Genomic DNA, 576,716 nt, shown 5'->3' on the forward strand with positions numbered 1-576,716 from the left:
CTCCATTAAGCAATCAGTTCTTAACAACATCATTGCTTCAGTATATATCATTGATTTGATTCGCATAAGTCGAACTCTTTGTTCGCTTTGTTCAAATGACAAATGTCTACTTTATGGGTTAGACTTTAAGTTCAAATCATACGGTTCTCAAGATTTCTCGCATACGCCTTCTGTCTCATAGAACATGTACATCACATGTGAGACGTCAGTCATCTACTAGTTCGGTTACTAAATTTGTAAAGTCTCATCTATTCTAATCTCCACATACTTTTTGAGTATATCTGAAAGAATATAAAAATAATTTACGGATGGCGTTGAACAGTTAACGAGTCGAACACTTTAATATAAGATTAAACATAGGAAATACGATGGAACATTATCCAATACGAAACTGCATCGTCGATTCTGGCATTGATTCCGTGTTTTTGTTGAAAGCTGAGCAAAGGAGAAACGACATAATCAGTTCCTTACAACACAACCTTTTTTCAGTAATACATCAAATTATGTTTTCCCCTTTGTCTCGCCTTTTCATTAATCGCCTGTTACCGCAGTGACCAACACTGCTCCGTCGTATCTCACAATAAACACGTGAATGGCGATTACCTGACGGCACTTCAAATTATCCAGTTTCCCCTTTCTTACTATTCTCTTTGAAATAGTTTGTTGTCTCTGGCATTAGGTTATAGTATATGTGCCAGTACCGAAGCAATAACCACGAATCTTGAAATGTACAATTGAGGCAGCGCACTAATAAAGGACGCGCGTCTAATTTGAATGGTGGATGAATGAGCACATTGTTCCTGGAGAAATGTCGTTTGAGTCACGCGAAACATGCTTAAGGGCTAAATAAATATACATATAGTTTGATCACGTTCGGCTTTTCACACTTCTAGAATACACACACTGGCTCCACACTACGCAATAAAATCTTTCCGCGGAGAAACTCACATAAACACGTAACTCGCCCATGTTTGGTTCCATTATTACCGGCAAATTCCATGCTTTGAACTGATTTGATACACCTCATCTAATTTGCGTTATTCGGTATATACTGCAATACTGCAGCATGCTATTTTTTATTGATATTATTGATTTTTTATTATGGTAATATAAGACAAAAACGTGCGACATTTAACTATTCACGCTGGGCATAATACATCTTATAATATTTGATTTTAAGATTTATGTTTTTATCTTTGATGGATATTTGGCCAATTTGTTACATCGAGCAATGAAGACGAATGAGCATCTCAGTATTTGAGAAGGAAAAAGTAATCCCCATTGTTCCAAAGTCAAGGATAGCTTCATATACTTTGGTATTGAGTCACGGTTATACCATATGTATCATTTTTCTGTGGTTATTTGTTGTACAGTATTTACTTAACATATTGCATTCTGATTCGTGTTTTATGTGTAGATAAAAATACACCACCAATCTACTTGTTTCATTACATTTATTCCATATTCCCATATCTATGTTTATATACTGAATCACGTGATATAGGGAAGTGCCATACTCGCGATGCATTGCAGCTAATCTAAAGGAGCGATGGTCGTGGTGCCGCGTCCTATTCGATATGGGACTCATAGCCACGTATACAACGCGTGTGAAATACATTGTTTACGACCACCGCCTTTGAAATATGTACCTCTCTAACACGTTTTTGTTTTTTATTCAGCCGACTGCTCGGACTTATCGAGTCTGTCCAATGGCATCACGATGGGCGGTTGGGGACACGGCGATCACATGGCATTTGTATGCAACTCGGGATTTACACTGGTTGGTTCGGTCGCTCTTGGGTGTACAGATGGATCATGGAGTGGCAGCGCTCCGACGTGTCTAGGTAAAATGTATATTTATATTTTAGGGGAACTTCCTGTGAATGATAGTCTTTGAAGGCGCCAATATACATTAAGTGAAAGAAACCTACGGATTATTTTCGCAAGTAAGCAATGAAGCATGGTATTTTTATCTCACGTACATAGGATTATGTGGTTAATATCTGATATCACTTGTTCGTAGAGCTGGTTGATACGAGTGACGTCATAGTCTAGTATCATGTATGAATCAAAGGACGAGTGTATAATACAGCCCATAGCAGGACGAGCTAAACATCAGGGAATACCGTGCTTCATTGTTCACTTGCGAAGAGATGGTGAATTGTTCGAGTTACGGTCACCGAGTTACGAACATCGCCTAAATTTTAGAAACAACGCCCACTTTTGAGAAACCACGTCCATATTTTAACTCGACGCTCAATTAGCAGATAACAGAACTTACGGGCAGCATGCATTTTTTTTTTAATTTTATGTTGCCCGTAAATCGAAGTTCGGTTAACTGTTAATTCAAGTTCGAGTATTAAGTAAATTTGGACATTCAACAAAAACAAACATGTGTATTGCCTGTAAATCGAAGTTCGGTTAACTGTTAATAAAAATTCGAGTAACTAAATTTGGACGTTCAACAAAAACAAACATGTGTATTGCCTGTAAATCGAAGTTTTGTTATCTGTTAATTGAACATCGAGTGGCAAATTACATAATTTATAGTCTCTTGGGTGTACTGCAAACCTTTTGGAAAGTTTCTACTTCTGACCCCCTAGCCTACGCTATGTGAACTTCGCGGAAGATCTTAATCGCTATAGGGCGCGACTATTCGAAATATCTGCTATATTTTAGATGTTAACAATATTGTTATTTTTGGCATCTTTCTTTTTGGCAATTCAGAAAAATATTACAGTCTAATGCGCTCAAAGTCCGCAAAAGTACTACGTAAACTTGGTAAATTTCTACATAAAACATTCAAAGGGAATTTTCGTTACTTTCGGTATAAGAATTTTGTTATATATATATATATATATATATGTATTTTACAATTTCTGTACATTCTCCAGTGCTTGTGTAATGTTTTGTTTTTCTGTTATGTATAGTCATATGGGCCTGTGGCCTAAAAGACAATAAACATTATTATAAATAAATTGTATTTAAAGGAGACTGTCCAGACCAGTCACCGCCAACTAATGGTCAGCGAATAGGATTGTTAACACATGGCAGTTCTTTAACATTCATCTGCGATTCTGGTTACACACTGGTCGGCGCTGCTATCTTGACCTGTAATGATGGCACATGGGACAACACTGCGCCATCTTGTTTTGGTAAGTGTTATTTTACTTTGTTTTTCTTTCATCTTTTCTTTATCTCATTAATCTCCCCTTCCTCTTCATTATCCTTCCAATCTTCACAGAATTTCCTTCTGAAAAAAGATGTATATAAATATACAAGTAAATAGTAATCATTTATTCAAGCACGGCAGTCGTCGCGCTGCGCATGTGCGACATTTGTATTGATAAACATTGATTTTACCACAATCCAATGCGCTCTTCAAATGGAAATCACAAGTATGAGGTTTGACCTGGGCGCGATTTGCACTGATTACCGCCGGTGACTCCTTCGATACCTTCCAATCACATGAAAATTATCTATAGACCAGTGGTTTGGGCTGGAATCCAGAGAAGGTATAACAAACCACATCCAACTTTTTTTTGTTCAGATATATATCTTCTTCATGGAAAATATGGATGTGGAAAAAAATTCATGATTTAACTAATGATAAATGGGATGTTGCTATGGCAACATAAGAATATATAGGCATAATGGTTACCACCATTGATGTTTCAATATCTTCGTTGTCTTTTGGGCTAGAGATCCCAGATTGGTGTCATTTGAAGGTGTTTTGAATTTATTGTCCAAATAAATGTAAATATATGCAAATCAGATAATTTGCATATTCATTTTTATTAATTGTATTGATATTTTTTCGATATTTGAGCCTCTTCAAACTAACATTTACAGTAATATTGAAAGAATTACTGTTCCAGATGCCAGTAGAATATGACAGTAATACATTCCAACTATTTAAACTAGTTAATAATGTGAAAAACCTACATCAAAGTCACATGAACTGCAACTTTAGACATTTTTGTTCTTGTAATTGCGTTTGTTCGGCTGTTATCTATACAATTCTTTTGACTTATCTTTCTTACTTATTCTGTTTATAATATTCACAGTTTATCCCACTTAGAGAATTCCTTTATTTAACTACTCAGGTAGGTTGCACGCTGGTCCATATCAACTTATAAAACATATTATGCAAATAAACGCTTTTCCATTAACTTAAATGTAATCTTTATAGTAATCAATGATAAAAATGTTTTCTGATACGTTCTAGAGTGCATGTTAAAGCATATATATTCGTTGTCTATTCATTATTTTGGGAATGTAAATTCATAGTAACTGTGAAAACAACATGTATTTTTACTTCGTTTTTTTCCACTTAGTTTTGCAATATTTTTTTGAAGATTTGCAACAAGGGTGTGCATTTCACATGAATCTGGAACCACCAGTAAAACGGTTGAAACCGCATTCTGCATTGCATTCAATGTATGTTGATTCTGATGTATATGCAACTGACACAGCTCGAAGAATGATGCAAGGAAAGCAATATGCAAGGGGTGTTCGAGGCTTGAAGCTCGCACTGGAAGCGCTATTTCGTATATTCTTTGCATCAATGGAGTCCTGGAACAGTAAACAGGGAAAACGTCTTGATTCCCATGATAGTGACCAGAGGCTACAAGAACTATGTACTGCATTTGTCATGAAAGATGTTGCATCAGTAACTTGCAAATGAACTTGATAATCATCTTGATTTTATAGTAGAAACAATCAAGGAATTCAGAAGAATCGGTCGAGAACAGTCCAAAACATTCAGTTACTGGGACACCTTAGATGGTGGTGATATACTACTACACATGTTGAGAGCTGAACGTGAAGGTGATTTTATCCTACATCTCAATGCTGTATGTGATACTCTACCCTGGCTTTGTGCAGCTGACAGACATACATATGCCAAATATCTACCAACGTATGTAGCAGATATGAAAGCATTGGAGCAAGAACACCCTGAAAGCTACAAACACCTTTGTGAAAGTGGATTTGTTGTCCGAAGGTCAGCTTATCGAAAATTGAACGGTGTTGCAACAGATCAAGCTTTAGAACAAACTGTGAATAGAGATGGTAAAAGTAAAGGAGGTGTGATTGGATTAACACTGCGCAAAGGTGCCCTTTCACGTTGGTTGAGACAAGACATGTGACTGCTGAGTTTCTAGAAGCATTTAAATCACTCTGCAATACCAATACCAATGCTGAAACATCTCATGAAGAATTAAGAAACTCCAGGATTTCAAGGGATGAACAAGATGTATGCATGATTGTGGAAACTATTACACAATACCAGAATCCATTCGATCTGGATACTGTTCCCCCACAGCTAATCAACATTGCTACAGGTCAAGTGGCCTCAACAGAGGTAAGCAAGAGTCTAACTACATTTCTTGATAATGGTAAAAAGAAGCACAAAAACATTCTTACAACACGGCTTGTAGAAAGTACACAATCAAAGAGCTTTTGGGATCCTGAACCTCGAATGAAAACCCTAACTTTTGCAGACATGCGGAAATCTGTGATGACTAGAAAGTAAGATAAGTTTATGGTTGATTCAGAGGTACTCTTCCGTCGACTTTTAGTAGTCTCTAAGTAGAGAGATGTCAACCTGAAAACTGTACTAGAGCATGAACTGGCTGCTGTGCCTCCTTCTCTCTTTCATGATGATGGCACCATGAGAAAATGTACTAAATCGGACCTTGCTAAGAAAATTGAAGCCACTTGTGAAGAATTACACAGCCTGATTACAGGTCCAACAACAGGTTATGTTATTGATGGTATGGCTCTTTTACAAAGCCTCCAGGAAACACATTTTAACACGTTTGATGACATAGGGAACCAAGTGCTGCAGTACTTAAAAAGATTAACTAGTGGTAATCTTGGTGTTATGGCTATTGCAATGGTTTTTGACAGGTATGACATTCCCCACTCCATCAAACAATCTGAGAGACAAAGACGTGGTGAAGAAACGGGAGTCACATATATAATCAAAGGCAATCGTGCTGTACCCAGCTACCGAAAATTCGTGAAGATCTCTACAAACAAAGCAGCTCTAGCAGCTTTTGTATCTGACTATGTGGTCAACAAATAATTATTGCTGGTGCCTTTGCTGATGGTTGTTTAGTTAAGTGTGTAACAAGAACTGGCATATCTGACCTGCCACACCTTTTTAGTTCACAAGAGGAGGCCAATACAAGAATGGTACTGCATGCAATTGACATGTCTTCTAACTTTGAGCGGATTATAGTTCGTAGTGATGACACTGATGTTTTAGTACTTCTTTAATACTACTGTTGGGTTTTTCAGTATATATGCATGCAGGTCATGTGAATCGTCAGAGGTACATACCAATCAACACTATTGTGGAAAAAATAGAACAGGATCTATGTCATAGTCTACCTGCATCACACGCCCTGACTGGATGTGATAGTACAAGTAGTTTTTTCAAGGTGGGAAAATGCACAGCTTACACAAAACTGGTGGATCATATAAAAGGAAACCCGTTATCATTGAAGACATTTGGGCTATAAAATAGTCTGAATGATGATGTCACTGTCGCAAGGGCATACATTCTCACAGTATATGGAAGACAAAAAGTGCCATGCTCAAATCTGGATCAGCTGAGATATGTTTTAGCCTCAACAACTGATAAGTCAGCTGGTCAGCTTCCACCGACGGAAGATTCATTCATGCAGCATGTGATGAGAGCCTGGTATCAGACAGTAATATGGTGTTAGAGTCACGTTGCAAATCAAGAACTTTGGAAACCAATTGGAAATGGATGGAGACTAACAGAAGATGAACAGCTTGAGCCAGTCATGTATACTAAAGATGTCGCACCAATCCAAGTGCGAGACCTGACATTTCTCTACTGTACTGACCATAACTGTAATGCGAACAGGAAATGTCAGTGCCTACAAACAGGACTAAAGTGTACAGAATTTTGTGCATGCCATGAACATTATTGCAACAATACTGATTATAATATTGAGTCTGGCAGTGACACTGATGATTAGTGATTCAGTTTGTTAATATTGTATTGTATTATGTGATCGCCCACTTAAACTCTTTTTAAAGCATAAATTCATGCCAGCTAGACTGTGCAACTTGATAAATATATACACATAGCCATCATGCCTATATGTATTAGATTATGGTATATCATGAACTTAAAGTGTTTTTTTCGTATGAACAAAAAGTATTTGCTTCATGAAATAATGTGCTCTGATGCAATGTTATGCATCTGTGTAAGTCTTTCTTTCACTAAATGATGCTTGTGAATGAAAAATAATCAACATTTAATTACGTTTGTTGCGTATGAAACATTGTGAGCATGTTTAAAAATAAACAAATGTGTTGCATTGTACTATCTTAAATGACTGAAACTGATAATTTCGATGAATACATTCTAAACAAATGTGTTTTACAATATAAATTTTGTAAAAATCATTAAAATAAGTATAATTTTATCCAAATGAGATAATTAGCATGAATTTCAATACAGTTCAAAAGGAAATTCAATTTCTTCAGTTTGATACCAGTTTGAAATTTCTATCTTAAGAATTAAAGAAGTTATGGCAAAATCAAAATTCCTTGTGTTTTATTTCAATTTAATACTAGTAACCATGGAAACAATCACTGTAAACGTATACCAAGCCAACATTCCTCACCACATCTATGTTTTTCTTTCAGAAGACATATGTCTGAACTAAAAAACACGGGAGGTGACTTGTTATACCACATGTGGGGGTTGCTCCCATTTTGGGCCCCTTTTTGGAAATGGCCACTGGTCTAAAGCTTGAAAACGTCTCAGTTCGTACTCGTTGTTCTGCGCAACAGTCAAAGTCGTCATCTTTGTTTATATGAGACTCATATGTCTCGCACATGCGCAGCGCAACGACTACCGCGCTTTCAACTGAACTCAAATGAACACGCCCTCCAACGACGAAACGCTTTTACCTGACAGCATCGTTTGCGTCACGGAATGAATGCGTCGGTGGAGGGCGCAACTCATACAATATATATAACTTTAGTATTTTCTTTTACAGCGGACTGTGTAGACCCAGGTACACCTAATAATGTCCTACGTACTGGTGGCACGACACACGGCGGTGTACTTTCATACTCCTGCGTTTCCGGTTACCTGTATGGAAGCTCAGATATCATATGTGATAACGGAGTCTGGAATGATTCAATTCCTGCATGTTTCGGTAATCAAATTTTGTTAACACTTCTATAATTATCCTTGATTGGGGCTTGGCAACGAGAAGAGGGATATCATATAACTTGGACGCTCAGTTACATGTTAATAACAGAAAACTGCGAGATCTAGGGCAATGCGTGAAGGGTGTGGCCAGACGTCAGTCTGCTGCAAAAATCGAATGATTTGAACTTGAATTTCTGTGTTACAGCCTAATATCAAAATGACGATTATTCAGAGGGGAATATTGCATCGAGATACCCTTACTAAATCGAAATTGGCCACCATCAAATGTGTATAGCATAGTATTATGCATAGAAACGAGGATAAGCGTTCGATTTCGTGCATAACATGGGACCTCGTAATACCTTCCTCTTTACATGAAACGCTAATATAACAGAACATACTGGACAAGAATGGTATTCGTCCTCAATGGTGTTATTTACACAAGCCGGGGAATTTCTTTCGATTCTAGCAAGTTGAGAGTGTCTTCCCGTTTCAATTTTTTAATTATGAGACGATACTCGAAGTCTGGTCAGGTCAATTCTATGTAATAAATTATCTGTATGACTTAATATTTTTCTCGCTGAAAAATTAGTTTAAATCTTTTACATTGGTCAAGTTTCGAGTACATGTTGAATAGTTCTTGCCAGCATTGGAAATCCATGTCGCACGATTTTTGTTTAAATAATTTAAGGAATGTCGATTCGCAGCTAACTACTTCATTTATCCAGGCCTCACCAAAACCAAAACCAAAATAAAATAACATTAATTTCAAATTACGAGCGAAACATTATTGTTAATTATTGTTTGCTTGGTGAAGTTGAAATTTGTAGCACTCAAAAACGTAGCGATCGTTCTACATTTTTAGAATACGTAGCCAATATTTGGTAATTTTCTCAAGCCTACGCGACTTTAAACTCGGTTAAACTAGCTCACCCCTAGCAGCGAGGTTTATAGCGTTATATGACATGTTTAAAAAAACTTGTTTAATATCCTTTGCTTTGTAAAATCCTGTTCTTCGTTACAATTGGTAAAATGTTTCCTTGGAAACTAGACATAATGGTTTCAAACTGATACCTCCCTACATTTAGAGAGCGATGTTTTTACTGAAAATATAGCCTTCAGAGCTTGGTCACACAGATATTTCTGTACGTTGTAATCGTTAAAATTATTAATGTTAGAAATATTTGATTTAAATAAATTGGAAAAATACTTAGTCTTTAGATATATTATGTGACGGACCACTGTGTGGTGGAGGCAACAGCGACCATAATTTGTGAGAATCTTTATCGACAACCTTAGTGCCTAGTTTGTCTTATCAACAATAAATTTGTTTCTTTGTTTTTAACATTGCTTTTAAGTCTACTAGTAATATTCAAAACTAAAATAACAATAACAAAAGAAACCTATACCTATACCGGATTTTAATCAGATTATGCGCTGCACCATAGCAAACCACACCGCATCTTATAACACAACACTGCATCACACCATAGCACACTGCACCACATCTCATCACACAACACCACATCATGCCATAGCACGCCGCACCACATATCATCACACAACACTGCATCATGCCATAGCACGCCGCACCACATCTCATCACACAACGCCGCATCACGCCATAGCACACCGCACCACATATCATCACACAACACCGCATCACACCATAGCACACCGCACCACATATCATCACACAACACCGCATCACACCATAGCACACCGCACCACATATCATCACACAACACTGCATCATGCCATAGCACGCCGCACCACATATCATCACACTACACTGCATCATGCCATAGCACGCCGCGCCACATCTCATCACACAACACTGCATCACGCCATGCCAAACCACAAACCACACTGACATGTCTCTATTTTGTTACCACCACAGACCCATCACCAAACTACCACTGGGAGTTGTCCGGCAAATGCTCTTCCTCAGATCCTGATCCAGTCGATTGTACTGGAACCCCGTGTGCTACCGTATATGAAATGATACAGTCACGTGATGGAAACATTTACGACGCAGCTCCCGTGAACTTTTATCCGATTCAGCTCACGGCCTCGCCACCAGCGGTTGTTAATAGACATTTGTGTTCCATATATAACGATGCACAGAACATTTTATTTTTAAATGATTTCAACGGGGAATGCCTATCGGACGTGTATCTGTGCCCCGAAGGTGCAACTATCTCATTTTGGTTGAACATCGATGCATCAGTAAATAACGGTACTCGGTATATCTTCTCATCGGGTGGGCAGACTGCCAAGTCAAGAGGATTCGCTGTTTGGACCACAGATGGGGCGACGTCCACTTCCATGGTCTGGGCCGCCATTATAAGGAAAGATAGAAACACTCTCAACAGACATTTGAGCTCCTTTGATTGGTTCCCACAGAACACGTGGTTCTACTTAACTGTGACTTTTAGTACCACCAATCTGGGAAATATATACGTTGATGGCGCTCTACAAGCTCCCACTCAAGGGACAGAAGAAATGACATTGGATACATACGACTATACAAGTAATAAACTAATGACTTTCTATTACGGGTCGAAATATTACGTTAACAATTTTATGAAGTTTGGGTGCAACATTTTACCCATTTTGTGTAATTTTTTTGTAATTTTGAATCGAATTCCCCATAGAATTTGTGACGTGGCATTAGTATACTCCTTGAAAGTCTACGTATTGTATATTTCAGGTCTTAATTTAGGAGGGCCAAATGACGACCCTTCGTCAATGAGCGAGCGTAGTATCTCTGCGGTTAGCGAGCTTAAAATTCATTACCGAGAACTTACGGAAACGGAAGTCGGATGGCTCTATGATATCGAAATGGGTTAGTATTATCTACTTTGCCATACGCGAGCTTGACAATTATATTTGTTACACCCGTTATACTATACATATTATATCGTAACGTAACGTGTTTAGTTCAATATTACATACGTGCTATATCGTAACGTAACATGTATAGTTCTATACTATATACGTGCTATATCGTAACGTAATGTGTTTAGTTCTATACTATATACGTGCCATATTGTAACGTAACGTGTTTAGTTCTATAATATATACGTGCTATATTGTAACGTTACGTGTTTAATTCAAATACTATATATACTATATATACGTGCTACATTGTAACGTAACGTGTTTAGTTCTATACTATATACGTGCTATATTGTAACGTACGTGTTTAGTTCTATACTATATACGTGCTATATTGTAACGTAACGTGTTTAGTTCAAATACTATATATACGTGCTATATTGTAACGTAACGTGTTTAGTTCTATACTATATACGTGCTATATTGTAACGTACGTGTTTAGTTCTATACTATATACGTGCTATATTGTAACGTATGTGTTTAGTTCTATACTATATACGTGCTATATTGTAACGTACGTGTTTAGTTCTATACTATATACGTGCTATATTGTAACGTAACGTGTTTAGTTCAAATACTATATATACGTGCCATATTGTAACGTAACGTGTTTAGTTCTATACTATAAACGTGCTTTATTGTAACGTACGTGTTTAGTTCTATACTATATACGTGCTATATTGTAACGTAACGTGTTTAGTTCAAATACTATATATACGTGCCATATTGTAACGTAACGTGTTTAGTTCTATACTATATACGTGCTATATTGTAACGTTACGTGTTTAGTTCAAATACTATATATACTATATATACGTGCTACATTGTAACGTAACGTGTTTAGTTCTATACTATATACGTGCTATATTGTAACGTACGTGTTTAGTTCTATACTATATACGTGCTATATTGTAACGTAACGTGTTTAGTTCAAATACTATATATACGTGCTATATTGTAACGTAACGTGTTTAGTTCTATACTATATACGTGCTATATTGTAACGTACGTGTTTAGTTCTATACTATATACGTGCTATATTGTAACGTATGTGTTTAGTTCTATACTATATACGTGCTATATTGTAACGTAACGTGTTTAGTTCTATACTATATACATGTTATATCGTAACGTAACGTGTTTAGTTCTATACTACATACTTTCTATATTGTAACGTAATATGTTATTTTTTGTTTATTACAGGCACGTGATTACAGTGTCGGGGTGAATCAGCTCATTTTTACTGCCCGTCTTGTAAATATTTACGAATACAGAAACAAAATGCCAATCAATATTCCATCCCATTTACAAAATATGCCTTTGTTCACTTCGATTTGCTATGTAGCATTTCTGTCACCTTTTTTATTTGTAGTAATATAAATTACTGTGAGTGGGCAAGCCATTCCATGCAGAGAACATACATGTTTGTAAATACACTATAATAACTTTATATTGTTAACTGTACGACGACCATGTGTTGAATGGAATTTAATAAAAATAATGTAACGCCATGTCTAGTCGTATTATACTTTTTCTTGATGGACGTTACTAGATAAATTTTTACAAATACTCAACTAAAAATAATTTTTAAATTGAAATAAAGTCTAGACACAAGCATCGCATCTTTTTTAATGTCGTTAAAATTTTAGATAAATAATTGGTACGTACTTGAATTGAAACAAGGCACCCGCCCTACAAATGAAAGAAACCTGCCGTAATACTACACCAAAAATGAGGTATTATGATTGGTTGTCCTTGTTTGCATTTCGGCTATGACTGCCGGGTGTGCTATGGACTCGCTTTTCCAGGAGTCTCCTGCGCTATAACGTCGAAAGTATTCGTGGAAATATGAATGTGCACGGGAAATTGCGTCATGGTCATATTCAACTGAGACTAGAGACCAAGCCTCAGACTGTTAACTTGCATATGTCACAATGAAGAAGGCTAACGGAAGTACGGAGGTATTAACTGCAGATCTTTATTCTCGAAACGACGGAATTATAATGGCTCTGCTGTCAAATACTCAAATCTATCATTTTATATCCTCGTCATCTACACAGTTATCAGTAACTAAATATCTTAAATAGACGTGTTTAAGCACAATTCTAGGCTTAGAGTCACCAGGTTATACAGGGGGGAAGTGCACTGCTTCTAAGAGCACTCATCCGAGGAATAAAGTACATACGTACAGACGTCTCAAGGTGGTAAATGTTATCAATGTCCAAGCTATGTTCATAACAAGCATTAACAAGAGTTCGCAAACCGCGGATCAACGGCTCAAAATAACAAAGTCATCGGCATTTATCAGATGGTTGATAAAAATCTTCCCACGCAACTTAAACTACGTCATCATTATATACATTGAAAAGTAAAAGGGGAATAATATTGCTGTTTTCAACAAAAAATAAAGTACTCAGAAGTTAAAGCTCGGTAGTCGTCGCGCTGCGCATGTTCGACATTTGTGTTGATAAACATTGATTTTCCCACAATCCAATGCGCTCTTCAAGTGGAAATCACAAGTATGAGGTTTGACCTGGGCTCGACTTGCACTGATTACCGCCGGTGACTCCTTCGATACCTTCCAATCACATGAAAATTACCTAATTAAAGCTTGGAAACGTGTCTGTTCGTACTCGTTGATCTGCGCAACAGTCAAAGTCGCCATCTTTGTTTATATGAGACCCATATATCTCGCACATGCTCAGCGCGACGACTACCGCGCTTTAAAATGAAATAACTCGGTAGATCACTGTAAATCAGCTTTGTAAACAGGGACCAATGCTTGACGCGGTCAAATGCATTTACAGAGGTATAATATGAACAATAGCCAATATTTTGTTTACATCATAAATACACACGTCAAATGAGTGTCCATATTTAATCCCAAATTGAGCATCATCCGTGTTTGAGAAACTGCGACTTCGATCGAAGTTAATAGGTTCCAAAATCCAAGAGAGGGGACAGTGGAGATGACGATAGGCCCATAGTTATTCTTACATATCAGGTTATTTGTTTTGTTTCCATGAAATCCTCGGGCGGAAAACCATGGACCAGCATCAAAGCGATTTACCAAAGCCGAATTTTTAAATATCGGAAATATTATTACAATGCGAATTTTGACGCATACAATAGTGTTTCCGCATTTCATTCTCACTTTATTCAGTCTAAATGCGCCTTCAGTACTGTTCATATATCATTTTCCGCATGTCAGTGAACAAGTTTGTAGTATTATATCGTAACGTAACGTGTTTAGTTCTATATTATATACGTGCTATATGTTAGCTGTTTACACGACCCCAACCAACTCAATACAGGAATATCACAATAATAATAATAATAATAATAATAATAATAATAATAATAATAATAATAATAATTATTATTATTATTATTATTATTATTATTATTATTATTATTATTATTATTATTATTATTATTATTATTATTATTATTATTATTATTATTATTATTATTATTGCTATTATAATTATACTGAATTGTGTGTATCTTTTGTGTTAGTTAGTTTCAATGTATATGGAATATGGATTGATGTTTACTTCTTGCAAACAGAACCTGAAGTACCTGAAACAAATATAATGGCCAACGCATACAGTCTAAAGATAACAATAATAAATGGTTCACAAGAATGCTCGATGAAAAAGATGAGTTTTCAATCTGGATTTGAATGTGTGAACATTTGGTGCTGTGCGAATTTCTTATGGTAGATAATTCCATAGTGAAGGAGATGAATGTGAGAATGATCGGTCACCATATGATTTAAGTCTGTTTTTTGGTGCTTTGAGTAATCGCTTGTTTCTATAGAAAAGAGCTCTACCAGGATTAATGTGTTGTATGAGACCAGAAATGTATGGCGGAGCCAACTGATGTAGAGCGTTGTGAGTAATGAGGAGTATTTTGAATTGAATTCTGTAAGTGACTGGAAGCGCAACTGTTGGAGTATTGGTGTTATATGATCAAAGTTTGTGTGCGAGTAATGATACGAGCAGCACTATTCTGGGCTTTTTGTGACTGATTTAGCTGTGCAGTTGGTAAGCTATATAGCAGAGCATTGCACTAGTCCCGTTTAGTGACAAAAGTTGAATGAATCAGCTTGATGCAAGTTTCTGTAGATATAAGTACTGTCGAATTTGCGATATCATTTCTCCCAACGGCGGCAACATAAATAAGCGCTACACAGAGGCTGCATAATTTCATCCAAAAACTTATAAAATATTTTATGTTCAGTCCAGTTACACAAATATTAATTGCACAATATAGCTTCAGACGGAATGTTGATTCATTTTGTTTAAGAAATTTGTCATATATCATATTTGTAACGATATACATTTCTCATGGTGTAAACTTTAGTCCAATTAGTTCGCATTTTGTTTTGAAGCATCATTCTCCGGGAGAGACAATAGAAAATGTTAGAAAGTAACAAAATTATGCAAAATTCTATTCTTTTCTGGTGTGCATGAACGGATCTGTATAACTGTCTAAGATTACATAGTCCGATAGAACGTAACAGAATTTTTTGGGGGATCCCCACTCCAATCATCAATGAACGTCAATGATACTATTTATTTTCGAGAGATAGTTCATATAACAATAGCCATTATCATGCCAATTCACAGAAAAGTAAGCATCCAGGAAACATATAATTATACTCTCATTTTGAAGATGAAGGCCTAATAGTCTATCGTCGTTATATTGGCAAGCAAATACGTGAAAAGACTCACTGAGGTTGATTTGCCTCACAATACAGCAGCGCCCCATACGGTCAACCAGTACTTAATATATTGTTGCTCAATAAACTGAAGGTCGAAACAGCATTTGGTAGTGTATATTTGAGAGAAGACGGAGGAAGTTCGGTTTGAGTAAGCCAGTGTTCTTGTATTAAAATGATATGGTGGCTCTCGTCTTTGTAAAAAAAAAAATCACAGACGCCGCATACTATACAGAGTTTCCGCATTTCATTCTCGCTTTATTTCCCTTAAATGCGCCTTCAGTACTGTTTATATATCATTTTCCGCATGTCAGTGTACCAGTTTATAGTATTATATTAACTGTTTACACGATTCCAACCAACTCAATACACCAGGTGTACTTGTCAAATGTTTTAAAGTATGCGATATTATTATGCGATCATGCGTGTTCTAGAATTGCTCGCGGGGAATATAGCTTGCAATAAACATCAAGTATGCCAATGACATTTTCGCACTTTCTATTTGTTCTATGCAAAATAAATAAAACTAAAAGACATTTAGGTTGAATCAATAGGTGATTTTCCGTACAACTGCGAGATCTCGCGAGATGCATGAAAGACGCGCGTCGAACGTCTGCCGCAAAAATCGAACGATTTGATTTTGAACTCGAATTTCTTTATTTCGTAGCGCACATCGACCGGCCGATCTTCGACAGAGGAATATTGCATTCGAATATCCTCACTTAATCGAAATTGCCCATCATCAAATGTGTACAGCACATTATTGACATGGAAATATTCCCCAAAATACTTTCGCGTTTGTCGAATCTCACGCGATGTTTGACGCCACTACGACGCTATGACCTTTGTTTGTCCTGTTTTTACATTCGATTTCACGCATAACGCGTGATTATCGCAGTGAACGAAAAATGGTCTATTGTGTGTGCAGAATATGAGCTGCTTATCTGTTCGAGTTACGGATATCGAGTTACAAAAATGACCACGTCCTTATTTAGGAAACCACGCCCACCTTGGCAAAACCACGCCCAAATTGTTACCCGATGTTCAATTAACAGTTAACAGAGCTTAGAGTTATGGCCAACTTACGTTTTTGTTTTTTTGTTGAACGAAGTGGAAATATTTAATGGAATAGAATTGTTTCTTAACAATATCTTATGTCAGATTATAAACTTCATATTGCTCGTGAATGATAGAGGGGATGACGTCACGATGAATATCTCTCTACAAATGTCACTACTACTAATACCATAGTACATTTAGTTTTTTTTCGTACGTGCTGTAGTCATAGTCATAATTACATCACTTTGAATTGATTTCCACTTTCAGTAACCAGAAAACTGAAAAAGTCAAATTGAGTCATATTTGATATCTTTGGTTGAAATATGCTGTATCATTATTATTAAAGTTAATTGTTATTATTACACGGAACCCTGAAAGGTCTCTCCACATCCGCGTTTTTTAAAATTTTGATAGTTGATTGTTGAATTTTCACAAGCCGATGTCCTGACGTCACATACTCAGCTTTTGACGTCACGTACTCAGCTGTTAGCGCCACGTACTCAGGTGCTGACGTCACGTATTCAAGTGTTGACGTCAAGTAATCGTTTTGGTCTTTGTCTCAAATAAAATGAGTTATATACTCAGTTGTTGACGTCACGTACTCAGCTGTAAGCGCAACGTACTCAGGTGCTGACGTCACGTATTCAGGTGTTGACGTCAAGTAATCGTTTTGGTCTTTGTCTCAAGTAAAATGAGTTATATACTCAGTTGTTGACGTCACGTACTTAGCTGTTAGCGCAACGTACTCAGGTGCTGACGTCACGTACTCAGCTGTTAGCGCAACGTACTCAGGTGCTGACGTCACGTATTCAGGTGTTGACGTCAAGTTTTGGTCTTTATCTCATGTGAAATGAGTTATATTTACTCAGTAATCACGTGACCACCTGCAGGTCGAACCTGATTTCATAGCTCTTCTTGTGTCGGTCTTCAGTATTTGTGGTGGGATATTAGTCATTTCTTAAACATTTGGTTTTCTTAAAGTTGTTTTTTGAATATTAGGATTATTGCCAGAAAACACTCACCAGAGAAAACTTTGAATCGAGACAAAACGATTTTGTTGATGTTGTTTTTTTCGCGATTTGGGTCAGTAAATTCACAGAACGAAATTTTTTTTTTCACCATAAATTGCCTACATTTTGCTGAAATGGCCGAAAACCCCGTGAAAGGGAAGGGTCAAAAGAGCAGCACATACCAGTATACTTTAACCCTGGGGGTGCTCTCTGGGGCACCCCCAGGGAGCACCGCAGCGTCCGATCGAACATTACGTACATCCGGCATATCTAGATTCGTTGTGATTAGCGATTGGTTTAGAAAGAATATGAACAGCAATGCATGACGGGATTTATTATAGTGAATACAATAAATGACGCAATGATCAGGTTTCGATCGCGATTAATAATGATAAAAATAATTATACTGAATTGTGTGTATCTTTTGTGTTAGGTAGTTACTATATTTCAATGTATTTGGAATAGCCAACCCTCATGTATGTGGATTGTGTTTACTTCTTGCCAACAGAACTTGAAGTATTTCTTGTAAAATCAAACATATATACTGGCCAACGCATACAGTCGAAAGATAACAGCCAATTAATCAATGATAAGAAGGTTTGAAGGTTAATTATAATCGACCATTTATGTTAGAGGCTACTGGAGCCTACTTATATATTATATTTTTTTCATTCTCTTTTTTTCGCTCTGACCATGGTGTAATGTGTAAAGTAATATTAGTGTAATTGTATCATTATTGGAGTATTGTCTTTCAGTGTACAATATTGATAGAATAATCGATATAATAATGATATATATATATATAAAAATAAAAAAAATATGGGAATTTGTTATCAGTTATCAATGGGTTTACTGGCTAGCTCTATTATCTGCTATATTATCATATACATACTTTCCGAATACTTAAAATGGTACAATAAGGTTTGTGTTATTGCGAGAAGCTGTGGAATTATATTTTAGGATTTCCTGCCGATAAAATTATTGTGAGCAGATTGTGAGATTTTCTAGCATATTTAAAATTGTTTTATTCACTTTACTTACGTAATTATTTGTTTAAATTTCGTTGTTTTCCCCACAGTTTTCTATATATTCCTAATTTATTTATCTTTATTGTGCGTGCGTTACAGCGCCCCCATGGTGGGCGTGGCTCAATGACCTTTTCGCTGGTCACACGTGTTAGATTTGCCTTTCGCTGGATGCTATCACTGCGTTTGGTGTTGTTGAGTTAATGCTGCGTACTTTACCCGCTGTATTCAACATCTCTTCTCGATCGCTGAAAATAAGGTGGGCAGTTATATCTTGGTGACCATCTGAATCTGTACCTGCGTACTTGTTCCCAGTACGTACGTACTTGTCTAGACTGCGATAGTGGAATATTCCGACACAGTCATATGCAAATACTTTGACTTCTCTCTCTCTTTTATAATCTCGCCAGCTTGTGCACATTGGGTCCATTTCGCCTCTGCAGCATTTCCACGCAAGTTCACCGAAATTCACGCTACAAGATGGCCAGCGACGCACCACTACTTATACAGCTAGAAGCCGCTTCGGTGGCAGTTGCCAATAAGGCCGGGGAAATTGTTAGAGATATTATGAAGAAAGGGGAACTTGGAATTATTCAAAAAACAGTAAGTTGACTACCATGCGGCTTGTTTGTCATGTGCGGTCCTGCATGGTTGCATGAGTGCTCCAGGGTCCGTTTTTGTAGATTGGTTCGGACTGTTTGGGAGTTTACCTATGTAGCCGGCAACAGGGAGTGTACCCTCGAAGCATAGTTAGCTTTAAAATGTCGTGATTTCATCTAAACGTCACTTTGAGTTAGGTGTATTTGATTACAAAATACATAATTTAAAAGGACTCGTTCTTAAATTGTTCAATTTACAATTTGTCACTGCCCTGGAACCCAAAATGAGAAGACGTATGGGGAAAAGGAGCATGTCAAAATGATGCGATGTGTTTTTTTTTAAAAAAAACACACATTCTCTAAGTAATGACAACCATTGCATATTTATTAGAGGTGCATGCATGTAATGTATACATTATAGCCTGAACATGTTAATGTACAACTGAAATATTGTAAATGAGCTTTAGATCTGACTAAATAGTGTAATGCCCCTCCCACTACTACCCAGAGTTGAAACGAGTACCCTCACCATAAAGTTTCCTCTTCAATCAACATTCATGAATTCACCAGCTGATATTGATTTTGACTGATTATTAAATTCCCATTAAGCATCTTATGCCCTTTTGACCTTTGATGTGTAATTACAACCAACACTGTACTGTTGTATCTGTTGAATATTAACAGTGGTCGCATAAATCCCAAAATACACACATTACCCGTGTTCAGATTACGCTCTTGTACCGCTCTCGTACGGACTAAGATTAAAACTAATTCCATGTTTGTATCTGCTTGACCCAGTTAAGCTCGTACATGGAGAGACCTACATTCAGTACAGTTTAAGCGACAACCATACTTACATGAAAAATTGTTCAGTTCTTTTAAAGAACTGTGGTCATCATGCCGCATCTTGTTAGATACAATGTATGTAACTAATAATTTGTTAATTACATTGTTTACCACAAATTTGAACATGCTCCATGCGGCGACCATCGGCCTTTAACTTTTAAAGTGCAAGCTGCAGAATTAAAAGCTCTGGTGATCCAACCTTGTTTGATGTGTTGGAAATGATATACCAAAATGGAGTTTTTTTGTCATGTTTCATCACAGTGGGCGCTAAATCAGTTTGCGTGCACTTAATTAAGCCTGTAAGGTTCTTTAAAGCATACTACCCATACTACATTTTCATGCAGGTGTCACAGAATAACGCGTTTGATCTCTTAGCTCGTGGTGATTACCTTTGAGTGAACGCTACTATTGACTATTAATCCTAACATAATCATGAATTAAGTTCACCATACTACTATAACGACCAAAATCGTGTTTTTTTTTTATAAAAATTTATAAATTTCAATTCCATATGAAACGAGGGGTTTCTTTTGGCTGATGGAATGAATTGTTTCAATATTGCCCATGTGACCTAAATACATTCATACAATAGGTTAAGTCAACACGCGTGTTATCTATCCACTACAGGTGTGACATCATTGTTGTATACTTTGCCTGGATTTAACTACCTTTCAAATTATAAAGTTTGTAGTATAATGATATGCATTAACGATATATTTAAATTTTGCATTTTTTATGTTCTAACTAGTTGGTATCAAATTATCCAGTTAAACCTTGTGTAGTGTTATAATGCCTCTTTTTTTTTTGTGTATTGATCTGCAACAGTCAAAGTTGTCATCGAAAAAATTTCTAGTGAAATTTTGAAAAAAACAGGGCAGCGAAATTGGAGCATTTTTTTTTCACTAAATTAGGCAGTCAATAAATGTTGCAGGTTTATTGAATTTGTCAACAGAGGGCGCTGTGCAGTGGTAATCAATATTTTTTTTAATAGCTTGATGAACAGAAAAATGAATAAAGTTTCACAATCATTACTTTTCATGCTAACCCACCTTTAGCAGACTTCCAAATGTTGTGTTATCAAATTTAAGAAGCAATATGTCATTCAAACAAAGTGATAAGACTTTCGTAATGTTAAATATCAACCACGAATAGTAAATTTGCATAGAAACATTGGCGCATCAAGAACTTGGCAAGATAAGGAATGTAATGTAATGATATACCCTTTGGTCTGGAGTAATTGAAAAACCTGGCCAGTTAATGTTATCCTTGTGCATTCGCAATGATATTGTTATGAACTTTCACCTACTGTAAACCGTTCAGTGTTCATAATTTCAGTATACTAACACATTCAGGAAAATGTATTTTGCAAAAATCACTGACACTCTTGCACAATTTTTTCTGACTGCGAAATTTGTCGCTTTAAAGCAGTTTGCAGTAACTTGTACTTTAGCAGGGCCTGGGAATATATGCAGTCAGGTGTGACCGTAACTTTTTACCGACAAAGTTAACAAAAGAAACTGTAAAAGGTGTACATAATTGTTTGAAAATGTAGGACTATACCATATGGGGGAGGGGGGTTTCTTAAAACCTAATCTATCAACCCTTGTGTTTGAGGGAGTCTTGCCCTATTGATTCCAAATCACAGCAAATTATAGATTTTCTATTGTATTCCATTCCATAAAAGTGTGTGTGGAATTTGGATGGTTTAGTATATATACCCACCCTCCCACTACTACCCTAGGAAAACTGGGACTGTACAAGGTCAGATCCTGAGGCTTCCAATGCATATTGTTGGCAATGAATACATGACAGAATGAAATATGTGTACTGAACGTTGACCTTGATGTATTCATGTGTAGGTGTATTCTTTACTGTATATGTGGGTCATAGCGTGCAATACATCTCAACCCGTTGGGAGGAATAAACTTGCCATTTTGTTTCTAGGTTTTATTCTTGTGGAATGATATATTTTCATGTCAAATGATCATATTGTTAGTCTTTGTTGGTTCCAAATGGGGACTATAATGATGTGAAGACAAATGTTAATTGGGGGTAGGGTAGGGTTGGGAAAGGAGAAGGGAGGGGTTGGAAGGGTAAGGGGAGGGGTTGGAAAGGAAAGGGGAAGAGAGGGGAAGAGTTGTTTCAATCCATGGTTTCAAGGGGTGGTAGTTCTATCCATTCAAATTGTGTAATTTATGAACGACTTGTTGACCCACATCTTGTGTATTCTTAGACATCAAAAACTTGCAGTCACCTCTAGGTTGAAATCCGCATGTACTTGTTTACTGATTTGTTTATCATGTGTGTACTCTGAACTAACTTCTGCACCTGTCCGTGTATCATAACTGGGTTTATGTCTTTAGTAGTGTTTTATTAATGACACTTGTCTGTGTACTGTACTGCCATAGTAGCTATACTTGACCCACAGCGTAATTTTACCCACAATGCTTTGTACATATAGGTTTGTTTCGACTATATCTCCAACTTACATTGATGTACTTCAAACTAATGACTCAAAGTAATTCAATTTTTGAATCTCTTGTTATGTACTTGGGCAGTTTTGAAATACCACAACATATCATCTGTTTAATGGAGGACGCTACAGTGAGGCTGCTGCATCCTATCACCATGGTGATAGAGAACCCTACAATGAGGCTGCCGCATCCTATCACCATGGTGATAGAGAACCCTACAATAAGGCTGCCGCATCCTATCACCATGGTGATAGAGAACCCTACAATGAGAGCACTGTCTCCTATCACTTTAGTAATGGGGAAACCCTAGCAGAACTTTGCAATGAGGGCGCTATAACACTAGGTTAATGAGATTCTGGTTGAAAGTTGTCAATGTTTTATTTGGGGCAGGGTATATGACTGTGGTGCATAATTACAGCATAGTACAAATTAATGTAATTTGAGACGGTAGTTAATAACTGGGAAACGTCAGTTTGCTGATAGATGCAAATTTGTGGTTTCCTAATTCTTATTGTACAGTATTCACGACAGGCTTTGCGGTTTTTTGTGATCGAATACAAATGTTTGTATGGTTTATTGGTCTAAAGAAACTCATTGTAAATGTGATCATAGACAATAAATTGTAAAAGGTTCAATTGATGAAAAAAAACTTGAGTCATGGTCTGCCATTATAGCATATACTTAATACATATTTTTTGTGATTATTTTTACTTTGCAGCATATCAAAGATCTCCAGACAGAGGCCGACCGTAAAGTCCAGATGTGTATAGCGACATCACTTGGGAGACAATTTCCCGGTATTACAATTATTGGAGAAGAGGTACGAATAATTATTTTTTAAAATCTAATGATTTATTACAAATTTCTTAACCTGGGAGATTGTGGTACCCATGATATTCCCTGGGTTTAAATACTAACTTGGGTTCAACAATAAAACAAAGGTAGCCTGAGTATTCTACAGGTACAAAATAGTGCCCAAAGCAAATTGATAAGATTTATTATTTGTGATTTTGAAAAAACTTTGAAGAGTTAATTTAGCCTTGAATAACCTGGGGTAACTTTAAAATTTTATTTTTTATTTTTATTGATCTTTGGTTGAAATAATCTGGTTATGCATAAAATAAAAATGATTCTACAAACGTTTTCACAAAGTACTGTACATCTATTGCAAGTATTTCTAACCTGCATGCAGGTGTCATTGTTAGAACATTTCAAACTCTCCTGGTGCCTAAATTAGGCCGGTGTAAAACTTCTATTGTGACAAATGTGAACATCTATAAAAAAAGTATGAAATGCATATTCAATGCTCAGTTTATCTTTCAAACATAACTAAATTTACTGTCTTCTACAAAGAAGCCCTGGATATTGCTATCAATGCCAAAAGATCAATAAATCACTGGGATACGCTCAACTGACACCAGCATTCTGATTGTTAAAAATAACAAGGTCAAAGAGGTCAAAGAACAGTGTTTGGGGTCCACTTAATGTACATGAAAAAAAACGTAGCAAATATTGCTTTACATCAAGTGTTTGTGTGTAACTGAAACCATTAGCATTGGATGCATTATAACTTCATAAAGTTGCCTTCTGTGTGAATAGATTTAATAAACAATCAACACATTTTGCACAGGGCTGAAAACGCATTATAGGGTAGTTTTTAAGGCTTGAATTCTCTCTCCCAGCAAATCAGTTAAAAGGATTCATAGAAATAATTACAGGCAAACATTGACATAACATGGAACACTTGATTCAAACTCTCGCACATTGCATAGCACCTCTTCACTGCAGGTGGACCACTGAACTGTAGTCACTGAAGTATTTGGAAAAACAACTTTTAAAAAAACATATTCAATATCCATGGGCCTATATGTATTTCATCTTTAGTCTGTTTTTTTCGTAAAAAAAATAAAAAAAATGGTGATGTTCAATGTTTGGAACTACCTGACACAAATAATTATTCAAAGATAAACATAATAATAAATCAAGAAATGGATAAGAAAAAATTGGCAGTGTTGTCACATGACAATAAGATCGTCAGTTGATGATTGTTGTCATTTTGTTTTCGCTACAGGAAATGGAAAAGTGTAATGATGAAAACCTTGTGTACAATGGTAAATCAGATGAAGTGATGGCATGTGCTAGTAAATGCCCGGATCAATACAAGAATGTTAAACCAGAACAGGTTAGCGACTGAATCATCATATGTTGTAATAGTGGACCATGATTTAAATGGCAAAAATAGTTAAGTTTTACTTTGCATGTAACCATGGCAACTTGCGATGAAGATCCCCAGTACTTCGCTCATTTCTGTTATCCTAATCGTACCTTTCCACAATTGCAATCATGTATGTGGTTTATAGGTGAAAAGAAGTTTGTTTTACGTGAATGTGGAACTCTTTGTCTAACAGGGTGTACATGCTTATGATAACCTTATCTCTTTGTATATATGATAACCTTATCTTTGTTTATCTTTGTCCGTGTACAAAGGTACACATGTCAGGCATGGTACACAGATCTATCACCGTGACGATGACATGAGACTAGGCAGTCACTAGAGGGCGGTCTGCAATATAGAGTTGTGGTTGACATTAGTCTGGAGCAATTCTTTTTTCAGTTCTGATTATTTAAAATTCCAGGGAAAATAATTTAATTGCTAGTAAATATGTATAGTAAAAGTAATTACATTTTACTAATAATTTAGTATTTTCCTCTGACTATTTTTTTTCCCCTCTGTAAAAACATCACAAGGTATGCAAATATGTCAAAATAATTGGAAAGTAAAATAGTAGTAAATATGATTTAAAACTTGGCTTCCATTTTAAGATTATTCAATATGAGATTTGTACGTTTAACATTTATCTGGCAAAATAAGTATTCATTTTTGCGAGGTATTGTCATTGCTTCTGTGAAAACTCAATTCCTCTTCAAAGAAGTAGTCCCTTCATATATAGTCAGGTGACAGATGTACTACAAGTTTTATTTGTATAAAACAAATGTATAACTACTATTGCATTAAGCATAATTTCAAAAAACATAGAAAACATGAATGATTTGGGTAAAAATTTATATTTAGTGGAAGGATATATTTACAACCCAATCACAGCTAGTAGTTCGAGGCTCTCATTAGGGACTGAACGTTTCTAAGGGCAAATCACATCAGTGACTCGAATTGTGGGAGACTAAATCAATCTTGTCATTTATGGTTTGTGCGATATAAATCTTAAGTTATCAACAAATGTTTGTTTTCTAGTTAGATTCTGTAAAAGAGTTAATTATTCACTGGGTTTTAATTTTGCTTATTTTGCTGACTGGGAAATGCGCTAAATTAAAACCCACTGAATATTCCTGAAAAGCTAAATCAGCAAAATTTAAACCCAGTGAAAATTAGTCATTTTACAGTAATGCTTTTGAATAAATACATTAAAAGGTGAAACAGAAACAAACAATTCTCCATTCTAGTGTATGTGGCACATACATTTAAATCTTTTTAGGGTAGCAAATGTACAACTTGGCCAATGGGGCCAAATAAAAAATAATGCATTTCCGATAACTCGACTTCAGGCCAACCCTGCATCTTTTTCTTGCCGAACAGGAAAATGGGCACTTGTAGGTACCCTTTTCAGCTCTACTTGAAATTCTTTGACCAAAATGTCAACCCGTACATGCAAGATGTCGTGTAATATTGAAAAAAAAAATGCAGCACTGCAGAATAATAAATTGAGAATAATTAATTTTTATAAAATAAAATAAAGTTAAGATTAAATAGTTACTCCTACCCTACTTATGTTTTCAATGTTACCAAAATTACACTTTATTTGACCTTACCATTATTGTACATAAACTACTTCTTAGTTTTGACTGTACACTGACATTATTGTAGCCAAATATGAAATAAACTACCAGTGACTGCTGCATGAAAGCCACGTGAAATGTGTCTAAAACCATGTGATGTTTGTTTCAGATTGTTGTATGGATTGATCCTTTAGATGGAACTCAGGAGTACATTGAAGGCAAGTATATGAATGTAGAATTCATTGTCAGACTCGTACATAATTTTGGAGTGTTTTATATTTAAGTACTGGTTAGAGTCTAGCATAAACATGTAGCTGGTAATGTTTAATAGTGACATTCAACCATTTTCATTACTATTCAAAAAACATTGACTTTTTTGCTCTGTGCAATGGCTGAACGTGGTGACGATCGATGTACTTTCCAAACTTTTACAGCAAAATTTAAAGCGGGAGGATTGTCACCTGCGCACGCGCAGAAATTGAGTCCCAAGCAACGATAACAACATGCGCTAAAAACGCAAAGGCTCATGAGTAGATGCTATGGCCATCTGACACGTGCACAGGTGACAACTCCCCCACTTTAATATGGCTTAATAGATGTTTTTTATGCACGACCTCAAAACGTGACACACCCTGGTACTTCTGGGAGTATTTTAACCCAATATGAAGGCAATTATAGTTGAGCAAAATTTCAGAGTAATGGATGTAATATTATGACATATTGATGTACATGTGGCAGACATTTATTTTAATTCAAACACAGTATATGTTGCATATAACGTGGTTAAGATTAAAAATGTTATAGTTATAATAAAACTCGATAACGCATCATCTGTGGTCGCTTTTTTTTGCCATTCATTTTTGCTATCCATAGAGGCTTTCAGCAAGCTATGTATTAATGTAATATTTACATCATTTCACACTAGGACTACTGGACCATGTGACTGTACTTATTGGTATTGCTGTTGATGGCCAATCAGCTGCCGGCGTTATACATCAACCATATTTCAACTACAATGTCAAGGGCGACGATGTTAAATTAGGGCGTACTTGTTGGGGAATCAAAGGACTTGGATCATATGGTTTTACACACAAACCACTGCCAAAAGATAAGACAATCATCACCACTACTCGATCTCATCCAACCCCGACTGTACAAGAAGCCATCGACTCCTTCAAACCGGATGAAGTTCTCAGAGTGGGTGGATGTGGACATAAGGTATACTGTAATAATAATCTCAACAGATTGTCCCTGTTGTGTAGGATGTAGTGAAATAAGTTTTTAAAATTTGTTACATTCGTTTGACAATTTCAAAATATTAGGGGTCCTCAAAGTTTGAAATCAATGTACAAAGACAAAATGGATTTTTTTCCTTGCCTTTGACAGATTGGTGGCAGTTTTGGTTGGAAAAACATTTCAAATTACTATAAACCATTTCTCAGGCATATTTTGTTACTACCCATAATGCCTTGCTGATGCACGACAGTTTGTTTCAAAATAGCTGACTGGCAGCCATTTTTTTTTCTATATGTCCTTCCCAATTTTTTCTGACACTTGTAATTACCTTTTTTGTTAAAATTTGCTACAAAGACAAGATTGTGGTTTCTATTCAGTTTTGGAGTTTTGACGATTCAAAATGTAACCCCCTGGCAGCTGTTTTGTTTTATTTTCAAATTTCTTTGCACATTTTTCTGACATACTTTACTAATATTGTTCATATTTGGTACAAAAACAAGACAAAATGGGTTTCGTATATTAATTTGTTTCTTCTTTCGATCACATTTCCTTGACATCTTTTCTTCACTTTTCAATTCAGGCAAATATAAATTAAGACCATTATATTTTGTTCACAATTAACAAAGAAATTAAAGAATAAAACGCGCAACAACATTTTGTTGAGATGATGTTGAAACAGTTGAACAGAAACAGTCAAACAATATCTATTTATTCAACAGGTTATGATAGTCCTTGAAGGAGATGCACACGTGTATTTGTTTGCTAGTCCAGGATGCAAAAAGTGGGATACCTGTGGACCCCAGGCTATATTGGAAGCTGTAGGAGGTAAGTATAGGCATGATAACGACCACACAACCTAGACACTGTCTGGTTAATTGGGTTAATTAAGTATTTAGTTATAGTTTGAGAAATGCAAGCAAGGTTGTAGTTTTGGCAGAGTTTAAAAAGGGTTTAACCTTAATAAATATATACGATGATAAAAGTTGTGCTGTTTGCCACAACAAATTATCTTTGTTATAAGACACATGCCAAAAAAATGTCTTCTTGCCAAAAGTTTCATGGCTTAACTATTTAACATTTGCTAAAAACTCTGTACATTTATTTCATTTGTAGGAAGACTGACAGATATCCATGGTAACATCCTGGAATATCACAAAGATGTTCAGAAGCCAAACACAGCTGGTGTTCTAGCAACCTTTGAGAATCATGATTACTATCTGAAAAACATTCCCCAGGGCATCAGAGATCAATTGAAAGTAAAGCTGTGAACATAATGAAGCTGAATATCTAATATCATTCATCATTTTACTAAATTTCATTAATTTTAAGGACAATTCTTTGCAAATGATTTGTTTTTTTGACATTCCATATGCTGCATTTTTCGTTCCTCCTTTATTGAAAATAAACAAACCCATGTCTAATCCATAGACTCGTAGGTTGTGAGGTGATGTTAGCCACCTTGTCCCCTAAGCTTATATGTTATGTTCTTGGATCCTTGAATGTTGTAAATGAAGTGAAACAATAAGGACAATTCTTTGCAAATGTTTTTGTTGACATTCCATAATGCTGCATTTTCTCTTCCCATTTATTAATAAAAAAAAAAAAAAGTAACCCCATTTCTAACTCATGGCCTTGTAAGTCGTGAAGTGATGCTGGCCACCTTGCCTCTTTTTCATGTCCATTTCTTGGACCCTCGAATGTTGTAAATGAAGTGAAACGATGCGTGTAAAAAATTACCTTAATGTCCGATTAGACATTGGGAATTAATAAATTACATTAATACCTACCCATTTTTGTTGTGAATTATTACACCTCGCATTCTAGCGCTGTCCCATTCATTATGTCATTGAACAGCGTAACTTGCCTAGACTCCACTTAGACACGTAGTTGCACAGCTCCTTAGTGCCGGCTAAGTAGATGCATGCAAATTCTTAGGTTTGACTATTGCCACCCAAAACGCCATTGTTTTTAATGCTCATTTGAAAAAAATTTCTATTATTCATTTTGGTATGCCATGTCAGACATGCCAATCAATGAGAGTACATCCAGGGATATTCTCAAGAAAAAAAAATTTACTGATGACCAATACTTTGTTAGTCTGCAATTTGCACTTTTGTGATTTGCTTTGGTATTGTTTTCTAACCGTAGAACTACAATATATACTTTCCTGGTTACCGTAAGAGTAATGTGTGATTACGAGAAACTCTAGTTTAGCCTAATCTCGGCAAATTCTCTTACTGGATCAGAATTAAATGGAGAACAAGACAGATCAGTTGCAGACAGAGCCAGGCGGAGATCTCTTGCCATCCTTTTAAAGCGCCATCGCACATTGAATGAATGTCTTTCTGAGGACACTCCTCATTGAATATTCATGAGTAAACACTTTGATTTATAAACATCCACAAATGCCTCTATTTAGAAGCTGCAACTCGAACATTCATGATTAAATGTCTATACTTAGAAGCTGTGATTTGAATGAGTAAATGTCTATACTTAGAAGCTGTGATTTGAATATGAGTAAATGTCTATACTTAGAAGCTGTGATTTGAATATGAGTAAATGTCTATACTTAGAAGCTGTGATTTGAATATGAGTAAATGTCTATACTTAGAAGCTGTGATTTGAATATGAGTAAATGTCTATACTTAGAAGCTGTGATTTGAATATGAGTAAATGTCTATACTTAGAAGCTGTGATTTGAATATGAGTAAATGTCTATACTTAAAAGCTGCGATTTAAATGTTCATGAGTAAATGTCTACTTAGAAGCTGTGATTTGAATGAGTAAATGTCTATACTTAGAAGCTGTGATTTGAATATGAGTAAATGTCTATACTTAAAAGCTGCGATTTAAATGTTCATGAGTAAATGTCTACTTAGAAGCTGTGATTTAAATAGAAGCTAGGAGTAAACACCAGTATTTGGTTGAATATTCAAAATAAAGGTATGTATTGCTATTGACAATAGAAATGCATTTTCATCCTTTATGTTTACACTTATTTAATTTTATACTTATTTTTGTTGGTAATATGTTGCTCAAGTCCTTGAAAACGGCGAAACAATCTCAAAATAATCTTACAATAGTTAGTATTTACTGATAGTTGACGGACAACTAGGAGGCTAATTTCTGTTAGGGGTTGAAGTTTTAGTGAACATCTGATGCCCTGGATGTTTAATAGAACAGAGACTCCAAACAGGTCATTAACTCCAGTTAGAGTTACCCTGCTGTAATAGCCAGAATTCTGCGAGTTTTAGGTGTTTTTCCTGCAGCTCCATTACAGTTTGTGTGTTGTCAGTGTATGTGTGTAATACAACTCCCTCCCAATCAACCGTAGAACCTATCATAGTAAACTACATGTACATGTTACTTTCAACCACAAACCACCTGCTTTGCTTGTATAATAAGTAATAAGGCCAAAAAAACGACAACTTATGTTGCCTTCAAGTCGAAAAATTGAGTCAGTCGAATTTTTTTTAAATTCGTGAAAACTAAGAGTATCGTAAAATAGCCAAGGTATATGGACTTCATAGTATTCGGAACATGTCAGAGAAATACAGATCAACCCGAGGTTCAAAGTCGCCACTTACAGCTACTCTGGGGATCAAACAGTCCGGGATCCTTAATTTTTAGAGGAAACACTTTTTCACATTTTAGTATTTGGGCCTATTAACAAAAAAAAATGCGACCTGATATTTTTCGGTCAGTCGCTGAGGGCAACAAAACAATTTTTTTTTTGGCCTAAAGTAACAATATATGCACACAGCTCGTTGACCTGAAAATAGTTGATATTCATCGCTTAAAATGTTGTAATTTTATTTCAGCTTAAATCGTATCTTAAAAAGAAATTTGTGTTAAAATCACTTTTAAATTTCAAGAAGGCACAAAACATACATTTAGACATTTTACTGCACTGGCTCCAACAATATTGACAAGCTACTAGAATTGCATCTTAAATACTATTTATATACAAAAGAAACAAAAACTCCTGTCCATAATATGTACAAAGCATAGTATATATATATATAAAAAATGGTAAATAAACTATTTACAGCATAAAAAATATAGTAACAAATATTTACGGTTTTGAATATCCATGTGTCAAAGTGATGTACATCTTTATTTATATTGGTTGATACTGGTCAGCTGACACCAAGTTCTGTTACCTGATTGGTTGATGCTTGTCAGCTGACACCAAGTTCTGTTGCCAGATTGGTTTATGCCGATCAGCTGATACCAAGCTCTATTACCTGATTGGTTAATGCTGGTCAGCTGACACAATTTTACCACATGATAATTTAAATATTGTAAGTTCTGGTACTGACAAATGTTTAATGAGAGTAAACAATTCAAGAACATTTTTCAGACTTCATCAATTGAACAGCGCACTGCACAGACTCCAGTACATCATTGAAGATTGGCACTTTACTACGATTGGCAACATCTTCCAAATACTTTCTGCCTCTGTTGTAATCTCTCAAAGCACGTTTTGATAACTGCAAAATATAAGTTTTTTGTGTATATTTTTTTAATATGTAATACTGAGCTATATACTTGCGTAAAATTATGATAATACCATGTAAATGCATTTCAGGTGGAACAAGAATTAAAACCCAGACATGGAAAAATCTGGATGACTAAAACGCATCGTTTTTATCAAACCACCTACACGGGGCGGAGAAAAACAGAAGTAGCTAAGGAGGTCACATGGTTCGTTATGTGAAGGAAAATCTTGAGGTCATGGGGCTTCCCCTGACCTAGATTTCTCTCTCCATCACTGGCTGAATCGCAGATTAATGCCTACAGTTCAAAATAGTCATTTTGACTGACCGGAGTCTATGGTGGGTAATTGAACGTAGTGAATTTAATTTTGTAGGCTTTTTATGTGTATGTGTGTAATTAGTCAGAACTTCGTCTGGTCTGCACATGTACAAATCAATAAGTAACACACACACAACTCAATACGTAGCTATTTATGACACTACAGAGTAGAAATCAGTAAAATTACACAATATGAAATGTTGAAACATAATATGATTATTCTTGTCTTTGTACTGACTTTGAGCAAATCAGTGAGAGTACATCAAAGAAATGATAATAAAACCAACTTTGCCGCTAGTTTATCATTTTTAATAAAATCTCAAAACAAACTGACATGCAACAGTAACTCATCAGGCATTTAAAATGACATGTCTGATGACATGTTTTTTGAGACTAAATTGGCCATCGGTCAGAAATCAAGATGAAAAACAAATCAACATGAATATGTATACCATTACGTCTTGTCTTTGTACTTATTTTGAACTGAATCTGTTAGAGCTGTCTGAGAAATTGTTAAATACACATGAAAATACAACCAATATGGCAACCTGTCGGTCATTTTGAATCAAATCACAAACCATTTTGGTGTTTTTTAGAACAAAAATTATCATCAGTCGGCCAAAGTTTAATGAAGCAAAAAACATTGGAAAACATATGTGAGCCATTATGACTTTTCTTTGTATAAAATGTGAAAAAAAAATCAATCCAAGTGGACAGTACCCAAAACTATGTCCAACAAGAATTAAAAACTGCTTAAGGTAGCGAGAAGGGAAATTTTCACTTTTTTCTTGATTTTTCAAAAATTGATAAAACAGTTACTTTAGACCTTGATACATCACCCCAGGTTTACAAAAGATCGAAATTGCGAAATAACGTTGCTCAAATTAGTGTTTTAAAACACTAGCAGAAAAGACTACAACTGCCGTTTCGTGGATATTTGCATAGTGTTTATCTTTGGAAGGAATTAAATGATAACATCTTATCTGTATACTCTGTTGTTGACGATTCTGATATAACGGGTGATAAGCTTCCAGTTGCAAACAATGCGTGTTTATCTAACGTCCATTGTCAGCATTATTGTCAGTCGAGACTTCGTCGGAGAAACATGGTCATACAGTACTCATTTCGTCCAACCTTCCGCTTTTACATCGACCGCTTATCGCTTAATTTCCGACCACGCGGTCTTGTCCGACCGGAAACCGACCGCATTTTAATCGCGTTTTTTTTTCGCTCGCTCGCTCATTGAAAACATTGACCGCTCGCCCAAACACTGAAAACTGGCACATGGGTGGTCGAAATGGTGGTTTTGATAGTAAAGTGTGAACATACAACTATTATTAACTATTATTACATTCTGAACGACACTTCAAATCTAATAGCTGTATTACACTTGTATCGTGAAAGCAACTGAACTGGGACTTCTTGTTACGTGTTTTGGGTGCTTGTTCTAGATGTAATATTTTTATTTTTATTTTAATGAGACAGTTACGTGAAAAAAAGCCTAGGTAACTCCTTTTGACAGAGCAGAGAAACGAGGAAATGTTAGTGATTAATTCCAAAAATAACGATATCGAATCCACATCGGTCCACGTCTGGTAAAATTTGACATTCAATTTTTAAAATTAAGTCACGATCATTGAATGAGCTCGGTCTATATCGTATACGTACCGCAAAAGTGTTCCCACAAAAAATATTTTCGACTAAAAACGGCCACATGCCCTGAAAAAATCGAACAGAGCTTGACATGTATGAATAATTTATTGGGCTTAAATGAAAAACGTGTCAAATTTAGTTATAGCCATAACTATTTGGTGGCCAGTCGATGAACAATTGAAAGTCCTTCAGGGCTGAAAATCATCGACGCTACTCTGGTTTACTTTATTTCACAACTTGCAGAGAAAACTGATTCGCGTGAGCTCTAATGTATCTTAGCCTAGTATTTTCTTTTTGAACTAAGGTCAAATTCCATCAGTTCGTCAAAATATATGTTTTTCAGCGAATAATTTTGAAGCCTGTCACAGCACAAACAACTATGTGAATCGACGCCGGTGATTGGATTGTACGACGACCCTTCAATTATCGTCAAATATGCTTTGTTACAACATCATTGATTGGCTGAGAGTCACCTGATCGGAGCACGAACTGGGTCACAGAACCATATTTGTCCGTATTATCAACAGGACTTTGCAAAATAACCACACCCACATTTTCAATCATTTTTAGCGCGGAAGTTGCCAACAAATGTAAAAAAAATCGTGAACTTCATGGATTCGAATAAAATAAAGCAAGCGATTGATAAGGATGATTATTAATATTTTCCCCGATGCTCTTCGAATTTTTATTTTTTTATTTCAAGGTAAGAAATGGCTAGCTGAAGTTGATTAATTATTTGGGGTTTCAGCCCACAAATTACGGACATGATTTCCATGAATTACGGTTAATGTTTGTCTTCTCTCGGCTGATTGTCACGGTGTTGATCGACGCCCTTCCTAAACTCAGTATGGAGAAACCAACGGGGATCGACATTCCAAACAAACAATCGAAATTATCAATGAAAGACGAGATTTTTCTAGATATTTACAAACATACTGTCATGACAAACATATGTAAAATTAACAAATACACAAAGAGGTGTAATATTAGGTTTTATTTTAGGCTTAGAAATATTTTCTTTCACTCAGCCCATGCATGTAACTGCCATTTAGCTTTACGGTCCTTCAGCATCGGGGGAAAACAACAATAATTATACAAAACACATTGCGAAGACTCAACAATCAGGAAAGAAACCCCAGACAACCCTGTCGTACTTGTGTTGAAATACATTTTGTATTTCACGTCAGAATATTGTTTAAAATAAAATATTCAGTCCAAGCCAAATCGAGGTCAAAGGGTCAGGTTGCGTGCATATAGTTATATATAGTTAAAACAAAAAGTATTTGAACTTTTGTCAGCTGTTCAACATCTATAAAAACCAGAAAGACAATTATAAGACAATGTGAACCTCGGAAATTATTCTGTTAGTTCGAATTTTAAATGCGCGCGAGCGAGCAGGTGGGCGGTGATATTTCGGGGTTTGCGCGGTCGAAAATAAAACGGAAATTGTCCGGTCGAATTCAACAAGCGGTCGCAAAAGCGAGAGAAAAGGTGACTGGAAAGCGGAAGCGGGCGGGAGGTTGTGCGAAAGGAGTACTGTAACTTTGCACAACTTTCTTTTAAATCGTTTTATTTTCCAAGTCAATATTCTATTTTACTAATACATTTTTTTTCTAACGCAATGGCGAAGAAAAGAAAGAAAGCGTTGACAGACGAGGCAAAGAAAAATCTGCCACTCAGTGTCGCACTCTGACACAGCAATTTTTTTCAAACATCGGCCATTTTGTTTCACAATGAAAACCGTTTTATTAGATGTCTTATCTGAGACACTTGAAGGATTAGCTTGTTTGTAAACTGTCAGCGTGTACAGTGAGACAGTAATGTTTGTCAGAGGATTATCCCTCGTTGTTCGTTTGCATAACAATGGAAAACCCGAACGTTCCTGGAGTACGGACTCAAATGCCAGCAGTTTTCTTCATTTTTCGCGCTCGAGCTTGAAATTATTCATTATCTGACACTCTTTATGAGTTCTCTGATATCAGTGGTTAATATGTTTGGCCATTTTTAGTGTATATTTATAATAATGCAGCAAATCTACAGTGTTTTATTAACCAAAACTGTTTTTCGCGTTTTTCTCGAGTTGAAGTTTTGATCGAGAACGACTCATTGGGACCGCCGCCAAATCAAGTGCGTTCGGACTAGGACATTCAAACTTGCAGTTATCGTTCAAAAGATAATGATGGTGCGAAGTATGTCTGGGTTTTTAAAGAAAATGCTTTGTCACAGAATAATAGTCTGTTAAAGGTGCCAAGTATGAAATAATTTGGGGACAAAAAAACAAACCTGCATAGAAATCGGAATAATAGGTCTTTTGATTATCGGAGACGCATTTCAATGGACTTGATTACGGACAATGCATAACTTAAATTTCACCAGGAAATTCCGCAGTGTGCTCTCGCAATCGCGTACTTAGTCATTTTTACAAGGTTCGCCATTTTTGATGTCACGTGATAATTATGTAAACAATGTCTGTCCAGTTTGTGCGAACTTGCACCTCTATACTTAGTCTTTTGATATATATAACCTAAATTACTGTTCTGAAGGAGACAACAGACAGAGAATGTTTTATTTAAAAACGTCACAAAACCTTCTCGCTACCTTAAACTCTACTACTGGTTGCTGTTATTTCTTCTAACTATCTGGAGTAAAATAGATTTAAGCCACAATGGCTTTGACATAAAGGAAAAATACCATAATATTCAGACACTTGTCACAAATTAAATTATTCAACGACTTATTCTTATAGACATTCCAGGTGTTTAGTTTACCTTTCGGTGTGTGACATGTTTTTAAATGATCATTTTTTTTTTCAGAATGATATTTTTTCTTGCAATCCTATATATGGTAGTTTCAAAAGCACTTTTTTCTAAATTCAGTAGCTAGATCTGTTTCTGATCAGCACATGTCAGAATTTTTTTTATATATATTTGAAACAAATAAAAACAGGGGGTAGTAATGTGTTTGCCGTTGGTGGTGCAGTTTTTTGATCTTTTTTAGGGGTCCTTAGCCACTTTGTTGTAATCTTGTCTGTCTTGACTATAAATGTATTTATTGTATTAGTAGCACAGGCTGCATTAATGTATGCAAGTTACAGAGTGCATGTCTGTGGTCACAGTACCATTTTAATGATCCAGTATACAATATATTTGTTGCTTTATGTACTATTCTGATAGAATAATCTTGTTAATATAATCCGTATTTATGAACACTAATCTGTATTAATGTAATCTGTATTAATGTACAATAATCTGTATTAATGTAATCCGTATTAATGTAGAGTAATCTGTATTAATGAACAGTAATCTGTATTAATGTAATCTGTATTAATGTAATCCGTATTAATGTAGAGTAATCTGTATTAAGATAGAGATGCAGTTTACCTGACAGGTATTTTAATTAGTTAATTAGGAAACCAAGATGACCTCCCTTGTCCACAAAGCTATAGATTTTCGGAAAGCTTATTGTATGAATTTTAAAGTTTTGTTAGTATTTTATTTTTATGGACACTGTAGTTTGAAATATGCACAAAAATGTGCTTTTTGGTCAAAAGTGATTTAAAACAAAATTAGCTTCTAAACCATGCTTCTGTTTCCTGTCAAAATTTGTTTATGGGTACATCTGTTTACTTTGAAGAAAGCGCCGTCTTGAAAAATGTCTACCAGTTGTCAATTTTGTAGGGCAGCAGCTCCAATTTCACTACTTCAAGTTTATGAATAAATTAACACTCAGGCTAGTTGTCTGTATGATGGCTGTAACACTATTCAACTAAAAACAATGCCCCAACAAAGATAAACACATTGTCAATCATTTGTGAAAATTTCAAAACAAAAAGGTCAAATCGTCTACGAGCTATTTTTTTTTAAAGTTCTGGAATGTGCACTAAAAAGAAGCTGAGATAATTGCTAATTTGCATAACAATTCACTCAGTAAGAAGTTTGCTAATGCTCATAATTAAAATGGCTGTAATAGTCCCAAATTTAAATGTATTATCGTTTTGTTAAAAGTTAAATACAGTGCATAATATGCAGATCCCGTCATTTCTTTTTTTCACCAGGTTTTTTTTATATAATTTATGTACAGCTTTGGTAAATCTTACTAAGCATTCAAAAGAGAGAATGTTTGCACCTGTTATCTATATTTTAAAATCGTTTTTTTAGTATGTTCCACTATTCACAATTCTACAAAATTTCAACAGTTTAGAGCCAAGTCTTTTTGGATAATAAAAAGGGGAAAAAAAAAATTTCACTCCCAAGTGCCCACAAACCTGCATCTCTACCTTAATGTAATCCATATTAATGTACAGTAATCTGTATTAACATTCATTAACATGAACATTGGTGGCGCAATTTTTTGTTCTTTTTGTTTTTGCCTAAGCCAAGTCTGTCTTGACTACAAGTGTATTTACAGTATGAGCAGGGCAGTCTGTATCAATGTATGCAAGTTACAGAGACATTTCTATGTCTACGTTCTAAATAAGGCCCAATTTAATTATCCAATGTGCAATAAAAAAAAAACTTTTTGGTTTATGTACAGTTATGTTACAATTTTCCTTATTTAGAATCATATACAACTGCATGTTGATATTTTAAAAGTATACTTACTCGCTCCCCTTCAATTAACGACTCTTCGTGGATTTCTTGTATGCAAAGCACTACTGTCCTTCCTTGGCCAATGTAATGTGCTGCCTGAATGAAGAAAGAATCGTGTAATTGCTGTTAAGGGTAGATGCAGCTAACACTTTTGTTTGACACAATGTTCTTCCCTGTGACTATGGTTACATGTATTTGAGAGTCTCACAAAAAATTGGGTCACCGACCTAGTTTTTGGATTATGAACTTTGGTTGTGACAAGTCATTGTTTTTATGAAAAAGAGTTCAGAGACATTTTATTTTAATTAAAAATCTTTGTCATTCATTAAATACAATTTTTAGCTCAACAAAACATGAAGATTGTGTAAAGTTTTAACAATTTTTGCATTTTTTCTATCATGGTAATTTTTACTTGCTACCCTTTTCTGGAACAGCATTCATGAAAACAAAATAATCGGCAACAAGATCGGGTACTGAATGGCTGAAATGCTTGATTTTGATGAATTTCTAACATTAAAATGGTTGCCATTCTGATCATCCATATACATGCATATGATGTGCCTATAAGTTTTGAACAAGATCGATCAAGGTATGTCAGAGATATAGCCCCAAAACAAGCTTTTGTTGAAAAAAATGGCCGCTAGTCTGCCACTTTAACCCAATCTGGAAAAAAAATTACATGCATCTAGAAGCATGGAGCAGCCAGTGGTGGCGCTATATACAATAGAGACCTATTGAGGCTTACCTTCGCTCATGTAGATTTGAGTGTAGAACGCAGAAACAGTTGTTAAATGTGGTGACCAGTTTAGTATGATAGAAAGCGTTTACAGTCTTCAAATAACCACAATAGACAGAGTGAGGGGCAATACCGAATAAGGCGTGATTCCGGCGTTTCATACTAAATGCTTTCTATTAATAATTTCACTTTCAAATAATATTCATGAGATACATGTATGTCTACGTCATAATCTCGTGAAAGGTTATTAGCATATTGTGTATGTAGTGTGCATGCTTTAAGCTCTTATTCCATATTTCACAACTCATGCGTCATCACAGTGAGGTCAATTGCAATTTACGTTACATTCAACGTCAATGCGTTTCACCACATCGTATTCGAAGCCCACACATAAGCGATGCTACCAGATATATACAATAGCTAACAAGCCACACCAACCCACCGACTGCTGAGAATTTCTACACACTCCCACCGTGTCATACGCTGTAATATGCAATTATAATTCTGGTTTCCCCATAACTCTGGGTCCCATAATATCCAATGTATGTATGAAAATTAGTTTGAACAAAATCCATCCATACACGAGATCAAGTTCTTGAATTGCAGAAATGATTTTATGGATGTTTCTAGCCATCTAGAATTGAATGGTGAAACGAATGGATGTGCATATGTATCCCAAGATGTATGATGTATGTGTGAAGTTTGAATGTCATTGGCCTAGAAATGACCAAGAAACGGGGAAATATCCTAAGGCCAGTTCCTATTTTCAGACTGCATCCACATGAAAAGAGTATAAATCTAATGTGCTATGTTAATAACTTTAGAAAACTAAATGTACCTCAACCATAGATCCCACACTCCTTGTTGCACTAGTTATGACATATAACAGACATATGCAGTGTTCTTTAGCTTCATGTTCAAGTGGAATAAACCTAATTGTCCAATGTTCGGTCCTGGGATTGAAGAATGTGATGCCATTTTTCCTGTCAGAAATAAAACATATTGCCATTGAGAGACGTCATACCAACAAGAGGATCACGTCCAACAAATTTGGCATGCACAGATCACTACTTGAGATCAACTGTGACAATGTTGCCCAATCATGCATATATTTAATAACAGCGAACAACCATTCTTATATCTTTGGGTATAAAGACTGTTCATTTATAGGGATAAATAGGTACATTATTTGAGGGGAAAAAAAATCAACAAAATTTTCACGACCATTTTCAACTTAGTTTTATTGGCTGTCAATGTATATTACTCATTGTGAATTACAGGATTGAAGGACTAGTAGGAATTGTAATCTTGGCAGTTCACCATAGAAATTTGCAGGTCCTGTACCTCAAATGATTTTTCCCACCCCTACTTTCGGTGCTTCACTTCACAAGAAATGAGGTAAGTGGTAAGGTACAATTCTAGTTAAAATCAGCGTAGAGTGGAAAACCTGGAATGTGAAAACTATGGAGACATGGAAAGTAAAAAATACTGTCATATATTAGAAACTAATGTTAATAATAAATGAATGTTAATAAACATGCATGTTTTTCAGTTTCAATATATATATATTTCAAGTCTTGCATAAAAAACAAGCTTGAATCAACCAATGGTGTATTTTTTACTTTCCATGTTTCCATAGTTTTCACATTCCGTGTTTTCCACTCTACGTAAAATCAGAGATTGGAATCTCTAATTTACAGCCAAACGTGTACATACTTCAAAACTACACTTGACTATGCAAGTCCTGTATGAACCAACCAATCAGAAATAGTGTTATAGACTGGTTTTGAGTAAGCCTTCTATGCTTGTTTGAGTGACCCAAATTACAAATAAATGTGTGCATTCAGCACAGTATACAACAGTAGTTACATGAGTCCAAACCTTAAAAGTGGAATAGCTATATCTTCTCTCCATCGACTTGATGAACAACTTCCACCGAGAAAGATATCCCTTTTCATTAACGAAACAACTTCATTAACATCGTCGTTAAATCGCCAACTAAAAAACCAATCTAAAATCAAAAATAAAAAGGAAGGTTTAATTTACAGTAATAATGAGCGTGTACAAATAAATGATTAGATTTAACATATTTGAATAGTTTTTTGAGATAACATGGAGATGATGAAAAAACATGTCATTTGGTGTGTTTTGTGTTTTTACCATTTTGTAATAAATGAAATGAGACAGTCAGTAACAAAGCTTTCTATTGGTCGGTAAACTTTTTATTGCGCAACCACGTGACATACACGGTTATGAATAGAATTACCGCACAGTGTTGTGGAGGGAGGAATGTGCGAACAGAACAACACTGTGCAGGCGGACATTGCATATGTGTAGGAAAAGCCCCGCACAACAAGAAATGTTTATATACTGATATCGGCCACTTTTTTAGATATCTGCTAAAAGGCATTTACGCATTTACAGGCAAATTAGTAAATTAAAACAATTGTCAAAATTGTGCGTTGAGCTTGGACAAGTTACCTGTAAATGTTATTTCTGACAATAAAGTACTAGACTTATATGACTGTGAGCACATTGAACTGTGTATAGTAAAAGCATAGTACCAGTACACGTGATGTTGGTACTGGTAATATAATCCACCAGAAAACAGAACTATGACAGAACAGTTGAATGTGTGAATTTTTGCTTTAATGTGGGTACTGTTATATATGAAAGGTTTTGACATGAGAATTCTCTGTGCCATGGATATGCAAGACAAAGACAAAGACAAAAACAATGATTTGTTTCTGGTCGGTGTGTGTGTGTGTTAGTTCGTCAGAAAGGGCATGTCACAACTTGAGGAAAGGCGAGTAATTGGTGAGGTTGTTGCCAAAATGATGTAAAAATAAATTAAAAAAAATGTTTCCAAAAAGAATTTTGACACAGAGAAATGTTTTGATTTTTGAGATGAAATAAACAGTGGTTTTGTTGATCACATTGCCAGAAGGAGCAATACTTCATAGTTCATTAGTTTGAATATTACACAGACTGCAAAAATGAAATGATAAAATGATGCCACAAAATATATAATACTTACTGCACAAGTCTCTTGATGATTCTTGGAGTCCCTTCAAATAATATGCTAAACAACCCCGACCATGTTTTGATGGCCAAACATGGCTGTACTCTGTTACTAAGCAACAGAACTCATCGAATGTGAGGCTGTTAACACTTGGAATGTTTTCATGCTCTTTAATAGAGCAATTGCATTTCTTCTGTATGCAGTCAAAGTCGGATGGAGTCAGATCATCACGCCCTGTGGCTGTTTTAACAGCAAGGAACAACTGCAAAAATATTTTGAAGAAAATTATGAGATAGGTTTAAATTATTTATATAACTGTTTATTTGACTGTTAATTAACATTGTAGTACAAAACTATATTTTGAAAAAAAATTGGTCTAATATTATGAAAAATTCTTTTTAACCCATTGAGCACCCATTTATTGTGATCAAAATGTGGATGCAAGATTTCACACATTTTTATGAATATTTCTGTAATTTCTTTCATAATTGTTAATTTTAGCTCATATGAGCATAACTCCTAATTAAAGCGGGGGAGTTGTCACATACATGTATGCATACGTCAGGTGGCCATAGCATGTTTACAAACAAGCATCTACCCATGAGCCTTTGCATTCTTAGCGTGTGTTGTTATCATCACTTGTGACTCAATACCCACGCGTGCGCAGGTGACAACCCTCCCGCTTTAAGCTACTTGCAGGTTAATATTGTGAAAAGTATCAAAAGTAGAATTTTGCATTCAAAGTGTTACTATAGAACACATTAGCATTATTTCATTTTTAACCTATTTCTAAAATATAGATTTTACAAATAATTCAAAACAACAAAAACTACTCTCTGATATTACAAAGAAGTCACAGATCACACGTCTGCTGCAATGCTCAGTGCCAAAATGTAAGCTCCAACTCCAACAATAAAATGTGTACATTGTCATAATACAAACTAATACTGCAAAATGACTAATTTACCATTCCAGGCATATTCAGTGGGTTTTAAATTCATGGTTTTATAATTTCGATAATGTGTCCTATGCTAAATTTTACATATTCACTGGGTTTTAATTTAGCGCATTTTCCAGTCAGCGAAATAAGCAAAATTAAAACCCAGTGAATAATTAATCCTTTTACAGAAAACTTACATCTTCTACGTGTAGGTGACCATTTTTATCCTGATCATACATCTGAAACGTTTCCTTCAAGGCTCTGCAACAAAACAAGATTCAGTGAAATAGTGTCAATTTTTGCTCCTTGGACATGCATACATTTTTGATCACACATTTTTATACTCCCAATTACAAAATGTACTTTGTTAAAAAATTAACTATAAACTATAGAATTTTTTTTTTTAAATATGAAAAATGTTGCACCAAAAATTTTGGCTAAAAATAGGTTAAAAAACAAGTCATCATCATACATGGCATGTAAAAAGCCAGTATGTCTTGCAGGATGTGTAATGTAGAGTTACTTACATTAACCGGTCTCCAGGTCTACAATGAGCATGTTTCTGGTTGACTACTTGTGCACCATCACTCAGTGTTAAGTCTTCTACTTGTACACCTTGTTTTAAAACTTTATTGACACACTGCAGAGCTGTGGGAATATCATCAAACACTGGAAATCCTTGTCTTTCCACTAAATCACATAAAAAAGCTTGACCCCTTTCCAAGTCTTCAAATTCGCTGGAAAAAAATAAATTATTACACAATTTGGTCAAAATATCAAATTTAAATACACTTTTCCAAATAGTCATGCACAGATGTCAAGACACAGATGGGTGTACAATGGGTATAATGATGATGCAATGATAGGTGTAATATGGGCATGAGATTGGTGTACAATAGGCGAATTTGGGTGCGAGATGGGTATATGATAGGTGTAATATGGGCATGAGATGGGTGTATAATAGGCGAATATGGGCAATGGATGGGTGTATGATAGGTGTACAATACAAATGTAGGTGTAATATGAGCATGAGATGGGTTTACGATAGACGAATATGGGTGTGAGATGGGTGTATGATAGGTGTACAATACAAATGTAGGTGTAATATGAGCATGAGATGGGTGTATGATAGGAAAATATGGGTGTAAGATGGGTGTATGATAGGTGTAAGATAGTGTAACAATGGTGCAAGATGGGTGTATGATTGGTGTAATTAAAGTGTGTAAAGCACACAATTTGGATGAGATTCTGGCAGCACTCAACATAGTATGGTCACATACTATGATTTAAAAAAAACACAGCCTAGACACAGTTTTAGCCTTTTTGACATTCATACAACTTTACATTAATTGTCTGGCTGTATCTTCAAATGATATTCAATGTACTTACCTTTCAGTTATAACCTCTCCCTCTAGGTCATCACCAGTCAGTGGAACACCTTGTATCACCACAAATAATGTACGTCCTACACCTGAAACATGCAATCCTGGTTTAGTAAAATTGTGTACAAGTCAGCGTAAATTCCCTTACGAAAAACTTCCATAGAGTTCTATAGATTTTTCTTGAATTTTATAGATTTATATATACTTTAGGCAAGACTTTTTTTATTCCTTGTTTCGCGAGTTTTTATGAGACAATTTTTTTTGAGGAGGGCGGGAAAAAAATAAAAATAATTCTTTTTTTTCCATTAGATTTGTGTGATTCTCAAAGAATTGTAAGTGAGATCATTGATCAGAGAGAAGAAATGAAATAAAATTTTATTCCATGTATAACCTTGTTTCTCATCTGCACGAGACTTCGGTACTTTGATCATGATACTCCCACAAAAATGCAACTTGGATTTGTTATGCGGCGGGCGGTAAAAAATGAAGATAAAAATAATATTTTGTTATCATTTTTTTACGCTTACAAGATGGCGGGCACAGGAAATTCCGCTGAAATAAAATTATATTTTTATTTCATTTTCGGCGGGTTTGCAAAACAAGGAATAATAAAAGTCTGGCCTTATTTTTAAATTACATTCTCCAACATAATCTTTGACATTCGTCACTATTGCTAGGTTTACATGGCAACATTTTATCAGAAACCAAACTATTACTCTTCCCACTTAGTGACAGGAGATTATCTCTGTATGTACATGTGGTTGGGGTCGAATGAGAGTCATGTTTGAGCCAATGAACAACACAATGCAATAGGTTTATCTACAATTTCAACATGTACCTGCTAACAGAAAAACCCAGTAAGTACTGTTAACTCATCTTGTTTGACTAAAATTGGCAAATTAAGTCATCTCTGAGAAATGGAGCTAGACATATTTGAGTGTTAAGATTTAAATATATGTTAGCATGTTTGAGTCCAAATGACTGCCAGTAGGCCATTTCTATTGACTTTGTATCTAGTTGGAGAGAAATTGGTCATTGCATGTCTGAGAAATGGCTCCTGGAAGGAAAGAAACCCGAATTAATAGTTTGGGAACTTTGAGTTCAAAACAATGGTAGACATACTGTTATGTTAGTACGGCCCAGTATCGATTCATATCTATTTGGGATTGTTCGAAAATGGTATTTTGATTTGTTCTGCATTGAAAAAAAGTTCAATGCTATATAATATTTCTCTGCTTGTTGTAGAACCGACAAGGCATTAGAAATTGTTGCTCGTCTTCAACATAATCACTTTAATTGTAAATTTAGAAAAGAAAGCTTTTAATTAATGACTGCTCTTGTGATTTTGACTTCTCAAGTTTCTCTGGCAGTCTACGGTGGGATGGTGTCCTTCAAACTAACTGTAAGTGTAACCATGACTACCAGTACACTGTTAGTTTATTGGAGTTAAAAATTTACATTACCACGGTTCATCTGATATGACTTGTAGCTACAGTATTTTTATTAAGATTAAGATAAGCAGTTAAGATTGTACTTTGTCATTTGGATATTATAACCTTTTGTAGGGCATTGAGTACTGAGGCTAAGTGATAGATGTAAACATTTCAAACTGGACCCAGTTTGCTGTCACTTTAAACTGACCCTTTAATTTAATACAGTGACAGTATTTAAAAAATTTCATGCTGGGTAAAAAAAAAAAAAATTTTTTTTTATAACTATGGAAATATTGATTGTCTGATTTAAATAGGCCAAATGTCAGCAACATATTTATGATCAATAAATTAAACATTTATTGGTATCTGGTTATAAAATGGTCAATGACCTGACCTATATAAGAATAAATCATTTAGAAGAGCATTTTGACTATCATAGTTTATCAAGACCAGCCATTGTTGGACACCGATTGAGATACTAAAGTTAAAGTACGAATGATAAGGAAAATGCCAAAAGGCAGGAGAGGTACAGCTAGGATAGAACATTTTGATAGTTTGAAGGTGCCATTGCCCTGAATTAAAAGATAGGCCAATGGCTTGTCACTTAACATTTTTTTGTCAAAAAACAAATGAAATCATAGTACAATGTATATTATGTATTATCTACCGGTAAATAGAGTACAGTTTATACCTATCTAGACATGTTTACAGAGTACAGCAAAGCCCATGTACAGAGTACAGGAAAGCCATGTACAGAGTACAGGAAAGCCATGTACAGAGTACAGGAAAGCCATGTACAGAGTACAGCAAAGCCCATGTACAGAGTACAGGAAAGCCATGTACAGAGTACAGCAAGGCCCATGTACAGAGTACAGGAAAGCCATGTACAGAGTACAGGAAAGCCATGTACAGAGTACAGCAAAGCCCATGTACAGAGTACAGCAAAGCCCATGTACAGAGTACAGCAAAGCCCATGTACAGAGTACAGCAAGGCCCATGTACAGAGTACAGCAAAGCCCATGTACAGAGTACAGCAAGGCCCATGTACAGAGTACAGCAAAGCCCATGTACAGAGTACAGGAAAGCCATGTACAGAGTACAGGAAAGCCATGTACAGAGTACAGCAAGGCCCATGTACAGAGTACAGCAAAGCCCATGTACAGAGTACAGGAAAGCCATGTACAGAGTACAGCAAGGCCCATGTACAGAGTACAGCAAAGCCCATGTACAGAGTACAGCAAGGCCCATGTACAGAGTACAGCAAAGCCCATGTACAGAGTACAGGAAAGCCATGTACAGAGTACAGGAAAGCCATGTACAGAGTACAGCAAAGCCCATGTACAGAGTACAGGAAAGCCATGTACAGAGTACAGCAAGGCCCATGTACAGAGTACAGCAAAGCCCATGTACAGAGTACAGGAAAGCCATGTACAGAGTACAGCAAAGCCCATGTACAGAGTACAGCAAAGCCCATGTACAGAGTACAGCAAGGCCCATGTACAGAGTACAGCAAAGCCCATGTACAGAGTACAGCAAGGCCCATGTACAGAGTACAGCAAAGCCCATGTACAGAGTACAGCAAGGCCCATGTACAGAGTACAGCAAAGCCCATGTACAGAGTACAGGAAAGCCATGTACAGAGTACAGGAAAGCCATGTACAGAGTACAGCAAGGCCCATGTACAGAGTACAGCAAAGCCCATGTACAGAGTACAGGAAAGCCATGTACAGAGTACAGCAAGGCCCATGTACAGAGTACAGCAAAGCCCATGTACAGAGTACAGCAAGGCCCATGTACAGAGTACAGCAAAGCCCATGTACAGAGTACAGGAAAGCCATGTACAGAGTACAGGAAAGCCATGTACAGAGTACAGCAAGGCCCATGTACAGAGTACAGCAAAGCCCATGTACAGAGTACAGGAAAGCCATGTACAGAGTACAGCAAGGCCCATGTACAGAGTACAGCAAAGCCCATGTACAGAGTACAGCAAGGCCCATGTACAGAGTACAGCAAAGCCCATGTACAGAGTACAGGAAAGCCATGTACAGAGTACAGGAAAGCCATGTACAGAGTACAGCAAGGCCCATGTACAGAGTACAGCAAAGCCCATGTACAGAGTACAGGAAAGCCATGTACAGAGTACAGCAAGGCCCATGTACAGAGTACAGGAAAGCCATGTACAGAGTACAGGAAAGCCATGTACAGAGTACAGGAAAGCCCATGTACAGAGTACAGGAAAGCCATGTACAGAGTACAGCAAGGCCCATGTATGGAGTACAGCAAGGCCCATGTACGCACATACAGCACGATACATATATATCTCTTTTCATACATACAGCTGTAGTACGATAAATACTGGGGTAAATGTCATGTAAAGTACAACATGGAGATCTCTATTTACCTCCACAAGTGAAGACAATGTACAGTAAATCCCATGTACATGCAGAGTATGGCATACTAGTAGTACCGATATCCCTTTCCGAATGACACACATATTTACAATTACACATTGATATGTCAACTCAGTAACATGAATATAATTAATCCTGGGGGTATTCCCCTAGCGTGTACATAAACTTGCAAGACACACAGAAAGTCCCATGTGTTCAATACAAATTACCGACTGAACTATTCAGTTCTCTGAATGTAACAGAATGCATTATAAAACTAAAAACTATTATAAAACTAATAATTAAAACTGAACATGAATTCAACAATCGAATCATATAAGGAGTTGACCATTAAAAACTTGGGGGATCGGAAAATTTTGATAACAAAACTTCCACAGCGAAATCTTTTGAAAACAAAATTCTACAGAAAAAATTACAGAAAAAACAACTCACACATATATGTATTCCATACATACATGTAAAACGCAAAAAAAGGTTACAGCAACATTTTCATCTCACCCCACCCATTTCTAATCAATTTTTTTTCTACATATGCAGCTGGGTATACCCATAAGATATGTAATCACTTATTACCAGACAGGAAAGCAGCTTCCACCATAGATGCTATGCCTCTTGTTTTCTCATCAAGAACAAACAATAACAGCTTAGCAGATTGCTTGGCTTGTTCCTCAATCTCTATCAGTTCTGAACTCCATTCATGCACTTGCTGTAAAAAGACAACATAAAGCATAAATGAATTGTTAACCTTTTCACCACCAGTTCCCTGTTTTTCATCAGAAATTCACAAAATCGTTCTGTTTAAAGTGTGTACTTTCCTTCAGAAGATTGGGACAAAAATAGCCATATTGTTTTATTAAAAAACTGAAAATTGACTCAAATTTTGTCTGTTGGCACCAAATATAAGAAAAAAGTGCAGACAAATTGGGACGAGAAAGTCTGGTGGTGAAAAGGTTAAATCAATTTTCATTAACACTTTAATAACTCATTGAGAAATTGATAGAAAAAAGGATTATTAAAAAAAAATCAAACAAAAAATATGAGGTATTTAAAAAAAATTCTTACTGACATACTGTGCTAGATGATTAATTAAATTTCCAATATTAAAAAAGAACACTAAATTGTTCTTCTTTTGTGCGCTTGTCAAATGTATGTCAGTGTAACTGCAACACTCCATAGAACAATTAAAATTAATCTTTAATATATATTACAAAATAGGACAACAACTTATAAATCTATTTCTGTTTAACCATTCATTATTAACTTATGCTTGTTACTCACCGGGTTGTAAAATGTAATTCCATATTGTTTTAAGATTGGAATAGCTACGTCCTTCCTCCATGTTGTGGGATTGCATGCTCCTCCAAGGAACACTGAAAACAAAACATAGTAAAAACATCTTAACCTTGCCCATATATTTACATGTATGTTTTACAATTCATGTTTTCACAGATGATCTAAGGATGGTCATGGCTAGTTAAGTTTACTGCACATTCAAAATAAGATTAAAAAACTTAGTTTTTGAATTATGAACATCAGTTGTTGTATTTTGAATACAGTATTATGAAATTCAAAATGGCCACCAACGTGGAGTTTACAGGGAAACCACAGTAACTTTACTTGTTATTTTTTCTTTTATTTATTTATTTGATGAAAATTTTATGTTCAGCCTTCTTAGTACTTTTAAATTGTCAGCACTAGTTTAACCTTTTCACCACCAGTTCCCTCTATTCATCACAAATTCAAAACAAGTCCTGTTTATAGTCTGCACTTTCTTTCAGAAGATTGGGACAAAAATAGCCAATTTATTTTGGTGAAAAAACGGGAAATTGTGTCTGTTGGATCCAAAATTAAGGTTCATTTCCAGAAATATTGAGGAATATAAGAAAAAAGTGCAGAAAACCTTTACCATTTGAATACACCAAGACCTAATAAAAATGTATGCAAAAATATGGGAAAAAATATGCAGGTAACTATTTGCTGATATTTCTCAAAATGATCTAAAGTTTGTTGATCAATTCTGACAAAGGACCTCAGTGTTTTTTGTTAAATTAACTGTAAACTGTTTCCATTTTGGACAAAATGACCTAAGCTAATTTTGAGACAGCTGAAACTTGGCGATATTATTGTGTTACAGAGAAACGTCTGCGATGAATAAATATGGGAGGGTCGTCGCCTGCGCATGCACAGGAAACGAGTCCCAAGCAACGATAACAAAAATGCAAAGGCTCATGGGTAGATGCTTGTTTGTAAAAAATAACACGCGATATCCATGTGACACATGTGCAGGTGACGACTCCCTTGCTTTAAATTAGAATATTTACCGTCAAAGTTCAAGATAAGAGGACTTTTAGCAGCTCCATTGAGATGACAACTACTTTTAGTCTTCGTTCGTTGTACATTAGGATTTACATGTGTTTGTCTACTGTAAAATTAACAATATGAATTCTTAGTACAAATACTCAACAATTTGGTGAACTAAACTATAAAGTTTGTGAAAGTTTTCAACTAAGTTGATAAAAAAACAGTTAAATTTGTTGTCATTACATACACATGTGCTTAACCGATAAATGTTGTTGCTGCTCAAATTAGGATTAATTTGTTTTAAATTTTCGGTTATTTTCACTGAATTCTTTTTCAAAAATTATCGTGACATTTCATGCTCAAAATAATTATATTTAAAATATTTACAGTAAATGCAAACTTTTGTTCAAGTATGCTTCTCATTGAGATGAACCTTACCAGAACAAAAAGTCTAAGACTGACAAAAATAGAAAGAAACAGTTATTTACAGGGTACATATACCATACTTCCCCGAGTATAAGCCAAGGGGCCTGAACATGTAAAATCGGGAAAATTAGGGGGTGGGCTTATACTCAAGGACCACTTCAGAAAAGATAATTTTTTGAGGGGTTTAAAATTGTAACCATCTTCCCAAGTACGAAAAATTATTCAAATTACATTTTTCGTTCACAGCACCAGTCTCTTTGATTTCAACGACACTTTTACAATGAAGAAACAAACATGTTCATAAAAATACACACATTTTATTACAATATGGTTTACATACCGTCTGAATTTATGGTGCAAAAATGGGTAAGGACTGTGGGAAACAGTCGAAGGCAAGATCTCATTATCTTTGTTGTGGAATGTTTTCGATCGTACGCAAACTCTCGATACAAAGCAATTTACGCAATGGTGTTTTGCATCATGACTTGACCTGAACAACTTCCTTTGACCTAACAGGTCATGTCTTTCGTTAACCAATCAAAATGTTGTGTTGTACAGACGAAGTTTTCCGATTATTGATGAAGTAATTTTTTCAACGCAATGCGGAAGTGAATTACCGCAATGTTAAAATGCGATCTGATTTCGACAAAAAACGGTGATTTTTTTCCCTAAAGCTGTTGATTAGCAATTTTCGAAACGTGAACTGAGGGTGGAAGAAGTATTTAAACTTTTCACAGTCGCCAGTCATGTCGAAGAATAGTTTACTCGATCACATCCCATTCTCAATGGACACGATTATTCGGGAAAAGTAAAACAATGTTCAATGACCAGGTTTAACGACTTGACGATCACATTTTTGGCGTTTCTAAAACTACTACTCAAAAGAAATATGGATTACTTCAGTATTGCAACATCAGGGTTCATCTTGAGTAAATAACAGAATAGAAAATGTGCGAACCATGTTCCGTACGTTCGCCGGCCTGAAATTGTTGCTTGTTTTCTCGTGAAAGCAGGAACCAAACTATTGTACCACTCACGATTATTATGCTATGAAATACACTTTTTATACGCATATTTTAATAAATGTCGTTGATGCCCGGTAAAAACACCATGGGCCTATACTCGGGGATGCCCTCAACTTGTTAAATGTCTAAATACAGAGGGGTGGGCTTATACTCAGGGAGGGGCTTATATGCTCGGGGAAGTACGGTATGTGCACATATCAAAAACGCTTATTCAAGTAGGTTTAAGTTGAATATTGAAGTTCTACAGTTGTCACACCATGTTGAGTCTATTATGGATGTCATGGAAACAAAAAATATGTAAAATACATATTCCTATTCTACTAAACGGTTGTGTAGCTTTAAATTTTGAAATCTGAAGTAAAACTGTGAATGTACATGTAAGCTAATATGTATGAACTATAGTTCCACTTACCCATGAACACATCCCATTTTATGTGATCTGTAATGAGAATATCAAAAAAGAAAGAGATAAAATATTCCATTAAAGAAAGAAAAATAAGAATTTAAAAAAAAATAACTAGTGCAAAGAAGGCAAAATGATACCCAATTAGTTTGCTTTCCTTCTTTTCAAAAACTACATTGAACAGTAATTGTGTTAGTTAGCCCATGGTTCACCTATATCATACATACAACAAAATCATACCATAACCATCAAATAAATCACCATCAAATCTGTATTAGAAGCTGCATCCCTAATAGAAGTCTTACTCATATTTTAATGAATGAGAACCAAAAATTCATCGCTTCTCATATGTGTAGATGCTTTAATTAATTGAAGCTGCACCCCTTGTACCATTTTAATAGAAGCTGCAGCTTTTAATACAGATTTTACAGTATTTGTGTCAGCAAACCCAAGATTGTCGTGAGCTAGACTGTTATCTATTATGTATAGCTATCTCAGGCAGGATTGCAATGGGTTACCTTATGACACGTTGCAATAGGTGATTTTCCGTTCAACTGCGAGATCTCGCGAGATACGTGAAAAACGCATGTCGATTGTCTGCCACAAAAATCAAACGAATTTCTTTATTTCGTAGCTTACATCAACCAGCCAATCTTCGACAGAGAAATATTGCTTTTGAATACCCTCACTTAATCGAAATTGTCTATCATCAAATGTGTACAGCATGGAAATATCCCCAAAATATTTTTGCTTTTGTCGAATCCCACGCGATGTTTGACGCCACTACGGTGTGATGACCTTTGTTTGTCCTGTTTTTACATTCTATTTCACGCATAACACGTGATTCTCGCAGTGAACGGGGAAATGGTCTATTGTGTTAGCCCTGATTTAATGTGGTGTGCTGAAGTGGTACAGTACCCAAACCAATTTACATTATATTATATATTAGGGTGGAGGCTTGCAACACAAGCAAATTGAACATTTTGGTAACATATATGCCTTCCCATATGAATAAAGTTTATATTGAAGTGACTCACACTCTTGACAACATTTTATAATCGGTAATTTCAAGTTCAACACCAACTAATATATTTTATATATATCGAAAGTGCATATTTTTATAAATAAACCCTGTTTTTATCACTTACTTTACTGTATACTGACACTCTCTTAACTCTTTCACTAAAACGCAAAACACTCCAAATGTGAGGGACGTTTTACGCTTGTTTTCTGAAGCATGACACTGCTTGACAGACTCCAGTAAATGACGTACTGCAAGAGACAGACTGCCATTATATGCAAAACACATGCATGCAAATGACGTTTCCCACATTTAGCAATTTCTGATGTTCATTTTCACAATAATTAAATTTTCAGAAATGTTCCATATTACTAGTATTCATCTGAACATCTAGAGAATATACATCATGTATTAAGATATCACAAGTCATTTTGGTTAGTGCATGTATCACATGCTTCAAAATTAATGAAATTTTCTTTAACACAGTACCAGCTGACGTAATTTTATCCCGTTCATGTTTGCTGTGGAGGTTTTCCGCAGGTTAAATGTTAATAAAAAAACTCTGAAATTTGTTTGGGACCAAATTGTCTGGTAAGTGTAAACAGCATATAATTATGAAGTCCTATACATTATAAGCAAAGTAACGTTTAAACTAGAGCACTACTAGTGAAAAGTTGTACACTTTGGAAATAAAATATAGTAATACACTTGTTTCTTCATTAATATATTAAATGGGAAAACATGCTGGTTCACACTACTACATTGTTTAAAGATACTCTTCTCAGGTATCTTCTTTTATAGTTTATAGCCACTCTGAGAATTAAAGGAAAAGTCAAGCCAAAGAACATAATGACCTCTCAAGAAAAAGCTCCACAAATGTATGAGAATGCAATTTACAGTTTTTTTTATATAACTTTTCATTCTCTAGATATTCAACTTTTAATCAGTATTATGCAGTTAGCCATCTTGATTCTAGATTCTGAGGCAAAGGATTCTGAGTAAAATATGACATCATAGAATCTGTTGTCAGAAATTGAGAAAATGATTTCATACTTTGCTGAAAAATCAAGACGGCGGACTACATAAATTGAAGAAAAGTTGAATATTTAGAGAATGAAAAGTGATATAAAAAACTGTAAATTGCATGTTCTTACATTTGCCAAGCTCTTTTATCTGAGGGTAATATGTTGTTAGCCTTGACTTTTCCTTTAATCAAACAGTCATTTTAGCAAAATGTTATTGCACCTTTATATTGACACACGCTCAGTTTAGATCATTCAATTATCATACTACATGAGCGCAAAGTGCAGTTTTTGAAAATGAAAAGTATAAATAATCAGAACATATGAACAGGTTATTTTTGGAGGGTTTTTATATTTCTTGAATTACATACAATGTAGATAAATAAGAAATGAAAAATATGATATAGATATTGAATATGTACAATGTACACATATGCAAATCATAATGATGATCACCCTATGAAATCACACACAGCATGCCATCTGTCAAGCGACAACATTATGTCTAAAACAATGTAAATGTCGAAGTGTTTTGCACAGTTACGAGTCACCTTGTTAACTGACTGTTCAAGTTATTCTCAGAAAGGCTGTAATGGTGTTTTTGAACTACGGTACTGTATTTGACGTCATGAAAATAAAAATCTGGAAAAATTTAATGATTTGCTTATTTTTGATTCAAAATTATGAATCTTTATGAATTCACGCATTGTTGGATTAATGAAATTAAATACAAATTTAGACGCAATAAAAATAAATGAAATTTTAATATTCATGATTTACAATGCATTTTCCACAATTTGCATATCTTAACACTGTCAAATTATGTCCCATAATAAACACCTGTCCAGTAAATCTAAAATTACCATCCCAGAATGCACCTTAAAAGTGGTTAATAATAGTACTAGTTTGAACCAGTCCAAACCAGATTTTATTGGGCTAGCAATTGGCTAACTGAGTGACACGTCCATGTGAATTTTAGTATTAATGACTTACTTTGTGATTTTAATGGAAACAAGTCAATAACATGCAAAGTTCTCACGACATCGGCTGGATCTAATTCGCCACACTCCCCTCTGAATCTGTCAAACACAGAAAATAGTTCTCTGTTGACAAAATAAAGGTGAATAATTTATTTAAAACAGAAATTTCTTGAGGTTATTGTTCAAAAATGAGCTAATTTTAGCCTAAATATTTATGTAAAATGAAATACATTCTACTCATCTCACTAAATTTAGTATCTTCATGTTAAAATAGTATAACACAAAACACACTTAATGCAAATTATGAAACTATGCATAATTATTCTTTTTGATTAGCTGTTTTAAATTCTGAAGAAAAACCTTTGCATACCAGAATTTTGTTTGCATTTTGCAATCCAAAATGGCCTCTGTTGTAGGTTACTGGTCATTGTTTCTATAGAAACCAGTTCAGGTACCTTCAATTTTTATTTATTCTTTGTTATTTATTTAATCCTTTCACTCAACAAAATTTAATTTTTGGTCGAAAGTTAATAACCATATTATAGAAAAATAAATGATAATGTGCAAAATATTGCACCAACATGACAAAATATATAACATTCAAAACTTAAATTTTAAAACAGTCACTTGAAAATTTGTGGTTTTGGTCAAAATTGACAGATATTTTATTTTAATGGTGTACTGTATAAGAAAAAAAATTACTATTTCTTAATCATATTAACATTCTATCCCTGTGGTATTTTACAAACCACCTGTCTCAGATAAAATATTCCGACCTCATGGAATAAGAATTAAATCTTTGAATGCTAATAATTTTCCCCACTTTAATATTAGTACAATTTGTATATATTTTTCTATAATGTATTTGACAACTTAAATAAAAATAATCCAAATGCCTACAGGTCTAAAATGATACAGGATTGTTATCTCTATTCCACAATTAAAATTAAATCTACCTCAGTTAGAAGAAACTACAACTGCACATTCAAGTGTGTGTGATTTTGTGTCATGTTTGATATTAATGAGTCATAGAGAAATGTACAATTATCTGTTATTTGGAATATACCGGTAGTATTGTTCTAATAAAAGCATGTGAACCTACTCAATATATGACTGAGGAGCGACTATGATCAAAATAAGTCATATCCGAATAACCTCAGTATACGTAAATATACTGAAACATGTATTAGAAACTGAGAAGGGTAGACATACCCAACCCAAAATACCTTTAGAAGACAGAATCTGTAAGCAATGTTCTCAGATCAAAATTGAAAATGAAGAACATTTCTTCATGGAATGTCTTAGGTACCAAACGGAAAAACAAAAGTTATTTAATAATATCAATATTCCAGAAGAATTGAAAAATGATGACCAGATATTTAAATATATTATGAGTTCAAGAGAAGACGTACTAATAAGACAAGTTGGTGAATACTAATAATAACAATAACTAACATTTTACTTTTACTTTAATTTTATATGTATTGTACTTTATTACTAACATTTTATTGCTGTCAACCAATGGAAATTATTTCTAAGGATGCAATAAATTCATTATTATTATTATTACATGTATTATAAAATTAATATAACTGTTTGTTTAAAAGCACTTCTATTGGAGATGTGCTTCTAAGCGATAATAACAGCTCCCAAACTGCCCAAGTCAATTTACAGTTGCAATATTGAACAATGAAACCACAGTTACAAGTTTTCATTTATCACGACATTAAGAAACATCAATCTGTTTTGTCTGCGAGCTTTTATTCAGTGGGTTTATAGTTATAGAAACCACAATAGATGATGTCTACATCCTACATACATAACGATCTCAGATGAAAGAGCTCCACAAATGTTGGAGAATGCAATTTAGTTTTTTATATCACTTTACATTCTCTAGATATTCAACTTTTCATCAGTATTATGTAGTCCATCATATTGATTCTCCTGCAAAGGATTATGGGTAAAGTATGACATCATAACCACTGTTGTGAAAAATTAAGAAAATTATTGCATCTAAATGTATAACTTGAGAAATAAATTGCATTCTCCAGTATTTATGGAGCTCTTTCATATGGAAACCTTATGTTGTTTGTCCAGACTTCCCCATTTAAGAAACACTTCAACCAACATGTACCATTATTATTAAAATTATCGATTGTGTCACCCTACAAATATGGTGAACACTTCAATAATGCATGACAGCTGTGAGAATACATTATTGTATGATATAAAGGGTATGTAACTTTCATAACGATGAGATGTGATGAAGATTTCATGAAAAGGTGAATACTCATGCTTTGTAAGTATTTGAAAGCTACCTCATATACCATGCATGGTGTATTGGTAATGAATATCATCACAACATGTAATTATAACTTGGTAAGGTTCAATTGCATAACAGATGATTAGATTATTAATTGCTGTATCCAAACACACAAAAGACATGTTGTATCGGTATACGCTTTCCAAATACACAAGGATACTATCAAAAACGATCAGAAATGAACACTAATCAGTTCTTTCACAGACTCACTAATTTACATGAGAATTTCCAGAATTGAAGGTTTGACGATTTTGTTATTATCTCGAGATTCACGTGATTTCTCTAATTCGCATGAGATCTTCATCTCACATCATACATTTTTTGTACAACCTGTATACATACCCGCATTTTATACATCCTTGACAATATTTATATATTAACATATTTCAATTATAATACACTAGAATTATTATTATATATTAATAACTAATATAATATCGACTTTCATTTGAGATCGTCGTTAAATTTCGAACAGTCATATGACATCATTCATGATATCATTCTGGTCCACGCCATCTGCGTAGTTGAATCACAGTCAGACTGTACAGAAATAAGGAAGACATCCGTACGTCTTACCTTGTTATAGGCCCGTAGACGATCGGCGGTTCTGAAGTTGAACAATTTACCGTCTCGACTTGGTGACGATTTTGGTCGAAAATAAAAAGACGGCAAATATACGACAGGACAAACATGTTTCATCCATAGTAGAAGATAGAAGAAATTGCCTCAAAAACGTTTCCCATCTGGCAGAGGTGTTTTCGGCTGAGTAACAACAATTTGCTTGTTTGACCTCTGTATGTTTGTTTCTTGTTTCGTTACTCTTGATTCATCCAATGACATCCGGGTGTCGTACAATCTCGGCAATTAAAACAAGTAATATGTCGAATCTAGAGATTAATAATAATTCTAATTTTATTTATTGAAAACAACAACATGGGACTCAATCGTGGCGACGTACACCATACGTACATTGTTTACACAGATGCCCTCTGATTCTCTCTAGCATAAAGCAAATGCTAAAATATTGGCTTAAAATAAATAAAATGCCCCATAACACACTGGTGGCAGAAGCATTCAGTCTTGGAAACCATTTAGATAGTCAGAATACCCAAAATTGGGTCACCGGCGTTAAAAACATTTTCAATCTACTTGATGTAGATGCCAATGATGACAATATTATAAGCACAGTGTCTGACAAATTAAAAAGTATGTACACTGAACTTGCTAAAAATGAAATGCATGATGACAATAAAGGAAAAAATCATAAAAACAAACTCCGTACATACAGGCTACTAAAAACTGATAATATTTTTGAAAAATATTTAGAAGTTGTTAAAAACTCATCACATAGAGCTGCAATGACAAAATTAAGAATCAGTGCGCACGTTTTACAGATAGAAACAGGAAGACACAGCAACATAGATATATCCAATAGAAAATGTCCCATTTGTAAAACTAATGAAGTAGAGGATGAAATACACTTTCTTCTAAATTGTAAATTATACATAAATGAAAGAAACGATATATTCAAAAAATTAAAAATACAGCCTAAAAACAATACCAATAGACAGAAATTAGAAACTCTTCTAAATAACAAAGATGAAAAACTGATTCTCAAAATATCAAAATACATTCACAAATGCTTTCTTATGAGAAAAGAAAATATACAGAGATTGCCAGCTGCCCTGAAAATATACTATGCATTCTTACATTTATATGTAAACTATTTATTTACTAGTTTGTCAAAGACTTTTTTTTAACAGTTATTTTTTCTTATTCGGTTATACTTTTATTTATTGTTGTTGTATTTTAAATTTATATTTTCTGTATCTTTTAATCTTTATTGTATGTTATTCCAGATCTCAATGGAGATAGGTTGACAATAAAGTTATTATTATTATAATAATGATAAGACCAAGCGAGGATTGAGGGCCCGGATTGAGGGTCGACAAGGGGTATTTTCGTAAGCTGTAATCGATTGTTTCTATTTTTGTAATAATGTAATTTAAATAAATAAGAATTGTAAATTCGTAGACATGGGCAAGGTGTAAAATGTAATCACCTATTTTATTCGTCCGTAATATGTACAAAGTATATTATTTTTTGTAAGCGTATAAAGCATTTTCCAAAATAAATTCGTGCGCAGTTTCCATTTTCGATTTTTAAACACAAATTATCAAAAAATATTATCAAATGTAAAATGTAATTAGGAATTTGCTTTATTTGTAAAACGTAAAAACCTATTTTTACTGTAAATGGAACATCCATTCTATTGCCTGAAAAACATAAAATGACGTTTTTACTTCCCTGTAACCCGGCCTGTACCAGCTAGCCCCCCCTCCAGGATTAGTTTACTGTAATTGTTATATTATCAGCCTTTTTAAACAATATTATTTTCATAAATGCCTGCGTATTTTGAATGCTTACTCACAGAAAAGACTGATTTGATGTGTGTTATCTGTCGGACAAGTAAAAATGTGAAAGATGGAATAATTTTTTGCAAGTAAGCAGTGAGGGAATACAGTGTTTTCATTTCAAGTAAATGATAATTTTACCGTCGTCCGCGCTACCAATGCGTCACCATGGATATATGCATTACACAGCCAATTGGCATAAATAACTAATATCTCCAGGATTTTAGTACCTGAATGTACCGAACAACTCAATTAAATTACAGCTCTAAACATAAATACAGTTTAATTTAAACTTAATTAAAATCAATTGAATTTAGAATAGAAATGAATTTAATTACATGTATAATTTAGTGCAAGCCTGTATGAGAATGCGATTTAATTAAAGCGCGGTGGTCGTCGCGCTGCGCATGTGCGACATTTGTGTTGATAAACATTGATCTCCCCACAATCCAATGCGCTCTTCAAATGGAAATCACAAGTATGAGGTTTGACCTGGGCGCGACTTGCACTGAATATCGCCCGCGACTCCTTCGATACCTTTCAATCACTTAAAATTATCTACTAGTAATTAAAGTTTGAAAACGTCTCAGTTGTACTCGTTGATCTGCGCAACACCATCTTTGTTTATATGAGACCCATATATCTCGCGCATGCATGGCACGACGACTACCGACCTTTAAGCTCAATTAAATTGCAATCATCTATAACAATGCAGGAATTGGCAGGTATACCAACCTAACCCCCGGATATAATGCTAATACACGTATATCTTTAAATTCCGGTTCTGGTTTCAGGTTTTATAGACAAAAATAAATACGACATTATTCGACGTCGGTGACTGGATAGACTCGGGCCGCGGGGTCCGTCGCAAGTAGACTGATTCAGGGCTGACAATGTTATTTTTGTGTATGACCATTCTTTAGGAATGTATTGCGGACTTATCCTGATGCGAAATTGTAGTAATTTGTAGTAGATTGTACAAATTGTAACGCTATAATATTAATAACAGAAATTAATTATAAAACAATAAAATTGTTATTAACACAAATGTCGCACATGCGCAGCGCGACGACCACCGCGCTTTAATGAAATCGCTAGTAGATTAAATGATGACAACACTGATACTTAAGTACTAGTATGTCATACTGAGTTTTTAGGCGTGGAACTGTAGTAAATCCTAGTGGAAATAACATTAACATCCGTTACAAATCATATCTTCTAGGCTCATATCTGCTCATTGACCGCAATGACAAACAGACGTCCCGCTGGTCGAGAAACCATGAGTTTTTATGTCGATTTAATCTGTTTGCGCCCTCAGCGATAATCTAAATGCGGAAGTATGGCGATTCCAGGAACAAGAGGTACCCCGCCTCCATATTGGTTTTATAGCAAACCCGATATGTTCCTTGTACTTTAAAACAACTCTTATTATAATATCACGACACGACCATGTCGTTTGGTATGAAAGATGAACACAGGCAGCTGTTACGGCGGCACAGAGCAGAGATGGCGAAGGTGCTGGAAACCGACAAAGTCGTCGAAAATCTAATCGTTGATAATGTGAGTATATTCTGTAGTTTATTTTCACATCAGTTGTCAAGTAAGCAAACTTAATTTTCACGATCAATTATACCAAATGTATATTCCCCAAACGATAATAACCGTCTAATTGGGTCATATTATGGAACTAAAACACGTGTTTTTGATTCTATGGTTAAACAAATATATAAATTGTTGTTTCAAACAATCGATCATTGTCCTAAATTTTGTCTTGAAGTTGTTAAATGTGAACTTTACACCCACAGTCAGCTGGCGCACACGTGATAATAAAATAAATACGATATTTACTATATGGCGGCCCCCATATAGTAAATATCGTATTTATTTTATCATCACGTGTGCGCCAGCTGACTGTGTTTATACCGCAATTAATTTGCCGTCTACACAGTTGAGTTATAAGTTGTACGACCCCATTTCACAGGCTTAGGGGTGGGCAATTAGAGACTCTGGAAATGGTGCAGGCAGAAAACTTTTTTTGTGAATGCGAACACGTTTGCCATTGAGTTTAGGGAGACAGTGGTCGGCAGTTTGTGTCGAGGTTGCATAACACAGGTCACGGTGAGTTATTTGAAGTGCCTGTGAAATGCCTGCTATTTTCTGGCCCAAAATCATCTATAGGTGCATCAATACTATTATTTTTTAGGTACAAAATACATTTTTAAAGTGAAAAAATAGGTTACAAACTCATTCTACACCAATTTTATTTTTATGTATTTTAAAACAAGGCTCCTCATTAACTCATTTGCATACTCTTATACTAGTATATCACCATGTGATGTAATAATAATAATGCCTTTATTGAAATCATATCCTGTTCAGAATCTGGATTTTTATAATACAATAAACTTTCAGATATATACAAAATGGCAAGACAAAATACAAATAAAATGAAAAATAAAAACATAATAAGATAGAGGGGAACTTGCTGGTCAGCGTCTATTGTCGATAATGTAATAATAATAACTTTATTGTCAACCTATCTCCATTGAGATCTGGACTAACATACAATAAAGATTAAAAGATACAGAAAATATATATATATATATATATAAAATACAAAAAAGAAATAAAAGTATATAAATGTATATAAGGCTTATTTCTTTTTCAATTTTTTTGTCTTTGACTAAATTGCCGCTCATGTCCTTGTTTATCGAGGAAGAGTGGACCATAAAGAACACATATTATCACTGCCCCCTTTGTGTCAGCATATATTAAAATTTGCCCTTCAAAATGGAGGAAATAGCGTTTTAATAGAGGGTCCAGGCGTGACATTGATGAGCAGACCCCCCCCCCCCCCATGCCAAATTTAGTGCCACCACCTCTGGATTAAACATGTCTGGTTTAATTAATTTCCACCATTCAAACTTGTTAAATTGAGAGAATAAATGTGTGGACAAATATTTGATACTTTTTTGGTGTAAACAACTCTCGATCAATTAATTTCCACCATTACAATTTGTTAAATTGAGAAAACAAATGTCTCAACAAATATTTTAGACTTATTTTGGTGTAAACAACTCTCGATCAATTAATTTCCACCATTACAAGTTGTTAAATTGAGAGAACGAATGTGTGGACAAATATTTGATACTTATTTTGGTGTAAAAAACTCTCGATCAATTAATATCCACCATTCAAACTTGATGGCTAATTCCTCCTTTCTTACTCCTTTTTCTTCTTTCCCCCCACAATAATATATAGCCTTTTTTTGGAATGACCCACAAATTAATGAATATTCATGAGCACAGAAGCTGCCATGTCATGAATAAATTAGCATAATTAAAAAAAATTGCATAAAGTGTAGGTCTTCTGGAATTATGCCTTAATTAATTCTTGCCACCCCCGGGACTAATGTTTCTATTGGGCCATTCCAGTTTATATCTGCACCCCCTGTTGATGAGTTTGTGAGTTTACTCCATACAGGGTATAATTTCCATGGGTGTATAAGTCATACAAAGTTTTATTTCCAAATCACCATTCACCATACAGTAATGGAAATCCAAAACTATAGTTCCTACTTATGGTGTTGATGAGTTCTATTGTGCCACCATACAGAGTAGGATTTCCAAATATAACTCTCATCATATGCTAGATTACCAAGTTCAAAATTTTATATTTGATAATAGAAATCCAAGCTACCGGTAGTCCTGATTCACGGTGTTGATGAGCTCAATCGTGCCACCATCCTTATCTAATTTCAGTAATAACTATTTCATACTGGCCCAATTTTTTTACCATATACAGTCAGAATTCCAAGTTTTTTTAGTCATACTGTTGGAAATCCAACCTCATCAACCGGTATGTGGCGAGATAAACTAGGCCATATTTTATTTAGTAGCCATAACTGCCTGGATTTCCAGGAATTTTTTTCCATACTCGTCTGGATTTCCAGATTCTGTTTCTCCATATACAGTTGGAATTCCGGGGTATTCAAGGGGGGGGGGGGGGGGCTCGCAGATATAAACTGGAATGGCCCATTCATCATCCACTTATAGTACATGTATAATAAATCAAACACTATATTCCTTAAGTTGCCCTGGTTGCCCTGGTTGGTATTGGAAGTTATTTGTGGTGACTATCCTGTGGCTGCATTTTCATGAACAAAGGTATATGTTTTAACTTATTTATTCAAGATGTTCAAATACATGCATGGCCTGGCCTGAATTATTATTTATATGCAATATATATTTGCAGACATGCACTTATTATAGTGATTGTGCCAGTGTTAAAATGAAAATGCTGTCCTGCTTTTGTAGCAAACAAAATAAAATTTCAAAATTTTTTCAAAATAAAACCAAGACACATGTATAAGGGACGATGTCAAAAGATCGATGTTGGATAAAAAACTTAATTCCTTTAGTTTCTTTCAAAACCCCCCACCCCCCACTGAAACTTAATTGATAAATATTGGTAATGGCGTCAGACTACATTCACCATTAAATACAAATTGATAATCAGACAGTAGTATGGCATAGTAGTTGGTTGTCGGGTGGGTGTAAAAAGACTTTACAAATGCACCTCATTTGACGCACATATTTATGCTCGGACCAAACCATTTTCTCGTCTTGTGTGTTTTTTTTTCATTTTCTATTATTTCTGTCCATGATTGGATAGAAAAAAAACGAACTACAAATACTCCAAGATTTTTTTGACTTCATTAAAAAATAAAATCGTTTTTGTAGGATGGAAACTTTTTGAGGTCCACCCCCCCCCCACCCCCAAACTAAAGCAAATAAGTTTTTTATCAGACATCGATCTTTTGACATCGTTCCTAAGTATCATATACTGTGAATATTACTTTGAGATCTTGACCAAGACAAGATAATGGCTTACTGAGGCACATCTGTTTGTTGTGTAAGTTAATAAACAAGTGTCAAGTTATAGCGCTATCAGTCGGTTCCCGTGGCGGGGGTTCAAGTCTAGCTTGAGAAATTTATTTTCTGGTTTACCTGGTTTCCGGCGCTCTGATAAGCTATCCACTGTTCACATAGTGAAATTGTTTCTAAGATAACAATGGAACTCCAAACTCTATTGGGTGGCAGCCATTTTGTGTTAAGGTAGTGAGACTATTATTTGTGTTGAAAATTACGATTTTCACATTTATTTATTAATTGATGAAATGCACCATAAACTTTCATATGATAAAGTCAATATAACATAGAATGTCATGTAAGTTGGTTAAAATATAGATTTTCTGAAGGGAAGCAAGGCAGCCTCAGTAGTGTTTTCCAAAATCAACAACACAGGTTTAATCTGTGTGCATATAAGTTTCAAAGATAAACTCAAGACAAAGCAATGTTAGGATGTGTTATCAGTAGCTATCTGACACACAATGAGTGTTTCCAAACATTTGAGTGGTTTGTGTCCGCCCCTGTTTGTTTCACAGATTAGTCATTTGCATATGAATGTGTCAGACACAAGGTCACACAGCCACTGAAAAAAAATCATTGATTTTGGTGTTTTCATATGCCGAATTTATCCAATTATAGCTATCCCATTCCTTTATTTTTTTGGTTTCCAATAGCCTTACACATTTGGATGTCCCTACACATGTTAAAACAGACCTTGATGGAAAAACAAATTGATTATGCCGATAAACAAGCTCGAAAATCTTTGCTGTTAATTTATGGACGTTTTCTAGGAGTTTATGTTTTTCAAAATACAAGGTCTTTAACAAAAAATAACGTATACTTATTGTCGTTGGATTAACACCAAATTTTCACAGCTTTAAGATGACAATGAGAGGAACTTGAATGTGTCCAGACAAACTATTTCATCGATTATTTACCAACGAGTTGTGGTTTGAGTTGGGGGCAATGCGACTAAAACAGTAATTGAAATTCAGGACACTATTTTTTAAAACGCGTTGCTTGAATAAAACTAACCAGACACATTCAATTTACCAGACTATTGAACAACTAGGAAAAGTGAAAAAAATACTTCTTATCGCCAGCATAAATGCGTAATTATTTTTTTTACAGAAAAAGTAATTTTTCACCTTTGATTGAGTAACGCGTCGTAGATTGCAGATACGGGCATGCAAAATACACTTGTGAAAAGCTTGAAGTCTGGCGATTCTAAAAATATATACTTTCCCGGGTCTATTTGTAGTCATTTAGTCACAAACAAGTATGCAAATAATAGTCCCGCTACCTTAAGTCATTATTAAATACTCTTTGACAATTTTTATTTAGATTTTCATGATCAAAAAACAATCGTATCATCATTATCATATGGCAGAGTCTTTGGAAATGACTTAAGTTACATTGGTGTAAAAGTAAAACAGATATGAACATGTTACAACTATGTAAAATTGTTTTAGTTTAAGTCAGTCACCTGTAAGTTTATCTAATTTCAAAATAGGCAGACCTGCAATGAGGTTTAGATTTTAAGGCAGTTGTTATATTGACCTGTATACTTTGTTAAACTCAAAGTATGATGACTAGTTTCAAGATAGGGCTAACAACAGATTAGGTTCAACAAATTTTTCTATGTATGTAAAATTATTATAATGGTATTTTACATGGCCCATAAATGTTATCTAACTACTGTTCGAATGAAAAAATCCACAGAAGACATAAATATATTGTTAGCCAGAATATTGCCTGTCTACGAGTCAGTGCCATTTTGCACATTACTGTAAAGGGATTAATTATTCATTGGGTTTTAATTTTGCTTATTTCGCTGACTGGAAAATACGCTAAATTAAAACCCAGTGAATATGTAAAATTTAGCATAGAACACATTTTCTAAATGATAAAACCGTGAAATTAAATCCCACTGAATACGCCTGAAATGGTAAATCAGCGAAATTTAAACCCAGTGAAAATTAGTCACTTTACAGTATTCAGCAGCCGCCATTTTTACACCTCTTGTTAGAATTTCTAGTGTGAACACAAGATTATAAGATCGTAATTGTTTTTTAATTACCGAGTGAAACTTACAACTGTTTATGTCTGTCAGTTACAAACATCTATAGATAAGATATAATTGCATGTGCCTTTTTTTACATATGAATACATCATTTAATGAAGACAACGCGATCATCTCCAACCCTTTGAAAATGAAAGTGTTGTTGTATTTCAGACAATTGATGAAGAAGATGAACAAAATATTAAAGGCAAGCCTACGAAAATTGCCAAGGTAATCATATGAGGAGTTGGCGATTAGAAATGTGTGTGCATGTGCGGAGTTAACGTAGTGATGAATTTCATACATCGACAATGACAGGCATGACCAAGTAATGACTCTCACTATTTTTCATATTAATTTACAATAATATTTAATACAATAGAACCTTGTGTTTTAGAATAGGGTAAGGTATATATATATTAACTGTACTATCTTGTACATTAAGTTACAAATTGTATGATGTTGTTTTTGCTTTTTTTACATTTTATATAGAGTTGCAATTTAAAAGAATTTAAATTGCTGTTCTATATATAGATTTGCATTTTAAACCAACAGTATATCGACTATATGAAATTTAACATGTTGTTTAATGGTATGTCGCTATTATGTAAGATAAGATAAATTTTATTTATGTATGGTACACGTGTGTGTGTGTGGAGGGGGGGGGGAGACAGGACATAACGCCCACACAATTTACGGAAAAAGAGTTGAAATAAACATAAAGGCCAACTATTTGTAAACTAAAATTTTCAACAAGATTAAATTTTGGTTACCAAACAAAATATGATTTGTACTCATGAAATTGGCCAACCTTATGTGTGGCTTAATGGTTAACATGTTGCCTAGCAACAGAGAGATTGAAGGTTTGACTACCATCTGTATGTATGTACGTGTGTGTGTGTGTGTCTGTGAGTATGTGCATGTACATGTATGGTACCAACATTGTGACTTTCATTTAACTTTACACCAACATGTGACTTCAGGACCTAACCTCACTATTTAATATTTAATCAAGCACTATTTAATATTTAATCGAATTTAAGTCACGTTTGCATAGCTTAGATTTAGTAAAGGGGGAAAGTATGGTTCAATTTATATTAATATAATTGTACCATACCTACTCCCTTTACTAAACCTAAGCTTCATAAAAAAATGTTATGTTCTGTCATTATCAACCTCTATTTAATTAAAATGCAATTCTACTTTGTATTGCATTGTAATTGAGTTTAATTGAACGCCAATTAAAACTCAACCCTATATATAAATGCGTTTTAATCAAGTTCATATCGCAACTATATTAAAAGTTAATTCAACTTTATTAAAAGTTAATCCAATGTGCGGTCACAACGATTGTACGACGTGAAGATATGTGTGTGTGTGTCTGTCCATTCCAATGATATCTCAAGAACCATTGATGAAACTTGATGCATATATGCTTTGGGAAAATGTGCAAATTTGATTAGCTTTTAGTAAAAATCCCTGTATATTAATTATCTAATTTGCATGATAATTAGCTAATTTTTTAATGTTCCATGTTGAGCCACTCGTTGGATTTTGATGAAACTCGGTACATAAATTGTCTGGACTAATGCACAGATTTGGTTAGTTTTGGGTAAAAATCTGTGCATATTAATTACCTAATTTGCATAATAATCAGTAATTTTTTTCCACTGGTATCTCAAGTACTCATCATCACAATTTAATGAAACTTGATGGACAATGGACAAACCTGATAGATTTAGGTTAATATCCGTGCATATTAATTACCTAATTTGCATAATTAGTTAATTTTTAGCTTTTCCATGGATATCTCAAGCACTACTCATGACATTTCAATGAAACTTGGTACATAGATGCTGTAGGACTTTTCTGTCAATATCAGAGGTGCAAGTAATTTTAAATATGTCTTTGATACTCTTCATTCTAAGCTTTCTTTGATTAGCAATTATTTTTGTCTTTTGCTGATTTTTTGATTTAATAAAAAAAAACTGGCAGCTCAATTGCTATTATACTTGGTATCCTTGGGTAGACATCTGTCATCTGTCAGATGTCTTTAGTTTTCTATTTTTAACGATTATTTTTGGCATTTTTGGTAATTAATACTATTTTCCACTTTTCTAGAAAACTACAATGTACCAGCTCAATTGCTTTGTGACTTGGTATATGGCTATCATGAGTGACCTCTTTTGTTGATAAGTTGATAAGAATTGTAATTGCCATAGCAACAATCATATAAACTACCATATTTGTGATTTACAATATTGTGGTAATAATAATCATGGCTAATCCCTAATATATCACCATATAAAACATTATCAATTTTGTTTTGAAGAGAGATCATAAAAAATTATGAAGGTTAGAACTATATATTTTGCATTTTTTTCTTTTACCTAATTTTGAGTTGCATAGCACTTAATGTCCCTACTCTCAAATGAAATGTTGGTCGTTTATTGGCAAAAACTGTTGTTGACAAGCCAATTGGCCCATTTTGGTTAATTCATGCAGTATCTACGGTAATCAAGCTCGTGACCCTTGTGGTTAGGAGGCAGGCTTTTAGCCCCGCTGAAGACTTTGTCGAGCAGAGCTTATCATATGAGTAATTATCAGTTGTCATCCAATGGCGTCTGCATTAACTTTTTTCTTTTTCGACTTCTTAAAAACTACAAGTCTGATTGCTTTGTAGCCTGACAAATAGGTGTAGTACGACCCTCACTGGCCAAACAACATCTTGGAGCATCGTGGAGGGCACAACTGGCGTGACTCGTGAAGCTAGATTGCTTTGATACTAGTTGTATCTTGGGTAGACCTCTCTTAGATTTGTTCATTTTGTAATGATATCTTCAATTCTCTGATTTTGATGATTTTTTTTTTTCATTTTTGATTCCGCAAGTCTGATTGCTCTGGTATCATAGACATAGGTACCTCAGGCTGACCTCTTTCAGACTTGTTCAGCCAAGAGGCTGCTTGTTCAGAATAAAACTGTTATCAGGGATAAGTGAAAAATGGCACTTTTCTTGTATATTGATTTAAGCTTTTAAACATAAATGTTCATTAAAACAATTACCTTACTAAATTCTTCTTACATTTATATGTATGTCATGTAGGCCAGAGAACTTGTTGATATCATATGTCGTAAAGGACCAAACGCATTTAAGAGGTTTGTAGAAGCTTGTGAAAAACCTCATCCTGAACTAGCAAAGAAATTAAAAGAAGAAGGTTGGCTTGAACACAAAGTCCATGCACAGCAAGGTATAATTATAATAAATAAGTATTATCAGAGGTATATTACTTGGGGTTTGCATCTACGGTGACATGATACCAAGATCCTGTTTCAATCTCGCTCTTGCATAAGCGTTCCAACTCAGAAAAATGCGAATGCGCATGCCCGAGGTAACTAGGATACTGGGATGTCTAGGTGGATCAAAATAGCTGCTCATGATATGACGGAATACGATAACTATATTTTCTGTATATTTTCGATGTATTACATTTCTTCACTATGAATGTGGTAATACATGTTTTATTGATTATTACGAGGTCGTAGCATCAGTCTCGCTATCTACGAGATGAGACTTGGATGGGATCTTGACATGATGTCACCATACAGTACTATGCGTGTTGCAAACCCCAAGTAATGTACCTCTGGTATTATGAGGTTATTACGAGGATACTGCAAAGTCTTCATAATAACCTTATTATTATACATCTTTTCCTCCCAGGCATACATAATGTTTATTTTTATCATTAGAGGACACTTACGCATGTAATAATTCCATATTTGGAATTTGCATTTCCTAATATGGTAGGATGAAAATACCTGTAAAATACTGCAAAATTACGGCACACTGTTTCTATCTTATGGCGTTACGGTGGCAGATGTATAATAATAAATAAGTATTAGGGATTATTATGAGAATACCACAAAGTATGCATAGTGAGAGTGTGGAAGTTATCCTGTATTGTCCCATGTATATTTTAAGGTATTCTTTTACATGAAACATTGTCATGCACCTTTTCCAACCTATAGACATTATTTATTAGATAATGTCAGTCTTAAAACATTCTATGACAATATTTTATTTCTATCATATGTGCAACATGTTTCTGTGGATGATATAAATAAAATAAATTTTGTATTTCCAATAATGATCTTAAAAAATACTTGCTAGCTAGACAGGCCTATGTGCGTCCATGTATTCGTGCGTAAGTGTGTGCGTCCGGACATATATCTTAGACATGCTTGGACCGATTACATCCAAACGTCACACATATATCATGCATTATATTATACATATGCACAGCAATTTGTTCCACGATTTGATTCAAGATGGCCGAATGGCGGCCATTTTTGTACTGAAAAATCATCAAAATCAAGAATTTTTAGATGGATTTTGTTCAAACTTGGTACATTATTGGATGTTGGTCATTATGGGACCTTATGCATGTCATTTTGTTTTTCAGATCGAATTTAAAATTGCTGTATAGCAGCCATTTTGTTTTTCTCAATGCAGTTCTCTGCCATGCTTTGACTGATTATGTTTATTATAGATCATGTCATAGATATATTGGTTTGACTATTGACTATCTGAATCAAAATGGCCAAATAGCAACCTTTTATGGGCTGAAAAATCATCAAAATCTAGAATTTTGTTTAAACTTGGTACTTATGTTGGACATTAATGGACCTTGATGCATGTCATTTTATTTTTTAAATCAGATTCAAAATAGCAGACTGCAGGCCATTTTTTCAATGAATGCGGTTCTAGAGCCATCTTTCTTACATGATTTGACTGATTATGTTCAAATTTTATATATTCATTATACATCATGTTATAGATAATCGTTATGGCTAACCAGTGGCCATTTTGTTTCAATTAATGCTGTTCCAGAGCAATACTTCTCAATATGGACAAGTACTCGTTTGAAAATCAGAAACAAGATGACTGAATATCAATCATTTCAATGTTAAAAAAAATCATCATAACCAGGCATCATCCTCTGGATCCATATCTCTGACATGTTTATGTTCCAACTATATTACTATAAACAAAACTATATATCTTAAGTTTCATAACTAACATGAATTGTGCCATGCATGGCATGTTTTAATTTAATTTAATTTAATTTAATTTAATTTAATTTAATTTAATTTAATTTAATTTAATTTAATTTAATTTAATTTAATTTAATTTAATTTTATTTTATTTTATTTAAACCAGTCATTCATAGAAGGAAATACATGTAATAAAAAAATACAGCATTAGTGGTGTGACCATGGCTATTTTGCATAACAAATAATGTTAATTTGCATAAAGTATGAATGGCTAATTTATATAATGTAAACTATTCATGGTTTAAACAAAGATGTTGTATTTGACGTTCTAGTTATCTTTCAGAATATATTTCTTTATTACAATCATTCATTCATAGAAGGAAGTACATGTAATCAAAAAATACAGCATTGGTGACCATTGCTATTTTGCATAAAAAATAATTTTAATTTGCATAGAGTATGAATGGCTAAATTATATGATGTAACTTCAAAGTAGTTTATAATAAATAGTAATTTTTTGTTTAATATTGAAGAAGTTGATGCCACTGACAGTGCTATCCACAAGGTCTGTAATGAACTAACAGTATCAGAATGTAAAAACTTATCTCGGAAACTCAGATTAACTCAAGATGAAATTGATGGCATTGGGCAAACATATCCACGTGATGCTGAAATGCAGAAGGAGTCAATGTTATATCTGTGGAAAAAAAAGTGTCCATACAAGCCGTCTATGCATGTAAATGAGTTATATCACAAATTGGTTGAGTTGGAATTGAAAAATGTTGCAGAAAATCTGAAACCTTTTTTATCAGCAGGTGTGTGATATTATATTTCTAGCTTCTGTATTTGTGGATGGATGCATGTGTGAAATCTTGTTCCAACAATATCTCATGAACCGCTGTTGTGACGAACTTCAGGTGTGATGTGTTACAAGAGGTATGTAAATGTGTCGAAATGAACATAGTGCGAGTGGTTAGTGCTAGTAGCACTAATCCGAAAAAGTACTAGATCTAGTGCTAAAATGGCACTAGATCTAGTACTAAAACGGCACTAGATCTAGTGCTAAAACGGCACTAGATCTAGTACTAAAATGTACATAGTGCGAGTGGCATTGATATCGCGTTGTCAACGACGTCGAGACATCCCGTAATTGTCTGAAAATAAATTAATATTTGCGTAAAGTTGTTGTATCTTTCATTTATTGGAAATGTGCTACAGTGGGAAAACTGAGTATGTACATGAATGTCATTGTCCACGTGTATCGTAACTAATAGACCTTTGAAACAACGCGATCGGCCGGGAAACTAGCTCCATGGTCAGTGAAACTGCAGGTCGAACTTCACAATTTTTACAAATTGTGAATAGATACACTGTATGAAATGGTATTGTGTGGAAGTTTGTGTTTTCAACTTCGGCGTATGTAAACTTGTAACTTGTATGTAAATGGTGGAATTCAGCATTGATTTTTTTTTTTAATCGCTGACGTGCCGTTTTATTTCTGGTCGGCGCCACACTCAATGAAAATAGATCTTCGTAAATGAAATTATGATGGCATATATGAACTAAATAAAAAATGTGTATACTGCTAGTCTAAGTCCCGAATCCCTGTAAAGCTCGGCAGATTTTGTGTGTACGGCGACCTGTGAATTGACATGTTGCTCAGTACCGCTGGGAACTAGACAGAAAATGAACCGTTGTCTGGTTGTCATGACATTGACCTTTGCGGACATAATCAACCAATGGTAAAAGTCGATTCACGCAATTCTGTTGTTACATTGTACCATGGCGGTACTAACGGGAAAAAGCCACGACGCTATTGTTTTAGCTTTACCCTGTGATCGTTTGTCAATATTCGTTCACAAACATTGGTCTCGTTAGCTCTTAGCCCCTTTTTACAATGGATTACGCTAATCTCAAGCATTCGGTAATATTCGGAGCATGGAGGTACTAAAGGGTCCACAACGCATCTCAAGTGACCATTTATATTGCCTGGCTTATTTCCTTTTGTTTCAACCCAAGTTAATCCTGATATGGACATTGTCTAGCTCATCTTTGATGTCGATGATAGTTTGCGATTGCTTACACAAGTAACCAGTTAGCGGAATATGATATACCTCGCCGATTTTTTAACGTGACCATATAATATATGTCTAGACACTTTCTCTGCAATGATATTTGTTAGGAGTCCTTAGGATTTTTTGCTGTAGACTCTCAAAATCTTGTTCTTGTTACAGTTGCTAATAATTAAAACATGTAAAATCTGTGAAGTAACAAGTTCGCCTGTTGAATTTCCGGTTGTGAAATGCGTATTTTAACCCTTCACAGCTTTATTCAAGAGCGTGTTTATTGTGACTAGTGTGAATGGGTAAGCTTCGTTTGGACAAAGAGCTGTTATCACTGTAAACAATGTTAAATTATTCTTCTAATGCTCAGTTCATCTTTTGAAAACAACTATTTTTAGATTTGAAAAAAAAAATCATGCCATTTCCCTATCAAAATCCAAGCCAAAAGATCGTACTACAACATCGGTAAATCTCTTCCGCGTTGCGTTCAATAACATTAACATATTTAAATGAGCTATGGTGATTTGAACACGTTGGCATCATTCAGCATTTTGATTGGTTAATTAGCGATTTGACCTCAACTCATGCAAGAGAAACATGGCGGATACCATACAGCATCGAGCGTTTATATGCGATCGGAATCATTTGCTTACGATGAAACTAAGTTGAATTTTATTTGAATTTCATAACAATTCAACGAATTTATTTTTTGTGCGTTATTATAATCACTACTGAGTAATAATCAACAATTGTCAAACGCAGCATGATCGGATTACGCAACTGATCGTTTGCTACTAGCAATGCAGTTGTGTTTGTTTTTATATGAAACTTCGTTTAAAATATTCTTTCGTTACCAATAAAATAAAAACAAATGTATTTGAAAAATGACACTGGGCGACACTGTAATGACATTTCAGGCAGTCTACTTTTTAATTCAGCAAGAATTATTAATTATTGTTAATTCTGCAATAGTTTCTTTCGTCTTGGGTGGCCCAACTAACGGCGTTGAAAGTCTGCGTAGTTGGATACTTCAACGAAAATAAGTCCCCCAAAAATATTTGATGATTATTTTTTGAAATTTTGAACCCCAAATAAGCGCCCACCAGCCGTGAAATCCCAAGGACGATTTTTCTGATGAGCGAATTTACAGCAGAATCCGGTATTATATAAAGAAAGTATTATTATGGATATCTCACAGATATTGCCGATGTTTTATACTGTTTGTAGTTTGCATATGAAGTGGTTGTTGATGCCCCTCCTATTATTCGACGTCGTTGACAATGCGATAACAATGCCACTCGCACTGTGCACATTTTAGCACTAGATCTAGTGCCATTTTTGCGCTAGATCTAGTGCCATTTTTACCACTAGATCTAGTACTTTTTCGGATTAGTGCTACTAGCACTAACCACTCGCACTACGCCCATCTCAACACATTTACATACATGGTTACAAAGTACATATTATTAAGCTAATTTGCATACTAATTAACTACTTTCAGAATGTTTTGTTGATATGCTGTTTGCTCACAAATAGTTTAAAACTTGGTACATGCTGTTTTTGACTCCCGTGTGCCAAGCACAAAAAGGGAGTTAGTGTGTCTGTCTGTGTGTGTGTGTGTGTGTGTGTGTGTGTGTGTGTGTGTGTGTGTGTGTGTGTGTGTGTGTGTGTGTGTGTGTGTGTGTGTGTGTGTGTGTGTGTGTGTGTGTGTGTGTGTGTGTGTGTGTGTGTGTGTGTGTGTGTGTGTGTGTGTGTGTGTGTGTGTGTGTGTGTGTGTGTCTGTTCTACTGCTATCTCAAGAACCATACATCGGTTTTTGATGAAACTTGGTGCATAGATGCTCTGGGCCAATGTGCAAATTTGATTAGTTTTAGGTAAAAATGTACACGGGAGTAGTATTTGTTCAAAGGTTAATTTACCATTCCCACAGTCCAATTGTCTAAATCTTCATTGTCCTGAACCGAGAAGTGGTTTTAACTTGCATGTTTACATGTCAAATCCAGGACTATACCACCACTTACACCTATCACACCTTTATCCACGCAAGTGACTATTGCAATTTCCTGACATTGTCAATCATCTTAAGTTCATATACTCAAAATGTTGTAGAAAAAAATCATCACTTATTCTTGAAACAAAAGAAATTCAAGTTCAAAATCATATCACTTTTGCGACAGTCCTTTGGTCCACGCCACTCCCGCAAATATCGCGAGATCTTGCAGTAAACGAAGAAAATCATCTATTATTATGAATATTGAGAATGAAAAAAATATGACACACCAGAGTCTGAATAATAGTTTAATAATAGTTTTCCATTCCAAACGATAGGAAGATCTTCACAATGCTTTGCATATATACGCAGTAATATGCTTAGTAGTGCAACAATTGAAAACAGCCTAAGCTGTCTTGGGGTTTTAATTGAATCAATTCATTATTGTCATTCAGCAGAAGACGCGACAGGTCAAGCCATCTCAATTATCTGTAAAGAATTAATCCTACAAGATTGTAAGAAATTTTGTCTTGCTCTTGATGTGACCAGAGTTCAGATTGATACGATTATACATAATAATCCGGATGATATTGAAACTCAGAAATATTCAATGTTGGATTCATGGAAAAGACGATGTGGGTCAAAGGCTACAGCATCAGTGTTACATCGCAAACTAGTTGAGATGAAATTCTTGGATGCTGCTGAAAAAGTGCAATCTTTACCTTTATCCCAAGGTACATATTTATTTTGTTTTTAAAGCATGAACATGTTTGTACAGAAAAAACACATTTGTTTATTTTTCCATATGTTTATATTTCTTTTGATTTGTTATTCTTTGTAAAACCATTTTTATTTTTCCTGACATTTAAGTCTCTATTCTGATGTTTTGAGCAATTGCACTGCTTTTTTAAGAACTTGAAAGGGAAACAATGAGTTATATTGTTATTGTACTTCTTCATGTGAAGTTTGTTTACACATATTTAATCAGATGAGACAAGTCACCTGATTTGCTAGGGGTTCCAATTTTCACTAAACCTTGTCCATCCTAAGTAGCTATATCAAGCCCGTTTAGAACTCATTATTGCCAGGTGTCCAAACTTTAGATGGCAGGAAAACTACAGTGATTCTTGTAACATTTTGCTTTTCAATTGGGCAATAATTACTATATATTCTGCATGTCCTATATGAATTAAAACATGCATATTTTAAGTGTAAATCTGAGTATGAATACTCACATTTGATGTAAAATTCTTTTATTCTGGTTTTTAATTTTGATGACATGACATGAGCGAATGTAAGTTCTCTGAAGTATAATAAAACATTAGAAGCTCAGACTGTATGTATTTTGCCTATTTTTACAATCCAAAATGACCACCAAAGTATGTGTAAAGCTATGGGGGAAATTGCAAAGTCATTGTTTCCATAGAAAGCTGATTCAAATAAAATTTTGTTCATTGTCATGTATTTGTTAATAGAGATCCGCTAATTATATAAGTTGCTTGCCATGTCTTAAATCCGACTTGTGCATTACCTTGTTGTCGTGTGTGTGGTGTAATATACATTTCCAACAGATTACTGCTTTTTTGGCGCTGTGAGTGTAGTATGAAAGGTAGCATATCTCCAATATTGTCATGATCGTGAGTTTGAAGTTTTACCTTTATGTTCTAACATCCACTGCAACCTAAGTTGCAATATGTACATTAATAGTGATGTTTGTATGCACTGAAAAGTTTATAATTGGAAATCTATAACACGTTCTCGTCCTTAATCAATATATAATAATTTTGTTTATAATTATAATTATAGGTAGTAGTGCATCTGATGATCTTGCCTCTGGATTAGAGAAAGTATCAATAAGTAAGTACTTTTGTTAATGCTCAATGCACAAGAAATGAAACAGGAGATAGAAATGAAGTGAAATTATAAAAAGAAAAGACATTTTTCTTAAAAACTACATTTCTTGTGCTTTGATACTTGATATTTAGGTCAGACTTATATCAGATATGTTTGTTTTGTGATAATATCACTAATTTTAGTGAATAGTTGTCATTTTGGATAAAATAAATTGTTTATTTTTCTCTTGAAATCCAGCCACCTTGAGTCAATGTCTCCTTATGTTGCATGATGTGAATAATATTATCTGGTCTATTGTAAAATTGATTAAGACTTCTGATCTGCAGAACAAAAAAAGGTTAACTTCTTTTCCCTGAGTTATCAGGTCAAAACTGCTGGCAACGATTCATGTAATGGATGTGGGACCTTTTTTAAGGTTTGCAATCAGTTGTACCCAACCAGGCCTGGTTGATGCAGGGATAATAATTTTGACTTTTGAAAGTCTTTTGACCATATGATTTTGATACCTTTTAAAAAGGTGTCTTGGGTGACATGTAACTTCAAATTTCTAATTTTAGTAAATATGTTTTTGTCATTCTTGGTGAAAAAAGTTTGCCTTCAGACTATGCATGCCAATCAGCCGATGTATTAATGTTGAATTGTGAGCCTGAATTGTGTGTATTTTGTCCATTTTCCAATCCAAAATGGGTACCAAAGTACTTTTACCACAACGGAGAAATTGCAAAGTCATTGTTTCCATAGAACAACTGATTGTTGCCTTTTTTCTCACTCGTGTTCGCAAAGGAAATATCATAGCAGTGCATAATTATTTTGTATTCATCCTGAAATTTGTTACTTTTCAATTGACAAGTTTGTAATAGTCATGCTGTGATGCTTATACTTATAGGTAGTAGTGCATCTGATAAATTTCCCTATGCAATTCAGGAGACATCACAAAGTCAAACTAAAAATGGTAAAGTGTGTTTTCAAAAGTCTTTGTCACATTCACAAACTGATACTATAATCTGTACAATGATCATAACAGAAGGCATGGATACGAATTTGACATAACTGTTAACATTTACATAACCATAGTTTATTGCAGTTTAAGAGCATGTCATTTTGGCTTCTTACCAATATTTGTTTTTAAATGTTCAACAGCTACAAAAATCCGTCCATCACAGCCTGCAGTACCACCTCGTACAACTTTCACAGCTTCACAGCTACAGTGTACTGCAAAAGCACCAAGCACTTCACTTCCTAGCAACACTTCAACTCTTTTTTCCGAGGAAGAATTCACAGAGGCATTAGAGAATCTTGACCCTTTAAATCAAGATCAGTGTAAAGTACTGGGATACACATTGAAGGAGGTAATTACCTCTATGGTACATTTATTCTCTTCGTTTACTTCTGTACTATTAAATTCTTCTTATCATGACAGGTTGATAAACAAATGAATACATTCCCCCGAATGAATAAATAAATATCTGCTAGGTGAATCTTTATAAAAAAGGTCTTTTTTTGAATATTCTTTGTGCAGTAGATATGAATCTGTTATCAATTTCAGATCCCCCTAAAATTGGTAGATAAGCACCACCCACTCAGCAACATTATGTGATTCACTGAGGAATGACATCATGGGTTTGTTTATGCATGTACATTGTATTCCCAACAAGCTCTCCCTTACATTGTTTGCCAATACTTTGTATCTTGTGGCATTTATTGAAACATTTAAACATATTGTTGATTCATAAAAGACACATCTTAGGCAGATGTCAGTTTCTTATAAATATTATTTACATTAGTCGATGTGTGTGTACACTGTTGTTTCAATAATTTTTCAAATAAAAACATTTTTTGCAGGGTGAGATCTCATGCGAGGTGCTAGAATACATGAAGTTTTGGGAAACTCAAATGCAAATGACAGCCTACAGATTGGTTTGCAAGTTACGAAAATTTGAGAGAATGGATGTGGTTAAAGTCCTTCGAAAATATCTCCCATCAGGAACCACAGGTACAGCCTGGCCTTTATGGAACATGTTGTAAACATAAGAAAATGGACAGCCTTTATCAAATGAAAAAAGTGGTTAAACAAGTACTTGTGTGTTATCTCAATAACAATGTTTGCGGTATTGCAGATTGGCATACTAATGACATCACACGACTCGCATAATAATTAACTAGATTTCCACCTATATCTCAAAAACCAATTATTATATTTTAATAAGTCTTGATATAAAAATACAATAATTTTATTAAAACTTGGTACATAGATGCTTCTGGGTAATACACAAACTTGATTGGTTTAATGTTCAAAACAGTGCATATTGATTATCTAACTATTATTAGTCAGTTTCTGATATGTAAGAAAACAGATTTAAATTGAACTTGTGGTAGGTGTGCTCTGGAATAGGCTACAAACCAAATATAATTTTGTTGTTTGAGAACTCACACTTCAATACTGTGGATCACATTGTTGTCATATAGTGCATCTCAAATAGCAGACTAATATTAGTTGCCAAGCTTTTTGTTTGAAAGGCTAATCTTTTATTTTCAATTATTTTTTATAAAAATTGAACACAGGAATTCTTTCTAAAATTTCCTCGATTATTATCTTATGTAAACTTACACTAAACCTTTTTTTGCAGGTCCCAGGAGGCCAAGAAATATGCATATCAAAAGTCTTGATTATGGTGAACTTGACGATTTCTGTAGATGTTTGAGTGTTAGACAACCAAACGGTAAGTACATATCCCCAAAATAAACCAGACAACATTTCAGTGTGCTTGTGTAAAGGAATTGCGTCACTGAAATGGTATTTTCACTGACACATATAGACTGATATGTTGTTAACATTTTGGCTGTCCGAGTTATGTCCAGTGTTTCTGCTTTTTCCAACCACCAACTACAGCCTGAGCCTGATTACCGATGGATTTCGCTACAATTAACTGTAGATCATTGAAAACTGCTCAAAATCAACTCATGACTACTTTCTCTTTTTTTTAGCTGTAACAGACAATAATTCCAAACATTGATTGTCATGCTTGTCTCTTCTAACTTTTTGAGGTGTGAATTTTGGTCCTATGGCCAACTTAAAATGCATTATGCAAATATATCATATCCAATCACTGCGTCACAGGGCTGGGCAACCATCGGGACATTAAAATTAGTTTACTATCCTTACTTCAACTAGACCCTGTAAAACACATATGGGCATTATACCCAGGTTACATCATACCCAGGCTTTGGTCTTCCGATTAAACTTGGGTATATCGATCACAAGTCTGATCCAATCACAAGCAACATTTATTATTAAAATCCTACACATTTGTTGCATATCCTCGGGCTAATCTTGTTACACTGTTCAGGGGACTCTCAACAACCATCGCAAAGTACCGTTTTCTGCGAGTTTTTGGTCTTTGTTTTCACCGCGAGGGTTGACAGGCGGTAAAAAATGCCTGGATGTCCGCCCCTGAGAATATCTATTAATCAATTTTGAACAACATTTTTGTAAATTACACTAACCCGACCAACTTCCCAGAATTGATATCACGATTGTCAGGCTGATCCAGCATGTTGAAGAGCTAACTGAAATTACATATTAAGAAATTTGGATGATTATACCAATACTTGTCTAAATAAAGTGACTGATAAACAGTTTAACTGGCTAATTGTCTTGATGTCGTTATGAAAACCTGTGTTATTGACCAGTGAACTTGTAGAATTATTGGATTGTGACTGAAAAGTGATTTGCTGGCATTATACTGGTTCTTTGGGATTCTACTCTCATATTTAGTATTAGGTTCGTGTTATTACAATCTCAAAAAAAAAATCGTATTTAGCATACACGCAGCTCAGTTGTGATGTAGTATTCAAATTGGCACAAATTCATTATTCATTTTCACAATGTGTCTAAAAATGATAAATATAACTACAATCATGGATTTGACTATCGTATTCGATCTTGTAATAGGATTGTCACACAACGAAAAATGCTGTGTGAATTGATGATCTGCAATTGAACAATCACTTTGCCTCATTTGAATGTCTGTCCATTTATCTCCGCTCATGACTTATGGATGATTGTCCATCGATGTCAACGTTTAATTTTTTTCGACTTGTTGAAGTCTGATTGTTTTGATGTTATGCATATACAATTACGTGGACCTCCCTCAGATTTGTTCATTTTGTGAGGATATCTAAGTCTATAATTGTGATGAATATTTTTTCCATTTATAGCAAAAAGTGATATTTTCAACTTCTCGTTGAAAGCCGAAATGATGATATCTTCAATCCTCTAATTGGAATTGCTAACAACTGAGATATCTCAGCTGAGAGGACTTTGTTTAATGGTTTAAAATAGTCTTCAATGCACATGTATTCATAATGACCTATCTCTGTTGAAATTACTATGGGCTACAGCAATTTGAAACATATATATCTGAGAAATCCACAAATATTTCATGCGTAAATATTTAAAAGACAAAAATATGGAGCCGCAATTACAGAAATACAGAATTGAAAGTATTCCTTGTGAGCATGATCCTCAGATAACAGTCAGCAGATCGCTATCAGACTTGTATATATATATATGACCTGTATATATTTTGGATTTTTTTAAGGTTGTTTTAAAAGTGTATATATAGTGTCTTTTTTGAAACTTGGTAGTGCTATGATCTTCCAACCATATGCCGTTTTCTTCCTGCCTACCTATGTAATGGTATCCCTGTCCTATATTATCTGCCTGCCCTTACATATACAGGGAAAGCCATGTGTAATTTTGCAAGCATAGATTAGGTTAACTATTCCTAATAGTCAAAAAACAATGTCAATACATAACGACATACCAGATATATCAATTGTGACATTCATTGTACTATTGACAAAGTGTTATGCAGCTATACTAGTCTGAGTGGGGGGGGGGGTAATAAACCATTGTCTTAAAATCTCTCACTGTATACCTTATTCACTATGTGCTTTTTCAGGAATGGATTGGCGAACATTTGCTGCTAATCTCGGAATTGGAAAAACACTCATTGATCTCTGGGACCAACAGGAAAATAAACTACCAATGCACAAACTTATGTCAATCTGTGAAACACAGAGTGATGCTACCATTGGAAAGTTTTATGATGTCCTTGTTAAAATGGATTTGCCACATATTGCAGACGAATACTTATAACGTTATCATCCACGCCCAGTGTAGTTTAACAATTATGCTGTATTGAATAGCACAATGCCACATTTATGTAACGATCTCAGTCGTATCTATATCCAATCCAATCTCTTGTTTACATTGTATTAACAAAACTGACTTGTATTATTTTGTCAAAGATGAATTTCTTCTTTTATCACAAAGCTTCCTATTATAATATGCATATCTGAGATCTTAATATGTATGACATTTCCTTCCATTATCATTGATTAAGAAGGCCTTTTTGTTGTAACAACAATTTTCAGTCAATCGTCTTTGATTTTTGATATAACAAGTTCAACAAGTCTCATTTTTAGAACCTCGCAAATAGTCGGGCAAATATGTTCTTGATATATATAATATATTTTTATAATGATTTGGGTGTATTGATTCACTAAATAGTTTGTAAAGTACTAAATACTACTAGATGAAACAGCAACATTGCAATAAGCAAATATGTTTAACAATTTGTTTTAGTATTTGTTCACGTCTTGCATGTATGTATGTATGTTCAAAACATGTAGTGCAGTGCTTCCTTCCCTGACATAGAATCTTATTGCTAATTTTTCAGTTGATGGGACAGAGTGTTACTTTTATTCACATACATAAACATTTCATTCTGATGTGCATTGTTAATAATGATTATGGTGACCTTCATGTTTTATTGATATTTACTGCTCAACCTCATGGCAATAGTAATCTATGATCAGATGTGTGAATATGCATATCTAGAGTAAAATAATAAAAAATCAAAATTTAACTGGTTTGTATTGACTTGATATAATTCGGTTTGTTTAATATTGTTACGTACATCAAACACCTAACCTTGTCCATTTTAAATCGATTGTGTTATGGTAGATATTTATAATATAGTAGTAGTATTTTAACTATAGTAGATTATGCTTACGTGTATATGTACTTAGTCTATAGAATCGGGGATAGTGATTGTTATCACAGCAAATTTAAAATACAGTATGAATTTTTAACAAATAAAATCTAAGTTTAAATTGTTATTATTTTATTTGCGTTGTTGTCATGCGTGCATGTGAACAGTCCAAATAAAATATTATAAACTAGTTGTGAAGTTTGGTTAGTAAAATACTAATTATTGTACCAATTTTTTAAAAATGATGTTCATCAACACAGTCAAATTACGTCAAATTACACGAACATGTCTATTTCTGAAGTTTGTCCAATGTTGGCCAAGCTAATAGCCGTTTAGCCAAACGGCTTGTATATTGTATGCCTCTATTTATAAACTTTTCTGTAATTTTGTTTTGTCTTTGACCAAATTTTATGTTTGTCACAATGAGGCTCATATCGACGTACACAAAGCATGCAAAAAACGCGCTGCGTGACGACCACCGCATCGGTAATCCGTTGTTCACAGTGACGTGTACATTGGTATAATATTTTCAATTATATCGTTTATTTATATTCCACTACATAAAATGGTACGTCTCCTATTGTAATAGATTCTCCCAGAGTGGGCGTGGCCACAAGTTTGAGCCAGCGAGATTCTACAGCCAACTGTGTAGTCATGGAAGCAATAAAACTCAAGTAGTTAGCTAAATCGGTAGCGAGTTTTTAAATTGGCTGCCCCAATACTTTTGAAGACTTGCTGTAAAAAACACACAAAAAACATGTGGTTGTGTACAACTAACGAACATTTTAATTAGCATGTACTTAGCCTTATAAATGCTGAATAGGAATTAATTTAAATACATGTGAGTATATTGTAAGTATGTAAAGTTAAGTATGTACCATTATGGTAATATACCTTCCAACGCAAAACACTGGTCATATACGAAACGTCCGCCCTGGTCGAAACTTTAGTGCCGAAACGTCCGGGCCGAAAAGTCCGCGGCCGAAACGTCCGGCATTCCGTTCAATTGTTTAATGACCATGCGGAAGTATTCCAGGAACCAGTTCTCCATATTGGTATTTTACAGCAGATCAGACGTATTGTTTGAACGTCAATAACTTTATAATATTGCATGTAAGCGTCGTTCAGGGCAGTTGAACACAGGAACATGGAGACACCTCACGCCGACAAAGTCGTTAAAAAAGTGAGTATATTCTGTTGTTGACTTCAACTGTGATCACGTAAGCAAACTTAGTTGTCACGTCCATATATGGCAAATGTATACACTCGAGATGATAAATAAAACTATAATGACATTAAGTACAAGTAATTAAGTAACTGTGTGAAACAAGTGATCATGATACTGGAAATTTGACCTTGCAGTTTCCGAACGTGTTATGTGAACGAATATTTTTTGCGAGCCCAGTGTGCTGCTTAAGCTTTAAATTAGAACTGTCAATTTAAGTTTTGACCTCGTAAATTTGGCAGTGCTATCGCAATACTACGGTCTTCAAACCCGGGAACATGACATGAGAAAACAATTGAGTGCGTACGCGCTAATACAATGGATGGTGAAAGATTCCCACGACGGAGCTCCATGACCTGAAAAAATAATAGGTCGAAACACAAGGAGCTAACCGGTCAAAAACACAAACTACGAACCGATGACAGAATTAAAACCAGGCATAATAGCCCGGGCTAAAAAAAACAAAAAAACTTCGGAGTAAATGATATAATTAAAATAAATGAAAGCAGGCGCCGACTGACCGTGAAAAATAACCCTGTCAAAATCACAAAGTATGAGTTGATAAATGACTGTCGTTTTATGTGTTTAGGCACTGTCCCTCCACACCGTGTGGAGGGTCTGTGGTTTAGGTGTGGAGCGTGATCATACATACATTGGCTAGTAGAAGATGTGAAAAAATGCGGATTGCGAACGCCCATAGTAATATATGATTGGGGTTGTCGAGGTGTCTTAATTCTAGAATTGTTTGAGGCGAGATGTTATGAATTTTACGTCGTTTTTTATTTTTATTTTTATTTTGACGTCGTTACCATGAAGTCATAATCAACGCGCCTACAAATATTGCAGCTTTGTGATTGAGGTGTGCAATAAACTCCTTTATACTTTGCACTAGAGAACTACATGTGAAGAGGTCGTAACCATGGTGCGAATAATGTCGGGTCGATACAAACATAGAAAAGTGTGCTAATTGGAGTGATAAGCGGTGGTACATTCTCTACCTGTACCGGTAATTTACACCTATTGTTTTCTCTCCGATAAGGTCTAAACAGGATAATTAGCACGTTGCCACACTTGTTGCCATGTCTGTAAAAATCGGAGAATAAAACTTCTACTCATGGAGCATTAGTGTTAACGAAACAAAAGGCCCACTGTAAATGACTTTTGTCTTTTATGATATTTTTAAAAATAAAAAACGATACAATGTAATTTATCATCCATGTTGCACGATTGACCTGACACAAAATCCTTCTGTTTTTAACAATGATCACTTATAAATGAAAGGCGTTGACAATTTGAACAAACGTAGACGATGCCAGTTTTCGACGACAGCTTGCTTCGGAGCTAACATTTTAACTGTGAACGATATGGGCGCAGCGTGAATATAACAAAAATGGTTAATTCAATAAGTTGAAGTACAAGAACTTGATTATACAGTGTAGCCGATAATGAACGTAAATGGCAACAACACGATGCGGAATGCAAATTTGTCCTATAAATTTGCACGTATACACTGACGCTGAATACGAATGAGAGCATTATTTCATTAGCATCAATATCTTATTACTGGAATAAGATATCAATAAAGGGCACTATTACTATTATTGTCACGTGATTTCAGTTTTATGAATAAGAATAATAACACTGAATATTAAAGGCCACATCTAGATGCCATAGTATGAATGTGTATTGTTATTCGAATTGTCTTTCATTGTGAATATTATGATCTACATCCACTCTTCAACATTTGAACCATATAGTTCTGACACCTGTAATTACCACTGCAATGTAGAGCACATTTTTTTGCAAATTAATTATTGGGAAAGTAATAATTTATATTTTTTTTGTTGGGAAAAAGTAATAAAGAGGTAACCAAAGTTTGAATTGTTGTGGCAAGGATGAGTCGTTTCGGTGTTTTCGGATTCACCTGTTTTGTGTGCTCCGGTCATTGAAGTGCGACCTCAATTCTAATTTGTTCAGATTCACTTGTTTTGTGTACCCCCCCGGCATTGAAGTGCGCCCTCAATTTTAATTTGTTCGAATCCACTTGTTTTGTGTTCTAATGTCATTGAAGTGCCCCTCAATTGTATTGTGTATTAAACTGGCTAATATTGTTGAACAGCTCGGTTAATCACCTGATCAGATGGTAAAATTAACATCCCTGGTCATCGTATTTGTGGGTGACTAGAATATCAGAAATCTATAAAGTCTCATCGTATGACATTCCTTGACACTTGTTGGTGTTTTATCTGGTACTTGACAGACATTCTGAAGAATTTGGCTCCATCGAACCAATTTATATAGTAGTTTACATCGGCTATTATTCACCCATCACCATTGGGCGTGAATAAACTACGCTCTGATAGAGCTGTATTATCCCATAGAAGACGAGGATTCATGATATGAAGGTATAAATCCTGGGTTTATGCTTGTCTAATATTAAAGCACTGTTACAAAAATCATAATTCGTATTACTTCCAGGTTTTATATGTTTACACACCTAAATTCTATGAAAATGTAATTCATGTTTTACGTCAATTTATAATCCAAAAGCAATCAAAATAAATATCACAAAATATCCAAATTATGTAATAATGCTTAAAATAATACAAAATAGACAAAATTTAATTTTCCTAGTATACAAGAGTTATTTGATACGATAACAACGAATAATTAATATGTCGTGGCGGGGTAATTAGAACCAATCATTGTTAAAACATTACAACAAAATAATTAATCCACGCATATTTGTTTTGCAAACACTCTAGAACTCATGCTTGACACTTTTATTTCCAAGGCCCCTAATGCCTCTCTGCTCTTTTCCCCGAAACCTAGTGACTGCACTGCAAAAATACTTGTGCTGTGATGGCATGGCTTTTGTTTTACTGTCTGGATCACTGTCTTTCATGGGAACTCTGGTTTAGGCTGTGAAGTTCCTGTAACACTGGTGATTGTGACCCATGGTATCACCATACACCTCGGGAAATTGTACGCAAAAATACTTTGGTTCACCGACTAGGGTTTTCCTTGTTTGCTCTGCTGTTATGTTTTTTTCTCCATGTGTCCCTCCCCGTGGCTTTCGTTGCGTATGGAAGTTATTTTCACTCGAGATGCGTTGTATTCAGCTTCGCTTGTGAAAGTACGGCTGTAGGATACACCGCATCACTCGTAAAAATAACTTCCATACGCCACGGGAGGGTGTGGCGTTCTGTCATATTATTTAATACTTTCAGGATTCAGCAAAATTCATATAAGGTTATAACACTCATGGCTCATTCGCATGCAGGCAATACACTAATTTCTTATAATAATTTTGTTCAGTTAAAGCCCTATTAACATATTAAAAAAATATGTTCATTCACTTCTGTAGTCGATCCAATATAAAGTATTGTCATGCCAAGCAGAGACCGATTTTGTCACACATGCGCTCTAATTTAATAATAAATAAATAAAGCGCACTGTTCGATATAAGACTCATAGCGACGTATATAACGCAAGCAAAAACAGACATTGTTTAAAGGGCGGCAGTCGTCGTGCCGCGTTCTGTTCGATATGGGACTCATAGCGACGTACACAACGCGTGTAAAATACATTGTTTATTTACATGAAATTCGAACACGCGCTTTAAGGTAGCGAGAAGGGAAATTTTCACTTTTTTCTTGATTTTTCAAAAATTGATAAAACGGTTACTTTAGACCTTGATACATCACCCCGGGTTTACAAAAGATCGAAATTGCGAAAAAACGTTGCTCAAATTAGTGTTTTAAAACACTAGCAGAAAAGACTACAACTGCCGTTTCGTGGATATTTGCATAGTGTTTATCTTTGGAAGGAATTAAATGATAACATCTTATCTGTATACTCTGTTGTTGACGATTCTGATATAACGGGTGATAAGCTTCCAGTTGCAAACAATGCGTGTTTATTCAACGTCCATTGTCAGCATTATTGTCAGTTGAGACTTCGTCGGAGAAATATGGTCATACAGTACTCATTTCGCCCAACCTTCCGTTTTTACATCGACCGCTTATCGCTTAATTTCCGGTCACGCGGTCTTGTCCGACCGGAAACCGACCGCATTTTAATCGCGTTTTTTTTTTCGCTCGCTCGCTCATTGAAAACATTGACCGCGCGCCCAAACACTGAAAACTGGCACATAGGTGGTCGAAATGGTGGTTTTGATAGTAAAGTGTGAACATACAACTAGTATTAACTATTATTACATTCTGAACGACACTTCAAATCTAATAGCTGTATTACACTTGTATCGTGAAAGCAACTGAACTGGGACTTCTTGTTACGTGTTTTGGGTGCTTGTTCTAGATGTAATATTTTTATTTTTATTTGTATTTTAATGAGACAGTTACGTGAAAAAAGCCTAGGTAACTCCTTTTGACAGAGCAGAGAAACGAGGAAATGTTAGTGATTAATTCCCAAAAATAACGATATCGAATCCACATCGGTCCACGTCTGGTAAAATTTGACATTCAATTTTTAAAATTAAGTCACGATCATTGAATGAGCTCGGTCTATACCGTATACGTACCGCAAAAGTGTTCCCACAAAAAATATTTTCGACTAAAAACGGCCACATGCCCTGAAAAAATCGAACAGAGCTTGACATGTATGAATAATTTATTGGGCTTAAAAGAAAAACGTGTCAAATTTAGTTATAGCCATAACTACTTGGTGGACAGTCGATGAACAATTCGAAACTCAGGATTCACACGGAAGTCCTTCAGGGCTGAAAATCATCGACGCTACTCTGGTTACTTTATTTCACAACTTGCAGAGAAAACTGATTCGCGTGAGCTCTAATGTATCTTAGCCTAGTATTTTCTTTTTGAACTAAGGTCAAATTCCATCAGTTTGTCAAAATATATGTTTTTCAGCGAATAATTTTGAAGTCTGTCACAGCACAAACAACTATGTGAATCGACGCCGGTGATTGGATTGTACGACTACCCTTCAATTAGCGTCAAATATGCTTTGTTACAACATCATTGATTGGCTGAGAGTCACCTGATCGGAGCACGAACTGGGTCACAGAACCATATTTGTCAGTATTATCAACAGGACTTTGCAAAATAACCACACCCACATTTTCAATCATTTTTAGCGCGGAAATTGCCAACAAATGTAAAAAAAATCGTGAATTTCATGGATTCGAATAAAATAAAGCAAGCGATTGATAAGGATGATTATTAATATTTTCCCCGATGCTCTTCAAATTTTTATTTTTTTTATTTCAAGGTAAGAAATGGCTAGCTGAAGTTGCATCGTCTTCAATGCGGTTGTTTCACCGCGAACAACTCTAGCTCTGTTTTGGGCATGGTTTAGTTTTGCGATGTAAAAGAAAATATATATTAAAATAATAATACTTGATTAATTATTTGGGGTTTCAGCCCACAAATTACGGACATGATCTCCATGAATTACGGTCAATGTTTGTCTTCTCTCGGCTGATTGTCACGGTGTTGATCGACGCCCTTCCTAAACTCAGTATGGAGAAACCAACGGGGATCGACATTCCAAACAAACAATCGAAATTATCAACGAAAAACGAGATTTTTCTAGATATTTACAAACATACTGTCATGACAAACATATGTAAAATTAACAAATACACAAAGAGGTGTAATATTAGGTTTTATTTTAGGCTTAGAAATATTTTCTTTCACTCAGCCCATGCATGTAACTGCCATTTAGCTTTACGGTCCTTCAGCATCGGGGGAAAACAACAATAATTATACAAAACACATTGCGAAGACTCAACAATCAGGAAAGAAACCCCAGACAACCCTGTCGTACTTGTGTTGAACTACATTTTGTATTTCACGTCAGAATATTGTTTAAAATAAAATATTCAGTCCAAGCCAAATCGAGTTCAAAGGGTCAGGTTGCGTGCATATAATTATATATAGTTATAACAAAAAGTATTTGAACTTTTGTCTGCTGTTCAACATCTATAAAAAACAGAAAGACAATTATAAGACAATGTGAACCTCTGAAATTATTCTGTTAGTCCGAATTTTAAATGCGCGCGAGCGAGCAGGTGGGCGGTGATATTTCGGGGTTTGCGCGGTCGAAAAAAAAGCGGAAATTGTCCGGTCGAATTCAACAAGCGGTCGCAAAAGCGAGAGAAAAAGGTGATTGGAAAGCGGAAGCGGGCGGGAGGTTGTGCGAAAGGAGTACTGTAACTTTGCACAACTTTCTTTTAAATCGTTTTATTTTCCAAGTCAATATTCTATTTTACTAATACATTTTTTTCTAACGCAATAGCGAAGAAAAGAAAGAAAGCGTTGACAGACGAGGCAAAGAAAAATCTGCCACTCAGTGTCGCACTCTGACACAGCAATTTTTTTTCAAACATCGGCCATTTTGTTTCACCATGAAAACCGTTTTATTAGATGTCTCATCAGAGACACTTGAAGGATTAGCTTGTTTGTAAACTGTCAGCGTGTACTGTGGGACAGTAATGTTTGTCAGAGGATTACCCCTCGTTGTTCGTTTGCATAACAATGGAAAACCCGAACGTTCCTGGAGTACGGACTCAAATGCCAGCAGTTTTCTTCATTTTTCGCGCTCGAGCTTGAAATTATTCATTATCTGACACTCTTTATGAGTTCTATGATATCAGTGGTTAATATGTTTGGCCATTTTTAGTGTATAATTATAATAATGCAGCAAACTGTTTTTCGGGTTTTTCTCGAGTTGAAGTTTTGATCGAGAACGACTCATTGGGACCGCCGCCAAATCAAGTGCGTTCGGACTAGGACATTCAAACTCGCAGTTATCGTTCAAAACATAATGATGGTGCGAAATATGTCTGGGTTTTAAAAGAAAATGCTTTGTCACAGAATAATAGTCTGTTAAAGGTGCCAAGTATGAAATAATTTGGGAACAAAAAAACAAACCTGCATATAAATCGGAATAATAGGTCTTTTGATTATCGGAGACGCATTTCAATGGACTTGATTACGGACAATGCATAACTTAAATTTCACCAGGAAATTCCGCAGTGTGCTCTCGCAATCGCGTACTTAGTCATTTTTACAAGGTTCGCCATTTTTGATGTCACGTGATAATTATGTATACAATGTCTGTCCAGTTTGTGCGAACTTGCACCTCTATACTTAGTCTTTTGATATATATAACCTAAATTACTGTTCTGAACGAGACAACAGACAGACAGAGAATGTTTTATTTAAAAACGTCACAAAACCTTCTCGCTACCTTAAGCACTGCGCGACGACATCCGCCCTTACACTAACCAAACAAATGGTTTGCATCCCTCTGATCGTCAATCTTGCTGCCCCAATACTTTTGGGGACTTTCTGTAAAAAACACAAAACACGAGGTTGTGTACAACTAACGAACATTTTACTTGGCAGATACTTAGCCCTGTAAATGCTGAAAAGCGAAAAAACAAAACAGCGAAATAATTTCAATACTTGCATAGTTCACTATGTTGACCACTATTATGGTAGTATTCGTAAGTTCCAACGCTGGTCACGGTCAGATATTTATATGAACAACTCGAAATCGGAAAATACAACCATAATTTCAGACGAAATTTAACATATCTGAGCCACAAACAGAAATAAAAAAAACACACTTTAGTCAAATATCGAGAAAGCTAGCAAATGCATTTACGCCATGTCAACCAAATTGTATCAATCGACTGACGTCGGTGTTGCCCTACTATTAGTCCATGCAATATCTGCAAAAATTAAGTCTGTAAATGATCGTGTCAAAAAGCTATTGATAACATTGATTATACTGGGACTGCCAGTTTTACAGTTCTATGTTTTATATTATATTTGATGCATTTCTCATTTAATTGTGATACTTTTCCTTTTTTCATGTAAACGCATGTAACAGGACAAATAGCGTGTTACAAACAAACATAAACGTCGCGAAACGGTAAATTGTCGCAAAAATGACCGTTGACCCTGTTTATGCGGAAGTAATCCAGGAACAAGTTCTCCATATTGGTATTTACAGAAGACCAGACATATTGTTTGGACTTCAATAACTTTTATAATATTGCATGTAAGCGTCGTTTAGGGAAGTTGAACACAGGAGCATGGAGACATCGGACGCCGACAAAGTCGTTAAAAATGTGAGTGATAATGTGAGTATATTCTGTTGTTGACTTCAACTGTGATCACGTGAGCAAACTTAGTTGTCACGATCATTTACTGCATATGTATACACTCGAGATGATAAATAACACTATAATGAGTGTTTCTAAATTGGAACACGTGTCTTAGTCCCAGCATGACAAAAACAAGTGATTAAGTAACTGTGTGAAACAAGTGATCATGATACTTGAAATTTGACCGTGAAGTTTCCAAATGTGTTATGTGAACTAATATTTTGTGCTAATCTTGACTAATTAAAGATTTATACAAGCCCAGTGTGCTGCTGAAGCTTTAAATTAGAATTGTCAATTTAAGTTTTGACCTTAATTAATTTGGCAGTGCTATCGTAATACTATGGTCTTCAAGGCCGGAAACCATGAGATAAGAACGCATAGAGTACAGACATGCTAGTACTATGGACGGTGAAACATTGCCACGACCTACCTTCATGATCTCGAAAATAATCGGTCAAAACACAGATTACGAACCATTGGCTGAATAAAAAACACTACGAACCGATAACAGTTAAAGCAGGCATAATAGCCCGGGCGAAAAAAACAAAGAAACAAAAAACAAACACAAACCTCAATTAAATGACATAATCCAAATAAATGAAAACAGACACCAACTGAATTCTCTAGTAGAACATGTGGTGAGGCTGGACAGTCACAGATTGCGGACGGCCAAAATTATATGGGATTGGGGTTGTCGAGATGTCTTAATTCGAGAATTGTTTGAGTCGTTACCATGGAGTCATAATCAGCGCGCCTACAAATATTACAGCTTTGGGATTGAGGTGTTCAATAAACTCCATGTATACTTTGGACTAGTGAACTAGTTCATTACATGTTAAAAGGTCACAATGTTAAATTTTAAAATGAATAATGTGGCGTCGATCGCGATACAAACATAGTGTGCTATTTCAAGTTGGAGTACCCCAGGCGCTCAGTGGCGGATCCAGAGGGGGGCAGGGGCCATGACCCCCAAACGATCATTCATATCATCTGGATTACGCATAGCTTCTCTGCGATTTACGCTCCGTAAATGTTAAGCGAAGCTTGGACCCCCCAATACATTTTGCTGGATCCGCCCCTGCAGGTGCTGGAGGTTGTAATGTTCCGCCCGTCAGGTAGGATAATGCTACACAAACAACACTCCAGTCTGACTGCTATCGGAACTGAGTTCCGCCAACTCACTAATTAAATGCATGCGACCTTTGCACTTTGAACGATAGCGACTCTTGACGTAGCTGGTAATAAACAACTGAATATATTAACTAACCATATATGGGAGATGGCGGGTATGTCAACGTTGACCATGTTGGTGTTTTTATCTCAGTTTCTCCAGCGCTGTCGTCGATCACATGTGGCTGAGTTCATTTGAGAGTTACTTTTGTCGGAGTTTGTGTCCTACGGTTTTCTACCACGATCTGGATTTAGTTCATCGACAAATTTGTTCGAAGTTTCCCGTGTCAGACTGGAGTTATTTTATGGACCAGCGTAATTAATTGCGTGCATTGGATATTATTTTGCTTTTATCATTATTAATTTGCTCTTGTGATAATCTTGAAGAAACATGAAATCACGGAAATGACAATTACAATTAGGTTTTGATCCAAGCCTAGTTCTTTAACGACTAGCGGGACGATTTGAAAAATAAGAGATTTGCCCGGCCGTAACCAGTCGGCAAAAACGCATCAGTGTCACGGCGGTTTACAATCCCTTCAATTGCCATAAACTGTTCATCTTTGAGAGATGGCACACCAGGAATGTCTTCTAAAATAGTCTTTAAGGCTTATTTCAGCTTTTCCCTAGCAATCTTGGCCAAATTTTCACGTTATGAACAGTTACACACAACAGTCTAAACCGAGACGCACGCTGACATCGAGAATTGAAAATTTACGACATTTGCTATAAATAGAGTGGGCGTTTGATTGACACTCGCGTCACCCAATCAGCGCTACATCTATTTTATGAACGGCGCACTCAGTTCCGATAGCAGTCAGACTGGAGTTTTGTTTGAGTAGCACTATTCTACCGGGCGGGCGGAATATTACAACCTCCAGCGCCTGGGGTATATTTGGAGTGATAAGCGGTGGTACATTTACTACCTGTACCAGTAATTGACACCTATTGTTTTCTCTTCTATAAGGCCTGAAAAAGATAATTGTTGCCGTATCTGAAAAAAATCGGAGAATAAAACTTCTACTCGTGGAGCTTGAATATTAACGAAGCAAAAAGGCTCGCTGTAAATGACCATTGCCCGTTCCCGATATTTAAAAAAAAATAAAGAACGATACAATGTAATTTACCATCCAAGTTACACGGTTCACCTAATATCAAATCATATACAATAATCACGTATAAATAGAAAGGCGTTGTCAATTTAAACAGACTTGTATATGTAGACAATGCCAGTTCTCGACGACAGCTTGCTTATAGGTTTGATACCTGTAATTAAAGTTCTTGCAAGTTTCAAAAAACAACACTCGAATGTAGGGCACAATTTTTGTTTCCAAATAAATTTTTGGAAAGCAATAATTTATATTTTTCTTTGTGGGACAAAATACAGGGATAACCAAAGTTAGAATTTTTGATGCAAGGATATGTCGTTTCAGTGTTTTCGGATTCACTTGTTTTGTGTTCTCCGGTCATTGAAGTGCGCCCCCAATTCTAATTTATTCAGATTCACCTGTTTTGTGTGTGTTCCGGTCATTGAAGTATGCCCTTAATTCTAATTTGTTCGGATCCACTTGTTTTGTGTTCTAATGTCATTGAAGTGCCCCTCAGTTGCATTGTGTTTATAACTGGCTAATATTGTTGAACAGCTCGGTTAATCGCCTGATTAGATGGTGAAATTAACATCCCCGGCCATCGTACTAGTAGGTGACTAGAATGTCAGAAACCTATAAAGTCTCATCGTATGACATTCCTTGACACTCATCATCTGCCATTGTTGGTGTTTTGTCAGCACGTACATTTCATCAGTTATTATTCACCAATCACCTTCGGGCGTGAATGCACATGGCTGTGGTTGAGTAGGATTCATGATATGGTGGTATAAAACTTGGGCATCATCTACATGAGATGTGGGTTTTCTCTGTGTTTAGGGCACATACATATGATTCAAGTCATGTTAGAACTTCTTTGGTGCACTCGTGACCAAGTCTTGTCAAAGTCTCTGGATGTGCAGTCTTATTAATCATGTTTATCAAATCATAATGCTGATTTGGTGTTTAATTTTGGCGTCTTTGGCTTCTGCGTCTTCAATACCACAATTATTTACCAGTTTCCGTAAACGAGTTACAAACTGGTCAATGCTTTCAGTGTTGTATTGAGTGGCACGCCGAAACTGATAAATTTCAAACTCTGTGTTCTTTTTGGGAAGACAGTAGTCTTTTAATGCTTTAATCAGTTTCTTGTAAGCGTTGTCATATTTAGGATCAATAACAAGTCGTCGCCACCTCGGTCCAAAAGCATAGCTCTTTTCTGCTCTGGGTCAGTTCTCTTCCAGGCTACACAGATATTTTCGTTTTCAACGTGGTGCTAATGTACTAGTGTCCCCATGGATGTCAAACGGAGATAACTGGGAAAACGTAAAACCTGCTTGTGCTGCCATAATGAACACCAGTCCAACGAAATACGAGTGAAAATTCGCAAACAAGTTCGTACAACCTGATGTCTTCTACTGAGAAGTAGTAGTTTCTGTTGGGCTCACAATCCTCGTCGCCAATGTAATATCTTGAGACGTCCGTGTAGCATTTGGTAGGAGAGAGACAAGAGATGAGACACGACACACACTGAGTGCTGATAATACTGACACGTGTTTATTCAAGTCCAGGCTTTATATACTTTAACCATTGTCACATAATAATGACACCTGGTCTAACAGACCATTCATATTGAGATCACTACAGTAACGTTTCAGTTAATTTAACATTTTTATGGTGCTGGGTACTTTATGTTCTAAGATCCAATTACATGAGGTTTGGTGCTGTTATTTGTGTTGGAGTGTGTATGGACATTACGTTTGCCTAATACTAAAGCAATGTTACGAAAATCCATATTTTGTATTTCTTCCAGTTTCGATATATTCACGCACCTAAAGGCTATGTAAATGTAATTGGTTGTTTGACATCACATCACAAAATAAGCAAATTGTGTATTAATGTTCGTCACGCTCACACACATCTCATGAGTTCCAAATATATATATATATTTGCGGGGTATGGGTGCATGTGATTATCTGAATAAAGTCAGCTTCAACTTGTTCACTTGTTTGCAAATTAGCCGTTAGCCATTTATGTAGTGCTATGATTAATATATACTTAGAAAAATCAGTATGCTGTGAACAATTGTTAATCCGTGTTAGCTACATGTATATCAGCAATAAACATTAACAATCTCAAAATATAACTGTTATAAGTTTAAGTATAAACAGTGAAAAAGATTAGTTTGTTCATATATCGATCTAAACCTTCATTAATTGTTTGACTTTTATATTTATATGTATGTCACATAGGGAGCGTGTAGTAAAGAACACCATTCTGGACTATCACAAGGATCACGTGACACAGGTAATATAATTGTAAACTAGTGTTATGAGGTAATGGGAATACCACAACGTAGATATGAGACAGTCGTCGTTTGTAGATAATAACAAACAATTATTAACTGCAACTGAGAGATATATGTCCCAATTAGTTACTTTGGAGAGACATATCTTCCTGTACCCTAGACTGGCAAAGTCGGGACTTCTTTTTTTATTTTACGAAAAGAAATAATTAATTGTTTTTCTAGACCGTTAAAGAAATCCCGACTGGACGCATCTGCGGGCATTTGACTGATATTAATTATTCATGATGTCATTGATTATTCATGAGTGGGTGTGTGAAAGTAAACGTGACCTTTTAAAGATTGATTTGATTCGATCGCAGAGATGGATACTTTAACTTTTTTAAGTGCAACGGCGATACTTTCATCCATGTTTACTGAAAACAAGTCGATTTAAATTTCCAATGTATATAAGTAGTCTTTCAAAATCGCCGGGACCTCAGAAGTGAAAGGTCACGTACATTAACATAGATATACAGCTGCACTTTGATTCGTGGTCAATGCTAGTCAACATCTTTTATTTAGCATAATCACCGGAGTGATTCCGCTCCGGTTTTCACTCCAACGCAGGGTGTCGCGATCGCGTTAAAAATGCTAAATTGATAATTAATTATATTTTTTTTGTAAAACAAAAAAGAAGTCCCGACTTTGCCCGTCTACCTGTACTCCTAAGCTTAAATTTATGATACTTGATTGCATTGGTCAAACATTTCTCAAAAATCAATAAAAAATTACTGATTATATCCGAGTACAATAAACGATGGTTTTATGCAGTTTAAATGCATATGGATTTGTGTGTGTCAATGCACCATTCGTATTTTATCTATGACTGCAATTTAGGGTCTGGAACTTGTTCAACCTGACATCTTCATCTATTTTGTGTAATGACAGTTTATACAAGAAACAAGTTGACCTCCTTTCCCTGAACAGATAGATCAAATCTCTTGTTAATATTCATATAATAGATGTGACCTTTGTTAGTGGGACTAAATCGTTTTTGTTTCTATTTTCAAAAGTTATGTAATGCACATTCCTTAAGTTGTTTAATAATAAATGGGCTTTGATGTTACTCAACATCTGAAAGCCATCTGATAGTCCAGTTGACAATTTCATATATAATAAACATTTTTTAGGTTGATAAAATGCAACTCAATTTCAATATCCATTTGTAAACTTTGTTCACGTATTCCTTTTTTGAAAGGGGTTTGGGGCTAATTTGTGTCTGTCAATTGATAGATTGTAAGTACTTTTTCTGAGATGAGAAATGTATATTAGAAAGTGAGCATTTCCACACATTTTAACAAGATTCGGCTATGTCATCTGAAAATTAGTATTCCAGAGAGGCATGTATTGAGATGGGGTTCACTTTATGTTATGAAGGCCTACTGAAATATACCACACATGTTGTTCACTAACTTGGAAGAGAGGCATGAATTCAATGTGGTCACTTTCAATCAGTTGTGTAAAATCGTAACAGAAGGCATGACACTTGTTTATAGACATGTAATTAAATTTCAAACATGCCTTATATTCTGTACAACCAAATTCAGAAAATTATTTCCAATCATTTATTGCAGTTTAAAAGCAAGTCAAATGGGTTTTTCAATGCTCCTCTTCTATTTATCTACATATCGCTGTCAGGGAAGCTCATTCGTCAACACAACTTACAGTTCTATCAGTATACAGACAACACACAGCTCTAATTGCATTCTCCCATCAGGATTCACATTTGGTTATCAGGCCCGTATGAGATAAAAAGCTATGAATGCAACAAAACTAGATTCAGCGCAATGCCATCTCTAAAACAGAAGTCCTCCCGATTCGTGAAACCATTCACCTGTTTAATTGATCAAACCATCATCGGCTCACATTCAGTTAAATCAGTGTAATCGGCCTTTGACAAAGATACTTGCAAATTTACCACGTTCGCTGCATTAGGCATATTAACACCTGTTCCACCACACATATTTTGACTATTTCAGTTCACTATTATACAAACTACATTCAGTAATCTTATGCAAACTTCATTTATTGATGTTAATTTCATATAGTCTTTTAAACAGATAATTTTCCCATAATGATACTTGTGCCTTGTAATGAAACCAACGTCAACACCGGCTTTGTGGTTAACTAGTTCTGAAACTGTATTTATTTTGTGCAAGATATACTGAAAACTATACTGATCGTAATGAAAAATAAAAATATGCACCAGATTCTGTAATGTCCATGTTTTCTATACAATAGGAACATCTCTTCAGTAATCCATTGCATATACACTCAGTATCATGCTCAGTAGTGCACAATTTGAAATCGATTTCAACAGCCTTATGGTTTTAATTGCATCATTATTTATTATTTTGGTTCAGTAGAAGACATTATTATGGGTGAATGTCATTAAGGATACTGGGAATGAACACAATTTTGACACACCAGTGTCCAGTGTGATAATTGTTTTCTATGTTACACACATTGGAAATTCACTTTAGTAATCCATTGCATATACACTCATCATATACGAATTTTAAATCGGCATGAACTGCCCTATGGTCTTAATTGCATCGATTTATTATTTTTGCTCACTAGACGACATGACGAGTAAAGCTATCTCAATTATCTGTAAAGAGTTAAAATTGGCAGAATGTAAAACCTTTTGTCGTACTCTTGATGTGACCGAAGTTGAGATTGATACAATTATGAATAATAATCCACATGATACTGAAACTCAGAAATATAAAATGTTGGATTTATGGATGAGACGATGTGGATCAAAGGATACAGCGTCAATTTTATATGACAAGCTATTTGAGATGGAATTCTTGAATGCTGCTGAAAAAGTGAAGTCTTTACCACAATCACAAGGTACATATTCATTTGGAAGCACATATTTATATAGAAAAAAAATATTTGTTTATCTTTCCATATATTTCTATTTCTTGACCTGATTTTCTATACACTGTAAAACCATGTATTTTCCTCGGCGTTTCATTTCACTATTTTGATGTTTCACAGCTTTTTTAAAAACTGGTAGGGAAACAACAAGTTCTTTTTTTATTCTACATGTTCATGTGAATTTATTTAGCATTTATCTATTGCTCTAACTCATATGTGCTTTTGGAACCTAAACTTTTGATACAGCATATGTGTGACATTTGGAAGTTCAGTGACTAAAATTTATATCACTATATGAAGTTTTCCACCATATTGAAATCAAGCAATCATTTTGAAAGTTTTTTTGCCAAAAAACAACTGTACATATTTCGTAACTACATATCGTAACTAAGTAAATTATTCAATCCATGATTACATACATAGCTGCTAACTATATATGTTGCATGCAATGTATGAGATTCGACTTGTGTATTATCATCTAGCACAGTGAGTGTGGAATGGTGTGTAGCATGTCTGCTTAAAGTAATGAAGCGATTGCCATGATCATGGGTTGGAACTCTGTTTCCTGTTGTAACATTTGTTCGTATGTACAATTTCTTAAATTAATTATTTCATCAATGTGCATGTAAATTATAGTTGGTGAAAAATTTATTGACAGTAAAAGTATAATTATAGCCTAATCCACTGCAAACTGAATGTGTTGCAACATGCAAATAAATTGTGATGACTGTATGATTTGAAAGGATTATGATTGGAGATCTATAACACTATTCTTGTCACCATTCAATATATGATAATTTTGTTTATTCTTATAGGTAGTACTACATCTGTTGATGATATTGCTTCTGGAATTCAGGAAGTATCATTAGGTAAGTACTGTTGTTAATGCTCATTGCCTTAATCGTAATTGATCTCATTGTTAATGCACGAGAAACAAGAGACAGACATACATAGTTGTAAGTTAGGGGGTTACGAACCTTGACACCTGCATGATGATAACAAAATAAACAGGAGGTAAACACTCATTGTTTGGAGGCCAGGGAGATTAAAATCCTTGTGTATGCATTTCTTCCTTTAATCCCAATTCTAGTATCTAGTAATTGTAACAATAATATCTTAAAATGGTATTATAGTATTTTGTAAATGTTCGTTTTCACATTGGCCTGCTTGAGGTTTTTTCTATAACCAAATTTCATACTTATAATCTGTACAGTCAAGTGCAGAAAATTATGCCTAATAGCTTTTTGCAGTTTTAAAAGCATGTCATTTGGGTTTGTCAATGTACCAGTCTTATACCAGTCAATTTTGCGATAATGTTAATTCTCTAATTTTAGCTCCCCTGACATTGTAGATGACAGAGTGAGCTGTTCATATAGGCGATTGCCTGTTGTCGTCCATTTCTTCTTCTTGAAAACTGCCAGATCAATTGCATTGATAAGTATTTATTTTTGCTTTCCTAGGCCAACGGCCCAAATACAAACATATCAAACCAATGCTTAAAATGTAACGGGTACAAGAAGAATATGATAATATTCTCGGTTAATGATTGCATTGATACTTAGTATAAAGGTACCTTGGATGAACCTCTGTCAGATTTGTTCATTTCATGATGATATCTTTAATTCTCTATTTTTGTCAAATATGTCATTAGTGGTAAAAATGTTATTTTCTGGAATTGAAAGCTGCCAGCTTAATGGCTTTATTGGTACCTGCAATCTGAATATGCAATATACACTATACTTGAGATAACTGTATGCTTTGAAAGCTTATGATTTGAGATCTATAACACAATTCTCGTGCTCATTCAATTGTTTATAATTATAGGTAGTACTGCATATGATGAATGTCCCTTAGGAACTCAGGAGTCATCAACTAATTTAAAAAAAGGTAAAGTATGTTCTCAAATTTTCATTGTCATATTTACACTTACCAATAAATAAAATCAATATTCTTTTTAGCCAATGGTTTATTGCAGTTTAATAGCATGCAATTTTGGTTTGTTAATGCACCAGTAACGTTCTGGTACATTATTATCTTTCCAGGAGGGAAATGTAATAACAATCGTGGGAAATGTAATAACAATTGCATCATCTTAAGATCGATAGTCCAAAATAAGATTGAACACTCAGATAGACCAAATTCACTGACAGATTCATTTCATGTATAAGACTTTAGTTATTGAAACCAATTGGTCCAACTTTTGTCCAGCCAGGCACATTATGTGTATAAATAATGTAAACTGGCCACTTTCAATCAGTTTGTGTAAATGTATTTGCATCATCCATGCTGTTGCGAACAGTGATGAGAACACAATGTATGACACGTACTACTGCTGAATCTTGTCAACAGCCTGGTGAGGATCTTACACTCTTACTCTTTCATGGCCGATAAGTGTTCTGGTCTTTACTTTTATAAAAGGATGTTTACACATAATGACAATTTACTGGGATGCATATTATTTAGTTTTCAATGTACATCTTATTTCAATGAATCTAATAAATAAATATGATGACCTAATTTATTTTAGATTCAAATACATTCATAATAATTACCTAATTTGCACAATAATTTCATTTTCGGTATTGTGCCGTTTTTTTAAGAATTGATCTTCACATATAACCCATTTTCCGCTTCGTGTGAGATCTCGCGAGACTGTTAAATTTGCCTAGCAACCGGTTGCTAGTCACGTGATACAGGTCAAGCTTTGATTCAAAATGGTGATAAATCGTTTTGTGTTGTGCGTTACAGTCTGGAGTGATTTCTGGCACGTTTTCAACCATGACTCATAGCGAAAGAATGACTCTACCACAGCTCAAATGCTTTCACCGTAAATTGGGCGTTTCATCGTCCAACTATAAAAAGAATATGCTTTTTGCAATCATTAAATCTGTGCATGATTTGGAACTCCAGGAAGACCCTAATTTAGCAATTGTGGTTGTAATTTCACCGATCTTTTGAAATTGCCAGTGAAATTACTCCAGTGATTTAAATAGTGTTCCATAATTTGGTTTGTCCGACGTTTTCAACTATTCGGCGTTAGCACTTCCCATTAGCCACATTAGCGTATACCATGGATCTTCTAGTATATAGCTCCATGCTATATATACATACAAAACGTCTTGCAGTCGCCCGTATTGCAATACCGTATGACTTTTTTAGTGCAGGGAACAAACGTACATGTCCTGGCTGATTCGCTGTCAAACGAAATTATAGCTTCAAGTATCACAGATATTCTTTCGTGATGAGGTTTACATTACGCAGGGCAATGCGGTTGCCATCATATTAAACTGAAAGCTTGACCTGTGCCTTGTGACTCAACTGGTTGCTAAGGTTCATGAATTGTAGTCGCGCGCGATCTCGCGCCCGGGTACACGCTAAAGGCCTTATTAATTTTGGATTGAAATTAAAATTCGAGCATACTATCTTGCTAAATTGTATAACCATATCATTTCATTTAGATTTGGTACAAAACAAATCAGATTTAAATTGAACGCGTGGAAGAGGTGCGCTTGAATAAATTAGACTGCAAACCACAGATGTAAATATAATTTTGTTGTTTTAGTATTCAAAAGTTCAATACCGTAGATCACATTGTTTTCTTGCTTCTTGTTTGAAAGGCTAATCTTATATTTTGAATCAATTTTAATATATCTTCAAAACTCACAACACATGAGTTTATTCTAGCTTTCCTAGATTATTATTGTATGTAAACTTACATTAACAATTTTCTATGTAGGTCCCAGAAGGCCAAGAACGATGAAGATCAAAAATCTGAAATATAGTGAACTGGATGAATTCTGTAGTGACATGAGTGTTGAGAGGGAAAATAGTGAGTACATTGTGTACATATCCCCAAAATAAACCAGACCAGATTTCAGTGTGCTGTGTAAAGGAATTGCAACACTGTGATGCATGTATGCTATTTACTTGAATAAACAGAAGATAGATATAAGTCTACCCACAATGTATTAGTCTCCATGCGTCTTTGCATCCATGCCCTTATACATGCATCTTAAAAAAACCATGACGGATTGTCGTCAAATTTTACACATAGCTAATACCTTATCTGGCACTTATGCACAGGTATAACGATGGACAACTGCCAGCCTTTTTTAAATTTGAGAACGCACTGAAATGTTTTTTACGGATGCAAATTCGTTTCAAACATGTTGGGTGTCTATGTCTAGTTTTTGTTCCTAAATAAGATAGCTAATGCAGACAAGAATGTCTCTGCTTCCTATGCCAGAGACGTTCCTAAGGCTACCAACCTGATTAATAAACGAAGGGGGTTTCTAAAGCCAAAATAGATTGAACCAAAATGTGGGCAAGTCTAAACCAGCTGTGGACGAAAGACGAGAGTACTTTCAAGCCAACTTAACATGTTAAAAATAGTCCCAAAATAAATTATGTGTTGCTATGCTAACTCAATTCATTCTGTTGTATGGAATCTATATAGGTGTTCATATCTGGTTCAAGTCTGCACATAATCTGTTTCATCGTTCATATCCGGCTTGGATTCCGTTCAGTTTGACAAGGATACCGTACAGGTGTACAGGTTCTGAGCCAGGATTTCCAAAACCCTTTCTGTCACTTGTATGGCTTCCTGTCCAGAATTTATTGGCTCGTTGCAGTTATATGTCACAGCTCTTTTCGCATTATTTTGGTGGAGGAGTTCCACCAATCATACACATCACACTGACATCATCCTGTGGGTGAATCTGCCGCCATTATCTAGCTCGGTCTGAAACCTACCAATATTGACACAGATACTGTGAAGAAGTCATGCTAATGCGAGTACCCACGCTTGACACAACTTCAACATGAACACATTCTTCTGTCCCTCTAAGCTTCAACTGGTAGATTTTTTCAAGCACATTGCCGATATAGATAAGTGGGGAATATTAAGTCATGCCATCAACTCTGTTTCGTCTATCATTTTGTGTGTGAACTTTTTAATATGTGAATTACAGTGCAAGGGCTGACTCATAGTGCATTATGCTACATAAACCATATTCTATAATTATGTGACAGGGCTGTGTGACCATCTTCATATCTTCATGGCAAATTAATGCAGTATCCTTGTGTCAACTAGGCCTGGTAAAAGATTCCACCATAGTCACACCCATTATAAAATGAATCCCCTTCATTGGCTTTGGTCTTCCAATTGAACTCGAATTGATCACAAATATGATGCAACAACGACTATCCTACGAGTGATCGGTGCCTAGCACCTTGTTCCTTGTTGTTACGGCTAGCATTTCTTCAGCAATCACCTCACATTTATTATTCAAATTATACATGTATTATTCAATTATGAACAACTTTTTTTTTCACTTACACTAACCCGCCCAACTTCACAAGCTTACTAGTATTACATTAGTTCTTCTAATGATGCCCAATGTTGCAATAATTCTGGCCATACTTATCTAAGTTAGACAATATTTAACTATTATCTAAAGAAAGTAATTGACAGTGACTGATAAAGTTGCTCTAATCCATCACTGCTCATAATAAAACATTAAATATTGTAACTTTGTCAAACATTATGAGTTAGCTATTACGTATACCGGTACATATCGATTTTTGTTGATTTGATATTGTTATCATGGGGTGATTTGTATTGGCATATATATATTATACAGGTTCTTTGAAATTTTACTCACATATACATAGTTTAGTGCTATTACAATCCCAACAAAACAATCATATTTAGCATATAAGCACCTCTAGTATTTATGTGATTATTATTTATTTTCATGGGGATGGGTCTAGAAAAACCGTTTATTTCAAAATGCAATAAATCGTATGACACTAATGGATATAACTATCGTTATATACTCGTTATAGTTTGTTGTGTGAATAATACAAGAGCTGCCTCCGGGAGTGAAGAGCATCCATATGCATTGCCTTACAAATACAGTGACTTAGTACTTACACTAGTTTCTTAACCAAAACCATACACATTTTGGCATATATCAATTATATAACTTTGATTTTAAATTGTACACACACTGATTTCACCCAAAAAACCTATTAGCTCATTCAAATAGTGATTAACCACATACGAGTATGAAACGTCAAATCAGACATAGGAACTGTGGTATTTACTGTACAATTAACAGTGGAATGCATTTATGTATATCCTTGCAGCTAGTCTGAGTGTGAGGCAATAGACCATTGTTTGACAGTCCCTCACTGTAACCTTTATTCACTATGTGCTTTTTCAGATATGGATTGGCGAGGACTTGCTGAAAAGTTCGGATATAACAAAACCAAAATTACGCTCTGGGAGCAACGGCGTACCGACAAACCAAAAATGAAACTAGTCTTGTCACAATGGGAAGTACGTAACGAAGCTACCATTGGAAAGTTATATGATGTCCTTGTTGAAATGGGGTTGTCACATATTGCAGACGAACACTTATAACGTTATTATCCAAGTTCAGTGTTTCAAGTACTATCACACTTATGTAACGATCTCAGTCATATATATGGAGACCACTGCAATAACTCTTGTTTACATGGTCTTGACAATACTGACTTGTATTATTGTGTCCAAGATGAATTTTTTCAAAAATATATTATAACAAAGCTTCCTCAATTATATGCATTTCTGAGATCTTAATATGTATGAGTTTTTACTCTCGTTATCATTATAGATTAAGAAACAAAAATATAAAGTCTATTTGATTTGTATTCCATCGTCAACAATTTGTTGTGGTTGTAACAACAAATTTCACTCAATCATCCTTAATCTACGGTATATTATTAATCTATTTGGAACATCAAACAATTTCAACTATTTAATTTTTTAGAACCTCCCAAACTACCGGGCAAATTTTGATATACTGATTTTGATGTATTGATTCATTGTACACTGATTGTATGCCGATTTTGGTGTGTTTTTATTCACTGAACACATATATGAATGTATATTCAAAACATGTCGTGTAGTGCTTTCACCAATGACACAGATCCATACTGCTTATTGATGGTCAGGGCGTCATTTTTATTCACATACATACATATTTCATTCTGATGTGCATTTTAAACATTATTGATATTTACTGATCACATCGGTAGCAATAATAAACTGGATTAGACGCGAGAAACACGCATATCCAGAATAAAACGCGTCACTTAGTAATTAAATTATTTTGTATTGATTTGATATAATTTTGTATGTTTAATATCATAACCTACACCAATCTCCTAACAATGTACATTGTATATCAATTATATTATGGGAGATATGTACAGTAGTATTCTTATAACTATAATGCTTATGTGTGTGTTTACTTTATTTATGCAATCGGGGATAGTTATTGTTGTTACAGCAAATTAATACAGTGTGAATTCTCAGCAAATAAAAGCATTTGAACTATTAACTGTACGTACAGGAAATTCAAAGCGCAAAAACATTGATTAATCAAAAGTATAAAAAAACTGTTATCATAATACAAATCGTATTGTACCAAAAAGCAAACAAAACAGGCTAAAAAACATTCCCTGATGCCCCCTTAACTATTTTTTATGGATTGATTACAAAATATGCAAAGGTTTAGAAAACTACTTAGTTTGACAAATGTTTGCCAAGTAAAATTAAAATGGTCATAAAAACATTTTAGTTGATGTAGTTAACATTGTATCATACTATCTATGTCTATCGATGTAATTTGAAACAAAATTGCTCAAAAATTCACAACATGCATTATTAGAGGCATTGTGTTTCTGGACTGATTGTTACAAGGTTGCGAGTTAGCGTCTGGGTTAAACTGTGGTGTACTTATATTCCACGGAAATGTACTTAACTCGTACTACCGACCTGTTTTACCTTTCGTTACATCATGTCAATGGTCATTGCGTGATATCTGTTCGTGGTTTATTACGGACAACATTTAATATTTGATATCTATATGTCGTTTATTATGGACACAGTTTAACATCTAAACGCAGTTGGTAAATTTGCATGGAATAACTCAAACTTGCCCTATTTGTGCAAACATGGCTCTTTTTGGAGTTGCAATGGTTTACAGTTTGAATGAATGTATGGAGCTATAATGGGCATAATTATTAAATTTATTCTTGAATGACCCTTTGGTTATCATGTCTGCCCGCACTGTGCGTGAGTTCGACTCCAATGTTGTTGTCAATGATCGTTTGCCTGTATTTTTGAAATTTGGTAATGTAATCCAGATGTATTTATGTACTACGCTTTTAATTTCTGTCAGCAATCAAAGGGCATTGTCAGATTTCAAATCAATATGGTACAATATCTGTAGCATCGACTAACATGGATTTGCAGGGCACCGCCTAATATAACTGGATTGGGCAACAGAAATGTGTTGTTTAAATAATCGGCGCACACAAGTGAAAATTTACTGGTTAATGCAATTTAATGGATAATGAAGTAATAAAGTATATTTCAAACAATAATAGTTCAAACTTGATATACATTAAAAATCTTTTCTTTTGATTGGCATGTTTATAATCTGTATGCAAGTAACAATAGTTCAATGACACTGATAACATTCAACTCCACTTGTGTAATGACCTCTCGAAATATGCATACATGAAAACAAATTGCAAGGGAATAATATTTTCATATTTGTATGTAACACCTACTCATTTCAGTTACTAATGCTTAATCTGATTGGTAAGACATGATGGTAAAATATTTAAACACTCAAGCATCTCAATCTCTTGATGGGTTTAAACTACATTTCTATACATTAATGTAAATAAAAAACGAGAAAGTAATCCAACACAAACTTCATTCCGATATATTTAGACAGAACGATCACAAAATAAAACAATGCATTACGTACGTAACCGCAGTGGTCTGCAACTCCAATTGAAAGATAACAAATATTTACCACACACCAAAATAAACAATTAAAAACAATGTGACAACAATCATATAGTGGCTAATTTCGTTTTAGTTGAAAATACAAGCACATATTCACGAATTTTATTGGTTGCAATAGCATTTTTATTTGAGTAATTAGCTTCTTATATATTTTATAATCCTTGTTCGTAGCCTGTCTTTAAATAATCATTAAATTAGTCCTCTATATATGTACCCATCACACTAATACTTGGTAGGTGAATGTTTGATTCTCTATTTGAGAACCAATAAAATTATGCGTGATGCACTAAATTCACCTACGTGATGATGACGTAATTCAATGTATATCACAATCACCATGTGTTCGCTAAACATACCTCAACAATTGTTGTCGTTAAAATCACCAAAATGTATTTAGCCCTTTTTGAAAAACAGTTAAGTATTTATGCAAACGTTTCATGCATTGAAAATATGCGGGTTACACTTAAAAAGCAAGCAGCAAAAAAAATGTATAAGAAAAACGCAAATTTGTATTCATGTGTATTATTCCAGTACTCTTCTCGTCGAATCAATTCTTCTTAGGACGATGTGACACTGTTGATTGTGCACGTACAAGCTACACAGAAACAAACAAATCAATGATAAGTAAGACACAATATCATCACATAGTATAAATACCTGAAGTAGTCGTAATTCAGTACATTAGCTGACACGCAATTGTTATCAATACGATACATATGGCCAGGCTGCTCCACAGCCTATATTCAACAAGTCACAAGTATTCAGGATTGTGTTAAACTGCATATTTTGGTACATTATTGTGCAATGCTTTCTTTTCTGGTAGTGTTGATTTGTTTTTGCTGTGAACGTCCAAGAAACACCGAGCTGTACATAGTCACAACAGACTACTTTCTGAACAATCGTGTTATCTTCAAAAAAGAATTGTCACATACCAGCGCTACGTTATATATTAATTAATGACTATTAATGACTTACATCTTGGTATCTGGCAAATATATCCCTTTTTCTTGAAGCAGTAGTAATCGTCCATATCACCGTTGTTTCGGAACCTAGTAGTGTAACAAAATATACCACAGATAGAGTCAAGCACTGATCAATGTCCGTAATGTTATGCAGTGACCGCTGTCCATAATAAACGGCATATGAATGTTATCCGGATGGTATCAGTAAGACAAAAACACATCCAGCTCGGTCATGACGCAAAGTTTACATTCACGCATAAAATAAAGCATTAACGCTTGAAATCAAGCATAAAATCAAGCATTAACCCAGCAGCCCCATGTACTATTACATTGACTTGACTAGTTAAGGGTTACACGGAACGCCGTTAGTATTTATGATGTACCTTCATACCCTGTAACTTGTAGTCATAAAGTAGAAGTCCATTTACTAATTCTAACTCAGTAGAGAGACCTTGTCCATTCGTTACACCCTGGTCATTAAATGTGATTTATTGTGTGTGTGTGGGGGGGGGGGGGGGCTTCAGTTAATAATACGTGATATTTGCAATACTTCACCGCCATTGCAACCATTGCATATTTCACTTTTAATACAATACACACATGATATCTTGTTTTAAGTCAGTAATAAGAATGTGTGTCTTACCATAACTGAACGCAATTTTGTCCTAGAGGATTTTTGCCGGTCGCATCGTCAGGTTGATTACTTGCCCATTTCTGATAACTTTCACACATATCGTGTACCCATACTAAGCTGTCACCAGTGTGTCCCGTACCTGTAGGTGTTGGATCGTAAAGGCCAATCCAGAATCCCGATTTATGACATGCCGTTGTATTCATACCAGCATCGTTAATGGTTTGTATTATTTGTTGGAACGTTGATTCGGTGTCTATGGTGGCAAGCCAACCTCCTAAAGATTTACATAGTAGTTTGGCGCCATCCCAGGTCGATAACCGGTTTTTGCAGAAAGCTTGGTATTCATAGCAAGTGCAGTGTGTGTAAGACGCTACGTGGAAGAACAAGTACAATGTGAATAAGTAAGATGAGGTTTCAATATCACCCCCATCGAGACATATAAGACTATCATTATCTTATTTACAAATAACTTTTCAACAACAATTCATCGAACAATCTAAAGCTAGTTTCCAACAACTATTATTTAGATAATATAAGTTTAGATTTCAACAACTGCAAATTGACAAATCTCAGGCTTGTTTTCAACAACATTCGATCGAACAATCTGAAGGTAGTTTTCTCATTAAACAATCTGAGGCTAATTTCTACGATCTAAAGCTAGTTTTTAACAACACCGGGCCCCATTGTCAAAATATAAGACCAGTTTTTCAGCTACATCTCACCGACAAATATGAGACTAGTTTTCATCAAGATTCCTATTATCAATCTAAGCTTACTATTCAACACCAACCCATTGAACATTCTAGTGCTACTTTTCAACAAAACGCATTAAACAAATCTAAGGTTTTCAACAAGGCTCCATTGACTACAACATCTCATTGAACAATCTAAGGCAACTTTTCATCAACATCTCATTGGCCAAATCTAGTTCTGCGTTACTCTATTATCATATGCAACCCAAGCATAGTAAAACGTTATTTACAAAAAGCGATCTAGCCGTGATACAAATCTAAAATAAAACCTATATATATGCTTTATTCTTTCGAATGTTTCTTTTTGTAATATGTTCACCATTGAGTCTTCCACTGCTTTAAATAGTTAAAATATAGCTTGCATAATCACAGTCACGAAGAATCCGGAAATCATTTTCCATAAGCAAATATGTTGTTGTGTTTGATCAGGCCTGGAACATTTATACTATTCGGTTGAACATAGTTGTTGTAATTTTATGTGGCAAGAAAGAGAATCGCCTTCAGCTATCATAACACAAAATGAAATTGGTTGGCTGATAACATCTTTGTGGGCGAACCCTACCGATGATCAAGTCAATGGTATAAAATATGTATACCTCACATTAAAAGTAAAATCTTACCCATTGTATACAGGAGAATAAAATAATAAATACATACCCGTTGAGCTTACATAGGCTATTTCAAATAAGATGAGAAGAGTCACAATCATCATATTTAATGATGTAGAGAATACCATGTACTGTAGAGTGGAAATTGTTGAATTCCCGTGTTATTCATAGCGAGATTGAGTTAAATTATCATAAAACGATATAATGAAGTAGAATATAGATTATTCGAAATGTTTTCCCATTCATAATGTTATATTCATTCGTACCTCTCACATAGCGGAGGATTGTACGAGTGTATTTTGGGGATTTTGACATTTTGGCATTTTCAAATACTTTATGAATCAATCTGTCCACCATCTGTGTATAGACCACGTAGAAAATTAAGGGATAAATAAACCAAGCAAACTCGATTTGTTGATGATATTTGCAACATAGCTACAAACTGCTGCTATCCAACACCATTTGGCTATTAGAACAGATGAAATAACATAAGCAAAATATTGTAAGCAGAGTCCGTCATTACGGGAATAGAGCACAACATACAACTTACCCTGTTACAGTTCCTACGCGGAGATAACTCAGCACTACCAATACTGCGGTGGCGATGAGTCTTTTATATTAAAACTGGAGAATAAGTACCACGTGGCGCTATTCATAGACTAAATTATTTTTCACATTTAGGTAGAAATACTTGTCACAATGATTTATAGTTTCACTTAACTTCACTTATCATCGTATGTTTTATTGCCATTCCGTTCAGCAGTCTACCGTAGCCTCCATGGTAGATAGAGTAATTTTACAAACTCCTAGATCAGCATGTGTTTAGGGAGCCAGGGAAATATGTATACCTCGATTAATACACCCAAGGTAGCTACAAAGTATGCAAACATCTGATCCACGTGTTTCAATAAGACATGTACGCCATTTGTTCTTTTTGCCGCACCAGAATGAGGATGATCAATTAAAAGAACTCATTGTTAGACATCGTTATTTCGAAACTATAATATACTACATAAGAGATTATTGCCTTTTCATTCTGAAAGAAAAACAAACAATTTAATACACCATCCGGTTTAAATGCATTTTGGATCGGTAGTTCAGATATAATGGAAAAGCTCGATGGATCTAAATCAACATATTATTTCCTAGTAGTGAATAGTACACTTACGCCAAATGTCACCCAAACTCGCGATATAACTAACCAATGTGATAACTACTGAGAAGCTATGGTCACTTCTAATTTACAGTCGTTCGTTTATGGCTTTCGGTGTACATGCCCCTAAATACATCTGGACCACTATCCATGCAAATAAAGTCTCACATAATCAGCAGCCAAACAGAGCTTGTGTTACATACCCACTTACGAGAACGGCATCCATTGTTTTGGTAAAACGCGTTCTAATTGGTTGACAAAACCCGTCGTCGGAGAGTTACAGAACGTAGCATGCATAGGTAGTTGGTCAAAGTGTTACGTACATACGTGGTACGAGAGGGAGATGGCTTATTCCTCACACGGATATTTAATCATCGGGGTGTTTCAGTTCATATTTAGGCTAGGCTTAATATGCATGATGGAATGTCATGCATACAACACACTGCCACGTCTGAACACACCTGGCTAAAAATGGCAGACTTGGGTCTGTGCAATACTTGAAATTAAACATATCAGAAAGCCTCTTGGCTGAAATAAATGAGTGATATTGCAGTCAAAAAACAAAATGCAGTAATACAGGCAGCGTTGTGGTAATATGTTTTGGTCCGAGCTCGCACTCTGTCAATAAGGCTGGCATTCAAGACATTTGACTTTCTTTATTCAAGTTAGTGGTGCAGATGTGCTTTTAAACTACTTAATTCCCGTCTGAAATTGTGTAGTCTAGTCGTATTTCCGATTTTGAGTTGCCCATTTCAATAACTCATATTAACCAATGTTTTGCGTAAGAGTATATTATCATATAGGTGAACATAATTGAACTTTAATTATTTACACTGCAAATAGCTTTTTTCTGTATTTCGCATTCCATCATTTGACAGTAATGAATGTGATGTGTCATACCCCGTCTGTTTTATAGTCTCTTTAGCATAATTTCTCTTTCATAAAGGAACACAGTTGCGTCACCTGCGCAATCACTCTTCGTCGGTGGGGGGTAAATATTGTTCACGACTCTCATGTTCACTGCTAATGAAAACTTACGGCTTTCTCCATCTAATACGTGTGAAATCAGCATAGAATATGAAGAGAATGCTTTGTTTGTATTTTTATTAGTACGTATATTATTCTAATAATTATTATTCTACTGGTATCCAGTTACTCGTGAAAACCAGTGCATGTAACTGATATACTTACATTCAAATAATTCCACTAATCTTTTCAAGCAGATGGAATTATTGATGCAATGCATAACGCCCTTGGTTTGGTCGCATCTGGTTTGTATTGGAGTTGTTTGGCTGTATGAAACTCCCAAGCATGTAACATACAAAATGGCGTTTACTTACGACCACATCACAAACATTTTACAATAATTTCGACGCATTTCGCAATAAACCTTTTGTTTTGTTTCAAATTGCTGCATTTACTGTCGGCATTTTCACTTACACTAAGGCAAGAATAAATTATGTTAATGATGCTAGTATCGAAAATAATATCTTGTGAACATGAAGGTATAATTGAAAAAGAAAACAGCGTTGTTGAATAATATGTTGCTGAGATGTGATGTTATGCATACACCGCAACCTGATGTCATATATGGGACGATAAAGATCAGCTGATTATGCCAGAATAGCACTGACTGCGTTTTCATGTTTTTGACACTTTGGATGTTCTGAGAACGTAGAATGTACAACCTGATTCAGTTGCAATAGCTAATACCTGTGCGTCATTAGCTGATCATCTGTTACCGTTGCTGGATAGACCGCCGCTCAATCTGATATTTTGCTCTTTATTGAATCTGAATGGTATTCATATATTATTGATCCCCTGCCCTGCCCTGCATGTAGGTGGCATACTCAGCTCTGAATCCATGTACCAGAACATCATCACCCTATGTTTGAAGTTAGAATCTAGCTTTTTAAAATTAAATAGATTCGGTGAGAGTGGGAATGAGAGTTTGCTTCTTAACAAATATTTTTGATGAGAGTGATGAAAAACAAATGTGTGTGTGTGTGGGGGGGGGGGTCTATGGTTTGTCACCCTGCCATATTGTAAGAATAACCTTTTGACCGACAGATATTTTTCTTGCCAAAAAAAGTACAAAATTCTTTCTTATTATCAATATAGATTTGAATCATACAGATAGTATCTGTGATTGACTTTTAATTTTTGATAAAAAGATTTGTCAATTTTTGTTTACAAGATTTAATGTCAGGAACAGAAATGCTGCCATAAGGTGACAATGGAGCTTAAAAGGTTAAATGTGGCCTGCTATAGCTCCACATAGGATTCACTCTAAAGATATGAAAGTCGAATGGTTAATTCACCTGGCCAGTTGGTAATGTTGTAGATGATCTTCTCCAACGTCCATACTTTATACTACAGACATCCACCAGTGAAATGTATACTAGTATACAGTGAATGAGTGAGGGCGTATTTCTATCATAATAGTGAAACGTTTTGTTGGCCTCAGTAACAATGTGCCACGCGTTGCACAGTGTACAATGAAACAATTAAATAATTGTGTACGACAATGTGTCAATTCTGTGTTGAAATTCAACAACATCCATATTAATACCCCAAAGTTTCATCTTAGAAAAACATTGCGTTAAGTGTGGATTAGCAGCAAGTCGTGCCACGCTGGGCTATCATTTATATTATTATTATAGCAGTGTGTTCTTTACTGATCATGTATGACTTGAATGCAATGATAATGTTCATTCAGGAAATAATGCTTTACTATCATGTTCATCTCCGGAATGTATAACGTACATTGAACAATTTATGTATCATACACTCACAATGTCAACAATATCGTTCGATTTCAGAAAAATCACACAGCAAAATATGCATGTCGATCATGCTAATAATCAAACAAAAATCATAACTTACAGATTCCCAATATATTCATCAAAGACAAAATTCTGTGGAATATATAATTTGGCACTGACTAATACTTTTCTCATAATTTTTAGGACGGTAATGTACATGAATTAAGAAATGCCATCCATACAAAAAGTGGTCTTACTTGGCAACCTTGTACGCTCAATACGACTAGATTTGTTGTCCACGATAAAATCATGAATCGTGCTATTGGAATAAACTTTTTAACGAGCGCGTCTATCGCATTGTTTTTTTTTTCAAATGTGTTCCATTATATTCATTCTTTTCAACTGACTGGACATGCCTGAGAGTGTGTTATTGGAATTGTTTATACTAAAAAAATAGTTTATCAATATTAGCTCACTATCAAAGTACTATATCCACGCACTGAACATATTTATTACTTAGGACAGAATACATGTAAATAAGTGCAGATAAAGTACGAGTAAATCAAAAATGCTCAGAATACTATATATTATTATACATCTGTCACCGTAATGCCTAAATCTGTTCTAAACGTTTTGAATTTCGGCATCCCATGATGTATTCTTGGGAGGTAATGATGTATAACAATGTACTCACACAGTACGTGGTCACATCGACCTCCGCTGCGCATCGGTCGATACTGCCGCTGTACTGTCTTCGTGCATACTTTGCAGTATCCTCGCAATAACATCATATTATATTGAGAAATAAATTGTACAGACAAATTATCAAATGAATCTCAAGATTCAAATAATCAAAAATTGCAAAATCAATCGAGGGTTAAGTTTAAAACAAGTCAATTAGACACAATAGACAAACTTGAATGCAATATGGTTACACGAAGTGCATCATGTCCGTGCTCAATGACAGACGACAACTTCACAATTATACATTAGCCAACTTTCTAGAGCACAACTTTTTCACCAGAAGACCGTAACGTGCATTTCAGCTAATTTTGGGTCAGAAAAAATTACAAATTTATTTATTATTTGTGATTACATTATAATCCAGCTTCCCCTTGCATTGAAAATGCCTATTTGTAACACAGTATTAACTAACATTGGGACAGTAAATATAATATAGTACTTAATATAAATCTAAATTAATGGTAATTAAACCCTTGCATACACACAGCTAATTAAAGATACTGCTAATGCAGTGTTTGGCCATGCAGGTGTGCAAATATAATGGCATAGCTAAATTGTAGAATAAAACATATCCTTTCCTTTATTCCCTCTAACCCCTTCGAATATCTGCTGAAATCACACTAGCTAGTTATTATTTCAATAATAGCACTAATACCAAAATTCTTCTATTATAGATTATAGAGACATTGCTGTAAACTGGCAAAGCTAATCACCACCAAATACATTGCCGTTTGGTACAAAATCTGGAACAAGAATTCCAATGACTCGACCGACTAAAAGAAGACTTCCAGTGACCAGGACCTGTAGATGGTCTGCTTCCATGATATGTTGAGGTGGCGTTGGATCCTTGTGTCTTGGATGTGGTATATATGGATCTTTGTCGCAGGCTGCCCACTGTACAGAGTGCATAGCACAAACAAAACTTACAGGTGTGGGGTTACTTGGCAATGCATCACATAACTCCTCTTTCATTGCCTGAAATGTGACTTTGTTCTCTTTGCAAATCGCAAGTTCTTTTACTAGGTTCTCAAAAGTTTCTAGAATATAAGAAAAGAAAATATGGCTTTCAAACAAAAGTTTCCGCTAGTCATTTGTACTTAAAAAGAAATGCTTCAAAACAATCAAAATCGGTGCTATAGATTGCACAAGAGTGCGATTTAAATTTACAAACAGCCTAGCTTGCAAATAATTTGTGAAACAATTTCAGCAAATAAATGTGGCTAACTTAGTATAGGTAGTAAAAAGCTCTCAAAATATGAGGAAAGTGCTTAGTTTATGAGGTTAATTTCACAAGAAGTTCGATAAAAAGACACGATTTCTGCACTATTCTGCAGCGATCCATGCGTACAAATGACACGCATAATTGAACACAAAAAAAGAATGAGAGTAACAGGAGACTCAGTGTTGTCAAAAGTCTGAGTAATTGCTTATAACACCAGATATATCATTACTCCTGTAGATTTTACCACTAACAGTAATCTAGCTACTTTATATAAAAACAGCTGGCTAATATACGAAATGTCAACTCCAATGACAGTGGTGGATTAAAAATTCATTTGTACCATATCACTATTTGAACTGTTTATAGATAGGTAGTGGAAAGTACTTCACCAAACAAATCGGTCCAATCTCATTAGAATACCTACTATGTCTCAATATATTTTCAGTACAGGTATACTATAAAGATTAACATCGTGAACAGAATATGCAAACTAATGCAACAGCAAATTTAGATCAACCCGAGGTTGTTGGCATACCAGATAATATTCCCTATGAATTCCCAGAATCTTGTGAAACTTAGAAATAACTTAGAAATATGCTGCCTCTCTATCGCTTGATAATCTACAACCATTTAATGATGACAATACATCATTTTAATTGATATTGAAGGAAAAAATGATGCCCTAAAAAATTGTACACTGCAAAACAAGTAGGATTTACTCGAACAGTATGAAACAGCTGGTTACAATGAACCAGCACATCAACAAATGTACCAGTTCTCCACGATATATTACAAGTACGCTTATTAGCGCCAACAAAGTCTGTCATAAGTGAATCTTGAGCATTCTAGCTTTGTCAACGTGTGAATCCATGGTATGCAGACAAATACCAGACATACAAATCGCATGTGTTTGTACATCAGTTGAAAATAATTCATTTCTTTCCATCTGGTGGTCACTACTACTAATGTAACTGAAGTTAACTGGTAGGTAATACAAACATTAATAATGCAGATTATTAAATATTACAGTGCAAATGATAGCAGTGAACCATGTTAGTGACGTTTATATGTTGTGCGAAAACTTTACTGATTGCTTACTTTCCACTAAATCGTCTACATCAGTGATATTTGGGCTAAAGGCAGTTGCTGTGAAGTTACATTGCACCAGGTGCTCCAATAATAATTTAGCATCCATACCATGCGTAACATTGAATATCAACACTTTCTCAACACGATTCCTGTGACGAACCATTGTATCATGCAGGGTAGATGTATCAGCATTTTTAGCGTGAAAACGTAAGGCTTTGATATAATATTCTGTGAATGCAATTCATATATTCACAAACATGCAAGAATGAACACTTTCTTGCTGTTTATGATTAAGAGGTATACTGTTAATGTGTAGCAGTGTAAAACGTAGCCGTCCAAATAGCCATACAGTAATGTTTCTCAGAATGGTCATTACCGCGGATGCTTTGTCAGGTGTGACAATGAAAGCATTTCTAGAAAGCCTTTTTATTTATTTATTTATTTATTTATTTATTTATTTATTTATTTATTTATTTAAAACCATCTTGAAATGTCATAACGAAAAGACCATTCTCACATGGATAATTAAGTTGGGTTAATGAAGGCTGCCATATCATATGTCATAGGTTATGAATTGTAATAGTAAGAAGGGTTGTTATACTCGGGTCGGGAGGATTACGATTTGATAAACATCGATATATGATGTTTAATACTACCTAACCACTTGGATCATGTGTGCTATATGTAGCTATAATCAAGGTCGTATAAGTTGTATATAAGAGTATAAGAGCTTTGTACTTTGAACGGAAGCTGATGAAAATCACTAGCAGACTCAGTGCGCTCGAGAAACTCACTAAGTTAGTTGATACGTCAATCAACAGTTTAAGATATTGTATGCTTTTCCACTTACAAAATAATCATTTCGATGTAAAACAAACATTAATAAACAAACAGAAGTAAGTAACACTCGAAATGAAATAGATTCAAATGTGATATAAAAGAAAACATATTTTAATAACACATTCATGTCAATTTCAATTTTATTAACATATAATGCACAGGAGACGTGCAATATTGATGTTTAAGTAATATCAATCAAAAGAATGTGACTACTAGGATATTATTCAAATGCTGAAAATGAAAACTTAAAGTAGCATACAAGTGTCATTATGAATCAATTATTTAACATCAAAGTCATGTTGTAGCAAAGGGTACATATCACGTGAACATGTGCAACATATGTACGTACGTAGGTTATGTTCTTCTATCCATGTCCTACATAACTGTATTGCTAAAGATGCGTTAATACGTTGATGTTCACAGCAAGTCCAAGCTTCATTGGCTTCCCTTGCCAATCGTAATCATCCAAGTCGGGCACAATCTGAATCGGTGCCTGTAAACAGGAGTTTCTTGTTGAATGACAATAGTGAATAATAGTAATCAGACAGTACGCGGTCACATTCGCTGTACTGTCTTCGTGCATACTTTGCAGTATCCTCGTAATAACCTTATTATTATACATCTTTACTTCCCAGGAATACATCATGAGAATGCCGTAATCCAAAACGTTTAAAAAATATTTAGCGAACTTCTTTGTGTGGTATCCGGTCATACCCTGGTAATCGTTCCATATTTAGAATTCGCGTTTCCTAATATGGAAGGATGAAAAGTGCAATACCGCAAAATTACGGCGTGCTGTAATTTATGGCGTTACGGTGACAAATGTATAATAATTTGTAATATGCGACAATTTTTTTTAAATGATTTATTCTACTTATTAATGTATAGTTCAGTTAATGATACTGCCAAGTATCTGTCATTGTAATTCTATCTGAGTATTTTAATTGTTATATTTACACTCACGTGTATTTCAGTGGCTCTACGTCTCACTGTATCTATGGCCTCCTTTACTTGTGGGATTGTGAATGCTGGTCGGCCAGGCTGTTGAATAAAACATTTTTTTTATCTTCACTAATTTTTTTAATGATCATAGAGGTGTTTCATAAAGCTAATATACAGTAACAAAAAATGTTGAGATCGACATAGAAACATGTGTAGACAATTTTTTTCGCTATAAGCATGATAATATATATATTGTTTCATATTACAAACATTAAAAACCGCAATATTTTCAGTGATTTTTTTTAAATTTGTCATTGGTGATTAAATTGTCTGCCGATTGTAAATGTAATTCTCACCTTGCATATTCCAGCTTTGTGCCATGATATGCTATCAATTGTGTCTCCTAACAAATCTGTATGATCCAAGTCCAATAAAGTGATGCCAACCACTCTCGGGCTTTGCACAATGTTGGTGCAATCATAAGCGCCACCAACGCCCACTTCAAGAATGACAACATCAACCTAGAAATATATTCACAAATACAGTTTACATATTTATAAACTGATTATTGATAGCATACTACAAGGTTAAAACTCGCGCCACAGCAATGCGCCTGGTATTTTCTAATAATTTATGTTTGTTTATTTGATAATTGTAGATCAATCTGATTGTTTATTTCCATTCAATGGGTCACGTCTTTATGTGTTTTGGAGCCAAATTGCTATCATTGAGTATTTTATCAGAATAGTATATAGTCAGACGATAAAAGTTTGTCAGTCAAACAATGAAAATAAAGTTTTGATTACATTTTGTTGTTAGAAGCAGGCACCCATGTGGATGCCCTGTGTAAGTTTTAATTTTAGGCATTTTAGGACTGAGAATTGGTTCCAAAATGTATCATTTTCTGTATTCAAGAAATACAAAGTGTATTTATTGGGCCAAACACCGAATTTTAAGGATTTGACCAATTGTGAAATTTTAAAGACCAATTATCAATATTAAGTGCATATATAATGTGTGAATGTTAGTGATGGTACATTATATGTTGTCACACTCTCTTGGTAATGGAATCCTGGAATGATCGCAAGATGCAAAACCGTGGAAAAACTTTGACATGAATTGAGCACAGGATGACTTTTTGCATGGCAAGTGCGACTGTCATTAAGCGTACATTATTTGAAAATATGTTCGATGGGTAACACACAGGAAAAATGATCGATTTAAATTTTGATTAGGGCAACCTTTTACCCAATTTTCAATCTTAAAATCTTAAATACATGTGACATTCAATGATCTACTAGCTGTCATAATAACTAACAAGAAAAACAAATAATTATGCAGATAATCTCCGTAAACTCAGACATTGGTGCATTTGAACAGTATTGCCGATTTCACTCCCAAATTGCGGGCTTAAATGGAAAACTCACAGGTAACAACCACTCTTACTCTGACTCGAAGTGTATCTAACTGTGATACAATTCCGTATAAATGTCACTTATTTCGAAACACCTAAATTCTTATATACCATGCAGTGTTGTTTTTGTTTTGTGTATTGTTTGTCAATCGTGGTCGTTTGTTTTTTTGTTTGTTTGGCCTAGAATATTTATGGTACGTTGAATAATACTTTGTTTCTTCTTTTATGTTCAATATAGTACAATTCTTAAGGTCTCACCTTTTCATGTATGAACACATTCAATGCCACTAGTGTCATAAATCTGAATTGATTCAGTATAGTTTCAGGATACCCGCATTTTGTTGACTCTAATTTATTGTAGACATCAAAGAAATATTTACTGAAAACATCCCTTGTCAGTGTTAAACCATTGATACGGATTCGCTCACGAAATTCTACCAAATGTGGTGAGCTAGAAATAATAATAGTTATTACAGTACTGCTATAATCTACTGTCAAACACTCCAACATAGATAATGCCATTTTAACGATTTTAAATTGATAAACAAAACCAGATTTTGATGCATTGTTAATCATTATTTTTGTACCATGTAATGAATCCAATGACAGTTAATATTGTTACTTACCTGTATAATCCTGTTTTGAATCCATTTGCTCGTAATATACTTTCACAAAAAGCAGTCACAGAACCTTTACCCTTGGTACCACTTACATGAATTATGTTCAATCCATCAACATCATCAAGCTAATAACGAAACAACAATGTAATCATCATCATCATTTTGAATTGAGTATATTTTCAGTTTGAGTATAGGAAATTACACTTGAAATGCTTTGCGATCAATTGAGGATTTAATGATGTATTATGTGTGTTCAGAAAGCAATAATTTCAAACTTTACTTTTGTGTTTTAGCCTTTTTGATGATTATTGCATTGTTGAATATTTTTATTGTAACTATTCAAAAGTCTGAATCATATTCAAATTATACAGCTATAAATAGAGATTTGAATTGTTACATACTGAAATGTTAATAAAGCTTCTATTCAAAACTAAAAAAATTAGTTCCAAGTATGTTGGTACTTATGTTGGTGAGTTATTTGTTGATTCGTGCATGCTATATGTTTAAAATTGCAATGTGCACAGGAAGCAACACTTTTTGTATGTTTTTTACATTCCGCAACAGGTGCTTATATGACATATGATGTCAACATACGAACACATCGTCATGTTGTGTGTGTATGCACTTGTGTAGTAATGAAACAACCTTCCCATATTACCACCATACTTAAATATACAAATTTCAGTGATTTCAGTCTTTACAGAGACAAATAAACAATTAATTGAATAAGATATTATTAATAACATCTTAATTTGAGCTAATGAGATCATAAGAAATGCACAGTAACAGTCACTTTGTATGTTGTAAACCAAATATTCAGATTGAAAACCCAGTACCCTAATTTATTGAATCCAGTGCAAAAACAAGTGACATTGACTGGAGAAAATATGAATACCAATAACATGACAGTCATATTGTTTCTTCTATCACCATTAAGAGTCACAAATTTTGGTACTATACTTTATGCGCCTAATTTGTTTTCTTCTTAGTCTGTGTGAAACATCATAATTTATTCCAAGAAATCATGTTTATTGTTAATGCTTGAACTCACACTGATATCAACTCTTTTTATGTTGTCACGCATTTCAGGGAGGCTTTTAGTGCTGTACCAACTCTTATTGAGAAATTTAATCGGACGAGACGCATCACGTAAAATACCTTCCATTGCCCTTTGAACTTCCTGTTAATAAATTGCATTAAACAATGGCATATATGATATGTTTTCTTGTGAGTTATTATTATTATGACGACAACTTGTAATTAAAGAATAAGGCAGATGATACACACTAACATCTTGCCAGTTCGTTGATCGCTAGGTATACTAACCATGCTAATATTGCTGTTTGTGTTAGGCATCGACATATATCAAAACTAGTATTCAAGGTTCAGTACGAATTGTTTATATAAAATAATAATAAAAAATCATATAATTAAAGAATACTATTTACAGAATACATTGTATATTGAATATGCCCACACCAAGCAGATGAAAAAAAACACGGGCTGCATCTCGGACAAATACAACATAATTTATAATAACCACACATATATCAAAACTAGTATTCAAGGTTCAGTACGAATTGTTTATATAAAATAATAATAAAAAATCATATAATTAAAGAATACTATTTACAGAATACATTGTATATTGAATATGCCCACACCAAGCAGATGAAAAAAAACACGGGCTGCATCTCGGACAAATACAACATAATTTATAATAACCACACATATATCAAAACTAGTATTCAAGGTTCAGTACGAATTGTTTATATAAAATAATAATAAAAAATCATATAATTAAAGAATACTATTTACAGAATACATTGTATATTGAATATGCCCACACCAAGCAGATGAAAAACCACGGGCTGCATCTCGGACAAATACAACATAATTTATAATAACCACACATATATCAAAACTAGTATTCAAGGTTCAGTACGAATTGTTTATATAAAATAATAATAAAAAAATCATATAATTAAAGAATACTATTTACAGAATACATTGTATATTGAATATGCCCACACTAAGCACATGAAAAAAAACACGGGCTGCATCTCGGACAAATACAACATAATTTATAATAACCACACATATATCAAAACTAGTATTCAAGGTTCAGTACGAATTGTTTATATAAAATAATAATAAAAAATCATATAATTAAAGAATACTATTTACAGAATACATTGTATATTGAATATGCCCACACTAAGCACATGAAAAAAAACACGGGCTGCATCTCGGACAAATACAACATAATTTATAATAACCACACATATATCAAAACTAGTATTCAAGGTTCAGTACGAATTGTTTATATAAAATAATAATAAAAAATCATATAATTAAAGAATACTATTTACAGAATACATTGTATATTGAATATGCCCACACCAAGCAGATGAAAAAAAACACGGGCTGCATCTCGGACAAATACAACATAATTTATAATAACCACACATATATCAAAACTAGTATTCAAGGTTCAGTACGAATTGTTTATATAAAATAATAATAATAAATCATATAATTAAAGAATACTATTTACAGAATACATTGTATATTGAATATGCCCACACCAAGCAGATGAAAAACCACGGGCTGCATCTCGGACAAATACAACATAATTTATAATAACCACACATATATCAAAACTAGTATTCAAGGTTCAGTACGAATTGTTTATATAAAATAATAATAAAAAAATCATATAATTAAAGAATACTATTTACAGAATACATTGTATATTGAATATGCCCACACTAAGCACATGAAAAAAAACACGGGCTGCATCTCGGACAAATACAACATAATTTATAATAACCACACATATATCAAAACTAGTATTCAAGGTTCAGTACGAATTGTTTATATAAAATAATAATAAAAAATCATATAATTAAAGAATACTATTTACAGAATACATTGTATATTGAATATGCCCACACTAAGCACATGAAAAAAAACACGGGCTGCATCTCGGACAAATACAACATAATTTATAATAACCACACATATATCAAAACTAGTATTCAAGGTTCAGTACGAATTGTTTATATAAAATAATAATAAAAAATCATATAATTAAAGAATACTATTTACATAATACATTGTATATTGAATATGCCCACACCAAGCAGATGAAAAAAAACACGGGCTGCATCTCGGACAAATACAACATAATTTATAATAACCACACATATATCAAAACTAGTATTCAAGGTTCAGTACGAATTGTTTATATAAAATAATAATAAAAAATCATATAATTAAAGAATACTATTTACAGAATACATTGTATATTGAATATGCCCACACCAAGCAGATGAAAAACAACGGGCTGCATCTCGGACAAATACAACATAATTTATAATAACCACACATATATCAAAACTAGTATTCAAGGTTCAGTACGAATTGTTTATATAAAATAATAATAAAAAAATCATATAATTAAAGAATACTATTTACAGAATACATTGTATATTGAATATGCCCACACTAAGCACATGAAAAAAAACACGGGCTGCATCTCGGACAAATACAACATAATTTATAATAACCACACATATATCAAAACTAGTATTCAAGGTTCAGTACGAATTGTTTAAATAAAATAATAATAATAAATCATATAATTAAAGAATACTTTTTCAAAATCAAATCTCACCAAATAATTGTTCTTCGACATAACTACAAGCTTTCAATATTATACCACTCAAATGTTCTTGCCGAATTTCTGGAAAATGAACAAAAAATGATTATCTTGTTATGGAAATATTGTTATTTAAGATTATATTATTACAAACAATTTCTGGTTCATGTTCTACACCTGTCATTATAATATATTGAATGTTGTGACCTTTCTTTAGCTCGTTCTAGAAGCTAATAAAAATGTAACCTCGCTAGTCGACTAACGATTATACACTTATTCAAAGTCTACAGAAATTAAAACACTTTTGTTGTTGTTCGGCCCTTTTCCCCTGCACTTACTTCATCTATTGTTTTATTCCGTGTAATCACGTTTGCTCGTGCAATGGCCTCAAACACTATAGTGTCTATTTACCAACGACAATTTGGTGTTTCAATCGTGTGGTATTACAGTTAAACTAGTTCTCTGGCAATTGTAGCTTGATTAATATGTTTAACACAAAGAAATTTACAATGGAGAATGCTTCATCTACCGGTCGGAGAGACAGGAAACGTCGGGCATCTTCAATAGTTAAAAAGACCACCGCTATAAGGATTTATACAACGTGGCGTTGAAACTTTATGCAGAACGTAGCTCCGTGCTAAATACAAGCACTGAGCCTAGTTTGAAGCGTTTCGTTCTAACTGCTACAAATATATTTTTTGGCCACTAACAATCATGGACAGTCGTCATAGTGTGGCAGGGAGTGCAACATTAGATATTATTCTATAAAGTAAAGACGTAATCAAACGTTACTAGGATAATGTAATCAAGATTTCCAACTTGAGTCACAAGAACAGACACATAGTGGTGCTAGTAACTTGAACTCTGTCAGCGTGGTGTATACACAATGCGTGAGTGAAATCAGTATTTTGATCGATGCTGTCAGGATATTACAAGTATATATATGCGAGGTCGAATAAATTGTCGACCGTAAATATTCATTTTGCAACGAATTGACAAATTTAATTACAGGTCACATATTTTAGATATAAAATTGATACTAACATAGAAATAACACTAAATACACAGCAGGAGAAATACTTTTAATAAATATTTACTAGGAGCATGACTCGAACCAAGGCTCAGGCCACAGTCTCTCTATGCCTGGTCTGGAAACGACTAGCGTTTTTTTGTCTAGAACCGCGTTGCGGGTAAACAAACCATTCACACCCAGGCTGAGGGAGTCATGAAGTCAAACAGAATACGATACCGTCAGACTATTCATCAAAATCGGCAAATTTACCGTCATGCAAAGCGATACCTCATTATATGACTCAAATTAAAGCAACTACAACGAACACAAAACAAAATTAGCACTATGAAATTTTGGCTTTTTAAATCCTGATACGTATTTCCTGCCATGTGAAGATTAATATTGGGTATTATGTTCATCTTCTAGTTTTAATAGAGAAAAACGGACCATACCAACATGGCCGATCACATGATAATAATTTGTCATACCCGCAACTCGCCGTTTCCAGACCGGGGATGGAGGGACTGTGCTCATACCGATCACGCAATGTGGACAAACATAAAATAAACACCTAACCTAATTATTTGATAACAGGCTACATAAAGGGATTTTCTTTTTACATTAAAACGGTAAATTCAAAATGCATGTCATATGCACCATTCAGATTCCAGGTATTCAATTGACTTGTTATTATATATTAATTGCTAAAATGTTATTATGTTAATGGTTACATAAACTGCAATGAATGTGAAATCAACGACTAGTATTACATTGATAGTTGAATAGTATTTGCTACACATGTCTTCCCTCGACTATTGTGCATGATGATTAAGAACTGAATTTATTACACGCCCAGATATTGAAAACTGCCCATGCAGTTCTAGTCCACACAGAATACAGTCACACACATTTTGGACCAAATATCCTTATACTCATGTTACCAATATATTTGAAGTAGATCATAAACGGTGTAACATAAATATTTGATAACGAAGTACATGAAATATATTTACCTCTCACAGAAAATATTATAGTCAAAAAGCAGACCACCATTCAGTTTCCGTGCTGAAAACGCAAATAGCTGATTCCATGTACCAGTATTTCAATAATTCGAGGTTCAATAGTTCGCTGACAGAATGCAGTGTAAATATTGAAAAAATAGGACAAATGCTAAAACCGATTATTATAATAAAGAATACAAGTAACCTGGTGAAATATAAATATTACCTCTAAGTTGTCTCATTAATAGCAACATATAAATTCCAAAAACGAATATATTTGTGCCATATAAATCTAGCATTACACACTATGTGAGGATTAGTTTACTGTATGTATTACACTATATTACCAGCCTTTTTAGAGCAATAGTGTTTACGTATGCCTGGGCATATTCTGAAAGCTCGTGAAATACAGATATTAGAAATTTAATTATTCCAACTTTCCAAATATTGAATAGGGAGTTTAATTCGTTTGTGTGGCTGTTACTTTACATTTTGGGAACTGACAACGACGAGATAATTCATTCTATTTTTTGGTTTGAAAAAATATAACTATAATTTAACTAAACATAGACAAGACCTGCAATTGGTTTGTAGGAATATAAATAAAAGCATGTCGTGAATATCACACTCATCCTGAAAATGTTGTGATTGGTAAACTGTCATAGAGATTCAGAAGAAAACGCAATATAGGAAACGGCATTTTTAGTCCCCGTTTCAGCTCGCAGCCTAAAAAGACGAGTACTAATTTGAACTCTTTTGTTTTTCCGTCCAATGTCAAGGTGCATATCCAACATTTTTTGCAGCATATTTCAATAAAACTGGGCAGGTTGATGAACAATGATCTGGCGTAAAGGCACTGAATTTTTCCCAAATCTGATAATTCTAAGTAGGTCTTTAGTACAAGGCTGTAATAAATGAATTGTCAGTCTAACATAAATATATGTAGTTTATGATTCCCAGATCGAGGTTAATCATACAAATTGCATACTTGGTGAACCATGTTGATAGACCTTTATCATGATTTTGCAGAGTCTGTGAATAAGCTACAAGAACAAATGTGTGCGAATAATTATCTGTGCACTGCATATTTCCGATACTGCAATTTGGACTCGTTTTCAAAATTTATTAAATCCAAAGTTAGGGTCTGCAGGTAACGTTTGTAAAGAGTCTTATATAGACATTAATGTACACGATAAATTCATGAAAATCGCTTTCTACCCTCTCGTATCTGTTGCCCGTGTTTTCGAAATATCTAAAAATATGAATGATGGTGAGATTTTATAATTACACATGTTTTTCATTAACACACACCGTTTTAATAGCACACTTTTGCAATTTAAAACATGTGCGTTATATTATAAAATATCTGTATTTCCTATCAAAACAGTAGTGTTTTAGTATATTTAAAAAGGTGATTTTTGGAATTACTGATACACCTTTTCGTGAAAATTAAGCACAGTATAAACACACACAAATACATATGTTCAAAATACTACATTAAGTGTTACGGGGACATAAATGTGTCATTTAATGCAAGTAGTATCAACAGAATTGAGTGGGACTCGTAAGTAAACAATATGGTATATATGTCAACTAGAAAATCACCTAAGGTGCGATTCAACGCATAATGAGATAGGTCATGACATTATCTTCAGCAATTAGTTTTTATGTCAAACCCCAGAATGTAGAGACATTAATTGTATGTACGCTTACATTGTCTTACCAACCTATAAGTACAACTGGAAATCGGGACACGTGGTGAATTAAGTACAGAGCGCCCTAATGGATTTTGATGCTCTACATTCGGTGAACGGTGTTTGTAGTTTCAATCACATCTGATCATTCTCACATGAGATTAAACATTCTCGAAAACTGTTGAATTTGAAACATTCAAGAATGCAAAATCACCAACGATGTTTCAACCCAAAACACCAGATTATAAATGGTTCGCAAAGTGGTCGTGTGAATAACTAAAACACTTCCAAATTGTTTTATCTTGAAGTACTTCCTGGAATAAACACGCATGTTTCAAGCTAAAATACCTGACCATACATGTTTCATATATTTTTATGTACACGACATGTACACAACTTCATAAGAGCAACTAAAACAATTTCTCTCTAATTGTTTTAGTTTGAAATACTTCAGAAAACAAACACAAATGCAACGTTTCAACCTAAAACAACATGTGGAAAGTGTGATTAACAGAGCCAGCGTCTGCAGCTGTGTACTGCATTGCAGCGGCTTCCATTCATTTCATTATGTGCGTGTTGTTACGAATCGTTCGATAACTGATTAAACTCAAACGTTATTTTACATATTTCTGACTCAAATATCGCATTCCTTAAAACTATAATGATAATTAATTAAACTGACTGGATTAGTATATGCTTCGAAATTTATCGATTTTAGGAGTATTCGGTTCATTGACTACAGCTAATTGCATCATTAGCTGACTATATGTTACTGTTGCTGGATAGACCGCCCAATTTTCACTTCTTTATTAAAATCGGAATGCCATTAGTATATTATTGATCCTTTACCCATTCTTGATCCTAAAGTTGCGTTGCCAGTATGATGGCCTGTTGTGTTCAAGAATGAACTTCTGTAAACGGGTTATGATCATTCCTAGGTGGAACACTCAACTTTGAAGTTGTTTATCAGGGCATCACCATCCTATGTTTGAAGTTAAAATAATCCCGATTCGTTGAGATTTTTCCTCTAGCTGAGTGTTGGAATAAGAGAATAGATCTTAGCACATATTTGTTCTGAGGATGAGTGAAGTGGACAACATATAATCGTGCCGGGGTCTATGGCCTTTCACACAGCGTTATTGTAAAACTCACCCTTTGACCGCCACATATTTTCCCGCCAACAAATTTACGTCTTTGATTTCGCAACATAATTTTGAACCATACAGACAGTATCTAAGATTGTTTTTATTGTTTTAATAAAAAGGCTTGCCAATTTTAGAAAGATTTCAGGAGCAGGCACGCTACTGAAATTTGGTAATGGAGGTTAAATAAAGCCCAATATTGCTCCACATTGGATTTCACTTTAAAGTTATAAAAGCCTAATGTTTAATTCGGCTGGTCAGTCACTCATAGCTTCATCTGGAATTGAAAGCCAGTCGTGAATGTTTTAGATGACATTCTCCCAGATGTTCAACGTGTCCTTCACATGCATGATGACAATCGTCTTCAGGCTGCCATTTACCCACTTGCAAGGCTTGATAAAACAGGCATCAATCCACAGTTGGAATAGATATACAGTGGACGAGTTGAACGCGACTTTTTAGGGCTTGCCGCATTCTGGGTTACTTTGACAGGGTCGTTGAATCTATTTGATTTGTTTTTTTAAAGTCATCCTCTACCCAACTAACTAGCTAATTGGTCTCAATAAATTTGACTTGTGTACAATGATGTGTCAATTATTTGTTGAAACTTGTCGACATTCATATATTAAAACCCCATAAGCTTCATCTGTTAAAAAACATGGCACTAAGTGTGGAGTAGCAGCAAGTCATGCCACGCCGTGCTATCGTATTTACTATTTAGCATTTATGACGTAAAGCAATTAATGATCGTGTTCATTCAGGAATGAAATGCTTTACTATCACGTTTATCTACCGAATGTGTACGTTACATTGAACAATTTGTGTATTATATATTCAAAATGTCAGCAATATCGTTCGATTTCAAAAAAAAATAACATTGCTAAATATGCACGTCGATCATGCTAATAATCAAAACAAAACAAAAATCATAACTGACAGATTACCCTTAATATATGCTCAAAGACACAATTCTGCAGACTGTAAGATTTGGCATTGGCTAATACCTTTCTAAGCTTTTGTTAGGAAGGTAATGTACACGAGTTAAAACAAGTTAGCATACAAAACGAACGTGGTCTCTTTTGGCTTCCTCGTACACTCAAAACAACAATCAAATCCTGAATCGTGCTATGGGACTAAACCTTCTAACGAGCGCGTCTATCGCAATGTTTTTTTTTCAAATGTGTTCTAGTCTAATTATTCTTTTCAACTCTTTATTCTTGTGGTGTGTGTTTATACTAAATAAACCATATCTCAGTATAGACCTTTTTCCGTTCACTGCGAGAATCACGCGTTATGCGTGAAATCGAACGACAAAACAAGACAAACAAAGGTCATAGCGTCGTAGTTAATAATCGTTAATAATGTGCTGTCCACATTTGATGATAGGCAATTTCGATTAAGTAAGGGTATTCGGAAGCAATATTAATCTGTCGAAGATCGGCCGGTCAATGTAAGCTACGAAATAAAGAAATTCTCGTTCAAAATCAAATCGTTCGATTTTTTCGGCAGACGTTCGAGGCGCGTCTTTCATGCATCTCGCGAGATCTCGCAATTGTACGGAAAATCACCTATTAGCTCACTATCAAAGTAATATAACCTTGCACTGAACATATTTATTACTTAGGACAGAATACATGTAAATGAGTACAGATAAAGTACGATATATTATTTTGAGAAGTAAATTGTACATAAACATACAAATTACAAAATTAATCTTGAGATTCAAATAATCAAATATTGCAAAATAAGTTAAATGTAACCCAAGTCAATTAGACCTTCATTGGAAAATAATCGATAATCTTGAATGCTATATTACGTTATTGAAATGTTCGGTATCTACAGTAATGGAGATTACAGATACGTGCAATCACGTCACGTCAGCTCATATAAAACAGCAAGTTCTACAGTTTTTTTAGTTTATGCTTCTTTTGCAACATATCGCACACATTGTTTTATCCACAAAATGTTTTTTAATTAAGAACGATATTTGAAATACAATATTAAAGTAAATTGATTTCAAAAATTAAAAACTAATTTATTTGTGATTATATTAAAATTCAGCTTTCCCTCGCATTGAAAATGCCTATGTAGAACACAGTATTAACTAACATTGGGACAGTAAATATAATTATTAGGGTTAGTACGTAATATAAGGCTAAATTAACGGTAATTAAACCCTTGCATAAACCAGCTAATTAGACATACAGCTAATTCAGTGTTTGGCCTTGCAGGTGTGCAAATATAATAGAATCACACTATCTAGTTATTATTTCAATAATTGCACTAATATCAAACTCGCCCTATTATAGATAGAAGCATTGCTGAAAACTGAATAAACTAATCAATTGTCGCCACCAAACGCATTGCTGTTTGGCACAAAATCTGGAACAAGAATTCCGATGACACGACCGACTAAAAGTAGACTTCCAGTGACAAGGACCTGCAGATGGTCTGCTTCCATTGCACCGTGAGGCAGCATTGGATCCTGAGGTCTTGGTTGTGGTATACATGGATCTTTGCCACAGGCTGCCCACTGTACAGCATGCTTAGCACAAACAAAACTCGCAGATGTGGGTTTGCTTGGCATTGCATCACATAATTCCTCTTTCATTGCCTGAAACGTGCCTCTGTTCTTTTTGCAAATCGCAAGTTCGTTCTCTAGTATCTCAAATGAAGTGTCTAGAATAAAATAAAATAAAATAAAATAAAATAAAATAAAATAAAATAAAATAAAATAAAATAAAATAAAATAAAATAAAATAAAATAAAATAAAATAAAATAAAATATAGATTACAAAAAAAAACCTGTTAATGCTTGAAATTACGCGAGCACCATTAAGTAACATTTTTTGCAGTTTGTTTTAATCAGTCACGGCTAGTCATTTGTTTCAGTTTTGCATTCTCATTTTGTTAGAAATGCTTTAAACAAAATAATATAGTGTGTGTGTGCGCTATTGGTTGCACAAGAGATAAGTTGTAAAACAATTCTCATAGGTAAATGTGGATAGCATAATATAGGGCGCTCAAATTATGTGGAGGGAAATATGAGTGTCTGGTATGAGATGGTAGTTTCATCTTTTGTGCTGAAAATGTCGATAAAAAACACAATTTGTGCAGAGTTCTAGTGCGATTTGTGCGTAAAAATAGCATGCATACTACAACAAAAAAGAACGAGGGTATTAGTAGACCCAGTAAAACTATACTGCTGATTATGTCCGTTGAAAGAAACATACACCACTGCTAATTATAGCTGTAATAAAACCATGGGAACTGATTTGCATTTAACTGACATCCAACTTTTATTATAAATAAAACGGTTGTTTATAACTAGAAGGTAATGAGAATGTAGTCAAAAGTTGATTAGTAATAAACTATCTAAGGAAAGATACACTTAGTACCAAGGGTTTCTCGTTTGCTAATTTGGTTTAATACCCGCTTTTTACGAGAAGGTTTTGGATGTATTCATCATTATAGTGACGTTTATATGTTGTGTAAAAACTTTACTAATTGCTTACTTTCTACTAAATCGTCTACATCAGTGATGTTTGGGCTGAAGGCAGTCGCTGTGAAGTTACATTGTACTACGTCTTCCAATAATAATTTAACATCCCTGCCATGCGTAACATTGAATATCAACACTTTCTCAACACGATTCCTGTAACGAAACATTGTATCATGCAGGGTAGATGTATCAGCATTTTCAGCGTGAAAACGTAAGCACACTTTTGCAGTTGATCATTAAATGTCTAATGTCAATGTGTAGCATTGTAGCTGTCAATATAGCCAATGTCAGAATTGAACATTTTCAGGAATCTGGATTCTGTCAGTGGTGATTGATAGCAAACAGTGATGTACAGCGGTATAATACCAATGTGAGATAGAAAACATCCGATTGGGGTTTCATTCATTTTATTTATTTATTTATTTATTTATTTATTTATTTATTTATTTATTTACTTCAGTACAAAGATGGTTAGCGCAAACTGTCTTTAGTTTTGTTCTGTATTTTGAACTGCTTTTATTCATATACACAATATATGTCATATTTTTGCTAGATAACAATCATGTTCAATACATACTTAAGAATTTGTTCTTCTTCTGCCGATGCTTCTTTAAACCACTTAACACAAGCCTTCATACTCATTGGTGTATGGACTCCATCCAGATAGTATGTGACATTGTCATGTTTTATGATTTGTGTACGCCCTGGCAAGCAACAGTCGCGAAGTCCTTTGGAATCAGAATCATGTGATAGTAAGAACAAATAAAATACTAATTAATATGAGGTTATTACGAGGATACCGCAAAGTATGTACGAAGACAGTACAGCAGGAGGATGCAAATACCCAGTGCAATACCAAAAAATCACGGCATGCTGCAACTTGTGGCGTTACGGTGGCAGATATATAAGTGAATTGATTATTCTACATTGAAATTAATACCTAACCAAACTATTATTATAGATTACCTGATATAAACGTGGCTGGTAACTTGAATGCTGAAGCTGTCTGAATGTTGCCATCCATGCTATATGTATTAGTATGTCCAAACCCGGCTCTCTTGTCTGAGTGATCTAGCGGAGTAAAACCTATATAATTTTATATAGATCTTTAGGTGGGAAATTTCCTTATTTGTATATTGTTCCTTATTTAAATTACAAATAATTATTAATTTGTTTTTTCTCGTTTTACTGAAAACCTTGCCAACCAGTTAACGTATATAAAATAAAATTCTATACAAATCAAATAAGAACTTTCCCCAAATACGTAAATGTTTTTCATGTTGTATATATACAGGAAATACTGAAGATAATGTGTGATGTTGCACGAAGCAATATTTATATAATCAATATTGCTGCAAGCAATGGCACACGTTGTCATCGACATTACTCACAAAATACCTCTTTATTATATGTGCAAATGTATCAGCACGAAAATCGCAAAACTGACCAAGACAATGGAAGATCATTTGTAGCACAGGAAATGCGCAATTTTAATGTGTATGAAACATGAATCGAAATAACGTGACTATCAGGATATCATGCAAATGCTGAAAATGAAAACTTAAAATAGCATACAAGTATCAGTTGTGGCTGAATCAATTATTTAGTCATGTTGAAGCAAAGGAAACATATCACGTGAACATGTGCAACATAAGTACGTACGTAGGTTATGTTCTTCTATCCATGTCCTACATAACTGTATTGCTAAAGATGCGTTAATACGTTGATGTTCCCCAGCAAGTCCAAGCTTCATTGGCTTCCCTTGCCAATCGTAATCATCCAAGTCGGGCACAATCTGAATCGGCGCCTGTAAACATGGCATATACGTAAGAACAATCTGGAGTTGTTTGTTGAATGACAATAGTGAATAATTTGTAATACGCGACAATGTTCTTGAATGATTTATTCTAATGTATATTTCAGTTAATGATTCCGCCAATCATTGCAATTCAATCTGAGTATTGTAATTGATATATTTACACTCACGTGTATTTCATTGGCTCTACGTCTCACTGTATCCATGGCCTCCTTTACTTGTGGGATTGTGAAAGCTGGTCGGCCAGGCTGATAGATAAAACATGTTTTTAATGTTCATAGAAGAGTTTTATGAAGCAGATATACTGTAACACAAACATTTGTTGACATCGAAATAGAAACATGTGTAGAAAGAAATGTTCGCGACAAGTATAATAATATATTCCACAAAACAATAGTGCGTGCATATGTTTTGTTTCATATTACAAACAAATTAAAAACCGCAATATTTTCAGTGATTTTTTTTAAATTTGTCATTGGTGATTAAATTGTCTGCCGATTGTAAATGTAATTCTCACCTTGCATATTCCAGCTTTGTGCCATGCTATGCTATCAATTGTGTCTCCTAACAAATCTGTATGATCCAAGTCCAATAAAGTGATGCCAACCACTCTCGGGCTTTGCACAATGTTGGTGCAATCATAAGCGCCACCAATGCCCACTTCAAGAATGACAACATCAACCTAGAAATATATTCACAAATACAGTTTACATATTTATAAACTGAATATTGATAGTATACCACAGGGTTAAAACTCGCGACCACACAATGCACCTTGTTCTTTCTAATCGTACACACAGAATTGCAACTTAGTATATTCAAATAATTTATGTTTTGCTTATTTGATAATTGTAGATGCCTGGTCTGTGATACTGTTATGTTCGAATAGTATATATAAGTTTATGTAAAGATTGGATCCCTCTCGGTATCACTCTGGTTTTTCTATTTCTTTTTAATGGGCCACGTGTTTATGTTTTGGAACCCAATTGCTATCGTTGAACGTCTTATCGGAATTATGTTAGTATATAATAGTCTGAGTCTGAGGATTGCCTATAAAATGTTAGAATGGATTTAAAACTACAAAATATATCATTTTCTGTATTCAATACAAACTATATTTATTGGGCCAAACAACGAATTTTAAAGGGTAACCAATCGTGACATTTTAAAGGCCAATTACCATCATTAAGTGCATATATAATGTGTGAAATGTCAATAAGCGTACATTATATTTTAACACACTCCCTTGATAAAGAATTCCTGAAAAGTTCTAAATATCTGAATTGAGGACAGGATGACTTTTTGCTTGTGAGTGCGACTGTCATTAAGCGTACATTATTTTATGACATGGTGAGTAGCACAGGGAAAATTGATCGATTTAAATTTGGATTAGGGCAACCATTTACCCAATGTTCATTCTTAAAATAAAAGTGATCACAGGGAACATTCACTCTTACATCGAAGTGTGTCTTACTGTGAAACGATTCCTTATAAATCTCACTCTTTTCGAAACACCTCACTTCTTATATACCATGGAATCCACATATCTTTGTTTTACTGATTTCATTATGTAGTATAGTGTACTTGTCCGTTGTTTTTGTTTTGTCAATCGTTGTCGTTTGTTTTGAGTGTTTTTGCCTATATGACTATCTATGGTACGTTGAATAATACTTACTTTGTTTCATCTTAATGTATGTGCAATAGAGTAATATTCTCGAGGTCTCACCTTTTCATGTATGAACACATTCAATGCCACTAGTGTCATAAATCTGAATCGACTCATCATAGTTTCACGATATTCGTATTTTGTTGACTCTAATTTATTGTAGACATCAAAGAAATATTTACTGAAAGCATCCCTTGTCAGTGTTAAACCATTGATACGGATTCGCTCACGTAATTCTACCAAATGTGGTGAGCTAGAAATAATAATATATATAATAGTACATAGATACATGTCATTTTAGAATAAACTCAATTGTAATTTAGCAAAATTGTCTGCAATATTTTTATCATCTTCGTCAGCCAAGGACCATTTATTCGGCCGAAGCCTCAACATTAGCCCTTGGCAGATTTCACCACGATTTACTGCACGCCCTCAAACGATAAGATTCAATTGGGCTTATTTGTATTACCCAATCAGAACTCACGGTAGAAACGATACATACTTGGTAAATTTAAAATAGTGGAATATAGAAATCAACGAACGGTGAATGAGCTTACTGATCATTAGAAGAAAGCACTCAGTGCTGTATCTGAGGGAAATGATGTGTTTGTTCATGGTTGCTAGAACTAGTAACCGTGGTTTGTTGCAACAAAGACCGGATCGGGCAAGTGGATATGTTATCAGTTTCGACAGATTTGTCAGTTTAATAAAACACGGTTTGCACAAATGTTTAGACATTCCATCGTCGTCATTCAATTGGCACAAGCAATTTTCAACGTTGCAATAAAACATTTTGTTCTTGACTGGCAGTGATTAGCGCAAAGCCTGCACGCCGCCATTGTTTTATTCTGTGATGACCCCAGACGTTTAAATTAATGATACAGCAACTCTGATTGGTGGTGCCAGCTCCTTGGCGCGCCCAATCAAATGACACAATTTAACTGCAGTAAAATACAGCGATCACGCACGGGTTCGTGGGTCGTTTATGAATTGCCGGCTTTAGCGAAATCGTGGGATTCGGACTATGTATTTTTATGAAAATTTTGCTAAATCAGCTACATCTGGATTTAGCGAAATTACCAGTAGACGATAGCTAAAGTGGCTTGTATAATGTGAAAGCTGAAACACTTCGTTATAGTACTTACGATAATGCAACATGTGTTTTAGCTTTTAAAAAAAAAACATTCAAATAATAGTTCAACACTCACAGCTCAAATAATTTGACAAACATTAACAGATTGTGATTCATTGATACTCATTCTTTTTGTACCAATGGATCTGATGACAGTTAATATTGTTAGTTATGGGGTGAGAATACCGCCAAAATTAGCTTGGTAACCAGTCTTGTGATTGGTTCTTGGCACATTCTGGTCATCATCTAATGATCAAGTCGGATCATCTCTCGCGAATTTCGTTTGGAGCGCGTCGTGTCAACAACAAGTTTTGCGGCATTTGATATTTCGTAACGACAGGCTCTGACGACCTCAGTCAGTTCCCTGGATGTTGATGAAACGGCCATCATTTAGAAATCCCCGCTAGCTTTTACAAAGGCTACATTGCCATCACGAGCAATGCTTTATCGGAGGCGGCCCGGGACTATGGATTGAATACTACATGTATAGTTGGGTCAGCTAATTTTAGGTCAGGTAATCGAATGTTGAGGTATTCGCAAGACAAGCGAACCGAATGTCAAGACATTTGGACGTGAAAATAACCGAATCTTATGATAATTGAATGTCAAGATAATGTCTAAATAACGACGACACAATTGTAAAATAATGAAACAATGACAACATAATATTGTAGCAATTATACAATAATTAAATAATTAAGAAATAAAGTTGTAATAATGAAACGATAGTAATACAATAATGTAATAAGCGCAAAATGATTAAATAAAGACCAAATAACCGAATAATGACCAAATAATAACCAAACAAGTTTCCAAATAAAGACCAAACAACTAAACAATGTTCAAATAATGACACCAAGCTAACTTTGGCGGTATTCTCACCCCATAGTTACTTGCCTGTATAATCCTGTTTTGAACCCAGTTGCTCGTAATATACTTTCACAAAAAGCAGACACAGAACCTTTGCCCTTTGTACCACTTACATGAATTATGTTCAATCCATCAACATCATCAAGCTAATAACGAAACAACAATGTTATCATCATCATCATCACCATTGACTTGAGTATATTTTAATTACATTCGAAACGCCTTGCGATCATTTGAGCATTTATTATTATTTAATCTGGGGTTGAATGTGTGAACGTTTGGTGCTGTGCGAATGTAATTTGGTGAATGATTCCATAGTGAAGGAGATGAATGTGAGAATGATCGGTCACCGTATGATTTAAGTTTCGTTTTGATACTTTGAGTAATCGCTTGTTGCTAGAGCGAATAGATTACTTTGCTGTACGAGATCCGAAATGTATGGTGGAGCCCACTTATACTTTGTAAGTACTGAGGAGGATTTTGAATTGGATTCTGTGAGTGACTGGAAGCCAGTGCAATTGTTGAAGTATTGGTGTTATATGATCAAAGTTTGTGTGCGAGTAATGATACAAGCAGCACTATTCTGGGCTTTTTATAACAGATTTAGCTGTGCAGTTGGTAAGCTATATAGCAGAGCATTGTACTAGTCCCGTTTAGTGACAAAAGTTGAATGAGTCAGCTTGAGGCAAGTCTCTGTAGATATTGTCGAATTTGATCTATACATCCAATGTTGAAGTTTGGCAAGTGTTGATAATAAGTTTTATCAAATATAACTTCAAGGTTTTGTGCAGCTGTGACAGGCTCGATGACTGTAGAATTAACATGGACACTGCTGACAGGGCTAGGAATATGGTCAAATTCGGGTCAAATGAGCAAAACTGTTTCTCCATCATACATGTTATGTTATAGCTTGTGTCATCTACTTCTTCATGTAGACAATGTTCCATTTGTGTAACTGCATTTGGTGATGGATTGATATATGTTTATTACATATAAAGATAACCATTACAGGGCAAGATCATGTATGCCCAAAGTGGGTGGACGATCAAGAAGAATAGTGTGATCTATAGTGTCAAAAGCAGCTGATAATTCTAAAAGAACGAGAATGACATATTGTCCTGCATCAAGTGATGTTAAAATGTCAATGTGAATTTTGAGGGGTGCCGTTTCTGTGCTGTGAAACTGTCTATAAGCGAACTGTAGTAGTTTGAAGAGTGAGTTTGTGGAAACATATGTATGAGTCGTATGGCTAACATTAAAGTACTTTTGAGATAAAATGCAGATTGGAAATTGGCCTGTAATTCTTGAGAATATCATTATCAAGATTTCTTTAGAAGAGGTGTTATAATAGCAGATTTAAAGGAAGGAGGGACAATTCCATGGTAAAGCGCGAGGTATATAATTGGAGGAATATATGATTGGAGGAATAATTGTACTTTGAAGCTTCTTGAGAAGATGTGTTGTGATGGGGTCAAGACAACTGTGACTCTAGAAGTAACTAGCCGGTTTAACTTCCCTAATGACTGGTTCATCACCAGGATCTTTTAACCAGGATTCAGTAATTCCTATTGCATAAATGTTGTGTTAAGTTATATAGTCAGAAGCTTTGTTGCGGAGAGAATGTGCATTCCAACAGCAGATTTGAAATTGTTGATTTCTGGTTATATAATGTTCTTGAACGTGACTGGGTTTTCTGTTATTATTTTCTATTATTCTGTTATTCTGTGTACTGAAATCACGTTAAGTAGTTCACGGAACACCAGTGGTATGTTGACTAAAAAACAGCGAAAGTCAAACGAATTCATTATGAGAGTGGCCGCCCGTTAGGCACACCCTTGTACACCCTTGTAATGATGCATTATGCACTGTCGAATAATGTAACTATTCAGAAGTTTGAATTGTATTCAAATCATTCAGAACATACTTGTATATATAGATATTTGAATTGTTACTGAGTAAAATAAAGTTTTATTCATAACTAAAAAAACTTCAAAGTATGACCTATGTTTGTACAAATTGTCAAGAAATATAAGTTATTGGTTGATTCGTGCATGTTATATGCATGAAATTGCAATGTGTACCAGGGAGCAATGGTTGAAAAAAATAATATGTATACATTCCAGAACAGACATTCTTTGTGCATTGTTATATCTGTTTTTGTCAGCAAGACTAGTTTAACTAGTTAGATGGTTGTTTTGATTCTTGTCATTATTGGACACAACCGCCACCCCCTAACCAATGTACAATATTCTGTATCACCTATATTGAATATTATGTGAAATAAATACATACTAACACCCCGGCATGTTTTGCATGTATGCAGCTGTGCAGTAGTGAAACAACATCCCATATTACCACCATACTTAAATATACAAATTTCAATGATTTCAGTCTTTACAGAAACAAATAAACAATTAATTGAATAAGATAATTATAATAACAACATAATTTGAGCTGATGAGATCATGGTGACAATCTTTTATAATGTTCTCCATAAACAATACACAGTAACAGGCACTTTGTATGTTGTCAACCAAATATTCGGGGTGAAAAACATTATCATATAACCCTAATTATTGAATCCAACACCCAAGTGACATTGAGTGAGGGGAAAATGATGAATACCAATAACATGATAGTCATATTGTTTCTTCTATCACCATTAAGAGTCGATCACAATGTCAACAATTTATTAACTTCTAATGCCTAATTTGATTTCTTCTCAATCTGTGTAAAACATCATAATGTATTAATGTATCATGTTTATTAATATTGTAAATGCTTGAACTCACACTGATATCAACTCGTTTTAAGTGGTCTCTCATTACAGGGAGGCCTTTAGTACTGTACCAACTCTTACTGCGAAATTTAACCGCACGACTATGATCACGTCCAATACTTTCTATTATGCTTTTAACTTCCTGTTAATAAAATGCATTAAACAATGTTATGTTTGATATGTTCTCTTGTAAGTTATTTATTAGCTTATGACGCGCCTTGAAAAGAAGTGAGATCTGAGAATAAGGCAGATAGTGCGCACTAACATCTTGTCAGTTCATTTATAGCAAGATATACAATCCATAAATAAATAAATAAATAAATAAATAAATAAATAAATAAATAAATAAATAAATAAATAAATAAATAAATAAATAAATAAATAAATAAATAAATAAATAAATAAATAAATAAATAAATAAATAAATAAATAAATAAATAAATAAATAAAATCTCACCAAATAATTTTCTTTCGACATAACTACAAGCTTTCAATACTATACCACTCAAATGTTTTTGCAGAATTTCTGAAAAATGAACAAAAAATGATTATATTATTATGGAACTATTTTTTATCCTAGATATTATTATTACAAACAAATTCTGATTCATGTTCTACACCTGTCACTGAATATTATGATCTTTCTCTAGATCGTTCTAGAAGCTAATAAAAGTGTAACCCTGCTAGTCGATTGACGATTATTCAGAGCCTACAGAAATTAAATCACTTTTGTTGTTGTTCAACCTCTTTCTCCTGCAATTACTTCTTCGGTTGTTTTGCCGTGTAAGGAAACATTGCTAAGTCATATGCAAACACATTTGTTCGTGCAATGGTCTCAAGCACTATTCAGCTGTCATCTGATGACAGGTTACTCATAGTACTGATTAACCAACGACAATGTGGTGTTTCAATTGTGTGGTATTACAGTTTTTATTCAATCCCTTAGTAATCATGGTACAGCTATTTGCACATACTTATAACACAAAGAAATTTGCAATGGAGAACACTTCTACCGATCGAAGAGACAGAAAACGACAGGCATCTTCTACATTTACATCTTCGCTACAAGGATGTTTACAACTTGGCGAGGAAACTTAGCTCAACGCCAAATACAAGCACTGCGCCTAGTTTTTGCCAGGATTTTCAAGGGAGCAAGGGGAATAGCTGGTACAGGTTACAGGAAATAAAAACGGCATTTTACGTTTTTACATGGAATAAAATGAAAGGTCCATTTTACACTTTACAGATAAAGCAAATTCCTAATTACATTTTATGTTTTTATAATATTTTTGATAATTTGAGTTTAAGAAACAAAATTGGAAATTACGACGTTTAATTTAGAAAATGCTATATATGCTTACAAAAATTAATATCTTTGTACAAATTCCAGACAAATAAAATAGCTTTACACCTTGCCCATGTCTACGAATTTACGTTTTTTATTTATTCAAATTACATTATTACGAAAATAAAAACAATTGATTGCAGCTTACGAAAATACCCCGTGTCGACCCTCTTTCAACTTAAACCACAAGAACAAATTGGACACATTTCCTTTGAGATTGTTGTATCTCTCGAAGTCGGGGAATCTAGTGAAAGTAATGACCTAACACGACACGATGCAACCAAATCCATCAACCACAAATTGAATGTATACCAAAGCAAATTGGCCACCACACCATTCGAGTCTTTTCAACTGGTTGGAAAAACAGTTTCTGGAAATCAAACTATTCATCCCTTTGCTGACTCTGAACAAGAAATTGTCGTCTCAGCCCATAGAAATAAATTCAGTATTTTATCACATCATTTACCCAAAGATTATCGCCATCACTGATCCTATGAAATGCAATATTTTACAAGTAAGTATGTAAAGTATGTAAGTATCTTATTGATACTAACACATAATTCCAAATCCATGATAGACTAAGCATGTAATGAAATTAGTCGAAAAATCACGACCCATGTTTAAACAAAATCTGGACCATAATGAATTCTTAGTGGCACCCAATATTTTTTAATCAATAACATGTGAAACTTTCACAGAACGGCACCAGGAGCTTCAATTGTGCAAATCATAAAAATACTGACATAGCCATATTGCACTTGGTGGAACACTATCATGTCCAGTTTGCGACTAAAATAGCTGCTTTATGATTTGCAATGTACGAAGATAGATTGGTAAATCTGAGATAATGATATTTGCACCACAATTATTGCTGGTCGAAGAGCAAATTTGTGTAACGTTTCCGGAAGTTCCATGCCCGCATCTTTATTTTTGCCACAAAAATAATTCCTGTAGTCTTGTGATTTCCGAGAGAAGCAAACTTGTAGTGATGATATTAAAGAACAATTGAGGGTATATTTCACTTTAATCTGTGTTTTGAATGTTCTATAATTTGCCAATTTACTCTGGTGTCATCAAATAGAGCTTCTTTCCATTTTACTATATAATTCTTTTTCAGCAAAGCAGATATAGTCGTAGTTTGGAGCCGTTTCTCTTTGTTATTTGTTGTTTGATTGCTTTATCAAGATTGTTACCACTGATAATGTTGTCAACATTTTTTGTCTTTATTATATTGAACTCGTCAAAGGTGCTTTTTATTAACTTAGGCGTCTGTGGGAGTTTTGATCTGAGCCAAAATGTAATTATTTGTGTATTAATTTTAATGGCAAGGGAGTATCTTCCCAACTCCCCTAAGAGTGCATGCTTAGTAGTATTCTTTTTAACCCCCAAGAGTAATCTGCAAAAAGAATAGTTAACATTTTCAATAACATCTACCCCTCCCTGTACTTTACACCCATAGCTAATGATGGGAGCTATCAATTTATCAAATAGATTTAAAGCTATTCTAATTTTGAGGTTTGAAACAGAATTGAGTATTTATAAATTGGCCTCCAGAGTTTAATTAGGCTTCGATATAAAGCATATATAAGCATGTTCCTAACCCAATAGCCTTAAGACTCTTAACTTAATTCTTAACCAAATACCTAAATGACATAGCAGTCATTGCATCTAACTGCCTTGCTTAGTATTAACTTGATATACTTAACCTAACATCTAACTGCCTTGCCAGTCTTAACTTAACCTAACAGGTTGGTCACAAAAGAAAGAAGGGGGTTTTCTGGCAGTGGTACTTCTCGACGCGTGTAACAGCAGAGATACTTATGGCTCATGCCAAGTCAATTCAAATTCTGCACCTGGACTTATATCTTGCGGAGAAGGCTGGTCGTCAGACGGTCTGGTCAATTTGTCCGAGACCCCCGGGCGTCCCTCTATAACCCAAGAAAATTCAAAGGGTTCAAATTGTTAAAAAAGTTAAATGAAATGATAGACTTTCCCGCATGCACAAAAACATAGAGCTGTTATTTTAGAAGCATTCATTTTCGTGCAAATTAGAAAAAACACACGGGTAAGATTCCCCATGGATTCCCCCATAAGGACCAAATGTCACACACTGTCCCGAATGACAGTTGCGAGTTTCCGTTTCGCAAGTGGTGGCATTGTTTACATTATGACAACATCCCGTAATAACCTGGACTCAATCAACTGTTCGTTTCTTACAGTTTGACACATCACAGTGGAAGGACTTTACAATACATGACAAAGTGATACAAATTAGTCCGCCTTTTAAAAAATAGTGTTCATCAAAAAAAGGACCTTCGAGCGTGATAAAATGAAGAAAGAGTGTATACACCCGACGCATATCTACATCCACTCTAAAAACAATACTATATTGCTGAAATGGGCGTTGTCCTTGACGTAAATTAGGTCAACGTCATCGATACACGGTAGGATACTCACTGAATATTTCTTTTATTATTTACATGTAAAGCACAATACAGTTGGAAAAGCTTTTGGTGGTAGGTGACATGTTTTTTGTTTGTTTTGCTTTTTTTTTGTTTTTAATTTTCACAGTTGAGGTGAAATTAGCATTGTACTATCGAGCACCACAAACATAATTCGGAACAGTCACGTGACTGAAGACCAACTCGGATTAATAAACATAAATTTGAGCATTTGTTTCAGTATTGCAACCAATTACCCGCATATTTCACCTGTTGAATGTATTGCTAAATCATCCTACAAGGGAAAATAAAATAATTTTGATCATTTGCTATCAAAAATAGTACAATTTTTTTTTTCTCATAGGAGTTTCAACCAAATATGCGATATTTTTCCTGATGACGTTGACAGGACGAAGACTCCTGAAAAGCCCAAGGAAGCTGAACATCGATCCGTATGATGCGTATGACATCAGAAACGTCGTGGCGCAATTTAAGAATCTGAAAATACAATAATTTTTACCAGTTTGGCGCTTCAAACAACAGTTTTCACATATTTCAGGCGTGACTTATCCGAAACGTGGCATGATTTTACGGCAAAATGTATTACATTTCATTATGGCCTTATGAAAATTGCGGTTAAAATGTTAATTCCCATAATTGTATAACACATTTCTCAAATACATTTGCTATATACTGAACATACATATAATAAATATTTGTTTTTAATTCACTAAAATATGCACACTAGTCAAAACACGCACGTAGTATATTACTTCATATTTGAATGAAAGTCAACACAAGATTTGAATAAATTAATTAAAAATCTATTTATTTAATCGTACAACGTACTAGGCTAACAGAAATTTAGTGTACATTTATATTATAAACATTGGTCGCCATGACTTCATCAAAAACTAAGTCACATAATCACAATCGACAAATCTAAAAATACCTTACTATATGTTAATATTCAAGGGCCAATTATGACGTCAGAAGATGATGTACAACTATATCTGTAAATATGTATTTACTGTTAATACTAACAAGGCCAACTGTCTATGCCATCTTATCGAATGTATTCGGTGATAAAACACGAAAATTAGCTGGTTCATTAGAAAATAATGGTGGACAGTAATAAAACTAACATAGATACACCAAATATCCTGCTGAATATGGTTGCGGAGCTTGTGGTAGTTTCCGGTGCCTCCGTTGTGTTTTGGTGCGGTGCGACGGTGCTATTCTGTACTAAACACATATACTATATCACAACTATCTCATGTGGTGTCACGCAAGACAAGTGTATGTTAGAGCTCTGGTCTATCATACACGTGTTATTTAAGCCACTGCCCATTTTAAGTCATTTTGGGGGAATGAACAATTTTACTGATTTTAGTCAATATTTCGAAATTTCCATTTTAGATATAGACCTTATTTACTGCACAATGAACTTCAAGCACGAATACCACAAATTAAAACTGCAAGTGTGGCCATATCATTTTTTACGCCGACATTTGCTAAGTTATTTACGATCGACGCTAGAGATTCTAAGTACTAATGATCGACTGTTGTCAATTCTGGCTTGCTTTTTTCCAGTTCTCTTTCTATCTCAGAAAATTAAAGTAATTCTGTCGATTGTTTTATATTATATTCAGGTTATATTACAATCATGTCCCCGGATAATTTCTGGAAGACCCGGGTTGACGAACAAGAATCATTAGACCACTGAAACAAAACACTTCGGTTCGCGAGTTTGTACCCGCAGAGCACATCGGCATGACTCGATCAGTTAGGACGTACCATTTTCTTTTGTTGTCACGCTGGAAATTGTTTTATTCGATCGTGTCCTATATTCCAGCTGTGTTGCTGGAATAACGGTATTTAAATGATCATGATTTTATTTTGGCTAAGTTGCGCACCGACGAGAGACTACCGGTGCCAACATTGTTACAATGTATCCCACGCAAAGTTGAACATTGAATGAATGAACATTGAATACCGTTCGTTCGTTCAGCAAAATTAAAAAGAAAGATAACGTGGAAAGTAATACAACTGTCGACAAAATGCACGAGGTATATTATATTACAACGTGCTTTTAATAAAGTGAAGTAACTTCTGAAGACTGAATGCTCTTTGCAAACTTCGTATCCGGTTTTAAATCATAAACCGACGTTAGCTTCACGCGCATGTCCTACCATGGCAACACCCGAAAAATTGTGTTGTTTTAGCGGAGCGGATGAAAAAAATTGTATTTAATTCAGTTATGTAGAGTTCTAACAAAAACAAAAAACACGCGTATATAGTTTGAACTGCATGTTAAAGGCGGTGGTCGTCGCACCGCGTTCTGTTCGATATGGGACTTTTGGCGACGTATACAACGCGTGTAAAAAACATTGTTTATTCACATAAAATTCGAACACGCGCTGCGCGACGACCACCGCCCTTTAAAATAGAATTTGAACTTTGCAGTGAAAGCAAATCAGTGATCATACTTACATGTAGATGGTTCGCTGACAAAAGATTTATGTGTGTTTCTTTGACAAGTACGAAGTGATACACAGCCCAACACGATACATTATTGTTGTGCTCATATTAGGCAAATATCCCTATTGATGAGCAAAGTCTTAGAGATAAATCTAATCCGGAATATAAGCGCATCATTTATCATTTATGGTCATCGTTCTTGAGCCCTCTCATTTCCTGCAAACGGGTTCCCTACTAGTAGTAGACGACGCAACTTGCACTTTTTAAGTTGTCGACGCAAAATGAGTCCCCCTAGGAGACTTTGCACTATTTATTTCAAGTTGACGCAGACGCATTTTTTCTAGTAGACGACGACGCAAAATGTACAGTACATTTTCAAGTTGACGCAGACGCATTTCGAGATATCGCGTCTGTCGAGAATATGTAAATGACAAAAACCCGGAAGTATGGTCATCGATTTACCAGATCTGAGTTGGTCACGTTCAATAATGTATGTTATTAATCGGTTTTAGTATTGCTCCCAGGCAAACGAGCAAAATCAAGTATTGACTGGTATTCCGTTCATAGTTCCACAAAATATCGCTGAAATATCCAATGTACACGGTAAAATATCTCGTCCCCCGTTATGTGTTTTCGTGTAAACCACGCAAAATGGGACACTGTTTGTTGCTACCGGATATTTGTGTTGCTATTTTTTTTGTAGCCTTGGGGGTTGGCAATTTTAAATTTTTCTTTAAAAAAAAATGCAAGTTAGACACAGAGAAAGAAAATGCATGAAAGAAGGACATTCAAGATAAATAAAAACGTACAGATAAGACACTGTGAAAAGTATTGCACTGGTCATACGCTTCCATCTCCCTATATTTTAAATGTCCAACCCTTTATGTTGTGCTATTTAATGTACACCTGAGATGAAAACTGGTGTTTCATAATTACTTGCTATAGTTTTCAGCTCACATTTGGATGACTACTACTATTCCATTTCATTGTTTTAATGTCTTGATATTATTGAGAATCTAGCGGCCATGGAAAATACATGAAAAATACACCATGATCTCGTAACCATGTACATGTATATTAACTACTCTGCCACCGGCAGTCCCTGGCCGCTAGTACGTCGTCAAACTACCAGATGTAACTGCAATATGATTGGGATGAAATTCATTATATTTTGCACTGTAAGTCTAAGTACAAACTTATTCAATGCTTTGTTCAATCATGCTCATTTCAATGTTTATTCAAAGCCACAAATCTCCAAAGCTTGAGCAGCGAGGATTTTTTTTATTTTTATTTTTTTTTCAAATATTCGATCTATAATGTTATTATTATTATTTATTTAGCAGAGTTAGTTTTTAATATTTTGTATTGTTTCAATTTGATTGTATTCAAATTTGTAATATGTACGTACGAATATAATACTCTATTGTGCAGGAGAGGGCAACAACTACTAGCCTAAAGTTGGTTATTATTTATTACGAAAAACAATAGTTTCATTGTTATATCTTTCGTAGTTTTAATTGTTGAAGGACGGTGGTCGTCGCGCCTCGTCGTGTTCGATATGGGACTCGACGTATACAACGCGTGTAAAATACATTGTTTGTTTACATAAAATTCGAGCACGCGCTGCGCGACGACCACCGCCCTTTAACTTTACAATACAACACGCCCTCTCACTATTACTTACAACTTTAATAATTTCTGCATTAGCTCGTCGCATGCAATACAATAGTGTTACTTCACTGACAGATCAAAAGAAAAAAATACGGTTTGAGGCACCCAGGGAGACACTGGCAAGAGTTCGGACAGGAAAATATGAACAATCAATCGGACATGCAGAATTTATTTGAACATAGGGGGTCAGATATAAAACAAAATGGCGACTACCAGCACTATGGGAAATACTCGTAAGTTAGACTGCAAAGACTTACACGGTTATCTGTGTACACTATCCTCTAATGTACTAGATCGACTTTACAACCACCCCGCAACATGTCTAGCTGTGTTCAGGTAATAATTTTAGCGGTATATCGTCTCAATACATCGCGCATACTTGTATCGTCCTGTTAAATTTGAATTAGGGCGCCCTTATTCAAATTAACCCTTTTTACTTCTATTTCAAAGCGTGGTGGTCGTCGCGCAGCGCGTGTTCGAATTTAATGTAAATAAACAATGTATTTCACACGCGTTGTATACGTCGCTATGAGTCCAATATCGAACAGGACGCGGCACGACGACTGCTGCCCTTTAATGTTCACGACGTGACGTTTGGTAATTCTTACCAGTCAACTGTTACCCAGTTAATTGTTTGTCCTATAAATTTAATATTTTAATAATACACTGTATGAATACATTTTTGTGAGTTTATCAAGTAACTTAGACCCAATTTGACTGGAATACTATTGTGAGCTATAAATTTCAACATTGTGTGAAACTGGAGTGCCTGTATCCATGGAAACCACTTTAGTCTCAAATATTGATATTAATAAAGTACAACATTGAAAACCAAAACAATCTGCTAAATTCATGTCTTTTACCTCATGGCTTCCTCTACTGTTCAGCTTTTTTATTTTTTTAAAAATATAATTTTTGCTCCACCATCCGTTGATAGCTGAATAACATTCACGGAGATGATCATCAACTTGCCACACACAGTAAACATGTTGTCCCTTTTACACTGTCTGACGACAGAATAAATATCCCCTTGGGTTATTACTGGATCTGCCATCATTCTGCAATAACAAGAAATAAGTCACGTTACTGAATGAACAAAGTGAAGATTTTATTTGAACATCCATTGAAAAAAAACATATAAGCAGCTTACCAATTTCATTTGCAGTATTATTAATGGAACGATAATGATAGTTGATAAATTTGAAATATAATCTGCAGTAAAATGTAATGAACAGAACTTTAAAAAAACTATAAAAAAAATGTACTAAGGCGTTGTAAAAATGTGAGAAAAATAATATTAAATATTTTCTTTTTTGTTTAAAAATTTCCTAAACATACACACACCAAAAAACGTCTTGATCAACACTTCAAGTTTGTATTAATCCACTAAAATTTAACGAGACCAATGAATAAATATAGTGAATTACAAAAATCTATTGAAGGGACTTGGAACAATTTCACCGCTACGATCGGCAATTTGTGGTTCATAACTTCATTCAATCAAAGTTACAACATCGGTCAGAAAAAGACCAAAGAACATTCACCCCACGGGTCAGAACACCAACCTCAAATGCCCTGTCTGAGGACTGTAGCGCAGTGCATTGAAAATTCAGGTAGCATAAACTGGTCACAGAGCAAGTGTAATATTGAGTAATTATGAGTCAGAAGATACTCTGATATCAAGAAGAAATAATACAGATTACTAATTAAATGATATTGCTGTAATATATAACAATAAAGTGGTACTTATGAAGTAAAAATGTTAGGAACAAGTCAGGATGCATTGTAAACTAGACAATGACTGTAAGTACCTCGGCTTGAAAATGTGTTGCAACGCACGACCTCGGATGGACATATCATCAAAATATGATAACTGTTTCTCATGTTTATGGACGACAATCATGACAATGTTGCTCAGAATATTGGAAGCATGGAAGTCTGATTGACAAGACTACCACGAGAATCATTGCTGCTCTCCAAATAAGTCCCTCCTTTTGTATTGACCAACTTAAGGGATGCTAATTCTCTTTTTCTAACTCTTGCTCCCAAAATGCATTAAAATGCATTAACCTAGAAATGAATATTCATGAGCATGTCATGAATAAATTAGCATAATTGCATAAGTGTACATTGTACAATGTCTTTTGGAATTAAGCAGTTCTAGTACATTGGATCGGTACATGTTACTATGTATCATGATGTATCTTTCCATGATCAAACATTAGAATCTGGTTTCTAGTCCGAAATTGTGCAGTATTTCTCAGGATATTTTTTTTTTTAATATCACAGTGTTTTTGATTTGCCAAATAATTTAAAAATTACGATTAGCTCTCTCTCGGTCATGATATATTTAAAGGGTAGTGGTCTTTTACTGTGCATGTGTGACAATTGTGTTGATAAACAATTTCCAACAATCCAGTGCACCTTTCTAAAACTTGTTATGTAACGTCTTAGTTTTTCTGTATTGGTCTGCGAAACAGTCTTGTTCATATGAGACCCATATCTTGCACATGTGTAGCACGACGACCTCCACCCTTTAATCAAAGTACAGATTGAAATATACCTGAGTGATTATTTACTAACTACTTGCAACAGCTTCATGTTGAAAACCTAGGACTTTGATTATAAATGTGAAAAATTCAAGAGGTAAACAATTGTCTATGTCCATAAATCACGTGCATGGTTTCACAAGACATAGCAGCTATGAATGCCCACATATTAAAAAATTAAGTGCTTGCTAATTGGATAATGTTGAACTGTCTCATTAATATTATCTAGAACTAACGATGATGTCACAATATTGTGATAGATTGGTCAATTTGAATTCTGACATCCATTTTAATTAATAAAAATGTATATTTATACTAAGTAAAACATTTATAAAGACCACAGTTTTAAGCTCTTCACTGTCATAATAGTTTAGTTTATTGTATCTTTATAAATACATGTTTCTATCAGTATATACAAATAACATTTTATGAAAAAACAAGTACATAAATATGAAATGAAAACTAAAAGAAAATAAGTTTACATGTTGTGAATAATATGAATTATTGTATGCAACAATAAACTTGCCAGTCCTAGGGTTGTCTGATCTATATATTAATCCCAATTTCATTTTTGCTATGCCTATTTCAGGATTGTTGCGGTTTAACGGAATCCGTTATGACTATTAATCTAGCATCATAAAATTTACTGGTACATCTACTGAGCGCGCAGTTTAACAGAAGTAGTAAATCTCAAAAACTAATTATAGGCTAGAATACTGTGATACTGTGGGTATATTCATAAAAAAATGAATTTATTATGTGTGTCAGCATTTAGAATACTTGTAAAACCTTAATATTTTTCACTGAAACTACTGCACAGTTACATTTGTGAATTTCATTGTCTAGATCATATGACACTGTGCCTGACTAAATTTCCAAACTAAATTCAGTTGCCAGACTAACCTATATATCCATGGCAGAAGTGGAGCACAGTTAAAATCGACGAAAATGCTTCATGCTAAACCCATAGGACCGAAGGCTAGAAACACTTGTGACTGCTCAGTCACTGCTTAACACGAACCTTTGTAGATGAGATTTGGTCATTCTTGTCAGATAAAAAGAGCTCTATCATTGATGTGCATTTCCGAAGATGTTTTGCCATGACTTTTCTCACGTCACATAATCTGTCAAACAGCAATCAAAATGTTGCTGTCTATATACCAACCGGACGTTTTATGATATTAGGATTCCTTTCTCATTCTTCCGTCTCTCCCATAAACATATTATTTGTAGATCTCACTTCACAAGTCTTCAGCCACTTGAGAAGTGCTCGCTTTAAATTTAAAAAAAATATTGCTTTCATTACCTTCACTCAGTAAGTTTTGTCTCAAATCCAAACACAGAATATGCATGAGGACAAACATGCATTGCTATGAAAACATTTTCGTATATCAATTGTTTTATTTTTGTTTCCTTTAGAGAATTACCACCACTTGGTAAACAATATGTGATGCGGCTTGTCTTTGTTGATCAGCCAATACCGTGTGCGGTTGTTGCATCATGGGTAAAAACTTCATGCCACGAGTAAGTATATTGAATTGTAGTCTTGTAGCAGGAAATTGATTTAATTACAATGAGCAACCAATTTAATACTAATAAATAACGTTTGTGGTACGAAATGAATTATTATACTTATGTATGGAGTAACACTTTCTCATCGGAACTCGCATCACAAACTTGGGGCTAATCTGCACTGGCTCGGAAGGTTGTAAATGATTAGCTAGTTTGAATTTGCATAACAATACTGACAATGAACGTGCATTCAACGCCACAAGTTTTTTTGTTTTTTTAGCCAATCAGAATTCATCTTCCGAGCCAGTGCAGCTCAGCCGCAAACTTGGCAACTCAAATGAACTGATTTGTAGAAAGCCAGCAACTCATCCACCTGTCATTTGTTAGTCCCCGTTCGGACGCAGTCCGAAAACGTGTACTTATGTTTTAACCTCTGTGTGTCCGTGCGTGCGTGCGTCTGTGTGTGCGTCCGGACCTGTATCTTAGAAATGCCTGAACCAATCACAATCAAACTTCACACATACATCATACATGATATTATACATATGCACGTCAATTTGTTTCACGATCTGATTCAAGATGGCCGAATGGCGGCCATTTTTGTGCTAAAAATCATCAAAACTAAGCATTTCTCGGCTGTTTACAGATGGATTTTGTTCAAACTTGGGATATACGTTAGACATTATAGGACCTTGATGCAGATCATTTTGTTTTACGATCTGATTCAAGATGGCCGAATGACGGCCATTTTTGTGCTAAAAAATCCTAAAAATCAACCATTTCTCGGCTGTTTACAGATGGATTTTGTTCAAACTTGGTATATACATTAGACATTATAGGACCTTGATGCAATTAATTTTGTTTTTCAGATAAGATTCAAAATGGCCGACTGGCGGCCATTTTGTATTAATGAATGTGGTTCTCGTGCCATATCTCTGACTTGCTTTCACTGATTATGTTCAAATTTTAAATATTCATTATACATCATGTCATAGATAGACAGATATACTGGTTTGACGATCCTATTCAAAATGGCCAAATTTTGGCCTTTTTTGTGCTAAACAATCATCAAATATCAAGCATTTCTGGCATTTATGGATGGATTTCGTTCAAACTTGGTACATATATTAGACATTACAGGTTCCTGATGCACATCATTTATTTTTCAGATGGGATTCAAAATGGCTGTCTGGCGGCCATTTTGTTTTAATGAATGGGCTTCTAGAAACATATCTCCGACTTGTTTTGACTGATAATATTTTCAAATTTTAAATATTCATTATACATCATGTCATAGATAAACAGATATATTGGTTTGACTATCCTATTCAAAATGGCCGAATGGTGGTCATTTTTTGTGCTAAAAAATCATCAAATATCAAGCATTTATGGGTGGATTTCGTTCAAACTTGGTACATACATTAGACATTACGGGTTCCTGATGCTCGTCATTTTATTTTTCAGATTGAATTCAAAATGCCTGACTGGCGGCCATTTTGTTTTAATGATTGGGCTTCTAGAGCCATATCTCTTAAATGCTTTGACTTATTATATTTAAATTTTATATATTCGTTATACGTTATATATATACATGTAATCAAAATGGCTGATTTTGAATGCTGTTACAGAGCAATATCTCTCAATATGGACATGTACTTGTTTGACGATCAGATACAACTGTCAATCATATTCCTGTCATGGTTATATTCCAGCTATATTACTATAAACAAAACTATATATCTTAAATTTGATGACTAACGGGGACTGTGCCATGCATGGCTTGTTTTCATAAGTACAACTAATAAATTATGTATTAATCTAGTGATTGACATTCAAAAAAAAATCTTCCAAAAAAATCTTCATTACATTCATGTGCATTACAGAATTACATCATTGTCTGTTACATTAACAGATTGTATTACCATAGGCTTAGTCTGCACTGTTTTATTAATTTAATTTTTTTTCTCCAGAGAACATGTGAGTTCTACTCGTGTACTGAATGATCTGAGAGTATGGCATGACCATCCTCTTCCTGGTGGGCTTCCTGGCTGGATGATAAACCCAACATTCCGACAGAATTTAAAAACTGCATTGCTGGGAGGGTAGGTATTGTTGCGGGTAGTATCAAACATGTACCATATTGTCACCTGGAAACATTCAAACCAATTTACTGTACAAACATATTGGCATCAACAGTGTTCATCACATACCATGATAACATTGATACCCACAGCGTTAAACACATACCATGCTAACATATTGATACCCACAGTGTTAAACACATACCATGCTAACAAATTGATACCCACAGTGTTAAACACATACCATGCTAACATATTGATTCCCACAGTGTTAAACACATACCATGCTAACATATTGATACACACAGTGTTAAACACATACCATGCTAACATATTGATACCACAGTCTTAAACACATACCATGCTAACATATTGATACCCACAGTGTTAAACACATACCATGCTAACATATTGATACCCACAGCGTTAAACACATACCATGCTAACATATTGATACCCAGCGTTAAACACATACCATGCTAACATATTGATACCCACAGTGTTAAACACATACCATGCTAACATATTGATACCACAGTGTTAAACACATACCATGCTAACATATTGATACCCACAGTGTTAAACACATACCATGCTAACATATTGATACCACAGTGTTAAACACATACCATGCTAACATATTGATACCACAGTGTTAAACACATACCATGCTAACATATTGATACCCACAGTGTTAAACACATACCATGCTAACATATTGACACCCACAGTGTTAAACACATACCATGCTAACATATTGACACTCACAGTATTAAACACATACCATGCTAACATATTGATACCCACAGTGTTAAACACATACCATGCTAACATATTGATACCCACAGTGTTAAACACATACCATGCTAACATATTGACACCCACAGTGTTAAACACATACCATGCTAACATATTGACACTCACAGTGTTAAACACATACCATGCTAACATATTGATACCCAGTGTTAAACACATACCATGCTAACATATTGACACTCACAGTGTTAAACACATACCATGCTAACATATTGATACCACAGTGTTAAACACATACCATACTAACATATTGATACCCACAGTGTTAAACACATACCATGCTAACATATTGATTCCCACAGTGTTAAACACATACCATGCTAACATATTGATACCCACAGTGTTAAGCACATACCATGCTAACATATTGCCATTCACAGCGTTAAACACATACCATGCTAAAATATTGATACCCACAGTGTTAAACACATACCATGCTAACATATTGATACCCACAGTGTTAAACACATACCATGCTAACATATTGATACCCACAGTGTTAAACACATACCATGCTAACATATTGACACCCACAGTGTTAAACACATACCATGCTAACATATTGATACCACAGTGTTAAACACATACCATGCTAACATATTGACACCCACAGTGTTAAACACATACCATGCTAACATATTGATACCCACAGTGTTAACCACATACCATGCTAACATATTGACACTCACAGTGTTAAACACATACCATGCTAACATATTGTCATTCACAGCGTTAAACACATACCATGCTAAAATATTGATACCCACAGTGTTAAACACATACCATGCTAACATATTGACACCCAGTGTTAAACACATACCATGCTAACATATTGATACCCACAGTGTTAACCACATACCATGCTAACATATTGACACTCACAGTGTTAAACACATACCATGCTAACATATTGCCATTCACAGCGTTAAACACATACCATGCTAAAATATTGATACCCACAGTGTTAAACACATACCATGCTAACATATTGACACCCACAGTGTTAAACACATGCCATGCTAACATATTGATACCCACAGTGTTAACCACATACCATGCTAACATATTGACACTCACAGTGTTAAACACATACCATGCTAAAATATTGCCATTCACAGCGTTAAACACATACCATGCTAAAATATTGATACCCAGTGTTAAACACATACCATGCTAACATATTGATACCCACAGTGTTAAACACATACCATGCTAACATATTGACACTCACAGTATTAAACACATACCATGCTAACATATTGATACCCACAGTGTTAAACACATACCATGCTAACATATTGATACCCACAGTGTTAAACACATACCATGCTAACATATTGACACCCACAGTGTTAAACACATACCATGCTAACATATTGACACTCACAGTGTTAAACACATACGATGCTAACATATTGATACCCAGTGTTAAACACATACCATGCTAACATATTGACACTCACAGTGTTAAACACATACCATGCTAACATATTGATACCACAGTGTTAAACACATACCATACTAACATATTGATACCCACAGTGTTAAACACATACCATGCTAACATATTGACACACGCCATGTTACACCCTGTGGCAAAGACACAACATGTTGACATAATGACACCATAGTGTAACTTGTATTGATATCAACAACATCAAACGCATACTGTCTGTGACAAAACAATGTTAGTGACTATGTTAATGTGAGAGGACCAGATTTGGAGTAAGATCATAAATGAAATTTAATCTGTTAATCATTAACACAAATTTGAATTAATGTTATTTTGTCTTCATGTCAGTGGTCATTCGTGGGCAAGTTCTGGTCATCTCGGTCCTGACAAGCATGCACGTGATGTAGAATACTTGGATTCTTATGCATTGGAAAGATGGGAGGTAAGACAAATATCTCAACTTATTTGTTAGTGTTTTTTCTTACATCAAAACATTCTCAACTTTTTAAACAGTGGTGTTTATTTTATTTATTCTCTCCATTCCTTTTACCGTAGGAGCTCACTAGTTTAAAAAATTAAAAAATTATCTCATTTAGTCCCAGTTTAAACCGTTTTCACCATCAATTCCCTTTTTTATTACAAAATATTCCTGCTTATAGTCTTTTCTTTCCTTCAGAAAACTGGGAAAAAAATAGCCAAATTTTTTGAGTAAAAAATGAAAATTGCCTGTAAGTTGTTTTTTTAATAGGAACACATACATGAATATTCAATGATAGAAGCATTGAACAACGCCTTTATTTCATTTTTGACTCCCATGTGCGAAGCACAAAATGGGAGTCTTTGCAGTTAGTGTGTCTGTATGTGTGTATGTGTGTATGTGTGTATGTGTGTATGTGTGTATGTGTGTATGTGTGTATGTGTGTATGTGTGTATGTGTGTGTGTATGTGTGTATGTGTGTCCGACTGTTCCACTGCTATCTCAAGAACCATACATCGGTTTTTGATGAAACTTGGTGCATAGATGCTCTGGGCCAATGCGCAGATTTGATTAGGTTTTGGTAAAAATCCATGCTCGTTAATTACCTAATTTGCATGATAATTAGCTAATTTTTAGCTGTTCTATGACTGTTCCACTGATATCTAAAGAACCACTCATTGGATTTTGATGAAACTTGGTACATAGATGCTCTGAACATATGCGCAGATTTGATTAATTTTTGGTAAAAATCCGTGCATATTAATTACCTAATTTGCATGATAATTAGCTATTTTTTAGTGGTTCCATGACTGTTCCACTGATATCTAAACAACCACTCATTGGATTTTGATGAAACTTTGTACATAGATGCTCTGAACTAATGCTAGGTTTTGATTAGTTTTTGGTAATAATCCGTGGATACTAATTACCTAATTTGCATAATGATTAGTCAATTTTCGGTTTTTCCACTGATATCTCAAGTACTAATCATCACATTTCAATGAAACTTGGTACATAGATGTCATACGACACTGCACAGACCTGATAGTTTTTATGGTAATATCAGTACGTATTAATTACCTAATTTGCATAATTAATTAATTTTCAGCATTTGATATAAGTAGTTAGCATTACATTTCAATGAAACTTGGTACTTACATACTCAAGGACTATGCAGAGATTGATTGTTTTCGATAAATATTTGTGCATATTAATCACCTAATTTGCATAATTAGTTAATTTTCAGCTTTTCCACGGGTATCTCAAGTACTAATCATCGCATTTCAATGAAACTTGGTACATAGATCCTTTAGGACTATGCAGAGACCTGATTAGTTTTAGGGTAAATAATTGTGCATATTAATTACCTAATTTGCATAATTAATTTTCAGCTTTTCTACTGATATCTAAAGTACTAATCATCATATTTCAATGAATCTAGAATTATGCAGACCCAATTAGTTTCCGGTAAATATTTGTGCATATTAATCACCTAATTTGCATAATTAACCAACTTTCACACTGATATCTCAGGTACTATACATCACATATCAATGAATGTACATGGATGCTGTAGGACAATAGACAGACCTGAATAATTGTGGGTTAAAATCTGTACATATTAATTACCTAATTTGCATAATTAACCAATTTTAATCTTTCACACTGATATCTAAAGTACCGTAAAAACTCCAAAATTTCGACTGGTTTTAAATAATTTGTGTTAGAAATGTGACGTGTTTTTAGAGTCAAAATTAAGGTGCATTTTCGGACAGTCGAATTTTTCAGAATAGAAATCAGCAAAAAAAAATGGGGATGATAGACAGTGTGCTTCATTAGTTTTTAAAAAATGCAATGTCCGTCAATTGACGTAAACTTCCTCATGTTTCACGGTAAAAGCAAAGGTCGTGGCCAAGTTGTAACTCAAAATCTAAACAAAGTCATCAATCAGTGAGTATTATGACAAGCAAAACAAAACATCAAGACGCGGAGAAGAGGTCAGCACAAAACTAATAGGTCAAAAGACAAAGCTGTCTCGCACTACCTAGGAAAACTTGCGAATGTTCGAAGTACAGGTACCCATTGGACAAAAGATACATGGAAGTTTAGCAAACGATCTCCCCGACCCAGTGCAATGTATCCGGTTAGAATCAAAGCTCACGTGTCCCTTATTTGAGCACCGTACCGGTGATTTGAGGGACCAAATTCTGCCGTAAATTCGCCCTTGGATTAAAAAATATAATGGGATTTAAGAAAATAAAATGGGACTTTTAAGGTGTATTTTGGCGTCATTTTTCGGACATTTCAATCAATCCTGCCGGCTAAAATAGAGTCTAAGTTTTACCGTAGTCATTGACGTCTGTCTATTCAAGAGTACACGAGTATGATTTTTATCGTGACTAGCGTGAGCGGGTAAGCTTCCTTTCGAGAATGAGCTGTTATCACTGTGAACAATGTTAAATTATTCTTCAGATGACCAGTTTATTTTTTAAAAACAACTAATTTTTTTATTTAAAAAAAATCATGCCGTTTTCGCAACATCCAGCTTTTTGATTGGTTAATTAGCGATTTGACCTATTTGACCTAAGAGAACATGGCGGATATCCTACAGCATCAAACGTTTATACGAGACCGGAATCATTCACTTACGATGAAACTAAGTTGACTTTTATTTGTATTTCATAACCATTCAACAAATTTATTTTGTGTACATTATTATAATCACTACTGAGTACAGTAATAATCAACAATTCAGAAACGCAGCATGCCGAGATTTTTGTGTTCGTTTTTATTTGAAACTTCGTTTATTTAGAATATATTTTCGTTACCAATAAAATAAAAATCTCTCAGTCAATCAGAAACCCGGATTCATGCCTTTGAGAAAGGTCCCGTTTGAACGCTCACATCGGTTTTTTTTTTCGTTTGGGGGAAAACTAAAACTGGTCGCAATTTTCGAATAAGAATGAGTCGGCAATTTTTAGTGGAGTCGAAAATTTGGAGGTAAATAAAACACCGAAACCCGGCAAATAAATAGGCGGTCAAATTTTTAGAGGGGTCGAAATTTTGGAGTTTTCACGGTGCTAATTATTCCATTTCAATGAAACTTAGTACAAAGATGCTCTAGGACAATGTACAAACCTAATTAGTTTGGGGTAAAAATCTGTTCATATTAATTCCCTAATAAGCATAATAATTCATAATTTTTTGGTTCTAATCACATTTCAATTAAACTTGGAGACATAGATTTTCTGTTACATTGCGCAGACCTCATTAGTTTTACACTCAAATCTGGTCATATTAATTTTCTGATTTGCATAATTAGTTTTCAGCTAAGTAATTTCGAATTATATTTAATGTGTCTCCAATACTCTCAGCACATGGGAGTTCTTTCTAAGCTTTCTTTGATTCGAGTGAGTGATTGGTTTGTGTCAACCAGGCACTGCACATGTATGGAACATACTATACATTATTTCCATTTTTATTTCAGTGTGTGTTGCATTTCTTGGTTGGATCTCGTGGCGTGGATAGTGTCAGCAGAGATATAGCATTAGTACTAAATAAATCAGGTCTTATGAAACCGTAAGTAAAAATTTTTTGAATGTTACAATTTTGTCCCACTAAATTGATTGTAATATTCTCTAAAAAAAATTTATTTATTTTTGCACAAATTGTCATAATTTTCATCTGGCTGCCCTTGATACCATTTTTTGAAAATTCAGATTTGTTTTTATTTAATAAAAAGATAACACCTGATATGTGTTGTCGTTATTGAATTCAGCATAATATGAAAATATTAATATTAATAATGATTGATCCTTACTAGTTATTAAATACTGATATCTTTAGTTACAATATTTTGGGTTATAAATACTTCTTTGTGAAGTTTTGTGACATATTTTCAAATTCTAAGAAAGCTATTCTTTTGTTCACTCAAGTTGTTTCACCACATTTTTCTAATATTTGTTCACTAATAAATAAGACCTGCAGGCAGTTAAAAAAATTAGTGTAATTAGGCCAGACAAAAGAAAAATTTTCATCTGACTACCGGTACATCTGCCCAATCTTGTTTTTAGCTCCGCTGTCAACTTTATCTAACGGAGCTTTATCATATGAGTGATTGTCCGTTGCCCTGCCTGCGTCTGTCATTCGTGTCAACTTTTTATTTTTTGAACTTCTTTTTTAAAACTACAAGCCTGAATGTTTTGATACTTGGTGTATATGTACTTTGGGTAGACCTTTCTTAGATTTGTTCATTTCATGATGATATCTTCAATTCTCTAATTTTGATGAATATTTTTGTCATTTTTGGTAAATAGTGATATTTTTGACTTCGAAGTCCGAATGCTTTAATACTATACATATTGCTCATTTTCCAATGATATTTTCAGTTCTTTAGTTGAAATGTGCCTTGCTAACAGCAGAGCTATCTCAGCCGACAGGCTGCTTGTTTATTTTTTTATTTGCACCAAAAATTTACTCAATCTTTGATGAAACTGTGAGTTTCACAAACTGCGAGACCTCAGACAAAGACTTAGTCAGTACATCTTCCCAACTGCATTCGTAGCAATTGTTCACTGCCGACGGTGTTTGCAATATTGTCTTTGAATTTTTCATTCATTGTTCAAAGGACATTCGAGATGAGTACGGTCTAACAAATATGGAATACAAAGGGGATTAAAAAGCCTTGATCTGTGTTTTTGCAAATTGTTGAATCCAAGTAATATTGAGGTGAAATTACCTTAAGTGCAAAATAAAGACACACATGAGTAAAAATTATGTTCAGACTATGTTCATGGCAACACATCATGGTGTAAATAAATTGTGTCTTCATTTATTTTGTAAGAATGGAAGAAGGAGGCACTCCTGTGATTACTCAAGCTGGATTTCAATTTCTACTCATGGATACCCCCTCTCAAGTTTGGTATTTCATGTTACAGTATTTACAAAGTGCTGAGGTAAGAAAACACAAACTATCATATTGCTATACTCAAATAATTCTCTGGGATGCCTAGAACTCAGACTACTGAGGTAAGAAAACACAAACTATCATCTTGCTATGGTCAAATAATTCTCTGGGATGCCTAGAACTCAGTTAGACTTCTACTGCTGAGGTGAGAAAACACAAACTATCATCTTGCTATGGTCAAATAATTCTCTGGGATGCCTAGAACTCAGTTAGACTTCTACTGCTGAGGTGAGAAAACACAAACTATCATCTTTCTATGGTCAAATAATTCTCTGGGATGCCTAGAACTCAGTTAGACTTCTACTGCTGAGGTGAGAAAACACAAACTATCATCTTGCTATGGTCAAATAATTCTCTGAGATGCTGAGAACTCAGTTAGACATTTGAGGTAAACAGCCCTGCAAACAAGTTGAACAGAAGAATTTTGCTGGCCTTACAGCAAGCATACCATAGAGTATTGTAACATCCCCCACTACATGTCTGATTGCATTCAATACCATAGAGTATTGTAACACCCTCCACTACATGTCTGATTGCATTCAATACCATAGAGTATTGTAACATCCTCCACTACATGCCTGATTGCATTCAATACCATATAGAGTATTGTAACATCCTCCACTACATGTCTGATTGCATTCAATACCATAGAGTATTGTAACATCCTCCACTACATGCCTGATTGCATTCAATACCATAGAGTATTGTAACATCCTCCACTACATGTCTGATTGCATTCAATACCATAGAGTATTGTAACATCCTCCACTACATGCCTGATTGCATTCAATACCATAGAGTATTGTAACATCCTCCACTACATGTCTGATTGCATTCAATACCATAGAGTATTGTAACATCCTCCACTACATGTCTGAATGCATTCAATACCATAGAGTATTGTAACATCCTCCACTACATGTCTGATTGCATTCAATACCATAGAGTATTGTAACATCCTCCACTACATGTCTGATTGCATTCAATACCATAGAGTATTGTAACATCCTCCACTACATGCCTGATTGCATTCAATACCATAGAGTATTGTAACATCCTCCACAACATGCCTGATTGCATTCAATACCATAGAGTATTGTAACATCCTCCACTTCATGTCTGAATGCATTCAATACCATAGAGTATTGTAACATCCTCCACTACATGCCTGATTGCATTCAATACCATAGAGTATTGTAACATCCTCCACAACATGCCTGATTGCATTCAATACCATAGAGTATTGTAACATCCTCCACTACATGTCTGATTGCATTCAATACCATAGAGTATTGTAACATCCTCCACTACATGCCTGATTGCATTCAATACCATAGAGTATTGTAACATCCTCCACTACATGTCTGAATGCATTCAATACCATAGAGTATTGTAACATCCTCCACTACATGTCTGATTGCATTCAATACCATAGAGTATTGTAACATCCTCCACTACATGTCTGATTGCATTCAATACCATAGAGTATTGTAACATCCTCCACTACATGTCTGATTGCATTCAATACCATAGAGTATTGTAACATCCTCCACTACATGTCTGATTGCATTCAATACCATAGAGTATTGTAACATCCTCCACTACATGTCTGAATGCATTCAATACCATAGAGTATTGTAACATCCTCCACTACATGTCTGATTGCATTCAATACCATAGAGTATTGTAACATCCTCCACTACATGTCTGATTGCATTCAATACCATAGAGTATTGTAACATCCTCCACTACATGCCTGATTGCATTCAATACCATAGAGTATTGTAACATCCTCCACTACATGTCTGATTGCATTCAATACCATAGAGTATTGTAACATCCTCCACTACATGCCTGATTGCATTCAATACCATAGAGTATTGTAACATCCTCCACAACATGCCTGATTGCATTCAATACCATAGAGTATTGTAACATCCTCCACTACATGTCTGATTGCATTCAATACCATAGAGTATTGTAACATCCTCCACTACATGCCTGATTGCATTCAATACCATAGAGTATTGTAACATCCTCCACTACATGTCTGATTGCATTCAATACCATAGAGTATTGTAACATCCTCCACTACATGCCTGATTGCATTCAATACCATAGAGTATTGTAACATCCTCCATTACATGCTTGATTGCATTCAATACCATAGAATATTGTATTGTAACATCCTCCACTACATGTCTGATTGCATTCAATACCATAGAGTATTGTAACATCCTCCACTACATGTCTGATTGCATTCAATACCATAGAGTATTGTAACATCCTCCACTACATGCCTGATTGCATTCAATACCATAGAGTATTGTAACATCCTCCACTACATGCCTGATTGCATTCAATACCATAGAGTATTGTAACATCCTCCACAACATGCCTGATTGCATTCAATACCATAGAGTATTGTAACATCCTCCACAACATGGCTGATTGCATTCAATACCATAGAGTATTGTAACATCCTCCACTACATGTCTGATTGCATTCAATACCATAGAGTATTGTAACATCCTCCACTACATGCCTGATTGCATTCAATACCATAGAGTATTGTAACATCCTCCACTACATGTCTGATTGCATTCAATACCATAGAGTATTGTAACATCCTCCACTACATGCCTGATTGCATTCAATACCATAGAGTATTGTAACATCCTCCACTACATGTCTGATTGCATTCAATACCATAGAGTATTGTAACATCCTCCACTACATGCCTGATTGCATTCAATACCATAGAGTATTGTAACATCCTCCACTACATGCCTGATTGCATTCAATACCATAGAGTATTGTAACATCCTCCACTACATGCCTGATTGCATTCAGTACCCAGTGTTCTCCACAATCCAAAATAGCTGGTGGGCGGCCTAATTAGCATAAATTTGCATATTAATTTGCATGTCATTTACATACAGCATTCTAGCATTTATGTCATGAACTGCAATACACACTAAGTTATTTACTATTCTCTTTTTAATTTAATTGAAACATGTTACAATTTTTTGAAATACAAACAGATTGGTCACTATTATTATTTACGAAATGCAAAAAGTTTGAAATCGGTGATTTACACGTTCGCAAATTATTCTACGTTCATGAAATGCAATTCGAATAACCAAGAGCAAGTACAAGAGTTATAATGTAGAAAATATACGAGATGATTTGTCCCCGACGCCAAAACAGACGATTTGTCAAAATAAAACTCATACAATTTTTTATTTGTGGCATCAGTACTCACCCGTGCCGACGGACGGTAAGATGCATTTACGCATGTACGGCCACGATACGTTGCGTTTTCACACGTTGTTTTGGAATTCAAGAAAAAATGCTAGCAATCGGCAAAAGAAAAGAATCTGCTATGTTCTCGAAAGATTAGACATAAAAAATGGATAAATTGAAAAAAAAACATGGAAAAGATAACTAAAATATTATTCAATTACAAATACTCACGGTAAACTAATCCGGCAGCCATGTTTGATGTTTATTACTGCTTTCCGAATTTAGTACACGAACACCCAGAATGCGCTGTTCCCCTATGCAACTTAGATATTAAATCGTTACAGCGCCAACAACGGTGGGTGGCCGACGGTCGTTGAAAGGGGTAGGCCAAAAGGTCCCCAGTTTGCCTACTCCATGCTGTTTTTACGGTGAAAATCGAGCGAACGTTGTAAATACGGCTAGAATTTTAATTTTTGTTCGAGTTTACATGCAATCTGCTAATATGTTTGTTTATTTACTGTGCATATACATTTCGTTCGTATTTACTTCTTTCTTTCGTGATCGGAAGACGATTATTAAAAATACAGCTGTAAATTTAAACCACTGTAGTTGCGTATCGTGAGCAATAAGTGGCAACAATGTCGGGCGACGATGAATTCAGGCGATTGACACATTGCCATGAATACATTTGATAACTGCTTACAGACTTCCAGTGGTCATTGTTTATGTTTGGACTCTTGAAACAATAGCAAAATAAAGGGTTGGGCAACTACTCCTTTGTTTAGGCTTGGGAAGAACAATGCAAGCTTTTTACAAATAATTTCAGCTGGATGTGCGTTGGTGGGCGGGTGTTGAGAGTTACTAGGCGGCCGTAAAACTTGATGGGCGGGCCGCCCACCTAAAACCCCTTGTGGAGAACACTGGTACCATAGAGTATTGTAACATCCTCCACTACATGTCTGATTGCATTCAATACCATAGAGTATTGTAACATCCTTCACTACATGTCTGATTGCATTCAATACCATAGAGTATTGTAACATCCTCCACTACATGCCTGATTGCATTCAATACCATAGAGTATTGTAACATCCTCCACTACATGTCTGATTGCATTCAATACCATAGAGTATTGTAACATCCTCCACTACATGCCTGATTGCATTCAATACCATAGAGTATTGTAACATCCTCCACTACATGTCTGATTGCATTCAATACCATAGAGTACTGTAAAGGGGGTAATTATTCACTGGGTTTTAATTTAGCTTATTTCGCTGACTGGAAAAATGCGCTAAATTAAAACACAGTGAATATGTAAAATTTAGCATGGAACACATTATCTAAATGACGAAACCGTGAATTTAAAACCCACTGAATATGCCTGAAATGGTAAATCAGTGAAATTTAAACCCAGTGAAAATTAGTCATTTTACAGTATTGTAACATCCTCCACTACATGTCTGATTGCATTCAATACCATAGAGTATTGTAACATCCTCCACTACATGTCTGATTGCATTCGATACCATAGAGTATTGTAACATCCTCCACTACATGTCTGATTGCATTCAATACCATAGAGTATTGTAACATCCTCCACTACATGTCTGATTGCATTCAATACCATGGAGTATTGTAACATCCTCCACTACATGCCTGATTGCATTCAATACCATAGAGTATTGTAACATCCTCCACTACATGCCTGATTGCATTCAATACCATAGAGTATTGTAACATCCTCCACTACATGTCTGATTGCATTCAATACCATAGAGTATTGTAACATCCTCCACTACATGTCTGATTGCATTCAATACCATAGAGTATTGTAACATCCTCCACTACATGTCTGATTGCATTCAATACCATAGAGTATTGTAACATCCTCCACTACATGCCTGATTGCATTCAATACCATAGAGTATTGTAACATCCTCCACTACATGTCTGATTGCATTCAATACCATAGAGTATTGTAACATCCTCCACTACATGTCTGATTGCATTCAATACCATAGAGTATTGTAACATCCTCCACTACATGTCTGATTGCATTCAATACCATAGAGTATTGTAACATCCTCCACTACATGTCTGATTGCATTCAATACCATAGAGTATTGTAACATCCTCCACTACATGCCTGATTGCATTCAATACCATAGAGTATTGTAACATCCTCCACTACATGTCTGATTGCATTCAATACCATAGAGTATTGTAACATCCTCCACTACATGTCTGATTGCATTCAGTACCATAGAGTATTGTAACATCCTCCACTACATGTCTGATTGCATTCAATACCATAGAGTATTGTAACATCCTCCACTACATGTCTGATTGCATTCAATACTGTAATTTGTTTGTTGTATTTTTATAACCTATTTTTACTTTATTGTATAGGCAAGAAATCTAGATCTTGTTGAGGCTTTAAATTTCTTATTTCAGCTGAGTTTTTCATCACTAGGTAAGGTAAGTATTTGAACAATCTGATTAAAATCAGTTTTATTTGCAGTTATTAGGTTTTTTATATATCATAACTTGGTCGCCTCAACTTCCATATGTATTGAGTCAGATGTTGGGACTAGGATGCGGTCCCGGATGCGGTATAAAAAAAATTTAATACCAAAAAAATAGTCATAAATAAACAAACTTTTCAAATCATTGTTTTCAGGCAAAGTTAAGAAAAGCTTGCAAAAGTTATCATATTTAGACCAGGACCAAATATAACTTGTTCTGTAGATTTATTTTTTGGAGTTTGAAGAACTCAGAATGGCATTGTGGTTGGTTATTGTGGTGCACAGAAATGATACGAAAATACAAGACCAGACCATAATTTTCTCATCTAGTTTAACTATTTTAAGAACTGTCCATGATCCCATTTTGCGTAAATTAATTTTTAAATAATATAATTGTATAAACTAATTTTTCTTTGAAAAAAATCTGTGCTTTAGGATACAAAAGAAAAAAACACACTGTAGCTGGATTTTATTTTGAAAAATATGCTGGGCAATTATTGTTAGTGTCTGACCCAATCTACATCTGATACACTGTTGTCTTTCAGGACTATTCAACAGAAAACCTGAATGATTCACAGTTACAATTTCTTCAACATCTCAGAGAGTTAGGATTAGTGTTCCAAAGAAAGGTACCAACATTTTATTTATTTATTCACTGTAAAGTACTTTATTTTCATTCGAAGTTTATTTTCGTTACTCATCAGAAGTGAGTGAAAATAAACTTCATACGAAATTAACTTCATACAAAATAAACTTCATACGAGAATTAATTCCAGCTAAAATAAAGTATTTTGCAGTACTGTGGAATACTTTATTTTCGCTGGAATTAATTTTCGCTGAAAAGACTTTTTGAGCGTTTCGTATGGAATTTATTTTCACTGATTTTTGATGAGTTTAATGTGAAATATAGAAAAAAAAATATATTCGCTGGATTTTATTTTCACGGAATCATCTGTTCAGCGAAAATAGCGAAAATAAATTCTAAGCGAAAATAAAGTATTCTACAGTATTCATTTATTACAGGCCTGGTTTAGACAAGTCTCCCATTTTACATAGGCAGCCACAGGGTTTGGTTTACACATGGTCAGTTTAGACAGATTTCTATTTTACACAAGGTTTTGTCTTCATTTTACACATAGTTTAGGTTAAACAGGTCTAAATTTTACACAAAGTTCAGTTTAGACAGGTTTCCAGTTTATAAAGGGTATGGTTTAGATAGTTCTCCATTATACATACGATTTTATTTTACACAGGGTTTTGTCTTCATTTTACACATATAGTGACTAATAGTTTAGTTTAAACAGGTCTAAATTTTACACAAGGCTCAGTTTAGACAGGTTTCCAGTTTATACAGGGTATGGTTTAGAATCTCGGCCAGTGGAATTGGCCTTCCCATTGAGTCTGTGGCACACTCACCCAGGGTAGGGGTCGACCCTTTGATGTTCAGCCTAAGGTAGGATTTGAACTTGGGTCTACCGAACATGAGTCTGATGCGATGTGATATTGTCAGTTATGACATCTGAATTATGTAAATGTTCAATCATACCTGACAAGCAATTCTTTTTTTTTGTTTCAGAGAAAGTCGAAACGGTATTATCCAAGCAGACTGGCCATCAATTTAGCCTCGGGTACTCTCATCTAGTCATTTATAAAATTCCCAAATATTTTGTCATCGGAACAGTTCCATATCATAATTTTGTACTACCCCCCCCCCCCTCCCGGTATGTAATATTAATCATGATCATGAAGCCCTAAATGCTTGGTAGTTCTCCCATGATGCATCTCACTTTTTATGTTCACCAAGTATATATCCCACAATTCATTTGGTAAAATTTTCATAAGTTTTAATGAATTGCAGCCATTGATACATATATGTACGCATAAACATTTACTTGCCTTTTAAATAATAATTATATAATCAGTCTGCGAAATGTGCATCTGTCAGTGCGTTCATCCGTTTGTTCACACCTGTATCTCAGACATGCCTGTGTCGTTTATGTTCAAACTTCACACACACATATATCACACATATGTACATACACTCATGTGATTCAAAAATGGCCAACTTACAGCCATTTTAATGTTTAAAATGTATCAAAACCATATCTGGTATTTAGATCACATTGGAAATTACCAACAAGGACTGTGTCATTTTTAATAATTTGTTTTATTGTCATTGTAGACTCTGTTTCTAAAATTGTATTTGGTTGTAGGTCTATCAAACGTTACAACAGATGCAAACAGAACTGGGTTTATTATGGTTGAAACTAACTACAGAGTGTATGCGTACACTGACTCCAACTTGCAAGTGGAAATATTAGGCTTATTTACAGAACTCCTCTATAGGTAGGTTTAATTAATATTTTGTTAAATATGATCACATTGTACACTGCAACAGGAACTTATGTTTTATGTCCCGTCTGTCTGTCTGTCTGTCTGTGTGTCATCCATCCTTGCATCCAATGACGTACTGTATTGTGTCCAAAGACAAATGCAAATTATTTTGTTTTTTGCTTCATTGATATTTGAACATGCCATCATCAACTAATGGCCCCAATTCATTTTTTGTACCTGAAATAAGAATAATAATAATAATAATAAACTTAGATCAGACATGGTGGACTACTGATGCAAGTTTGTTTCGTGATTTAATTTAAAATGGTCAACTGGCGTTATTTTCTTCACGTTCCTTGGATACACTTTTACAATTTATGTCTGTATTTGGTACATGTATGAAGGCAAGACATTTTGTGTGCCTGGTACATGATTCCTTGAGTTATTTTTAGATATTGATGGTTGCTTTTTTCAATTAACATGTCATCAACTGTTTCTCTTTGTATGAACATCACACTGGATAGGTAACTAGTGCATGCCAGTTTGTATTGTGATTTGATTCAAAATGGCCATCTGGCAGACATGGTTTTGTTTTTATGTGTTCTTAATTATTTTCTGGGATGAATCTAGACTTTTTTTTCCAAAGTTGGTACATAGACAAGTCATAATGTTGTCTATACTGGTTACTGCATAGATGTTGTTGCTTCGACTTGTGATTGTTAGACCCAAGTTCAAATCCTACCTTAGGCTGAACAGCAAAAAGGGTTGACCCCTACCCTGGGTGAGTGTGCCACAGACTCAATAGGAAGGCCAATTCCACTGGTTGAGATTCATTCACTAACGAATGTGACACACTATTGCAAATGAAAAGAAAAACGTCGGGAGAGACAACAGTGACATTCAATGTTTGGAACTGTCGCCTGGCACAACAACTTTTTTAAACAAATGTTGTCTATACATGTATGCACATTTGTTACAGCATTTCATCAACTATTTCTTCGGTGTGCTTGGTTTGGTTTCCATTTAAAATTGGTGTTGTCTTTATTCATATTTTCAAGATATTTCAGTCAAAATTTACCCCTTTCTTAGGTGAAAATGAATGACATAATGGTGTAATTTGAATGCACTGCATTCACAACCAATCCTATATGTGGACTAGATAAATTCCATATGAAGGAAGATTATTTTCCAGTGATACGTACAATCAAACATATCCACTTTTATTTAAATTAGTTATTTATAACATCTAAGGCCATGTATTTGTTTTTCAAAGACGAGTATTATAACTTTCATGTCTTGTTACTGACTATTCTAACAAAGATCTCTCATTTGATCCAGGTTTCCCAATCTCTGCGTTGGTGCCTTAACAAGGGAAAGCATACAGCAAGCTATATCTAATGGTATTACAGCGGGACAAATATTACACTTTTTGAAAACACATGCGCATTCTGAGATGATGAAGAATGTAAGTAATTTGAAACGACGAACTATACATCATTAAAATATAAAAAAAATTAAAGTTTTGACAAATTGGATTTTGTAGTTTTAAAACGGTAAGGCCAGCAAAGGTTTTCACCTTCACGTGTACAGGAATCCGTTGATCACAAATTACTATGGAATAAATTGGTATGGTTTGATTTAGTATTTGCATGGATTGTTCCCTGATATGGATATTTATCCATGAATGATATATTTGACCCCCATTCCAAGATCACTAATACTATCAACATGTTCCGATAGTGAACCATCTGGTGATTTATCATAAACAATTATCTTGTTTTTTCATCACAAGATACTTACACTAATCTGCAAATTCATACCTTTTTTTTCATTCCAAATTATTGTTGATGTCATTTTGTAATTGCATACAATCTAAGAAGTTATAAACCTCTTTTATACATTTTGAATCATCGACAAATAATGCAATGGTAGTTTCCATACAGGTGTAATCCAACAAACAGTTAATGTATGGTACAATCAGAAGGTCCTAAAATTGACCATTGTGGTACATCTGACAATACATCCACCTGATTTGAGAAAGTGCCCTCAACAACGTTCTGTTTTTTTTTTTATACATATGCTTATTATATGAAATGCCTTGAGAATCCAAATACAGAAAAAAAAAATTTAAAATTAATTTTCACCAAGGACAAGATGCAAACACCAAAATTTTATAATTTATCCTCGATGAGCATGGATCAGCTGTCAGTCTGCTTGTTATACATTGTTCTATCATTTCTAGACACCAATCATTCCACCAACAATCAGTGATCAAATCAGACTATGGGAGTTAGAGAGAGATAGATTAAGCTTCACTGATGGTAAGTTTTCATATCTTCATCCTAATTACAATATACCTGGCCCAATAGATTTGCTTTCATAATCAGGCAGGAGAAGTGGTGCTATATACCGTAGAGTGGTTTCCTGAGGATAAAACAACTCGTTTCTCAATTGACTACATGCATTGTAAGGACAAATTATTGAGTAACATTGGAAAATGTGGCAGTGAAGAATTTGACTTTTGTTCCCGTGAATGTTGTTTTAACCTTTTCACCACCAGACTGTCTTTCCACAATTTTTCTCTTATATTTTTCAATATTTTTGGAAATGAACCCTAATTTTGTAGCTGACAGACAAAAATTTAGTAAATTTTTAGTTTTTACTCAAACAATTTGGCTATTTTTGAAGTGCAGACTATTTTGTGAATTTGATGTTACTAATCAATAGGGCAGTCAAAATGAAGTTTACTGTTTTGTATTGCAGGTGTTTTATACAATCAGTTTCTATCACAACATGATTTTGAAGTACTCCGAGACTATGCAAGGGTGAGACCATTAGCTATATCTGTATTATACTATCATATCTGCTCTATTAGAAGAACATTTACAATAGAGCCACACTAAAAATTGCATTTATTGTATGCTTGATCATTTAAATATGACTTATTTTATAATAATGTATAGTGCATACACACATTTACATTGAGAATAAAACCAATATGGTATTCTAAGTTGTAAATGTCAACCTTCAAACTTACTGTATGTTAGCAGGGATTTTTTTAAACAAGGGAACAGGGGCGCAGCGCCCTCATGCCATGGCCATGCACCCCTTACCTTGAGGAGCAGATCCTCTGGCAACCATAAAATTCTGATTGACCAGGGATCACATGTGACGTGTCTGAGCAATACTTTCCCCATTCATTTCGGCTATTCGCGGAGGTGATGTGTTAGTCAGGTAGCCATTTTGGAACTGATCGCTAAGAGAATGCAGCTATACCAGTCTGCTGTGTTTTATTTTGAATGTGCTATGGTCAGACTCATGCAGGGTTGTTTAAGGTGGTTAAAATTGCATTGAAAATTATGTATTTATGTTAAGACGGGTTGCTTTTGTTTGCTACCAGTTTTTGAACCCTTTTTATTGTCTACTTCAGGATATTGGAGTGTTAAATTGGGAGAATCCAGCCAAAAGAGTTATCATTGTGAGTCCTTCTGGGCATGATGAAGTGAAAAGATTCTGGAAAAGGCAGAAAAAAAGTTGAATCCAATATTCTCAACTGGTTCATCATACAAGAAATTATGTGGCTGGCCATTTGTCTTGGATTTGGAAGAGGTCCACTCAGATGTTGTAACTGCATATGGAACTGGAATTCGCGAGGATGCCAACAATCTGCTTTTTTTTTGTGATGTACAATTTTATAAGTTTCGAGTTATACCTTTCGTTACTCTAAGCCAAATTGTATATTTAAATTTTCAGTTTTTATACGTTGAAAACCTGTCAAGAAACAAGCGGCTCTCGGTTTAGAGAGTTGACTAGCCAATCAAACAAAATTTTCCAAGCATCTTTGCGTTCACTTTACATAGCTATACCAGTCTGCTGTGCAGAATGAGATTTGATGCCAGTAATGTGACTTGATCTTTTAATGGTGATACATTCAGTTTTTTGAAAAAAACCTAATTATACACACGTTATTAGGTTTTAATACGTGTACTAAACACGTGGTTCACGAGATGGACAAGTTACTGATAATTGCGGTAGTGGTTAATTTAACAAAACGTTCCACTCAGACCTGTTTTCTACAAAATGTTATGCAAGACAACTACTGATACTGTAATATAGCATACTAGTATGTAAATTACAAGAACATTACTTCGTTGTATTTCAGGGTTCCCAAAATAGGCCAGACATCTTCAGCTCATTTTGGATAAACTTTGAGACATCTTCAGCTCATTTTGGATAAACTTTGAGACATCTTCAGCTCATTTTGGATAAACTTTGAGACATCTTCAATCATAGAGTTAATAATGCAATATTACTAATATTTTAATTTCATTAGCCACCTCATAAGAATTGTGAAACTTTTAATCCTGTATACTTTTACATTGACTTGATTACATAAGGGTTAATACAACAATATTTCATATTTGCTCTATTACCCCGTCGGAGTGCATCTAAATCAAATTGCTTTCACATTATTCTGCCCACAGAAACAATTCTGTAAGCCACTAGTAGTTATCTGCACGATCACAGTGACCTGTATTATACATCTGCCATAAGTTGTTACAGCATGCCGTAATTTTGATCCTACCATACAAGGAAAGATTACGCGCATAAGCATCTTCAAATAATAAAAACAAACATGGCTGCCATCGGGGTTTGACCGGACTCCACACAAAGAAGTTAGCTGATTCTGTTCTAAACGTTTTGGATTTCGGCATTCCCATGATGCATCCTTGGAAGGAAAAAATGTATAATAATAAGGCTATTACGAGAATATCTCAAAATATGCACTCAGACAGTACACCGCACATCGACCTCCGCTGCGCAATGGTCAATAATACTCTAGCTGTACTGTCTTTGTGCATACTTTAAGGTATTCTCGTAATAACCTTATATTATTACAAGCCTTCAACATGTATATTTCCCATCTGTGGTAGCATCCTGAGAGCGTTGTGAACATTCTCCTTGAAAAGCATCTATGCAATTATTACAACAGACAGTGGCCAGAAAGTACAAGTTATTTACAACATTTAATTGTATCAATATATTTATTGTCTTTAAACTTACAAGTGATACAACATAACGATAAACTAAAATAACAATTATGTTCAGCATTACGGTAGGTAATCTACGTTCCAGAGGGTCTGTAAAAAAAAACCATGAGACATAATAAATAGATACAATGAATATACCAAAAATTCTTTGTTTGCTTGAAGCTTCCACGGATAGCCGAAATGAAAGAAAGTGTTAGCGTTTGCAATATTAATCATTGCATGGTTGTTTAAGATTGTTTCTTCATTCAACCCTTGAATGTCAAAGTCAACCTTTGCCACCTTTCACAAAATATAATTTCGGATCAAAACCTAAAATAAGCAAATTGGACATTCGGTACAAAATGAATGTTGAATCTTATTTGGAGGGGAGATTTATATAATTCTAATGGTTTGAAGCTGCATGCGAGTTCATTTGTAATTTGAATGTTGGCAATCACTTTGGCATCCCATTTAATTGCATATTCTAATTTCATTTGTTAACACTATTGAACAGTGTCTTATACACATGGATTCAAAAAGTTTCACTTCTGTTCCAAATTATTACAGCCAGGAGTAGTAAAAATTGGAAAACTTACTTTGCCCATTCAACATTCAATATAAGATGATCATAACCAAATCCTGATACTCCCTGGATCGCCCGAGCAGCATCTTCACGCCGATGGAAATTAATGAAAGCAAAACCCTGCAAGAAAAAATAAAGAAACATGGGCAAAACATTTTACTGAGGGATCATTTTCATGGTCATTCTCAATAAACCATATTTCCAGTTTTTGACCCTCTTTCTAAATAAAAAAAAACACATTTCCTTTGGGTAGTTTTGACACGTCAACGCATGCAACAAACTGTAAAGCTGTGTACAGTCAACTTGGTTCATTTCCGGTACTTTTGACTTTCTGAATCAACAATGTCTTCAGCACATGTTTTTTTTTTTGCAAACACGACACCTTTGCCTGTGCATTTTGTCAGTGTACAATCAGCAATACAAATGAAGGAATGTGATGGACAGTACAGTAGAATACCGATCATTGACAAGTTGATCAATATTCATGATTGAATTAGGTCATCACCATATAAAGACCACCTGTCTATAAAGGACAGTTTGGCTCAGTCCACTGACTGTCCTTAATAGACAGGTTTGAATGTACTAGAAGGCAACAGCACCAGAGTTCATCACAGTTCAAATAACAGAATAATACTTTTGAATTTCAACCAAAATACTGACCTTTGATTGACAATATAAAGACCACCTGTCTATAAAGGACGGTTTGGCTCAGTCCCCCGTCTGTCCTTAATAGACAGGTTTGAATGAACTAGAAGGCAACAGCACCTGAGTTCAAATTCAAACATTTCAAAATATAACCAAAATACTGACCTTTGATTGACAATATAAAGACCACCAGTCTATAAAGGACGGTTTGGCTCAGTCCCCCGTCTGTCCTTAATAGACAGGTTTGAATGAACTAGAAGGCAACAGCACCTGAGTTCAAATTCAAACATTTCAAAATATAACCAAAATACTGACCTTTGATTGACAATATAAAGACCACCTGTCTATAAAGGACGGTTTGGCTCAGTCCACTAACTGTCCTTAATAGACAGGTTTGAATGTACTAGAAGGCAACAGCACCAGAGTTCATCACAGTTCAAATAACAGAATAATACTTTTGAATTTCAACCAAAATACTGACCTTTGATTGACAATATAAAGACCACCAGTCTATAAAGGACGGTTTGGCTCAGTCCACTAACTGTCCTTAATAGACAGGTTTGAATGTACTAGAAGGCAACAGCACCAGAGTTCATCACAGTTCAAATAACAGAATAATACTTTTGAATTTCAACCAAAATACTGACCTTTGATTGACAATATAAAGACCACCTGTCTATAAAGGACGGTTTGGCTCAGTCCCCCGTCTGTCCTTAATAGACAGGTTTGAATGAACTAGAAGGCAACAGCACCTGAGTTCAAATTCAAACATTTCAAAATATAACCAAAATACTGACCTTTGATTGACAATATAAAGACCACCTGTCTATAAAGGACGGTTTGGCTCAGTCCACTAACTGTCCTTAATAGACAGGTTTGAATGTACTAGAAGGCAACAGCACCAGAGTTCATCACAGTTCAAATAACAGAATAATACTTTTGAATTTCAACCAAAATACTGACCTTTGATTGACAATATAAAGACCACCAGTCTATAAAGGACGGTTTGGCTCAGTCCACTAACTGTCCTTAATAGACAGGTTTGAATGTACTAGAAGGCAACAGCACCAGAGTTCAAATTCAAACATTTCAAATTACAACCAAAGTACTAACCTTTGATTGACAATATAAAGACCACCTGTCTATAAAGGATGGTTTGGCTCAGTCCACTAACTGTCCTTAATAGACAGGTTTGAATGTACTAGAAGGCAACAGCACCACAGTTCAAATTCAAACATTTCAAATTATAACCAAAATACTGATCTTTGATTGACAATATAAAGACCACCTGTCTATAAAGGATGGTTTGGCTCAGTCCACTAACTGTCCTTAATAGACAGGTTTGAATGTACTAGAAGGCAACAGCACCAGAGTTCAAATTCAAACATTTCAAATTATAACCAAAATACTGACCTTTGATTGACCAGTGACTTTATCTTTAGCCAAGTATATTCTGGATATTGTACCAAATGGTCTGAATAATTCTTGTAAATCAGATTCACGAGTATCTTCAGAAAGGTTGGTAACACGGATTGTAGCTCCCTCATCTGAAATATATTAAATGATGATAAATACACAAGTAACATTTGCAGTTATGGCACTTCAAGTACCAGCGAGTTTCTGGGTGTATGTATCTGTAGATAGGTCCTTGCAGTTGTGGTATTTCAAGTACTGGTGAGTTTCTGGGTGTATGTACAAGCCATAATACCAGCCATAATATCTGGGTATGCAGTAGTGACAGACCCCTCTACATGAACGGTTCCACTTTGATATTTTGTGTCACAGGAACACACGACTGTCGCTTTTTGGTCTTAAAACATTCACACCATCATACCACAATACACATCTCATTGCATGACATGCAAAATGTGCAAAAGATCATTTTATTTTTAGAACTGTCTTTACTGTTTTGATGTATGACATGCACAACCCAAGGTAGCCATACTGTCATGGTGTAGGCCAATCACAGTGATACATACATGTACATCAAAAATCACACTTTTAGAAGCCCATATGAATAACAATTTTGCATTTGTTGTATAGTGAATCATTAAAATATTACCTATTTTGACCATAGCTGTCATTTACAGATATGGTGACAAACATATGTATACCGGTATACCCTGCATACAATTTTCACGGAATGAATGTCACAAATATAATTCATAAATTGTCACTATTTTCACCATTTTGTTCATAACAATCTTCTGCTCAATTCAACATCCCTACATGTTGTGTCCTCTAATGATGACAAAGTCAACTTTTCATCTGATTCAAGTCATTCATCATTTACAACGGGAAAACATATTTGATGATCACGTTTCTAATCATTAATGATTTGCATGGCCTTTCATTCACCCATTTACGTCATACAAAACGTAGACGTGCATCATCACTAGGTGGTGCAACTTATAAGAAAGGTACATACATGTATGTATGTGTTTAATAACAAAAACACCATCAGAGATGCATTGGTTGAATTTGCAACAGTGTTCCAGATATACATCCAGATATGATAACGTACTGTAAATTCAAGAAAGAATTTAAAACAGAGCAGTAATTGACAAAAATTAATCAAAGAAGCTTAGAAAGAACTCCCGTGTGCTGAGAGTATTGAAGACACATTAAAAATTAATTCAAAATTACTTGTACATGAGATATTGATGGAAAAGCTGAAAACTAATTATGTAAATCAGGTAACTAATATGAACAGAACAGAACAAAAAAATTATGAATTATTATGCTAATTAGAGAATTAATATTAATCAAAATTAATCAGGCCTGTCTATTGTCCTAGAGCATTTATGTACCAAATTTTATTCAAATGTGATGATCAGTAATTGAGATATCAGTGTTAATTAATTATGTTAATTAGGTGATTAATAAGCATAAATATTTACCAAAAACTAATTGGGTTTCTGCATAGTTCTCTTTAAAAGTTTCATTAAAATCCAATTTGTGGTTGTTTATATATCAGTGGAACATCATGCAAATTAGGTAATTAATATCCAATTAAAACTAATCAGGTGTCTGCATAATCCTAGAAGATCTATGTAGCAAGTCTCATTGAAATGTAATGATTACTACTTGAAATATCAAAACCTGAAAATTAATTAATTATGCAAATTAGCTAATTAATATATACTGATATTACCCTAAAAACTATCAGGTCTGTGCAGTGTCCTATGACATCTATGTACCAAATTTCATTGAAATGTGATTACTACTTGAAATATCAAAAGCTGAAAATTAATTAATTATGCAAATTAGGTAATTAATATGTACTCATATTACCCTAAAAACTATCAGGTCTGTGCAGTGTCCTATGACATCTATGTACCAAGTGTCATTGAAATGTGATGATTACTACTTGAAATATCAAAAGCTGAAAATTAATTAATTATGCAAATTAGCTAATTAATATATACTGATATTACATTAAAAACTATCAGGTCTGTGCAGTGTCCTATGACATCTATGTATCAAGTGTCATTGAAATGTGATGATTACTACTTGAAATATCAAAAGCTGAAAATTAATTATGCAAATTAGCTAATTAATATATACTGATATTACATTAAAAACTATCAGGTCTGTGCAGTGTCCTATGACATCTATGTAATAAGTTTTATTGAAATATGATGATTAGTACTTGAGATATAAGTGGAAAAGCCGAAAATTGATTAATCATTATGCAAATTAGGTAATTAATATTGTACAAATTTTTACCCAAAACTAATCAAATCTGTGCATTAGTTTGGAGCATCTGTGTGCCAAGTTTCATCAAAATCCAATGAGTGGTTCTTTAGATATCAGTGGAACAGTCATGGAACAGCTAAAAATCAGCTAATTATCATGCAAATTAGGTAATTAATATGCATGGATTTTTACCAAAACCTAATCAAATCTGCGCATTGGCCCAGAGCATCTATGCACCAAGTTTCATCAAAAACTGATGTATGGTTCTTGAGATATCAGTGGAACAGACGGACACACACACGCACACACACACACACACACACACCCCCACCCACACACAAACACACATACAGACACACTAACTGCAAAGACTCCCTTTTTGCGCTTCGCACACGGGAGTCAAAAATTCAATTTATAGAAAATATGTATGCAAACTCAGAATTAGTGATCATAATTTAATGATAGAGAAAGGTCGTCATACAAGACCAAAAACAAAAGTAGATGATAGAATGTGTGAAAGGTGTGGTACTCATAAAGTTGAGGATGAATTTTACTTTCTGATTGATTGTCCACATCACAAAGAAGCAAGATTTCAATCAGCACAAACCTCAAATCATCATTTCAATATGTTAGATAACGAAGCAAAGTTTATATATATTATGGGCAACATACATATAGAACTGGCAATTTATATTAACGAAAGTGCGATTTTCTAAACCAGTGTCAACAGTATATTTATTTTCATCTATTGTTATTTTTGCTTTGTTTCTTAGAAGAGTATTTGACTATGTTCTATTCAAAATGAATAATGTCAATAAAGTTATTATTATTACTATTATTATTATCTTTATGTATTTCTAATGAAGCTCACATGGTCATTAAATATGTTGAGTTGATCTAGTGTGCAATGTCTTCAATATAACACTGTGAATGTCTTTATCTGCAATGGTGCTCTTGATGCAATGTACGACTTCATACAAATGGACGCTGGTAACCACTATATCAGGACTTTTTAGCTACCATGTTATTTTAACGAATTTAGCCAAATTAAATACAAATTCTGTTAATTCATGCAATTAATCAAATTTGCTAAAATAGCATGTAGCAATATACATGTAAGCATGTTTATCACATCTCACTGCTGTCACGCATGCTGTGATTGGTCGAGACTCTGTCACATGACATCAAATAAAAATGGATATGACATGGGTATATTACATGACGTCACTGAAACTACTGCCATCATCAATATTATGGTTATGACCACCATCCCTTGGGCAGGCAACAAATCGTGAAATTTACCCTCACAAGCACGTGATATTATTTAAATACATTACATTAACTAAGAGTGCAGAAATGACAATCATTACCTCTACGTGGCTGCATAGATTCTCCACGTCCTCTCCCAGCACCATCTCTCATACTAGGTGGCACATATTTACCAGTCTTTCCATCTGGTTTGGGTGGTTCTGGCTTGGCAGCTACAAAGTAATTACAATTTATAATAATTACATATTAAACTTGCATTGCATAAGATCACCCCTCTATTTTTAGACATTCAACGAGTTGAGGGCATACAGTACTAACATTTTAACATTGCCGTGATTCACTACCGCATTACGAAAACATTTCCCTCAAAGGCTAGGCCCACTGCCGAAACAGTGGATTGGTGTCAGGAAGGGCATCCGGCCAATTATCTCATGCTCCAAAAAAAACTTAAATGGCAGTTACAACCATTATTGCCACTAGTTTAAGGTGAATCCGGCCACCCTCGTCTTCGGAGACCAAACCGGATTTAAAACTCTGGACTACTACTACTACTACTACTTCATCAGTATAACACAGTATTTTGATTAGTTAATGAAGGACTTGACCTGTTAGTGCTGAAAGACATCATGGCAGAAATTGTTTTGCATGGAGAGTTTGTGTACAATTGAACACAACACAACAAAGATGATAAAAATCATGCCTTTGACTATTTTCCCACAAACCCAAGCCATTTTTACACCGTAAATTCAGATGGTCACGTGCATGTATGTAAATTGTACTGCAATAAAATTCATGTATTTTTATGAACACGTTTGTTTCTTTATTGTAGAATGTCAGAAATCAATGATGACTCATTTCGCAATAGGTGATTTTCCGTACAATTGCGAGATCTTGCGAGATGCATGAAAGACGCGCGTCTAGCGTCTGCCGCAAAAATCGAACGATTTGATTTTGAACTCGAATTTCCTTATTTCGTAGCTCACACCGAGCGGCCGATCTTCGACAGAGGAATATTGCTTCCGAATACCCTTACTTAATCGAAATTGCCTATCATCAAATGTGGACAGCACATTATTAAGCATGGAAATGTCCCCCCAAAATACTTTCGCGTTTGTCGAATCCCACGCGATGTTTGACGCGACTACGACGCTATGACCTTTGTTTGTCCTGTTTTTACGTTCGATTTCACGCATAACGCGTGATTCTCGCAGTGAACGAAAAATGGTCTATTTTGTTTTTAAAAAGCTGTATTCCACCAAGCGTGGTGAACGAAAGATGTAATTTGGATAATTGGGAAGATGGTTATAATGTTAAACCCCCCAAAAAATCATCTTTTCTGAGGTGGTCCTCTGGTATAAGCCCATCCCTTACTTTGCCCGATTTTACATGTTGAGACCCCTGGGTTTATGGCAGGGGAAGTACACTAGTAACGAATATACCTTTAGTTTTGTCTTCCTCTTCCTTTTGTAGCGGTTCTAAGGTATCCTTATAAGGACATTTGGTAGTCCAATGGTCACCTTTGCAGACACGACACTGCACTATCCTTTGCTGGCCAAGTTTTTTTAATGGATCTTCTTCAGTTTGGTTCAACGTTTCCTAAATAAACATGATTGATATTGAACATTGTAAATAGATGATCTAGTGTGTTATATCTGTCTGCTATACTATATTTGCTCCATTACTGTAAAATTCAGTGAAAATAAAGTCCAGCTGATTTAACATTTCAGGCATATTCAGTGGGTTTTAAATTCACAGTTTTATCATTTAGATAATGTGTTCTATGCTAAATTTTACATATTGACTGGGTTTTAATTTAACGCATTTTCCAGTCAGCGAAATAAGCAAAATTAAAACCCAGTGAATAATTAACCCCTTTACAGTTTCCTTTTTTCGATACAGAATGCTCCAAAAGTCTTCAGCAAAAATTCATTCTAGCTAAAATAATTTATGTATTTTACTGTAGAATCACATCTCCAATAGAGGTGCATTTATACTTTACAAGTTGTACAAATTTGTTCTGATGTGATTTTTGTTCAAAATGTACATTCCATGTCGTACTCACTTCTTTAGTTGTGCTGAAGGCCATAAATACATCTTCAGCTATTGCAGTCGTGGCTGGATTTGGACCAGGTTTGTCATTCTGAGACTGACCAAATTTAGGCCAATTCTAAAAAACAAAGAAAGAACAAAAATTTTCAAAAAGTTTTAATCTTGCACAAAGCAAAAATCAAGAAAAACTTGAAATTCCTAACATTTCACAGCAAAATTTTGTTCTCAAGAAATATTTCAAATTATCGCGAAAATTTACAGCAACAAAAATAAGCGACTTTACATGTAAAATATTTCTACTATATTTTAGAGTAGCCTTCCTGAAAATAAAATAAAATGTTCTGTACAATGGGGTATTAGCTATTTCCCATGGTCCTTGTTACCACAATGTTCTTTCCATATCACAACCATGATAGTTCATATGGTTGTTGCTATGGCGATCAATGGTTACAAGTGGTCCACCTTTTTTTCTTACTTTATTTTCGCTTGGAATTTATTTTCGCTGAATGGATGATTCCGTGAAAATAAAATCCAGTGAATATACTTTTTTTCCTATATTTCACATTAAACTCATCAAAAATCAGTAAAAATAAATTCCATACAAAACAACCAGAAAGCCTTTTCAGCGAAAATTAATTCCAGCGAAAATAAAGTATTTCACAGTATATGCTTAGCAGAATAACAACAACAAATTTAAACTGACATGAATATAATACTTGCCTTTCTGGCTGCGACTGTCCTTGAAGCTTTTAACTTTTCAATTTTAAATGTTCTTACACACTGAAATAAAAAATCTATAATTTACTATCACTTTCAAACTTCTATTACTGCTTAAATGGACTGTGTTATAGATAAGTGCAGATGACAAGTAAATTGGAAAGCACCACAAGTTTTTCAGCAATCACACTGGTTTTCAGTATACCAGTATAACTGGTATCTAGGTATACTCAAACCTGTATCCAGTTACTAGTATACTCAAACCAGTATGCACTCCACCCCAACCTTGTAATCTGGCTCCTCATAAACCGGTATCCAGTAACACTCAGACCGGTATCCAGTAACACTCAGACCGGTATCCAGCAACACTCAGACCGGTATCCAGCAACACTCAGACCGGTATCCAGCAACACTCAGACCGGTATCCAGCAACACTCAGACCGGTATCCAGCAACACTCAGACCGGTATCCAGCAACACTCAGACCGGTATCCAGTAACACTCAGACCGGTATCCAGTAACACTCAGACCGGTATCCAGTAACACTCAGACCGGTATCCAGTAACACTCAGACCGGTATCCAGTAACACTCAGACCGGTATCCAGTAACACTCAGACCGGTATCCAGTAACACTCAGACCGGTATCCAGTAACACTCAGACCGGTATCCAGCTACACTCAGACCGGTATCCAGCTACACTCAGACCGGTATCCAGCTACACTCAGACCGGTATCCAGCTACACTCAGACCGGTATCCAGCTACACTCAGACCGGTATCCAGCTACACTCAGACCGGTATCCAGCAACACTCAGACCGGTATCCAGCAACACTCAGACCGGTATCCAGCAACACTCAGACCGGTATCCAGCAACACTCAGACCGGTATCCAGCAACACTCAGACCGGTATCCAGCAACACTCAGACCGGTATCCAGCAACACTCAGACCGGTATCCAGTAACACTCAGACCGGTATCCAGTAACACTCAGACCGGTATCCAGTAACACTCAGACCGGTATCCAGTAACACTCAGAACGGTATCCAGTAACACTCAGACCGGTATCCAGTAACACTCAGACCGGTATCCAGTAACACTCAGACCGGTATCCAGTAACACTCAGACCAGTATCCAGTAACACTCAGACCGGTATCCAGTAACACTCAGACCGGTATCCAGTAACACTCAGACCGGTATCCAGTAACACTCAGACCGGTATCCAGTAACACTCAGACCGGTATCCAGTAACACTCAGACCGGTATCCAGTAACACTCAAACAAATATCCTGTCACTCACCTTAACTTTCTTTCCATCTTCATTGAGTTTATAATCTGTAACAATCTTTGTATCTCCGTTAATTTCTTCAGTTGAAGGCGGCAATGTATCTACAAACACAATGATTAATATTCATTGTTAATTTGGCCCTCCAGAACAAAGCGAAATTATTCAAACACAAGTAAACCATCATTTTCCTTCAGAGAAACAATCCTCTCACCTTTCCAGTAAGTTCTAGTAAGATTGTCCAATACTGTGAAATGATTAATTTTCAATGGGTTTTAATTTCGCTGATTTACCATTTCAGGCATATTCAGTGAGTTTTTAATTCACGATTTTATCATTTGGATAATGTGTTTTATGCTAATTTTACATATTCACTGGGTTTTAATTTAGCGCATTTTCCAGTCAGCGAAATAAGCAAAATTAAAACCCAGTGAATAATTAACCACTTTACAGTATTTAGAAATTTAGTATATTTAAATGAGCTCAACACCATTCCTGTCATTAAGGGATCTCCGTAACATTGTCGGACTGCGACTTTGACATGCAGGACATGTTTCGATGTGCCAAGACCGTGCCCAATGCCGATTACCTCCGTATAAAAGTTATAATCACAGAGGGTTGTTCACCAGCACCAAATCGGTTAGGTAATTCCGAATCTATAACTGGTAGTCAACCTAAACAGTTGGAATTTGGAAATATTGCCGAAAATTGCAATTGACCCACGAATTGGAAGAAACAGAAAGAAGACGCCCTCGTGAAAGAAATTTCATGTTTAAAAGACGAGAGATTGGCGATAGCGCCACAGAGGGCCGAATTGGATCGCCCCGTTCAAGAGCCTGAGCCCGTTGGTGCCAACATCAGAAGTATGTGCCAAATTTGCCATCGCAAAGGCCACAAAGCTACTGGAAACCGTAACAGTGATGGCTGTTTAGTCGGTGAACCGTGTCGTGATTACATATTCTGTGGGAGAAAGGACAAACATAAACAAGATTATGTGGCCCGAATTAAAAAAATGAAAGACCGCAAAGCCAAGCTTACAAAGGAGATAACAGGCAAAGAAAACGAACTTAAACAGCTACGCGACTTTCATAGCCGTGCAATGTCCGTTTTCACCACAACAATCACACCCAGATTACAAGCAGCTTTCCCGGAGAAGTACAGTGCACGATCCAAGGCGGGTAGATTGGAACTACTGAGAGATATCAGCATATTGCGTAAAGCATACAATAGCAATGTCAATAGTTTGCCAACCCAGGACAGCCCACAAACAGACAGAACAGAATTTCTACTTGCTTTAAAGAAACAGTCAGCGGAATTTTCCGGAGTGCAGAACGCACCTGATAGTTGCAAAGTTGTATATGGACTGCTAAAAGGTGAGCCCACTCGATATTTTAATAATTATATTTATGAGTATACTCATTCTTTTTTACACCCTGTAACACATTCGTCAATATTTTAATGTTATAGGCTGTGAGACTAGCGTTGAATATACAGTATAATTAAATGTGTATTTTTTGTTGTTGCAGACTCTCCAATAAAGTCCTCCCATGACAGTGACGAAGAGTTGTCGGGGCAACCAAAGAGGAGAAAAATTACAGAAAATACCGACTTTGATGAGTCAGAAAATAACACACATGAACGTTGTCGCCAAAGAGAGCGTATGCAGGACTATTTTAACAACGGACCTTATTATCCACCCTGGCCTTATCCATGGTTTAATGCCACTAATACGGGGTTCCGTGGGTTCCCAGAGTATTATGGGACAGTAGAATATCGTCACCTAGCCCCAATTACACCAGCAACAGCTCCTCGACCCTTACTATCTCAATATTCAAGTTTACCACCGACACCCGAATCAATGAATTTATGTAGTTTGTCTTCTCAAATCACGCCAACTATGGGTCAACATGAATGGCTTATTGGCATGGGACAGGGTCAGTTTACTGACACAGGGCAGATGCAAAGCACCCTACAAATCACCGGTACTGGTACGGGACAGAGTCAAAACACCCCGCAAATTACTGGTACGGAACAAATTAACTCTCTAGTATATCACCGTGACGCCAAAATGGAAACATCCATAGCAAATCACCCTGATGTAACTTCGCGAGGCATGGGACTACCCACTGGGACAGGGACGATCGAGCAGGCAAACATCGGGACATTCAACGCCGCAAACAATGTGCATGCACTTTTGGAGGCGGCCGCAACAAAATCAGTCAACAAACAACAAACAGTAAATTCGAAAATCAGATTTATATTTTGAGTTTCTATAATGAGCTTGCAGTATGTGCTTTATTTGTTTCTCGTTGGTTTTATCGTTTAGCGCCTACCATATTGACTGAACTGAACTAAACTACATCATATGTAATGTTACCGTCATTATGCTATACTCTTGGTGAAAATAAAAAAACTTGTTCATAATACACTTTATTGTACTATGTGTGCTGGATAACCACTAATATGTGTATTTTTATGGCGGAGATCCATGTTTTTCATGGTTCTCGATGGCTTCGCTTCAGTGCTAAAGTTTAACGCAAGCCATATTTATATGACGTGTATTTCAGGATCGAAATACTACCAACTAGACGTTGCATGTGAACCGAACAAAAACTAATTCATGACATGTAATAATTTGTTTTGTCATTTATTCAGGATTTAATAATATTTTGAGCGCGCCCAAGCAACTTTCTAAATTTCAATGACATTTCACATTTTGTTGACCAAGCAGATGAAGTGTCGCGTGTCGCTGCTTCTTTTTCAACTCGGTCAGGTCACGGTGCTGTTGTTGCCGTTAAAGATCCATTTTGCTTAAATATTACTTATCTGAGTGAGCATACTTTCATGGCCACTAAAATTATATATACATATCTAGCCGAAGAACAACAAAAAATACGAATTGTGCAAAAACTGGGTGATATCATGATTGAATAAGCCACACAAACAGTAAAACACACTTTAATTTTAAAAGATTGATCATTATTTGAAACTCCAGGGAAACGAATTGTTATGAAAACAAAATAATCAACAATGATCTAACCTCAAACTAAGTAAAGAATTTAAATAATTTCAACGGTTTTATCTCTCCATCCAGTGTTTCTATTGGTCAACCCTAACCCTGTAACAATTAATTTTAGTGGCAGACCTACCCCATACGCAACTTGTATAAAAAAATAATCAACAAAATTTTTGAAGAAAAAACATGTTTATTTATCAATTTACACTTTCCAGTAAGTTTTGTGGTAAAGCTCCACCAGCAAAATTTAGTATGTTTTTTAATGTTATCTAGTCTATGGCAATTCCACAAAAACGAAAGAAATTGCGCGACATCAAGGGCGTTATTGATGCAAGTCCGTCAATAATAGCAGTCTCGGTAAACAACACGGCAAACATATCATTTTCTCGTAATTTTCTCTTCACTTGACGAAAACACATTTCACATGAAGTAAATTCAGGTGAGTATGGTGGTTGAAAAAGTAGCGTAACATTTCTTGTTGCCAACATTTCACGAAGCACTGGCTCAGTTATTCGGCCATGGTGAAAACCACAATTATCCATTATTACTGTATCGCCTGGTGACAATACATGTTGCCCATTCTCGTCGAATAACTCCAAGGTCTCTTCAAAAAAATTAAGCATTTCGAGTCCATTGGAAGGACCGTCTAAAATGTTGAAGTTACTTACACCTCGGGCGTTGTGTAAGAGATTCACTGTAAAATTTACGTCAGAAGCATAGCGTTGAAACTCGACAGCTCTTTGACCGCGTAAACTGTGACCGTAATTGCGATTTGGCGTCGTTCTCTTCACACCAGTCTCGTCGAAAAAGTGCAAAGTTTGTGGATCAAGCTGAGAAACAGTGTCTATATATTGTAATATTCGTTCCATATTTCTTTCAGTAACTTGCTCAGTAGGAGTTTGACTTATTTTTTTGAACGAATAATTCAAATCACTTTTCATTATATGATGTACCATATGCACCGAAGGCAAATTTTCCTGTACGCAAATATTTTCCCTCAAGAGAGACATGCGTATTTCCTTTGCCGTTAGGGATGGTTTCTGTAAGAGACGAAATTCCATAAACTCAACGATTTCCTGTGTAGATTTAAGTCGACGACGGCCGCTACTCTTGTCGGAACGTAACCAACCAGTGCGAAGGAAATGCCTCACAATCCCTTGGACCGTTGCCCTCGCTAGTCCAACTTCCTCGGCGATCATTCGCAAACTATTTCCATCAAAGAAAAGACGAATAATCTCCTTCCGAGTGTTTTCGTTTACACGCTTTGGCATAATAGCAATAATTTTATAGTCAGCGAGCAATTCAAACTTGAATCCAGAAACTACACTGAAAAAAACTAAACTGTTCTCGCGATGGTAATTCCATTATATGTTAGGGGTGTTGTATTACATATTTGTATTAACAAGGTTTATTATATTAATGAAACGTTCAAAATAGAATTTATTTATTAGTAAATAATTTTTAATAAACGAGCATATCTATGCATGACATAATAAAGTGTCCGACAACAACAATGAATAAAACACTGTTTGATAAATGTTTGACTGGGCGCTTACACGTTGTAATAGTTGAACCCATCTGAAACCCCCGTCCGGTGTTTTGATTAACTGTCATGTGAGTGTATATAACTTTATTGCGTCTACAACGGTCGTTGGGGAGTCTAGCAAAGTGTCTGGGGATGTTGCAAAGTCTCTCGGTAATTACCTACCGGGTGCGCGAGTTAGGTGTATGTAAATATCTTGCGCTCGCTGTAAGTATCCAGAGCACAGAGCTCCATACCTGAGAGGAATATACATGGATTGAAAATACCCCCCCCCCCCCAATCTCAACTTATTACACACACACGCTACAAGTACTAAACATGGTTCACACACCACTGACACCACAACAAAGACTTATGTAGGCTTTTTTTTCGTGGTGGTTTGTTCTAATCAACTGTAAGTATAAAACGACAACGGTGACGTCCGAAGAGAAAGTGAGAAGAACGAAATATGGCAATTTTACTAATGTATACAGTAACAGTGGAGGAAATACGTGATCGTCTCACCGTCTTCTCCAGGAACTTCTTCTTCCACTTGATCGGCCCAACTAGGCTTAGTGCTGTAAAATAAAACAACGACAACACATAATTGTTAATTGACAAACAAACTATTCCACTAAAAGAGAAGACAAACTCAAAATATGCTTACTCTGTGTCCGCCGACGGCATTGCGAAAGATAGAGTGTGTGTGAAACAAAATGATGGCAGATTAAGATCCCGTAGCTTATTGTAAAAAAACAAGTAACCCAAGTTACAATTTGTACAATTGATTTTTATAAGTAATTCGCGACATTTATCAAAATCTAAATAATGATAATAATAATGATAATGATATTCATTTCAAAATTCAAGGATAGAACTACTTATAATTTCTATTAGGCAAATTCGTGTCAATGAACAAATTTTGAGAAAGTTAGGGAGTTGATGCAAGCATGCAAATGAAAGCAAGATGGAAGACAGCGCAGTTTCCAAATCAATGAAAAGACCAACACCTGATAGTCCTGTGAGTTTTCACTTTTTGTCTGCTTGAGGGTACATTCGCTCACAAATTGTTTTTTAGGCGGCCCTCGTTTGCCAAACTACAGCTTCGTTTTCTCTGAAATAGATTTCGACCACACAAGTACGAAGTCACTGGAACAGATCCTAAGGGCCAAAACAAAATCCCATACCGGAAACACGTGTAGAATTTTGCATCTGAAACATTATAAACCAATTCATAGTGCAAATGTGTAATCTATATATATTTTTATTATTATGTATTATGTGAAGAATTTATGGTTGGGGGGGGGGCGCTGAGGTTTTTGAGGGGCTACTCACTTTAAAATTGGAGATTGTAGGCACAGTCAGCTGGCGTGTGTTATCTGGGGTGTAAATAGAAAGATGAAGTTGCGAAACAACACTTGACGTTTACAGAAAATCTAAGCTGAAAATTTTAAGTTTTACTGGTGATGTAAAAAAAGAATTTTTTCCATCATAATAAATAAAAATCACCAGATGCTGACATCTAAAACCATGTAATTATATTTCGGCAGTTTTTTTGAAAACTGAATAATTGCCAATAAGCATGAAGATGGTGAACTATTTTTTATTTGCTATTAACTACTTTACTTTGACAAAGATTTATATTAGAAGGTATGACTATTTTATTACAAATAATACTTGATTAAGCTAGAGATGCAGTTTATTTTGCTTGCTTTTTAATTGAGTAATTAGACAATGAAGATGGTAGTATGTATCCAACATGTTACTAGTATATATTTTCTGAAATCTTATTATACAAACTTTTTGCAAAACTTGTCTTTATTTTAAATATCCAGAATGCGTTTTTGATTTTGGGTCAAAAATATGCTTTTTTGGGCAAAAGTGGTTTAAAAAAAATTAGCTTAAAAACTTCAAGTTCGTTTGTGGGTAAAATTACATCACTGGATACCTTGGTATACTACTAATTCAAATGCGTCCACTCATCTCTCTAACGGCTTTCAAAGTCACACAGCATGACTTCAAAGTTCAATCTTTTCCTGTTTTTGCATAATTTATATATTTAAATTAATTGTAGACTTGTTATTTTTGTTCCACTCGCCGTAATAAACTGCCTGGATGCATTTTGAAGGGGAGTACCTTGTCAATAATGTGTGAAAATTTCAAGACAAATGGCCAAAGCGTCTATCAGCTATTTCAATTTAAAACTCAAGAATTCACCAAAAATAGAAGACGAGAAAAAGGCTAATTTGCATATTTGCGTGTTAAACCGAGAATTACTGCTTTGTCATACTTCGTCAGACTTTCTAGACTAATGAAATTGAAAATTAACGTTATAGACATAGACATTTGATGTAAAATCGTTGAACAAGAACAACTGCTTTTACCGGTAAGTATATAAATCAGAAACACATCATTCGTACCAATGTTTTGATGGGGTCGGTAATAACACGTGGCAATGCCCAGTAAATGTGACGTCATCTCATGAATTATTAAACAGGGGGCGGTTCTAAGAAGGTGACCTTTTATCACGATCAAAACATTGCTTCTTTTCCATGTATTTTCAATAAAAAATCCACGAGTATTTCAGAGCCTATGGTTAACCATGTAGTACAAACTGGGTTATTAGATTATTTATCCTCGATGATTTTTATGTAGTATTGAGAACCAACTCCAGAAAGTGAACGCACAATAATGAATAATCGCGTAACCCTAGAATCGAAACACAAGGCACAGAAGTTTTGTTCAGCGCTTCCAATCCCATTTTTCCCACTGCAACATATTTGTTAAAAGAAATATTTGAATTATGTTCGTTTTTTAAGGAAGCATTTTTTTTTATTTTTGTTTCCCCCGATTTTGGTACGTCCCATTCAGGGATTTTCTAAAACAGCCGCAGACAATCAGCGTACAGATGTACGTACAAAACATGCTGTTGTACTACCGGCGACGGTCACCTGCAAGAAGAGAGCTCCAGCACCTACCGTAAAAGTTCTAAAATTTCGGCCGTTTTTAAATAATTTGTGTTGGAAATCTGACATGTTTTTAGAGTGCAAAATTAAGGTGCATTTTCGAGCGGTCAAATTTTTCAGTATAGATATCAGCAAATGAAAAAATGGGGATTCTAGACAGTGTGCTTCGTTTCGACAATGAGCTGTTATCACTGTAAACAATGTTAAATTATTCTCACATGCTCAGTTTATTTTTTAAAAACAATTACATTTGTATTTAAAAATAAAATCTCTCAGTCAATCAGAAACTCGGATTCACGCGGTTTGATGCCTTCAGTGTAGCTTTAGCCTCTTCCGACATAGAAATCTTCTGAATCTTCTTTCTACGTCTCTTTCTTTTTACACCCCGCATAATGTAATGATAACAATTAGGAAAAAAAAACGAGGAAATATAATGATTTGAGAATAATTGCACATGTGCGTGATTGTATGAATTATGACCCATACAATCTCGATTTGCATATTGCCTATCAAAGGTCTTGCTTACTCGTGCAAATTAAGCAATTGGACATAAACATTGCGACGCGCACTGTCAGCGGCGCCATTTTTATATAGTTTTGAACACTTAGTAATTTTGAGCAGTATGCCGTAGTAGCTGCAACTTTGAGTTAGTTTCAATCTCCAAACAAAATTAACTATGAAAGTTTTCAAGAGGCTTGTTTTGTTTTCTGAATATTTGTATAATAGGCTAATAGCCATGATATATCGATTGAAAAAGCTGTGATACTAAGATAAAGAACATGCTCTCTTGTACTTCTCAAAGTGCACCCTTTAGTCAGCTACATTGCTCAGTGATTGGAGGCAACAATAAAACTACCACCCATAACATAGTAGTAAGTTGAGCCAAGATGTTTTCTATTACATGTACATGCCTAATGATGCCTTACACAAGACAGATATACATGTACCACATATAAAAAGATTATTAACCAGCTATCATTCATACTCAAAATAGGTTTCCCATTGCAGTAGTACAGCCCTCGTATTAGAAGCTGAATCACTAATAGAATCTGTATCCATTCGTTTTGAGAGCTAAAAATTAGTAGATTATTGCCCGACTATAGACTTTATCAATGAGAGGTGCTTATAAAGCTCCATTTTACATCCTGTTTTGCTGGTTTTGTTTCCTACGTTAACAATTTCATGTCTGTTTTATTCCATATGTCAAAGTTGATATTTGTGTTGTATTATTATGCTAATTAGTATGTAAAAGTTGTGCCAATTAGCATGCAAATTAGCCATGATGCTTTCATTTTATCCTGGGGGGGGGGGTCATTAAAACCTTGCAGCGTTTTTTTAAACAAGGCCTGATTTTCAATTGTAAACTAGGTACAAATTCAACAGTCATATCTGGGTACTACATTCATCAAACAAAAAACGCTTTATGGATGTATGGGCTTTTTGTCAACTGACACTCTTGGAATGCCTATTACCCATGAGTCTCTGTTGCTTTCTCAATCATGGTAAAAGGGTGTTAGATCATTATTTCAAATTTAACAATAATTCCTTTTATTTATGTTTCAGGCATCAGAATGGAAGAAATGGAAGCATGAAGGTGAGTGATTGAATCTTCAATTTAAGGAGATTGATCCTGTCATTATTTCGCCCTTATGCTATTAATGGGGTCACTCAAGAGAAACACATCTGAAATGTTGTTGAAAATTACAAAATGTGCACATCTTTGCATTGGTTTTTGTGGTGAAATTATTTCTTCATATTTCCAAATTTTGTTCCGTATCAAAAATCGAAAATAAAATAAATATTTTAACACACAACACAATGCAAAAAATTAACACACAACAAAACTTTAATGCAAGAAGACACCGCTGTTCAAAATCAAAGTAAAATGGCTGCCAAGTAAGAGGGCAATGTCTCAAAATACGTATTTTAGACGTGATTACGAAAAGTATATATCTTTTTTCACTTTTATCAAAGCAGATTAATTTTACATTGAAATATTTAAAATAAAAGTTAAAATAATTAACCCTTTTCCGGTCAGGGGAGTTTCACGCTATCAGGTTAACAGACTGTATCGACCACAGTTTTCACATTTTTTGCAATCTGTTCGCATTCACACTTCATTACCACCATGGACAACAATTTCTCGTATAAAAAAAAATCACCGTTTTATTTCAAAACACATTTTTTACTGTCGTTAAGTAACGATGTTTTGTCCTTTGTACAGTCTCAATAAACACGTGTTAAACATTGAAATAAATATTGCTTAATTGAAAACACATTACAAGCAAGTACAAGGTCACTACATGAATGCAAGTTCGAAGTAAGAAGAAGAAAAACACGCGAGTATGGGGATATTTGGGACATGTACGGGGGAAAACGTGTTTGACGTACTCGACCGGTCAGCGTACATTTCAAATTGCAACGTATATTCAACGACTTGAACTACATGTGTAACATATTACAACGTACTTTCCGTGACTTAACTGATGTTATATTCAAGCTCTAACGTATATTAACCGACTTGACCGTACGAGTAAGTCCACACTTACAACGTATATTTAACGACTCAAACTGAGACTAAAACGAACGAGAACGTAACTGCAACGACTTGATCGGGGTTACCTTCACACAGCAACGTATATTCACCGACATGACTCGATTAACCAACTAAATATTTCAACGTATATTTAACGACTTGAAATAAAACGAACTAGCGAGAACGTAACTGCAGGGACTTGGCGTGTATATATACTCACGCAGAAACGTATTTCCACCGACTAGACCCGATGAACTATCCTGACATTAAAACATATAAATACCGAGTGAGCATGAAACTAAATTAACGATAACGTATTTTCACCAACTCAAACTATTGTACAGTTCGTGACGTCCCAAATTTATTTGTTGTACGCCTTTCTTAGTCGGCCACCCCGGCGGGCTACTCCCATGCGTCTGCCTGATGTCGAGGGCTGCTCTTCCGTACTTCGTGTTTGTGTTCCCACGGTGCATTTTCCCCTCAGTGCCATGTTGTGATGAAAAGCAGTGAAACATTCGCCTGCGTGAAGGTGAACTTTACAAATTGGGCATCCTTTCGATGTTTCTGATAATCGGCCACTCGCTGTTTTTCTCCAGTCCTTGCTGCACTGCTTACACGATTTTTGACGCCCGGATAGTCTGCATATTTCGCGTGAATCCATGTTTTCACTACAAATAAATGACGTGTTACTTGGAAGAGAGCCAACTTCTCTTATGGATTTTTGAATTCTACTTGAGTGTCCACCAATCAGTTGTTTACCTGTGCGGATATTGAAGAATTTGTGCGTTACTTTAGTCGTGCGATTCAATGCCTTGAAACATTCATAAGCATTGACCAATGCAACATCTATGAGGTAACAGGCCATGTAGATCCACCAACGATTGTTTTTTCTGCCCGTGTGATAGTATTTTCGCCTTTGGTTAGAATGATCCACGCCACCCATGTGATGTCTGTAACATTGTAACGATACAGGCACATGTCTCTCGTCATCTACTGCTTCTGCCGACGTAGCCAGTGGGGGATAGACTGTATTTAAAATCAATATTTGCGCTCTGTCATCCTGGTATGCAGTAATATTGATAGTGTCGTCCGGTCTAGTTGCTGCTTTCATTTCACCAATTTTCAATTTCGGCTTCTTGCTTTTCTCCTCAGGAATTAATTGCGGCAGCATGGTTTTTCGATTTCGTCTGCTAAAACTACCGACCATGTACACTTTCTTGTCTTGTAATTCAAGGGTTGTGTTAACTGACATAAAAAGCGAATCACAGAAAAGAATGTTTTTTTTCTGTGAAGGGCTGTAGCAACCGGTGTGTTGTCTTCTTGATTGTCCCAGTTTCTTTCTTTCTCCCCTCAATTGTAGTTGTATATTTCACCCCCAAATATGGTTCAAAGTTTGCAATGTAAGATGTTGTCGAGTCGCACACCTGCCATATTTTGAAGCCATCACGGTCGGGTTTGTGGGGCAATCTCTGCTTAAACTTGGACCGTCCCTTGAATCTAATTATACCCTCATCAATCGAAATTTCCTGTCCCATCTGGTAGTATGATTATCGCCGACAATTTTCGAGTATGGGTTTCAGCCACGGGTTGATTTTATACAACTGGTCGGCCTCTGATTGTTGACGACGATGTTCAATGTCAGGATTCCGCCGTGGGTCATTTACCGGATCAGCTAAATGAAAATAACGCATTAGCATTTGAAATCTGGCCAGAGTCATTACTGACGCAATTCCCATATTCTGCAGAAAGGGGTTACTCGACCAATAATCGTTGATTGCTGATCTGTGATCAACACCCATACATATCATCACACCAAAGAATGCTTGCATTTCACTGAAATTTGTATTACGCCAGCGGGCATTTAATTTTTTTGCAATGCATTTTTGATGATATTTGGCGTATTTATTAGTCTCAATGGAAGCCAGTTCCATCAGTTCTGGTGGGATAAATTTGTAGAAATATTTCACCTCACGAGCATATGAAGGCAGTTCGAAAGTTGGTCCAGGTTCGTGTTCAAAAACTGGAATAGTAAATATATCGCCGTCTTCCTCCGTGGCCATTCTCCATTCACCAGTGCCGGAGGCAACATAATCAAATGTAGCACCAATTTCTGAGTCGGATTCATTTTCAATGTCGCTATCGAGTACAGGTGGGTAACGTTGCTCTAAAAAATCGTCATTCTCAGCACGATCTTCATCGATTTCTGAATCTGTATCATCGTCAGTTGCAACTATGAAGTCATCTGGTATTTTGTGTCGTAGCTCACCCGTTTTTTCGTCCAATACAAGTTCATCATCACGCGTGTCCATTGGCGATGCGTGTGCATACACAACACGCTTTTTGACTCCCGTGTGCGAAGCACAAAAGGGAGTCTTTGCAGTTACCCAGTCTGTATGTCTGTATGTATGTATGTATGTATGTATGTCACTTTTTTTTGTTCCACCGTTATATCAAGAATCACTAATCAAATTTTGGTGAAACTTGGTACATAGATGCTCTGGGATAATGCGCAGAGTTGATTAGGTTTAGGTAAAAAGCCATGAATATTAATTACCTAATTTGCATGATAATTAGCTGATTTTTACCTGTTCCATGACTGTTCCACTAATATCTGAAGAACCACTCATTGGATTTTGATGAAACTTGGCACATGGATGCTCTGAACTAGTGCGCAGATTTTATTAGATTTGGGTAAAAATCTATGAATATTAATTACCTAATTTGCATGATAATTAACTGATTTTAAGCTGTTCTATGACCGTTCCACTGATATTTGAAGAACCACTCATTGGATTTTGATGAAACTTGGCACATGGATGCTCTGAACTAATGCGCAGATTTGATTAGTTTTTGGTAAAAATCTGTTTATATTAATTACCTAATTTGCATAATGATTAATAAATTTTCGGCTTTTCCACTGATATCTCAAGTACTAATCATAACATTTCAATAAAACTTGGTACATAGATGTCATATGACATTGCACAGACCTGATAGTTTTTAGGGTAATATCAATATTTTAAGCTGTTCTATGACCGTTCCACTGATATTTGAAGAACCACTCATTGGATTTTGATGAAACTTGGCACATGGATGCTCTGAACTAATGCGCAGATTTGATTAGTTTTGGGTAAAAATCTGTTTATATTAATTACCTAATTTGCATAATGATTAATAAATTTTCGGCTTTTCCACTGATATCTCAAGTACTAATCATAACATTTCAATAAAACTTGGTACATAGATGTCATATGACACTGCACAGACCTGATAGTTTTTAGGGTAATATCAGTACATATTAATTACCTAATTTGCATAATTAATTAATTTTCAGCTTTTGATATTTCGACTAGTAATGATCATGTTTCAATGAAACTTGGTACATAGTTACTTGAGGACTGTGCAGAGACCTAATCAGTTTTTGGGTAAATATTTGTGCATATTAATCACATTATTAGCATAATTAGTTAATTTTTAGCTTTTCACCTGATATCTCAAGTACTAATCATCACATTTCAATGAGACTTGCGACATAGATCTTCTAGGACTATGCAGAGACTTGATTAATTTTGGGATAAATAATTGTTCATATTAATTACCTAATTTGTATAATTAGTTAATTTTTTGATGTTTTATGAATTTTAATCAGGGGTTGCATTAGTGTTTGATAATGTGGAGTCCCTGGGACCCACCCCTTATAAAATGTGTGGGTCCCTTAAAAATATGTGGGGTCCCTGTCGCTATCGCACTTTATTTTTTTTAAATATTTTTTTGCACGAACTATTACACAATAAACATAAACAGGCATTAATCACATTTATATTGTACTTTATTTACATGTTCATTCCACCCTATACATGTCAGCAATCAGCATTATTTACATGGTTTTCTTCTATTTTTACAGTTATTAAAATATAATGCTGTTTTTACAAATTTTAAATCATTACTGGGTTTACCCTCAAGTTCTTCATAAGCCAAGATAAATGAACTGGTGTCAGACTTAACTTAGACTTAATACGGTTCTGGCAAGAAAATGCATGGCCTCATAGAACCTGCCGGGGAGGAGATCTTGCAAATAACTAATCGATCCATGGCTTCTAGAAAAGTGATTTTTTTTCTCCCATAGTCACTTGTGTTATATAATTAAATAGTTCATTGTTTCGATTAATATTGTCCCAAGAAAACAATACACCCAAAATTTGTACATACTAGTACTTGGACCAGATTCTGCAGTAAATTCGCCTCTGGGCAGTTTGGGTTTTTAAAAAAATAAAATGGGACCAAGAAATCGGCGATTTTTCGGCAGATTTTATTTAATATTTGTTATTTAAATATTTAGGCGTAATTTTTCGGACATTACAATCTCCTGACGCCTAAATAGAGTTTTTATTCAAGAGTATGTTTTTTGTGACTAGCGAAAGTGCGTAATCTTCGTTTTGGTTCGAGTTGTTGTCACTGTAAACGATGTTAAATTATTCTTCAAATGCTCAGTTTATTTTTTAAAAAGAACTAATTTTTTGATTTAAAAAAAATCATGCCGTTTTCCCATCAAAAGCCAAGCCAAAAGATCGTACTACAACATCGGCAAATCTCTTCCGCGTTGCGTTCAATAACATTAACATATTTAAATGAGCTATGGTAATTTGAACACGTTGGCGTCATCCAGCATTTTTATTGGTTAATTAGCGATTTGACCTATTAGGTTAACCATGCAAGACAAGGAACATGGCGGATACTCGAAAGCATCGAGCGTTAATTTGCGACCGGAATTATTTGCTTACGACGAAACGAAGTTGAATTTTATTTGCATTTCATAACAATTCAACAAATTTTGTTACGTTATTATAATCACTACTGAATAATACCGGTAATCGACAATCTTGAAACTTAGCATGACTGGATTGCGCAACCGTGATCATTTGTTGCTCGGCAGTTGTGTTAGTTTTTACTTCGTTTAGAATATAATTTCGTTACCAATAAAATTAGGAAAAAAAAGTGTATTTGACGTACCAGGGTCGTTTTTTTTTTTAACGCAATCCAAAATTTATGACTGTTGCACTGTCTAAAAAAACCACTCATTGGATTTTAATGAAAATTTTTAAAGAGTACCCATCACATTTCAATGAACCTAGGACTATACACCATATTTGTTTTTGTTAAATATTTATGCTTATTAATCACCTAATTAACATAATTAATTAATACTGATATCTCGAGTATTCATCATCACACTTGAATAAATAATGCCGCTAGAAGACCAATTGACAGATAATATTTTGCATCCAGGAAATAAAATGCTCAAAGACAATAGACAGCCTGACTAATTTTGGGTTAAAATCTGTTTATATTAATTCTCTAATTACCATAATAATTAATATTTTTTGTTTCTAATCACATTTCAATGAAATTGGTACATTGTGCAGACCTTATTAGTTTTACACTTAAATCTGTTCATATTAGTTACCTTATTTGCATAATTAGTTTTCTGTGTTTCCATCAATATCTCAAGTTCAAGTAATTTTAATTTTTAATGTGTCTCCAATACTCTCAGCACACGGGAGTTCTTTCTAAGCTTTCTTTGATTTATGTTTAATAGTTTGTTTTTCGAGGAAACTCGCAAGTGTTGATTGTTCTGTATCGCATACATTTTCTTGTACCATTTCTTTGGTGACATCGACGCTTTGTTGCGTACTCGCTGGGTTGATATGTTCAGGCCCCTGCTTTTCTGCATTGGCAGTTGTGGCGGATGTCGACTGTTCCGAATCGCAAACATTGTCTTGCAAAAATTGTATCACATCTTCGACGGCACGTTGTATTTCAGCGTGATCAACTCCCGTTTCTTCGGCATCTGCTTTGTCGGCAGCTGGCGATTCAACCACTTTACGGTTCGTCTTCGATTTACGTTTGCCTCCTGGTTTGCCCCCAAGTTTGCCCCTGCAGTCCTTCAAAAGGTTTTCTTCTGTAATCGCATGTTCATTGACAGAGGAGACAGTCTCCGACTTTCGTTTGTTCTTATTCTTTTTACGCCTTTTCTTGAGTGGACTATTATCACTGGTGTCCATGGTACGTTCGGCTGGTAACTCACCGACGTCAAATGTTTCCTTTGCTTTGGATTTCTTTCTTTTCCCACGCTTTGCTGGTGAAAAATCTGTCGCGTCAATGTCAAACTTATCACTTCCCGTGCCACTGCACGATTGATGCGTTTTCTTCAGTTTCCTTCTTGCCTTCATAAAACACTTTCTATCTGTATAGGACGGCATATTAACGTATGTGTCGGAAAGGAGGCACACAGCGAGTCTGGGCTTTATCTCACTTTCTTCGGCCATATTTATACTAAACGACCAGATGTCCACAAGACTGCATCTCCCCACAATTTGAATATTTATTGTTATGTAAATAAATATGTTATTTTTTGGAACACAGATTGGTTACAATTTGCATACACATAAAATTGCATATGCTAGCTCAGACGGTGAAATCACGTGGACTTGAATATTTCCCACCAGCTGTCCCAGTCATTTTACGTTGGTGATTGCCAACATTCCAAGCTCAGCCATTGGAATCCGTCATGCTATTCATTCTAAGTGCCTGGACTATTTGCCAAGCTGGTCAAAATACGTTACTACCGTTACAATCGTGAATCGTGTCGTTCAAATATGGTTGTAATGCTGCAGTTTGCAATGTGGTCAAGGCGTTATTTTTACGTCTCCGCAAACGTCGCGTGACGGTAAAATAGTGAAATAAGCAGGCAAGTGTATAGAATTACATTCTTTATTACTTGGTTAATTTATTTGACTTGACGGAATCGAAAACAAATTCTCTCCCTCCATAATTTTGCAAGTGTAAAATATCAGGTTCCGTACAACGTATTATAAACACTTGACCGTCTGAGCAATCTAAATAGCAGGCCGTTTTTCAACGACTTAACCAGTTAGCTAGTTGGAGTGGTAAATTCTATCATACCCATATTGACGGCGGTTTTTCACCGACTTGACCGGAAAAAGGTTAAAGTAGTTAAATTCTAGCTAGTAGAATGGAAAAAATGAATATTAATTAGCTCATGAATATTAAATAACGACCGGCACTCAAGTCAGGCTGGGCAGAACCCTGGAAATATTACTCACTGATATTTCACTCTAAATGCGTTATGCATGGCAAATATCATCAGTCTGTCTGTCTTAAAAAGTACAACGAAAAAAAAAAAAATTGTGCAATGGAACTATTTTTATCGCTGATATATCATGAGAATGTTATGGTTGGTGAGCATGCTTTGTACAACACATGTATTGACAATATGAGGTTATTATGCGAATAGTATGCACATGGATCGTATTGTCGATGCAACTCCGTATTGCTGAAGTGCATATTTTGCAAATGTTTAAGTTCAGTGACGATCATGCATGCTATAGCACTTCTGCTTGCATTGTGTTTGAAATGTAATGTCTATAACCTGGATTGCTTTCAATGTTAGCGATATAGTTTATCAATATAAAATAAAAATCAGAACTTTCACACCAATGCAGAGATGGCTTTTTCCTGAAACTGTAAATTATATTATTTTCAGTGCTAGATGTATAATGACGGAATGCTCAGGTTCGCCATTACGGTACCATTTTTTGTGAATTGTATCACTGAATTAGAACTAAATATTTTAGTTGAAAGCTATATAATGTAATGACATGCATAAAATTTGTTCTGTATTTTTCAAAATGTTGATTAAGAACTGTTAGTAACTGGACATTATAGAAAAATACATTAAGGCAGTTTGAGCTCAATTCAAATCTTTGCACAACTGCGCATATTACTGCACATAAATGCAGTGCATTATGGGAGAGAACTTCCCATTGCACTGCATCCCACTGGAAGTAAATTATGTAAATGTTTTTACAATATTAGGATTTGTTTCAATAATAGTATCAATGTCGGTGAGAAAATATGGAGATATAAAGAAATAATCGCACCATAGAACCAATGTAAATGCCAATTTTGACTGTTTTTTCCATAACATTTCATATGCTTTGTATCTCAGAAAGCAACTTTGGTGCCTGGAATTTTTTTTTCATTTTCTGTATTGATATAGCATGAATCTATAATAATGAAAATATGAACATGACAGATAATCTTTAATTCAACTCAAACCTCCTTAAAATATGCAAAATAATCTAAAAGTGTCATTTTGTTTGACCTAGTCAGGAAAAACAGGACAAGACAAGTAGATGTGGATCTAGAAAAACAGCACAGAAAAGAAGCAGCACAGAGGATAGCCATTGAGGAAGAAAAGCAAAGGCAGAAAGAAGAGGAAGAACTGAAGAAAAAAATAGGTAAGTGCATGTGATGTTCGATTCTTAGGTCCCATACTTATCACAATTGCTTATAATCTGTCGTATTCCACTTTCAGTATGTCACTTCACTAATGCCTAGAATGCTGTACACCATTTAACTAATGCCTAGGCACAACAGTAGTCATACTGTGATTTATAAATCATTCAAAAGCAGAATATTTCATTGGGGTTCTGAAGTTCCATCAATTTTCACAAAATGTTGTTTTTATAGAAGCTTTTCATCAAATTGCCAATAATCTAGGAGCAAAAATTAGATGGTTTACACTGTCTTTATACATTCAGATTTATGCAAATGTCGCATGCCCTATGTCAAAAGCATATCGAAAAATGTAATACTCCATGTTCATTGGCCAGTTTAAACAAGATATTTGCAGCATTGTAGCTAGGCATAGTGTATAGTGAGTGAAACAATTCTAGGCTATATATTGTATGAGAGAATTCTGTTACTTTGAGTGGAGGAACAAGTTTGAGTCCATATGTAATATTAACAGTTATCCTGTATAATATTGATTGTAGGCTATAACCACACTATCAGCATAGCATTACCTGGTTCTATACTGGACAATGCACAGTCACCAGAACTAAGGACATACTTGGCTGGTCAGGTAAACAAAATGGCTATCTAACTTTGCTATCTAACATCTTAAAGTTCAACATAAAGTGCATCAGAAATTCAAATATGATGGATGTACACAAACTGCAAGCCTACTTACAATCTACAAATTCAACTTTATTTGGGGATATGTGCAATAAATTTTGGGTAATCTGTGACATTCTTTTCTAGATTGCCCGAGCTTGTGTCATTTTCAAGGTTGATGAAATTATTATCTTTGATGAAGCTGGTTTCTCTTCTGAGTAAGTATGCTTTATTGAAACCGCAAATTGAGCGTTTATATTTCACTAAAGACAAAAAAAGTACATTTTTGCCATAAAAGCCATCTTGTTTGGGACTACATGACAGGGCTGTGCAGCCATCTCTCAAATCAAATGGCATTTTACGGTGTTATCCTGGCGTCAACCAGGTTCGGTTGAACACAAGTACTGGTACCTTAAGCACGGACATTAACCAATGACATTAACCAATTTTCTGTCACTGACAGCAGTGCCAGAAAAATTTAGTTTGTAATAATATTTGACTGATATCAGTGAAAATACATGTAGTCTCACAAACCATGGCTTAATGGCAATCCTGTTCGTTGATAGGAGTATCACTGGTGTATACGATGGCGTTGGTAAAAGAGGAAATGCCAATGTACAGATGGCTAGAATATTACAGTATTTAGAATGTCCACAGTAAGTTGATTTATTTCATTATCCAACTCATAAATATTACAAGGTCACAGCATTGGAGTCACTTTCAGTATACTGTGAAAGGATTAATTATTCACTGGGTTTTAATTTTGCTTATTTCGCTGACTGGAAAATGCGTTAAATTAAAACCCAGTCAATATGTCAAATTTAGCATAGAACACATTATCTAAATAATAAAATCGTGAATTTAAAACCCACTGAATATTCTTGAAATGGTAAATCAGCGAAATGTAACCTACCGGTAGTGAAAATTAGTCATTTTACAGTAGTATAGTACACCAGCGGTATTTGAAGTTTTGTAAGACTTTCAAAAAAATGTGTGTAAGCCCTCTCTCAGTTACCTTTGTAACCAGTGACAACGGGTCTCCCTAACGTCACAGTAGAGGCACTCGAAGCAGACAAATTTATAACACAGGTTCGGGTTATGGCATGGACAGCTTCACCGATATTTACCAGTGCAAGGGAGGTGTATGACCAAACACACATGAAATAGTTTCTCACAAAAAATGATTTAATAAATAACAACAAAAAATTGCACACTGGCTAACTATACACAACATCAATATAAGTTAGCCTAAAGCAGCAAAAGGTATACAACAGACTACTTAGTAAATTCAAAATGCCCAATTCAATTTCTCCTATCAGTAACAAGAATCCACTCAAAATTTACAACTTACTACAATGTCAGTAAGTATAAAAATTTAGTACTCTCCCTTTAAAAAATAGGCCAAACATAAGAATAGTTAAAGGGGTCTACGTAAGATTTAGCACAGAACAATCTATGTTTAGTTCTCAATACAGGAATATGTAACAAACGCAATAGAAATACGGTTTATGCTCCCTAACGCTTAAACGCACAAACCCGTATAACAACAATTTTAGCCGGAATGGCCGAAAATGTAAAACAGAAAACTGAGCGCGCGGTACGCTGAATAGTGTGACGGAAAGGCCAAATATATGTCAGTCGCACAGACAATGAAAACGTCAAAACACACGATAAACGCTAAGTAGCCCGATTCATTGAACAATCAAGAGAAAATTACTATAAATGCAACTAGTCATTCATTGAATCCGGTACTCCCGAAACTCTTCACTGATAGTGTACTCTATAGGGCGGTAAATTCAAAGGACGATAAAATACACTATGTCGTAACAAAAATTAAAATTATACGCTACAATAAAAACAACTCATACGGGGAAATTACTAAGGAACCTTAGATTATAAAACATATGGCATGCACTATCGAAATGGGTCCAACTGAAGTTTTTATGGACACAGTATACGGGACTCACGTATCTTCTACGGCGGTTCTGTCGGTCCACAAACTTGATTTCTTCGTGCACAATAAACGATGCTTAAAAAAACTTCAAAAGATCTGGAATTTCTGTCACATCCACGCTGAGTTTCTCTGCAGCTTGATTATTGAGTTTCCGAGCACATAGTCCGTCAAAAATGTAGAAATATTCAAAATGTTCCGGAGACTTCTTGTCGCACGTCAGCTCACAACATCCGCCATAACAACCGCCTGCCTCCGTCTCGCTCTTAGGTAGGCTCGTACCAATTGCAAGAAGGCCGGGGGACCAATCTAAAATCCCTGCAACTCTAAATATTTAAACCCTAACTACGAAATTTATATCATCTAAAATTATAATAGTACTATAAAATAATACAACCTATGGAGCAAAAAAAAAACAACGCGCTGACACAATACAAAGTCATTAGCGGTGCGCAGCAAAACCCTCTAAAAAAAAACAACTGGTCATGCCCTACGCGTGTTGAAATCATGACGTCACTCACATAGCAACTTTCCAAGACCAACTTGTCAACAAAAGTCACGCCGTTTAGCCCATACTGCGTCAAATTAGAACACACTCATAAATTTTATAACACAAGAAAATTCCCTATCAAAATAGCATGATAATGAACAAAAGAAATACTGCTTACTCCTAGGAATATACAAGACAAATATATAAATAACTCAAAATATAAATATAACTCAAAAACTAGGTCACCGACATAATTTATGCAAATTATCCTTGACACCAGAAAGATCTTCAAAACAAAACGCGCTGGTTAATACAACTCAATGCTGCCTAAATAATAAAAATGAGGGTCTCGTTCACAATACAAAATGAACTACTCTAGGTGATTTTAACCCAATCATGTGTGGCCTACCTACACTAATATCCTCCTTTGAGGACAACAAATTAACCCCATGGGTCTAATACCCATTGGCGCAACTCGACAGAAGTCGTGGTTACACCTGCATCAGTTTTTACATTCAATCAGAAGTTAAGTAACTTTTATATTTATTTTACAGATATCTACGAAAGCATTTCTTCCCAAAACATTCTGACTTACAGTATGCAGGTAGGTAGGTTAGTGATATATTGGGCTTGGTCTTTTCCACGAAACGAAACGAAACGAAACGAATCCGAAACCCTAACTCGCATTTTTTTTCATTGGCCTAATAATATCTGAAAAAATTTCACACTGTGAAACACGAAATGAATAGCGCCATCAGTGTTCAACAATTCCAAAAGGTTTTTCACATCATTGTCAGCACAAATGAATCGAGCTACAATGTAGGCGGAAAAGAGGTGGAAAACTAAATATTCTCAACATATTTATTTCTGTGATGTGGCGATGTTTGAAGTCGTTTAAAATTGAAGGTTAGGGTAGACTAAGCTGATATATTGTTAAAAATATGAATGCCAGAGCACAAAAAAAATTTCACCTCCATCATCGTCAAAAATATCTAGCTCAAAATACTATATGTATGCACAGAATTTCTTCCATATTCCCTTATTCTCCCAGGTTTCTAATGGCCCTTGCCCTTGTTAAAAAAAAATTAAGAATGAGATTTTTCAAGATTGTTGCCAGAACTGATACTGTTGAATTGGACATTGTCTTCATACCATGTGCATAGCTCATTTTTGACTCCCATGTGCGAAGCACATAATGGGAGTCTTTGCAGTTAGTGTGTCTGTCTGTGTGTGTGTATGTATGTGTGTATGTGTGTCCGACTGTTCTACTGCTATCTCAAGAACCATACATCGGTTTTTGATGAAACTTGGTGCATAGATGCTCTGGGCCAATGCGCAGATTTGATTAGGTTTTGGTAAAAATCCATGCTCGTTAATTACCTAATTTGCATGATAATTAGCTAATTTTTAGCTGTTCTATGACTGTTCCACTGATATCTAAAGAACCACTCATTGGATTTTGATGAAACTTGGTACATAGATGCTCTGAACAAATGCGCAGATTTGATTAGTTTTTGGTAAAAATCCGTGCATATTAATTACCTAATTTGCATGATAATTAGCTGATTTTTAGCTGTTCCATGATTGTTCCACTGATATCTAAACAACCACTCATTGGATTTTGATGAAACTTTGTACATACATGCTCTGAACTAATGCTAGGTTTTGATTAGTTTTTGGTAATAATCCGTGGATACTAATTACCTAATTTGCATAATGATTAGTCAATTTTCGTTTTTTCCACTGATATCTCAAGTACTAATTATCACATTTCAATGAAACTTGGTACATAGATGTCATATGACACTGCACAGACCTGATAGTTTTTATGGTAATATCAGTTCATATTAATTACCTAATTTGCATAATTAATTAATTTTCAGCATTTGATATAAGTACTAATCGTCACATTTCAATGAAACTTGGTACTTACATACTCAAGGACTATGCAGAGATTGATTGTTTTCCATAAATATTTGTGCATATTAATCACCTAATTTGCATAATTAGTTAATTTTCAGCTTTTCCACGGGTATCTCAAGTACTAATCATCGCATTTCAATGAAACTTGGTACATAGATCCTTTAGGACTATGCAGAGACCTGATTAGTTTTAGGGTAAATAATTGTACATATTAATTACCTAATTTGCATAATTAATTTTCAGCTTTTCTACTGATATCTAAAGTACTAATCATCACATTTCAATGAATCTAGAATTATGCAGACCCAATTAGTTTCCGGTAAATATTTGTGCATATTAATCACCTAATTTGCATAATTAACCAACTTTCACACTGATATCTCAGGTACTATACATCACATATCAATGAATGTACATGGATGCTGTAGGACAATAGACAGACCTGAATAATTGTGGGTTAAAATCTGTACATATTAATTACCTAATTTGCATAATTAACCAATTTTAAGCTTTCACACTGATATCTAAAGTACTAATTATTCCATTTCAATGAAACTTAGTACAAAGATGCTCTAGGACAATGTACAAACCTAATTAGTTTGGGGTAAAAATCTGTTCATATTAATTCCCTAATAAGCATAAAAATTCATAATTTTTTGGTTCTAATCACATTTCAATTAAACTTGGAGACATAGATTTTCTGTTACATTGCGCAGACCTCATTAGTTTTACACTCAAATCTGGTCATATTAATTTTCTGATTTGCATAATTAGTTTTCAGCTAAGTAATTTCGAATTATATTTAATGTGTCTCCAATACTCTCAGCACATGGGAGTTCTTTCTAAGCTTTCTTTGATTGTTGATTGGTGTTTGTAGGTGTGTTGAATCCATTAGACACCCCGCATCATATGAGGATAGATGACGAGTGTGAATTCAGAGAAGGTGTGGTATTGGATAGACCGGTCAAAGGAGGAAAAGGATCATTTGTGAATGCAGGATTAAGAAAAGTAAGTCTGCCTGTTTTGTAAGTTAGTCTCTTCTGGTTTGACCAGGTTGTGTTGAATTCCAGCACTGATAATAACCTTCTTGCACATGGTCTTTATGACCAATGAGAATGCACTGTTTCAATAATCGGTAGTGACATCCAAGATGATAAACCAATCAAGTGCATATACCCAGAACTTTCACTAAATGTTACCGCCGTTAGCGTGAATAAGATTCCATTTCCCTTTTGCTACAAATAGCATTTGCAAGACCTTCGAACTGTACAGGTTAGCCAATCAAAATTCTCCAGTGAACGCACATATTACAAACAACACTATAAATTTGTGGTCTGTTTTTGAAGTACCACCATATCAGCCTCAAGTTGAATAATCGAACAGTGTTAGCTCAGCGAAAAATCTAAAGGCGAAGCAAAGTGCACAATATAAGAATCACCAGCACAATCAATTTACTATTGAAATACAAAATGGTCTTGCATAAACACAAAAGTAGGCACCAATGTTGCTTACATTAGTCACATGCAAATTCAGGGGTAATGATTGTTACAATAATCTCGACATCGATCGTGTTTATTACTTGCAGGAAATAAGGATTGATAGACAGTTGAGAGATGGATTAAGAGTAACTGTCAGGTTGGATAACAAACAGACAGATGAAGGTGAGTCAGGTGACATTTCTAGGTCTTGCTGGTTAACACAGTAAGTCGTATATTTACTGATAGTTAGTGTCTATCTGGTTAACACAGATAGTCATATATTAACAGGTAATTAGTACCTAGCTGGTTAATATAGTTAGATGTATATTAACTGACCTAGCTGGTTAATACATATTGGAGATTTTACAAAAGTTTGATGTTTGACAAAAGTCTGGGGCTTGTAGTTGAGTTTATGAAGATTTGTTGCAACCCCAATTATGGCCGCTGCATGGCCATACGCCTGTGTTTGTAAATCTGAATATTATGCACATTTTAAAATGTACATTTGTGTGATGTTATTTGTTATGGCTCCATGCTCGTTACTACTATATTGTAGATTGGTTGCTAGGATACCAATAAACAGCATCACAATATCAATGTCATTTACTTCATGCTTCAAATTTTCTGACAACAGATAGAAGATATTATACTGGTAAAGTTGTTTCTCCAAGATGTCCATGTACTGATAGAGGGCTATACTGGGGATACACAGTAAGACTGGCGTCTAGTTTATCAAAAGTCTTTACAGAGTCTTCGTACAAAAATGGTTATGATTTGACAATAGGGACATCTGATAGTGGGGATGACATTGATCATGCAACATTTTCCAAATTTAAGTAAGTCAGATACATTCACTTGTTTTGAAGGTAATATTGATGTGGACAGCATTGTTTTAAGGTAGCGAGATAGTTTTTTGGCATGAAAAATGTAAACATCTATAATTGGAGTAAATTTTACAAGAACCTATACAATCTATATATGTTTGGAAAGCCCTTGACTTGTACTTTTCTATTATTAATATTTTGTGAACATTGTGTTTGTTTTAGCGTCACGTGATTCTGAAAATCGGCGCGGCTGATAATTAACTAACGTGAATACATTTTTAAATGTCAGCTCTACGGTCATGCATGCGGCCAAAAACTTTACACTGTTTTGAAGCAAGGGTCATGAAGTTTAAATCCGTATTTCTATTTTTTAAATTAAGTTTTTTTTTCCTCTCCGAAAATGGAAAATTTCAAGCACGTTTTTTGGTGTTGAAGTTAGTGTATACCGGTGGTTTGCGCGAGGTTTGTGAAAATACATGATAGAATTTCGCAAAAATGTAAATACGGATACGAAGCCAACATATTCGAGAGTACGAAAAGCCAAACGGCGACATCGTAGCGCTACTCACTGAAACGCCATTTAAAATTAGGTCAACGGCAATTGCCAGAAATCGAACACCGAGAAATCGGCACTTTTATGATTTTAAACTTCAATCAAGGTTAACTCCCGTTTTAGCAGCAACAATTATATAGGTTGGTAGTAAATAAATTACCTTAAAGGTTGTTTTCAGAAAAAATCGTGATTCGACATTTATGTCTGTGAAAAAACTGTATTTTTACCGTTTTCTTTCATGCTATGGAGTTTTGACACGGTCTGTGCTGATAACGAACGGTGACGTCATTCATTACAGCTGGGATTATGCAAAGTGGGCGGTTCTGTTTGCAGGTAGCAAACAACACAAATACTACACTGGGCAGTTTAAGTGTTTGTCAACATAGCGTATTTATGTTTGGGCCGTTTTATTTGCAAACTTATTTTCTTGAGTATTCCACAAGTTTCAAAGTCTTTTAGAGACACAAGAACACTTTCCGACAATAATTATCAGATTCCCGCGAGCAAACTTGCGCAGAATACGGTAGAATAAGAAAATGGAATGACGGCTGCGGGGTAAGTTTTTTTATGTGTGGAATTGGAAGAAATGCAGAGTAAATTTTCAACACGAAAATATTGTAAATCATCATCCGACGAGACCGTTTTTGTTGGACTTGTTATTTTCGGGAGGGACCTTTTGTAGTGTTCGTGCAAGTTTAGTTTTCATTTTACCTGAATAAGCCTAAAGCGATTTTCAGACAAATTCGAAGGAAACGCTGCCCCTCCTCACCAAAGTGTTCATCTTACAGCACATTTACATGCACTCTTTTTGCAGGTACGTCGGACTTTGGTTTGATTTTGGTTTAAAATAGTAACAACCACCATCAGCTAAATTCAAGTCCATTATGTTCGCAAATAATTGTGCTGCATCAAGTTTTAAACTTGCCACTTTATCGTGAAGATTCTGGCGATCTCGGCAAAGGAAGCTACCGTAGTGTGGCTCCCCAACAGCAAGTACATTGCGGATAATTTTTTTTTTCTCATGATGATAACAGTGATCAATCACTGTCAACAGACTGTAATATTTGTTTCAATTGACGACTCTTTCAACGTAATTCGACCAATGAAAATGCAGTGTTCTAAAATATTGACAGACACTAAACAACCCCACATGGTTTCTTGTTATGGCTATGACGGGGCTTCAAAGTGTCTTTTTGTCGTCTTTTTGTTGCTTTAACCGGACTTTTCTGGTCTGTTTATAATTCACACTTTCGCATTGAATACGTCGTACTATCTTGGGAAACATCCTTTACCATTGTGAGTACCGCCGTTGAGGAAACGAAAACTGCTGTGAATGACGGTGGAGTCAATGAAAGTAAATTACTGAACAGCAAACTTCAAGAGGAGTTAGCTGGGGAAGCTAACTCTGGAGAAGAAGATGACGAATTTGACTTTTTGGACGAAGACAGTTTGAAGGTGAAGATATCACAGATGCCCTTGAAGTATTTGTGAATGACGCTGACGAATCCGACGTTGGGTGCTTTTAGTTTTACAGCCAAAACAAAGTCAGCTTGGACTTTCAGTTGCGAGACGTGACCCCAAAAAAACGCAGCCAGTGATACATTTCGAAGACAAAAATACAAAACAATCGCAATCAAAGACGCCGACCACGCGCGTTAGAAATAAATAGAACACGCTGTTTCACTGGCTTCTTTCACTCACGCAATATAATTATGCTATTTCCAAACGCTTATATTGATCACTGTAAAAGTGGATAAATTCAAACCAGCCATCAAATTAAAAATTCGGATCTCGTTGAATGTCAATCAACACGGAACTCGGTAAGGGTCAAGGCCCCCTGATCTGATCCGAAAAAGCATATAATGTATCAAACAGAAATAAAAAAAAAAAAAAAAAATCTCCAACTGTGACATTGTACTTTTATTTTGACAACAGATTTAAAAATAACATTTAGAACATAAATTTGTATTCCCAAAATATTTAAAAAAAAATCTTAAAAAATACCAAACTGCCGTTAAACTGCCCGGGCGAATTTATGGCAAAATCCGGTAACATGTGATACACTCATGTACTATTTTGTTTATACAAAACTTGTTATGTTTCAAAAGTGTTTTTTTGTTTTTGTTTTTGCTGTACAGCTTCCTCCTCTTGAAACGAAGCAGTGCACATATCTTATCAGCTGTGTGTAAACTACAAACAGATATCTTATCAGTTGTTTGTAAATAGCTTAGCCCCAGTTCAGTTATGTTTGTTAACCATGAATATTAATGAGAAGCACTCATGGGGTGTACACTGGATAAACAAAAAACTTGGGTATTTGTTTGCACACAAGAAAAAAACCAGTTTACTTGTACAAGATATTATTTTTTCAATAAAATAAATACACTAATGTATGTGGCATGCCTTATGGAGCTATGCTTGTGATTTTCAAAAAAAAATGTGAAAAGTGTTCAAAAAACTATTCCGCTACCTTAAGTGTGTCGTTATTGAAAGAAAATAGCCGCTGTTTAAACACTTATATGCCATGATCTTACAGTAGATCTATCTTGGCAGATTTCAATTATGAGCAAAAATTGCAAAATTAAAACTTGGTACAAGTAACCATAGAGAATAGAACAAACCATGTGAATGTGCTTGACCAATCAGAATGCAGATAATATTACTATCACATTGTTGTACTCAAGGCCATTTGAACCCCCCCCCCCCCCAAAAAAAAAATGCTATTTTTAATTCAGCTTATGGAGTGTGACTAGTATACATGCATACAGGACACATACAGGAATGATTTTTTCTTGCATGAAGTTGTATATAAAGTACCAATACATGTATTTTGATTTAATGCAGCATCTTATGCTTCAATTACAAGATGTTGACATACCAAAGATGCTAGATAACTTGGCAAAACAATCTATTCTGATAATGGGCATATACTATACAAAATCCATTATTGCAATTTTATCAAACTAGTGTCAATTTTGTTGTATATTTTCAATAAATCTATTACTGAGCCAAGGTGACCTTTGTGGTGGCAAATCAATAAACTACGAAATGAGTCAGTAGTAAGCCATCTAATTCACCTTTCCATGGAGTTCTGCAGATTTCATTTGAACAACATTCCGATAATGTTCTTAAAGAGAGAAAGGACTAGTTTGTTTATTTAACCAAAATGATGACTGACCTGGTTACTAGGCACTACTGAGCATGCCCACATAATTAATTACAGCACAAGACTAGGTCAAAGGTCACAACAATATAGCAGTAGAACACAACAATTCGACCAATAGCATGTTAGCAGGGCATCACAAAACTCTGACAAGCATCATGAAGCCGTTGCCAGTCGCTAGGAAATATTCAGACAAAATATTTGCTGTCAATACTTATTCTTTGATTAAATATACTGCATGAAAGCCAGTCATTTATTAATATTATTATTATTTACTGTTTATTTTGTTCATTCTTTATAAAGGGTCATGAACTAGACTAGTTCTAGGGAACTATTTTTATGATCCTCACTATAAACAATTTGTATAAATATCTAAAAATATAGAAACTCATTTGTTTATATATCACATTTATTTGTATATTATTATATGTATATATGTTTATAGTGAAATAAACTTCATTCATTTCATATCATTAGGCAAGTGAAAAACACTGCAAAATTTATGAAAAAAAGAAACAAGCATGTAGCATTCACAATGTCATTCTAACATTCAATTTTTAATTTAATTATTATTTTACATTGCAGCCATGCACTTGTAGTATTTGGTGGACTTAAAGGTCTAGAATATAGCTTGGACTGTGATGAAAAATTAAAAATACATGAAGTTAATGATTTATTTGACATGTATATAAACACGTGTCCCAAACAAGGAAGTCGGACCATCAGAACTGAGGTAAGCCTCGGATATTACTGTTCTTGTAGCTAGGCGTCATGCATAGTGAGTGATATACCACGTACATTCTGGGTGTATGTAACCATGGTAACTACTATTTACTGTAATTGTTTTTTTTTCAAACATTCACTTGTGATTGTATAAAAGACAGAAACACTAAAATATATTTTCATATTTATTTCAGGAAGCTATTTTGATCACTATGGCCGCTTTAAGACCCCGAATTATACAAGCTCTGAATACGTGATTTTGAATATCTCATTTTTATTAAATTAATAAAATTATCTGAAATATGTAATTTTTATTATATAATAAAATTGCTGTACAATATTGTAAGACCAATATTTCTAAAAATGGGAATGGCCTAATGAACATTTGTCATTTTCCATTCCTGACAAAAAAAAATGTGGTCCAGCTGAGGTACTGGTTGTCCACATGAAAATATTGTTTTTTCAATAAAGCTATTGGTAATTTAAAACTGTTTTCTGTTTCACTAAATACTGTAGAATACTTTATTTTTGCTGAAGGGATGATTCTGTGAAAACAAAATCCAGCAAATATACTTTTTTTCCTATATTTCACATTAAACTCATCAAAAATCAGTGAAAATAAATTCCATACAAAACACTCAAAAAGCCTTTTCAGCGAAAATAAAGTATTCCACAGTAAACCTGAATGATGTTTAAGTTACAATGTCAAAGCCATATCTCTCTTGCTTTTCACAAAACTGCCTCCAAAAAATATTAAAATCTGTGTTGAATCATACACTGTATACGTATGTTGAAGTATGTTAAACTCTGAGAGCATTCATAGACATTTATTGAGGTCGTAAAAATATAGGGGGATTCTAGTATTTGATAGTCTGAATAAGTGTGAAATGTAGGAAACATAAAAAAAAAATTGAATTTGTATGTTGGTGACTCTTTCAGGTTTCAAATGTATGTGTAGTTCATTTGCATTTTTTGGTAAATCTTCAATCCAAATATTAGCAAAAAAATGCTGATTTTCAAAACAAAATATATTTCTTCTGTACCAAATTTGAATGTGAGACTTAATGAAATTATCATGTTATAAGCAAAAATGGCCAAAAATAAGTATTTTTGGCATACAAATGGCCACCAATATCTAACAAATTTCAAAACTTGTGATATTGCTTTACACACATTAATTGTGCATTTTGACCATCAGTCCACCATTTGTATACTCTCATGTAACAACTCTGTACAAAGTGAACCTCTGAGAAAATGTGACAAACTGATCGACATACAAATCTCAATTCATACGCCCAAAGATTATCTTCTGTCAGGGATTAAAAAAACAGGCTTCTGTATCAATTTTTTTTTTTTAAAATATACACTAGTTTCTTTTTCTGATCCTCATATTGCACACTTGGAGTAAATTTCTCTGAATCTCACTTAATTCTGTTAATATTGCGGAAAAATTCTCTGGGTATCTTATCAAACAGAAGCAACCCAGATGCTCTCTCTATGGATTCTATGGAAAAACGATATAAATTCAATTTTGCTTTTTCTGGTTGTGCTGCATTTGGTATGACAAAAGATTCAACATCAAACTCTCCCTTGTCGGTCTCGCACAGAATGACTTTGAAGAAATGAGTTGGAACAGCAACATGGTTTCTCCCAATTACTTCATATTTTACATACTGTTTCCCATCTCGCTCTTGCCTGAAAACAAATACAGAATACTGTCAAATATTTTTACTTATCTCTTCAAAACAAAACAGCCCTCAAAATCCCCCTGGCATTTTTACCGGTACAAGCACTGATCGAGCATCAACCAAATTCTGCCGAAAATTCGCTCTGGGCCATTAAACGACAGTTTGGGTTTCAAAAAAATAAAATGGAATTAAGAAATCACCCAGGGTGATTTTTCGGCAGTTTTTTAAGGTGTTATTCAAGAATATGATGTTTATTGTGACTAGCGTGAATGGGTAAGCTTCGTTTTGACAATGAGCAATTATCACTGTAAACAATGTTAAATTATTCTTCAAATGCTCAGTTTATCATTTGAAAACAAATAATTTTTTTATTTAAAAACAAATCATGCCGCTTTCCCATCAAAATCCAAGCCAAAAGATTGTACAACATTGGCAATTCTCTTCCATGCTGCGTTCAATAACATTAACATATTTAAATGAGCTATGGTGTTTTGAACACGTTGGCATTCATCTTTATGTCAAAGAACATTGTCCCAGGTCAAAACATGGTGGATATTCTCCAGCATAAGTGTTTAATATGCAACCGGAATTATTTGCTTACGAAGAAACTAAGTTGAAATTTATTTGCATTTCATAACAATTCAACAAATTTATTTTTTGCATGTTATTATAATCACTACTAGGTAATAATCAACAATTGTGAAACGTAGCATGACCGGATTGCGCTACTGCGATCATTTGCTACTTTAGTTACTAATAAAATGAAAAAAATAATTGTATTTGGCACACAAAGATCTTTAATGTGATTTTTTTGGAGAAAGATGTGCTGGGTGACATTGTAATGAAATTTTATGCGGTCTACTTTTTAACAAAAAATTTTAGATTAGCTTCTGCAATAGTTTCTTTTGTTTTGGGTGGTCCAACTGCCAGCGTTAAAAGTCGATGTAAGTGGTTTTTTTCAATGAAAATATAAGTCCTCCAAAAATATTTGATGATCATTTTTTTAAATTTTAAACACCAAATAAGAGCCCAACAGCTGTGAATTCACCCAGGGCGATTTTTCAGATGGGCGAGTTTACAGCAGAATCCGGTATATCTGCAATGGTGTTCCAGATATGATGGTTATGCATATTTAATGAGATCATATTACCATATATGGTTATTAAATATGTTGATCAGAGCTTGTGCCCAATAAAGCACTGGTTATTGGTTGAGTGTCTATATCTGTAATAATGCTCTGGATATAAATCTGTACGAACGAACACTGATACCTACTGTTTATATGTCTGGGAAACATAAGTGCCAACATTTTTTCCAAAGACAAATACTGTATTCTAGCTTTTGTATAAAGTTTATTTTTGCTAAAATAAGTATGTGGAGGAAATAAAGTAATTTACAGAAGATAGAACCGGTACATAAAAAATATGGGTCTGCATAATTTAGAAAGGGGAAAAAAAACCTGTCTGTCCTAATAAGTGTTTACACATACACACAGGAAGTCTGTGCACATTACCTTGGTAAGTATAGTGGTCCAGTACACACATAAAGATTTTTGTATTTCTTTGTCAACTTCCTGACATATTTTTCCAAATCACACCAGATATCTCTATTAAAACCAGCACCAACCTATGGAATAATAACAATAGTTATGCAGTATGGTATTAGTGGATTCGCAGATACATAGTATTTTTTACTGACTGATATAATATCTTTGACTATTTTTACACACAGAATTCTATTATTGTTTTATACTGTAGCATCGTTTATTTCCTCTGCCATTTAATTTCACTATTTTGACGTTTTGAGCAATTTCACTGGGTTTGAAGTTCACAAAGTTGGTTGGGGAAATAAAGAGCTCTATTGTCATTCTAGAAGTTGACATGATTTTATTAATTTAGGGAATTTCACTTTGTAATAAGCTAATAATGAATGCATTTACAGAAATTTGTTTGTGATTGGAATCTGTAGGTTCATGTATAAATGCAAAATTACTAGTAACATTTGCAAGCAGAGAGAGAGAATGTGTGCAGACAGAATGAACAAACAAAATCATGAAGATAAATGTATTATTAAAGCAAATAAATGGAAAGTATATGATATGTTGGAAAGAGTGTCATTTCTATATAAATGAACCTGTCACCGCCAGCCAATCACTATATACCGGTACCCAAAATGCATTCTGTGTAATGATGATTTCATCCAACAGGGAGACCACTTCGTGCATGTTCATTGACAAAGAAAGTAGATACTTTACCTGTGGTGCAACATTGCTCAGAAAGAAAGTTTGTTGCATAGTTTCAATTGATGTTCTGTGATTGGCTGCTGCAGCCATGTGACCTCTGTCATATCCACTTTTGTAATAATCTGCATTAGTTGAGCGAAAGTAAACATGGACATCATTGTCTTCAAAAAACTGACAATTCTCTCGGTCAATGACGTCATTGTATGCCACTTTTTGTGCCGTAAGGTGCTCAAACACCCAGTTTGGGATACGATTTCTTCGATCATATGATAAGACAAAGTCGCCATGTTTTTTTAGATTTGTTAGGCTTGGGTATCCGTATTTCATTATTTCTCCCACGTTGCCAATAGCAACAGGTGATTTTGTTGTCGTTGATACAGCACAATTTGCTGTTGGCAAATTCCAAACTTTATCACAAGTGGCTACGCATTTGTTCTTCTTTTCATAATGAATCCCCAGCCAGCTACCAATTCCTAACGAAACGGTGGAAATAGTCACTGGAAGAAGGAATCTTGATGAAGCCATTTCGAGATACAACTATGCTTCTGTGATCGTGCTTTGTACAGTCAATTGTCACCTGCAAAATTTACAAACGATATTGACAGGATAATTATTCAAAACAAAATTTTAATATTCATCAGAATATTATAATAATTGCATGCAATCATCATCTGTTAATGCAGCTATGTGTGCGAAATTAGCGATGTTATCACCATATTCAGTAAGACAAAAAACACTGACATACACTCCAGATTCTGTCAATGTGTGGGGTCATTTTACATGGGAATAAGAGAAAAAATTGTTTTTAAAACAATGGTCACTTTTAACAGTTTGTGAAACACTTAAATTGGCAATAGCTGTAACTATTAAGAGTTTTTCTCCAATTTTCAATAAATCGTCTTCTTTGTCATTATTGCCAAAAGCTATATACCATTGTGGTACGATGGACACAGGGTTGAGTGCAGGTCTCCAAAAGACGCCGTTATTAGTAAAATCCAGGTTGTTAAGCAAACCTCAGAGATTACTGTGCAAGATCACAACACACCTCGGGCTGTGTGCGAAATATGTAGCAATCTTGAGAGGCTAAGCCTAAGCCTCTCTCTGATGGTTTCTTACTGATGATTTTATGTGTCATTTCCCATGATAATATTCATCATGTGTCAAAGTTTTCTACAATCCCCATCATGTGACAAATTTCAATAAAATAGCAGCTACTCCACCATTAGTTTTCACATTTTACGTTACATTAGCCTTGTGTAGTATCATTTTCCCATACAGTTGTGTCTAAAACAATATTTCGGTAAGATTTGGTCATTTAACATGATAAAATGTTCAAAATCACAACTATTGCTGCTTTAATCATTCAAGATGTCCACATCCAACTTTGCATCAGAATACATCAATGATGAAGTAATGCCTTTCTCAGATTTCCACATTTTGCTTCCAGTATTAATTAATGTTCATCGTAAAATAGTTAGGGGTGTTTAATATTAACATTTTGTGAAAGTAGCAGAATATGAATGTTGTGCATTCAAAGCACATCACCTGTTTGATAGTGTATATGGGTAAGTGAGAAGTTGTGAAACCAGCTGAAAATAAAAACATTGCAATGTACGCTCAAAATAATCTAGTCAGCATCAGATTCTAGATTTTGGCATTATTAACAATGATGTGGTGTCCTATAATTATAAATTGAACTAATATCAAAAATACTGATCACAAGATTAGTGTGAACAAATTTAGAATTTCTGCACATATATTACCACTAGAAAAGATTAGATACCCGCTAGTTCCCCCAGAGAATCCAAATATGATGAATATATGAAGTTGGCAATGGTAATCCATGCTCTACTAAATTGCAACAAAAAAAAAAGATTTTCAAAATGATGACTAGCAGGGTATGCATGTGTGCGATGAAGAACACACAAATTAGAAAAGTCATGTGAAATGTTATGTGAGGTATCAGGTCGTTTGGACCCCTCGCCCTTTCGACCCCTGGACGATTAGACCCTTCGACGTTTCGACCCTAGGACGATTAGACCCCTTGATGTTTCGACCCCTCGACGATACACCGCTTGGCGCCACAATCCTCACCATTTGAACCCAGCATTATTTGTCAAAAGTTGCAACATTTTACTGGATAAAACTAGAAGATACCTGACTTTGGCAACAGAATCGCGAATTACGGCGATCCCTCGACGGTTGAACCCCTCGTCGTCACAACCCCAAATGTTTGAACCCAGTCTTATTACGAATATGAATACTGCCGATCAAAAGCAACAACCACTTTACTGTATAAAATTAGTTGATAATAATAATAAAAAACAGAGTCGCAAATTACAGCAGATATCAGCGTACTGGGCGTTGGAGAGAGTTCAGTCCGCCATGTTGTTTACTATCGCAAGGCTATTGTTTAGCAATAGGACTATACCATTCGATTCTTAGGGACGGCAATATAGTCAATTAACACATTTCTTTTTTGTTTTGTTTTCAGGAAAAAGTCAATGTTCTTTTCCATGTAAAGCTGTGATTACCCCAATCAAAATACTAGTAGTTAGGTGAAAATACGAAAAACATATTTACAGCTGGTACATGGCTGTCATTATTTCATCAAAAAGGAAAATGCGAATGTTCATTTGAATTATATTATGTCGGGTTCATTTCCGGGGCCAAGAAAACTTGTAGAAATTCGAATTCAAGTAGGGAATAGACTACAATGTTCAATAAACACACTAAGCTTATTTCGTATTTTTCACGATGCCGATCGAGTGGACGAACGTGAAACTTTAGACCACTGAAACAAAGCACGTCGTTCAACATTGAACTTCCAATGATGCTTTGCTTTGTAAATGCTTTGTTCTATAAAAGACAGTATAGTACAATCGCAAAACACATGATATGTGTAACTTCACGTTGTAAAACCTGTCCACGATATGAAATTGACTAGTAATCACGAGCGCTGTATCAGAGAATTGACGCAGTGTAAGTCATTGTACTACGTGTGAATATTTGAAGTTGCCGGCGTGATAATGCGCCGTTTTCAAAACTAAATGCAGTGCAAGTCATTTCACTACCTGTGAATATTTGAACTTTCTGGCGTGATAATGAGCTGTGTTTAGAACTAAACGCGATGTAAGTTACTATTTTCTGACAATAATACATTACAAACATAACACAATTATATTTATGTACTAATAAATCCACATTGCAAGAACTGCATGCTTATAGTTATTTACTGTCAATATTTAAGATATAGAAGCAGGTTCGTGGGCAATCTGAGTGATTTTTTTTGCTTTTTCTTTTTTTCAGACAGTCCTGGCTAGATAGTGTTAAAATCGCCAACGAAATGCTGTTTTTCCAAACAAGTTGAATGAAACCTGCCTCGTCTTACAATAATTTTCTTCGAATACGACTTCATTTCAAACTTGTCTTATGAATAGCCGTTATGTGGCAAAATATTACGTCTAACCGAAATTGGAATAGCACGGTTCATTCCGCGAAAAACTATGCTTATATAACTATATGACTACCGTCCTTTCCCCTCAAATTATAAATATTGTTATTTGTACTTGGTTCACTCGCGTATTTTTTGTACTTGGTTCACTCGCGTATTTTTTGTACTTGGTTCACTCGCGTATTTTTTTGTACTTGGTTCACTCGCCTATTTATTGTACTTGGTTCGCTCGCGTATTTTACGTAATTGATTCACTCTCGTATTTTTCGTACTTGGTTCACTCGCGTATTTTTTGTACTTGGTTCACTCGCGTATTTATTGTACTTGGTTCACTCGCGTATTTTTTTTATTTAAATTACTTTTTTCGTATTTGATTCATTTCGTATATAATAAATAAGCTGTTAATAACTTAGCAGTAGAGGTGTGATTCACAATCCTTTGTCTGCACGTCATCGTCGGCACCACCGTTTGAAATAGTGTGACTTATAATCAATAGTCTTCAACAATAGAGAAAAAATGACCTTTTCCTGAAAAGAAAAAAAAAATGTGTTAATCGATCCATGCTGATGTTGTCTGCTGGGTGAAACACGTGAACCGACGTGCTTTGTTTCAGTGGTCTAAAGTTTCACGTTCGTCCGGCATCATGAAAAATACGAAATAAGCTTAGCATATGCAACTTTATGAAATACACAACTTCTCCCGAGAAATTATCAATGAAGATAATTATTCCGACGAACAAGTTTATTACTGCGATGAAACTGGTATATTTCGGAAGCTGTTACCGTCGAAGTAGCAAACAACAGCAAACTTGTGTATTTATTAATCGTGATATATTTTAATTAAGAAGACACACTATAAATAAACCCATGGGTGTATGTGTTCTTTGTACATGTATATGTCTTGAATGCATGAACGCCCGCCCTTCAGAGCCCTTCGGAAAGTCGCGACCCTTGATATGTCGTGGTTTTTGCTTGGATCCTGACACTCGAGGGTCCATTGTAATGACAGCCACTATGTACTGGCTGTAAATATGTTTCTCGTATTTTCACCTAACTACTAGTATTTTGATTGGGGTAATCACAGCTTTACATGGAAAAGAACATTGACTTTTTCCTGAAAACAAAACAAAAAAGAAACGTGTTAATTGACTATATTGCCGTCCCTAAGAATCGAATGGTATAGTCCTATTGCTAAACAATAGCCTTGCGATAGTAAACAACATGGCGGACTGAACTCTCTCCAACGCCCAGTACGCTGATATCCGCTGTAATTTGCGACTCTGTTTTTTATTATTATTATCAACTAATTTTATACAGTAAAGTGGTTGTTGCTTTTGATCGGCAGTATTCATATTCGTAATAAGACTGGGTTCAAACGTTTGGGGTTGTGACGACGAGGGGTTCAACCGTCGAGGGATCGCCGTAATTCGCGATTCTGTTGCCAAAGTCAGGTATCTTCTAGTTTTATCCAGTAAAATGTTGCAACTTTTGACAAATAATGCTGGGTTCAAATGGTGAGGATTGTGGCGCCAAGCGGTGTATCGTCGAGGGGTCAAAACATCGAGGGGTCTAATCGTCCTAGGGTCGAAACGTCGAGGGGTCTAATCGTCCAGGGGTCGAAAGGGCGAGGGGTCCAAACGACTTGTAATCTTATGTGATATGATCACAAAATCGCAAGAGTACATGTACTGTAAATGCATTAATTATTCACTGGGTTTTAATTTCGCTATATGATAAGTAAATTCCACTAAATTAAATCTATGTGAACATGCAAAATAACAATAAAACTTATTGCTTCCTTGACAAATTCGTGAAATTAAAACACAGTGAATATGCTCAAGACATCAAAATAGTGAAATTAAATGTCAGTGAAAATAAATGGTTTTACAGTAACCTACATTTCTGAAAATCATAATTAAATTTAGTGAGTGTGTGAATGAATGAACTGATTCATGTTCATCTCATTATTCTTAGTGTTGGTGCTAACAAATTAATTTGCAAATACATGCTTTTTGTGTTTTTGAATGTGACAATAATCTTATTCGTTTACACCAGGGAGCATTTCCAACCACCCTCTGTATTCTAGAGGGGCTGTGGTTAAAACTATGTTCGATTGGAACGGATCAAATGGGATCGCTTTTAAAATATTGCAAGATCCACCTCCAAAATTAATGACATTTTTGTTCATAACAGCTCGCTGTCAAATTCGGTACTCACCTAGAGACAATGATCGTGAAGTAAGTTTTAGATGACGGTTTTCTCGGTCAGCACAACTTAAGACCATTTACTTCCGATTACTTCCTGTCTTTCGTTGCAGACGTCTCGACAAAAGCAGCGCCCTCTATAGTTGCCCAGAGAACCTATGTTAGGTCAAATTTACTTTGAATTAATCCAAAATATTCGGTTTGAAATTCTTATGTTTGTTTTATGTGCTATATACTAAATGGTCTTAGTACTAACGAAATGTTCTATTAGAGGGATCAAAGTTGCGGAGACAGCATGATTAATAATAGAAACTTAGGGGAACTCACACACAAACAACATGGCTGCCACATCGGGTAGTAGGTGAGTTCTGCTTTGTCTCTGAATTCTCAAAGTTCTTGTCGAAACGCCATAAACTTGTGAACTTTACATTTAGGAAATAATTCTGATGTGATTGTTACCGCTATTGGATTATTTAGACACACAATTGTTGCCTTAGTCGAACATAATTCTAACTTCGTACCTAAGAGTCGACATCAGGCAATCCAGTTAAGACCAAATCAATGGCCGAACGTGTTTATATTTATATATGACGACATTTCGTGGAAGTCAATTGACATAGCGTTAAATGAGAAATATATGTATCAAATTTGAAGATTTTTGAAAACAAAATTCAGTTTTTGTCTTGTCTGATAAATGTTAGATGTTGGAATTAGTTTTCTACGGCAATAACATTCAATGAATTGAAGTTTTGTACGTCTTCGTTTTATTTGAAAAAATAAAATGGTATTGACTATGATTGTTTAATTTTTTTTAATATTTTAATTACGTCCTGCAAATTCGAAAGCAAATAAACTGTAGTTTTTCTTTGTTAACATTTTCAATATAAAGTGAAATGATGCCTTGATGCCTCCCAGAATACTCAAAGTCACGATGTGGAATTTGAATTTTGTCAGTCGTATTTATGTTTTATTATTCAAATTTCAAATGTAGTGAAATCATCATAATTCCATAATGGGGTTGATAACTTGTTGAAATAGAGAGGAAGCCATGTTGCATATTTTTACTTCATGATTGTGATAAATTTGTTCGCATGACATAGCATTAATGGGTTTGAAGTGTGTTGTTGTTTACACAATCAATGGTTACTTTTTGACTAAGAGGACAGGGATCTGCCCACATCAGTTGCTAGCGTCCGGCACTCAGAATTTCCAACCAGAACAAAAAGTTGCTGACTGGCACCAATTTATTTGTTTATAATACACACAGGATGTCGGCCACTTGACTATCAATCTATTGTCCTTTTACACACAAGAACATTCACACGAAACAGAACTTGAATGAAACAAGACACCACAATTCCAAATCAACGTACACATGCGACATCGTCCTAATGTGTTTTATTTTATTTTACTCCGATTGACATTCTGTTAGTTATAAAAAACAAACCAGATTGGAATCGTACATCGAGATAATGGAAGGGAAGACAGGATAGTGTTAATTATATAAATAAATAAACAGAAGGAAGGTTTACCATTCCAGTTTAAAGCGTGGTGGTCGTCGCGCAGCACATGCTCGAATTTCATGTAAATAAACAATGTATTTTACACGCGTTGTATACGTCGCTATGAGTCCAATATCGAACAGGATGCGGCACGATGACTGTCGCATTTTAATATTGTGTAGGATTGCTCATGTTACTCACTGACAGGGATGCATTTTTCAATTAATTTACACTTGTTCATCACTTTTATCAAAGCAGATTAACTTTACATTAGAAGTTAAGTTAAATTAATTAAAGTACCTGGTAGTTAAATTGGAACTATTAGAATAACAAAATGAATATTAATTGCATCATGAATATTAATTAGTGACCTGCACTCAAATTGGGCTGGGCAGAACCCTGAGATGGTCATTCATAGGTCCCCTTTTGAGTAGAATGACTATTTTATTCATGCTGCCAGCAATGCATGATGGGATTTATTGTAGGGAAGACTTATACCATAGTTCTTAAAGGTCATCTTATGTCAAGTTTTGGTCAGTATAGCTCATAGATGCTGTAACTTTCAAATTTAACTTTTAACTTGGTTTTGCTGACAATACAACTTGATTGTCGAAGTATTATATATGTGAACAGTTGTTCAAGCATGTTTAATAAAATTTTACATTTCAGAAATGACCGATTGAATTGTCCATCCCACCCAGAAGCCACCTTAGTTGAAGATTATCATGCAGGGGACATGATATGTTCTGAATGTGGCCTTGTAGTTGGAGATAGGTGAGTTTATTTCTTCCAGGGTTTACGTTAATGCTGAATCTAACACATAGAACTGCTGTTCTCTAATTAGTTAATCTTCAGTTTTAGAACTTTGCACAGCTATCCCCAGAATTTAATTTAAATTTGTAGTTATATACAATTCATTTTAGTCCCCTTTGAAATGTAGTTCAAAAACAGGGACTTATATTTTCTGCGTCAGTCTGTCCATCCATCCAACATTTCAGACATGCCTCGGCCGATTTCATTCAAACTTAACACACACATATTGATGATCCAATTTAAGATGTCCGAATGGTGGCCATTGTAGCGTTAACAATTTATTAAAAATCAACATTCCTGCCATTTGAACTTGGTCTGGTCATTAAATCACAATAGGGTCCTTCATGCACATCATTTTGTTTTCTAGACTTGATTCAAAATGGCTGACTGATGCTCATTTTGTTTTTAATAAATGCTGTTTTTGGAGCCATATTGCTAACATGGCTAGACTGATCATGTTCAAACTTTACACATTCATCATGTATCATGTATCTGTTTCAAAATCTGATTCAAGATACTGATCATCATTTTTGTGCTAGAAATGCTTTATAAATATTGTTGGGAAAAATGAAAGAATCGCACACAAAAACTGACAATGACTTATTATTCCAAACGTTGCCATTGCCAAAATAGAATAAATATTATCCATCATATGTGGCAGTGTTCTCCCCAGGAATTTAAACCACTGTGGCGGACTAATTTGCATATGATTTGCATATCATTTACATAATAATAGAGATTGACCAAAGCACATTTACATCCACATAACAAACAACATATATTTTCAAAAACAATGTGGCACATATTTATTTGTTTCATTCAGTGTTATAAACACTATTCATTTGGGATATTAATGAGCTCAGTCACAGTGCAAATATTTTTTCTATTGGAGTCAAAATATTACGTTTCACAATTTAGAAGAGTTTGAATTTAAAAATGAAAAATTGTCAAATCAAAATGGAAATGCTGCAGACTATTAAAAACAAACAAACAAATAAATTGTAAAAAGCTAAATGAAACGTATTTGAAACGTTTCAGCCAGGAATATGTTCTCGACTTCCATGATCTTATTTACTACAAAAACATTCTCCTTCAAAAAATTTATCGTTATTCGTACCATCAGCTTCTACAACGTTTACATTTACAGTAATGAACGAACAAATAAAACTTCCAAACAATCATCAAAGTTACGACGTGACTTAACTTACTTCGTGATGTTATACACCGGTTATACCAATAATTCCTCATACTCAGTCATGCCATGAAAAAATTTTACTTATTTTTTTTATATGAAATAAACGTAAAATTTGAGCGATTATTTTTGATCACTCGATCGCTTCGGTGAAAAACAAAGACCGCCATGATAATTGTGACGTATTAGTTGACCGGCATGTGTCCTTTGACCCGATGGGTCAAAAACGCCATTAACCAATCAGAATACCGCCTGGTAATGCCGGCATAACCCGAAGTTTTCCGAATGGTAGTGATCATAAAAATTACATTGCGGAAGTAAAGCAATATCGTAGCACGATGTGTTGGTATGGATTTCAGATGAAAAATGCATGATGGTTTTCGAAATAGGTGATAAGCAATTTTTAAAAGGTAAAAGAAGTCTTGAAAGAAGAATTTTTACATGATTCGCGATGATAAAAGTTCAAATGTATTTTACCCAATCACGCAATAAACACGTTGTTTTTTTCTTGAGTAGCGTAAACAGATCGTGAACTCCGCTTTGCCCATGTTATATCGGGGTGGAATTGATTTTGAAAAAATGTTAGCTTTCAATCTAAAGACTGTGTCGATCGTTAAAGTATTTACTTACGAACAAAGAGGTGCTAATTTTACAAAATTAACTTGTATTGTTTATAAGCCACTACCACGTCGTGCGACTACGTCTATTGTTTACAAATTATAATCCACGACTGGCAGGATGCGTGTCGGTCGGTACGTCGGACAATAGTCCTGTCGGAAGCGTGGCAAGATCCCTGATAGCTACGTATTTCTTTCTATATTTCGTAATACAGTTCACAGGATGAACAATGAAAAAAGCACTGTGGCGGTCTTACTAATCACCGTGGCGACTCGAGACCACAGTGGCGGGCAGGAAAAGCAGCGTGGCGGCCCCGCACACAAATTGAATGCTGGGGAGAACACTGTGTGGTGTATCAAGGATTTAGGGTTTCTGCTTTACAGCATTGTACTTGAGATAAATTAATTCTCATATCCATGCAAGGTTATGAGTTTGATACATGTTGTGTGTATTTGTCCCTGTCTTCCGTAGGGTTGTTGATGTTGGCTCAGAATGGCGTACATTTAGTAATGACAAAGCCCAAAAAGATCCATGCCGTGTTGGTGAATCAGAAAATTCTCTACTGAGTGGAAGCAATTTATCAACGATAATCGGGAAACCAACTGGTAATGCTGGCTTTAATCAAGATGGATCCGCTAAATACCATAACAAGAGAACGGTACGATTTAAATCATTGCATTAATCATGGTTTTTTTTCTCTTGACTTGTGTCTGTGATATTGTATTATAAGATGTATGCACTGCGCCAGTGTTGTTTGCTAGTAAGAGCTGTATCTCACTTGCCTTTCCAAATAATTAGGACTTTTGGACGCACAACATCATCAGTGGTCATCACATTGCATCTTTGTCAGCAGTATTTCTATGTTGAAGCGTTTTCTGACATCTTTTTTATCCAAGAAAATTTCCAAATTTTGTCTTTATTTGAGACTGTATATCGTAGTAAGTGATTATGGTAATACCAGTATACTGATTTGGGGAAAATTCAGATCCACACGTTTATCATTAGAAACTTGTGAGTTTGTAACTTGCCTTCATTGATTTAATCATTGTGATGTTATTATTGAAATGTTTTGTGTTTTTGCTTGCAGATGAACAGTTCTGACAGGACATTATTAAATGCATTCCGTGAGATAGCTCAGATGGCAGATAGAATCAATTTACCCAAAACTATTGTGGTAATGTATTTCTTTCTTTTTTTTAAGATGGGCACAGCTAACTAGTGACAAAAAATGAAAAAGCACTACAAATAAGAGCAAATAAAATTGCTATCCTAATAACTGCTCATTTTTAGTCTCCGTTCGGACGAAGTCCGAAAACGGGGACATATAATTAGGTCTCCGTCCGTCCGTCCAGAGTCATATCTCAGAATCCCTTGGACCGATTCTGTTCATTCTTTGCATGTGCCTAGTACTTTATGTGGGACATATGCACATGCAGTGGTTTAGCGATTCGATTCAAAATGGCTGACTGGCAGCTATCTTGTTTTTTGAAAATGTTGTATTTTGGACATGCTTTGTCAGTTTTCATTCAAACTTTGTACACAGATTATACATGTTAGGATACATGTCCATGATGATTTATTTCACAATTGGATCAAAGATGGTCGACTAGCAGCCATCTTGTTTTTTGAAAATGTCGTATTTTGGACATGCTTTGTCAGTTTTCATTCAAATTTAGTACATAGATCATACATGTTAGGATACATGTCCCCGACCGTCCGTGAGTTCCTGAGTCTGTCCTTCCGACCGTCCGTGTGTCCATCTGTCCGTGCGTCAGTCTATCCAACGTAATATTTCAGAATCCTATGGACCGATTCCGTTCATTCTTTGCATATGCCTCGTACCTTATGTGGGACATGTGCACATGCAGTGGTTTAGAGATTCGATTAAAAATGGCCGACTGGCAGCCATCTTGTTTTTTGAAAATGTTGTATTTTGGACATGCTTTGTCAGTTGTCATTCAAACTTGGTACATAGATTATACATGTTAGGATACATGTCCATGACGATTTTTTTCACAATTGGATCAAAGATGGTCGACTGGCAGGCATCTTGTTTTTGTTTTTTTATGCGGAATCTTGGACGTGCTCTGTCAGTTTTCATTCAAATTTGGCACATACATGTACTTTATACATGTTAGGATGCATGTCCATGACAATTTGTTTCAAAATCTGGTCAAGGATGGCTGATTGACAGCCATCTGACTTTTTGGCCTTACTATTATATTTCCACAATTTATGTACCATTTTCATTCGTATTTGGCACATACATCATACATATCAGTGTGTTTCATAATCAGATCAAAGATAGCTGAATAACGGCTGTTTTTATTTTGGCCATATTACTATGACACGAAACACGTGTTTTGATGTAAATAAACAATCTGTTGTATACGCCACTTGGAACTCAAGTTTCAAGGACACGCTCGCGACAACCCCTCCGCTTTAATATGACGAGCACAAAGAGAACTTAACGGGGACTGTGTCATTTTCAATGACTTGTTAATCTCTAATCTTCTGTTTTAAAAACTGTACTTCTGTCCTGAGCATTTAAATTGGCGTTTCTAAATATACCAGTACTGTGAATTTAAAAATAAATTTGAACACACTACAAATTCTTGGTATTATGTTTGATGACATAGTGGTAATAAATGTACCTTAGCCTGTTCCCTAGTTTTGTAAACCACTCTCCCTTCATCATGCATTGTGTCATCAAACTGAGAATGTTCTAGAAAGTATCATGTATGATTTCATGCAAGCCCACAGGTTGACAGTTTTCATTTGAACTACTGAACATCAAAGTAAACTCTTGTCATTGTTCACAAAACTATATTTTTTTTTTTCAAATAATTTTGCTTGTAGCCAGTTGGTCATTGTACTATTTTGGTATAAAACCAAAAATTAAATTACAAAAAAATAGAAAATAGATATTTAGATTGAAAAGATTAACCAGTGTGACCAGTATATGGTATATATGCACCCATCTGTTGTGTTCATAATTACATTTATCTGCTTGTAATCCTTTACAGCTGGGTATGTTCTAAATACAATTCATAGTGTCAGATTCATAGGTTACCAAGGATATATGAACCACTCTTTTAATCTGCTTAGACTAAAATCCACAATGTAAACATTCTTTGGTTAAAATTTATTTTCAACATACATGTAATAATAATAATAATAATAATAATAATAATAATAATAATAATAAAAGAAATAGACATACCGGTAATAGAAATATATCTATCAGTTTATAGCAATAAAGATAAAATACCAACAACAAATAATGGTGCAAAAAACAAATTGGGAATAAATTGTTTACATTCTTTGCAAGGAGGGAGAAATGTATGAACACTTGTAATTATATTTTTGTTAGTACTTTTCATTAAGTATTTTAAATTTTTGTTTGTCATTTGTGATCTCAGTTGAAAATACACAGTTCATTTTAAATTTGTATTCACCAAACGAAGGAGTATATCTGTGGCGATAGTGATTTACTAATTGCCTAATTTGCATAGTCGTCACATTTCATTAAAATTTGGTTCATAGTAAGGTGCTCTAGAGTAATCCACAGAAATGATTAGTTTAAGGTTGAAAAACATGCATAATGATCATCGAATTATTAGCAAATTTCTGATCTTGAATAAATTAGACTGCAAACAACAATTGTACAATCAAATTTATTTTCTCCAAGTACTATACACTTCTCTGTTTGTAATGTGAATCACATTCTTTTCATGCTGTGTGTTACAAATACCAGACAAATATTAGTTGCCGAGCTTCTTGTTTGAAGGGCTAATATGAAATTTTGAATTCACTTTTAAATATTCCTTCAATACTCATGGGAGTTCTTTCTAAGCTGTCTTTGATTTTTACAGGATCGTACAAATACATTATTTAAACAAGTACATGAACAGAGGACTTTACGAGGTCGTAGCAATGATGCCATAGCTGCAGCATGTCTTTATATAGCGTGTCGTCAAGAAGGTGTACCCAGAACATTCAAAGGTACGTGAATTTGTCTCCTCTCATTCCATTGGAGTGATTCATGTTGATTCACTTCTAGAGCAGGACTATACAGTCATATGCAGATATTTTACTGAATCATCATCAGTTTTGTACCAAGCATGTTGATTTACTTCTAGAGCAGGACTATACAGTCATATGCAGATATTTTACTGAATCATCATCATCAGTTTTGTACCAAGCATGTTGATTCACTTCTAGAGCAGGACTATACAGTCATATGCAGATATTTTACTGAATCATCATCAGTTTTGTACCAAGCATGTTGATTCACTTCTAGAGCAGGACTATGCAGTCATATGCAGATATTTTACTGAATCATCATCAGTTTTGTACCAAGCATGTTGATTCACTTCTAGAGCAGGACTATACAGTCATATGCAGATATTTTACTGAATCATCATCAGTTTTGTACCAAGCATGTTGATTCACTTCTAGAGCAGGACTATACAGTCATATGCAGATATTTTACTGAATCATCATCAGTTTTGTACCAAGCATGTTGATTCACTTCTAGAGCAGGACTATGCAGTCATATGCAGATATTTTACTGAATCATCATCAGTTTTGTACCAAGCATGTTGATTCACTTCTAGAGCAGGACTATACAGTCATATGCAGATATTTTACTGAATCATCATCAGTTTTGTACCAAGCATGTTGATTCACTTCTAGAGCAGGACTATACAGTCATATGCAGATATTTTACTGAATCATCATCAGTTTTGTACCAAGCATGTTGATTCACTTCTAGAGCAGGACTATACAGTCATATGCAGATATTTTACTGAATCATCATCAGTTTTGTACCAAGCATGTTGATTCACTTCTAGAGCAGGACTATACAGTCACATGCAGATATTTTACTGAATCATCATCAGTTTTGTACCAAGCATGTTGATTCACTTCTAGAGCAGGACTATGCAGTCATATGCAGATATTTTACTGAATCATCATCAGTTTTGTACCAAGCATGTTGATTCAATATCGTGTTACCTTTGAATATTTATAAAAATGTTTGAAATGCTGAAAATTACATTATGATTTGGAAAACCAGAAAATGAAGTGCTGCAAGCTGAAGAGCATTAAATTGGGATGTAATGATTTATCTTTATGGTTTTCCTGTAGAAATATGTGCAATATCTAGAGTAAGTAAAAAAGAGATTGGGAGATGTTTTAAAGAAATTCTTAAAGCCTTGGAAACTAGTGTTGATCTCATAACAACAGGTGATTTTATGGTGAGTCATTTATTTCTCTTTATTTCACTTTTTCGAAGACCGAAACACAAGCACAGTGTATAAATGTCATTTTAAAAAGAAACTATTCATGGCTTGAAGAGCAATGGTCGTCGCGCCATGCATGTGTGACATTTCTGTTGATAAACATTGATTATCCCACAATCCGATGCGCTATTGTAATATAAATCTTGAGTTTGTGTTTTGATCTGGACGCAACATACTCTAATTGCCGCCGATGACTTTGATGCTTTCCAATCACCAACAAAATTACCTAGTCAAAGTTTGGTAACATCTCAGTTTGTATTCGTTGGTCTGCACAACAGTCAAAGCTGCCATCTTAGTTTATATGATTTCCATGTCTCAGGCATGCATGGTGAGAAGACCATCGCTCTTTAACATTAAATTTGGTTTTCTGTTTCAGTCTCGTTTTTGTTCCAATCTTGGGTTGCCATCCCGGGTTCAGAAGGCAGCCACTCACATTGCCAAGAAAGCAGTTGAAATGGACCTGGTACCAGGGTATGTATCATGAAGTTTTATGTTTGTATCCATCTTGTACTCACATGCATAGTCAGCTATCTAGGTGCTGTTTGCATATACAAAGCTAGCTGTCTAGGTGCTGTTTGCATATAGGCAGCTGTCTTAGTGCTGTTTGCATGTAGGCAGCTGTCTTGGTGCTGTTTGCACATAGTCAGCTGTCTTGGTGCTGTTTGCACAAAGTCAGCTGTCTAGGTGCTGTTTGCATATACAAAGCTAGCTGTCTAGGTGCTGTTTGCATATACAAAGCTAGCTGTCTAGGTGCTGTTTGCATATACAAAGCTAGCTGTCTAGGTGCTGTTTGCATATTCAAAGCTAGCTGTCTAGGTGTTGTTTGCTTATGCATAGCTAGCTGTCTAGGTGCTGTTTGCATATACATAGCTAGCTGTCTAGGTGCTGTTTGCATATACAAAGCTAGCTGTCTAGGTGCTATTTGCATATACAAAGCTAGCTGTCTAGGTGCTATTTGCATATACAAAGCTAGCTGTCTAGGTGCTGTTTGCATATACAAAGTTAGCTGTCTAGATGCTGTTTGCATATACAAAGCTAGCTGTCTAGGTGCTGTTTGCATATACAAAGGTAGCTGTCTAGGTGCTGTTTGCATATACAAAGCTAGCTGTCTAGGTGCTGTTTGCATATGCATAGCTAGCGGTCTAGGTGCTGTTTGCATATACATAGCTAGCCGTCTAGATGCTGTTTGCATATACAAAGCTAGCTGTCTAGGTACTGTTTGTATATACAAAGCTAGCTGTCTAGGTACTGTTTGCATATGCATAGCTAGCGGTCTAGGTGCTGTTTGCATATACATAGCTAGCCGTCTAGATGCTGTTTGCATATACATAGCTAGCCGTCTAGATGCTGTTTGCATATACAAAGCTAGCTGTCTAGGTACTGTTTGTATATACAAAGCTAGCTGTCTAGGTACTGTTTGTATATACAAAGCTAGCTGTCTAGGTACTGTTTGCATATACATAGCTAGGTGCTGTGTGCATATGCATAGCTAGCTGTCTAGGTGCTGTTTGCATATAGTCAGCTGTCTTGGTGCTGTTTTCACAAAGTCAGCTGTCTAGGTGCTGTTTGCATATACATAGCTAGCTGTCTAGGTGCTGTTTGCATATACAAAGCTAGCTGTCTAGGTGCTATTTGCATATACAAAGCTAGCTGTCTAGGTGTTGTTTGCTTATGCATAGCTAGCTGTCTAGGTGCTGTTTGCATATACATAGCTAGCTGTCTAGGTGCTGTTTGCATATACAAAGCTAGCTGTCTAGGTGCTATTTGCATATACAAAGCTAGCTGTCTAGGTGCTATTTGCATATACAAAGCTAGCTGTCTAGGTGCTGTTTGCATATACAAAGTTAGCTGTCTAGATGCTGTTTGCATATACAAAGCTAGCTGTCTAGGTGCTGTTTGCATATACAAAGGTAGCTGTCTAGGTGCTGTTTGCATATACAAAGCTAGCTGTCTAGGTGCTGTTTGCATATGCATAGCTAGCGGTCTAGGTGCTGTTTGCATATACATAGCTAGCCGTCTAGATGCTGTTTGCATATACAAAGCTAGCTGTCTAGGTACTGTTTGTATATACAAAGCTAGCTGTCTAGGTACTGTTTGCATATGCATAGCTAGCGGTCTAGGTGCTGTTTGCATATACATAGCTAGCCGTCTAGATGCTGTTTGCATATACATAGCTAGCCGTCTAGATGCTGTTTGCATATACAAAGCTAGCTGTCTAGGTACTGTTTGTATATACAAAGCTAGCTGTCTAGGTACTGTTTGTATATACAAAGCTAGCTGTCTAGGTACTGTTTGCATATACATAGCTAGGTGCTGTGTGCATATGCATAGCTAGCTGTCTAGGTGCTGTTTGCACATAGTCAGCTGTCTTGGTGCTGTTTTCACAAAGTCAGCTGTCTAGGTGCTGTTTGCATATACAAAGCTAGCTGTCTAGGTGCTGTTTGCATATACAAAGCTAGCTGTCTAGGTGTTGTTTGCATATGCATAGCTAGCTGTCTAGGTGCTGTTTGCATATGCAAAGCTAGCTGTCTAGGTGCTGTTTGCATATAGGCAGCTGTCTTAGTGCTGTTTGCATGTAGGCAGCTGTCTTGGTGCTGTTTGCACATAGTCAGCTGTCTTGGTGCTGTTTGCACAAAGTCAGCTGTCTAGGTGCTGTTTGCATATACAAAGCTAGCTGTCTAGGTGCTGTTTGCATATACAAAGCTAGCTGTCTAGGTGCTGTTTGCATATACAAAGCTAGCCATCTAGGTGCTGTTTGCATATACAAAGCTAGCTGTCTAGGTGCTATTTGCATATACAAAGCTAGCTGTCTAGGTGCTATTTGCATATACAAAGCTAGCTGTCTAGGTGCTATTTGCATATACAAAGCTAGCTGTCTAGGTGCTGTTTGCATATACAAAGTTAGCTGTCTAGGTGCTGTTTGCATATACAAAGCTAGCTGTCTAGGTGCTGTTTGCATATACAAAGCTAGCTGTCTAGGTGCTGTTTGCATATGCATAGCTAGCTGTCTAGGTGCTGTTTGCATATACATAGCTAGCTGTCTAGGTGCTGTTTGCATATACATAGCTAGCCGTCTAGGTACTGTTTGCATATACATAGCTAGCTGTCTAGGTACTGTTTGCATATACATAGCTAGCTGTCTAGGTACTGTTTGCATATACATAGCTAGCTGTCTAGGTACTGTTTGCATATACATAGCTAGCTGTCTAGGTACTGTTTGCATATGCATAGCTAGCTGTCTAGGTGCTGTTTGCATATGCATAGCTAGCTGTCTAGGTGCTGTTTGCATATACAAAGCTAGCTGTCTAGGTGCTGTTTACATATAAAATGCGAGCTGTCTAGGTACTGTTTGCATATAAAAAACTAGCTGTCTAGGTACTGTTTGCATATGCATAGCTAGCTGTCTAGGTGCTGTTTACATATAAAAAGCGAGCTGTCTAGGTGCTGTTTACATATAAAAAGCGAGCTGTCTAGGTGCTGTTTGCATATGCATAGCTAGCTGTCTAGGTGCTGTTTACATATAAAATGCGAGCTGTCTAGGTGCTGTTTGCATATGCATAGCTAGCTGTCTAGGTGCTGTTTACATATAAAATGCGAGCTGTCTAGGTACTGTTTGCATATAAAAAACTAGCTGTCTAGGTACTGTTTGCATATACATAGCTAGCTGTCTAGGTGCTGTTTACATATAAAAAGCTAGCTGTCTAGGTGCTGTTTACATATAAAAAGCGAGCTGTCTAGGTGCTGTTTGCATATGCATGGTCACCTTTTTACCCCCATGTACATTATTCATTTGCACTTTCCGAATTTGCTTTGGTGTTGTTTTATAACTTTCCTGGTTACTGTACTGAGTAATACTAATTAAAAGGTCTGAAAATTTGTATATTCTAAACAAGTTTAGGCATACCTACCTGTGAGTGAGTGTAATTGGGTCTAGCCTATGTGCAAACATGCAAGATAAGCTTGAAGCTTAGCCCATACTTTGTGTAGCCTGAACACAACTACGGTATGAATAAGTCAACTCCAGATTGAATAGGGAGAAGAGAGAATTTATTAGTCCCCGTTCGGACGAAGTCCGAAAACGGGGACTTATAATTCGGTCTCCGTGCGTCTGTGCGTCCGTCCGGAGTCATATCTCAGAATCCCTTGGACCGATTCTGTTCATTCTTTGCATGTGCCTAGTACTTTATGTGGGACATATGCACATGCAGTGGTTTAGCGATTCGATTCAAAATGGCCGACTGGCAGCCATCTTGTTTTTTGAAAATGTTGTATTTTGGACATGCTTTGTCAGTTTTCATTCAAACTTGGTACATAGATTATACATGTTACGATACATGTCCATGATGATTTATTTCACAATTGGATCACAGATGGCCGACTGGCAGCCATCTTGTTTTTTGAAAATGTTGTATTTTGGACATGCTTTGTCAGTTTTCATTCAAATTTAGTACATAGATCATACATGTTAGGATACATGTCCCCGACCGTCCGTGAGTTCCTGAGTTTGTGTGTCCGTCTGTCCGTGTGTCAGTCTATCCAACGTCATATTTCAGAATCCTGTGGACCGATTCCGTTCATTCTTTGCATGTGCCTAGTACCTTATGTGGGACATATGCACATGCAGTGGTTTAGCTATTCAATTCAAAATGGCCGACTGGCAGCCATCTTGTTTTTTAAAAATGTTGTATTTTGGACATGCTTTGTCAGTTGTCATTCAAACTTGGTACATAGATTATACATGTTAGGATACATGTCCATGACGATTTATTTTGCAATTGGATCAAAGATGGTCGACTGGCAGGCATCTTGTTTTTGTTTTTTTATGCAATATCTTGGACGTGCTCTGTCAGTTTTCATTCAAATGTGGCACATACATGTACTTTATACATGTTAGGATGCATGTCCATGACAATTCGTTTCAAAATCTGGTCAAGGATGGCCGATTGACAGCCATCTGACTTTTTGGCCTTACTATTATATTTCCACAATTTATGTACCATTTTCATTCGTATTTGGCACATACATCATACATATCAGTGTGTTTCATAATCAGATCAAAGATGGCTGAATAACGACTGTTTTTATTTTGGCCATATTACTATGACACGAAACACATGTTTTGATGTAAATAAACAATCTGTTGTATATGCTACTTGGAACTCAAGTTTCAAGGACATGCTCGCGACAACCCCTCCGCTTTAATATGACGAGCACAAAGAGAACTTAACAGGGACTGTGTCATTTTCAATGACTTGTTTTTAATTTAGAAAACAAAAGACATGCTCGAAAATTACACAAAACTAACTATAAGCTTTTTTTTGCAACCATAGGCAAATAGAATCTTTGAATAAAATTTCTCAATTGTCTAATCTGTTTATCTTTCATTTGCAGACGTAGTCCCATATCTGTGGCAGCTGCCGCTATCTATTTGGCATCACAAGCATCAGAAGAAAAGAAATCACAAAAAGGTATTGAAATCATATGAATGAAACAAGTGCTATCAAGTCACTTGCTATATACACTCACAAATTGAAAAAATATATGGTTTTAAAAAAGTTTTCTTTTCCTCTTCTTGTAGAGATTGGTGATGTAGCAGGTGTAGCCGATGTGACTATAAGGCAGTCCTATAGACTCATATTTCCCAAAGCGGTTAGTCTTTTCCCAGAAGATTTCAAATTTGCCACCTCTATTGAACATCTACCTCAGCCATAAAGATTAAACACCAATGACTGGACATGTTTCTTGTTACTCTCATCCTCTGTATTAGAACACTGTCACTGATTGATTACCTCATCATTGTATTCTATTATAGGTGGGGGGGGTCGATTATCACGATTATTATGTTGTCGTCCTTTTAAACAAGTCTCATGTACACTCATACCTCAAATGGAAGTGAATTGTAAAACAAGAATACAATTACTACATACCCATTTAAGGTTCTTACTTTGAGGGCAAAATTAAACTGATTATAAACTGTATCAATTTCCTTTGAAATATCTTCCACGAAACGTTTGTAAAATGAAAAATGTATCCAGTTCTAATTGTTGTTTTTACCAACGAGCATCCTCAGGCTCGTAAAAATTCTTACGTCCAGGAGCGACAGATTGTTGGCATTGAAAGTGCCAAAGGGGCAACAAACACTGATAAGGAATGTTACAAGGGAAATTGATGAGATATCCTTTTTCTTTAATTAGTTTATTTTGTACCTGCTGTAGCATATTTTCAATTTATGATATCATCTGTTCACAAAGTGACAAAGCAAGTTTGTAATTAACTCAGAAAACTAAAATTATTTTATTGTCAGAAGAAACCCAGAACTATACTCTTGATGAGTAGCATTTTGCATGCTCACATTTTGTCCTCAGTCATGGAGCTGGAAGTACCTGGAGTTGATCGCAAGTTATGTCTCTTCAAAATGACAACTGTAAAAGCATCAATTATTGGCTGGTTCTTAATTTTGCTATTTTTGTTGATAAGTAAAAATTGTTGTCCACATACAACTCATTTTTTCTGTGCCAAGTTTGTGAACATAGAAACCCAGTAAAATGATCAAAATAGCAAAATTTAATATATTTTTTTTCAGTATTAGTTAATCAAAAGTCAATTAGAAGCCGCATACCTAATAGAAGTCGCACCCATTCTTTTTGAACAACTGAAAACAAAAATTCAACATGTGTAGATGCTTTAATAGAAGCCGCATCCCTTCTGGTGTATTGTACCATTTTATAGAAGCTGCGGCTTCTAATACAGATTTTACAGTACTGATGAAGTATATTTTTCAGTGAATTTTGTTTTCAATGAATAATGTTATTTAATTGGATTGTATTCAATAACTTGTTTCTGTTGCACATTGTTTTCTGGGAAACAAATGCACTGATAATGTTAGCATTCATGCAATGTTGAAGGAAGATATTCTTTGAAACTTCTAAGTCTATTATTGGGAATTTTTTATGTACATTCATGTATAATTTGTTGGAAAAAAAAATAATACTTCACAGTCCAGTCGTTTTATTGAGGTCTTATGTGAAACTTATCTAAACCAAAGGAATTGTTCTGTTCAGGTGTCCAGTTTATGTAATGGTATACAGTGAAAGATATAGAAACTGAATGCTTTGGAATACTTAAACTTCTCCATATATAGTTTTTTTATATTAATATATAGAGTTAACCTTTTCATCACCAGACTTTCTCATCCAAATTTGTTCACACTTTTTTCAGATATTTTTCAAAATTTTTAGTTTTTACTCAAAAAAATTTTCTTTTTTTTTTTTTTTCTGAATTTTGACTAAAAATGGGACTAATTTGTGATCCAAAGAAGAAGGAACTAGTGGTGAAATGGAAAGATAACTAACTGGGCTGAAAGTCACTCCTTATCTTTATAGGTGCCTCTACCTCATTGCGAATATGTCATAACTACCAGATCAAGATTGGTTCCCAATCTAATTGGCAACCCTTCTTGTAAATTTGTTATCAATTGGGCAATCCTGATAAAAAAATCACTGAGAGTTGTCAATAACTTTTGAGTTATCAATGAAGAATCATTTCAAAAATTGTTGTTTCTATGACAATTAAATCCATATCTCTTCTGACATTTGGTTATTTTGTCAATAGAAATTTTTTGAAAATATGTCCATATCAACTGATAACACATAATTAATTGAGCATCGGCAAAACATATGCACCTCCTTGGTAGAGGTAATGACGTCCAGAGCAGTTTTAGGTTACAGTAAGCTTTTGTTTTTAATCTCCAGAAATGTTCCTTGCATGGCTAATATTTTAGCAACTTGGCTAATATGACATCTTTGCTATTATATCATTCAATTATTACTACAAGCAGATAAAAGATTTAAATAAGGTTAAAATGAGAACACCGCAAAGTATGCACTCAGGCAGTACAGGATCTCATTGACCTGATCTATGTGGGGGTTGATGTCATCACTGTGCTGCCTTTGTGCATACCTTTCCATATTCTTGCCTTGTACTGTAAAATGACTAATTTTTACTGGGTTTAAATTTTGCTGATTTACCATCTCAGGCATATTCAGTGAGTTTTAAATTCACTGTTTTATCATTTAGATAATGTGTTCTATGCCAAATTTGACATATTCACTGGGTTTTAATTTAGCGCATTTTCCAGTCAACGAAAATTTCCAGTTAGCAAATTTAAACCTAGTAAATAATAATAATATTTAAGCTTTCCAGTGAACTTATCAAAAGTTGTGATAGTTTGTCCCATGTTACTACGGTAATTGTATCATTTTACTCTTGGGAAAATATTCTCATTTTTTTGGGTGAATTTTAATATTTCTGTTTCTTGGGTTTATTTATGCAAGAGTGAAATTACCGGGTATATATAAATGTATTTCTATTGTTTGTGAATTTGTTATTTTTGATGAGAAAGTAAACGTTTTTCAACTTATAATAATTACTTTCAATACATTGTATTTATATCTCTTGTTTAAGGTAATATATATATAGAAAAAAATAAAAAAGTCATTGTCAATGACATGTTCCCGTTCCGTTCATATTTGAGTGACATATACATTCAAAGCAGATCATGACCGAAATGCACCTGCATATGTACAACACATTGTACTAAATCTGAACAAAATCCATCCATGCATGACTGAGATCTGGTTCCGGAATTGTGAAAATACGTGATTTTAATGCATTTTCGGTCTTAAAATGGCCATCATTCAGCTATTGTTAAGTGGATCATGAAACAAATGCACATATCTATTTGTGACATGATGTACCATGTGTGTGTGAAGTTTGAACTTGATCAATTCAGACATGTCTTGGATACGGATCCAGAACTGAATTCTTTAAGAAAATGGCCGCCAGTCGGCCATTTCAAACTTGATCCGGGAAAAAAAAAAATGACGTGCATCAAGGTCCTATTTTGTTTAATGTAAGTACCAAATTTGAACGAAATCCGTCCATGCATAACTGAGATACGGGTCCGGAATGGTGAAAATGTGTGATTTCAATGCATTTTCGGCCTTAAAGCGGCCGCCATTTGGCTATCGTTAATGGGATCATGAAACAAATGCACATACATATTTGTGACATGATGTACCTTGTGTGTGTGAAGTTTGAACTTGATCAATCCAGACATGTCTTGGATACGGATCCAGAACTGAATTCTTTAAGAAAATGGCCGCCAGTCGGCCATTTTGAACTTGATCCGGGAAAAAAAAAATGACGTGCATCAAGGTCCTATTATGTTTAATGTAAGTACCAAATTTGAACGAAATCCGTCCATGCATAACTGAGATCCGGGTTCGGAATGGTGAAAATGTGCGATTTCAATGCATTTTCGGCCTTAAAGCGGCCGCCATTTGGCTATCGTTAATGGGATCATGAAACAAATGCACATACATATTTGTGACATGATGTACCATGTGTGTGTGAAGTTTGAACTTGATCAATCCAGACATGTCTCGGATACGGATCCAGAACTGAATTCTTTAAAACAAAATGGCCGCCAGTCGGCCATTTCGAACTTGATCTGAAAAAAAAAATGACGTGCATCAAGGTCCTATTATGTTTAATGTATGTACCAAATTTGAATGAAATCCGTCCATGCATAACTGAGATCTGGGTCCGGAATGGTGAAAATGTGCGATTTCAATGCATTTTCGGCCTTAAAGCGGCCGCCATTTGGCTATCGTTAATGGGATCATGAAACAAATGCACATACATATTTGTGACATGATGTACCTTGTGTGTGTGAAGTTTGAACTTGATCAATCCAGACATGTCTCGGATACAGATCCAGAACTGAATTCTTTAAAACAAAATGGCCGCCAGTCGGCCATTTCGAACTTGATCTGAAAAAAAAATGACGTGCATCAAGGTCCTATTATGTTTAATGTATGTACCAAATTTGAATGAAATCCGTCCATGCATAACTGAGATCCGGGTCCGGAATGGTGAAAATGTGCGATTTTGATGCATTTTCGGCCTTAAAATGGCCGCTATTCGGCTATCGTTAATCGGATCATGAAAAAAATGCATGTGCATATGTCCCATATAATGTGTGATGTATGAGTGAAGTTTGAACATAATCGGTCCATGCATGTTCGAGATACAGGTGATCACGGACGCACGAACGGACGGACGCACACATGGCAAAACATAAGTCCCCGTTTTCGGACTCCGTTCGAACGGGGACTAATAAATATTCCATGAAATATGGGTTTAGTATTTGTACATTCATGTTATATCAGTTTCTTCAAAGATACCACATCTTGAATTCAACAAGTCTGAATGAAATGCAGTACAAAATAAACCTGGGTGTGCAGAGAATGACACAAGTTATATCTGACATGTTGTGTAACTTATTTAACCTGATAAAATGTGAAATTTATTTATTTGCAGGTTTTTTGTTTTATAACTTTATAGGAGTGCAATGTCCTATATCCACTACCGGTATATTCTATACCCTTAATGCAAATGTCCTATATCCACTTTTTCCCTATGATGCATTGCGCAAAACTGTTCTAAAAATTAAACACATTAATATTTTTGATATTAAGACTTTGTAGGCCGGGATTCCACTTGATGGTCTTTTTGAAGTTTGTATGAAATATTAGCAAAATGTGAAGCCATCAGTCGGTCAGTGGGAGGTAATAGTTATTGCGTCCTCATAGTTGGATTCACTTAATTCAAACTTCCCTTGAGAAAATACGGACATTGAATACACCATGTCAATTGTTGTATTTTAACATAAATACTATGTGTCTATTTCTTAAATATACAGTGAATGGCAGAAAGATGTATCTTAGTTTATTAATGTAAACAATTGTAAATAAGATCCTCGCTTTTATTCAAATTGTCAAGACCTAAAAAATATTTTCTATTTAGTTTGGGCGAATTACTTATTTCACCACTGCACAGCACCCTCTGTTGACAAAATCTTCAAAATTTGTATGCAAACTTATTGATATTGTTTTCAGACTGCAAAGTGGGGATTTCCCTAGTAAATTCAGCGTACATAATATCCCTTTCATCAGTATAGTAGCTACAGTCTGTAATAAATTGAACTTTGTCTTCAATACTGTCACTCCTACACTTATCACAAATCTTGTTCTCTAGTGGGATTTTAGGTCTGCCTACTTCTATTTTGAGTTTGTGACAACTAAGTGAGTAGTCTCAATTGAGACAGTAATCTAATATCTTGTCTATTATTTAACAGTTGTAGGTATTTAGCTGGACTAATATCACCTTTAAGTAGATCTGAGTTTTGGTCTCTTGATATTAATCAACACATCAGTATAATAGTTTTCTGATAGAGTACATTAGTAGAAACAGTCAAAAGATCAATATTGTACAGGTCTTTAATTTTGTTAATTCTTCTAACCATAGCAGTGGTTTTCAAATTCTCTAACAGCATGGAAATTAAAATTAATAGGACCATTGTTTTTAATGTTTTGGTAGTACTTGGCAGCTTGAATCTTTGAAATTAAACGTAGCCTGCCAGTTTCAAGCCTACAACCTATTCTACTTTTATTATTGTTCAAAATGTGCCTGCAATATTGTAGGTAGAATTTTTCAGTAACAGTGGTGTTCCACTTTTCTGTTTTAACTGATATACCCTATAACTCAAATGTGTTTAGTAGAATAGGCAACAGTAACATTTCAAAAAGTTTGGCTTTAGAATTACCATAAATATTAGCTATCAATCGTTCTGCTTTTCTAGCCTTATTCAAGAGTCTCTCCATAGTTTTTTTTAGGGATCCATTTCTGCTTAATGTCTTGGTATGGTTTAGTGTCATGTCACCATAAGTTAAAAATGGATCATCTGATTTTACGAAACATCATAGTCTGGGTCTTAGTGGTGTTGACTTTCAAGTCCCAATTAGTAGTATAATTTTGAAGTGTGTTAAGTAATGACCGTAATCCACTCTTAGTATTCAAGAACTACATCTGCAAATAATAAACTAGATATTTTCATCTAGGTCATTAGTAGTCTTGTTTAATATTTCAAGTCATTAATTAAAGCAGGGGAGTAGTTACCTGTGCATGCATCAGATGGCCATAGCGTGTCATTGTTTACGAACAAGTGTCTACCCATGAGACTTTGAGTTTTTATCGTGCTTGGAACTCAATTCCTGCACGTGCACAGGTGACGACCCTCCCGGTTTCAAATAAAGTATGACTAAGAGGGCATCCTTGTTTGACTCCATTGACTGTAGAATTTTTCAGTAATAGTGGTGTTCCACTTTTCTGTCTTAACTGATATACCCTATAACTCTATAATAATATAATATTAGTTAAATTTTTGGCTTTTACACTGATATCGTAAGTACTAATTATCCAATTTCAATGAATCTTGGTACATAGATGTTCTAGTACAATGCACCATAGACCTTAGAAAAGGTCTATGAATGCACAGACTTTAGTTTTGGGTTAAAATCAATGCATATTAATTACCTAATTTGCATAGTTAGCCAATTTTCAGCTTTCACAGTGATATCACATATACTTATTATTCCATTTCAATGAAACTTGGTACATTGATGCTCTAGAACAGTGCACATCCCTGCTCAATTTTGGGTTAAAGTCAAATCATATTAATTAATATCTAATTTGCATAATAATTCATAATTTGTTGGTGCCCTGAAACAATATGCAGACATAAGTATGCATAATAATTGCTTAATTTGTATAATAATTCATCTGGTTCATTGCGATAACCCACAGACAGGATTAGTTTAATGATGATAAACATGCATATTGATTATCTTATATTAGCCCATTTCTGCTATCTAAAAAAACATGGATGAAAATTCAAATGTATTTTCTGTATGTATTATAAATTTTGATAATGTGAATCACATTGTTTTCATGTTGTGCATCTCAAATAGCAGACAAATATTAGTTGCCAAGCTTCTCATTTAAAAAGCAAATCTTAAATTTAGAATTAATTTTAATGTGTCTCCAATACTTTCAGCACACAGGAGTTTTTTCTAAGTTTTCTTTGATTTTAATTCCTCTTAGTCATTAGTGAGGAAAGTGACCTAATGTGTTGTAATCAACTCGAAAAGTAATTGGTGACAACATTAACACAGTCAAGAAAGGTTCACTATAATTGAGATACAATGCATCGAAAAATGATTATTGTCACAGTGTAAAGCCTGCTGTAATGCTATCGAGAAGGACAAAACTTGCACTAGACAGGGGGTTCTTTCACTGCTAGAATGGGGTAGACAAGACAATAGTACTAGAAATGAAATACACATACACCAACATATAAAAGTTAAAGCTCAAAGCTTTAATACAAAGCACAGAATAATACAATACATAAATTCACTAAAATTCACTCAGTGCCAGGATGTGGAAATGGATGACAGTCAATGGCTTCTGCAACACAACAACGAAGAGATACAGGAGTCTTGCTTACAGAGAAATGTTGTTATTCTGGAGAGCATTGTTGATAGCAGGAGATCGCAGAGCAGTTCATACAAGTCTCATAGAATGATGACTGAAGCCTGTATCACTTGTCTCACAATATCTCATCAGCAACACACAGAGTACTCACCACAACTGTCCTCAATCTCACCAATTGATAGGCAAAACTGGCCCAGATTCAGGGACACCACCTGGGTTTCCACATGAGCCAATCAGAATGTGATCTTGCTAGCAGCTGTCTCACGTAGGCAAGTCAGTAGATTGTAAACATTCTTTGTTATGTTAACCACACTAGTACACCTGGTAGATTCCAATTGTCCTTCCAGAGTTGAAAACAAGTATGACCTGTCAATCACCTTTGTCCTGTTTTCACCAACACATGAACAGAAATATATACTGTAGAATACTTTATTTTCGCTTGGAATTTATTTTCACTATTTTCACTGAAAGGATGATTCCGTGAAAATAAAATCCAGCGAATATACTTTTCCCCTATATTTCACATTCAACTCATCAAAAATCAGTAAAAATAAATTCCATACAAAACGCCCAAAAAGCCGTTTTAGCGAAAATTAATTCCAGCGAAAATATAGTATTCCACAGTAATTTATTTACAGACTATTAAAAAGCAGTAAATACTAGATTTACAGTCTCATGTTGCCGCCAAGATTTAAAAGTATACATTTAAGAACGTAAGAGATGCGTTTATCATACGCGCATCATAATCCAAACATTTTAATAATTTTTTTTTTTTTTTTTTTTTTTTATTATTATACAATTAACAATACATGAAAAGGAAACAGAACTAAAAGTACAACACAATTACAAATACAACAAAGTATCAGAGTAAGGTAAAGAACATTTTAATAATTTTTTTTTTATTATTATTATACAATTAACAATACATGAAAAGGAAACAGAACTAAAAGTACAACACAATCACAAATACAACAAAGTATCAGAGTAAAGTGAAGAACATTTTAATAATTTAGATTTGTAATCTTTTCCTAGTTCATTTGATATGTAATTTTTTTCACTACCAATTTAAAAAAAATATTTAATAACTACACACTTAATAAGTTTATAGGACAAGAAATCTTACCCTCCATGTGGGCCAATTCGAAACCTTTTCTCACATATTGTGCCTATAAGCCTATAATCACCCCCTCCCCCCTTATGTTCCTGTTTGTTTGTTTTTATTTGTTTTTTTTGTAGAAATTAAAAATTGCAAATCATACCTCAAATAAATCAGATGTTCTTTAGTCCCCGTTGAAATTCATAATCCTGTGATTTAAATTTTCAGTTTTGTCTGTCTGTTTTTAATTGTTTTCATTTAAGTAATCACTATTTATTGATTAGTAAAAATTGCAATCAATAGCTTCAAAATATTACCCATGACGCACACCAGCACCAGGGCATACTGTTGCTAATAACACAATATATTTTTTTAACCAAAGTTTTTGTTGATCTTTTCTGTGAATAAACTAATAAAACTTGAATTTAAGGGTGGATTCATAGATCTCAATATTTTTTACAAAAAAGGACAATAAAAACATGTTGACAAATTATGTTGTAATTACAGGCGACTGAAGATAAATTCAGAATTTTTCACTTGAATATCTTATTAGACAATAAGTAAGTTTTTTCGGTAAATAGGCTGATTCTTGTTTCAATTTTATGACAAAATCTTTAAATTTATTTATTTCACTAATTTTTAAATATAAACAGTATAAACAAAGGTGGCATCAAAATATCATGTGTAATTCAACCAATTCAAAAGTTTTCTGCTGATATATCTCAATGCCATAATTTTCTCTGAAAGATAAGCATTAAACTATTAAAAATCAAATTCAAGTTCAAAATAAAAACAATTGATTTTTTCGAGACACATGTTCAATCGACATCTTTCACGTAATCAATACGTCAAATCTCACAGTAAACAGGAAATAGTCTATTGAATTCTGAATTTTTCATTTGCACATGTAACTAGACAATTGCTGTAAAATCTGTATTAGAAACTGCGGCTTCTATTAAAATGGTACAATGCAACAGAGGGGATGCGGCTTCTATTAGAGCATCTATACATATGAGAAATAAGGAATTTGTGGTTCTCAATTGTTCTAAAAGAATGGGTGTGACTTCTATTAGGGATGCGGCTTCTAATACAGATTTTACGGTACTTATTAATTTCACTACTTCATATCATTCTGATTAAAGAGGATAAAAATTAGCATCATTTGCAGTGTATTTTACATAGATCAAACCTGCTATGTTAATAACTGAGTGAGAAGCAAACATATCAATATATCAGCTAAAAAGTTAGAAGAACCATAAAATCCATTAAAATTAGCATCCTAAAACTCTACTTAATTCATACTTCAACAATTTTGTTCACTTTTTGTTCAAGACGTTTTGGACATAGGATTCTCTGATATTGTTTTTCTTTGCCTTGGAGTTTACACAATGGCATTAGTGCATATAGGATTAGTGATACTATAATTTAATTTAATTAATCATAAATATAGCTCTATAAAAATAGATATTAGCTACTAATTGACCATTTTTGAAGAATTATGACAACATCATTTTGTACACATCATTATTCTAGCGAAAAACCTACGTAATATGATTTATATAATTTTGTACTAAAAAATCAGCTGCTTAGGGTTCTCTTTTATATGGCCGCCAAACGTCCATGTCCTCATTCTTATGAAAACTAATATTCATTATTGCTTTTCCTGGATAAAATTCAACATTTTCACAAAATGTGGAAACTGAAGCTTTTCATACATGTACACACTATGCATAAAAAATAACATTTTCTAAAATGGAAATTAAAAGTTTTTTTTTTTTAAAAAAAACATATTTCTCAACCTAAAGATCCACTTCACAGAAACAATTTTTTCGTAAGACTTGTAATTTGTTGAGGCATCTGTTTTGCCCCCTTCTCTGAACTAACTCTTTGCGCAACTAGAAGGTTAACAGTTGTCAATATCTCCACCAGGTGATCCTCACGATCCTCTCTGATCACATGACAAAAATGATGAATAAACCAAGATCCTTCGTCTTCATTACGCCACGCTTTGGTTCCTGTGATTAGAAAAAATTTACGTTTATAACTTCACATGATAAATCGTCTCGCCAAAATTTTGAAGCCACATTTTGATATACGGTACGGTACATCTTTCTTTTTTGTTAATTTTGGTCAAAAATTATATTTGTGAAAGATGACTTTGGCATACAAAGGGTTTCGAAAGCTTTAAATTTTTATTCTGAATTTGTTATTAAATTTCGATTTTTTCCTGAAATTCTGCAAAAAACAAACTTTTAAAAATCTGCGATATGCACATTTTTAACTGATACATTCCCAGATCAGATACAGTATTTTTTTTTTTTTTTTGGCCTTAATCTTTTCACCACCACTTCCCTCTTTTCATCACAAATTCACAAAATAGTTCTGTTTATAGTCTGCACTGTCCTTAGGATTACGACAAAAAATAGACAACATTTTTGAGCAAAAACTGAAAATTGACTCAAATTTTGTCTGTTGGCTCCAAAAATTGGGTTCATTTCCAGAAATTTTGAAGAATATACACATTTCTTGTTGAATAGATTATAATATGCCGTAATTTTGCAGTATCTGTATCCTACATTATCAGTAAATGGGAATGATAAATAAGGAACAATTAAAAGGTTTTTCCAGGATGGCAGGCATATTTAAAAAAAATAAATAGCAAGAAGCGTCCACTAATTTCCACCATGTTGCACAGATTTCGGGATGAGAAAGATGCCGAATAATAGGGTCATTGCAAGGATATTATAACAGACAATCATACATGTATGCTTGAATCAATTCAGCTTTGCGTTCATCCTCACCTTCACTGGTTGCATGAGCCAATAACATATCAGCATTGACCGGACGTGTTTTGAACGGTAATGATGAATATCCTTCATCCATTTGGACATCGCTTGTAGAGGATGGACCATCATCACTTTGATCACGTACTCCGCCACCATACTGTTTACCACGGCATGCCTGAATTATGAAGATTTTTGGTTTTCCAATGAATTCCGTTAGATTCTCACCATTGAATAATGTCATGATTTCCTCAGATGTTATAATTTCATTGTTATGTCCTGTTTTAATTCCGTCCTGTCAATGAAATAAATTGTACTTAAGACTGACATGGTATATAAATAGGCGTGGGTGGAGTCTATTATTCAAATGAAGTCGCCTTCACCCACATCAACAATGATGACTAAAAGCTCCACATAAACACAATAAACAGTGATTTCATTGCATTATATTTTCTATTTTTCAAACGTGAGTGGCGCCATGAATGTTCAGGGAAGCCATAAATAAAAATAGTAGTGAATTTGACAGCTAGACCATTTACTTTTTCCGGAAAATGGGTTTCTAAACCGTTTCAAATTTGCCGGCATTATAAGCTCTACTCACATCATTTTCAAAATGCCTACTTTGCATACGAGGTGAAATAAACGCCACTAGTGCGTTGTTAGAAAATACAATGGAATGAATTACAGGAAAGAAAATGCAAACGAGCTTTTTTGCAACGTGGGGCATGAGGTTGTCAAAACCAAACAAAATATAAAGCGTCTGTCTGAAAACACAGACGGTGGTTGAAATCAACTTGTCAAAGATAAACGGCATTCATAAGCCGCTCCTAACAATTTTGCCTGTAGTTATGATATATATGCACTCGATGTACCTTTTAATCAACAACCTTCGCCCACTGCGCTCATCGATAAAAGTCCACACGCTGGTGTGTGGCCGATCAGCAATCTCATTCCAATCACGGTTACCAGTAACCAATGTAGAATCGCTTGGAATGCACATGTCATGAAAAACATTCAACGAATTGTTGCGCTTTCCACATGACTGGTATCGAGGGCATGGACGTAGTATTCATTTTTTTAAATAACATAATTCTGAATAAATGAGTGAATTGGATTTACTGCCGCTGTGCTGGTTGGTAATACTGTGGAATACTTTATTTTTGCTGGAATTAATTTTCGCTGAAAAGGCTTTTTGGGCGTTTTGCTTGGAATTTATTTTCACTGATTTTTCATGAGTTTAATGTGAAATATAGGAAAAAAAGTATATTCGCTGGATTTTATTTTCAAGGAATCATGCCTTCAGCGAAAATAGAGAAAATAAATTCCAAGCGAAAAGTATTCTACAGTATGTTTTATTTCCAGCTTGTAGCGACGATGATTATTTTTATCTAATTTGGCAAGAAGCACCATAATATGATGTTTACATACAATTTTGTATGCGAAATGAGTACGTACAGAGTACATTTTGTCGTGAACTTGCTTGGCCAAGTTTTGCCGTGACTGCGCTTTGGGCCAAATTTCTTTCCATTCTTGTGTTTGACTAGACCGGCATAGTTTGCAATTCTTTTTAGTATGTCAACAACAACAAACAATAACCTGTGGTTGCGAAAGAAATCTTGAGCAGTTTCACAATTCTTATTTTCTCTGCCCTATGTCTGTGAACGACCTATCAATGCAAATTCAAAATTGCGTGAGAAACTAGTTGATGCTTTGTAGCAATAATGCAATGGGACTTGTTGTTTTCAACAAGAATTCAAAAATATCATTTTTCACCATAAATAATCATCAAAATTAGATAATTGAAGATATCATCATGAAATGAACAAATTTTTTACCAAAAATGACAAAAATATTTACCAAAATTAGAAAACTAAAGATATCATTACAAAATGAACAAATCTGAGAGAGGTCCACATGTAGTACCTATATATGTAATATCAAAGTAATTGGACTTGCGGTTTTTAACAAGAAGTCGAAAATATCACTTTTTATCAAAAATTACAAAAATATTCACCAAAATTAGAGAATTAAAGATATCATTAAAAAATGAACAAATCTGGGAGAGGTCCACATGTAGTACCTATATATGTAATATCAAAGCAATTGGACTTGCGGTTTTCAACAAGAAGTTGAAAATATCACTTTTTACCAAAAATTACAAAAATATTCACCAAAATTAGAGAATTGACGATATCATCATGAAATGAACAAACCTAAGAGAGGTTTACCCAAGGTACATATACACCAAGTATCGAAGCATTCAGGCTTGTAGTTTTCAAGAAGAAGTTGAAAAAGTAAAACATTGACACCGTCACACGGTCGACGGTCGACAGACGACGAACAATCACTCAAGTTGACAGCAGAGGTGAAAATAATACGAATAGGAATTTATTTATGGAAGATAATACATGTAGGTCAAATTCGTGAACGAATGTGTTTCGTTTCACCTGGGTCTGAGATGATGCAAGGACAATCAACATAAATATTATTTGAATATACATGTAATCTCAGACAATTATTACAGTTCTCTTAGTTGTCTGAAGTAGAAAGTGATTGCCCAGAGACCAGAGATTTATTCTACGCAACATAATTTATGTCTGAATATATTTATTGAACATTGCAGCATAGATCGTGTCACTTTAGTATGAACTGTGCATACTCGTATACCCGATTTGAATTTGGATTCCAACAAGCTGCCTCGTCACCAGAAATGAATTGTTTATTTCACTTTACACAGCTCAGATCAGTAACTATACACATAAACATAAGATTATCTACATTTTAATGAACGATTGACAGTTGCTGTCGTTGAATAATCAGTCAAATTTAGGCGAGGGTTCTCCGAACCCGCCTATTCACATAGTTCATACCCACCATAGACTCCGGTCAGTCAAAATGATTATTTTGAACTGTAGGCATTAATCAGCGATTCTGCCGGTGACGGAGAGATAGAATCCAGGTCAGGGGAAGCCCCATGACCTCAAGATTCTTTTACCCCTTACGTCACGAACCCACGTGACCGAGGCCACCTGGCAACGCCACAGGTAGCCGTCCATCACTCTGGTTCCTTTCTCTCTGCCTCGAGGACTTAGACCAACGCGACGGAAAGAGTGGGGAGGTTGGGGGGGACCCGGAGTCTATGGTGGGTATGAACTATGTGAATAGGCGGGTTCGAAGAACCCTCGCCTAAATTCACTACGTTCAATTACCCACCATAGACTCCGGTCAGTCAAAATGACTATTTTGAACTGTAGGCAGAGTCAGACACCGATAGGTGGCGGGTTTTTCCGAGCAAACAGAAAAAAAAGGAGAATGATGAAAGACTTTCCCCCAGTCCGGGATGAAAAACAAACCCAAAAACCTAAGTTAAGACCCAAGAAGGGTGGTGTCTTACCTTGCCTGTGCTGTCCCAGAAGCAAGAAGCCAATACTGCTGTGGTGACAGGGTTTGGTGTGCCCGAGAAAGCTAGACCCAAGCCGAACTCAGGGGTGATAAGCTTGAAGTAGGACCGAAACAGTTCGCATGAGGGCGTAGGTCGACAGAAGCGAAACCTGGGAGCTTCCAGGAAGTGCTAGTGGAACAGACAATCTGCCCGCAAAAATGCAGAGACTGACTTATCGCCCCTGCAGTCGTTCGGGCTGGGTCAGCAAACAAGGCCTGACCCGCTACGACGGGGCCTAACCTGAAGAGACCCTGCTCAATAGATTGGGTGTCTCCTAGGTAGTAGTTGATGAAGACGTTCTGCGTTCTCCAGAAGCCTGCCCTCAGAATGTGTTTGAGGGGGGCACCTGACGCTAGCGCTAGTGAGTTAGCAATCGCACGGACCTCATGTTCTTGTACTTGGTGTCTCTGCAAGGTCTGTGTTGAGGAGGATAGTGTATTATAGACCTCCAGTACAGTCGCAGTAATCCACCTGGGGATGGAAGTCAGGGAAACCGGCTTATCCCGCTTGTCAGGGCCGTAACACAAAAACATGTGTTTGGTTCCCCGTCTAGAAAACCTGGTACGGTTCTCGTAGCAACTCAGCGCTCGGACCGGGCAGAGAAGCAATTCCTCCTGATCTTCCGGACTGACAATATTTGCCAGCCGGGGGATGACGATCGGTTGAGGATCGTGTCCTGGGATTTGGTTCTTGGCGAGAACCCGATTCGTGTCTTAGTACAACTTGATCGCCCATAAAAGCGGCACAACCGTCCGCAAAGGATAGTGCGCGCCTAGCTTTGACCGGCGCCTACCTGAGGTGAGGGCCAGTAGGAAGACTATTTTCCACATCAAAAAAAAAAAATTGAGTGGTGCTGATTGAAGAGGCTCAAAAGGCGGTCTGCTTAGAGCGGACAACACAGCCGACAAGTCCCAGTTGGGCAGTTCCCTTGCATGGGGTCTCAGCGTCTGGAAAGCAGTAAATAGTCTCCTAATAGTAGGACAATCAGTTAGTCTTGTTCCCGTACGTTTGAATGGTAGGGCACAAGGCCGACCTGTAGCCAACGATAGCTGCGTAGGACAAACCCACTTCGTCAAACAGGTGGACGAAGGAGCCTGCTACCTGGCCAATAGAGGGATGGTATCGATCAATCTCCCTTCCGCTACACTAACCAGTGTATGCTCGCAGCCTAGAAGTGTAGGCTGCATTGGTGGAATCCCAGTTCGCCCTGGCCAGGACATTGGCAGCCCGCTCAGATAAAGCTTTCGTATGTGCAGGTCTAATGAGAGCCTCTATGCGGGTAAGTGATACCCGCTGGGCTCGTGGTAGTGCGCCGTCTGGTTGGGACGGCATGTCCGGTAAGTCCAGAAGCACTGCTGGTGTTTCGACTATCGTTTCCGACAGAAGTGGAAACTAGGCCCTGTTTGGCCAATTGGGTGCGACCAATGATAATATGCAGGTGTGCACCTGTCGAAGTCTTCTCCGGTGCCCGGTGGACTAGCGGGAAGGGAGGAAAAGCGTACACAACTAAGTAGATCCGCGGGGTAGCAAAGCGACCCTGGCCCAGGCTCCTGGAGTCAGCAGGAGTGTTACGTATGTCGGGAGCTTGGTGTTCCGGGGTGCGGCAAACGGTCTAACCTTGGACCGTCCACAGCCGAAACAGCCTGGAGGCTACCCACTGGGCTATCAGCCACTCCGTGTTCTGGAGACGGAGTCGCCCTGAAAGGGCGTCGCCAGACTGTTCCTCACCCCTGGAAGGTGGTGTGCAGTTAGCTCCACATTGTATTCCAGGCACCAAAGGAGGATTTTGCTCTGCTAGGACTGACAACGATGGGGAATGCGTCTCCCCCCCTCCTTCTTGAAGGAGACCACCGCTGCGTTGTCTGTGCGGAGCAGGACTCTGTGGTCTCGAACTACGGGTAGAAAGCGTGGTAGTGCTAGGTACACTGCTCACAGTTCGAGCCGGTTGATATGGTGGTCCTAAAACTATGCGGGAGCCATATCCTTGGGCTTGTTCGTCCAATAGATGCGCTCCCCAACCCTGGGGGGAGGCATCTGTTACCAGAGTCATACCTGCGGCGAGCGGGTCCAAGAGGGCCCCTCTGCCCAAGGTTGGTCAGTGACGACCACCAGGGCAGGGCTTCCTTCACTTGGTCCGAGATCGAAACCTGCCTATCTAGTTCCCATAGGAGAGCTTGGCGTTATAACAAGCGTTATACCGGGCGGCTGCGTAGTGCGGCCTGGGGAACGACCCTTCGAACTGAGGTCATCATTCCGATGATCCGCATTAGTTCACGGAGGGACACCGAGGGAACGCTGACTAGGCATTCGGCTAGGCTGCTTAGCGCTAAGCAATATGCTTGAAATAGCTAAGCCAAGCTTACCTCTGTGTCAAAACTCCATGCCCAGGACACCAACTGCGCGTTGGCTCGAGGTGGGACTTGTCGATTTACTAACGAGCCCAACTGGTGAAGTAAATCCTGTGTTAGCCTGATGCGTTTGGCTATTACCCCTTGCCCGGGTTGTTGGTAACCAGTAGTCTGGGTACGGATTAAGGTGTACCGACATCTGGTGAAGCAGCAGCACTACCTGTTTCATCCCTCTGGCGAACACGTAGGGCGCTGTGCCTAACCCGAACGGGGGGGGGGGGGGCACCGAAGTTTGAATACTTGGCCCAGCTGGGCGATTCGAAGGAGATGGCAACTCGTTAGGTGCATCGGTACGTGCAGGTAGGCCCCGCTTAAATCTAGCGGGGCTAGCCAGTCAAAACGGTGGATGGAGAGAAGAACCCTGAATGGTGTCTCCATATGGAACCGATCGAGGGGCACGTACTGATTCAGTCTGTCTAGGTCCAAAACTGGACGCCTGCCACTTGTAGATTTGGTACTACGAACACATTTGGGTAGAAGCCTGGACTTAGTTCCGGCTGATGTACCCTGTGTATGGCGTCTTTCCCCAGCAAACTGCTACTTCCTGTCTGATTGCTTCCGCCTTGCGGGAGTCCCCTGGCAGTGCCCAACAGGGGAGACACTGACGGGGGGAAGTGGAGATTTCAGCGGTATGCCGTAAACGGATGTCACCACCTGGAAAGGTCCAGGTATCGGTCACCCGCCGTCTCCAAACCGGACTACACCGGCGCAATCTGTGTACGACAGGGATGTGTGGCCATGTGTTCGGCAGTTGCAAGGGGGGAGGGTGCTCCCTTCCCCCATGAGGCGAGTTCCCCAAGGCCTGAAGTAGTCACTAAGTTGTGACCTGGCCACTCACCGAACACGTGCCTGTCTCCCCCGGTTGCAGAGGTGAGCGTCAAACATGCTTCCCCTGCTGCCGGGTAGACGTCCGCCCAGAGAGGGTGAGGAGCCACCACCTGGCTCTTACCTCCCTGGGGGCACGCCACTACCCTTCCCTCCCATGGAAGGGTATAAGCGCTTGCCTCCTGGCTGACTCTGGCTAGCGGGCAACGCCCTAGGGCGTTGTGTTTTCTGTGCTTGGGGTGCCCTCCGCTTGCCCATGGCAGGACCAACTGGCTAGCGGATTCAATCTGAACCCTCTGATTCATTGCACTCCGAAGCTCCGAGACTGTACCCACCATTCCCTGAACAATGAGGGTGGAGGGTGTCACTGAGGTGGGGGACGTACCCCAGCTCAGCTTGTCGGCGAAAACACGTGCGTCTAAGGCCGCGTCTCGTAGCACAGTAGTGGCCCTGGCCAAGCGAGCCAGGCAACACTAGGGGGTGTCGCACGTAGATGTGCGGTGGCCCACCAGTAAAAATGTCGCCTGGTCTAGGAGGCTGGTGCGTTCTGCCTCCAAGGTCACCAGAGTGCTGGGCACGCATAATAATACGCTCAAGCAACTCTGCCCTCAGGGCTAGATGGGTCGTCCTCAATTGGCAAAGACACCCATGGAACGCGGCTATCCCCCTTTGCCCGGTTTGCCAAATTCGTGGTACCGGGGTCTGGGGAAGGAGCCTTGGAATCCGGTTGGGGGCGTTTTGGTCTCATCCCACGCTGATCCCGAAACACACCGACTGGGTAGCGTTTGGTCCAGTGGGAAGTGTTGCCTAACGTTATCCCCACCCGGGGGCCTTAAGCATTACATCCTCCGCGGCTGACCAACGCCGCCCATCAACACCGTTTGCGTGCTCTGCGCCCCACTCCGCGCTCAGACGGCCAGGGGAGAGATGTGCCGACGGGGTTGCTTTGGATCCCGACGCCCGTGATCCCATAAGCGTTGAAGCAACCTTAGGTGGTCGCTTTAGGATCAAGGGTGGGGGTATATACATCGTATCACTGGGATCGATGATACTCCGCCTCACCCCAAAAGCGTGGCTCACCGAGTCATACAGATGGAAGACTCTGAGGGACCGCCCGGAGTACCGGCTGTATCCAACGCGAGCGAACGCGTCTCCTTTAACTTAAAATATGTGAGAGGGAGCGTGTTCGACTGTGCGTCTCATGACAGGGTCGGTTCCCTCTGGGGACGCCCGTGGGTCGGCAAGAAAGGAGTCAAAACCCACAGCGGGGACCGGACACAAGGATAAATTCGTTACCGTTGTACCGTTACCACGTGACGAACCCTAGCTGGCTGAAAGTGGGAGGGGGGTCAACGCGCGCCCTGCCCTGAAAGTCCTGCCCCGAGATCGGAGACTTGGCTGCCAGCACCCCGTTGGCATTCAGTGCCCGCGGATCCAGAGAAGGGCCGGTGCAATTAGCCTGAGCCTCGGCCAACCCCCAAAATAGTGGGAGAGCCGTGACTGGGAACGGGGGTTCCCCGGAAGAGACGTGTTTGAATGCAAACATGCTTTCGTGTCTCTTCCTGCTTGTCCACCGAGGGGACACAGTGGAGACAGCTCGCTCCGACTGCGTCTGATCTACCCGGCCTGCCAGGGACGCAATTGCCCCGACAGTCCTTCGACCAAAGCCCTCAACTCGGAGGCAAACTCGGCGCCGTGTGAGGAAGGGTCCACGAAGAGACCCGCAACGGGCCCCATAGGAGGAAAGCCTCCAGGGGCACAGCCTCGCTGCAGCCGGTAAAATTGGGTAAAAAACACCGCCTGAAAAAAAAGACTGTGAGGATGCCCTCCGATCAGCGGGGGAGACCGAGAAAATATCGATACCTCCGCAGTCGGGCCTCTTACTTGACGTCCCGGTACATGAAGTACCGGTAGCCGAGCGTGAGGACTTTCCACTCATGCAAAACACGCAACTCACTTTAACCAATTTGTTTACTGGACGCGCGACCTTGCTGTGACGCGGTCAGTGTCAGCGATTTTGATGGCTCTGAAAGAAAATCTCAGGCCTCAGAACTCCAGTGAAAAAAACACGCTTTCACGCAAAAAAACCCGAAACCCACACGTAGCCACGGCAAAGCATCTCAGATGCGGGTTCTATGCTGGTAGATTCTGAATAAACCACTGTACGGTCGGCTCGGAAGACGAGGAGACCGGAAGAAAAAGGCAGCGAGCCTTGGAGCTGTCATTACATCGATATATTGCTAAATACATTAAAAATAAAAGACGACATGCATGAGAGAGACGAATTACAGTTGTAAAAGGTGCCGCCATGAGATCAACATGTGACTACGTAGTGGCGCCGGATTTTGATTTCTTTGCTCTCTAGATTTCATCTCCACTCGAGGCGGAGAGAAATTAAGAGTGAAGGACGGCTACCTGTGGCGCTGCCAGGTGGCCTCGGTCACGTGGGTTTGTGACGTAAGGGGTAAAAGAATCTTGAGGTCATGGGGCTTCCCCTGACCTGGATTCTATCTCTCCGTCACCGGCAGAATCGCTGATTAATGCCTACAGTTCAAAATAGTCATTTTGACTGACCGGAGTCTATGGTGGGTAATTGAACGTAGTGAATTAGAATACTAAGCTCCACCCAGCCCATGGGTCATAAATGTCAGCCTTCAAGAATACTAAACAAAACAATATAGTGCAGTGCAGTGCAGTGCAGTGCAGTGCAGTGCAGTGCAGTGCAGTGCAGTGCAGTGCAGTGCAGTGCAGTCTAGTGCAGTTGGGTGGGATGCAGTGGAGTGGGATGCAGTAGATTGGATTGGAGGACATACCTTTTGACCATGACTACCAAAAAACACAAATAAACTTGAGTATGAAACATTGATGGCAACATCATTCTTGATCTTGTTTTTGATAACATTAAGATAATTTAAGATGCCATCTCTGTTCAAGTTGTGCTGAGGTGGCAGTACTACGTAATGAAGGAAATCACCAAATGTTCTCCTGATATTATCTTCATCAATACGAGAACCTGGAAACAGAGAAGAGCTGTGATTACTGCAATGCACTATTAAAGAGCTGCAATTTGTATAAAATTTATAACTTTGAGTGTAATTATGTTACTTAATTTGTGCAAAACACACCTTCTCGGCTGTCAGTATAATTATTCAAAATAACAACCAATCCTTTTCCACGCGTATAACAATTTTTTGTTCTTGCTTGAAGCATTCCTTCCGAAAGTCCAGCATCATCTGTTGAAATAAAACACATGATACAACATGGTGTCATGGTGCTGTTTAAGGTGTCGCTAACATTGTTCTGATGAAAAATTGAAACTTATGCCTAGTACCAAGAAATAAACAGAGATATTTATTAATTTGCATAATCATCCACTTTGTGAGAAATGCTATACCGGGATTCAAAATACATTTTTTGTACCTACAGATCTAATTTAGTGTATTTGGTGTATTTGAATGGCAAAGTTTGCTTTCACAAAACAAAACCCCATATTTTTTCCGAAATTTTCATCAAGCCATTATGTCCATTCAGTTCAAAATTAACGGAAAATTTCTAGAAAAATACACACACAAAAATATGCAAAAACACCACCCAAACAATGAAAGTATTGTCTGCCAAAACTTAAATCTGAAAGTTCTAACATTTTAGAGTTACGGTATATACTGATTAAAAGGTGACATTTGTGTCGTTTATAAACTGAGTTATTTATTGGCTTCACTGCAAAAATTCCTATCATGTATTACTGAATCGAGTGCACTCTAAACAAAACTACCCAAGGAAGTATGCAATGCTTCATGTTGTAACTTCCCTCATACACAGTGGTAACACGAATAAAATAGTTATCCGATAAAATCAGGGGGGAGACATAGCCATAACAGGAAACAACTCATGATTTTGGTTTTTATCTCAGTGTGATGCTTTTGGGACTACTTTATTGTATGCATCAGAATACATACTTTTGAAATGATGTTATATGTCACCTGATCACCCAAGTGTATTAATATGTAATCAAAGAAAGCTTAGAAAGAACTCCCATGTGCTGAGAGTATTGGAGACACATTAAATATAATTCGAAATTACTTAGCTGAAAACTAATTATGCAAATCAGAAAATTAATATGACCAGATTTGAGTGTAAAACTAATGAGGTCTGCGCAATGTAACAGAAAATCTATGTCTCCAAGTTTAATTGAAATGTGATTAGAACCAAAAAATTATGAATTATTATGCTTATTAGGGAATTAATATGAACAGATTTTTACCCCAAACTAATTAGGTTTGTACATTGTCCTAGAGCATCTTTGTACTAAGTTTCATTGAAATGGAATAATTAGTACCGTGAAAACTCCAAAATCTCGACCCCTCTAAAAATTCGGCCGCCTATTTATTTGCCGGGGTTCGGTGTTTTATTTACCTCCAAATTTTCGACTCCACTAAGAATTGCCGACTCATTCCTATTCGAAAATTGCGACCAGTTTTAGTTTTCCCCCAAACGAAAAAAAAACCGATGTGAGCGTTCAAACGGGACCTTCCTCGAAGGCATGAATCCGGGTTTCTGATTGACTGAGAGATTTTTATTTTATTGGTAACGAAAATATATTCTAAATAAACGAAGTTTCAAATAAAAACGAACACAAAAATCTCGGCATGCTGTGTTTCTGAATTGTTGATTATTACTGTACTCAGTAGTGATTATAATAATGTACACAAAATAAATTTGTTGAATGGTTATGAAATACAAATAAAAGTCAACTTAGTTTCATCGTAAGCGAATGATTCCGGTCTCGTATAAACGTTTGATGCTGTAGGATATCCGCCATGTTCTCTTAGGTCAAATAGGTCAAATCGCTAATTAACCAATCAAAAAGCTGGATGATGCCAACGTGTTCAAATTACCATAGCTTATTTAAATATGTTAATGTTATTGAACGCAATGCGGAAGAGATTGGTGTTGTAGTACGATATTTTGGCTTGGATTTTGATGCGAAAACGGCATGATTTTTTTTAAATAAAAAAATTAGTTGTTTTTAAAAAATAAACTGGTCATCTGAAGAATAATTTAACATTGTTCACAGTGATAACAGCTCATTCTCGAAAGGAAGCTTACCCGCTCACGCTAGTCACGATAAAAATCATACACGTGTACTCTTGAATAGACAGACGTCAATGACTACGGTAAAACTTAGACTCTATTTTAGCCGGCAGGATTGATTGAAATGTCCAAAAAATGACGCCAAAATACACCTTAAAAGTCCCATTTTATTTTCTTAAATCCCATTTTATTTTTTAATCCAAGGGCGAATTTACGGCAGAATTTGGTCCCTCAAATAAGGGACACGTGAGCTTTGATTCTAACCGGATACATTGCACTGGGTCGGGGAGATAGTTTGCTAAACTTCCATGTATCTTTTGTCCAATGGGTACCTGTACTTCGAACATTCGCAAGTTTTCCTAGGTAGTGCGAGACAGCTTTGTCTTTTGACCTATTAGTTTTGTGCTGACCTCTTCTCCGCGTCTTGATGTTTTGTTTTGCTTGTCATAATACTCACTGATTGATGACTTTGTTTAGATTTTGAGTTACAACTCGGCCACGACCTTTGCTTTTACCGTGAAACATGAGAAAGTTTACGTCAATTGACGGACATTGCATTTTTTAAAAACTAATGAAGCACACTGTCTATCATCTCCATTTTTTCATTTGCTGATTTCTATTCTGAAAAATTCGACCGTCCGAAAATGCACCTTAATTTTGACTCTAAAAACACGTCACATTTCTAACACCAATTATTTAAAACCGGTCGAAATTTTGGAGTTTTTACGGTGCTTTAGATATCAGTGTGAAAGCTTAAAATTGGTTAATTATGCAAATTAGGTAATTAATATGTACAGATTTTAACCCACAATTATTCAGGTCTGTCTATTGTCCTACAGCATCCATGTACATTCATTGATATGTGATGTATAGTACCTGAGATATCAGTGTGAAAGTTGGTTAATTATGCAAATTAGGTGATTAATATGCACAAATATTTACCGGAAACTAATTGGGTCAGCATAATTCTAGATTCATTGAAATGTGATTAGTACTTTAGATATCAGTAGAAAAGCTGAAAATTAATTATGCAAATTAGGTAATTAATATGCACAATTATTTACCCTAAAACTAATCAGGTCTCTGCATAGTCCTAAAGGATCTATGTACCAAGTTTCATTGAAATGCGATGATTAGTACTTGAGATACCCGTGGAAAAGCTGAAAATTAACTAATTATGCAAATTAGGTGATTAATATGCACAAATATTTATCGAAAACAATCAATCTCTGCATAGTCCTTGAGTATGTAAGTACCAAGTTTCATTGAAATGTAATGCTAACTACTTATATCAAATGCTGAAAATTAATTAATTATGCAAATTAGGTAATTAATATGTACTGATATTACCATAAAAACTATCAGGTCTGTGCAGTGTCGTATGACATCTATGTACCAAGTTTCATTGAAATGTGATGATTAGTACTTGAGATATCAGTGGAAAAACCGAAAATTGACTAATCATTATGCAAATTAGGTAATTAGTATCCACGGATTATTACCAAAAACTAATCAAAACCTAGCATTAGTTCAGAGCATCTATGTACCAAGTTTCATCAAAATCCAATGAGTGGTTGTTTAGATATCAGTGGTACAGTCATGGAACCACTAAAAATAGCTAATTATCATGCAAATTAGGTAATTAATATGCACGGATTTTTACCAAAAATTAATCAAATCTGCGCATATGTTCAGAGCATCTATGTACCAAGTTTCATCAAAATCCAATGAGTGGTTCTTTAGATATCAGTGGAACAGTCATAAAACAGCTAAAAAATAGCTAATTATCATGCAAATTAGGTAATTAACGAGCATGGATTTTTACCAAAACCTAATCAAATCTGCGCATTGGCCCAGAGCATCTATGCACCAAGTTTCATCAAAAACCGATGTATGGTTCTTGAGATAGCAGTGGAACAGTCGGACACACATACACACATACACACACACATACACACATACACACATACACACATACACACATACAGACACACTAACTGCAAAGACTCCCATTTTGTGCTTCGCACATGGGAGTCAAAAAGTACGGTAGTGGTTTTGGTGTAACTGAAAATGGCATCATATGGCTCTCTGTTTATTTTGATGTTTTGTGTGTTCCTGATTCAACACATCACACTCGGACTAATCTTAATGAAAGTTAGTGATCAGTAATATTTTCCTGGACCAAAAATAGATATCACTATATTACATAATTTAGACAAGATACATTTCCAAATTATGCAAAATTTTGCCATACATGATTATGCATTCATTACCTTTATCCATTGATTTTTTTTTAGTTGCTCGCAAAGGTATGGCTTTGGCTGATGCACCATGGGTAATAGGTGGATCATCAACAGACATTGCGCAGTCATCTTTATCATGTATACCTGGATGTAATAAAAATACGATGTTGTTACCATTCATAAACTTTCAAAGAGTATAGAAGCAGATAACAAAATTTATAAGACATTTAAAAAAAATAATCCCAATTCTATAATCTTTTAAGAGAATTAAGGCCTCATATTTTACATCTAATTGTGAAGTTAATACTTGAAGGCATGAAAGCAGTCAGCTTTGACTTTGAAAGCTTTGAAAGTCACATTTACGCTAGCTTTGCAAATCTGCAATTTGCATGACTACAAGTTCATGTGAAAAAGGATTAACTCTTAATTTATGTCAATTACACATGCTTAAAGGCTTCTAAACAATTATTTCCATGCTTGTCACGCTGTAGTAACAAGCTCCAGCCAAGCTCTGGTAAAAACATGTTTTCTAGAACTTACAGGTCGATTATGTCGTGCCAAAGTGGATGCATGTGACTATGAATATCCCAGCAGTGACTGTGTGTAATATTTATGACAATAAATAGTGTGCGAGCTGGAATTTTGGCGGATAAATGTCAAAAACACGAACCGGGAAAGGGACACGCTACTAATCTTGAATAATTAACTACTGTCAATCAAAGTCTCGTGATGTTGGACCGCTGAAACAGGATGCGTCATAGGCTATGCAAGTGATTAACAACACTCATTAGCATAGCCACACCTCCAATTGACACTTGCTCGGAGCAAGTGAATTGGGCCTTTAAGACATAAACATGGTTACTGTAAACAAAGACACTAGAAAATACATTTTCTAGTTTCTTTGCTATAAAGTACTTTATTTTCACTTGGAATTTATTTTAGCTATTCTCCCTGAAAAGATAAATCAGTGAAAATACTTTTTTTTCTTATAATTTACGCCCATCTTTTCAAAAATCAGTGAACATAAAATTTATAAAAAAAAATTCCAGCTAAAATGAAGTATTTTACAATAGTTCCAAATGAAAAATTGAAAATATTGAAATATAACTGAAAATATTTCTTTCATGGTAATCTTTCAAATTATTTATTTATTGAAATGTCACTGCAAGTGTTAAAACAAGAGATTCAATTCAATTCATTCTAAGAAATTGTATGTGTTTCAATAAACTGAACTATAGTTTTTAGCACTTCTATTATTTTCGGGGAAAGAGTTTTTTTAGGCCCCCTCACCCCTCTTCTGACTCCAACCCCTAAAATTATAATATAGTACAAGGAGACAACTTTCGTACATTAGTTGTGTTCACGTTACACGTAGTACAGACTAAGATTTAAGCTGATTTAGGCTTATCTAGCATATTTGTGTTTCGGCTAAACCCAATTGCGTCCACGTACAGAGAAGGCCAGTCGTTAGCACAGGCTAAGGGGCAAGCCGCTATGAACAAAAAAATGGATGACACGCGCGAGGTTCTATTTCTGCTGTTTCGTTTTAATTTTGAAGCGACGTGCACAGGAACACGAGAGAAGACGGACCCAACTTATTTGGATGCACAGAAACAGTAACAGAATACAGAGTTTTATTAATGCATGTCGTAGACAGCGAAACAAATTTATTTTGTCTACGATTGGTGCTGCTGTACGCTCTACTACAGCGACCCGATCAGTGTGGAAGAGTGTACACTGAGCTCGGTTGCCATTTTGGGAATGAAAAAGTTGGATATATTTGATTACGTGCATAATATTCACACCCAAAGGTCGCCGTAGAGGGCGCTTCACGCACGTTTGCTTAGCACGGACTAAGGAATTTGACCTCTTAGCCCGTACTAAGGAGCTGTGCGTGAACGCAACTAATGTGTACACCTGGTGTGTACACTGACTTGGTGTAACGTTCAAGTGCCGGAGCCTCGATTCCTCCTTTATTCCAGTAACCCGGATGTGACATTACCTCATTAATACATCGTGAATAATACATAGGAGTATCGATATACAAGTTTAATATTGGTAGATACTTGGACATTACAAAAATCTGAAAATTTTGTTTATGTTTTTTTTTTTACATAGAAACGAAAACAATCCATTTTTCATTTTTGGCACAGATCTAGAAGCAGTACCTACACATGAATTGGTGACGTCATAAAATACATGACCTTCAATCGGGGTCGTTTCCTCGGTATATACGAATTGGTATATACAAATTACAATAAAGATACTTAAGACATTACACATAAGGTAAAACAAATCACGTGACAATATAATGATAATAACGGTAATAAATCCTAGCTTAACAGTTGAACAGAACGCTCATATAGTCAGTCGGGTCACGCCGAGGGTCACGAACTGTGTTGCAAAATGGCCGTGTGGTTGAAACAGGGTCATGGCGTGACGGGTGAGGAAGACATCATTAAACACTCAAAATCACAATAAAACGGGGAAGTGGTTGCATATTACGGCGTAGCCAACATGGGAAATAAAAAAACACCCAATACAAACGACATGGGTTCGAATCACACTAGATACACACTCACCAGAACCGAAGCAATCAGAACCCAGCAATCGTTTTGGCTTTTCCGTTCAACTCATCGAAACACTGGAGTAGTTAGAAAAATGAACACCACTTAACGACCAACGTCGTGGCGTGGTACACAAGCGTGCCATCAAAATAAAACAAGCAGCCTATCGGCTGAGATAGCTCCACTGTTAGAAATGCACATTTCAATTAAAGAACTGAAGACATCATCAGAAAATGAACAATATGTATAGTATCAAAGCAATCGGACTTACAGTTTTTAACAAGAAGTCGAAAATATCACTTTCTACCAAAAATGACTAAAATATTCACCAAAATTAGAGAATTGAAGATATCATCACGAAATGAACAAATCTGAGAAAGGTCTACATGTAGTATCTATATATGTAATATCAAAACAATTGAACTTTTGGTTTTTAACAAGAAGTCGAAAATATCACTTTTTACCAAATATGACAAAAATATTCACCAAAATTATAGAATCCAAGATATCATCACGAAATGAACAAATCTGAGAAAGGTCTACATGTAGTACATGTATCTAAATATGTAATATCAAAGCAATCGGACTTGTGGTTTTTAACAAGAAGTCGAAAATATCACTTTTTACCAAAAATTACAAAAATATTCACCAAAATTAGAGAATTGAAGATATCATCACAAAATGAACAAATCTGAGAGAGGTTCACATGTAGTACCTATATATGTAGTATCAAAGCAATTGGACTTGCGGTTTTTAACAAGAAGTCGAAAATATCACTTTTTACCAAAAATGATAAAAATATTCACCAAAATTAGAGAATTAAAGATATCATTAAAAAATGAACAAATCTGGGAGAGGTCCACATGTAGTACCTATATATGTAATATCAAAGCAATTGCACTTGCGGTTTTTAACAAGAAGTCGAAAATATCACTTTTTACCAAAAATGACAAAAATATTCACCAAAATTAGAGAATTAAAGATATCATTACAAAATGAACAATTCTGAGAGAGGTCCACATGTAGTACCTATATATGTAATATCAAAGCAATTGCACTTGCGGTTTTTAACAAGAAGTCGAAAATATCACTTTTTACCAAAAATGACAAAAATATTCACCAAAATTAGAGAATTAAAGATATCATTACAAAATGAACAAATCTGAGAGAGGTCCACATGTAGTACCTATATATGTAATATCAAAGCAATTGCACTTGTGGTTTTTAACAAGAAGTCGAAAATATCACTTTTTACCAAAAATGACAAAAATATTCACCAAAATTAGAGAATTAAAGATATCATTACAAAATGAACAAATCTGAGAGAGGTCCACATGTAGTACCTATATATGTAATATCAAAGCAATTGCACTTGCGTTTTTTAACAAGAAGTCGAAAATATCACTTTTTACCAAAAATGACAAAAATATTCACCAAAATTAGAGAATTGAAGATATCAACATGAAATGAACAAACCTAAGAGAGGTCTACCCAAGGTACATATACACCAAGTATCAAAGCATTCAGGCTTGTAGTTTTCAAGAAGAAGTCGAAAAAGTAAAACATTGACACGGACGACGGACGACGACGGACGACGAACGACGACGGACAATCACTCATATGATAAGCTCCGCTCGACAAAGTCGACAGCGGAGCTAACAAAATTAGCTTGAAAAGACAGTGGGTTCGAGTCCCGCTCAGAGCTACCGTAAAAACGTAAATCAAATAAACTGAAATCTCTCAAACCGTAAACAAGTAAACAAAGAACGTCGCAAAAAAATAATAAACCTCACAAAACTCCACCATACAAAACTGAATGAATAAATAATAAAATAACTAACGTCTTAAACTGGACGACGCGCAATTTGTTCAACAGTTTCCAGATTGTGACAAGAGATAAACAAGACCCAAGTCAAGGTAAGTTTTGTTAAAGTGTCGATGGCGTTCCCTATATTACGAAAACAATTCAGGCAACAGACAAATATCTTCTGTGGTGTTGTTGAATTTATACTGTGTCTGCAGAATTGTTGATTGAGGGTTCGAAGCCAGCAGTTAACATTTTGTTAAAAAGTTTCACAATTAAATCAAATATCCAATGATACCAGTATATTTATTTCATTATTTTAACAACTTGCAATGGTGGAAGTTGGTCAAACACGAGTTCTTACACCTAAATAAGTATCAAATATTTGTCGACACATTTATTCTCTCAACCTTGTAGAGGTGGAAATTAATTAAACAACAGGAATTTACCCACAAATATAATGGTCAATATTTGTCCATACATTCATTCTGTCAATTTAAGAACTTGTAATTGTGGGAATTAATCAAACGCGAGTTGTTTACACCAAAATAAGTCTAAAATATTTGTCCGCACATTTATTCTCTCAATTTAACAACTTGTAATTGTGGGAATTAATCAAACGAGAGCTGTCTACACCAAAATAAGTCTAAAATATTTGTCCGCACATTTATTCTCTCAATTTAACAACTTGTAATTGTGGGAATTAATCAAACGAGAGCTGTCTACACCAAAATAAGTCTCAAATATTAGTCCATACATTTATTCTCTCAATTTAACAACTTGTAATGGTGTAAAATAATTAAACGAGAGCTGTCTACACCAAAATAAGTCTCAAATATTAGTCCATACATTTATTCTCTCAATTTAACAACTTGTAATGGTGTAAAATAATTAAACGAGAGCTGTCTACACCAAAATAAGTCTAAAATATTTGTCCGCACATTTATTCTCTCAATTTAACAACATGTAATTGTGGGAATTAATCAAACGAGAGATGTCTACACAAAAATAAGTCTAAAATATTTGTCCGTACATTTATTCTCTCAATTTAACAACTTGTAATTGTGGGAATTAATCAAACGAGAGCTGTCTACACCAAAATAAGTCTCAAATATTTGTCCGCACACTTATTCTCTCAATTTAACAACTTGTAATGGTGTAAAATAATTAAACGAGAGCTGTCTACACCAAAATAAGTCTAAAATATTTGTCCATACATTTATTCTCTCAATTTAACAACTTGTAATGGTATAAAATAATTAAACGAGAGCTGTCTACACCAAAATAAGTCTAAAATATTTGTCCGCACATTTATTCTTTCAATTTAACAACCTGTAATTGTGGGAATTAATCAAACGTGAGTTGTTTACATCAAACTAAGTATTAAATATTTGTTGAGACATTTATTCTCTCAATTTAACAACTTGTAATGGTGTAAAATAATTAAACGAGAGTTGTCTACACCAAAATTAATCTCAAATATTTGTCCACACATTTATTGTCACAATTTAACCACTTGTTAATAGTGGAAATTACTTAAACGCGACTTGTTTAATCAGTTGACATCAATGCAACTTACCCGCAGACAGTGCACAACCGAGTATCATTATTGAGCAATTATAAACAGGAACGTGTCTTGGCATTAAGATTAGGGTCGGGTCAGGTATGGGCAACGGAATTATTAACAGGAACGTGTCTTGGCATTAGGGTTAGGGTCGGGTCAGGTGTGGGCAACGGAATTATTAACAGGAACGTGTCTTGGCATTAGGATTAGGGTCGGGTCAGGTATGGGCAACGCAAATGGCAAACACCCAATTGGCAAGATGTACACTAACGGGTTATGGCATGCATATAGTTTACACAAGTAAAAACACAAAATTGGCAATTTTTTGGACAATTGTAACTCAATAATAGAAATATGTTGTATTTCTATATATATACACACTATATAGTCTTATCAAATGCAAACACATCCAGTCAATCCATTGTGGTCTTGTGGGTTAGTTCTCTACATAGTGATCAGGAGGACCTGGGTTCAATTCCCTTGCCTGCCCATCTTTTTCTCGCAAACACCATTTGGCAATAAAGCTAAATATGACAACAAATTATTTAATTTGCATGACTATCCACATAGCTCAGTTGATTTGTACTATGTCAGCAATGTGAGCGATCGCTGGTTCGAATCCAGTATGTTTAGTTAGATTTTTGAATGCTAGTGAAGACAGTGCTCCTATGAATAGGACTTAAATCCTAACTCCTGTGTGAAGACACTCGTGGTACAGTGGACAAGACAGTGCGCTGGGAACTCAAAGATCGCAAGTTCGAATCACCGATTGGACACTCCTACAAAAGATATGAAAGACGTTAAAATCATAAACAGCGGATTCAAAAACTCAAGTCAGGAAAACAGAACACAAGAATACTACCCCACATGGAAGCCAGTCGAAGTCGTCGTCGAAGAACGAACACAGTTGACAGCTGTAGGTCACGTGCAACAACAGACTAGAGGAGCAATGCTGCTCTCCAAATGGGTCCCTTCTTTTTATATTGACCCCCTAAGGATTGCTAATCCCCCTTTCTAACTCTTCCCCCAAAAATAATATATCGCCCCTTTTAAAATGTATTGACCCACAAATTAATGAATATTCATGAGGACAGAAACTGCTACGTCTTGAATAAATTAGCATAATTTAAAAAAAATTGCATAAAGTGTAGGTACTCCTTCTGGAGCTCTGCCTCATTTTTTACTAGGATATTTGTTTGTTGTTGACCTAATTTGTATTGAGTTTGTTTACATGGCTAAAATCGCTTCATTAAAACGTTGGCAGAGCTCCAGAAGGAGTACCTACACTTTATGCAAATTTTTTTTAAATTATGCTAATTTATTCATGACGTAGCAGTTTCTGTGGTCATGAATATTCATTAATTTGTGGGTCAATACATTTTTAAAGGGGCGATATATTATTTTTGGGGGAAGAGTTAGAAAGGGGGATTAGCAATCCTTAGGGGGTCAATACAAAAGAAGGGACCCATTTGGAGAGCAGCCATGCTCCTCGTGTCTGTTGTTGCACGTGACCTACATCTGTCAACTGTGTTCGTTCTTCGACTGTGTTTGTTCTTCGACGACTTCCATGTGGGGTAGTATTCTTGTGTTCTGTTTTCCTGACTTGAATTTTTGAATCCGCTGTTTGTGTTTTTAACGTCTTTCATGTCTTTTGTAGGAGTGTCCAATCCGTGATTCGAACTTGCGATCTTTGAGTTCCCAGCGCACTGTCTTGTCCACTGTACCACGAGTGTCTTCACACAGGAATTAGGATTTAAGTCCTATTCATAGGAGCACTGTCTTCACTAGCATTCAAAAATCTAACTAAACATACTGGATTCGAACCAGCGATCGCTCACATTGCTGACATAGTACAAATCAACTGAGCTATGTGGGTAGTCATGCAAATTAAATAATTTGTTGTCATATTTAGCTTTATTGCCAAATGGTGTTTGCGAGAAAAAGGTGGGCAGGCAAGGGAATTGAACCCAGGTCCTACTGATCACTATGTAGAGAACTGACCCACAAGACCACAATGGATTGACTGGATGTGTTTGCATTTGATAAGACTATATAGTGTGTATATATATAGAAATACAACATATTTCTATTATTGAGTTTCAATTGTCCAAAAAATTGCCAATTTTGTGTTTTTACTTGTGTAAACTATATGCATGCCATAACCCGTTAGTGTACATCTTGCCAATTGGGTGTTTGCTATTTGCGTTGCCCATACCTGACCCGACCCTGACCCTAATGCCAAGACACGTTCCTGTTAATAATTCCGTTGCCCATACCTGACCCGACCCTAACCCTAATGCCAAGACACGTTCCTGTTAATAATTGCTCAATAATGATACTCTGTTGTGCACTGTCTGAGAGTAAGTTGCATTGATGTCAACTGATTAAACAAGTTGCGTTTAAGCAATTTCCACTATTAACAAGTGGTTAAATTGTGAGACTAAATAAGTGGACACATATGTGAGACTGATTTTGGTGTAGACAACTCTCGTTTAATTAATTTCAACCATTAACAAGTGGTTAAATTGTGACACTAAATGTGTGGACATAATTTGAACTTATTTGGGTGTAGACACAGTGTTTAATTAATTGTCACCATTGCAGGTTGTGAGAATAAACCTATTGTGGGTTGTTTGAGATGGAATTCAACTTTGGGCAAATGTTTAATATGGCCACTTACACTTATTCTATAGTTGTGTATAAATTCGGTGTTAATTTCATGTTACTTGCGTGAGACTTTATGTAATGCAGTTGTTTTCAGTGAGTGAGTGAGTGAGTGAGTGAGTGAGTGTGTGTGTGTGTGTGTGTGTGTGTGTGTGTGTGCGCGCGTTTGGATTTAATGTAATGGAAATGTGGATGCAAAGCACATTAATGAACTTGTGTTATTTATACTCTATTTTTGGATTTGATTTGGTGCGGCCACCCTCTGGGTGAAACCGCGTGTGTTTGTGTGTGTGTTCTTGTTTAGGGGGGGGGGGGTTAAAGCTTTATTGTTTGGGAGATGGGCTTGGGACCTAAAACGGCCCCATATATATATATACAACTCGTAACCCCGAGTAGGGACCCGGAACAAGGGACTACCAGCCGGGCCAACTGGACCTTGACAGGGCTATACAATTTGTATAGCCAATAACTAGAACAAAAATTAGTCTGAACTCTCATCCTCCAAAGAATGAAGAGGATAAAGAAAACGGATATGCTGAAGAAGTGGCGACCACGCTTCGATATTATTACCAAAACGTTTTCGCCACATAAACTCATATAAATAAGAAGGAAACAATGCCTTAGAGGTAGTCGTGACATGTTTTTTGACATGACTCCACATGCCCTCGACAGTGTTGGTACATGCGCCGCTGTTCGGATCTACATAATGCATTGAATGGTTAACAGTTAAATGATAATACGGAGAATCAGGAGAACTGAAAGCAGAATAAGCCTTCCATTGGTCGGACATGATTGTAGTACCCGGTAAAATAAATTTGTTAATAAGAGGAATGAGAGTATCAGCGTCCCGTTGTTTGACGGGAACTAAAATACAACGACCCGTCCCCCGTTCAATGGCGCCAAAAACCCACTGCCCCTCTCGCCATCTGCCCCGGTTGTATTTGTTTTTGACGAATTTGGATTCGTCGATTTCGACAATACAACCGGGGCCTCCTAATTGCACCGGGTTCTCCGCAAAATACTGGTGATTGTACGTTTCATCGGCCAGAATCGCAAAACAAACCTCTCTGCAGAAATTATAATAGTCAATAGCAGTAGTAACAGAAACACCCAAGTGAGTTTTAGTCGCAGTAACCGGAAACTTAATACACCAAAAATACAGTAACTGTAGAGTGGTAGCAACAGAAAGATGGCTGTTTGAAAACCACGTTCCGTTGCGAGCAGAAACACGCTTTCCGCAAGCGCGATGGTTACACCGCCACTCCAGTGGTTCCAGAGCTGGTGTGCGCTTGCAGAGAGTCATGTTTCTGCCACATGCATCACAGGAACGTGATTTCGCAATCAGTCCGTTCTGCTGACACCATTCCACAGTTCTCTGCGGGTTAGAAGTTAGTGAAAACAGAGCAGGCAGAGTAGGCTGTTTTCCGTCGATCTGGCCAATCTTGTTGATGGATGCTTGAGCCATTTTTGAGTGAGACTGGTCTTGCTGTAGTAGTATAGAACTTGAACATGAAATAAGTTTCTATTTCTGATGCAACAAAAGTTACTTGTTTGTCGATGCTTTATATATCTGTGCGTCTGTGACGTGTGCCCCTGCAATTCGTTGCATCTGTTTGGCAAGTGTTTCTATTATTTGTGGCCTGATCTGTTTGCGGGGCTGGACCAATGAACATCAGTTATCCCACCCCACTTCTAAGTACATTGTTTGTGGCGTCCGAATGTCTGTTTGCTATTTGACTGCTAATTAATAATATAATAGTTTGAACTTGATACGTGCCGGACTAACCGCAGCAGACGCATATCTATCTATTTATTTATTGCTGACCAGGTTTGTTGTTCTTGTGTTGTTAGTTCTGATGGTTAAAAGGTCACTGGAGCCAACATTACCAAAAGTGATTTCTAAGGCGTAAGAAATGCTTGCACTAAACACTGCAAGCGATTGTTGTATTTATTTTCTTTGAAAAAGTACTATTCTCCTGAAACGACGATTTCGTTATACGTGTGTTAACTCACTGTATTACATCCACATAAATGAAACTTTGACAGTAAATAGTCAATATTGCGAAATCAATGTTGTCAGTTTTGAGGCGTAATATACAACTGGTTGGTACTACTAATTACTCCTGTATTGCCATCACTATTTTTCCAAAACAATGCAATAAAATACTTTCTAACGAACTTAGTGCTTACTGAAGTCTAAGTAGTAAATCGTTTATGTATATTTGTAAAATTTTCCAATGTGTTTGAAAATACTATTACTTGTCTTTGCCAAAACTTACCTTGTGTCGATTTTCTATTTTCTTGCTTTAACTTGGTCGTAACTTGAACTGTCGAAGACTGTGATGATGGTTAATTTGTATTAATTTTAATGTGTTCGATTTCTTTCTTTTTTATTTGACGGGACTCGAACCCACCACGTTTTTCGCTTTTTATTTCGTTTTAATAGCACGCTTGTGTACTATGCCACGACGTTGGTCGCTAGAGACAGGAGTTTCGAAGTGTTACTTAAACCTTATCAATTGACTTGTTACAAATAGCAAACCTCTGAGGCGGCAGTTAAAACGTGTTGTTTTTGTTGTTATTTATCTCGTGTGTTTTATCTTATTTTCGCTGTGTTATTTATCTCGTGTATTTTATCTTGTTTTCGCTGTGTTATTTATCTCGTGTATTTGACATTGTTGACGGTTTGGTTTTATTTTTCCTAGTTTGATTTTTATCGTGATTGTTTTCACGATGCGGTTAGAACGATCTAACATTTTACTATTTTGTTTAAGTATGATGCGGCACGCTTGTGTACCACGCCACGACGTTGGTCGTTGAGTGGTGTTCATTTTGCTAACTACTTCAATGTTCTGATGAGTTGAAGGGAAAAGCCAAAACGATTGCTAGTTTTCGATTGCTTCGGTTCTGGTAAGTGTGTATCTAGTGTGATTCGAACCCATGTCGTTTGTATTGGGCGGTTTTTCATTTCCCATGTTGGCTACGCCGTAATATGCAACCACTTCCCCGTTTTATTATGATTTTGTGAGTGTACAATGATGCCTCACCCGTCACGCCATGACCCAGTTTCAACCACACGGCCATTTTGGAACACAGTTCGTGACCCTCGGCGTGACCCGACTGGCTATATGATCGTTCTGTTCAACTGTTAAGCTAGGATTTATCACCGTTATTATCATTATATTGTCACGTGATTTGTTTTACCTTATGTGTAATGTCTTAAATATCTTTATTGTAATTTGCATATACCAATTCGTATATACCGAGGAAACGACCCCGATTGAAGGTCATGTATTTTATGACGTCACCAATTCGTGTGTAGGTACTGCTTATAGATCTGTGCCGTACGATGTCGCCGACGTGGTGCTTACCTTGTGCACGCTCGGCGTCTTCGACGTCGCTGATGTACACATCTAGGCCCACATCTCTCAGCATTTCCTTGAGTACTGTATAATTTCCTTGAGAAATCACGTTTTTCCTTTCCAGTGCCAAAAAGACCTCCGTGAAATTTTTCATGCGATCTAATTCCCCTTCTCTTAAACCCTCCGTTTTGCAACGTATCTTAAATTTCCGGAGATCGTCATCAGTAAAGGATCTGTCAAGAGTAATTTTAAGATCCGCATGACTCCTGTGTTCTTTCCGCGGCATGTCTTAGTCATCCGACTGTCCGATCGAAACCGAACTTACAGTGAGTAATCGAATTAGTAAGCAAGGAAAAATACCCTAATCTCAAATAGGACCTCATGAATACGACCTACTTTACATATTACCCATATTGCATTATACAACATGGCCGACAGGTTAGTTGTGCTTGTTATTTTCTTCCCGTTACATACACGATGTGTTGTTTACTAGTAATCGCACGTTTTCCTAAACAGTATGTGAACCTTTGTCGCGTCGTCAGACAGAAATTCACTTTTTAACACATGAATTTTGTTATTTGCGTTTTTTTTCAATTTAGCCGAGTCGATTTATCACGGTGGAGCAACAAATTGATTTCTGTCCCTTCCAGGGGTAAAACAAAGATGTAACCTAGGCCCAACATTTTTCAATTTTTTTTTATTTTAAAATGATCCTTCAGACATTTCTTTCTAAACACTGATGTGACCCTCACTAGGGGCACACCAATTAAGAGTCCTCTGTAGATCTTTGGCGGTAATAGTAATTATCGGTACCGGTCATTGCATTGATTGGTACCCTATTTGACCGCATTCAATCACAGGGCCTGGCGATTTATTAGTGTCAATACGTGGGCAGTACTTACTGTAAAACATGTCTTTTTCGCTAGCATGTTATTTCAGCTAATTTTGCTAATCTGTAATTTCGCTTATTCAAGATGTCAAGAATTTAAAATAGAGTATATTCTCACAGTGTTGCTGCCAGGCTGCGTCATCGCGACATTCTCGCAAAATTCACAGCAATGACGCGTTATTTTACAAACCCTGGGCCACAGTTGACGCACTAAAATAGTGAGCCATGTCGCGCATTTTGCTTATCACTGGGTCCACGATTACTAAAAGACCGTGTAACCGTGCTGGGTCATTGCCTTGGTATACTCAGTTCTTTTTGTGATTCAATCAATGTAAAGTAAACATTGTTGCGATTTTTACACAAATTTGATTGGCAGAAAGATGCACTGCGGATGTTCCCAACTCACGACGCCAGGGATACAAGTAAAACCCTTTGTTGTTGCCGCGTGTCTACCGAACGTGTAAGTCATGGCGGGTCGGCAACTTACGGCAGGGCGACAAAAGCGTATTACGCTTTTTTTTCCAAGCAATGGGGCTTCAAATTCATTGCAGAAAAGGTCTGAGTCATTAAGTGACCATGATCAAGATGTGAGCAACGCCGAATTGACCGCCAAGTCGCCTGAAGTTCAAGTTGAACAATGCGAACCTTCGTCTAAAAAGAAAAAGACTTTTGAACGCAGATATCAGGCTAGCTGGGAACAAAACCCGAAATATTCCCATTGGTTACAATATGATCGAGAGAAAAATTCCATGCAGTGCAAGATTTGCCTTCAAACTGGAAAGAGAAACCCTTTCACTGAGAAGGGAGGCTGTGTGAATTTTCGTACAACAACGCTGGACCGCCACATCAGTAGTGGAGATCACGTGAAAGCAGTTCAAGAAATCGCACTACGTGCAGACTTCAATACCACTGTTCAGAAAGTATTATCTGATAATGACAAAGCAATTATTTCCGCAATGCAGACCGTGTTTTGGCTGGCGAAGGAAGACATAGCAACACGAAAATATGAATCGCTGCTGTCATTTCTAAAGTTACAAGGTGTTGAAACCATGGATAAACTCAGAGTTGGGCAGAATGCATCATACACTTCACGTCAAACTGCCGATGAAATGCAAGACGCGATTGCTGCAGTGATATCCAAGGAAATCAAACAACAATTACGACAGAGTGAATTTCTGAGCGTGCTATCTGATGAAAGTACGGACATTTCTGTCACTAAGAAACTAGTAATCTATGCCAGATTGATCGATGACGATTTTACTCCTAGGACACGGTACATCGGAAATGTCAAAGTCAAAGACGGTACATCGAGTACAATATCTTCATCACTGAAAACTACTCTGTTGGAGGGAAATTGTGTAAAACCCCACCAACTCATCGGTTTTGGCAGCGATGGCGCCAGTGTAATGAGAGGAAGGCTGAATGGTGTTTCCGTTCATTTCCAACGAGAAATAAACCCGTTCATCATTAGTATCCACTGCATAGCTCACCGCTTAGCTTTATGTACCAGCCAGGCAGCGAAATCTGTCACATACCTCCAGAAATACTCGCAAATTCTCACTGATATTTATTATTATTTTTCAAGATCGGCCGTGCGTACTGAGAGTGTGAAGGAAATTCAGTCAATATTGGACGATCCACTTTTGAAATATAAGGAAGTCCATGATGTTCGCTGGTTTTCATTTTATTCATCACTAGAAACAATATACCGAACTTACGGCTCATTGGTAACATATTTCCAGTCCGTTGCAAGTACACAACCAATAGCAAAGGGACTAGCAAAGAGAATGACCTGTTACGAGTTTGTCGCAACAACACACTTATTAATGGATATAATACCAGTTTTAACCCATATGAGAATGGTATTTCAGTCAGCGGATATTGATATTGCCATTGTGCAAGCTTCAATTCAGACAACCACGGCCAGAATCAAAGAGTTGGGCTCAAAAACTGGAAAATATCTCTCCGATTTTGAGCAGATGTCGTCGGCTAATGGCAAGACGTATACCGTGAATGGTCACAATATAAGTGCAACAACAAACCAAAAGAAACACTTTGATAATATCAGATCAGACTTCACTAAAAATATTCTTGACAATTTGGAGGAAAGGTTTCCCCAAGATACTACTACATTAATTAATGCATTTGCTGTTCTTGCAATGCGACCTCTGTCATTTTTGCCCAAAGACCAAGTTGACGTATTTGGGAACACCGAAATAGAAGTCTTAGTCAATCACTTTGGAGCGGCACAAACCACTGAAGACGGTACTATTATTGAACGCATTGTTGACCCAGATTGTGTTTTGCGTGAGTGGGCTACTGCCAAAGAACTTGTGCTGTCTCAGATGTATCCTAGAGACAAAATGGCAATTTTGTGGAAACTATTGTACACCTATCACCGTGGCTTACTTCCTAATTTGCTTAAACTTGCGAAAATAGCTTTGGTTTTGCCAGTACAAACCGCTGATTGTGAACGCGGATTTTCGGTACAAAATAAAATCAAAACAAAGACACGAAACCGCTTAGAAGCAGAGAGACTTCATGTATTGTCACTGATCTCTGCTGAGGGATCATCCATAGAACATTTTCCATTTGATGTTGCCTTAAACGAGTGGAGGCAGTTAAAACAGAGACGTATATTCAACAAAACTTCTTAACTGTTTCAGTCTTGGTAATTAATAACGCAATTGCGTGACTGAGTGCAGAGAGCTCCCTGTTGAGTGTAAGGTTAACCAAAGGTCAGTCATTCTGATAATGTACGTCTTACGATGATGTCACTGTTAATATTAGCTCTGCAAATAATGATACAACTTGACAAGTGGTCTTCACAATAGCACAGTAAGAATTGCATGCTAAGTTTTTTATTTGAGAAATTAAGTTGATTGAAATTGTTAGTAACATAACGTACTTGTCTAGTGTATTTGGCAACATTATGCACATTATTGTCTAGTGTATTTGGCAACATTATGCACATTATGAGATATTTTTATTCTTAACCTTTTACTTACCAATCATCTCAGTGGAACACTAGTAGTAGTTGGTAACACACAACTCTATGTATTGCAAGCTTATTTTTTTATTTGAAAAATAAAGTTGGTTGAAATTGATTTTGAACTGCTTTATTATTGTTCCCCCCAAAATGCAAATGTCTCACAAAATTAATGTGCATGGGACACATTGTCTCCTCACAAAAAAATCCTGGCTGCAACACTGTTCTCACAATGAAATTGTTTACACTTCAGCTAAATTACGATTAAGTTAATTCATGCATTGAGTCAAAATCGCTAAAATGATGTGCAGCTATTTAAACTTGTTTTACAATATTTCCCGGGATTATAGTTGAACTCGGCCAACGCATCTGCTTCACTGATATATTTTTGATTAACTCCCATGACTGTTTTGTTCTTGATTTCAGTAAAATAGTTTTGTACAGTAGTTTATTTCATCGTAATAAAACACTGAGTATAGATAAATTATTCGTTACCCTTGCCGCCATGTATTGTTCATTATTTAATTTTTACTGTGATATAGGGCAGTCTGTACTATGAAATCAACAACTCTCCCAGACTATTAACTCCGAAGTTCTACTGCTGGCTGAATTCAAATCTGGCAGTTTGGCAGTCATCTGTCCCAGTATATATATAATGTAGGCTAATTGGCCAGAAATAAGACTGATTTTGGGGGTTTCGTACCGTGGATAATTGAATTTTATGACATATGCTTGCTTTACATTACCAAACTGTTTTAATTTTATAATTTTGATTATTTGAGCAAGGGTAAAATCCTATACCAGGACATCGTCGGTCCGTCCCATAGACGTCCATGTATTGAGACGAATAGATGGTCAAGCCTCTATGCATTCAATTCAATGACCTGATACATGAATATGTCATGTATTGCATATCATTGCAAGCCTCTTTCGTAAAATTAGATTTTTATTTTTATCCAACGAAACACAACTACCCATTTGCTGAGGGCAAACCTTGTTCGTAATTTGGATTTTCCTGCGACATTTGTTTGGGCAGCTTGATATTGTGTAATAATGAAAGACACATTCATGGTAGAAACATTCATTTGAGATGTTACTTGACTTTTTTTTACAATCAGTTTTCAACTTCACCTGCCAACAATTGTATGTTAGTGGTCACTCACTTTTTGGGATACTTATTGTGCACAGGTGTGCAGTATAATATCGCCAGAAGACTTAGTTGTTCGGTAAAATTTTGCAACAGAAATGATGATACAGAAATGATATTGGATTGATCTTTAAATATTCTATGAATTCCCGGACAATAAAATCACGATTCCCATAATAATTTTACACACATGTACAACTGAATGTTTTTATAGTATTCATTGAATGGCACTTGCATGGCTTCCCCTTTTGTCTGATGTTTGGTAGTGCACTTTCACTTCAGGGAAAGACGAAAACAGTTGACTGCTACAACTCCGAAACTTTGTTCAAATTTACTTAAAGATGATTCTTTTTTTTTTTAAATGTCTATTTTAGGGCAACCAAAACCAGAGAACATAATTGTCTCGGCATTTCACAGGCACTTTTAAAACAAAACTTCCTACTTCTATAATTTTTTTTAAACAGTATCATCTTGTTATAGAAGTGGCTATTTGTATAAGGAGCTGCATACATTTAATATTTGTGAACTTAACGTGTTCCTGTTTTAGCATGTATGCTTCTTATTGCCTCAATGATACTATAGCCAAAGTACTGGTCCTATTTGGCATATTTTACTACAGCTTGCTTTTGTTAACACTCACGTTCCAAATGATGATCAATTTACAGTATTTGTAATGTGATAAATTATGTAGGTGTTGTTTATTATAATAAATAAAATTGTGGCTAATATTCAACTTTCGTCGAATGTACATGTACATGAATTGGATTTAATTTTTAGCTGTTTTGGGTGGCTCATAGACTGGATAAACTTTTATGAAGTCTATGATTCCCTTTCTCAAACCAGTGAATTTATAACCTGATGAAAATCTGCTGAAATTAGACCAAGTAAATATTCTACATTTTTTTTAATTATGGAGCGCCCTCTGGCAGTTGCTCTGAGAAAGTAATAAAATAATTTGAACTGATTAAAGTTGAAGATTGTATAGCAATTGGTTATGTTTTCTAGAAGCTAAAGGAAGAATGATGCTAGATATTTTGACCTATCTTCACTACCTGCAAGTTAGGTACATGATTACAGTTGTGTGGATGGTACTGTTTTCAAAATTTAATGGTCAAGCACCATAATTCATAGCTGCAATGTTGCAGGCTCACATCAGATTCAAATTTTATTGTTTTTGGTCTTGTTAGATAATGTGTGGTGATAGGGTGTACGAGTGGTTTCAATGGTGACGTGATATACATGTTGATCACTGCAGTTCAACACTATTATGTTGACTGGAAACAAATCCCTGTTAACACATGCAGAAGCCAACTTGTTTCTTTTGATCAGAAAATAGGACTTTATACCCTGGTACTCTAAGTCGATAAAACTGTGTCTGTTTTTAACATTTGGTAAAAAACATTTAAAACAAAAGTCCTTTTTTTTAAAACAAAAGTCATGTTTATTAATCCTATAGAGTTATGTGTTAAGGATTTTCTATCAAAAGAGACAAACAAAAATCACATGTGCAATTCATAAAAATAGACTTAAAAAGGCAATCAAGTTTTGAATATGCATGTGAATCTGGAAAACTAAGTTTAATTGCACAGGATCTGAATTTGGAATAGTATCCTACTACTCTATCATCTTAGCCTGAATCATAAACGAAGACAGCAGTTGTGACAATGCAGGTTTCTGTCTTTGATGGCTTTCTTGTAATCGTAATGAACAAATCTTGATGTTTATGTAGAATAGTAATTGAACAAATAAGGCAATAGTTTTCAACAAAAATAAACTCTTCCTGTTCAGTACCATCCACTGTTGTCATCTTCATCTTGCTTCTCAATTTCATGCCCAATAATACAAAACAAGTTTTCTGAATAACTTGGAAATAATATTCTTTTCTAACATGTTGCTTCCTGTGTGAAGAATTGTAAAATAAATGAATTACATTTAACGTAAATTTTACCGTAGTTTATAATAAAATGTTGAGATGGTGATGATCCAATTATTCACCATATTCCTCTATATTCCTCTATATTCCTCTATATTACTCTATATTACTCACAGGATACACTGTGCAACTTTGTCTGCTATACAACTATTGTAATTTTGAGGTTATTAGTGGCAATAAATTTTCTTGGAAGTCACTGCAAATTTAAATGGCAAATGACAGTTTTTGGAAAATTATCATTACCTAAAATGCTCAATGAAATTAATGCTCACTGGCTCCGGAAATTTGGGAAATTTAATTGATCATAATGCATATAAGACCAAAGAAGGAGTTATGGATGTGTACTTTATTGTAGTTGTTTTATAATTCACATACCATGTCATATATATAAAATTTTGTAATTCGTTCAGCTTACTTACTCCATTAATGACTTGCTAATAATCTCAATTGTATTTGGTATCTGGTATTCAAATCAAAGTAAGAGTAAATATCAACACTTAATTACTGATTGTTCTTGCTTACCACATGAGTTATTTTGAACACATGAATTGTTTATTAGTCCTCATTTGGGATTTATTGATTGACCTCTATGTGTACATGTGTACATATATCTGTCCATTTAACTGAAGCTGTATTTGGACATGTCTTGGCTGAACACACCTTCACATACCGTAAACATCATACACTTTGATTCTAGATGGCTGAATGAAAGTCATTTAAATGTTAACAATTCTTAAAAATCTTGCTGTTCTGCAATTTCAAAACTACTGTAAAATTTGTATTTAGAAGCCGCGGTTACACAGTACACACAGTACCCTGTCCTCCATGGTGTAATTCACAACATACAGTACCATGGCCTCCATTGTGTAATTCACAACACACAGTACCCTGTCCCAAATAGAAAAACAACGCTTCTCCGACGCCATGCTCAGCATTTGGCAATTTTACAATATCCACCCCGAGCGTTATTAATTTGGTTCGAGACGGTGGCGGTGTTGTGCCCTCTAGCCAGGTAGTGGGTTAAATCGCGTAAATGTTAGTTACGGTTCGATGTCTCAGATACTATACGGTTAATTCGAAGTGTTTGGCCGATGGCGATGGAGTCGATGCAGTGTTTGGGGTGGGCAGAATTTGCGTGGAGGAATTAGTGGGAATCGATGGGCTTAACGAAAAGGTTTGACGAAAGGCGGCCAGTGGAGAGGAAATTTGGGCCCTTGTAGATAATAGTGTCGAGAAACAGAATAGATCTATGGGACAGGGCGTGGGTGAATTTAATAGTGGGGTGGATCGAATTGAGGCGGGAGAGGAATGACATGAGATCTTTATGCGGGTGTTGCCAAATAATAAAGATGTCGTCGATATATCTACGCCAAACGAGAGGTTTGAGGGGAGAGTTTTCAAGGATGGTATTTTCAATGTTGGACATGAAAATGTTGGCGAAAGAGGGCGCCATCCTAGCCCCCATGGCGGTACCGTGTGTTTGGTGGTATGGTTGGTTGTCGAAAAGGAAATAGTTTTGAGTTAGGACGAATTTAGCTAGTTTGGTTAAGATTTTAGTGGGGGGTCGATTGGGGGCGGGAGAGTTATCGAGGGCCGTGGCGAGAGCGCGGAGTCCTTCGTTTTGTGGAATGTTGGTGTATAGGCTAGGGACATCGATAGTAGCAAAAATGGTTTGGGGAGGTAGGTTATCGAGAGAACAGATAATTTCTAGAAAATGGGACGTGTCTTTAATGTGGGAGGGGAGTGCCGAAATGATAGGTTGTAAAAAATGGTCGACTAATTCGGATATTCTCTCTGTTATTGGGCGGCCTGGATTATTAGGTTTATGGATTTTAGGGAGTAGGTAGAATTGGGGGGTTCTAGGGGGATCCGACGGGCAAAGGTAGAGGTAGGTATTTTTATCGATAATTTTGTCTAAATGAATGGAGAGGAGGAAACGTTTAATGTGGGCGGCCGAAAGGGGAGTCGGATCGAAAATTAGGGGTTTGTAGTGGAGGCGGTTGCTAAGTTGGCGGTGGGCTTCGTTGCGGTAGTCGGATTTATTAAGGATTACAGTGGCAGAGCCTTTATCAGCGTGTTTAATGATGATGTTAGGGTTGGATTTTAGGGATTTAAGAGCCAAAATTTCCGAAGGTGTTAGGTTAGACGGGACGGACGGTTTAATTGTGCTAAGGATCGACGATTGGATTTTATCGGTAAAAGTTTCGATGGCCGGGTGTGACAGAGGGGAGTTCCACTTGCTAGGTAGTCTAAATTTATGGCGAGTATTAGAGATGGGGACACCGAAACGTTGGCGGTTTCTAAGGCGGCGGCGGAAAGATTTCAGGTAGTTTTGGAGGTCGGCGTGGTTTAGAGTTGGGGTAGGACAAAAATTTAGGCCTCTACTGAGGAGCGAATGTTCACTGGTTCGGAGGGGGTGGTCACTGAGGTTAATCACAGTTTCCTTCTTTTGTTTTTTGCGCCGATTGGGAATGTAGTGTTTTCTGAGTGTTCTACATTTCCGGGTGGAGAATTGGTCGGATTTATGTGTTGTCGTTTGGGTTTCGGTATGAGGAGCAACATTAGGGCTGGCGGGCAGTTTGTGTTGCGAGTCGAGAGGGGGGTTGTCGTTTTGGTTGGTGCGGATCGAATGGTTGGGTTGGGTGGATGAGCCCCGTCGTTTTTTGACTGCCGTGGGTGTGTGCGAGTCGAGTTTGTGTAACTCTGCCTTGGTTCGGTGGTGGGATACCAATCGGACGGGCAGAGGGGGTTTGTTGGGTCGAGTATACCGTCTGAGTCAAGCTTAGAGACGTGGGAGTAAGCCTCATGGGCAATTTTGATGATGACGCCGAAATGTGTGAGATCGAAATGGTACAATGCAACAGAGGGGATGCGGTTTCTATTATAACATCTACACAAATTAGAAATTGTGATTTTTTCGTTCTCAATTGTTCAAAAAAATACGGCTTCTAATACAGGGTAGATCTTCGTATACTTTTTACATACATTATGCTTCCATAGTGAGCAATTTTTGTACTTACCATTAAATTGTTTCTTAGAAAAATACACATTTGCAGTGATAATATATTATCATTAAAGTTGTGGATTCCATCTGCATATTCTTGATATCTATAAAACACACCACATTTTGGGCACTTCTTACAACATGTTTGGACACCTACATGTGATATGGTAAAAGTAAAGTCAAAATTCTTAAAATTTCGTGTGAAATACTTGATCATCTGAATATTCACATAGTTAAATATTTTACATACTGTTAAATCTGCATTAGAAGCTGCATTCCTAATAAAAGTCACATCCATTCTTGAGAACCCAAATTCCCCAAATCTCATATGTAATAATAAGAGCTATTCCGTTATATTGTACCATTTTAATAGAAGCACTGCTTCTAATACAGATTTTACAGGCCTTATGAATCTCAATCTCAAATTGAAACTTTGATATTCCTCTTTCAGATGACATGATATCTGGACATAACTTTTTTCTGCAATCAGATCTCCAGCTGCAATTAATTTTTAAACAGGTAAAATTACGTGCTGACTATATTCACAACAAGTGTGGTTTCTGAACAAGATATAAGAGACTTATGCAACAAAAGATTTTATCATTTGTTCATCTGACTGAATGAATATTCCACAACCAAGTGATGAAAGGCAAGTTGGTTCACACCGATTAGACATCTGTATGAATATTGTGGTGAATCAAATTCATCAAATTCTGTCCTTTTTGGATAACTCTATACATACCTGAAACTATACCATCCATTGTTATAATCTTGGCTTTGTTGGATATAACCATAGGTGATGCAAGTGGTTCATCACATATGTGGCACATGGTTTCAGTTGGAATTAAACATTTCTTTTGTGAAACATCTTGATTTATCATATCTTGTGGTAATTGTGCAGGTATCAGTTTGGCTGTTAGTTGATAATCAATCATAATATCCAACAGTTCATCTGATGGTGGATACATGTATCTATTTTCTGCTTGTTCATTGTTTTGTGTTGTGACATGCATGTCATCATCTGATTCTGTCATAGTTTGCAGTCTATTTGGGTATTCTTGAAACACAAACAGTCTTGCAAGCATTTTATGACAGCATCCTTTCCCAGCTGAACAAGGGCATCGAAACTTGTTGCCCATCTGGTCAAACGTTACAACTTCCCTTTGAAAATAGCTGTACCAATTTTTTTCTCCAGTAAACACGGAGAAATACAAATTTCTCTTCTTCACATCACAATCTGAAAACATTGGGTGAACTAGGTCAACTTCTTGTTCAGTAGCAAGTTGTTGCATTTTTTGACATGCTTCTTTTCATTCTGTGGATATAATCTTTACATTTGTTGCCTCATTATATGTAGTTTCCTGTATCTGTGGTGGGGCCTGATATGAGGCTGAATACAGGACACTTTGGACATGAACACATTCATACGAGGGAAAATCACCACGTGACGCTGCCTGCAATGTCGCTCTGCAGGATGGATTTTCACATTCAACATTTTGTGGATAGCCAGTTCCTTGCATTACCTTTGCTACCATGTAAATACCATTTTTTTAGCTCCGCTGTTGACTTTGTCGAGCGGAGCTTATCATATGAGTGATTGTCCGTCGTCGTTCGTGTCAATGTTTTACTTATTCGACTTCTTCTTGAAAACTACAAGCCTGAATGCTTTTGATACTTTGTGTATATGTACCTTGGGTAGACCTCTCTCAGATTTGTTCATTTCATGATCATATTTTCAATTCTCTAATTTTGGTGAATATTTTTGTCATTTTTGGTAAAAAGTGATATTTTCGACTTCTCGTTAAAAACCGCAAGTCCAATTACTTTGATATTACATATATAGGTACTACATGTGGACCTCTCTCAGATTTTTTCATTTTGTAATGATATCTTTAATTATCTAATTTTGGTGAATATTTTTGTCATTTTTCGCAAAAAGTGATATTTTCTTCTTGTTAAAAACCACAATCATTTATGGTGAAAAATCATATTTTTGAATTCTTGTTGAAAACATTAATTTTCATTTTCTAATGATATCTTCTGTTCTTTAATTGAAATGTGCATCACTAACAGCGGAGCTATCTCAGCCGAGAGGCTGCTTGTTTATCAACACAAACTGATTTGTGATGTCTCTCTTGACGCACAGTTAGTCTCTTGCTATGCATTTCCCTTGAATGCCGAGAAAGGTGTTTTTTCTGCATTATGCGAGAACACACTTTACATTTGACAGTCTGTTGGAATTTTATTTTGTTTTGTTTTGTTTTTCTTGACTCTAATTCTCTGGTTATCATGACCATCATCCTCTTTTCCTGTGTCCTGGTCACTTCCATTTTTTATTCTTGGACCAGTGGACTCTGCCTTGGCACTTGGACCAGTGGACTCTGCCTTGGCACTTGGACCAGTGGACTCTGCCTTGGCACTTGGACCAGTGGACTCTGCCTTGGCACTTGGACCAGTGGACTCTGTTATGACAAGATGAAATTCAGTTTAGCGGTATCTGTCAATTGTTGCTATGTATTTTTTGTCAGGTATTTAGTAACAGTCGCTGGAATCTAAAATTATGGTTAAATTCATGAAAATACTGTCTTAAAACATTTATTGGTACATCATATATAAATAGGGAATATTGCAGAATATCATGCTTCTTACCATCCCCAACATTTCTTGCATGTTTTTCTTCAGGTGGTTAATTAAATCATCTCGCCTTCTGATTGATTTTTTGCAGAAGGCACAATGAAAATGAACTTTGCAAATTCCATTATGACAGTTTTTGTTGCACTTCAACATATGAAACCCTGTGGGGAAAAAATACGTGTCATCTGTATTTGCTTTCAAGATTGAAACATTCGAGTAATAGGTGGTTAACACTTATGACTTGTGAAGATTGATATGTATTACAATACAAGACCAATCATGATGTGTATGACTAGTCACCAAGATATGCTTACTCATTCCAGACACCTGGTACCACTGCTGAGATGTTAGTGGTTCATGGTGGTCAGTTCTCTATTTTGTTAACAGTGATCTATGTAGCATGGACCTAGTAACATTTTGTGACACTATTTATTCTTTTATATTTTTTAGAACAAGCTGTATGGAAACCAACATATCTGCATTGTATACTGGATATAATGAAAATTAATGAAGGCTAACCTAGAATTATCAACATTGAATCGATAGAATATTTTAATTTATAATGAATGTATTCCTTTGATAATCATATTCAGATGTGTTCATTTGTAACCAATTTTTTTGTTGTTTCTTTATACAATTCTTTATTCTCCTTAGTGTTTAATTTTGCTTGTTTTTCACTGTAATTTATTAGAAATTCTAAAATTATATTTGCTCATTCACTAAGACTTTATTTTAAAGTGTAACTGAATTGTGACAATTGACTTTTTTTGTGTGCAAAATTTATTTATAAAAACATTATGAAAAAAAATCAAGTGAAAAATGTACATAAATTAAGTAAACGATCAATAATAATGTTCTGGATAAGGACACGCCCACGTTCAGTTTCTTGGTCGACTCAGAGCGAGGCTCCAACTAGAGTACCTAATTAGCATACAAGGGTACTTTGTGACGTCACGGGGGGAACTTGTCATCGTCTCACAATGGCCGCTATACGTATGCAGTGCTCGGAAAGCGACACGGAATCTATGTTATCGTCTGACGAGAGTTATGAAATCGAAGAGTATGATGACAATGAGAGATGTCACGATTTTGTTTTAGAGTGCCAGGGACAAATTGGCCCATACAGGTTTGAACCTGCAAGAAAAGTACGCGATGTGGGTGATCGTGTACCTTCCCAAAATGACCGTGACACAGAGTTTGAACATCGTGACCGGCTTGGTTTCCAGTTTCTGTCTTTTGTTCATCCAAATTCTAAACACATATCAGTGTGCAATTTTCAGTTTCTTGATCTTCTGAAGAAATCATGTAAAGACACAAAGTACGTGAACGGTGAATGCGTCCAGTGCTTACATTTTCCAATCGCCATTTTGTGTTTTGTTGTTGTTGTTCCACGATCGATCTAGTTATTTCGACTCTGGCATAATAACATGAATACATTCTAAACTTTTCAAGCAAATTAATATTCATATTCTACATGGAAAATATTATTCTTCTGGTTATTTACACAGTTATTCCCGAAACCCAAATAATTCATAACGAATCCAGATGGTGGATCAACAAATGATTCGGGCGTAAAATGGACACTGCAAATAACGGTATATGGAGAATGTCCATCCCAATGTTTCCTGGTGTTCTTGACGGCTTTGGTCCACTGATGTCATAAATTCGAATCTTTTGGGAACCCATAAAGACTTACGCGATCGCCGTGTGTGTTACTACACCCGCCAACAACACAGCGTTTCCCCATGAAAACGATCGTGGTAACTCGTTGTATATGATGGCAACTCGTAAGAATTCTCGATCTTGGTAACTCGTTGTATATGTTTACGAAACGCGTGCGTATGGAAAATGATAAACAATTCTGTCTGCTAGCTAGCTCATGCTTTATGCTCCCGTTGGTGGCGCCATTTCGGTTACACTCGTAATGCCGAAAAAACTCGAAGGTGATGAGAGAGGGGGGCGTGGCGCGATTTCGGAATATCATTGACTGTTTACCCAATTTATATACCCTTTTCACTTGATTTTTTTTCATAATGTTGTTTATAAATAAATTTTGCACACAAAAAAAGTCAATTGTCCCAATTCAGTTACACTTTAATAACAAAGATCAATCAATATATCAAGTCAAAGGCTTATCCTGCACTTGCCAAGAATAAACAAGTTTAAACTTCACATGTACTTCATGTTCCAACTCTTCTGGGAGATTATAAATGCTCGTTTGAGTAAAATTTGTTTGAATAAAGAAAAATAAAATACCTTTGAATTCTATATGATGTTTCCAGTGTCTCGTCTTCATGTGAGTGATAAACTTCAAGGCTCAAATTCAAGGCATAGTTGACAGTCCACTTTACCATTTATATTCAGTGATTGGAATCTTGAATTCCATGTATTTTCATCACAATCAAATATACCAATACTCTCTGAGATTAAAACAATAAGTGACAGTTACCATTATGACAAACTCAAATTACACGAGATAAGACAGTGGACTTTTGAAAAGGTTCAAAATTGTTTTTAATAAACATAAAAATATTTGTATTCCATTTTTCTAACAAATTTAACATATTGCCCACTGAAAGCATTCTTGAATATACTGAATGAATGAAGGAAAACTGCATCAGATAATGTGTTAAACTTCCAAGAGCATTCTCTAAATTTATAATGTGTAACAATACCAAGATCTGTTTGATTGTAAAGTATGACTCGCTGTCAGTAAGTTGGAAGATGCTGCCCTAATCCCTGTTTGAATTCACTAATTTTCAGATTATATATGACATGAAACATTATAAGTCTATTAGAAGTCGTATTTTTATATGATGGGCAGATGAATAATTATTAGAGCATAGATACTGAGGATGACTGAAATGACGGAATAAAAACATGTTTTGGCACATTTTTTACCAAATAATACTGTAGAATAGTTTATTTTCACTTGGAATTTATTTTCGCTGAAGGGCTGCTTCAGTAAAAATAAAATCCAGCGAATATACATTTTTGACTCCCATGTGCGAAGCACAAAATGGGAGTCTTTGCAGTTAGTGTGTCTGTATGTGTGTATGTGTGTGTGTATGTGTGTCCGACTGTTCCACTGCTATCTCAAGAACCATACATCGGTTTTTGATGAAACTTGGTGCATAGATGCTCTGGGCCAATGCGCAGATTTGATTAGGTTTTGGTAAAAATCCATGCTCGTTAATTACCTAATTTGCATGATAATTAGCTAATTTTTAGCTGTTCTATGACTGTTCCACTGATATCTAAAGAACCACTCATTGGATTTTGATGAAACTTGGTACATAGATGCTCTGAACATATGCGCAGATTTGATTAATTTTTGGTAAAAATCCGTGCATATTAATTACCTAATTTACATGATAATTAGCTATTTTTTAGTGGTTCCATGACTGTTCCACTGATATCTAAACAACCACTCATTGGATTTTGATGAAACTTGGTACATAGATGCTCTGAACTAATGCTAGGTTTTGATTAGTTTTTGGTAATAGTCCGTGGATACTAATTACCTAATTTGCATAATGATTAGTCAATTTTCGGTTTTTCCACTGATATCTCAAGTACTAATCATCACATTTCAAATGAAACTTGGTACATAGATGTCATACGACACTGCACAGACCTGATAGTTTTTATGGTAATATCAGTACATATTAATTACCTAATTTGCATAATTAATTAATTTTCAGCATTTGATATAAGTAGTTAGCATTACATTTCAATGAAACTTGGTACTTACATACTCAAGGACTATGCAGAGATTGATTGTTTTCGATAAATATTTGTGCATATTAATCACCTAATTTGCATAATTAGTTAATTTTCAGCTTTTCCATGGGTATCTCAAGTACTAATCATCGCATTTCAATGAAACTTGGTACATAGATCCTTTAGGACTATGCAGAGACCTGATTAGTTTTAGGGTAAATAATTGTGCATATTAATTACCTAATTTGCATAATTAATTTTCAGCTTTTCTACTGATATCTAAAGTACTAATCATTTACATTTCAATGAATCTAGAATTATGCAGACCCAATTAGTTTCCGGTAAATATTTGTGCATATTAATCACCTAATTTGCATAATTAACCAACTTTCACACTGATATCTCAGGCACTATACATCACATATCAATGAATGTACATGGATGCTGTAGGACAATAGACAGACCTGAATAATTGTGGGTTACAATCTGTACATATTAATTACCTAATTTGCATAATTAACCAATTTTAAGCTTTCACACTGATATCTAAAGTACCGTAAAAACTCCAAAATTTCGACCGGTTTTAAATAATTGGCGTTAGAAATGTGACATGTTTTTAGAGTCGTCGCCGAGTTGTAACTCAAAATCTAAACAAAGTCATCAATCAGTGAGTATTATGACGAGCAAAACAAAACATCAAGACGCGCAGAAGAGGTCAGCACAAAACTAATAGGTCAAAAGACAAAGCTGTCTCGCACTACCTAGGAAAACTTGCGAATGTTCGAAGTACAGGTACCCATTGGACAAAAGATACATGGAAGTTTAGCAAACTATCTCCCCGACCCAGTGCAATGTATCCGGTTAGAATCAAAGCTCACGTGTCCCTTATTTGAGGGACCAAATTCTGCCGTAAATTCGCCCTTGGATTAAAAAATAAAATGGGATTTAAGAAAATAAAATGGGACTTTTAAGGTGTATTTTGGCGTCATTTTTCGGACATTTCAATCAATCCTGCCGGCTAAAATAGAGTCTAAGTTTTACCGTAGTCATTGACGTCTGTCTATTCAAGAGTACACGTGTATGATTTTTATCGTGACTAGCGTGAGCGGGTAAGCTTCCTTTCGAGAATGAGCTGTTATCACTGTGAACAATGTTAAATTATTCTTCAGATGACCAGTTTATTTTTTAAAAACAACTAATTTTTTTATTTAAAAAAAAATCATGCCGTTTTCGCATCAAAATCCAAGCCAAAATATCGTACTACAACATCAATCTCTTCGCATTGCGTTCAATAACATTAAAATATTTAAATAAGCTATGGTAATTTGAACACGTTGGCATCATCCAGCTTTTTGATTGGTTAATTAGCGATTTGACCTATTTGACCTAAGAGAACATGGCGGATATCCTATAGCATCAAACGTTTATACGACACCGGAATCATTCGCTTACGATGAAACTTAGTTGACTTTTATTTGTATTTCATAACCATTCAACAAATTTATTTTGTGTACATTATTATAATCACTACTGAGTACAGTAATAATCAACAATTCAGAAACGCAGCATGCCGAGATTTTTGTGTTCGTTTTTATTTGAAACTTCGTTTATTTAGAATATATTTTCGTTACCAATAAAATAAAAATCTCTCAGTCAATCAGAAACCCGGATTCATGCCTTCGAGGAAGGTCCCGTTTGAACGCTCACATCGGTTTTTTTTTTCGTTTGGGGGAAAACTAAAACTGGTCGCAATTTTCGAATAAGAATGAGTCGGCAATTTTTAGTGGAGTCGAAAATTTGGAGGTAAATAAAACACCGAAACCCGGCAAATAAATAGCCAATCGAATTTTTAGAGGGGTCGAAATTTTGGAGTTTTCACGGTACTAATTATTCCATTTCAATGAAACTTAGTACAAAGATGCTCTAGGACAATGTACAAACCTAATTAGTTTGGGGTAAAAATCTGTTCATATTAATTCCCTAATAAGCATAATAATTCATAATTTTTTGGTTCTAATCACATTTCAATTAAACTTGGAGACATAGATTTTCTGTTACATTGCGCAGACCTCATTAGTTTTACACTCAAATCTGGTCATATTAATTTTCTGATTTGCATAATTAGTTTTCAGCTAAGTAATTTCGAATTATATTTAATGTGTCTCCAATACTCTCAGCACATGGGAGTTCTTTCTAAGCTTTCTTTGATTTTTCTGTGTCTCACATTCAACTCATCAAAAATCAGTGAAAATAAACTCCATGCAAAAATGCTTTTTCAGCGAAAATTAATTCCAGCTAAAATAAAGTATTTCACAGTAATATATGCAATGTATGAATGAAACCAGGTAAAGGCAGGACTCTGAGAGAACATAATTGTTTTACTCTTCTGTGCAAAGTGTCAAAACTATGACAATACTACACTCTCAAAGATCTGTAATGGTACTTAGATAGCATATTAGCATTGTTTTCTTTATGGGGTTGTCAATCATTTTTGGCATCAGAATTAGACAATTATATTTTCCCCACCAAAATCATGGCATGTATATTTTTCTTGCTCAATTTTTGCTTTCTATTGCTACACTATTTCGATACTTTTATGCATGTAGTTCATGTCATATTCTATAAGGGACCATGAGATTAATGCTAATATTCTAAAAGGGACCTTGGAGTTAATATAGAACATGTACTACCGGGGGGAGGGGGGGGGTCTAACTCAAGATATAAAATGTTTTTAGCTCTACTGTCTGTAGAATCAAGGATGGTTAGACCAGGTAGAGGATTACACAGGATTGGTTTATTACACACAACTATAGGTGCAGCCATCACACCATGGCTCAGGTAGTGAATACAATACAACATAGAGGTCAAATACAGAGGTCAATGAGATGTGAACTCATTTGCATAATGCATACTCTACATCCTCCTTTTCAAGATATGTCGAAATTCATACAATTGTGAATTTAAAATCTTTTCAAGTTCAGTTCATATTTGTTAAACAGTTCATTGCTCAAGTTCATTGACTTCTAAGCACATAAATATGAGAATCCTGTGATAATCGATTTTGTTATTTATATATTGTTTTGTTTGTTTTTTTGTTTAACGAATAGATTATCATAAATATACACATTTTTTTTTTTTTTTTTATTTTTATATTTTTTTTTTTTATGGAGAAGAGGTGGACTGCTCTTCCTCCAAGCCAAAAAGCTGAGGTTTATTCTGCCTCCTAAGCTTTTTCAGCTTGATCTAAACGAGTGAAAAATTGTAATATCCTATACAACATAATCTCTGTACTTGGGATTTGGTATGACAGTACGACCGTAACGTGTCTTGACTGGAGATCTAATTGGTGTAATTGCTCGGCCAGGTGATGTAGGTATATCATTTTGAACATGTTCATTGTCTTCTGTATGGATTGTGGTCTCAGATGATGTAGTAATGGGTTTTTTATTTGGTATGCGGATTTCATCAGGTAATTCACTCTCATGAAATTCTTGTTTAGGTGAAGGTTCAGCGACTGGTAGTATGTGACGATGATTTCTTCTCAGTTCTGCGTTTCCTACTTCAACAATGTAGGATCGTGGATTGTTGGAAATATGTTTGACTAATCCTAAGCGATTATAGCCATTTGGGGTTTGTAACCGTACTGTTTGGTTTGGCTTAAGTGGTGTTAGTGCTTTAGCTGATTTGTCAAAATGCTTCTTCTTTTGTCCACGCTTCTTGCTAAGTTGTGATGAAATCTTTCTTGAATTCTTAATGTGTGGATTTAGTAGTGGTTTGCTGATCGGTACTGAAGTGCGCGTTCTTCTTGACATTAATCGTTGAGCTGGAGATCCTAATGTATTATCACTAGGCACATTGCGAAGATTCAATAAATTGAGATACAAATCGGATCCTTCTCGCTCTGTTTTCTCTAGAAGTTTCTTAGCGCTCTGTACTGCTCTTTCTGCAAGACCATTTGACTGCGGATATTCAGTGCTACTTGTTATATGGTTAAAATTCCATTCCTTTGAAAACTGTTTAAATTCTATACTTGCAAATTGTCCTGCGTTATCTGAAATAATAGTGTGAGGTATACCATGTACTGTGAAATGTCTCTTGATTTTACTTATCACAGTCCTAGATGTCATATTACATAGCGTGTCCATTTCAAACCATCCCGAGTATGAGTCCACAAGCACAAGATAATGTAGACCATTCCATTGAAATATATCTGTTGCTACTGTTGACCATGGTAGATCTGGTATAGGATAGGATTTTAGTGGCTCTTTCTGTTGGTGTGCTCTCAAGCTATTACACACAGCACAGGAAGACAATGCCTTATCAATGTCGTCAGACATGCATGGCCAAAAGACAATATCTCGGGCTCTGCGCTTAGTTGCTTCAACTCCCGGATGTCCTCCATGTAGTAGAGCTATGTATTTGGCTCGTAATGATATCGGTATAACTAATCTAAGTCCTTTCATTACAAGACCGTCATCAATTGTGAGTTCATCACGGAACGCATGGTAAGATCGAATTTCAGGCGAAAGCTTCTTGTACATTGGCCATCCGTGCTGAATTACATTAGTTAGCTTTTTTAGAGTGCTATCAGTACTTGTCTCAATTTTTAATTCAGCTAATCTTTCATCTGATATTGGCATGATGGTCATTACATCAAATTTCATGTCTTCTGAATCACATTGCACAGTGTTACTGCATGGAGCTCTGGACAATGTATTGGCTAAGTATAATTCTTTACCTTGTTTATACACCAGTGTTATGTTGAACTTTTGTAGCAGTAACATCATTCGCTGTAGGCGAGCTGGTGCTGAATGAAGTGGTTTGCTCATTATGGAAATTAGTGGCTTATGATCAGTCTCAACTGTTATTTCTTTCCCGTAGACATAATCATAGAACTTGCAACATGAAAATACAACAGCCAACAATTCTTTTTCAATTTGAGCATAGTTTCGTTCCGTTGGAGTCATCATTCGGGAGGCAAAAACTATTGGCTCTCCAATTTTGTAAGCATGCTGCTCCCAATCCAAATTGTGAAGCGTCACATGTTAACGTCACTGGCTTACAAACATCATAGTACTTAAGAGTTGCTGGGCTAGTTATAGATTGTTTCAGTTGTTCATATGCTTTCTGATGCTGATCAAGCCAATACCATGTTACATCATTGTGTATCAACTCGTACAATGGTGCTGCAATTTCACTAAGGTTATTGATGAACCTTGATAGATAATTGATCATACCTAAAAAACTATGCATGGCAGCTGGACCATCTGGAACAGGCATATCGTTGATCGCCCTTACCTTCTCCTACATAGCTGACTTGTTTCAATCGGAACTTGCATTTATCAGGATTCAGCTTTAAGGAGACTTGTCTAGCCCGATCCAATACTTGCTTTAAGTTATCATCATGCTCATCATTACCATTGCCTGCTACAAATATATCATCTACAATTATTTCGCATGGATATCCAGCAAATATCTGTTCCATTGAACATTGATAGACATCAGATGCTGAATTTATACCATACGGCATTCGAAGAAATCTGTACCTTCCGTATGGTGTACTAAAAGTAGTACGCAATGAGGATTCTGTATCTAGTGGTATTTGCCAAAATGCACATTTTGCATCCAGTTTCGAAAACACAGTAGCATTTGCCATATTTGCTGCTACCTCTTCCACAGTGCGCATAGGATAGTGTCAATGGTCAAGAAATAGGCTATTTTATTCGCCCGTAATTTGTACAAAGATGTTATTTTTTGTAAGCGTATAAAGCACTATTCAAATTAAATGTCCCATGCAATTTCCAATTTTGATTCTTAAACTCAAATTATCAAAAATATTATGAGTATGTAAAACGTAACTAGGAATTTGTTTTATCTATAAAGTGTAAAAGCCTATTTTTTACTGTAAACGTAAAATGCCATCTTTATTTCCTGTAACCTGTACGAGCTGTCCCCTTTGCTCTCCCTCTTTTAACGACAGAGGTAATATTTTTTACCTCCATGTTCTACGGTTATAAAGCCATACCAAGGCAAATTCAGAATTGCAGATTGCAGAATAACTGGAAGTACTACATGATGTCATCGTCAGTTCACTTTTTTGCGATAACGATGTTCCTAGATGTTCTTGCGTTGTTTGCCATTTTAAAAATTGCATATCGAAATGAATTGTTATTATAGTAAATCTTGCAAATGGACGTTCAATACAATGGTCATTCGGACGCTTAGGGACTGTGGCCTGTGCTAAGCGTTCGCGCTCCATTTGTTAGCCTGTGCTCAAGATCTGGACTGGGTCTTAAAAAACGATCAGATTTAACCAGTATTTAGCGTTTATAACCCCATGCTAAGCGTTCGCGCTTTCTTCTTCGTTTTATTTTACTTCTATAGTCTATATGCATGTGCTTGAATAATTGTACACAAATGTCGTCTTGACTTCATTCTCATGTCATGGAGCGCATGCTCATGCCAAGTGAAGTGATAATGTAACCTTCAAAATTTACAACTGTTTGCCAAATCATTGTCCTCAAAGTTAATTCAAATTGGCTTTACAATTATAACAGATCGTTTCAGTACTAGTATTCGACTCTATCTTGACTATCTTGACACAGCATGGATGTATTTACCTCCATTCTACACTCTCTTGTTTGTTTGTTTTTTACTAAAAAAACAACAACTATTTCATGAGTGTACAAATACCATGGTAACCTGGCTTTCACAATTTATACTCTGGCATTATATTTAATTTTATTCAACAACAAAAATCACCGACAAACAAGAGTTTGTATGTCCAGGCTCTACTTGGAAAGTATGGGCTGGAAGTGCAAAGTTTGGATTATGGTAATCCACTTTTAGTGTGTAATTGTTAACGTTAATGCTCATTATTTAATTTGTTGAAGCAGTCTTGATACGCGCCTTTAATATTTATATTGTCAGTGTGAATGAAATATGTTAGTAATGTGTAGGCGTTCGTATAAAAATTGGAGTGTCGCCCACCATTATTGTTTCCATGGAATATCCAATTTATTTAGCTTATATTTACTTGTTCGATAGTCGCATTCAATTTTACCTACTGTAAAAGAAATAACCGTTGTACAAAGACACTGCATGTTGTGTTTTATTATGTTTTTCATCGTTTCTATTTGGACTTCAATTCTAGTATCCATCTTTCGTGTATTTGTTTGCTTGTTATTATTGCGGATAACTTAACTACTCTTAGTACTGCTGCGCTTACGAACGACACTGTCACATGAAGGGAAAATCCGCAAATCGATTAATTTATATTCGGCATTTGACATCAAAATAACTGGCCATTATAACATAGAGGGTAATGGCCATGGCCACTTAATCTTATATTGAATTAGAAGACACGGTAAAAAACGCATGATATAATTGAGTTTCATCCCCAAATGTATTGATGGCGAGTGTCTTCAAAATCGTGGTTCATCGTGCAAAATAGATTGTTGAAGTGATTAATTTTTTTTATGAAATATATGTATATTTTAGGCAATTCCATGACAGGTTCGTGGATTTAACTAAAAACGACAATCCTGGAATAATGCGACACCAATGTTAACTCTACATGGACGATCAGAGTTTTACAACACTTAATAACAATACGAACAAATGCATGTATATCATAGAACATGGTAAAACTCTTGCACATAATAAACATTGGGAGGTCACCAACTTTCTGTTGTTACTACGTTATACTAAATCATGTTTGAATATTTAGAGTAGTAACCAATTCCCACTTTCTGTACGTTTAGATATAAAATACATCATGAATATTAACTTTTGAAATATAATTGTTGGTATGTATTGGTTCTTAGACATTTCAGCTTTGTCGTCCTATACTTCGTTTAGTAATTCGAACTTCCCAGATTGCGTAAAAACGGATAGTTTCGCGATTTGCTTATTGTGACACCCTCAAATCGAGTCATTTACATTCTCAAAAGTCAACAACGGTTTAGTCCCCTATTTTACGCTACGACTCGATTTTTTTATGCTTCACATGTTATTTACCTTCAATTATGTTTTGGTGGTTATCACCTGGTTGAGTATAAGATTATATATATATATAATTTTAGATTGGACATGTATCCCGTTTGGGATACATCAATGACAGCTTTTAGGTTAAAGATATACAAGCTAAAAATTAAAGATTATAATACCAATTTATATTTGCGCAAGTAGCCCGAGCACTATACATTTCATCGACCCATCACGGTTTGTTCATCAGAATATTATTTATAATGCAGACCATATAAGACAATATAACTTCGATATATAACCCCCCCCCCAAAAAAAAAAGCTTAAATAGGAGCATTAATATACCTGAGCCAAAGAGGGGCGATTTATAACTTGCATTTGCGATACATAATTAAACCATTACTCGTATTATATACTGAAAGTATACAGTAATTCGGCGTTCAATGCAAAATGGACTTACCGTTATTCATGGCGAGAACTGAAAAGCTTAACGTAGCTGAAGACGTGCGACCCAACGTAGGCACATCAGACCGACAGCTCTATGAACTGTTCTCTGGCTAGAAATGGAGCATCAACTGATCAACTACCAAAACTTTATTGGACCTTTCATCCGATGATGACATGATCCAATAAACCATGTTCGTGACATCTGGTCAGTTACGTGTAATGTGTCGGATTACTCATAGCAACACAAGTCAGGGTCGTATTGCAAAATTCGTAATTGAACAAATAATCGTGTGCATCTTGTATTCCACACTTTGTAAAAGTACTGGAAATATTTCCAACTCCATTGAATTTTACACATAAATACGAATATTGATGAATTTTTGTCATAAATGTGCCATATATGTTGTATCGATTTCTTAGTTGTGATATGTGACTGTTTAATGCAAGCTCGATGAGAAACAGTGACGGCAGGGGTTTTAAGTTCAAATCGAAATTACTTATCACATGACAAAAATACATTATTTCAGTAAATGTTAGGGGCTCTTAATTGTTATGACAACAGTAGACAAAACAGTAAATGTTAATATTACTTGTTCACGCAACTGAACATATGCGATTATGATTGTGTTTTTTTATGATTATGCCATGTTCAGGCTGCTTCGAAGACCATGTCTGGCAGAGAATCATACAATAGTGTATCACACAGCTGCAGCGTACAGTGATGAACAGGGTTCCCCCACAGCCTGGAATCCAGTCATTCAGAGCACACGTTCAACGACGCTCTAGAATGGCCTAAATACGTAGACGGCGTAGAATTCTATTTCCCCACTTATTGGGTATTTCCTTGCAAATAAAAGAGACACCGTTCTGCTAAGTGACAATGTCCGTCACCACACTGGGGCAATATGCGCAGTGAACTAATACTAGCATTTTAAGAAATGGGTTTAGTCACGATAGAGCTTTCAAAAAAGATACTAGTAATCATAACCTCATTTTTCACGGCCGTCCGCGAGGTTTTAGGCTAATGCCTGTTTCAGCGATAACTATCCGAAATTGTGCGTTTATTTTCCAATGTATGTGGTTCTAGTAATAGCATGGAAAGAGCTGAACACGTTGAAGTTGAATATTGATGTATTTTTAGAACAATTCTATAGAGCACAATGTTAAAAGGAAAAGTTCGGCAACCTACAATTTGAAACATGGCACAATATCTCCGCCACACGACTCATGATTTAAGTATTGTAAACTGACAAAATAGCAAATAGCCACTAAAATACAAATATCATTTTCTCTAAATTAGGCTGGTGACCTAAACCTTTCAAAATCAATATAAATATATTGCCCGGGAGTCAAATTTATTGGAAAATGGATAAATTATCATGAGTAGGCCTCTATCATAAAAGTGTTTTACGTCGCGTCTACGCATATACGGTGTAATAAGAGTAAGTATATTTTTTCCCAAAACGCTAAGATTAACGCAAAAATGGCTATAATTATAGAATTTCCAAGTCTTAATTTCTATTGTGTAAATTTCCGCCAGCACTCCTAGGGCAACACCTCGCCCGACTGACCCCCGGAGAACGACCTTAAATTTTATTTAAATTTCTAATATGTAGGAATGTGCAATATACATAATTTCCACTCTTACAATTATCTTGTAGGTGAAATGCACAATTAAATAGTTGTTGGTCAATTCAAAGCTAATCTACCTAAAGACAGACAAAAAAAGAATGAGATCATGAAACTGAATAAATATTGATGAAGAAGAAATTGGCGATAGCAGTAAGACAGATACATGGATATGTGTAGTTGTAGTCGGATGGTTGAGATGATATACTAGTATCACATGGATGTGTGTAGTTTTAGTCGGATGGTTGAGATGATATACCAGTATCACATGGATGTGTGTAGTTTTAGTCGGATGGTTGAGATGATATGATACTAGTATCACATGGATATGTGTAGTTTTAGTCGGATGGTTGAGATGATATGATACTAGTATCACATGGATATGTGTAGTTTTAGTCGGATGGTTGAGATGATATACTAGTATCACATGGATGTGTGTAGTTTTAGTCGGATGGTTGAGATGATATACTAGTATCACATGGATATGTGTAGTTTTAGTCGGATGGTTGAGATGATATACTAGTATCACATGGATATGTGTAGTTTTAGTCGGATGGTTGAGATGATATACTAGTATCACATGGATATGTGTAGTTGTAGTCGGATGGTTGAGATGATATACTAGTATCATATGGATGTGTGTAGTTTTAGTCGGATGGTTGAGATGATATACTAGTATCACATGGATATGTGTAGTTTTAGTCGGATGGTTGGGTGATATACTAGTATCACATGGATATGTGTAGTTTTAGTCGGATGGTTGAGATGATATACTAGTATCACATGGATATGTGTAGTTGTAGTCGGATGGTTGAGATGATATACTAGTATCATATGGATGTGTGTAGTTTTAGTCGGATGGTTGAGATGATATACTAGTATCACATGGATATGTGTAGTTTTAGTCGGATGGTTGGGTGATATACTAGTATCACATGGATATGTGTAGTTTTAGTCGGATGGTTGGGGTGATATACTAGTATCACATGGATATGTGTAGTTGTAGTCGGATGGTTGAGATGATATACTAGTATCACATGGATGTGTGTAGTTTTAGTCGGATGGTTGAGATGATATACTAGTATCACATGGATATGTGTAGTTGTAGTCGGATGGTTGAGATGATATACTAGTATCACATGGATATGTGTAGTTTTAGTCGGATGGTTGAGATGATATACTAGTATCACATGGATGTGTGTAGTTTTAGTCGGATGGTTGAGATGATATACTAGTATCACATGGATATGTGTAGTTGTAGTCGGATGGTTGAGATGATATACTAGTATCACATGGATATGTGTAGTTGTAGTCGGATGGTTGGGATGATATACTAGTATCACATGGATATGTGTAGTTGTAGTCGGATGGTTGGGGTGATATACTAGTATCACATGGATATGTGTAGTTTTAGTCGGATGATTGAGGTGATATACTAGTATCACATGGATATGTGTAGTTGTAGTCGGATGGTTGAGATGATATACTAGTATCACATGGATATGTGTAGTTTTAGTCGGATGGTTGAGGTGATATACTAGTATCACATGGATATGTGTAGTTTTAGTCGGATGGTTGAGATGATATACTAGTATCACATGGATATGTGTAGTTTTAGTCGGATGGTTGAGGTGATATACTAGTATCACATGGATATGTGTAGTTGTAGTCGGATGGTTGAGATGATATACTAGTATCACATGGATATGTGTAGTTGTAGTCGGATGGTTGAGATGATATACTAGTATCACATGGATTTGTGTAGTTGTAGACTAATGGTTGAGGTGATATACTAGTATCACATGGATATGTGTAGTTGTAGACTAATGTTTGAGATGATATACTAGTATCACATGGATATGTGTAGTTGTAGTCGGATGGTTGAGATGATATACTAGTATCACATGAATTTGTGTAGTTGTAGTCGGATGGTTGAGATGATATACTAGTATCACATGGATATGTGTAGTTGTAGTCGGATGGTTGAGATGATATACTAGTATCACATGGATATGTGTAGTTGTAGTCGAATGACTGAGGTGATATACTAGTATCACATGGATATATGTAGTTATAGTCGGATATTTTGGCTTTTACACCTTAGTGAGTCTGTCACAGTGTTCACAAAGGTGCACGAGCTACTGCCTCTTAAGAGAAAAATAACATTGTGAATGCGTACTCTGAGGTTAGTATTAAAGCCAATCCGCGTACTAGTATTTTGCAGGGGCTTCTTGTCCATATTCTCTAAACCGTGGCGAATTTAAACATTAAGCTTAATGGTTAGTTTACGCATCTTCTGAATGTGAACTCCAACACAGTTTTGGTTCACAGTCCATTCGGCAGTCAACTGCAAGTAAGTTATGTGACTATGAATTTCATTCAGCCGTAATGAACAAGCTAACTGAAAGGCCTCAGTACTCTATATTGTTTTTTTATGTAATTGCTGTCTTTTCTGATATAGTAGTAAGTGCAATTTATATTTCATTAAATGAGTAAAACAAAGACGTGGAATTTATCATCTCAACTAAGTATAATAATTTGTCAAAATAGTAATAGAAAATAATATTTATTTGACATTTTCCAATTTCATTTAATATACTTATTAGGCAACAGAAAGACAGACAATATGCAGGGTTACATCCTTAAATAACGATTCACCGTGAATGAAAGGGGTTCACTGTCAAGTTGAAGCTACATGTATTGGAGAGGAATAGGTACATTCTGCGCTACGGAGTTCTTTTTTCGAATTATCTAAGCCCTCTTTTTAGTGACATGTAGAACTATGTATTCTTATGACAACACATTTCCATCAAAATTTTAATATCCATTAGTACAATGTACTCAAAATGGAGTTCTAATACCTTTCCTAATTTAAATAAGAAGTGGAGTTTAGAACACGTATTTAAACATGCCATCTTACATATTTCGAGATAGATTTTGCAAATAAAACATTCGCTTGAATGGTATCATCACATTGGTGTCATTTGAAATAAAATTGCACTCGGAGAGCATTTATAAAGCGTTATTCGTGTACTGGAAAATGTCATTCTCTGTAACAGCACAAACTGGGACAAAACGTGAGACTGTGAGTTCTATATAAGTTTGTTGTTGCGTAAATAATTACATTTCAGCATTAAAACATGAAACTTACTGCTAATGTCCATTCAAATAATGGGTCAAGTAATTTTTTTAATCAATGAAGACGAATCATGTATATTTTATTTAATATATTGAGAGTATACTGTCACCCAGATTATTTGGAAATCTAAACACTGTTTTTCAAAGCTAAATTTAGGTAACACCGCAGTTGTCGTCAACCCACACATTTATAATTATAAGCGAACACTGTTTTATTTTAGAATTATTTTGCGAGCATCATTATTTCTTGTCATCAGTACAAATGTACTCTGCCAGGACGTACATGACTCTATACGTATGTCCTTCTCCATGACCAACTTCGACAAAGTATCGACAAATCTGATTGTTGAAAACATCACTACCGGTAAATTCAAGATTATCAACTGGAACTCGAAGGCCTCAAAACACATTCTGTACTCATGAATATAACGGCACACGGTGTTTTAATCAGTCGCAGTGTCGACTGTTACATCGCGAGACATCGAATAGTAGCACCGCAAACCACGGCTTATTAAATAACCAAACACTCCCTTGCTCCCGGCCCTTGCTGCTTCGGCCCACAGTCCCTCTATCTGACTGTGTACGACCCGAGTCCACGTCGCGAGCTCAGTTTTTATTTACGAAATACGAAATATATTTATACTAATGGCCCCGGCATCGTTTACTTATAATGTACCACCATTGAACAATCAATACGTCACTTCCTCAGTCCTATTCGTGAGGTCGTATCTGTGAGGTCCTATTCGTGAGGTCCTAGCGTGCGCATACATCAATTGAGCTTTTCTGGAAAAAGCAGCGCCATCAACGTCGGGCATATATTAGGCCAAAAAAAAAACTTATGTTGCCCTCAAGTCGGAAAATTGAAATATCGGTCGATCGGTCGGATTTTTCTTTTTTTAAACTCGTGAAAACTAAGGGTATCGTAAATATCTGAGGTATATGGGAATCAATCAAACGCATGCTAGATATTAAACACAAAAATCAAAGTGTTTCATTCAGTCTTTTGTATTTAAATACAGATCAACTCGAGGTTCAAAGTCGCCACTTATCCCCCCCCCCCCCAGGGAACTCTGGAGACCAAACAACGGTCTGGGAACGTACATTTTTAGAGGAAACACTTTTTTACTACTTAAAATGGTGAGTTTTTAATATTTGGGCATATTAAAGAAATAAATCGCGACCCGATATTTCAAAACAATTTTTTTTTTTTTTTGGCCTTATTATGCGTTTTCCAAAGTAACATTGCATCGGGCCGACGAGCCCAGAGTTGAGACTCATTATCTCCGTAAATGTATGGATGTAATAACCGTTTATTTTAACTGATACATTGCAAGCGACGATAGTATGAACATGTACAGCCGTTCATAATTGAAAATGTTGTCAATTTCGCAGAAAATTATATTGCCTCTGGGCTTTACCAAATGTTTTTTTTTTAGCGCAACTGTATCAATTTGCATAATAATAAGCACGGCCAGTATTATAATGCAGTTAATCGCGTTCCATTTTTAAACGAACAGCTCTACCTATGTAATAATGAGGAGGCTAGGGGGTAGCTGGTACAGATTACAGGATATACAAAATGCATTTTACGTTTTTACAAGAAATAAAAAGAAAAGTTCCATTTACAATAACAAATAGTTTTTACACTTTACAGATAAAGCAAATTCCTAATTACATTCTTATAATATACTTGATAATTTGTGTTTAAGAATCAAAACTGGAAATTGCGTACGAATTATGACATTTGATGTTGAAAATGCTTTATACGCTTACAAAAAATAAGACCTTTGCCGACAAATTACGGACGAATAGCTGATTACATAGATTTTCCCACAATCCAATGAGCTCTTCTAATGAAAATCACAAGTATGAGGTTTGATATGGGCGCGACTTGCACTAATTACCACCGCTGACTCCTTCGATACCTTCAAATCACCTAAAAATACCTGATTAAAGCTTGGCAACGTCTCAGTTTCTACTCGTTGATCTGCACAACAGTGAAAGCCGCCATCTTTGTATGTACGAGACCCATATATCTCGCGCATGTGTGGCGCGACGACTACCACCCTTTAAAGCATGGTGGTCGTCGCACAGCGCATGTCCGAATTTTGTGTAAATAAACAATGTATTTTACATTGTTTACGTGATATTCGAATGCGCGCTGCGCGACGACCACCCACCCTTTTTCATGAAATTCAAATAAGTAGCACAATAAGCAGCGGCCTCTAACAGAAATTTCCCAATTTCTGTCACCTATTCATGCCTTAATTCATGCCACAGTAACACTCAAAGCAGCTACAAATATTTATTTAAAAATACTAGAAAACAAAAATATTGACATACTGTATTTCGGAGTAAATGAACATAATTCTTAATCAAAATATTTGAAAAAAAACATGAAAAAAGGTAACGTGAATGAATTTTGAAAAAAGGTGACTAAAATTCGAAATTGCATTGGGCCATTCCAGTTTATATCTGCACCCCCCCTGTTAATGAGGTCGGATTTCCAGCACTGTATGATGGGGAAAATACCCAGGATTTCCAACTGTATATGGAGAAACAGAATCTAGAAGTATGGAAAAAAAAATTCTGGAAATCCAGGCAGTTATGGCTACTAAATAAAATATGGCCTAGTTTATCTCACCACATACCGGTTGATGAGGTTGGATTTCCAACACTGTATGACTAAAAAAACTTGGAATTCTGACTGTATTGGGCCAGTATGAAATAGATAATGATGGTGGGACGAATGAGCTCATCAACACCGTGAATCAGGACTAGTTTGGATTTCCATTATCAGATATAAAATTTTTAACTTGGTAAATTAGCATATGATGAGAATTATATTTGGAAATACTACTATGTATGGTGTCACAAAGGAACTCATCAACACCATAAGTAGGACCTATAGTTTTGGATTTCCATTACTGTATGGTGAATGGTGATTTGGAAATACAACTTTGTATGACTTATACACCCATGGAAATTATACCCTGTATGAAGTAAACACACAAACTCATCAACAGGGGGGTGCAGATATAAACTGGAATGGCCCATTCAAAGGATTAAATATGACTAATCAACAATACTTTACATAATTAATATACTTTACTAGTTCTAATATGAGGTTATTACGAGGATACCTCAAAATATGCACGAAGACAGTACAGCTGGAGTATCGGTCGACGCGCAGTGGAGTTCGATGCGCGGCATACTGTCTGAGTACATACTTTGAGGTATCTTCGTAATAACCTTATTATTATACATCTTTTCCTTCCAATGGTACATCATGGGAATGCCGAAATCCAAAAAAGTTTAGAACAGAATCAGCGAACTTCTTTGTGTGTGAAGTCTGGTCAAACCCCGATGGCAGCCATGTTTGTTTTTATTATTAGAGGACGCTTACGTGCATAATCATTCCATATTTGGAATTCGCATTTCCTTATATGGAAGGATGAAAATACCCCGCAAAATTACGGCACGCTGTAACTTATGCCGTTACGGTGCCAGATGTATAATAATAATAAATATAACTAAACGCATAGCCTGTCAACACCATTTATTCCTATTTATTTTGGTATCCAAGGAGGTTTTCACAGCGGGCAATCTGTATAAAAATATACAAACTAGAAGTTTTAGGTTATTACACTTAAAGAATGTTGGCATGTATGCGCCTACATTTTAGATGCACCTCATACTATTATATTATTATTATACTATTATTATAGTATTTTAACATGAAGAACTCAAAGCACATAACAATGTAGTGTGCCCTCTAAGTCTAAGATGAGCCACTGGACTAATTCACTGGCCTGTCACTGACACAACACAATCTTGATAATCTCACTATAGAGTTTGTAATTTGGTAAAATGAAATTCACGTTTATAGACAAAATGAAAGCGAAAATGAACGGAACAACATTTTTGCTGGTGTTTCAACTATACTGTCACATACCATTTTTGTTTTTACTCGAAGACTGACCTCCGCAGCTTATCATGATTTTAAAAGACACCAGTTTGACTCAGTATCCCTACAAAGTAAGTCCTGTTAGAGGGCGCACTGCCCACATGATATCATCTTATAGGTCAGACATCAGCACTGCGAGCTCTTTCTGATAATGGCGGTATTGCGACTAATGGTTGTTGTGAAAGTGAAGTTGTTGATGATGCATCTACCGCTGAAAAACTTGTCATCTGTGGCATTGGAGGTAAAAACATTGATTTCAACTTTGCGCCCATCTGGGATATTTCAGAGTCTAAATTCTCATACTGACGAATCGACTGTGCGAACTTGATAGCTCCTGAAAAGCAGAAACAAGAAAATCCCATAATCCCATATAATAGTTTTGAAAGTTGAATTGATAAATTGAATACTGTAAAATACTTTATTTTTGCTTGAAATTAATTTTCGCTGAAGGAATGATTCAGTGAAAATAAAATACAGCGAATATACTATTTTTCCAATATTTCACATTTAACTTTCACATACAATAATCAGTGAAACTAAATTCCATATAAAACACCCAAAAAGTTATTTCAGCGATAATTAATTCCAGCTAAAATAAAGTATTTCACAGTAATATGATTGAAATGTACAAACAAGCATGTTGATGAATCAATTCAACATAAAGGCGATAGATACAATGTTAAATACTAGACAATAACAGAGAAAGTTATAAATAGAATGAAAATGTAACATTTGATAGATGACAATTCATTTAATTTCTTCTTTCATTAGTTTTCTTATCTACAAAGACCGATAAGCAGGTAACAATAACTTAATTTATTACTGTAAAAGATTTAGTTATTCACTGGGTTTTAATTTAGAAAATGTGCTAAATTAAAACCCAGTGAATATGTAAAATTGAGCATAGAACACATTATCTAAATGATAAAATCGTGAATTTAAAACCCACTGAATATTGCCTGAAATGCCAAATCAGTGAAATTTAAACCCAGTGAAAATTAGTCATTTTACAGTAGCCAAAAACAAAATATTCACAATTTTTTCAGAGTACAATATCAAGACTATTAGGTGACTAAATCTTCTTACCATCGCCATCAGGAGTAAAACCATATTTCTGTATGACCTCTTGTTGTATTTGCGTTGCTACGGGAAACACAATCTGCATCATTTTCATCATATCATTACCAGCGTTGTCATGTGCTTCATCCATTCTAATCATGTTTTCTGGGGAATCAAATGCAGCTATAACATCTTTTAGAAGGCCTAACAAAACAACCAGAGTAAAGACTGCTTGAATATAGTGAACATACACATACCCAAACGTTAGTTTATAAATGTATTTATAAAAAGACAATCAGAATACATTCAAATATACAACCAAATAACAACAGCCAATCAGTTGTCAATAATCATTCCTTCAGCGAAAATTCCAAGCGAAAATATTTCTACAGTATTAAATTGTTTTCCCCAAATGCTACATTAAAACAAGACAAAAACCAATTTGCAAATACCTTAATTTATAAATGTATTTATGAAAAAATGTAAATGCCTGTGATTTATTTTCACTCAAATTTATATCTGATAATAATTGGATCCAATGCTCGACACATCACTTCCAAAGACAAGCATAATGCACATGCATGCCTTCTATTAATAAATAATTCCAAGTCTGTTTACACAATTTTTACATCAACCTGTATTTTGAGAAATATATCACTGGCCTTTCAGTTTGGTAGGGGTGTGTGGCCGCCGGCCAGTAAGTAAAAACCCAGATCCCATCATAGACTATTTTCACCTCAAAAACCATACCCCATTATAAACCAAATAGAGATTTTGTATATCCCATCAGAGACAGACTGAAAATTGTCACTAAATTTATTCAGTTATAGGTTGAAACGACTCATCATCCGGACTCATCAATAAAATATTAAAACTTGGGTCACAGTCCGTGATAGAGGGACTGTGCTTGGGTAAATACATGGAAATTTAAAAAAAAACAAAAAAAAACAGACCCCTGCCCGGCCCCATCCAAGACCACAGCGCATGTGTCCTAGACAGGCAAACGTGGTATTGGATCTAAAAGCAAGCAAATCTATACCCCATTTTAGACCAAACAGCTAACAATTACAACCCCAAATGGCGGCACGTCTCCAGGGGGGCAGAACACTGTATTTTATGACCACTGCGTCAAAACAGGCGATGGGATCGGAAAAGCTCGAATCAGCATTGTTGTTGTTCCTGTGAAGAAAAACAGTACACAGTACTTACTGCGAACTTGCTCCTGTGATAGATTGGGTTGATGAGACAAAGCCATAATATCGCAGTTAGACCACAAACACAGTATCTAACTTCCGCACTTTTTACATGACATTCGACACGCAATGTTTGATTGTTTGTGTTCTCCACTTATGGGACTACTTAGCTTGCTGTACATTGATGCAAGTATGGGGATCAGTTGACTGTCGTATTGAATCGGCGTATAAATGATTGAAAAAAAATATTAGTCAAATATTTAACATAATGGTCTCAGGCCCAGTGCATTTACAAAGATAACATATCTAGAAAAATAATATCCATACTATTTTTTTTTTACATGATGCCGAGTTTTGCAAGAACATGTATATACATTAAACGAGTGTCACGCGGTAGGAGTACATTATATAACAGATTATGGACGTATTATTTTGTTGTTGATGCAAAAACATAATTTTAGACAAACTTTGATAGTGTGTTCTGTTATACACAATTTGTAGGCATCGACTTAGCTTCCATAAATACGATTACACGACAAACATCTGCTGTTGTTATTCGGGCATATATAAAATTTGATGCGTCGAAAAAATATCAACTAACAAGCTGGTCTGACTGCTAGGTGTTGGGGTTGAATACAATTTTGTTTTCCGCTTCGCATTGGTCTCGGATTTGTAGATTTCAAAATTTCTCAAGATTATGTACCTAACCTACAACGCCTCGCAGTATAGTTTATTTTGTTTTCCTTTATTGTATTTTTCCTGTCAACATTTTATTACGGATGGTTTTAAAAATTGTAAATAAAGAAGAAATGATAAAAAATAAAACATCGGTTTGTACCTAAATGAAAACAGAATACTTAAATAACAGAAGAAGCTTCAGCTGACAATTTGTTATACCATACATTTTTGATATAGCATTCATGATAAGTCGTTCGAAGGGTTGTAAATGCCCCCCTCCCGAGTACTGTTGTGCATATTGATGCGTTATCAGAGTGGTATAGTCCGGTAGAAGATTTACAGGACCGTAGTCGGAGCCGCCTCTAAAACCGACGTTATTCATACACAAATACCATAATACAACGCGGCAATGACGCGTCATTAAACAACACTCCCCCATGTAATTCATTATTATACATTATTACGTTGCAGCCTGAGCAACTTTAGTGAATGAATTGTAACAACTTAAATCTTACGAGCTAATTTAATACCCCCCCCCCAATTTCAAATTAACAACCTAATATAAAATACACAACGGGAACATGGCCGCAAACGCACAAGTGAGAAACCATGACATCTAGTCATCGCACCGCGATATATGACTCATAGCGACGTACACAACGCGTGTAAAATACATTGTCGCTTCACGACGACCACCACCATATAAATAAAACAAAAGTCAACTTCTGCTTCCTTTTGAGTAATTGGAAGATGTTCATATAGTTTTGCAATACTTTGTTAATGTTTCGCAGATATTTATATTTTGGCTTTGAAATAAACATTGAGTACCAGACATCACCAAGTTAGTAATCAGAGCATACAGTAGAGTGATTCAGTACATTACCCGCTTTGAACGCCAAGGTCATCATTATTTGTCATTTTTTATGGAACAAACTTACATAATTTGTTTCCACATTTTACAAAAAAAATCTACATTTGGAAAAATAACTAAAGAAATTATTGAAATGACATAATATCTCCCAAACGGTGCCATGAAATGTCAGTTGAATCGAAGATATGTATTCGGCAGAATGTCGAAAAGCCCGTCAACAAATACACTGCTCTCTGACTGTTTGTTGGCCAATCAAAACACGGTGTCACGGTGAATTTATGTGAATTGAGACTGAACTCTTAGTAGCCGTACATTAATTTGTGTACAATTATCGCAAAAGTAAAGGCATGGGAAACTGTCAAAATGGATTATAACGAATTACGATTTCGGCTGGAAATATTAAAAAAGTCGTTTTAATGATTTCACAACAAATAATTTCAATTATACCTCAGTAGTTCATTTTTACCAAATAATTTCTTCCCATGATACACTTGAAGATCACTCTGTGACATGTCTCGCTGAATTCTTGATATTTTTGTCGACATTTGTAATTTTAAGATTCACTAGCTACTGCAATAATCTTAAAATTCCGTGTCGAGAACGAGGCTGTGAAATAAAAAAAATATGCAAATATGGTAACATGGTAACATGGTAACAGACTACGTTCCCACGTTGACGGATTTTCAAGCTTGTCAAATGACACTCCTTCCGGGACTATTTCGCCGTGAAAATCCATTTAATGTTATTCTGCGAGACATTTATTTTTTATTACAAGAAAACTATACCTATAGTTAGTTGTCAGGTGGATATGACAACCAGACTTCAAGTTTGCTGTCAGGTGGGCATTTTGGACGTGAATCTCATCACGTAAGCAGACGGTAATTATCTCAGTCACGAGATTAGCACCTGTGCCATCATCAATGAAATTGGCATGGCCACTGGTATGTAAATCTCGTTTCATCAAATTGATAAGTATTATGACACTAGCATTTCAAGCTTTTTTAAAGAACATAACTGCAATTCACCATCGATGATTATTCACATTACGTTGTTGTTTCTGAAAAAATGGCCCAGGTGTTTAGAACGAAAATAATCTATTCATTTATGTAAATTCAACGGCGATGGGTGCAAACGTCACAGATTTTAGCATACTGACACGTGCTTTACTGTCACTCTTTGCGAACACCTTGAGCACAAGATGGACAACTTTGTTCCCCGGGCAGCTGCGCAACAGACTTACACGGCGTATCCTGGGGTCAACCCATGTGTCGTCGGATTTCAAAACATGTTTCCGGCTCCCCAACTAAACTCCAATTCGCTCTTCACAAGACCATACCTATTACCGCTTCCACAAGACTATGGCGTTCTACAATGTGGTGGCAGACAGACGTACCAACCACGCTCCATCTATCCAAGCCAGCCGCAGTTGTTGGTTCCCCGACAAGTTCAACCACGTGGGTTGTTGGCGCGGCCATGTGCCACAGCAACTGGAGCCATACAAGCAGGTGGATATCTGAATTCCAGACCAGTGTTTGACCACCAAACAATTCTGCAGTCTTCGAATAACGTTGTAGTTAGGCCAAATGCATCAAATATACTTGGTTCTCGTGTACAAACTCAAAATGCGCCGTCACTTGTGCATTCAAGCTATATCCCAAGTTTACCTGGCACAAGCATCAGTGTATATAACCACTTTCTTCATTCATCTGCGACAGGCGATAACTGCAATGTACCGTGCCGACCAGTCATATACGAAACAATACCAGATGAACCAACCCCTGCGAGTGAACATTGCGAAAATGATCGCGTTTCCGAGAATGTTGATGATTCTATTACAATCCAGAGTAGTGCTGAGAACCCTGGGGAATATAATGGTGATATTGCAGTCGGATTTGCAAGTGTTGACGTCATTTCTGAACGTGAGCAAGCCTATTCTGATGACGTAGATGGCAAAACACCCCCAGTTACCAAGGGAACGCCACCAGGGATGGAGGAATGCAATTGCATTCATACGCCTCCACCGATCGTACGCACCCTCCGCCCGCCATCTCAAAATTTTTCGGCTAAACGAAAAACTCATTTGGACTCGAAAACTGCTATACTGAGTAGCCTGCGCCCAATTCGGCCAAAGTCATCGGTTCAGGGTATTCCACTTGCTATATCGCCCTCTAACGTCACGAACCTGCCACCATCTCATACTGCAAGTCGTCGTGGACCGACTGCCGATTTCATACCATTAAGGTGTAATGACGTCATACAGAGCAACAATCCTGTGAACATACCACCAACTTTTCAGCAAATACAGCAGAATAACTCGTTTTGTAATCAGTTTCAAAACATTTTGCCTGTCAACTCATTGCAAATCACCAACAGCATGATGACGACTCCCTCCGCCCCGGTTACCACGACGACGTCTTCCAACATATCACTGAATCCGACCTATATTAGTCAGTCGCAGTCCTTCCTTCCACCAATCGCACCAATGCCACCGACGACTTTGTCAGCTCCTAATGTTGTCATGGCAACCTCCATCACCGAATCAGGTGCCCCAGTCCAGTGCATCCCTGTACAAATCCAACGTCCTATATCGTCACAGACACTACTGAACGCCCGACCTCCAAATACGACGATACGCCCACAACAGCGTCTACGCTGCCGCGTTAGCCGACGTCGGAAGAAAACGCCCTTGAGGTTACTGCTTAAGGAAACACACAGAATGCCTTCTAATAAGGGGAGTTCGCCGGAGACTGACAGCAAAGAATTCGTTCGCCGAAAAGCCAATGCACGGGAAAGGATACGGGTCAATAAATTAAACAGTGCATTTGATTTGCTTCGTAGTGTCTTGCCAAAGGACCTCCTCATGAAGACCGAACATACCGGTAAGAGAGTTTTTAAAATGAGCAAAGTGGAAACGTTACGATGTGCTATATCTTATATGCATAAACTTGAAATGATTCTGCGCAAACCGACTACGTCAGCAACGGGTCACGTGGTACCTCAGCTACAGTCGCGCCAAGAAGGTAGGCATTGACTTCTTGTTTTACGCACAGTCCTATTTTAGTTTGTAAACGATCGACGAAATGTTAAAAACACCACCTCATTGTTGTTTATAGTCTCTTCATCGGGGTTACGTTAGGGACGGGTCGTTATTTATTCTGGGTTCAACTCGCTGGAAAACTGTGCACGGAAATGTACGCCTCTGAAACTTTTTTTCTGTGCACTTGATTCCGTAGAGCAATATTGTGTCTCATTGTGGTAGCACAACCGTATTTATTCCCCTGTTTTGAAAAATGAAATTACGTGAATGCATTATTTTTAATTGTACATAGAATAAATAACTATCTTTTCGTTTTTGTAGGAATGAAGTACTTCAGTGTTGAGGAAATGCCGCCACCAATGATGATATCCTACACTGGAGCGCCCTCTGTAGTCCAAGTATTGCCGTCGAGAAATGTAAGCATTCTTCCAGCCCCGACACCAATCGATAACAACAACAACAACAACTCAAACATTCCGGTTAACAACGACAGCTCCGCAAGCTGAACATAACTCGAAGTTGCAGAAACATTACATAATATTCGTTATGTATATCATACGGCTGTAGCCTCGTGGAGGCGTATAACATGTTGGAAAATATAGAACATGTTTAGAAAAAACAAGAAAAATTTATTTCAAATGTCCAATATTGAATTATTAAATTTATTTAAGAAAATTGAAAGGAATTGTATTAGTCGAAGCATGGGGCGCTGCCGCCCGTGAAGTATGTATTTTGTGTTATTATAAAGTGGATGTAGTTATTTGAACATATTTTATAGATATTTATACACGTATCATATTTATTATTATAATGTCATTAATAATATTACAATTGATGACTCCTGTCAGAGTACTGTATATGTGTTCGAGTGCCCCCCACCTCCGTTCTCACTAATATAGCTATATAAAATTAATAAACATCACTGTTATTCGTTGAGGGCGTTATACCCTGGATCATCAAAATACATAATAGTCATTCGTATTAACAGTGTGCGTGGACTAACCATCACATTTAATAGCTATTGCATCTCGAAATGTCAAGCTATACCTCGAGGTACTTCGATAACTTTGGCAACAGAAAACGTTTTGCGAATAAATTGGCTATTTTCGATTTCGGCAACGAGTTGAAGATTTTTCTTTTTTCGCCAAATAATCCCATCTAAAAAAACTAACTCAATGGCTATTATTGGCTGGTTCCCGCCTCAAGTGTCATGGAGCGCCAAGCCACAAGAGGCCGGGTAACTCGCAATGATCCAGGATTCTGGTTGGTCCATCACGTTCTCGTTTTTTGTTCTTTTTCCCCTTGGTTACCTGACGTCAGCGCTTACCCGTTGTGGTCATTCCATGTATAAAGCAGGGATTTCCCATGCTCTCAAAAGTTGCATGAATATAAATTGTTTTTCTTTTTAACTTTGCACAAAAAAGGCGAGAAATGTTAGAATTAACTGTTCGAAGTTGAAATTATTGTAGTATCACAGACACGTTTACGTACAACAGAACTTGGAATGTTTTCAAATTACGTCATTCTGTCACTTTGGGGCCGAAATCCCGTCCAGTGGCGATAATAAACAATATGGCGATTACCCGGGGCGATTACTAGTTACTTGCGTTCTCCTTGCCACTCGCAAGGGGCACCGGAAACCAGCGAATGGCTATTATTGACTCGTATTTAATCATGATAATATGTTTTTTCCTAATCGATTTCTCGTCTATTCAGATGTCTTATTCCACAAATATATGTAACCAAGGCAATGACAGTTGATTGCTAACATGCATCTCGTAAATTACTCCCTTAACGATAGTATTAATATCATATCAAATTTTACAACAAAATGAAACCTGGTTGAAAGTGTTTTATTCACACTCTGCATTTGTGGTGAAATGAACGTCATTCCATAAACAAACTTTCACAGGTGTTCTCCAGTACCACACCGGGACCGCGTGTCTCTGTTCATTTGGAAAAATATGAAAGGTGAGTTGAGGATAAATGTCCGGTAAAATGTTTTCTAAACAATATCATCCAAAGTTAGACAATTCACAGAATACTGTAAAATATTTTATTTTTGCTAGAATTAATATTCGCTGAAAAGATATTTTGGCTGTTTTGTGTAGCAGTTTGTTATTTTCAGTGATTTTTAATGTGTTGAATGTAAAACATAGGTTGATTTTATTTTGACTAATTTATCCCATGAGCGAAAATTGATTCTAAGTGAAGATAATATAATTTACAGTACATCATTATGTACATGTATCTAGGTAATAATTTGTCGATAATCCCGGTGTTACAGTCGTCATGTTAAAGATATAATTATTCTAAAATAATGCAACTACAGTGTTGTTGTTTTTCTGAGGGTACCCTGTTAGAAACTAACACTGGTTATGAAACTACCGACGCTATGTTCATCGTTGGTGGCGTAGTTGACCTTGATCATTAAAATGCAATATTGCACATGTATTCCATAGAGTGTACACACCGGAAGGAGAAAAACAACGACGAGCTTGCTGAATAATGCAGTATTGTATATTTATATTTATGGGGATACAGGTTATACATGACAACATGGATACAATGTGCACTTCATCTGAGTTTGAAACTTGAACGCCTGACTAGAATATTTTTTATAAATTAGTTATAAATTAAAACACTGACAATTAAAATATTTTACCGATAGAAGATAAAACCATTTGTTCCTAGCGATAATTTGTTTTCATTCGCTGGTGCCAGAAGTTTTGTCCACTTATACACAATTACTTTCAAGCTCACCTAACTCGACGGTTGTCCAAGTGGTAAGTTTAGATGGATTCCCACTGTAGTATAAAATAACAAAACTATACCAGTTTCGGTTACAATAAATTGTCTATCCAAATATATGTTACTAGGTGATTGTGATACACACAACGACTGCAAGCACATTGGGGGTAATATAAGAAATCGGAGACAAAGTTGTAGATGGCATTTTGAACTAGCAAGGGATTGATGATAATGCACTAAGCAATTGTGCATTCGTGTTACAACGTTCACGACACTGTCGTTAAATGCGGTCTTTTTGCGACGCCTGTTTCATAGCAACACTTGGTATAATACGAAATAATTCGGAAAATTCAAGGCTGAACATATCTAGCTGAGTTGAAAGCTCAAATCTATTTACAATTTCAAACATTGTAAAATGACAAATGTCTCTTCTGTAGCTCCTAGCAACACCGACTTGCCACCATTCTCCAGTATAATTACTAAATTTAAAATACTATAATATTAATTTATTCATTATGAAACTTGTTTAATTATCGTTAAATACAGCTATAACACTACACAACTTGCTAAAATGACACACTAAGACATTTTAAATGTTTATTAGCGAATACTGTGATACGATGAATTGTTGGAAAAATGGACCGTGACGTCATTATCACATTTGCTCAATGAAGCAAATTAGAAATGATTCAAAACAAACTCCCTGAACACATCGGAAATGGTAAATAAACAATAAATTAGAGTGAACAGTCTTGTTTTTTTTTTGTTTTTTTTGTTTTTGTTATTTTTCAGAAGGAAATTGATACTAATTGACATAATCTTCGGATTTCTGTGTATAAATTAAATATAAATGTTTTGAAGGTCTGTTCATTTTGTCCGAGGTTCAGTTTCTCCCTTGACACAGTGGTAAACAGTACGGTAAACCGATAAGCGCCCTTCTTCCGTCGTTGTCGTCGCTGTTATTGTCATCGTCGTCAATGTCAGGAGACTGACTGTTATCACAAAATGGCCACTTGCAAGTCGTGCTCCTAGATCTGCGTTTTAACCAGTTGCAATAAGGTTTACAATTTTGTAAAGCTTGGTCGTACCATTCTCGTCTTATTTTGTCGTCGCCATCGACATGTAGGTCCGTATCTCCAGCGAGCGCACTCCGTTTCCAACTTTGACAGTATCGACCACACGGTTTCCCTTCGGCGTGAAGGAGTCGTAGCTGGCGCTGTCGGGATCTCCCACTTTGACATTTTGGGGTGTTGCAAGCACCATTCTTTTTCTTGACTAGGCCTGTGACGTCATCAAAGGGATTGTTCACTTCAGCGTTTTCGGTGAGGTCGATTTCAATGGCTATTACGGTTGCTATTCCGACCAATACTAGGGTTAGGAACACACTCTTTTGCATGGTACACATTTTAAGCAGTACCTCCTGAAAAAAAACAACAGTTTGTTCACTTTAATGGAAATAAAAGTTACTATATATGCAATAATAGTGTACCAGTAATTCATTTGTTATAGTCGATGTCGATTTGTACGATTAAGATTATAATTAAAGAAGCAACATGGTCAAAAATATATATTTTATAATTTCATTGTTCGATACTCAATACACAATCTGATTAAAAACCCAGGTAAGTATGGGCTTCATTTTTTCAAAATTCATATATTTGAATTTTTAAAAAAAGAGCCTATTCCCATGGCTCAGTATGTAATGCAGACCGAATCAGACTATGATTTTTAATGAACTAAACATGTTGCGTTTGGAGGACACACAACAGAGTTCGTTAGATGAAAAATCAAAACACACTACTGCGCATGTGCACTGACTGACGTACCGACACAGCCAATGCACATGCGTACTAGAGAATTTCAGTATTTCTTTGAAGGAAAACTCACATGTGTGCCACAAGAAAGGCGTGTTCATGCAATGGTGAAAAATAACCCTAATGTATTTACCAACATACAGTAACAAACAATTTCAAAAATTAAATTAAATGTTCTCGTCTATATTGCTTTAATGAAAACGAGGCTCTACACACGTAATCATAATTGTTTCTGGTACTTTTATTCACGTGTTCAAAATTACAAAAATTATGAATGAAAATACAGATTACATGTTTGTACGTTGCCTTCATTTGAATATTTGCCCTCCGATGACTGCCTGTCGCATATATTTTGGTTAATCACAATAATTATTGTAAATATAAAACAAACTGAAAAATGCTGCTACTCGCATGAATTGCGCCCCCTGCCATTAAGGCTTTTGGTCATCAATAGAGGTCACTATTTACTGTCTTCCGTATTCAGATAAGAAAGCATGCATACGCAGCGGACCATGGTAGATATTGTTTATTGGAAACGCATGAAACACCCTTTTTCAATATTTGAATGCATTATAATCTTACGCGTTGTACTATTCCTCTTCCACCCGATAAATTGGTTGATCAGTGATTCATCAATAAGGTATACCTTGTCGTCGATCAGTGTAACCCCGGACTTACTACTATGGTTACGTGATTGGGGTTTCCCCCGTGGGGGTGTGAGAGGGGCTAGTACTAACCTACCAAGAGGCATACGATGGGTCTATAAATTATGTGTCAAAATGGGCAAGGGGTCTTTTTTGACATTTTCAAGGCTCAAGCTAGTTGTCAAGGAAATATTTTCAGGAATCAAAGCTGTGTTGATATACTAATAGTGCATGTAACGCGATATACGTAACAGTGACATTTTACCTAGTTTTGTGCTGCTGCAAAAGAAAAATGTTTTCAGAGGCGGGTTGTCTTTGAAAATTTGTTTCAAGGTGTGGGTTTTTGAAGGAACTGGTTTCCCGGACCGTGTTTTTCACTAAAAGTTGGCGCTTCGCATACCCGTACATAAATAATAAAATTGCCCAGGGGCCGAAACAGCCGCGATGCGAATATGAATATCACTCTCTCACAATTTTGCGAAAATTGTATCCATAGTTACAGACCGGATTTCTTTGATGCAATTCGTGTGTTGTAACAGACAGCCCCCCCCCCGAGACGAAGATTTTTTGTTAATTAAGGATTGCTCATCAGCTGTAGGTGCTGAGCATAAACCTCTATTGAGACTATTAAAGTAAAAACTTTAAAATAGTACGTGGTTCAAATAAAACATTACACTTCGAAATTATACCTGCTCAGTGTAAGTACCCCCTAGGAAGTAAATGTGAGGTTGAGTAGGTGTAGAAATGTATTACAGTTGCAATGCAAGTAACCAGTCAGTATGCGTTGACAATTTCATGGTTTCTATGACTTTCTCGTATGATTGATTGTGATGCAGATAACTCAACTACAGAAAGTGTTTGTCTCTTCTCACGAAACGCAGATATTTTGCAAATGAAACACGCGATCTCGGCTACCTTTGCGGTGACGTCGGTTAGCGTGACATTTTAAATTGTCGCCCGAATCATGGCGAAGCCGTTTGACATTTAGAAAAGTGTGGTATTTGGCAAGACAGTGAGTTCAGTAGGCGGCGAGTGTTTGGTACTCAGAAAATGACCACGAGACAAGGAGCGCGTGACACTAAGTTGAGGGGGTGTCTGACACTTAGTTGAGGGGCACGGAGTGAAAAGCATGTAATAGTTAGTTGAGGAGCATGAGACGAAGAGCGTGTGGCACTAAGTTAAGGGACATAAGGCGCGGACACAGCCCCACAGTAGGGACCGTGGCGCAAGCATGCTACACTTAGTTGAGCACGAGGGAATGTACAATTGACACTAAGTTGATAGGACAAAAGAGGGCGAAGAGGGTAAGTTGATGGGGACGAGGATCGCGTGACGCTTAGTGGAGGGTGCGTATCATGTAATATGTTGTAAAATATGGTAATAATTTTATTTCTGAGGATAATGTAGTCAAGCCTCAAACCAAAAACTATTACAGAGCCGTTTTATCACCATTCAGCTCGAATGTCACGATGCAGATTTCACAGTACTCGGTAGTTTGGGGAAGTTTTGTTTATGTTATTCAGTTTATTTTTAGAGACAGGTTTAAACATTTTAAAAGGTACTACAAATGAATTTTCATGGTACGTAATAAAACAGAAAGATTCTATTTACAAGAAGACAATATTGTAGAATTGCGGAGTATAGAGATATCTGAATTTCAGTAAATCTCGTCAGACTTATTGTGATTAACAATTTGTACGACTGACTGTGACCACCTTGTTTAATTCTCCTTAATTGGATGTTCAACTGTTATGTTAACAAATTAAAGTTAAATTTAAAAAAAAACGTTTCTCAACACGTCACGTGAGTGGAGTCGTACTCAGCAGTAAGCTGAGTAGTATCCGATGACGATAGACCATATATATGTCTGACACCCCCTCCCCTCAATTAATGATGTCATAGATCGGCCAGGTGTTTATCCCTTGACATGTACAGTCATACAAATGCGAAGAATGTTACATGGCGCACGTTAACGCCAATAAAATATTAACATTACCGTTCACAAGTTTTAACAACTTTTCTGAGGAAATGTGTGAATGACATTCATATTTGCATAATAAATGTCGTCATTACTGATTTGGTAATTATCATACTGCGCAAGCAGTGTTCATATCACACAGTGTCTAATCGTCTTCATGCACCTAGAAATGTTAATTCAATGTATTTTAATTAATTTTAATTCAATGTATTTTAATTTATTTTAATTCATTGTATTTTATTGGTATGGCTGCAATATTCATTGTAAAATATGAATTGGTACAGGTTACGGGAAATAAAAACGGAATTTTACGTTTTTACAGGAAATAAAATGAATGTTCCATTTACAGTAAAATATAGATTTTTACACTTTACATATAAAGCAAATTCCTAATTACATTTTAAGTTTTTATAATATTTTTGATATTTTGAGTTTAAGAATTGTTGTTACGAAAATATCCCTCTGTTCAGTATTAGCCTGTCGCTAATCGATCAGTTAATTAATCGATCTTTACATTTGTCCATGCATTCGTATATCGTGATCGACACCAATCACGTGAATGTATTTATACTTTGAACACGAGACTTTTCATGTCAATATTCGTGTGTATATCAGTGTAGATTGACTTTGTACTCACACAAACATATTAAGGCGAGTTATGTATATTACATCGTTATCGCAATACGTCTAATCACAACACCCATTTTCACATTAGACACTACACAAATGTATGTACGTGTCTCCGCACAATACACGAAGTGTTTTTTTATGACAGTGTGGAATTTTCTTGTAAATCAGATAATGGCAATTACGTCATATTGGAGTATAAGTATGTGATATTAAACGTCGTCGTCTGTGCCCGAGTCTTAGAAAGCAAACTTGTACGCGTGTTGTTAATAATAACGAGTCTGAGTTCTGACATCACTTGGCTTACATGGAGGGATCATGTTTAATCTTTAATCCGAATGCAAGTTTGTTTTCTATGAATACAAATATGACTATAATCCTACAGACCCGCTTCTCCCAGTGGCACTGATCATAACTGGGGCGTGCGGGTCCAGTGGTTAGGGAAATTCGTGATTTCCCGAATATACTATTGTGACTGACAGTTGGTTTGCTCTTCACCTCATCAACGTTATCACTCGCTTTGCATAGTCCTTCTCATCATAACTGTCCTCTATAGGGGATTCTGCGTATATCTGTAAGTGGCCTTTCTGAACCCCGTACAGCTGTGGGGATCAAATGCATATCACGTCCATCGTTTAGTGTGTACAGATGATAAGTAGGTTTTAGTTGATTTTACACGAGGCAAAGTAGATGGTTGGAAATAATGCTTTAGCTCATTGAATATAAAGTTGTACGATGCGAATAAATAACTGGTGTATATGCTAACTGCGTGACTTAAGAAATGAGACAATGTATTGTATCGAGTCTCGGGGGTCGGCACGCATACGTGAAACAAACAAGTACAACTACTGCTTCTTAGTACCCGTCAGCATATCACAGCCTACCACTGTGAACTGTTCCAATTACCTGAGAAACAAATGTCAGTGAAACATTTTGCAGCAGTGACACTTTTTCTGGAGTCCTACGACATAAAGTGTCGGTGACTTTCGCAAAATGTTGTCTTCACGAAAATCCGAAAATCATGATAATTTTTAGCAGTGCAAATTAAACGATTTTCATACAGACGAATGTTTGCCACTACATCGCAACCTTTACTGATAAACGAAAGCGAATGTTTTGAATCCTACAACACTCTTATAGATTTGTTTTTAGGCTAATCCAGTTTCATAATATATATACTAAACCGAAATATTCGTTAGGCGAAATTACAGTTATTACTTGGTTGTCATTCACACCGCCACCACGATTGAGATAACGCGAAGCTATTTACGAGATTGTGCCTGAATTTCCGACTTATCACATTTTGCCATGTATTATAATATTTGCTTCGACTCAACTGCTTTGATGAGTAAAGTGATGTATGCGTTTCATTCACACCATTGTCATGCTGATGTATGTGGAAAATGAGGCATTAGTACAGTTGCGTTCGAAGTAGATCCATGCGACGATACAATGCGTGCAGAACAGTTTGTTTGTTTGTTTGTTTGCTACGTAAAATAAGGCGCGCATAATGCCAATGGTGTAAGTGTAAATTGTGTTTATCGTTTTACGTTAAATCCCCGAAATTCCAAGATTTATTTTCTAAGCTAAGTGATTGCATCGTTATTTTTTCAAATGTCGCTGTTGATACTCATTTTAGTGGAAAAACAAAATGACGCAATTTACATATTTATTAGGGTAATTGAGTATAATCATGGGCGCACGCTATAAAATCCGATTCCTCTGCGAGATGTCACTATAAGTCAACAACATGCATGAGCCTTACTTAAAAAACAACAACAATTTTTCGTCAATTAAAAGCACAAGCAAAAATCATCATTTTACTTGGTGATAAGTTACGGCCAGTTAGATGTTATATACATTAATACACATTTATGGTGATGTTGACCTATCATTCTAGGTAAAGATATACCTTTGTGGTTACTGCACTGTGCAAACTATCTATCTCTAACCTAACCAAAATCAAATGAATGTATGTATGAACAAAAATCAAATGAAGACATGGGATATAAACCATCTTTGTGATATATATATCCTACAATATTCTTCTCTTCATACAACCTTTATCGTGATGTGACACAAACGGGCATTCAGTTTTAGATTTTGGGGTAAATGTTACCCTCACACACCATGACTCCGTGATTATTATTACCTGGGAAAACTTGCTGCATTATTATAAGACAGCTGTATACATATATACAACATAGCAAGAATCTTATGAGAAATATATATTCATAGAATATATAATATTCACATTATTTGTAGAAAAGTATATGGAAATGAGGGAATGTATTGATGGGATATTATAAGGCTATAAGTTTTGAACTATATTACAATCTCTTTCAAGTACAAGGAGTGGTGCTCACACGTTGAAGGGGTGGTCAGGCAAGTATATTTGTATTTTGTCGCAAATGCCATGGAGATACTGGGCTGCAGAATTAGGCAGTCAAGTTATAAACGGTTTTTAAAATATGAATGCAAAATCTTAACTATTATTGTTCGTTTGTCATATTATTTGAGTCAAAAACACCCAAGTTGTTCATGAATGCATGATATTGAGTACACTACGGTTTCTCTAATAATCGTATATAATACAGTGGGGGTTATGATTACCCACAAAGTTTACATTTCTTTTGGAAACGTTGACTATAATGTTAATATACGAGAGTTAATAGTTTCAATGAAACAAATAAAATATATAAGGCACTCTACACGTACAGCTTATGTACAGCAAACCAACGCTGACAATAAACCTGTTAAATGGTTAATGATCTGAGTAACACATTGACGACACAGCACAGTAAGGGGTACAATATGTAACAATGCATATGATGTAACTACTGAAGTCAAGCTCACAGAGTTTTAACGGAAACTTTTGCACCACGGAAACACGACTAGCTGCTGTGTTCTCTATGCCACAACTTTTCAAGGCAAATATTTTTTATAATTTTCAAATTTTTATAAAATGCTAGGAGTTATAAATTAACAGCACCAAACGTTTTCGCAGAATTTTACGTTTTAAAAAAGTCAAATTTTATCTATTTTGGTGAAATCGAGCAAACATAATCACACAATATTAAAATATAATGTATTTACTTCATAGACACTGAGTTGAAATATTAATAACTGCCAATGCGTATACAAATATTGGTGGAATATTATTATTTATGCTATTTTACACTCGTACATATTTTGAATTGATTTATTATTCTTATACACATATCCGACATTAGTAGATATTACAATTACAACGACTGTACGAGTGTCATGATATAGCTGTGTGGATATGCATGTTTAGTTATAGTGTATGTACAAGAATAACAATCTGTTTTGATCAAATTTTAGGCATTTCAAGTTTAAATAGATGGCATTTCTTCTAAAGTACATGCTGGAAAAACAAACTGCTTTGTCATTTTGGGAACACAGATCACGGGACAAAATCGCAAATGACGAGAATAAAGCAGAGATATAATAATTTTACTGTGACCATTTCACAATTCCCATCACACTATATATCAGTCTTTAAGAGTAATGAATGTCGAATATCAAATTCCTATCTATTATAATAAATGACATTGAAAGATTCAATTATCTGATTATACATTCTTCTTAGCCATTAGAGCCATGCACAAAAAAGTCACAGTGATAACCTTTTTTTATTTTAGATAATTGCCGTTACAACACACCTAGTGCTTATCGACCAATCTTAATGTCCTGTTGTGGGACTTCATAAACACTAAATGTGCTGTTTTGTCATAGGACTTTTATAAATAAATTTCCTAGACATTTTATAAGCTTTTATTCTCATAAATTGTCCGAAACTTTTATACATATCCCGTAACATGTAACACGTAAGTTTGGTGTCGAATTCGCAACTCACACATCGACATGGCAAACACCCCTCTCATTGAGCTATTTGAAATTCTATGTCGGTCATTGGCTTTTGGACTAATTAATTTTTTATATCAGTCATGACTATTCACAAGTGTGCATTATATAAATCTTGCGTATACGGTCCACCCACCTTAATTTCAGTATGATAATTGCATGAGAACATTCCGAGAAGACAATGCTTACGCACACGTGTACGCGCATAGTCCATTTGAAAAAGGGGCATGATCCCCTTTCCCGAAAATGTGTGCAAAATAGTTTACAAGACTCACTGAAAGCCTTCAAAAAAATGAAAAATTCCGAAAAATTGATGGTTTGGAAGTGGTGGGTTTTAAAGTCAGATAAAGGCCTCATACAGGGACTTTCCAGGGATATAAAATGCTCCTCGTGGAAACAAAATGTCTCGACGGGTTTATCTCATACTTAAAAAACAAGACAATATATTTGTTCGCCATGTTGTGAATATTCTACATTTTGGTTTTATATACAGCTTTGGAAAAAAAACCCATAATTAATTTGACTTTAAGTGGCGTAGCTTTTTTGTTTTGTTCAACCTTTTTCTACCGATTTCTTTTCATAAGTTTTGCACTAGATTGATTCAATCGTAGATACGGTTTCTAACCAATACAGTCAAACTAATTTAGTGACTTGAGTTGGACAATTATACTTTCATATTATGAAAACAACTTCTACTGCTTACACCGTTTCATTATCGTTATCGTCATCTGTTTGGGATGGAATTAATCGGTTGATTTGATAAAATTTGACTATGAGTATGACATATTATTGATGGCATAATACTACTGGTGACTATCAAGAGTAGCCTAACTTTGTCTTTGTCTAACCAAAAGGCTGAGGTTTAATACAATTTGTCATAACTATTTAGTTACATGTTCATTTGTCGGATTTAGCATCAGTGTTCCATCTAAGCCGACATGATACACCACCAGCGACGCACGCAGATTTGCTGTGTCGTAACTAGTTGTACCAATTCACTGACGCGTTCATACAATTTGGTAAAACAAAATAATTGTAAATGCGAAGAAAATCACAAATCACAACATTGTTGAGCCACAAGTTACCCATACAATCACATAACATACTGTTGACTATAAGTTATGGGTTTAACGAACAAATAAATAATAATGCACATGGGCAGTCTTTGTTCGAAGTCACTTACTTTACATATTAAATGTAACTTATGACACTTCCTTACTATACGTGCTTGAAGGCAATCCCATTCATGTCAGTAACCAATACGACCCCCATGTGACATAATTTACGATATGCGAACATTGTATGACAGTATCTTAAACATACTTACCTGTGTATACTTCTGCTTTGTGTTCTACCTACCACCAAGACCGACTCTATGGGCGTAATACTAACGATTACCGGTTGTTATGTTTAATTAACGTTACACAAGCAAATTCGTTTTTTTTGGGATATTTTGTGAAAAATGGTAACGGTAGTCCCATTCGAGCAAAACAAAACATGAACCAGACATTATATGCTAGACTGATATAACTTCTTAATCATATGTTGTGCATATAAAACCAAAATATTTAAAAAATTGCAATTATTCAGTATAGCATGTGCCGTTTAATCCACTTTTCCGGATACTAGGACAGTTTGTCGGGGGGAAATCACACGATTCCCAAAGAATAATTATACGATTTCAGATTACACAGGAAGCATCACACGAATGACGTTAAATAAACTCTCCAGTTTTCCCGCTTTATTACATGACTAGCCTGCTAGCCTGGTCGCTGCTTTTAGAAATGAAATACTTGAGCTAATAGGGAACGCAAATTTCTAGGACTTAAATAACACATGTATTAAAGATAGCAGTATATCTTACGTAGCGAACAGAACATCATGAATTATATAATATTCTAAGGCATATTTAATATGGAACCTTACATACATGTAATAATAACTTTACTTTTATCAAGCCTTATACTATTTTGATGGCAGAAAGGATAATATAATAATTTCAAAATATGCTAAAGTATTAACTTTGAATTGGAATGGTTGTACTTCCCCTTCCTAAACACACAGACACAAAATTACATCTTCCTAATAATCAAAAAAAAATTGAAATAAACATATTTTGAACCATTTTTCTCCGGGCTCATAGCAGTAATGTGCTACAGCAGCAACGTCTTTAGTTTACGATGCTTGCCAACGTGTGCTGTATGGATTCACTATTTTTTACTACAATAGTGATTTGTTTACGTGTACTCAAAACGTGTGATCGCCATTCAGTGCGAGTTTGCACTGTTGTGTCATTATCACGAGCGTTACAAAAACTTGATATTTGAAAATCGGGGTTTCCGTGTCTATTTCTCGGGAATACTCTATAGATCACGTGGCTATTTCATCTAACCCTCGGGCTGAAGCTACACAAGGGGGGAACGTTATTGTGAGAACACGTTCTTACACAATGGAAAACACACAGATACGTGCCAAGTGTAAGAACGAATAATAGTTTTAATGGATAAGTGAATGATGGATAAATTACATTCGATGAAAGAACACCTATAATTTTGAATCTTTCTTGCTTTAGACGAGTTCTCCTGAGCTATGCATCGCTCCTAATCAGTAGTTATCGTCCCACAATATCACGTGACTATTGAAACTGATTCCGACTGCTGTAATTATTTCATATATAAACAGATTTTTCTCTTTATATAAAATACAACTGAATAAGTATAGATTTGCTCTTTCTGTCGATACGTGCCTTCGGTTCTGTATAATCGATATGCACAATGGATATTCGAGATGCAAAGATTTATTTTTAAGACGTGTTTTTTTTAATATTTAGTGGAGGTGAAATACTACAAACCTAATAATTTCAAAAAGCTCTCAAGAACAGAAAAGTTTCAACACCGTTGGCGTTGTTGAAGATGATGGTACATAACACAGTTTTGTACAGGATATATTGTACTTTTGCAAAGCAAAATATACATTTACATTAATTTTCACAGTATAAATTAAGTTGATAGATACACACATACTACAATCTATATAGGTAATTCGCGAACGTACTTTTTTTCTCTCGATTCAATGTTCACCAATATTCATTGTTCGTCTTCAGTATTCAACAATCGATCCGAACAATGTCAGTAGTATGTACAAAAACAAACTTTGTCAAAATGAAGTTTCGTTTCCATAACGACTGGTATATCAGACTGTGCCAGTATATATCAGCCTTGGTTCATTTCCTGGCACACTGCGACACAGTATGGCAATCCAATAAGCGCTCGTTTCGTCATGTCTTGTTCCTGCTCCCCTGTACACGTTCCCACACATTTCGGCGTCCACGATCTTTTGCGAATCCAACTACAGTACGACTTGCAGTTCTGAAGAGCATTGCTGTTCCAAGTATGCCGGCGTGTTACCAAACTTGGATCCTTTTTAACACCGACAGGTTCTTCTCTTTTCCAGTAACTCTGTATACTACATATTGCGGGACAGTCTGTGTTTGTTCTGGTAGTTTTGAGCCTATTGGTGAAACGCGCAGTACGCTGACACTTCTGACATCGCAGATCAATTTGTTTTGAACCGGTGCTTTGTATGCCCATTGACAGGCTGTCGTCAACGGTGCCCATCATAGGGCCGTCGTCTTTCCCGTCCAGGGTTTCCAGATTGACTACACGCAGGCAGACGGAGACCCAGGCGAAAAACAGTAGAACGTTAGCGAGCCGAATGACAGGCATTGTTGGTGCAGTGGCTGCTGTCTCCCTTAACTGTCAAATTGTGTGTTGCGGGCTTTATAAAGAGCCACAAAAGGGGGCGAATGCAATTATTAGATACACTTGGTCACCTAAGGCGAGAAATTGCTACATACTGTGAATGACAGATGTCCTTTAGATTACCCATGCGAGGATGTCGTGTACGTTAATAGTACTGGGACAAAGATGCATGGTTATGCTAAGATGATCGCCGACGGCAGATCGCGTGGCGCCTATTACTGATCTATTCACACTGTCACGAGAGAGCTGTGTACAAAGCATATGTCCTTCGCCATTCTTTGACTAATGTGATACAACCACCTCTGATCAACTGACTTAACGAGTCATGGTTCATCATCGCAAGCAAGGAATTGGCTATATAAGAATATCACACGAAATTATCTCACAGTTTCCTTTGTGTAACTCGTGTTTGCTAAATTGATATGTTTTGTTAGGATTTTTTTTTGATCAATGATGCTTTCTTTAGCCCTTAAAATATGGCAATTTTGTGGCATTAAAGACACAAATTTAAAAACAATTGGGATATCGAGTAGAATTCTTGTTTCTAGAGTTTTTTTGGCAAACACAATAAAACAAAATGGCCGACAATCAGCAATATAACTGTTACTAACTTTTTTATTATCAATATTATGATGACACTAACTGCCATTCAGTACGACTTAAAGTTTTCACATTTAATATATTTCAATTAATTTAGTTTGAATTGTTTCTAATTAATATGCATTTGATATAAATGCAATCATGCCAGACGTCCACGTGGTAAGTGACCACTGCAATATAATCCCACGATGCTTACTAACATAAAACGACTTCTCAGAGAAGTAGAGACAAACTGTACACAAATTATACACGTCACATCGTAAAATAGTGACCTCCATTTTGAATTGCTTCGAAAATTATTTACAATATAAACAGTGTTGTCTGTGTAAGCGAGTCTGTCTCCCTCTATTGTCGATGTAGAGTATACGGGCGGGATTGGCATGTTGCCAAAGACTACACTACAGTGATTATGATCTTAAAATAGTGTCGATTAGGTAGAAACGTACCGCAAAAATCGGTAATTCCTAACACAGTTTTGTTACTATATCAAATGTTTGTAAATATCGGTCATCACATTATCCTCGAACCGTTCATGGTACAATGTATGCATCTTCGGTGAATATCTCACCTCAATATTATAAAGCTCCATTGAACCGCAAAATACATATTATAAAAACAGTTATAACCTCATCCGTCCATGAGGAAGAGGTGAATTGTATTGCTGTATCATAGCTATCGAGCGGAGGCATATTTATTTCTCATACTAAATCAAATAACTATTTGTATTTATTTTATTTTATTACGCAAATTGTAACGTGATTTACGCTGCATGATATTCAGTCGACGACGATGCATTCAATATATAAGCATGAGAAAAAAACTCATTTGAGCCTTGCTCATATTTCAATGTGATTTATATCCAGTAATATATTTTATCAACAAATGTGTTATAGTTAAAAAGAAATCGACATGGTACGTATTACGTCAATGCCACATCAACTATGTAGTAATGGTTTGTAGAAACCATGTAATTGTTTTTTAATAGCAATACCAATGACGTATTGCTCAATACCGGTGACGTATTGAACAATACAAATGACGTATTGATCAATACTGTAAAAGGGTTAATTATTCACTGGGTTTTAATTTAGCTTATTTCGCTGACTGGAAGATGTGCTAAATTAAAACCCAGTGAATATGTAAAATTGATCATAGAACACATGATCTAAATGATAAAACCGTGAATTAAAAACCTACTGAATATGCCTGAAATGGTAAATCAGTGAAATTTAAACCCAGTGAAAATTAGTCATTTTACAGTACTTATGACCTATGTGGTAGTAAACGACTTTATGACGGTAAATGTTTTTAATTTGTCCCATATTGCACCATATAATATAGTAACCGTGTATTTTAAAGAACTGTTTCGAAATATATATTCTCTACACGTGTTCACTGAGTATGTGTACCGACATTGTGCGAAAATACATTGTTGTTTATTACGCAAATATAACAATGTCTTTTTCAATATGTTCACAATAGCTACTGATTGGTCTATCGGGGGCGCGATTTATTGACAATATTTGTTACAACAATTTATTATAACAACAAGTTAGTTGCTGTTATTATTATTAACCAGTATATATTGTCTAAACCTGGGACAATATCAATGTCTTAGTGTTTAAATGTTTTGCAATGCCACCCAGTTACACAAATCTACATTTGACAATGTTCAAATAATGTCATTTGCTTAAAATTATGCGACATGAAATAAAAGAACAAACAAATATAGAATTTGAAACGTTTTCGGCTGATCTGCACTGGCTCGGAAGATGAATTCTGATTGGCTAAAAATACAAAAAACTTGTGGCGTTGAATGCACGTTCATTGTCAGTATTGTTATGCAAATTCAAACTAGCTAATCATTTACAACCTTCCGAGCCAGTGCAGATTAGCCCAACGTTTTCACTGAAATAACCCAGATAAGACAAACTTGCAGTATGTGCATATCATTACAAACGTTTTCAGTCCTTTTTTTGATAGATTGTTCTTGTTGAATAGATCAATTTGTATCATCTTCTAGCATCAAACTGAATCTGACAGCGATCCGTTGATAGCAATCATCTACATTATTATCGCTGTTCTATATGTTATTTACCCGTGATTAGTTTGACCACGTGACAACCCGACAGGACAAGGACGCACGAAACACGTATGTACACGCAACATGTATTGTACGGCGTGAATTTACGTACACCTTATGTTGTATTACTATCGCCACATGCATCTGAACTGACGTATATATAACGAGATTTCAACGAGATCCCCTCTGACTTATTTATTGAACCGATCATAGACGCCGTGCTTTGGTGACGTCACTGAAACAGGTCACAGAATGGCGGATACTACCGGTGAAATGATAGAACACTAAGCCGGGGTATTTGAAACTAAAAATTGGCATTCCAGCACAGCAGCCAATCAGCGACGGCCTAACGCTTAGATGACAATTTCGGTTTCAAATACCCCGGCTTAGTGTTCTAGGTTCTTCGCGTAATTAGGTGTTCGTATGCAAGGGATTTTTCCACACAAAAACGACGAATTCTGGCGAATTTTGTTATCAGTTGGCTTAATATAACCCCAACGGACCGTATTTTTGTGAAAGATTGGTATTTTTGTCCTGATTTGTAGGAATCTGAAAAACGCGTTTCACAACTTGTCTCTTATTTAGTTTTATGCGTCATTCAAGATGGCGGCCCCCATATAGTAAATATCGCATTTATTTTATTATATCAGATGTGCGCCAGCTGACTGTGGCTTACACGTAGAGATACCAGAATGAATACACATTAATTCATTACATATAGTCCTGCTTTATTCACAACCCCTCGCTGTACCATTCTCTGCTGCTTCCTCCTCTTACCCTTCTCTTAAAAAGGTTACAAACTCCCATATTAAAAGTCAAGTCTCTAAGGCGTGGCAGAGTAAACATGCAATCAGCCAATCGCTGCAGTTGTTGACACGATCACGTTATTACATGGATGTGTCTCATGGCTAAAGCCTTGCAAAGTTGCCACTACTAAATACAACAAGTAACCTGTAGAATACTGTGTGGGTAATATTTTTTATATTGATTTTTGTTGCATTTGCAGCAAATAGTTACCAAACAATGAGAAATCTATAGGATTGAATATACCCCACAGCTGGCTTCACATGCATTGTTCATAGTTCATATGGTGCTTACACCAAGATTTAATTACAGCACCTAGGCGGTATGTGGTTACAGCTTAATGTTCGAGTAATCGCAAGAAATTGACATGACAATAGAAATTCATTAAAGACTGCCACTCCCATGCAATTAACAGCGAGTGAAATTCCTGGGATTGAAACATATATTTTGAAGTCACTGATGTAGGCAACGAATAACTGCAAGTTGACATAAAGACGAGATAGTTTATTTAATCAGTGGTCAACTAGAGGCTGAAATTATAATTAATTTGTTTATTTCAATTTCTTCTGACGTCAAATAGAATACACTGGTGAAACACGGTAGTAACTGTGGGTGAAAGGATGTTTTGGGGTGTAGTTTACATTGTATATGGAGTGGTAGGGTCGGGTGTAATGTGTTCATTTCCAACTATTATGAAGTCACGTAGAATTTCACTTAATTTATTTTTGCTGACATGTTTTCAAGCATTACATGTGAATCTAATTTTCACTGCGCTGTGTCTCAATATAGTATGAGGGAAATGGCATATTCACTGGAATTTATTTCAGGGGAAAAATGTTTTCAGTGATAATGAAGTATTATGACAGATACCCTCCCCGTGGCTTTCATTGCGTATGGAAGTTATTTTCACGAGTGATGCGGTGTATCCTGCTGCCGTACTTTCACGAGCGAAGCCACGGGGAGGGTGTGGGGTTCTGTTATTATACACATGTCCCATATTTGATTATTTCATATTAAAAAAAGAACGTGCAACAAACCGGGATAGAAATTTAGATCGGGGAACCCAATTGCCCATTAATATGCTCCAAGACAGTGCTGCGACCTAGCAACGCTTGTCAGTGTAGAACGCGTGTCGCTGTACGTGTGAAAATAAAATAATCAGACGTCTAATTTAAGTCATTGTCCGAATAAATAACTCGTGGATGTTTAAGCGCGGTGGTCGTAGCACAGCGTGTGTTCGAATTTCATGTAAATAAACAATGTATTTTACACGCGTTGTATACGTCGCTGTGAGTCCCATATCGAACAGGACGCGACACGACGACTGTCGCCCTTTAGTTGGGACCACGACAGAACCAGAACTTAAACTGGGCGACTACGATACACGGTTGATGTTGAAGTTAAAAGTTCCTCCACAGATCTGTACATTGGCAAACATGCCGTGCAACTGCGGTACTCCACTGACGGAATGACTTTCGTTGAAATCGGTCGTCGCTGACTCGTGAGCTGCACACTACAACCTCGTTTGTGATGTTGCTTGCTTGTCGTGGATAGACTGAGTCTTGGTTACCGGTTAAATTTTGCTAATTTGGCGTTGGTAATCTTTATTTGGAACTGAGTAACGCCGCAACGTCGCCAGCAGAAACCTCATGGTATATCGATGTTGATGGTTGCGGCTCCATATTAATCGGAGATTTTACTGCGGGTCCAGGCAGCGGGTGGATCTTCCGAGAGCCCTTCAAGATTTATAAAACTCAGATTCCAGGTGGTCAACAAACATTAAGTTCTCCCAATCCTAGTATTCTATGTGATGTACATCTAACATGCCAAAAATGCTGGTGAACGATTTGAACCTGACAAAAATACTTGAAATAGATACCAGGAAGGGGAGAGGGGTAAAAGAAAAGTTATATAACATTTTCTTATTCAATAATTTATTAAAATACACAAGTTTGTCCAACTCCCTGTGATACAACACCTCAGACATAGCTCATTGTCCTCGGCTGGAGTGTGGGCAAAAAGTTACTATTTGAATTTTTGATATCTTTTTTCATTAATGAGAAAGTTGACCCCGAAGTTAAAGTAAATGTTCAGCAGGAATGGCTTTTTAACTCTTCTGTAATTTTTTTTTGGCTTGGCTGATTTTGTCACGGTTCATACTTGACAGGCAGGTCGTACCATCACTAATTGGAAAAACAATCCTGACCCACCGCTACCATGGCAACAGCCAAAGTCTTGTAATAGCAGTGCCCAAATGATCATGCCTTTTATTTTGGCTACGTTGCGCACTGGTAAGAGATCACCGGCGCCGACATTGTTACCACTGTCAACGGAATCCCAACGCAGCTTTGAACTTTGAATAAAATGTAAATGCTGCTTCCAATCTAGAAAATACTATCGCAAAACGATTGGAAATTATACATTTAACGGTTGAATACGTCCTAACAATAAAATAAAGTGACTTCTAATGACTGCCATGTTATTTTGCAAACCTCGTATCAGGTGCCCGGTTTTAGTTATAAACAGACGTTAGCTTCACGTTCATGTCCCTTCCATGATAACAGCCGAAAACATATTGCTTGTTTTTTACCGGTTTTCATTGGCAACCGAAGTATTTTTATTTTGTAAACAAATTTTCGTCTGCTATTTTTATTCAGTTCAAATCGTTCAGCAACATTTTTGGCATATTAGGTGTACATCACATGGAATACTACGATTGTGAGAACTTGATGTATGTTGACTGATTTTTATCATAGTACGAAGTACCAGGAAGTTACTCAGTTCCAAATAAAGATTACCAACGTTAAATGAGCAACATTTGACTGGTAATCAAGATTCATGTAATCCATGGCCAACAAGCAACATCACAAGCGAAGTTGTAGCATGCAGTAAGTCATCCCGTCAGTGGAGTACCGCAGTAACACGGCATGTTTGCCATCACCATTGTATTCAAACGAATCACGTGGTGTGCCGTTCTCGTTCAAACCCGGGATTCGATCAATAGGGGAGTCCCATTAAAAAAACACATTGCAAATCATGCAAGTCCAACATTTTCAAACCAATATACTAAAACAGAAATGCTCAGAGATGTAAATGAAGGATAGATATTACTTTTCACTATACACATCTCTGTTGATACTATCCCTCACATATTCTACTCCCAATTACTCCTGCGTAAAATGGACTAGCCTGTTCATGTTGACATTCAGACTAAAATCACGTGACAGGCTGTTAAAATTGGCTGTTGCATACTCTTTCGCCGGTCTGGAAAATGTGTTTAATTAACTCACATTCAAGCAACAATGCAGATTTCCCAGTGGGAGTGAGACTATTCAAACTCTGCCACTAAAAAATAGGGGTGTTTTCAGCAAAAAACGAATAACCCTGGAATACACACAATATACTGAATTTCGGAACAAATCGTGCATTACTTACAGCAGCAGAATACCACAGAAATATCAGACGAAACATGAAAACACTATATATTGTATTTCAGCCTGAACCCTCTATATTGCAATTCAAGGAATTAACCCCATATGTGCATCCATTTCCCACCTTGGTATCACCCACCCCTGAAAACAAACTCTTAATACCACGCTGAAGCGTTTGGTAATAAGTCCATCCTAAATATGTCAGTTGTTGGATTACACAATAGTCTAAAGGCGCGTGAACCGAATGTGCGAACGTGAAGTCGCTATCATAACATATATATCAGAAATGAATTTATCAAGATATTACATAAATCACACAAGTACGCTGTATTTCGTAAAATTATTATGGTTTGTTGTAATTAACAAAATGGCTAATATGGCAAAGCAAAATAACAAACACAATCTCATTAACAAACATCATAGGATAACTTTCAATTTATTTAAAAAGAAAATAAACGAATTCAAACTCCATTTGTTGGTGTACATCGCCTCTAAGAAAGGTGCATATGACCATACAATTCGCGTTCAAGCAGCTTTCCTTTCCTCTGACGGGATTTGTCAACCGATTAGACCAGGCTTTATTAGAAAATAGCATGTTACACACGTTTTTATTGATCCCATAGTCACGAAGCAGAAGTGGACATAGTGAATTATGTTTTTGATGAAGGCCACAATGCTCTTCCATCTACTCGTTGTAAACAATATTAACATTGCAACGATGTGGCATAGCACTAATCAATATTCTAATCAATTGTTATAATAGTATAACAATTGTTTTGGTTGAAATGTACATCCGTAAAATATTAGTATATTTCACGCAAAGGCCCATTTTTATTAAACCAAGTGATTGAATACGTGGTTTCGCTGTTACACACCTAAGATGCAATAAAGTCATTTGTCTGATGTGGACATCAGGATTCTGACAGTAACCATGTGATTATGACTCGAAATGATATATGGCTGGCCCCACATATGGAATAGGGTGTGCTTTTCCAAACATCACATCACCTTTTGGTGTTATACCATGTATTATTTATTCAGTGATTTAACCATTTCGGTTGTCGCTGTGTTCATGAACTTGTATTTTCATTTTGGTCTTTGCTTAATGATCTATGGATGGGTATGCTATTTTCAATTTTCAGTAACATGCTCACACCGTGTCTATATATAGCTGTATATGCCGTGCAAACTGAAGGATCAATATATATGACCAGAATTTCTAGCGTTTATGAATGTATAAGGGTGTATTATGATTTGTAATAGTGTGTGTAAATTGTGTAATGACAGGAAGTAGCATTCGATAGTTATAATAAAGATGTTCTTAATCAAACTCAAAGTAGTCTGGATTGAGTTACAGAAAATTAATTGCACATTAATAATTGTGTACACGTAACCTTGTTTGCTTTGTTTACTCTTCAATCATCATCTCTTGATTTAGAGTTCAATGTAATACATGTTTTCTTTTTTTGCGCATTGTAAATTGAGAGAGCTCATACTGAATCTGAAATATCTCTAAGCTCGAAGATAAACACTTTGTTCTTTGTCAATCATTGGCCTTCGCTACTTGTCATATTAAAGTTTGGTCACGAATATTCATAAGTAGATCAATATGTGTTCAGTCCAACGCTGTAAGTATAACGAGTATTTTTCAGATATTAAGGTACTTAATATAGTACATATGCTGGAAATTTAATTGTAATTCGTATAATATCTCAATGTGTCAGTGTCACTTCTATGATTCACAGCAAACAGCAAACTTCTTTCATATAAAGGTTCCCAAAACGAAAGAGAAAGTGGGCGACCTTATAAGAGCTTCATGAACACAGTGTTCAACGGTTAGTGTATAGAATATTAATGGGACTTCCGTTAAACTGTGAGGTGAATAAAGTAAAACTGTACAGTGATTACAATGAATCGCTGCATTAAATGTTGAATTGAACCACAACATTCACCATCAGATTTATTGTGCGCGCGTTAATAACGATGGTCTATGGAGACAAAATTACACGCTTTTCATTAGGAACCTTATAAAAGTATTATCCAAATTCAAACAATTCATTAAAACATCTTGGCAATCAGTTCATAATGAAACTTCTCTCACAATCAACTGAACCAAAAGGAAAGTATATACAATTATGATTTCCTACTGTTACTGACAAGCTCAACATATTAAATCTTTAAATGGGATTGTGGGCCTGTGCTCGCCCTAGAGACCCGACTCTGTAAACAGTGCTACACACTTATATAACCCTTACTAAAACACTCAGTTGCTTACCAGTATTTAATAAAGGTAACAGTTATGTATAGCTTTCTCTAATCTAATACATCATGGGTCTGAATAATGCTTACAGCAACCACTTTTTATTCTAATACAATATTTGTAATTACAATCAGTCTGAGTTGTAATAGTTAATATATTCATATAATGCATATATGATGTTGGTTCAACGTGTACTGGGAGCAAAACAGGTTTCTTATTTCCGTTCACAACCCTGCACCAAGTGTATATAAAGACAGTAATCATTAAACAGTCAGAAATGTTTACATTAATTAGGTAAGAGAATTTAGGGCCATTTAATTTAAGATTTTCACTCTATATAGGTTGTCTATATATCCATATATCTAAGAGCATCAACATCAACATTCTGGAAGCAGCATGGTTACACCATAACAAAACACATCAGACACATGTTTTTTTCCGCACAGAATAAATAATATTGATAACAGCAGGTGGTCGGTGATTATTTTAATTCGAGACAAACCAATATAGATATAACTACCACATTAACATCTTCAGCTCATATTATAATTATATAGTGTGTTGTAGTTAGTGGAGGAAGTTAGAAACAAACAAACAAACAAACAAATGTTTCAAAGCGCGTAATATATATGATGGAATACTATCAATAACAATTCTAAATTGCAAAGCTATTTTGTTTCTAAAGGTAAGCCTAACCTCTGTTCTTCAGGTTTATCGATCTAAATATCATGTAACTTTATGATAGTGTTGTCAGTACAGGCGTTGCTTAGATTTGCAAGCACAAGCGGTCCCCTCTGATATTTCCTACCCACCGCAATGACATTAACTTTTTTTCTCAAGTGATTTAGTTGTGTTCTCATAACTTTTACACAAATCACATGAAATCAATACTGACCGAATTGTACAGTGATAAAAAGACACTACAAAGGGTGGGTTCGTAATCAGAGGCCACAGAACGGTCGATCTGACAGACACGCTGTTCATTGCGCTATCTGAACCTTATGTCAGTTATTGGCTTTTTGGGCTATTTTATTCTAGGAGTTTTCGTGTTACATTGTTAGATAATGGATATTCATAAGTTGACCACTATTTGGATTCTGCGTTTATGACTTAAGAAAATTTGTATAATACATTGATTCTATAGTCCAAAATAGTGGCATGGCCTCTTTTCAGATTAGGAATTTCTTGCAAAATTGTTTCCATAACTCGCCGAAGGTTTTTAAAAGTACGTTTCTGCAAAATATAAATAAGTATAGAATGTTTGGAGCGGCAGGTTTAAGTCAAATCGTTTTCTTCTCATAAATGATCCTAGGACTTTTATATAGAACACATAACATCAAAGATAAACACTGCCCAAGTTTTACTGTGCTAAGAAGAAGGCACATAAACTAGGAACAAACGCAGAGCTCACACAACAGGTGACGGGACAGACACGTTACTCATTGAGATATCTAGAACGTGATGTCAGTCATTGACTTTTGTTAATTCAACATTATTCTCTTTGAAATACAATGATAACGTGATAAAAAAATACATGATAACGTCTGAGTTAATTGTGAAAAGGGTTTATTCTTCCGTTTATAGGTAGGCAACGGTGGTTTGTAAAACGAGTTACTCAATCTTATTAAGCAAGCAAGATTTTCAACAATACATATTATCGAAGCAAAATATTTGAGTAAATTGTCACGTAAAACGTGAGATTTGACTAAAAGAAGACTGCAAATATGTACATTGTCGGCAATTATTACAAAGCACGAAGCATCATGTGCGTTCATCTGTGTGCACTAAGGTAACAATGAGAGTTTAGTATATTCCAATATTATTCCACTTTAACATATATGACACACGTTTTGGGGAATGTACATAAATTACATTCAATACATGTGCTGTCATTTCTAGGAAGAATGTTCTGCTGAGCCAGAAGGGTTGGCCATCAATGACATGTTCTAATAAGTCTATTTGGGGAAAATATTAAAAAGATTTTACTTTATTTCGAGTCCAAGTCGTGGTTCAAACCGAAAAATGAATCGCAATATTGATATCTCTTGGAGTATTCACGTGAATTGTTAGTGGGACTGAACCCAAATAATCGATGTTAAGGCGCGTTTAGCTAAAATAAAATGGCGTTTTTCAACACAAAATGGCCTAAATTTTGCTGAAATGGCTGATATTCTTAATATTTTCGGTCAAAAAGATTTGTATCCCCTCGTATCATATCATCTATTTCGAGGAATTCGAAAATTCTGTGTTCTTTTTGGTTGTTTGGTCACAGAAGTAGATAAACACCCGAATAAGTGTTCACAAAAGGACAATGTTTATTGTTTTGGGAATTTATAATTTTTATTATGCTTATACCAACACACATATACTATACATACCAATAACTGATCGGCTCGTTGGGAATTCAAGTTTGTTTTTAGTTGATTATTATCGTCAATACTGAAAATAAATATTATCGCATACAAGCTGGATTTGTATCCATAAATCCATTCCTGACCTACTAAAATGCTGATTTTTATCATTTAATTGTGTTTACTCGATATATCGAGAGCATATTTCTACGTTCTGTGAGTACGTTCATGATAATCGCGCTGACGATCAACGAGATGGGTCATAATGATTGATCATCGTAAATCAAAAACGTATCTCCGGATTTTGTTCAATAAAACCGAGCACCAAAGTAAAAAGATGTGATATGAGAAGGAAGTCACGTAGGACGTAGATCCATGCTGATATAACACTAAGTTTATGCATCCTTACATAACCACTGGTTGTACTATTTTGGCACACTCAATAACATTGTGAAACAAGGCTGTTACGTCAGTAAATATTTATGATGATACATTGGTCCAACATGGTGATAATCAATATTCGGGTATTTTTAACAATAGCGAATAATTTCTCGTATGACGTTTAGAGAGAATACACAATTTACACATTTGAAACATACAGGCAGTGTGTATACATTGGTTACTTAATATGTATCAGCTTGTCGGTAACTACTGACAACTATTTGTAACTACAGGAAACTGTTATTATTATCAAAAACCAATGGCGAATATACTAGGTAACTCCCGATATCTCAACCAGTGTTTCACTAGCAGGTCGCGAATATTAAATTGGATATCGATCGCTATTATGGTGTATCTAGTCTAAATATTCGGCAGTCGTGCAAAGGCGTATAACGTAAAATAAAAACAAGACAAAAGTAGCGGTAAACTATGCAAGTAATTCTCACAATTGCTTTCTGAGTTTACAGAACGAAATTAGTGACTGCAGCATCCTGGTAACAATGTTCGATTGCCTGTAATTATTGCCATGTAAACAAACAATAAATTCTATAAGCGCTGTACACGTTGCTATGAGTCCCCTGTCGAACAGCACGCGGCATATTACTTTTTCGGGCCAGTTAGTATTATAGTTGAGTAGTTAGCGTATTAGTCTACAGTGACAAGGCGCTAAGTAGTGTGCGCGAGTTTGAGTGCGTGTAGGTTCGTTTGCTTGTAATTATTTACTACACTGTGGCAGTGCGAGTAGACACAACATTTATCGATTAAAATTAGCAAATACATAAAATCTACTTTCCAATTAGAGTGCAATGCAGGTTCCATGTTGATGTTGTTTTAAGTTTATATACATCGCATAAATAAATACATGTACCGATGATATGCGTGACATTTACAATCAAATTCAATTTAATCATTCAACAAAATTATGAACATATTTTTATTGGGTGGACAGAAACTCAATGACAATGTGTCTTTGGTACAGTCGTAGTTCACAGACGTCATGTATTCATATATGCGTTTATTTATTTATTGGCGGGTCGTGCAAGAAAGAAAAGATAAACTCTCTCAAATGATCAAATGTCAGAATAACGACCTCACTATTTTCAGTTTTATTGTCTTGTAAATCCCTTATCGTTGAGTATGCGTCATTATGTTCACGGCGTTTGAAAACGAGAAAGTTACATGCATTTAGTGAATGACGACAATTACGTACATTTCACGACATACTGCCAGTCGAGAACAAACAATTCTTTTTCACTCTATCACGTTTTATTTAAGTAGCGTTTAAAACAATGTGGAATTGGCAGTCTCCGCTGAAAAATGTTGATCGCAGCGAATTATCTTGCGAGCCCTCGAGCAAAACGTGATTATATGCTACAATATATGAAACACGACACTTCAGTATCAAATCGATTCAATCACTTTAGTTGTATCGCGTCATGTATTCTACCTTACAACAATCACTATAACGTGTACGAACAATAAACGCAATACTCTATATTTTAAAATCAAGAGGATGCGCCTTATTTGATCGTGTTTGTTATACACACCCACATTAGAAATTGACAATTAAGACTTTGGGGGATTTTCACACGTTTTGACATTCAAAAACTTCATTCGATGAGATGTCATAATTTGACTAATCGAGAACAGTATCCTTTTATAGTTCCACAAATTAGTTTAATATTTGACTGACATACTATTTTGGAAATTAGAAATGCAAAAAATAATGAGAATGAAATCGTCGTTAAAAAAACAAACAATCAGAATTCAAATTTAATTTTCACAGCGACTGTGAAAACATCATTCTTTTTTATAAATCTCATGACGCAGTGACTATTGTACACCTCTGCAGACCGCCTTTTCACCATTCGTCAATTTTTGTCATGCCCTTAATTTAGCACTGGCTCTCATGTCACGTTACTGCCCATTGCTCCCGGCCAATGTAGATATCATGAAAGCGTGGACAGATACCACAGATATATTTATATATTCAGACGAGTTTTATGTACTTGTCAGTTTCTTATCTGGAGTATGTACAACTAATATAACAATGTGTTACTTAGATATGGTTAAGAGTTAAGCCCGTGTGTTGTCTAGACCGCAATAGCGAAAGGATTATGTGAATTAAGGAACGTCCCCACCATTTTGGAACTTTTAATTAAATAATGTAAACGCCGGGAATTATATGCATATTTTGATGATTTGTTTGAACATTGTTGACTTTCAATTATTCTTTTTTCTGTGCATGGTGGAAACATTACTAGCCGAACGTAAAAAATCAGATTAAACGTGTCCCATTATAGTCCAATTGTGTTTTTTTAAACTTCAGTTGATGTGTTTTACAGCATTAATGAGTTATCTAAAGGTGTGGTTAAATCGAAGAAAGCTTTCATATTCTCTGTTAACACCTTTGTTATTGGATGTAAGTCATTAACTGGTGTTTTTTTTGACATCTACAGATTGTCATTCTAGTTCAAAAGTGACAGTTATGCAAATTAACTATTATCTGTCACGGGTTTCGTTACACATACGTCATTACGAGCTTCGTGTCAACTTTGTTTTACATGTAAAAATCTTTCAGTAATTTCTATCAACATCCTAAGTGATTTGGATTTCGATCGGTTCGTGAGAAGTCTTATCTAAAAGGATCCTGAACTTAAATTTAGAAGTACCTCCAAAGTAAAGTAGCCTTAGATGATTACTACAGCGAGAATAATGTTTGAGTTAGTGAATTGTTACCTTAAGCGCAACCTAGCTTCAATATTACAAAATATCAGGATATGTTGCCAAACCAACAGTTTTTAGTGTTAGCATTGTTCACGATATTACAATAATAAATAGGAATTGTTCAGCGTGTAATAGAAAGTACACAATCAACATGATATTTGTATACACCGTTGACATCTCTAACTTATCTTCAAAATTGTGTCGTTAACACAATACGATACCATATACAGAGATTGAGGATATGGTCTCTCCGCAATGAGACTGTGTGATATATGGTTCATTAGTTCTTTGAACTGACTAGAAGTGTTCTTTCATAATGTGTGCGATGTAACATATACGCATCGCTAATGAGTGTTTATCACATGTATTCTTCGGAAGTATTTCTGTTTTGTAATTACGTGATCATTTTTATAGCCTAGTTTTAAGTTGTGTTCACGTACCTCGGATAAGTGTTAACTTAGTAGCTACACCTTACGCTCGAATGTCACCATTCGCATATTCCTCTGAATCGACCATATGTTCTTAGTCATTTCGGCGATTTACGTTAGGTTTGTCGTTGTGGTGAGCGTGACCTCCTACAAGTAAGGCGAAGTTATCTTATGCATTGTCCGGGCGTATTTTTAATTTTGTCAATTTATTATGTCAATCATATATCGTAAAAACTTTCTGTTGGTAGTTTCTCCAATGTAAACTATTCGTGTTACCAATACCAATTTACATATCACAATTTAAAAGTTATTTTTTCTTTCATTTTACGTAAACGTACTTACACCAATGCCTGGTTAAAAGTGTAAGCATTGCTGTTAGTTTCCAACGTGGACACAATTAAAGAAAATCCAATTGTTTTTTTAATATAACCATACTATATGAACATATGGATAATTGATTTAAATCTGTCCTTTAAAAAGTACATATTTTAATTCACAAATAAAGCATGTCACGCATTTGTTAACGAATGAAAGTGGTGTCTAATTTAACGATGGAAATGCAGAACAATCCACCACACCAAAGCAACATATTCGTCTATTTGTGTATACGTATAATCATGCGTTCAGTTACATGCAAAAAGTGTGTAATATTTTAAATGTGTTCGATAACAATTTCAAGAAGGCAAATAGTATTCAAAAATCACACACATATAATTATATACAAAGTTACCTACCAAAGGAAATGTTGACACGGTGTGGGAAACTGCAGGTGTTATACTCTCGTGATCGTGTGTCCCTGGAGTAAAACAGCATAGAGGCACAGCACCCAGTAGTAGTTGAGATACGTTGTTGATCGGTGTGTTGCGTTCTACAAACTGAAATATGCAAGCCACCTACCAGAGATAATTGTAAAAAAATATCATATGAAGACTACGCTTATCGCGACGTCACTATGTCACGTGGTTTAATAAATCATGCATTAAAACGTGTCGGATCGTAAGTGGAGTATCGTGTCATTTTGTACTAATTTTCGCACGTATTTATATTTGAAGCCCACGCCATACAAAATTGTATGCAATTGAAGTAAAGCGATCGTTTTAAATGATTGGGCCCTTGGGAACGAGATTTCATTATGCTAATTTGTGCATATGTTCATTTCGCTTCTCGTGTTACTTGTCTGCCGTTGGAAGACCAGTTTATTGACTTGTGTTCATGGAATGTTTCGCTTGTGAATGTACATTTACCGAATGGATCCGATGACACACATCTGTTGTCCGCCGAGGGATCATCCGGGTACTGAATTATAAGGAACGGCAAATAGGTGTATGTTTAGGTCCACAGAAAATGAACTGAGTTCGCTGTGCTGAACATCTTGCCAGAAAATATGGATGAAAAGAACCTAAACGTGGAATAAAGGAGATTGCGCCGATTGTCATCAACTTGGCAAACTGTTTAATCTTATCGGCTCTATTTTCGAGAATATCCCGCCGCCGGGTTTTCGGATAAAACGGTGCAAAACGCAACGGTCTTCTTATCATCTTCGCTTTAAATAAAAACACCAGGAGGCGAATTCTTGTTAATTCAGTGAAACACGATTTACAAATTAAAGAGTATTCGAGGATAAATCCTTCTTTCCGTTTCTTGTTTCATGTATTGTTTTTCCCAACAATTGTCGACCAAGAGCCCTGAAGTCTTTAATGATATAATGAATATATTTCAATTGGCATATATATATATTATCTATCATTATTTTCAAAGTAAATTAATATTCAGGCAAACCCAAAGACAGGTATTTAACACTGTGCACGTCATGTTGATGTATTGTACACATTTTTACCAGACAAATGGTGCATGTGACAACATGTTAAAATAGTTTAAATAATAAGTTGCGACTTTTCTGAACATACGTTTCTCTTCCGTCATTTCCGCGGTGCTTATATGCGATCTCATATCTTGAAAACTGTGTCTCATCAAGACAAGCAACTTCATTTTTTGCTCTGTATAAATTATTCATGGGGCATCAATTGATACGGAACCATATTCTGATATGTTATCGTAGACACTAACAACAAGACACGATTTCCACGTCTGGGCGATACGTATAACAACACCATTTCGTTAAAATAAATTATTGGGAAATGTTATTTAATTTAATTATTATAAACATAGCATATTTAATTTTTTGTAATACTGTTTCTATATTCTATATCTACTTGTATTATGCATGGTATCAATTTCACAGCCTGAAACACTTAAACTATTGCTACTTCTAAGAGAAAGAGAGCATGGCTTACAGTGTCGACTTATATGTCAGTAGAGATGGGAGTTTGTGTTACAACTATGTTCTAATTTATTCACATGGATATATTGACAGCAGTCGGAATTACCTTGTTTATGATTCCCACCTATACCGATGGGATGTATACTTGTTCGCAGCGACATATTGTTCAATTATTCGTTAGCTTTAGGGTTGTACTTGACTTTTGCTATTCGAAACTTTTACGTATGCGTCATGGTACGTTGTGCCTACCTTACCAGATGTTTTATAATAATGCTGGTTAGTTAAAAATACATATTCTGTTCATAAATAGTCAAGTCTTCACAACAATTTTGGGAATTGCTATCTCTGTTGTGAATCAATTAGTATACGTAATGACAACGGTAAGTATTAGATTATCAGATCACATATGTAATAACCATAATGGAAGAATCAGCGTTGCTGATTTGTATGTGTGATACTTTTACTGACACCCCTGCCAAAACAAAACAATCATTATGTATTCGAAAGCAATATATTTTAAACTGTCACAGTGTAAGGCATGCTTATCGCAGTTGAGAGGGCCACCCACAGAACTTGTATCAGTTGAATTTGTATAATGTTGTTGAATTAAATAATCTTAATACATAAAATAATAATAGAAATTAAATAAAAATAATAATAATTTAAAAAACAAACATATTTAGGGTTTTTAGTTCATCCTAATAAAAATGTTGACGAATGGCTCTAGTTGCAGTTATTAATATTTCGTATTCTATTCCTAAGATTAGATTATTGTAATGCTTTTCTAAAAGAGATTATTTTATTAACCAAAACTGTTGAAGTTTTGACTGAGTACGACTCATTGGGACCGCCGCCAAATCAAGTGCGTTCGGACTAGGACATTCAAACTCGCAGTTATCGTTCAAAAGATGGTGATGGCACGAAATATGTTTGGGTTTTTAAAGAAAATGCTTTGTCACAGAATAATAGTCTGTTAAAGGTGCCAAGTATGAAATAATTTGGGGACAAAAAAACAAACCTGCATAGAAATCGGAATAATAGGTCTTTTGATTACCGGGGACACATTTCAATGGACTTGATTACGGACAATGCATGACGTAAATTTCACCAGGAAATTTCGCAGTGTGCTATCGCAATCGCGGACTTGGTCATTTTTACAAGGTTCGCCATTTTTGATGTCACGTGATAATTATGTAAACAATGACTGTCCAGTTTGTGCGAACTTGTACCTCTATACTTAGTCTTTTGAAATATATAAACTAAATTACTGTTCTGAACGAGACAACAGACAGAGAATGTTTCATTCGAAAACGTCACAAAACCCTTCTAGCTACCTTAATAATGGAAACCCGTAATAGTAATCAGAATATGAGTACATTATATACCTTTAGTACTATTTATATAAGACAGCTATCACACTCTACATCTATAATCACATTCTCGGCGTAAACCCGATAACTGATTATTACCAGGGTTAAATTGTCGTTCCAATGTACTTAATGCTATACTTTTCTCCAACACATTTTATCATCGGTACACCGTGATAGAAGTAATTATAATCTGTTGATTTATATACTGAGGTTTCCAATCAATAAGACAAATTGGGGATATTGATAATTGGCTACACGTCCAAATCACACGAATTTAAAATGTAAAAAATTAATGTTAACATCAGAAACTCACAAGACACATTTATACTTATGACAAACTAAATCACAGATGAAAGTAGCAGGAAATTATTTTTTGCTATTAAAAATGTTCATGGCCTCAACCAGACTAATAACGACCAAAAGCCATACAACTTTTGTGTGTAATGACTCCAAAAATGAAAATATACGACGAATGAGTAAGATAAACAATATTTCATGAAGTTTAAATGAGTATTTAATTTTATTAATCTTTTTTCATCATTTCTAAAATGTTAAGTGTTCCTTCAAAATATTTATTGTCACTGTGATGTCACATTAATTTTTTGACGACGTTTTTGGAAAAAAACTTGGACATCCTCTTACAAAATTTAAATACAACTTTGAAGCTACAAAATTCTAAACACAGGAAAAACAATCGCCAACATTGTTATGCGTAGCAGACCGATTCTGATCAAAACAGGAAGAAGTCGAAAACAGAACTATGACACTAAAACCAACATAAACGACAAGATGATGAAGATGAATAGAACAGTACGTGCACTGCACGTGAAAAAACGTTAGTTCGAAATACGTTTACTCCAATGAACAAACTCGTCAACGAAGACTTATTCGCCATATGAGTGAACAGGAGGGAGCCGGACATATGGAAGAGCAGCGTACCGTGATGAGAAGGACTCGGTTAAGATTAGTGATTAGCTAGTCGAACAATGTAAATTATGGAATTGAAGGCAGGTTACATATGCGTTAATACGTAATCGAAGCATTCTACGTAATTTGATGACGTAAAGAGATTACGAAGACGTGATTGATAAATGAAATGTAATTCCATCAGTTTCAAATGACAGAGATGTGTTCGTGCCCCTAAAAGTCGGCGACATTTCATCGTAACCCGTGTTATACAAATACTTGTCCTGAAAGTTTAGTCGACACGTACAAAACAGTTAACGACAGACTGCTTAGTGAATTCGAGCAAGATTCAACAACGCCGACTTTTATTCAAGACAATTCAAATGCAAAACAAAGGGTGTCGTGAGCGTTTAACAGAAAATGAAAAGAGTGTGTGTATGAAGAAGATCATTTATTATTCCACGTGATAGTCTCTCGACCAATCAGGACTTTCTCGATATTGACAATAGTGTGATTGTGTGACCATTTTGACGGAGACTTGAACGAAATGAATATTGTGTTAAATGCATACACGTATTAGATACAAATGTTATACTCAACAATACGGTTTAGCATTACGAACCGCAATACTGAGCGACCGAGTGATGCGTAAATAAACTATAGATCGGCGCTTGAACTAGAGATTATCATCTAACACGGCGACCACAGAATATTTGGATGCTCATGGCATCACATAATTCACCAAATTGTAATATAGTTGTGTGATGTTCCGACTTTGTCAAATTACCCATGCAGCAAATATTCATTGTATGTACTCGTATGTACTTATCTTATGTGAATAACTGAACCCCGAGACATGCAACAAAGCACCGTACGGGGATGGTAACTCTTCTGCTGGCGGTTTGCGTCAGAGCACTGTAATATGCGGACTATTTATTATATGGCGACATTTTCTTTTAGTTTCAGGTGCAAATTATTCAAAATACGTTTCTCCAAAATTGTTAGGCAAACACGCATGCGTTGTTTTAACATCTTGTGTCTGTGGAATAAACGTAGCGATTTTCGTATTTTATTATTGTATTGACAGTTTATTTTGCTCACGTGCATATGCATCGGTCAAGTTCATTGGCAGATGAAATGCACCGTACACAATGTTGTTTTCTGTTGTCGATGTGATAGTTATTATTATTATTATTATTTAAACACTACAATACTATAAATAATAAATAAATACAACATGAAAAGTAAAATTAAAACACGATTTCACATTCCAATTTTATTTACTTTTGTGGGAAAGGGCCAATTTTGCAATCAATTCTACTCCAAAAAATGAATATTAATTTTCAAAAAAAGTTGCGGATCACCAGAAAATTACGGTTGTAAGATAACAATGTGCAATATGGTGCATCACAATTAAGTTAATGATTGTCGAAAAGCAACATTATGTATCATAACAAACAGAAAGAAAGACAAGGGACAACAACCGACAATTCATCGTGATCACGCCAATGTATTAAATTTAGAACTACTAGTATATTTATAAATCAGCATTTCTGCATCGATAGAAGCTCTGAATCAATTTATCTAGCAACACAGAAGAAGTGTTTATGGTTATGCACTTTTATGGTAGCTTGGTAGTTACAATTAATGGGTCATATTTGTACTTTGCAGTTGCTGGATACTATTAAGCTAATGCGAACGAACAGAGCCTCGGTTTCAGGTTTTCCTTTTTATGCTGTTCCGTTTTCAGTTGCGCTGCTCTCATTCACTCATGAATATATGTTAATATTTAACAATGATGTATTTTTAATTTGTTTTCGACAAAATAAATATGTTAAACATTGTTGTTTATATCAATATTGAAAACAATTGGTAGCCTTGTTGGAATAAATTGGTGCAAAAACATCACCGTTGATATAGAACATATTACTATTAATGTATTTACACATAGATACTTTTGAAACCAGTTTTACTTTAAGCCATTTAATATTAACGTATCGAGATACAATGTCCCCATGTGACAAGTTATATGACATTGATTGCTCTCCTGGAGAAATATATTTGCATAAATAATTGCACTGGCATTTGTTATACTTCATTGCTTTGCATTGGTGCATTTTCTGTACCGTTCAAACCATGTAAACGACCCCATTGTTTACAGAACAGTCATTATTCCATGAATAAATAAATGTATTCATTTATTCATTAAGAACGGGACGTTTATCACCAGGGGATGGAGGGAACTGTGGGAAGGATCTTCGTTCTCATGCCTATATTTAGAGGGGGCTAATCGTTGGGGACAGTCATACTTTTTATTCCACTCTCCAAGAATAAAATAACAATATTCGTGCTTGAAAGTAATGTATTGCTTTATTTACTTTTACTTATTTTTAACGTTTTCATTTACGCCATTATTGTGCGTACTTCTACTATTAAAATCACCCTAATGGACCACCACTGTTAAAATGTCCATCACTACCAATCTTATCAACAATTTTAACAAAATCATAACTAACATTGTTTACCAACAATCTCACTGGCAATACTACCACTATTATGGCTACCATGACAACCACTATTCTCACCACCTGCAGTAGCACCACTATTATAAACAGCTGGAAAAAGAAATAATGAAGACACTTAAAAAGAAGAAATGGTCATCACGGAAATAAACGATGATAAAAAGGAGGAGTATGATGATAAGGATAACTCATTAAAGATTGATGTCAATGTTTGATTTTAATGTCAGTTTATCTTAATGTTGAGTACAATCACACATATCTACTAAATGTGTCTATGCATCATCCAAGTATAAATTTCAATGCATCCAGACTGGAAGTGCATAGACTGTCAAAATGTGGTGATTATAATCACACATGAAGACAGAAAAACTAGCATGAATATCATGAAAAACCAAATGATCGCCAGTGGGCTAATTTTCTTTGAATCTCTTCGTCTGCGAGAAATGATTCCGGATCCATTTACAGAATATGATTTTAGAATCGCAAATTAACAAAACGTATAGTATTAACTGTGAGTATAGTACAGTACTCGCATGTAAACGTTCAACTGAACTAGGTAATAAATAAGTGATTGACATGAATACAAAAATAGCCACCAGTTTATAATTTTCATTAAAATATATGAAGTTGTCCATTAACCCAATAAACCCATGAATAAAAACAAAATGGCCGCTTTTCATTTGAATCTCGACATAAATATGACATGCACCAGTAAACCAATAAGCATGACCACGGTACAGCATTTAAATAAATCATCCTGTTCATCTCTGTAAAGCGGTTCTGACACGTTTCCCGACAAGTATTTAAATTTAACTAACAAATATGAGAACCAAATTGGCAGCCAGACAATTATATTTGATCAAATGGTGTAAAAAATTGGTGTTCATTTTGTGTAAGTATTTGTGTTAAGTTTGAATGTGATCGATTAAAATCATGTCTGAGACATGGCCCCAGTCGATCGAACGGACTAACTGACACTGAGAAGAGGGTCATTATTGTTTTAGCCTGCTATTGGACAGGGTCATGTATTTTTTGTGTAGTTTAGAACAGGGTCATCATTTTTCCTACTGACTGATTTGAATCCACCCGGCTCATTGCTCCTTTAATAAACGCCTCTTCTCCAATGCCATATTTGTAAACTATTCGTATTATAAGAAGAATATACTGAAGAAGAAGAATAACTGTCATAATTTACGCAAATACATGATATATTGGTTTACATTTATTCAAATACAGTATACACAGTGTGTTTGTACATTAGCCAAGGCGTAGTCTGGCGAAGGCAAAACAAAAAGTGTGATCAGACATATAATACCAATATAAAATATTCCAATCAAATGGGCATTCAAAACTCAAAACGTAATATGCAGTTTATGCACATTATTAGAGCAATGATGTCTAATGAGTATGTTGATAAACATTTGAAGTCTGATGTGCATATCACAGAGTCAATCAACAAAATTAACAAATGTCGCTGTATGTTTAAGAGGATAACAGAGTCGACATTTATATTAGTTCGTCTCTATAGTGTTGGGAATATATTAAGGCTACAAAACCGTGGATTACGAATCTTGTGAAAATAGCATTATAGAAGCCACAGTGTTGATATTGAGAAAAGTTGTTTCAGTTAAACATCGTATCTGTCTTCAATTTGCCAATATTGTATAGATAATTAATTATTTCCCATTTAAGATATGTGTATTAAATGCAGCCATACAACATTTGGGACAGTGCCAATACCGAATATTACCTCACAGATTGTACTGGAAATTATTACGATAATAGTGCCTTATATTTGAATGATTACCCATTCTGTATAAGAGTTTTAAACGAGTGTGCGTTTGTTGTATGGTATTGTGTATCATGTTATGAATAGTTATGGTGTATATTATAGTTTATTGAATTTTTCAATTTTCCATGAAAAACAGTCATGTACGTTTAATTAGTCTGATCTAATGTATTTTGTCATTGGTGGCTATGGTGAAGATATTGTGCCATACCTCAAAATGTAGACTGATGACATACGATGAGAATTTTATGTATCATGACTGGGTGTTTTTGTCATGCTTTTTGCAATTTATTATGTCATTCAAATGCGACATTGTCTCAAACCTGTACTTTTTTTCCCAATTTTTATTTTTAATAATTCATTTCATTTATGCTATATACCAACGTTGTACATCTAATCACTTGCAAGAGAAAAAAAAAGATGGCGCCTTCTATTGAAATCCAGTTTTGTCAAGCGAGCCCCGAGGTTTACGGTAGAAGGTGAAATTTATCTTGGACCCTGGTTGAAAAGTAAAAAAATATCGTCATCTCAAGGGGCTAACCCTTCTTCTGACGGTTTCTCATTGATTATAAAAATGTTTCATTTCCCGCCATGGTGTACTTCGTACGTCATGTTTTGTTTTCTACGTTGACTGATTTCAACGAAATGGCGACTACTCGACCCTTAGTTTTTATGTGACATTAACCTTGCATGTGATCGCTTACTCATTATACATGAAACAATATTGTGATAAGATTCGGTTATATTTATGTGAGTATATTTAAATAAAAAAAAACGTTTCACAGCTATAAACGAAGACACTAACTTATAGTTACAATAGTGTAAGGTTCACACAGTATGCAGAATATGTCCAGTAAACAAGCGAATACTTTGATTTAACCCTCCCTTGTGTTCGGTGTTATTTACTTTCTATGTCATTAGCTGCTATGAATACTTTCTCAATACGTATTCACTGTTATTCAATATATACATTATACAGAATGTGTTCAGTGCATAAATAAATACATTATACATAGAATATTGTGTATATAAGCAAAGACATTAGTGATTTCAATACATTTGAAAAGATATTTATTTGCTCGAAACAAAATTTTGACGAATTTTGTATTGATTCTTATTCACAGTCTTGGTAAAAACGTATAAAACGTGTACATCACATGGCATTATATTAAGCTAACGTCTGGTTTCGTAGTATATAGTTTCATTGCTCGTTATGTTCACCTGGATACAATACATTCCTGTAAATCCATATTAGGATTAAAAGACAGCAACTGTTACTATCTTCTATACAGCTTACTAGTTTTATCGCTTAGCATTTATGACATGTGTATGGATGTGAAGTATGTTCTAATGGCATTGTGGCCTGTTATTGTGCTTTCATGCGGATTATAGTAATGACGGCCAGACTACTAGAGCACATGGAAATTTGCTACTGAGATTTCTTCACAATTACACGTGGGCAAGTCTTAATACGGGAACATTCATCAATAGAAATTATAGTCATTTGAGTGACGTGTTTTTTATTGCTTTGCCGTTTATGCGTCGTGAGTAAAATAGCAAAGCTGACATGGTTTTCATACACATTCGTAATGTGCTCAATATCGTGAGTAAAATAGCAAAGCTGGCATGGTTTTCATACACATTCGTAATGTACTCAATATCTTGAGTAAAATAGCAAAGCTGGCATGGTATTCATACACATTCGTAATGTACTCAGTGTCGTGAGTAAAATAGCAAAGCTGGCATAGTATTCATACACATTCGTAATGTACTCAATATCGTGAGTAAAACAGCAAAGCTGACATGGTTTTCATACACATTCGTAATGTACTCAATATCGTGAGTAAAACAGCAAAGCTGACATGGTTTTCATACACATTCGTAATGAACTCAATGTCGTGAGTAAAATAGCAAAGCTGGCATGGTTTTCATACGCATTCGTAATGTACTCAATATCGTGAGTAAAATAGCAAAGCTGGCATGGTATGCATACACATTCGTAATGTACTCAATGTCGTGAGTAAAATAGCAAAGCTGGCATAGTATTCATAGACATTCGTAATGTACTCAATATCGTGAGTAAAATAGCAAAGCTGACATGGTTTTCATACACATTCGTAATGTACTCAATATCGTGAGTAAAACAGCAAAGCTGACATGGTTTTCATACACATTCGTAATGTACTCAATATCGTGAGTAAAATAGCAAAGCTGACATGGTTTTCATACACATTCGTAATGAACTCAATGTCGTGAGTAAAACAGCAAAGCTGACATGGTTTTCATACACATTCGTAATGTACTCAATGTCGTGAGTAAAATAGCAAAGCTGACATGGTTTTCATACACATTCGTAATGAACTCAATGTCGTGAGTAAAATAGCAAAGCTGACATGGTTTTCATACACATTCGTAATGTACTCAATGTCGTGAGTAAAACAGCAAAGCTGACATGGTTTTCATACACATTCGTAATGAACTCAATGTCGTGAGTAAAATAGCAAAGCTGGCATGGTTTTCATACACATTCGTAATGTACTCAATGTCGTGAGTAAAACAGCAAAGCTGACATGGTATTCATACACATTCGTAATGTACTCAATAGCGTGAGTAAAACAGCAAAGCTGACATGGTATTCATACACATTCGTAATGTACTCAATGTCGTGAGTAAAACAGCAAAGCTGACATGGTATTCATACACATTCGTAATGTACTCAATAGCGTGAGTAAAACAGCAAAGCTGACATGGTATTTATACACATTCGTAATGCACTCAGTGTCGTGAGTAAAACAGCAAAGATGAGATGGTTTTCATACACATTCGTAATGTACTCAATGTCGTGAGTAAAATAGCAAAGCTTATATGGTATTCATACACATTCGTAATGTACTCAGTGTCGTGAGTAAAACTGCAAAGATGAGATGGTTTTCATACACATTCGTAATGTACTCAATGTCGTGAGTAAAACAGCAAAGCTGACATGGTATTCATACACATTCGTAATGTACTCAATAGCGTGAGTAAAACAGCAAAGCTGACATGGTATTTATACACATTCGTAATGTACTCAATGTCGTGAGTAAAATAGCAAAGCTGACATGGTATTCATAAACATTCGTAATGTGCTCAATATCGTGAGTAAAATAGCAAAGCTGACATGGGTTTCATACACATTCGTAATGTACTCTATGTCCTGTATTGGCGTGTGTTGTGTATCGGTGTGGTATTGTCACTTAAAGAAATAGCCTTTAATCTTTGGAATTGCGCCATGGAATCATGTTCCACATTGTTAAACCACATGTCATGCATTTGTTTGTGTGTGTTCAGTTACATTGTTACATAATAAGGTTTATTTTGTTTAGAAGAATAATTCGAAGATCTCCAAGTAAAGTGAAAAGCAAAATACTGATGCTTATATACCGTAGAGTAAATATCATCACATGGAATCTTGTTATCTTTGTTTCCCACGCAATCTTCGATGAAAGTAATTACAAGCCACGAACGTGTTAACAAGTTGACTCGGGAAACTATACTAGTTGGACATTGCTTCATTTCGGCATTTATTCACAGGCTAAATAAAAGCTACCCATGTGACATTAATACCTGCAAAATGTCATAAAAATGCATTTAAAAAGAATAGCAAAAATGGTCATAGCCTCCATATTCAAAATGGGTAGCCTCTTTTAAAATTTAAGTTACAGGTGTAGGGAATCTGCGAAAATAAATAATGCGTTTTTTTCAAATTATATAGTAATTTTTCTTTGTATAAGATATTAGATGTTTTTTGAGTGTGCAGCCAATACAATTACCAACAGTTCAAACGCATACACATAATTAATACACGATCAAAGAATAGAATATTACATCGAGTAATTTTGTCATTTTTTAAAAATGTTCGAAATGTTGTGACACAATCATTATTCATGTAAAGTCAACGAAACCATATCTGACTGGTAGTGGGGAAATTACGCAGACAATTATAAAAGATCTATTCAATTATAAACAAATATTTTCGCAAATGTCACTGATCGTGCAAAACGGCAGTCGCGAAGTATATAAGAACCATAATAATATAGTAACCATGGACGGCACTGTTATTTGGCACTATACGTTCGGTATAGAAGTGTCATACGAGTGCGGCTCGCTACCTGCTTTACGATTGTTGTCATGACGATTCGACTGGACAGGATAACACTATCACATTGTAACTTCTTCTCCTCTCATTTCAAAAATGAAAAACTGCTGCACTATTTAGATCATTGCACGCAAACAAACATTACGACAAAGACAGATGCTGTAATAACACGTGTGTAATTGATATCCATGGCAACAACTTGTTTAAAGTTCAGATACACAGTTAATTGACACTGTAGAATAATTTTATCAACAATCTATAAATGGCAGGTGAAAATATTTCTAAATGCTGAATGTATCATATGAGTTCTATGACAGTGCTAGCGATGTTTGTCTTGTGTAATTCATTGAGTCTATAACGACCACACTTGGAAACCGTTACGGCTTTCTCCGCCGGATACGTTCGCTCTAAAGTGGTCCCTTTTTCGCAAGATTACGGATGAGTTTCATTCCAAATGCTCGTTTATTATTTTATCCTGGAAAGGGTGCTGGCAGCAAAGTTCAGGGTCAGTACATACACTGGGAGCCGCGTTATTTCTCACACCATGCCACGTCGTATAATATATCTTGTGTTGTATTATAGCGACATGAAAGGAAGTCACACGACAGAACGCATAGTGTGGCGCTTAAAACGTGGGATTACTGAATGATTAATAGGTCAGAGTAATGCAGATGTAATCACACTGGACCATACCGTGCATTGGTCACAAGAAACACGATACAATGCCGTTACGGTAGTAAGCATTTGCAAAAAACACCATCATACCATTGTGTTAACGATTTCGTACTTTATAATATGGTTATGGGTGACTATAAAACAATTCCTGGGTTGAAAATAAGATTGCAAATGCAATGTATAATACACATTAATACTGATATGCTGAAAGAAAATACAAATTGTCTATCGTCAAGGTAACATTCTCACAAATGAATCTGGCTGTTACTAGGAGTGTTGGAACGTTAGTTGTATTCAGTTGAAAATATCATCTTTTTTCGGTAATTCTCTCATACACAGCTTTTTACAAAACAATTACATGTTATTGATGTTATTGGGTCTACGACAAGTTAGCTAATCTTAGTTTATTTTTTGGCGATTCGCGTGCGTTTTGAAATACTGTATGCCACATGTTGTCCTGTTAACTTACACCTGGATTCCATCGTGCGAACGGAGTTCGCTTTTATTGGAATCTTTAGTATCACAATATAAACCGCCGAAATAATAAGCGAAAAAATATTTTGTTAATATTACCAAATATTCATTGATAATATCAAAATGACGGCCGATGATACTTTAACTTCAATGAGCAGGCATTTCAAATGTTGCAATCCTTCAGAGAAGTATTCGTATACGTTTGTATATCTCCCTATGACGTTCTATAGACGTGCTTTAAGAACAATGTTATGGTAGATGGAATACTAGATACTATTATGATTTCTAATGCGTCTAATCATTACTACTCACGGTAGTGTAGTGATGTATGTAGTGGTAGTGTTACACAGGTCATGATTGGTGGGTTCAGACACCAAATCCTACCCTGGATAGATATCTCACTTGGAAACCACGTGTTAGGCATGTTGTTAACAAAATATCCCCTATCATCGGATTAATCAGCAAGCTTCGTCACTATCTCCCATGTTGTATAATGCCCCTATTCTTCCGTATCTCTCATATGGCCTTGAAGTCTGGGGGAAATACATTACTCCAATTTATAAACAACAGAAGAGATTAACACGCATTATTCTATTCAAAGACCAATATACTCACAGCAAACCTCTGTTCTATTCTTTAGGAATTCTTAATATTTATGATTTAATCAAATATCAGCTATGCACTTTTATTTATGACCTTCGGCATCAAAAAATCCCTCGTAATCTTTTAGACTATTTTTCGTTTCATTCCCACAACTATACCACTCGATCTGTAACCAATTCTGACATTTCCCTTCCTAAAAAGAGAACAAATAAAGGTCTATATTCAATTGATTATAATGGATTATATGGAATGCTCTACCCAGTAATTTGAAACTCGATAACAGTCGTGCAAGGTTCAAAAAAGAACTCAAAATGTATTTGTTTTCACTATAAGTTTGAAATTGTTGGTTGGTTAAATGATTGATTAACTGGTTAGTGATTGGTTGATCAATTTGTTATTTAGTTGGTTGATTGGCATATTTGGTAATTGAATGGTGGATTGATTAAATGGTTGGTAGATTAGCTTAGCTGATTGATTGATTGGTTGGATGGTTAATTTGTTGATTGATTGGATAATTGGTTGACTGGTTAATTAGTTAGTTGGTTGGTTGGTTGATTAGTTAGTTAGTTGGTTGGTAAAGTGGTTTGTCGGTTGGGTGGTTAATTGATTGATTGGTTAATTGATTAGTTTGATTAATTGATTAATTAATTTATTTAATTCCTTATTAATTTACTCTGTATTTCTATGTTTAGTTCTATGTATTATTTATTTACTGTTATAACTAGTCTTTGTAGCATTTTTGTAATAATCAATTGTGTTAGGTGAATACTACGCCCTTGTATTTTTTTCTCATTGAAACAATTATATACAGGGGAACAGACTTGTCTAGCATTACAATTGCTATCTTCTATCACCCCAGCCATGGATCAGTTGTTCATTTTATTTTATTTTATTTTTTAATATTTATTATTTCGCAATGTACTTTTTTATTGTCGTATGTTTTTAGTTCTTTGTATTACCTGTAATATATTGCAAATAAATAAATACTAAATACCCGGAGTTGAACACCAACATAAGAGTCGACTCCTACACTGACTTAATAGGGAAGGCCAAAACCACTGGCTAAGCTGCATTCACTAACGGGTGCGAATTTGAAGGGACGTTAATTGAGAAATGCGACTCGACTGGGTCTGGTTGAAGGCGATGTAACGTATTAAATTATGAAAGGGCGATTTTTTTTGATAACTTTCTTCGACATAATTCGTGTAAATTGTCGATAGTGTAAGTAGCCGGAACCGGAACTCTGTGCGTGAATACACCATTACATTTGCAACTTTGTGAAATCGGATACCTACATGTGTATATCACTAACAGCATGTACTCCTTCATTTCAACTATTCATGTAGACATTATTATTTATATATACATGTATATTACATAAATGTTGTTGTTGTTTTTTCGAATGTCTGAACTTCTCTGTACGTGGCGCCACGCGTGATTTTAAATACAGTATTTTGCTGTGGAGGCGTATTAGGAATATCTTAATATACGAAGGTACGCATTATCACCGGCAGTCGTGACCGCATGTTTCAGTCCGAGGTTTTAGTAGCGTAATTCAACGGTAAGACGCCTCCGCATCGATGAGTTTCTCGGATAACCATTTGTCGGTTTCATTGGGTGTGGATTTCGAACCACTTAGTGTCACATAGCGCATAATATTGTCACAAATGAACTGTGTTTTAGGGTTTATATATTTACACTTATAAAAACTGTCATTGTAAGCCTGTTTTATCGCCCCTGCTTGATTTAATAGCATTACGTGTCAGTTATATTGTATGAGTGTTTATGGAAGGGCTGGTGGAAAGTACTGAAGTTCAGTTAGACGGCAATGCCCAAATGCTACATTAATGCGATTTACCTATTGCAATCGTTAATAGGTCTAAGGTGTCGACTGAGTGGTCCCAAATGCTGAGCTGTTTTGAGTCAATCGATCAAAGATTCTGTCTCATGCCTCAAATTTATTTTTCCAAAAAAACATACATTTGATTTGCGCGTGTGTGTTTTTTGTGAGGAGTGAAAACTCCATCACTCGTAGAATAATTTCGATTTGAATGAGAGCGATAAAACACGATTCTCAGTTGAAATGTTATTACATAAGAAACCGACATAACGTTGCAGGAGCAGTAAAACATGGGGCACGACAATAACGCCACCTGAAACGATTTTTCATTGATCTCTTAAACCACTCATATCTGTTTGATATCCTCACTATAATAATACTCACGAGTCTTATCAATATGTATTTCATGAAACCAGACTCCGTTGTAGGATTTAGACTTATTTACGCGACGCTATTACCGTGATGCATTATGGGCAATGCGTGTTCGAGCAATAGGGAAGTACTAGTATTATCCTTTCTATCGACTATCAGCAACAAACATGTTTGTATTTTTTGCACCCCTCCTAGTTTCGCTACTTCCAGGAAAATAGTCTATGCGTTGTAGCTTGGTGCGCCATGACACTTGAGGCGGAAACCAGCCAAGTAATAACCATAATAACCATAATAACTATGGATGCGTAGTCGCTAGTCATGAACAATATATAAAATATGTAAAGGAAAGCATTATTATTTTATTGATGAACGTTCACAGATCAGAATAATGTCAAAACTGTTAATGACATCTTTTTATATCTACTTACGTCACGAGAGAGATTCGTCGCTGGAGGGCGCTATTTTAGGAACACTATACTGTACGTACAGACTCAGACAAGGTACACATATTTACCCCAACCACCCATCCCTATGTAGACTGATTAGAAATCGGATTCAAATATTTTTCGCAACATTTCACAGACCACAGGGAATTATAAAATATTTGTTTTTCATCGCGTCATACACCCTCGGGTCTATGCTTACTCCAACAACATCACGCCATGTGTTCGATATATCGTATCCGTCTAGGAGAAAAAATCGCTCCCGCTCGCCACCTCCATTTGTATATATCTCCCATTTCATATAAAACGAGGGCTGTGTGTTGAATTCGACGCCGTCTCACCTAGGAACAATGTAGTGGTCTATTTACTACTACTATCTAAGTCACAATCCTACAAATCGTAAAATCTCACGAGACTATGCTCTCTGTAGATACAGTTACAGTGTATGCCATTAAACCGTCATTAACGGTATCAACGTGATCAATGTGACAAGAAGTACAATATCAAAAACAATCTTTAAAAATCGATCAATATGTGACAAGAAGTACAATATCGAAAACAATCTTTAAAAATCGATTACTGAAAAAAAAATCTAGCAGTAAATTGTTAAAATTGGAACTAATAATCACGAACCGTTGAGCAATTAGAATGATATGCTCGTGTTATTAAAAAGATCAATGTCGCTTTTAGCGATGACTAAGAACTTGATCCACGAGAACATCACGTACTGTTTGATGTTCGCCAGTTACTACGAATGAAATTATTACGAATCGAAACGCCCAGCAGTGTTCTGCCCATGGGCACGAAACCGCGACGGCTTATTCGTGACTTTTCTTGTTCTATTGGGGATATTTGTTTCTGTGTTTCCCTATCACCATTAAATAGTGGCCTTGATTTGATTACCTTTGATTGCGTGCGCAAACTTGGTCGTTTAAAGAACGTTGCTTTACATTGTTTATAATATTGACGAGTCTAATATTCAGTCTTAGAGCGTCGTGGTCTCTCAGGATTGCGATCAATGGCGCCTCCGCTCTCGTCTGTCTGTTCTGTCTTTGAGACACTACCGAAGGCACGGATAATAAAATATGGATTTTCGTAATTTCAACCAAAACAGGTCGCCAAACAATGATATATTTAGTTCAAACTACAGTGTGAAGAGACAGCAAACACAATGTGCAAATTTAGCCTAAATTATGCATTTTTTTAAATAATTAAAGAGTTTTCACTTTTTCTCTTTATACTTTCGGTCATTTAATAAATATCTGGCAACTTGTAACGCATGGATTCCAGGCTAACGTGGTAATGCTCATTATTAACTCTCAGTATACTGCCATTATGAGTGTGTCCGATGGAGTATTTTGATCTGACAATGTCTATGAACATAACCGGCGACATACAAGAAATTTGACATAATGGAGCTAAATGCTTTTTCCGATAAAAAGGCAACTTTTGTACTAATCACAAAATAAATTCCACATAATTATTTTCATAAACTCCCTCAAATTTTAATAAGGAGCTGTATCGAACACAATTATGTCCAAGTTATCAAAGAATATAGAAAAATAAGCTAAATATTTGACTTATAATGTACATAAACTGTACGCAAATTACCAGGGTGTTATTTGAAATTATAATTACTTAGTATCTTGAGATTTTTCTTAGAACGTATACTTGGAAGCATCATGGGCAAGACGAAACAACATTACATTTAAACTGTCAGATACCAGTAGTGTGTCCGTGGAATTATTTGCAAGGCGTCCAGTGTTGGAGTGAATGTGGTACAGAACGTCTGTGTGGTATATGGCGTTAAATAGGATTTCTTGCAGTTATAACGTCCATCTTTTGTTGATAAATCACGCCCCAATTATTTGATGGGTCGCACCTTTTCAATCCCAATCTATTCCAAGTTGAAGATACTGCATTTTTTTCATGTGCTTGTTTCAGTTCCAGGAGTAAATCTGAAATATTGTTAGTCATTAGTTTGACCTTTTTATTGAGATCTAGTGACAATGTGTTTACGTAAATCTGATTTTGTTATTTTTAATTCTACTTTATATCCTCCATTATGGCAATGACACGGGGCTCATTGTCGGCTACGGTATCAGTTGACTCGTCAGTGGAACTATGTTTTTTTTCATTTCTGATGGATAATCTTAGAATAGAATTTGTTGGTAATTTGTTTTACTTGCCTCGTTGGTGTTCCAGGTTTGCTCTAAACCTCACCAGTAAATAATGGAGAGAGTACCAGTATGCGAAATGCATTTTTTATGGCATCTAAGACACCTGGTGCTGTGGGCCACGAGGCTTCAAATTATTGCAAAAAATTATAAATCAAAATTCACTTTTTTTCGGAGTCCATATAAATGACTAGTTTTCCCAGAAACGCATTCTATCGTCTCATTGTCGGAACCCCATTAGTTGATGGTCAACTCCCATTAGTTGATGGGCCGGACCATGTTAGTTCAATAATGAGTCGCACCGAATTACTTGATGGGCTGAGTCCCATTCCTAGATAGGTCGCACTCGCACCCATTAGTTGATGGGGCGAACCACGTTAGGTGATGAACCAAACCCGTATTAGATGATATGTACCACCCCGTTAGTTGATACACAGAACCGTGCTAGTTGACCCCATTAAGTTCATTAGTTAATAGACTGAGCTCTTTGGTGGGTTGCACTCCATTAGTCGATGGACCGAACCCTACTACTTACTATTGCTAGACGAAACGATTTCTTAATGTCAATAGTTCTTCCCACATTTCGTACAGTGCAGTTTAACAGTTTTTAACGCCCTTTACCGTGGTTGCACTACCTTGCCCGTATCATCGTAGATAGATGCTCTCTAAAATATGCAATAATAAAATGTGCCAATATGTTTTTTTACTTTATGTATTATAAATCATTTTGTGGCCAAAGTTGACGAGTATGTTTCTCGCCAAAACCTTGACTAGTATTGGTGTACGATTTTGGAAACTTTTTTACAGTTCATAATACAGTAAATGTAGTGTTAATTGAGAAACTTGAAAATTAATTATTTAATTTTGTAATTACGATGGCTCAATTTTTGGTTTGAGCCAACCTAAATTTTAGTCAGTAATTTTATGCAAAATTCTGTATAGATATAATATTGCATTGTTTCAGAACAAATTTGTGCTATGCAAAGAAAAAAATGTACCAGGTAACGAGTACATCGTGAGTTTGTACCCATTCTGAATTCGTATTAGTATGGATTCCCAGGATGTAAGGTAGTAATAGATACACTATGTTTTATTAAAGAAACTCCAAACTGTCAGTAACTGAAGCCCCGGCGTAACCGGGTATCTTTTGGGAATTTCAAATACGCTCTTTGGGGGTGGTGTTGATCACTTAGTTAAAGCAGGGGAGTCATCAACTGCGCATGCGCCAGATGGTCATAGCGTGTCATTGTTTACAAACAAGCGTCTATCCATGGAGGGATCTCCCTCCATGGTCTACCCATGAGCCTTTGCATTTTTAGCGTGTGTTGTTATCGTCGCTTGGGACTCAGTTCCCACGCGTGCGCAGGTGACGACCCTCCCGCTTTAAATGTCATATCAATAAATAGATTGTCGACAGAGTACCGTATCTGTCATTCTGAACGCTGCAGTCGGCGAGGCAATCATGTTACAGCTGAACTGAACTGAATGCACTTGAGCAGCGCCCGCTTACGCCCTCAACGATAACATACCTGTATATTGAAGGGGTCGCTTGATATAATTTGTGTTTTTACATGGTCACGTGTTTATAGTTTTTATTATTTGGACACTCAGATAAATATGTATAGAACATAATTACTTCAGTGATTTGTACATAATTATATTCTGAGAGATACGTATCCTCGGGGGCGGAGCTACGTCACAGACTCGGACGTTCCACGTTGCTAAGACGCGCATCACTGTACCACGTATTTCTATGGGGCTTTGTGCGCGCTGCTGTGGAACGCCGTGGAGCCGGTGAAAACTCGAGAAAACAACACAAACTCAACTTTGAAGTAATCCTGAACAACCAAATTCATATATGTTACACACGTAGGGCTAATCTTGTTACACTGTTCAGGGGACTCTCAACAACCATCGCAAAGTACCGTTTTCTGCGAGTTTTTGGTCTTTGTTTTCACCGCCAGGGTTGCCAGGCGGTAGAAAATGCCCGGATGTCCGCCCCTGAGGATTGCACACGTAACGATAATTATCTAAGCTCGCATAAATTTGTAAACATATTTCAAGACAATGCAGATGTCACATTTGTCGAGGAGTTTAATTATCGGTGGTATTTTCCACATTGACACCTACCTCTGTTGCCCAAATAGTGGGATTACACCTTTTATGCTTTCTATGATTTTAGGAAATGTCCACGGACATTCTGGAACCAAATGTATCACGGTCACCTATGAGTGAGTGCGCCACCAACGGCAAGAAAAATAACATGATATATTAAAGATAATATTTGGTAATCGTAGTCCTAAATAACTATTAAAAATAGCTAGACGTTTCGAGCAATGGCTCTTTATCGATAGCATAGAAGCAAGTGTGATAACGTACAGGTAGAACATAGGAACGTAAGAACGCGCATGAACTATAAGTTAGAATCACAAAAAATTCCACAGTAGAACAAATAACGCGCCTTAGGTAGTGAGCTCAACAAATGAGTTGAACTGTTTGTTAATACCATGGGGTTCTTTAGTTCCAAGACGGAATATTTATTTATAAAGAAAAATAACAAATTCATTGCTGAATATCCACGAATTCTAGCAATTTAGTCATCACCTTGTTACGCAATCTCATTTTGTTATATTAAAAAAATGGTGGTCGTCGCGCCACGCATGCGCGAGATATGGGACTCATATAAACAAAGTTGGCGACTTTTGACTGTTGCGCAGACCAGCGGGTGCAAACTGAGCCTTTACCATGCTTTATTTAGGTATTTTAGGTGATTGGAAGGTATCGAAGGAGTCATCGGCGGTAATTAGTGCAAGTTGCGCCCAGATCAGAACTCATACTCGTAATTTCATTAGAAGAACGCATTGGATTGTGGGAAAATCAATGTTTATCAACACAAATGTCGCACATGCGCGGCACGACGACCACCCTTTAAGATATTTCGTAAATTGGTTACAACATTACAATGAAAGCGTGGCTGTACAGAAAACAACGCACAACAGAGGAAATGAATACTATGGATAACATTTTGATTTTGTAATTGTTTGGAATAACACACAATTTTTATTATATCTTGACGCATGTGGAAATGAAGTACGCCACATCATGTCCGTATGAAAGTTTAAAGCGCGGTGGTCGTCGCGTAGCGCGTGTTCGAATTTCATGTAAATAAACAATGTATTTAACACGCGTTGTATACGTCGCTATGAGTCCCATATTGAACAGGACGCGGTACGACGACTGCCGCCCTTTAAAAATTTTTAACATGTGTCACTTTATTCAATTGCGCACGGATTTATATTACAAGTACTGTAAACGCATCAATAATTCACTGGGTTTTAATTTAGCTATTTTCGCTGAAAGTAAAAACCGCTAAAATTGAATCTACGTGAACATGTAAAATAACAACTTTGAATTAAACTACATGTAGTTGTTTCCTTGACAAGTTTGTGAAATTAAAACACAGTGAAAATGCCCAAAACATCAAAATTAAATGTCAGTGAAATAGATGGTTTCACATTAGTATTATTTGACAAAAGAGGAACCGACATAACTTCTAGTCTCTCGGACAAAACCCGGACACACGTCTCCTCTATAGCGATATCTTGTTGTTATTACTATTAATTGCAGTGTATGTTGTAAATTCCTGGTGTTATGTGTGTATTGTCTGCTGATGTCTCCCGAGATATTACGTCATGGTAATGTGTATATAAGTATATACTAGTACTCATTGTTATAGTCTAGTCATTGTAGTCATGGTAGTACATCCGTGTTCTAGTTGACGCTTTCGAAAAATGTCAACGCAAAGAGTGTAAGTTTGTCCGAGTATTATGCAGTGTTTTATGTTACCATACGTTGAAATTGACACATAAATATTGTTGTACTGCTTATCAACATACAACGTGTGCTATGATCTGGGTAATATAGCGTTTCAATACTCCTGTTTACTACAAAAGACACTAAAAACACATTTTATACATTTTTTTCTAGTGTCTTTGCTTTTATGAAACTCTCCTGTTAGCACGGATTGTGATAATGTTTCTCATCAACGGGAATTTCACAGTGGCAGCTATTTTCTATGTTCAATGAATGATTGCTCCGCCTATTTTACGTCAACGCTATGCCGGTGTATTGTTTTACTAGTAATTGTTTCCGACCACTCTTACGCCGCGGAGCAGCATACTCGGCCTTTGTTTAGTAAGAATATTAGATCATGTATTGTTTTTGATGTCCGCTGTTTTTTTAATTCATGTATACCAATAATTTTATTTTCATTTAACTACCTCAAAAAATATATAACTGACAGTATTTTTTGTATTGGATGTTTTTTTTTTTCTTTCATGAATAATGTTCAGACTTGGTATTGATTTTGTCTTTACAAACCAGTTGTTGTTTCGAAATTTTTTTTCTTCTATTCAGCTATGCGTTTTTGTCGAGGTTTTATCAATCGACGTACTTCCCGAAAGAAATCAGTATTTCAATCAATTTGAGGTACGTTTTTTTTCTGGTTTCGTCCAGGTGTGTGTGTGATTTTCATCCGGGAGTTTTGCCCGGTGCTGTGGAATTCCGCAATGCATGACGGAACGTGCACGCATGCGCAATAATGCACAAGGCTGACTTGCGCCACAAAATGTGATCGATCGAACGTCGGATTGTAATACATTTGTCATGCATTTTACAAAATTTCAACTATACTGATGATATTTTAGATGCAAGCTCGGCGTTATTCTTCTTAGATACTGGGACCAGCAGCAAAATCTGAACGCACAGCTCGCAGGAAGCATAACGTTTGCAGAGTGTGTCTAGGAAAGGCGAGATGTCGTCGAACCGACAAGCTGCCACAAGGCGGCGAAAACGGCCGCAACCGCCCATATACAACGGTGTTTACAACTCGTACGAAGATAAGAACAACGATTTTGTCTGGTATGTCTGCAAAGATGCAAACACACACATCACCGTGCACGATTTACTGCACAAAAAGCAACACACGGTGGCCAAATCTGGATAATACAAAAGATTTCGCTCGTCGTTTACTTTACATGTGTATTTCGTCTCAATGTGTAAATGACTGTATTGTTGGTTAAATTTGTTTCTTCCGGCCTAGATCAGACTCTTGCATTGTTCTTTGCACAGCATCGTCCTTGGTAAATTATGACGTCGATGTCGCACTGTGTTATGTGCAAATTGTTTTACTGTCGTCGCTCGATCAACTGACAACGTGCATGCTTTTAGCATTGTCAACAAAGAAAGAATCGCTCTCACCTCTGCATTCGACCTTCCAGATTGAGTTTGCATAACAGCTGTCAAATGCACAGTATTAATAAAACCATGCGTCGGACGTTGCCATCAGAAGCGTCTAGTCAAATTAGAAAATATGCCAACCCGGACAGTCGGGTGATTGCAAAATTAAAATCACTTTTGTTTAGTCTTGGTTTGCAAAGTGATACATTGATTTGATTTGGAATTCGTGGGAGGCTGCATACCATACCCATGATACGATCCTATTTGCTTTCGCATTTCGAGTTTCATAGTGCAACTGTTAAACATCCTGAAATAGTTAACTTTGAAAAAAAAATGTAGTTTACTTTGAAAAAAATTATGTTTAACCTACTGTTATATGCTTTAACTATTAGCACTAAAAAACAAAAATTCGCGAGCAAAAATAATGAAATCCAATATTGATTTATTATTTTAAAAAATACACCCAAATTTATTCACAAGAATGAGCATGTCTAGCATCCAAAGTGGATCACTGTAACATTTGCAGTGCTCAGTGGGTTCCACTGATGTGTCCTACAATTCATTCACACATGTTGCAGACAAATCTGGTACAATGCTTTCCCAATGGGTGGTTTCAACAGAATATTTGATCTGTACAGTACTGTTTGATTTCTCAGTGTGAATTAATAACTTCTAACAATATCATCATTGCAATATTGGTTTTGTACTTGTTCCCTACATCTTTATAAATATTTATAGATTTCATAATTTATTTGCTGATTGAATATCATTAGAATATTTTCAAATAATGAAGCACTGCACTCCTTGATGGGGTGGTTTGATTCAATTGCCATTGGAATTTTTAAATATATTAATGAAGATGAATGGAATTGGTTTGTTGTATACTAGTACATGTAGATAGTATGACGACTATTATTTCTTCCAATATTCACAAATTTATTTAAATATTTGGCAGAATTTGGATTATTACAATATAAACTAGGCATTCTAAACCATCTGAACTAGCATATAGTGTCCATTAACTTAATATTGAATAGTTTATCATAGTTTAATAGAAAAATGTGGAAAGTTGTCAAAACTTGAACTTGAGTGGGCATTCAATTTTAGTAGTGTAAAGATTGTCAGTATTTTCTGGAAGGCATCAAGGCAGACTTGTTGCTTTGATGTCTCTGTCAAGTTCAAGCCCAGTAATGTGATACCAGTGGAGTGGTGCTATTTTGCAGTTATTTTTGTTCACAGTATTATTTTTGAAATGTCCTCTGTTTTAAGTATGAGTGGTTTATATGCTATAAATCTAACTTGACCATCATTAATAAAGCCAATGTGAAACCGAAAAAAAAATACAATTCTGGTCATGAATGATCTTTGATCTTGTATAGTTTGCTCTAATCAGGTTATGTTGTCTTGCAGAAACTGTCAATTGCAGACAGCCAGTGATTCAGATGATCACTTCAAAATGTCCTAAATTGTTTCTATCATTTCGGACAAAGGCTTAAGTGTTTTCTGTTAAATTGATTGTTTTACACCTAAAATATGACAAATAATTAATGTTCCATTACGCTAGTTTCCATTTCATTTTGGACAAAGTGTTCTACGCTAATTTTGAGACAGCTTAGTCCCTTTTGTTGTACAGACTCCATCTTAGTTACATCAACAAATGAGATTTAACTTTAATTGTTATATCGTAATTCAAAATCCTCATTAATTTAATAATTAATAATTTGTTACTAAATGTTGCAGAACCATTGAATTTAAACACTTCTTTTTAATATTATGAAAATTATAAAATTAAAAACGTGCAATCATTCATGAATCTCTGTCTAATCGTAGTTGGGTCATTGGGTTCTTATTAATGACTGTTAAGAGCTACAAAGACCCATTCAATTTAATAGAACTGGAATTCATTCTTCAGATGTGTCATTTTGAGTTTTGATTTTGATGTGAAACCTTGAATATACTAACCACAAAATTAATTTACATAAAAAATCATAAAATTTACTGATTCTACAAGAATTAAATATGCCAATTTATGAATGTATATTTGTTATGAGAAATTGTTTGATAATATTTAGTAATAAGTCACTTATAAGTGTCACTGAGAAAACCACTTTTGTTATCGATTATAACCTTTAAAAGTATAAATATTTTATTTTGCAGTCCAATTTGTTTTGAAATGATAGAAGAGGCGCATATGACAAAATGTGGTCATACCTTCTGGTAAGTTTATTCATCTTTTATTAGACATACCCACTGGGGATATCCATACTTTGTAGTTTGTGTCTAAGACTCCCACACACTTATAGTGTCTGTGAAACATTTGCAACACGTTTTTTCTGGTTCCAATTTCTTATCTCTTGACTTAAAAATTTAAAATATACTTGTACTATATTCCTTTTAACAAATCTTGGGAAAACTAATAAAAAACTATATTACTACTATATTATAATAGTAAAATAGTTTTATTATTGGTAATTGATACCCTTTCAGCAAATATGGTCGCCATTTTGAGAGGTAAACCATAAGTTTAGACGTATTCAACAACTTGATACTGTAAAATACTTTATTTTAGCTGGAATTGTTGGTAATTTTTGCTGAATATACCCTTTGGGTGTTTTGTATGGGATTTATTTTCACTGGTTTTTTGATGAGTTGAATGTAAAATATAAGAAAAAGGGTATATTCGCTGGATTTTATTACGCTCAGTGAAAATAGAAAGAATAAATTCCAAGTGAAAATAAAGTATTTTACAGTATGTGAATGCACGTTTTTCATGCGCAAGATCACAAGCTTGTTGCATAGATAATCTAATTGGATTTAACAAACTTTTACATATTTGTTTTGGGGAGGGAGAGTGCAAACCACTGAAATTTGCAGTACATGACTACATTATTCAGACTCCCCACATATTTGTGTTCATGGTAATTCATTAAGATGTTAACAGACTTCAATTTCACCCACCACTTAGCAGCAATTGTATTTTAGTGATAGTGTTTTGTGATTCTGACTGTACATGTGAGTGCAGTATAAAATAATTGTTTAAACCTAAGAATAAAATCAAATGTCAGTAATTTATTTCTTATTATTTGATGGTGATTCGCAAACCACAAGTTTCTGCAGATAGCAAAAATGAATGGGGAAAAAAACGGTGTCAGCAGGCACTTGTAAAAGGAATAGTTTTTACAGCTTCAAGTTTTTGTGGTATTTAGTGCGTAGCTTCCTCCCTTTGTTTGATGTTTGGTGGCGCAGTTTCACTTCGGAAGAAGTCAGAATGACGTAAACAGTTAACTGCGACTGGAAGGAGGGGCAGGGGTGTGTTGCTACAATTTCAGAAATTCAGGAATGTAACGTGTGTAAAAGTAATACCCATCGCTGTACAGTGAAAAGTTACTTATTAAAAATTTCACAAGTAAAGCAACATATTGAACCAATTTATGATTCATATAACTTTATTTCACTAATTCAATTTGAGGTGTTTTAGGAGTCCTAAAAAACAGAGGTGCATTTAAATACTGTAAAATACTTTATTTTAGCTGAAATTAATTTTCCCTGAAAAGACTTTTTGAGTGTTTTGTATGAAATTTATTTTCACTGATTTTTTGCAAGTTTAATGTAAAATATAGAAAAAAAAGATATATTCACTGGATTTTATTTTCACTGAATTATTCTTTCAGCGAAAATTAATTCCAAGCGAAAATAAAGTATTTTACAGTAGGTTTGAACTTGTAGTTATATAATGTATAATGTTGCCACTGCTGGACTAACCAAACAATACTGCAGATGAACACCAAAAAGCAATGTTACTGATATATAATGGTGCTTTAATATCCTTGTACATAAAATCCTGGAATTCCACGCTTGACAACCCCAGCGCTCCAGGCACCTTCCTATAAATTCCTGATGGCAACCTGTTTCACATTGTATGTATGTATGTATGCAAGAACAAAGGATCTTGTGTTATAGATCTGACTGACCTTTGACCTAGATACCATGTACACTCTGATAACTTCAGATAATTCTTAGTTTCTTCCCAGGGTGTGTGTTTATATATGCTTTACTAACTCTCTTTAACAGTGTGTGGCCCTGGTTAATGAGATAAAGCTATGTATGCATAGAGCACACCACTTTTTTTTTTTGTCTGCTGGTAATGCAGAGAAATTGTAACTACATTAGGCCAAGAAAGAAAATTTCTCCTAAATTTGTTAAATAAGTTGTGAAGGTGGCTTTTTATCAGTATTTTATTGTGATTTTTCAAAAAACTGAAAAACAAATTTTTTTCTGGAATTTTGCTAAAAAAATTAAGCTGTAAAGCACACAGTTTCAATTGATGCACTATGAGCAGAATGATGAATACTTTTATTCTCGGGGGGGGGGGGGGGGGATAAAATATTTTGTATTTTTCAAATGTTGTTTTCACGCTCGCTGTGTTTCAAAATATTTCAGTAGTAGTGTTTATAATCAATAGTCATGTAATTTATCGCTAGTTCCAGAGGATGGAAATTAAGGCTGTCCACCTGTTCCAAGACAGGCGGGGATTTCAATTGACAAGAGTAAATTTACACATTGCCTGTTGCTGTTTTCTCTATGCTTCCTAAGGATAAACATGGTTAGCACACTGTGACACTAGCAGTTTTTCTCACTGACATGTAACTGGCTATTGGGATTACGAAAAATAATTAAGGTAACTAACCTAGTTATTAAATTATAAACCTCTAATGTATGTATTTTGACAAACTTTCGATTCAAAATGGCCATCATAGTAGGATGTACTACTGTGGAAAAAAAACACAGAACCATTTACTTGCTTCAATTGAAACATGTAATGTACCCCGTCTTTCTTTGCACTTTGAAATTTATTTGATGAAACCTTTCAGGTAGTTAAGTCTATGGTCATACCTAGCATGATTTTAAAGCTCATTACATAGTGCATATTAAATGCAGTATTAATATGCATGTGATAAAAATAGTTTTATATGAACAGACTTTGAACCTGTAGTGCTACATATATATATCTGAAAACTAAGTGTCTGTGTACACGGTAGTGAGTTACCAGTAGTTTAATTATCAGTAGCTGAACTAGATTATTATTGACAAATAAAATCTATCACTGTGTACCTTAAAAACACAATTCTTTAATTTCTACTAATTTGTATTTAATATTGTATTATTATCATGTTTCTGTCATTTCTATGTTCTGTTGAATAAATAAATTAACATGCAGTATACACGAGTTCACCGCTTGGTGCAATTCCGATAAAGCGATCAAACTTAATAATTCATGTTTTTTTGGATCAGATATAATATTCCAATTTATTAAGTGTGATTAACTTGGAATTTAAACCCTGGAAAGAAGGAACTTATCATTCTTTTTTTTTATATCCATAAATTTTGGAGAAAATCCATAGAAATCACATGACAATATTTGTTGGTGTTCATGTAGTATTGGGATATTGGTCAACAATGTTTTTAATATCTATGTATTGAGAAATTGGGACAAACATTGTACAACTAATGCTATTTCTAGAACATTTTTCATTGTGGAAATATGATTACTTGTTTAGATTATATAAATATTTGTTGACTGAAAAAATCTATCAAATATTTCAGTTATGGCAGAAATAGCTGTATGTAGTTTCAGTGGTTTTATTTTAATACACAAATTAGCTAAAGTGCCATTAACCTAAGAATGGAACTTTAACTGAATTTAGAGGTACATTACAACTAGGTACATGTAGATAAATTTTAGACTGCAATGTTTTCTTTGATGTACTGTCTATCCTGGAATTAAAACTTGGCTTGTTAATAGGCAGAAGTCCGTGTTTTTAGCATCATATGAGTGAATGTCTGACGTCGTCCGTGTCAACTTTTTAATTTTTTGACTTCTTCTTGAAAACTACAATTCTATTCTTTTGATACTTAATTGTACCTCAGGTAGACCTCTCTCAGATTTGTTCATTTCGTGATGACATTTTCAATTCTCTAATTTTGATGAATATTTTTGATTTTTTGTTGAAACAGCCAGTCCGATTGCTTTGATATTATACATATAGGTTGACCTCTCTCAGATTTGTGTATTTTCTAATGATATATTCAGTTCAGTAATTGAAATGTGCATTGCTAACAGCGGAGCTATCTCAGCCGAGAGGCTGCTTGTTTAACTTTGGTCTTACAAAAAATATCTTCAAAAAAATCAACCCTTATGAGGCATAAACTAAAGCAATCAGGACCCTCTTCTCAATTCAAACTGGAAAGCACATAGAGTGCAATCCTCTGCCATTTAAAGGCAAATTTAACACTTCACTAATATCACTACTCTGTTGTATTATTATCAAATAGCCTGCTGACACTGTTGTTTCCCCTATTCATCTTGGCTGTCCGTAGAGGTTTTCAGTCAGTATTAATATGCCTTCTTATACCGGTAAAAATTCTCTATCATACTCAAAATGAGCTTTGAATTTCTTTCTGGATACTTGTTTTTCAATATGCAGCCTCTTCTGAAAATTTCATGAGAATCCATTCATAATTTTGTGAGTTGAAAGGCCTAATAGAATACATTTGGTGTTCCGGTGACTGTGTAAAAAGTACTGTTAAAACTATCAACCAATTCACTGTACCATAAAATCTGTATTAGAAGCCACACCCCTAATAGAAGTCACGCTCATTTTTTTTGAACAATTGAGAACCAAATAAATTACCATTTCTTATATGTATAGATGTTCTAATAGAAGCCGCATTCCCTCTGTTGTATTGTACCATTTTAATAAAAGACGCGGCTTCTAATACAGATTTTACAGTAGTAAGAAAAATTGTTTTTTCAAGTGTGCAAATTAAAATAATATTTTGGATGGTTTCAATAAATAGTGATTCATCATTCCAAATAGAAACAGATAACGGAACATTTACAATGATTTGATCTGCCATCAACTGATTTAGCAAGTAATGTGATGGAGCTTTTCTTACAGTATATAAATCTGCCAAAAAATAGTGACGTGACATCAAATTTACTTCAAACATTCATAAAACTATCAACTTGTGTTATGCCTGTTTCGTGTTATGCATGAAAAGTTAAAGCACAAATTCAAAAGATGCAATTTTAAATCTTTACAATATCTTTAATAATTAATACTGATAACTTGTTGATGCTAATAGAAGGAAGTTCATAAAAAGAAAAACTTTAAAGGAATAACAATTGTTGAATAAACATAGAATTTAGAAATAAACAAGTGTCAGCCCTTTTGTATAAACTGGAAACACAGAATTTATTTCAGTTGACCTGAATGAGAAATTGTTCCCTAAATTGTTGTCAATCGCAACCTGATCCAAATTTCTACCAAAATCTACTGGACTGATCTGTGTGTCCATGGCAACCATTCTTGAAAATGTCTTGTTACCTGTATTGTTGTGATGTTGGAGTGCTGGATCGCCATTTGTTCTTACCATAAGGTTTTATTAGCTTAAATTAATTATTAGAAGGGTGTGCTGCCACAAGTCTGTAGTAGATTATTACACGTTTTAAAAATTATTCTGGTCTAAACAAACAGATGGGCCGGAAATTTGCACTGGGTTTCTTTTATCTCAGTTCACAATTACCGGTAGGCACATGCTGCCTCTATTCATGGTATTTCTAAAAAATAAATGGTTAGTTAGTTAGTTAGGCTGTTTGTATCTATGTCTGCATGTCTTTACCACCATTATCTCAAGAACCAATCATTGCATTACAATGAAAATAGTATATAGATGTTTTATGACATACTTAATTAGTTTGGGGTTAAATATTTTCTATACTAATTACCTAATTTGCATAATAATTAGCCAATTTTTTGGCTTCTTCATCGATATCTCAAGTGCCAATCATTATATTTCATTGAAACATACTACATAGATGCTCTTGGAAAATTCAAAGACTAGACTAGTTTTAGATAAAAAATTGATGCATATTAAATATCTTAAATTGCATAATGGTCAGTTTTCTACTATTATTCAAGAACTAATCATTTCAATAAAATTTGTGTAGATATAAGCTTTTCAATGCCTAGACCTGATTTGTTTCGGCCTGGAATCTATGCATCTTAATCATCTAATTAGAATGTGTTTTATGTACATAGATGCATGTGTACAATGTGCATACATGATTAGTTTTGGGTTGGAATCTGTACATATTAATTCTTAAATTTGCATAAATAATCTATTTGTATTTTCACAATCAGACAAGGAGCTTATTAAATTCAAAGATATCAACTGTAGATGTGCATATAAAACGTTTGAAATACTATTTTCATTATCCCCTAAATCTGCTTCTTGTACTTCCAAGAGTAGCAGCATGTTCTTTCTAAGCTTACTTTAATTGTATATTAGAACAGTTTGTACAATGTAACATTCATATGAATGTCACTAATTGTTTTATCTTTTCAGCTTTAAGTGTATCACAAGGAGTCTAGAAGAAAGTAACAGATGCCCAAAATGCAACTTTGTTATCGAAAAAACAGATCAGATATTTCCAAATTTTCTATGTAAGTAACGATTCACAGCATTTTTTAGCTGGCAAATCTAAGTAATAATGTTTGCTAAGTATTGTTCACTGAAAATTCTCTGTTCCATTTTAAAGAAGTAGTCCATTCATATAAAGTCATGTGACAGTTGTGTAATTTCTATTTGAATACAACAAATGTATAACTGCTACTGCATTAAAATTAATTTCAGAAAACATAGAAACTTAGATACTGTAGAGTGGTTAATGTTCTGCGGTGTTTAATTACGTGCTGGAGTTTTGTGCGCGAAAAATAAACACCGCAAATTTGTGTTCCGGGTGGCCATCTTGAATTTTGTTTCACCCATTGAGGTTTCACACAAACTTGTAACACATACAACACAAAAGATACACGAATAAGTGTTTTGAAGCATCAATATTTTTTTTTATTAAAATAATATATCAAATGTAATAATAAATACTACACATCAGTATTAATAGTACATGGATTGCAAGTTTCACCAAAGTCGACATGAAGTTATATAATTTACAGAGAAAATGCATTACGAGTTTGATTTGTGTCAACAGTTTTGTTTTTAAATGTGATCATTAAACAAAACTGTCTAGAATTCCTACGTTTAGAAATCCTTCTTTCAGTTCATCGTGTTGTTGGGAAATGCTCTGTGCGGCAGTAACGAGTCATTTCGCGTGAAGCGGTTTTAGTTCACTTAGCCGGAGATCGAGCGTCGGGTCATTTACACAGTCATTCATTCCTGAACACACACGCTCGCCGTACCAATTCTGGAATTCTCGCTTTATTGCATCCTTAAAGATCTTATTCACGGACAAGTCAAGGGGCTGAAGACGATCTGTGCAGCATGCTGGCACAAATACTACAGAGATGATGTGATCGTTCAACTTCTTCAACAGTTCTTGGCCGTGATGTGCTTTAAAAACATCGATATGGCGACTGCCTGCTGGGTCACTGGAAGTTGAAGCCTCGTCCTGGTTGCATTCACGTACGGTATAATGATGTTGTCGACGTATCGCATCATGGAATTATGATTTGACCAATGACTTTCTATATGGAAAACATCCCAAGCATCGGGAAAATTGTAGCCCGAGTGACAACGATCGGTTTTCCCCTGATATAATATCTGAGGTGGTAAAAAATCACCTGAAGCAAACAATGCAGTAATTTGCCGCTTGTCATGCTATCGTGACTTGACGTGATCCTTGTTTTTCCATTGTCCACTCGCCTGCTGGAATTATCGCAACACCGATCTGGTCCCAGTTGATAACAAGTTCTTGGGGAACATCGTGTTCTTTAACGGTCTTGGTTATCCGTTCAAGGAAAGCATTCATCACTCCGTTGTTTACTGCATATTTGCCAATTTTAGCTCGAATATTTTCATCATTGTGCTGATAATTTCTGCGTTTTCGTTTCCGACTAGCGGATGTTATCTCTTCATTGACAACGGCAATTACTTCAGTTGACAGTTTGCACTGTTCGACGTCGTTGATGTTGTTAGGATCGAGCAAGTTTGGTTCACTTGGTGACGGTAATGGTGCTTTTTTCAACCATTTTATGAGATCGGTAGCCATGTTGTTGTGTAGGTAAGTTGTAGACGATGATTCATGTACGTTTACTACACAGGAGACTGATTTTTTGGGGAAACAAGCCCACTTTTATACACTCATTTCTCTCATGTCACCGCTTCGCCCGAGCCATGTATTGTTTAATATCAGAAGACAGTAAAACAATGAATAAAATTTACAAGTGCGAAATACATAATAGTCCGAGTGCATATGATCGTCGACACTGTGTTGATACCATTGTATTTGTTTTGCCACTTGCGCATTGTTTACAAAGTGGGACGGAAATGGGCAAATGTTTCCTGCTTAGAGAAACTATACAAACTCTGTCACGCGAATTTAAAACGCCGCTAAGCCGTCCGAAATTAGGAATGCTCGAATTTTTTACACCGCAAAAATTAACCTCTTTACAGTAATTTGATTAAAAACTTTTAGTGAAGTGTGGAAGGATATACATTGACAACCCAATCACAGCAAGTAGTCCGGTACTCTCATAGTTACAGTAAAGTGTGGAAGGATATACATTGACAACCCAATCACAGCAAGTAGTCCGGTACTCTCATAGTTACAGTAAAGTGTGGAAGGATATACATTGACAACCCAATCACAGCAAGTAGTCTGGTACTCTCATAGTTACAGTAAAGTGTGGAAGGATATACATTGACAACACAATCACAGCAAGTAGTCCGGTACTCTCATAGTTACAGTAAAGTGTAGAAGGATATACATTGACAACCCAATCACAGCAAGTAGTCCGGTACTCTCATAGTTACAGTAAAGTGTGGAAGGATATACCTTGACAACACAATCACAGCAAGTAGTCCGGTACTCTCATAGTTGCAGTAAAGTGTGGAAGGATATACATTGACAACCCAATCACAGCAAGTAGTCCGGTACTCTCATAGTTACAGTAAAGTGTGGAAGGATATACATTGACAACCCAATCACAGCAAGTAGTCCGGTACTCTCATGGTTACAGTAAAGTGTATCGACTGACATGTAGTGAAGTTGATGCAATCCTGTACTGCCTGACTTCATGCTTTGCAGTATTCTCTCATTACATTATATCATTATCTGCGTGAATGTACAAATGCAGGTGAATAGTGGAGTACATAAAATAACTTTATTTACATTTGTACAATGAAAGTATTGTCTACACATCTCAGCAATACTTTTGCTGTAAAGTGTACTCTGGCATAAATTCTGGTATTTTAATAATAATAAAAAATTGTATTCACGTTTTCTAACAGGTACTGGGAAGAAAATATCAGCCTAACTATTACTTTTGCTTTCAGAGTTTGCGTCAAGCTGTGTCAGTGAGGTTTTTTAAAATTTGCACAATCAAACACACTACATGCACACTGCACTGAGCTAATTTTGAGCGTTCATTTCATAATCATTTGCAATCTGAGAAAGGTCAATCTTATGTCTGTCTAATACATGCATTTGTGTAGTCACCTTCAAATCTTTAGAACGATGTGATCTGCTTTGAAGATCAGCGACAGAAATAGCCCCCCCCCCATTAACAGAACTCGTTATATCCACTGTCGATATTTTTTCGTTCATACAAGATTACGTGATAGTAGACAAATTTTAGAGTTCGATCATTTATTTTTTTTACAAAAATATACTTTCCGATGAAAGCTAGGATGATTAAAGTATTTTTATTCTGTGTTTGTGTTAATCTGCTGATAAGGTCAAGAGGTCAAACTGGATCCAGTAACCTCATAAATTTGCATAATTATTGGATACAGATACTGGAAATTATTGTATTTTGAAACTAATAGGTTACAGTAAATGTAAAATGATTTTTTTTTTATGCCTTTGGTTGCTCTCATTTTTATTATGAATGATTCCAAGACGCATCAGATTTCATTAATTCTGCATCATAGAAAAGTAATGTTTGTTCACTCTTGTACATGTAATTGTTGTGAAGTTACAAATGATATTGTCTCCACGATAATTGAAATGAAAGGTTACTTCAAGTTGAAGAAGACAATTGAGGGCAGGATTTAGGCTCCGATGGTTGGCCCTGCGTATACAGTCGGGGCTATGTCGGGGCTCAACCCTATCGGAGTTCAACCCCAAGGGTTTATTGAAGCAGTAAGGCTTCGTGTCATTGGCACGGGCCTGAAACAATTTGGCAATGTTTGGTCTAGCTATCGTTGCCACATTACAGTTCATATACAAGACGTATGGTAGTATATATTTTATTATATTCGTCACCATCGGAAATGTGTCTTACAATAATCGCTTACAGCGTCAAGTGAGAATAATTATAATAGTTATGCATAGATTATAAATTTAAAGAAAGCATACAGTACTGTTAATATTTAAATCAGTTTGTACGTAAACAAAATAAACTTTAAATAATGTATAAATGTCCCAACTATGTTGATTTCAAGAATGACAGTGGCTGAGCACGGGTTGAGGATACGATGACTGTCGAACTTAGCCGATTCCGGTAGATGATATCACAGGCTGCAGTCCATCAATATCGTCCGATTCTGGTAGATGATGTCTATTTCAAATAAGCTCAAGTTTTGTAGTACGGTCGGTTCTAAGCTTCGCCATACGAGAGCATAGGTCCAATAAGTGGCACTATTAAACAAAGTATACAATGATGAGAAAGATACAATATGGCTACATACTATTCTCAGTAGTTCGTACAATCTCGTCATAGATGTACGTACATTATCCTGTGTAAAGTATAAACAACTCATGCTTCATTTTAAATGTTATAGTTAATACATAAATTACAATATAAATAATGTAAAAGTTACAAGAATGTTGTACTGACAATGGTCAATGATACTCTGTGCAGACGAGCCCCCGGAGCACAGCTTGCTGAGTTTGTACAAGTTTTTCTCCTGTAAACGCTGTCTTCAAACAACACCGGGTTCATTTGACAACACCCTACATGGTTTCCGCCAGAAATAAGGGAATTTATTTTCCAACAATAACCTGGCCCCAGCTTATACCTGGACTTGCGTGTCTCAGGTGCCCCGTGATAAACGTGTTGGCTCGTCTCTCAGTTTGCACACGGACGACTGAAAGCCCGTCCTGCTAGTGCGGCGTCTTGAGTCAGAGTAACGTGTCCTCCGACCACAACACGCAAACACAACAAAGGAATTTTGAATAAATTAAATATAACATACACCTGTTTCTGCATTCACAACATGCACCTGTATACCAATCTAATTTCAACACTGATTCTCGCGCGACACTCCGATAAAATGCTGCTGTTGTGTAGCAGTAGTGTCCAGGCCAAACATCAGTTGTGCAAATAATGGCATGTTCATTATGACAAGCATTCAAACCTGAACTGTAAAATAACACAAACTGTTTTTTCTTGATCATATTTGTAAGTATTTGTGTGATTAATATTGGATTTCCTGATTTTCTTACAGTGAATGAGCTGATTTTGAAACATAGGCAACGAATTGAAGAGAAGAAGATTAAATTAGATGTCCAGGTTGGTGGTTAATTTTTGCTGGTTTAACTTGTCATACTATACCAAAATCTACAGTGTACAGACTCTCAGAGCTTGTTGAAATTCAAGGTAGAGCGACCTGTATTATGTATTATAAAATACTTAATTGATTTTCACTGAAAAGACATTTGGCTTTTTAGTATGCAGTTTATTTTTACTGATTTTTGATGAGTTGAATGGTATGAAAAATTGTATTTACCGTATCTCTTTAATAGGCTAATTTAGGCGTCAGGAAAGATTGAAATGTTCGAAATATTATGCCTATTCAAAAGATTATACAGGACACAGATTCATCAGTACAGCGAAAATCAATTCCAAATGAAAATAAAATACTAAGCTTAGATCGTTTAAAAAAAAAAAAAAATCTTCGCTTTTATGTTGATATAAAGAGAAATGTACGAAGAAGAAAAAATATTTGTGTGGTACTATGAATCTAAAATGTTGTTATGGTTTGGTTATAGAGTACGCAAGGTTTAACAGAATTTAATGATTTGCTACAAGACAGTAGTGGATGGGAATTGGAGGATGTTAACCTGATGTTGGAAGTATTGCATAATAAGAAAAGATTATTAGAAGCGGTAAGTGAATATATGTAATCTGAGACAAGACTGTACTATTGAGATGCAGTGCTTTATAATCTTGATTTCATTGTGCTGTGTTCACTAATTGCGCTGCTACTTGTGTCCTAAAATATAAGTATTATGGTTATTTAATTGAGGAGATTCAAAACTATAAGTTATATTTGTTATGCTTTTATTATTATGAATTAAGGCAGTGTTAGAAAATGGAGAAAAAAAAGTTGGGGTGGAGAAACGTCCATAATAGATAAATTTTTGAAAATTGTTGATGCTAAAAATGTTGGAAATTACAAGGCATTGGTCAGGATGGAAATGTACAAAAGATACCTAGGTTTATTACTGACTCGTTAAAATTGTGAAATTAAAGGATCTATGGATATTGAGTGGTTCGAAGAGTTGTGCTTTTAAAATCGCTTCAAAATAGTGTGGACTGGGAGGGTGATAATTAGCTCTTTAGGGCTGTGCGTTCTTTTAGGCAATATGAAACTAATGGCATACAAAGATTTGATGGGACTCAACTAGTTGTATCAATTTACTGGCATGCCATTGATGCAACACAAAATCTTAAACGGATATTTTACTGTAGTTATGGAATTCATAATTTGGTTAAATTAAATTCACATTTTAGAAACAAAATAAGTTTAAAAACCATGAAAATCAGGGGCCACAATTTTGTTTGTTCTTTCAGTCACACCTATATGTATATAGTCACATATAAATTCATTTTGTTTTTTCAAATTTCTGGAAAACAAACATTTCTAGCAGTCAAAAAATTAACACAACTTGATTTTGGTTATTTTATTTTGAATCAGTCAGATCCAGTCCTGTTAAAGGGTGCACTCCTTCTGGGTCTTGATTTAGGAGATTGGAGTGATGACTTGCCTTACGAATTAATGTATGAACTATGAAGTTGTTCATGAACCTTGACTGCATCTAGCAGGGCATTTAGTTCCGAAGAAATTTGTGAAATCATCTGTCGTCATCATTTGTCCTACAAAACATTCAGATCGTGAAATCCTGTTATTTTACCTGACAATACCTTGATATCTCCAGTTTTACTCATGATTTTAGTATTTTGATGGGTCAATGACTTCAAATTTTATCCATAATACTAGTACATTCATCAAAGTTCAAAAGGCTCACTGCCTTGCTTTGAAAAATAAATGTTTGGGAAGTTAGAAAGCAGTTTTCTTATTTGTCAGTGTTTCGAACTGTTCTGTATTTGTATGTGCATTTCTGTTTGGAGGGTCAGCACCTGTGCAGTTATGACAGTCCTGATGAGTCATCATGCTATTGTAGAAAACCCTGCATCTTTGCAATGCTTGAAAAAATACTAGGTTATAGTTATAGTAATCCAAGAACACAAAATGAAAGATGACATCTTTCTGACTGACTTTAGGTTTAAAATAAACTTGCCAGTCCTGTTTCTGTTTCAATGAATGAGAATCCTAGTGAATAGTCAGTTTCTTCTATTATAGTTGAATAATGCAACATACTTTTCATTCACAGGATAGCATCGCAGCACAGAATCAAATTTTAAAAGAATTTCTACACCAGTTAAAACTTGTCAAACAAGAACAACTGGATGAGCTAACAAGGCAACTCTTAACAATTGAGAATGATGTGAAACGTGTAGAGGAAATGATAGCTTCACATCAGTCTATTTATTCACATTCCATATTGGTAAGTTTCTTAGGGACAGCGTCAAAAGATCGATGTCGGATAAAAAACTTGTTTGCTTTAGTTTGGGGGTGGGGGTGGGGTTGACCTCAAAAGTTTCCATCCGACAAAAACGATTTTATTTTTAATGAAGTCAAAATAAATCTTGGTGTATTTGTAGTTCGTTTTTTTTCTATCCAATCATAGACAAATATAACAGAAAATGAAAAAACAAACATCCAAGACGAGAAAATGGTTTGGTTCAAGTGTAAATATATGCGTCAAATGAGGTCAATTTCAGGGCATGGACCTAGAGTGTGCGCAGAACCCAGAAATATAGTTTGCGCATGTGTGTATTCCCCTTCATTATTACAACCAACTGCTATGCTATACTACTGTCAATTTGTATTTAATGGTGAATGTAGTCTGACGCCATGATCAATATTTATCAATATGATCAATATTTATCAATTAAGTTTCAGTGGGGGGTGGGGGAAAAACTAAAGGAATTAAGTTTTTTATCCTACATTGAACTTTTGATGATGTCCCTTAAGTTCACTACTCTTCTAAAACTTGAAAAAAAGAAATACATATTTAGTAGTAAAATAAACAATTGAATACTAGAATAAACATATCTGAAGACTTTCCCTGAAAATCTTCCATGAAAACAGAAGCTGGTTGTTGTAATTTAAGAGGTGTCCTAACCTTTTCACCACAAGTTTCCTCTTTTCATCATCACAAATTCATAAAATAGTCCCGTTTATAGTCTGCACTTTCCTTCAGACGATTGAGAAATAAAATAGTCGATTTTTTAAGGAAAAACTGAAAATTTACCCAAATTCTGTCTGTTAGCTCCAAAATTAGTGTTCATTTCCAGAAATGTTGAAGACTATAAGAAAAAACGAATGACAAATTTGGGCAAGAAAGTCTTGCGGTGGAGATAGAGATAGTTTTGTGTGTAGATACTTTTTATACATAGAGCTATAAAAAGTCTTTTCAAATTGTATGTTGTACACAAAGAGATGTAAATTGATTTTCACTGGAGTGTTTCAGGTTGAAAAAAATGTCTGTGATCAAATGATTTTGTGCTGCCCAGAATAATTTCAGAGTCGCAGAAAACTGTAATCAGCGACTTAACAAGATATTGTGTGATTATGCAAAATGATCTTAAGGTAGAAGCCCACTCATAAATTAAAAAACCCAGAATTTATTCATTTTGCAATAAAATGTACTCCACTGCAATATAAGGATATTGACCTTAAAAAAGTTGGGGGTCACCAGCCTTTTTTTCGAGAAATTGATGGTTGTATTTTAGTGGAAAGTCTCCATTTTGACACTATTATAACATTTTTACTACAGGTTCCTAAGGCAGTGATATTATGCAATATCTCAAAATCTAGCCTGGTGACATAGGCTGAAAAAATCATATATTGTTAATGATGGAGTACATTTTGTTGTTCTGAATTCTTTAAAAAATCTGGGTTTTAAAAAATGTCAAAAAATGCAATTTTTTTTTAACATTGTGTTCTATGGAATTGTTCTAAAAATAGCAATTTTCAGGAAATATTAGGACACGTTTCTCAAAAAGCACAACTGTAACACACAAAATAATGCTATTTCATTGTACCATGAGACATTAGCTTTATATTTGTACATAATAAACTAATGAACATTGTTATGCGATTTATGACCAATTTTGTCAGAAATTATGACTAGGCTTCTACCTTAATGTTTATAAGCTGGTTATTTGAGTGAATAGAAATGAGGTATTGTAGTGAACTTGAACAATTGAAAATTTATAATGCATTCAAGATCTTTTGAAAAAGAATTGATGTTATAATAACACTGATCTACCGGTACATTCAAACTCATCTTTTGACTTGACCAAAGTGGACAGCTGCCATTTTCTATTTATGGGTCACTTTTAATATGCGATACTTTTGTATTACAGGACTCCAAGAGTCAAATAAACAGCACCGATGCAGTAGTGCCATCAACTAGGTAAGACATTGGAGAAATAGTCAATCTCCTGGTTCATATGTTCCGTCTCTAAATAAGCAATGGACAATGAGTAGGATGTTTAGCAAAAAAATGCATGATTTTGATTTAAATAAAAAAATGGTACTGTGTACACTAACTAAAAATATTATGGGACAGAAAAATTAATTAAATAAAATTTCAACCTTTTTAACCTTAAATGATCGTTCCTCTCTTTACATTCAAGAAAAAATTACTAGAAAATTGTAAAATAAACAAAAAAAAAAAAGAATCTATAAAGTGGGAAGAAATGTGGAGTAACATATTGCAGAGAAAAACTTCAAAAAAAAACCTATTCCAACTGCCATGTATTAAGTTTACCACATTCTGTAGTTGAATACCCAGAATGCATTATTTCCCTATGTAACACAAGCACACCATTAATAGGGCAATTGTCTGCCAGCCTCTGAATGAGATTTAGCCAAGAGGTTACAAGTCTAACAAGCTGAGTGTTCAGACAGACACAACTTAACACATGCTGCTGATGGTGAGAGTCCAAGGAGTGACCCAAAAACCAGTAATTGCATTTTCGGCTTGGCTCAGAGTGTTCGTCTGAACGCAGTAAATGCCATTATTTGGATTCAAAGCTGTACATAGAGCTAATATTACCATTATTTTAAAGACTAAATCATTTTTGTTTGCAGTCATGAACCAAAATCTCAAGCTTTAGAGAAACCAGTTGTTGTGAAGGACTCTGCACAGCAAGCATTCAATAGCAGCAAAAGCGTATGTATACAATTTAGTCAAATTTATAATTAACTTTTTCTTTTGAATATTTGTAAAAACAACTGTAATAGATTCTCAGCCCTGATGTATGACAATGCTTTGACTATTTGACTCAAATGGTAGAGATTCATTCACTTATGGATGTGGCTTGGGGAGATCCTTGGTTCGCAGCTATTTGTGTTCAACAATATCTCTTAAAGTGCATGTAAACTAACTATTTGTATTATACATGTACATGTATATTGGATTAATAAAAACATGACTGTTGACACATCTGTCATTTACCTAAGCAGTATGCGCATATGTGGTAATTCCATTATGATGGGAAGATTACTCAATTACTGTACTCCCGGTAATTAAGTCAACAACTCACAGTTTATTACAGAGTATTGCATACTAACCCCTTTGGTTAATGAAATTTTAATTTCATAAACAAATGGGATAATTGCCAATTATCATATAATACTGGTTAAATAAAATCGAAATAACAGTGGATAGCTCCCGTAGGGGGCGTCCTTCCCCTGTCATCTGATTTGCATACTTCCATTTTTAACCACGAGATTGATTCACGGTTGAAATTTGGGCTTGCCAAAATATCATTGTTTTTGCGGTGGAAATACATTGTTACCACCCATCAACACAGCCACCGAACTATTAGTGTGTCAGGAAGTTATTGTGGACATCAAGAACTTCGTACTTAGTCACCTTGAGTAAAAAATTGTAGTTTTAGTAACGAAACTCAAAAGCCCGCCTTCAGTTTCAAGATGGCGGAAAATATGGATACCGGAGAGTTGAACACCGTTCATCCCAGCACTTCGGATTCAAACACTTTCGGACGAAAGTGTGAAGAGTGCCATATATCGATGCTCACTTACGATGATCACCGTATTTGCATTCCATGTGGCAGAAAATGTAATGGGCACATCAACTGCGGTGTTTGCCTCGCCTGGCCGATAGAAACTTGGAACTGGGATTCCCGCCTACGCAAGTCAACGGGAAAATCAGGAAAGAAGAAATCCAAAAAACGTCATTTGAAGGAGTCTTCGGTTTCATCGGTACCTACCAACGCTGAGGACGAACTATTGGCAGACGAACCCAGCCAAAAACGTCCAAAGGAGACTGACAATGAGCAAAGTGTTATAGCTCATTTACAGAACAAGGTGGATCTACTGACCAGAAAAATTAAAGTTTTGGAAAACCCAGTAGACGAAGAGGTACCACCAAAAGCATGGAGTGTCAGCGCTCTCCAGGCGGAAAAGAAAAAATCCTACACAACAGTGGTGCGAGAAAATGTTGAAGACGCACTGGCTGAGGCAGGCGTGATTTTTTCTACTGAAGATGCTACAAGCAACGCGGGGGAGGCCGGCTCGTCGAAAACCACAACAGCGAGTGGTACCGACAAGGAGGACCCCGAATTCAAAATCCGCTCCGATGCTATCACGAAAGGTGCGGTTATGGTCAAGAAAATCTTACCTCTACCGATTCCACCGATGGCGGACGCCCCACGTTTCTCGATCGGTTTGTCTACACTGCCGAAAAAGGACACTTTTGCGACTTCAGCAATGCTACCATGGTCTCCCCGACTGACACAGGGCGCTGCTATAACACAACGCGTGATCGGAGGAGGCAAATGGGATCGTGAAGTTACCGAGAAAACCGCTACAGCCACCAAGGACGACTTCTTGGGGACTAACCGGGACGATTGGAGCAGACGCTACCAAAAAGTCATACCGCCCGCTGATGAGTGGAAAACACCGGTCGGTACCGACTCCAGCCTGCACGAACGACCTCTCGGCGTACAACCACCAGAACTGGAGCCATGCGTCCGGGAAATGGTCGCCGAAGGAAGTATAACGAAACATCCACTCGGCAAACCACAAGTTTACATCCCGTATTGCCTGTCCCAGTCAACGCTATGTAGATTGGAAAACAACGTTTGGGACACTTCTCTTGCATTAAGCCATAGAGAATTTTTCACTACTACTACACAAATTCAGTTAGCAAAATTCAAAACAGGCAACATCACCAAGGATGAACTGTTTAGCACATTAGAGCCGCTGTTGGTCGCGACTAACGTCGTCGACGCTGACATAATACAGAGTCACCTCCAGTTACGAGCGACTATTCAACACTCTCGCCGTGCAGCAGTTTGGTCTGCTATGCTGAAGACAGCCGCCAACGCTGAAATCAAGAACGAATTGGCGACGATCGATTTCAGAGGGACCAAATTATTCGACGGAAAACTCAGCGCTGTGAATTCTAAGTTGAATGAGAAAGCAGCGGCAAAAGTTAACCGTGTGATGATCGAAGGCGCCTTTAAAGCCAAGCAAGCCGCTAATAACAAACAGAGCATCGCGACCAAGGCGAAGCCAGTTAACCAAGCTACTACGGGTCAGCCCAAGGGAAACGCAAAGGCAAACCCGAATCAGGCAAAAGGAAAAAGTGAAAACCAGCAGCGACAGAATAAACAATTCTCGAAACAGACTGGTAACACTAAAAAGTCTTCCTGACTATACGTCAGCAAATATGGTAATGTATCAAAACAAGGTGCGATTAAACATGTCAAATATTACTCAAGTCTCCGAGTATTTTTGTCAAACAAATCAAACCACAGATCCCCTTACACATATACCACTTGCATTAAACGATTCGGTTCAGTGCCCAGGTCGGCGGGAACCAAGTCGTGCAAAACATCGTGCATTAAGCGATTTTGTTCAGTGCCCAGGATGGCGGGAACTCAATCGTGCACAACAAAAACACGGTCGGCCGCACCTCAGGTCGGTGGGCAATCGTATAAACAAACAACCGGCCGAATGCGTGGACCTAGGGAGAATGACGCATCGACCGGTGAAAAAACAGAAACCCGTAAGGCAGAGTCCCTACTCCCCTCCAGGTTGGAAAAAAAGGGGGGGGAAGGACGTTAAACGGGGATATAACGCCGCATTCACTCCAGGGGGAAATGGAGAAATCGGCGATGTCAATGTATACCGCCACAAGCGACCGAGGGTTGGTGAGTCCCTCGACGCCGGTGGCACTGCGTCTGCAGAAATGTATTCCCCGGTGGAAAGAAACTATAAACGATCCGTATGTGATATCGATAATAACACACGGGTATCGAATACCGTTGATAAAAGAAACCGGGCTCTACTCAGTCAACAATACTGAAAGAAAGCGTGGAAATACTACTCGAAAAAAAGGTAATTCAGCGGGTACAAAACCCGATAAATTCTTTCATCTCGAGGTTATTTCCCGTCAAGAAATCCAACGGTGGGTACAGGCTGGTGCTGGATTTAAAGGAGTTGAACAAATTTGTGAAGAAAGAAACGTTCAAAATGTTAACTCCGGCACTAGTGAGAGCGTCAATTCAAAAAGGGGACTGGATGACGTCCCTCGACTTGACCGACGCTTACCTGCACATACCAATACACACAGAAAGCAGGCGCTTGTTACGATTCGTGGTGAACGGTGTAACGTATCAGTACACCGTCCTACCTTTCGGCCTGACGTCAGCCCCACTTCTGTTTACAAAAGTTCTACGCACAGTGGTGGCGTTACTGCACAAGAACGCAGCAGACGTCAACCCCTACTTAGACGACTGGCTGATAAAAAGTCAAAATCGGAACCTGATTTGTCAATCAACCGAGCGGACTGTCAGTCTACTGTTAAAGCTAGGTTTTCTGATAAATATGGAAAAATCAGAATTAATACCGACGCAGAAAATAGTCTTTCTGGGCATGGAACTGGATGCGGAGAAAGGCATGATCCGACCAGCCCAGCACAGAATCGACAATGTACAAAAAATGATACAATCATTTCTAAAACAAAAACAAGCCACACTACGCCAGGTAATGCGACTAGTGGGGATGTTAACTTCGATGAGGGGCTTAGTACCGAGAGCGGCGCTACAGTCCAGACCGATCCAACGCCTAGTGTTAGACGCACAGTTAAAAATGCGACTATCAAAGGACGGGATAAAATACGAAAAACCGGTACTGTTCACACCGGCCTTTCTGGAATCACTTCCGTGGTGGGGCAACCTCAAGAACCTCACGGCGGGGATTCCCATGGACAAGGCGAAACCGACAGTAACGTTGGTGACGGACGCATCCATGACGGGCTGGGGAGGGCACTGCATGGACGGGATTGCACACGGTCAGTGGAACGAAAAACAAAGGAAATTTCACATAAACCGACTGGAAATGCTAGCGGTGCAGTTCTCCCTGCAATCCTTCAAAAAAGCGGTAAAAAACCGGGCCGTGTTAATAAGATCCGACAATCAGACTGTAGTAGCTTACCTCAACAAGGAAGGGGAAACGAAATCACAGTCGTTAAACGACCATGCTGTAGCAGTGCTAAAGTGGTGTGCACAAAACAAAGTCGAGCTGATGTGCAAACATATACCGGGAGTCCAAAACGGTGTAGCGGACTCGCTATCCCGGGGGAAACCCTACGACGACACAGAATGGGAGCTGTCACAGACGGCAGTAAACCTAGTGTTCGACATGTGGGGGGAACCCCAGGTAGATCTGTTTGCAACACCGGAAAACAAAAAACGTCCCGTTTTGTGACGCGTTATCCGGACAAACAGTCACTGACGTGGGACGCACTTCAGATGGAGTGGGGCGGAATGTTCAGTTACGCATTCCCACAATTTCCATTGATCCACCGAACGTTACAAAACTGGAACAATCGGAGAACTCGCACATGATTCTAGTGGCACCGAACTGGCCGTCTCAGACTTGGTTTCCGTTACTGCTGTCTCTGCTAACGGACCATCCGAGAAGCCTGCCACAAGAAATCACGTTGACACAACCCGGCGGTTATACACCAACCAACCCGGAGCTGTACCAACTTCACGTGTGGAAACTATCCAGCAATTTAGAATTGCGCAAGGGTTTTCAAGCCAAGTGTCGCAAACAACGACGGCCGGGCTTAGGGATTCCTCAAATGGATTGTATCAAATACCACTGGGAAAAATTTCGTAATTGGTGTCTTGCAGGGGATATACATCCACTCTATCCCTCTTTGCCCCAAGTAGCGGAGTTTTTTTCTTATTTGATCAACGAAAAAAAGTTGAAACCGGGGACAGTAGAAAACTATAAATCGGCGATCAACTCTGTACTCAAACTAAGCCTAGACAAAAACATTTCGGATGACCCGACAATCTCCGATCTGTTCAAGGGCTTTATTACACTGGCGGGCCCCATTGAGAGGTACAAAGCACCTGCATGGAGCTTGTCAGTAGTCCTTGAAGCGCTACGACAATTCCCATACGAACCGAAGGAATTGGCGTCACTACAGGACTGGACGAAAAAGACTGTTTTTCTACTAGCACTCGCTTCAGGGAGGCGAGTTAGCGAAATACACGCTCTGTCATTTGAAGACAATTTTACGGTGTTTTATCCCGATAAAGCGATTTTAATGACATCAGTAAAATTCAGAGGAAAAAATCAGAAACTGCACGAGACGGCGACTCCGATCGTTATCCCGGCACTGAGCAATATTTCCAATGAAAAACAAGACAGAATTCTTTGTCCGGTACGTGCGCTAGCTTATTATAAGAAACGTACTTCCGGGGTCAGAAGGGGTCAAAGGTCGATGTTCGTTTGTTACCAAAAAGGTAAACAAAGCTCAGCGGCGTCGAAATTCACGTTAGCGAGATGGGTAAAAGAGACAGTTTACCACGCTTATAGTGATAAGTATTTGAGCACAGAGGCAGGCAAAGTCACTGCCAAGATGCATGACTTAAGAGGCATAGGTAATACACTGGCATTTGCTAGCGGAGCTTCTTTAGCCCAGGTGCTAGCAGCCGGGTCCTGGAAAACTAGCAACACTTTTCTCTCTTATTACCTGAAAGACCTAGCGGCCGAGTCACAGGGCCTACACTCGTTAGGCTACCTAGTGACAGGCCAAGTTGTAACGAAACAATAGGGCATGTAACTTTCCGCAACTGCAAGAATTATTCAGTTAGCGGGAGTTATACAGTTGGGGGGATGGAATTTTTTCAATTCCATAATCAGGTGGGGTAGTATTTATCTGCCAAGAGATATTCTCTGGTAATCTGTCCCATTTGTTTATGAAATTAAAATTTCATTAACCAAAGGGGTTAGTATGCAATACTCTGTAATAAACTTTTAAAACTAGCGCCGAAGGCGCATTTTAGTTTTTATGTTTATATAAGAGATTGCATACTTACCTTCCCACCCAAAACCAACCCAGATAAATAGCTACGAATCAATATCGTGGTCAAAAAGATCTGGAAGTATGCAAATCAGATGACAGGGGAAGGACGCCCCCTACGGGAGCCATCCACTGTTATTTTGATTTTATTTAACCAGTATTATATGATAATTGGCAATTATCCCATTTGTTTATGAAATTAAAATTTCATTAACCAAAGGTAAGTATGCAATCTCTTATATAAACATAAAAACTAATATGCGCCTTTGACGCTAGTTTTAAAAAATATGGTTAATGTGACAGACCTAATAGTTATTATGTTCTATTAAAAGTACATTTCTGATAAAAGTGCATATAAACAACAAATTGCATTGATTGTATACTGAATCATTGAAATTTTACTTATTTTAACCATAGAAAAATCTCTGCATGTGCTGTTGATAGAACAAATACTATATGGTATTCAGATATGTAGTTAGTTGCTATCTGCTTCCTCCAAGTTTAGCAAATTTAGCCAAACTGGTACATGTCGTTTATAACAATGTTCCTAATTGTAATATTTTCAAACGTATTGCTATACGTAATTAATGTATTGGGTGCAGTTCTTGTTGGCAGAGTTCTAGTTCTAAGTGAAGTAAACAAATTGTCCACATTTACATAAACTACATGTACTTTTTGAAATGCTTATAACTATGTTCATTTTTAGGGTAATAAGCAGATCTGGCTGAATTCAACATTAGCTTCACGGCGGAAAAGACTTCATCAACATTTTGATGACTTGCAAGAATGCTACTTCAATGTGAGGCAGAGTCAGCTTGTACCAAGTAAGTACAGAAATAAACAAGTTTTTGTATGCATGTTATTACCATATCAGGGGTGGATCATCAAATTTGGAAGAAGGGTGTGATGGTGGCACTGTGCCTATTTATTTTTTCTCTTCCTTTAGTTTTGAGCTGGACAGACACCCCATAATAACGATGTTCCTGTGTATTCTTTTCTGTCAATTATTTTTTATTTAGATTGATTCCTGTACATACCTCCTCCCCCTCTTTTACCTCCTCCTGCCTTGGGTTTGTAATGGTTTCCCAAAAGATTCTTTCCTTTTTTACCAGTATGAATTATTTTTTGGAGAAAAACTGCATTAAAAATCATTATCTTTGCTATCCATGATAAGTAATATGATTATATGATATTATAAATCCTAACTGGAGAAATTTGATCTTTTGTTTCCTTTGTCCTCTTGCATCTTATTACTGTATTATTGGTTTCTAATGGCATTACACCAGTCACTCCCAGATCCATGGCCATTATAGACTACTAATATTTATCATTCTTGTACTCTAGTCCTTATTTGGATTAGCAACATTTGTGTGGGATAATATTTGATGTGTCACTCACTTGGTCTTTAAGATCCCAATCAAATAAAAGTCCACTGCTACTAAATTCCATTTTTTGTGAATCACAGAATTTTTGAAAATTTGTTTCTGGTGAATAGTGATTCACAGTAGTTTTTTCTTGCACATAGATTGATGATTAATTGTTTAATTTCTTTTTTTTCTCCCTCAGGCGACAGTGACAGTGATTTATTATCTCAATTTACAGAAAGTTTAAATAAGTTTACGAGGTTCAGTTCAATGAGGCCATTAGCGACTTTAAATTATGCCAGTGATATTTACAATGGTTCTAGCATAGTATCCAGGTAAGCTTTCACCACGTCTTGTACTTTAAAGCGCGGTGGTCGTCGTGCAGCACGTGTTTGAATTTCATGTTAATAAACAATGTGTTTTACACGCGTTGTATATGTCGCAATGAGTCCCATATCGAACAGGACGCGGCGCATCGACCACCGATCCTTTAATATTGCTAGTGTTTGCCTGATTGCAAGATGTCATATACTCATCGTATAATAATATATAATATATTTATCATATGTCAACAACTGCTATACTTTAAAACCAAATGTAGCATACATTTGTTTGGTGTCATCAAACTTTCAAGTTAGCAATCAGCATTGCCTTTTGTGTTCTGAGGGTACTGTAAAACATATCTTTTTCGTGAGCATGTCTTTTTAGCAAGCATGTCTTTTTAGCAAATTTAGCGAGAGAACTTATTCGCTAATTCAAGATGTCACTAATTACTTTATTATAAATTCAAAATGGCCAAGGCTTGGAGATTTGTATACAGTAATCCGGAATATAAAAGTCTGGGGCGCTTCCTAATTACACTTGACAGTTTTTCTTTGTTTTTATGGAGGTTATAACTGTGCATTTGTTTTGTGAAAACAGGAAATCAACAATGACAAGTGAGATTCGCTAAATCAACATTTTGCTATTACGTCATTTTACCACAATTTGCTAAAATTGCATGTCGCTTTTTCAACATGTTTTACAGTAATCATTACTGAAAAAACAAGTGATTGTCATCTATAATTTCAACATTTTTTTTGTAGTATTTACCAATGTTACCGATAGATGATGTATGTAGGCAGTTTACTCTGCATAATTTAGTTATGTGGCAGTTTTGGAAGCAAGCCAACTTGAAGCTAGCTTTAATGTAAAGTTAGGCTTAGACGGGACTGTAGCTGGTCGGAATTTCTTAATAAAATAGGTTCAGAAAATGTATTTTTGGTGATGAAATTAACATGATCATCACTCAATCCTGCTACAGTTACTTCCATTGCCTAGTGTCATTGCAGTTAACTACTACTTTACATGGTCAAGCAGTATGTCACAAGTGTTTTTATATCAATTTGTTTTCTCTTAAATCCACTGATATAATTTGTTCTTTATTTGATAGCATTGAATTTGACAGAGACTGTGAGTTCTTTGGCATAGCTGGTGTCACAAAGAAAATTAAAGTATTTGAATATGGTACAGTTATTCAAGATGCAGTCGATATACATTATCCAGTCAATGAGATGATCTGTAATTCAAAAATTAGGTAATGATACCAAAACACACATACCACAAATCACTGTCTTCCGTATTTTAATGTCTCTGAGCAAAACATTATTTAACTTGAATTATGTGCCTCCCATCTATTCATTGTCCGTCTGTGTGACTGTGCACACCTATTCTCATTTCAACCAGCATACTGTAAAATTATTAATTATTCACTGAGTTTTAATTTTGCTTTTTTGCTCATTTGCTAAATTTAAATTCACATGAACCCATTGTTTTTGTGAACTTCAACCCCAGTGAATTTGATCAAATATTAAAATACTGAAATTAAATGGTTTTGCAGTGATACATGTGCATAAATTAGACACTTTTGGCAAAACTTTTTACACATTGTTCAAGTTCACGCTTACATCAATTTCTTCCAGAGTGTGTTGATGCAAAATTGGACGACTAAATGCATTAGCATGAAAAAAGACTGTCTTCTATTTATGTCACTTTATCTTGCCAGAGGTTGTAGATGATAAAAAACATAACCTGAAAAATTCAAACCCTGTAATAAGTCGTTTCTAACATGAACTACTTCTTCTGTGGGATACCTAACGCGCGAGGCAGCGGCAGCGGCAGCGGCAGCGGCAGCGGCAGCGGCAGCGGCAGCGGCAGCGGCAGCGGCAGCGGCAGCGGCAGCGGCAGCAATCCTTGTACTGTATAATATTTGTTTATGCTCAAAATTTGAGCATTAAGTAGTAGGACCCTCTTATAGAGAGTTGGTTGTTCTAAGTGATGACTACACAATTAAACAGTTGTCTAATTGAAGGATATTGCTTACCCTATTTACATCATTTTTGACGTCACACAAATGCTGTGTATCACTGGAGGGCACCACTTTATTGAATGTATTGCTAGAATTCTGCTTTAATTCTAACAGACAGTATAAATGTTTTGTATTTCTATTAATTCTTGGTAAATCTGTTCTATTGGATATATGCTACTTGGAAAATGCTTCAAATAAACAAAAATGAAATGTATATTTTTTTTATGAGTCATTTCAAGGAAAATGTTTTTCTTGCTATTCAGTTGTATTTGTTGGAGTGCCTATCACAAGGGTATGCTAGCTAGTAGTGATTATGAAGGCACAGTAACATTATGGGATGCGTTCAATGGAACCAAAACCAGGTTATTTCAGGTGAGAATTGTTTTCCAATAACTCTTTCTTCCACCACCATACAATAATATATCGATTGGGGAAAATTAACTTATAATTTTCAGAATGAATGAAGATTGGTAAATGTCTTTCAGGGATTCAACTGGGCCTATTTACCACTGGGATACTGCATTAACTTACCATAATGCCATTGTCATAGGAAAACAGTCACATGGCCCTGTCACACAGTCTTGAGCATGGAATACCTTATTTGCTCTATTAGTTGCACTAAATAATCTTATTTGAATGGTGTAGTGTAGTAAACAACAAATACAATTATTGGTTTATGTGCCCCTCTATTGGAGAATCTCTTGTGATGAATCAAATACAGTAAAATGCACTGTTTACACAAGTTTTATTTTCACGCAAAAAAGCCATGAGACACATTCAATTTCAAGAACTGTCGCTCGACACAAAAAGATTCTGAAATTATAAAACAGTTAAACCAGGCATTGTAATATTTTTGCTGAACTGAGTGAAAAGACTTTTTTCCTTCTCAAAAGTCATGTAGCAGCTTATAAGTCATAACAAGCATTTTGCTGAAGGAATAATGTTTCCTCATTTACTTTAGTTATACAACTGCTTATAAATAACTAAAATTGTTTTTTTTATCATAAATAGATATGATTATGTTACGTTACTGAGTACCCACTTGGTCAATCCAAGTTCTCCTCATTCTTTTGTGAACATGCTAAAAAAGTCATTTAATGAATGATTCTGTATTGTATATTTGATTTTGTGAATATGCGACATGAGTGTTTTAATGATTTCCTTTCTGTCTGATTACAGGAACATGAGAAACGATGTTGGAGTGTTGATTTCAATAAAATGGACCCCAAGTTAATAGCATCAGGTTCAGATGATGCAAAAGGTACATACTAATTTCTTTTTTATAATAGCATGCAGTATCATATGATGGTAAGGAGATACTTTTTGCTGTTTAAAAAGTATGGCTTACCATGGTGATTTTCCTGTCTTTGAAAATAACAGTAAGGATCAATAGCAATAGTTTTGCACTACGGTTGTTTGGTTACCAAGTAACTTTAAGCAGGCATTTGAATATACAAGCTTCAGTTTTGTAACAAACATGTTGATTTGTATTTTGTGTTTTTGTTGCCTTTCAGTTCATGAACTGTTTTTCTGTTTAGCATTATTTGTGGCACTGACCACAGTTTTGAATCCTTACGTGGGAACACGTTATTTGGCATAACTAACCTAGAAAGTAGAAAATATCCTATGCTCAGTCCTTATTCATTAATGCATACACAGTTGGAAGGAATGGGGCAGGAAAAAATCAAGAAGTGGATGTTCATCAACCACGTCTTAAAAGGAATGCTTTGCATAAAATTTTGATTAACTTGAAAAGGTTGCATTAGAAAGTCAGTTTCACATGCGATTTCATGAATTTCGTGACTCCCTAAGATACTGAAAAAAACCCTGATCACAGTCGAGTCAAATCAAGTTTAGTAATGTTCTGGTGTTTCAAAACAACTTCTGACCTGAAAATAACAGTTTGGTATACGACACATACTGCCATGTACATCATCATAGGCTATTACATCAAAATGTATCCGATAAGACCCAAAATTTTCATCGTGTTAAATATGACTATTTGTCAGTGGACAAGTGTTATCGTTATTTTTTAACTGACATACCAATATTGATATCCAATGAACTCAACTGTTTTCTTCTAGTTAAACTTTGGTCAACTAATATGGAGCATTCAGTTACATGTCTAGAAGCCAAGGCTAATGTTTGTTGTGTGAAATTCAACCCTACTCAGATGTATCTCTTAGCATTTGGATCAGCAGGTAATGTTTTCTCATATACATGATTTGATTTTCGTTTGCGCCATTTTCCATGCTTGGTCAATCAAGTGTATGAAGAAGCTGGCCTAGATGTGTCAGGCAAAATGCATTTGCCCAAATGCCATGAATGTTTCTATGCAGTTTCATTGCTTCTCTAAAATATATACAGCAGTGTCACCGCCAGTGATATATTTTTATGTTTTACTTTGCATTTTCACTGGATGTTGAGTACATTTAGCTATCAGTGAAAAAAAAGGAAAACAAAAACCAACTACCGGTCTATTAAATTATAACAAAGCAGTGTAGAATAAGATATACATACACGGCTTACATTTCAGTCAAACGCTTTGAAGGAACTGAAAAATACATCATTTTTTCTCTGGAACTAATTTTCGCTAAAATGACTTTTGATGTGTGTTATATAGAATTTATTTTCACTGATATTTGGCAAGTTGAATGTAAAATATAGGAAAAAAGGTATATTCGCTGGATTTTACTTTCACTGAATCATTCCTTCAGTCTTAGTAAATTTATTACACTACCACTTGTAAATGATGCCCGTGTGCTAGTGTTAATTTTCTGTCAATCTTTAATACATGAACAGAGTTTTTTTTCTAGAAAAAAAACTGCAACAGGGAGCACTGCAATTCAGAGGATCTGCCCCCCAGGGTAAGGGGGCACATGGCCATGTCATGAGGGCACTGCACCCCTGTTCTCTTGTTTAAAAAAATCCCTGCTGATGCTTGTGTGCTAGTGTGTTAATTTTCCGACAATATTTAATATATTTAATCAGCTGCTGAAAGCTTCTATGGATAGCTAAAATGAATGAATGAAGAAAAAAATCAGCAGATGTGTTAATCTAGTGTCACATATTGCAAACCCCTGTCAACATTGTCAATATTTAAAAATTTTGTTTTGCAATATGTACATATAACTATAGCTCTTTGTGTGTGTTCTAGATCACTGTGTGCATTACTACGATTTAAGATATACACGACAAGCACTTCAGGTTTTTAAAGGACACAGGAAAGCTGTATCTTATTGTAAATTTGTTTTGCAATATGTACATATAACTATAGCTCTTTGTGTGTGTTCTAGATCACTGTGTGCATTACTACGATTTAAGATATACACGACAAGCACTTCAGGTTTTTAAAGGACACAGGAAAGCTGTATCTTATTGTAAATTTGTAAACTCAGAAGAACTTGTCTCAGCGTGAGTATTCACTTTCTTACTTTGAACGCTGTTTATACTGGTGTAAGTTCTTCTAGTTGGAACGTGGTATGGTAAAATGGATTTTTTTTCATATTTCCATGATTTTGAGACTATGATTTTATTGCATGTTCTTCACAAAACTCGCATAAAAAATATTGTCACGGATTTACTTTTTACATAAAAAAGAACACATAAAAATGACGATGTTTAGGCTATGAACATTAGTTTGAAAATACCATTTCATCTTGTTATGAGATACCGGTACTGTTTAGCTGGAATTAATTTTCGCTGAAAAGACTTTGGATGTTTGGTGTGGAATTTATTTTCACTGATTTTTGACAAGTTTGATGTAAAATATAGGAAAACGGGTATATTCACTGGATTTTATTTTCAGTGAATCAGTTCTTCAGTAAAAATAGGGAAAAATAATTCCAAGCAAAAATAAAGTATTCTACAGTAGGGAATTTCAAATCATAAATTATTAAGTGATTCTGGGCAATATTATTTATTGAATTTCTATGGAAATTTTGACATAATTCTCTTTAGCTCCGCTGTCGACTTTGTCGAGCGGAGCTTATCATATGAGTGATTGTTCGTCGTCGTTCGTCGTCCATGTCAATGTTTTACTTTTTCGACTTCTTCTTGAAAACTACAAGCCTGAATGCTTTGATACTTGGTGTATATGTACCTTGGGTAGACCTCTCTCAGGTTTGTTCATTTCATGTTGATATCTTCAATTCTCTAATTTTAGTGGATATTTTCGACTTCTTGTTAAAAACCGCAAGTCCAATTGCTTTGATACTACATATATAGGTACTACATGTGGACCTCTCTCAGATTTGTTCATTTTGTGATGATATCTTCAATTCTCTAATTTTGGTGAATATTTTTGTAATTTTTGGTAAAAAGTGATATTTTCGACTTCTTGTTAAAAACCAAAGTTCAATTGCTTTGATATTACATATATAGATATTACATGTAGACCTTTCTCAAATTTGTTCATTTTGTGATGATATCTTCAATTCTCTAATTTTGGTGAATATTTTTGTCATTTTTGGTAGAAAGTGATATTTTCGACTTCTTGTTAAAAACTGTAAGTCCAATTGCTTTGATACTATACATATTGTTCATTTTCTAATGATGTCTTCAGTTCTTTAATTGAAATGTGCATTGCTAACAGCGGAGCTATCTCAGCCGTAAGGCTGCTTGTTTATAACCATGATTTGTAAAAACATTTCTTATTCCCAAATTTAATGTGCTACTCCCAAACATTTAAAAGGCATGGGATTATCACCTAAATGAACACTTACTATATTCAAGTTAATTCAATTCAAGAGAACTGCAGGAGGCGTAATGTCGTAGTGATTAAAGTGTGGTGGTCTTCGCGCCGCATCGCACTGCACTGTGCCCCGCCCTGTTCGATATGGGACTCGTAGCATCGTATACAACACGTGTAAAATACATTGTTTATTTACATGAAATTTGAACACTGCACATGAATGTATTTTGACAACTATGAAACGTGTGATCCAAGAGTAGAGTAGATAGTGGTTGTGTGTTCCAACATACTTTTCAAACTGTTGTTAAACCACACTTGTATTCTGTTTCTTACAGTTCAACTGATAGTCAATTGAAGTTGTGGACTGTTACTAAGCCGCACTGTGTGAGGACATTCCGAGGTCATATAAATGAGAAGAACTTTGTAGGGCTAGCAGCTAATGAAGACTACATTGCTTGTGGCAGTGAAAACAATGCTCTTTATGTTTATTACAAGGGACTTTCTAAACAGCTGTTGACTTTTAAATTTGACACAGTCAGGAGTGTGCTGGTAAGTGAAAACCTTTCTGTTCACTGGTGCCATAGTGGTTGTTGCATTGGACTCATGATCGGTAAACCTGAATTCAAATCCTACTACACCAAAAAGGATTGACCACAACCTCGGATAAGTGTGCCACGGACTCAGTGGGAAGGCCAATTCCACTAGTCGAGATTCATTCACTAACAAATGCAATTTTAAGGGAACGTTGGTTAAGATCTGCAGGTGTTTGTGTTTGACCAGGCCTCGTTGACGCCGGGATAGCGCATTAAATTTACTCAGCAGTATGGAGACATAAAAGTTGGTTCATGACTCCTCGGTCTTATGCATAACAACCAACTAATTAGACAAACAAATGCAACTTTTTTAGTATTTTGCGATGTTTCAAAAAAATCTTTTAACTGCTATGTACTGCTATTTGGAGGTTATTATTGTCTAACTGTCTACAAACAAAACTGAATGAAATGATAGATTTTTTGGAATACCATGTGATATTATCACATATTATTATTAGTCTATTGGCAGGAATCAACATCTTTATATGCTGGGAATCAAATTGATTGCAAAATAGTTAAATTCTGGTTATTTTCATTCATGAGTGAACGTCTACTGTCAGAGTCGCAGTGTAATTTATCCCTGTGAAATACTGTTACAATAAGCATCAGAACTATTGGGGTAGAAAATTCACTAATTTGCTGAAAACTTTAGGGTTGATCAATCAAATGGCCTATGATTTGAATATTATATAGTATTCTGTTGTATTTTATTCAGGATAAAGATAAGAAAGAAGAAGACGCTAATGAGTTTGTTAGTGCAGTTACCTGGAGAACTGTGAGTATTAAACATTGATCTATGAACACAAGATAGTATTTCTAGTATAATGTTATTACATGAATTAACCTTTTCACCACCAGTTCCCTGTTTTCATCACAAACTCACAAAATAGTCCTGTTTATAATCTGCTCTTTCCTCAGAAGATTGGGACAAAATAGGCAATTTTTGGAGTGAAATCTATAAAAAATTGACTGAAATTTTATTTGTTTTTCAAAAAGTATTGAAGAATATAGGAAAAAGTGCATTAAAATTTGGGCGAGAAAATCTGGTGATGAAAAGTCCATATTATGTGTCTAGTTACCCAAATGACTATATCAAGATGTTTGCAGCTTGGTACAAGTGCAATTTCACAGCAGTTTACTCACAAATTATGATGGAAAATGAATTAAATATGGAGCAATCCCAGGGAAGGACATCTTCCAGTTTAATTTGGTTCATTCTTAAATACTTTTCTTTTTGCAGGGCTCCAATGTTCTAGTTGCTGCTAACAGCCAGGGCACTATCAAAGTCTTAGAATTGGTGTAGAAAGTTGGTCACTGGAGTAAAGTATAGGTGCAATATCCTGTTCCACAATAAGGACAGGCTCTTACATCAATTGGTCTACTGGGCTTTCACTGTTGCAGTCATTACTACAGTCTATCAGTTGCTGAATTTGTTATGTGATCTCTGAATTCTAGATTTTGTTGCAAAATAAGCAATGTTGGCAATCACAAATCTATTTCAAGAGGTTACCAGTAAACACTCGAGGCATGCAAAGCTTTCTAATTTTTGCTACAAGCAGTGATATTTATTGCCTTTATTAGAATTACTTGACAGTTATACCACTGACACCCCCTCCCCATTATTCTTTTCTAGTGCTATTATAAAGTTATCTTTTTCTGAAAGGCATGTACTCATGCTCAGCTCCTTTACTACAAATGCCCAGCTGTATAGTATTTTGTATATTTGGTTGAAAACTAAATGAATGATGTATGTTCAATCTAAGTTGATAACCAGAAAAATGCCCAGAATTCACACATTTGCTGCTTTATTTTGGTGGAAACAAACATGTTTTATAATCCTATTGCCTATGGTGGTCAATGTAGACATATCTGTACTTTATTTGGTGGTAAATTAAATACTCTTATCAAAATTTGATTTGTTGGTTTTTTGTGTGCACACAATGGAAGTTGATTATCGTGTGTGTATGTATGTATGTATGTATGTATGTATGTATGTATGTATGTATGTATGTATGTATGTATGTATGTATATACCTGTCTGTCTGTCTGTCTATTCGTTCGTCCTACATTATCTGAAAAAAGTTTGTTGGATTTCAAAGTAACTTGGTACATGGAAACCCTGAAGCAAAGCACATTCTGATTAGTTACTCTTCGCTGGTTGAAGTTAGAAATGGGGACTAGTAATTTGGGTTCGTTGGGGCAATCCGCATTCCATTATTTTTGACGGAATAATGGCCATTTTTGTCCTGAAAAAATCTTACTTTGAACGTGTCTATCTGAGCCAATTTCTTTAAAACTTGTTAGCTCATTGATGCCCATCAGTTTTTGTTTGTGAGTTTCGATTCAAACTGGTGGTCATTTTGTTTTTCTGTTTTCTACGTCTATTTCTGTGATATGGTTGGCTGATTTGGTTCGAAGTTTATACAAGGCCTAGTATCGTTTACATGGTTGAAATCTATGCATATTAATTGCATAAATTGGATCATGTGACCTCATTAATATGCATAAATAATGCCTTGAGCACTGATAAGCAAAGATAAGAACATGCAACCAGTGCTATAATAAAGGTATTGAATAGATAATATCCTAACCATATACATACAGTCATGTGACCTCATTAACATGCGTAACTTGAATATCTCAAGCACTGTTGCAGGTTGGACAGTGCAATATTGAAAACATTTGAAAGTTATTGGACCATATTTTATCATGTGAACAATTTTAATATTTAGAGAGCTATTGAGATGAGGTACATGCAACTGATGATGGTGGGAGGAGGGAGGGAGTGTGGATTTAATTACTGTAAAATACTTACTACCGGTAAAGTATTTTACCTGGAATTAATTTTGCTGTTTCACTAATTTTTGACTAGTTGAATGTAAAATATAGGATACTGAATACCCCTTCAGCAAAAGTAGTGAAAATAAATTCTAAGTGACAAAGTATTTTACAGTATATTTGAATATACTGAATAATAATGATTCATAGTTACTGTGAAATTGGTGAGCAAACCAAGATAACATTATTTATAATTTAGTGTATGAAGGCAGTATGAAAGTACATCAGTCCAAAGCACAATCTTACATTAGCTCTGCTTTTTTCTTTGCTTGTTCCATTAATAATTGGGGTTTATATGTACACTCGTACCAATTGTTACTTCAAGGGACATATTGGGTTTTTATACATCCTAATAATGACAAGTCATTGTTAATGACACAGTCCCTGTTCAAAATTTTGTGATCTGACATATCAATTTGATGCTGATGAAGTCATTGAGATTAGATTGAAACCATTAATATTTGTAAAAAATTATGATTTAGTGCTTTTACACGAGAATTGAACATTGGGCAGTCATATTGAATCAAATTACAAAAATAATGTTCATGTTGATGTATCTATTGGTATACTGTCTTTGTACAAAATTTAAACAGAAATGTTCATTGCATTCATGGGAAAGTAGGCATGGGTATCATGAAAAACAACATGGCCACCAGTCAGCCATATTTGTTCGAATCGTGGAAAAAATATCATGTGCACCTACAACCCAATATGTATGATCATCATACCAACTTTGATCCAAATCGGCCCAGTCATCTCTGAGAAACTGCTGCGGACACGGTAGGTATCAGAAATAGCAAATTTTACATCCAAAACGGCTGCCAGTCGGCCATTTTTCCTCGGATCATAAAGTAACTTGACGTGCATATACAAGACATTATGTATTGTCTTCATGTAAAGTTTGAATGAAATCCGTCAATTGGTGTCTGAGATATAGCTCTGGACATACGGACGGACAGAACAAACCCAAATTAATAGTCCCTGTTTTCGGACTTCGTCCGGGGACTAATAACACAATGTTCAAACAATGGAAAAATCAAAGAAAGCTTAGAAAGAACTCCCGTGTGCTGAGAGTATTGAAGACACATTAAAAATTACTTGTACACGAGATATTGATGGAAAAGCTGAAAACTAATTATGTAAATCAGGTAACTAATATGAACAGAACAACAAAATTATGAATTATTATGCTAATTAGAAAATTAATATGAACAAATTTTAACCCAAAATTAATCAGGCCTGTCTATTGTTCTAGAGCATTTATGTCCCAAATTTTATTCAAATGTGATGATCAGTAATTGAGATATCATTGTTAATTAGGAGATTAATAAGCATAAATATTTACCAAAAACTATTGGGTTTCTGCATAGTTCTCTTTAAAAGTTTCATTAAAATCCAATTTGTGGTTCTTTATATATCAGTGGAACATTATGCAAATTAGGTAATTAATATCCAATTAAAACTAATCCGGTCTCTGCATAATCCTAGAAGATCTATGTAGCAAGTCTCATTGAAATATGATGATTACAACTTGATATATCAAAAGCTGAAAATTAATTAATTATGCAAATTAGGTAATTAATATGTACTCATATTACCCTAAAAACTATCAGGTCTGTGCAGTGTCCTATGACATCTATGTACCAAGTGTCATTGAAATGTGATGATTAATACTTGAAATATCAAAAGCTGAAAATTAATTAATTATGCAAATTAGCTAATTAATATATACTGATATTATCCTAAAAACTATCACGTCTGTGCAGTGTCCTATGACATCTATGTACCAAATTTCATTGAAATGTGATGATTACTACTTGAAATATCAAAAGCTGAAAATTATTTAATTATGCAAATTAGGTAATTAAAATCCAATTAAAACTAATCAGGTCTCTGCATAATCCTAGAAGATCTATGTAGCAAGTCTCATTGAAATATGATGATTACTACTTGATATATCAAAAGCTGAAAATTAATTAATTATGCAAATTAGCTAATTAATATATACTGATATTACCCTAAAAACTATCAGGTTTGTGCAGTGTCCTATGACATCTATGTACCAAATTTCATTGAAATGTGATGATTTCTACTTGAAATATCAAAAGCTGAAAATTAATTAATTATGCAAATTAGCTAATTAATATATACTGATATTATCCTAAAAACTATCAGGTTTGTGCAGTGTCCTATGACATCTATGTACCAAGTTTTATTGAAATGTGATGATTAGTACTTGAGATATCAGTGGAAAAGCCGAAAATTGATTAATCATTATGCAAATTAGGTAATTAATATTGCACAGATTTTTACCCAAAACTAATCAAATCTGTGCATTAGTTTGGTGCCAAGTTTCATCAAAATCCAATGAGTGGTTCTTTAGATATCAGTGGAAAAGTCATTGAACAGCTAAAATCAGCTAATTATCATGCAAATTAGGTAATTAATATGCATGGATTTTTACCAAAACCTAATCAAATCTGCGCATTGGCCCAGAGCATCTATGCACCAAGTTTCATCAAAAACTGATGTATGGTTCTTGAACAGACGGACACACTAACACACACATACATACAGACACACTAACTGCAAAGACTCCCTTTTTGTGCTTCGCACACGGGAGTCAATTAAGCCAATTTAACAATCCACGTTGCACTGCAGCGTCTCCAAGTTTGTGACAGCGCCCTCTAAGGGCAGTTTTTTCAACAATGATAATTCAAAAACACTAAAAATTATTAAACAACTTATGAGGTGAAATAAATGGCACAACACTTTAATTTAAGTAAAATTGATAATATAAATTAAGTCTTGTATGTTTCTCAGTTATGGTAGCCAAGGTTCTCTAATATATGTGTGTGGACTTCGTGATGTCTGAATTAAGAGAGTGGGTTGGAGAGTTTCGGAAGACAATATCCTTGGGTAAAGTTTAAAAAAAAAAGACAATTCAACAATTACTGCTTAAGGTAAAGAATTTGGTTGATGATGATGGGGAAGGTGGTACATGTATTTTGGGACTGGGTGTCAAAAGAAATTGTAGTACTTGTACAAATAAAATATAAGTGAAAATTCAAATTTTCCAGACTTCAATAGAAACTTTCTGTAGCAGAAACCTATTATAACTACGACTTGAATCAGTGGAAATACAAGATATCTGACAACTGTGTAGTTTTACGAGCTACTCTGAAATACTTTATTTTAGCTGGAATTAATTTTCACTGAAAAGACTTTTTTATTTTCACTGAATTATTCCTTCAGCGAAAATTAATTCCAAGTAAAAATAAAGTATTTTACAGTATCGAGAACTAGGCATGAGGAAATTACATTGAAGCCATCTGAGTCAATTGCAAAGAAGTCTTTAACAGTATCACTTAAAACTTAGCAAGTACCACATTTGCTGCATTAGTAACGCATGTACTAATATAGATAACAGAGGTATGTCTGTTGTCAAACTAAGTAAATTTTTCAATAATTAAGTAATGTACAATTAATGCAATTATGGGTTCATATGCACTTTTATTGAAGATATGTTTTTAATAGAGCAAATATGGTAACAAAATTATTGTACAAGATACAAACTAATTGCAGGTATTTCAACTGCACTTAAGGTAGCGAGACTATTATTTGTGTTGAAAATTACGATTTTCACATTTATTTATTAATTGATGAAATGCACTATAAACTTTCATATGATAAAGTCAACATAACATAGAATGTCATGTAAGTTGGTTAAAATGTAGATTTTCTGAAGGAAAGCAAGGCAGCCTCAGTAGTGTTTTCTAAAATCAACAACACAGGTTTAATCTGTGTGCCTATAAGTTTCAAAGATAAACTCAAGACAAAGCAATGTTAGGATGTGTTATCAGTAGCTATCTGACACACAATGAGTGTTTCCAAACATTTGAGTGGTTTGTCTCCGCCCCGTTTGTTTCACAGATTAGTCATTTGCATATGAATGTGTCAGACACAAGGTCACACAGCCACTGAAAAAAATCATTGATTTTGGTGTTTTCATATGCCGAATTATCCAAATATAGCTATCCCATTCCTTTATTTTTTTTGGTTTCCAATAGCCTTACACATTTGGATGTCCCTACACATGTTAAAACAGACCTTGATGGGAAAACAAATTGATTGTGCCGATAAACAAGCTTGAAAATCTTTGCTGTGACTTCATGGACGTTTTCTAGGAGTTTATGTTTTTCAAAATACAAGGTCTTTAACAAAAAATAACGTATACTTATTGTCGTCGGAATAGCACCAAATTTTCACAGCTTTAAGGTGACAATGAGAGGAAATTGAATGTGTCCAGACAAACTATTTCATCGATTATTTACCAACGAGTTGTGGTTTGAGTTGGGGGCAATGCGACTAAAACAGTAATTGAAATTCAGCACACTATTTTTTAAAACGCGTTACTTGAATAAAACTGACCAGACACATTCAATTTACCAGACTATTGAACAACTAGGAAAAGTGAAAAAAATACTTCTTACCGCCAGCATAAATGCGTAATTATTTTTTTTACAGAAAAAGTAATTTTTCACCTTTGATTGAGTAACGCGTCGTAGAATGCAGATACGGGCATGCAAAATACACTTGTGAAAAGCTTGAAGTCTGGCGATTTTAAAAATATATACTTTCCCGGGTCTATTTGTAGTCATTTGGTCACAATTAGAAGATGAAAACAAGTATGCAAATAATAGTCCCGCTACCTTAAACAGAGAATCAGTTACCTGGGTATTTCAATAATGTCACAGCAATAATGCAATGTCAGAGTAGATGCAAAATCATGTGAGTGAGCGATGAGATGAAATAGACACAAGCTTTTTTTACCTCCACAAAGGAAATTATGTTTTCTGTTGGATTGTCATAAAATTTCTAGGGGGGTTTGATACAAGCACAAATCCATTACATTTTGGTATGGATATGGGTATAGTTGCCATAGAAACAGTAATTTTGAGAATGATTTTTTTATTTATAAATCAAAATATAATGGATTTTCATGAAATTATCAGAAGGGGTACCATGAACACAGTGCACACATAGACAGTATGGTATTATACTATACTGTCTTTGATGCAATCAATTAGAATTTGGTACAGATGTGAATACAGTTGCCATGAATGATCTCTCATTTACTGTAAAACCATTTATTTTCACTATTTTGATGTTATAAGCATATTCACTGTTGTCACGAACTTGTCAAGGAAACAATGAGTTTTATTGTTATTTTAAATGTTCATGTAAATTTAATTTAGCGGTAGCAGATTTTAATTATCAGCAAAAATAGCAAATTTAAAACCAAGTGACCAATTAATGCATTTACAGTATTACTCAAAAAATTAGATTGTTCAAAGATTCAGATATAGTTGGTAACAACAATTTTGTGAATTTTTTACATTTATAATTCCAAAAAAAAATGTACTGGTATTCACAAAATTTTCAGGTGACAATGCTTTTGATGCAAGGACCAAACCATTAAATGTTGGTAGAAATGAGGATCTCGTTGCCATGGAAACACAAATTTCAGGAATGATTTGTCATTGTTTACTTAATTAATCGTTGATTGACTCTTAACAAATTTTCTTAAATCCTCTCATGGCATTTTCAGAAAGGATACCAGTAAAAGATTGATTGAGATCTGGATAGCTTATGCTAGTACAAATGTATGATGAACGAATACAGCAGAGCAGAGCAGTGTGCCTGCCAGATGCACAAAGATTTGCTGTGACGCAACTGGTTTTGCTAATTCACTTGTGTGTCATTGATGAAACAAAAAAAATATACAAAGATATAGTAATCTTGAAAAACATTTTACTATATTCATGAAATTTGTAATTATTAAAATTTACATTTCATAAACAAAATAAGTATAAAGAAAATGAAAAAAAGCAGAAAATCAGGGACCACGATAATCACATACAATTTTATTTTTTATTGAAAACCATCTACCTAGCTGACATTGATTTTAGGAGATTTAATTTTGACTTGGAATTCCTACAAAAACAATCCTGTTAGGCACACTTGTGCAGAGGTATTACCGGTAGTAAAGATAAGTTTTGCATCTATGGGCAGAGGTTTGTGCCTTCTAATTCATTAATTTAATTCACTCAATTAATACTGAGCTAAAATTATCTCTGATACCGAATGAATATGTAAACAATACCTAGCAGATTATGGTTTATAGGGATTAAGGGATTACAAAATATATGCAGAGAATGTACCATAGCCAGTACAATAAAGGGTGGTGATTGCCTAGCAGTTATTTTGAGAGTGTTGTAAAGCTAGCAGCAGTGACATCATCATAAGATAGCCAAGTTGGAAGATTCTTTTGGTATAGCATTTGCACTAAACTTCTGCAGCAAGTATGAAGATTAAAATTCACACAGATTTCAACTACATAGAAAATCTTGCAATAAATAATTCTAAGGTTAGCTAGGACACTGTCCCTCAAGTCCTTGCGTGACTGAGGCTAGGAGTATCAAGCACACATGTGCAATCTTAAAAAAAATACAAATTTACTTAATATATATATATATATAAACACATGTATAATAAATAAAAAAAAAATTGGAAACAATATTTGGACATTAGGTACATCCAAAGAAAGGTGTGCAACTTAGATATTCATGTACGTTGGTATGCAATGAAGACCCCATTCTGCATGAATTCTGTGCATGTCATTGACCTTCTGATCAATGCCATCATAGATGCAAATATACCCTATATAGGGTTTGATTCCAGAAACAGAAATGAACGAGGTTATTACCCTGTTCAAAAAGCCAATGTACTATATGCTCCATACGAGCAAATAGAGAACAAATGAATAAGTGAAAAAAAAAAACCTGAGAGAAATACTAACTCTTTTTTTGCAGATTCGTTTCTTTGCATTTTGAGAAATTCAACAATTTTGTGATCATATCACAGTAGAAATGAGATCTTCATTGAATACATTTTGCTAGTTGCATACCCATCTTGGGAAAAAATGTTATAATACATGTACACTTTAGATCCACAAATATTCCCATTGCATAAGTATTCATCTTTAATGTAGATGTTAACCAATGCATGCCCCCATATTCTCGAGGGAGGGGGGGGGGTCGAGATAGCTGGAAGATTTGTTAAAAATTCGGAAAATAAATGGTTGACCCAAGTGTCATATTTTATAAAATTATAGTACTGTTATTGGAGACACTGACAAGGTGCCAGGAAGAACATGTAAGAAGTGTTTCAAAAACAAAACAGTTAATCAATGAATGTGTGTCATAACAAAGTGCAATAAAAAAAGAAGGGTCATCATTAATTTTATTTGAATCCAACTAGAAACTTTTGAATGATATTTCAGTTTCATTAGTTTAAACGAAATGAATCTTGTTGAACACATCATTAGTGTGTCCTGGTAGTAACACCATAGCATAACAGTTTGGAACGATTAAAAAAAATATATTCTGTGTCACTTATAACATAGCATTGATTGGACATTTTCACTTATCACATAACCACAACACAGAAACTGATTGGACGGCTTCACATATTACATAACAACACAAACACTGATTGGACGGTTTCACATATTACATAACAACACACAGCACTGATTGGATGGCTTGAGGATCTTTCTTGACAAGCGTATTTCCTTCTTGATGAACAATAATTGCTTCATTTCCGTAACGACTATATCTTTGGGCATTTTCAGTTTTGAACTGCACACTCAATGCACTCTCTTGACGCTGCTGCTTTTTGTAGATCACCAAGGCAGTGTCCTCATATCGCTCTTTAATAAACTGTGTTGTGTCAGTTTCTAACTTTCTTCTATTCATTTACATTGTCTTAATTTATTCGATGTTTGCTGTATATACTAGGTTCTACCAAACACACAGTATTCCTGGTCACCAGTAAATCTGAAATTAAAGTAATTTTGCCATGTTAATCATACAAATATTTATCAAAGCACCAAAGCACATGTTCAAATTTGGTGGAGCGAACTGTATTTCAGTTTTGCTGATAACAATAACAATTAACAATAATAATTAATTTTGCCATGTTAATCATACAAATATTTATCAAAGCACCAAAGCACATGTTCAAATTTGGTGGAGCGAACTGTATTTCAGTTTTGCTGATAACAATAACAATTAACAATAATAATTAATTTTGCCATGTTAATCATACAAATATTTATCAAAGCACCAAAGCACATGTTCAAATTTGGTGGAGCGAACTGTATTTCAGTTTTGCTGATAACAATAACAATTGACAATAACATTAGTTGATGTTTTTTCCTCGTTCTATAATTATATGTATTTAATGTGCTATTTGTGATATTAGTTGCGTGAAGTATTATTTCTGTTTTTGTTTTACAACCATAAAATTACTCTCTGTAGTAGATTTTCGTGTTGAATAAAATTATTATTATTATATGAACAATGCATTTTACACGCTTGTGACCCATTTAAAACAAGCATTAAAAAATGAGAACAATGACAGGCAATTGATATAAAAGTGAAGTTTATAAAACTAAAAACCTGTAATAATAGTATTTTATTAATATTAACTATTTTTGGATGAACCCTGGAAGAGGAAAAGATAACAAGCTAAAACTACCATCGTGTATACACATCCCTTCATAGCAACTCCTACACTGACCCATTTATCGGTGATCATCTGTGGGCAGCGTGACTGTAGGCATGATCTTGATATTGAATGCACAGTCAGCTGGCATTGGTATCGCTGGGTGTATGTGATATACTCCCAGCGATACCGATGCCAGCCGACTGTGATTGAGTGAACGCTGTATTGTACAATGTTTATAACTTAAAAAAAATAATTCTGGACCTAGGTTTGCAGGTTCCCTGGTTATAACGTTCTTCACTTATAGTCAGCAGACTTGACTGTAAAACGCGCCTTCTCGCACCACGCACCGACTGTTTTTACGGCCAAATACTTCACTTCCGCGTTGCAAAGCAAATCAAGTCTCGTCAAACAACAACATTGCACATGCGCGTGGTGTTACGCGGCCCCACAATGTGTATATTGATTGTATTTCAGAATTATATTTCATATGGAAAGATAGTTATGTATATAAAACTGTATAAAGACATTGTTAGGTGAAATTATTGTCACAAAATTTGTTGGGATAAATATATTGATGCATTTGAGTATAACCACTGTCGTCTGGATGACAAGTTTTTTATTCATACAGATTTCGACATATTATCCTCGCACGTAGATATTTTTAACCAGCCCCCGCGAATGATCGACCTTGCTTGGTGAAGTCTGGTACGAGGATATACAAGTAGTAAGGTTTTGCAGCTAATACAAGATGGAGGAATGGAAGTTGTGTGCGTCTTGGCTAATCGAATGCCAAGTCATACCTCCAAACCACCGGGTAACAACATATGGCGCCGAAGCATTTACCTTGGCACAGACATTGAGGGATGGAGTATTATTATGCCAACTCGCCAACCGATTATTACCAAATGCCGTGGACCTCAAGGAGATTGCCCTTCGTCCACAAATGTCCCAGGTTAGTAGAACGTACACTTATCTAGTTTTGTTGCGCTTTATTTCCTGGTTTAAAAGTTTAACAATTTCCTCATCATTGGAGCGTTTTCAAGAGCCATCAACTATGTATCACTCTCATTTATTAATTTGTTTCGTATGACGTACAGATATTTGGTGGCATAATGTTATAGTCAATTTGTGTCACCTTCTAAAACTCTCCCAAACTTAGCGAAAATAGGGCCCCAAGAAAACACTGCCTGTCACTTCCTGTGATGTTTGCGCAACAAACCTGCCTGATTGTAAAAACAATAACAACAACAACAATTAGTCAACAAATAAATAAACTACGACACGTTAATTAATAAATTAACCGTTTACGTTATTGTAGTATACACCGAGAAGTTAGATACGAGTCGATTGTTAATGATAAGTTTTTTTTTTTTTTTTTTTTTTTTTTGCTCTAACTTCCGGGTAGGTATGTTTGGGACAACTAAGTGCTACACTATTTCTTGCTGTGATGTGTTATGTACGAGTGTTCTGAAGTTACGTTCTTACGTTCATGTTCAGAGTACCTGTGGCTGACCAGTGTACTTGTATTTCCCATGCCTATCAGTTGTCTTGTAGAGCCAATGAAGAATGATGCAATTGTTATGCTAATTTTACTATTACAAAAGGAAGTCTTTCCCATTTCGTTGTTCTTGTAGGGATAAAAGTAGTAAAACTATTATTCTTCCTGGTCGAATGAGTTGTTTGAGTTGAATACAATAAAAAAATCTTTTTGGCTATTATACTTGTGGGTAAACTAAATTAGAAGGTGGATCTTTAAATTAATTTTCAGTCATAACAAAAACTTGCTGGTCCCCGCAAAACAATGAATATCATTAATTGAAAATGTTTATTTGTTCATTGTTTTATTTCTTAGTCCATCATTTATTACACCTACATCAGACTTGTCTCTTGTTTACAATATAGCTTGTTTTTGTTTTGTCCTATCTATGTGCTAATTAAATCAGTGTTTTTGCATTCCAGCAGTGAACAAATGTAATTTTGCTGTTCTCGTGACTACTGTATCATGAATATTGTTGTTGTGCACCTGAGCTATTTTCAAATGATTTGATGAAATAGTTTGTACAAGAGCACACTGTATATAGCAAATTGTTCACAAACGTTTTTTTTTTTACATAAATGTTGTCACCATTGTTGGACACCCTGCTGTGTTACTGTTACAATACAATGGATTATGGCAAATAATCATGTACTTAATCAGACAACACTGTACACACTGCAAAGTTCAAAATACTTATTAAAGAATTGTCCATAGTTTCTGTATATTCCCTGGTCTAGTTAACCTTTACCTGACCATTGACCCGGTAAGGTCAATAATAAATAATAGGACCATCTCCATAATCATTTCCTTACTGTGTTGAGCTGTTATAAACTGAATAATTCCCCTGAACCCAAAATAGATAATCAGGATTGGATAATATCATAATTGAACCGATCATATTTGCCAGAATTTTCAAAATTAGGGTTAATGTCGCTTTTCAATATTTGGTTTATTTGGTGTTTAATCAATTAATGTCAACTTTAATCATTGAACTAATCAATTTGATGTCACTGAATATGACTGGTATGTATAGGTACTATATTTGCTCTGTCTTCAAAATACATATTATCACAATGGCAAAGTATACAATAAATGAAATTTTAAGTTTATATGCACTTTTATTACAGAGGCACTTCTAATGGAGCAAATATGGTACATGTATTTGTATATATAAATTACGTATTTGCTCTATTATTATCATATACTTTGTATTGCTCGGCCTCATAACGCTATGGGAAGTGCCCTCGTTTGTATAGCTTACATACCCTCGCAAGCTTGGGCACTCTCGCCACAAGATCTTGAGTCACAAAAGTCGTATCCAATCCATAAAGAATATTAGCGCATATACATAAATGACAGTGATGATTCTATGGTCAAAATAAGCCATATTTTAAAGGGGCACCTCCAGTTTAGCCTAATATCACAACAAATTTTCTTTCTGGTTTAAAATTACAATGGATAACAAAAGATAGATTAACAATGTAAACAACATAAACAATAGTGTCCGATGATTCTTAGGTGCAATCCCTGGGTTTGGAAGATTCCCCTTCAATGATCCAGTATACAACAAATGTAATTTTGAGTTTATATGCGTTTCTATTAGGGATGCTTCTCTAACAAAGCAAATATGGTATTCACTTGGCATTGTTTTTCCGTTTTTCAAAGTAACTAATATGTACATGTTAATATGTACATTGTAGAAGTAGTGAGGGGTTTGTGGCTTAATTTACTTATAGCTTGGTTAATACTTTTATGAACTCGCCACTCCCTTAAAATAAAACCCTATCAGCATGTTTAGAAAAACATTATTTTTTATTATATTATGCCAGTATATCGACACATTGAAACTTTTGTTGTAATTTTTCAAAATATCCAGTATGACAGTCGCAAGTTTATTGTTTGCCCTAGTAGCCATGGGAACCATTTTAATTGTTGGTGGCCAACTGGAGAATTTAGTAAACAAGTACAAAATAGTTTGTTGCCATAATTTATTATGTTTTACTAATACATAAAAAACTACACGGAAACACTAATTATTGTAAAATACTTTAAAAAATTTTGCTATTAGTATTTTCGCTGAAGGCATATATACCGAATATACCTTTTTTTCCTATATTTTACATACAACTCACCAAAAATCAGTGAAAATAAATTCCATACAAAACGCCCAAAAAGTTGTTTTCAGCGAAAATTAATTCCAGCTAAAATATTGTACAGTATGTTAAAACTCATTTTTTCAAGCATACTGGTTTATAAAAACATATGACCCAGATTCAGCAGTAGGCTGAATTTCATTTTCAACATCAGATGCGATGCCCCTTGTATTATCCTCTTCTGATTCACTGACAGAATTGCATCTTTCTGCTGCAAGATGTTAAAATGAAAATGGTGGATAATGAAATGCATATGTGCAAAGTGTTGAATTGTGGGTAGATTGGGCCATTACGAGCTGTATGGTCTGTTTTATGTTTTACAGAGAATTTGTCACTAGTCAAATTTCGTTCAGGTTGTCAATTGGTGACCCACATATTTATTTTAATCTCCATTGATTAATCACCATGGCGACCAAAATGGTTGCAAGCTGGAGGCCTGAGTGACCAATGCTAACGGCATATACATGTATATATACTATGACTAGGGTCAATAAGTGGTTTTATTCAGGCCTGAGCAATGAGTAACAGATATTAATACAAAACCAGTAATATTCATGGAAAGAGTTCTTAAGGAATGAAATCAAATTGGGGATATTTACTGGATATTACCCTTGAGCAAAATCAATAACGTGAACAAGATGCCGATGCCTGTGTAGCCAGCCATACAGTGTAGTTTGTTAACTGATTTTTTCAGAAACTAGGTTGATTGTGACAGTGTCAAGTTAATTGGTAAAGAAAATACACATAAAAATAAATGATGTGTTTAAATAGATTAATTCTAGTTCATATTCTTTGCCATGCGTGCAGAACACTTCAACACTACATGTATTAGAATGATTTGTTAGTGTCTTATGTTGCATTGTTTATCATTTCAAAGTACACACACATTATAATGTCATAGTTATATAACAATAAACCATTGGCCAGGTATACCAGTGAATTTTGCACTGATATACTTTCTATAGAAACTTGTTTGTACATGTTCTACTCCTATGCAAAATCTCATAATATAGCATGGGAAGAAAAATTCATAGTTTATTGCCTAATGATTTAATACATCTTTCATTTGCTGCCTTTACACAGCAGCATTTTATCAGTAACCTACGGCTCGAGCCAGCAAAGATGGCCGTGTATACTCGTTCTGTTCCAATAAACCCTCTGGGTTGAACTCTGACAGGATTGGGCCTGGCTCTGATGATCGGGGACGACCCACCAGTGACTCATGACTCAATTCGGACTCATCTTTCTGTGTTATTGAAGACAAATGTAAATGTAGTTCGTTTCAACATCAGCTTCTTCCTAAAAAAGATTTTGATCAATTTTGATTTTGATGTTGTTTTCCAATTATTTGGGTCAAAATCTTCATTGTATTTTAAAGAAGATACAAAAGAATATTGACTATTTGCACTCAAATTTTGTTGGAAAAAAATGTATGATCTTATGTACTATTGTCGGAAGTGCCACCCTCCATTAAACTCAGATGTACACGTTGCCAAACTACATCAGCCTCTTTCTATAAAAAATTTTTAAGCAAAGCTGTTTCAAATTTATAAGTAATATTGTCTTCTTATTATTTGGGTCAAAATTTTAAAGAAAATACTATCAACTATTTGCACTCAAATTTAGGCGGGAAAAATAGTGTCCTCGATTTTCCTTTTGAAATAAAATGCACTAAAGATGACTGTGGACCCTCAGGCAGTTTTCACATCGTCTTTACACGAGTCATGATTCTAAAGACACAATCCATAATTACATTACTGCCAATAACGTGAAACATACTGCCTAATTTTATGTATTATTCTTCATTTTTTGGATAATTGGATCAAATGAACAAAATTTCCCATTGGCTACATGTGTTGATTTAAATTTTATAAAAAAAAAACTTAAAAAAATGAATGTTAGATTTTGTGAATCGTGACAAAACTCAACTTTAGTGCTTTTTTTAATGGATAATTTATTCAGAAAATGTAAGTGTGTGGCTATTGTTCGGTGAAAGTGAAACAGTTTCAGCCAAATTCAAGTTTTCCATTAATGTCTCATGTACAATGACGTACCAGGGTACATGTATAATTATGTAAAAAACAAAAATTGACCTTTGAACATGTCATCAACCGTTTCTCAGGCCTGCCTTTGCTGATTTTATTCAAAATTTCTACATTTATTAACATTACATGTTGAAATCTGTCTATATTGGGAAAAAATTGAATAGAAAATTGTCTATTAGTAGCTGTAATTTAAAAAGAAAAAAAATCTACAAAAAATGGCGAGTTTTAAGAAAGGTATAGTTGATGGAACAGCAAAGCGATAATGAAAAGATAAATATTTAGAAAATGAATTTAAACATGTGTTGAGTGAACGAACTATGAAATCTCTTATTGATACTTAAACATGGAACATCAGTAACAGATATATATATTGTCTTGTCTACATGAATTTAATTGTACTGTTAAATGACTAATTTTCACTGGGTTTAAATTTCGCTGATTTATCATTTTAGGCATATTCAGTGGGTTTTAAATTCAGTTTTATCATTTCGATAATGTGTACGTTCTATGCTAAATTTTACATATTCAGTGGGTTTTAATTTAGCGCATTTTCCAGTCACCGAAATAAGCAAAATTAAAACCCAGTGAATAATTACCCCCTTTTACAGTAGGTTGAATGGCAAGATTGATTTCAAATTACATTTTCAATTGCAATTTGATTCCACTTACATCTTGTGTAATTGCTGTCAATTTAATATTCCAGTTGACAGCCATTATCTTAGTTGGTGGACAATTTATTTGTCAAAGGTCAACGTCTGAGTTTCTTGTTGCAGATTACGTGACAGCGCCAGAGGCTAGTCATGTACTTTTCCACTTTCTTTATTTCCCTATACTGTGCTATTCATTTTGCAATAGTGTCAGTGTCGGCTTGAGGCTGTTCTATCAGTTGTACCACTCCCTACATGTAGCTATGAATGTGACTGCTGGGTGACAGCAAATCCACATCAGTGCATAGTATTCTCAGACAGGCCATATTATTCTCCTGTCAAAATTTAATTTTTTTTTGGATACAATTCCCCATCGGCTACAGGTCTTGTTTAAAAATCTTGGAACAAACTGATTCTGGTTTACTTTGTGAAAGCTGAGATAAAGTTTACTTTGGTGTTATCTCTATTGAGGCAGATCTTGTGGCTGCATTTGTAGCAGTAGTAGTAGTAGTAGTAGATAGTAGCACATGTGCTTAATTAATTCAGAGGTGTCTATGCCCAAAAAGTAGTCAAAATAGGTCATATTTTAATGACTCAGTGTATGCAATTTTTGGTTTATAAGTGCTTCTATTTTGGATGTACTTCAAATAGAGCAAATACGGTACTCTATTTGAGAAGGAAAGCATATCTGTAATACATTGTATGCTTAAAATATGACTTATTTTGACTATAGATAGTTATTTATGTAAATACATGCACTTACAGATACACTATTTAATGTACTGTATTTGTTGTTTTAATAAAGATGTATTTAAAGCATCAGAGTTATTGCATAACACGTATTTAAATTTTGTTTAAACAAGCAGTGTATTTTAACTTACCTGTATCATAATTAAATGAAGTCTGTCATTGTCTTCGTTATAAACTTTCTTTTGTGTGGTTTCAATAACTCAAATACCTTAATTTTATCTGATACATGTAACACTGACCACAGTATTTTTCCCTCAAAGTTCTGCATAGATATATGCATTGTATTGCAATGCTGGTAGAACGTCCATGTATGGTGTGCATGTAAGTGATCATTCATGAGTGATGTTTTGTTTCTTCCATCCTCCTTAACACTGTCCCTCAATAATGTTCGTTCTTAATTAGTTTTAGACCATATTTCAATTTTTGAGTTTTTACTGCTGCAGTAGTATTAATTAAGAAACATGAATATAAATTACTATTTATATTTTATAATGATGTTGTTGTTAAATTTTTAGCCAGTATTTTCCTCGCAAAATTTTGTTTTTGTTTATATATAAATCGACTGGCTTTAATTTGTGTCAATTAGTCGCTCATTTGCATATTAATTGCAAGAATTGTTGAAATTCAACAACATTCAGATAATGATTTATTAGTAATAAAATAATTATTTTATAATAAGCAATTAATTCCTTCATCACACCAGTTCTCCACTTCAAACATTTATCTAAACTCATTTTGCAAAATATGTTGATACTTGTAAATGTATTAATTATTCATTGGGTTATAATTTTGCTATTTTGGCTGATAAGTAGAATCCGCAAAATTAAATCCACATGAACATGTAAAATAACAATCATTGTTTCCTTGACAAATTTGTGAAATTAAAACACAGTGAATATACTAAATACATCAAAATAGTAAAAATAAATGATGTTACAGTAGTCAGAAATAGTTGTTTATCATGTAATTTTTGGAACATATCAATTTAATACTCACTCACCACTTAAATATAGGCTTGTAGAACATAATTTTAATTTAATTAAAGAAACTGCATTTTATCTTAAAAATATTTTATCTTATAGGATTCAGTTTCTCATACATGTATCATAACTTTATTAATTTCTGCAAAATGATAAAAAATATTAATAAATATTTTCATGGCAAGTCTCTCGGTCACAAACCCTTGGAAGTAGACACAGTAGTAATTTCCTGTTAAAAACGTTCTATTGCTCATGTACATGTGTATTAGTGCAAATATTTAAAACTTCAAATCTATTTTATTAACTTTATTAATTTTTATTTGTAGAAAATGCTTTTATCTTCTAACATTATTGTCCGAAGTTGCAAAAAATGAAAATGTTTATTTTTTTTATTTTTTTTTTTTCAAACATCCTTCAAAAGTGTTTTAAATAGTTATACTGTAGAGGGTGTGCCATGTTGATAATACACACATGGGTGGATAACATAAACTGTATCAAGGATTTATAAGATAAGGGTATTTAAGAATGATGTGAACTCTATTAATAACGAGGTGGTCACAAAATCACAAAACTGACATACACTTCTTGAATAACCCGGTACTAAAAATGTCTGTGAAATAAAGTGTTCATTTACGTTTGTGTTTTTCTTGTGTCTTTTCGTAATTGCATTTTGTGTGTTACCTTTTTTTGCCTTTGATAAAATCACTTGCGTGTATTTCAGTTAATGGCAGTGGTCGTCTCCCTGTGTCCTGTTCAATATGGGACTCGTAGTGACGTACCCAACGCATGTAAAATACATTGTTTGTTTACATGAAATTCAAGAAAACACTGCATGACGACCACCACCTTTTAACACATTCAAACCTTTTCAGACATATATCACACTCAGTGGTAAGTCAGACCATGTTCAATTGACACATGAAATGCGATCCTCATTGCATGTCTTGATACAAGGTTATAAAAGTTGCTTTACTGTATCTAAGAAAGCCTTGTCTGGAATCAACAAGTATTGTATTATAATCACATTACTCTCATTGATGTTAATGATCTTGAAACGGAACACATGCACATGTGAATTTTCCCTAAAAAAAGTTAGATCAGTTTGAGATGAGATTCTGGGTGTTTACAATGTACATGTATTTGGAGCCAATATTGTTAATGTGATTTTAATAGAGCAAATGTACATCCATATGTTTGTTGATTGTCTCTATTGTCTGTATGCAGATATATACTGTAAAAGGATTAATTCACTGGGTTTCAATTTTGCTTATTTCGCTGGCTGGAAAATGTGCTGAATTAAAACCTAGTGAATATGTATAATTTAGCATAGAATCATGAATTTAAAATCCATTGAACATGCCCGAAATGGTAAATCAGCGTTTTAAACTCAGTGAAAATTAGTCATTTTACAGTACATACATAAATCAAAATGTTTGTTTATTGATTTATACACACGTATACATTGCTTGACCCGTGTTCCGACCCATAATGTGACTTGTAATATATGTCAAGTGTTTTATTTGCTTCTTCTCACCTGATGGCTTTTGTTAGTCCCCGTTCGGACGCAGTCCGAAAACAGGGACTTATGTTTTGCCCTGTGTGCGTCCGTCCGTCCGTGCGTCCGTGATCACATGTATCTCAAACATGCATGGACCGATTAAGTTCAAACTTCACTCATACATCACACATTATATGGGACATATGCACATGCATTTTTTTCATGATCCGATTAACGATAGCCGAATAGCGGCCATTTTAAGGCCGAAAATGCATCAAAATCGCACATTTTCACCATTCCGGACCCGGATCTCAGTTATGCATGGACGAATTTTGTTCAAATTTGGTACATACATTAAACATAATAGGACCTTGATGCACGTCATTTTTTTTTTTGGATCGGGTTTGAAATGGCCGACTGGCGGCCATTTTGTTTTAAAGAATTCAGTTCTGGATCCGTATCTGAGACATGCTTGGATTGATCGCGTTCAAACTTCACACACACAAGGTACATCATGTCACAAATATGTATGTGCATTTGTTTCATGATCTCATTAACGATAGCCAAATGGCGGCCGCTTTAAGGCCGAAAATGCATTGAAATCGCACATTTTCACCATTCCGGACCCGGATCTCAGTTATGCATGGACGGATTTCATTCAAATTTGGTACATACATTAAACATAATAGGACCTTGATGCATGTCATTTTTTTTTTCGGATCAAGTTCGAAATAGCCGACTGGCGGCCATTTTGTTTTAAAGAATTCAGTTCTGGATCCGTATCCGAGACATGTCTGGATTGATCAAGTTCAAACTTCACACACACAAGGTACATCATGTCACAAATATGTATGTGCATTTGTTTCATGATCTCATTAACGATAGCCAAATGGCGGCCGCTTTAAGGCCGAAAATGCATTGAAATCACACATTTTCACCATTCCGGACCCGGATCTCAGTTATGCATGGACGGATTTCATTCAAATTTGGTACATACATTAAACATAATAGGACCTTGATGCATGTCATTTTTTTTTTCGGATCAAGTTCGAAATAGCCGACTGGCGGCCATTTTGTTTTAAAGAATTCAGTTCTGGATCCGTATCCGAGACATGTCTGGATTGATCAAGTTCAAACTTCACACACACAAGGTACATCATGTCACAAATATGTATGTGCATTTGTTTCATGATCTCATTAACGATAGCCAAATGGGGGCCGCTTTAAGGCCGAAAATGCATTGAAATCGCACATTTTCACCATTCCGGACCCGTATCTCAGTTATGCATGGATGGATTTTGTTCAAATTTGGTACATACATTAAACATAATAGGACCTTGATGCACGTCTTTTTTTTTTCGGATCAAGTTCGAAATGGCCGACTGGCGGCCATTTTGTTAAAGAATTCAGTTCTGGATCCGTATCCAAGACATGTCTGGATTGATCAAGTTCAAACTTCACACACACATGGTACATCATGTCACAAATAGATATGTGCATTTGTTTCATGATCTGCTTAACAATAGCGGAATGATGGCCATTTTAAGGCCGAAAATGCATCAAAATCATGTATTTTCACAATTCCAGAACCGGATCTCAGTCATGCATGGATGGATTTTGTTCAGATTTAGCACAATGTGTTGTACATATGCAGGTGCATTTCAGTCATGATCTGCTTTGAATGTATATGTCACTCAAATATGAACGGAACGGGGACGTGTCATTGACAATGACTTGTTGAATTCAATTCTAAAAATATTTCAGTTCATTTAGAAAGACAAGGAAGTAAAGTTAGGAATAGATCAAAGAATTTTTTTTTTCTACTTCCTTGTAGTTCGACTAAAATGCCTGTGTATGGTGATATGTTAGGTGAGAGCCCTGAATTGGATTTGTGTATAACAGAATACACATTAGGTTACCTACTTTGTACATGTAATTATATAAATAAAAATCTGATTGGAATTGGTGCGAGTACCGTTGTAAAATGTAAAAGGTCAAAAAACCAGGTTGCTTCTCAATAATTTTAAAATGTTGTACTTTGTATCAAGCTAATTCAATACCACAAAAAGATTCATTTTCAATGCTTAATGTTATTAAATAATGCTTTTGAATACATGCGTTAAAAGTTGATCTGGATGCACAGAACATTCTCTGAAACAGAAAACAAACATCTCCTCGTTCCTATTTGGTACACTTCCAAATTGTGTAGGTTTTCAAAAAATCCTGTTTTTGCTGAGAAATGTTATTTAGACAATCTGGTGCGCAATCAAACCTACCGGTATTATGATGTACCTTTGTGCAAGTGTTATATGAAAACAATTTGAAATTCTCTTGATTTCATTTGAATTTGGAATTTGCACATGAAAAATTCAAAGCAAGACAACCATGGCATCCAATGCCACCTACAATGAAAATTATAAAGAAAGGAAAAATACACAATTTTCTCTACACTAGAAGCACATGCATTAATTTATACATGTACTAATCAAGTAAAGATAGGGAAATCGTGCAAGTTTAGTGTACATAAAATTCTACCAAAACATACATCAGCTGAGAAAATATGGTATTTTGAGTTAAAAAAAAAAATACAAATCTAAAATATTTTGTGTTATTAAAATAATTAAGACAAAGATTCTGCCCATCTGTATAGCCTATTAGAGATCCAGTTGAAGATTTCAGCAATAAGTTGTAACACTACGGTTTATATACTGTATCAAATAGAAATTTATGCCTAATTTACTCATTGACAATTTTTATTATGTTTTCAGTTTTTGTGTCTCAAGAACATCCGCACATTCATCCAAACATGTATGGACAAGTTTTGCATGAGAAGACAAGATCTTTTTGATCCATACCAGTTGTTTGATGTCTCAGATTTTGGTAAAGTAAGTATCTACAAATTATAGAACTTTCAATTTAATCTTTTCACCCCCAGACATCTACCCCCCCCCCCCAATTATTCTGTACTTTTTTCGTATATTCTTCAATGTGTTTAAAATGAACTCTAGTTTTGGGGCTAACAGACATTATTTGAGTCAATTTATAGTTTTTATTTAAAAATACAGCTCTTTTTGTCTAAAGGAAAGGAAATTGCAGACTATAAACATGACTATTTTGTGAATTTGTGATGAAAAGAGGAAATTGGTGGTAGAAAAGTTAAATCTGGTATTGGTTCTAGTATCTCCTGTGGAGGTACATGTACAATATTATCCCTATTTGAAGCACTATGAGCAGTGTATGTAGTGCAAGTCAAAGGTATTTTGGAGTCACCCGCGGTAATTAGTGTAAGTTGCCCCCAGGTCAAACCTCATACTTAAAAAAGCGCATTGGATTGTGGGAAAATCTATGTTTATCAACACAAATGTCGCACATGCACAGCACAACGACCACCGCCCTTAAAGCTGGCTTAAAGTTTGCTCAGCTTGCTTTCAAAACTGTCACGTTTCAAAATTATAAGTAATCTGCCAGCCTGGCTATACATCATATCAGCAACATAAGCAAATACCATACGGTATTGTAATTATTGATGACAATTACACCCACTCATTTTAAAATTTATAAGTTTTCATGAAAAGGCCAAGTCAGCTGATTGCCAGCTAAGATGTTAATTTATGCGCAGACTGTACTGTACATACAACATAATCAATTATTCTACTGGGATTAAATATGCAGTTTTCTGCCATGTTTGCTGCTAAAATCTCTACTGTAATTATTTGGTAACATTTCTGTACCAGCAGAATGCATTTATGCTTTGTACGTCATAGGACACATGCTTATATAATTATTTGTATCATGGTTTGATTCATGGCTGACTTTTAGCCGCTGTGAAAATGCATCAAAATCAATTATTCAGCCACAGGTCTCAGGCATGCATGAATTTATATAAAATAAACTTTAATATTCAAAATTAAGGAGAATTGGGAAGCTTCTTTAAAGCAAGGAAGATATTTGTTTTTGTTCCTACAATCTCTCGCCATTGCTTCCCTATTTTCATTATATACTCTTTAAGGATTGTTGGCAATTATATGGAATGTGATTTATAATATTATATATTTATTGGTATTTCAAGTTTAAGAGGACTTCCTCAAATATGAAGTGGTTACCGCACTGTGCATGTGCAACTTTTGTGTTGATAATCATTGATTTTCCCCCAATCCATGTGCTATTTTAATGTAAATCGCAGGTACATGTTTTGATCTGGACACAAAGTACAATAGTTTAATCTCAGTAACATCTCAGTTTGTACTCATTGGTCTGCGCAGCAGTCAATAAAAGTCGCCATCTTTGTTTAATTGAGACCCATATATCTCGCCCTTTAATATTGAACCAGTTTTGAAGACCACTAATGTGGAGTAAGTGGTTTGTAACTCTGAAAAAGAAAACATTTCTCCTTTTTAGCTTATAAAAAATGTTAGTTTTATCTTTATTAGGACTGTGCTGTGCTTACATAGCAACATATCACATTCAAGACTGACCTAGTTTTATAAGTGTTTGTGTTTCTGGTGTCATTTTTTATGTATACATGTATGTAAAGAATTTAAAATAAAATAAATTTGGGATTTGATCATGTTTTGAGATTTGTGCAGTTTAGCTATAAGTGTTCAACCATTCAAAATCATGGGGGTATGTGACCAGTAACATTTTTTTTATCTGTACTTTATTTTTCTTGAATATGCCAACTTTATTTTACTTTGTTATGTTCAGACTACAGGCTGTTTTTAAGATGCCTGTGACCAAAGCAAACATATTCAGATATTTTGCCCACATTATGAACATGATTTTTTGTGGCGGAATGGGGAGTAGAAAATGCACTAAAAATAATGTAATGCTATGTTCATGTCTATGCCTAATTCCAAATTGGTCACATGAAATGAACTCTAGAACTGCAAACGTAAAGTCAAAACTAACGTTTTTATTTTGGCCAGTATGTCTTTAATCTGCAGTAGCAAGAAATGAAAACCATCTTTCTAAATACTGAAACAATAAAACTGAGTGAATTACCACACCAATACTTTTAGCTTACTGGTAGTTAATGGAGGGTCTGTCATCAATATTGTTTTACATTTCTTGTATCCTAACATTTTGTGAACTTGTGAACTTGAATATGTCTTACAACATTGTTATGAATTAAGTTAGTGCAATGCATAAATGTGATATCTTGTTAAAATCCCAACAATTTTTTGTATACATTCATGTGACCTCTGATATTGCTTTGCTAATCCACTGATTCTTTGTGTCTTTTATAGGTGATTGCTACATTATCAAAACTTTCACATACATCTATTGCAAAGTCAGTAGCAAGGTGAGAATTCACATTTACATATTATGGACGCTCAGTGTTTAGCTGCCACGCCCCGTTTTGTGAAACCGCTATGTACATCATTGGTTCGTCTTTGCTCATAAAGGAATCAGCAGTACAGTCTAGAACTAAACCAACTTCAGTAATAGCTATTAAATGTGCCTTCTTCTGATGTTATACAATCTACATTTGTATTCTTGTCCTTGAACTCTTGATACATTGGTGTGATAAATGTTTTATGTTATGGAAAGTTGTTTGAAATCGAGAAGTGGATAAAGGAGTAAAGTTTGGTTGTCATGGTTACAAAATATTACATATTTTATATTTTCATCATTATTTATTATCCATGCTTGCATCTGTTTATGTGTTCCCACCTGCATTTTGACGAATCTGGACCGATCACATTCATAAATTTTAGGATACATATGTCTGTCCATTCGTTTCACGAACTTATTCTAGATGGCCGAATTGCAAACATTTTTGTGCCTAAAATTCATCAAAATCAAGTATTTCTGCCATTTTGGAACTAGATCTCAGTTGTGTATAAATGGATTTTGTTAAAATTTGATACATACATTTGTTGTGTACACTTAAAATGCATAATGACAGACACTTTTTGTTAACAAAAAGTGTTTCAAAGCCAAGTCACTGACATGACTTGACGTACATTCAAACTTTACAACACATGTTGTTTTATTTCTAAGATGTATTTTTTTCAGGTTCTGATTCAAAATGTCAGTTTTGTTGACAAATAGAACAACATGGATTCTGTCAAATCATGACATAACTTGTTTGTACATTTCCATGAACACTTTAATGAACATCTCTTTGTACCAGTAGGTTGACACTGATTAATAACAGTAACATTCTCTGTTGTATTCACAGACCATTTCCTCCTGAAAATCGTCACCAACACGCTATTGACGAAGATATTTACAAAACTCTAGAAGAATTAGCTGAGTGAGTGTTTTTATTATATTTCACTGTTTTTTGTTTGTTTTGTTTTTCGCTGATAAGTGAGATCTCTTAATTTAATAAATTCATGCGAAACAATAGTACCCATTGTTTTGCTGGAAAATTGTAATTTTAAACCTTAGTAAATATACTCAAAATATCAAAACTGTGAAATTAAATACCAGTGAAAAATTAATACTTGTATAGTATCCATGTGAGTAGTATGTTGATTGTTTTAACTGACGTGTAGCCGAAGTTGATGAATCTTGTACAAACTGAGTGCTTCTTTGCAGTTTCTTCTAATAGTAGACATCTTTTTCATAATAATAACTCATTTTAATGGATTGCTCATGCAATCATCAGAGGTCAGTGACATTATTCAAATTCTGTCACATGCTTAACAAGGACAAGTGTTTTAACAGGATGTAAATTTTAAGCAAATTATGAACTTTGGATTAGTAAAAATACATATTGAACAAACTTTTCATGTAAAGCTAAAGTCTATTTTTTTGTGCCAGTTGTACAATAATTGTCATAAATTGGTGCTGTAAGTTGTTTAAAAATTGACTTATTTTCTGAATACACCCATGTATAAAGGGGTGTATCGGTAGTAGTTTATTTTCTAATGAATCATTTCCCTATCCGGCACCCACCCACCTGTTACTTCCTTAAATGAGATAGAAACAAGAGTGCAATAAAAATATCATGCATAAATTTACTTAACAAACATATAGATGTGAGAAAATTTTTTAATTATAACTTTCCAGTTGCACACAATATTTAAGAAAATGTATTTTACAATCTGACTACTGTAAAATACTTTATTTTCGCTTGGAATTAATTTTCTCTATTTTCGCTGAAGGAATGATTCAGTGAAAATAAAATCCAGCAAATATACCTTTTTGCTATATTTTACATTCATCAGAAATCAGTGAAAATAAATCCCATACAAAACACCCAAAAAGTCTTTTCAGTGAAAATGAATTCCAGCTAAAATAAAGTATTTTACAGCAGTCAGATTGTAAAATACATTTTCTTAAATTTATTTTCATAGTGAGCGTGACTTAGCGGATGAGGATGATGACTTATATGATGTTCCCTATCAGGATATAGAAGATGATGAAATCTATGGTGAACTTTGTGACATCAAACAACAATTACAAATTCCAGTAAGAATTTTTATGTGCTTCTTTTGTGTGTCTTTTCGTATAGCGTTTGTCCATCGTCTGTCCGTCCATCTGTTAACAATTTGATTACATCTTGATAGACAAGGCAAACCCTGTCACTTTGATATTTGATACCGAGTCAGAGGTTGGAATAATTGTCATGGTTGGAGAATAAAAGTATTCGTACCAGTTGATGATGTACCTGTTCCTAGTAAGATAAATTGCAACAAGTTATTTAAAATAAATTTGTCATTCTTGACTCATCATCATTTCCTGAGCATTAGCAACATTGGGACTACCTCATTTAGTCAGTTAGTAAAAACTTGATATCTTTATTCACCTGTCCATGAGACAGGCAATTTGTTCATTTACCTGTCCCTGCTAAAATCTTCCTGTCTTGGATACAATGTATGTGAACATGCCTTAAATAATATCCCCATGTACAGCTTTCAGCCTTTGTTTTTATCATGATGGTTGCTAGGCTGTATGCCCGCTCCCAAGAATAGCATTTGTTTTGAATGACATATTTCAGCATGTGATTAATTATTCATTGACACTCATTGACACACATTGAAAATATACTGATTATAAAGCAACAAACGTATTTATAACTGCTGTTGGATTGCAATAATTTCTTGAGAGCTTTTTTCAGACAGGAAACTTTCTTGAGATTTACAACGTTAAAATCTCTGTTAGCTGCACATGTTATCCTTGTTTGATCTCTTTCAAATGATTGTCCTTTTTTGACTGTCATTTTATGATGACGTAATTGGGACAGACACTATTCTATCATTTAACTTTATTTCTAATATTTCGTTGTGCCTTTGTAGAAGCAGTCGTCTGGAGATCAGAAACGTGGCTATTGCATCCAAGAAATTGTGGAAACTGAACAGAATTTTGTGCAAGCTCTCAATATGATAATTAAGGTGAGAGTGGTTCTGATTGTAGGATTACCATTGTGGTTACTTTTTACAGTGCCAGTTTATATATCGGTAATTGTACATTTTGGAGTGGGAGTAAATAACGTAGTACACAAATTTAGTAATGTGATCAATTATTTCTGATGATGTTTGTTTCAGTAAATAAACACTAAAATATATATAACTACAACAGTATTGAAGTAATTCACTATGGGCTTTCATTTGACAATAAACTTGAGCAATAATCTGGTGGGGCAATGGTTTTTGCTGTCACATTGGTGTTTCAGTGTTACATTGGTGTTCTGTCAATCACCAAACCCTCAAAATAACAGTTACAAAAATGTAGCTCTTAGCGTATCACAGGATGAAGAACGCTTTGTGTTTATCATCTCACTTTTTAGCTCTGATGTCATTGAAGATGACCGAGCGGAGCTCATGGATTGACCACACGTGCTGTTGTCCGTTCATCGTTCATCAACTTATTTGAATCATACGACTTCTTCAAAACTTTTAGCTGTATTATAGATTGAATTTAATTATACATGTCCATGCATATTACTTAATACACAGACACGTTTCCTCTTACGGGATATGCCCTTCCTGTGACCATTGCCACAATTACTAATTAAAATTGTCATAGATTCCACTTTTCCTATCCACCTAGTAACTGCCACTGCCCTCTGCACTTGTCAATTACAGCGAAGCTCTACCGACCGCAAGGTCGCTTGTTTCGTAAGATCTCATAATTGGCAATATAAAACACACTGTTGTGGACAAAAGCATGGAACCCACCACAAAATGCGGAAATGTCATGATATACAGCATTTTTGTTTTCATTCAAAACAATGTTTTATTTTTTTTTTTCAGTTTTTCATCAAGCCACTCAAAGGACACATCAGCCAGCAAGACTCTGATATTATATTTGCCAATATTGAGGTAAACAGCTATATCATAAAACATGGATGTAATTGTCACAGATATTTTTGTCTCAGTATTTTTTTCTTTAGTGTCATAATTTTATACTTTGTTTCCGCTTGTCTCATGATATTCATGTCAAAAATAACATTTGTATGCTTTCATGCCTGATTCATCTGAAAGTGAAATTAATAAGCTTTTTTAATAAGCTTTTTAGCGCTGCTGTTGTCTTTGTTGAGTGGAGCTTATCATATGAGTGATTGTTCGTCGGCGTTCGCATCAACTTTTTACTTTTTCAATATCTTCTTGAAAATTACAAGCCAGATTGCTTTGATACTTAGTGTATATGTACCTTGGATAGACCTCATTAAAATTTGTTCATTTTATGATGATATCTTTAATTCTCTAATTTTGGTGAGTGAATATTTTTAGCTCCGCTGTCGACTTTGTCGAGCGGAGCTTATCATATGAGTGATTGTCCGTCGTCGTCGTCGTCCGTCGTCCGTGTCAATGTTTTACTTTTTCGACTTCTTCTTGAAAACTACAAGCCTAAATGCTTTGATACTTGGTGTATATGTACCTTGGGTAGACCTCTCTTAGGTTTGTTCATTTCATGTTGATATCTTTAATTCTCTAATTTTGGTGAATATTTTTGTCATTTTTTGGTAAAAACTGATATTTTCGACTTCTTGTTAAAAACCGCAAGTGCAATTGCTTTGATATTACATCTATAGGTACTACATGTGGACCTCTCTCAGATTTGTTCATTTTGTAATGATATCTTTAATTCTCTAATTTTGGTGAATATTTTTGTCATTTTTGGTAAAAAGTGATATTTTTGACTTTTTGTTAAAAACCGCAAGTCCCATTGCTTTGATATTACATATATAGGTACTACATGTGGACCTCTCTCAGATTTGTTCATTTTGTGATGATATCTTTAATTCTCTAATTTTGGTGAATATTTTTGTCATTTTTGGTAAAAAGTGATATTTTCGACTTCTTGTTAAAAACCGCAAGTCCGATTGCTTTGATATTACATATATAGGTACTACATGTGGACCTCTCTCAGATTTGTTCGTTTTGTGATGATATCTTCAATTCTCTAATTAATTTATTTTGGTGAATATTTTTGTAATTTTTGGTAAAAAGTGATATTTTCGACTTCTTGTTAAAAACTGTAAGTCCGATTGCTTTGATACTATTCATATTGTTCATTTTCTAATGATGTCTTCACTTCTTTAATTGAAGTGTGCATTGCTAACAGCGGAGCTATCTCAGCCGATAGGCTGCTTGTTTGTCATTTTTGGTAAAAAATTATATTTTCAACATATTGTTAAAAAACACAATTCCGATTGCTTTGATACTACACATATAGGTACTGCAGGTTTACCTTTTTCAGATTTGTTCATTTCATAATGATATATTCAATTCTCTAATTTTGATGGATATTTATGTGATATTTTTTACTGCATGTCTGTTTGATTTGATATTACATGTAAAGGTACTACATGTGAATCTCTCTCAGACTTGTTCATTTTCTAATGATATCTTCAATTCTTTAATTAAAATGTGCATTGCTAACAGCGGAGCTATCTCATCCAAGAAGCTGCTTGTTTTGATCAGCTTTGCTGTCGACTTAGTCGAGCTGAGCTTCTCATATGAGTGATTGTCTGTCGGAGTCCGTGTCAACTTTTTCGACTACTTCTTGTAAACTACAAGCAAATGGCCTATTGTCTATTTTGAGTGTCATTTTGAGGAGGTTGTACATATTCTTGTCTGCCTTACATCTTTAATTTTTATTAGCTCCGCTATCGAATTTGTCGAGCAAAGCTTATTATATTATTATTTTTATTATTATTTTATTTCCATTTCTCTAAAGAAATATACCCCACTAACCTGGGGGAACAGGTTACAATGCGAAAGTTACAGGCGTGACTTTAATCGCCTCAATAAAATAAAGTATTATATATATACACATACACACACATATACAACTCATCTATTGGAGAACTCACACTAACAAATTATATCTAATCTGAAAAGCTGTGTATACAAATCTTGCAATACTTTGGATGATTTCATGGTTATCCTGAGAAAAAATATATGTAAGTTTACGGATAGGCGAAAGGAACTCGAATTGTGGTTCAATGTGGTTAATTTGATCAAAAAGCGGTTTTCGAATATGGTTATATGCTGGACATACTACCAGAAAATGAGTTTCATCTTCAACAGCATCTATACATATTTGGCAGGTTCTATTTTCCACTGGAGTTCCATAATATCTACCGATCTCAGTGTGTAACTTATGATTAGAGCACCGGAGTTTAGTTAAAGCTTGTCTGTACAGGGGAACACGAACGATATCCAAATAATTCTCATAAAAAATATTTGTTTTAAATTGACGAAACGTTCGTAACTTATTTCTACTGTTTGGGGATCTACGAACATCGTCAAATAAAGCATCTTTCCAACTTTTGAAATAAAAATCTCTCTCTTTCTTTCCAATTAACAACGTTGTTTCATCGATAATTTGGGAGATAAACCTATTCTCCCAAACAGTATGCATATTGTGTTTAATTAATAATTTCTTAATAGCTAAAGCAAAACATGGTATTCCTATCTGTGCCATTTTTTCAGACTCTCTATAGGCTTTGTAAACGAGTCGATTAGATGACATTTTCAGAATACGTTTCCAAAATTTGATACGGATTAGATTTCTGCCAATACTAAGTGGATATCGTCCGAGTTCACCCATAACTGCACTATTGGTTGTATTTTGCCCCACACCTAATATATATTTACACCACTTTAACTGAACATTTTCAATTGGTTTACAATACCGATTTCCTATAACTGCCGCTCCATAGTTTAAAATTGGTTTAATTTTTGAATCAAATATTTTTTTAAGTAATTTTGGTGAAATCTCGTTACCAATTCCTTTCCTGACCGCGTACGCTGCCTTTGAAGCTTTTCCGGCCAAAATTGCACATGCCAACTTAAATGAACCATTTTCGGCAAAGACAACGCCTAGATATGTATAATTTACAACAATATCAATTTGATTTCCAAATAATTTAAAATCCAAGTTATTGCCATCACAGTCAACAATATCCTTATTGAAAATAATAATTTCAGTTTTAGTGGTGTTTACAAACATTTTCCACGTATAACAATAAAATTGGAATCTGGCAAGTAACAACTGTAAACCCGAAGCACTATCAGATACAATAACAGTGTCGTCGGCATACATTAGACATGTTAGTGGATAATCATCCAATTCAACCCCATTAAATGGTGCTTTATTCAAAGCCATTTCTAAATCGTTTAGAAAAAATGCAAATAAAATTGGGCTTAATATGCCCCCTTGTTGTACCCCAATCTCAGATGTAAATGTTTTTGTGTAACCATGCGGTAATTTTACACAATATTTAACCACACTGTACATACTCTGCAAAAGATTGACTATTTTACAACTAAAGCCTACTCTAACAAGCTTTAAAAATAAACTAGCTTGGTCAACATAGTCAAATGCTTTTTTTTTATAGTCTACAAAACAAACGTATAATCTCTTTCTAGCGACTCTATATTTCTCAATTAGCGTTGACAGGATAAAAATATTATCTTCAGTGCTGTGATTTGTCCGGAAGCCTGCCTGATTATCACTGAGAATATTATTTGTATCAAGCCATTTCACTATTCTTTCGTTAATAATAATTGTAAAAAGCTTACCGAAACAACTATATAGGGAAATGCCACGATAATTAGCGGGGTCGTGTATGTTACCTTTCTTTAAAATTGGACAAATCAGTGACTTTGACCAGGTCTCTGGGAAATGCCCACTATTCAAAATCAAATTAAAGACCTTTGTATAACACTTGATAAGATCTTGATTACTATTTTTGAATAACTCATTTCTAAGGCCATCAAACCCGGGTTGTTTTTTCATTTTTAATTTATTTATCGCAGCTGTCACTTCCTCCGTACTAATCTCCATATCAAGTTGTACAGTATCAATATAATCTTGTCGTGTATTATCATGAGTGGGAATTTCAGAGCCCACTGTCTCGAACACTGGCGCTTTACTCAAACACTCAAAATAATTAAACCAATCTGTGTTCGAAATATTTGGGTTTGTCCCATTTTCTGACTGGGTAAGCCTACGAAATTTACCCCAAAATGAATAATCTTTTGAAAAACAACTTGATTCGTCAAAGTACAGTATACCGTTCGATTTGTCGGATCCCTATTTATTTGTTTATAAAGTTCGTTGACCTCGCTTCTCATTTCCTTGCACTCAATGTCAAACCAAGGTTTCTTTATATTTATTTTTCCCCCACGCCTTTTTCTAAAACGTTTTTTCTCTATCATTGCAGTTTTCGAAACTTTATGTAAGATATTCTCGATATCACACAGTGCCAATTCAACCCCATTTTTGTCAATATTATAATTATTTTTTTTGAATTTATTAATCTTAGCCGTTATTGCTGGTGTATTATATGTTTTGATAAAATCTGCCCGACTTTCACCCCTCAAGTCATACATTATCGCCGTATGGCTTTCAGCATCGAAGACGTTTCTATCCTGATACTTATTTCCGATTTCCTGTTCAGAAAATTCACAAAATACCACCGTTAATATTAAAGGTGAATGGTCAGAATGCCGTGTGATATCATTGACCTTAAAGTCTTTCAAAAAATCACCTGTTAACATTGAATCAGAAACCATCACGTAATCAACTGTACTGACACCTAATGCTATGCCATTACGTATTTGGAAACATGTGTATTTCCCCGGTATGTCTGTACCAAATCTTCCATTCAAAATTCTCATTCTAGTACTAATACACATATTTACCAATAATTCACCATATTTATTAATTACTTTGTCACTATTGTGACGCAATTCAATTGGGTCATCAGTGACGTAATCGTCCGGCAATGGTAAATGATTTGTTCCATCTAATTTAACATAATCACACATGTTTCCAGTCCTGGCATTCATGTCCCCACAAATGATTACGTCACCCTGATCATTGTATTTACATAGTTGTTGTTCAATTGAGCCAAATGGTGTAATATTGTCATTCCTAAGTACGTTACCTGTTGAGTTTTCAGGTACAATGTAGGTGAAGCAAATAAACAAATCTCTAGTTCTCCTGCTTTTTTGTGCCGAAATTCTAAACCAAATTAAATCATCGTTACTTTCCACTAATTCCATTAGATTTGCAAACTCTAGTTGAATCAAAATGAGAAAACCTCCCGCTTCCCTCTTAGCCCTTTTGTGTTTCCTACTCCTATGAAAAGTGTAGGTCATGTACCCATTTATATCGACCTGCTTTTCTCTAGGTAGCCAAGTTTCACTTAAACATAAACAATCATATGCAGCTATACAACTTAAAAACTCGTCATTCTGAGTTTTATCACCTAGCCCATGTACATTTCAATACCCGATTCGAAATTCAAAATCATTATGTACGTACGTATGAGTCCCCCTTACGTTCTATTCATCGTTCTTCTCAGTTTCTTTATTCCTTCCATTTTGTACTTTGTTATAAATATTACCATCAATATACAATTTGTCGGCGACGAGAAATGCTCTTTTATTATCACGACGGGCTTGTTTAAGCAATGGCATCAATTCACGTCGTTTTTGTAAAACTCCCTGGCTGTAGTCTTCTCTTACCGAATACGCAGTATCCTTCAGATTTCCCGCTGATTTTCTAACTTTCTCGCGATCTTTATATCTTACAAATCGTGCAATTATTCCTCTGGATCTATCACTACTGCGTTTGCCATGTAGCCGATGAACCCGTTGAAATTCAATTGCCATGGCGTCTGGCTCAGGTATTTCCTTAGTACCATTTCTGTATCCTCACCTGGTTGCTCACCTATTCCATAAAATCGTAAGTTTTCACGTCTAATCTAGTTATCAAGTTCGTCATTACGATAATTGACCTTTCTTAACTCATGTGTTGTTTCGTCGAGTTTCTTTTGTAACACCTGGATATCGTTCTGACTAAATTCCAACGAAGCCACCACGTCATCAATTCGTTTGTCAAGTTTTCCTAAATCGTTGGCAATACGTTTTACCTCAATTTCTATATTATCCAGTTTATCCAGTTTATCCAGTTGGTCCAGTTTAGACAAAATTGTATCCAATTTAGGTTCATGTTGAGTTCTATCAGTTGCTTCAGTCTGAGTAGTTACGTAATCATCGTCTTCTCCTTTACCAGCACCGCCATTGTCTGTACGTGGTCGAAGACCATCGCGTTTGCTTTGCTTACCTTGTCCTGGCATGGTCAAAATGAACGGTTCCCAGTCAAATTTGGTCAGAAGAGCTGCGTTACAACTTCATATATCTTTATGACCACAACTACGACAAAACTATAACGAACAAACCTAAAATCAAGATATCAATGCAGAGACAACTCGAGACACGTCCGCACGTCACGTTATATGTTTGTTATATGAGTGATTTGTCCGTTGCCGTCCGTCGTCAACTTTTTACTTTTTCGACTTTTTCTTAAAAACTACAAGCCTGAATTCTTTGGTACTTGGTGTATATGTATCTTGGGTAGACCTCTCTAATGATATCTTTAGTTCTTTAATTGAAATGTGCATTGCTAACGGCGGAGCTTTCTCAGCTGATAGGCTGCTTGTTTTTAATGTCAAGACCTTTTTCTCTTTCACAGAAATTGTATGAAATTCATTCAGGATTTTTGAAAGAGTTGAAAAGAGCTGTTGAAGTTGATAATTCAAGACATTTGAGTAAAGTGTTCATTAATTGGAAGGATGAATTACTGATTTATGGCGATTATTGTTCCAAGCTTCTTATCGCACAGGATCACATTGATGAGATTTGTAAAGATCCTGATGTCGCGATGAAAATAGATGTAAGAGAATATTTTACCTGTACTTTTATTAGTTCCTGTTCGAACACAGTCCGAAAATGAGGATTTATGGTTAGACCTCTGTGTGTCTGTGCATGTATCTTAGACATGCCTGTACTGATTACATTCAAACTTTACACATACATCATACATAATATTATACATGTGCACATCAATTTGTTTCACTATCTGATTCAAGATGGCTGAATAGTGGTAATTTTTGTGCTGAAAAATCATAAAAATCAAGCATAATCAAGTATTTATGGATGGATTTTGTTTAAACTTGGTGCAAACATTGGAAAGTATGGGACCTTGATGCACGTCATTATTTTTTTCAGATCGGATTTTAAAATGCAGCCATTTTGTTTTAATGAATGCAGTTCTCGTGCCATATCTCTGCCATGCTTTGACTGATTATGTTCAATATTATGTATTCATTCATGATTCTACATCATGTTATAGATATACAGATGTATTCAAAATGAACAACTGGTGGCTATTTTGTTTTAATTAATGCTGTTCCACAGCAATATCTCAATATGGACAAGTACTCGTTTGACGATCAGATGACTGAATGTCAATCATTTCAGTGTTAAAAAAATCACCATAATCAAGCATCAGCTTCTGGATCCATATCTCTGACATGTTTATGTTTGAACTATGTTACTATAAACAAAATTATATATCTTAAGTTTGATAACTAATACCCCAGACCATTCGTCCCGGTGTTATCGCTATCGCCACACGAGACTCCAGCTTGTCTCCTATACAATTTGACTGCGCACATCCAGAAAGTAGATGTAGCTGTGATTGGTGGAATACTAATGAGTTGAGTGTCAATCAAATGCCCACGCTATCTTTAGTAAACAAAGTCACGTGACACGCGCCATTTTAGTTTTGATTAGTTCATCGGATCGGAGTGTCGGTGCTCGCCATCCATAAATCAAATCAAAATGATTTCTAAGGAAATTGTCGCGTCAGCAGTGGACAGTGTCTTAAAACACATCGATGGCATCAACTCTATCAAAGAAGAACAATTGTCCGCAATTGAAGCTATATGTAACAGGAAAGATACTGTCGCTTTTTTGCCGACTGGTTTCGGAAAATCGCTTATTTTCCAAATTCTTCCACTTGTCATCAAAGAACTAGGGTTAGATCCAAACCCAATAATACTGGTAATTTCACCGCTAGTCGTCATTGCAAATCGAACATCCTTTTGAAATTTGGACGTCGGGCAGGCGATTTCAAGGCACCGCACTTAAATATTAGCAACATATTTTTCTGAGCGGTTGTTTATTCTCTTTCAAACGAGACATAAATGTGACGACATAGTCGATCCCTTATCCACCGCTAAGAATGCCGCAATGTTTCGTTCGTTTTGCAACATGCCACAAATCGTCGAAAAAAACACCACTTCGATGGAAGCTTGCGTAATAAGGGGGTTAAAACAAGAAAACAAATGCCATGTTTAATACATATCGACCTGTTTTACTTGCGAAAGATAACGAAACATGAACCCGTTTCGTGCGACTTCGGAACCCGAAGGAACAACCAACAACGTTGAATTTACCCGCTATCTTCCAAATATGGTATATTAATTTATTCAGTTGTTTATTTAGAGTGACGTCCGCGGTCGAATGCGATTGGCTATCGATGTCAGTGCAAAGGTCATATGAATATTAAAATTAAGTGGGCGGAAGGAAAATTGTATAGGAGACAAGCTGGAGTCTCGTGTGGCGATAGCGATAACACCGGGACGAATGGTCTGGGGTAGATAACTAATGGCTGTGGACTGACTTGTTTATCACATTTTACACTATATGTTACACTATATGTTCTATAAATGTGTATTTACTGCAGACAATGTAATTGTGTCATTATACCATGGGGGCATTTTGTGAGGTTAGATGTATATTTGCTATGGACCATGTGATTGTTTCCATATACCATGTGATTACATGTGTCAATAATACCATGTGATTGTGTCATTATACCATGTGATTGCATGTGTCATTATAACATGTGATTGCATGTGTCATTATAACATGTGATTGCACGTGTCATTATAACATGTGATTGCATGTGTCATTATACCATGTGATTGCATGTGTCATTATACCATGTGACTGCATGTATCATTATACCATGTGATTGCATGTGTCATTATACCATGTGATTGCATGTGTCATTATACCATGTGATTGCACGTGTCATTATACCATGTGATTGCATGTGTCATTATACCATGTGATTGCATGTGTCATTATACCATGTGATTGCATGTGTCATTATAACATGTGATTGCATGTGTCATTATACCATGTGATTGCATGTGTCATTATACCATGTGATTGCATGTGTCATTATAACATGTGATTGCATGTGTCATTATACCATGTGATTGCATGTGTCATTATACCATGTGATTGCATGTGTCATTATACCATGTGATTGCATGTGTCATTATACCATGTGATTGCATGTGTCATTATACCATGTGATTGCATGTGTCATTATACCATGTGATTGCATGTGTCATTATACCATGTGATTGCATGTGTCATTATAACATGTGATTGCACGTGTCATTATAACATGTGATTGCATGTGTCATTATACCATGTGATTGCATGTGTCATTATACCATGTGATTGCATGTGTCATTGTACCATGTGATTGCACGTGTCATTATAACATGTGATTGCATGTGTCATTATAACATGTGATTGCATGTGTCATTATAACATGTGATTGCATGTGTCATTATAACATGTGATTGCATGTGTCATTATATCATCATGTGATTGCATGTGTCATTATAACATGTGATTGCATGTGTCATTATAACATGTGATTGCACGTGTCATTATACCATGTGATTGCATGTGTCATTATACCATGTGATTGCATGTGTCATTATAACATGTGATTGCACGTGTCATTATAACATGTGATTGCATGTGTCATTATACCATGTGATTGCATGTGTCATTATACCATGTGATTGCATGTGTCATTGTACCATGTGATTGCACGTGTCATTATAACATGTGATTGCATGTGTCATTATAACATGTGATTGCATGTGTCATTATAACATGTGATTGCATGTGTCATTATAACATGTGATTGCATGTGTCATTATATCATCATGTGATTGCATGTGTCATTATAACATGTGATTGCATGTGTCATTATAACATGTGATTGCACGTGTCATTATACCATGTGATTGCACGTGTCATTATAACATGTGATTGCATGTGTCATTATAACATGTGATTGCATGTGTCATTATACCATGTGATTGCATGTGTCATTATACCATGTGATTGCATGTGTCATTATACCATGTGATTGCATGTGTCATTATACCATGTGATTGCATGTGTCATTACACCATGTGATTGTGTCATTATACCATGTGATTGTGTCATTATACCATGTGATTGCATGTGTCATTATACCATGTGTTTGCATGTGTCATTATACCATGTGATTGTGTCATTATACCATGTGATTGCATGTGTCATTATACCATGTGTTTGCATGTGTCATTATACCATGTAATTGTGTCATTATAGCATGGGGCAGTTTGTGAGGTTAGATGTATATTTGTTATGGACCATGTGATTGTGTCATTATACCATGTGATTGTGTCATTATACTATGTGATTGTGTCATTATACCATGTGATTGTGTCATTATACCATGTGATTGTGTCATTATACCATGTGATTGCATGTGTCATTATACCATGGGGGCATTTTGTGAGGTTAGATGTATATTTGCTATGGATCATGTGATTGTGTCATTATACCATGTGATTGTGTCATTATACCATGTGGTCATTTTGTAAAATTAGATTGTTGTTATTGGTTGTCTTTAAAACATTTGTTTTCAGTAGTTGAACATGCAACTTTATTTTTTTCTGCTACATGTTTATTTTGTGGTGTGAAGGTGTATCCCCCAGTAGTTAGTTTAGTATTTGTCCAAATTTTTTCTTCATTTCTTGTATCCATGGCATCATTTCATGTTTTCAATTTTTTATCTTCACGTAGGAATGCCAGAGAAAAGCTAATGAGGGTAAATTCCGTCTGCGAGACCTCCTAAGTGTTCCTATGCAGAGGATTTTGAAGTATCATCTTTTGTTGCGAGTGAGTAATTAGTATACTGGACAAGTAATCGTACCATAAACAAAACTATATAACTTAGATTTGATAACTAATGGGGAATGCATGGCTTGTTTTTGATGATTTCAGGAATTAGAGAGACACACAGACAAGTCACACCCTGATAAGAACCAATTACAGTATGCATTGACATCTATGCAGGTAAGATTTAGAAAGCTGTGTGTGTGTGTGAGTGAGTCAGTGACTTGGAGACTAGGTGGACTTGTACATAATAATTATCATATGCCATATACACATATATTTTTCGCTTTTACAAATTGTTTTGTTTTAAATATGATGTATTTATTGACTCTAATGTGTGAAGCACATAATGGGAGTATTTGTGGTTACTATGTATGTGTGTGTGTGTGTGTGTGTGTATGTCGAACCACTAATGAGGTTTCCTTGAAATTTTCACATATGGACCTTCGAAAATACGCAGACATGATTACATTAGAGTTTAACAATGTGCAAAAATTATAAAATTTTCTGATATCTGAATACCAGTTCACAGATTATAATAACAAATTGCTTTTCATTGCAGGACTTGTCTATGTATGTAAATGAGGTGAAGAGAGACAATGATACACTTCAGACAATCACAGAAATTCAGAAAACGTGAGTTACTATTAATTTAACATTACACGTGTATGATATATAGAACTGCAAATGTTTGTCTGGTATATTCTATTTTGCCAAAAAAAAAAAACTTATGTTGCCCTCAAGTCGGAAAATTGTAAAAATTGGGTCGGTCGGTTATATTTTTTTTTAAACTCGTGAAAACTAAGGGTATCGTAAATAGCTGAGGTATATGGGGGGGGGGGGGCGTGTCCTGACATTTCATATTTTTCGGTCATTGGCTGAGGGCAACAAAACAATTTTTTTTTTTGGCCTTATGACACTACTGTGGTGTTGTATTTTGCCTGTAAAGCAACCCCAACCAATCGTCTTCGTCTCGTCCCTCCACAGCCTGTCATCTTGTTGTAAACAGAGTGATATTCTACAGCTTGTCTGCTCATAGTATATTTTCATTAGTATTAATTTTTGTGTGACAATTTATTTGCTTAGATAAATGTTGTAGCAAATTGAACACTCATACTTTCAGAATGGTGGGTCAATGCAGGTAAACTGTCTATGATGTGGATGCAGGAAGCATTTCATTTTGCATTTGTTTGAAACAAAAGTTCTTAATTGAATTTATTTACATTGTAAATATTGTTCTAACCATGTAAATTTAAATTCGTTTTTTTTGTTTACAAAGACAAATTTGTGATATTTATATACCGGGGGTAATGGCTGATGAACCGCTTGGAAAAAGGTGTTCGATGAAAAATAACCTATGCAAAATTGCTAATTTTGACTTCTTAAAGGCCCAGGTATACTATAAATACGGTCCTAAACAATAGGGATTATTTCCTTGCTTGTCACACTGTAGTAAACAGCTCCAGCCAAGCCCCGGTAATAGCGCGTTTTCTCGAACTTACAGGTCGATTATGTCGTGCCAAAGTGGATGCATGTGACTATGAATATCACAGCAGTGACTGTATGTAGTATTTATGACAATAAATAGTGTACGAGCTGAGATTTTGGCGGATAAAAGTCAAAAACTCGAACCGAGGAAAGGGACACGCTACTAATCTGGAATAATTAACTACTGTCAATCAAAGTCACGTGATGTTGGACCGCTGAAACAGGGTGCGTCATAGGCTATGCAAGTGATTAACAACACTCATTAGCATAGTCACACCTCCAATTCACACTTGCCCGGGGCAAGTGAATTGGGCCTTTAACTTTACGATAAAATTTCCACTTGTATAGTCATCACTATTTCATTGAAGATGTGCTTATAGTAGAAACCTTTACATTGCTTTATTTGATCTTATTGTAGCCTGCAAGACTATAAAGGTCCTGATTTACGAATGTATGGCAGACTTTCTCGGGATGGAGAAGTTAGATTGAAATCTCATGACAAAGGATCAGATGTTAAAACAAGGTATGTGCATTATGCCATGGAGCTAAAATAAGATTTTAGCTCCATGATTATACAGACATTCTAAGCATGTAATAAATTGCAGACAAATGGTCTATTGTCTATTTTGAATGTCATTTTGAGGGGGTTGTACATATCTAACATCCTGGTAATTTTGGAGTATTTTTCTTGTCTGCCTTAAACATCTATAATTTCTAATAGCTCCGCTGTGGAGCTATCTCAGCCGACTGGCTGCTTGTTATCATATGAGAGACTGTGCTAACAATGATTTTTAACTTTTTGTACTGTGGTATTATTTACTGTATTGTATCTAGGATAGAAATGATAGTTAATTTGTACCTCCTAAAGTCACCAGGATATATGTGATATGGAAAGAGGGAGGTGGTGGTGGTGTCATACATAATGTTAACTTGAAATGGAAATGTACAAGTATTTTAAATAATGACACGTTGTAACTCTGGATTCTGCTGTAGTGTACTGTTAATCTGGTAATGCAGTGTGAACAGAGTGCTTCATTTTAAGTATGTTTTAGATGTACTGTACCACTGAATGTAATAACGATGACTGTGGTCGATTAGTGAATTTCATTAACATTCACTGTAATCATTGGTTGCGTAACATGAACTTATATCAGAGGTGCACTTCTAATAAAATCTAACAGTAGTTTATATAAATTGTGTTTTTAAATTCATGGTGTTTAAAGTGAATCTGATGTATCAGTTTTCAGTTCCCTGATCAAGACAAAGCTCGGCAAACCATCATTGGATGCAATTTAGAAAAGAAATCCCATTTTATCAATTGTGATGTCCCACATAACTATGATGTAGTAATCAGCTCATTTATAACTATTTTCTTTTCAACTTCAGATACATATTTCTCTTTGACAAGGTTGTGCTAATCTGCAAAACTAGGGTGAGTTGTCAAGTTTTGTCACTCTATAAGCTTATACTTTTAAGCCTTTACGCTTGATTTTCCAATCAAAAGTCGACAAAGTTGACACATGGCAATTGTCCAATCTCGTCCATTATACTATGGCTGTTTAACATTGCTTTTTATTTGTGTGTTTGGTTGGCAGCATGCTACCATGTACCTCAGTTCTATGGAGTGCATTTGTTCAGGTTTAACAGTGTGGGGGAAATTTGTAACTATTGTTATAATGAATAATGTTTGTATACAGCATAGTTCCATGGACTGAAATTAAATCACTCTCATTGATAGCATTCATTTTATCGTCAGTATTTTTAAGAATAAGCATTTTGGTGTTCGCAGATTGAATTATTTTTCTTTGAACGATAAGTTGAAAAGTCATTTGCCATGTGCCAGGTGCAATGTGTGTATGTTGCGAGAGATGGCAGACAAATTTAGTCTTCATCTTTAGACCCACGCTGGCCATCACTTTTCTCATTTCCCTGTCTGTTAGAGACATTCTATATTGAGTAGAACTTTGAAATCACTCCAAACCTACCTTTGAGTGATCTTTGGCTTGCATCGTATTGACTTGCACAGTCTTCCTACACTAAGTAAAATAATTCATTCAATAGGCATACCTGATCTCAGCTTGCAATTATTCCATATTTCCTGACATACAGAAACTAGGTTGTTAGCTCCAACTATGACGTGAATTATTGCAGTCCCATTATTTCATCTGGTTAATTTCATATGATTCATTGTTTCATGTCACTTTTCTTCCATATAAAGATTATCTTGCAAATCAAGAGACATTCTTCCAGTTAGTATTCATTGCAGTTCTTTATTTTGAACAAGTCTTCCCAACAAATTTTCAGATTAGATTAAAATATCCCAGGGAATTACTCCAAAACTGATGACTGTCCATTTTTAAGGTGATATTTTTTTAAAAGTCCCACCATAAAAACATATGTAAAAATTTCATAAATTGTGCATATTTTTGTGTGGTCAAGTATCCTGTCTCCTGATTTAGAACTGCATTTGTCTCGCCATGCTGGAGAATTATTGTGATTTGGAGATTATCTTCATCTCAAGGAAAAGGTTCTTGCTTTCAGGCTGCGTTTATTGTTCAGGAATTTATATATCATTTGCCAAAATACAACGCAATTGATTGAATACCAAACCTGGAATTGTGAATTAATAATCTAAATGTAAGCATACAGAACTTGCACATATGAGTTCTTCCTAAAGTAACACCACCACTGTTACCGTGGGCTACAACTAGTTCGTGATCTGATTGTATTGCTGCTCACTCATGACATCTATTGTGTATTTCATGCCTTCACATCCAAGCTGACTCTGATCTCCTACCCTTACATGTTCTCTCCACACTGCATCATTTTTTTTTCTCTCTTCCTACTTCAACCTGTTTAGACATTGGAGAAATTGTGGGTATGTAGTCACAACCAGTTTTAGTAAGCATGCCTTTAGTGATAGTCGTTTCTAATATGTAACTTTAATAACCATTAGATGCTATCCAGGGTCATTATTTGTTGATTTTGCTAGCTATCTTTAAATTGTACTGTAGAAGGGGAAATATTCACTGGGGTTGATATTAAGAGGATTTTAAATTAGAAAGATATTCGCTAGAATTTAAATTTGAAGAAGGAAACAAATAAATGCTTTTTTTTAATTGGCATATTCACTGGGTTTTCAATTCAGAGCAATTTAGCTATCGGCGAAAATAAAACCCAGTGAATAATTAAGCCCTATACAGTACCATGTGGACTGGATAAGCTCATCATAGAGAAATTTGTCTGCCTACCTGAATTAACGCACTCTTGCATGTTACCATAGTGATGACAATGCTGATTTTCACAGGTGGCGTATTTGTTGTGGCATATATTTTGCGTTGATCACTACCTTCGTTCAGACAACTCTCGAAATTATCACAAACTGATAATTGCTGTGACTAGCGACAATTCGTGATAATTGCTGCGAATTGCGTCATTTCTTCAGAGTTGCTGTGACATGTGACATTTCGTGATAATTGCTGCGAATTGCGACATTTCTTCAGAGTTGCTGTGACATGTGACATTTCGTGATAATTGCTGCGAATTGCGACATTTCTTCAGAGTTGCTGTGACATGTGACATTTCGTGATAATTGCTGCGAATTGCGACATTTCTTCAGAGTTGCTGTGACATGTGACATTTCGTGATAATTGCTGCGAATTGCGACATTTCTTCAGAGTTGCTGTGACATGTGACATTTCGTGATAATTGCTGCGAATTGCGACATTTCTTCAGAGTTGCTGTGACATGTGACATTTCGTGATAATTGCTGCGAATTGCGACATTTCTTCAGAGTTGCTGTGACATGTGACATTTCGTGATAATTGCTGCGAATTGCGACATTTCTTCAGAGTTGCTGTGACATGTGACATTTCGTGATAATTGCTGCGAATTGCGACATTTCTTCAGAGTTGCTGTGACATGTGACATTTCGTGATAATTGCTGCGAATTGCGACATTTCTTCAGAGTTGCTGTGACATGTGACATTTCGTGATAATTGCTGCGAATTGCGACATTTCTTCAGAGTTGCTGTGACATGTGACATTTCGTGATAATTGCTGCGAATTGCGACATTTCTTCAGAGTTGCTGTGACATGTGACATTTCGTGATAATTGCTGCGAATTGCGACATTTCTTCAGAGTTGCAGTGACATGTGACATTTCGTGATAATTGCTGCGAATTGCGACATTTCTTCAGAGTTGCTGTGACATGTGACATTTCGTGATAATTGCTGCGAATTGCGACATTTCATCAGAGTTGCAGTGACATGTGACATTTCGTGATAATTGCTGCGAATTGCGACATTTCTTCAGAGTTGCAGTGACATGTGACATTTCGTGATAATTGCTGCGAATTGCGACATTTCTTCAGAGTTGCTGTGACATGTGACATTTCGTGATAATTGCTGCGAATTGCGACATTTCTTCAGAGTTGCTGTGACATGTGACATTTCGTGATAATTGCTGCGAATTGCGACATTTCTTCAGAGTTGCTGTGACATGTGACATTTCGTGATAATTGCTGCGAATTGCGACATTTCTTCAGAGTTGCTGTGACATGTGACAATTCGTGATAATTGCTGCGACTTGCAACATTTCTTCAGAGTTGCTGCGACATGTGACATTTGGAGATACTGTGAAATACTTTATTTTTGCTGGAATTAATTTTTGTCGAAAAAGCTTTTTGGGTGTTGAATTTCTTTTCACTGTAGCATCTCTTCAGCGAAAATAGTGAAAATATATTTCAAGCGAAAATAATTTAAAAGTATTCTACAGTAATTACCTTGTTTTGAAGAATTTCCAATCACTGTGACTCACTGTCTTAAACATTCCAATGAAAAATCTTCGCTGTCAAAAAATTCACAAAAAAAATAAAGCTGTATTTGTTACTTGATTTATTTTGTTGTGCTGCTCTTTATTCATCCACGATGTCGACCCCCAAAGTCGTAAGCAGCAAGGGGTTTTTTGACTACATCGTATGAAACCCATCTTAGACATAAAACATCTTGATGTCTGTGCAACTTTAGATATGTCTCTCAAACAATTTAATTCATTTATTTTTCAATTTATTTGTTTGGGTATCCAACAAGCGTGCAATTGCACTAATTCTGTAAAAAAAAAAATAAACACTGGGTTGAATTTCAGCATATGATTAACTTTTGATTTTCACTGAGTTTTTAACAAGTGAAAATAAAAGCCTACGACCAATGCCTTTTACAGTATGTTTTGTACGAGTCACAAAACAAATTTAAAATGTGAGCGTATTTATTTTGCAATGAAGGTAGAACGCAACGTATTGTCATCAACCTCCCCCCCAAAAAAATCACCCGTGAATGACGTGATGTTACTTATACACTAACTTGACATCATGTACGGTAGCATTATAAATGAGTATTGGAGTCATCTCATAATACGTGTATTTTATGTTGTATGTGTAATTAAGTTTCAAATGTCAATTCTCCCGATTTTCTGTTGGGAAAACATAATATATAATTTGAGGTTATTACGAGGATACCTCAAAGTATGCATGAAGACAGTACAGCAGGAGTATCAACAGACGTGCAGCAGAGGTTGATGCGAAGGTGTTCTGTCTGAGTGCATATTTTGAGGTATCCTCGTAATAACCTTATTATTATACATCTTTTCCTTGCAAGGGTACATCATGGGAATGCCAAAATCCAAAAAGTTTAGAACAGAATCAGCGAACTTCCATGTTTGTTTTTTTATTAGAGGACACTTACAAATGTACATGCAAAATTACGGCACGCTTCGATGACAGATGTATAATATTTATTCACATTTTCAAATACTGTAATCCTTCTATTTAGTTCAACTATGAAAACAAAAATGACTGAGTTGTTAAAAGTAAAATTGAAATTACCATAATTGCTCAGTTAGTTGTGCATTGCTCACGTAAAATATAGAATGATGTGTTTCTATATTCAAAGTAAATAATAAACTTTAATGATGAATCAAATGCAATTTTCGGTTTATATATGCTTTTAATGAAGATGCATTTCCAAGGGAAAATACAATATTTTTAATTTTCATCATTGAAAAACAAACACCATGGCTTGATAGCCGTTACCATTTCATGCCAGGTTGTTGAATTTCCGGAGATAACGAAGTGTTATTCAATCTTTTTGTCTCTTCATATATGGTTACAGAAAAGATTATGTCAGTTTCTGGTGTCAATATATTACAATGTTTTTCACTGACGTCATGCACTGCAGTGTTTGCTTTACAATGCAGTTATTCCACTGTTTGTTATAGCTTTGTTAAACTTTAACCATAAATCCATCCTTTCAATGGCTCTGTTAATTCATCCCCAGTCTCCTTGTGGAAATAATATTTTTTTATCTCCATTAAATCAACCATTTTACAGTTTTTTTACTTAAAATACTGGTTTTGATATGTAGGGGAGATACTACGCTGTTACAGGTGGATGTAAATTTTATTCTTAAATATGCGATCTACTCAGTAGTATCACATTAACTGAGGTAGACACATTTCAACTCTTGTGACAATTAATATATGAGAAATGAAAACAATTTTATAAAGTGTTAATAAAGCACATTTGTCAATAACAAAATTATTGCAAAACAAGGATAATAAAAATGAATAATGATTGATTGGTTGGTTGGTTGGTTAAGTCATCTACGTGAGCAAAAGGCAGTTATTGGTCAACTCAGCCTAGTACATGTTATGGTGACATATTAAAACATGATCGTTATTCGGCGACCACACAAAGATTTTGTTTTCTAATCTTAATTGTTATTTAAAACTTCCTAAAAAATGATAATAATGCCATGTAAATGTATGGAAACTTTCTTTTTGTACAAACTTTGAATTCCTTGTGATACGTCTTGATAATTGAACAACTGCAGCGTCCTCCTTCAATAAATTTCTAGAGTTTAGCATTTGGTTATTGTACATTTAAAAATGAGATCATACTAATGGAGCTTCGATGGATTTACCAGATCAGTGCTCTAGTGCTTAGCTGCAGTTCTGAAGCTCACTTGGTTTCGCTGTAGGTGATCTCATTCGCCGTCATGTTTTCCTGGTTTCACGTTAACACCGTAACATACAAAATAACCTCTATCAAAACCAAACAAGCTACAGAACTGCAGCTATCTAATGCAACGTTTGTGGTTTATACAATATATTTGGAGAAATGCTGTAATTACCCAAATTAGGATTTAACTTGTTAATTTTCAACTTTTCAAGGTTTTGAATCAAAAAAAATATATGTAAAATATATTATAGTTTCATGAGCCAATTAATAAATTCTTTTTTAATTAAAAAGAAACATTTTGAACTGCGAGTTTGTCCTGATAGTTGTACCCCGTCTACACACCATTAAAAACTTTGTAATCTCTTGAATCCCTTAGGGTCCTGATAGTTATGTATATAAAGATACTATAGAATTACACAAATATGGAATAGAGCATAATCTGCCACCTGGTAGAGGAGGAAAGGTGAGTGTCTTAAGAAAATGTTCATAATTATTGTCAGAAATGTTATGTTGTATCAGGCAAGGGAAATGTCACTAACACATTTTATTTTCACAGGCTTTCATTGGCTTTCACTGTTGTGATGTTTTGAACAATTTCACAAGGTTTTAAGTTCACAAACTTCTATTGTTCTACTACAAGTTCACATGGATTTCAATTGAGAACAGTAGTGAAATTAGGAAATACTGAATAATTAATACTTTTACAGTATATTACTAGAATCGCAGTACGAGAAAGCAACATATTATTAATTATGCTGTGTGTATTGGAATTGTACCACTAGAGGGCAGTGTATGAATTGTAAAATGAGTACTTGAATTATATCACTAGTGGGGAGTGTATGAATTGTAAAATGTGTATTTGAATTATATCACTATTGGGCAGTGTATGAATTGTAAAATGTATATTTGAATTATATCACTAGTGGGCAGTGTATGAATTGTAAAATGTGTATTTGAATTATATCACTAGTGGGCAGTGTATGAATTGTAAAATGTGTGTTTGAATTATATCACTAGTGGGCAGTGTATGAATTGTAAAATGTGTATTTGAATTATATCACTAGTGGGCAGTGTATGAATTGTAAAATGTGTATTTGAATTATATCACTAGTGGGCAGTGTATGAATTGTAAAATGTGTGTTTGAATTATATCACTAGTGGGCAGTGTATGAATTGTAAAATGTGTATTTGAATTATATCACTAGTGGGCAGTGTATGAATTGTAAAATGTGTATTTGAATTATATCACTAGTGGGCAGTGTATGAATTGTAAAATGTGTATTTGAATTATATCACTATTGGGCAGTGTATGAATTGTAAAATGTGTATTTGAATTATATCACTAGTGGGCAGTGTATGAATTGTAAAATGTATATTTGAATTATATCACTAGTGGGCAGTGTATGAATTGTAAAATGTATATTTGAATTATATCACTAGTGGGCAGTGTATGAATTGTAAAGTTTGTATTTGAATTATATCACTAGTGGACACCAACGGGGTGGTATATGAATTTTAAAGTGTTGCTCGTTCTATTTCTTTTAGTGGAAGTATTGTTGGAATTTCACTCCGAATGAACCCTATAGTAGTGCATTGCAGTTCTTCACAAAAACTGATGAGTTGAAGAAGAAATGGATAGAGCATATAGATATGTCAAAGTAAGTGAATTACAGCCTCTTCCTGTTGTCATCATTATGCAGTAAAACCAAACCGAGAGTGTAAACTGGAATCTGTCTGAATTTGCATATCCCTCTTCAAGTTCTCGTCTGTAAATCAACTCTAATTCCTGTCAGGTCTGTAATATAACATCACAATGCTAACCCACCCACCAAACCCAATAATTCATATGTCTGTAATATAACATCACAATGCTAACCCACCCACCGAACCCAATAATTCATGTCTGTAATGTAACATCACAATGCTAACCCACCCACCAAACCCAATAATCCATATGTCTGTAATATAACATCACAATGTTAACCCACCCATCAAACCCAATAATCCATGATGTCTGTAATATAATATAACATCACAATGCTAACCCACCCACCAAACCCAATAATTCATATGTCTGTAATATACCATCACAATGCTATAAACCCACCCACCAAACCCAATAATCCATGATGTCTGTAATGTAACATCACAATGCTAACTCACCCACCAAACCCAATAATTCATGTCTGTAATATAACATCACAATGCTAACCCACCCACCAAACCCAATAATTCATATGTCTGTAATATAACATCACAATGCTACCCCTCCCACCAAACTCAATAATTCATATGTCTGTAATATAACATCACAATGCTAACCCACCCACCAAACCCAATAATCCATGTCTGTAATATAACATCACAATGCTAACCCACCCACCAAACCCAGTAATTCATATGTCTGTAATATAACATCACAATGTTAACCCACCCACCAAACCCAATAATTCATATGTCTGTAATATAACATCACAATGCTAACCCACCCACCAAACCCAATAATCCATATGTCTGTAATATAACATCACAATGCTAACCCACCCACCAAACCCAATAATCCATATGTCTGTAATATAACATCACAATGCTAACCCACCCACCGAACCCAATAATTCATGTCTGTAATGTAACATCACAATGCTAACCCACCCACCAAACCCAATAATCCATATGTCTGTAATATAACATCACAATGTTAACCCACCCATCAAACCCAATAATCCATGATGTCTGTAATATAATATAACATCACAATGCTAACCCACCCACCAAACCCAATAATTCATATGTCTGTAATATACCATCACAATGCTATAAACCCACCCACCAAACCCAATAATCCATGATGTCTGTAATGTAACATCACAATGCTAACTCACCCACCAAACCCAGTAATCCATGTCTGAAATATAACATCACAATGCTTACCACCCACCAAACCCAATAATCCATGTCTGTAATATAACATCACAATGCTAACCCACCCACCAAACCCAATAATCCATATGTCTGTAATATAACATCACAATGCTAACCCACCCACCAAACCCAATAATCCATATGTCTGTAATATAACATCACAATGCTAACCCACCCCCCGAACCTAATAATTCATGTCTGTAATGTAACATCACAATGCTAACCCACCCACCAAACCCAATAATCCATATGTCTGTAATATAACATCACAATGTTAACCCACCCACCAAACCCAATAATCCATGATGTCTGTAATATAATATAACATCACAATGCTAACCCACCCACCAAACCCAATAATTCATATGTCTGTAATATAACATCACAATGCTAACCCACCCACCAAACCCAATAATTCATATGTCTGTCATATAACATCACAATGCTACCCCCCCCCCACCAAACTCAATAATTCATGTCTGTAATATAACATCACAATGCTAACCCACCCACCAAACCCAATAATCCATGTCTGTAATATAACATCACAATGCTAACCCACCCACCAAACCCAGTAATTCATATGTCTGTAATATAACATCACAATGTTAACCCACCCACCAAACCCAATAATTCATATGTCTGTAATATAACATCACAATGCTAACCCACCCACCAAACCCAATAATCCATGATGTCTGTAATGTAACATCACAATGTTAACCCACCCACCAAACCCAATAATTCATATGTCTGTAATATAACATCACAATGCTAACCCACCCACCAAACCCAATAATCCATGATGTCTGTAATGTAACATCACAATGCTAACCCACCCACCAAACCCAATAATTCATATGTCTGTAATATAACATCACAATGCTAACCCACCCACCAAACCCAGTAATCCATGATGTCTGTAATATAACATCACAATGCTAACCCACCCACCAAACCCAATAATCCATGATGTCTGTAATGTAACATCACAATGCTAACCCACCCACCAAACCCAATAATTCATATGTCTGTAATATAACATCACAATGCTAACTCACCCACCAAACCCAATAATTCATATGTCTGTAATATAACATCACAATGCTAACCCACCCACCAAACCCAATAATTCATATGTCTGTAATATAACATCACAATGCTACCCCTCCCACCAAACTCAATAATTCATATGTCTGTAATATAACATCACAATGCTAACCCACCCACCAAACCCAGTAATTCATATGTCTGTAATATAACATCACAATGCTAACCCACCCACCAAACCCAATAATTCATATGTCTGTAATATAACATCACAATGCTAACTCACCCACCAAACCCAATAATTCATATGTCTGTAATATAACATCACAATGCTAACCCACCCACCAAACCCAATAATTCATATGTCTGTAATATAACATCACAATGCTACCCCTCCCACCAAACTCAATAATTCATATGTCTGTAATATAACATCACAATGCTAACCCACCCACCAAACCCAGTAATTCATATGTCTGTAATATAACATCACAATGCTAACCCACCCCCCGAACCTAATAATTCATGTCTGTAATGTAACATCACAATGCTAACCCACCCACCAAACCCAATAATCCATATGTCTGTAATATAACATCACAATGTTAACCCACCCACCAAACCCAATAATCCATGTCTGTAATATAATATAACATCACAATGCTAACCCACCCACCAAACCCAATAATTCATGTCTGTAATATAACATCACAATGCTAACCCACCCACCAAACCCAATCATCCATGTCTGTAATGTAACATCACAATGCTAACCCACCCACCAAACCCAATAATTCATATGTCTGTAATATAACATCACAATGCTAACCCACCCACCAAACCCAATAATTCATATGTCTGTAATATAACATCACAATGCTACCCCCCACCAAACTCAATAATTCATATGTCTGTAATATAACATCACAATGCTAACCCACCCACCAAACCCAGTAATCCATGTCTGTAATATAACATCACAATGCTAACCCACCCACCAAACCCAGTAATTCATATGTCTGTAATATAACATCACAATGTTAACCCACCCACCAAACCCAATAATTCATATGTCTGTAATATAACATCACAATGCTAACCCACCCACCAAACCCAATAATCCATGATGTCTGTAATGTAACATCACAATGTTAACCCACCCACCAAACCCAATAATTCATATGTCTGTAATATAACATCACAATGCTAACCCACCCACCAAACCCAATAATCCATGATGTCTGTAATGTAACATCACAATGCTAACCCACCCACCAAACCCAATAATTCATATGTCTGTAATATAACATCACAATGCTAACCCACCCACCAAACCCAGTAATTCATATGTCTGTAATATAACATCACAATGTTAACCCACCCACCAAACCCAATAATTCATATGTCTGTAATATAACATCACAATGCTAACCCACCCACCAAACCCAATAATCCATGATGTCTGTAATGTAACATCACAATGTTAACCCACCCACCAAACCCAATAATTCATATGTCTGTAATATAACATCACAATGCTAACCCACCCACCAAACCCAATAATCCATGATGTCTGTAATGTAACATCACAATGTTAACCCACCCACCAAACCCAATAATTCATGTCTGTAATATAACATCACAATGCTAACCCACCCACCAAACCCAATAATCCATGATGTCTGTAATGTAACATCACAATGCTAACCCACCCACCAAACCCAATAATCCATGATGTCTGTAATATAACATCACAATGCTAACCCACCCACCAAACCCAGTAATCCATGATGTCTGTAATATAACATCACAATGCTAACCCACCCACCAAACCCAGTAATCCATGATGTCTGTAATATAACATCACAATGCTAACCCACCCACCAAACCCAATAATCCATATGTCTGTAATATAACATCACAATGGTAACCTACCCACCAAACCCAATAATCCATATGTCTGTAATATAACATCACAATGCTAACCCACCCCCCGAACCTAATAATTCATGTCTGTAATGTAACATCACAATGCTAACCCACCCACCAAACCCAATAATCCATATGTCTGTAATATAACATCACAATGTTAACCCACCCACCAAACCCAATAATCCATGATGTCTGTAATATAATATAACAATGCTAACCCACCCACCAAACCCAGTAATTCATATGTCTGTAATGTAACATCACAATACTAACCCACCCACCAAACCCAATAATTCATATGTCTGTAATATAGCATCACAATGCTAACTCACCCACCAAACCCAATAATTCATATGTCTGTAATATAACATCACAATACTAACCCACCCACCAAACCCAATAATTCATATGTCTGTAATATAACATCACAATGCTACCCCTCCCACCAAACTCAATAATTCATATGTCTGTAATATAACATCACAATGCTAACCCACCCACCAAACCCAGTAATTCATATGTCTGTAATATAACATCACAATGTTAACCCACCCACCAAACCCAATAATTCATATGTCTGTAATATAACATCACAATGCTAACCCACCCACCAAACCCAATAATCCATATGTCTGTAATATAACATCACAATGCTAACCCACCCACCAAACCCAATAATCCATATGTCTGTAATATAACATCACAATGCTAACCCACCCCCCGAACCTAATAATTCATGTCTGTAATGTAACATCACAATGCTAACCCACCCACCAAACCCAATAATCCATATGTCTGTAATATAACATCACAATGTTAACCCACCCACCAAACCCAATAATCCATGATGTCTGTAATATAATATAACATCACAATGCTAACCCACCCACCAAACCCAATAATTCATATGTCTGTAATATAACATCACAATGCTAACCCACCCACCAAACCCAATAATCCATGTCTGTAATGTAACATCACAATGCTAACCCACCCACCAAACCCAATAATTCATATGTCTGTAATATAACATCACAATGCTAACCCACCCACCAAACCCAATAATTCATATGTCTGTAATATAACATCACAATGCAACCCCCCCCCCACCAAACTCAATAATTCATATGTCTGTAATATAACATCACAATGCTAACCCACCCACCAAACCCAATAATCCATGTCTGTAATATAACATCACAATGCTAACCCACCCACCAAACCCAGTAATTCATATGTCTGTAATCAATCTGATTAAAATCTGATGTAGTGTACGGGCTTTAATTATTTTGGCTATAAACTTATTTTAATTTTATTTTTTATTACTTATGTTATTAGTGCCCTTTTATTTCATTATTTTACTTTGATTTTGATTTTTTGATTTTTTTTTAATTCCGCCCTACCTACATCTGATCCGACGCCTATGTAACGAGATTTCAACGAGACCCACTATCGACGATTTTAGTCAACGAATCACATACCTCCTTTTATAGCGCACATGATGACGTCACCGGGTGGCAAACACACTCAAATAAAATAGCGAATTATACCGACGTTAGCGACCGTGAATAACACGACTTTTCGGTAAGTTTATCATTGTCAAATGCAACGAAAGTCATTTTTACGTTAATATTGTGACTCGAATGGTTCGACTTTAGATCGTTATTCCGCATAGTTATTCTGGGAGTGTTGATTTTGTTTCCACCGGTTCGACCGAACACCAGTGTCTTTTTCCAGTCGCCTGCCCTGGAGACGGGTGATGTTTTGTTGACGATCGGGCCAAAATCGTCTACGGTATTGAAGCTGTAAATATTCATCAAATTGTATCAACATTTTGTACATTATACAATAACTCTTTATTAAAGTGATTGAGCTGATTTGGACTGGAATAAAATATTTTTTATTTGGAACACATCGCAATTGATCAGGAAATATTTGTTTGCTCCAATTTTCTGCGTCGATGCCGTGGGCCGGTGACCGTTAGACAATTTAAAATCAGTTTGCATTGTTTACTATAGCTGTTTACAGTGTTCTAATCATTACGATTTACTTATTTTTGTTGCTTCCATTCTAGATAATTATGCTCAGTGATGTAAAATTGAAGCGATGACTGAATGAACGAACCTTGGCTGGCGAAGATGTATCTGGAAGTGTACACATTTGTTGGAAGTGAAAAAAATATTCAATGTAATGAGAAAAATTGTAAAATGCTGTGGAATTTCTTTTGCAAATAAAAATATACTAGCAATTTTCTATTAATGGTTCATTCAAGTGGGCAAAATATAATGTACAGAAAGAAAGCCCGTATACACTGAAAAGTAAGCAACCGACAGCCTGTATAAAAGGGGGGCTGTGATTGGCTGTTACTTACGCGAGACTTGAACGGGACTTACATAGGCGTCGGATCAGATGTAGGTAGGGCGGAATTAAAAAAAATCTCAAAATCAAAGTAAAATAATAAAATAAAAGGGCATTAATAACAAATATAATAAAAAATAAAATTAAAATAAGTTTATAGTCAAAATAATTAAAGCCCCTACACTACATCAGATTTTAGTCAGATTGGTCTGTAATATAACATCACAATGTTAACCCACCCACCAAACCCAATAATTAATATGTCTGTAATATAACATCACAATGCTAACCCACCCACCAAACCCAATAATCCATGTCGTCTGTAATGTAACATCACAATGTTAACCCACCCACCAAACCCAATAATTCATGTCTGTAATATAACATCACAATGCTAACCCACCCACCAAACCCAATAAACCATGATGTCTGTAATGTAACATCACAATGCTAACCCACCCACCAAACCCAATAATTCATATGTCTGTAATATAACATCACAATGCTAACCCACCCACCAAACCCAGTAATTCATATGTCTGTAATATAACATCACAATGTTAACCCACCCACCAAACCCAATAATTTATATGTCTGTAATATAACATCACAATGCTAACCCACCCACCAAACCCAATAATCCATGATGTCTGTAATGTAACATCACAATGTTAACCCACCCACCAAACCCAATAATTCATATGTCTGTAATATAACATCACAATGCTAACCCACCCACCAAACCCAATAATCCATGATGTCTGTAATGTAACATCACAATGTTAACCCACCCACCAAACCCAATAATTCATATGTCTGTAATATAACATCACAATGCTAACCCACCCACCAAACCCAATAATCCATGATGTCTGTAATGTAACATCACAATGCTAACCCACCCACCAAACCCAATAATCCATGATGTCTGTAATATAACATCACAATGCTAACCCACCCACCAAACCCAGTAATCCATGTCTGTAATATAACATCACAATGCTAACCCACCCACCAAACCCAGTAATCCATGATGTCTGTAATATAACATCACAATGCTAACCCACCCACCAAACCCAATAATCCATGATGTCTGTAATATAACATCACAATGCTAACCCACCCACCAAACCCAATAATCCATATCTGTAATATAACATCACAATGCTAACCCACCCACCAAACCCAATAATTCATTTGTCTGTAATATAACATCACAATGCTAACCCACCCACCAAACCCAATAATTCATATGTCTGTAATATAACATCACAATGCTACCCCCCCCCCACCAAACCCAATAATTCATATGTCTGTAATATAACATCACAATGCTAACCCACCCACCAAACCCAATAATTCATATGTCTGTAATATAACATCACAATGCTAACCCACCCCCCAAACCCAATAATTCATTTGTCTATAATATAACATCACAATGCTAACCCACCCACCAAACCCAGTAATTCATATGTCTGTAATATAACATCACAATGCTACCCCCTCCCCACCGAACCCAATAATTCATATGTCTGTAATATAACATCACAATGTTAACCCACCCACCAAACCCAATAATTCATATGTCTGTAATATAACATCACAATGCTAACCCACCCACCAAACCCAATAATTCATATGTCTGTAATATAACATCACAATGCTAACCCACCCACCGAACCCAATAATTCATATGTCTGTAATATAACATCACAATGCTAACCCACCCACCAAACCCAGTAATCCATGATGTCTGTAATATAACATCACAATGCTAACCCACCCACCAAACCCAGTAATTCATATGTCTGTAATATAACATCACAATGCTAACCCACCCACCAAGCCCAATGATCCATGTCTGTAATATAATATAACATCACAATGCTACCCCCCCCCACCAAACTCAATAATTCATGTCTGTAATATAACATCACAATGCTAACCCACCCTCCAAACCCAATAATTCATATGTCTGTAATATAACATCACAATGCTAACCCACCCACCAAACCCAATAATTCATGTCTGTAATATAACATCACAATGCTACCCCCCCCCCACCGAACCCAATAATTCATATGTCTGTAATATAACATCACAATGCTAACCCACCCACCAAACCCAATAATTCATATGTCTGTAATATAACATCACAATGCTAACCCACCCACCAAACCCAATAATCCATGTCTGTAATATAACATCACAATGCTAACCCACCCACCAAACCCAATAATTCATTTGTCTATAATATAACATCACAATGCTAACCCACCCACCAAACCCAGTAATTCATATGTCTGTAATATAACATCACAATGCTACCCCCTCCCCACCGAACCCAATAATTCATATGTCTGTAATATAACATCACAATGCTAACCCACCCACCAAACCCAATAATTCATATGTCTGTAATATAACATCACAATGCTAACCCACCCACCGAACCCAATAATTCATATGTCTGTAATATAACATCACAATGCTAACCCACCCACCAAACCCAGTAATCCATGATGTCTGTAATATAACATCACAATGCTAACCCACCCACCAAACCCAGTAATTCATATGTCTGTAATATAACATCACAATGCTAACCCACCCACCAAACCCAATAATCCATGATGTCTGTAATATAATATAACATCACAATGCTAACCCACCCACCAAACCCAGTAATTCATATGTCTGTAATATAACATCACAATGCTAACCCACCCACCAAGCCCAATAATCCATGTCTGTAATATAATATAACATCACAATGCTACCCCCCCTTCCACCAAACTCAATAATTCATATGTCTGTAATATAACATCACAATGCTAACCCACCCGCCAAACCCAATAATTCATATGTCTGTAATATAACATCACAATGCTAACCCACCCACCAAACCCAATAATTCATATGTCTGTAATATAACGCCACAATGCTACCCCCCCCCCCACAGAACCCAATAATTCATATGTCTGTAATATAACATCACAATGCTAACCCACCCACCAAACCCAATAATTCATATGTCTGTAATATAACATCACAATGCTAACCCACCCACCAAACCCAATAATCCATGTCTGTAATATAACATCACAATGCTAACCCACCCACCAAACCCAATAATTCATTTGTCTATAATATAACATCACAATGCTAACCCACCCACCAAACCCAGTAATTCATATGTCTGTAATATAACATCACAATGCTACCCCCTCCCCACCGAACCCAATAATTCATATGTCTGTAATATAACATCACAATGTTAACCCACCCACCAAACCCAATAATTCATATGTCTGTAATATAACATCACAATGCTAACCCACCCACCAAACCCAATAATTCATATGTCTGTAATATAACATCACAATGCTAACCCACCCACCAAACCCAATAATTCATATGTCTGTAATATAACATCACAATGCTAACCCACCCACCGAACCCAGTAATCCATGATGTCTGTAATATAACATCACAATGCTAACCCACCCACCAAACCCAGTAATCCATGATGTCTGTAATATAACATCACAATGCTAACCCACCCACCAAACCCAATAATCCATGATGTCTGTAATATAACATCACAATGCTAACCCACCCACCAAACCCAGTAATTCATATGTCTGTAATATAACATCACAATGCTAACCCACCCACCAAGCCCAATAATCCATGTCTGTAATATAATATAACATCACAATGCTACCCCCCCCCCACCAAACTCAATAATTCATATGTCTGTAATATAACATCACAATGCTAACCCACCCACCAAACCCAATAATTCATGTCTGTAATATAACATCACAATGCTAACCCACCCACCAAACCCAGTAATTCATATGTCTGTAATATAACATCACAATGCTAACCCACCCACCAAGCCCAATAATCCATACCTGTAATATAATATAACATCACAATGCTACCCCCCCCCCCACCAAACTCAATAATTCATATGTCTGTAATATAACATCACAATGCTAACCCACCCACCAAACCCAATAATTCATATGTCTGTAATATAACATCACAATGCTAACCCACCCACCAAACCCAGTAATTCATGTCTGTAATGTAACATCACAATGCTAACCCACCCACCAAACCCAGTAATCCATGATGTCTGTAATATAACATCACAATGCTAACCCACCCACCAAACCCAATAATCCATATGTCTGCAATATAACATCACAATGCTACCCCCCCACCAAACTCAATAATTCATATGTCTGTAATATAACATCACAATGCTAACCCACCCACCAAACCCAATAATCCATGATGTCTGTAATATAATATAACATCACAATGCTAACCCACCCACCAAACCCAATAATTCATATGTCTGTAATATAACATCACAATGCTTACCCCCCCTCCAAACTCAATAATCCATATGTCTGTAATATAACATCACAATGCTAACCCACCCACCAAACCCAATAATTCATATGTCTGTAATATAACATCACAATGCTAACCCACCCACCAAACCCAATAATTCATATGTCTGTAATATAACATCACAATGCTAACCCACCCACCAAACCCAGTAATCCATGATGTCTGTAATATAACATCACAATGCTAACCCACCCACCAAACCCAGTAATTCATATGTCTGTAATATAACATCACAATGCTAACCCACCCACCAAACCCAATAATCCATGATGTCTGTAATATAATATAACATCACAATGCTAACCCACCCACCAAACCCAGTAATTCATATGTCTGTAATATAACATCACAATGCTAACCCACCCACCAAGCCCAATAATCCATGTCTGTAATATAATATAACATCACAATGCTACCCCCCCACCAAACTCAATAATTCATATGTCTGTAATATAACATCACAATGCTAACCCACCCGCCAAACCCAATAATTCATATGTCTGTAATATAACATCACAATGCTACACCCCCCCCCCACCGAACCCAATAATTCATATGTCTGTAATATAACATCACAATGCTAACCCACCCACCAAACCCAATAATTCATATGTCTGTAATATAACATCACAATGCTAACCCACCCACCAAACCCAATAATCCATGTCTGTAATATAACATCACAATGCTAACCCACCCACCAAACCCAATAATTCATTTGTCTATAATATAACATCACAATGCTAACCCACCCACCAAACCCAGTAATTCATATGTCTGTAATATAACATCACAATGCTACCCCCTCCCCACCGAACCCAATAATTCATATGTCTGTAATATAACATCACAATGTTAACCCACCCACCAAACCCAATAATTCATATGTCTGTAATATAACATCACAATGCTAACCCACCCACCAAACCCAATAATTCATATGTCTGTAATATAACATCACAATGCTAACCCACCCACCGAACCCAATAATTCATATGTCTGTAATATAACATCACAATGCTAACCCACCCACCAAACCCAGTAATCCATGATGTCTGTAATATAACATCACAATGCTAACCCACCCACCAAACCCAGTAATTCATATGTCTGTAATATAACATCACAATGCTAACCCACCCACTAAACCCAATAATCCATGATGTCTGTAATATAACATCACAATGCTAAGCCACCCACCAAACCCAGTAATTCATATGTCTGTAATATAACATCACAATGCTAACCCACCCACCAAGCCCAATAATCCATGTCTGTAATATAATATAACATCACAATGCTACCCCCCCCCCCCCACCAAACTCAATAATTCATATGTCTGTAATATAACATCACAATGCTAACCCACCCACCAAACCCAATAATTCATGTCTGTAATATAACATCACAATGCTAACCCACCCACCAAGCCCAATAATCCATATCTGTAATATAATATAACATCACAATGCTACCCCCCCACCAAACTCAATAATTCATATGTCTGTAATATAACATCACAATGCTAACCCACCCACCAAACCCAATAATTCATATGTCTGTAATATAACATCACAATGCTAACCCACCCACCAAACCCAGTAATTCATGTCTGTAATGTAACATCACAATGCTAACCCACCCACCAAACCCAGTAATCCATGATGTCTGTAATATAACATCACAATGCTAACCCACCCACCAAACCCAATAATCCATATGTCTGCAATATAACATCACAATGCCACCCCCCCCACCAAACTCAATAATTCATATGTCTGTAATATAACATCACAATGCTAACCCACCCACCAAACCCAATAATCCATGATGTCTGTAATATAATATAACATCACAATGCTAACCCACCCACCAAACCCAATAATTCATATGTCTGTAATATAACATCACAATGCTAACCCCCCCTCCAAACCCAATAATTCATATGTCTGTAATATAACATCACAATGCTAACCCCCCCTCCAAACTCAATAATTCATATGTCTGTAATATAACATCACAATGCTAACCCACCCACCAAACCCAATAATTCATATGTCTGTAATATAACATCACAATGCTAACCCACCCACCAAACCCAGTAATTCATGTCTGTAATGTAACATCACAATGCTAACCCACCCACCAAACCCAGTAATCCATGATGTCTGTAATATAACATCACAATGCTAACCCACCCACCAAACCCAATAATCCATATGTCTGCAATATAACATCACAATGCCACCCCCCCCACCAAACTCAATAATTCATATGTCTGTAATATAACATCACAATGCTAACCCACCCACCAAACCCAATAATCCATGATGTCTGTAATATAATATAACATCACAATGCTAACCCACCCACCAAACCCAATAATTCATATGTCTGTAATATAACATCACAATGCTAACCCCCCCTCCAAACTCAATAATCCATATGTCTGTAATATAACATCACAATGCTAACCCACCCACCGAACCCAATAATTCATATGTCTGTAATATAACATCACAATGCTAACCCACCCACCAAACCCAATAATTCATGTCTGTAATATAACATCACAATGCTAACCCACCCACCGAACCCAATAATTCATATGTCTGTAATATAACATCACAATGCTAACCCACCCACCAAACCCAGTAATCCATGATGTCTGTAATATAACATCACAATGCTAACCCACCCACCAAACCCAGTAATTCATATGTCTGTAATATAACATCACAATGCTAACCCACCCACCAAACCCAATAATCCATGATGTCTGTAATATAATATAACATCACAATGCTAACCCACCCACCAAACCCAGTAATTCATATGTCTGTAATATAACATCACAATGCTAACCCACCCACCAAGCCCAATAATCCATGTCTGTAATATAATATAACATCACAATGCTACCCCCCCCCCACCAAACTCAATAATTCATATGTCTGTAATATAACATCACAATGCTAACCCACCCGCCAAACCCAATAATTCATATGTCTGTAATATAACATCACAATGCTAACCCACCCACCAAACCCAATAATTCATATGTCTGTAATATAACGCCACAATGCTACCCCCCCCACAGAACCCAATAATTCATATGTCTGTAATATAACATCACAATGCTAACCCACCCACCAAACCCAATAATTCATATGTCTGTAATATAACATCACAATGCTAACCCACCCACCAAACCCAATAATCCATGTCTGTAATATAACATCACAATGCTAACCCACCCACCAAACCCAATAATTCATTTGTCTATAATATAACATCACAATGCTAACCCACCCACCAAACCCAGTAATTCATATGTCTGTAATATAACATCACAATGCTACCCCCTCCCCACCGAACCCAATAATTCATATGTCTGTAATATAACATCACAATGTTAACCCACCCACCAAACCCAATAATTCATATGTCTGTAATATAACATCACAATGCTAACCCACCCACCAAACCCAATAATTCATATGTCTGTAATATAACATCACAATGCTAACCCACCCACCAAACCCAATAATTCATATGTCTGTAATATAACATCACAATGCTAACCCACCCACCGAACCCAGTAATCCATGATGTCTGTAATATAACATCACAATGCTAACCCACCCACCAAACCCAGTAATCCATGATGTCTGTAATATAACATCACAATGCTAACCCACCCACCAAACCCAATAATCCATGATGTCTGTAATATAACATCACAATGCTAACCCACCCACCAAACCCAGTAATTCATATGTCTGTAATATAACATCACAATGCTAACCCACCCACCAAGCCCAATAATCCATGTCTGTAATATAATATAACATCACAATGCTACCCCCCCCCCACCAAACTCAATAATTCATATGTCTGTAATATAACATCACAATGCTAACCCACCCACCAAACCCAATAATTCATGTCTGTAATATAACATCACAATGCTAACCCACCCACCAAACCCAGTAATTCATATGTCTGTAATATAACATCACAATGCTAACCCACCCACCAAGCCCAATAATCCATACCTGTAATATAATATAACATCACAATGCTACCCCCCCCCCCCACCAAACTCAATAATTCATATGTCTGTAATATAACATCACAATGCTAACCCACCCACCAAACCCAATAATTCATATGTCTGTAATATAACATCACAATGCTAACCCACCCACCAAACCCAGTAATTCATGTCTGTAATGTAACATCACAATGCTAACCCACCCACCAAACCCAGTAATCCATGATGTCTGTAATATAACATCACAATGCTAACCCACCCACCAAACCCAATAATCCATATGTCTGCAATATAACATCACAATGCTACCCCCCCACCAAACTCAATAATTCATATGTCTGTAATATAACATCACAATGCTAACCCACCCACCAAACCCAATAATCCATGATGTCTGTAATATAATATAACATCACAATGCTAACCCACCCACCAAACCCAATAATTCATATGTCTGTAATATAACATCACAATGCTTACCCCCCCTCCAAACTCAATAATCCATATGTCTGTAATATAACATCACAATGCTAACCCACCCACCAAACCCAATAATTCATATGTCTGTAATATAACATCACAATGCTAACCCACCCACCAAACCCAATAATTCATATGTCTGTAATATAACATCACAATGCTAACCCACCCACCAAACCCAGTAATCCATGATGTCTGTAATATAACATCACAATGCTAACCCACCCACCAAACCCAGTAATTCATATGTCTGTAATATAACATCACAATGCTAACCCACCCACCAAACCCAATAATCCATGATGTCTGTAATATAATATAACATCACAATGCTAACCCACCCACCAAACCCAGTAATTCATATGTCTGTAATATAACATCACAATGCTAACCCACCCACCAAGCCCAATAATCCATGTCTGTAATATAATATAACATCACAATGCTACCCCCCCACCAAACTCAATAATTCATATGTCTGTAATATAACATCACAATGCTAACCCACCCGCCAAACCCAATAATTCATATGTCTGTAATATAACATCACAATGCTACCCCCCCCCCACCGAACCCAATAATTCATATGTCTGTAATATAACATCACAATGCTAACCCACCCACCAAACCCAATAATTCATATGTCTGTAATATAACATCACAATGCTAACCCACCCACCAAACCCAATAATCCATGTCTGTAATATAACATCACAATGCTAACCCACCCACCAAACCCAATAATTCATTTGTCTATAATATAACATCACAATGCTAACCCACCCACCAAACCCAGTAATTCATATGTCTGTAATATAACATCACAATGCTACCCCCTCCCCACCGAACCCAATAATTCATATGTCTGTAATATAACATCACATTGTTAACCCACCCACCAAACCCAATAATTCATATGTCTGTAATATAACATCACAATGCTAACCCACCCACCAAACCCAATAATTCATATGTCTGTAATATAACATCACAATGCTAACCCACCCACCGAACCCAATAATTCATATGTCTGTAATATAACATCACAATGCTAACCCACCCACCAAACCCAGTAATCCATGATGTCTGTAATATAACATCACAATGCTAACCCACCCACCAAACCCAGTAATTCATATGTCTGTAATATAACATCACAATGCTAACCCACCCACTAAACCCAATAATCCATGATGTCTGTAATATAACATCACAATGCTAACCCACCCACCAAACCCAGTAATTCATATGTCTGTAATATAACATCACAATGCTAACCCACCCACCAAGCCCAATAATCCATGTCTGTAATATAATATAACATCACAATGCTACCCCCCCCCCCCACCAAACTCAATAATTCATGTCTGTAATATAACATCACAATGCTAACCCACCCACCAAACCCAATAATTCATGTCTGTAATATAACATCACAATGCTAACCCACCCACCAAACCCAGTAATTCATATGTCTGTAATATAACATCACAATGCTAACCCACCCACCAAGCCCAATAATCCATATCTGTAATATAATATAACATCACAATGCTACCCCCCCCCCACCAAACTCAATAATTCATATGTCTGTAATATAACATCACAATGCTAACCCACCCACCAAACCCAATAATTCATATGTCTGTAATATAACATCACAATGCTAACCCACCCACCAAACCCAGTAATTCATGTCTGTAATGTAACATCACAATGCTAACCCACCCACCAAACCCAGTAATCCATGATGTCTGTATTATAACATCACAATGCTAACCCACCCACCAAACCCAATAATCCATATGTCTGCAATATAACATCACAATGCCACCCCCCCACCAAACTCAATAATTCATATGTCTGTAATATAACATCACAATGCTAACCCACCCACCAAACCCAATAATCCATGATGTCTGTAATATAATATAACATCACAATGCTAACCCACCCACCAAACCCAATAATTCATATGTCTGTAATATAACATCACAATGCTAACCCCCCCTCCAAACTCAATAATCCATATGTCTGTAATATAACATCACAATGCTAACCCACCCACCAAACCCAATAATTCATATGTCTGTAATATAACATCACAATGCTAACCCACCCACCAAACCCAATAATTCATATGTCTGTAATATAACATCACAATGCTAACCCACCCACCAAACCCAGTAATCCATGATGTCTGTAATATAACATCACAATGGGCCATTCCAGTTTATATCTGCACCCCCGCTGTTGATGAGCTTGTGTGTTTACTTCATACAGGGTATAATTTCCATGGGTGTATAAGTCATACAAAGTTTTATTTCCAAATCACCATTCACCATACAGTAATGGAAATCCAAAACTATAGTTCCTACTTATGGTGTTGATGAGTTCCATTGTGCCACCATACAGAGTAGGATTTCCAAATATACCTCATCATATGCTAATTTACCAAGTTCAAAATTTTATATTTGATAATGGAAATCCAAACTAGTTCTGATTCACGGTGTTGATGAGCTCATTCGTGCCACCATCCTTATCTAATTTCAGTAATAACTATTTCATACTGGCCCATTTTTAGCTCCGCTGTCGACTTTGTCGAGCGGAGCTTATCATATGAGTGATTGTCCGTCGTCGTCCGTCGTCGTCGTCCGTCGTCCGTCGTCCGTCGTCCGTGTCAATGTTATACTTTTTCGACTTCTTCTTGAAAACTACAAGCCTGAATGCTTTGATACTTGGTGTATATGTACCTTGGGTAGACCTCTCTTAGATTTGTTCATTTCATGTTGATATCTTCAATTCTCTAATTTTGGTGAATATTTTTGTCATTTTTAGTAAAAAGTGATATTTTCGACTTCTTGTTGAAAACCGCAAGTGCAATTGCTTTGATATTACATATATAGGTACTACATGTGGACCTCTCTCAGATTTGTTCATTTCATGATGATATCTTCAATTCTCTAATTTTGGTGAATATTTTTGTCATTTTTAGTAAAAAGTGATATTTTCGACTTCTTGTTGAAAACCGCAAGTGCAATTGCTTTGATATTACATATATAGGTACTACATGTGGACCTCTCTCAGATTTGTTCATTTTGTAATGATATCTTTAATTCTCTAATTTTGGTGAATATTTTTGTCATTTTTGGTAAAAAGTGATATTTTCGACTTCTTGTTGAAAACCGCAAGTCCAATTGCTTTGATATTACATATATAAGTACTACATGTCGACCTCTCTCAGATTTGTTCATTTTGTAATGATATCTTCAATTCTCTAATTTTGGTGAATATTTTTGTAATTTTTGGTAAAAAGTGATATTTTCGACTTCTTGTTGAAAACCGCAAGTACAATTGCTTTGATATTACATATATAGGTACTACATGTGACCCTCTCTCAGATTTGTTCATTTTGTAATGATATCTTTAATTCTCTAATTTTGGTGAATATTTTTGTAATTTTTGGTAAAAAGTGATATTTTTGACTTCTTGTTGAAAACCGCAAGTCCAATTGCTTTGATATTACATATATAGGTACTACATGTGACCCTCTCTCAGATTTGTTCATTTTGTAATGATATCTTTAATTCTCTAATTTTGGTGAATATTTTTGTAATTTTTGGTAAAAAGTGATATTTTCGACTTCTTGTTGAAAACCGCAAGTCCAATTGCTTTGATATTACATATATAGGTACTACATGTGGACCTCTCCCAGATTTGTTCATTTCATAATGATATCTTTAATTCTCTAATTTTGATGAATATTTTTGTAATTTTTGGTAAAAAGTGATATTTTCGACTTCTTGTTGAAAACCGCAAGTCCGATTGCTTTGATATATTATACATATAGGTACTACATGTGGACCTCTCTCAGATTTGTTCATTTTCTAATGATATCTTCTGTTCTTTAATTGCCATGTGCATTGCTAACAGCGGAGCTATCTCAGCCGACAGGCTGCTTGTTTTACCATATACAGGTTTTTTACTCATACTGTTGGAAATCCAACCTCATCAACCGGTATGTGGCAAGATAAACTAGGCCATATTTTATTTAGTAGCCATAACTGCCTGGATTTCCAGGAATTTTTTTCCATACTCATCTAGATTTCCAGATTCTGTTTCTCCATATACAGTTGGAATTCCGGGGTATTTTCCCCATCATACAGTGCTGGAAATCCGACCACATCAACAGGGGAGTGCAGATATAAACTGGAATGGCCCAATGCTAAACCACCCACCAAACCCAATAATCCATGTCTGTAATATAACATCACAATGCTAACCCACCCACCAAACCCAATAATCCATGTCTGTAGTATAACATCACAATGCTAACCCACCCACCAAACCCAATAATCCATATGTCTGTAATATAACATCACAATGCTAACCCACCCACCAAACCCAATAATCCATGTCTGTAATATAACATCACAATGCTAACCCACCCACCAAACCCAATAATCCATGTCTGTAATATAACTTCACAATGCTAACCCACCCACCAAACCCAATAATTCATATGTCTGTAATATAACATCACAATGCTAACCCACCCACCAAACCCAATAATCCATGTCTGTAATATAACATCACAATGCTAACCCACCCACCAAACCCAATAATCCATGATGTCTGTAATATAACATCACAATGCTAACCCACCCACCAAACCCAATAATCCATGATGTCTGTAATATAACATCACAATGCTAACCCACCCACCAAACCCAGTAATCCATATGTCTGTAATATAACATCACAATGCTAACCCACCCACCAAACCCAGTAATCCATGATGTCTGTAATATAACATCACAATGCTAACCCACCCACCAAACCCAATAATCCATGATGTCTGTAATATAACATCACAATGCTAACCCACCCACCAAACCCAATAATCCATGATGTCTGTAATATAACATCACAATGCTAACCCACCCACCAAACCCAATAATCCATGATGTCTGTAATATAACATCACAATGCTAACCCACCCACCAAACTCAATAATCCATGATGTCTGTAATATAACATCACAATGCTAACCCACCCACCAAACCCAATAATCCATGATGTCTGTAATATAACATCACAATGCTAACCCACCCCCCAAACCCAATAATTCTTATGTCTGTAATATAACATCACAAGGCTATCCCACCCACCAAACCCAATAATTCATATGTTTGTAATATAACATCACAATGCTAACCCACCCACCAAACCCAATAATCCATGATGTCTGTAATATAACATCACAATGCTAACCCACCCACCAAACCCAATAATTCATATGTCTGTAATATAACATCACAATGCTAACCCACCCACCAAACCCAATAATCCATGATGTCTGTAATATAACATCACAATGCTAACCCACCCACCAAACTCAATAATCCATGATGTCTGTAATATAACATCACAATGCTAACCCAACCACCAAACCCAATAATCCATGATGTCTGTAATATAACATCACAATGCTAACCCACCCCCCACCCCCCAAACCCAATAATTCTTATGTCTGTAATATAACATCACAATGCTAACCCACCCACCAAACCCAATAATCCATGATGTCTGTAATATAACATCACAATGCTAACCCACCCACCAAACCCAATAATCCATGATGTCTGTAATATAACATCACAATGCTAACCCACCCACCAAACTCAATAATCCATGATGTCTGTAATATAACATCACAATGCTAACCCACCCACCAAACCCAATAATCCATGATGTCTGTAATATAACATCACAATGCTAACCCACCCCCCAAACCCAATAATTCTTATGTCTGTAATATAACATCACAAGGCTATCCCACCCACCAAACCCAATAATTCATATGTTTGTAATATAACATCACAATGCTAACCCACCCACCAAACCCAATAATCCATGATGTCTGTAATATAACATCACAATGCTAACCCACCCACCAAACCCAATAATTCATATGTCTGTAATATAACATCACAATGCTAACCCACCCACCAAACCCAATAATCCATGATGTCTGTAATATAACATCACAATGCTAACCCACCCACCAAACTCAATAATCCATGATGTCTGTAATATAACATCACAATGCTAACCCAACCACCAAACCCAATAATCCATGATGTCTGTAATATAACATCACAATGCTAACCCACCCCCCAAACCCAATAATTCTTATGTCTGTAATATAACATCACAAGGCTAACCCACCCACCAAACCCAATAATTCATATGTTTGTAATATAACATCACAATGCTAACCCACCCACCAAACCCAATAATCCATGATGTCTGTAATACAGTAAAACCTGTCAAAACCGACCCCTGGATAAACCGACCTACTGTCAGAACCGACCGATTTATGTAGCCCCGAAATTTCTCCATAGACGCCTATGTTAAAACAACCTGTGAAATCCGACCACTGTTTACTCCGAACACCGACCGCATTGATCGGTCCCAAGTCCAATATTCACACTGAATACATCGACCATCCGACCAGTTGCACCACATCCGCTGTCTAGTAATTCGGTCTGCCCGACCTAAAAAGTGTGCATTGTGTCCAAATTCCGCAAACGTCACAGAAACAATACCAAATCTCACACTACAAGTAACGTCCCGTTTAAAACAATGGCAACTGATTACATTTTTCACACCACACGCCCACGCATCGCGTGGTGTCTGGACAGTATAATGACCCCGGATATACATGTAAACAAATGATCGGGGTCATCACCTTCAATTGCAGTGAAGCACACTGCATTATCACTTCTTCAACGCTCAAAAGACATTGAGTTTTCTTCTTTCCATAACGATTCTGATCGACAATTTTGTGCTTTCGAATGTTTCCGTAAAGGGGGCTTCAAGATTGAAATTTATGATGACGAAGAAGCAGACGACAACAAAGAATTCGGAAACCTTATTTAGCAAGTTGCAGACCCGCAAACACAGTGTAGCGTTGTAGAATACCTCCACTTTGATGAACGTATACTGACTGAAGCAATGTATGATGGCGAGTGGGAGCAACAGATTGTTGAGAATTTTATTGCAGACAAAGAAAACCATGAATCTATAGACAACAATGACATAAATTGCAACGACAGTCAAATTATTGACCCCAACAACGACAGTGACTTGACGCATGTGCTAGACATGTTGACACGATTACAGAACAAAGACTCCAGTTACTTGACAGATATCCAAAATTTCATAATTCGAACGGAAAACAAAATCGTTGAAAAAAAGATGTTCTTTAAAGTAGTCAAAACTTGATGATTTTTTACATCATAATTTGATTCGACTCACAGTTGAGGGACTGTGATTGACTTAACAGCAAAATCGACTGTCTGCATAAATTATGATAATTACATGTAGCTCACGTGAACTTACGTAGTGATGTCATCCAAAATGGACGCCTTCAGTTACGATACGCAATACTTACTCGGTCTGTTCGAATAGTTATTTTAATGTTAATTGATGTCATGTACATACCATAATATTTTTGTCTTGTTTGGTAAATTATTTTATTGAAACAATACAATAAATGCACATTGTAAATACATGTAGAATCACCGGAGGCAAACTCCGATGTCTTTCATTTGTCCCGTGTTTACAGCACATGTAATTGTTGTTTCAATCAAAGTCACGCCCACCCTGAATAAACCGACTCCCTCTGAAAACCGACCATAGATCCCAGTCCCAGTCATGGTCGGTTTTGACAGGTTTTACTGTATAACATCACAATGCTAACCCAGCCACCAAACCCAATAATCCATGATGTCTGTAATATAACATCACAATGCTAACCCAGCCACCAAACCCAATAATCCATGTCTGTAATATAACATCACAATGCTAACCCACCCACCAAACCCAGTAATCCATATGTCTGTAATATAACATCACAATGCTAACCCACCCACCAAACCCAATAATCCATGATGTCTGTAATATAACATCACAATGCTAACCCACCCACCAAACCCAATAATCCATGATGTCTGTAATATAACATCACAATGCTAACCCACCCACCAAACCCAATAATCCATGATGTCTGTAATATAACATCACAATGCTAACCCACCCACCAAACCCAATAATTCATATGTCTGTAATATAACATCACAATGCTAACCCACCCACCAAACCCAATAATCCATGTCTGTAATATAACATCACAATGCTAACCCACCCACAAAACCCAATAATCCATGATGTCTGTAATATAACATCACAATGCTAACCCACCCACCAAACCCAATAATTCATATGTCTGTAATATAACATCAAAATGCTAACCCACCCACCAAACCCAATAATTCATATGTCTGTAATATAACATCACAATGCTAACCCACCCACCAAACCCAGTAATCCATGTCTGAAATATAACATCACAATGCTTACCACCCACCAAACCCAATAATCCATGATGTCTGTAATATAACATCACAATGCTAACCCACCCACCAAACCCAATAATCCATGATGTCTGTAATATAACATCACAATGCTAACCCGCCCACCAAACCCAATAATCCATGATGTCTGTAATATAACATCACAATGCTAACCCACCCACCAAACCCAATAATTCATATGTCTGTAATATAACATCACAATGCTAACCCACCCACAAAACCCAATAATCCATGATGTCTGTAATATAACATCACAATGCTAACCCACCCACCAAACCCAATAATTCATATGTCTGTAATATAACATCAAAATGCTAACCCACCCACCAAACCCAATAATTCATATGTCTGTAATATAACATCACAATGCTAACCCACCCACCAAACCCAGTAATCCATGTCTGAAATATAACATCACAATGCTTACCACCCACCAAACCCAATAATCCATGTCTGTAATATAACATCACAATGCTAACCCACCCACCAAACCCAATAATTCATATGTCTGTAATATAACATCAAAATGCTAACCCACCCACCAAACCCAATAATTCATGTCTGTAATATAACATCACATTGCTAACCCACCCACCAAACCCAGTAATCCATGTCTGAAATATAACATCACAATGCTTACCACCCACCAAACCCAATAATCCATGTCTGTAATATAACATCACAATGCTAACCCACCCACCAAACTCAATAATCCATGATGTCTGTAATATAACATCACAATGCTAACCCACCCACCAAACCCAATAATTCATATGTCTGTAATATAACATCACAATGCTAACCCACCCACCAAACCCAATAATCCATGTCTGTAATATAACATCACAATGCTAACCCACCCACAAAACCCAATAATCCATGATGTCTGTAATATAACATCACAATGCTAACCCACCCACCAAACCCAATAATTCATATGTCTGTAATATAACATCAAAATGCTAACCCACCCACCAAACCTAATAATTCATATGTCTATAATATAACATCACAATGCTAACCCACCCACCAAACCCAGTAATCCATGTCTGAAATATAACATCACAATGCTTACCACCCACCAAACCCAATAATCCATGTCTGTAATATAACATCACAATGCTAACCCACCCACCAAACCCAATAATTCATATGTCTGTAATATAACATCAAAATGCTAACCCACCCACCAAACCCAATAATTCATGTCTGTAATATAACATCACATTGCTAACCCACCCACCAAACCCAGTAATCCATGTCTGAAATATAACATCACAATGCTTACCACCCACCAAACCCAATAATCCATGTCTGTAATATAACATCACAATGCTAACCCACCCACCAAACCCAATAAACCCTACCAAACCTAAACTGTTACATGTGGCTTGCAAACTGACTACAAAGTACTTTGTATATTATCCAACTGTGTATACCTTTATCCTTACCTACCAACATCTTGGTAAACTACACCATGTTATGTTTTGTCAACAGAGACAACATAGAACCAAAGCATGACACAAGTCACAAGTTTGAGTATTCTTCGTTTGAGAAACCAGTCTACTGTGCCGTTTGTTCCAAACTATTGTGGTAGGTGTATACATTTACTGAATCTTGTATGTCTTCCAAGAATCTCTGAAATTGAATGGTACTGATCGTTTATACTCTCCTAATGGCCATCGTGTGACCTCTGACCTCACAATAATGAAATAGTTGTCTGATAGCTTAGGTCCTGCTGATGTCACTTGCGACTTTAATCTTTTTTGTTTGCAGTGGTGTGTTTTATCAAGGCTATAAGTGTAGGGAATGTGAATTGTGTGCACATAAACAGTGCCTATCCAATTCCTCTATCTGTACACCTGTACACAATAGCCATAATGGTAAGTACGTTTTTTCACTCTATAGGATAATAATTTGTTTAGCTTTGCTGTCATTATTATAGATGACCTAGCAGAGCTGTTCAGCTGTTCATGCATTTTCAAATTCTTCTTGAAAACTACCAGCTCACTTGCTTTGATAGTTGGGATGTACGTGGGTGGATCTCTGTCAGATTTGTTCATTTCGTTACAACATCTTCAATTCTCTATTTTTGGCAAATATTTTTGTCATTTTTGTTTAAAAAAATGGTATTTTCAATTTTTGTATATTTTTACAATTGCTTTTGATATTTGAGGTGTACATTATTTTTGTGTACATTATTTTTGTTTGATGAGATTAAGTTCTCAACAGCTAGAACCAAACTACTTTTTTTAGGTTAACTGCATGTTAGTCTTATGGAAGTGTGTTGCTCAACATGGCTACCCCAGTGTTCTTGTAGGACAGCGGAGCTATTTCTTTATTTATGATATCAAAAAGGTAGTTTCAGATACTATCAAGGCTATGCTTAAAAATATATGTATGTATCTGGTAGTCCATCTTATGATCGTGAAATTTTGACTCATGATCTTGAGATTTTGATATTTAATTTGCAAATTTTGACAATTATTTTTATATCCCTGCATTTAAACTGAACCACTTCTGGTCATTTTGCTCTGTTTGTGGGAGATAGACGACAATAACACAAATGAGATGGAATGAAAGGCCAAGTATTCTTGACATTTATTGAAAAATGAGAGGCTTGTAAACCTTAAAAAATCCCTCGCCAGTTTCCTCAAACTGAAAGATTACAACAGAAAAACCTCCAAGGAGGTCACAGGTCAAAGGTCAACTGGCGAGGAAAACTTTCAAAACAATAAATCGGTGAAAATTAAGCACAAATTAATCTCCCACAAAGGTGTGGGCCCCAGAAACGCCCACACCCACCTGTGCCATAATTACAATGGAGGTGCACGAGGTGGTGGAGGGTGACTAAAATTGTAGAAGAAACAAACTGCAAGCCGGCAAGTCGACGGTGTAGTTCAAAAGAGGTAGATCAATGTTGCTGCCCCCCCTCTAAGGCACAATTAAACAAGAATGCGCCAGCCATAGAGGGCGCTCTCCAAATGGTATTAAAATAGAATTGCATGTATATAAATCTGATTATCTGTCTATAATCTATGCTTTATATCCCTGCACTTAAACTGAACCACTTCTGGTCATTTTGCTCTGTTTGTGGGAGATAGACGACAATAACACAAATGAGATGAAATAAAAGGCCAAGTATTCTTGACATTTATTGAAAAATGAGAGGCTTGTAAACCTTAAAAAATCCCTCGCCAGTTTCCTCAAACTGAAAGATTACAACAGAAAAACCTCCAAGGAGGTCAAAGGTCAACTGGCGAGGAAAACTTTCAAAACAATAAATCAGTGAAAATTAACCACAAATTAATCTCCCACAAAGGTGTGGGCCCCAGAAACGCCACAAGCCACACTATTGTGTGGCCGCCCCACCCAAAATGACCAGAAGCAGAGGTAACTCCTTATGAAAGTACATTACTGAAGTGAACACTAACTAAATTGCTTGAATCTGAATACAGCGGCCCCTGCCTGACCTATATCGAATAGAAGGAAAAACAGAACAATGTAAGGCACCCATATATAGCGGCCCCTGTCTGACCTATATTCAAGTGCAAAACATGTTTCATCTATTCCTGTAAACATGTTACCATACTGCTGGTTGCCTAATATATCCCTTGAATGCATCTGACTTCCATCTACCTAAAACACGGATCATCAGATAATGCAACTGTGTACCTACCATCCCGCAGGGAGGGATTACTAAGCAGAGTAGCGAAATCTATATAATCACCTGCCCAGATTTTAGATTTAACCTTATCTGACACCCTTGCTACCAAAGGTACAGACTGGCTAGTGAACAGTGTGGTTGGCTGTAGCTCTCTCTCTCTGAACCCTGAAATATAGGTTGCTGTGTAACCTGAATTACAGACAAATCACTAATCTAATCCAGTGGCTGTCTAGCAGCCTGAACCCCCTGTCCATTACCCATAATGTCATTGACAACTGGTTGGACGACTTGAGATGCAGTAGCTGCTGCTGGGCTTGCAACGTTGCAAAGACCAGCATCCTTCAAACCTTGAACGACTGCACGTGAGATAGAGGCTGCTAACCCTTCTGGGTCCAAGTGTTGCTCTGCAGCATTATTACGTGTTTTGACTGCAGCAGCTCGCTGTTCACCTTGTTGATCGGTAGTGGGGACTTGCAGCACCGCAGAAGGATTACTTGATGTTTCCAGTGGATCAGAAAATGTGGTTGTCGCTGCCTAACACTTTGCTGTAGCTGCCCTGGTGACCGGTGCTGTACGCTTTGGTGGCATACTGTTGACAAAATAAATTATTGACAGAAAATAAACTGTACTAAATATTCTATCGCATGATAAAAACCATGGTAATAGCAACAACAGAAGTGAAAAGGATACCGTTAAAAATTACAGGCACGTAATTATGAATAAACAGAATTAATTTTGTATAATAATAAATGTTTAACAAAACAAAATGCATGCTAACTAAAGATAATAACCCTCCAGATTCAAACAGAAGGTACATACAACCAATAAAATTGGTAAAACCACTCTGCCATAACAAGGTATGTCATTGGGAGAGGGTACAAAAACAGTTTCAAACAGAAGGTACATACAACCAATAAAATTGGTAAAATCACTCTGCAATAACAAGGTATGTCATTCGGAGAGGGTACAAAAACAGTTTCAAACAGAAGGTACATACAACCAATAAAATTGGTAAAACCACTCTGCCATAACAAGGTATGTCATTGGGAGAGGGTACAAAAACAGTTTCAAACAGAAGATACATACAACCAATAAAATTGGTAAAACCACTCTGCCATAACAAGGTATGTCATTGGGAGAGGGTACAAAAACAGCACTAGTGCAAATGGCCACCAAAACGGTTACCGAGTATGAATATTGCACTAATCATGCTGTACTTAATCAAAGTAAAACCACCACTGGGTCAAGTAAATAAAATAAATATGCATGGACAGAAGTACTACATCAAATCCGTAAACAAATTGCATATATATATATATTTGGATAATCACAAAATACAATCAAATTAATTGTAAGGATTTAAGTATTGCTCCACGTAAGCTTCTATAATATCTGACCTCACCGATGCCGCTAAAGTGAATGCCATCGGGGCAGAAAATTGTTGCAGTGTTGCTAAAAACATGCCTATGCTTCCAGAAGTGTCCGTAAGCCAGGCCCCCTAACTCCACCTCTAAAATATTGTTTAACTGTGCCACACGTTCGTTAAAGTTACTTCGAGCTGCTGTGACGCGAGGGAAAACCTGACACACGATAATGACCTTGACGTTTATGCGATCATGCAAATGACGCACCAAGTTAATTAAACGTGACCCTACATTTGATGCAGACAGTGATGCTAAATCATTTGTACCCAACTGTAAAATAACCACGTCTGGGTTGAAATCCTGAACGACGTGTAAATCGAAACGCCGTATCTTTTCCACTGTACGCCCTCCGACATCACGTAGTTTTATTTCTGCCGAATTTATACTCAAATTGAACGAAAGCGGCAAAGCGCGTGCGTTGCGTCCACTTCACATGGACGTACTCAATTGCGCCACAAAAGAATGACCCAAAATTAAAATTTTAGGCTTCACGATGACTCAAACAAATGTGTGAAAGAATGCCTGAAACCTCAACGGCGGAACGATAACCCCAGGTAAACCAGAACTTGCCTTAACAATGTCGAAAATACGACTAAAATTGTAGAAGAAACATACTGCAAGCCGGCAAGTCGACGGTGTAGTTCAAAAGAGGTAGATCAATGTTGCTGCCCCCCTCTAAGACACAATTAAACTAGAATGCACCAGCCATAGAGGGCGCTCTCCAACTGGTATTAAAATAGAATTGCATGTATATAAATCTGATTATCTGTCTATAATCTATGCTATACAATTCAAAATTTAATATTTTTTTCAACAGTACCTTAATGGGCTTTTGTAATATACGAATACTAACACTTATGTATACCATGATACGCTACAATGTATATGCTTGTTAATGTGTGTTTGTTTGGTTTTCAGTTCCTCCTATTATTCCACAACGAAAGGTAAGTTTCCTCATGTTTTTTTATTATCTTCATCTGTTATTGTTATATTTGTAATTTCGCATCTTTTAGTCATCACAACTGTATGTACTGCGTCAATAGGATGAACAAACTGCTGCACTCCACACATGTACCACTGTGTTAATGAATGGGCTGATTATATATTCCATATCCAAAGGTTGTCCTTTGTTGTTAGTTGCCTTCATGACTGTACAGCATGTCCCCTCACTCTTGTGAATGTACCATACTGTGCTGTACTACACAACACTATATGGGTTGCATGGCATATCAACAAGACCCATGAGTTTTGCTCAATAGTGTGACTCGTTATTGAATTATACACTGTCAACAGACAACCTCCCATTCTTGCACGGAATTGGGTATTGTTTTTGAGAGGTTGTGTACATCAGGTAGATTCATACTAAGCACTTGATATCATGCATTAAACTAGTCATTAATTAGTCATGTGACTTTTTTAGTTGTCAAAGAATCATTTGACAGCCATTTTATTACCTGTTCCCACTGTGTTGTATACACAAGGCATTTAATCAGCATGCAACTATTAATTAAAGTTATGTTAATGAGAATTGTTTACACTTCATTCCAATTTTGTTTTTGTTTGCAACCATGTCTGTAGCTCATGTTAATACACTTGCTTAGGTCATCTTTTTCTTACTTTGCTGGCACGTGTTTGCATTTTTATTATTTTCTTCATCTAGCCGCAAGAACCAGTACGCACCTGGCATTCTTCCGATGGCGAACAGGTGAGTTGTGAGCGGTCTTGCCTGTAACCCGGGTCCTTTTGACCTTTAACCCTCGGTCCTTTCAGCCTTTAACCTTGGTCCTTTTGACCTTTAACCCCTGACTTACCATTGTTAGTAAAAATTGACTTGTGACCTTTCAACCTATTGTCTCATTTTAATATCAGTGTAAATCTAACTTCACGTATTGTGTGTTCTTTTAAAACCGTTTTGTGAATGCAAGCAATGAAGCCATGTGGAAGATTCCAAGCCATTCAGTCATTTAACCTCTACAGCACCAGACTTTCATGCCCAAATTTTTCTGCACTTTTTTCTTACTTTCTTCAATATTTCCAGAAATGAACCCTTATTTTTAGAGCCAACAGACAATCAAAGAAAGCTTAGAAAGAACTCCCATGTGCTGAGAGTATTGGAGACACATTAAATATAATTCGAAATTACTTAGCTGAAAACTAATTATGCAAATCAGAAAATTAATATGACCAGATTTGAGTGTAAAACTAATGAGGTCTGTGCAATGTAACAAGTTTAATTGAAAAGTGATTAGAACCAAAAAATTATGAATTATTATGCTTATTAGGGAATTAATATGAACAGATTTTTACCCCAAACTAATTAGGTTTGTACATTGTCCTAGAGCATCTTTGTACTAAGTTTCCTTGAAATGGAATAATTAGTACCGTGAAAACTCCAAAATTTCGACCCCTCTAAAAATTCGCCCGCCTGTTTATTTGCCGGGTTTCGGTGTTTTATTTACCTCCAAATTTTCGACTCCACTAAAAATTGCCGACTCATTCTTATTCGAAAATTGCGACCAGTTTTAGTTTTCCTGCAAACGACAAAAAAAAAAACGATGTGAGCGTTCAAACGGGACCTTCCTCGAAGGCATGAATCCGGGTTTCTGATTGACTGAGAGATTTTTATTTTATTGGTAACGAAAATATATTCTAAATAAACGAAGTTTCAAATAAAAACGAACACAAAAATCTCGGCATGCTGCGTTTCTGAATTGTTGATTATTACTGTACTCAGTAGTGATTATAATAATGTACACAAAATAAATCTGTTGAATGGTTATGAAATACAAATAAAAGTCAACTTAGTTTCATCGTAAGCGAATGATTCCGGATGCTGTAGGATATCCGCCATGTTCTCTTAGGTCAAATAGGTCAAATCGCTAATTAACCAATCAAAAAGCTGGATGATGCCAACGTGTTCAAATTACCATAGCTTATTTAAATACGTTAATGTTATTGAACGCAATGCGGAAGAGATTGATGTTGTAGTACGATATTTTGGCTTGGATTTTGATGCGAAAACGGCATGATTTTTTTAAAATAAAAAAATTAGTTGTTTTTAAAAAATAAACTGGTCATCTGAAGAATAATTTAACATTGTTCACAGTGATAACAGCTCATTCTCGAAAAGAAGCTTACCCGCTCACGCTAGTCACGATAAAAATCATACACGTGTACTCTTGAATAGACAGACGTCAATGACTACGGTAAAACTTAGACTCTATTTTAGCCGGCAGGATTGATTGAAATGTCCGAAAAATGACGCCAAAATACACCTTAAAAGTCCCATTTTATTTTCTTAAATCCCATTTTATTTATCCAAGGGCGAATTTACGGCAGAATTTGGTCCCTCAAATAAGGGACACGTGAGCTTTGATTCTAACCGGATACATTGCACTGGGTCGGGGAGATAGTTTGCTAAACTTCCATGTATCTTTTGTCCAATGGGTACCTGTACTTCGAACATTCGCAAGTTTTCCTAGGTAGTGCGAGACAGCTTTGTCTTTTGACCTATTAGTTTTGTGCTGACCTCTTCTCCGCGTCTTGATGTTTTGTTTTGCTTGTCATAATACTCACTGATTGATGACTTTGTTTAGATTTTGAGTTACAACTCGGCCACGACCTTTGCTTTTACCGTGAAACATGAGGAAGTTTACGTCAATTGACGGACATTGCATTTTTTAAAAACTAATGAAGCACACTGTCTATCATCCCCATTTTTTCATTTGCTGATTTCTATTCTGAAAAATTCGACCGTCCGAAAATGCACCTTAATTTTGACTCTAAAAACACGTCACATTTCTAACACCAATTATTTAAAACCGGTCGAAATTTTGGAGTTTTTACGGTACTTTAGATATCAGTGTGAAAGCTTAAAATTGGTTAATTATGCAAATTAGGTAATTAATATGTACAGATTTTAACCCACAATTATTCAGGTCTGTCTATTGTCCTACAGCATCCATGTACATTCATTGATATGTGATGTATAGTACCTGAGATATCAGTGTGAAAGTTGGTTAATTATGCAAATTAGGTGATTAATATGCACAAATATTTACCGGAAACTAATTGGGTCTGCATAATTCTAGATTCATTGAAATGTGATGATTAGTACTTTAGATATCAGTAGAAAAGCTGAAAATTAATTATGCAAATTAGGTAATTAATATGCACAATTATTTACCCTAAAACTAATCAGGTCTCTGCATAGTCCTAAAGGATCTATGTACCAAGTTTCATTGAAATGCAATGATTAGTACTTGAGATACCCATGGAAAAGCTGAAAATTAACTAATTATGCAAATTAGGTGATTAATATGCACAAATATTTATCGAAAATAATCAATCTCTGCATAGTCCTTGAGTATGTAAGTACCAAGTTTCATTGAAATGTAATGCTAACTACTTATATCAAATGCTGAAAATTAATTAATTATGCAAATTAGGTAATTAATATGTAATGATATTACCATAAAAACTATCAGGTCTGTGCAGTGTCGTATGACATCTATGTACCAAGTTTCATTGAAATGTGATGATTAGTACTTGAGATATCAGTGGAAAAACCGAAAATTGACTAATCATTATGCAAATTAGGTAATTAGTATCCACGGATTATTACCAAAAACTAATCAAAACCTAGCATTAGTTCAGAGCATCTATGTACCAAGTTTCATCAAAATCCAATGAGTGGTTGTTTAGATATCAGTGGAACAGTCATGGAACCACTAAAAATAGCTAATTATCATGCAAATTAGGTAATTAATATGCACAGATTTTTACCAAAAATTAATCAAATCTGCGCATATGTTCAGAGTATCTATGTACCAAGTTTCATCAAAATCCAATGAGTGGTTCTTTAGATATCAGTGGAACAGTCATAGAACAGCTAAAAATTAGCTAATTATCATGCAAATTAGGTAATTAACGAGCATGGATTTTTACCAAAACCTAATCAAATCTGCGCATTGGCCCAGAGCATCTATGCACCAAGTTTCATCAAAAACCGATGTATGGTTCTTGAGATAGCAGTGGAACAGTCGGACACACATACACACACACACACATACACACATACACACATACACACATACACACATACACACATACACACACACATACAGACACACTAACTGCAAAGACTCCCATTTTGTGCTTCGCACATGGGAGTCAAAAATCTGAGTCAATTTTCTGCTTTTGCTTAAAAAATTTGGCTATTTTTGTCAAAATCTTCTGAAGGAAATTGCAGACTATAAACAAGACTATTTTGTGAATTTGCGATAAAAAGAGGGAACTGGTGGTGAAAAGGTTAAAACTTCTAGAAGCAGTAGAAAAGAATTGGTAGCTGCTAAAAATGACCGCCACTTTGAGTTAAATACTGACCAATTTTTTTAAGCTCCGCTGTCGACTTCGTCGAGCGCAACTTATATGAGTGATTGTCTGTCGGCACCTGTCGTCATTCTAATGTTTTACTTATTCGACTTCTTCTTGAAAACTACAAGCCTGAATGCTTTGATACTTGGTGTATATGTACCTTGGATAGGCCTCTCTTAGATTTGTTCATTTTTTGATGATATCTTCAATTCTCTAATTTTAGTGAATATTTTTGTAATTTTTGGTAAAAAGTGATATTTTCGACTTCTTGTTAAAAACCACAAGTGTGATTGCTTTGATATTACATATGTAGGTACTACATGTGGACCTCTCTCAGATTTGTTTATTTCGTGATAGTATTTTCAATTATCTAATTTTGATGAATATTTTTGGTGAAAAGTGATATTTTTGAATTTGTGTTGACAACAGCAAGTTCGATTGCTTTGATACTATACATATTGTTCATTTTCTAATTATATCTGCAGTTCTTTAATTAGTCCCCGTTCAGACACAGTCCGAGAACGGGGACTTATGTTTTGACCCTTGTGTGTCCGTTCTTCCGTGCATGCGTCCAGACCTGTATCTTAGAAATGCCTGGACGAATCATAATCAAACTTCACACATACATCATACATGATATTATACATATGCACGTAAATTTGTTTCGCGATCTGATTCAAGATGGCTGAATGGCGGCCATTTTTGTGCTAAAAAATCATCAAAATCAAGCATTTCTCGGCTGTTTACATATAGATTTTGTTCAAACTTGGTATATAATTTGGCATTATGGGACCTTGATACAAACAATTTTATTTTCCAGATCGGATTCAAAATGGCTTACTGGCGGCCCTTTTGTTTTAATGAATGAGCTTCTAGAGCCATATCTCTGACTTGCTTTGACTGATTATGTTCAAATTTTTAATATTCATTATACATCATGTCATAGATATACAGATATATTGGTTTGACGATCCTATTCAAAATAGCCGAATGGTGGCCATTTTTGTGCTAAAAAAATCATAAAATATGAAGCATTTCTGGCATTTATGGATGGATTTCGTTCCAACTTGGTACATTCATTAGACATTACGGGTTCCTGATGTACGTCATTTTATTTTTCAGATCAGATTCAAAATGGCTGACTGGCGGCCATTTTGTTTTAACGAATGGGCTTCTAGAACCATGTCTCTGACTTGCTTTGACTGATTATGTTCAAATTTTTGATATTCATTATACGTCATAGATATATAGATATATTGGTTTGACAGTCCCATTCAAAATGGCCGAATGGTGGCCATTTTTGTGCTAAAAAATCATCGAATATCAAGCATTTCTGGATGGATTTCGTTCAAACTTAGTACATACAATTAAACATTACGGGTTCCTGATGCACATCATTTTATTTTTCAGATCAGATTCAAAATGGCTGACTGGCGGCCATTTTGTTTTAATGATTGGGCTTCTAGAGCCATATCTCTGACATGCTTTGACTGATTATATTCAAATTTTATATGTTCGTTATACATCATGTTATAGATATATATTTGTATTCAAAATGGCTGATTTTGTTTTAATTAATGCTGTTCCAGAGCAATATCTCCCAATATGGATAAGTACTTGTTTGACGATCAGATACAAATGTCAATCATTTTAATGTTAAACAATCATCATAATCATATTCCTGACATGGTTATATTCCAGCTATATTACTATAAACAAAACTATATATCTTAAATTTGATAACTAACAGGGACTGTGCTATGCATGGCTTGTTGAAATGTGTATGGCTAACAGCGGAGCTATCTCAGCTGACAGGCTGCGTGTTATGGATGCCACAAGATTTTGGCCTTCAAGTGGAGTTTAAACCTTACTGTTGGCATTGCTTCTACTACTGTAAATTATGGTATTTTCTATACATTTGCAAATGTATATAAGGGTCACATGACAGTGATATTGACTGTCATGACTTGATGCAGCAAGATAATCACACGGGGTGTTGGGGATGATCATGCCCTGAGTTTCTGTCGTCTACAATTTGTATGTTAACATTTTTTTTAATGCCTTCCTGTTTTCATCCACGCTTGCCATTCAGAGTCTACAAAGAAGCACCAACAGGGTATTTCACTTTTCATTTTCATGTTTTTCCTCATATATTAATGTACAGTCATTTTTCCAGTACTTTCCTTTCTTTATAGGACTTCTTTACTCCAATTCTAGTCCCTGACCGAAAATAAAGAATATAAAAAATCATGCTTTAAATTTGTGTACAAGCAGCTATTGCGAACTACAGTGCATGTCAGAAACCTGTAAACGATATAAAAAATTTAGAAATATAACATTTTATAAATCTAAAATGGCTGTTTGAATTTTAATTGACCAATTGACAATGGTTTTGTGATATAGTATAAATTAATATGAATGAGTTAGTTCAACATCATTCAATTAGCTAACCATTAATTTAAATAAGCCTACAATGGCTGACACTGTTTCCCATTCATACATGATTGATTCATGCAAGCTAGGTTTGAGTGTAGGTAATGTTGAGCTTTAGAGCGAATTAAAATGATATATTTTAATGAAAATTGAAAGTTAATACAAATATTTTTAAATGCGTTTATATACTAATATGCAGGTTTTTGAGGCGCACTGTATTTCTCTATTTAAGGAATTTTCACTTACGCTGCTATGCACACTAAGAAAGTTTTTTCAAATTGAATGATTGAATTAACATATTTATGTAAGTGATGTCATGAAGGGATGTCCCATCTTATGAGTCAAGATCCAAAATGGCCACAAGTTTCAGACGTCTTTTCACGATGTTAACGGTTATGGTAGTATGTCAATTCATGTGTTAAATTAAAAAAATACTATTCTCAAATTTAATGATTGAATTTTACATACTTGTGTTCCCCAACCATGTGTCTGAGACATGCTAAAAGTTTATAAGGATATATGAATAGCAGATTGACATTTGTAAATGATGGTTAAGGGGTCATCCACCCTCATGTCTTGCTCCTCCTGTTTATTCATGGATATCTTAGACATTTGGGCTCTGGAACATCCATTGAATGTCTTCACTTATGATAGCACATGTATGTAACTTCAGAGTTAAATTCAACTGAGATTACAGGGCATTACTGCTCATAACATTCAGGAGTGCTGGTTTGCATGCATGTGATGCAATGCGATTTAAGGGATTGTTGAACTTTACTCGTGTGTACATACATGTCCTGATTATCGCTGACACACAGAAAATGCATGTGGGGTTTGTAAATGTATTACAATTTGATTTCTACTCCATGTTGAATATTTGAAGGAATTAATGCTTAATTATGTTTGCTGTGCGCATGATTGAAGCTTAGCTATTATTATAAATGTATCTATGTTAGTATAAGAGGGAACCAAGTGTTGAAACCAATTGTTCAATTGGACTGAACGCTATCCCTGGTGCTTTCTGTACATGCTTACTTTCTGTATGTAATTTGAATGTATTTTCTAGACTGGTGTAAGTGTATGTTCAATTTATTTATGTTGTTGCTCATTTTTATGCTGACAGGTTGCTTTCATTGAGTGGTGGTTGGCCCTGTGTATGCTGACAGGTTGCTTTATTGAGTGGTGGTTGGCCCTGTGTATGCTGACAGGTTGTGATCATTGAGTGGGGTTGGCCCTGTGTATGCTGACAGATTGCTTTATTGAGTGGTGGTTGGCCCTGTGTATGCTGACAGGTTGCTTTATTGAGTGGTGGTTGGCCCTGTGTATGCTGACAGGTTGCTTTATTGAGTGGTGGTTGGCCCTGTGTATGCTGACAGGTTGCTTTATTGAGTGGTGGTTGGCCCTGTGTATGCTGACAGGTTGCTTTATTGAGTGGTGGTTGGCCCTGTGTATGCTGACAGGTTGCTTTATTGAGTGGTGGTTGGCCCTGTGTATGCTGACAGGTTGCTTTATTGAGTGGTGGTTGGCCCTGTGTATGCTGATGAATTGCTTTCATTTAGTGGTTGTTGGGCCAGTCTTTGGTGACAGGTTGCTTTCATTGAGTGTTAGTTGGCCCTGTGTATGCTGATAAGATACTTTCATTGAGTGGTGGTTGGCCCTGTGTATGCTGACAGGTTGCTTTCATTGAGTGGTGGTTAGCCCTGTGTATGCTGACAGATTGTGATCATTGAGTTGTTGGCCCCGTGTATGCTGAAAGATTGTAATCAGTGAGTGGTAATGGTGGTTGGCCCTGTATATACTGACAGATTATAATCATTGAGTGGTTGGCCCTGTGTATGCTGACAGATTGTTTTCATTGAGTGGTGGTTGGTCCTGTGTATGCTGACAGGTTGCTTTATTGAGTGTTGGTTGGCCCTGTGTATGCTAATGAATTGCTTTCATTTAGTGGTTGTTGGGCCAGTCTTTGGTGACAAGTTGCTTTCATTGAGTGGTGGTTGGCCCTGTGTATGCTGACAGATTGTGATCATTGAGTTGTTGGCCCCGTGTATGCTGAAAGATTGTAATCAGTGAGTGGTAATGGTGGTTGGCCCTGTATATACTGACAGATTATAATCATTGAGTGGTTGGCCCTGTGTATGCTGACAGATTGTTTTCATTGAGTGGTGGTTGGCCCTGTATATGCTGACAGGTTGTTTTCATTGAGTGGTGGTTGGCCCTGTGTATGCTGATAAATTACTTTCATTGTGTGTTGGTTGGCCCTGTCTTTTGTGACAGGTTGTTGTCATTGCGTGGTGGTTGGCTCTGAGTATGCTGATAGGTTGCTTTCATTGTGTGTTGGTTGGCCCTGTCTTTTGTGACAGGTTGTTGTCATTGAGTGGTTGTTGGCCCTGTGTTTACTGACAGGTTGCTTTCATTGAGTGGTGGTTGGTCCTGTGTATGCTGACAGATTGTAATCAGTGAGTAGTGGTTGGCCTTGTGTACGCTGATAGATTGTAGTCAGTGAGTGGTGGTTGGCTCTGCATATACTGACAGATTGTAATCATTGAGTAGTTGTTTGCCCTGTATATACTGACAGATTGTAATCATTGAGTGGTTGGCCCTGTGTATGCTGATAAGATACTTTCATTGAATGGTGGTTGGCCCTGTGTATGCTGACAGGTAGCTTTCATTGAGTAGTGGTTGGCCCTTGTATACTGACAGATTGTAATCAGTGAGTGGTGGTTGGCCCTGTGTATGCTGACAAATTGTAATCAGTGTGTAGTGGTTGGCCCTGCATATACTAACAGATTGTAATCATTGAGTAGTGGTTGGCCCTGTGTATACTGACAGATTGTAATCATTGAGTGGGGTTGGCCCTGTGTATGCTGATAAGATACTTTCATTGAGTAGTGGTTGGCCCTGTGTATACTGACAGATTGTAATCATTGAGTGGGGTTGGCCCTGTGTATGCTGACAAATTGTAATCATTGAGTATTGGTTGGCCCTGTGTATACTGACAGATTGTAATCAGTGAGTGGTGGTTGGCCCTGTGTATGCTAACAAATTGTAATCAGTGAGTGGTGGTTGGCCCTGTGTATGCTGACAAATTGTAATCAGTGTGTAGTGGTTGGCCCTGTGTATGCTGACAAATTGTAATCAGTGAGTGGTGGTTGGCCCTGTGTATGCTGACAAATTGTAATCAGTGTGTAGTGGTTGGCCCTGCATATACTGACAGATTGTAATCATTGAGTGGTGGTTGGTTCTTTGTACACTGGCAGATTGTTATCAGTGAGTAGTGGTTGGCCCTGTATATACTGACAGATTGTAATCATTGAGTAGTGGTTGGCCCTGTGTATACATGTACTGACAGATTGTAATCATTGAGTGGTGGTTGGTTCTTTGTATACTGGCAGATTGTTATCAGGGAGTAGTGGCTGGCCCTGTGTATACTGACAGATTGTAATCAGTGAGTGGTGGTTGGCCCTGTGTATGCTGACAAATTGTAATCAGTGAGTGGTGGTTGGCCCTGTGTATGCTGACAAATTGTAATCAGTGTGTAGTGGTTGGCCCTGCATATACTGACAGATTGTAATCATTGAGTGGTGGTTGGTTCTTTGTACACTGGCAGATTGTTATCAGTGAGTAGTGGTTGGCCCTGTATATACTGACAGATTGTAATCATTGAGTAGTGGTTGGCCCTGTGTATACATGTACTGACAGATTGTAATCATTGAGTGGTGGTTGGTTCTTTGTATACTGGCAGATTGTTATCAGTGAGTAGTGGCTGGCCCTGTATATACTGACAGATTGTAATCATTGAGTGGTGGTTGGCCCTGTGTATACTGACAGATTGTAATCGTTGAGTGGTGGTTGGCCCTGTGTATACTGACAGATTGTAATCATTGAGTAGTGGTTGGCCCTGTATATACTGACAGATTGTAATCATTGAGTGGTGGTTGGTTCTTTGTATACTGGCAGATTGTTATCAGTGAGTAGTGGCTGGCCCTGTATATACTGACAGATTGTAATCATTGAGTGGTGGTTGGCCCTGTGTATACTGACAGATTGTAATCGTTGAGTGGTGGTTGGCCCTGTGTATACTGACAGATTGTAATCATTGAGTAGTGGTTGGCCCTGTATATACTGACAGATTGTTATCAGTGAGTAGTGGTTGGCCCTGTATATACTGACAGATTGTAATCATTGAGTAGTGGTTGGCCCTGTGTATACATGTACTGACAGATTGTAATCATTGAGTGGTGGTTGGTTCTTTGTATACTGGCAGATTGTTATCAGTGAGTAGTGGCTGGCCCTGTATATACTGACAGATTGTAATCATTGAGTGGTGGTTGGCCCTGTGTATACTGACAGATTGTAATCGTTGAGTGGTGGTTGGCCCTGTGTATACTGACAGATTGTAATCATTGAGTAGTGGTTGGCCCTGTATATACTGACAGATTGTAATCATTGAGTGGTGGTTGGTTCTTTGTATACTGGCAGATTGTTATCAGTGAGTAGTGGCTGGCCCTGTATATACTGACAGATTGTAATCATTGAGTGGTGGTTGGCCCTGTGTATACTGACAGATTGTAATCGTTGAGTGGTGGTTGGCCCTGTGTATACTGACAGATTGTAATCATTGAGTAGTGGTTGGCCCTGTATATACTGACAGATTGTCATCAGTGAGTAGTGGTTGGCCCTGTGTATACTGACAGATTGTAATCATTGAGTAGTGGTTGGCCCTGTATATACTGACAGATTGTAATCATTGAGTGGTGGTTGGTTCTTTGTATACTGGCAGATTGTTATCAATGAGTAGTGGCTGGCCCTGTATATACTGACAGATTGTAATCATTGAGTGGTGGTTGGCCCTGTGTATACTGACAGATTGTAATCAGTGAGTGGTGGTTGGCCCTGTGTATGCTGACAAATTGTAATCAGTGTGTAGTGGTTGGCCCTGCATATACTGACAGATTGTAATCATTGAGTGGTGGTTGGTTCTTTGTACACTGGCAGATTGTTATCAGTGAGTAGTGGTTGGCCCTGTATATACTGACAGATTGTAATCATTGAGTAGTGGTTGGTCCTGTGTATACATGTACTGACAGATTGTAATCATTGAGTGGTGGTTGGTTCTTTGTATACTGGCAGATTGTTATCAGTGAGTAGTGGCTGGCCCTGTATATACTGACAGATTGTAATCATTGAGTGGTGGTTGGCCCTGTGTATACTGACAGATTGTAATCGTTGAGTGGTGGTTGGCCCTGTGTATACTGACAGATTGTAATCATTGAGTAGTGGTTGGCCCTGTATATACTGACAGATTGTAATCATTGAGTGGTGGTTGGTTCTTTGTATACTGGCAGATTGTTATCAGTGAGTAGTGGCTGGCCCTATATATACTGACAGATTGTAATCATTGAGTGGTGGTTGGCCCTGTGTATACTGACAGATTGTAATCGTTGAGTGGTGGTTGGCCCTGTGTATACTGACAGATTGTAATCATTGAGTAGTGGTTGGCCCTGTATATACTGACAGATTGTCATCAGTGAGTAGTGGTTGGCCCTGTGTATACTGACAGATTGTAATCATTGAGTAGTGGTTGGCCCTGTATATACTGACAGATTGTAATCATTGAGTGGTGGTTGGTTCTTTGTATACTGGCAGATTGTTATCAGTGAGTAGTGGCTGGCCCTGTATATACTGACAGATTGTAATCATTGAGTGGTGGTTGGCCCTGTGTATACTGACAGATTGTAATCGTTGAGTGGTGGTTGGCCCTGTGTATACTGACAGATTGTAATCATTGAGTAGTGGTTGGCCCTGTATATACTGACAGATTGTCATCAGTGAGTAGTGGTTGGCCCTGTGTATGCTGACAAATTGTAATCAGTGAGTGGTGGTTGGCCCTGTATATACTGACAGATTGTAATCATTGAGTGGTGGTTGGCCCCGTGTATGCTGACAAATTGTAATCAGTGAGTGGTGGTTGGCCCTGTATATACTGACAGATTGTAATCAGTGAGTGGTGGTTGGCCCTGTGTATGCTGACAAATTGTAATCAGTGAGTGGTGGTTGGCCCTGTATATACTGACAGATTGTAATCATTGAGTGGTGGTTGGCCCTGTGTATGCTGACAAATTGTAATCAGTGAGTCGTGGTTGGCCCTGTATATACTGACAGATTGTAATCAGTGAGTAGTGGTTGGCCCTGTGTATGCTGACAGATTGTAATCGTTGAGTGGTGGTTGGCCCTGCATATACTGACAGATTGTAATCAGTGAGTAGTGGTTGGCCCTGTATATACTGACAGATTGTAATCATTGAGTGGTGGTTGGTTCTTTGTATACTGGCAGATTGTTATCAGTGAGTAGTGGCTGGCCCTATATATACTGACAGATTGTAATCATTGAGTGGTGGTTGGCCCTGTGTATACTGACAGATTGTAATCGTTGAGTGGTGGTTGGCCCTGTGTATACTGACAGATTGTAATCATTGAGTAGTGGTTGGCCCTGTATATACTGACAGATTGTCATCAGTGAGTAGTGGTTGGCCCTGTGTATACTGACAGATTGTAATCATTGAGTAGTGGTTGGCCCTGTATATACTGACAGATTGTAATCATTGAGTAGTGGTTGGTTCTTTGTATACTGGCAGATTGTTATCAGTGAGTAGTGGCTGGCCCTGTATATACTGACAGATTGTAATCATTGAGTGGTGGTTGGCCCTGTGTATACTGACAGATTGTAATCGTTGAGTGGTGGTTGGCCCTGTGTATACTGACAGATTGTAATCATTGAGTAGTGGTTGGCCCTGTATATACTGACAGATTGTCATCAGTGAGTAGTGGTTGGCCCTGTGTATGCTGACAAATTGTAATCAGTGAGTGGTGGTTGGCCCTGTATATACTGACAGATTGTAATCATTGAGTGGTGGTTGGCCCCGTGTATGCTGACAAATTGTAATCAGTGAGTGGTGGTTGGCCCTGTATTTACTGACAGATTGTAATCAGTGAGTGGTGGTTGGCCCTGTGTATGCTGACAAATTGTAATCAGTGAGTGGTGGTTGGCCCTGTATATACTGACAGATTGTAATCAGTGAGTGGTGGTTGGCCCTGTGTATGCTGACAAATTGTAATCAGTGAGTGGTGGTTGGCCCTGTATATACTGACAGATTGTAATCATTGAGTGGTGGTTGGCCCTGTGTATGCTGACAAATTGTAATCAGTGAGTGGTGGTTGGCCCTGTATATACTGACAGATTGTAATCAGTGAGTAGTGGTTGGCCCTGTGTATGCTGACAGATTGTAATCAGTGAGTGGTGGTTGGCCCTGCATATACTGACAGATTGTAATCAGTGAGTAGTGGTTGGCCTTGTTGTGGCTGGCATCCCAAAACAGAGCTGCTTGACTGTACTTGTATATCAACAATGCTATTCTGCGTTAATTTGATTTCCTTGTACCCATGTTAACGTATAGTTTTTTTTATATTTCTATACAGCATTCAGCACCAGCTATTATTTGTGGTACCATAGGTCGACAAGGTATGTTTCGTAAATGTGGCAAATTGGGCCATAATATTTTGCCATGTCAAAATAATATTATTAGTATGAAAAAGTATGTACAGTGCATGTATGTTAGGCCAAAAATAAAAACACTTTGCTTCTCGTACTAGGGAAAATTGAAATTTGTGTGACGTGACACAATTTTTTTGATATCAAGTTTTTTTTGAATAACCACAACAACATGCATTTTTTTCTGTAAAATACTTCGTTTCATGCAATGTATATATTAAAAATATTAATCATAGCCTTTTGGCAAGCATAATTTATATTAGAGCCCACACCCAGAAAAAAATATAACAAAAATGATTGCATGAACTGACATATTTGCTAAAAAAGTTGGAAAAAAAACCCCCAAAAATGACTGTTATTAAAGCCTCAGCCTTGCTCAGACATTTGTTATTTAATCCATGTTCTCAATGGACAAGGTTGTAATAGTTACACTATATTAAAAGCATTTTTGTTTTTTAATAATATTAGAAAAAAGCTATTTTTACCAGACGTGCACATTTTCTGACCACAATCTTGAATGATTTTAGGAGTTCCGCAGTCACTGGGTACCTGGGTTGCAACACATAACTACTCTGGAATACCAGATCCTCCAGATAGGAAAGTACCGCTCTTCTTTGGCCCAAATGATAACATAGAAGTATATGAAAAGAGCGGTCAATGGTGGGAGGGACGCAACGTTCGTACATCTGCCATTGGTTTCTTCCCAAGAACTTACATTAAACAAAAGGTAATGTACATAAATTCTTGAAGATAATGCACTAACCTAAAGTTTTTTTAGTTGAAATATGTGCATATTAATTACCTAATTTGCATACTATGAATAAAATATAGCAATTTATCATTTATGATTGTACAGATTTGGGTTAAATTTTGTACAAAGGTAAGGTATAATGGATTAAATGTTGTTTTCAGTTATTTTTCGTTTTCATCAAAATTTAGCCTAATGGCAGCCATGAACTGTTGTAAAATGTGACCTGAATACATGAACTATTGTAATGTGACCTGAACACATGAACTGTTGTAATGTGACCTGAACACATGAACTGTTGTAATGTGACCTGAACACATGAACTGTTGTAATGTGACCTGAACACATGAACTGTTGTAATGTGACCTGAATGCATGAACTGTTGTAATGTGACCTGAACACATGAACTGTTGTAATGTGACCTGAATGCATGAACTGTTATAATGTGACCTGAATACATGAACTGTTGTAATGTGACCTGAATGCATGAACTGTTATAATGTGACCTGAACACATGAACTGTTGTAATGTTACATGAATACATGAACTGTTGTAATGTGACCTGACTGCATAAACTGTTGTAATGTGACCTGAACTGTTGTAATGTGACTTGAATGCATGAACTGTTGTAATGTGACATGAATGCATGAACTGTTGTAATGTGACCTGACTGCATGAACTGTTGTAATGTGACCTGAACACATGAACTGTTGTAATGTGACTTGAATGCATGAACTGTTGTAATGTGACATGAACACATGAACTGTTGTAATGTTACATGAATGCATGAACTGTTGTAATGTGACCTGACTGCATAAACTGTTGTAATTTGACCTGACTGCATGAACTGTTGTAATGTGACTTGAATACATGAACTGTTGTAATGTGACATGAATGCATGAACTGTTGTAATGTGACCTGAACACATGAACTGTTGTAATGTGACCTGAACACATGAACTGTTGTAATGTGACCTGAACACATGAACTGTTGTAATGTGACCTGAACACATGAACTGTTGTAATGTGACCTGAATGCATAAACTGTTGTAATGTGGCATGAATGCATAAACTGTTGTAATGTGACATGAATGCATAAACTGTTGTAATGTGACCTGAATGCATGAACTGTTGTAATGTGACATGAATGCATGAACTGTTGTAATGTGACATGAATGCATAAACTGTTGTAATGTGACATGAATGCATAAACTGTTGTAATGTGACATGAACACATGAACTGTTGTAATGTGACATGAATGCATGAACTGTTGTAATGTGACATGAATGCATAAACTGTTGTAATGTGACATGAATACATAGACTGTTGTAATGTGACATGAATACATGAACTGTTGTAATGTGACATGAATGCATAAACTGTTGTAATGTGACATGAATACATGAACTGTTGTAATGTGACATGAATGCATAAACTGTTGTAATGTGACATGAATGCATAAACTGTTGTAATGTGACATGAATACATGAACTGTTGTAATGTGACATGAATGCATGAACTGTTGTAATGTGACATGAACACATGAACTGTTGTAATGTGACATGAATGCATGAACTGTTGTAATGTGACATGAATGCATGAACTGTTGTAATGTGACATGAATGCATGAACTGTTGTAATGTGACATGAATGCATAAACTGTTGCAATGTGACATGAATACATAAACTGTTGTAATGTGACCTGACTGCATAAACTGTTGTAATGTGACATGAATTCATGAACGGTTGTAATGTTACATGAATGCATGAACTGTTGTAATGTGACCTGACTGCATAAACTGTTGTAATGTGACCTGAACTGTTGTAATGTGACCTGACTGCCTGAACTGTAATGTGACATAAACACATGAACTGTTGTAATGTGACCTGAATGCATGAACTGTTGTAATGTGACCTGAATGCATGAACTGTTATAATGTGACCTGACTGCATAAACTGTTGTAATGTGACATGAATGCATAAACTGTTGTAATGTGACCTGACTGCATAAACTGTTGTAATGTGACCTGAACTGTTGTAATGTGACTTGAATGCATAAACTGTTGTAATGTGACCTGAACACATGAACTGTTGTAATGTAACTTGAACACATGAACTGTTGTAATGTGACTTGAATGCATGAACTGTTGTAATGTGACCTGAATACATGAACTGTTGTAATGTGACCTGAATACATGAACTGTTGTAATGTGACTTGAATGCATGAACTGTTGTAATGTGACATGAATGCATAAACTGTTGTAATGTGACATGAATACATGAACTGTTGTAATGTGACCTGACTGCATAAACTGTTGTAATGTGACCTGACTGCATAAACTGTTGTAATGTGACCTGAACTGTTGTAATGTGACTTGAATGCATAAACTGTTGTAATGTGACCTGAACACATGAACTGTTGTAATGTGACATGAATGCATGAACTGTTGTAATGTGACTTGAATACATGAACTGTTGTAATGTTACATGAATGCATGAACTGTTGTAATGTGACCTGACTACATAAACTGTTGTAATGTGACCTGACTGCATAAACTGTTGTAATGTGACCTGACTGCATAAACTGTTGTAATGTGACATGAATGCATGAACTGTTGTAATGTGACTTGAATACATGAACTGTTGTAATGTTACATGAATGCATGAACTGTTGTAATGTGACCTGAATGCATGAACTGTTGTAATGTGACCTGAATGCATGAACTGTTGTAATGTGACCTGAATGCATGAACTGTTGTAATGTGACCTGAATGCATGAACTGTAGTAATGTGACCTGAATGCATGAACTGTAGTAATGTGACCTGAATGCATGACCTGTTGTAATGTGACCTGAATACATGAACTGTTGTAATGTAACCTGAATGCATGAACTGTTGTAATGTGACATGAATGCATGAACTGTTGTAATGTGACGTGAATGCATGAACAGTTGTAATGTGACCTGAACACATGAACTGACATTGACAATGACTTGTCTCTTATAGGGATCTTATGAACCAACTGTTCCATCATTCCCAAATACTATGCCATTCAGTCAAGGTCGACATGACCTCCCAGTCAGTCCAGGGTCTCAACAGAGAGAACCAACAAAGACATCAGATCTTTCATCCTATCCTTGGTACGTATGCATTTCTTTGATTGTGGATTTCTGGTTACATTTTCCTATCTATATCTATTTCTCATCACAAAATAGTCTTATTTATATTCTGAACTTTCCTTGAGAGGTTTGGGACAAAAATATTCAATTTTTTTTTGCCATTTTTGTGCTAAAAAATCATCAAATATCAAGCATTTCTGGCATTTACGGATGGATTTTGTTCAAATTTGGTACATACATTAGACATTATGTGTTCTTTATGCACATCATTTTATTTTTCAGATCAGATTCAAAATGGCTGAGCCATATCTCTGACATGCTTTGCTTGATTATGCTAAAATTTTATCTATTCATTATACATTACAGTACTCATTCCGCCCAACCTTCCGCTTTTATCGCTTTTTTTCCCGACCGCTTATCGCTTAATTTCCGACTGGAAACCGACCATTTTTTTTTTGCTCGCTTTTGTTCGCTCGCTCTTGCTATGCCTGGCTTCAGAAACATCGTCCGCTTGCCAACTAACTGCTGGAGTAACGATGATCGTACATTGTATCTATAAACCTATATTTTTATTTGTAATAAATTTAGGTTTTAATGACGATTCATAATACAACGCATATTGCTTCTCTGTATTGGGAAGGGGGACAATGATGCCTTCAAATCACTTGACACATTATAACATTTGCTACGCAAGTCTAACTGAGATCTGTATTTACATATTGACGTTCTTGTGTGCGTAGTTCAAGCAGCTATATAACTGGTCAATCAATCGTGATATGTATTGAGTACTAGTATTTGTGTGTTGTGTGTTTCTGTGTGTGATTTTGACTAAATTTATTCCGAACAGCGCTCAAAATAATTTGACACTTCGTTATTTGCGAACGCAACTCACACTATGACCCTTACTCAACTTACATAAGTAATACGAATGCTGTAGTTCAGAAAATCTTTTGCTCGTGTCTGGGTGTGCAAAACAAAACTGCACATATAATCATTGCATAGCTGAATTTCTACAAATCGATTGGACTTAAACTACTAGTATAATGACTGTGAGATTAATCGCTTGTCTGAGTACATGCGGCGCCGAATTATTGGATTGGCAGCAGCCGGACGAAAAATTAAAGAGAGGAAAACAATAAACAAAACAAATGCAGCCAGTGATACATTTCGAAAATAAAAATACAAAATAAACTCAATCGAAGGACGCGTGCATCTTGGAAATAAATAAAACGTGTTGTGACACAGCCTCATCAGACGCTTTCACTTACTCAATATAATTATGTTATTTCCCAAAGCACTTATATTTAATACATTGAAGAAAAACACCGCAAGAAAAATGTAAATCAGGCTTGTAATTACTAGTAACTCGAACGCAATATTGATCACTGTAAAAGTGGATGAATTCGAATCGTCATCAAATTCAAACTATCTCGTAGAATTTCAATCGAAAATAAACTTGATTGTTTAGAAAGACAAAAACAACAACATATTAGAGTGCAAAAAAGTTAGCAGCAAAGAACGAGAAATGCATGTGGGGAAGCGATGAGTGAACTCGAGGAAAATTATGCTAATGTGAGAACAAGCCATATACCTGCGAAGTACTCGATAAAACATTGAGAAAATGTGCCATTTCAAAGGTCACGCTTACAAATAATGTCTGCGATTGTGTGAACATGATAACGTGCAAACCAGGAACAAAGCTCGTGCTCCACCAAGGAAACTTAGCGATGACGCAGTTAGATGTATACGGCTGTTGAAAACAGAGACTCATTCGACCTCATATGAGCAGGTTCACATGAATGTTTCATTTTCGCGCGCGAGCGGATACTTTTGGATTTGCGCTGTCAAAACAAAAAGCGGAAATTGTCCGGTCGAATTGAACAAAGCGAGCGAAAAAAAAGTGTTCGGAAGCGGGCGGAAGGTTGGGCGAAATGAGTACTGTATGTTATAGATATATTGATGTATTCAAAATGGCCAATTTTGTTTTAATTAATGCTGTTCCAGAGCAATATCTTTAACGTTTGACAGATACAAGATGTCAATCATTTAATGTTAAAAAATCATAATCATATTTCTGACATGATTATATTCCAACTACATTACTATAAACAAAACTATATATCTTAAATTTGATAACTAACGGGGACTGTGCCATGCATGGCTTGTTGTCTTTAGAACGCTGCATTAAGGTGCAGTAAATATTCTAATTTAGGCGGCACTTTTAGAACATTTCAATCTTTGCTGATACCTAGAGTTCAATTTAGGTTTTTCATAGTTGATGATGCTTGTTTAATCTAATGTTTATTAAGAATGGGTAACTATATTTTGATAATGTTCTGTTATCACCATAAAAAGTGTTAAATTTTTCTTTTTCTCATGATTCTATTCTGACAGGTATGGTGGCGCTATGGAGAGAGAAACTGCAGAGGTCAAACTAGAGAAACTTAAGCCTGGTAGTTTTATTGTTCGGGATAGTATGCGAACTGGTGGTTATGCTCTCAGTATTAAGTAAGTAATGACTAATGCATTGTTACAGAGTAGAAATTAACCCTCTATGTTTTATCTGACAGTTTAAGAAAAACTAACTATCAGTTTTATAGACAGCTATCAGTAAAAAGAAGTTAGCCATTGTATTTATGTTGTTAGTGAAACAAGTAGGAATTTGCTACTTGTGAGAACCGATACAGATGAGATTAAAATTACAAGTCTCAAATTTGACAGTGTCACAAGTCACTGGTATATCTCATAAAATTATGACTACAAGTGGAAAAAGATATAATATTGTAATAAGATTATAATGAAAAATCGCATTTACTTTTAATTTGGAACATAATTTCCACAAAATTTGTAGTGCAACACTAAATACTGTCCTCAAATAATGTAATATATGACTTTGTCTTCACAGGTATGACAAACTACCAAAACACATTAAGATAAGGGGCACAACTGATAAACAGTACTACTTAGCAGACTCTAAAATGTTTCAGTCTATCCCGGTAAGTTGTATTGAAAAAAAAACACATTTATGGTGGTATAAAGCCAGGGTACGTTACTGCCAGCTTGGTGATACTCATAAAATCTGATATTAACTATAGCCGCTTGTGAAATTATGTCCTTTTGGTTCAAAATTGGAAATTAAAAATTGACAAAAATCATGTTCATGGATAAAGCATAATATTTTGATTGCTTTTAATGATGACCTTAATTTGTAGTGTCCAGATATATTGCTTTTGGATTATAGTTTTACATATTTAACAAATCTAATCTCAAGGCATTCATTACCTTACAACAGGGATTCACTAAAAACTACTCCAGTGTAAATCCAATGAATTCTCTTTTACCACTGCAAAAAAACATGCATCGTTATTGTTGAGATCCAGCATGTTGGTTTTATTGTTGAATATATGCTGAACTGTTGTGTTTTGATTTTGAGACAACAAACAAACTTGTACACTTGTGTTCTATGTGACTGCGATAATTCAATGCTATACAGCTATACTAGTATTTTCAAACTTTGTGAACCAGGTACAAACTAAAGAAGAAAATTCCAAATATGAAAATGTTTTTTTACCCACTGACTTTATTTGTTTGTTTGTTTATTTATGCCACAGGAATTGGTGAGCTACTATCAGAACAATTCACTGTCTCCAAGCTTCCCTGGTGTTGATACTACTTTGATGTATCCGTATAAGCGTGTACAAAGAAGCAATACACTTATTACACCATGTATGTTGTACTCTATTTTCAACCTTACATACATTGCCGTGGGTAACACCCTGCTATTGCCAACTCTATAGACATTGCCGTGGGTAACACCCTGCTATTGCCAACCTTACATACATTACCCTGGGTAATACTCTACTAATGTCAACCGTTCATATCTGGTGTTACCCTGGGTAATGTCTAGCTGTGATCAACCTTACATACATTACCCTGGGTAATACTCTACTATTGTCAACCGTTCATATCTGGTGTTACCCTGGGTAATGTCTAGCTGTGATCAACCTTACATACATTACCCTGGGTAATACTCTACTATTGTCAACCGTTCATATCTGGTTTTACCCTGGGTAATGCCTAGCTGTGATAAACCTTACATACATTACCCTGGGTAATACTCTACTATTGTCAACCGTTCATATCTGGTGTTACCCTGGGTAATGCCTAGCTGTGATAAACCTTACATACATCACCCTGGGTAATACTCTACTATTGTCAACCGTTCATATCTGGTGTTACCCTGGGTAATGCCTAGCTGTGATCAACCTTACATACATTACCCTGGGTAATACTCTACTATTGTCAACCGTTCATATCCGGTGTTACCCTGGGTAATGCCTAGCTGTGATAAACCTTACATACATTACCCTGGGTAATACTCTACTATTGTCAACCGTTCATATCTGGTTTTACCCTGGGTAATGCCTAGCTGTGATCAACCTTACATACATTACCCTGGGTAATACTCTACTATTGTCAACCGTTCATATCTGGTGTTACCCTGGGTAATCTTTAGCTGTGATCAACCCTACATACATTACCCTGGGTAATACTTTACTATTGTCAACCGTTCATATCTGGTGTTACCCTGGGTAATCTTTAGCTGTGATCAACCCTACATACATTACCCTGGGTAATACTCTACTATTGTCAACCGTTCATATCTGGTGTTACCCTGGGTAATGCCTAGCTGTGATCAACCTTACATACATTACCCTGGGTAATACTCTACTATTGTCAACCGTTCATATCTGGTGTTACCCTAAGTAATCTCTAGCTGTGATCAACCCTACATACATTACCCTGGGTAATACTCTACTATTGTCAACCGTTCATATCTGGTGTTACCCTGGGTAATGCCTAGCTGTGATCAACCTTACATACATTACCCTGGGTAATACTCTACTATTGTCAACCGTTCATATCTGGTGTTACCCTGGGTAATGCCTAGCTGTGATCAACCTTACATACATTACCCTGGGTAATACTCTACTATTGTCAACCGTTCATATCTGGTGTTACCCTAAGTAATCTCTAGCTGTGATCAACCTTACATACATTACCCTGGGTAATACTCCACTATTGTCAACTGTTCATATCTGGTGTTACCCTGGGTAATGCCTAGCTGTGATCAACCTTACATACATTACCCTGGGTAATACTCCACTATTGTCAACTGTTCATATCTTGTGTTACCCTGGGTAATGCCTAGCTGTGATCAACCTTACATACATTACCCTGGGTAATACTCCACTATTGTCAACCGTTCATATCTGGATTTACCCTAAGTAATCTCTAGCTGTGATCAACCTTACATACATTATCCTGGGTATTATTCTACTATTGTCAACCGTTCATATCTGGTGTTACCCTAAGTAATCTCTAGCTGTGATCAACCTTACATACATTACCCTGGGTAATACTCTACTATTGTCAACTGTTCATATCTGGTGTTACCCTGGGTAATGCCTAGCTGTGATCAACCTTACATACATTACCCTGGGTAATACTCTACTATTGTCAACCGTTCATATCTGGTGTTACCCTAAGTAATCTCTAGCTGTGATCAACCCTACATACATTACCCTGGGTAATACTCTACTATTGTCAACCGTTCATATCTGGTGTTACCCTGGGTAATGCCTAGCTGTGATCAACCTTACATACATTACCCTGGGTAATACTCTACTATTGTCAACCGTTCATATCTGGTGTTACCCTGGGTAATGCCTAGCTGTGATCAACCTTACATACATTACCCTGGGTAATACTCCACTATTGTCAACTGTTCATATCTTGTGTTACCCTGGGTAATGCCTAGCTGTGATAAACCTTACATACATTACCCTGGGTAATACTCTACTATTGTCAACCGTTCATATCTGGTGTTACCCTGGGTAATGCCTAGCTGTGATAAACCTTACATACATCACCCTGGGTAATACTCTACTATTGTCAACCGTTCATATCTGGTGTTACCCTGGGTAATGCCTATCTGTGATCAACCTTACATACATTACCCTGGGTAATACTCCACTATTGTCAACCGTTCATATCTGGTGTTACCCTGGGTAATGCCTATCTGTGATCAACCTTACATACATTACCCTGGGTAATACTCCACTATTGTCAACCGTTCATATCTGGTGTTACCCTGGGTAATGCCTATCTGTGATCAACCTTACATACATTACCCTGGGTAATACTCCACTATTGTCAACCGTTCATATCTGGTGTTACCCTGGGTAATGCCTATCTGTGATCAACCTTACATACATTACCCTGGGTAATACTCCACTATTGTCAACCGTTCATATCTGGTGTTACCCTGGGTAATGCCTATCTGTGATCAACCTTACATACATTACCCTGGGTAATACTCCACTATTGTCAACCGTTCATATCTGGTGTTACCCTGGGTAATGCCTAGCTGTGATCAACCTTACATACATTACCCTGGGTAATACTCCACTATTGTCAACCGTTTATATCTGGTTTTACCCTAAGTAATCTCTAGCTGTGATCAACCTTACATACATTACCCTGGGTAATAGTCTACTATTGTCAACCGTTCATATCCGGTGTTACCCTGGGTAATGCCTAGCTGTGATCAACCTTACATACATTATCCTGGGTAATACTCTACTATTGTCAACTGTTCATATCTGGTGTTACCCTGGGTAATGCCTAGCTGTGATCAACCTTACATACATTATCCTGGGTAATACTCTACTATTGTCAACCGTTCATATCTGGTGTTACCCTGGGTAATGCCTAGCTGTGATAAACCTTACATACATTACCCTGGGTAATACTCTACTATTGTCAACCGTTCATATCCGGTGTTACCCTGGGTAATGCCTAGCTGTGATCAACCCTACATACATTACCCTGGGTAATACTCTACTATTGTCAACCGTTCATATCTGGTGTTACCCTGGGTAATGCCTAGCTGTGATCAACCTTACATACATTACCCTGGGTAATACTCTACTATTGTCAACCGTTCATATCTGGTGTTACCCTGGGTAATGCCTAGCTGTGATCAACCTTACATACATTACCCTGGGTAATACTCTACTATTGTCAACCGTTCATATCTGGTGTTACCCTAAGTAATCTCTAGCTGTGATCAACCTTACATACATTACCCTGGGTAATACTCCACTATTGTCAACTGTTCATATCTGGTGTTACCCTGGGTAATGCCTAGCTGTGATCAACCTTACATACATTACCCTGGGTAATACTCCACTATTGTCAACCGTTCATATCTGGTGTTACCCTGGGTAATGCCTAGCTGTGATAAACCTTACATACATCACCCTGGGTAATACTCTACTATTGTCAACCGTTCATATCTGGTGTTACCCTGGGTAATGCCTAGCTGTGATAAACCTTACATACATCACCCTGGGTAATACTCTACTATTGTCAACCGTTCATATCTGGTGTTACCCTGGGTAATGCCTATCTGTGATCAACCTTACATACATTACCCTGGGTAATACTCCACTATTGTCAACTGTTCATATCTTGTGTTACCCTGGGTAATGCCTAGCTGTGATCAACCTTACATACATTATCCTGGGTATTATTCTACTATTGTCAACCGTTCATATCCGGTGTTACCCTGGGTAATGCCTAGCTGTGATCAACCTTACATACATTACCCTGGGTAATACTCTACTATTGTCAACCGTTCATATCTTGTGTTACCCTGGGTAATGCCTAGCTGTGATCAACCTTACATACATTACCCTGGGTAATACTCTACTATTGTCAACCGTTCATATCTTGTGTTACCCTGGGTAATGCCTAGCTGTGATCAACCTTACATACATTATCCTGGGTATTATTCTACTATTGTCAACCGTTCATATCCGGTGTTACCCTGGGTAATGCCTAGCTGTGATCAACCTTACATACATTATCCTGGGTAATACTCTATTATTGTCAACCGTTCATATCCGGTGTTACCCTGGGTAATACAAAACATACATTATCCTGGGTAACAAATACTCTTCTATTATCAACCTTACAAACACTACCCTGAACAATACAATACAATACATACATTACACTGTTATTTTCATCCTTACATACATTATCCTTGGTAATACTCATGAATTATGACCATATATGATGAAAGTCAGATACAAATAAAAGCTCTTTTTTTATAATTAACTACAGTTACTATTAAATTGTATCTGAGGTTTTTTTTTCCAATTTTGGTGGCGTCATTGATTAGAGGTGTATTTGGCCATGCTGTTGTACTTTACAACTTTATTTGTTGTATCATTATAGCTGTGATTGGCCATGCAGTTGTACTTTATGACTTTGCTGCTAGGGACACTAAAGAACTGACTTTAAAGAAAGGCGAGAAAGTTGAAATTATGAGTAAAGCTGGTGGTTTCCGTGGTTGGTGGAAAGGACAGATAGATGACAGGGTAAGTTGCCTCTAGCGTAACCTCATTAGTAAATATATGATTTTTTTAAAAAAAAATGTGTGACTCTACACAAAACCTTGTAATTAACATTGCAACATGATATATTTCCCTTTGGTTTATGATTTTTTTCGCGAAAAGAAAGTTGACAATATTGTGGGTTGTATATAACCAATTATGTCTTCATTACAGGTTGGTTACTTTCCATCTACATACGTTGAAGAAAAAGATTAGATCGATACTGTGTACTGGTATGCTCTGTGTATGTGTGGACCAAACCTGCCTTCATCTTGCCTTGCACATATTGAATGACTATAATGTCAAGATTGAAGAACTGATTTGAATGTCTTTCATGGGTTAGATTGTCATTGTTGAAACCAATACTTCCAAACTTTTAATACATTTCACTGATCCAATTAAAGTTTCAGCAAAGATTATTAGGGAAGTAAAATTGTTTTTAAATCCCTTGTGAGAAAGTACATCTACGGAAATTATTTTTGATGATGGTTGACCTTTGTTCGTCCAACCATTTAACCCCTAAAGTTTTGCAAATTTCACATTAAGCTGCATACAGTTTTCAGTATCTTTATAGAAGTTGTGATCAAAATGTGCAGGTAATAGGCAAATAGAAAATTATGTTCATTCAAGCCAAAATTAACTTACAGTTATATACAGACAAATTATGCCAAATGTTGTGAAAAAATGATGGCATCCAAAGTAAGATGAAACCAGGGAGACTGGTCAAATCTAAATGGCTGAATTATTCTGCATACGGCGGCAACTGATTTTCACAAACATGACTGCTGTCATAATGGATCATCATTAAAAATGTATGTGAACAAAATGGTATTTATGTGCCTTCCAGCTCCAGATGCGATTGGCCAGATTAATCAGAATTACTTACACATTGAACCCCCTAATTGTTTGTATCTATTAAATTAACTTGTTAGCATGTTAACTATAAAAAACTTGTATGCAAGACAAGATGTACGGCATATAAGACAACCTCACTAACCTTTGGACATTATGAAACTTCTTAAATTTCTTTTGGAAATTAATAATTGTAAGTTTCTAAAATTATTAATCCACAACTTTGAATATGTTGTCTTCATATATTCGTCATCGGTTGAATTGACGAAAATCATGTCTTCCAAAAACAATAATTGTTTGTCAGTGTTATTCAGGACATAATGTTATAGTATTTGATTATGCAAATTTCCTAATTATGCATGCATTATCAGGCGATTGTACTACATAAACACTTCTATATTGTCTACCAACACTTACTTGGTGAAGGCAATTCACATGCACGGTGTTCAGTGTAGAATGGCATTGCAATGAATGTTATCGCCAACAACTTGTACAAGTTTTCAAAGGCTGCAAAAGTGCTAATATATATTTACACACATGCACAAAGAATTATACAATTAATTTCAATACTGCATTTTCCCTTTTGAAAGTGCATCTGTAAAGCACTTGTAAACCAAACAATGCATATATGGTATACCTGGTCATTAAAATATGACTTGTTGCCATGAATACAATGTAATTTATGCAAACTGATGTGCTACTAATGAGTCAAATCAAGACAGTAAAACAATTATGAGTTAAGCTGCTTGTAAATTAGTAAATAGTACATTATGCAAATTATTGAAGTTTTTCCAAAATGAACAATTGTCAAGAAACTTTACAATAATGTTGTCATTATCCACAAGTCTTCCCTTGTACATTACTATTTGTAAATTTTTTCTCCATTATATACATTATCCTAATTTGTTGGTGTTACTGAAATGTTGTATCTACACGTGTTCGAAATAATGTAAAATTATGAGAATGAACATGTTCCAAATGTAAATTTGTTTCAGTGATTACCAGTGTAGACTATTGTGTCACTTTAATAAGTGACATATCGCAAAGATTGATTAATGTTTTCGGTGTTAGTAAATCTTACTTGATAGTAAGTCGTAATTGGAATTTGAATGAGGCTAGGGGATTATATAACAATTTTGAGAGATAAATAATTTTTACATTTATTTACTGTGACTAGAATCATTTGAAAACTAACATATGCATGTGACAGTGGCATGCATGTGCATGTAACCCCCTACAATATCAGATAATTTGACGTCATAAAAAAAATTCTTTTTCTGGATAAATTTCAAGTGAGATAATTCCGTATAATAAATATTTGTAATGAGGATATTCCACATTCTCCTGTGCAACACTTTAAGGCACACAGATAAACATGAATGGCAACATTGTGGTTGACTTTTCATTTGTGCAGATCACTTGACTTGAATACACTGAGGCAGCTGGAAACGAATTGCTTGGTTGTGTATTTGAAATCTTTTAATTTGAGATACTATAATAATTCTGTATGATGTGTGCAAGGTGGTAGTACACTGCAATTTGGAGAACACTGTATCAGTGACATTGGATTGTTAAAAATGTAACAGTCTTTGTAGTTGGTATCAATGTTTTGAAAGGTAATTAACATTTTCACACAGAGTGTTTTTCTCAATTTACAAAGTCAAATATTTGTAATAATTTACTTGTTTGCGTATTTAATAAGCTCATTAACACGCCGCCTGCTGACGCCTTGTTTCACATTTGTGTCTGCTAGGCATGGAGGCTTTCAGCAGGTGTTGTGACAAAGCAAGTGAAATAAAATCCCGTTCGACATCAAATATCTGGGGAAAAAAAGTATATTTTTGATCATAACTGGTCTGTTAATTTTTTTTCAATTTATCAGTAGCAAATTATTGCAGTGATTGCCAGTTTTGTTTTTGAACATGGTACTAAATTATTAGCTGTTAATAACACTAGTGTATTGGTACACTGTGGAATTATATTCAGATAAAAGTAGTTCTTTCTGATTACATGTTTACTCATATTAGCAGAAAAAAAATCCGTGTTAGGTATTATTTTCATGTGTGTCATGTGACTTTAAATATGCAAGATTTGTTATATTCAGTTTACTTTGGCCAATGTTTTTTTATTACATACTAACTTGATATAGAAAACAGTGTTTATAATCCCTCGAAAACATGCGTTAGAAAAGTAAATGTTGTATTCTCATTTCAAGTGATAATGTATATATTACAAATGATTTGACTTGTGGCTTAATTCATTTAGCATGTCATTTGTGGAAATACAACTAGAGATTTTTTTGGAAAAAGTTAAATGCATTTGCTTCATATTATACTACTGCTGTTATTTAGTAATTTTGTATTCTTAAATCATGTATAAAATGTTGTTAATTGATCATATACTGTGCCAGACTAAGCTTTTGATCTGGTTTCATGAAATATTGCTTCTTGAGAAAAAAGTAGTATCAATCTCCCTGTATAAGTATTCTTTTTGCAAAATATTGCAGAGGATAGTTTTTCATACATACCTCATCACAGATCTTGTCAACATTACTATCTTATATTCAAGTATTATTTCACTCCAGGACAACTACCTTCGCTATTTATATAACAAACGATCAAGGTGTTTATGGTCTTCCTTTACGTATGTTTTCAGTGCGGGTATATCTGACAATCATGTAATTGCATAATATGCTTCGATTCTTTGCAGTTTTTACTATTCTTACAAACATTTACAACTTTTAATATAGCTCCAATAACTGTTTGAACTATGCCTGTAGTCAAAGGTTTATTTTCTTCCATTTTGCATACACCATGGATTTCTTTTGTAACTTTGCAAGTAAAAAAACACAATTAAGTTTGGTTTTTCGTTTCGGATGGTTCTTTTATTTAGTTTTGCGTTTGTACATTATTTTTTTTCTATTGCAATGTATACCTTATACAAGCTATGTTCTCATGCTAATATGATATATTTGTACAAATAATTTTTTAATAATTATGTATATCTATACAATGGAAATAAACCAGATTTAATACTGATAACTGTCACTTTTATAATACCATAACATGTGTGATGAAATTAGAGACAATGGAAATTGTACAGTGCATCAAGTACTAATTTGTTACATCATTGCATGGAAATGTATACATTGACATGGTAATATTGAATAACTGGTACACTTAATTAAACTTTATGTTGCCTTGGCGATTCTTCGTCGTAAAACCGAGAGATGATATATATTTATAAATCATGTGTTGACTGCACTGCGTTGAAACTTGTGTTTGCATCAGTTGATATTAGTATAGTTAAGTTTGAGTACACCTTATGTAAATGTCACTCGAAAAAAGCATGGCTACGAGGTGCGTATGACAACTCGTACGTTGACAAGCAAAATGTAAAATAAATCGACATTGCTATCAGAGGAATGGTACCATTGCATAAACAAAACTTCACAGTGCATCATCGTGCATGTCGCGTGATGGTTAATGTTTTATGTTAAATTATATTGACTATATTTGGTATATATACCAAAGTCGTGGTTTAACTTTAAATAGATGAGAATTAGAACTCGCAAAATTATCATTTCTGAAAACTTATCTAAGCCTGAAGTTGTATTGTTGACACTAACTATTGCACGAATTACTAATCTACATATTTACGAACCAAAACTGTGGTTGTTACTAATATGCAATTACAATCTGCATATGAACGAAAGTGCTCTGACTATGCATATAAAAAATACTTTGCGATTACAATATTAACATATAGACAAAAAAGTAAGTGTGCCGTTACGGAAATAAACACATGGCCAGGACAATTTGATCACATACGCGGTCACGTATAATGCAATTCACAGAAATATTTTGCGGGCAGAGTAAAACACATTGAGAAGAAACCAGACCTGACAACGCATGTGTCGAGCAGGTACAAAAAGAAACAAATTTCGAAGGGAGTTGAGAAAGTTCCTATGCGATGTCAGGTGATGAATAACGTTTAATATCTTCTTTGGTCTTGATTTGTTAGTTCAACATGCCAGACCCTAGACAATTACATAAATAGTTGGCTGTACCCATGACATTAACGTGCCTTCTCCAATGCATCTAACATGATGTCACGTAATTCATGATGTTTTTCTTTACCTGTCGAGAAAACAAGACAATGTCATCATAATAACGTAACAGCAAAAATTGATGATTGTTTACAGAATCGCGAAAAAACGCCTAACACACAATATGCAGATACAAACAAATAACTGATCGACAGACTACAAATACACTACAACACAAATCAATGGAAGAAAGATATATATACACTTCTATGCGTAAGGCCTTGAGGTGTTTCAAAAAGATCGAGCACATCGTGTTTGTCACGTCTTTGACACCACAATATAACTGCCAGTACGCGGCAGAGTAGTGGGTCATTGACGCATGTACATTCCCAGATTCATTAATTTGTTCAGTGTATATACTTACCGGAAATGGGCACTAATACAAAGCGCCCTCTACAATCTTCCTCCTTGTCAGTTATCTCTTTCAAATACCGATATAATAATTTAATTTGCATGTCTTTTTCGTCTTCTGACATACCAGCCTCTCTGTGTTGATTCATTCTATATATAGTATCCACTGGTGTAACGTACTCCATTATCGCATAGTGTTCCTGTATGTCGCAATAAAGAAAAATACCACATCTTTTATTATTAAAACATGACAGTTTGACTGCCCTCAGTGGATTTCGTTTATACTCCAACAACTTGTGATCTTAATTACAAATACCTCCAAAATATCTTGGGTAAAATGACACCATTTGGCATTTACTAAACTAGTCATTATAATATATATTATTTGTAGTATTTGTGATTGGGTGTATTTAGGAGTAGATTTAATTACAATTCACGGACAATCAGCGTTTATTTGCCCACATTTTGTTGTTGTTGTGGGCATATATACATTCTTGACTCTCTGTTGTCAGTTCCAGATCGTTATCTTATTTTTAGAATCCGGATAACCCAGCATTTTCATATCCCAGGCAAGTCATAACTGATCTTTTTATCACATTAAATGCCGTGCTGTGATGACGATGTCGTTTCATGCAATTTTGTATTTTGTTCATTTAAATTTGAATTAAGGATATTTTATTTTTAATATTCATATTCTGACCACGTTTGTGGTATAAAATCTAGGCAAAATATTGTCCTTTATTCAACAATATACGGCCATTTTAATGAAATAGTGACATTGACTGCAACTCGTCTTAGCAGGCCCGGAACACAGTTGTATGTGAACAACATCTTGACTTGCAATGGAAGAATCTTGTGTGTTGCAGAAGTAAGATATTGTTATACTGTCATTTTCAAACCTAAATTTTGTTTTCATCAGGTAGAATTGCGTTTAATACCTAACTAGCCTCATCAACTATACAACCAAAATTGTGTTTATCAACATTTTCGTTTGCATTTTTAAAAAGAATTTTGTCAGAATGCGTCACTTATTAAAGGTGGAATATGGACGAGAACATATAATTGTTAATTTGTTGTTTGGCTGTTTTCCCCACATACAATAACAATCAATGCACATGCGCATTAGTGTTTTTCATCCAACTAACACAGATGTGTGTCCTACAAAGTTAACGCAACATTTGTTGTTTAAAATAAATCATAATCAGATTCGCTCTACAGTAAGGTATACCAATCAATAATATTAAAATATTATGTTTTTGTCAATAATCCATCTTCAAAATTATGTATATATATAGTACGATTAATAGTATTCAATAAAGTGGATAATCAATAATGGTTTTGCGATACAAAATGTATTTCTATATATTTTGAAATACGTACCCTTCCATCTTGGTCCTTTATAGTATATACTGTGTTCCGATACACTCTTTTTTTCACTCCACCTCTTTCCATAAACAATGGGGGTAATACGTCTTCTTCTTCGTCATCTACATAGATCATCTGCTTTCTATCGTCACAGATCTCACCCACCATAAATCCAGTTTTAGGAATAAGTGCAAATACTTTAGGCAAGAGTTCTCCACCAATGAATAAATTACTCCATTTCTCTGATTCATTTATCTGGTTGATCAATTCTATAATTCAAATGAAATTATAAGTATAGATTAGAACAATTGGTTCTTCTTTTTAATATAGAAAATCGATATTTATGATGATCTAAAACTATAATATGGTGATACGTATGATCTAATTCATTCCCCTGTGAGTCCCATGCACGATTCTAATCCGCACCAACGCCCGATTCAAAAAATAAAAAAAACAAGAACACTATAGTGAATTACATAATGCGAACGATATTTTTTTTCCTCAGAAACTTTTTCAATAACACCAATATTTTTTTTTCAGAAATATAGGTTTGTCTTTCGATTTGATATGAATATAAACACTTCGGTAATGTGATCTTCGTCGTACATCACATCTATTTCATATCCATAGTTTTATAAATCCTTGGAAAAAATACCTTTCTTTAGTACGTTACGCACTCTCTGTCGCCGAAGCGCTTATATTAATTAAATGGGTGACGCGAAGGCCGTTAAAATCGTCGATGTCGTTCTCATCTGTTGTCCTCAAAGAATGAAGAATATATTTTATTATATTCTAGATGACGAATGACTACACAACCAATCACAGATGTCGACGACATTGTCTTCATTCATATACCTCACTTTGACGTCTCATAAGCGATTTATAGGAAAGATGTATATTCCATATCGAACACAATTAAAGACATTTGCCACTCGTGCTCTGTTATCCGCTATTATCTATCAGTCTATAAATGATTACTTTTATAAGTAACTCCATTACCTGGCAAAACAATCTTCAAGTACCCAAAATAGTAGGACCACGCAAGACCATGTGCAACACTCTGAGAGCTACGTTCACCAAGTTCACTGCGTTCAACTTCAGACAACTCCTAAGTGTAGTGACAGAAAATAAAGATAAAATCATATTATCATAATGCATCGTTACCAACTTACAATTAGTATGCAAATTCAAGTATATGAACCTAATGGCACTTGTCCATATTATAATAGCATATAGATATTCAACTTTTCCAAAACCGCAAAGTTAGTATTTTTCAAATGCATAAATTTAAAATCGCTCAACAGTTTCATACGAAGTAATAATTGATACCGACGAAACTTGTAAAAACACCCCCAAAGGCTATGGTATATATCCAAAACTATAATACTAATTAGTCCTTTTAAACTAAATATTGTGATAACATTTTCATTCTATTTAATAGAGTCGAAATACCCACGGGTGACTCAAGTGCTAAATACATATATCTGATTTAAAGTCCTTCAGAAAATGAAACAACACGAATAGAGACCTTATACACAAAATGGACACCGAGATCTCGCTGAGAGCGAGAACCTCTACTTGTTTTGTTGCGCTTTGTGTAATAGTACATGTATCTCTGCCACAGGCAGCCTTCAATTTTGTGGTCAATCATCTCAGGCTCATTATATGCTATGCACGTTCATTTTCAGTTGTTGTTTTACATGAAAACGTACTGTAAAACGTAAAATAAATTGTTTGCCAAACAGAACTATTTATTAAGTGTTTTACTTCTTTAAAAATGTTAACAGAAACAATTTTATCAAGAACTACATTGTCCAAAGTTACTGGAGTGAAATGCCGTTTTTGCGACTACTGTTGCAAATACCATGATACGCTAATTAATGAAGCACTAATTGAGAGTCAGCAACAAGTCATTCGTCTCTCTCGCTCTCAACGAGATATAGTCCTTCTCGCTTTCAACGAGACCTTAGTGGTCGTTTGCGAACAAAGTCTATAGTGAAATAGGCTCACTTACATTGAGGTTAATCAGGTCAAATACTAGCGGAATCACAGAAATAGCGGCAAAAATATTAAGTGTATTGATATTGACCATAAATAAGTTCATATCATTGATGCATAATACCACCCCTATACACACGAACACAAGTAAGCCTACATCATCTTTTCGATTATCTATCGCATTCAACATCTTAGACCAATTCCCATGGTAACGTGTATTCAGATGATGTTTCTCTTCAAATATCAGGCATGAGCGGCGTATCATTCTGCCAACAAGTATGGCAGCACAGGAAACGATGAACGTATAGAATAAAGATTTGATGGACTTCAGACATGGTTCATCCGATGTTACGCAACAAAGGAAAGACACGATTACTGGAAAGATGGTTATAATTCCAACACTTGGCAAGGTGTATCGTCTTTGTCTTGCTTGTGGGACTTCACCAAAATCTTCCGGATTATTTTCGGCCATTCTATCGAAAAAAACACACAAAACGTGAAGTAAAGTATTATGTTAAAACGCTTGTTTTGCAGCCTCGGCAACGCAGCTGTATTTAACATTTCAACGAAAAGCCCATAAACGCCGAGTATATCATAATAATTCAAATAATAACAATTTAAATTGATGGAGTAATTAAATATGTATTGTTTGTGTTTGTGTTCGAGAGTTCGCCCTGCTACGAACACGCATGGCAGTACTAACAATCTGAAGGAACTCTGCACCCGCCACATACTAAAATGTACGTGAGGGAGGGTGGGGGGCTTTCACCTGAAACTATATATCAATATACTATGGTAGATAACAATGCCGTGCCTTATGCAGTCCTGTGTGAATTCAATAATGAAATACAGAGCAACCAATAACATGCTGCTACCGCCGGCACAGCAACGCGTACACTGACATGTACCATAGCAATTACGTAAGATGCCACCAAGGTATGATGATACGCCCTCTTGGGACCGGTAAGATATCAATCCCCACATAACGGAGGAGATGTCACTATTGCAGTCTTACCTCACCGCGGTTCCGCCATTAGGTGATTTTCCGTTCAACTGCGAGGTCTCGCGAGTTGCGTGAAAGACGTGGGCCGAACATCTGCTGCAAAATCGAACGATTTTTTTGCATCGAATTTCGTAGCTCACATCACAGTCCCTCAACACCGGTGTTGAGGGAATGTGCTCACATCAAAAGGCCGATCTTTGACAGGGGAACATTACGTTTGAATATCCTTACTTCATCGAAATTGACAATCATCAAATGTATACATTCACAAAAGCTTTTCACATGTCACACAGCTATCATATATTCACATCGCCCAATACTAACTGATTTCAATATAGTTTAGTTAATTTGTAGGTTTTCAGTTTTAGTATCTCATGATCTACTAAGTCAAACGCTTTATGCAGATTCAGAAAGGCAACACAATCACTCTCATTCAAAGTTACACTATGAATTAATGAGATATGCCAACGACATATTGCAAAAATGATAATTAAGTTACTCAATGCAAATATCACGTGGATACTCACCGTTGTGTTTAATACAGAACACATACACTGTATTTTTTAGAATGTCATAGGCTTCAAACTATATTTTGCCAACATTACAAAATTTAATTTCACAAAGTGGAAATGGTACCTTGATCATCCATGGAAGGTACTAGTACCTTCCATGGATCATCAGAGTTTGAAGAATACATTAGGACAATATTTAACAAGCAGCCTCTCGACTGAGATAGCTCCGCTGTTAACAATGTACATTTCAATTAAAGATATCATTAGAAAATGAACACGTCTGAGAGAGGTCTACCTCAGATACATATATGTATAATATGAAAGCAATCGGACTTGCGGTTTTTAACAAGAAGTCGATAATATCGCTTTTTACCAAATATTTCAAAAATATTCATACAAATTTGAGAATTGAATATATCATTATGAAATGAACAAATCTAAGAGAGGTACCCAAGGTACATATACACTAAGTATCAAAGCAATGAGGCTTGTAGTTGTCAAGAAGAAGTCGAAAAAGTAAAAAGTTAACGCGGAAGACGACGGACAATCACTCATATGATAAGCTCCGAGATCTTTGCAAATAGTGGTCTCATGACGAATGACAATTGTTTTCATTGCAGACGACTTTACAAAAAAATATTTAAAAATAAAAAAAATGAGGCTAAATATTGACGAAACGACCACACGTAAAAAATAATTTATCTCATTTCAATCATCATGGGCGAGTTATAGCAACTGAGTAACACAGATTGTTTTTACTGTGGCTAAATAAGAAACAAAATGGCAACATAAATATAAAACTTACTTTTGCATGGCCGTGGCATAATAGTCTTTTAGCGACGCAACGAATCGAGTCCCACAATCATGATCAATAAAAACGAAATCGAAATCTGTCGATAGCGATGCCGCATGGTTCTTAAATGTAAACCACGGTTACTAAAAAAGACGGTTAGGAAACGCCGTTGTTAAAAGATGTGAATCTGCCTAATCCCTCAAGGATGCGTGTCGCGCTGTGTACGCCCTCTATTGCTTGAGATTTCAAGGTCCACCATTTTGTTTCATTTTTGTGTCGATCACTTGATGTTCCGCAAATTTGAAATTTTAAGCTCGTTTTCGATAGAATATCCACGTTTAGTGAACAAGCTCTACGAAGAACCACACGTACATTTCGGATGAGTACTCTTTGTGACTGTGAAAACATTCAGAATCGAGAATCGTCATTTATCTTTTTCACTGTTGTCATGAGAGTAAGCTTGGATCCCGGTAGAAAAGTGACAAAAATTCTAACCCCTAAGTCACTATTATAAAATACTTTAGGCCACACTGATTTAATTTTATGGATGACATCCTCTGGAGACCCCAAAACTAATGCGAGAGGGCGAAAAAAAAAATCCTGCCAAAAAAAAAAATCCTGCTAAAAGCACAGGACTACGGAGCTGCTATTACGAATTGGACCACAGAACACAATGTATCAAAGAACAACAAGAAGTCTTTATTTGTAGGAGGCACATGTTGATATACACATCTCGTACTGTATTACTGTCACAGGTATAACCATTTCAGACAAGCTCTAGTACATGTAGTCATGATGAAGTACAGTAGAACGTCGATTATCCGAAATGTTCGGTTATCCGAACCTACTGTGTGTCCCCCAAAGTTTGTATGCAGGTCTGGCTGTGTTCCGTATAGTAATACAAAAGTCAACTGTGAACAATAAATACTACAGTCGCCTTGTGTGATTTCCTGGTGCAACACTTTCAATAAAGCTGTTATCAACATGTAATCCGACGTCTTTCACGTGTACGTTCATTGTTTACAGTGTCTGCGCAAACAATGAAACGAATTACAGTATCCAATAATTTCCTAAATTCAGACAAGCCTATTACGCCACACCAGTGTTCCACTGTAAATAAAAAATGTCCAAAAACACAAACTTCATCAAATGTCTTCTCCACTGTTTACAGTCAGATCCTTAACTTTACCAAGTTGTAAGTCACCGCAGTTCGGATACGTTTCCCGGGAAAATTGTACGGTGTTCCACTGCCGTCAAAGAAACGCGGCCATGAGCCGATCCCATGTTTTTTCCGATTTTTAATTTTAATGTCCAGTATGAGAAGTCACATCCTCTTCGGAATAAAAAAAGAAAGAAAATAACTTCTGGGATGTCTTGCCACAGAAGCGACGCCAGTTTAATAGTGCAGTGAAAAAGAGAGGCGAAACGACAACCCCTTGGTGTGCCTCTTTGATGGTTTATCAGCAGACAACGGCAACCAATGACCACAGTCGGCGGGCCGTTTGATGGTTCACAGCGTCGAAGTGTTTACGTCCGATGATCACAGTAGCCAACCTGGATTTTTACAACAATTTATTATGTCAATCGTTCTAGGTGTTAAAAACTTTGCTGAATCCATCAAAATCGGGACATCTTGTAGCAGTTTACCATTCGAAAATCCCAGAGCAATCTGGTAACATCGAGCCGCTAGCCGATCTATACATAGCTAATACGAAGCGACCTTTCACCTGTTTACTTTATCAGCGTTTTTTATCTAGCGTTGGCGTGGCTACCCCCAGTGAAATGCAAACGCTGTGTGCTTGATTTGGACGCAAAGTTGTCAATTATAAATCGACTAGAACGTGGCGAAACCGCAAGCAATCTATCTACCGAGTATGGTGTTGGTAAATCGATGATATCCGATATCAAGGCAAAACAAAAGCTGCTGGATTTTGTCAGTAAAATGGATTCAAGTGCAGGACTGAAACGAAAGATAACGAAAACAGCCTATGACGATCATTCAGAGAAATCCGTCTTCACTTGGTTCCGGGACTTGGTTTTCCCAAGAACTTTATTATCGCTACATTTTACGGACATTTTGAAACACTTTTTAACATTCCAGCATGCAACATTTTTATTACAATATATTACTGATTAAATAAAAATGTTTTTTAATGACGTACTCTACATGTATTATTGTTTGATTTCATTGCAGTCATGTGCGTTAGAATTTGTGTGTAGTGAGCCTGTAAACTTGAGCACGCCCACACAAGATCGCATATCCGAACTGTTTGCATAACCGAACAAAAAGCATGTCCCCCTAACAGTTCGGATAATCGACGTTCTACTGTACCTTCAGTCAAAAACACTGCATGCAAGGTACAACATGGACATCATTTTCAGTACAAGTCAAGGCGGAATGTACATATCACTACTTTATGACAATAACTAACAAAACATTGCAATGATACAGAAATGTCCTTGCTTGCTCCTCTCTACACAGTAGGGGTTAGCTTTAACCAATCTCTCGTATAGCTGTGTAAACGTCATATCTCCCTGGCCGACGTCAATTGCGTACCAGTCTACAACAATCCCTCAGTTTTTCCTCTGAACTGTTATGCTCACGTATTCCTGGCAACGCAATACGCATGTGCAGAAGATCATTTACGACAAAATTGGCACGTTTTTAGATAGTCCAAAAAGAGTTTTACGACAAGCCGGCGCTTTGCGACAACATGAGTCGGCAAGTTCCGGACAGAAAACCGATCTGTAGAGACTCGTCGTTGGAGATTTTTTTTTTTTTTTTTTTTTTTGAGAAAAGGCGAAAACTAATGCGCGCGTGGATGTCATCCATACAATTAAGTCGGTGTGGCCTTATATTAAAAAAAAAATACTACCAAATGAATTTGTAGTATACTACTGTGCGTACTTATGTGCAATTTGGGGGCTTATTAGAGTATTTTTTGTCGTTTTGCTTTCGCGTCACTGTATCAGCCATTTTGTTCAAAGTCGTAACACTTTTTTTGTAGACGCCGTAGAAATTGTTGAAAATGTATTCAACATTTTCCGCCAGTTTCATAAAATGCCTGTTTAATTGTTCTTGTCTGTCCCTGTTTCAGTTTTTTTGGAAAATATTGCATGTTGCAATATTCAGCGTGCTGTTAAATGTGGTTTTAGTCAACGCTACAATTTTTGAACACATTGAACTGTCGGTACAACTTTCTAGCAGTTTCTTCGCCAAATCAATTTTTCGAACCCTTTTTTAACCGTTCTTAATTTCATTGGAACTGCCTGTTGTTGCATATTTGGTCTGCTTACATGCATTTTGTAGAACATGGGCGGGTCATTTCAGTTATCTTATCGCACATTTTGTTTATTTCCAACAAAATGTACGTGGTATCATGGCTCCTCATTAAAACTTTCGCCTGGCTGAAATATAAACACTTGTATGGTTTCTTTGACGTCTTTTTGTCTGATCATGTTTTGTTGTTTTTTTATTTCAGTTTTCTGCCGATCTTGTTATTTAGAAACGAAAATGCCATACACGACAGGCAAATTTGTTTTGAGTTTAAACCGAGCGACAGGTTTTGTCAGGATTCACTGTAACAACTTACACTTTAGTATTACTGAAAGTATCGACAGAGACACAATAAAATGGCGTGCAGTTGTTGATTGCAATGAACTCTGGGGAAAATGACGTCATATTTGCGTGATTTCCTGTCTACATTTTATGTTAATGATTTATCACAGATTAGTACGTCTTTTGTTTCAAATGTTTACCCGCAACACGCATCCAATGAAAAGAACATGATTCGTTTCCTAACCGTCTTTTTTGGTAACCGTGTGTAAACCTACTGTTGCAACGGCAGCATCCGTTCAGAATGAACAGCACCTCTCGTGACCCGAGTTAACCCCGGAAGACCCAATGATTCCGAAAGAACGTAAAGTCTGGAAACGCATCTGATAATGACAGAACGCCATGGTCTCTTCAACGTGCATGAATACTAATGTTATTTTCACTCGAAATACGGTGCAAGATACATCACAATATTCGTGAAAATACCCTTCATAGTAACGTTCACACAAACGTCGGCGCTATATAACTCCACGGGGAAGAACAGTTTGTTGGGAACCGTTCCAGTGGAACCCCACTACGTTACTGTAATCCCCTGAAAAAAAAATCGATTCGACCACGGTCATTCAACCTGAGTGACCGTAATTAGATACAGGATGTAATGAACGCAGACTTACAACTCTAGAATGTATTCGAGGGCTACTCAGATTACCCTCTTTAAATAATTCGTAAGTTAAAACAAGCAAAGCGTTCAATGAACGTTGTTGCGTTGATGTAAATTAACCGGATGCGTAGTAGTACAGTGCCAGCTGCTCAGTTCATGTTTCTAACTGCTTGTCGTATTATACGTCGCTCACTATGAGTCGTCGCATGTTTACCTTGTGCTTAATCCGATAGGCATTAAGGTAGCGAGAAGGGAAATTTTCACTTTTTTTCTTGATTTTTCAAAAATTGATAAAACGGTTACTTTAGACCTTGATACATCACCCCAGGTTTACAAAAGATCGAAATTGCGAAATAACGTTGCTCAAATTAGTGTTTTAAAACACTAGCAGAAAAGACTACAACTGCCGTTTCGTGGATATTTGCATAGTGTTTATCTTTGGAAGGAATTAAATGATAAAATCTTATCTGTATACTCTGTTGTTGACGATTCTGATATAACGGGTGATTAGCTTCCAGTTGCAAACAATGCGTGTTTATCTAACGTCCATTGTCAGCATTATTGTCAGTCGAGACTTCGTCGGTGAAACATGGTCATACAGTACTCATTTCGCCCAACCTTCCGCTTTTACATCGACCGCTTATCGCTTAATTTCCGACCACGCGGTCTTGTCCGACCGGAAACCGACCGCATTTTAATCGCGTTTTTTTTTCGCTCGCTCGCTCATTGAAAACATTGACCGCTCGCCCAAACACTGATCACTGGCACATGGGTGGTCGAAATGGTGGTTTTGATAGTGAAGTGTGAACATACAACTAGTATTAACTATTATTACATTCTGAACGACACCTCAAATCTAATAGCTGTATTACACTTGTATCGTGAAAGCAACTGAACTGGGACCTCTTGTTACGTGTTTTGGGTGCTTGTTCTAAATGTAATCTTTTTATTTTTATTTTAATGAGACAGTTACGTGAAAAAAGCCTAGGTAACTCCTTTTGACAGAGCAGAGAAACGAGAAAATGTTAGTGATTAATTCCAAAAATAACTATATCGAATCCACATCGGTCCACGTCTGGTAAATTTGACATTCAATTTTTAAAATTAAGTCACGATCATTGAATGAGCTCGGTCTATACCGTATACGTACCGCAAAAGTGTTCCCACAAAAAATATTTTCGACTAAAAACGGCCACATGCCCTGAAAAAATCGAACAGAGCTTGACATGTATGAATAATTTATTGGGCTTAAAAGAAAAACGTGTCAAATTTAGTTATAGCCATAACTATTTGGTGGCCAGTCGATGAACAATTCAAAGTCCTTCAGGGCTGAAAATCATCGACGCTCCTCTGGTTTACTTTATTTCACAACTTGCAGAGAAAACTGATTCGCGTGAGCTCTAATGTATCTTAGCCTAGTATTTTCTTTTTGAACTAAGGTCAAATTCCATCAGTTTGTCAAAATGTATGTTTTTCAGCGAATAATTTTGAAGCCTGTCACAGCACAAACAACTATGTGAATCGACGCCGGTGATTGGATTGTACGACGACCCTTCAATGAGCGTCAAATATGCTTTGTTACAACATCATTGATTGGCTGAGAGTCACCTGATCGGAGCACGAACTGGGTCACAGAACCATATTTGTCCGTATTATCAACAGGACTTTGCAAAATAACCACACCCACATTTCCATCTTTTTTAGCGCGGAAGTTGCCAACAAATGTAAAAAAATCGTGAATTTCATGTATTCGAATAAAATAAAGCAAGCGATTGATAAGGATGATTCTTAATATTTTCCCCGATGCTCTTCGAATTTTTATTTTTTTTATTTCAAGGTAAGAAATGGCTAGTTGAAGTTGCATCGTCTTCAATGCGGTTGTTTCACCGCGAACAACTCTAGCTCTGTTTTGGGCATGGTTTAGTTTTGCGATGTAAAATAAATATATATTAAAATAATAATACTTGATTAATTATTTGGGGTTTCAGCCCACAAATTACGGACATGATCTCCATGAATTACGGTCAATGTTTGTCTTCTCTCGGCTGATTGTCACGGCGTTGATCGACGCCCTTCCTAAACTCAGTATGGAGAAACCAATGGGGATCGACATTCCAAACAAACAATCGAAATTATCAACGAAAGACGAGATTTTTCTAGATATTTACAAACATACTGTCATGACAAACATATGTAAAATTAACAAATACACAAAGAGGTGTAATATTAGGTTTTATTTTAGGCTTAGAAATATTTTCTTTCACTCAGCCCATGCATGTAACTGCCATTTAGCTTTACGGTCCTTCAGCATCGGGGGAAAACAACAATAATTATACAAAACACATTGCAAAGACTCAACAATCAGGAAAGAAACCCCAGACAACCATGTCGTACTTGTGTTGAAATACATTTTGTATTTCACGTCAGAATATTGTTTAAAATAAAATATTCAGTCCAAGCCAAATCGAGGTCAAAGGGTCAGGTTGCGTGCATATAATTATATATAGTTAAAACAAAAAGTATTTGAACTTTTGTCAGCTGTTCAACATCTATAAAAATCAGAAAGACAATTATAAGACAATGTGAACCTCGGAAATTATTCTGTTAGTCCGAATTTTAAATGCGCGCGAGCGAGCAGGTGGGCGGTGATATTTCGGGGTTTGCTCGGTCGAAAAAAAAGCGGAAATTGTCCGGTTGAATTCAACAAGCGGTCGCAAAAGCGAGAGAAAAAGGTGATTGGAAAGCGGAAGCGGGCGGGAGGTTGTGCGAAAGGAGTACTGTAACTTTGCACAACTTTCTTTTAAATCGTTTTATTTTCCAAGTTAATATTCTATTTTACTAATACATTTTTTTTCTAACGCAATGGCGAAGAAAAGAAAGAAAGCGTTGACAGACGAGGCAAAGAAAAATCTGCCACTCAGTGTCGCACTCTGACACAGCAATTTTTTTTCAAACATCGGCCATTTTGTTTCACCATGAAAACCGTTTTATTAGATGTCTTATTTGAGACACTTGAAGGATTAGCTTGTTTGTAAACTGTCAGCGTGTACAGTGGGACAGTAATGTTTGTCAGAGGATTATCCCTCGTTGTTCGTTTGCATAACAATGGAAAACCCGAACGTTCCTGGAGTACGGACTCAAATGCCAGCAGTTTTCTTCATTTTTCACGCTCGAGTTTGAAATTATTCATTATCTGACACTCTTTATGAGTTCTATGATATCAGTGGTTAATATGTTTGGTCATTTTTAGTGTATATTTATAATAATGCAGCAAATCTACAGTGTTTTATTAACCAAAACTGTTTTTCGCGTTTTTCTCGAGTTGAAGTTTTGATCGAGAACGACTCATTGGGACCACCGCCAAATCAAGTGCGTTCGGACTAGGACATTCAAACTCGCAGTTATCGTTCAAAAGATAATGATGGTGCGAAATATGTCTGGGTTTTTAAAGAAAATGCTTTGTCACAGAATAATAGTCTGTTAAAGGTGCCAAGTATGAAATAATTTGGGGACAAATAAACAAACCTGCATAGAAATCGGAATAATAGGTCTTTTGATTATCGGAGACGCATTTCAATGGACTTGATTACGGACAATGCATAACTTAAATTTCACCAGGAAATTCCGCAGTGTGCTCTCGCAATCGCGTACTTAGTCATTTTTACAAGGTTCGCCATTTTTGATGTCACGTGATAATTATGTAAACAATGTCTGTCCAGTTTGTGCGAACTTGCACCTCTATACTTAGTCTTTTGATATATATAACCTAAATTACTGTTCTGAACGAGACAACAGACAGAGAATGTTTTATTTAAAAACGTCACAAAACCTTCTCGCTACCTTAATCTCTTTTCCTTAAAGAGCGGTAGTCGGGGGTAGTCGTCGCGTCGCGTCAAAGATGGCGACTGTTGCGCAGATCAACGAATCAAACTAAGAAGTTACCAGGTTTTAAATAGGTATTTTTAGGTGATTGGACGGTATCGAAGGAGTCACCGGCGGCAATTAGTGCAAGTCGCGCCCAGGTTAAACCTCATACTTGTGATTTCCATTGGATTGTGGGAAAATCAATGTTTATCAACACAAATGTCGCACCTTTAACAATTAGATCATCAACACAATATTAGGGCCAGAAACACCCATGTCACTTTAAACTCGTTTATTTATTAGACTTTGACCGTCTGTATATATAAATTATCAATACAGACACGCATGTGACGTTGTTATTTGTCTATCCGTGACAGGTATTCGTCTCATAACTGGCTCAGTGGATTGCGCGTGCGTGAACGCGTGACTCATCCGTCTAAGTCACATAAATTAAACAGGCATCCATAAATCAGAGACCATAGAATAAAAGCAAACAGAACTGCATCTGCATCGGATTTTAATCTGACTAACCGATTGTACCTGGAGATTAATATCTAGGGACTGGATGTTTATTATCGGAGGGTCGAGAAAACCGGTGACCAACTTTGAAAAATGCGTGACCCGCCTATCCTACGTGAACAAACAAACTCATATCCTTCCCAATGTTTAGCTGGAAAAAATAATGACCGACCCTTAAAAAAATGCAATTAATATAATAATAAATGTTTTCCGTGTGTATGAATCAATATATTAGACTTTTAAAACCAAGCAGCATGTTGTCAAACATTCTTTACTTGTACTTTAGTATTGAAACCAAACTGAAGTATAACACAAAGCTAAGAATTTCACAGTACATGCCGTATGCTAAACAGCTGTGTTTTTTAAATATCATGTGTATTTTATCAAATAACAGAGCCAAATTAGCACTGTCTGTCAATTTAGCACAAATATTTTGTGAAAACTAGTTTTTAAAAACATTTTGTAATACTTGTAAGCACAAATGATGTGCATATGTATTCCACTTTCAATTAATGGGGTAGAATTTGTTCATGATGGTAAAAAAACACATTGATTCATGTTGCAAAAAAATTCAAAACAAATAAAAAAAAAAGACTATAAAAACATCCGTGCACCCATTCTTGAGTTAATTTAATGGTGGCATGCTTTTGTGCTACTGTAAAAGGCTGAATTATTCACTGGGTTTTAATTTTGCTTATTTCGCAGACTGGAAAATGCACTGAATTAAAACCCAGTGAATATGTAAAATTTAGAATAGAACACATTATCTAAATGATAAAACCGTCAATTTAAAACCCACTGAATATGCCTGAAATTTAAACCCAGTGAATATTAGTCATTTTACAGTAAATCAATGGGGAGCATTCCCGTCCTAAATCAATGGGGGTGAGCTAACAATAACATGACAATAAAATATCGTCAAGAATACAATCCCCACAAACCTGTTATATCAATCTTTATTAGGAGTAAAGTCGTGTGAAAAGATGAGAAATGAGACGAAACGCAATAACATATGAAGCTAACAATCCGTAGTATTCCCTGCTGTGTTCATATAAGCATGGAAGGTAGTAGGAACTACCTTGAGTATAACACAATGAGTATAATTTGATAGAATTAATGTGCCTTTGTTAGATTAATAATTTCCTTTATAGTGGTATAGTGAAAATAAAATACAATGAACACAGTGCAACTACGACCAACATGCATATGCATGTGATCTGCATGTCACTCACAACGCTACTGATATCAAAAGTACTATAGAAATAAAATGTTTTGACTATCACTGACTACTATGCCTGTGGCTCCGTAATCATAGTGGACGGGACACAAGTAAATGACCAGTCCTTTAATGACCCTTTTAAAAAAAACGTGACCGACCAGCAAACTTGTATCGGGAAAGGGTTGAACCTCCAAATCCTACGGCCCTCCCCTGGTAATCAACGCCCAGCTCCTCTTGTGCGATCCTTGGGTCTATCACGTGACCCACAACGGCAACTTGTTGTTTTTGAACACGGAACGACATATCATTGCAAATCTTGATAATACACAAGGGCGTCACGTTGGGTAGGTTTAAGGACATCAAGCTAACACGTGGGTTTAGTGACCAGCGATGATGTCAATAACACAAAGCAAGTAAGCGATATTTTACATTTGAACGTGGTTCAGCTCACACTAGCCCCGCAAACAAGCTAACCAGCGGTCACAGAGGTCAATCGACATTTTGTCTGCAATAATGTAAAATAATAATTCTAATAATTAACGTATTTTTTACCTGAATATGAATGATCACAGGTGTGAAATCTCGTTGTCAAAATCAGGCGTAGTACATGCCCAACAGACATTCAAACCTCGACTCAATCAAATATGATATGCAAATATATGTGTCGGGGAATCCCCCTGGAACTGGCGCACTGCATTATGGGAACAACTCGGCTCACACCGCGCTGTCTTGCATTGCCCTGCGGGACAATACGTTGCGATTATGAAAAATAACGAAAATTAGTTAATTCAAATTATTTGTTACACAATCAACACAAATCACCACAGTGAATGTAGTCGAATGTAGTCGATTTCCTGAGTGTGCATCTTTGCATACAGTGGCGTGAACATTGTTACAATCAAAGACGCGATGAACAGGAAGTCCATTCTCGGCTAGTATCATTGTCAAATTTTGGAGAGTTCAGGACTATTTATACAGGAGACGTTCCAATAAAGAATTGTTAAAAAAATCGATTGAGTTCAGCGGTTACATAGGTTATTTATTAGTGATGCCTCGGGAAACCAATATTTGAGATGTGAATCACTCCCATGACGAAACATCGGTGTTAATAGCCAAGGGGTGAGGGACTGCATTTCAAAAACAAATTTTATATATTCAAGATATATAATAATTCCTTGTAGAAGATTTTGTGGAATCTCTCGCGTCTGTTCTGTTCTGTTCTGCCACGCCCTCTATAGTTGTCACCGAGTTTTTGATGTGATAAATATGTTACTGACAGTTATGATAGTTGATAGTTTTGCACCATCCGACTACCTAATAACCGGGCTTTCATTCCGTCATATGTCATATTTTATTCAACCAATATAATATAAGAAGACCAAGTTAACTGAAGTGTGTTATAGTTAGTTTCTTTCGCGTATGTTACGCCATTATTGACATATAAAGAGGTAAAGAGGAAATGTCAACAGGTAGGGTTCTAATCAGGTCACGGAGTCACGGCTAGAACATGAAACACGACTGCTTCAAAATAAAAAAAAAACATCGTAGTTTCTGTTTACATAAAGAAATAGCAGCTTTGTGCAGTTACAGATGATACTATAATGCATACAAATAATAAAACATTGGTTTTGTTTATTTTAGAGGTTCCAAATTAGAAAAAAAGTCATTCAACTCAGTGTTATGATAATATTGGTTTGGGGAAGCATAATAAATAGGTGAAACGCTTCACTTGCGTTGAAACGATGCGCTGTTACGTTCGTAGATAATATGACGTCATTCGTATTGACCATCTGTACAAACCTCGTGACAATGACCAGTATGATACCAGGCCCACTAAGCATGGAAATCAGTGTACATCAGTTATAGTAGCTATTTCTGTTTGAATAGAGACCAATTGTGCAGATTATTTTTGTGTTGTTTAGTCACAGGAGATATGGGCCACACCATAGTGGGTGAGTGTTAGTATTATTTAACTATTGTATATTTAATTAATCAGTTTAGGGCAGTTGTCATATTCAAATTCATTTTATTGAAATACCTCAATTGTCTGATGTCTCTAAATCGGAGAGTCATAATTTGTCTATTGGTGTATCATGAAGATCTTTGCCGACTTGGGGCACAATGATTATTTGCAGTTTTTAGGTGGGTTTTATTTAACTGCAGACAAGAAACACAGCATAACTCCCATATTATACCATTTTCCATTGAGAGTTCAGATCGAAAAACGCATGGATAGATGGATACAAAATAACGATGCAATTTCTCTTCCTTTTTTGCACAGACAACACTGGCTAAAATATGGATAGGAACAATACTGAGACTAATGAACTTTGTCATGTTTTACAAATAATACGTCATATATTTATTTTAACGTCCCTTAAAGATTAATATATATCATGAATTGTGTAAAAGTTTCCAAATATGAATAGGCAAAATAAAATACACTGGCCAGATATTCGAAAGGCAGAAAAACTATTTTTTTTTTATTTATACTCATAGTGGGAACATCATATCTTGTTCTCATTATCAACAGTATAAAGTCATCCTTCTATTTACTTATTTCCATGTGATTTGTCAATAAATTGTTTTTATTTCAGCCCCATATGAATTGATAAGACTTCCAAATATGATGGTTAGATTAAAATTGTGTCAGATAATTTGTACAAAAGACTGAATACAAATTTTAATCATACTGCTATTGGGGGTACTTACTCTTTTCAGTGGCTCATTCTCATCACTGTAATCTGAGACCGCATCTTCAGAAACATTGCTACTAGGTGCTTCCTGACTGTATATCAAATCATAAAGGAACCATTTATCTTCATTAACAATTGTGCCTACAGAGAAAATTTACTTTTGATAACAATACAACACTTAATGTCACTCTTGGGCGAGGTAAAATTTGTATTCAAAAGAATAGTATATAAGTTATTGCACGCACGTAAACTCAGACGATGCTGACTAAGTTTAATTATATGTTGTCAATGACAATCAGTAATGTGATAGCGAAGCTAAATATGTATTTCCTAACAGATTTATTCATTTTCTAAAATTTCAGGACAAAGTCTACCATGTACTGATATTTATGTTTTTCAGAAAAGTTTGGTTTGAACTATGTATTATTCGTTTGTTACCATTTGTAATAAAGACAAATAATTTTCTAATGCATTTAAACATCCCTATATTTATCAACCTTAGCTGAGATGGTCTTATAATCACAACTCTCATCCGAACTGTGGAAAATATTAAAATGGCACTCACCTTGTATATTTGATTTCTCAATCAAATTATTGATGAAATCATTTCACTATTTTGTTTACTTGCTTTCATATATGGATATGCTTTTCGAATATCATTCTCCAATACAGGCAGTTTCAATTATGTATATGTTGGTTCAACAATGATTGGTTCGTCATCCTCTGGGTGACCTATTAGCAAATATTCCCTGTTCCGTTTTTGAAGTACAAGTCAGCCATTCAGTACCAGTGCTCCACTTTTTAAAACATAAATTGGCTTTGCCTGATTCGTCTCTTGTCATTTTGAAGATGTGAGATTGACTGTGTTTCTGAATATCATTTATGGCATCACCAAACCAATTTTTTACACCATATATTCTATCTAATAACTCAACTGTTGCATCATACTTCTTAAAGGACTTGGATAAGCCTCCCATTAATTCATCCAATGTCAGGGCATCATTGTGATTAAGCCGAGTGGAATATCGACTGAATACTTGGTCAATATCCTCATGAGTATGACCAACCATCAGAAAAGACACTTTAACCTAAATCAACCAAAAATAAAAAGTATTGTATACTTCTATGTTCAATGCATTTGATTATTGATGTAATTGAGACCTCGAAACCAAAGTACTTGAAAAGTGTTAGTGCAACCTAGAGATGTTAGGAAGTGATGTTATGTAAAGGGAATAACATCATTCAATCTATTTTGACTAAACAAAACACAACAAAATAAAAGTTACTTAACAATTACAGATTGTATCAGTTATTTTTTCATGTAACAGAGAAAGATCTTGCTTAGGTTAATAAGGCTGTTGAAGGATTCTGTGTCTCAAATAGACAATGCCAATTTGATACATTTTTTATGTTAACACGACCCAAATAAAATAGTCTTGATAAAGAGTAAGTTAAACTTTTGTCTTACATCAAGTCGGCAAATGTTTTCAGATTAGTTTACCTCATTAGTTAAATTTTTAGTCCCTGTTCCAGGCGCAGCCTGAAAAGGGGAATATAGTTTCTTATTTCTGGTTTCCATTTTCTCAAAAAATTTGCAGCAGATTTTGATGAAACTTGGCAGGTTGACAAGTCTCTGCCAAATATGTACGCAATGTTTTTTTCCAGATCTGAAAATCTTAAGTTTTTTTTTTTCATTATTTTTATCCAAAATGACCTCTACCAACACCGCTGAGAGAACAACTGAGCATGCTCAGAATAAATAAATTAGCTTAGGTTGTAATGATAAAGTTTTTAGTGATGTCATGACCTGGTCATGTATTACCGTATTTGTCAAGGTAAGAGCCCAGGGTCATAACATGAAAAATTGACAACAAAATAGGGGTGGGTCTATGCCCGGACATCCCCTGCAAAAAATAAAAGAAGATCAAACTGCGACAGGGGGTAGAACGGAAAATAAAACACACAACAGAAATAAATGAACAATGTGCAACATTATAATTAAATAAAAAAAATGTGTGCTTATAATGTGACAAATTAATCAGAAACAATAAAAACCGACAGTGCAGAATGAAGAAATTAAGATTTCCCCAACGACAAATACGTCCAACAACTCAAAATGAGCTAAAATGTCAGGGGTTAAACTGTGTAAACTTTTTTTGGGTTTTGACAAACACCGGATCAACAGTTAATAATTTACACAGTAAAAAATGCGAAAGTTCATAGAAAATTTTTTCAGAACTCTATTTGTACGTTCATCACTATCTTTGTTAAACTCAAAACCCTTAAAGTCCAAGTCACTGTCGTCGTTGAACAAAATCCCTACAGCTTCGACCTAAGGCTTGTTGATGTCGTCGCACACAATTTGGACTGAGCATTTTTAATCTACGAACTTTGCTGTTTGTCAGCTTGGCCTGCTTAATTAATGTCGAATCACAATAAAGAGACAAGAAAAACAGTGTTGCGGCACACGATGCTTCGCGGCACGTGTGCGGCACTTGCTTCACGTCGCTCCATACTGTAAGATTTGCTTGCACAAATCAAACAGTCGGCCCTACGACATATTTAAAAATAAAACCTCCCATTTCTGCTTTAATACACATTTTTGTAGACTTGCTGACTAATATGATTCAGATATGATTTTCAAATTACATAAACAGCGTCGAACACGCTGCCCTGAATGCAGAACGTGAAATTATTTATTTTTCTGTGGCAGCTATTTTACGCAATTGGCAATTATTTATCAAGAATTTGTATCAGAATCACAACAAACTGCAAAGAAGTCAACTATTAACACAACGAAAAAAAACTAGATTTTTGTTATTATTTTATTACAAGTGTAAAAAAAGACCCCTGGGCGTATGCCAGGATATGACCTCAATTTCTTTATTGTATCAAAAGTGGAAGGGAGATTTGCTTGGGCATGGGCTCTTACCTGGATAAATACGGTATTCTAACATGAGTATATTTTATAATTAAATTACGGGAGCTGTGACATTCATGTCTTGTTATCATTGGAATAATCTTCATATAGTTAAACCCAATCACATAAGTATAAACATAGATGTAGATGTAGAAATTACTCACCTTATCAAAACACCCAATTCTACTAAGAGACAACGAAGTGCCAATAACCATCTGTTCTTGTTCTCTCTTGGTGTGTTGTTCAATTGTAGGTAAAGAATTTTAGGCAAATCATTCCCAAACTGCTTCAACGTTCGAAGTAAAATGTTACAAGTAAGATTGCTATCGCGAGGCCACTCAAAGAGGTCATAGTACCCTAATAAACAGCGACCATGAACAATAACTCCAGTCAACTGTGCATTTAACTTCAAGATAGTGGATGTTATTTTTGACACTCTTTGAAAATGAGGCAGATTTGTCTTGTCTGAATCCATTCCATCAATAATAATGCATGCATATCTTTTTGGATGTTCTTTAGCTTTCTGAACATGTTTATAGTATTTCAATCTTTCAGTACTGAAAATAATGAAAAAAAATAAATAAAAGGAAATCACGATAGACAAGCACTTTTCAGAAGAATGGTTTCCACGCGTCATTGTCACACTCGTTGGCTCACTTTCGTCCATGCTACTGATGTTTTTATGCTTAACAATTGCCCTATATAAGACAATTGTGGCAGCTAAATATCTGAATGCAGGGGTTACAGCATTCAATCTATTCCAAGGACTACATGAATATATATTTGAGCATTTCAAGTCAGAGTTGGCGGCTGAAAACAAAGTTATTGTCTACAGAGAAGCTTATATCAATCTAAGGTGGGTGATAAAAAGGATTTTATCTTCAAGAAATAGTGATTTATTTATTTTTTTCTCATAATTTTCGTTGAATTTGTCAGTGGTACAATGTGATTAGCTACCTGAAGCGTGACTGCCAAACATTGACACTTTTTATGTAAAGTTTTCATTTGAGTTCAGTAAATGTCTACTTTGTTTTAACTGTTACCATCCCTCTGATAAGGCAGCAGCGTGACAGTTTTTTTATAGGCAGAATATAACAATGAACTACAGACTTTGAACACATTTTACCTTTGTCTTTTCAGATGTTTTTCTCTTTTTTTAAACAACTTCTCTCTGACAAGATTGCTTCTATCTGCTTTTTTAACAAAGTGCATTTGTTACATTTTGCAAATCGGTTGACTTGTAATTTATTTATAATATGAAGAAGAGTCAAGTCTAAATTATCAATATTGAAATTTACACTTCATATATCTCACACACAAAAAATCATGAACAAAACAAATGATGAGAACATGCCACCAAAACCATAATTAATTTTATGGCTCAAATCATGATGTGTGTCAAACTATCGAGAATTCACTCAAGCTCATATTTTGTATAATTAGCCAAGCGACATCTGAACTTCACTGATACAAAAGTTTCTTGAGTAATGTTTTGTTAACAAATATTTAACAAGGTGTTCAATGAAACAAATTTGGCTTATCAATTGTTCGCTCAACTTTGCAAAATTTGATCAATTTACCTTTTTTTACAAAAAGATCAACATTTATTTACAGCAGATAACACAATATGAGTTTGCTTCTTTTGTTTTTGACGAAAATATCAACAATGTTGAATTTATCTGCTATATTCCAAATATGGTATATTGATGGGTAACATCAGTGGTCAAATGCGTTTGGTTATCGGGGTCGGTGCTAAGATGATATGAATATTAAAACTAAGTTGGTGGAAGGAAGGAAGAAAAATTGTGTATTCTAGCTTGAGAATTGTGTTGGTTATACAGCTATAAAACTGGGGCAAATGATTTGGGGTACAACAAATCCTTTAAATCTGCATGTACATCTGCCTGCATAAACGATACTAACTCCTAATATATTTGTTTGTGTTACTGGAAAAAAAATAGAATTTTACATCGCAAACTATTCTATTCACGTAAGGCCACACACTGATTTAATTTTATGGATTACATCCTCTGGAGACCCCAAAACTAATGCGAGAGGGCGAAAAAAAAACCTGCCAAAAATAAAATGCTGATAAAATCACAGGACGACGGAGCTGCTATTACGAATTGAACCACAGAACACAATGTATCAAAAAACAACAAGAAGTCTTTATTTGTAGGAGGCACATGTTGATATACACATCTCGTACTGTATTACTGTCGCAGGTATAACCATTTCAGACAAGCTCTAGTACATGTAGTCATGATGAAGTAGTACCTTCAGTCAAAAACACTGCATTCAAGGTACAACATGAACACCATTTTCAGTACAAGTCAAGGCGGAATGTACATATCACTACTTTATGACAATAACTACCAGAACATTGCAATGATACAGAAATGTCCTTGCTTGCTCCTCTCTACACAGTAGGGGTTAGCTTTAACCAATCTCTCGTATAGTGTGTAAACGTCATATCTCCCTGGCCGACGTCAATTGCGTACCAGTCTACAACAATCCCTCAGTTTTTCATCTGAACTTTTATGCTCACGTAATCCCGGCAACGCAATACGCATGTGCAGAAGATCATTCACGACAAAATTAGCACGTTTTTAGACGAACTCCGCACAGTTCGATGCGCGTTACTTATCACCACTGCACAAAGCAGCTTTGCATAGAACTCATTTGCATATTCGAATATTCGAACTACAAGACCCTGTCGGTTAACAAAGTTATGCGTAAGTCACTTGGTTACTTTAATCACTTTAATAAGACGTTTCGTCACACCCCGACTCCGAATAAAATGTTCTGTTAATTAAATTAAAATATACATGACTTGCGCTAGAAAAGTGCAATCCTTTTCTACATGCCAAAGCATTAGTTTCTACAATAAATGGCTAACTTTATAAACTTACTAGAACCTTTGTGTTCTATTGCTGTGAGACGCGCAAAATCGAACCCGTTCTAGCTAGAAATAGTATTGAAATATTCACCAGAATACAAGATGAACGGAAATGTTAGGAAACTCTTTTCAGTGAAATTAGTCTTTAATGTTTCTTTCCCAACTATATACAATAACAGAACGTTTTTTCTTCCAAGTTTTAGTGTATCACGTGCGCCATTTCACTACAGTAACGTTACCTTGCACAACATAGTCCGCGATAAAATGGTTCGTATTTACGTTTTTACTGAAGTCTGACATTAATAATAGTTCGGATGTCACATGTCACAGCGCAAAGGCCGCTGGGAAGGAAATTGGTTTTTAGATAGTCCAAAAAGAGTTTTACGACAAGCCGGCGCTTTGCGACAATATGAGTCGGCAAGTTCCGGACAGAAAACCGATCTGTGAAGACTCGTCGTCGAAGATTTTTTTTTTTTTTTTGAGAACAGGCGAAAACTAATGCGCGTGGATGTCATCCATAAAATTAAGTCGGTGTGGCCTAATTATAACTCATTCGACATGTGGTACTTAGAACCTTTTGAAGGAGACGTGTTCCTTATTATATATGGAAAAAGAACGCACGAAACCCCCGTTGTTGACGTGTCAGCGAACTGTGAAGACCGTATAGAGGTGAGGAATACTTTTTTTTCATACTGGTTGCCAAAAAATCACACTAGTACGCGTCCATACTGACCCACATGACTCATTCCAAATGACAAATTAATGTACGCACGATCTCTTTATAATTTACGTGAGCGTAGGTGCGTTCAGTTCCCGGGGTTCAGTTGCACAAGACGATGCACAACTTTTTCAAATCTTCCCGCCATGCTTGTTACCCGACGAGTCGCATTAAAACGTTGTTCTTCGTGCAATGATGTGTTCATAGCAAAGGATTTTCTACGCGAAAATGACGAGTATGGTCGATTTGTACGAGCAGCTGGCTGGATTTCACCCAAAAGGATCGTTTGCTGTTAAAAACCGTTTCTTAACTTGCCCTTCTCTTCAGTTTCAAGTGTTATTCAAGATGGCTGCCCTGGTATAGTAAATACTGTAAAATACTATATTTTTGCTTGAAATTACTTTTCGCTATTTTCGCTGATGGTATGTTTCAATAGAAATAAAATCCAGCGAATATACCTTTTTTTCTTGATGTTTCATATTCAACTCGTCAAAAATAAATTCCATACAAAACGCTTAAAAAGCGTTTACAGCGAAATTTAATTCCAGCTAAAATATAGTATTTTACAGTATCGTTAGATTAACTGCATTTATTTGATAATCACTTGTACGCCAGGTTGTTGATATAATATTCCACGTCCCTTTTCACCAAGTATAACTTATATCCAGAAAATGTATGTGTGTGTGTGCAAAGCCTTCCATCTTACTAATATTTCACCACCCTTAGAGTAGACCATTTCCGTTCACTGTGAAATCTCTCGTTAGGTGTGAAATCGAACGTAAAAAGAACAATGGCCATAGCGTCGTAATGGCGACATTTGATGATGGTGATTTTCGACCAAGTAAGGTTATTCAAACGCAATATCCCCGTGTCAGAGATTTTCTTTTCGATGTGAGCTGCGAAATAATGAAATCCGAATTTAAAATCAAATCGTTTGATTTTTGCGGCAGACGTCCGGCGCGCGTCTTTCATACAACTCGTGAGATTACGCACTTGAACGGAAAATAAATCCCAAGTCAGTTTGCTGATAGTCGATAGAAGGGAATTTCATTTTCGATACGTCGAAATACACAGACACACAATATCACACGTGCAAGTGTACATTACATCCCAAAACAGCATGCGCGGGCAAGCGAAACTCCGTATTTTCGACTTCCGGGAAAGTGGTCTATCACTCACTCAAAATCCAAACACTAGCGGCGCGCTAACTCCCGTTGCTCTCGTTCGGATTTTCACCACTACCACACCGTAATTTGCATATGTTCTGTAATTTGCATAACAAATTTGCATAACAAAGATTATATGCGCATAACCTGTAGAGTCTGATCAAGACGTGTCTCAAAAAAAAACCTTTCAGTTTTTCGATATGTATTTTCGGCTCGTAGCGATAGGATCAGTCAATTTAGAACTATCGTATGTTATCGAAAGCAATTTGGCACAATTTTACTGAAAAAACGATTTTGTCATTGCTCATGAATATTAATTTATGCAAATGAGACGGTTATTTCCACCAATCGTGTCATAAAACTACCCCATGTATAATTATATTTTATATTTCATTTTGTTTGCAGCTCACATTTGATGACGGAAAAAAAAACTCTTGAACATAAACAATCTAAACAAGACAGGTTCTGAACTGACGTTATTTGGCCCCAATAGATAAAAAAAATCATTAAATTTGAAGGAAATAGAAAATGACATTTCAGAAGTCCAAGATGGTGATAAAATCATTGAAAACAAAAAGTTGGGTACGCATTTTTTCTCTATAGAATATCAATAATTATTAACATATTGAAGGAGAACATAAAAATAAGTTTGATTATACTTTTATATTACCTTATATTTTGTATTCAATAACTTTTTGCACAATTAATTAAATTAATGGCAAACCCACAATCAAAATAAGAAAATACTGTTTTCATAATAAATTCATCTCATGAGTGTTCATTAATGACACTAATAGACACTCACTGTCAACTAAAATAAATAAACCGGTACTTTACACCTCATTATTTTTCATTATCGATATCAGCCTACCATAACAAAATGTTACATTTAAAATCCCAATATTGCTATTTTGTTTGAAAAACAGTGAGCTATTTTGCAATCTACTACCGGTAATTAGTTTGCTTCTTCGTTCAATCAAGCTATCCACACTGATGATTTACACATTGTTTTTCCCATAACCCATTTCAAAACAACATTCGTGAAAAAATTATTTGACCTAAAGTAATAACAGCATTTAGATTTTGTTAGGTTCACAAATGCTGAATTTTGATGACATTATTGAAGGACATCGAAATTATCTGATTCGAAATATGGACCCAAGTCATGTTGAAGGGTTGAAAGTAAAAATTAAGAAGATGAGCAAGACAACGCTGTATAGACCAAATACTATTTTCCTATGTATTTTACTGGATGGGATCTATTTTCTGTTGGATGGCAATCACACAGTGAGAGCCATAAAAGAGTTGCAAAATGAAGAAGGTGTCACTGTACCATTCACTGACATAGCAGTCACAGTATATAAAAATTTGACAACTGCAGAATGCCGAAGAGTAGCTTTGATATACAATCAACATGACAATTTGAGAAAAGATATTACTTTCGAAGAAAAAGTGAGTCTTTCAAGACAAATCTTGTATGAGATGAATGATGCACCACTGTCAGAGGAGCCACCACAGTCCACCATCTCATGGCGAAAACAATGTGCCTTTCAACTGTGACTCCTGCTGAATGACAAAAAGGTGAGCAATGATCATTTTTACAACTATGTAGAAATATTACATATGGGATAAGTAAAAACAGTTTTAGGAGAAATGCCTGCCTGGTGTCTTTTTACATTTTTCAATGAACATGTACGGTGTTTTCTATGTGTAACAGATTTTCTTATTGAGATCTTCTAATTGAATGACATAGACGTTTTAGAATTGATGGGTTAATTTAGGGTTAATGTTTTTTTCCCTCTATGTAATTCATATACACCTTGTTTGTAGCAATATGTACTGATCTCTGTTTTTTGCTTTCAGACCATGAAATCATTGGAACCAATGTTTCAAGTTGCACTGTACTGTAACAAAAGTTACCAACTTGTAAGATAAATTTTCAAGTCCTCAAAAAAGGAACTGAAACAAACAGTAAGTTTCATTAAGGATATTCACAAACATCCACCCTATTGAATAAGAGTAAAAAATAATTGTGTGTATTTTTTTTCAAGAGTGTTACAAAATTGTTGATTGATTTGAAATATGCCATCAGATTTGGTCTTTTTAGGTATTGATATTAAATCATTGCTGTAGAGAAAATGTATTACCATAATGACCCATGAACATTTTGGGTAAATTACTAAAAAAAATCTTGATTTTCGTTGATTGTTTGACAAGTGTTTGTTTAACCATATATTTTGATGACCATGTCATTCAATAATGCAAGAATCGAGGATATTTTGTGATTGGTTCGTCTAGCTATCACTATATCAAATGCATGCAACAGCGTTTGAGCACTACTCACATCCGTGCCATACAAACAATTTGGGGTCATCTTTAAAAGTCCAGCAAAAAAAAATGATTTTAGACTACTGGAATTTTTATAACTCTTTTGTTTTGTTCCCTGAGTGGTGCCAACATAAGAGAGAGATAATATTATCCCTGAGTGATGCCAACATAAGAGGGAGATAATATTATCCCTGAGTGGTGCCAACACAAGAGAGAGATAATATTATCCCTGAGTGGTGTCAACAAGAGAGAGATAATATTATCCCTGAGTGATGCCAACAAGAGAGAGATAATATTATCCCTGAGTGGTGCCAGCATAAGAGGGAGATAATATTATCCCTGAGTGGTGCCAGCATAAGAGGGAGATAATATTATTCCTGAGTGGTGCCAACATAAGAGAGAGATAATATTATCCCTGAGTGGTGCCAACATAAGAGGGAGATAATATTATCCCTGGGTGATGCCAACAAGAGAGAGATAATATTATCCCTGAGTGGTGCCAGCATAAGAGGGAGATAATATTATCCCTGGGTGGTGCCAACAAGAGAGAGATAATATTATTCCTGAGTGGGGCCAACAAAAGGGGGGAGATAATATTATCCCTGAGTGGTGCCAACAAGAGGGAGATAATATTATCCCTGAGTGATGCCAACATAAGAGGGAGATAATATTATCCCTGGGTGGTGCCAACAAGAGAGAGATAATATTATTCCTGAGTGGGGCCAACAAAAGGGGGGGAGATAATATTATCCCTGAGTGATGCCGACATAAGAGGGAGATAATATTATCCCTGAGTGATGCCGACATAAGAGGGAGATAATATTATCCCTGAGTGATGCCAACAAGAGAGAGATAATATTATCCCCGAGTGGTGCCAACAAGAGAGAGATAATATTATCCCTGAGTGGTGCCAACATAAGAGGGAGATAATATTATCCCTGAGTGGTGTCAACATAAGAGGGAGATAATATTATCCCTGGGTGATGCCAACAAGAGAGAGAGAATATTATCCATGAGTGGTGCCAACAAGAGAGAGATAATATTATCCCTGAGTGGTGCCAACATAAGAGAGAGATAATATTATCCCTGAGTGATGCCAACAAGAGAGAGATAATATTATCCCTGAGTGATGCCAACATAAGAGGGAGATAATATTATCCCTGGGTGATGCCAACAAGAGAGAGATAATATTATCCCTGAGTGGTGCCAGCATAAGAGGGAGATAATATTATCCCTCGGTGGTGCCAACAAGAGAGAGATAATTATTCCGAGGTCCAAGTGCATTAGTACTCGTACTGGTGTCAACCACTTCCCAAATAACTCGTACACAGTTGCGTTAGGGTAACCAGTTTATTCAAGAAAGCGGTGAAAACTATAACAGGATAAAGAAATCACATTTCAAATGACGTCATCGCTGACTGACTGAACGAACGAGCGTGAACGACTTACGGAAAAAAATTTATGGAAATTGCGAAAAATACACTTATCAAATTACGACACTCGGAGCTAAGGTGGCTTGATCAACTCATGAGTCAATAAATTCAGAAAAATAACTTACTTCGCTGAGTCTAGTGTTCTTTTAGAAGGACTTTATGTAGCGATCTTCAGTCATACAAAACGCAGTTGGCGTACGCGTATGAGACTCTAGCCCATAATAGTTATAGCGAACTCTGACCTATGCTGAACGTAACGCCCGCGCCTAAAGAGGGCGGTATACTGTTAAAAGTGAAAGGGCGTCCAGCACAATAATATTATTCCTGAGTGGGGCCAACAAAAGGGGGGGGGGGGAGATAATATTATCCCTGAGTGATGCCAACAAGAGAGAGATAATATTATCCCTGAGTGGTGCCAACATAAGAGGGAGATAATATTATCTCTAAATGATGCCAATAAGAGAGAGAGAGAATATTATCCATGAGTGGTGCCAACAAGAGAGAGATAATATTATCCCTGAGTGGTGCCAACATAAGAGAGAGATAATATTATCCCTGAGTGATGCCAACATAAGAGGGAGATAATATTATCCCTGAGTGGTGCCAACAAGAGAGAGGGAATATTATCCCTGAGTGATGCCAACAAGAGAGAGATAATATTATCCCTGAGTGGTGCCAACATAAGAGAGAGATAATATTATCCCTGGGTGATGCCAACATAAGAGGGAGATAATATTATCCCTGAGTGATGCCAACATAAGAGGGAGATAATATTAACCCTGGGTGATGCCAACAAGAAAGATATAATATTATCCCTGAGTGGTGTCAACATAAGAGGGAGATAATATTATCCCTGGGTGATGCCAACAAGAGAGAGATAATATTATCCCTGAGTGGTGCCAGCATAAGAGGGAGATAATATTATCCCTGGGTGGTGCCAACAAGAGAGAGATAATATTATCCCTGAGTGGTGCCAATATAAGAGAGAGATAATATTATTCCTGGGTGATGCCAACATAAGAGAGAGATAATATTATCCCTGAGTGATGCCTACAAGAGAGAGATAAGAGAGAGATATATAATTCTATTACATGTTCATGTGGATTTAATTTAGTGAATTTTACTCAGCGGCAAATAAATCCAGTGTCATTAGAGCAAATGGTGTATAAATTGTGATCAGTCCCAGTAATACAAGTGGTTATAGTATCTTTATTGGTCCCAATACGAGAGTGTATTATTTCGCCATGGTCCCAGGAAATAAAGAATTAATATTACCCCTAAGCAGTTCCAATATTATCCCTGAGTGGTGCCAACACAAGGGGGGATAATATTATCCCTGAGTGGTGCCAACATAAGAGGGAGATAATATTATCCCTGAGTGATGCCAACATAAGAGAGAGATAATATTATCCCTGAGTGGTGCCAACACAAGGGGGGATAATATTATCCCTGAGTGATGCCAACATAAGAGAGAGATAATAATATCCCTGAGTGATGCCTACAAGAGAGAGATAACACTATCCCTGAGTGATGCCAACATAAGAGGGGAAGGCTTTTGAGAAGTAGCTTCCAGACTAGAACTGACTCAACGTCGTTTCTATTGTTCAAAACTTCAGATGATGTGCTTTTTGTATCAAAAACATCAAAGGAATCAACACCTGATTCCCTCGAAAAAGGAAGTGAAGAAAGTAATTTGAGTGGTGGGTTTTTACCGCCTCCTCACCAATTATCGGTGTGTTCGGTCCATATTTCCATATCGTTTTGCGTGCCAGTGTTTGTTTCATTAACAGTTTTTGTATACGTTTCAGTCGGTGTTTGAGAGCCAGTATTGTTAGCCTTATTAATAGCAATGGAAGAACAGTTTCTCTGTATGTGTCCCGTTTGATGACATTTATGACATGTTGGTTCAACAGTTGACAAGTAAATTCTGTAAGTTCGCTCATTGTGAACTAAATTAAAAAAACCATTAATATTATCGTGTCCAGAAACCATGTAGACCTGTCTACGAAAAGACATAACATAACACAACTCAGGTTGCTTCAAGCCAAGCGGTATTATCCGCAAAGAACTTACAATTCTGCCATATCGTTTGAGCTGTTCTTCTAGTAATGAATTCGGAATGAACGGTGGTACACCTGACAAAACCGCCTTAGTAGCTGGTTTAATTAGCGGTTCAATATTAATAAACGTGTAGTAGCGCACACCTGGTCGACAGTAGCTATAGAGTCCAGGAAAATAATAACGCTATCATTTGCCCTAGTTGCAGCAACAATATTCTTCGCAACAACAATTTCCGAGATAGAATCAACATAAGAAACAATTGGAATACCACTGACTGACTCACACTTGATTCCATGTTTACGAGTCAGCCCTAAGAAAGGCGTTGTCAACGCCCTGGCAGCCATCTTGCTTGTCAGCGTGGCAGCTCGCCACGATTCAACAACACCAAAAACAAAAACTACCGAAAACAAGGCAGACTTGTGCCAAACATAACTCAAAATACCTTCAAATCGATCACCAAATATTTACAAACAAGTACTAGCAAGAAACTGTGTTTCTACAAGGGTGAAAAATTGACAACTTGTAGGAGCGATGTATCAGCGTGTGCAGCTAATTAGCATACATACATACATACATACAGACAGGGTTGCTGCAAAAACTCCTTTTTGTGCTTCGCACACGAGAGTCAAAAAAAAACTAATCCGTAGACATGGGCAAGGTGTAAAATGTAATCAGCTATTTTATTCGTCCGTAATTTGTACAAAGCGTATAAAGCATTTTCCAAATTAAATGTCGTAACTTGTACGCAATTTCCAATTTCGATTCTTAAACTCAAATTATCAACAATATTATAACAAACAGCCACTCGACTGAGATAGCTCCGCTGTTAGCAATGCAGATTTCAATTAAAGAACAGAAGATATCATTAGAAAATGAACATTATGTATAGTATCAAAGCAATCGGACCTGCTGTTTTAACAAGAGAATTCAATTCGAGAATTAACGATATCATCACAAAATGAACAAGTCTGAGAGAGGTCCACATGTAGTACGTATACGTATAATATTAAAACAATTGAACTTGTGGTTTTTAACAAGAGGTCGAAAATATCACTTTTTACCAAAAATATTCACTAAAATTAAAGAATTAAAGATATCATTACAAAATTAACACATTTGAGAGAGGTCCACATGTAGTACGTATATATGTAATATCAAAGCAATTGGACTTGTGGTTTTTAACAAGAAGTTGAAAATATCACTTTTTACCAAAAATTACAAAAATATTCATCAAAATTAAATAATTGAAGATATCATCATGAAATGAACAAATCTAAAATAGGTCTGCCTGAGGTACGTATATGTATAACCTAAAATCAATCAAACTTCTGGTTTTTAACAAGTCGAAAATATCATTTTGTTACCAAAAAAGACAAAAATATTCATTAAAATTAGAGAATTGAAGATATCATCACGAAATGTTCAAATTTGAGAGAGGTTTACCTGTAGTAACTAAATATGTAATATCAAAGCAATCGGACTTGCGTTTTTTTACAAGAAGTCGAAAATATCACACTTACCAAAAATATTGAATTAAAGTTAACATCATGAAATGAAAGTTTCTTTGGATACGAATGTGAATTCGAGCGTTTGACAGGTGAGAAAACGATTGATAATCCCAAGACAAAGTACCGTTAACACAAGAAAATATTAGTATTTTTAAATGTTAACAAAATTCTACAAATGCTTCCCCCCTCTATGCGACGTGTACTGGAAACGCAAACGAGCCGAACGAATCATAGGCGACACGTCTCATCCCGCGCATGATTTGGTCGAACTCCTACCGTCCGACAGGCGCTATCGATCTCTGGCATCCACATCGTTCCGGTGAGCCAAAGGCTCCCGGCCTATAGCCGTCCAACGCATGACGTCACATTTATGTAAGGCCCCGAGGTAGTCGTTGTTGCATCTAGTCAAATGATTGTATTTACTTTTTTTATTTTACTTTTATTGCAAGGCAATCTAATTTCTATGTGTATTGTTTAAAGCGGGGAGTCGTCACCCACGCATGCGTCAGGTGGCCATAGCGTGTTATTGTTTACAAACTAACGTCTACCCATGAGTCTTTGCGTAATTAGAGTGTGTTGTTATCGTCGCTTAGGACTCAAATCCCGCGCGTGCGCAAGTAACGACCCTCCCGCTTTAATATATTTAGCCAATAAACTATGATATGATGAAAATACATGTTATTCATTTGAACCTAAGCGGTTTTCTCAGGGTACTCATTACGTGTGGATCAATACCCGTCTTTTTTTCTCTGACGTCACGAGCTTTACTTGCTTCTGTCGCTATTTGTAAAATATCACTCAAATCGTGTTTCTTCCATTTTTTCTTAACGTATTTACAAATATCGGCCGTGTATTGACACCCATCTTTTATGGCAGCGTCATACGCTGACGTATCAACTGATGATGTCACAATCAGCATGTCTGGGTACATCGGTCGTTGTATTCTCTGCACACCGTCATCAGACTCGTAGGTGCTGAGGAAAATCATTTTTGGTTTGTTAGCCAGGTTAGGACAGTCTTCATTGCTTAACTCTTTCATAATGTCGTATCCAGTTATGGTTTTTCCATCCGTACCTTTCACACCAACGAAGGAGCCGTGCGTTATCAGAAATATCAACAGACAGTCAGTATCTTCGTCCAGATGTTTAAACATACTAAACAATGACGACATTTTCCCTGCTTCTAAGTTATAGTACACGGTTGTGTTAAATTCCAGGGAAACAAACGTTTCTTTTATCAGTGCTATAAGAGAGAACACGAATACGTCGATAAAAAAACAGTAACAAACACACATGTACATTTACTTATTTTGATTAACCTTTTCATCACCGGACTTTCTCGCCAACATTTTTCTGCACTTTATTCTTATATTCTTCAATATTTCTCAAAATAAACCCTAATTTTGGAGCCAACAGACAATTTTAAGTTTTTACGCCAACAATTTGGCTATTTTTGTTCCAATATTTTGAAGGAAAGTGCAGACTATAAACAGGACTATTTTGTGAGTTTGTGATGAAAAGAAGGAACTGGTGGTGAAAAATTTAAGGCTGACATTCACAATAGATTTCGACTCATTCTCCTTTTGTCCGTGGTCAAAAATAATAAGAACGGTACAGTAGAAGCCACCACAAGAGGGCGTGGTAAACGAAGATACTAGTAGAAGAGAATGATTAGACTCGCATTTCTCCAATTTACTATTATATCACCCACAATTGACAATTTCGAAATATTATCGAACTATACGAAAAGCAAATATTAGTAAAAACACCTGAACATACAAACTCGGGATTAGTTGATCGCTGTGGCACAGTGAATGCTATGAGCATAACTGAGGTCACTTGTCAAGGTCAAATTTATTTGTTATCAAAAACCATTAAAATGTAGCACTATAGTAGTGTACAATATAAATATGTATTCGTTTCACCCCAAACATTTCACTGTTTAACCACGAAACAACGGAGTGCACAATGTTGACTATTATGTTATTATAGCAACAACATTGGCAAAACAGACTACAATAATGCAGAACTACACCACTTACCCGCGTCCGTTTTGAAGCCAGGCTGAATCTCTCTTCCATCATTAAACGAGTAATTACATAAAATAAATACGTGGGAGTTACTGCATTCTGCCAAATGCACATCGTCTGCGTCCGCCATGTTTTAAAATAAACGATCCTTTGAGTGGCCGTGTATGGGTGACACTTCGTCTGACTTCCGGTTGTGGTGAGTGTGGACTCCGACCTCGTCTACGTTGAGTGAACCCTACTGAAGGAACAACTTATGATTGTTTTGTCAAAGCTTTCGGGGGGGTGTACTATAAGTTGTTCTGTTTTAGCAGGCCGACATACGAAAAATACATTTTAAACACTGACCAAATTTCTTGAGCCTTGGGGGGATGTCGGTGGATCACTGTGTGGGCTGGGAAGGGAGGAGGGTGACCATGACCTTGCTAATAGCGGGTTCGTTTCCGATATAATCAATAGGGGGCTCGGAAGGTTTTAACATCATGAAGAGAATATTTATCTGTACAATTAAATTAGAACAATGTGGGGGAAACAGTGAATTATTGGTTGTCATTCGAAAAAAATAGAAACTAACCCCCTAGCACAATGGATAGTACTGCCAAATTACGGTGTAGTGGGTAAGCTATACCGATGACCATGCAACATAGATTGTTTGTTATTTACGAATAGCAACTTGCATTGTGAACAATGGAGGCTAAACATCACCATGCATTTATTTAATTGTGAAGAGCGCACTCTCTCTCTCTCTCTCTCTCTCTCTCTCTCTCTCTCTCTCTCTCTCTCTCTCTCTCTCTCTCTCTCTATATATATATATATATATATATTTAAATGTAACGAATAAAAGATTAATTATGAAAAACAGGAATTCAACTATTTAAATATTTGATTACACTTGAAAATAACTTGTATTTCAGTCACTCTATGACTGTAGATGCGAGTGTTAGTGTGTAGGTGTTGGATTGACAATATTGAGCTGGTAGAAGTGGATGTTAGTGGTTGCCTTTGATCGTCTTGGACATGTTTATGCCATTCCCAGTATTAGTTGTCCCTAGCGTTCGCAGCCAGTGTCGAGCTATGAATCCAGCCAAAATGTGATTTATACAAGCATATACTACATGTGAAAATATATTATGTACACATATTTTGCAGTCACATTCTAATGTTGAGTTGTTGGTATATAACTTGAATATGTGTGATATACTGCTACTACTGCCTATTTAATTGACATTAACGACGGAAAACAATATATTTGCAGTTTGTGAAGATATCTTTGTAACCAGGCCATACAAGTAACACGCTCTTGGTCAATAAATGCGCAACACAACACTATTGACGATTTTGACATGTTTTTTTAAAAGTAGTTTCTTGTGAAGTTTCTGTGTTTCGCAGAAACTGTTCTTTTCCATAGAGAGTCTGCATATGAACTGTACTAGTATATAACCATTGTCATCACATGGTATATATTCCATATTTATAGTGAATGAGGTATTATAATCTACTCTATATGAAAAATGTTTCCATATTTAATTTTATTTCCGCTGGCCTAACTTAAGTAACTTGTAACGCAATTTTGTCTAGTTAGAACACGTTAAGTGTGTGTGTGGGGGGGGGGGGGTCGGCAAAGACGTACATACTAATGCATTGTTGCACTGTTTTTCAAACATAAGTATGAAATCAAAACGTCCAAAACCATCATTAACGACGTTATACCTAGCTCAAATAATTAGTAAAAAAAGATTGATGAGCTATGCTATATTTAGAGAATTCAGAGGAATGGATAATATGTAAGTTTATGTAAAAAGGAGCCATATGTCAGATTCAGATTTATCCAGCTGAACAAAATATTAAAAAAAGTAAATTATATAAAGAAAAGTTTTTAAATGAGTTGGATCAGGTAGAAATAAATCCCTCAAAATTTTGGAAAACAAAAGCAGAATTAAAAATAATAGCACATTGCCAACAAATAATAGCATTATTGATAGATAATATTGCTCAAGGAGAATGAATCAGACATTTTTCAAATTTAAACACGAAGTGTCGCATTTCTCTCCAGAAAATTAATAAAAATATTACTTTTACATTGGTTTTCTTAAGTTACACATTTTAATCTTGACCTCTCCAATAATTAGGTTTATCCTCCAATCAGTTCAGTTAAGTTTATGTTATCTGTGACCCGACATCCGATTTATTGAGAAGAGTATTGAGTCAGTAATTGAAATTGGTTGTGTGGCAGAACAATATCGATTATTGGTACTGGGTAAAGTTAATTCGGATCGCCCCATGTTGTTAAGTGCCGTTGCATGGATAATTTGTTATGTTATTCGTGAAAACAAACTCTGTACAGTATAGCTATGGACAACAACACAAATTTATCATTCTGTTTGAGCATCGTGTTGCTTATGGTTGCGTTAGGTAAGTCTCTAACCGTACTCGGGAAAGTAAATAACATTCATTTGTTGTCACCCGTCAATATTTTTTTGATAGTTTTCACATCCACACATCCGCCATCGTACCAGCGCCACCGAAACAGGACGACAATGGCGACTGTGACGTAAAAACCTCTAAAGACGATATGTCTAAAGGAGTTAATTTGAATTCAAATATACTAATGAAGTGTTTCGAATATATGTGTCGAGAAATGCTTTTAATTCAATTGCTCAGAAATGTATTACGGTGTTTCATATTTCTTCTCATTTTCCCGTGTTGTGTGCCGTGAATAATTCGCATTGAATTGTCGTATATCGGTGGGTCGCTCATAGCTACGTGTCTGAAATAAAATCTTTAAGATTCAGAATATTAAATAACGCAGTCTCTATGAGTACGTTTGTCGACACCGTTGTTGTCCGCTAGAATTGAGTTCCGCTTCTACCGATATATGCAATGAAACAATTTAAAAGTTTATAAACAAACAGGTAACCGCATAAATCACGAAGAAGTGTTTGTTTCAAGCATTGATTTGCAAATAAATCAATAAATCTTCCTTTGCATATGCTTAAGGGAATTGAGAGTTTCTACAGTATTGGAAGTGGGACGGATTTTGCGTGATGAGAACGCCAGGCGACCGGGTGACGGAGAACCGGGCCAGTATTGAACATTTCCTCACTAAGTTGTTTACTTAGTTGATTCCCAACCCCACGCTTCAAAACAAAAACTGTCATGCACTCCTTGTTCCAGAAGGATGGTGTGTAATAAATGGTTTAGTTATCATTACAATTTGGTTGTCAAAATTCGGACGTGTACCCATTTCCAGAATCCGGTTAAATACATGCTTAGTCAACGCAATTTTTGCTGACCCCCCGCCCGAGGTTAGTATTTGACAATTTACAATTGCTTTCTGGAACAATTATTAACAGTGTTCAACCTGAAAGTTCAATTATTCGTCTAAATGGTATCAGGACAAAAGTGCGAGGTAGCAACATACATGCATCTTAATTGGAATCAGTTATTAACATAAATTTGTCCTAATCTTTATAAACAGGGGATCGGTTTGAAGTTAATCCATCGCTGTATTATTAATTGTTTATTGTCCGTTCAATCTGGTTATAATGTGTTAAAGAATGGTACTGAATGTCTGCTGCAAAAATAAAATGATTTTATTTTGAACTTTGTTTTAGTTCAGTGTCGAAATGCAGCGCTTCTAGAATGAAATTTGATGCAGAGATACATTTTCTTCTACAAAAATTTACCATCAACCATCATCAAATATGTAACATCTAAATCGAATGTAATGTGGTAATATTATGATTGTTTTCCCGATAAGCACTTATATAAAAACTATTGTTCGAACTCGGCATTCACGGATTTTGCCGCCAGTATCTCTTGCAGCTAGCACGGTAATTTCATGCAGAATCAGTGCAAACCAAAATTCAAAGTGAATCAGCTTAGAAGAAAATATGGTATATTCGAACACAATCTCTCTGTAAATGAACTGTGATCTGAAGCAATAAAACGATAAACGGAGAGGCCAGAGAAGGTCATTGAAAATAAATTCTCCCGCGACGTCTGAATTTAATTCCCTATGGAAAATATACTACGTTACCATTGTTTTTTTATTGCGAGAGTTTTATAAAGCGTTAATGCAAACATTGTTGCACAATTGTAAACATCTCAAAGTGCTTATCAGGTAAACGGTCATAATTTAATACTTAACACTCCTTGTAAACACCTTTTGTGACTACGCCGAGTAGTTGTTTCGTGTTTGCTCAGGTTTTATCGATAGTAGCACATTATTAACCTGGAAATGTGCCATAAATAGTTTCGCGTTTGTCAAATCTCATGTTGAAGTCATTACGATTCACTACGTTCGATTTCCCGCAGTGTATGGAAAATGGTATGTTTTGTAATTGTTTGTTACTCCGTGTTCTTCCGATAATATTATTAATATAGCTTGCGCATACTGTGTTTCCTGAGGTCAGTAAACCGGAAGATAAGTCAGATTTCGAATGAGCCAAAAGCGCAGTCGCTGTACATCACTCGTCCGTGTTTCCAACACGCGGCGTACAAAATCCCCCAAATAAAGTGTCATCTTTCAACTATCTCGTATCAGTGGAAAGATACTTAGTATTTCAGGCTCTTCCAGTGTTACTAAATAGGAAACCGTTGTAATTGGGGGGAAATACATGTAAATTACACTATTGATTGTGCAGAGGTAGTGAAGGCCAATCAGATTGGCTTATTCAATTTAAATGTATTTCTGAAAACATAGATTTTAGTTTATATATGATATTATAATTATCGCCAGGTATGATATTTACTGTTTCTAAATGTAATTAGAGATTGCACACCAAGCACATACATATAACACGTAAATATATAACATATATGTATTTAAGTGAGATTAGGACAAATACATTTTTTTGTGATTACACATCGCCGTCCATTAATTAATTCTGAAGAATCACCGTGCATTAATCAATTCTGAAGAGCGCACTCCATATATATATATATATCCATATTTAAATGTAACGAATAAAAGATTAATTATGAGAAACAGGAATTCAACTATTTAAATATTTGATTACACTTGAAAACAACTTGTATTTCAGACAGTTACCCTATGACTATACACTGACTGTAGATGCAAGTGTTAGAGTGTAGGTGTTGGATTGACAATATTGAGCTGGTAGAAGTGGATGTTAGTGGTAGCCTTTGATCGTCTTGGACAATCCATTTGGACATGTTTATGTCATTCCCAGTATTAGTTGTCCCTAGCGTTCGTAGCCAGTGTCAAGCTATGAATCCAGCCAAAATGTGATTTATACAAGCATATACTACATGTGAAAATATATTATGTACACATATTTTGCAGTCACATTCTAATATTGAGTTGTTGGTATATAACTTGAATATGTGTGATACACTGCTACTACTGCCTATTTAATTGACAACGACGGAAAGCAATATATTAGCAGTTTGTGGAGATATTTTTGTAACCAGGCCAAACAAGTAACACGCTCTTGGTCAATAAATGCGCAACACAACACTATTGACATGTTTTTTTTAAAGTATTTTCTTGTGAAGTTTCTGTGTTTCGCATAAACTGTTCTTTCCCACAGAGAGTCTGAATATGAACTGTACTAGTATATAACCATTGTCATCACATGCTACATATTCCATATTTATAGTGAATGAGGTATTATAATCTACTCTATATGAAAAATGTTTCCATATTTAATTTTATTTCCGCTGGCCTAACTTAAGTAACTTGTAACGCAATTTTGTCTAGTTAGAACACGTTAAGTGTGTGTGTGTGTGGGGGGGGGGGGTCGGCAAAGACGTACATACTAATGCATTGTTGCACTGTTTTTCAAACATAAGTATGAAATCAAAACGTCCAAAACCATCATTAACGACGTTATACCTAGCTCAAATAATTAGTAAAAAAAGATTGATGAGCTATGCTATATTTAGAGAATTCAGAGGAATGGATAATATGTAAGTTTATGTAAAAAGGAGCCATATGTCAGATTCAGATTTATCCAGCTGAACAAAATATTAAAAAAAGTAAATTATATAAAGAAAACATTTTAAATGAGTTGGATCAGGTAGAAATAAATCCCTCAACATTTTGGAAAACAAAAGCAGAATTAAAAATAATAGCACATTGCCAACAAATAATAGCATTATTGACAGATAATATTGCTCTAGGAGAATGAATCAGACATTTTTCAAATTTAAACACGAAGTGTCGCATTTCTCTCCAGAAAATTAATAAAAATATATCTTTTACATTGGTTTTCTCAAGTTACACACTTGAATCTTGATCTCTCCAATAATGTGATTAGGTTTATCCTCTAATCAGTTCAGTTAAGTTTATTTTATTTGGATTGGACATCGGATTTATTGAGAAGAGTATTGAGTCAGTAATTGAAATTGGTCTAGGCTGGTTGTGTGGCGGAACAATATCGATTATTGGTACTGGGTAAAGTTCATACGGATCGCCCCATGTTGTTAAGTGCCGTTGCCTGGATAATTTGTTATGTTGTTTGTGAAAACAACAGTTCATCATTTCACTGTGCGCTATATTTATCAGAACTGTGTTGAAACAAACTCTGTACAGTATAGCTATGGACAACAACACAAATTTATCATTCTGTTTGAGCATTATGTTGCTTATGGTTGCGTTAGGTAAGTCTCTAACCGTATTCAGGCAAGTAAATAACATTGATTTGTTGTCACCCGTAAATATTTTTTTATAGTTTTCATATCCATACATCCGCCATCGTACCAGTGCCTCCGCAACAGGACGACAATGGCGACTGTGACGTAGACACCTCAAAAGACGATATGTCTAAAGGAGTTAATTTGAATTCAAACATACTAATGAAGTGTCGGTGGGTCGCTCATAGCTACGTGTCTGAATAAAATCTTTAAGATTCAGAATATTAAATAACGCAGTCTCTATGAGTACGTTTTTTCGACACCGTTGTTGTCCGCTAGAATTGAGTTCCGCTTCTACCGATATATGTAATTAAACAATTTAAAAGTTTATGCAAAACAGGTAACCGCATAAATCATACAAAGAAGTGTATGTGATGAGAACACCAGGCGGCCGTGTGACGGAGCCACCGGGCCAGTATTGCAAATTACCTCGTCAAAACAAAAACAATGTTTACTGTCATGCACCCATTGATCCACAAGGATGATCGGAATCAGTTATTTACATAAATTTGTTCTAATCTTTATAAACAGGGGATTGGTATGAAGTTAATCCATCGCTGTTTTATTAATTGTTGATTGTCCGTTCAATCTCGTTATAATGTGCTAAAGACGTGGACTGAAAGTCTGCTGCAAAAATCGGATGACTTTATTTTGAACTTGATTTGTTTTAGTTCAATTAACAGGAAATCCTCTCATAGTGGACTAAAAGTCTGCTGCAAAAATCGAGTGATTTTATTTTGAACTTGATTTGTTTTAGTTCAATGTCGAAATACAGCGCTTCCAGAGGGAAATGCAATGCAGAGATACATTTACTTCTGCAAAAAATTACCAGCAACCATCATACAATGTGTATACCACCGGTAACATCTAAATCGGGCGAAACGATGGAGGTTACAGTGATTGTAATGTGATAATAATATAATTGTTTTCCCGATAAGCACGTATATAAAAACTATTGTTCGAACTCGGCATTCACGGATTTTGCCGCCAGTATCTCTTGCAGCTAGCACGGTAATTTCATGCAGAATTAGTGCAAACCAAAATTCAAAGTGAATCAGCATAGAAGAAAATATGGTATATTCGAACACAATCTCTCTGTAAATGAACTGTGATCTGAAGCAATAAAACGATAAACGGAGAGGCCAGAGAAGGTCATTGAAAATAAACTCTCCCGCGACGTCTGAATTGAATTAACACTGGAAAATATACTATATTACCATTGTTTTTTTATTGTGACAGTTTTATAAAGCGTTAATGCAAACATTGTTGCACAATTGTAAACATCTCAAAGTGCTTATCAGGTAAACGGTCATAATTTTATACTTAACACTCCTTGTAAACATCTTTGGTGACTACGTACGCCGAGTAGTCGTTTCGTGTTTGCTCAGGATTTATCGATAGTAGCACATTATTAACCTGGAAATGCACCAGAAATAGTTTCGCGTTTGTCAAATCTCATGTTGAAGTCATTGCGATTCACTACGTTCGATTTCACGGGATCTGGCAGTGTATGGAAAATGGTATATTTTGTAATTGTTTGTTCTTCCGATAATATTATAAATATAGCTTGCGCATACTGTGTTTCCTGAGGTCAGTAAACCGGAAGATATGTCTCATTTCGAATGTGCCAAAAGCGCAGTCGCAGTAGATCACTCGTCCATGTTTCCAAATCGCGGCGTACAAAATCCCCTGAATAAAGTGTCATCTTTTAACTAACTCGTATTAGTAGAAAGTTACTTAGTATTTCAGCCCCTTCCAGTGTTTCTAAGTATGAAACCAGTGGATTTCAATTCCAAATTACCTTTGAGTTTCTATATATTAATCATTTTAATATATATATATATATATAGTAATATAACAGTAACTGTTATTTGAAATTCCGGCTTTTAAGAGTGTGGCAACTCAGCATAAAAGTAGACACAAACTATATACTCCTATAACAGAGGGAGAGCGCATTGAATTTGTGGGAAAATCTATTTTTGTCAACACAAGTCTCGCGTCTTTTATCATTTAATTATAAGTATTAAAATTAAATTTATTTTCTATTTCATCTTCGTTACAATAAATATATTCGATACGTAAATTATGACATGAAATTCGAAATCTACATAAAGGTACATTGCCAATCATATTCAAATAACAGTTTGTAAGTTACATTAGGTAGACAATTTGGAGGTTGTGTTAGATTATTACGCCATTCCTGAATGTCAATATCACGACACCCTTGTTTGAACTTCTTCTGAAATAGGAGTGAATGGTAAAACATGTACTGGTTATTACAATTCATATGGATATTTCGTCTCTTCATTCTCATGTCCGACTTATTATGATGACTATGACGAGTATTATTGCTGTGGAACCAGTACTCACAAGTACTGTTGTGATTACTTAACTTATTACGGTACTTGGCTCGATAGCGAAGAAGATAGCGATTATGTCGATGACACTGTTTCGTAAGTAAAACATTATTCTAGTTTGTGAATTTCTAATTCGGTTTATCGACCCAGTTACAATTTCCAATAGCGTTAGGCTGTTCCTTGTTTAACACACTAACATTCACGATATGGTCACCCACCACATCAAATGGGGACTGCCCTATGTTCTGACATCTCTATGTTCTGACATCTCTATGTTCCGACACACAGTATACTTGTGTCAAACTGAATCTGACTAGCAGAATATAGAGGTGTCGGAATATAGGTGTGTAACTTCTAAAACATTGATGCTGTTCTCATCAATCTTAAACATCCTCAATTTGGTCAACCTGAATATACACTTAATTTGGCATGTGTATTTGGCTGCCCTCCTTGTCAAACACATTTTAAATTTGGCAACCCTTTCAATCATGCTTAATTTGACTATCCCCCACATCAAACACCTCAACACTTTAATTTGGCTGCCATTCACGTACCCCAAGAGCTTCAATTTGGCTTCCCTACACGTCCACATTACACCGTCCTCAGTTTGTTAGTCCTCCACGTCAAACGTTCCAATATAGTCCATTTAATTGCACTTCATGTCAAACATTCTCAATCCAGCGACCATAAACATCAAACAACTTAATGTTCTCAATTTGGATGCTCTTCATGTCGAACAACCCAACATTCCCAATTTGTCTGTCTTTCACATCAAACACTTTGTTCGTTCTTCTCGCCAAACATCACACTAACCTCAATTTGGCAGTTCTCCACAATGAAATACCCATCATCCTCAATTTGACTTCCACATCGAAGACTTCAATATCTTTAATTCCTTCTACGTTAAAACCCCCAAAATATCAATGACGATGTCTCCATAATAACGTGCTGCCTCCACTTACAACACCCACGCAATTTGGCTGATATCCTTGCTATTGTCATGATTTATATTTCCATGTGTTTAGCTGAGGCCTCTTTTGGCAGTCATATCGACTTTCACTGATGACCCCTGGATAATCGACACCTGCTTGTAACTTGTCATGATCAGGTTCATTCGTATGTTAGGGAATTAGTGATTGGAACAACTGGCTGATATAAATGGTCGACTATGGAAGTTGGTTAAGTCAATATAAATATGAGAGTTATATCCCGATATCGAGGGCAATTAATCAGACATTATGGCGTGTTGATTACTTTGCGTGATTGGCTATATGTGTGGAGGCCACGCCTCGAGTTCTTGAACTCTTCTGTAACTGGTTAACAGTTGGGAAGTGAATAAAGCTGATCTTAGTTAGTAGGCAAGGAGGCAAGCAGTCCTGGGGCAGCCTTGACGCAGTCTTAACGCGGTCTTGGGTGAGTTTCGACTTAGTGCTGAGATGAGAGGTTGAAACGATTCGATTTTCTGTGTGTATTTTTTCAATAGAAAGGTGGAGAATTCACCGAACTTGGTACCTCTGACGTGAAGGTTTAATAACACTCAATTAATCTTTCACACTATACACCCCAATTTTGTTAATCCAATCTGGCTTTCCTCTACACCAAACACCTCACATTCCCCCTTTGACTACTTTCCATGTCATATACCCCACATCATCAATTTGGTTGTCCTCTACGTTAAATGCCTTAACATACTTATCTACACCTTAGTATTGATAATTTGGCTGCTCTCTAAGTCAAACAATCGTAATCCGGCTTTTTTACACGCCCAGACACCATCAATTTGGCAACCTTTCATTCCACATACATCTATATCCCAATTCTTTCACATCAACTATATATATCTTAATATAATAATGTATACCATATCCTGGGTATGCTTTATTTTTGTAATCGACCATGCACATTCTGTACTTGTTACTGATTTTATTTCAAAAATTATATTCAAGTAAATTGTCCGATTACTTTTAGAACTGGCCTTATTGTTGGTGTTGTTTTTGGAGTTATTGGATCGATTATTTTCGTCATTGGCGGGATTGTTATCTGTATGTGTGTTTGTGCCAGTTCGGGAAATAATCAACGGACTGCTACTGTCTCCCACATACAAGGTAAGGCACGTTATATTTTACGGTGGTCCACAAATACAACATTACAAATTGACATGATATAACTTAAAATTCATAGGACATAACTTTAAATTCACTGGACATAACTATGAATTCACAGGACATAACTTCAAATTCTTAGAACATAACTTTAAATTCACAGAATATAACTTTAAATTCACAGGACATAACTTTAAATACACAGGACATAACTTTAAATTCACAAGACATAACTTTAGATTCACAGAACATAACTATAAATTCACAGGACATAACTTTAAATACACAGGACATAACTTTAAATTCACATGACATAACTTTAAATTCATAGGACATAACTTTAGATTCACAGGACATAACTTTAAATTCACAGGACATAACTTTAAATTCATAGGACATAACTTTAAATTCATAGGACATAACTTTAAATTCACAACACATAACTTTAAATTCACGGAACACAACTTTAGATTCACAGGACATAACTTTAAATTCACATGACATAACTTTAAATTCACAGGACATAACTTTAAATTCACATGACATAACTTTAAATTCACAGGACATAACTTTAGATTCACATGACATAACTTTAAATTCACAGGACATAACTTTAAATTCACATGACATAACTTTAAATTCACAGGACATAACTTTAGATTCACAGGACATAACTTTAGATTCACAGGACATAACTTTAAATTCACAGGACATAACTTTAGATTCACAGGACATAACTATAAATTCACAGGACATAACTTTAAATTCACAGGACATAACTTTAGATTCACAGGACATAACTTTAGATTCACAGGACATAACTTTAAATACACAGGACATAACTTTAAATTCACAACACATAACTTTAAATTCATAGGACATAACTTTAAATTCATAGGACATAACTTTAAATTCACAGGACATAACTTTAGATTCACAGGACATAACTTTAGATTCACAGGACATAACTTTAGATTCACAGGACATAACTTTAAATTCACAACACATAACTTTAAATTCATAGGACATAACTTTAAATTCATAGGACATAACTTTAAATTCACAGGACATAACTTTAGATTCACAGGACATAACTTTAGATTCACAGGACATAACTTTAAATTCACAGGACATAACTTTAAATTCACAGGACATAACTTTAAATTCACAGGAAACAACTTTAAATTCACAGGACATAACTTTAAATTCACATGACATAACTTTAAATGCAGCACTGTATCGACCAAACATTTTGAGCGGAATATACTGGCTACAATTTAGATGGGACAACTGTGAACAGAAACGGACAAGAACAAAGTCATCATACTTATATCAGGGGGAAATTCTTCTCCACGGGGTTCTCCACACTTCCCAGGGGGAATCTCGTCTCGTCTCTATATCTCGTCCCCTTGAGGTATGGGATCGGGAAAGTCACTTAAGCTTTACAGTCAAATAAGACACACACAACGAAATACGTTTCAGCTCTCGTCTTAGTCGGTCAATCGAGCACTCTATAAGACACAGCGCCCTGGGGAAAAATCCCCAAGACTATCGCAAGGCTGACCCAAGACTCTCTTTTAGACTGCATCAACACTCGCCCCAAGGCTCTCCAGGACTGCTCTCGACTGCGTCTATCGTGGAGTCCTCCCCAAGACCAACTCAAACTCTCTTTATTCATTTTCAAAACTCTAACCAATTACAAAGCAGTAAAAAGACTGTAGGGCGTAACCTTCAATCATAAAGCCAATCACACTAAGTACTGAATACGTCATATCTTTTGATTAATCGTTCATTACATTAATAACTATGGATACCAACTGTCAGAATGAGTAGTCAGAATAGCGACGGTTATCTGCAATTAGTTCCAAATCACTGAGCCAAGTTCCGTCCAAAACTTCAAATAGGCCTAAACGATGACAGACATAACACAGCAATTCGCTAATAATCAGCTAATTAAGTCGGTCAACAGATACGCAAAAACAAATTCATGACACTTACATTAACAATTAATAAGGCACTGCCCGGAATAGTTGTTACACAATAATTGGAAACGCATCGTACTTTATTTGCAAATAATGACAATTTATGTACTCTAATGCATATATATGTGACATGTATTCCTTTATTACTCCGAATTGACGGCATTTTGATACATACATACATGTATGTCACTATTATTCTCATTACAGTCAACCAACGTCAGCCCACTACAGTTGATATCGCGTCATATTCTCAAAACCCACTACCACCAGTTTACCAACAGGGAGCACCATCATATGAATAACCAATGCCAGAAATATGCAACGAATATGGACATTTTAATGATTGTTTACATTAATTATGTAATATTGTCATTGTGTCGTTAGCTGAGGTGCAGTCAATGAAGATAGATGTTTATTGAACAAGCTGTTGCAAATATTTTTTTAAAATAATTTTAAAACTACATTCGAGGTGGAAGTTGACAGGAAAATATTTGTTTCCCCATATAACTGTTATCACACGAGAGACAAATATTGACGTTCGTTCTTGAAACAGGTTTTGGTATTATCGTCAGCTTAGTTGGTGATATGACATTATTTCTCTTGAAAATTGTTTCTAATCATCATGTTGAATCTGAATATTTTGCTCTGTTTCTGTTATCAGCAAAATTGCATTGTATTTTTTACAAGTCGCTATTCGTGCACATCTAACCTCCAAGCATCAGAAATAAACAATAATAATAAACAATCACATTAGCGCAAATTGTGTTTCATAATGGCGATCATCTATGCAAATTATGTGGGGCGGCGGGAAGTATTGGATTCACGGTAAGATATGCTCGTTTAAGAACCAGTAAAAAAATACATGTACAACCAACTATGTGGTGATTTCTGTATGATCCTCATCAAAAACACGAAACAAATGAAAATGAATACACTGATATTGTAGGGGTACTTCGCAGAAAGTACAAACGAACAAATTCGAAAAATACTCGCTTAGTTGTGCAAATATTTTTTAATATTTACATCGCTTATTGTTTTTCTATTTTGTATTAATCCAGCAGATAATACTGTAGTTGTGTTTGTATACTTTTTGGAATCGGGCGGATTAATATACTGTATGGCAGTAAACATTTCAATCTTTCTAGCATTTTTTAGTCATACATACATCAGTTATTTGTTTTATGTACAAGATTAAATATGTTTGTGTAATTCAGATGCGAGACAGAATAAATACGGTTGACTTCTCAAATGTGTTTTAATGTTCTCCATCATCATTTCCTAGTTTGTATGCTTTGTGTAGAAAGCCACATTTTGGATGACCATCAGACAGTACTGTCCCAACAATGGATATGGTTCAGTTTAACACTGTAACATTGAATTTGATGATGTCCATAAGACATTACAGTCAAGCAGTGCAATTCGAAGGGAGGGGTATGCTAATTGAGTCTTTCAATAGTGAGACTGTCGTTCATTTGCATTTGATGATAATTTACATGTGTCTATGCTTACGTTTCACAACCCAGTGGTATTAAAACAGGGCATTGAATTATGAATTTACTTTACCCATCTGGTTGTCTATTTCAAACGAATCTTCAAAGTTAATGGCTTGAGATATTTATCGGACCACTGCGCCACTGCATTGTCATTACCTGTGGATTTTAAAACAATTTCTGAGTGCCTGAAGGCACCTACTGCCAAACCTATTTGGGAAGATGTTTCGAAAACTCAAATTCCGAAATGTCTTAAATCATCAATATATACAAAATGTTTTTTTAAACCAAAACTTTATTGATGTATTTATTGATGAGGCTGCTGAACAACTTTCTATTTTTAATTTCAGTTGCTGACAGCAGCACAAAAAAGACATGAAAGGAAACGACACAAAATTGAGAGAATTAATCGACCATGCTATAATAAAACTTGTTACGAAACAATATCACTATATTATATATATAAAAAAACAGAAAAACAACAACAATACAGATATACATTAAATGGCAGGAGTAAATCTTTGATCTGTGTCGTCACAAAGTATTCCATTTATTAGGCAATTATGGCTGAATTTAAAGCCATCGGGATGAATTTAAAATAAATAAATAAGACGTTATGATAAAATTCCTCCCGTTTTCTACATTGCGAACAATCTTCGTTTACTGATTTTGACAAGTGAATTCACAAATAAATGAAAAATATTTCAAAACGAAATGAATTCAATAATAATTGTATCTTCGTCTGTAAAAAACAAAAGAATTTCCCAATGTCAAGTCTTTATTGTTGTGTAAACACTATTACAATTGTAAGCAGACTTTTAGTGTAGTTTATACTTACGTATGAAAGGTAGTCTATGATGCGCACATACCCGTACTGATGTCAACAACTCTCAAAATAACCTTCTGACCTTGAACAACAGAGGGCGCTATATCAAATCCAGGGAAACTAGTGTACAGCACAGGCCGGAAGGAAGTGAAAATCACTATTTCGACTAAATGCAATTGTGTTAATCATTAACTAGATTTACCTGTGCACATAACTCATCTAAAGCTTTGGCTGAAACTTATGTATGTACAGTAGTTATACGACCAGTGTTCTGTCCTCAATAACATTATCTCGACGGCAAATCTACATTAACAATGGAAACTCTTGGCTTACTACTGTCGTTAACGTTCTGTTGCCTTGCACTCACTGTCACAGGTATGTATTCACGGCGTATGTATTCTTCTGTCTTCAAATTACGTGTTCTTGACCCAACAGTTTTCTAAGATTGTCAGACACTATCGATTATGGCGCAAACATGTACTGTTGCAGTAACAGTACATGAAATGTATAACGGGTATCTCAGGTGCATAGTACCAGTGTGTTATATATTCACTAAAAACATTTGTTTTTATTTGACACAACTGAAATGTAAGATTTAAGTTGTACACGATTTACTGATTTAAAGTGACAAAACATTCAGTAAGAGCCACAACAACTACACTCAGTTAACAATTGTGTTCAGTCTTATTTTTGTAACTGTTCCGCCCGGCATAACACCCCAAACCTTAAATTTGCTTAAATATTTATTATGACATGGGTTTGGTATTACACTACAGTACTGTAACATATTATATAGTGAACAGTCTCATTTAAAATGTATGTTTCCCCACTATAGAGGTAAAAAGCGATTATTGCTACGGTTATTACGACTCCGATGGTAATTATACAGAAGGCTTCTACTGTCCC

General features: G+C 35.7%; 22 protein-coding genes and 4 long non-coding RNA genes across 44 annotated transcripts in view; 13 read left to right on the plus strand and 13 right to left on the minus strand.

Annotated features, from left to right (window-relative positions):
• Window positions 1-6,311: 6,311 nt before the first annotated feature.
• LOC102810170 (uncharacterized) lies at window positions 6,312-12,618 on the plus strand. Its single transcript, XM_085491945.1, has 5 exons — window positions 6,312-6,435; window positions 8,049-8,210; window positions 10,107-10,739; window positions 10,920-11,054; window positions 12,311-12,618. The coding sequence occupies exons 1-5, from the start codon at window positions 6,312-6,314 to the stop codon at window positions 12,316-12,318; spliced, it is 1,062 nt and encodes a 353-aa protein (XP_085348071.1). The 3' UTR covers window positions 12,319-12,618.
• A 6,427-nt stretch (window positions 12,619-19,045) lies between these two features.
• LOC100373367 (3'(2'),5'-bisphosphate nucleotidase 1-like) lies at window positions 19,046-29,660 on the plus strand. Its single transcript, XM_006818356.2, has 8 exons — window positions 19,046-19,186; window positions 19,338-19,530; window positions 23,565-23,666; window positions 24,918-25,028; window positions 26,808-26,856; window positions 27,564-27,856; window positions 28,594-28,699; window positions 28,988-29,660. The coding sequence occupies exons 1-8, from the start codon at window positions 19,131-19,133 to the stop codon at window positions 29,140-29,142; spliced, it is 1,065 nt and encodes a 354-aa protein (XP_006818419.1). The 5' UTR covers window positions 19,046-19,130; the 3' UTR covers window positions 29,143-29,660.
• Window positions 29,661-31,666: 2,006 nt separating this feature from the next.
• On the minus strand, window positions 31,667-59,165 carry LOC100373520 (uncharacterized). 6 transcript variants are annotated; one of them, XM_085492434.1, is made up of 15 exons: window positions 58,936-59,165; window positions 56,050-56,135; window positions 54,162-54,285; window positions 53,023-53,049; window positions 51,180-51,280; window positions 50,137-50,228; window positions 49,432-49,564; window positions 45,022-45,103; window positions 44,160-44,369; window positions 43,830-43,893; window positions 42,708-42,954; window positions 41,552-41,681; window positions 40,509-40,653; window positions 38,947-39,030; window positions 31,667-32,367 (listed from the first exon to the last, which is right to left on the minus strand). In XM_085492434.1, the coding sequence occupies exons 1-15, from the start codon at window positions 59,049-59,051 to the stop codon at window positions 32,221-32,223; spliced, it is 1,788 nt and encodes a 595-aa protein (XP_085348560.1). In that variant the 5' UTR covers window positions 59,052-59,165; the 3' UTR covers window positions 31,667-32,220. The 6 variants fall into 6 exon arrangements, with proteins under 6 accessions (XP_085348560.1, XP_085348559.1, XP_002736294.1 ...); XM_085492433.1 differs by having other exon boundaries at window positions 51,180-51,277; window positions 56,050-56,159; XM_002736248.4 differs by having other exon boundaries at window positions 56,050-56,159.
• Window positions 59,166-62,091: 2,926 nt separating this feature from the next.
• On the plus strand, window positions 62,092-84,891 carry LOC100373670 (uncharacterized). Of its 3 annotated transcripts, XM_085492442.1 has the most exons (10): window positions 62,092-62,333; window positions 67,920-67,976; window positions 70,850-70,994; window positions 73,332-73,613; window positions 77,307-77,585; window positions 78,658-78,708; window positions 79,846-80,054; window positions 80,548-80,698; window positions 81,333-81,425; window positions 83,670-84,891. In XM_085492442.1, the coding sequence occupies exons 1-10, from the start codon at window positions 62,223-62,225 to the stop codon at window positions 83,864-83,866; spliced, it is 1,575 nt and encodes a 524-aa protein (XP_085348568.1). In that variant the 5' UTR covers window positions 62,092-62,222; the 3' UTR covers window positions 83,867-84,891. The 3 variants fall into 3 exon arrangements, with proteins under 3 accessions (XP_085348568.1, XP_085348569.1, XP_085348570.1); XM_085492443.1 differs by lacking the exon at window positions 77,307-77,585; XM_085492444.1 differs by lacking the exon at window positions 73,332-73,613.
• Window positions 84,892-93,950: 9,059 nt separating this feature from the next.
• On the plus strand, window positions 93,951-110,071 carry LOC102810391 (uncharacterized). Of its 4 annotated transcripts, none has more exons than XM_085492445.1 (7): window positions 93,951-94,123; window positions 98,655-98,709; window positions 101,330-101,605; window positions 102,451-102,504; window positions 103,460-103,522; window positions 105,372-105,464; window positions 107,863-110,071. In XM_085492445.1, exons 1-7 carry the CDS (start codon window positions 94,076-94,078, stop codon window positions 108,060-108,062), a joined length of 789 nt encoding a protein of 262 aa, XP_085348571.1. In that variant the 5' UTR covers window positions 93,951-94,075; the 3' UTR covers window positions 108,063-110,071. The 4 variants fall into 4 exon arrangements, with proteins under 4 accessions (XP_085348571.1, XP_085348572.1, XP_085348573.1 ...); XM_085492446.1 differs by having other exon boundaries at window positions 93,951-94,111; XM_085492447.1 differs by lacking the exon at window positions 98,655-98,709 and having other exon boundaries at window positions 93,951-94,111.
• LOC102800515 (C-type lectin domain family 19 member A-like) lies at window positions 110,013-114,044 on the minus strand. The gene is made up of 5 exons (XM_085492449.1): window positions 114,011-114,044; window positions 113,510-113,591; window positions 112,110-112,470; window positions 111,480-111,553; window positions 110,013-111,099 (listed from the first exon to the last, which is right to left on the minus strand). Exons 2-5 carry the CDS (start codon window positions 113,586-113,588, stop codon window positions 111,062-111,064), a joined length of 552 nt encoding a protein of 183 aa, XP_085348575.1. The 5' UTR covers window positions 113,589-113,591; window positions 114,011-114,044; the 3' UTR covers window positions 110,013-111,061.
• Window positions 114,045-118,816: 4,772 nt separating this feature from the next.
• Window positions 118,817-130,029, minus strand: LOC146732762 (folylpolyglutamate synthase, mitochondrial-like). 2 transcript variants are annotated; one of them, XM_085492258.1, is made up of 7 exons: window positions 129,939-130,029; window positions 127,929-127,997; window positions 124,256-124,374; window positions 123,888-124,080; window positions 122,572-122,736; window positions 122,237-122,314; window positions 118,817-119,159 (listed from the first exon to the last, which is right to left on the minus strand). In XM_085492258.1, exons 2-7 carry the CDS (start codon window positions 127,947-127,949, stop codon window positions 119,142-119,144), a joined length of 594 nt encoding a protein of 197 aa, XP_085348384.1. In that variant the 5' UTR covers window positions 127,950-127,997; window positions 129,939-130,029; the 3' UTR covers window positions 118,817-119,141. The 2 variants fall into 2 exon arrangements, with proteins under 2 accessions (XP_085348384.1, XP_085348383.1); XM_085492257.1 differs by lacking the exon at window positions 118,817-119,159 and adding an exon at window positions 121,425-121,766.
• Window positions 130,030-134,426: 4,397 nt separating this feature from the next.
• Window positions 134,427-150,960, minus strand: LOC146732763 (folylpolyglutamate synthase, mitochondrial-like). The gene is made up of 13 exons (XM_085491947.1): window positions 150,807-150,960; window positions 144,985-145,053; window positions 144,541-144,669; window positions 141,776-141,894; window positions 139,895-139,999; window positions 139,013-139,022; window positions 138,598-138,762; window positions 138,251-138,328; window positions 137,927-138,071; window positions 137,231-137,335; window positions 136,842-136,992; window positions 136,278-136,417; window positions 134,427-135,441 (listed from the first exon to the last, which is right to left on the minus strand). Exons 2-13 carry the CDS (start codon window positions 145,003-145,005, stop codon window positions 135,104-135,106), a joined length of 1,506 nt encoding a protein of 501 aa, XP_085348073.1. The 5' UTR covers window positions 145,006-145,053; window positions 150,807-150,960; the 3' UTR covers window positions 134,427-135,103.
• A 1,709-nt stretch (window positions 150,961-152,669) lies between these two features.
• Window positions 152,670-178,839, plus strand: LOC102800746 (general transcription factor IIH subunit 4-like). The gene is made up of 14 exons (XM_085492456.1): window positions 152,670-152,801; window positions 156,434-156,538; window positions 158,497-158,628; window positions 161,225-161,318; window positions 164,842-164,933; window positions 166,198-166,309; window positions 171,979-172,047; window positions 172,640-172,723; window positions 173,671-173,722; window positions 174,308-174,440; window positions 175,767-175,893; window positions 176,671-176,749; window positions 177,192-177,253; window positions 177,859-178,839. The coding sequence occupies exons 1-14, from the start codon at window positions 152,686-152,688 to the stop codon at window positions 177,964-177,966; spliced, it is 1,365 nt and encodes a 454-aa protein (XP_085348582.1). The 5' UTR covers window positions 152,670-152,685; the 3' UTR covers window positions 177,967-178,839.
• Window positions 178,840-179,454: 615 nt separating this feature from the next.
• Window positions 179,455-194,981, minus strand: LOC100372026 (eukaryotic translation initiation factor 3 subunit G-like). The gene is made up of 10 exons (XM_006818357.3): window positions 194,906-194,981; window positions 194,764-194,816; window positions 189,716-189,804; window positions 188,424-188,483; window positions 187,717-187,821; window positions 187,094-187,250; window positions 185,756-185,866; window positions 182,100-182,233; window positions 180,055-180,161; window positions 179,455-179,569 (listed from the first exon to the last, which is right to left on the minus strand). The coding sequence occupies exons 1-10, from the start codon at window positions 194,923-194,925 to the stop codon at window positions 179,554-179,556; spliced, it is 852 nt and encodes a 283-aa protein (XP_006818420.1). The 5' UTR covers window positions 194,926-194,981; the 3' UTR covers window positions 179,455-179,553.
• A 186-nt stretch (window positions 194,982-195,167) lies between these two features.
• On the plus strand, window positions 195,168-220,312 carry LOC100372171 (28S rRNA (uridine-N(3))-methyltransferase-like). 2 transcript variants are annotated; one of them, XM_006818367.2, is made up of 12 exons: window positions 195,168-195,259; window positions 198,768-198,798; window positions 207,930-208,061; window positions 208,599-208,687; window positions 208,867-208,937; window positions 209,286-209,375; window positions 211,715-211,764; window positions 213,961-214,091; window positions 214,669-214,744; window positions 215,196-215,397; window positions 219,687-219,834; window positions 220,019-220,312. In XM_006818367.2, exons 1-12 carry the CDS (start codon window positions 195,206-195,208, stop codon window positions 220,079-220,081), a joined length of 1,137 nt encoding a protein of 378 aa, XP_006818430.1. In that variant the 5' UTR covers window positions 195,168-195,205; the 3' UTR covers window positions 220,082-220,312. The 2 variants fall into 2 exon arrangements, with proteins under 2 accessions (XP_006818430.1, XP_077866683.1); XM_078010557.1 differs by lacking the exon at window positions 209,286-209,375.
• On the minus strand, window positions 219,997-229,544 carry LOC100372326 (endonuclease G, mitochondrial-like). Of its 3 annotated transcripts, XM_085492460.1 has the most exons (5): window positions 228,098-228,299; window positions 227,618-227,735; window positions 223,767-224,331; window positions 223,026-223,138; window positions 219,997-221,519 (listed from the first exon to the last, which is right to left on the minus strand). In XM_085492460.1, exons 3-5 carry the CDS (start codon window positions 224,277-224,279, stop codon window positions 221,246-221,248), a joined length of 900 nt encoding a protein of 299 aa, XP_085348586.1. In that variant the 5' UTR covers window positions 224,280-224,331; window positions 227,618-227,735; window positions 228,098-228,299; the 3' UTR covers window positions 219,997-221,245. The 3 variants fall into 3 exon arrangements, with proteins under 3 accessions (XP_085348586.1, XP_085348587.1, XP_085348585.1); XM_085492461.1 differs by lacking the exons at window positions 227,618-227,735; window positions 228,098-228,299 and adding an exon at window positions 229,425-229,544; XM_085492459.1 differs by having other exon boundaries at window positions 227,618-228,299.
• A 189-nt stretch (window positions 229,545-229,733) lies between these two features.
• Window positions 229,734-247,267, plus strand: LOC100372475 (transcription initiation factor IIB-like). Its single transcript, XM_002736241.4, has 9 exons — window positions 229,734-229,772; window positions 231,583-231,687; window positions 234,008-234,194; window positions 234,624-234,710; window positions 237,412-237,541; window positions 238,688-238,797; window positions 239,219-239,313; window positions 244,234-244,310; window positions 244,421-247,267. The coding sequence occupies exons 1-9, from the start codon at window positions 229,750-229,752 to the stop codon at window positions 244,552-244,554; spliced, it is 948 nt and encodes a 315-aa protein (XP_002736287.1). The 5' UTR covers window positions 229,734-229,749; the 3' UTR covers window positions 244,555-247,267.
• Window positions 247,268-252,100: 4,833 nt separating this feature from the next.
• On the minus strand, window positions 252,101-282,372 carry LOC102807660 (caspase-3-like). The gene is made up of 6 exons (XM_085492469.1): window positions 282,096-282,372; window positions 270,156-270,269; window positions 265,917-266,024; window positions 265,605-265,804; window positions 256,135-256,411; window positions 252,101-255,348 (listed from the first exon to the last, which is right to left on the minus strand). Exons 1-6 carry the CDS (start codon window positions 282,370-282,372, stop codon window positions 255,146-255,148), a joined length of 1,179 nt encoding a protein of 392 aa, XP_085348595.1. The 3' UTR covers window positions 252,101-255,145.
• Window positions 282,373-282,400: 28 nt separating this feature from the next.
• Window positions 282,401-296,950, plus strand: LOC146732764 (uncharacterized). Its single transcript, XR_014926909.1, has 3 exons — window positions 282,401-282,524; window positions 292,500-292,567; window positions 295,133-296,950. It is a non-coding gene; the product is annotated as an uncharacterized LOC146732764 (long non-coding RNA).
• LOC146732765 (zinc finger protein 862-like) lies at window positions 283,443-285,632 on the plus strand. Its single transcript, XM_085492353.1, has one exon. It carries the CDS (start codon window positions 283,443-283,445, stop codon window positions 285,630-285,632), a length of 2,190 nt encoding a protein of 729 aa, XP_085348479.1.
• A 15,623-nt stretch (window positions 296,951-312,573) lies between the features above and the next one.
• LOC102809241 (protein C10-like) lies at window positions 312,574-317,945 on the minus strand. Its single transcript, XM_006823994.3, has 3 exons — window positions 317,841-317,945; window positions 316,659-316,835; window positions 312,574-315,906 (listed from the first exon to the last, which is right to left on the minus strand). The coding sequence occupies exons 1-3, from the start codon at window positions 317,884-317,886 to the stop codon at window positions 315,692-315,694; spliced, it is 438 nt and encodes a 145-aa protein (XP_006824057.1). The 5' UTR covers window positions 317,887-317,945; the 3' UTR covers window positions 312,574-315,691.
• Window positions 317,946-325,728: 7,783 nt separating this feature from the next.
• Window positions 325,729-353,878, minus strand: LOC144364070 (uncharacterized). Its single transcript, XM_078014393.1, has 2 exons — window positions 353,733-353,878; window positions 325,729-326,581 (listed from the first exon to the last, which is right to left on the minus strand). Exon 2 carries the CDS (start codon window positions 326,564-326,566, stop codon window positions 326,045-326,047), a length of 522 nt encoding a protein of 173 aa, XP_077870519.1. The 5' UTR covers window positions 326,567-326,581; window positions 353,733-353,878; the 3' UTR covers window positions 325,729-326,044.
• Window positions 353,879-377,130: 23,252 nt separating this feature from the next.
• Window positions 377,131-413,466, plus strand: LOC102801938 (E3 ubiquitin-protein ligase COP1-like). Of its 2 annotated transcripts, XM_085492502.1 has the most exons (18): window positions 377,131-377,508; window positions 379,984-380,043; window positions 386,236-386,333; window positions 391,297-391,361; window positions 391,841-391,957; window positions 393,467-393,640; window positions 395,568-395,617; window positions 396,298-396,379; window positions 403,266-403,383; window positions 404,126-404,258; window positions 405,356-405,499; window positions 406,534-406,642; window positions 407,450-407,531; window positions 408,355-408,471; window positions 409,567-409,684; window positions 411,299-411,512; window positions 412,272-412,331; window positions 412,797-413,466. In XM_085492502.1, the coding sequence occupies exons 1-18, from the start codon at window positions 377,402-377,404 to the stop codon at window positions 412,857-412,859; spliced, it is 1,911 nt and encodes a 636-aa protein (XP_085348628.1). In that variant the 5' UTR covers window positions 377,131-377,401; the 3' UTR covers window positions 412,860-413,466. The 2 variants fall into 2 exon arrangements, 1 of the variants encoding a protein (XP_085348628.1); XR_014926913.1 differs by lacking the exons at window positions 412,272-412,331; window positions 412,797-413,466 and having other exon boundaries at window positions 409,428-409,684; window positions 411,299-411,513.
• A 6,843-nt stretch (window positions 413,467-420,309) lies between these two features.
• On the minus strand, window positions 420,310-423,411 carry LOC144350032 (uncharacterized). The gene is made up of 2 exons (XR_013420139.2): window positions 423,230-423,411; window positions 420,310-422,295 (listed from the first exon to the last, which is right to left on the minus strand). It is a non-coding gene; the product is annotated as an uncharacterized LOC144350032 (long non-coding RNA).
• Window positions 423,412-423,698: 287 nt separating this feature from the next.
• On the plus strand, window positions 423,699-523,730 carry LOC102802054 (guanine nucleotide exchange factor VAV3-like). Of its 4 annotated transcripts, XM_085492510.1 has the most exons (29): window positions 423,699-423,920; window positions 435,347-435,463; window positions 437,825-437,880; window positions 438,763-438,837; window positions 439,886-440,000; window positions 440,828-440,923; window positions 441,785-441,853; window positions 448,527-448,727; window positions 452,786-452,881; window positions 452,987-453,058; window positions 453,441-453,514; window positions 454,785-454,889; window positions 455,753-455,798; window positions 457,227-457,244; window positions 461,759-461,845; window positions 462,928-463,040; window positions 488,554-488,649; window positions 488,833-488,939; window positions 493,066-493,091; window positions 493,808-493,852; window positions 499,616-499,639; window positions 507,433-507,475; window positions 508,033-508,232; window positions 511,260-511,393; window positions 513,767-513,880; window positions 514,278-514,368; window positions 514,984-515,098; window positions 519,680-519,822; window positions 520,012-523,730. In XM_085492510.1, exons 1-29 carry the CDS (start codon window positions 423,717-423,719, stop codon window positions 520,051-520,053), a joined length of 2,724 nt encoding a protein of 907 aa, XP_085348636.1. In that variant the 5' UTR covers window positions 423,699-423,716; the 3' UTR covers window positions 520,054-523,730. The 4 variants fall into 4 exon arrangements, with proteins under 4 accessions (XP_085348636.1, XP_085348638.1, XP_085348637.1 ...); XM_085492512.1 differs by lacking the exon at window positions 499,616-499,639; XM_085492511.1 differs by lacking the exon at window positions 457,227-457,244.
• LOC146732766 (uncharacterized) lies at window positions 468,247-469,534 on the plus strand. Its single transcript, XR_014926914.1, has 2 exons — window positions 468,247-468,870; window positions 469,361-469,534. It is a non-coding gene; the product is annotated as an uncharacterized LOC146732766 (long non-coding RNA).
• Window positions 523,547-529,556, minus strand: LOC102807787 (stimulator of interferon genes protein 2-like). Its single transcript, XM_078006606.2, has 6 exons — window positions 529,527-529,556; window positions 528,528-528,984; window positions 527,513-527,621; window positions 526,529-526,782; window positions 525,162-525,348; window positions 523,547-524,828 (listed from the first exon to the last, which is right to left on the minus strand). The coding sequence occupies exons 2-6, from the start codon at window positions 528,981-528,983 to the stop codon at window positions 524,767-524,769; spliced, it is 1,068 nt and encodes a 355-aa protein (XP_077862732.2). The 5' UTR covers window position 528,984; window positions 529,527-529,556; the 3' UTR covers window positions 523,547-524,766.
• A 22,866-nt stretch (window positions 529,557-552,422) lies between these two features.
• Window positions 552,423-555,030, minus strand: LOC146732767 (uncharacterized). Its single transcript, XR_014926876.1, has 2 exons — window positions 554,924-555,030; window positions 552,423-552,603 (listed from the first exon to the last, which is right to left on the minus strand). It is a non-coding gene; the product is annotated as an uncharacterized LOC146732767 (long non-coding RNA).
• A 3,903-nt stretch (window positions 555,031-558,933) lies between these two features.
• On the minus strand, window positions 558,934-560,711 carry LOC100371155 (caspase-2-like). The gene is made up of 2 exons (XM_002735027.4): window positions 560,409-560,711; window positions 558,934-559,609 (listed from the first exon to the last, which is right to left on the minus strand). The coding sequence occupies exons 1-2, from the start codon at window positions 560,524-560,526 to the stop codon at window positions 559,050-559,052; spliced, it is 678 nt and encodes a 225-aa protein (XP_002735073.1). The 5' UTR covers window positions 560,527-560,711; the 3' UTR covers window positions 558,934-559,049.
• A 15,206-nt stretch (window positions 560,712-575,917) lies between these two features.
• Window positions 575,918-576,716, plus strand: part of LOC102807677 (uncharacterized) — a 3,292-nt gene continuing 2,493 nt past the window's right edge. The window contains exons 1-2 of the mRNA XM_006812720.3: window positions 575,918-576,185; window positions 576,646-576,716. The exon at window positions 576,646-576,716 is cut by the window's right edge and continues 137 nt beyond it. Of these exons, the coding sequence (XP_006812783.2) occupies window positions 576,125-576,185; window positions 576,646-576,716 (132 nt within the window). The 5' untranslated portion in view covers window positions 575,918-576,124. The remainder of the gene's footprint in view (window positions 576,186-576,645) is intronic.

This window comes from Saccoglossus kowalevskii, chromosome 17 (genome assembly GCF_978046115.1).
Source record: "Saccoglossus kowalevskii chromosome 17, keSacKowa6.1, whole genome shotgun sequence".
Lineage (NCBI taxonomy): Eukaryota > Metazoa > Hemichordata > Enteropneusta > Harrimaniidae > Saccoglossus > Saccoglossus kowalevskii.

Bases quoted from the DNA above. Each gene is read 5' to 3' on its own strand.
- LOC102800515 (XM_085492449.1), bottom strand. From the start codon at position 113,588: ATGGTATTCTCTACATCATTAAATATGATGATTGTGACTCTTCTCATC. The intron at 112,471-113,509 runs GTATGTATTTAT...TCTTCCACGTAG, and splicing joins AGCCTATGTAAGCTCAACGG to CGTCTTACACACACTGCACT. The intron at 111,100-111,479 runs GTAAGTCATTAA...GTTTCTGTGTAG, and splicing joins TATTTGCCAGATACCAAGAT to CTTGTACGTGCACAATCAAC.
- LOC146732762 (XM_085492257.1), bottom strand. From the start codon at position 127,949: ATGTCGAAGAACAATTATTTG. The intron at 124,375-127,928 runs GTGAGATTTGAT...TTTCGTTATTAG, and splicing joins TGTCGAAGAACAATTATTTG to CTTGATGATGTTGATGGATT. The intron at 122,737-123,887 runs GTGAGACCTTAA...ATATATTTCTAG, and splicing joins ATGTGTTCATACATGAAAAG to GTTGATGTTGTCATTCTTGA.
- LOC102807660 (XM_085492469.1), bottom strand. From the start codon at position 282,372: ATGCCGCGGAAAGAACACAGGAGTCATGCGGATCTTAAAATTACTCTT. The intron at 266,025-270,155 runs GTAATGAATGCA...TTATTTCAACAG, and splicing joins AAAAAAATCAATGGATAAAG to ATGATGCTGGACTTTCGGAA. The intron at 255,349-256,134 runs GTGAGGATGAAC...TTCTAATCACAG, and splicing joins GGCTCATGCAACCAGTGAAG to GAACCAAAGCGTGGCGTAAT.
- LOC102810170 (XM_085491945.1), top strand. From the start codon at position 6,312: ATGCATGCAGGTCATGTGAATCGTCAGAGGTACATACCAATCAACACT. The intron at 6,436-8,048 runs GTAGTTTTTTCA...TTTCTTTTACAG, and splicing joins GACTGGATGTGATAGTACAA to CGGACTGTGTAGACCCAGGT. The intron at 8,211-10,106 runs GTAATCAAATTT...TTACCACCACAG, and splicing joins TTCAATTCCTGCATGTTTCG to ACCCATCACCAAACTACCAC.
- LOC100373520 (XM_002736248.4), bottom strand. From the start codon at position 59,051: ATGTTTGTCCTGTCGTATATTTGCCGTCTTTTTATTTTCGACCAAAAT. The intron at 56,160-58,935 runs GTAAGACGTACG...TTTTGTCAACAG, and splicing joins GTCTACGGGCCTATAACAAG to AGAACTATTTTCTGTGTTTG. The intron at 39,031-40,508 runs GTACATTTAGTT...TTCTTCATTCAG, and splicing joins GTGTGGGATCTATGGTTGAG to GCAGCACATTACATTGGCCA.
- LOC102810391 (XM_085492445.1), top strand. From the start codon at position 94,076: ATGGAGACATCGGACGCCGACAAAGTCGTTAAAAATGTGAGTGATAAT. The intron at 94,124-98,654 runs GTGAGTATATTC...TATGTCACATAG, and splicing joins TTAAAAATGTGAGTGATAAT to GGAGCGTGTAGTAAAGAACA. The intron at 105,465-107,862 runs GTGAGTACATTG...GTGCTTTTTCAG, and splicing joins GAGTGTTGAGAGGGAAAATA to ATATGGATTGGCGAGGACTT.
- LOC100372475 (XM_002736241.4), top strand. From the start codon at position 229,750: ATGGCTGCCACATCGGGTAGTAG. The intron at 229,773-231,582 runs GTGAGTTCTGCT...TTTACATTTCAG, and splicing joins GCTGCCACATCGGGTAGTAG to AAATGACCGATTGAATTGTC. The intron at 234,195-234,623 runs GTACGATTTAAA...TTTTGCTTGCAG, and splicing joins AATACCATAACAAGAGAACG to ATGAACAGTTCTGACAGGAC.
- LOC100373367 (XM_006818356.2), top strand. From the start codon at position 19,131: ATGCTGCGTACTTTACCCGCTGTATTCAACATCTCTTCTCGATCGCTG. The intron at 19,187-19,337 runs GTGGGCAGTTAT...TAATCTCGCCAG, and splicing joins TCTCGATCGCTGAAAATAAG to CTTGTGCACATTGGGTCCAT. The intron at 26,857-27,563 runs GCAAGTATATGA...ATTTCACACTAG, and splicing joins AACTCAGGAGTACATTGAAG to GACTACTGGACCATGTGACT.
- LOC102807787 (XM_078006606.2), bottom strand. From the start codon at position 528,983: ATGGCCGAAAATAATCCGGAAGATTTTGGTGAAGTCCCACAAGCAAGA. The intron at 526,783-527,512 runs GTAATGGAGTTA...TTTGAATTATAG, and splicing joins CTTGAAGATTGTTTTGCCAG to AATTGATCAACCAGATAAAT. The intron at 524,829-525,161 runs GTAAGTATATAC...TTTTCTCGACAG, and splicing joins TGTATTAGTGCCCATTTCCG to GTAAAGAAAAACATCATGAA.
- LOC146732763 (XM_085491947.1), bottom strand. From the start codon at position 145,005: ATGTCGAAAGAAAATTATTTG. The intron at 144,670-144,984 runs GTGAGATTTTAT...TTTTATTAACAG, and splicing joins TGTCGAAAGAAAATTATTTG to GAAGTTAAAAGCATAATAGA. The intron at 141,895-144,540 runs GTGAGTTCAAGC...TTTCGTTATTAG, and splicing joins TAAAACGAGTTGATATCAGT to CTTGATGATGTTGATGGATT.
- LOC144364070 (XM_078014393.1), bottom strand. From the start codon at position 326,566: ATGTGTACCATGCAAAAGAGTGTGTTCCTAACCCTAGTATTGGTCGGA.
- LOC100372326 (XM_085492461.1), bottom strand. From the start codon at position 224,279: ATGGCTTCATCAAGATTCCTTCTTCCAGTGACTATTTCCACCGTTTCG. The intron at 223,139-223,766 runs GTAAAGTATCTA...ATTATTCCATAG, and splicing joins TGAGCAATGTTGCACCACAG to GTTGGTGCTGGTTTTAATAG. The intron at 221,520-223,025 runs GTAATGTGCACA...ATTTGTTTTCAG, and splicing joins GGACCACTATACTTACCAAG to GCAAGAGCGAGATGGGAAAC.
- LOC102802054 (XM_085492510.1), top strand. From the start codon at position 423,717: ATGGAGGAATGGAAGTTGTGTGCGTCTTGGCTAATCGAATGCCAAGTC. The intron at 448,728-452,785 runs GTAAGAGAATAT...ATCTTCACGTAG, and splicing joins ATGTCGCGATGAAAATAGAT to GAATGCCAGAGAAAAGCTAA. The intron at 453,515-454,784 runs GTGAGTTACTAT...ATCTTATTGTAG, and splicing joins ATCACAGAAATTCAGAAAAC to CCTGCAAGACTATAAAGGTC.
- LOC100372171 (XM_006818367.2), top strand. From the start codon at position 195,206: ATGGAAGACAGCGCAGTTTCCAAATCAATGAAAAGACCAACACCTGAT. The intron at 211,765-213,960 runs GTAGGTAGGTTA...TGGTGTTTGTAG, and splicing joins TTCTGACTTACAGTATGCAG to GTGTGTTGAATCCATTAGAC. The intron at 219,835-220,018 runs GTAAGCCTCGGA...TATTTATTTCAG, and splicing joins GTCGGACCATCAGAACTGAG to GAAGCTATTTTGATCACTAT.
- LOC102809241 (XM_006823994.3), bottom strand. From the start codon at position 317,886: ATGGCTTTGTCTCATCAACCCAATCTATCACAGGAGCAAGTTCGCA. The intron at 316,836-317,840 runs GTAAGTACTGTG...TTGTTTTGTTAG, and splicing joins ATCACAGGAGCAAGTTCGCA to GCCTTCTAAAAGATGTTATA. The intron at 315,907-316,658 runs GTAAGAAGATTT...TCTGCTTTTCAG, and splicing joins TTTTACTCCTGATGGCGATG to GAGCTATCAAGTTCGCACAG.
- LOC100373670 (XM_085492442.1), top strand. From the start codon at position 62,223: ATGTCGTTTGGTATGAAAGATGAACACAGGCAGCTGTTACGGCGGCAC. The intron at 80,055-80,547 runs GTAATTACCTCT...CATTTTTTGCAG, and splicing joins TGGGATACACATTGAAGGAG to GGTGAGATCTCATGCGAGGT. The intron at 80,699-81,332 runs GTACAGCCTGGC...CTTTTTTTGCAG, and splicing joins TCTCCCATCAGGAACCACAG to GTCCCAGGAGGCCAAGAAAT.
- LOC146732765 (XM_085492353.1), top strand. From the start codon at position 283,443: ATGGCGGGTCGGCAACTTACGGCAGGGCGACAAAAGCGTATTACGCTT.
- LOC102801938 (XM_085492502.1), top strand. From the start codon at position 377,402: ATGTCGTCGAACCGACAAGCTGCCACAAGGCGGCGAAAACGGCCGCAA. The intron at 386,334-391,296 runs GTAAGTAACGAT...ATTTTCTTACAG, and splicing joins GATATTTCCAAATTTTCTAT to TGAATGAGCTGATTTTGAAA. The intron at 407,532-408,354 runs GTACATACTAAT...GTTTTCTTCTAG, and splicing joins AGGTTCAGATGATGCAAAAG to TTAAACTTTGGTCAACTAAT.
- LOC100372026 (XM_006818357.3), bottom strand. From the start codon at position 194,925: ATGCCGTCGGCGGACACAGA. The intron at 194,817-194,905 runs GTAAGCATATTT...TTTATTTTACAG, and splicing joins ATGCCGTCGGCGGACACAGA to CACTAAGCCTAGTTGGGCCG. The intron at 188,484-189,715 runs GTGAGTGACAGG...TTTTTATTTCAG, and splicing joins AAGATGGAAAGAAAGTTAAG to TGTGTAAGAACATTTAAAAT.
- LOC102800746 (XM_085492456.1), top strand. From the start codon at position 152,686: ATGGGAAATACTCGTAAGTTAGACTGCAAAGACTTACACGGTTATCTG. The intron at 156,539-158,496 runs GTAAGTATATTG...TTTTTTCTCCAG, and splicing joins GTAAAAACTTCATGCCACGA to AGAACATGTGAGTTCTACTC. The intron at 176,750-177,191 runs GTAAGTTTTCAT...TTTGTATTGCAG, and splicing joins TAGATTAAGCTTCACTGATG to GTGTTTTATACAATCAGTTT.
- LOC100371155 (XM_002735027.4), bottom strand. From the start codon at position 560,526: ATGGCGGACGCAGACGATGTGCATTTGGCAGAATGCAGTAACTCCCAC. The intron at 559,610-560,408 runs GTAAGTGGTGTA...TCTCTCTTATAG, and splicing joins TGGCTTCAAAACGGACGCGG to CACTGATAAAAGAAACGTTT.